The 567178-nt window shown below is 38.2% G+C and overlaps 22 protein-coding genes across 35 annotated transcripts; 11 read left to right on the forward strand and 11 right to left on the reverse strand.

The window, feature by feature from the left end:
* Positions 1 to 4184: 4184 nt before the first annotated feature.
* On the reverse strand, positions 4185 to 10066 carry LOC133532364 (calmodulin-like protein 4). Its single transcript, XM_061870975.1, has 6 exons — positions 9938 to 10066; positions 9825 to 9855; positions 8367 to 8480; positions 7979 to 8070; positions 5678 to 5785; positions 4185 to 4616 (listed from the first exon to the last, which is right to left on the reverse strand). Exons 1-6 carry the CDS (start codon positions 9938 to 9940, stop codon positions 4515 to 4517), a joined length of 450 nt encoding a protein of 149 aa, XP_061726959.1. The 5' UTR covers positions 9941 to 10066; the 3' UTR covers positions 4185 to 4514.
* Positions 10067 to 10290: 224 nt separating this feature from the next.
* Positions 10291 to 25675, forward strand: LOC133532363 (solute carrier family 25 member 44). The gene is made up of 8 exons (XM_061870974.1): positions 10291 to 10473; positions 16568 to 16984; positions 17647 to 17798; positions 19769 to 19858; positions 21165 to 21290; positions 23153 to 23336; positions 24703 to 24830; positions 25452 to 25675. The coding sequence occupies exons 2-8, from the start codon at positions 16822 to 16824 to the stop codon at positions 25644 to 25646; spliced, it is 1038 nt and encodes a 345-aa protein (XP_061726958.1). The 5' UTR covers positions 10291 to 10473; positions 16568 to 16821; the 3' UTR covers positions 25647 to 25675.
* Positions 25676 to 35996: 10321 nt separating this feature from the next.
* Positions 35997 to 39418, reverse strand: LOC133532680 (phosphatidylserine decarboxylase proenzyme, mitochondrial). Its single transcript, XM_061871444.1, has one exon. It carries the CDS (start codon positions 39126 to 39128, stop codon positions 37992 to 37994), a length of 1137 nt encoding a protein of 378 aa, XP_061727428.1. The 5' UTR covers positions 39129 to 39418; the 3' UTR covers positions 35997 to 37991.
* A 6867-nt stretch (positions 39419 to 46285) lies between these two features.
* Positions 46286 to 52472, forward strand: LOC133532681 (zinc finger protein 808-like). 2 transcript variants are annotated; one of them, XM_061871447.1, is made up of 3 exons: positions 46307 to 47132; positions 47655 to 47947; positions 52063 to 52472. In XM_061871447.1, the coding sequence occupies exons 1-3, from the start codon at positions 46511 to 46513 to the stop codon at positions 52453 to 52455; spliced, it is 1308 nt and encodes a 435-aa protein (XP_061727431.1). In that variant the 5' UTR covers positions 46307 to 46510; the 3' UTR covers positions 52456 to 52472. The 2 variants fall into 2 exon arrangements, with proteins under 2 accessions (XP_061727430.1, XP_061727431.1); XM_061871446.1 differs by having other exon boundaries at positions 46286 to 47947.
* Positions 52473 to 62489: 10017 nt separating this feature from the next.
* LOC133532670 (cytoplasmic FMR1-interacting protein) lies at positions 62490 to 159731 on the forward strand. The gene is made up of 29 exons (XM_061871434.1): positions 62490 to 62745; positions 64138 to 64274; positions 64700 to 64879; positions 65671 to 65852; positions 66847 to 66974; positions 70489 to 70586; positions 116522 to 116626; positions 117089 to 117174; positions 118567 to 118687; positions 119182 to 119373; positions 120869 to 120990; positions 121561 to 121653; positions 122756 to 122886; positions 124811 to 124981; positions 125880 to 125962; positions 133181 to 133323; positions 133794 to 133967; positions 135704 to 135842; positions 137984 to 138070; positions 139371 to 139570; positions 143862 to 143995; positions 144317 to 144508; positions 148052 to 148176; positions 148478 to 148556; positions 149328 to 149422; positions 151640 to 151821; positions 152956 to 153018; positions 154050 to 154197; positions 156370 to 159731. The coding sequence occupies exons 1-29, from the start codon at positions 62670 to 62672 to the stop codon at positions 156529 to 156531; spliced, it is 3828 nt and encodes a 1275-aa protein (XP_061727418.1). The 5' UTR covers positions 62490 to 62669; the 3' UTR covers positions 156532 to 159731.
* On the reverse strand, positions 68459 to 81382 carry LOC133532668 (uncharacterized). 2 transcript variants are annotated; one of them, XM_061871431.1, is made up of 8 exons: positions 81245 to 81382; positions 79265 to 79395; positions 77873 to 78789; positions 76991 to 77410; positions 75166 to 75309; positions 74358 to 74507; positions 72079 to 72225; positions 68459 to 69718 (listed from the first exon to the last, which is right to left on the reverse strand). In XM_061871431.1, the coding sequence occupies exons 2-8, from the start codon at positions 79392 to 79394 to the stop codon at positions 69575 to 69577; spliced, it is 2052 nt and encodes a 683-aa protein (XP_061727415.1). In that variant the 5' UTR covers position 79395; positions 81245 to 81382; the 3' UTR covers positions 68459 to 69574. The 2 variants fall into 2 exon arrangements, with proteins under 2 accessions (XP_061727415.1, XP_061727416.1); XM_061871432.1 differs by lacking the exons at positions 68459 to 69718; positions 72079 to 72225 and adding an exon at positions 73690 to 73876.
* LOC133532669 (uncharacterized) lies at positions 85180 to 89741 on the reverse strand. The gene is made up of 5 exons (XM_061871433.1): positions 89029 to 89741; positions 88304 to 88422; positions 86805 to 87745; positions 85855 to 86232; positions 85180 to 85664 (listed from the first exon to the last, which is right to left on the reverse strand). The coding sequence occupies exons 2-5, from the start codon at positions 88419 to 88421 to the stop codon at positions 85605 to 85607; spliced, it is 1497 nt and encodes a 498-aa protein (XP_061727417.1). The 5' UTR covers position 88422; positions 89029 to 89741; the 3' UTR covers positions 85180 to 85604.
* Positions 94119 to 103784, reverse strand: LOC133532452 (putative uncharacterized protein DDB_G0287457). 3 transcript variants are annotated; one of them, XM_061871128.1, is made up of 7 exons: positions 102822 to 103784; positions 99815 to 100008; positions 98624 to 99567; positions 97223 to 98119; positions 96605 to 96976; positions 95680 to 96420; positions 94119 to 95414 (listed from the first exon to the last, which is right to left on the reverse strand). In XM_061871128.1, exons 2-7 carry the CDS (start codon positions 99942 to 99944, stop codon positions 95031 to 95033), a joined length of 3468 nt encoding a protein of 1155 aa, XP_061727112.1. In that variant the 5' UTR covers positions 99945 to 100008; positions 102822 to 103784; the 3' UTR covers positions 94119 to 95030. The 3 variants fall into 3 exon arrangements, with proteins under 3 accessions (XP_061727112.1, XP_061727110.1, XP_061727111.1); XM_061871126.1 differs by having other exon boundaries at positions 98624 to 99573; XM_061871127.1 differs by lacking the exon at positions 102822 to 103784 and having other exon boundaries at positions 98624 to 99573; positions 99815 to 100668.
* Positions 103912 to 112786, reverse strand: LOC133532454 (probable serine/threonine-protein kinase DDB_G0283337). Its single transcript, XM_061871129.1, has 4 exons — positions 112218 to 112786; positions 107135 to 107262; positions 104857 to 105887; positions 103912 to 104372 (listed from the first exon to the last, which is right to left on the reverse strand). The coding sequence occupies exons 2-4, from the start codon at positions 107253 to 107255 to the stop codon at positions 104019 to 104021; spliced, it is 1506 nt and encodes a 501-aa protein (XP_061727113.1). The 5' UTR covers positions 107256 to 107262; positions 112218 to 112786; the 3' UTR covers positions 103912 to 104018.
* A 4750-nt stretch (positions 159732 to 164481) lies between the features above and the next one.
* On the reverse strand, positions 164482 to 355755 carry LOC133532386 (segmentation protein cap'n'collar-like). Of its 6 annotated transcripts, XM_061871001.1 has the most exons (22): positions 314989 to 315180; positions 310864 to 312286; positions 287877 to 287951; positions 287374 to 287517; positions 286454 to 286499; positions 245958 to 246079; positions 244098 to 244184; positions 204827 to 204936; positions 204178 to 204269; positions 203256 to 203332; positions 201626 to 201728; positions 186234 to 186314; positions 184185 to 184296; positions 183558 to 183651; positions 182267 to 182378; positions 180843 to 180979; positions 180475 to 180595; positions 173684 to 173773; positions 172388 to 172518; positions 170973 to 171146; positions 168593 to 168692; positions 164482 to 166842 (listed from the first exon to the last, which is right to left on the reverse strand). In XM_061871001.1, exons 2-22 carry the CDS (start codon positions 312010 to 312012, stop codon positions 166784 to 166786), a joined length of 3216 nt encoding a protein of 1071 aa, XP_061726985.1. In that variant the 5' UTR covers positions 312013 to 312286; positions 314989 to 315180; the 3' UTR covers positions 164482 to 166783. The 6 variants fall into 6 exon arrangements, with proteins under 6 accessions (XP_061726985.1, XP_061726984.1, XP_061726980.1 ...); XM_061871000.1 differs by lacking the exons at positions 164482 to 166842; positions 168593 to 168692; positions 310864 to 312286; positions 314989 to 315180 and adding exons at positions 341384 to 341482; positions 355717 to 355755 and having other exon boundaries at positions 169440 to 171146; XM_061870996.1 differs by lacking the exons at positions 164482 to 166842; positions 168593 to 168692; positions 314989 to 315180 and adding an exon at positions 337541 to 337817 and having other exon boundaries at positions 169440 to 171146.
* On the forward strand, positions 174979 to 177631 carry LOC133532388 (uncharacterized). The gene has a single exon (XM_061871003.1). It carries the CDS (start codon positions 175227 to 175229, stop codon positions 176127 to 176129), a length of 903 nt encoding a protein of 300 aa, XP_061726987.1. The 5' UTR covers positions 174979 to 175226; the 3' UTR covers positions 176130 to 177631.
* Positions 355756 to 355803: 48 nt separating the features above from the next.
* On the forward strand, positions 355804 to 359354 carry LOC133532831 (uncharacterized protein K02A2.6-like). Its single transcript, XM_061871683.1, has one exon. The coding sequence runs from the start codon at positions 357315 to 357317 to the stop codon at positions 359352 to 359354; it is 2040 nt and encodes a 679-aa protein (XP_061727667.1). The 5' UTR covers positions 355804 to 357314.
* Positions 359355 to 372628: 13274 nt separating this feature from the next.
* LOC133532688 (uncharacterized) lies at positions 372629 to 394255 on the reverse strand. Of its 3 annotated transcripts, XM_061871455.1 has the most exons (10): positions 394236 to 394255; positions 392781 to 392849; positions 391392 to 391562; positions 388655 to 388850; positions 386128 to 386191; positions 377624 to 377699; positions 376488 to 376588; positions 375542 to 375740; positions 374367 to 374517; positions 372633 to 373315 (listed from the first exon to the last, which is right to left on the reverse strand). In XM_061871455.1, the coding sequence occupies exons 2-10, from the start codon at positions 392824 to 392826 to the stop codon at positions 373261 to 373263; spliced, it is 1059 nt and encodes a 352-aa protein (XP_061727439.1). In that variant the 5' UTR covers positions 392827 to 392849; positions 394236 to 394255; the 3' UTR covers positions 372633 to 373260. The 3 variants fall into 3 exon arrangements, with proteins under 3 accessions (XP_061727440.1, XP_061727441.1, XP_061727439.1); XM_061871456.1 differs by lacking the exons at positions 391392 to 391562; positions 392781 to 392849; positions 394236 to 394255 and adding an exon at positions 391280 to 391385 and having other exon boundaries at positions 372629 to 373315; XM_061871457.1 differs by lacking the exons at positions 391392 to 391562; positions 392781 to 392849; positions 394236 to 394255 and adding an exon at positions 391276 to 391333 and having other exon boundaries at positions 372629 to 373315; positions 388655 to 388846.
* Positions 394256 to 395507: 1252 nt separating this feature from the next.
* On the reverse strand, positions 395508 to 427461 carry LOC133532686 (uncharacterized). Of its 2 annotated transcripts, XM_061871453.1 has the most exons (10): positions 427113 to 427215; positions 426332 to 426739; positions 423679 to 423850; positions 422200 to 422263; positions 421040 to 421115; positions 416304 to 416322; positions 414712 to 414861; positions 402148 to 402266; positions 397326 to 397476; positions 395508 to 395655 (listed from the first exon to the last, which is right to left on the reverse strand). In XM_061871453.1, exons 1-10 carry the CDS (start codon positions 427144 to 427146, stop codon positions 395604 to 395606), a joined length of 1245 nt encoding a protein of 414 aa, XP_061727437.1. In that variant the 5' UTR covers positions 427147 to 427215; the 3' UTR covers positions 395508 to 395603. The 2 variants fall into 2 exon arrangements, with proteins under 2 accessions (XP_061727437.1, XP_061727438.1); XM_061871454.1 differs by lacking the exon at positions 414712 to 414861 and having other exon boundaries at positions 427113 to 427461.
* A 4845-nt stretch (positions 427462 to 432306) lies between these two features.
* LOC133532810 (uncharacterized) lies at positions 432307 to 450327 on the forward strand. Its single transcript, XM_061871658.1, has 6 exons — positions 432307 to 432484; positions 441216 to 441342; positions 443411 to 443521; positions 444886 to 445116; positions 445547 to 445682; positions 450222 to 450327. The coding sequence occupies exons 1-6, from the start codon at positions 432451 to 432453 to the stop codon at positions 450291 to 450293; spliced, it is 711 nt and encodes a 236-aa protein (XP_061727642.1). The 5' UTR covers positions 432307 to 432450; the 3' UTR covers positions 450294 to 450327.
* Positions 450328 to 452565: 2238 nt separating this feature from the next.
* LOC133532811 (uncharacterized) lies at positions 452566 to 468117 on the forward strand. Of its 2 annotated transcripts, XM_061871661.1 has the most exons (5): positions 452566 to 453270; positions 457875 to 458003; positions 459951 to 460157; positions 465689 to 465838; positions 467168 to 468117. In XM_061871661.1, the coding sequence occupies exons 1-5, from the start codon at positions 453240 to 453242 to the stop codon at positions 467185 to 467187; spliced, it is 537 nt and encodes a 178-aa protein (XP_061727645.1). In that variant the 5' UTR covers positions 452566 to 453239; the 3' UTR covers positions 467188 to 468117. The 2 variants fall into 2 exon arrangements, with proteins under 2 accessions (XP_061727645.1, XP_061727643.1); XM_061871659.1 differs by lacking the exons at positions 465689 to 465838; positions 467168 to 468117 and having other exon boundaries at positions 459951 to 460958.
* Positions 468118 to 482660: 14543 nt separating this feature from the next.
* LOC133532648 (uncharacterized) lies at positions 482661 to 493722 on the reverse strand. The gene is made up of 6 exons (XM_061871406.1): positions 493583 to 493722; positions 492904 to 493040; positions 491449 to 491518; positions 488091 to 488386; positions 485895 to 486018; positions 482661 to 482824 (listed from the first exon to the last, which is right to left on the reverse strand). The coding sequence occupies exons 1-6, from the start codon at positions 493608 to 493610 to the stop codon at positions 482682 to 482684; spliced, it is 798 nt and encodes a 265-aa protein (XP_061727390.1). The 5' UTR covers positions 493611 to 493722; the 3' UTR covers positions 482661 to 482681.
* Positions 493723 to 493753: 31 nt separating this feature from the next.
* Positions 493754 to 501216, forward strand: LOC133532649 (uncharacterized). Its single transcript, XM_061871407.1, has 5 exons — positions 493754 to 493933; positions 495289 to 495424; positions 496849 to 496950; positions 498787 to 498953; positions 500911 to 501216. The coding sequence occupies exons 1-5, from the start codon at positions 493906 to 493908 to the stop codon at positions 501171 to 501173; spliced, it is 696 nt and encodes a 231-aa protein (XP_061727391.1). The 5' UTR covers positions 493754 to 493905; the 3' UTR covers positions 501174 to 501216.
* A 3190-nt stretch (positions 501217 to 504406) lies between these two features.
* On the reverse strand, positions 504407 to 544512 carry LOC133532832 (uncharacterized). The gene is made up of 17 exons (XM_061871684.1): positions 544345 to 544512; positions 543109 to 543198; positions 541810 to 541932; positions 538741 to 538837; positions 537882 to 537965; positions 525730 to 525853; positions 524746 to 524872; positions 524008 to 524184; positions 522907 to 523062; positions 521344 to 521501; positions 520206 to 520359; positions 518442 to 518551; positions 516598 to 516710; positions 514631 to 514762; positions 513255 to 513481; positions 511097 to 511780; positions 504407 to 507866 (listed from the first exon to the last, which is right to left on the reverse strand). Exons 2-17 carry the CDS (start codon positions 543190 to 543192, stop codon positions 506751 to 506753), a joined length of 3666 nt encoding a protein of 1221 aa, XP_061727668.1. The 5' UTR covers positions 543193 to 543198; positions 544345 to 544512; the 3' UTR covers positions 504407 to 506750.
* Positions 535184 to 537873, forward strand: LOC133532389 (uncharacterized). Its single transcript, XM_061871004.1, has 3 exons — positions 535184 to 535385; positions 535666 to 535844; positions 537160 to 537873. The coding sequence occupies exons 1-3, from the start codon at positions 535188 to 535190 to the stop codon at positions 537248 to 537250; spliced, it is 468 nt and encodes a 155-aa protein (XP_061726988.1). The 5' UTR covers positions 535184 to 535187; the 3' UTR covers positions 537251 to 537873.
* A 201-nt stretch (positions 544513 to 544713) lies between the features above and the next one.
* Positions 544714 to 549796, forward strand: LOC133532391 (zinc finger protein ZFMSA12A-like). The gene is made up of 2 exons (XM_061871006.1): positions 544714 to 544997; positions 545958 to 549796. The coding sequence occupies exons 1-2, from the start codon at positions 544779 to 544781 to the stop codon at positions 546711 to 546713; spliced, it is 975 nt and encodes a 324-aa protein (XP_061726990.1). The 5' UTR covers positions 544714 to 544778; the 3' UTR covers positions 546714 to 549796.
* Positions 549797 to 550521: 725 nt separating this feature from the next.
* LOC133532390 (4-hydroxybenzoate polyprenyltransferase, mitochondrial) lies at positions 550522 to 562421 on the forward strand. Its single transcript, XM_061871005.1, has 7 exons — positions 550522 to 551259; positions 553232 to 553562; positions 554169 to 554344; positions 555450 to 555597; positions 556841 to 557034; positions 559414 to 559602; positions 561922 to 562421. The coding sequence occupies exons 2-7, from the start codon at positions 553268 to 553270 to the stop codon at positions 562102 to 562104; spliced, it is 1185 nt and encodes a 394-aa protein (XP_061726989.1). The 5' UTR covers positions 550522 to 551259; positions 553232 to 553267; the 3' UTR covers positions 562105 to 562421.
* The last annotated feature ends 4757 nt before the right edge of the window (positions 562422 to 567178 follow it).

Genomic DNA, 567178 nt, shown 5'->3' on the forward strand with positions numbered 1-567178 from the left:
CCTGTATGTAAATGAGCTGATAGCGGGCCTCAGCAGTATCCATGCGGGATGTTACATTGATGGCGTGTCTGCCAATAACATCAGTTACGCAGATGATATGGTGCTGCTGGCGCCGGCTGTCGGCGCGCTTGCTAGGTTGCTGTATATTTGCGAGACGTTTGCCAAATCGCATGGACTCGAATACAACACTAAGAAAAGTGAAGTCATGGTTTTTAAGGCAAGAAAAATCAAGCGTTGCCACACACAACCTGTTATACTTAATGGCATGACTCTGGCATATGTGGACAAGTTTAAATATCTTGGTCATATTATCACCAATGATCTCAAGGATGACCAGGATATTGAACGAGAACGCAGGGCATTGGCGGTTCGGGGAAATATGTTGGCCCGCAGGTTTGCTCGATGCTCCAGTAATGTCAAGGTAACGCTCTTTAGAGCATATTGCCAATCCTTTTACTCGAGCGGCCTGTGGGTTAACTATACGAAGCGAGCCTTTAATGCACTAAAAGTACAGTACAACAATGCATTCAGAATGCTGTTGGGCTTACCTAGTAGATGTAGTGCATCTGGCATGTTTTGCGAAGCTAGAACAGACTGTTTTCCGGCAATCATGCGCAAGAAGATAGTATCTCTGCTAGGTCGAGTTAGAAGCAGTCCCAACAGTATTCTGAATGCTATTGCTAACAAATATGATAGCCCAATCCTCGCCCATTGGATTGGGCAAATTAAAGGGGTAGCAACTAGCCCACATTGATTGAGTGAGAATTATTAAGCAATGTTAAATGTGCCGATAACACTAACCTTTAGTTTTAAGTTTGTTTGTTTAGTTTTAACTATGAAGCCTGATCTTCGAAATAAAGATATTTTATTTTATTTATTTATTTAAAACCTAAATCTAAAAATAAATAATACTAAACTTAAAATAAAATACTAAAAAATATCCCCCTGCGGCATGGTGCCGTAGATACTGGCAGCATTACATACCGGTACCTTCCTGGAACCGCACACTCTGCGCGTTGCTGCCTGCCTGCGACTCGGCGTCCGGGTCTGTGCCCCACATAGGTGCCCCTGCGGCACTAACGTCGACGTCCTTGGACACCACGGGCTCTCTTGCCAAAGGAGCGCCGGCCGCTTCTCCCGACACGCCGCGCTCAACGATATTCTCCGCCGGTCTCTCGCCAGCGTCAACGTGCCAGCTCTACTTGAGCCCGCCGGCATTTTAAGAGACGATGGTAAGAGACCGGACGGAATGACACTAATTCCGTGGAAGATGGGACGGGTGCAGGTATGGGACGCCACTTGTGTAGACACTCTAGCCCCGTCTCATCTCCACGGCACATCTGCTAAGGTCGGCGCGGCGGCAGAAGCGGCCGAAAATTTAAAAATGACTAAATATAGGGGTCTCGGCGCCGAATACAATTTCATACCTTTTGGCGTCGAGACCCTTGGCCCGTGGGGTCCAAGTGCCCTTAAACTCTTTAAGGACCTTTCAAAAAGGTTAGCAGAAGTCACCGGCGACCGCTTCCTCGCTCAAAGAATTAGTCTTGCAATACAGCGAGGAAATGCTGCCAGTATCTACGGCACCATGCCGCAGGGGGATATTTTTTAGTATTTTATTTTAAGTTTAGTATTATTTATTTTTAGATTTAGGTTTTAAGTTTTATAGTGTATTCTACAAATTGTATAGTCATGTTACTCGAAATAAATATATTTTTTTTTATTTAAGTATTAAACTAAGTATAAAATATGCTTTAAAATATGGGTATATCCACACACTTGTGTCCATGAATAAATTAGTTATGTCCTTGACAATTGAGTAGTGTTCGCGTTCAGATGTTTCTGAACACCTGGTTCGTATCCATTTACATATCAATATAATAGGTAGGTTACATGATATACTAAAACAAAACAACGTACTTCAAATCGCTTCAATCGCGTTTGGGCACGTCATGCGCTAAGAGCCCGAACACATGACACGCAAGGTGCTGAATATGTTCCTCAGACAATCGCAACGAGAAAGACCCCGACTAACATCGCTGGCAACAGTGAAGAGGGATATGGAAGAACCCCAAATCCCACCTGAGATGGCCCAGGACCAAGAAGCATGGCGAAATATAACTAGGAGAGCTGACCCTAAATAATGGAAAAAGGACAAGGAGAAAAAGAAGATATTCAAACAACATAAATACGCATCTCCGTAGTTTGTCTTTATTTTATTAAGTACTTTTCGTTTGTCTCTACGTGAGACAAAATTTACATAACAATTATTCTAGCTAGACTTTATAGCACCCTCTAGCGACGAATGGTGGTAACAATCGTAGCGTCATCTATAGGGAGCGTGCATGAACTATAGGAGGCAGCACAGGAGCAGTCAGATTTTTGGCGCGAGGCGTAAATGTGATGTTTATTGTTCCAATGCAGCCCACAAGATGGCAGAACCTACTATGCACAAGAACACATGTGACGTGTAAATTTACATGTTTATTGTTCCGATTCAGGCCAAAAGATGGCAGACCCTCCAACGCGCACGGTCCCTATCAACATTTTTTAGCAACTGTTTCAGTGCCCTCTAGCGTCGAATAGCGGCGTTTGTTAGCGTCTGAGTTTGGTTATGCTTATAGAGTAAAACAGCTTACATCGTGATTTACTGTGTTTCTGTTAGATGGCGCTTATATCAAAATTTATCATAGTTGTGTCAGGGGCGTATAGATGGCGTTGTAATAAGGTATAGCATTTGTTTAATACTTTAACTCTGAAACGCGACGTCGTTAAAACGAAAGTAGACGACCGACCGAAAATGCCTTCCTATACAAACGTAGTCCCTATTTTTCATTCTGGATAACATTGGAAAAATATTTTATACACAATTTGTTGTTTATTAACCACAGTTCTGCCCCTTAAACCTTTTTTTTTTTAAACCTTGTTGTTGTTGAGGGGCTCAAGCCGCTTCACTCATTTTGTCATAGAAAAATACACGATACACAGTAATGTCGCAACAGTAACGAAGTTGCGCTTGGGGCCTAATAGCCCACATCCTTTAGTACAATTAAAGGAGACCTATGCTATCGCTGTGCCCATCATTGCGATGTATTCTATAGTGGTATGGTGAGTATCTAATCTAACATTTTAAGAAATTACGAGCGTAATAATCATCATTGTGTGGCAGTAGCGGCGCGTCACAAACATTCATAGGGAACCCGGAGCTAATTTTGCTTTCCTTTTCTCCATGAACCGATCGTGAAAGTACTCAACGGGCTGAAGTTTAGACAAGCCGGTGGGAATCGAGTTCTTTGAACGATCCGCCACTGTTGTGTGGACCCTGTCACCAAAACTTTGTAAGCAATGTGACAAAGAAAATAGGGTTATTCGCGGACGGTCTAGAACGCAAAATGACTAGTGTAATATTTTACCTACATCGGTTATAGTCTACCGCTGTAACGGACTAGAACAAAAAATGCCCACATATTTTTTTCCGTTTTATCCTAACTTTATAGCGATGGCGACGGAGCCCCGCTTCCGCGGGGCTCCTATTCTGTACTGTTTGGCCTTCGGCCATTTGAAGATACCTAACGAACCTAACCTACCTATATGTATAAAATGTAGTGGTCATTTTGCGTTCTAGACCGTTTGCGATGTAGACTAATAGCGATATAGACAAAATATTACAGTACTCATTTTGCGTTCTAGACCATCCGCGAATGACCGAGAAAATACACAGCTAATTTATTTCACTCTTCAAATTAATTCATTCCAGCGTTGAAAAATCGATGTGTAAGAATTAGTTGACAATAAAACAACAGATTTTTCTAAACATTTTATTTTTTATATTGTAATTCAAACATTTAAAGTGGACGGTTATTAATATTGGCATATTTTCGCAATATAAGCACATGTCTACTAAAGTTAGTTTTACACGATACAACTAAAAGGCAGTGAATCGTTCAAGGAATGTAAAATGTCAGATATGATATTAAGTATCCAGGACGCTAGACTCTCCTTACACAAACAAATAACCCTAAAAACTATTCATTTGTGAAAACCGTATCAAAAACATGAATAACATCATAATGATCCATAAGTTTGTTCGGGAATTTCGGGAATTCATTTTTGTAAACTTAAAAGAAACTACAAAACATAAAATCATTGAAAAGTGAGGCCGAGCGTCCTGGCAACAAAACATAATAAAAAAGTTAGGTTTCTTAAGATATAATTTAAAGATTAGTCAAATATTTTAGAATTTTCCCTGTCGACCGACTTCTTAGGACACTATCGATTTAAAAATAGATTTACTTTGTCAAGTAAACGTATGTCTTTCATAAATATATATCAAACGTATACCTATTAGTAAGAAAAATCTTTTAGAAAAGAGCAAAAACTATTATATATACATATACATAATAGGGTTGATTATTACAATTAGGTGCCGTGACCAAGATTTTTACCTATTGACCATTGTCGACCTTATCTCGTCGCAACAAGGTTTACTATTAGTCAATAAAGTGTATCGGAAGTGGTCAGTAGTAGTCGGGCACGGGCGCGCAGGCGATCTTGACGAAGTCCTCGTACCGCACCGTGCCGCTGTTCGACACGTTGGCTTCGCGGAAGATGTTGTCCACCTGATGCATAAACATAACCACACATCAAAGAAAATTTGAAATAAAGGTGTCTTGTTAAAGAAAACCTTGTAGCCAAGTAAATTTACTGCATTTTTTCGACACAAAATTAAAACTTTTAGAACGCCATTTGACTTTGATCCTTATTCTTTTACTGATATGAGTTAAATTTGTTAAATATCAAAAAGTGCTTGCTTATACAAGGTGCCCGTGAGCATTGCGAGAGATTTTAACGGTGCATTGTTGATGGCAACAGAAGCAAAAAATGTTGTCTTTTTGTGAACGTCGACAAAAAAAAAAAAAATGTTTTTTTTTTTTCTTTTTTTGAACACTCCTGTACATAAAACGTAATTTTTATTGATAAACACATAACCAAAAATTAACTAAAAAGTTTTTTTTTATTTGGGGGTTGCCTCACGAATACACTTTTTTAATTTTTCGATGTCAATCGATAGGTATGTCCAGACTAGACCTCAAAGTGGCAATACCGCAGTCAAAAATGTGTTATGTACCGACTTATGGCGACAGAATGATTTCGAAAAACATTTAATTATCTCTGAAACTAGGCCTAACCCAGAAAATTTTATATGATATTTTAGTTTCTAAATATTACCAGGAATGCTTAGTTAAAATGTCTCGCAATGCTCACGGGCATCTTGTATGTCATAATTTAAAAAATATATATGTTGGGGATAATCTTTCACAAATCGAACTAGCTCCAAACGAAGCAAAGCTTGTACTATGGGTACTAGGCGACGATACACATACGTATATAGATAAATACATACTTATATACATAGAAAACACCCATGACTCGGGAACAAATCTATGTCCATCTCACAAATAAATTCCCTTTCAGGAATTCCAACCCGCGACCATCGGTTTCATAGGCAGGGTCACTACTCACTAAGCAAGACCAGTCGTCAAAATAAAGATGTTAAAGATATAATTACACTTTTATACCTTATGTAAGATGGCTAAAAATGTAAACATGTTTCGTCGACTGTTCACGCACCCAGGGTATCAGACTAGTGGTCTGGGATCATGGTCATCACGGGGCTTACCTCCCTCGCAGAGAGCCCCTCGCCCCAGTTCTGCAGCAGGTTCCGCAGCTGCCGCGCCGGGATCGCGCCGCGTTTCTCTGTGTCGCCTGCCTTGAAAGCGTTAACAACCTGAAAATAAAAACAAAACTAACAAATTATACAAATAAATCTTCCTCGAGAATCACTATTGAGACGTGAAAACCGCATGAAAATCCGTTCAGTAGTTTTTGAGTTTATTGCGGACATTCATACATACAGACAGACGTGGCGGGGGACTTTGGTTTATAAGGTGTAGGGAAAAATAAGGTAAAACGCCACTTGTATTACGTAGTATATGGCGCGTAGCGGAAATGCAATGTACATTTGGACAGGTCGACACAGAATGCGTCGGCTTACGAGGAGGTAATAGGGAATATTATACGCAAAACTCGGCATCTTTTCGAGCGATGGCGCCATACCTTTTTTTTTTTTTTTTTTACTACGTCGGTGGCAAACAAGCATACGGCCTGCCTGATGGTAAGCAGTCTCCGTAGCCTATGTACAGCTGCAACTCCAGAGGAGTTACATGCGCGTTGCCGACCCTAACCCCACCCCCCTCGTTGAGCTCTGGCAACCTTACTCACCGGCAGGAACACAACACTATGAGTAGGGTCAAGTGTTATTTGGCTGCGGTTTTCTGTAAGGTGGAGGTACTTCCCCAGTTGGGCTCTGCTCTAGATCTGGAATGACATCTGCTGTGCTGTGCCCTACCACACAAGGCGAGATGACATTCACATTGCCCATACCTCTCTTTTGGACGTAGTTTAAGGACATATCCGGGTTAAGGATACACCTTTGCCCTATGCTCGAGTAGATGGCGCCACTTTTTGATATTTAACACATATCAGTGAAAGAATAAGGATCAAAGACAAATAGCGTTCTAAAAGTTTTAATCATGTGCCGATAGATGGCAGTAAATTTACTGTGGCTACAAAGTTTTCATTGACAATCCACCTCTATTTCAAATTCTCTTTTTTTACTGTTTGTAAACAAACCGCTATGGATAACTCGACGAGGGTGCGTATGGAAGGTAGAGGCAAGGAATAGAATCTCCATTGGCAGAACTGTTGCAAAAGTGTCCAGCTGTCTGCTATAAACAGAGTAGCTAAGAACCTAGGCGTTATTGACGGAGTGAACTGCGCTGTCTATGATTAGATTTTTTTCTCAAGTATTCTAGGTATTGTAGCGCCACCTATTTATGGTTTTTTATCGGACACTTTTTGGTATATGGAGATTCTATTTCTTAACTCAACGAGGGTGCGGAGTGTTAGGGTATGCAACGCGCATGTAACACCTCTGGAGTCTGGAGTTGCAGGCGTCCATAGGCTACGGAGACTGCTTACCATCTGGCGGACCGTATGCTTGTTTGCCACCGGCGTAGTATAAGAAAAAAAAACTCTACCTTCCGTACAAACCGCCTTAAAGCATCATTGACATATTTATTTGTATCAAACAATCTGTGAAAACTTGTCAAAAAACTGTTTAGGGCATAGTATGTCTAACTTGTATATGTTACTCTATGGTTTAAGGTTTGTGCTAGTGGTGCACTCTGGCGGCAAAACATTGCAGTACTCATTTCATTTATTCCTTGCTTTGTTGTGTACGAAAGGTCTTATGTATAAATCATTACATGTCTCAAAACAGCCCTGTAAGGGGATTGCAATACATTTACCCCCTTATTCATAAACGTGTACTAAAGTTACGATGCCGCTGATCATCGTTTGTCCCTTTCCGACGTATTGGTATGATGGAAAGGGACAAACGATGATCAGCGGCATCATAACTTTAGTACACGTTTATGAATAAGGGGGTTAAAAGCTAAATAATTATTTTTAAAATAAAAATTTAATAAGTTAGGCATTAAAAACACAATTTAAATTAATTTAAAATATGATAAAAATATAATTTCAATTGATTTGTAATTATTTTATATATAATACAATGTTATTTAGAGAGGTGACAATCAGACAATATATATGACAACTGATTTCCGTGCGAAGCTCAGACCGCAGACGATACATTGGCCAGATCTGGATGCATCTTTTGTTTTTATTTTATTTTTTACCTCGTCGGTGGCAAACAAGCATACGGCCCGCCTGATGGTAAGCTGTCACCGTAGCCTATGGACGCCTGCAACTCCAGAGGTGTTACATGCGCGTTGCCGAACCTTTAAAAACCGGTACACTCCTTTTTTGAAGAACCCCATACTGTATACCCTCGGGAAAACCTCGGTAGGGAGCTCATTCATGTATATCTAGGTTCACAATAAAAGCAATATGTAACCTCAGTAGGCAGGTTTTCGGCGCGCGAGTGTATGTGCATCACCTCTAGGAAGTCTGCAAATGACATCTTTCCTCCTTTGCCCTTCAGGTATCCTGCAAGAAAAATGTTAAGGCAATTCTGATAGAAAGTTTATGTTTAGATTAGGTACGGTTTCAAGAGCAGTGTTGGCCGAACGTTAATTAGAATTGACAATTAACCTTTAATTATATTTAATTAAAGGTTAATTGTCAATTCTAATTAATGTTCGGTCAACACTGGTCAACAGTGTCAACTCCACCCACACTCAGTGGTTGAGGCTCACTTGAACTTGAAACGTCATATCTCTGAAAACAACTTTCACTGTTGAGTATATTGACATAAACCCAAATAATCCTGAATGTTCACCCACCTGCCAGCTCCTGGATGGTAGGGCTCATTCCCAGGGATCGCATCACAACAGTCAGCTCATCCAATGATGTAATCTGCCCGGACCTCGCAAATAGGTAGAAGCATTCACGGAATTCTGAAAACGTAATGTTTGTGAAAGTTTACTATTTCTGTTTATTTACTACCACCTATTACAGAACACTATGAAACCCATGATGTAGTAGTAGTTGGCTGGCGACAGTTTGCACTGTGCAGTCCATATAAATAAATAATAAATAAATATTATAGGACATTATTATTCGACGACCGGTTTGGCCTAGTGGGTAGTGACCCTGCCTACGAAGCTGATGGTCCCGGGTTCAAATCCTGGTAAGGGCATTTATTCGTGTGATGAGCATGGATATTTGTTCCTGAGTCATGGGTGTTTTCTATGTATTTAAGTATTTATAAATATTTATATATTATATGTATCGTTGTCTAAGTACCCTCAACACAAGCCTTATTGAGCTTACTGTGGGACTTAGTCAATTTGTGTAATAATGTCCTATAATATTTATTTATTTTATTATTTATTAATTGACTAAGCCCCACAGTAAGCTCAATAAGGCTTGTGTTGTAGGTACCTAGACAATGATATATATAATATATTATAATTATAAATACTAAAATACATATAAACACCCATGACTCAGAAACAAATATCCGTGTTCATCACACAAAATAAATAATATGGCTTATGACAACACAAAATGGATACAAATCACATGTGGTTGTGATCCTCTGCCATGAGGCAACGAGGAAAAAGTAGTTACAATACAGAGATTTAAATGACTATTATCATTAATCTTTTTTTTATACCATGTTGAGAGCTAAACAAGCATACCAACCGCCTGATGATAGGCTATTACTGCCTATGGACTCCTGCAACTCTGGGGATATGCATTACTGATCCTTTACTCCTGTACTCTCCTTATTTGTAGAACTCCAAGTTAAATCTAATATTCTTATCCAATGCTCATCCATTCTAATTTGCTGCTAATGCATGAGTAAAATCATAAAATAATAATAATGTTAATATGCCCAACAAGTCACAAATTGAATTTGATTATTAAATTATTATTTGTAGCTTCAGTAAAACTTATGGATAATCATCCATAAGTTTTACTGAAGCTACAAATAATAATTATATGTAATTAGGATTAGGATCCTATTTTTCAGTAAATGAACACATAAATTTCTGATTTAATAATAGTTCAGATTGTATGATTAACAAATACATGGTATAATCTAATATGAAGTAGAATAAACTAGGGCAGGTATGTGTACACAGCATACTAAGAAAAGAAAAACAGAAATTAAACATATGATCATTAATTTGCCTTGTCAAGTACCTGTATATATTGAATTGATAAAAACGAAAGCCAGGCCATGAATAGTAAAAAAGTAATCAGATTATCATAGATGTTTAACAGACACTTACCATCGATATCTTGTTCTTTGAAATAACGCGCCTGTAACAGAAAAAATACACTTTTAGTATAATTAAACAAACACAATGTCTATTTCATTTTCATATTAACAATATATTATCACCATTTCGAAATAAAAACGAATAAAATATGACTAGGAAGTTGGAGAAAGTTGGTCACGGATCACGGAAGATGAACTTAACAAACGTCATAACAAGTAAACGTCACTCTACGGAACTATCTGACGGAACGACTCTTTAATCATCCATCTTTTTCTTTCTTAATAAATAAATAAATGTACGTGAATAAAAGAGATAGCAATTGACAATCTTCCTGTGAGTATTGCAAGTATGAATAAAAATCAAATAGAAAAAAAAATAGAGTAGGTATGTTCAAGCCAATGTAATAAAAGTTAGCAATGGCATAGTAAAATAGTAAATCACAGATTTTAAGACGTATCCAATGTTTTCTTATCTGTGAACAAAGATGAAGGGCGACCAATCAGCTGACAGCTACGAAGGTCTATTTTTCCATGGTGTAATTATCTAAATTGAGTAAATTATTACATAAAACGTTTTTCAAACACGTATTCAGTGTCAGACGTGATCGTGACAATGTTATTATATTTGTAGCAGCAATGGAAAGACAGTATTTTAGCTGGTAAGTGAATGATTTGATTACAAGTTCATGTTCGACAAAAACCATGTATAATTAGCATACTGCCCTTAACCTTCACGGTTATAATAGTTACATGACTGTTTTACGCATTTGGAAGTCGAAATTATGCTTTTCACCTTTTACAGGTGACCAGAACATGTATAATTGACATAATATGACCATATGATAAAATCTCATTAGCCAATATGGATGATGAATTACGTTTGAATTATTAACTCTCGATTGACTTGTACTTTGTACATATTTAGGCGGCTTATCTAATGATTTTCTACACTAGCTTGCTCAGAAGATACTCATAATTGATATCATTATTATTGAAAAGCGAAAAAAAAAGTTTAGAATGTGTAGTGATTTGTCTTCCTTGTCACTAACACTTACTGTCTGCAAGGTTTACTTATGTTACAGTTATTACTTGACGTGCAAACCTATGTCAAACATGCTAATATCACACAAAATTCATATTAATTTGATTGTGCTTTAGCACCTTGTGATTGATGACTTAAAATAAGTTATTATTGCTGTTTCCATGGTACTTCTACATTACATTTCCCATCTGGTGGTTAATACAACTAAAATGTAATTGAAGCCTGTAATAATGTATTGTCTTAGCAACATTTGTAAATTCATGTGAGAAGCTGGTGACCATGACAAAGGCCCCTTTTGTTTGGGTCCAAAACCTAAAAAAATACTTTAAACATTAAATTGTTGTTATGCTATAAAACAGAGTGCTGAATTTATTTCCATTTTTGAAATGATGCTGGCTTAACGCCAATAGGCAATACAAAATACTGGACAAGTGCGAGTTGAACTCGCCCACTGAGAGTTCTGTATAAATTTTACTTAATTTTTATTTTAGTATTTGTTGTTATAGCGGCAACATAAATACATCATCTGTGAAAATTTATTATGGTTCATGAGATTAAACATTGTAAACAATCATGGTGCATATACTGAAATAATAAACACTTTGTTTGCCAATTTATTTACATGAAGCCCACCTAACAACGCCGGTAAACAAAGACTTAAGTCTGTTTAGAATACTTAGCTCTTTAAATAGACATTTATCAGGCACAGAAGAACTACATACAAGTTACTTTGTAAAGGTTTAAAGTCCACTGTGATCAGTTAAGTGTTTTATAACATATGTATTATGGATTAGGCTGCGTTTCACATCTCTGATGCAAACACAGCCTTATAGGTGGCAAGTAATAGGTCTTGTTGATGTAGTATTGTATAATACTAATACCCTTTTTAAGACCCATACTTCTTAAGCCATAGAGCTCAGAACCAGAATTCACCATGCAAGATCTATTACTAATTTAAATACAATAAAACATGTTTTAATATATATATGATCACAATTTTATTCTCATGGCAATTCTTGTAAAAAGTCAAGTGTAAATTAAATATCTATTTTGTTCTCAATTTATCTAGTGGGTTAGACCGTAAAATCACTTTATATGGGACCCATTAATTGTTTTGTGCATTGTTTGCCTACAATAACTTTAGAAAAAGTAGTCAACAGAAAAAGCAACTAAGCAGACTAGGTATATAAAGAGATCTACACTTTTGACCTGCTTTGGTGTTATGAATAAACTGCGCAAACTGGCGGAGCGCAGCGCAGATCACTTTAAATTTATCAATATAATATAAGTATAAATTTGAATTTTCTGAGACCAACCTCGAAGTATCATGGAGGATTATTACACCCCGGCATCAAGGAGCATGTTTGCATTGGTAGGCGCCGACATGCCGAGGCGTCCCGAGTTTGCCGGGGCAGCGGGCTGCGGGAGGGGAAGGCTTGGCGCATCTCGGCGGACGACGTGGGAGAACTCGTGCACACTAGTCACTAATCCCCTTTTGATAGAGTACGCGGCATGCCGCGGCATCCCCTGGCTTGCGCCAAAGTGCTCCCTGGTGCGCCGGCAGCCTGCACCGCACGGTGGGCGCGCGGTATCGCGGAGGATTTTACCTCGACGATGTCCGCTGCGCGGAGTAAATCCTTCTGCCTCCTCCGCCGTTCTGCCCAGGCCTTGAAAGTTTCATATTTGTAAACACCCTTATTATCTTTACGACAAAGTTGTGTTCATATGATTTTGAACACCTTGACCGCTTATCTACTTCTGTTGACAATACAAAAACCGAAATGGTTTGCTTCCATGCTCCCCTATTTAATCATTTTAAATCATATGTTCTATCTGAATAGTAGTTAGATATGATAATCAATAACGCTTATCATTTCCTGATACTGGTAATATTACATCAAATCATTAATAATGTCAGTCACGTTGTTAGTTCAGAAAAGAAATAAATTAACACTTATCAGGGGTCAGTGACCGTCTGAACTGGCAGACAATGACTTGAGATCATTGGTCTTTAAGTATCTACCTGTTTATATTGTGACGCCATTTTAGCAAGATACGAGGCCACGGGGTTGTTGTACTTTTTAGGGTTCCGTAGCCAAATGGCAAAAAACGGAACCTTTATGGATTCGTCATGTCTGTCTGTCTGTCCTTCCGTATGTCACAGCCACTTTTTTCCGAAACTATAAGAACTATACTGTTAAAAGTTAAGTAGATGTATTCTGTGAACTGCATTAAGATTTTCACACAACAATAGAAAAAAAAAACACAAAAATTTAGGGATTCCCCATACTTAGAACAAATCTCAAAAATTTTTTTTTCATTAAACCCATACGTGTGGAGTATCTATGGATAGGTCTTCAAAAATGATATTGAGGTTTCTAATATAATTTTTTTCTAAACTGTTTTGCACTAGTTTGCACTAAACAGCAGTAGTTTGCGCGAGAGACACTTCTAAAGTGGTAAAATGTGTGTGTGTGTGTGTGTGTGTGCGTGTCCCCTGTAACTTCTAAAATAAGGGAATAATAAAACTAAAACAAATATATGATATACATTACCATGCAAACTTCCACCGAAAATTGGTTTGTCCGAGATCTATAGTAAGTAGTTTTTTTAATACGTCATAAATGGTACGGAACCCTTCATGGGCGAGTCCGACTCGCACTTGGCCGCTTTTGTTTTTGAAGGTTTGTAGCGTGTGTGACGTTAATTTTTTTGTCAGGTGTAAAAAAAATTGGACCCGGATATGTCCTTAAACTACGTCCAAAAGAGAGGTATGGGCACTATGAAAGTCATCTCGCTTTGTGTGGTAGCACAGCACAGCGGATGTTAATCCAGATGTAGAGCAGAGCCCAACTGGGGAAGTACCTCCATCTTACAGAAAACCGCAGCCAAATAACACTAGACCCTACTCATAGTGTGTGCACGAGGGTGCGGAGTGTTACGGTCGACGACGCGCATGTAACTCTGGAGTTGCAGGCGTACATAGGGTACCGAGACTGCTTACCATAAGGCAGACCTATGCTTGTTTGCCACACGTAGTATATAAAAATGAAAATGTGTCGTGTAATATTACATTTTATCTTTATCAATTCTAGCGTACGCATATATATTGTATACAATTTGACTACATAAAGTGCTTGATTTAGAACCATGCGCACACTTCTGCTGAGAAAATTACGAACTGTTATAGAAGCAAAAAAATTACAAATCATGCACAAAAACGAAGGTTAGAGTAGTAGTTCATTGACCCTACGGGTTCATTCGATATTACGACCAAGTGAAGTATATCGTTTCATCAATTCGACGGATTTCCCGTGGACAATACATAACTATACCTAATAGTTTACGATTTGCGTAGATATTAGTAATATTTTTGTCATACAGCCGGGCTAGCACATGATTGGCGCGACAGTATCTCGCGGCGAGATAGACTTAGGGTCGCCAACTATTTTTTGGTGGAATATAGTATTTTCCAGAATAAGGCATTAAAAATATAGTACATTTCAAAAAATATAGTACTTTAAGATAAAATGCTTAACATAAGTGTAATATACGTTTAATCATACTTACTACTATACTATACTAGCACTCTGTTAAGATTAGTTATGGTAACGATTTTAGAGTAAAAATGTAAAATTGATAGATTTAGTTACGTACTTCTTTTGTTACGTAATATCTAAATAACAAGTATTGGTTTCTATTAGCTCGTCTTTTCATCTTGCCTTTTAATAATGAGGTCGCAAGCGTGCGTCCCCGGTAATGTGACGAGAAGGGACAGTTTTTAAAAATTCATCAAAAAACTGGTAGTAAATTATACAAAATGATGTATAAGAACAGTTTTAGCAAATGTTGTAGATTGTTTAAGTATCAAAATTACGTTGCAATTAAGTCGATTTTCAGAGAAATTGTCACTTGTTTTGAAGTTAGTTCTGGAGAAAATTGATTACGTCTAACTTTCATTCAAATAACTAAATTCAAATTTATTATTACATAAATGTAGTTTATTAAAGTTGAAGTACAAGATATGTGTAATACAAAATTACTATTTTTAGCAGTCCAAACTTTACCAAATTTACAAATAAGATCAACAAAATTAGTGCTTTACGCGCGTTTACCTAAACGTCCATCAGAAAAACAATCATTACTAATTAAATGAGTCTATTTAAAAAAAAATTAAGATTACAAGACGCGCTAATACCAGTACTTGTTATTTCTAATAGTTAACAGAAGTTGTACAATTTCATCGACTTAAATCTATGAATTTGACATTGTTGCGACTAAAATCGATAACGGCCTCTTAACTATTCCTTTTGTGTAGACCACTCTCTGTTGTCAAAATCATCTTATTCCTAGACTCCAGCTATCATGCCATCAGTTAGTCATATATGTAAAACTGCTCACTCGTCATCTCATACGCCCAGTAATAATAAAGAGTAAAAAAAAATCTTTTTAATAACAATATTTATTTAAAGTTTAAATTTATATTTTTTATTTAGCTTTGTGCACTTTTTAGTAATGTCTAATGTTTAATAAAATGAGACAACGATTCAGAACATTCATACTGAATATTTATGACAATTTAATAGCTCACTTTTTATTAAATTTATGTCAGCCCTGTTGCATTCCTCACGCCATTTTGTCTTCATACTTGAAATAATTTTATTTGATTAGAATTAAATTGATAATCGATCTTGAACAAATTAGAAGGATGTCGGAAATATAGTATTTTAGCGTACTATATATTTTTTCAACAGTATATAGTACAGAGAGCCAAAATATAGTACAATACTATATAATATAGTACGGTTGGGAACCCTAGATAGACTACCTATCCCTCTTTAATTAACATAGTTAGAAAAAGACGGGTAGTCTATCTCGCCGCGTGATACTGTCGCGCCAATCATGTGCTAGGCCTACTGATGTTAATAACAGAAGATTTGAACATGCCTTATACGTATATAGGTCCAGTAATAAAATGAAAGACGAATACTGCTTAGTCGTACTTAACAAGTTTTGACCTCTTAGAATGAGACAGCAATATATACTTTACGTTTGATACAGAAAAGCATCCATCGTCCGAAAGGGTCATTTATATACTTTTCTATTTTCCGAAAGTTCACATATTATTGACGGATTTTTGTGGGTCCACTTCAAATTAGAACCTAGATCGCTATGCGATACGATGACGCGCAGATTTATCAATTCTACTAACCTTTAATATTGTAGGTAATTATTGTAATTTAATTTAATAACCCAACTGCTAAAATGAACACACACACTCACAACACACACACACACACACACACACACACACACACACACACACACACACACACACACACACACACACACACACACACACACGCTTACCTTACAATTTAGTTACTTTGTTCTTTAGTTTTAGTTCTTAAGATACTCAATGTAACATAGTTATACTCAAATCATATTAAAATGTTCTAATTAGTTACCAATTGGAAGAGCGAGCCTTTCTGACACAGGTACTCTATACCTACTAGAAGTCTCAACCCCTTGTATTATTGTATCATTCATATTGAATGAAATAAATTTATATTGAATGAAATAAATTTATAAAATTTTTATAAATGACATGACATGACAATACAAGTAAGGCTCACGTCGTCGTGAATGACACGATCTATAAGTACTTATAAGTTCTTTGTCTTTTCTAAGCCTTGATTATTTTGTTTCAGTCTCACTGCAGTGCTAAAAGCACTCTAGCAGCACGATGGAGGAACCTTCGGAGCATATATCTTAAGATAAACCATCAGACGTAACATCAGAGATCTCTTAGTCTCATTGTTGATTATTTATTTTACTATTACGTTTACAAACTTTCAATTTTATTCCATTTTTTATTTATGATAGATCAATTTAACATAAGTTACCAAAGATTGTATATAATATAGAGCTTGATTATATAGTTGTTATTGTTATTGTGAAGTAGATGCTACTTGGTATATGGAATAGGAAGGTAGAGCGTAGAACGGAAGAGAAGATGGCGGCGACTATAGTAGAGAATCCTCCTCCGCAGCTTATTACTACGATAGAATGGAGTATGATGGATAAAGGGAAGTTTTTCCCACTGTACACACTTAGCAGTTTTACAGGTAATTAAAAAGAGCTTTTCACTTCTCATGCTCGTAAATAGTACATTATTGTCGACTTGTCGAGGCTCGGAAGTAGCTACTTTGCTGGCTGAGGGTTCGTTTAAATTGGGAGTCTGTTTATTTCAGTCTGGAGCCAGCTAGTAGCCTTCCAGCCCAGTCATATATAGTGCTTTTCTCAAAATTCTCGCTTACGCTCCGGACCTATAGATTGCCTCGGATAATAAAATGGGGTTGCATTATGCCCTAGTTGTATAATCTACTATTTATTTAACCTGTGAAGTTTCTATATAAATTAGCCAGCAAGTTAAAAATTTGGCATAGATACATAAATCATGCATGGCGACAGAACGGTAAAATAAAAAACTACAAAAAATAGTTTTTAGGGTATCTCCCATACAAAATATTTTTTTCCGAACAGTTTTTTTTTTCGCCTTAATTCAGCTGTGTGGGGTATCGTTGGATAGGTATTTCAAAACGAATGCGGGTCTCCATCTCCAAGAACCATTTCTTAATAAAGTGAATAATTTCGGAAATAAACACTCTGAAAGAAAAAAACATGTGTCCCTCTCTAACTTCTGAAGCATGGGTCCAAAAATATTAAAAAATCGTAAAATAAAAGCTTTTTATCTTCATGAATCATGAAATTTATTTTTCTTTTCCAGTACGGTGTGCCCTATACCCGCTGACGCTTGTAAAGACGCAAATACAGCTGCAACGTAAAAAGGAGGCTTACAGCGGAGTCGCTGACGCCATCTCCAAGATATACAGGCACGAGGGCGTCTCCGGCCTGTACCGGGGCTTCTGGCTGTCCAGCGTGAGTGTCTCTCTGTCTCTGTCTAACACGGGTGACACAAATACAGCTGCAACGTAAAAAGGAGGCCTACAGCGGCGTCCCTGATGTCATCTCCAAGATATACAGGCACGAGGGCGTCTCCGGGCTGTACCGGGGCTTCTGGCTGTCCAGCGTGAGTGTCTCTCTGTCTCTGTCTAACACGGGTGACACAAATACAGCTGCAACGTAAAAAGGAGGTCTACAGTGGCGTCCCTGATGTCATCTCCAAGATATACAGACACGAGGGCGTCTCCGGCCTGTACCGGGGCTTCTGGCTGTCCAGCGTGAGTGTCTCTCTGTCTCTGTCTAACACGGGTGACACAAATAAAGCCGCAACGTAAAAAGGAGGCCTACAGCGGCGTCGCTGATGTCATCTCCAAGATATACAGGCACGAGGGCGTCTCCGGGCTGTACCGGGGCTTCTGGCTGTCCAGCGTGAGTCTCTCTCTTTCTCACTGTCTAACGCTGGTGACACAAATACAGCTGCAACGTAAAAAGGAGGCCTACAGCGGCGTCGCTGATGTCATCTCCAAGATATACAGACACGAGGGCGTCTCCGGCCTGTACCGGGGCTTCTGGCTGTCCAGTGTGAGTGTCTCTCTGTCTCTGTCTAACACGGGTGACACAAATAAAGCCGCAACGTAAAAAGGAGGCCTACAGCGGCGTCGCTGATGTCATCTCCAAGATATACAGGCACGAGGGCGTCTCCGGGCTGTACCGGGGCTTCTGGCTGTCCAGCGTGAGTCTCTCTCTTTCTCACTGTCTAACGCTGGTGACACAAATACAGCTGCAACGTAAAAAGGAGGCCTGCAGCGGCGTCCCTGATGTCATCTCCAAGATATACAGGCACGAGGGCGTCTCCGGGCTGTACCGGGGGTTCTGGCTGTCCAGCGTGAGTCTCTCTTTCTCACTGTCTAACGCTGGTGACACAAATACAGCTGCAACGTAAAAAGGAGGCCTACAGCGGCGTCGCTGATGTCATCTCCAAGATATACAGGCACGATGGCGTCTCCGGGCTGTACCGGGGCTTCTGGCTGTCCAGCGTGAGAGTCTCTCTCTCTCACTGTCTAACGCTGGTGACACAAATACAGCTGCAACGTAAAAAGGAGGCCTACAGCGGCGTCGCTGATGTCATCTCCAAGATATACAGGCACGAGGGCGTCTCCGGGCTGTACCGGGGCTTCTGGCTGTCCAGCGTAAGTTATAACTGTTATAATAAGTACAATTGATATATTGATATTACTGATCAACTTGCAGTGAACTGGGAAACGTCTCATACACTAAAGTTAAGCTAACTTTTAACGGTGACAGACGGTATCGTGCAACCGTCCCTACGTCCCGTAGAATTGATTGACCACATTTTTATCTTATATATAATATGGCCCACCGACCTAGTAGTTTCTGCCAGGGACCCGTCTACCCATTCCAAGAAAACAGCCTTTAAATGGCTTAGTCGTTTATCGAATAGCCCCAACGATTGGCATTCCCTTTTGAATTGCTTACCCGTTCTTTTGACTTAGCCCTAGGAATGGGTTTCCCTTTCAGAGATACCGCTAAAACAAAAGCGAATACCCTTCCTAATTAAAAAAAAATGACAACTGTGCTGTCACCGCGCTAGACACCCATTCCTTCACTTTAAATATAAGTAAGCAATATTTGATTATATACTTACCGAGAGAAAGTTTAAAATGGCATAAATCTTATAATTTATAATCGATACCCCTTCAAGATGTTAGCGCTTAGGAACGGGTATCAGCTTACTCGTATTATGAAGCGCTTAAAAAGCCCAATGAAAGGGTTTTAGTTAGCAACGGCTTTGGTAAGCGATTACGAAATACCCTTCCTAAAACCCTCAAAGGGGATACCGGACTGGCCCCTGGTTTGTGAGTGTCAGATAAACTTAGAAAGGAACTACACGAGCCTTTATGGTATTAACAAATGTGTTTCTTCAGTTTCAGATAATTTCGGGAGTGTTCTACATCTCCACGTACGAGGGGGTGCGGCATGAATTAGGAAAATATGACATTAGCCCCAAAGTAAAAGTAGGTAACGTTTTGTATTCTAAACCTTTTTATTTCTCAATACTAATTGAAGGGTTCTCAAAATCATTGCCGAAAATTATATTACCGAATGTCATTTCGTAACCAATTTTTCGCATAATTTCGTTTTGCCGAATGATCAAGTGGCAACTCAACACAATAGTTCGTTTGATAGCAGCGCAACGTTTTAGATAGCAGAATTAATTCGTAAGTCTAATACAAAATATGAAAGGTTTATTTTTGTTATTTAACATCGTATGATGCAAAAAAGTCGGTTTTGGCGCTACTGCGGCACGCTCGCTTCGTGCGCTGTTTGGTTGACCTAACACGCTTCTCCTCGCTTCGCTCGTCGTCGCACCTATCGTGAGTCTGTCAATTGACTAGGCGTTATTGTATTAATAAATAGTTGGCCAATTGAATTATTTGGCGAGTGAAATGTATTCCGAAAAGTAAATCATCAGTGAACGATTGGTTGGCAAATAAGATTCGGACAATAAAACATCGGCGAAAGGCAGAACACCTAAGGAAAGTCAAATGACGCTAAGCACGAAAGCTTTCGGACATTGACTTGCCATTTCCAATCTTGTCGCACGCGTAATTGGAAAAACAGATTTTAGCTAGCATTAGTCGCGTGAAAATACATTAAACAGTTGAATACATTGTGTAATGACCATACCCCTGGGTGTTGGGTGCGGGAATGTGTTTAACTGTTTATTGAAAAACTAGAAGTTAAAATAAAATAAGTTTTTGGCAAAAATTGCATTTTTGCTGACTGTACTTTTCTAACAACCCCAAAATGAATTAGGTTGCTTTGTTATATCACAGAGTTCCCATGGCCATTTCCTGTCTCCATCATCAGATCAGCTCGATAGTACCATAATATTGCATTGTCACCTGACTTACATATGTATGCAAAATTTCAGCTCAATTGGAAACCGGGAAGTGAGTCAAATTTAGCTTCCAAGATTAACAGAATCAGTAATATAATGATCATAGTCAAATGGCGCTCTAAAAGTTTTAATCATGTGTCGAAAGATGGCAGTAAATTTACGTGGCTACAAAGTTTTCTTTGATAATACACCTCTATTTTAAATTCTCTTTGATACATACCTACTAACAGGGCAAGTTAAGTAACAGCTTGTAAAAAGGTGGTAGGTACTTATGCTCCAAATTTCCTAAGAAATGTTAAGATACTTCTATTACTTCTGTTTTGTAAACCAAATCTTGGGCTAATGATTGTTTGTTATTGCTGTTATGTTTAGTGGGATAGTATTAAAGACCAACTTAATTAACAACCTATTATTTTCAGTCATTCATAGGCGGCGGGTGCGCGTCGCTCGTAGGGCAGACCATCATAGTGCCATTCGACGTGCTCAGCCAACACTTGATGGTGCTCGGACTCGTCAAAGGACGCGCCGGCGGCAGCAGAAACCCTGTAAGCAAATACTTATTTTGCACTTATTATAATGTACCTATAACTTAAAATATCTATCTAAACCTTGATCCGGTGCGATCGTACCCGGAACACCACGTTGCGCGCAAGAACCCGCATTGCTGACGTCGGTGAAAAGACTAGGCTTAAATGGGACTGGGCCGGTCACGTCTGCCGCATGCATCCAGTCAGGTGGGCTAGCGGCAGGCCCAGTCGGAGATGGCGGGACGACTTAGATATCTTTCTCAACGACTGACCGGAAGAAGCACTAAATCGGGGGTTGTGGAAGACTATGGGCCTTTGCCCCTTTGCGTCAGTGGGACACCATAATACGCTAGTAAAAAAAAACCTTCCTTTGCATTTTAAGAATAGGTATATCTTAGTAAATCACCCAAATACACAGATTTTGAAAAATAAAGAATAGTATTTTAGCTGCAAAAAAAGCGCTGGTGGCCTAGCGGTAAGAGCGTGTGACTTTCAATCCGGAGGTCGCGAGTTCAAACCCCGGCTCGTACCAATGAGTTTTTCAGAACTTATGTACGAAATATCATTTGATATTTACCAGTCGCTTTTCGATGAAGGAAAACATCGTCAGGAAACTGGACTAATCCCTTAAGGTCTAGTGTACGCTCTGGGTTGGAAGGTCAGATGGCAGTCGCTTTCGTAAAACTAGTGTCTACGCCAATTCTGTCAACCGGACCCCAGGCTGCCATGAGCCGTGGCAAAATGCCGGGACAACGCGAGGAAGATGATGATGATGAAGTATTTTAGCTGCAACTCGAAGAACGCGCTTGCATCCGGATCCCTTTGTTTGGCATAATCATTGAAAGTCATAATGTAATGATTGTCAGATTATCATTAGTCATAATTCTGAAACCGTTAACTTCTCAGGATTTTCGTAAGGTTATCCTATAGATAGGTTGGGTTAGGATTGTTTTATGGCAATCCTGAAAAGTTACGCGTTTCTGAAAGAAAGCAAATTATGACTAACAAAAATGTGTACAAACAATACATTATGACTTAAAACTTTATGGGAAACAATAGAGACCCGCTTGTATCGGCTCTTTCAGCTGCTCTTCCTGAAAAACGGCTGTTACCACAACGATCATAGCGAGCACAAAGTGTATTGCTGACTTATGGACGGTCACGTCTGATAATATCGATATGATACCTACAAAATGCCAGAAATATTTATACACTACCGTAATTTATGGGCCATTAAGTCGTGTATTTTTGCCACTTCGATCGTGTCGATATTTTCACTTATCGTCAACATTAAATAGTTTAGTTTGTAGCAGCGAAAGTAGCACACTTTTTCAAGGGGTCAGGAAAAAGCGTCTTTTTAGGGTATTTTAGTAGTTTAGTATCTGATGCTTACTCTAACCAAATATATTTATAACTCCGAATAAGATAAATAAAGTCTATAAAAACGTGCCTCGAAAAATCAAGAAAAATGTATGCTCGAATAGATGGCGATATACCTTTGGCGTATACTCGGGTAGATGGCGACACCGTTTGATATTTAACACATATCAGTGAAAGAACATGAGTCAAATAGCCATATGTCATTCTAAGAGTTTTAGTCCTGTGTCGAAAGATGGCAGTAAATTTAGTTGACTACAAAATTTACTTTGACAATACGTCTCTATATTAAATTTTCTTTTCTCTAGCACATACTCAGAGTGAAGTGAACCGAGGAAAAGTATTTAAAAACTAAAAGATGGTATATATTTCTATTTTGGAGAACATAATGATTTACTTTTGTTCGTACTCGTAAACAATTTCCCACTTATATTCGTTTGTTTTATTTGACGAACCGTCATATTATAGTTCTTTTAAATTCTAATTTTACGTCTTTTTTACAGAAAATCAACCCACTAGGCTTGAACCTAGATGCACGATTATCGAGATCACAGCTAGCCCGAGAGGTAGCACGGCGAGTATACCAGCAACACGGGGTACTCGGGTACTACCGCGGGTACCTCGCCTCGCTTGCCGCTTACGTACCGAATTCTGCGCTATGGTGGGCGCTATACACCGCTTACCAAGGTAGGTACACCCACACGTGTCACTCAGGTACCATCGCGGGCTGTCTATGCTGCCTATGTACCAAACTTAGCGCTATAGTGGGCGTTATACACCGCGTATGAAGGTAGGTATACCTACATGGGTTACTTGGGTACTACCGCGGGTACCTCGCTTCCTTGGCTGTCTATGTACCGAACTCAGCGCTATGGTGGGTGTTGTATACATCTTACCAAGGTAGGTACAGCTACCTACATGGGTTAGTAGGGTACCATCGCTTGCCGCTTACGTACCTAATTCTGCGCTATAGTGAGCGCTATACACTGCTTACCAAGGTAGATACACCTACACGGGTTACTCGGGTACTACCGCTGGTATCCCGCATCGCTTGCCGAGTTGTACGTTATGGTAGGCGTGGGTTTACACCGTGTATCAAGTTAGGTACATCACCTACATGGGTTACTTGGGTACATAGTCATACGGATAACCAATTCTGCATGGGCGTCGCCAAGGGGTAGGGCTATAGAACAAAATTCCTAACTGTATGTATGCCCCTCCCCCTCACCTTGGCCATCGGCCATATGAATTGCCTCCTTGGGTAATACTTGCTGTTCGGTAAGTGTTTTTGCACTCCAAAACAGTGCATTACGGCATTAATGGAGTTTAAAAAAGATAGTTTAGGTCAAAAAACAGTAACACACAGGGTTGAGAAACAGAAATAGAATACAAAGAATAATAAAGTGTGAGACCAACAACATCGTCCACAGATTACTACATTACCTACTGATAAATCTACAATATATAGCGCTAGCAAAGAGAATTAAGAAGCCCAAGAGTGCTCACTTCATACAACGGTTTTGTTACCAAAAATGCTATTATTTTCGTAGTCTACATCTAGCGTCAAGTAGTGAAACTCTCAGTACTGCTACTCGACAATAGATGTCGCGGCAAACAAAAAGTCTAATGCTTTTCAACTAATATTATAACCAGTGTAAGCGTAGGAGTTGAAAATTGAGTTCCGGTTACACTAGTTATAATATTAGCGGAAAATCGTTGAGCATTAGACTCTTGAGTCGAGAATCTATTGTCGCGTAGCAGTACTGAGAGTTCCGCTACTTGACGCTAGATGTAGACTACGAAAATAATAGTATTTTTGGTAACAAACCGTTGTATGGAGTGAGTACTCTTGGTCTTCTTAATTCTCTTTGGCGCTAGGTAATAATACAAATATTATATTAAACAGACAATTGCCTGTGGTACAATTGCGTTTTAATCTTAATCTTGCCACACGCTTCAAGCGTACGTTACGATTCCATAGTTTTGTGTAAAAGACTTGTTTTTAGGATAGGAGGTTCCACGTATATATGTTAATGATCTCACTTTGTTACAGATGAGCTACTAAAGATATGTCCGACGTGGGTGTCGCACCTGCTCATCCAGTGCGTGGCCGGCACGCTGGGAGGCTTCACAACCACAATCCTCACCAACCCACTCGACATCGTTCGAGCAAGATTACAGGTATGTACCTGGGTACCCGGGTACACGCTTCATTTTACAAGCTTTTATTTAGTTTCGCCTGTCCCGTTTTCTGTGCAATCTTGCATGTTACACAAAAGTATTATTTTGAAGAATTTTGTCAAGTTTTTGGCCTCTACCCTAAAAATGAAACGCAGTCGCTCTGACGCCACAGCAGATACAAAAGGTGGATACCAAAACGAGACTCCGATTTTATGAGTAGTCTTATCAAAGAGAATTTTAAATAGATGTGGATTTTCAAAGAAAACTATGTAGCCACAGTAAATTTACTGCCATCTTTCGACACATGATTAAAACTTTTAGAACGCCGTTTGACTTTGATCTATATTCTTTCACTGATATGTGTTAAATTTGATAAATGTCAAAATATGGCACCATCTATTGGATCGAAGGCGAAAAGTATGGCGGCATCGTTTCGAGCGATGGCGTCATAACATTTCGCCTGCACTTTATTTCTTTGGTCTTATGTAATGATCAGTGATCGGACAGAGTATATGTACTTAAACTTAGTAGAATGGAGACTTTATTTGCTGACCGAGGTGTGTAAAATGGACGCTTTTCGGCGGGAGAGCAGAAGTAATTGATAATTAATGTGTTTTACAGGTAGAAGGCGTCGGCACGATGCGAAAAGTATTCAAAGACCTCTGGGCGGAAGAGGGCCTGTGGGGGCTGTACGCGAAAGGGCTGTCGGCGCGTCTCCTACAGTCGGCGTGCTTCTCGTCCTCCATCATCCTCGGCTACGAGACCATCAAGCGGCTGGCGCTGGCCGACCAGTACCGCGCACACGTGCGCTGGTAATAAAAAAACAACAAAAAAAGATTCTTTCATTTCGCACCCTAGGTCTTTTACATTTTTATCTTCAAAAAGGGAAAAAGACGACCTAGAGCATGTCGAGCCATGCTCAATGTAGGGTTTCGTAGTTACCATTCTGTCGAAATAGCCAAAACGGGGGCTATTAGTAAGTACCATGTACATAACCATGTACCTTTGCACGTCTTTTTACTCAGAAGAGAAGATTTTTGCAATCACTCAAAAACGACTAGACCGATCATGTTCGCTATAATTTTCATTTGAACTATTTATTAAGCTTTTGGTTCAAAAGTAGACACATATATTTTTTTTTTCGGAGCGATTATTTCCGAAAATATTAACTTAATCAAAAAAAAATTCTTGGAGACCCTTATTCGTTTTGAAAGACCTATCCAAGGGGTCAAAGCAAAAAAAAAGAATAGTTTTGTATGTTAGGTACCCAAAACAATTTTTTTATACTTTTTATTTTACCTTTCTGTCGCAATACATGATTTATGTATCCATTCCAAATTGCAGCTTTCTAGCACTAACAATCACGGAGCAAAGCCTCGGACAGACAGACATGTCGAAATTATGAGGGTTTCTAAATGACTAGATACCCTAAAACAGAGTTTAAGACTTAATCCTGGTCAAGGGGCACCAAACTGTAACCCGGCATTTAAATGAATGCACTTCTTACATTGCAATTACTGAAATGACAGATTGGTCAATGTCATGAACAGACCCCGTTATCAGTGGTGAAAATTCATTGAAATAGAATCATAGGGTTGTCACACAATATACATTTGACATACTGGTATAAATGTCGCTTAAAACAATTTAAGATGAAACGCATTATTTTTGATTTATTATTGCACTGTCACCGAATCTGTATCTATGTCACGAAATGTAAAAATACACATATGTAATATACAGGGAATAGGTAAGAAATTAGTTTCAAGATTTATGATTTCCAGTTTTACATATTATATTTCACTCATCGTTATCTGTAGGATAAAAAAATTAAATTTTGTCACAAAGAAATTATCAATAACTATTGGAGAAAAAATATCGTCTATTACTTGTACCACATCCACTATACGCGATGGATTCCTTTTTGCACACTTCAATTACCTTTAATTCTAGACTAGCGTGCTTTTGTATCCACTTTATACTGAAATCATAAATAGATTGAACAAATAGCGTAATCGCCACAGACTACGTAATCGCCACAGACTACGTAATTGCCACAGACTACGTAATCGCACTAATGTAGGAGTGCTGCTGGCAAAATGTGTTTCCTGTGTTTAATGTAAATAACTTATGTACCACATTTTATGCGGAATAAATCATTTGATTGATTGATTGAAAAACAATTATTATATTTTAGAATTTAGAACGCCACATGAATTCGCAAAATTGAGGCACTAGGTATCGGAGAGTAGGTGGCTAAATTTAATCGAATCAAATACCAACTTTTCAGGAAACTAAGGCTCATCCATAGATACATACCCTTAACCTTAGCCTCATCCCGCCCAAAGTGATTTTTAAAGGACATATTCCATGTTTAGCAAATTATGAATCAAAAAGGCTGGATAGATGTTACACTAAAAATTCTTTTTTTACTTAAAATGTGAACCAAAGGAAAACCAACTCTATTCTCAAAATAATTTGGTTTAAATTTTAATGGCTGAGTATGGTGGGCAGGACTAAGTTAACAATAACACACACACACATTGACACATTTTGCTGCGACCTGTTCCGGTGTAGGATTCGGGAGACTCGTCGAAATACCACACCCTTCGGCCAGCAGCCCCGCGCTCGCGATGGTCTCCAGCAGCCACCGCGGCACACGTACCAAGAACGAGCTGAAGTGCATCACGATGGCAGCCGGAACACCCTCAGCTCATCACGGGTTGTTCCCACTAGGTACAACCAAGTTGTTACCAGTGGTAATATTGAGAATTTTTCCCCCACTTTTTACCAGTTTTCCCCAGTAGTTACCTTACTACCAAACTGAGTTGGTGGTAACTACTGGGATTTTTTCCCAGTAGTTACCAATATGAAAAAAAAATCCCACCTTTTACCAGTGGTAACTACTGGGAAAAAATCTACGTAATTACCACTGGTAACAACTTAGTGGTAACTAGTGGGAATAACCCGGATCTTCATGCGAACATATTCCACCACATCGTCTGCCGTGGCGGAAACATGCAGGATACCTATAGTGCATATAAAGTCATCTGTAACCTGTATAACAAGAATCTGTTACACTTACAACTGCCATAAGTAATACCGGAGCCAATGGGGAGACACTAGAGCGTTCGGGCATTCTCGGCTCTGTTCGTCTCAGCGTTACTCAGAGCTATTATTAGGGTTGGCACAACTTGACGTCCCTTTGCGTGCACAACCACAGAAAATAACGACTTGAATTTTGACAACCCAGGGATAGTGTTATACATTAGAAAGGAACAGCATGGTCAGCATGATTCGTCTCTGAATCGCTGTCAAACTTCGGTTTTAGTAGTACTATTATTAATTCTGTGACGGAGCGGGCAAATTATAAAAAAAAAATCGGAACGTTAACAGTAGCAATTTAAAGAGTCATTAGTAGGTATAAACAATGCTTCCAAATGTAAATTCCAAACATCGCCGGAATAGAAATTGTGTGAGCGAACTATTTTTAGAGCACTTGGTCGAAACAGGCGTATATTAGCAAAAGTAACCTTGGTGTAGTTCCGTAAACTCAGGGACTTGGCCTTCCATAGTGTGAAATTCTTAAAACATCTGCCAGTACGAACTGCCATATCGATTCACTAGCAATTACGATATTAAAAGGACCGATTTTTGTTTTGTTGCTAATATTGTTTTTCAGTATTGGATACAATTTGGCTGGTTTGAAGAGCTCCTTACTCTCGGAATAGATACGAAACCACAACTTGTCCGGAAAAAATGTATCCTATCAAAACTTGACCGGAATAAATGTATGGAATTTTCTGTTGAGTTACGAAAATACCATAGGTACTTTTAACTCGGCGGTCGTTTACATTGTAGGTACGGATTTGGGAACTCTATTTAGAGTTAGAACAAGCTAAGTTGGCAGAGATTTAAACGTCATTACCTATTTAATAGAAGTTTGACGTTTAAAATAACACTTGCAATCTGGGCTATCAAAATCGCTGGCAACTTAGCTTTGTCCAACTCTATCCACCATCGAAATGTAACGAAAAAAAATCGATAACCAAATATAATAATCGGCCCCAAAGACCGTTTGTGTGTTATTTGTTTATCTGGCCGAGTTTCCCGAGTTTCTCCGTCTGGAGCCCATCCGGGCGGAACGCGGAGATTAAATTTTAAAAGCACATTTTTTGGGTCGATTGCAGCCTCACCTCCTCGCCAATGTAGGTATTATAATTCTCCCTCAATTGCTCAAAGATTAACTGGAAGAGATCCCTTAAAGGGATAAGTTCGCCTTTGTACTAATGATGAGTGTTTTATTTCCTGTTTTGTTTTCGTTTCTGCACATTCAAGAGATTTTACTACTACTACTACTACTTTATTACATAAGAAAGATTTTTTTGTAATAATAACCTGTGATTTAAATTTAAAGTTTTTAACCCCCTCCCAACTTAGTCGCCTTCGTAATAAACGAATTGCGCCTAGCTTAGTAGTCAGGCGGTGGAAAACACTGCCAATGGCGATAGGCCTGAAAGCCTCCATCTTTTTTTGACAGCGCGCATAGAGACGCTCTGTAAATGTAAGGTGGTTGCTGGATTCAACTGGCCAGTCTGGCCATGCACTGATGTATGGTTAAATATTTTAGCAACCGATGAAATAAATCCAGTACCAGCCTCCGCCCGAGTAGAAGTCGTTGAAATCGTTCAACCCTATTCCCCCTAAGTTCAGCGCTACAACATTTGAAGAAAATGTTTTCTGATCTCAAGATCCCACCTACAACGGTTTATGCTGTAACTTGTTTGTCATAAGGTTCAAGTAACGGAAATGTTTCCTATTTATAAATTGATCTATGAATGGACTGGATTGTAATCGTTTTATTCCAATCGTCTGTTGCAAGGATCTGTTGTGATTCTGTGAGTCATATTGAGACTTGTGATCCACGCCACGACAACTAGATATGGAAATAATTACTCCTATTAAGTATATAGACTGTCATTGACATATATATCTAAGGACAGGCCTTACGGGCACTAAGGCAGTGTCTTACCTGAGCGAATAACTCGCGAACGAATCCTTTGATACCTATGGAAGTGTCCTACGTGGGCGATCTCCGAATGCCGTTGGGCCCACGCCCACGCATCGCCCACGTAAGCCGCGCTGTAAGATCGGCGCTAGTTCAGTGGTGTCACTCTCAAATTCGACCCAATCGTGCAGTCTAACTGAACTAGTTGCAACCAATCGCACGCGTGGTGCGAACTCATCAACAAATCGCGTTGCGGCGTTAGACTGCACAATTGGCTCAAATTCGTGTGCGTGACACCGCTGTACTGGCCCTATTCTTATTGTCCTTGGTCCGTCCTTAGATATATATGTCAATGTAGACTGTAGATACCTGGTCATCTCTCTCATAATATTTTTTAAAGTATTCATATTGATTTTAGTCAATTAAGGTCACGTTGTCTGGGGCTCAACCGTAAGACATACGAGTTTAATGGACAACTTATTCAATTGTACGAGTATAGTATACCGTACTCTTGCGAAAAATATACCAATTTCAAACGGGATTTCTGCGGCTATTATTATGAGATTATTACGTATGTTATGCGTAATGGTGCAGTATTGTGACAAAGTGGTTGACTCATGGCCGAAATGCCAACTTCTACAATTCGTCATTTTAATTTTCTGTTGCTATCACTTCCTGGAGTCAAATGGATCCCTTAATTTTGTCTAAGAAATTAAATGATTCAGAGCAGTTTAGAAAATCAAAATGTTGACCAAAACTTACACGTGCTAATTATCACGTTCGAATTCAAGGACCGAGTCGATAATACTTCGTATATTTCTTAAATTATTATAAAGATAAAGATCAGTGGTAAGAATAATACCTACATATTAATTAACCAAAAAAACTTGGTCCCTGAAACCATACTGTACACATTAAACTAGAGTTTTTTTTACGATGGATCCGTCGAGGAAAATTTAATTAAACCATTTGTGCCATTTGTCGCTTGAATCGCCTGATGAATAAAAGGTCAAAGTTCAAATAACTGTAAATAGTTCGTTGGAATTGATTTTTTTACAGTTCAAACAAGTTTGATGTTATTTTAGGTCCAAATGGGCGTTTTGTTGATACTCAGTAAACAGTAATTACTCTAGTTTTACTATTTTTACTCTACCACGAACAAAACCGTAAGGGGAAAGAATCAAAACGATTTGTGAAACTGGGTGAAGCTTGCCACCAATCTCTGAAATGATGCCCACGACCATTCTATCAAGAGTGAAACGACAAAGACAAGTTTTTTCGAGTCCACTTTGTCTGAAAGTATTAGCAAACCCTTCAGGGCAAAACATACGGTTTGACGCATAATATATGTTGATAGAAAAAAAAAACCCTTTGGTCCGTTTTCATAACTATGGTTTTCGTAACTGGCTGCCAAAGAAGATTAATTTTTCCTATTACCTAACATAATACTTACGAGGTGGTGGGCAAACTTTCTCCATGGGGGGCCAAAAAGTTTAAGAGGTTTAGAAATTTAAGAGGTGGGCCATAAATGCAGCAAAATGCATTTTGATTTGCGATTATCGTGGGCCAATGCCATATACTAATTATTTCAAAGGACCGGCGGCGGGCCGAATAAAATCCTTCCGCAGGGCAGAGCTGGCCCACGGGCCGTACTTTGCCCACCACTGGAGTAGGTAGTCAATTGAGTAAAAGGCGTCAGTAAGGGTAAATGCGTCTTTAAAGATTTCTTCCAAAGGGAACACTCACCACACTGAACTTTTAATGTAGACGGCTATACGTTTCGAGGATATCTGCAATAGACGCATTTATCCCTCGGTTGACCTGAAACGATTAGAGTTATCTACGTGCTTACTGCGCTGCGAGCCCTTTTTTATTTTTTAGAAAAATAACGAGATATTTCATAAATTATTTAGGTTCAATGCGATAGAATCAGACCAAGATAAGTTGGCAGCGATTTTGACAGCCTAGACAGTGCAAGTGTTATTTTAAACGGCAAACATCTATGAAATTATGACATTTACTTAACACTTGAATACGCTGGGCTATCAAAACCGCTACCAACTTAGTTTGGTCTTACTCTACTCTATCAAGCGTTTAGCAAATCGATTGTCGTGTTTGATGCGTTAAAAAAGGGGAAGTGGTTAGCCGAATAATAAAATTAAAACAAAAACATTAGCCTTTTTATTCGTAGTTTCCATTGATAGCGGATACAAAATATTTCCAAGAAACGTTACAATCATCTCTTATTTATTCGTTATCGAAATAACAGACTACACATTTCCTAGAAATCAAACCGAAATACGACGCAATACTTACGGAAACGCTTTTATTTGGATTCGGTTGCTAAGCAGGCGGCCCCGATTCTCAACACAACATACCTAACACGGTCAGTCGAAACTGGAACATATGTTTACATAAAATCATTGGATAACTTAGCGAATGTATAATATTTTTGTAATATGTCACAGTTCAAGGATTGCAAAATATGTGCCGAATAGGTCTCGAAAATCGAAACAAGGCCATTGTTCCCGGGGGAGTTATGGATTGTGTCAGTAATTCATATGAACCAAGTAGTTGTAAATGAGTTTTACTTTTAAAATACTGACGTTTCATAATTTATTAATAATATAATAATATAAATAATTTGGAAAATACAGGGGTATCGGCACCGAGTACAATTTTATTCCATTCGGTGTCGAGACCCTTGGTCCGTGGGGCCCTGGCGCTCTGAGTCTCTTCAAAGATCTGTCTAAGAGTCTCAGAGACGCCACAGGAGATCAAAGAGCTGGCAGCTTCCTCGCTCAACGCATCAGTCTAACGATCCAGCGAGGAAATGCTGCCAGCGTCTTCGGTACTATGCCGCAGGGGCCATTTTTATATCTATTTTAGTTTTATTTTAGATTTAATTTAGTAATATTTTAGTTTTAATTTATATTGTGTTTTTATAATGAATAAAATATTGGGCTTTTTCTATATAGATTTTCTAATAAATAAAAAGATAATATAAATATTATAGCCGTTAAAAATATTTTTAGAGAATTTTCAATCGTGGCGGAATGGCGAATAGGTCTGTGCCCTCGATGTCTAACTTGTCAAAGAATGACAATATCCACTCCACTCCACTCCAGCCTGCGGCTGTCGTGCATCTAAAGACCTCTTTTTCTTCACCAAATTTTCACTTCCCCCCTCGGCCCCCTCGTTGCACAATGTACTATTGTCTTGTCCTTGTCTAGGCTTGTCAATATTGATTCCGAGAACATGGTGAGCATATTTGTTCACCCCGGCTCTAAATCCGGAGGGTAATAGGATTATGCCCGTTTACGTCACACACGTGTGTTTCATTTCATTTCATTCATTCAATAACTCACGCACCTGTAGCCGTCCCACGAGTTGACACTTGACGTTTACGTCGACTGCGTAAACTCGATCGCATGGATATATTGATGTGATAGAGAGGGATCAAGTTCACGCAGTCGCTAAAAGTCAAATGACAACTCGTGGTAGCGTGCTGGTCTGTATTTGCTATACGGTTTACCATAGATTTATTAATTGTCCGGTATAATAATAATTTAGCCCACTGCTTGGGGCACAGACCTTCAGGATATAAAATTTAGTTGTCACCACGAGACATGGCGCCGTGTGTAACGATAACGCCATTTACCTACTTCACCTGTACTTTGGGCTTATTCAATAAATAATTTGGGATCAATAATAGTTATTTGTTTTACAAGGGGGCAAAGTTGTTGTTTAAACGCCCGTGCTAATATTGATACTCGAGTAAGCGAAAGATTCCAAAATTGATCGAGAAGTGGAATCTTGAGGGTTGCAAGGAACACAAAAATTTTCACCACACCAACCCGAAGAAATACTAACTGTAAGATATCAAACAAAATCCAAACAAATCAAATTCAAAACATTAAATATTTATCATTCAAAAAAGTCAATTTTGCCAGCTAACATAAGGAAACAACTCAAAATTTGCATCAGATTACTTTGCCCCACATGTGGATAAAATGCAACTTTCTCATTAATTTTTGAACAATCAAGAGAGCCTTTACAAACTGGTGTGGTGAAATAAATATAGCTTTCAACAACACTTCAACTTGGCAGACGAAAATATCTTATCGGTTATCGGCTATGGTATTTGACCGATAACTAATATTTAGGCCGATCATTGTGTATAGGTAGTTAATAAGGTAGTCGTGATGCTGGCTGGATGCTGGCGACACCTGTCTGCAGTGTATCCTTAAAAAACCGGCCAAGTGCGAGTCGGACTCGCACAGGAAGGGTTCCGTAACATTATCTATAAAAACAGTCACCCATCCAAGTACTAACCCCGCCCGACGTTGCTTAACTTCGGTGATTAGATGAAAACCTCGAGATTGGAAAGAAATATTTATTTTATTCTGTTTTTTTAGTATTTGTTGTTATAGCGGCAACAGAAATACATAATCTGTAGAAATTTCAACTGGCTAACTATCACACACAGGACAGACAGACAGCGGGGTCTCAGTAATAGGGTCCCGTTTGACCCTTTGGGTACGGAACCCTAAAAATAATTGTCAAAGACAAATTGGTACCAAATATTTATTTTATTATGTTTTTAGTATTTGTTGTTATAGCGGCAACAAAAATACATCATCTGTGAAAGTTTCAACTGTCTAGCTATCACGGTTCATGAGATACAGGCTGGTGACAGACCGACGGACGGACGGACAGCGGAGTCTCAGTAATAGGGTCCCGTCAGATCCTTTGGGTACGGAACCCTAAAAATTAAGTATCTTGGAACTTTGTAGCATTGAAATAGAGTTGAAATGTGACACCCCTGTTTTTTTCTACCCATCAATAAGTATCGCATTAATAACTGGGCTATAACCGCGAAAATCTAAGTTCGTCAATTGTGGGCATTTTTCTCTGTCACTCTAATTACGTCTTAGTAAGAGTAAAAGAAAAAGATCCCACAATTTGCGATTTTCGGTTTTCGCGGTAGGTAGTTTTTAATCCGACCGTATTTTTTCTTTCAGAACTCCTTCATTTTACCGCACTAGTGCGATCGTTACTTACTTACTCCTCTGGCGCAGCGACCCAAACGATACGACGACGAGAACGAGCGACGTCTTGGCCTCCAACGATCGATAATTAATTAGCATATTACGTAACGTGACGTAACTATGTCGAAAATTCAAATGACCATATGTACTGTAAAACGTTGTACGATACACATGCGAATAGGTAATTCGCAACTCGTGTCAATGTAAAACACTCCCTTCAGTCGTGTTTTAATTTATCACCACTCATTGCGAATTTCCTGCTTTCCGCACTTGTATCGTAATAATACATTTCGATGCTAGTGCGGAAAGTATGTCATTACTTCACGAGTAGCGAGATACTCGCCTACGGCTCGTAGCAAGACTCGGGACGAGTGAAGAATGACATTTCCGCACGTGTATAAAACGACGTTTTTTAAACAGTTGCGAAAAAATAAGAAAAACAACAAGTACTTTTTTATGCATGTTCTATAAGACAGAAAAAAATTGTAAATATAAAATATTATACTATTATTTATTACCTAAGTATCGTAATTTACGATTATTTGTGGATCGTATCAAAGAGCATATAATCACTACGTTTTAGATCGTATATTTAAATTGTATGAAAACAATATCGAATGTTGCCTTTGGAAACTTAAAACATTCTTGCAGTAAGAAAAACGCCTCTGCTTAGACAGGCGTTTCAGGAGCTATTCCGTTCCATTCAGACAACTTATTAAGAACGGTTTTTCAATATTCAATATTGAAAAAATAAACGTGTTATAATGATGAAGACTTAAGTAGTAAAATATGAAATATGCTTATATTTATTATTTTTACATCAACATGATTTTTATTGCTCATTGCTCATATATTACATTGAATACAATTTTATGTTGATTACGACTTTTAATGGAAACTAACATTAACACACATCAATAAGTAGTCATGAATTGGAACAAGTGGAAAAGTAAAAAGCACTAGTTCGCAAAATCCTACTTTCCGCACGCTAAACAGCTACATAAAATAGCACTTTTTGAGCATCTGTATTAAAAATAACTTTAAAAATGTTGCTGTTAAGATAACAGGCATAAGATATTACAACATAACGAAATAAAGACAGCAAAATGTATGTAAATACTTTATTACAATTTTATCACTCTACTAAAACATATGCAATTTCGGTTCTAGTCATTCTCATACGTAAGTATAAATAAGAGATCCAGCTTACGAACATTAGTCAAATATGTGTCGTTCCAAATAAAAAGTACCTTTATAGCGATAGTATGGCAAAGAACTTGCCAGCCAGTAAGGATCAGGAAAATTATACTCATCCCTTTCTTTTGGGTGCTAGTACTAGCGTAGGACAAAGACAGTACGATTCTCTCTATGTTTGAAATCAGACAGTTCTGGGCCAAACTATAGCAACATTAGCAACTCAAGGACTCTTTTTATACGGAACAAACATGCCAAACCAGGGGGCCTACCGCGAAAATCGAAGTTCGTCAATTACGGGCATTTTTCTCTGTCACTCTAATTACGTCTTAGAGAGAGTAAAAGAGAAAGATCCCCGCAATTGGCGAATTTCTGTTTTCGCGGTAGGCCCCCAGACTCCACCACACACGAGCTGATTTTTTTAATAAATATAAAGCCTGGATCTATAGTCGGTAAAACAAGTTTGCCAGTAGAAAAAGGTACAAAATTCAAATTTTCTATGGGACGATAACCCTTCGCGCCTGCATTTTTTAAATTTGCCGTTTTTTTCTACTGCCGGAAATGGCTTGACAGACTACACTTACTAGTAAAGTTCGGGAAAAGCTTCCGGCTCTGAATTACTGGAAAAACAAACAAACAACTCGTGTGTGGTGCGCTTAATAAGTAATTTAATCCATCTCTTTCATTTCTCTATTTTTAAAATTGAGTGAAAGAAATAGACAAATGCGTTTTTCAGGCGTTGCAGAACACTATGGGTAAAACACGAATGTATAATATATATAAGGTGTATGATGCTGCAAATACCAAATGGAAAGGAATTATATTCCATAAACAACATTCATTACAAATATTCTCTGACGCGAATATACGTATTTATTAACATAACTACATACATAATTACAAATTCTTTACTTTAAATTAGAATACACCTTAAAAAAGAGCTTTTAAAAAGTTGACGCGTAAATCTATGCTATGATCACACGAGAGTCAAATAAATGATGCTTTGTTCAATAAAATAAAAAAAACACTATGATACAATTAAAAAAGTATTCGTTTAACAAACACAAACCACTACTGGGTTTTTATGTTTTCAATCATAAAACCATAATTATAAAATCAGTTCTTGAAAGGCGCGCCAAAATAACACTCGTATTTCTTTTAAAGGAATGTTTGACTCATTCAGCCAGAACATTGTCTACGATTTGATTGCAAAAGAGGAAGTTAGTAGAAAATCATATTCGTATCTAAGGCGATAACCACATTGTGAACACGATCTGCCACAATGAGTAGTGTGATTAAACAATGAGTAGGTATATCAGTTGTTGACTAAAACGCATCCTTGCAAACACACTGAGGCGCAAGGGACGATTGACAATCACTTCGCTAAATCACACTGTGTGAATCATCTATGGCATTCATATAATACTTGAACTTTTAATAATAATAGTAACAAAAAAGACCACATTCATTTGTTTTTTATGCCTTAAAAAACAATAGAGAAAGCCCTGTTTGTTTGTAGAAAATAATTATACAAAATAGCAAAGTTAATACTAATATTTGAGTTGAGCATACATACAAACATTAAAACCTCCTGGATATTTTAAAAACACTGTAATTAATACTTTTATTTAAATCTATATCTATATAAATCTACTAGATTAACAAAGTTGGGACATAAGTACATTAGATACTATGTTTTTTGTACATTCTATTTCTGATCACAATAATGAGATGGGTTTAAAAAATCTAATATTTCAAGCTCAGAGTCCGTAGCAAAACCGCCAAATCGTACCCTCAACACGCTTCATTGTCAAAGCCTCTATGCTTCTACAATATTCAAATGATAAGCATTATCACATAGAAAACAAGTGCAAATTGGGCGACATGAACTAAATCTGAATAAACTGGTCATCTTGCTTGCGCTTTGGCTGTCATCGTCAAGGCCTGGCCGACCTGTACCCTGTCACCGGACACAAAATCAAATTTGAATTCCTTTGGCGCTTCAAACAGCAGAATAATCGTACTTCCCATGTTGAACTGGCCAAATAACTCTCCTTTCTTGATCGGCAAGTCTCCTAAGTCAGCTTCATCGATTCTGTTTCTCCCTCCTTTAGTGTTTGTTCGTAGCTCCGGATCGGCATAGATTTCTATTGAACCAACATTAGTTGCCCCTACTGCCGTCATACTAAAGAACCCATGCTGCCATTTACCAACATACACAGCTCTTTCATTCATTGTAAAAAGCCCCGGGATGAGACGAGCCATCCAAGGATTAACAGATAAAAGTTTTCCTGAGAAATGACGCCGGAAATTTGCTGTCCAATCACATGGAGAATGGAATCTATGATAGTCACCGGGAGCCAAATAAATAATACATTGGTGTAGAATATTATTCTTGTTAGTCAACAGTGAGTTGTAATAATCTTTATCCTTCGATTTCGACCATTTATTTTCACCTAAGAATTCTTCTAAACTATATGTTACCCCTTTAACTTGTTCAATCTTCTCAGTATCTGCTGGCCCGCAGTTCAGGACCACGCCGTCGCAAGGGGACACACAAGCGACAGGGGAGATGATTCTCGCACCCTCGCGCAGGGGCCGGGCAAAAAAAGCTGCCAAACTTTTGTAATATGTGAGATCAGGTACTGCCGCGTCGTTCAGATTCACATTAAATACTCTAACGTACGTACCGTAGACGAAGCTGCGGAGCGACGTCGGCAGCTCACACGCCGCCAGGTGTCCCCATATCCGACTAGTTATACGAAACGGAAACATTTCGTAAAATTTGATTTCCACTTTCGACACTTCATAGTTAACGCTCGCGCGGATGTAGCACCAACCTACGTAAATAACGCTTCCGAGAGGCACCCACCGCGTAATTATAGCTCTCAAATTCATCCATTTATTCCGTTGGAACTGAGTCGCGTTCTTTGTTTGATTGTGCAGCGTCGATGTCTGCCGGAAAGGTCTGTGTGGACGCAAACGCTGCTTGAACATCGGGTTTATGACTGGAAGGCAGCTACGAATACGCGTGGGCGGAAACATGTTTGCACACGCCTGCCTTCCGCCCGGTTTTAAAATAAATTTGTTTATCGGATTATTTTCCCGAATTGATTTAATTGCGCAGACTAGAAACGTCCGATAACGAGGGCCAAGGCCGGACAAAAAAAGTGGTGGGACGTTTTGAAGCAAGCTTCCCTTTATCTTTTAACAAAGTAATAGATATCATGACGCTCATAAAATATTCACACTGATAAACTAGAACCGTACCAAACTATTTCTAGCAATTGTAAGTCAATAAAGACGATTTATTGATGAATTAATAATGGACCATGATGTTAATAGATCATAGACGTATTGGACTCTAATTAGATCCAATTTGAATGAATTATTTAGCTTTAGGTTTCTGAACGTAGATGTGAGCTGTCAAATATATGTCAAAGTAGACTCCATCAGTGGGGCGACCATAGATACAATATTTCTAAAGATGGAGTGTAATCCAGCTGTCACAGTAGCGACACACACACAAACAGCCACATTTTATGTACGATTAACAAAGAGTAACCAAAAATTGTGGCCAAATCGATAAAGTCACATTGATAAATTATCGGCATTTTTAAAATTTGGATTAGCCTGCGGATGATAGTAAGGAGTGTACCACAATTTTGCCCCGTAGCTTGACACTAGGTCCTTGAACTCCTTCGATACAAACTGCTTACCGTTATCGCATACTATCACGCTTGGTACGCCATACATCAGAAATATGTGCTCCTCCAGAATCCGAGATATAACTAAAGATTTTCCATTTCTTAATGGAAAGAGGAAACAGAACTTGCTAAACCAGCACGTGATTACCAAAAGCATTGTATTTGCCAGTATTTATTTATTCCCGTCAGAGTAGGGGTATTTTAACAACATTCTTATACTTGGTTATCAATAATTTGGAAGTGTGTAGATTTTTTATTTTGTAACAAAAAGCTTTTTAGGGTGCAAAATTTGAGTATGATTGCAATATGCTGCGGTCGACTGCATTACTGCAGGAAATGTCAAATACATTTGTCATTTACCATTTACCTAAAACAAAATCTATCAAATTTGTCTACAAAGAGCACATAATCACTACGTTGTTTGTCTATATAAAAATGTATCAATAATTATCCGTTCCGTAGCGGTGCGTGGCAACCACTGCTAGACACCAAAATTGGTCCGGACACCGCACCGCATGTACTTGTAAGATTCAAAGATTTTATTTCGTCGCTGTGCTTACAAATGTGATTTATGACGATTTTCAGGTTTTAATGCCATTTTGAACCTTATTTCTATACGCACATGCTCCAAAAACAGCGTGGAGATTATTTCGTTATTTAAGGATTTAACAAATGTAGGTATGTGACGGCCATACTTTGAATGCTCTTCCTATAATCGCTAACTGGAATAAATCACATAACTACATTAGCTTAGCTTTCTTGAGCAGCAATATATAAGTGCGCCTGCTATGTGAGTCTTGCCACATAGTGATATTTTTGTACTAGTCATTGACGAGTTGCAATTGGTCTGTTATGAGTACTGCGTGGTCTGCGTGTTTTAATAGTGGGGCCACTATTACGCTGATATTTTGTTTGAGATTAGTCTTCTATGTTTTTTTCGTTCGCTGCGAAATAGAGATAGCGCTTCGAAATTAGTTTCCTTAAATTGTTTCAAGAGGGCTGTCTTTTGCTATATATTTACTTTACTCCTTGAATGGTACTGAAGACTAAGGAAAGAAATCTCTATATACCAAAAAGTGTCATCAAAAAACCTTAAATAGGTGGCGCTACAATACCTAAAGTACTCATAGACATACAATATAACCTAGCGCTACTCTAGAGACATTTGGAACTATTATTTATAGCTGACAGCTGGACACTTTTGCAACAGTTCTATCATAAGATCCATACTGAAGATCATGATCCACACTCCATACTGAAGACGTTCACCGGATTGAACTTACTGAAAAGAAAAGAATCCTACTTATTAAAATAAAAAAATAAAATAAAAATCATTTATTTCAGATTTGTTTAAAAATCCATAGAATGTTAGTTTTAAATTATATCATTATGTTAGTATTAGATTAGATTACATTAAATTAAATTAAATTACCTTATAAATTATTACAGATAAGTTACAAATTATTAAATTAAATTACAAAATTATTTAATGAATTATAAAATTATTTTACATTAAATTAAATTATTCTGTTTTATCTTATTTTCATAATTAACTAATTTTATCATTTTACCCTCCCCGTTACAATCTTTACCCAGTGGCCCAGAATGGGGCAGTCAAGGCGTCCAGCCACCATCTTCAGGATGACATTACCACTACCTCTCACTCGTCTCAGCAGAGAGGCAATCCTCTTGCGTCTGATGGCATAGAAGTCATCTGTGTGCGCCTCGGCAAACATGCCGGACGCACTGCAGTGGCGAGGCAGCTTGAACATCATCCTGAAGATGTTGTTAAATTGGACCCTTAACATGTTATACACGCGTTTTGTATGCTTCACCCATAGACTGCATGAGTAGAAAGATGTACAGTAAGCTTTAAAAAGAGTGAGTTTTACTTCCCTTGTACATCTTGCAAATCTACGGATGAGCATGTTGCCCCTCACTGCCAGGGCCCTTCTCTCTCTTTCAATATCCAGGTCATCATCTAGGTCCTCTGTTACTATATGACCTAGATATTTAAATTTCCTAACTACTTTCAGCACTACCCCACCCAGCCTGACCTCAGGTATATTTTGTGGATTATATTTACGCGCTTTAAAAAGCACCATCTCACTTTTACTCGACTCTTATGACAAGGCAGTATGGCTTAGAATTTTAGCCTGTCCAGATAGACGAAAAAAATATTGAATTGGGAATGGAAATTCACTCTGTGGTGTAACGACTGACATACGGCTAGGGTTGCCAGATCAAATGACCCTAATATCGTGAAAAAAGTCCTTTTTTTCGGGATTTTGGGAGTCGTCGGAAGTAACAAAATTCCAAATTAAAATAAATATACTAAGAACAATAACATGCAAGGTTATTGTCACATCGTCCGCTGCCGTTAGAAGAATCTACATAAATACTAACAACAAAAAAGCCGTACAAGCTTTCAGAAGAAAAGTTAAATAAAACTACAAAAAGGTTTGGTTACCCATACAATTATAAGGTACCGTTGCTTAACCTCGATAATTGATTATGTACTTTAGATAAAGACTATATTTTTTATGATTTAATGACAGATGTATAGTTTTCAGATATTTCCTGATACTTGCAGTATAAGACGGTATTACTTGCACAATTTCATAGTTCTTAGTGAATGGAAAGTACTCTATAAATATGGATTCCCTGGAGAATGTTGAAATATACATTATTTGCGGCACAAACGACTTTATTTTTTTTTACGGAAATTTAGATTTTGTTTTCGCAGCTTCTAGGAACTGTAGACCTGAGTTGTATCGACGTTGATACAAAATACTAAGATAAATAGACTGATTGCCTGAGTTCGAGTTACCTAATGATTCTAAGACCTTATTAAATGAAATATAAGTTTACTATCAACTTGTCATCTATACTTGTTTATTATCTTAATGAACTTAGATCTGCTTCGCTTATATTATTAGGAAAGAGAGGTCGGTTATTCTATGGACAGTGCGGTTCATACCTTATTCAAATGATGTAATTGGAGTATGTCTCCCTGGTTCATGAGCTCCAAGCGCAGAGGCCAGCTCTAACTTGATCTTATACCACCACCTGTGTAGAAAATAGATTTATGACCATGGGTCACTAAGGTATCCTTAACCTGTATCATAATATAACACATCTATCTCTCAAGATAGATATATAAACATTGTAACATGTATATATGTATGTAGGAACAGACAACAAGAAATCAATATTCATAGTAAAGTTCAACATTGTCCCACAGGACTCAAAGTACATATATAGGTATGCATGTCTGTATAATAGTCACAACTGTCTATGTCTTGGTAAGTCTCATCAGTCAACCTTTGCACTGGATAAGGAGTGCGGTGACCTGGTCGCAACCAGTCACAATCCATAGATCAATTCCATAGCATGCCAAATGAGGGAAACACCAGTTCCCTGCCATGGCCAAGAGTGCACCTATACGAAGGATGTACGAGCTCCTTGCAGGTCACTATCAATTCTATGGCATGCCAGACGAGGGAAACACCAGTCCCTTGCTATGGCCAAGAGTGCACCTATACGAAGGATGTACGAGCTCCTTGCAGGTCACTATCAATTCTATGGCATGCCAGACGTGGGAAACACCAGTCCCTTGCTATGGCCAAGAGTGCACCTATACGAAGGATGTACGAGCTCCTTGCAGGTCACTATCAATTCTATGGCATGCCAGACGAGGGAAACACCAGTCCCTTGCTATGGCCAAGAGTGCACCTATACGAAGGATGTACGAGCTCCTTGCAGGTCACTATCATAGCATGTCAACCACGCCATACTTCTCATGAAGCTTGAAGCACTAGGAATTCATGGAGACTTACTCAGATGGGTCAAATCTTACCTTACTAATCGTTCCCAAGCTGTAGTTCTTGGCGGCTTCAGGTCAGATTACATCGATATCCCCTCTGGCGTGCCCCAAGGCTCCCATCTCGGTCCTCTCTTTTATAATGCTTACATATACGATATAAATGCGTGTTTTGTCACCGCACGCCATCTGTTATATGCAGATGATAAAAAAGTTTTCATGCGTGTAAAATCTTTAGCAGACTGCGAACTCCTGCAGAATGATCTTAATAACCTAGTCGAGTATTACTCCCGTAATAAGATAACACTTAGTGTTACTAAGTGTCAGTGTATAAGTTTTACTCGCAGCCTTAAGCCAATCAATTACTCATACCATTTCAATGGCGTAGCGGTGAACAGAGTTGATGTTGTGCGTGACTTGGGAGTAATTCTAGATTCCAAAATGACTATGAGAAATCATGTAGACTCCATTGTAAACAGATCATATCGCAGTTTAGGCTTCGTCATGAGGACTTGTAAACCTTTCCAAAGCTTGTCATGTCTAAAAGTCGTATATTACGCATATGTGAGATCCATCCTTGAATATGCATCACCTATCTGGTCAGTGTGTTATGCTGTTCATAAAGACCGCATCGAAAAAATTCAAAAAAAATTTGTTGCTCATTTAAATTATAAATTCAAGAAAACATCTGCTGGGTACAAAGGTAACTGTCGGGAATATAATCTCCATTCACTCGAGGATAGGCGCAAAGTGGCTGACATGAGCCTACTTTTCGATATAATTAGAAATGGGTTAGACTGCCCTGAACTGTTATCTGGCTTATCGTTTCGAGTTCCAAGACGTCGAACTCGACACACAACTCTGTTTCATGTTCCCTTCCACTCCACTAACTATGGTTCTAACGCCGTCTTATCACGGATCCCACACTTGTATAACACCGAATTCTGCTCTGCCGATCCTTTTGTAGGGTCTAAGTATAAATTTAAAAAAGACATATATTCCGTTTTGCTCAGAGATAACGAAAATTAATATAAAATCCGTTTTGTATTATTTTTGCCACTTGTTCTAATTCGTTCGTAAAATAAGAAAACAAGTACAAATCTTACAATAATAATATCTAAGTAGGCATATCATAACTTCTTCAAGCTATGTGTTGATGGGTACTAGGGAAATGCAATGCAATTTGTTAGAGGTATTTTTTATTTTTTTTTAAAGGAGTTTCTTTCTAAATGTTGAAATTTTTATTTCTTACTACCTAATTCTACCATTAATAAAAATTCAGTTCAAATACTATGTTCAGGTATTTATTTGGATATGTTACTAATGCAAATTTTATGGTCTTTTGCCAAAAGTAAATTAAACTCGATTATTCATTAAGTACATATTTTACAACCGGTACGTATTTTTAAGGTTTCGAGCATTTGTGTGTATATTGTACATTTTCGTCGTTTTTAATTTTTTTGTTATTTTACTTTGTTATGTATTGCAATTTAATGGATGACTGTCATTGGCCTTCTTTTATGTAAGCATTTATATGTTTAGTTATATTTACGGCTGTTGTTATCCTGAATACCAATAAAATAAATGCCAAATGAGGGTTGGGCTCAGGTCGGCAGACGCATCTCCGACCTGACCATGACATAAACAAGCACACCTCTGCTCGTAACCAAAGAGCATGTAATCATTACGTTCTCTCGCAACATCATCACACGTCATGTCACGTCTTTATAAGTCAACTCAACACATTGCGGTCAGTACATTGAATCTAGTCATACATAGATTTCACAATAAATAAATGTAGGAAATATATGCGTGGGACGAACAAGTCCTCTTTTATATACTCATTATACTTAGCTTTCAGATAATTAGAGAGATGATGCTCTGGCTGTACGAGGCTGGCTTCGGGCACACGTTAATAAATAAGTTAACAAACTTGAAACTTCATGTGTGAGAAACAGGAAGGAAAAGTATGGTTTGCTTACCATAGACAATATACAAGATGTTACATGTGTTGCCATGTGCAACAATGCGTACATCGCGGAAGTCCGCGACATGAGTATATGGTTTTAATTTCAATTTGATACCTCCACACGTTTGCGAGATCAAGATTCTTGACAGATGGACGGACGGATTAAAGTGCCAATTACATCCACACTTTATGAGACCTGAAATCAGACCCGATTATGGGCCCGAGAAATAATATTTTTCCATTTCACCAAATATCAGCACATCGTTGACAATATTTGAAATCTAAAAAAATGGTTCATATGCAAAAATATCAAACAGAACATTTTTGGCAATTAGAGATAAAGTATTTTTTAAATTTAAAATATTGTTTACGTTGTGCTGATATACTGTGGAATGAAAACGATTATCAGGCCCGAAATCAGGACTGATTTTAGGCCCGAAATCGGGAAGTGTGGATGTAATTGGCGCTTAACTCACAGACGGACAACAAAGTGATCCCATAAGTGTTTCTTTTTTTCCTTTTGAGGTACGGAACCCAATAAATGGTCTTCTCGTTACCTATATTATCAAATACGATAATCAATGATTAACAAAATTTAATAAAATAATCTATTTCTTTACCTTGCCACGTGTTACTTTGTTACGTGTAGCTTGTTACTTATTACCGATTTTACCATGTTAGTGTCCTTTCCGAGCGCCGGCAACATAACAAAAAATAAAAAATATTGTTTTATAAAGTAAAGTTGATTTTCGGTAAAAAAAAATCTTTCTCGGGAGTCGGGAGGATATTCGAAAATTCGAGATAATCCCGCAAAATCCCGACCATCTGGCAACCCTACATACGGCTGCATCGCAAGCGAAAGTTATTTGTAAAATTATTAGTTTTCCCCCTTTATTATTTTATTTTCTATTATTAGTTTACAACTTCTATGTCCGAAAAGTGCAATGGAGTTGAATCACACGAGAGTGAAACAGTGGGTAGTGAACCGAACAATGGTGTACGCCGATTTTCTATTGCCGACGCTTCGGAAGAAAGTGTCTCGATTAAAGATGTTTTCAGAGGTTTCGAGAAGAGCCCTGTAGTCGCACTGACGCGGGCTGATATATCGCCGTATCTCAAGAATATGAGACAGAAAGCCATTGAGAAATCTGATCTACAAAAGTGTTTGACAAAGTTGGATTTTGCCGTACATTGTAGACGGCTGGGGGACAAGTGCTCCGTCAGCGTTCTTCGCCACGACCTTAACAAGCTTAAAATGGCCTTCCAAAAGGACCCTAACAATCCTATTTTTAATGTTACCTTCAATATTGCTAAGCTTAAATGTAAGATTTGCGAAAAAGTTTATTCCAGCGAGAAGAAGTTACAGAACCATCAGGAGAACAAGCACATGCTCGTTTATAAGTCGAATGACAAGGCCCAGAAGCGGGTATCGTTCTCTGACCAAGTGATAGTGCATGAGGTCAAGGAGTATCACAAATGTAGGAAGTGCACCAGGATATTTGAGGAGTATAACCTCCTCAAACTCCATATGAAGCAAAGACATAAGAAACGTAAGTGTTACATTTGCAATTACTGTAACAAAAACTTTGTTGATAGGATGTTTTTTAAATTGCATATTAAATTGCACTGTGACATCTGTGGGGATCTCTCGCCCAACAGGTCTTCATACATTGAGCACAGACGGAGAGTGTGCAAGGTGTTGAAGTTTCACAAGTGTAAGACTTGTGACGAGTCATTTTTCAAGTTCATGGATTTGAAAGACCATAGTTACGATCATTTGCCGACAACTTTTGTCTGTGACATCTGTAAAGACCAGTTTCCATCTAAATGTGCTGTTGCGCATCACATTTCATTCCTTCACTCTCAGACTCGCCCGAGGTCATTGTACAGTATGCGTACACTGGGAAGTGAGAGATTATACTTATGCAATTTTTGTGACGAGAGCTCGGTAGAACGGGATGAAATAGAGAAACATGTAGCTTTGTTGCCAGACTTAACAAACCGTGCCATGACAGGTTACAAGGACTACTATTTCTGTGATCAATGTATGAAAAAGTTTGATGTTGAAACAGACATGCTTCAGCACAAATGGACGCACTTTTTGAAGACCAGCGACAACTCGCAGCTGCGGCCGAATATTCTCAAGCCTAAAACGGACTTCCAGCGGTTTTACAAAGTAGACGAGGTCCCGGATCACATGCAGCCGCAGGTTATACTGGAACGGATTAAAGTAGGAGGGAAAGAGTTGACCGATTCTATTGACTTTGTGGACGTAAACTGCTTTGATGAGTACACAGGGGAGATAAAGAAACCTGTGGTAGACCCTGTGTCCAAGAAGACCATTATATCTAAACATCAGTGTCAGGTTCGTATTACCGAGACACTTGCGTAGAAACATACCAAGTAATTTGCTTTGCTTTGGTTCATTGTAGTAGATTGGGCTTATAACAACAGTAAGAGGTATTTTTTATCCTAAAACTGGGTACATACGGCTCTTCATTTAAACTTGTAGGAACTTCCCAATTTAAGTAAATTTTCACATTTTATTATTAAAGTAAGTAAAGGTACATTAACAGTAATGTGACTGCCTCGAACCATTCGTCATTAGCCGGCTCTACACTGAGCGAGCATACGCGCGAGGCAATTTCCTCATGCACAATACAGCCAGTGTAAACGTGCCTCGGCCGTATTGTGCGTGAGGAAATTGCCTCGCGCGTATGCTCGCTCTGTGTGGACCCACCCGGCTATTAATTATCTGGTTATATTAAAGTTTTCCTAATTACACTTACAATCATGTATTGTCATTTTGTTGGTATTTGGTTAACATTCTCTTAACTTTTATTGATGGAACAGAAAATATAAAATTATGAACAATGGAAAAATTCAGTTTTTAGGTCATTTATTTTCAAATGTTTATTGATGGAAATAGTTCTTGTTTTTATTTATTTTCAAATGTTTATTTATGGAAATAGTTTATTGATGGAAATAGTAGTTGTTTCCGCAAAATTATTAAACCTATCTTTTTTGATGTCAATGACTCCTTGAAAAGTACTGATCATTTTATAGAATGCTTAGAAAATGTTTAGTAAGTTATAATATAATACATACTTTTTGCGATAAAACGCAAATAGAACTCGTAAAAAGAAACGTTATCAGTGTTAAATTCAGGTTACTAAGCAGTTTATGCAAACATTGCAAATTACGTTATACTTGCTAATTAATACCTATCACATTTAGGCTTAGATTTTTGCCAATTATCTATTGTTTCATGTAATTATTCAGGTAAATCTGAATCACTTTATATACAATGTCAAGTAATTCCAGGATATATCGCTCATGATTTCATCAATCTTCTTATATTCATCCTGTTACCCCCTGGTGTAGGGCTTGATCCATTTTCTTCCACTGATTCCGGTCCTGGGCGGCTTGGGTAACCTCCCACCCCATCCCCAATACTCCCAACTCTTGCTCGAACGGTGCCAGGTACCATGTTTCCGTTGGCCGGGCATCTTCCAGGTCAGGTCGATAGGTTGGGTAGGGCGCAATCCAATGCAATTTGCATGTTTGGATGTCTTTGTATGTATGGGCGCTTGTCCGGTTATTTTCCATAAGATTCAAGAGATTCAAGATTTAAGATATCTATTCATAAACAATGTTAATTATGTTTGAATATATACAAAAACATAACATGAAATAAAACTAAGAAATACAATGTCCATTTAACTAAAATAAAATAAGAGATTAATTTAAATAAAGGAAAATTGAAACATCAAAGTATAAGATTAAAATAAAGTGAAGAATACTAATTAAACTAAACACACAAATAAAACATTAATAAAAATAAATGGAAAGAATTTGTAATTTCAAAAATCGTCAATATCATATAAACATTTGTCGAGCAACTATTTTTGTAACCTATAAATAAAAACCTTATCTGATTAGGCGGGTCCACACAGAGCGAACGAGCGAGCACGTACGTGCCAGGCAAGTTCCTCACGCACAAACCGGCCAGTGTAGACGTGCCTCGGCCGTATTGTGCGTGAGAAAATTGCCTCGCGCGTACGCTCGGTCAGTATGAACCCGGCTAATAGCTGATAGTTTCCGGAGAGCGTGCCGAGCGAGATGGCTTGAGAGGGAAACCTCTGCTATCATATTTATTAAAATGCAATTTTTTTGGGTTTCGCCGAGCTGGTTTATTAACCCACTTATAATATTCCTTTTCCAGTGGAAATTATATGAATCTTTACTTTACTTTCGTAATCTTTGATATTTGGAATCTCCTGACATTCGCAGGCGATTCAGAATTACCCATACCGTTATACACATTACTTGAATATCTATAAATTATTTGTTATGTAATTTATTTTTGCTATGCATTGCCGTCGCTCCAATAATTTAATTAAATTTAGTTTACAATTGTATGTGATTTCTGTTTGTAAAATCATAATTTGTGACAAGGGTACTTTGACAATATTGTTATGTAGTAATTAATAGAAGCCCTGCTGGGTAATTAATAAAGATCAAACATCATTAATTTGACTAAACAGTATTGGTCAGAATCTATTACAAACTGCACAGAAAGCCAACAAAGATGGCTATAGTACAAAAAAGTGTATTGTAATCTTTGCTATTCTAAATAATGTATAAAAAAATATTCCATATATTTCCCCTCTAGAGAAGCCCGCGGGTGCGACACGCATTTGTTTCCTCATTACAACCCTTACACTGTATCTCTTTGCCTGTGCCATGTTTTCTTGTGTATTGTCTTATATTTTGCAGTAGCCAACATGTTGAAGTATTTTGTGTCTACACATTATTTTTTGCTACATTTGATTTATTTCACACATGTAGAGTCAGACCAAGATATGTTGACAGCGATTTTGACAGCCCATGTGTTATTTAAAACGTCAAACTTCTATGAAAGTATGACGCTTACTTAACACTTGTACCGGCTGGGCTATTAAAATCGCTGCCAACTTAGCTTGGTCTAACTTCACTTTGATCTTGATTTTCTGATTACTTTTAACTCTAAAGAGTTATATGGTAAATGAGGTGTAAAACTCGTGCATCGCATTTAACAGCTAAATTAAATAGACTCGCGCACGAAGGGTTCCGTACCATTACCCAAAAAACGGCAAAAAAAAATCACTGGTGTATGGGTGCATATTTATTTTATGTTGTTTTTAGTATTTGTTGTTATAGTGGCAACAGAAATACATCATCTGTGAAAATTTGAACTGTCTAGCTATCACGGTTCATGAGATACAGCCTGGTGACAGACGGACAATGGAGTCTTAATAATAGGGTCCCGTTTTTACCCTCTGGGTACAGAACCTTAAAAATAAATGTTTCTCAATTCAGTTACCACAAAATATGGCGGTCATAAAATTAAAAAAAAAAATTTTTTTTCATCAAACCCATACGTGTGGGGTATCTATGGATAGGTCTTCAAAAATGATATTTAGGTTCCTAATATCATTTTTTTTCTAAACTGAATAGTTTGCGCGAGAGACTCTTTCAAAGTGAAAAAATATGTGTCCCCCCCCCCTGTAACTTCTAAAATAACAGAACGAAAAATTTAAAAAAAATATATGATATACATTACCGTGCAAACTTCCACCGAAAATTGGTTTGAACGAGATCTAGTAAGTAGTTTTTTCTTAATACGTCATAAATGGTACGGAACCCTTCATGGCGAGTCCGACTCGCACTTGGCCGCTTTTTTAGTATGTTACTGACACAATGAAAAAGTAGATTTATAAGCTTTCCTTTTTTTTCGAACTTTACAATTTTTTTTGGTAAATCGGAAACCTGTAAACCTAGAATATATTATGCTGAAGCGATCGACATCGAAATCAAAGTGATTTGTAGAGATTTGACTTGGCCGAATACCGAATACTGAATATTCAGCGAAGTCATCGGCCGAGTAGGCGAATATTCGTCCGCCGAATATTCGGCTAGAAGTTTGACATAAAATGAAGTAAATTCGAAGGCGCACGTGCGTGCGCTGTGCAAGTTGCAACTTCTCGCTGTAGGCAGTCTTTGATAGAAATTGCGCTTATTCTGCACGCAGTGCGTATTGAATTGCGGACATTACGGTGCGTTAGATTTCGTCATATGGGTAAAAAAAAAGAATTGTGTTATTTTTCCTATATTTTTGTACTATCTATGAATATAAACTAGTCTGAAAGATTTACCTATTGATTACTTGTAGTTTGTTACTTTTACCCCTCTTCTGTTATCTAGGTACGTGTTAACGTACTATTCGGTATCCGGCCGAATACTATGCCACTATCCGGTATTCGGCCGTATACCGAATAATGGCCGAATATTCGTTGCATCTCTAGTGATTTGTTATGATTTTGTTAGTAGAAACCGTTAAATCGTTAAGATCGCACAGCTATTCTTCCCATTTAACGTCTTTGGCGATCAAAGGGCAAATAGTATACTTTGATATTAACCAACCATATTTTATTTCAGATCTGTGGAAAATATTATTCCACTAACTATTGCCTCAACCGCCACATCATCAGCCAGCACTCCGACTATGAGAACCTCAAGTGCAAAGTCTGCGAAGAAACCTTTGTGTGGCCATCGCTCCTCCACAACCACAAATGCATCCGTCTCAGCCTCCCCGAGATACCTTTTGACGATGCCAGACCTGAGATTCACTTCGACAACTTAAATGAGATTCAGCTCGATGACTTACCGATTACTGATGATGATTATATACATACAGTGGACTTTGAGATACCTGCCCCAGTGGTGGAGCTGAGAGAATATGATTGGAGGCAGAGTCAGAATTATCAGAATATACAGAACTGTTATAATGGGTGCAAAATTGTGATGCAGGAAGTGCCCATTGAGTTTTAACCCTCAAAGCTTCCGGGTGCAAGGAAGGTTACTTTGACAGCCTCCGCCATGACACCTATAGTTATCCGTGTTGCTGTGGGCACGACTAGTAACGACGACTTTAGGTGTTCTTGGCGTTCAAAAGGTTAAGCAGGTTTGTTGATTATATGAGTAAAGTCTAAGATAAAATCGTCTTCGGGCTTGACACCTGGAGTCCATGTTTTTTGTTAGACTCCATCTAAGTCTGTACAGTCACGGACATTAATTGTTGAGCAATTTAGGGTTTATTTTACCTTAGACATTTCATACCGTTTAGTATTGACAACCAAATGAAATTTTTGAAAAATCACGACTAACGCATATAGTACGGAGTCGTGCAGCGCCATCTATAGCTTTCAAATTCGAAGCACGAATTATTCTTAGGCTTTATTATATACAATCTAATCAATGTATCTTTGGTTCTAAGTGTTAATGTGTAATATATGGTATGTGTGGTGTACAGATTATGACGAAGTTAGTACCTACGTTGTTTAATTAATATATAAAGTTACGGGTAGTTACGCGGGTAGAAACACAGCACTTATAGGATGGAAAGAGATGGAGAGAGTAGACCTTAAACCGAAATAACCGCCTCTACAAACGTCACTGATAATCGCATTTCGATTAGCTTATATATTACTTCGTAAAGACGGGACATTCGTGCATCACACCGCTGTACTGGCACCATTCTTAGTATATAGATATATAACATAGATATGTGTCAATGCTTTTTACAAAACTCCACCCAGTTGAGTTTCTACTCGCGCGATACTGCTCAAGATGTTCGTCTAAAATCGCCTGCCATTGATATTGATTTATTATGATTAGTAACTCATTCACTGCCGAGAACCCACCTGGTGGGCGCTCGTGAACTTTGTTCAGATGCCGGACAACCCGCTGGGCGGGTTGTTTTGTACGCAGCTATAGACCACCGGTTTCTGGGGTAATAGTGCGCCGTTTTTTGTCTGGCAGTGAATATGGTAAGCAACTGTTTATGTATTTATGAAGTTTGTCGACATTGTGTTATGATTTTATTATTTGGTATAGTCTGATTTAAATTGTACGTTCCAAAATATCACTAAGCCAACTTTCGTAATTCTTATATATCATACGGCATTTATGTACGTACATAGAAATGGTCGCCAAAACTAGCTTCCTTTTTGTAACGACAATAATCCATCGTCTTATCTTGATGCCAATAAGATTTTCTATCATTACAGTTTAAATCGTAGGTATCATGTATACCAGGTTATAATTCCGTTTACTTGTTTGAGAAACTAAACTACATTTAAAATGCGTTCTTAACATATTGATGACTTCGGTCGCCCCAGACATGGCCGACTGATTACCAGTTCGCCGGACGATATCGGCCTGTCAGTGGGCCCCTTAACCCTTTTCCAGGCATAGTACGATTTATCGACCACATACGCGCCAATAGAATTTCAACCTTAGCCTAAGATTTAAGGTTCAAATTAGATTGCACTTTCGGAAAATGTGACTTGTCTTTAAATGAATCATCAAAGCTGGATGTATTAGAATATATTTGAATTTTTTGGGAAAACCTTGTAGATTGGTGCGGCCTGGAAAAGGGTTAAGGGTAAATACGCCCCTTAACCGTTGTCGCTATAGCAAAAAGTGGGTGTCTATAATACAATGTTTTACCCTTGTATAGTATGGTTTATGCTCTTTGTAATGGTTTTTACGGAAACTTGCCTTATATACTTATTTCATCAATATGTTAGCTGATGTGAAATTGAGTTGACATTTGCCTGTCTCTTAATTTTTCAAACATTACAGTAGATATATACGCGAAAGTGCAAATCTGTGAAAAAAAGGGTAATAAATTGTTTTAATATCTGTTAGAAAAATCCAAGTCACTATACTTATGTTAAATTTAAAACACAACAACAACGGCTGTAATATTGTCTTCGGTTACCGCTACTTATTCATGAAATAACATTATTACGTATAAACGAAACCCTTTGACCGCCATAGACGTCAACGGCCGCGTGCGGCTACAGCCTAAAATCAACTTACGTCCATCCCGATAAGGTTCACGATGGCGCGCCGCGTACGATAAGCGGTTTTTAGGGATGTATTTTAAATTAATTTTACGCTATATAATCCATTCAGTACTATTTAGTAGTAGTACTTATTTAATAGTTTCTGATCCGTTCAATAATTATACGTGTAAACTCCATATAACGTCACTCAATATAACGATTCACTCCCCTATGTGCACGACTGTCATGCAACATAGCATCCGCAAATCTAGGGGAAAACGTCAATTCACTACATTTTATAAAACTACTCCAAAACTTAAAACTACTGAACGGATTTTCATACAACTTTCACGTATCAATAGAGTGATTCTTGAGGAAGGTTTAGGTATATAACTTGCCGTGGCGGGGCAAGACCAAAATTTTATGTGGGCAAGGTACATTTAGCGAGGCCCTCTGCTGGCGCAAGAAATAACGAACATTTTTACGTTGTGTCCGAGATATTATACTTATTTGAGGCGCGAGGCCCCTCGAATCGCGAGGCCGTAGACGGAGGCCCACGTCGCCCACGCCTAACGCCGCCTCTGATAACTTGTTAAGGTTTTGTGTATATTGGTTGAAATATGACTATGTTGTCGGAAAAAATCCGCTGCCTAATGTATGGTGGAGTTGTCTCTCATTGGTAGTATTGGTACCCATTTTTAACTTCTAGAACACTATCACATAATATGTGGCATTTGCAAAGCTATTTACACGAATACAGTATTAATAATTATCAAATTAGATACGTTAGTTATATTAAGCATTTCATACAGATTACAATGCACCCTTACACCATCCAGTTTAAACGAATATTTCATGAGTTATCGTCTAATCGTAAATTAAAGTTCCATTTCGAACCATATAACTTGTACGAAATGTTAAAGTGTGGTGAAAATTTGAACTAACAAAGGATAGGTCCTTTGTTAGTTCCAATTTTCACCACCGCATGCGCTGCGTCGCTTTACTTACCACCATGCACTTCGCACGTAGCCAATAACGACAAAGACGACGACATTTGTCGGCTATAATTGCTTTATTTTAATATTAATTTATCTCTATAGCTAATGTTATAATTTAATGTATATTAATGTTATGATTTAAATATATAATTATGGACCTGGTCTGAAATAAAAAGCGGCCAAGTGCGAGTCGGACTCGCTCATGCAGGGTTCCGTACCATTTATGACGTATTAAAAAATAGTTCTAAGTATGGGGAACCCCCAAAATTTCTTGTTTTTTTTTTTCTATTTTTGTGTGGAAATCTTAATGCACCTCATATAATACATCTACTTACCAAGTTTGAACAGTATAGTTCTTATAGTTTCGGAGAAAACTGCCTGTGACATAAACCGACAGGCAGACGGACATGACGAATCCATAAGGGTTCCGTTTTTTGCCATTTGGCTACGGAACCCTAAAAATGTCCGGTCCCTTAAGTGTTGCTATATGGAGTTCCCTGAATTTAACTTTGCACGCGACGCCTCTATCGCGTGCGCGCGTCATCGTGAACCTTGTCGGAATGCACGAAGGTTGATATTGGGTTGTAGCTACGCGCGTCTATTGACGATTTTGACGGTCAAAGAGTTAACATAACAGTTGGCTTTGATTTTTATGTTATTGTATTGTATGTTTTTTTCGCTGTAAAACCGCTTGTATTCGTTATTATCATTGTTATTATTTAATAAACTCATTGTTGAGAAACAGCGAAGTGAGTCAGTAAAATATCAGTGATTTATTTAGTATCTACATAGGTGAATCGTTTTTTTTTTTTGTGTCTGCCATTGCGGTTACGGTTAGTGGTCCAGAGGAAAAAAAACTTAAAACTCAAGAGTTAATGGTTTTTAAATTTACCAAATGTACATTTTTGTTTTAGGTTTGGTTAATAAGTCATTTCCATAATGGGCCATATACTAAGCATGTTAGAACGTGATACATTTCTTGTAACAAACTGTCCCACTTGTCCCTAGGACGACGGGACGGGATAATTACACAAAAGAATAGATACACCCCATACATCTTTTATTTAAACCTTTGAACGCCACGCCTAACGTGCGCGGCGCGTCATCGGGCAAGACTCGGACCGGTTTTTAAAATACCGGTAAATACCGGATTATTTCGGTTTTCCTCCGAACTTTTATAAGAACGCGAACGTTTAAAGAACTTTATTCTAACCTAAAAAACCGGTTTATTCGACGAGCGACGCAACAGCCGGTCTGCTTGGTGGTGTGCCACGTAAACATAGACACCGAAACATACCCTATATCTTTAGGTATTTAACAGTAAACAAACGATTTGTACATTTTCGGGTAGTTATTACATTTATTGGTTAACCAACCAAATACAAAACCGCCTGGATCTGTCACATGTATTTGATCATGTAATGTTTTCATCTACTCTCAACTGGCTTGCCATTTGAGGGTAGATTTTGTATACTTTTATTTAAATACCTAAAAATACAGAGTATAGAAAACAACCGGTTTTTATTGTTCTAAATCGGGTAATTTTCCAAGAACTGTTCTCATAAAAACCGGTTTAAAATAAACGGATTTTCTAGCGAAACCGAAATTAAATTGCGCGAAGTACATGATAACGGCTTGCAATTTTAACCGGTTTCCGAACGGCTTGGAATTTTAACCGGTTTCCGAGCCTTGTCATCGTGAACCTTGTCGGAATGCACGAAGGTTGACATTGGGCTGCAGCTACGCGCGTCATTTGACGTCTTGGGCGGGCAAAGGGTAAATAGCCATAGTACACTTGGAGTACAATATACATAGTATTTTGAAAAGTTGTGTACTTACTATGAGCAAGTAGAATTTGAAATAGAGGTGGATTGTCAAAGAAAACTTTGTAGCCACAGTAAATTTACTGCCATCTCGCAATTTGACTTTGATCCTTATTATTTCACTGATATGTGTTAAATTTGTTAAATATCAAAAAGTGGCGCTATCTTACCGGGCTCAACCTAAAGTTTATGGCGCCATTGAACAAAACGATGCTGCCATACCTTTGCTTTAGATCTATTAGATAGCGCCACTTTTTGATATTTAACAAATTTAACACATATTAGTAAAAGAATAAGGATCAAGATAAAATCGCGTTCTAAAAGTTTTAATCATGTGTCGAAAGATGGCAGTAAATTTACTGTGGCTACAAAGTTTTCTTTGACAATCTACCTTTATTTCAAATTCTCTTTGCTATGAGTGAATGATGTATGATATGTATGTAAAAGTATAAATGCTATTTTACTTAATTCGTAAGTTTTTTTATGATTGTAAGTAAAAGGTACATTTTAGAAATAAACCATGATCTGCTTCATAAATTTGTTATTTTGTTTTGTTTTTCATTGTCTGTATTTTAAGGTATTGATCATCTTATGAAACTTAAACGGTTCACACGCCTTACTTAATTCAGTCGTCCTAAGTCTGTCATCTCTCTTAGTCTGATAGTGTGGCATCTCTCTTACAATTAGTCTGATAGTGTAGTCAGACTTACGAAACGCGGTTACACCTTTACGATTAAGGATTTAATATTTTGAATTATATAAGATGTGTGAAGCGCTTAAATTGTAACATATATTTAGAGTTAAACCTAACCTAAGTTGATCTAACTCTAATATGTATGGCGGTCTTCACATTGGATGCAGATTCACACGCCGCTGCAATGTGCAAGCAGGATATAGGTAATATAGGTATATATGTGCATAGCGCTGTCTCGCTTGCACACCGAGCGGCGTGCAAATACGCATAGTGTAATAACCACGTAAATATAACTTTGAATTCCTATTAGTTTCAAAAGTAAAAATTGTTGAGAATATTGTTTTCGATTTTTTTTTCTTGTTTGCGAGCCTTATATCATATTCCTAATTAAACTAGTTAAACCAGGATATAGTAGTATAGAGTATTAATATTAAGCATTAATAATGTAAGAAAAAGTCGCGTTTTCGTCGGCTAAAATGTATATACATAATTACATAGCTTTGGTGAAACAATCATAACTAGTAGTTTTAAAATTGACCAAGAAATACTAAACAGCATAAAGTAGTGCGAAAAATTGTATCTTTTCACATTTGCGGCTACTATATTTTGCACTACTTCAGAGGGCCTATCTCGAATACCGAAGTTCGCAAATTTCGGGCATCTATCACTTTTACTCCAATTAAGGCGTAATAAGAGTGACAGAGAAAGATGCCCGCAATTTACGAACTTCGGTGTTCGCGGTAGGCCTTCAGTTTGCTATTTTTCCTTATGGCTCAGTTTCATTGGTCGATATAAAGCGTGTGGGAACACCCCGCAGGCGGTATAACGACTAGTGAAACTCTAAGTCGATAGTTCGGTCGATATACAGCATGCTGGTGACTCCCCGCAGGCGGCTAGGGGGTATAACGACTACTGAAACTCATAATTCGATAGTTCGGTCGATACCCAGCATGCGGGTGACTCCCCGCAGGCGGTTAGGTGGTATAACGACTAGTGAAACTCATAAGTCGATAGTTCGGTCGATATACAGCATGCGGGTGACTCCATGCAGGCGGCTAGGGGGTATAACGACTAGTGAAACTCATAAGTCGATAGTTCGGTCGATACCCAGCATGCGGGAGACTCCCCGCAGGCGGTAAGGTGGTATAAGGCCTAGTGAAACTCATAAGTCGATATACAGCATGCGGGTGACTCCTCGCAGGCGGTTAGGTGGTATAACGACTAGAGAAACTCACAATGGCATGCGTTTTGGAAATCTTCCGCACCCCGCATACGGGTCCTATCGACTAATGAAAACAGTTCCCCGAATGCCGGCCCTATGGCATGCTTTATGGAAATCTCCCGCATCCCGCATGCGGGCCCTATCGACCAATGAAACTGAGCCTTTAGTCTGTGGTTACGTCATACTCTCTGGCAACCCCACAAATGGGGTTGGCAACTGTTAAAGTTTTGTACAGATGGCGCAATCAAAGCTTTGTTTTCCTCTTTCTCTAGTTTTGCTCTATGAGATTTGGCTTAAGGGCTGGCATCCAGGCCAAAAAATAAAAAAAAATAACAAGAATTTGACACAATTGTAGTGCCTGGGGGCCTACCGCGAAAACCGAATTTCGCAAATTGCGGGGATCTTTCTCTTTTACTCTCACTAAGACGTAATTAGAGTGACAGTGAAAAATGCACGTGACGAACTTCGATTTTCGCGGTTGTAGCCCTGGTTTACATGCGTGGCAAGGGGACAAGCCTCAAGGGACGCAACTGGCCAATCCCATTTGCGTACCGATTGTACTAAATCCTCAATGTCAACAATAATGCCAAAACGCAAAGCGGGGTTGCCAGAGAGCATGACTTCTATGGTTTAACGATAAGTACAGTCAACAAACATTTCGTACATCTACATATAATTCTACGTTCGAAATTATATGACTTTATTTTGATAATATGACTAAGTACCTAAGGAGTTAAGGTCTTCTTCTTATCGTGTAAAGGTGATCCAATTTCCTAAATTATGTTCGTCCAATGTTTAGCCACTTATATTCCTCGGGGAGTTGCTTTAAGGAGATCATCGGTAGTGCAGGTGACAGGGCATAGAGGGCACATTGTCATGTGCTGTATCGTCTGGTAAGATTCCCCATTTTATGAGAGTAAAAACTGGAGACATAATTAAATTTCGCTCTATAGTCACGAACCTACCCGCCGCCAAATGAAGTTATGCTCTAATTTTAAGAAGGAACACGTGATAGTTCATACAAAAAGCGTTTTTTTTTTCACTTATAAATATTTTCCATTTTCAAAAATGAGGACTACGTTTCTATGAAAAGCGGTTCCTCCGCTTTCGTCTTAAAATATAGCCAATAAGATATGTCACTGTGGCCCTCAATATGTCTTTATTAAATTATTTGTTCACTTGCGTTTCGTAAGACATAAATTTGGTTTCTGTTTCCACTGGAAGTACGTAATAAATGTTGTACACAAAGAGATTGCTGTTTTATTCGAACATTTAACCCTAACCCTAATAGGTTTTAAATAAATATTAAGTATAGGACATTTTTATACATACTAAGTCCCACGGTAAGCTCAAGAAGGCTTGTGTTGTAGGTGCTCACAACGATTATATGTAATATACCTTCAAATATTTAATGTAAATACATAGAAAACACCTATGACTCAGAAACATATATCTCTGCTCATCACACAAATAAATGCCCTTACCGGGATTCGAACCCAGGACCACCGGGCCAGACCGGTCATGAAATAAATATCTTATCATTCTTATTAAGGGGCTCCCCGTGGTTTTCATCGATTTTTGGCGAGTTTTGAGTCGTTACTCCTTCATTTGCACTACAGATATAATTATAAGATAAACGGCTATCGGTTCTTTAACCTTTTATCTTCATTTTTGTCCGACGGATTTTGAAAGAAACTAATATTTATTTTTTCGGAGTCTACGGCCGTTCTTATAGCGGTCAAAAGGTGACGAGAAGGTTTCCTTGGCATTTCAAAATGCAGGGCTACAACCGCAATATCGAAGTTCGTCAATTACGGGCATTTTTCTCTGTCACTCTAATTACGTCTTAGTAAGAGTAAAAGAGAAAGATCCCCGCAATTTGCGAAATTCGGTTTTTGCGGTAGGCCCCTTCGCATGTCACGCTTTACAACCCTAAACAAGCAACACTAAAACTTTTGACGTTTTGAGCAATGTTGCCGGTTAAGATTCACTTGTTACAAAATATATTCTAACATTTTTCAACATAACAAAAGATAATATAAAATTCATTTAAATAAATATTATACTATGATTAAGTTTTTTAATCCGTAAAAGGCGAAAAAGAATTAATAAATAAATAAATATTATAAGACGTCAATTGTTTTTTTTTAACGTTCTATCCATTTCTGAACGAAAATGTCCTGGGCGTCGGCAGTAGTGACGAGCACAGATTATTAATTAGTCGAGTAATCGATAATAATGCAAACTGAAATATTAAGGCGGATGCCACACTGCTCCGCACTTCGCAGCGACGTCCGGTGCTGCGGTTTTTACTTTAGTACTGCAGAATCTATATTTGTATACAAAACCGCATGGTGTAACACAGTGGCTCCGCGTCTCCGTCCGAAGGTGGCGTGGCTTCGGACGGCGATGCGGTGCGGGACGGGGGGTATGCCACACCGAACTCCGCGATTCCGTCCGGATTTTTGTGCAAATAGGACGTCATCGGAATGGATCTGGATATAGATAAGTTTATTTTTGAAATTAAAAGCCGTCCAACAATTTGGAACATGAAATGCGTGAGAAGCGTACAGTGATCGTGTGCAAAAAGCAAGACAATGGAAGGAGGTGGTAAATAATTATATTTACCGACCCAGATGACTTAATAGATGATAAGAAAAAAAAATGGACATTCGGGTGCAAGTAAAAAAAAAACTTCGTGTTGCCTTAAATCTTCAAAATCTCTTATGAAAGATCCATTTATGGGTCTGGCTACCCAAAAATAGGGATGTACTAGTATCTTCTGCGTTTTTTGATTTGGGAACCAGTTCCCAAACTAAAATTCACCGCGGTGTTTTGAATAAGTTCCGTTTTTATTGTACTAACAAATTATCACCCCGACGTTCGAATTTCAAATGAACATAAAAGGGAAATGAACGCGGTTGGTCGTGCACCGCAGCTCCAGACGAAGATACAAAGAAAATTCGTCCGGTTGTGCGTCATCGCCGCACGCGAATTCGTCACTCCGTACACAGCAACGAAATGCGGCATCAGTGTGACATCCTCCTAAGTTAAGTTTACTTTTCAACTCCACTAATAAATACCACATTAAATTAGCCAAATATAAAAGAACCATATAAATAAAATGTCACAATTAAAATAAATGATTTTATTTGAAGGGTTGTTAATATTTTTCAATATGATGGTTATGTTTTCCACACGATATCGATACATGCTAAAAAATGATTGGGTGCGACACTAGTGTGTTTTGCTGTCAAATGCATTACCGTATTTAATATTCAGAAAGTCAATAATATTATCAAAATTACAGTTTAAGAGCGTTTATAAACCTAATTATACAACAGTAAATAGTTATAAATCATTAAACAGTGCATATACGCGTAAAAATTTGTTAATTTAACATTTCCTGGGTGCGTCGTGTGCGTGTGATATTTCCTAGATTTATTAATTTTAATCATGTCTGTGAGTGAAAAAGTATCTTTATCGGATGCTTTAAGCAATGTGGATGTCCTGGATGAGCTCACACTTCCCGGTAATTATTGTTTTTAACTCCCTATCAATGTTGAAAGTATGATTCATGCATGTATTTATTTATCTTATGTACCATGGTTTACGAACTTTTTTAATTTTTATTAGACGAAAAAGACGCCGATGGATCATCGAAACGATGATTTTTGCATGTTGGAAATGTTTTTTTACAATATTATAACAACGTAAAATCGTAATATGCTGTATGACATCACCATAGTTTTGTGTATATAGAGGCAATCTGTAAAAAAAGTGTAATACTACAACATTTGTATGTAATACATAGCTCTTGTATTAATTATGGATTAAGGTCTGGCAATGAACAGTACTTTATAAAAATGTCTGATATAATGTGATTCAGTAAGTACATAACTATATTAGGTTTGAGCCCTTAACTTGCAAAAGATAGATAAATATAAATTCCATGCAATATTATGGACAGTAAAAACATTAACCATGAAAAAATGTGTGAAAAATGTGTTGCAGGGACCAGTGTAAAATGATGAATTATGTGAGAAATTATATTATATGTAATAGCCTGGGATAGATGCTATGTTTTAATTAATGGTATCAGTGTATGTTTATTATGTGCATCAAACTTCTATATTTAGGATTCAATGCATTATAAAAGTCAGAAATGACAGTCAAATCCTGACAAACATACTCTTTGCAAAAAATGCCCCTTTCTAAACGGTACTTGATTGTGATGTTACAATCAAGTTGAAGTTGAAGTAGAGGCCATCTTGAAGTATGGAAAAAAAGAAAATTACTACTATTACTTACTATTCAGGTCGTAAGTTTTGTGATGAGACCTGGTTTGCTGCACTCGCTGACAAGAAGCAAAAACAACAACAACGCGTTGCAGTACCATTTTCCGCAAGTTTCTGTTGTCAGGCCTGTCGTAGACCATGTCAGTCTGGCATCGGTCTATTCAGCCCCCAAAAACGGTGTCTCTCTGGCGTTACACCATAAACTGTCTGCAATAGCCGCGAAGGCCAATGATTGATGATTGACATACTATTGATTATGATAAATTGCTCATTTTCTATTTATTTAACTAGATTTTGTTATAAAATGCGACATGAGTCATCATCCGTTCTATCATGCGGATTCTACTCTACTTAGAGTCAGACCAAGATTAGTTGGCTGCGATTTTGATAGCCCAGCCTGTGAAAGTGTTAAGTAAATGTCATAATTCCATAGAAGTTTGATGTTTAAAATAACTCTTGCACTATCTGGGGTGCCAAAATCGCTGCCAACTTATTTTGGTTCGACTCTAGTGTATGTATCTAAGATAAAAAGAAGAAGGAGTAAACTACTAAGGAAAGAATATTTAGCTTCTTAAGGAAGGAGCTTCTCAGTATGAGTAATTCTAATCATTTCAATCCTGTTTCAGATGAACAGCCCTGTATAGAAGCGGCGCCATGCTCCATCCTGTACCAGGCTAATTTTGACACAAATTTTGAGGACCGCAATGGCTTCGTCACTGGAATTGCCAAGTACATTGAAGAGGCTACCGTTCATGCCAACTTGGTGAGAAATTTATAGGCTTATTCATAAACACCTATCAATTCTAGCATAATCTGTTTCTCCTTTTTTATCACTTTGACATTTGTGTTTGTAAGAAAGGGACAAAATTTAACAAAGGTTTGCTAAGTTAAATGAATTAATGTAATGCTCTGTGTCTTATTTTAAAATCAATAAATTTATGATGTCTCTTAATAGTTCACTGTGCACAAGCTCTGAAGAATATTAGGGGAACTCCTTTTTCTGTTTTCGTAAGTCTGCCACAAAACCATACACGCCGGACGGCTCCGTTCATTATAATTTGAAGTTTGACAATTCAGTTACCATTTCGTACGGAGCTATCTACTTCAAGTCACACTCCGGGCACAATTTTGTCATAGATTTTGCATCTCACACTGTGATACTAATTCTTTAATCTCATGTCTCGGCAGAACGAGCTGCTAGAAGAGGGCAACGCCCACGCCGTGATGCTGTACACGTGGCGATGCTGCTCGCGCGCTATACCGCAACCGCGGTCCAATGAGCAGCCCGACCGCGTGCATATTTACGAACGTACGGTCCAAGTGCTGGCGCCTGAGGTTGACAAGTTGCTGCAGTTTATGTACTTCCAGGTGAGGTTTCAAAATAGTGAGGCTCGTTACAGTGTGGTTCTTGACCAGGATATTACAAATAGATACCTAAGATTGTGCTTGATGTGCTTAAGCTCGCGCTGTAGATCTTTGACTCCCTCATCCAGGGGGCTTGTAAATTTCCACTAGGTATAACACTAATGAAAATATATAGTGAGGCTCTTAGTAACAAATATAAAGACAGACACTGTACACGTGGCCATGCTGTTCGCGCGCTATCCCACAGCCGAGATCCAGTGAACAGCCCGACCGCGTGAATATTTACAAGCGTACGGTTCAAGTGTTGGTGCCTGAAGTTGATAAACTTAATAATTCATTCATTTATTCACTTCTTCCCTTTATGTATAGTTGAAACTTTAAGCTGACCGTTTAGCACTTGAGAGATTATCTTGTGAACAATGACATTGTTTTATAATGTTTAATGTTATCGCTAATAACAAATAATAGCAAATAATAATAAATATACTTCACAAACTCTACACATGGGCGTAACGTGAAAAATGTATTCACTGTTCATTACTTTTCTGTTATACAATAGTTCTTGTAGTAACGAAACGGCCAAGCCACATATTTTGACTAAGGTGTAAAGTTTGTGAAGTTAGGCCTTGTAGAGTTAGAAGCTTAGCTTTAGGTACATGAGATCTGCTAACTTTTTGACAGTACATGCCTTATGGTTTCGTCTTGGCAACATTTTACATGAAAATGTTTTTGGTGGGATATTGGTTTTCGAAGATTTGAAGTGCAAGGAATTAAACTTGCTGAAATCTTTGCAGCGCAAAGCCATCGAGCGCTTCTGCGGCGAAGTGCGCCGTCTCTGTCACGCCGAGAAACGCCGCGACTTCGTCTCCGAGGCGTACCTGCTCACGCTCGGCAAGTTCGTCAACATGTTCGCCGTACTTGACGAACTGAAGAACATGAAGAGTTCGGTGAAGAACGACTACTCTACCTACAGGAGGTAAGTCGCTTCGAGGTGTACCTCACGCCTCTGCCATGCAGAGAAACGCCGAGACTTCGTCTCCGAGGCGTATCTGATCACGCTCGGCAAGTTCGTCAACATGTTCGCCGTGCTCGACGAACTGAAGAACATGAAGAGTTCGGTGAACTGAAGGATGACTACTCTACCTATAGGAGGTAAGAGAGGCTTTTAATATGCACTGCAAAATTATCGGGGCGTTTGGGAGTTCTTCGAAGCTTACGCGCAGACTGGGCATAATCCGTAAAAGTGTGAATCTGTTAAAACTGTAACTTGTTAGCCTCTTAGCCTTGTCGGTAGTGTTCTTGCCTACGAAGCAGGAGGTCCCGGGTTCGAATCCAAAGGGCAGTTATTTGTTCATCACAGACATAGGTATGTTATGGATGTTTTCTAGTAGGTATACAGCTTACAGAGGGGCTATTAGATCAATTTGTGTAAAATTGACACACAATATTTATTTAATATTAACTATTTCGGTAACTAGATGTGCTGAATATATTTCAGTTGTAATTACGATTCATCTTCCTGGCTTTGTCCCGGCATTTTTGCCACGGCTCACGGGAGTTTTTACGGGAGGGAGTTTTTACGAAAGCGATTGCCATCTGACCTTCCAACCCAGAGTAAAATAGGCCTTATTGGGATTAGTCCGTTTTCCCCGCGATGTTTTCCTTCACCGAAAAGTGAGTGGTAAATATTAAACGATATTTCGTGCATAAGTTCCGAAAAACTCATTGGTACAAGCCGGGGTTTGAACCCGCGATCTCCATGGTTGCAAGTTGCACGCTCTTACCGCTAGGCCACCAGCGCTTCAGTTTTAATTACGATTATTGCTATAAAATTATGCCCTGACAAATATGACTGTATTTCTTCAAGGTAATGATGAAATGTCTCAAGAATTAGCGGTCAAAATTCGTTCGTTCGTTATTTAAAAAAACTGTATTAAAATTGGAATTACAAAAGGATGAATTGTCCACAGAGCCGCCCAGTTCCTGAAGGTGATGTCAGACAGCCAGAGCCTCCAGGAGTCCCAGAACCTCTCCATGTTCCTGGCTACGCAGAACAAGATCAGAGACACCGTTAAGGATGCCCTTGAGAAGATCACTGGTAAGTAATGTCCACAGAGCCGCCCAGTTCCTGAAGGTGATGTCAGACAGCTAGAGCCTCCAGGAATCCTAGAACCTCTTCATGTTCCTGACTACAAGAACAAAGTCAGAGACACCGTTAAGGATGCCCTTGAGAAGATCACTGGTAAGTAATGTCCACAGAGCCGCCCAGTTCCTGAAGATGATGTCAGACAGCCAGAGCCTCCAGGAGTCCCAGAACCTCTCCATGTTCCTGGCTACGCAGAACAAGATCAGAGACACCGTTAAGGATGCCCTTGAGAAGATCACTGGTAAGTAATGTCCAAAGAGCCGCCCAGTTCCTGAAGGTGATGTCAGACAGCCAGAGCCTCCAGGAATCCTAGAACCTCTTCATGTTCCTGACTACAAGAACAAAGTCAGAGACACCGTTAAGGATGCCCTTGAGAAGATCACTGGTAAGTAATGTCCACAGAGCCGCCCAGTTCCTGAAGATGATGTCAGACAGCCAGAGCCTCCAGGAGCCCCAGAAGCTCTCCATGTTCCTGGCTACGCAGAACAGGATAAGAGACACGGTTAAGGATGCTCTTGACAAGATTACTGGTGAGTAGAAAAAGCACAGGCTGTGAGTTGGATTTCATTATTGTTAACTACGTGATTTATTTCCCAAATACTAAAATGAGTTTTATTGACCAATCTATCTTCTTCTTCCTTTTTTCCTCATGACTCAGTCGCGACTACATGACGTCGTAATTTTGTGCATCAAGGCTCACCATTCTGCGCTATTTTCCGCCTTCGTAATAATAGGCATCTTTGGCAGGCCTTTTTCTTTTTGACTCGAATGAAGCCGAGAATACCCGAAAGGATCAGTTTCGCCCCCTGCCTGTAGACAGTCTTATCTCATGGACGGTCCTCTTAACATTTACCTTAGTTAATGTTTTTAACTTGCTTTTAAATATTATACACAAATTGACTAAGTCCCACAGTAAGCTCAATAAGGCTTGTGTTGAGGGTACTTAGACAACGATATATTATAATATACAAAATAATATTAATAAATATTTACAAATACTTAAATACATAGAAAACACTCATGACTCAGGAACAAATATCCATGCTCATCACACAAACAAATGCCCTTACCAGGATTTGAACCCGGAACCATCAGCTTCGTAGGCAGGGTCACTACCCACTAGGCCAAACCGGTCGTCAAACCGGGCTTTTGCCCTTGACTTTGCGTATCGTGAATATTTCTGTAATAAAGACTATTATATGATTTATATGGGCCGTTACCTTCCATTCAAACTCTCCATACTCAATTTTGACTAAATCGGTTCAGAGGGCATACTGCGAACGCCGAAGTTCGCAAATTGCGGGCATCTTACTCTGTCATTCTAATTACACATTAATTGGAGTAAAAGAGAAAGATTTGGGAACTTCGGTGTTCGCGGTAGAACCTCAGACGTTTTAGTTTAATGTTTTTATTGTAGTAATAAAGCAACTTGCCAATAGTTACGGCTAATCATTTAGGTATTAATTCAATAAAGAACGAAAATAATCACACAATACTTAATAAACAAAATAACAAATAAGCAAACATAATAGGCAATATACTTAAATTGTCAAATATCATAATTTTCATAATATAAGTAAAACTAAAAACATTATTTACTTGTCCAACAATATTACAAATTATTTGATTCAATACTTTCATATGCACAGCCAAAATTTCCGAAATGTAAAAATTAAAGTCAACCAATTTTAATTTAAGAATATGATTTCAATTAGGGATGTCACAAATATTCGCATTCGCATTCTTATATAATATTCGCATCATTTTAAGGAGCATTCCACGGGCTGTCCCGTACGGACGCATTTTATTTCCTGTGTTGTGCCTTTTATTCGGCGTTAAAGCAGGCGATTTTTTGTCTGCATATTTTTGACATATTAGTCACAGAAAAGAAAACTAGTGTACCTGCTAATCTTCAGAAATTTCGCGTTTGTACGGGAAAACGGTAAACAATGAATGGAAATCATCAAATGAAGCGAATGTTTTGCGAATGCGAATGTGCGCAGGTTGTGTCCTGTCTCATCAATTCGCGTATGGGCAGTGCGCGCAAACTGTTTTCAAGTAATGCATTATGCATTTTGACCAGTAGATAGCATTTCTTAACCCTTTATAACATCCCGTTCTAAGGTTATACAGGTTACATACATGTATACTAACAGTTTTTTTTCTAATTAGAGATGATAATAACAACTACATATTCCCTGACATTCGCATTCGGACATTCGCATCCTGGACATTCGGATTTGCGTTCGCGAATGTGAAGAATGCGACATTCGTGACATCCTTGGTAACACGGTACGAATGGCCGTATGCTTGTTTGCCACCGATGTAGTATTAAAAAAAAAAGAAAAAAAAATGGTAAAGAAATAAAACTCTTTGACAGTACCTTACTTATATCCAGGAAAAGTAAAGTACATGTTTTGCGGTCTAACTCCAATGGTATCGCAAGTTGATTCGAACGTTTTGCCTCCCGACGTGGACGTCACGGTTGGGCCGCTTTTGCAGGCCGGAGTACCGTTTGAGACGCCGCTTTTTACTGGGTTTCTTAAAATATTTTATATCCAAGAAAAGTACAAGTTCTGCTGTCTAAGTCCAATAGTATCGGATGTTGACTCAAAACTTTTGTCTCGCGACGTTGACGGTTGGGCCGCTTTTGCAGGCTGGGGTACCGTTTGAGACGCCGCTCTTTGCTGGGTTTCCTATAATATTTAAATAGATTAGTATGGTCATCGAAGTGTAAACCTTTTATATCCCAGGTAGTCAAATAACAGTTCGATTGTCCCGATCTGTCATTTTAATACAAAATTAATATGTATATTTAATATAAAAACAGGATGATTGGGTATAGTAGCTAACAAGTTGGCTAATCAAAGTCAAATTTTAGTATCTTTGCATTAATCGAGAAAAATGTGATGAAAGCAAGATGTCGAGATGGAATCGTTTCGATACAAATTTTAAGTCTAGCAAAAAAATATTTTTTGGTACAAGCTTTTATCGCTGACTGTACTTTTTTTCCACAGGCAACTTACACTCACCAAGACAATTATAACAACCCCAAACACAATAAGTTTACGTTGTTTAACACAGAGTTCCCAAGTCCACCTCCTGTCTCCATCATCAGATCAGCTCCACGTCATCATAATATTGCATTGTACCTATGTATGCAAAATTTCAGCTCAATCGAAAATCGAGAAATGGGTCAAATTTAGCTTCCAAGATTTGACCCACACCAACTAACAGGGCAAGTTAAATAAAAGCTTGTAAATATAACGAAAACATGGCCAATTTTCATTTATTTTTAATTAGTAATCGATATACTTAAAAAGTTAAAACTCACGCGACTGGCTTATATTCAATCGAAAGTTTCACGTTGCGTGCCATATTTTTTATTTCCTTCTAATTCCCCGGTTTTATGCCCCCTAATAATTGGATTTTACTGTACGTATACACAATTATTTTGTTGTCACAGGATACGAGGATCTGCTGGCCGACGTGGTCAACATCTGCGTGCACATGTTCGAGACCAAGATGTACCTGACGCCGTCGGAGAAACACATGCTGGTCAAGGTGAGTCATTTTGTTTTATTGCTTACCCTCAGGCTATTTGTCTGCTCTTTTGCCCCTATATCATAAGAAAGAACTATACGGTTGGACTTCTCAAGAGCGCCCAACCTCTTTGAACGCTACGCCTATTAGGTATTTAAAACACGCCATAGTAAACTTTATTGGAAAGCAAGAATGTCTATATTACCGAAGAGAATTTGAAATAGAGGTGGATTGTCAAAGAAAATTTTGTAGTTACAGTAAATTTACTTTACTGCCATCTTTAGACACATGATTAGTGATGGGCTGCTTGTCACTTACCAAAGTGAAACTTATACTTAAATTTCATGTAAGTTTCAAATGGGAAATTTCGCTTATATTTCTTTTAATTTTTCTTAAAACGAGTTTTTAGCGAACAGACAAAGATGCAGCGCGGCGGTTTGATATTATATTATATTTAGATATATAATTAAAGCGCTGCCTGCTTTCTTGTCCCAAAACTGTTCACAAGAATTTTATATCGCCAAGCGGAGCCTATAATGCTCAATAAACACTTTATGAATATTATGGTTTATTAGAATAACTTATATAAGAGCAGAGAGTAAAATGAAATTTCATCTATGAGAGATTAAAATGAAATATCATGTAGGTAAATAATATGTTTGATATATACATACGAAGCAAAACAAATTGCAAATTTGTTTAAAAAAAAGGAAATAGGGCGCAGCGTAACGTGGTCTTGAACTTCCATCCATCGTATAACAACCGGGTCCGATTACCCCTTAGCCACGCGGCTACTGTCACTTAATCTCGAATTTTTCGATGACAATTCGTCTACGTCAGAAGTAGCGGACAGGTTACATGAAATTTAAGTGAAATTTATTCGGTAACATTTCTATCAGAAACATTTCCTGTCAAGTATGTAATTTTCAACAGTTGAAATATGTCACCGTTAAGGAAATATGTGATGTGTTTCAGAAATCGCCCATGATTAAAACTTTTGGATCGCCATTTGATTTTGATCCTCATTATTTCACTGATATGTGTTAAATTTGTTAAATAAATAAAGTGGCGCCATCTGACCGGTCATAACCCAAAGGTTGTGGCGCCATAGCTCGAGACGATGCCGCCATACTTTTGGCCTTAGATCTATACGACTTCAAGGTGAATTTTCGCAGGTGTAAAATCTTGTGCAAAAAGCTCTGAATAATGTCACTTTACTTTCCTTTGAGCACCGAGCAAATCTGTGTGCAACATTGTGCAATCGTACGCTCTGGTCGATAAGGCCCAACAATGTGCCAACTGTCTTATGTGTAAATGAAACGTATGTATGATACAAATGTCACTTCTATTTCATGTTCATGCACCTATCAAAACTACTAACCTTTCTTCCGGACTATAAATTATATAATATAACATACGTTTAGCTATGAAGTCATGCTAAAATGGAATTCGACTTTAAAATGTTGAATAATCCCTCCATGCGCTAAATAAAACGACTCAATAGTAAACTTACTTGAATAGTTTGCTCCTTCTTGACATGGTTGGATCCAAAGAGATGATCCAGTCGATTTCTCAAGGTATTTGGTACATTGATGTCACAAACGATGCAGCGGGCGACACTCGCTTGCTCCGTGGCCTTAAACGCATTCGCGGCGCGATTCTTTCATATGAAATATTACAAAATCCATTAGTTATAAACACTATGCAGTTACTAAAGTAATTACGCTACTCGCAAAGAATTTCGTACATTGACTCGACATTTCCTATACATATCGCAATATTGCTGTCCCGTTCGCACAGTACACAATATAATTATGCGAGTGCGATTTAGGAACACACGGGTCAATGTACAAAATTATTCGTGTTTAGCGTCTGTACTTTAAGCTAAGTCTACACCGACTTGGCAAGCGACAGCGTTAAATCCATCAGCCCATCTTAAACAACAAATTCCTGTCAAATATATGACGTTTTTAGTTCCTCCACCACAATTTGTCGTTGACTAAAGTGTGCCGTACCTACCACACAGTAATTTTGCTACTACAAAGTTACCTACGTACGTAGTGTGTGGAATTTTAGGGTTTGCCTAATGGCTGGCTACTGTATATTACTTAATTAAACATTGGGTTTCATTTTCAATTTCATTTGTAAAAAAAACATGACTCAAAAGAAATGTTACATTGTATGTTTTTAGAAATATTATTTTCTATAGTTGTACATTCTAATGCACATTGGGCGGCACAATTTACGGAACCTGAGGGCCTGCCGCGAAAACCGAAAATCTTTCTGTTTTACTCTTACAGAGACGTAATTAGAGTGACAGAGAAAAATGACGAAATATTATTATTAATCTTACCAGCTCCATTAGTAAAACAACATACGTTATGTTTAATTGTAAATGCGTGGAATGATGATGATGATAATTGATAAAAACTACCCTGTCCTTTTCCGGGCCTCGAGTTATCATGTCAAATTTTATCTTATTTGGTTCAGCAGTTTAAGCGAAACGTGGTCACAGACAGACAGACAGACTGAGAGACATAAGCGGTGAGAGGGACCAGATAACAGACAGAGTTACATTAGATAATAGTAAATAAATCAATAAATATTATAGGGACATCTTTACAAAAATTGTCTAAGTCCCACGGTAAGCCAAGAAGGCTTGTGTTGTGGGCACTCAGACAACGATATATACAGGGTGATCAATCCAAAACAGTCAGTATGGAGAAGTCAGAAACTATGAGAGATAGCCACATCTGTTCTTAGGAAACATGGCTTCGATATTAAATTTAATAATAATGACATTCAATCTCTTTTTAAATCTTTCATACATAACCGGGAATCGAACCTGGTCAATCTTTATGTAATCGCGTGTAAATAGTATTTGTTTGCATAATTGATCCTAAGAGTATAAGTAAATATAAATAATATTGAATGTCATTATTATTAAATTTAAAATCGAACCCATGTTTCCTAAGAACAGATGTGGATGTCTCTCATAGTTTCTGACTTCTATACTGACCGTTTTGAATTGATCCTGTATATAATATACAAATAATTAAATACATAGAAAAAATCCATGACTCGGGAAGAAATATCTGTGCTCATCACACAAATTAATGCCCTTACCGGGATTCGAACCCTGGACCATCGGCTTCATAGGCAGGGTCATTACCTTCGAGCAACACCGGCTTCCGACACGTCGGAAGGGAGGAGCCTAAGCGATATCTTACCGTAAAAATCACTCTGCCATTTTTTGCGGGGGGAAACGTGCACACAGTCGCACTTCTCACTCACTACATACTAAATCCAATCTGTAATGACGACACAAATACATAGAAAATGACACACGTCAAAGACAAATCACACACCTCAATCTCTTTTTGTGTACGGACGAGTATGCACCGCCATAGGCACAGTTGTGCCAATGCTTTAGCAGAGGGGAAATAGTATGACGACCTGTCTGGCCTAGTGGGTAGTGACCCTGCCTATGAAGCCGATGGTCCCGGGTTCAAATCCTGGTAAGGGCATTTATTCGTGTGATGGACATGGATATTTGTTCCTGAGTCATGGATGTTTTCTATGTATTTAAGTATTTATTAATATGTATATATTATATATATCGTTGTCTAAGTACCCGCAACACAAGCCCTATTGAGCTTACCGTGGGACTTAGTCAATTTGTGTAATAATGTCCTACAATATTTTAATGCCGTCTCCCTTCCCTGTGTTGCTCGAAGGTCACTACCCATTATGCACTGGTCGTCAAATAATAGTAGGTATAATAAAACTTACTTTCTTATTAATTTCATTCTTCACATGATTCTGTCCCTGTAGATGCTCTTTGAGAGTTACTTCTGAGATAGTCAATTTGACGTCACACAAAACACAACGGGCGAAATTCGCATCTTGAGTAGCTTTGTATGGAAATTCCAGCTTAATAACCTGTAAAGGATACGGGGTTTTAGAACGGCAACTCGCTTGTGACATGTCTAAACAAGACTACTTTTGACTCTCAATTGCTCAAAGGTTGACTGGAAGAGATCCCTTATAGGGATAAGTTCGCCTTTGTACATTGCCAACATTATTATTTTTTTCCTTTTATCGTATCTTTACCTGTCCCTTATGTACAATAAAGTGTTTACATACATACATACATGTCATGACATGTAAAATATATTTTATCAATAAATTATCGTATCGTATCTAAAAGGCGTGGACAAATAAAACACTGACATTGTCAATTTCGTGGGCAGATCATAGGTTTTGGTAATTTCATGATATGCCATCTTAGAATTGATTTCTTCATAATATTCTCGTCCTACTTTTATGTGTATCCAAAATTCTCATATTGCTACTGTTAATATTAATTTGTCTTTCACCTGTTAGTGTTTGATCCTTTCGAATTTTCTCAAAGGTTAGCTGGAAGAGATCCCTTATAGGGATAAGTTCGCCTTTGTACATATTCTTTTTTGTTTTGTTTGTTTTATGTTAACCTGTTTATGTGCAATAAAGTGACATACATATATACATACAATATAGTTACTTAGGTTAGGTTTGGTTCATGATTCATGATGTGGCCAACCAATCATATAACACTCACATTCTTATTCATTTTATTCGTCGCATGATCCAGTCCATCTAGATGCTCTTTGGCTTGTGAGATTGATACTTTGATGTCACAGATATCACAATGGGCCATTTTCGCATCCGTAGTAGCTTCGAATGGGTATTCCAGCTTAAATACCTGTAAATGACACAGGATTTAAATCGACGACGGGCATGTGACATGTCTTTAGGCTACGGTAATTGGTTGCGGACTTGGTAAGTACCTACGAATACAAAACTTGGATGATTTGAAACTAAAACAACAATAATAGCTCAAAGATCTTTATTAAAACTAAAAACGGTATTTTACTTACAAATAATTATTAACTACTTAAAATTTGTATTATGGCACTTGGTGCATTAACATTTTAACAGATTTTTAGGAATGTGATTTAGCTAATCTTACATTACCTGGTTTCTAAAAGCAACTTGTAATAGGCGGATCCTCATAAAACGAGCCGCCTTGCGAGAAACTTGCCGCGCGAAGAACTCGGTCTGTGCGGACGTGCCTCGGGCGAAGTAAACACACTCGCGGCCGCAATGCCTCGAGTGAGGCACGTCTCCACCGAGTCAACCGACCGAGAGGCTTCGCGCGGCAATTTCCTCGCAGGCGGCTCATTCTGTGTGGACCCGCCTATAAGATAGAAACTGTATACTTGTGTTGTGCTAGAACTCATCTAAGCTATCTAGCCGACATAGCAGCGACCAAGTGTGTCAACGCCACTAGAAGCGTCATATTATAGGAATTTGAGGCAAGTTGGCCCTCTACACTCTGTCGCTTGTAAACTAGGTCTAGAGTTAGCTTAAAGAGATCCTACACTACACGTAATTGACATTAATGAACTACTATTTTGTAAATACTTCTAAAAATTACTAAACTCACACTTTGACTTATTTGATTGTAAGCATGAATTTTTACATGAAAATGCTGTTTTAAAGACATTTCTGAAATTGTCACTGTACCATCACAAGTGGCATAACAGGTAACAATTGCTTCTGTATCCATGTCTGGATATAGCTTATGAAAACAAGTAAAAAAAGTTTAAAAACATTATACATAATAATGCCTACGAAAAAAAGAAGAATGGAATCTTTGAATTGTATAAATTTATAGAATTGACATTCCAAGATCTAATTTGTTAGGAAAATACTAAATAAAACATCCTTTTGTAAAGACTGAAAATAGCGTAAAATGAAAAATAAAAGTTAACAAATGGAGACGACGTCCGTCGTCCCTTTTGGAGAAAAAAAATCCTAAGAATTATTTTATAACTGAAAACATTTAAATAGAAATGCCTTGACGGACAAGTAGAACTTAAATTTCTATATAAGTACCTAATTTGTACTTATTGCTGAAATGAAATCAAAGCCATGTAAAACCAGTTTCAATGTAATAGCCCTAAATAATCTGGAATAGTAAACGCCAATATGAACGCGTATCTAGTGAAAATTACTTTTTTCTTTGACTTCATTTCCATAGTTCGTCCAACCAATCATGTCATTAGGCGTTCACTGAATGAGATGCCTCGCGAGGAAATTGCCACGTAATTTGATATTAAGGCATTCTGGGATTAAGTTGTTTTGAAATTCAGGACATATAAATACTATGGCATTATGATATTTAGGTGCACTGAAACCAAAGCCCTATTAGATGGCATGGTTTTCACATCGACTTTGTTTTTATAATAAGTTGTCCAACTAGTGTCGTTGGCATTTAGAGATAATCTTTTACATTATTATAGATCAAAAATATTTTAGCTGCACTGACATGAATGGTTGGCCAAACGAACTGCTTATAATAAAGAGGTCAACAAACTTACTCTCTTATTCTTCACATTTTTAACATGATTCAACCCAAGGAGGTGCCCCTTCCTGTTCTCCGGATTGTTTGGCACTAAACAGTCACAAATGACACAACGGACGCCTTGCTTTGTCATCTCATATGGATATATTACCGGCCAATCTATTGGCTTTACTTCCTTTTCTTTTACTTCTGGACTTTTCGAAGCGGTCACTGTGTCTGCAGTTTTAATTTTAACATCTAAATTAAGTTTGTGAGTTTTCGGGGCATTTACTTTGTCAGCTTTATCTAAATTGGAAATTTTTGCTTGAAAGTTTGGGTTATCGGTGATATGTTGATTTTCTCTTTGGCTGTGATTAAGAGTCAGATAATGCTTCGCTAAATTTGTGTGTTTGATGATCGTATTACATAAGATGCAGTGGCTGAAGACCTCGTCAATCTGAAACCGGAAAAAATATCAAATAATCATATTAATAGGGATAAAAATATGCTTATTTCGTAGAGGGTTTGACCAATTATTGCTTGTTGTCCATCTATCACACCGAAGGACAATAGTAACACAGTTTGTAAGAAAATCTGTAACCATGTAAATACCAATATCTGGGACACCGAGCTTTGCGCGGAAAACAGACAAAAAAAAAATGCGCGTTTTTCTAGAGATAAGACCCCCATATAGTAAATTTTATCGAAATCGTTAGAACCGTTTCCGTCATCCCCGAAATATATAAATATACAAGAATTGCTCGTTTAAAGTTATGTTTAAGATGTTCTAAGTGTTTTAACATGCTTAGAAAATGGACCACTACGAATAGGGCTTATTCACATTGATTTTTTATTATTAAATATATTTTTTTTAGTTAAAAAATTCCAACTAAATAAATAATGTATGTATTATACTGACCTTTCTCACGCAGTGTTCGTCAATCAAATTACTCGGCATTTTGTTCAAATGCGTCAACGAGAACATGTGTGAATCTATTTCTTCGCTATTAAATACACTACTGCATACTTTACAATTTATAGTTTCTCCTCTTCTAGTAAAGCTATGGTAATAGTCACTGAAAACCTTTACTATTTTATTGTTTTTACTGACAAATTCAACATATTCTATTTTATCTTGAGCTTTAGGTGAACTAGTAGCAATTTCTTCATTTTTTGTGGTTATTTGGGTTGCCTCTATATCTGTATCAGTAGGTTTATTTGTCTCAGTTTCAGTATATGTGTTATCAGTGTTTTTGCTACATTCAGGCTTTCCAGTATTTGTAACTTCTATATTTTTCTTCTTATTATCTAAGGGTTTATTCTCCTCATTTTGCCTTTCCATTTCATTGTCTTCCTTTTTATCTATTTCTTTTTTATTTGTCTCAATACTCGTCAAACCTTTGGCTACATATTTATTTTGTTTCTCTTCCTTATTATTATTGACTTCATTCCACGCTGCAAAACCATGATACGTCTCTGCTTCTTTTTCTGACTCATCAGTATCACTCAAGTCGGAATCATCATCATCACAATCATCACCAACATATGCAGTCATCAGTTCCCACAGTAACTTATCGTGCATCACAGCGACTCGATGCTCTTTTGTTTTTTCATGGTTTCTCTGTACTATGGTTGAGCAGTTCGCGCAAAAGCGCGCCGTTTGGGGGACAAGGGGTGGGGGGAGCGCGGAGATCAGCTTGCGCGTGCGCTGGGTTGCCACGCGAGCGATACGCGCGTTCGCGCGGTGCTTGACGCTCGTGGTGTGCTCGCGGGCGAACGCTGCGGGCACATCGAGGGCGCATATGTGGCATTTGTAGTAAATTGTGGGCTCTGGTTCTGTCGTAAAAAGACATCAGGATTATTTCCTATTCGATTCTTGTTGTATTATTAATAATAAATAAGAAGAAAGCCTTTCTTATTTCCTTAAGTAATTCTTTGATATATATTGCTGTATAGTAATCAATTTGCAAATTTAATTTTAAGTGTCAATCTCCCCAACTTGCCTAAATGTACTCGCCTAGCTACGGTCCAATATAATATAAACTAAAAAAACTTTGTAATTTTTTTTAGGATTATTTGTTTTTTTGGTGCTCCAGCCCTAGCTTGGCTATACCCGAAAAAGCAAGGCGTAACCTTTTTAGCATTTAATTATAAATGTATTTTTGTTTAATGTATTAATTAGGGAGTGAGGACGCGATACAGTCGCGGCACTCCTGTGCTAAGCCTACTGGAACATAATAGCCCTGACTTGTCTAACCTATCAACTTCTTAAACTATTTTTCTAACATTTTACATGTAACCTCTATAATACCTTCTATTTCTTGAGTCCTCATCACTTGGAACTGGAAGTGTTCCTTCTTCAAGAAGTCATTGTATTTGTGGGTGCGCAGAGGCAACAGCGCGAGATCCACGTCATCTAGGCTTATGGAGTATGTTGTCATCCTAGAACATATTAAATTATGTTGTTAGTGTATCCCCATTTGTCCCTGACGGACACAAAGGGGAAGGTTGCAATCATATGAATCATTCCTGTTTGTCCCCGCCTCATGTATGGAGGTGGTCATGTGGGTCGGGAACAAATACACCTGTTATTCAAGAAATTGAAATTGAAGCGCTGGTGGCCTAGCGGTAAGAGCGTGCGACTTGCAATCCGGAGGTCGCGGGTTCAAACCCCGGCTCGTACCAATGAGTTTTTCGGAACTTATGTACGAAATATCATTTGATATTTACCAGTCGCTTTTCGGTGAAGGAAAACATCGTGAGGAAACCGGACTAATCCCAACAAGGCCTAGTTTATCCTCTGGGTTGGAAGGTCTGATGGCAGTCGCTTTCGTAAAAACTAGTGCCTACGCCAAATCTTGGGATTAGTTGTCAAGCGGACCCCAGGCTCCCATGAGCCGTGGCAAATGCCGGGACAACGCGAGGAAGAAGAAGATTCAAGAAATTGAAATTGAATTTACCAAATCTTAACACTTTTATTAAAAAATAATAAACGAATAAATGTTGGACATTCTTCATTCTATTTGTGGTTTCAGCACAAAATGTGAACCAGTTTAAAAAATAAATTAGACAAGCATATCATATCTACTACTCCTTCATGATAACTATCTTTATGATAACTAGATACAGGCCACATCAGTTGTCATAACTGCCTGCCTGCTTATTACATAAATTACAAATAATAAATAAATAATTCTTACACAAATTTACTAAGTCCCACAGTAAGCTCAAGAAGGCTTGTGTTGTACTGAAGTACAATACATAGAAAACACCCATGACTCAGGAATAAATATTCGTGCTCATCACATGAATAAATGCCCTTACCGGGATTCACCCAGGGCAGGTCACTAGCCACTAGGCCAAACCGGTCGTCGTACGTTTAAGCATTTCTTGCCAGTAGGTCTATGGCGCTTCAGACCATTGTGAGTTTGCTGTGATAATAACTCAATAGCCGGGTCCACTGTAGATGTGCCTCTGCAAGGAAAACACACATGCCGCCTCAGCCGAGACATGTTTAAATTGGCCGTATTGTGCGTAAGGAAATTGCCTCGCGTGTATGCTCGCTCTGTATGGACCCAGCTATTATTATTATTATTATTTAATAAGCAGGCAGGCAGTTTGACAACTGATATGACCTGTATCCAATATTCATAAAGATAGTTATCATGAACGAGTAGTAGATATCATGTGCTTGTCTAATTTATTTTTAAACTGGTTCACATTTGGTGCTGAAACCACTACTTCTGGGAGCCTGTTCCAAGCCCTCACCACTCGATTGCTGAAAAAGTGTTTGTATGGGTTACTGTGAGCCCTATGCCTTTCCAACTTTAAAGTATTGAATTGAATTGAAGTATTTTTTATTTTTAAATTTGTTAAGCTTATCGACATGTCTACACCTTACTAGTTTAATTGTTCTAAACCTGAATGTGAGTAACCACATATAATTTAGTCCAACATCGCGTGCTTGATCAGTAGAGATGGTGCAGACGGAGCATGTTGAGTGTTTATTCAATATAATAATATGTGAGAAACCGGTTGAAAAGAATTTTAATATGTAGACACCATTCTGTCTGTGTGTGTTATACACTGCCTGTGAAACGGACTCTGGTCGTAACATTTTAAGATTTTTTAACCAGTGGAAAGGGCAGCCTAAATTATCCCAAAAATATCTGGTATAGCGACCTGATTAGGGAAAAATAAATACATTTCGTAACTGATCTTAGGTTAAAAATCTTTCAACTTCTACGTACGTATCTTTGCTGAAATAAAAAATAATTAGCATTTTACTTACTTGTGTATACAACCTCATAAACTAAATGTAGAAAAACAGCTAATAAATTGAAAAAAAACATGAAATATTTGCGGTGCGATCGGCAGAATAACAAAACGATTGTCAGTATTTGACATGACTTATGTGACGTTTAGCAGTGTTACCATACATCGGGTCAAAAATCTACCAGACGGTAATAATTTCTGCCAAATGCTTGCACTTTAAAAAATTACGTTTTTCTTGATATAATAAAAAAATATGGGTTTAATGCTCAAGGAATTTTTAAAGCCAAGCACTGAGAGACACAAAAACACATATTAACAGTTTTGAATAATGCACGGTTAGTTTCATTAGACCGCGGTATAGGGATCGTGCGCGTTGGAGGGTCTGCCATCTTGTGGCCTGAATAGGGAACATAAACATTTCACGGAGACTTCACGTCAAAACAAGTGTTGCCATCTAACGTTCTCGTACGTTTTCTTGTGAAAAATAGGCTCTGCCATCTTGTGGGCTACATTGGAAGCATAAACTTCACATTTACACCTTGCGCCAAAAATATGACGTCTCCTATGCTGCCCCCTACAGTTTATGAACGCTCCTTATTGTCCGTGATCACGGAATAGATGATAGTACTAGCATACAGAAATGACACTTCCTACAAAATCGAAGTTTGACAGCGATTCAAGGACAAATCATGCTGTGACTTTCCAATGTATGGCATTATTCCTTTCGGTTATTTAGGGTTGTCAATCTTATCTGTGGTTGTGCACCCAAAGGAATATCAAGTTTTGCCAACCCTATTAATTGCTCGTAGCAACGCTGAGCCGAACGGAGCCGAGAATGCCCGAACGCTCTAGTGTCTCCCCACTGACGCTGTACCGAACGGAGCCGGGAGTGCCTGAAAGGTATAGTGTTACTCCACTGCCGTGATTACGTTTTGTAAAATATCCGGAGCTCAAAAACATATGTTTATGCAGTCAAATTATAAATTCAAATACACTCTAAATATTACGTCAATAAATAATGATGTCATACAGTACAAATTAAGCTTAAGCTAAACTAAAACTAACAAACTACTCAAAGAGGCCCCCGCGAGTTGTTCCCGGCGCAAAGGTGCCCATCACACTCGCTGCGTTACCGCGTTGAATTGCGATGGATAGCCTTTGCGCCAGGAAAGAACCCACGCGGGCATCACACCCCCTCTCCCTAGCTCGCCGCCCTATCTCCCTTATAAAATCCATAGCTTCCACCCCCCAGCACCCTGTCGTCTCACAAGCCAAGGGGATAAAGTAATAATTATAAATTGAATATCGAGTGCAAACTGCGACGGTGAAGTTAACATTTAATCTAAAATAATGTAGTCAATCTTGGATTCTAAAATTAAATCACGAGACTAGCGAGTGGTTCCGAATATTCCGTGAAGTCTCTCTACATTGAGCTCTAGAATGGGTATAGAAGAATTTTGACCATTTTTATTTATTTATTGTTTTCTAGGACCTTTATACTATTGTACATATCAGCCCTATCAAGTCCGCTTCTTATAGCTTCAGAAATTACGAAAATATCATCCATATTTGGTCATTGATATTTGTTATTATAAACATAAACCAACATATTATTTTCGTTTCTACTATATGTATTGTGTATACAATTTATTTTTTAAATCTACCAAAGAGGTATAATTGGCTTAATTTGGTCATACTTTGTTTTCAGTTTTAACAGGCAACGTATACTGTTATGATTTTCAGTAATTTCCCTTAGTGATCTTAGGGGAAATCCCGGTACAGTAACTACTGATTAGTGATAATGCCGATGTGTATAGTTTGACAAAAGTCACCTGTCAGAGAATCATACTGTATGGTTTATGCTAGGAGTATAAGTATTTTAAATAACCGAAAAAAGGGACATGGTAACTTTGCAATTTTCGAAAATTCTCTTTGGCACATTGCTTGTTCATGTGCCACGTTTATTATACGGGTGTTTGCATTACTATACTTGACGCGGCCAATGATGATCCATATGGCAGTTCATTTTTGTATGGAGAAACTGTCAATGTCAAATGTTTTTGGACAGTTTTCTCTACTATAACACATTATTTTATTCAGAAATGTAAAAATTAAGTAATTAAAATACCTTAAAAACCAATTTCAACAATTATTTCTTAAATTCCATAAAAAAAAACCAAAAGCGAATTGGAGGAACTGTCATACGGATTATAATTGGCCGCGTCAAGTATAAGCGCCACTTGCATTAACCCAGGGTTAACCGGAGTTACCAGTATAATTTGATACTGGGTTAACGGTTTAACCGGTTAACCCCGGGCTAGTGCAAGTGGCACTAAATAAGTAAACATAAAAGTAATATAAATAAATAAATAGTATTTTTGTGGATCTTTATTATAATAAGGGTATAATTTTCACACGGAATGTAAATCTATTCCGTTATATGTACAAAAAATACGTAATCAACATTTTAACTTATAGTTAATACGGCAACAACGAGAGCGCAATCGCTTTACTTCCCTCTCTTTCTCTTTACAATAAGACTTTATACAGTTAGTAGCTCAGTTGGCGGTTTTGAGATGGAGAAGGTGACTCCCCTGAATTCTAATTGCTATATCAATTGCCCTAGGGGCCCTAGTTCTCTAAATCTGGGCCTGCATGGACTAGTGCCTCAACGACGCTGGTTACTAGCGAAGCAATAATAACTAAACAAGATTAAGAAACACGTACCCGCCGCCTAAAAGGCACCCCTCCCCCCATTCAACAAAGTTACGCTTTCATTTTAAAACATGCTGAAATAACATGATTACTTGTTACACAGACGAATCATGCTCTCCTGGCACTATCCCTTTCGGCTGTTTAGGGTTGTCAAAATTCAAGTCATTATCTTATCTGTGGTCGTGGACGTATAGGGACGTCAAGTTGTCCTAACCCTAATAATTGCTCGGAGCAATGCTGAGCCGAACGGAGCCGGGAATACCCGAAAGGAATTGTGTCGCCCCACTGTTTGTCATGAATATTTCTGTTAACATACAATCTATGTCTGGTTTTCGTTTACGTTGCTAAAATTATAATACAAAGAAAATAGAGCGAGTAGAAATTTTGTAAAAACTTATAAGTTATAATCGATCTTTTTACAAGCTTATTAATATTTAACTTGCCCTGTTAGTAGGTATGTGTGGGTCAAATCGTGGCAACTAAATTTGTCCCACTTCCCGATTTTTGATTGAGCTGAAAAATTGAAAACATATGATGTAAGTCGGGTGACAATGCAATATAATGGTAGAGACAGGAGGTGGCCATAGAAACTCTGTCTGTAATGAAACAACGCAACCTAATGTGTTTGGGATTTTAGAATTTCCTCGATGAGTATTACTTGCCTGTGGGAAGAAAAGTACAGTCAGCGATAAAAGCATTCGTTCTAAAATGAGAGCGTACTTTCGATTGCATGCGCCACTTGCGCGAACCAGGGTTAGCCAACTAACTCGGAGTTAACCGGTTAAACCCGGAGTTAACAGTACAATTCAACCCTGTGTTAACGGTTAACTCCGAGTTACCCTGTATCGCGCAAGTGGCCCTTAACGTAGTTTTTTTATAAATCTCCTTATAGTTTTAGTCTTTACTCCTAATTCGGCTACTGTGTTGGTTTAGGCTGCTCTGAATTTTTTTTCTTTTCCTCCTTGTGTTATTCTGACTGCTTGTGTGTTGCCACGTCTATATTTTTAATCATAGCATTGCATAGAATACAATGGCTGTTTCATTCGTTTCTCTGAAGAAAAATAAAAAAATATTATTGAGAAGCTCGATCTATACGGTTCAAGAACTTGCATGTGATTTGCGTTACATTGTTAATGGACTAAATTCATTGTACTTTGCAGTTTAGGAATGTATCGATTAGATATTGCATGCAAGTTTTGACCTCTGATTTGAAAACACTAAAATGAAATTGTAATATCAATAGTTAAGAAAAGATTATTATTTAATAATGATATGAAACTGTTTTCCATGTAAGTCTACCTACTTATGTTACAATATTTATAGGATTCAATACCTTTGCAAAAAGTTAAAATAAAATACTTCACGTAAAATATTTCACAAAACGTAAATGTTTACTTTTTCACAAAATGTCCATCATTTTCTAAATTAATGACTTTACGAAGATGTTCCGAATCATATTTATGTTCTTCTACGCTATCATCATCGACATAGCAATTACAAACTTGACACTTCCACTTCCCAGGATAAAAGCTGTTAAATCGTACTATGAACGTTTCCAATATGTCATTATCCAGCCGCAATCGAAACCCATCCCACTCCGGTATTTCTTTAAACTCGAAAAAGTATCTTTTCCATAATCTTTTACTGGCTTTACGATATTGTTAGTTACTGCTTGTTTCTCCAGTATTCTTTTCTACCGTTGTATGCTTCTTGTTAAGAACCTGGAAAATAAAACTGAAGCTAGTTCTAGTTTACTAGTTTAGATATTACCTATTCTTCTTCGAGTCGAGATTCCTTATAAACCTATTGAAGCACCACAGCACTTCACAATTTTGAAAGAAAATGTCTCAATTAGTTGTTCTTTTATATGTTACCCTATTTCTTAAATATTAATATTAACAATAAAGTTACCGTAGTACGATGTCTTAGCCCTTTAAGATGTTCTTCTCTGTTATGTACTCCGCTAGGCACTTGGCATTCGCAAACCACACACCGTACTTTGCCCATGGCTATTACTTCATATGGATGTTCAATAGAATCAACATTTTTCTCAATTGGTTTTATTGCACCCACAGTTTGGTTGCTTGTATTCTTTTCATTGGCTTGACTACTATTTCCGTTAATGTGCGTTCCAGTTATGGCGTCTTTGGATTTTTCTCTATTAATATCACGAGTGTTACTGTAACGCAATTCGTTTAAGTAGTGTCCCTTAGACTCAATATGTGTTACAACGTCTACGTTTTTCATTTTTTCGTTGCATAAAATACAATGGCTGTAACTTTCGTTAATCTGAAAAATACAGGCGCCGATGTCGTTATTTTTTCTTTAAAAAAAGTGATATAAAATGGTTATAAACTAAAAACGAATGAACTAAAATGCACTTAGCGAAAATGGCTACAATACAGTAATAATAATTTTCCTGATACTACTATTTTTTAAAGTAAGTAGTTATAAATATTAGTCAGCGAGCCCCAAGATACTGCTTGAGCCTAATTTGGTACTCAACATACTTATGTTTATGTACAATTAATAATTATTGTTTTTATTACTTTACAACATATACAATGTTGACAACGTTTTATTATAATAATGTTTATGCTTACTACAGTTTTAACAGTCAGCGCTTTACTGATTTTGGTCCGTTAGAATACTTTAGAGCGGAAATCAAATCCCCGAAGAGTGGGGTTTCGTGAACTAATTGGCATGACTATTGTTCTTTGTGCAATGCAACTATTTTTTTATAAGAACATGAATTTCAGAAAAATATTATGCATATTATGTTTATAAAAAATATAACTGAAAGTTAAAAAATATCAGTTTAGTTCCTAATATTTTTTTAAGTCATTGAAGTGGATAGGTACCTCTCTAACATAATTGCCATCGCTTCCAAAGTTTACGATTCTGCATAAATGTTCAAAATCATATTTATGGTGTTCTGCATCCTCATAATCTAAAACGCAGTCGCAGACTATGCATTTTATATTATTACTAAATAATATATTTTCATAACCGTGAAATTGTTCACTTCGAATGTTTGTTAGTTTATACTCATTTAACTTAATATTTATTTTAAATGATTCTTGATACTCGAAATCATCATTCTCATCTAAAAATTGGCGTAGTTCTTCTTGATAACGTTCGATATAGTTCACATTAGTGGCTTTTTCTGCCGTACTTTTATATGCGATATTTTTAGACATATCGACGTTTAAAGACTGATTGTATTCAGTTCCGTTAGTGCTTGATTCCTCATCTTCACTACATTCCTCAATCATATCAGTGGTTTCACTATTTTTCTCAATTTGGTCTCCCTCATCTGTTACTTCATCTATAACTTCTGTTGGTTGATTGTTCTTTGTACATTTCGAAACCATTGAGTTATTTATATTGTCTCCACTGACTTCTTTTAAGTTTACATCGTTTTTCAATCCATTAATTTTTCCGCTATCATTATTTTCATATGTTTTATTATTATTATTATCAAATATTTCTTCGTCTTCATCTTGAACGTATACTTTCATCAGATCCCATAAAAGGTTATCAAGTATCGTAGCGTTGCGGTGTTCCTTCGTTTTTTCGTGGCCTTCATCCACTTCTGTCGCGCAGCTCGAACAAAAGCGTCCAGCTGGTTTGGCGAATGGAGGGGGCAGAGCGGAGATGAACGCCCGCATTCGCTCCGCCGCTACGCTCGCTATGCGAACGTTCGCTCGATGTTTAACGCTCGCGGCGTGCTCGTAGGCGAATGCTACCGGCACTTCGATTGCACATATGTGACACGTGTATTGAGTGGCGGACTCTGGTACTGAAAGCAGAGATAAAGATATAAATTCCCACAAAATTAATAAATTCTACATTTTAAATATTATGGGACATTCTTACATATATCAACCTAGCCTCACAGTAAGCTTGTATTGTGTTTCGGGTACTAGGCGACGATATATATATATATATATATATATATATATATATATATATAGATATATATTTAATACATAAAGAATATCCTTAACGCAGGAATCTGAGGATCAAATGTTCGCGACAAACACAAATAAATCACCATGATTCGATCTCAAGACCTTCTTTTTCAGTTTATTACCAACTAGGTTAGGTGGCCGATTGGCCGTTCCAAATGTAAAACTACATACTTGCTTTTGGCTGGCAAATAATCTATAAGTAAGTCATGTTTTATACAGTTGTCATATAATTTTTTTAGACTAAAGTTTTAGATTTATTGTTATTGTTGTTACAACTTCTAAATTTCTCAGTTTCATTCATTTCAATTCCTTTATATGCACACAATACTTTATAAATGGGAAGTTCTATCCATAAAGTGGGTTTGAACTTTTACAATTCTCGGTACCTGACTTCATCACTTGGAACTGGTAGTGTTCTTTCTTCAGGAAGTTGTTGTAAGGGTGTGTGGGTAGAGGCAGCAGCGCGAGATCCACGTCATCCAGGCTTATGGAATATGTTGTCATCCTATAACACAAATATAATCATATTCCCATCTCATACCTCATACCAGTGATATACTGGGAATAAAATTACTGTTTATACAACAAGTTCATTAGTAGTCAATCCTGGAAATATTTTTGTCAATTGTTATCAGTTTGATGGCAACATGTGGGAATTAAAATTTTAAAATTATTTATTTCATATAACGGGGTCATATACATGTATATATATAAATGTATTTTATTGTAAGAAAAATAACCGATAAAATAATAATATTACTTACAACAACAGCAACACATAATTTAAAAAATGTATCACCCAAACTTCTATACTTAACCTTGTTTTAACTCCCCCTCTAACTTATCATTACAGCTAGAAAAGAAACCTGATATGCTGCGATTTTATAGTCGATAAAAAAAAACAGATCATTTAGATTGTTTGATAAAACTTGGAACAAGTTGGAACACTTGTGAAGGTATTCTTTCAAATCATACACCCACATTACATACAAATGTATTATATTCACTCAGTATTCATTTTGTATTAAAAGTATTAACTTTGAATATGTAGGTAAATTCAGACAACACTAATCCAAAGATAGCTAAACGTTTACTTTTACCATATTAGTACCTTATTACGTCCAAGAAAACCAGCTGTTGTCGTTTTATTTCTGCTCACTTTATCCAACAGAGATGTAGACTAATTTTATTTTATATACTCAATTGTTAATTTACACACTATCACAACTATTTACATCAGTCACACGGAAAAGAAAGTAAGAAAACTGTATTGTAAGCAGGGTAACCACTAAGCAGTTTGCGACCGGTAACTTTAAGAATCTGACAGTGTGAACTGTTGGAAATGTGACAAAATAACAAATGTCAAACTTGACATCTGCCAATGTGACCAGCCTATTTTTTTAAAATCTACTTTATAGCCTCTTCAAACGTCTCCGATAATCGCAATCGCATCTTTGCAATTTAATTCGTTGCAACAATCTGTCAAGCCATTTCCGTCAGTAAAAAAACCGACAAATTTAAAAAAAATGTAGATGGGAAGGGTAAGTTAGAAAAAATTAATTTTGCGCCTTTTTCTTCTGACAAAGTTGTTTGACAGACTATATTTACTTAACTGGCAATTATAAAAAAAGTAGTTATAAAGGGCTGATTAGAACCGCACGGTCAGCGGGCATCTGCGAACGGGAGCCGATTTCGGGTTCGATGACTCGTTTGGAGTCAGACGTCAGTATTTACAAACAATTATATTATTTCAATTTTCAAGTTTTTGCAACTAACAATATTCCTATATAAATATTAAGCTATTTAGGATAATTTATGAATTTCAGTTACCTAATAAACTTTATATTTTCTAAAATCTGACCAAGCTAAGTTAGCAGCGATTTTGATAGTCTAGCCTGTTATATATATAAGCCACCACATCCATAGCAGATGATTGTTGCAGCGTTGGGTAAAATCAGGTGTTGCGGGGAGGTTGATTGATGATTATCTAGCCTGTAGGGATTGCAAATATTCAAAACTTTCAGGTACTCGAATATGTTTAAGAAATAAGAAAATGAACGAGAAATCGTTTTTTTTATCATTTTATTATAAAAACCATTTGCACACATTGCAATTGACTAGATTTTATCATCCTACTGAGATGCCCACATTTATAAAACGACACCATACACAACAACGAAACGAAACATTTATGAAACGTAAAAATTAGACGGGTATATTTCATATTTCTATAAAACTTTTAGTATAAATGCATCGTTGCGTGAATTAATATTATTATAACTATAACCATCCAAACACGTAAGAAAAAAAAAATAGTAGGGTATTATTTTACGATTTAAATTTAATATTTACTTTTAGTCAGTCAGTTGCCTATAAAAAAGCCTTTCCATTGTATTCTGAACCGCTCTATTCCAGTCCGGTTGTGTGAGAATAAACGGACAGTTGAGTGGTTTATCATCGAAAAGAGAGATAGGCAAGGATGTGTAACGGCACTGGGGCTGTTTAATCTACTCATGGACTGTAGTTTGCATTGCATCATTTGAGAAATGATGAATGTGGGCTGAGAATGACGAGTGGGTCAAATGTCGTCTCTACGCTGATGACCTTTTATTGACAGGAGATAGTAACTAGAATGCATGGGTCTTTTGAAAGGAAATGAATGAAAAGAAATGTAAGCAAGACGAAAGTAATGGTCTTTGGATAGGAAGAAAATATGACAAACTGTGAAATTTTGATTGGTCAAGAAAGAGTGGAACAAGTGAAAGAGTTTGTTTTTCTGGGAACCTTGTTCACTAGGGACGGCTAGCATGATAAAGACATTTAAAGGAGAGTAAGTGCTGGAAATAGTGTGAATGGGGCACTTAACGCTTTTATGAGCAGGCAGAAGGTGTCACAAAAAGCACGGTTGGATGTGCATATATTGGTGCCTACACTTATGTATGGTAGCGAAAGTTGGGTATGGCAGAAGAGGCATCAGAGCCAAAGTCAGGATGCAGTGCAAATAAGAGTGTTGAGAAGCGTGTGTGGTGTGAGATTACAAGATAGAATTAGGAACAGTGTGATAAACGAAACGTGTGGACTGAACGAAGATGTAGTGTCAATAATTTAAAAAGGTATATGAGATGGTTTCGACACGTGGAAAGAATGAGTAAAAGAAGGCTAATAAAGAGAGAAGTAGAAGACGGAGCTGGAAGGGGTAGACCTCAGCGGACTTAGTCTGATCAAATCGGGGAAATTCTGTCAATTTTTGATTATGTTTTCTTTGAAATCGAGTTAGGTTTAGCTGTAATTTCACGAAACCTATCGAGAGGAAAACAATAAAAATATTATTTCTTTCGCATTTGGATACCTACCGTTCACTGTAAAAATACCCGGCAAAACTCACAGAAACTGTAAGTATAGCGGATGATTGATGTATTTTTAGTAATAAAAAATATTCGAATATTCGAAAACTGAGTGGCCGAATATTCCAATATCAAAATAGGTCGAATATTCGAAAAATTCGAATTGCAAGCCCTACTAGCCTGTGCAAGTGTTAAATAAACGTCATATTTTCATCGAAGTTTGATGTTTCAAATAACACTTGCACTGTCTGTACTGTCAAAATCGCTGCCAACTTATCTTGGTGTGACTAATTTACAGTTTTACAAGCTATTATTTAACTTGCCCTGTTAGTATGTAAGTTTGTTAGTGTGGGTCAAATCTTGGAAGCTATATTTCACCCACTTCCCGATTTTCCCGCTGAAAATTCGCATACACATATGTAAGTCGAGTGGACAATGCAATATTATGGTACCATCGAGCTGATCTGATGATGGAGACAGGGGGTGGCCATAGGAACTCTGTGATGCTGATGAAACAACGCAACCTAATTGTGTATGGGATTTTTAGAATCATCTCGATGAGTATTAGTTGCCTGTGGTGTGGAAAGAAAATAGTTAGGGAGGCGAGGTAGCTAAATGGCGTAATTCAACGGCGCCGTCGAGACCTATCAAAATCGAAAGATAAAATAATTTCGAAAAGAAAAGCTCGTATGGTAATAGTACATTACGATACAAGTGCGAAAAATAGGAAATTCGAAACGAGTGGCGATAAATTAAAACACGACCGAAGGGAGTGTTTTAAATCGACACGAGTTGCGAATTACCTATTCGCACATGTATCGTACAACGTTTTACAGTACATATGGCCCTTTAAATGTTCGACACAGTAACGTAATATGCTAATTTTCGCACTAGTGCGGTAAAGTAGCACCATATGTACTGTAAAAACCATTTTAGCGGTGGGTTTGGCGTGTACGGTTTTTCAAAAATGTTCAAAAAAACAGTTACTTGGGCATTCTCGAGCGCGTCAGATATTCATACTACGTATGCCCCAAGTGCCTCTGATAACAACGGTATACTAATCTGCCGGTTTGCGTGGTGGGGGTAGGAATATAAAGTAGTCAAAAATGCAAAAAAAAAAAAATTACTCGAGCGCGTCAGATTTTCGGACGGGGTGTAAAGTAGGCCCCAAGGAAGCTCCCTTTAAAAAAACTGACGATTTCGGCGTGACGATAAGTTACGATGAATTTTTGAAAATGCAAAAAATAAAAGTTTTTTTGAAATACTCGAGCGCGTCAGATTTTCATAGGAGAGGTTTATCTCGGTATCCTGAAAGCATATTTTCTTAATCTGATAAAAATGTTGGTGGGTTCTCTTAATCTGACCGAAAAAGGTTTTTTGGTTTCTTTTTTTTCCTTGCTTTCTCCTTGATAAAATGGGGATTTTAAGAATGACAATAAAGCGATAGATGCAACCAACGTAAATGTAGATGAAATGTAGTACGAATTGTATTATTTATTGTATAAAAAAATGAAATGATATAAAAATATACTTCCGCGAAGCGCTCAGTCTGTATTACATGTTTATGGCAAATTCCTCTTTTTTGCTTCAATTCTTCAGTTCGTTTTGCTTACGGTACGTCCAAAAAACAATTTGAGGATCAACAGGCTATTGAATGTTATATGTTAATAATACTTTTGTATACAGATACGCGTAACTTTTTCCGAGTCCACGAAGATTGTCGAGAAGCTGTAGAAAAAAAAAATTTTGAGATATAATAAAAGTCACATAATTTAGTCATCGTTATTTCATATCAATTTTTTTTAACCCCCTCAGTTTTCGAGATATACTCAAAAAACCGGGAGTTTGAGTTTTTATGATGCTTCAAGTCAAAAAGTTATAACTTTGGACAAAAATGTAAAGAGACCTTTTTTGTGTAAAATAAAATTACCTTTTTTGTTTATTTAAACTTTTTTTTGTAAAATGTATCGTTCGCGACTTATATGCCGCATCGCGTTTTTCGGAAGACGAAATGGCTCCTCCACACTTCCGGTCATGCGGAAACCGGCAGATTTTGTATTTTTAGTAAGTTTTAGATTATATTCTTCAAAATAAAAATAAAAAAAATCGCGCTCGAGATTGACGTTTTTTTTTTACAAGTTCGCGACCCTATAACTCGGCGGCGTCAAGGACTTATCGTCAGACTAGTTAAATTAAGTCTTAAAACACTAAAATCAACCCCCAATATCTTAATCTGACGCGCTCGAGTATTTCAGACTATCGTTTTTTTTTTACTAATCTGATCGTCTATCCTAGGCGCGCGTCACTACATATAGAACTAAATACTTTACAAGGTTGTTCTATTAGGTCTAAGGTATCTCTCATATCTTAAACTGCCACGCTCGAGTATTACCGAAAATTCCCCTATTCGCCGCCCTAACTAAAAGTGCAGTCAGCGATAAAAGCTTGTACTAAAAAATATTTTTTTGCCAAAAACTTATATAAAGATATGTATAACAAGTACAATGTACATAGTACCTAAATAATAACTAGTTATTCTAACAGAAATAAACATAAGATGAAGAAACGCAACAATAATTTGAAAAAAAAAATTGTTCTAATACTTCTAATAGTGACGTAGATAATGTCTGTAATGTGCCTTAAGCGTTTAACACATATTACTTAATTCAATAACAGGGACGCAGCAATACGTAGAAGTGAGATGCAGTTATCTCTTCCATGTCTAACGTACAGTTGCGTTCCTGTCGTCAGTTACTGATAATTCAGTCAGTTACTTAACAGTAAGTTCAAAAAAAAATATGGCACGTTGCTTGCCGAGAAGCAAAATAGGTAAAAAAATAATTGATAAAAAAACAAGTGGGGTACAAATCACTTTATTACAAACAACAAAAATATTTAAATAGGTAGGCACTAGGCAATTATTATAGTAATCTAATGAGTATAGAAATAAATAACACGATACAAACAAATCTAAAAATAAACGAAACTAAAATGAAAATCATAAAAATATTTATCATTAAAAAAAATCTCCCTGTATAAAAAGCTGCGATATCTATGGCGTCTCTGAATCATTAAACGACGTGAATTAAAAAAAAATATTATTATCGTTTCTCTACAACGTTAAATCATACAAAAATTATCTGATATAAAAGACACCAGTAGAGTAAAACGATAATAGTATATTTCATACCTAGGGCAGTAAAGTAAGTCACACGTAATTCGCGTTCGACAAACATGAAATATTTTTATACCTCGGAGCCCTAGGTTTGTATAATACTATATTTCTGTTCTACGAGGCCAGAAAGCCCTAACTTAAACGAAGTGCAACGTTTGCCGAAAGGTGTCGATTTCCGCACGGAGAACAGAAAGAATAAAGTCGGTTAAGGGTGAGTTATATTTATACGAAATACATTTTACACAATTTTAACGGCATGAACTTACAAAAACTGTTTTACAAACTAAATTTACAGTACATATGGTGCTACTTTACCGCACTAGTGCGAAAATTAGCATATTACGTTACTGTGTCGAACATTTAAAGGGCCATATGTACTGTAAAACGTTGTACGATACATGTGCGAATAGGTAATTCGCAACTCGTGTCGATTTAAAACACTCCCCTCGGTCGTGTTTTAATTTATCGCCACTCGTTTCGAATTTCCTATTTTTCGCACTTGTATCGTAATGTACTATTGAAGTATACTGCTGTGAAAAGTAACTGTTGTTGATGAAGAAATAAATATTTATCGTTGAACTATGCATATCTATGTCATATCAGATTACGGTGCCTCAAACCCCTGACATGCTCTTCTCTATTTTGGACACCGTTCGGCACTTGGCAATCGCAAACCATGCAACGTAGTGTACCTGTCGCCGTTATTTCATATGGATGTTCAATTTTGGTACCAACGATTGTATCAATCGTTTTTATCGGACCTACAGCAGTAGTTACATTTTTCTCATTAGATACTCCATCGCCATTTTTAATTTCATTAACGTTTTTTTCAGTTGTGACTTCTTTGTTTGTATTTTTGGTCTTGCTGGTGTAGAGATCTTTTTTTATTGTGTGTAGTAAGACGCGCTTGTGTTTATCCAGATTTTCGTTTTTAATCTTCAAGTTACATAGAATGCAATGGCTGTATGATTCGTCTATCTAAAAAAATATAACAAAAATTAGTGATACACAGGTCTAATATGTTTTATTTTACTATCGTGGAAGTTTCAACTGTAGATAATTAAAAGCGATGGGTAAATAAATGGACGGAAATTACTTTTGGGAATTCCCGTTTCTGAGTTTTTGTGTTTTTTATAATCATATGTTAGCTGAGGATAGTTTCTTTTTTTCTATGAAGTGTGTAGAGGTAATACTAAACGGCTTGAAATACTACAAAAAAAATAATACATAAAAATGTATTTACCTTTCTTAGATAATGTTGATCATTTCCTAAGTTTAGGACTCTACGGATATGTTTTGGGTCGTATTTGTGTTCCTCAGCCTCTTCAAATTTTAAAATGCAATCACAAACTATGCATTTCAATCTACCGCCGTAATATGTCCTATCAAAACTGTGGAAATGATCGCTGTAAATACTTATCATTTCATCATCCATCATAACACGTATCACGTTGGACCTTTCATCGAACTCGAAAAAACATTTACTATCTATAAATTTGCGTAGTTCGTCTCCATAATCTTTTGAATCACAATGGTGGTTAGTTTTAACTGTGTTTACTGCTTTTGTTAACTCAATGGAATTGGTGCTGCTTCCTATTACAACTTTAGCGTCGACAGTTTCTACATCGTTGTTAGTAACTAGAACGTTCTGATCTTTTGTCGCTTGAATAATATTAGGTTCTTCAGTGCTTGTTTTGTTAATTTCGTTGATTTCAACATTCTCAACTTTTAACTCTTGATCTGCATCATGATTTTCTGAATGGCAATTAGATTCACAATTCTTGATTGATTGATTGATTACTGGGGGGCTATGATGTATTTCAGTGCCGTCTTTCGCAATGACTTCTTCATTAACTTTTGTAGTAGCGTTTCTAGTAAACAATCTTTGGCAAAATTTATGAGAAAATAACTCTTTGTGTGTTGCCATGTTTATGTTTTCAATTTTCAAATTGCATAAAATACAGTGACTGTGTGTTTCATTGATCTGAAAATAAAATATTGCTGTTATACTGTGTTAGGAGTTTATTTTTTACATTCTGAATCTGGTGATATTTAAAATTTATTTTGTTTATAAAATACTTATACTCATTTTGTAGCAGGTATATGTAGGTAAAAAATAATAATATTAAAATACTAAAAACACTTGACGAACCAATAAAATCTATTACCTCTCTGATATAATGACCATCTTCTCCTAAGTTCGCAATTTTTCGCATATGATTCGAATCAAATTTATGATCTTCACCATGTTCTTCATTGAAAATGCAATCGCAAACCATACATTTTATAGTGCCTTGGTCGCACAGTCTATTATAACCGTGAAACCGGTCACTGTACGTTTTTAAAATACTGTCTTTTATCCTTATTTGTGCCTTAATATAAGTTTCTTTGAATTCGAAAGAATCTTTAACGTCTATATATTTGCGTAGTTCTTCTGCATATTTCTGTGAGTCATATTTTACTATGTTTTTTTTAATTTCCTCTCGTTTCCGTTCTATTTTGTCTTCTTTCCGATTAGTTGTTAGTTGATCGATTTTTACCTGTGTAAGTTTAGAAAATGTATTGTATTAGAAACTTATTCCAATAATAGACAACATGTTTGTGTCCTCTACTCGTATTACTAGTAATGCTTTTGGGACAGTTTTAAGTACTTGGATATTTACGTTACTTATTAGGCAAAAACCAACATGTTTACAAAAAAAATGTCTTCTCCCTTTAATATGTTGATGTCTATCACTTGTTGTTGTGAGAGCAACATCATTGGCTTAAGTTTGAGAAGTACTTACCATAATATTGGTAGTGATGTCATCTGTTAATTTCACAACTTTGTCATTGAGCTCTTTATTTTCACTGTAGTCCTCCCAATTATCTTCGGAGTCTTCATATTCATTGTATTCGTCGTTCGAGTTATTCTCAAATTCTTCGTTGCGTGCCACTAGTTCATCATTAGATTCTTCATTTTCACTGCATTCCTGTGAATTATAATCAACTTCTTCTTTTATGTTACATTCATCCAAGTTATCACCGAATTCTTCATTGTCTTCGTGCTTTTCTGGTTCTTTGTATGAATGTAGGTTGTCATGGGGTTTATTTCCACAGTATTGCTCCAGATGATGTATGGGTTCTTCATTGTTACTGTAATACTCTTTATTTTCGCTAAATTCCTTTGTATTTTTTTCATGACCTTCATTTTCATTGTATTCCTCAAATTTATCCACGAGTTCTTTTAGACAAGCATTACATTTTTCACAGTATTCCTCCAAGTTATTTGACTCTTCATTTTCACTGTGTCCCTCCAGGTTATCATCGAGTTCTTGAGATTCACTATGTTCCTCGAATAAATTTTTGAGTTCATTATTTTCAAAGTATTTTTCCAGGTTATCATTGGTTTCTTCATTTGCACTTTCTTCCTCCCAATCGTAATTAACATTGACTATAAAGTATTCTTCAAGGCTATCATTTTCATTGAATTCCTCACAATGCTCAAGTTTTCCATTTTCACTGAGTGTCTCTTGTTTTACATTGCACATTTCGGCTTCTTTGTGTTCCTTGATAATTTCAGAACGAGTGTTAGTGTACAAATATTCTTTTACGTTGTGAGTTGCTGATTGCCTGTGTAATTCCAAGTCCATGTTTTGGATTTTTAGATTACATAGAATACAATGACTATAGAATTCATTTATCTGAAAAATATTTAGTAAACATTAGTTAGATACAATAAAATTATAAGAGACAACATACAACAAAACATAATGAAAATGCATATGTTGTGGGCCTATATAACCCGACAGATTTTAACCACGCATTCCTGGGGTCATAAAAAAGAAATAAATGTATGTGTGCGTGTTTTCTGCACACGACACGTTATTTCTTTTTACATCTTGGCGAAAAAAAACATTGCAACGAATAAGTTTTATTTATTTATTTACAGTTCAGTGTTGCGAGTTCCCTTTAAAACTTTCATGTCTGTCAGTAGGTATGTCTAAACCAAGTCAATTGTTGCAGCATCGTAGCTAAAAAGGGGTTTTTCACTGAGTTATTACATACTGAGTTTCAGAAACAAACTTTCACAAGAATTGTCATTATCTCTAACAAGATCGATTTCAGATAACTATTTAAATGCGGCTAATACACCTTTAAAAGCTGTCGGGTTATATGGGCCCCTGGTGTATATATAAATATTTTACCTCTCTTATGTAATGACCATCGTTTCCCAAGTTAGAAACTCGACGCACATGTTCTGAATCATATTTATGGATTTCAGCGTCTTTATCATTGAGAACGTAATCACACAGTATGCAGTGTAAACTACCATCGTCACACGTTCTGTCATAGCTGTGATAATTATCACTATCAATGTTGTTTATTATATTATCGTTTAACTTTATACTTATTTTAACTAACTCCTTATACTCAAATGAATTTTTATCATCTATAAATTTGCGTAACTCATCTCCATAGTCATCTTTTTCGTGTCTCAAAATATGTTCCTTATTTGTTTTTTCTTCGATTTTGTTGTTTATGTCGATATTGTCAGCGATGTTAACTGTAACATTATCTTCACTAGATTTCTCTGAGTTATCATTGACTTCACAATTATTCTCAACTAGTTTTCCCTCTTGTTCGTCTACTTCTACTATATCTTCTATTGGTTTTGTTGGTTGATTGTTATTTATAGGCTCGTCAACTATATCGTTATTATTTTTATCGTTCCCCTCTACTTGATTAATTATTACTTCATCTTGTTTATGATTGTTAATTTTGCTTTGATTATTTCCGTTTGTTTCCTTACTTTGAAACTCTCTATTAGATTTGGATTCATCATGATCTTGAACGTATGCTTTCATCAGATCCCATAGCAAGCTATCAAGCATCACAGAGACGCGGTGTTCATTTGTCTTTTCGTGGTCCTCATCAGCCTCCTTCGAGCAATTTACGCAGAAGCGTGCACAGGGTCTAGTAGCGTAAGTTGGAGGGAGAGCGGAGATAAAGGCACGCATTCGTTCCGCCGCTACGCACGCTATGCGAACATTCGCTTTATGTTTTTGGCTCGCGGCGTGTTCGCCCGCGAACGCTGTTGGTACTTCGATCGCACATATATGACACGTGTAGAAAATGGGGGGCTCTGGCGCTGTAACTTAAAAGATATTAAATGATATATTATTTATTCGTAAAGAAAATCAGAGGTATTACTAATTAGTAGTGTACAAATGACACAAAGGCCCTGTTTTGCGTGATTGACCACTTGATAGACAGTTATGCTGAGGTAAAATATCAAGTGATCCTCTAAATATTCATTTATCTATCTATTACCAGACGTCAGTACTTTTGAACCCACGTATTTCAGTTTGTATGACTTCTGGGTCCACAATCCATACCTTCACACGATGCAGTCTTCATCACTTGAAACTGGTAGATTTCCTTCTTCAAGAAGTTGTTGTATGAGTGTGTGCGCAGAGGCAGCAGCGCGAGATCCACATCATCCAAGCTTATGGAGTATGTTGTCATTATGTCAACGACCTACTGTATAGGTGTTAGGTAACCAGTGATCACAGAAGGCACTTAGCTCGATCTAAAAAAACAGTACCATCGCCAACATTGTTAACTGTCCATAATGGGTGGACCTTATTACAAAAGGTATAAGGTCCACCGATGGACAGTTAAGAGTTTTGCTGTTTGTATTAGATAAATAATCGGACAGACAGACGGACATGACGAATCCATAAGGGTTCCGTTTTTTGCCATTTGGCTACGGAACCCTAAGAACAGTAGTCATTTATAGTAGTGGATGGGCGAATCAACTTTTTGAGCTACACAAATCTGTGGGCAACATTTAAATCCATATTTATCTTTAAAATATAAGATTAGTTCTAAGTAGATAAAAATGAAACTGTGTTTCTATTACAATAACCAGTTTAATTATTATTTTTCAATTTTGATGTAAAATTTTACCCTTAAATAAGGGTTTTTCTTTGTTTCATTTATGGTGTATGTTCAAGGGCCTAAATGTTAAACCTAATAAACAGAAACTATGTATGTTAGAAACCCGTTTTTTTGTAACTCAAGAGAAGTTTTGAGTAACGCAAGTGGCACTCAAACTGTCGGTCAAAAACTGGTGGTCAAAAACATCTGAAATAGGTGGCACAATACTGCGGTCTTTTTATAACCTAAGTAAACGAATGTTTTCTACAAGTTTATGCAAAAAATGGAAACGTTTCTTTTTTAAGTCAGTAGTACTGATTATTACGAACCAAAACACTATAATAAACGTAATGGAATTGTATTATTATGGAAAATGGAGATTTTCAACTCGTTTTACATTGAACCATTCTAAATAATGTTTAAATAAATAAGTTTGTGTGAAATATTTCATTTTTGGTACAAACTTTTATCGCTGACTGTATATTTCATTCCTCTTAAATATTTATAAATACTTAAATACATAGAAAACACCCATGACCCAGGAACAAATATTTGCCCTCATCACACAAATAAATGCCCTTACCAGGATTAGAACCCGGGACAGTCTGCTTCATAGCAACAAGTTTAAGTAAACAATAAGTTTTAATACTTATTATGTATTAAATTCAGTTTTTATATACCACTACCAGATACTAAAATTATAGTTCGATTGACCAATTTACTACCCAATCTTTCTGCTTTTGTACCTGGGTCAAAATTCTTATCGTTGTCATGTTTCTGACCACTCTGTCACGCTTGTATTTCTGTCTACTATCAAATAAATAAATAAAAGTCGAGTGCATGTCTTTCTAGCTGTAGATTACAATTTACATGAGATAAATTCAAAAATAAATTACATCTCATACAAAAAGCCTCATACAAGAAATTACACTCACAAAGCTAAACTAGTGCCTACGCCAATTCTCGGGATTAGTTGCCAAGCGGACCTCCCATGGGCCGTGGTAAAATGATGAGACAACGTGAGGAAAAAGAGACAAAAAGCTACACTCCGTCACATTTTTTGGGAAAAAAACATGACAATGAAAATAATTTGACCCACTTACCAGTAAAAAAAAAGACAAATAAAAAAATATTATAGGACCATTTTACACAGATCAAACTGGTCCCACGCAGTAGGCTCAAGTAAGGTTTGTATTACCAGATGACAATATATATTTATACTACGTCGGTGTCAAACAAGCATATGGCCCGCCTGATGGTAAGCAGTCTCCGTAGTCTATGTATGCCTGCAACTCCAGAGGACTAACATGCGCGTTGCGGACCCTAACATTCCGCACCCTTGTTGAGCTCTAGCAACCTTACTCACCAGCAGGAACACAACACTATAAGTAGGGCGACGAGTAGGATATATTATATATAGTTATATATAAATACTTATAAGCCATGCATTCAAAACATCCATACATACACACCAACTAGGCTAGAAGGCCATCAAAACAATACAATACAATATTAAAATACACAATTGTACCCAAATGACAGATCCAATGGATAAACTGTGGCAATTGAAGTGGTATGATATAAAAACAAGGTTTACATTGCATATGGCCTCCTTTACTTGCTTTAAACTGCCTGCTAGCCTAGTTGGTAGTGACTGCCTACGGAGCAGGAGGTCCCGGGTTTGAATACTGGTAAGGGCATTTATTTGTGTGTACTTACAGATTTTGTTCCTAAGTTATAGATGTTTTATATGTATTAAGTATTTATATAAATCATCATCAAGGATAACACAAGCCTTATTGAGCTTACTGTGGGACTAGGTGGATTTTTGTGACTTTTTTTTGCAAAAAAATACAATATTGTAAGTACCTTAATCAAATTTTTTGCCAAACTGTGAAACAGTTTGTTGATGGTGCGCTCTAAAATAATCCTAAACTAAATATGTACTTTAAATATTGAGTAAATTGGATTGTCCATATACTAAATATTTATTTTTATTTATACCACATTTAAATTCATGCTAGTAATGTATGATTCGAATATAACACTGTCTTTTCATGACTGAACTATTGAAACAATTTTAATGAAAATTTTCATAGAAACATTGTCTTGTAAATATGCTTATTTAAAAATAATATTTTTTTGGAGAAAGAGAAGCAAACGCCACAATATATGTAAGAAGCTTTCATATTCTAGAAAGGAGGCCCGTTTTTCTTTATGTTCAAAAAACATATTACGAAATGCCCGTTTTTTTTCTGATTTGAGTAAAATTTTATTATGTTACGATTAAATTATCGTTAAAGTCGCCCAGTAATCTGTCTGGGTTCCGTGTAAATAACCTTCAAAAATTTATATATTTAAGAAATGATTTGCAGAGGAATAAAAAACGAAAAAAAATATCTACCTTCCTCAACAAATATTAGGCTTTTAAAATACACTGATGATTGTGTTTATTTCACTTACTTTGTCCAGCAAATATGAAGATACCTTTTGGTTTATATTCTCCCGTACACATAAGTAATACATTTACTAAATAAAACAAAAGAAGATTCCACAGTGCTCGACCGGTAATTTCTAAATTTTCTAATTTGATTTTGACGTTTGACGTGATTTTGACACTAGTTGATAACGAACATAGGAGATAACGGTGACATTTGACAATGTTGCCATACGTTGGTAGTAAATCTACCAAAGAGCTGTATGTTCTACTAAGTGTAATATAATTAATTTTGTGTATATCTAATTAATCTGATGACGACCGGTATCGCCTATTGGGTAGTGACCCTGGCTATGAAGCTGATGGTCCCGGGTTCGAATCCTGGTAAGGGCATTTATTTGTGTGATGAAGACAGATATTTGTTCTCTATGTATATAAGTATGTAAGTCGTCGCCTAGTACCCATAGTACAAGCTTTGCTTAGTTTGGGGCTAGGTCGGTGTGTGTAGGATTGTCCCCAAATGTATTTATTTATGATTTGTGATTATTTCCATCGAGCGAAAGTTGTTCAATCAGGTTTCGAATCAATGAAGTTACTAGAGAAATGCCTCAAGATTGCTTTAATGTTTTTTGGCAACTACGATTTTTCAGAATTTATGTTGGCTGAACCTACCACCTTTCTTTAATTTTTATGATTTACAACGGTATTTTTAAAGAACAATTTTTTTTAAACTCAGTCCAGATATTTCGATTTGATCAGAAAATAAATTAGCGTCAATCACCCATTTAATAACACTTTTTAGATTTATGGTGATATTCGAGCGCTCTAAATTTAAAAAAATCCCCCAAATGCAAATACTAGCGTCTCAAATTGGTATGCTTGCGTCCGCACTTCCATTTTATCGGCAATACGAAATCGGCGAGCCAAATTGGCGTTTGCGTCCGCAAAACCTGATTTGATTAGACAATTTAATCAGATTGGCGAAAAATTGTTCCCGTCTGGACTGGCTTTTATTTACATATCGAATAATTTGCACACAAACATGAAGCACGTATCATCATGATTCATGAGGCATGAAGTAGAGGGTCGCTCTAATCAACAAATGAAATAACCAAATACATTATTGAAATGCGATTTATTGGCACTGAGGATTCATTTACAAATTAATTTTGTTTGAATAGTTTATGCTTTTCGTCTTAAAGGCTTATTTCGCCTCTCTCTGGCTACTTCGATTTCAAGTTATTCATGTGTCTAAATCCCTTTAAATGGTCCTCTCTATTCCGTACATCCTTTGGAACTCTGCATTCGCAAACCAGACACTGTAGTTCTCCTTTAATTTCTTCATACGGCTCATTTACATCAAATGTTACATTATTTTTATTGCAGTTTCTTTCAGTCGTGGTCGCTTTGCTTGTATTTTCGATGTTTCTGTCAGTTGTAGCTGCTGCTTTCGGTTTGGTGCTTCTAACATTGTTGGTTTTTCGTAAAGTGTGGTGCTGTGATTGCTTGTGCTTGGCTACGTTTATGTTGCTGATCTTTTGGTTGCATAGTATGCAGTGGCTGTATGCTTCGTTTATCTAAAAAAAAAATAACTTGTAAAACTATGTTCATTTGAACAACGCAAATAGCAAGAGCATATTGATTCATGACTCTTGAAAATTGACCTGTATTATTATGTTTAACAAAACATTTAGATAAGTCCCCAGGATATATTTTCTGGGAGACGACGTATTAGGAGAGCCGACCGCAAGTAGATGGGATTAAGACTAGGGAGAAGAAGAAGATTGGTAAGTTACTCCAAATATTTTGTTTTCCTCATTTTCCTGGATGTGTGATTACAAATTGGCTCGTTTTTTATGGCATTTCTGGTTATTTGCCAGACATGCTGTATCTTAAAATACATATCTGGAAACGCCATTAAAATCTACCAACACTTTAAAAAAAATCGAAGGTGATTAAGAACAAACTCTTAAATAATGGTCCAATTATTCAGTAGAATTATTATTTTGAATTTCTAGCAAAATTGCAATTCTCAACATAGCGAATAATACATATACATACCTCTCTCACGTATTCTCCATCCGTTCCGATTTGAACAACACCACTCATATGATTCACACTGTATTTGTGTGCCTCCTGATTTTTTTCATTGAAAGTGCTATCGCAAACTATGCATTCTATGTCCCCATTTCTGTATATTCTGTGAAAACTGTGGAAATGATCACTATAAACGTTTACAGTATCGTCATTTATCTTTATATGTATTCGGGAATACGATTCTTTAATTTGGAATTGATATTTAGAGTCCATAAATTTGCGCAGCTCTTTTTCATAGGGCTCTCTTGCTGATTTTGCTTTCGGTTCCATAGTTCCTTTTCCGTTTTTTGTCGACGTACCAGGCTCATTTTGACCTGTTCCATTTTCTGTCACATCTTTAGTTTGAGCTTGGCTTTTTGTAGGCGAAACTGAATTTGCAGGAGGCTTATTTTCAGTTTTGTTGGCGCTCGTGTTATTTTTAGGAATATCATCTTTACTGAAATCTTCACTTTTACTTTCTGAGGTCGTATCATTGGTTGCACAGTCCGCAATGGGTTGCATGACTTTTGTAACTACATTATCTGTGATATTTTCTGATTGGAGTTTTATCGTTTGAGTTACCATGGCGACATTAATATTATTGTTCTCTTCAGCTATTTTAAAATATTCTTCATCTTTCTTACCACCAATATGCATTTTATTTTGATTGTTATCAACGTTGTTATCAGCATTTTTTGATTCATCATCATCCCCAACGTATGCTTTCATCAGCTCACAAAGCAGATTATCATGCATCACAGCGACTCGATGCTCTTTTGTCTTGTCATGGTCTTCATCAACAATTGTCGCGCAGTTCACGCAGAAGCGCCCTGTTTGCTTCACGAGGGGAGGGGGGTGCGCGGATATGAGCGCGTGCGTGCGCAGCGTGGCCACGCGAGCGATGCGCGCGTTTGTTTGATGCTTTACGCTCGCATTATGCTCGCGAGCGAACGCTGCTGGCACGTTGATGGCGCATATGTGGCATGTGTAGGTAACGTCTGATAGTTCTGGAACTTCTGGAATGGATATATAGTCGGTTGAGTAATTATAATACCTCTTCTTCCTCGCGTTGTCCCGGCATTTTGCCACGGCTCATGGGAGCCTGGGGTCCGCTTGACAACTAATCCCAAGATTTGGCGTAGGCACTAATTTTTACGAAAGCGACTGCCATCTGCCCTTCCAACCCAGAGGGTAAACTAGGCCTTGTTGGGATTAGTCCGGTTTCCTCACGATGTTTTCCTTCACCGAAAAGCGACTGGTAAATATCAAATGATATTTCGTACATAAGTTCCGAAAAACTCATTGATACGAGCCGGGGTTTGAACCCGCGACCTCCGGATTGCAAGTCGCACGCTCTTACCGCTAGGCCACCAGTAATTAAATACCGCGTACCTTTAAATTAGAGGTTTGAAAATAAATATTGAATAGTTGTCTAATTTGCTTTTGATAATTGTGACATGTTTAGCATCGCAATTAGTTTGATTTCGTGAAAGGTGACATTATATTATTTATCTTGCAATTATACTCTGACTAACCAACTTTGTCAGTAGAAAAAGGCATGAAATTCAAAATCTGTATGGGAAAGCGATCGTTTGCTCCTACATTTTTCATATTTACCGCCTTTTCTACTGACAAATCTGGTTTGCCAGAGTATATTATGATAGTAGGTGTATACAGGATGATTCAGGAGACGTGAGCAGGATCAAGCCTGCATATTCGGTAAATTATTAGCAACTGTTTCGTACCAGTATTTGTGAGATTAACGTTAATTTAATTTTTACTGTTAAAAAAAAAGAGTTTTATTTTATTTACGATATTTATGGTCACCCTCTTTGTTTTATCCATAATAAGTGACAAATTGAATGTCATCGGAGTCTGGTTACTTTTATAAAATCGTATCTCACTCAAGTGTGACATTTTATTTTCTTCATAATCAAAGTGCTGTCATAACGGTTAAAGAGGTTTTATCTTTGTTAATTAAGTGTTGTAGGGTGTCCATGATTGTAGATAATCAAATTTGTCCTTAAGAAAAAGTTAAATAACAGATAAAAAGCGTGATTGTTTTACTTAAATATGATGGTGAACGATTCATTAACATTTACTGATTGTGTAGGCTTAGTCCAGCTCACGTCTCATGAATCACCCTGTATAGTAAGTGGTACGGATCCGTACGCCGCTGCGGTGTGCGAGCGGGACTGCGCTATATACGTATACAGCGCTGTCATGCTCACACATCATAGTGTGATAACCGCGTAAACCCTACCCGCATGCTCCTTGATGACTTGGAACTGAAAGTGCTCCTTCTTCAAGAAGTCGTTGTTGTGGACGCGCAGGGGCAGCAGCGCCAGATCCAGTTCGTCTAATCGTATTGAGTACGTCGTCATTCTGAAACTGTGTAGGACATTTTAAACGGGTCACATTACATACAACGGGAGACCCTCGCGCGCAAAAATTGTTATATATTTGTAAGATGCGTTTTAGACCTATGTTTGTGATTTTTGTATATCGAGCGAAACTCAAAAAATCAGTACCCGTACCATGAGTCTCTGACAGTCGGCCCGATTCTAAGAATGTTCTGCTTTAGATAAGTTCTCATTTCGATATCGTTTGTATGTCGTATAATTGACAGAAGCAGCTCGATTCGGGCAATCATGTCACTTGGCCTTGACCTTAGAAATATCGTAGATAGATCTTATTGCGATCACAGCGGAATCGAAATAAACGTCAATTTTGACATGTCGTTTAGTTATCGTTATCGATCTTTCCAAGATCTTAAATGTGTCTTAATAATTCTTCGAATCGGGCCGAGTGTCAAAACTGACATATACGCTATCGAGAACGTAATTTACTTTCTATACTTACATCTCGCTCGCACTTATAAGCGAGTACGAGCGAGATGCATAGAAAGTAAGTTACGTTCTGAACGCCGAACTGGTAGCCACAAATAAATAATAACAATAATTCAGCTTATATACGTCGGTACGTCCCACTGCTGGGCACAGGCACAAAATAAAAAATAAACAGAAGGTCCGTTCTCCCCGTTCTTGAAAATACATACCTAAACTTGCCCGACTCACTAGGGTTGCTTCTGTATTAATTTCGAATTTTAAAAAGGAGTAGGTAATATAAGTTTACAGACATACATACATCCATTCGTTTATACATACATCTTATCATGTTTACATTTCTTAGAGACTGCATTTTGACGTACATGACAGTAGGTACCTAAGTAGCGGCGGGGACGTCAAGTGAGCAACGCGCGCACAGCCCGACTAAGCTCTGCCCGAGAGTGCCCGAGAACGCCTGTAAATGTAACGTCTGTGTGCGTAAATGGCACTTTGTACTGAGCGGACTCTCTGCTCCGGCGCGCGCCGCCGCTATTTACTTTGTGGTATAGGCCTCCTCTCTGGTTGCCACAATTGTTTCGAATCGATGAAGCTACTAGAGAAAGCCCTTACTCCTGAAGCTTTCTAATAAAATTTTTGGCAACCGTGTTGTGATGTCAAAAAGCGCTCTGATTTTCAAAAACCCGACTGGCTTAAACTACTGCACCTTAAGGTATTGCCTTTAAGATTAGAACTGAACGGACTGAACCCCTAGTGTAAATTTATTCGATATCGTGACGTCACGGACGCGGTTGCGTTAAGACTCATTTTGTATGGGATTTAAAAACAGCGCCCCAAGCGGGACGTTTAGGAAACTCAAAATCGAATAAATTTACACTGGGGGTTCTGAATAAGTATTATTATTTTTTGTTATTGGTTTATGTATAGAAAAAGACTTTTGATCTAGGTATTCGCCATTTGCACAGGGTGCTTGGTGGAATAAATAAAGGCAATGATGGGTCGATGTATAAGCGATGGTGGCCTATCGGTAAGAGCGTACGACTTTCAATCCGGAGATTGCGGGTTCAAACCCCGGCTCGTAACAATAAATAGCTCATATTAGGAACTTACGTACGAAATATCATTTGATATTCACCAGTCTCTTTTCGGTGAAGGAAAACATCGTAAGGAAACCGAACTAATCCCAATAAAGCCTAGTTTACCCTCTGGGTCTGAAGGTCAGATGGTAGTCGCTTTCGTAAAAACTAGAGCCTACGCCAATTCAAGGGATTAGTTGCCAAGCGGACCCCATGAGCCGTGGCATAAATGTCGGGACAACCCTAGGAAGAAGAAGAATAATTAGTCGATGTGCCAAAAGTGCCATGATGCCGGCGGTCAAACACTGTGCGAGTGGGATAGCAATATAATTGCGCGCGTGTGTGATAGATATAGGAACAGGCGGGCCAATGTACGAAATTCCTCCTGGTAAGCGTCCTTTCATATCTCATTGATAAATGATAACTGAGGCATTTCGATAAAACTAAGAAGCCGATATTTGGCATGATAACGGTTGATAACTTAGCTATTACTCAACGATACATATAACTGTTTTGTCCCGTGTATATGTATGTCATTTTGCCCAATTGTAAACAAGGTGGATTAAAAATTATATTTAATTAAAGGGTCATTCTACTTTTTACTGCAGGTTTTTTTGTCCCCAAAAGCAAGTGTTTTTATACATACATATTTGTATTTTTTTTTAATAGCCTACATTGTGTGCCACTGCTAGGCAAAGGCCTTTCCTGTCTTCCGCCACTCGTCACGGTTGTCGCCACTGAATGAGTCCAGGTCGTCTCACCATCTCGTTTTTGGCCTGCCTCTGCCTCGGGTGATCTGTGGTGCCCATTCGGTCTATATTTTGGCCCATCTGTCCGGGTGCATCCTACAGATGTGTCCCGCCCAATCCCAGTTGAGTTTGAGTTTGCGTAAATTATGTAATTTTTTGAAATTGTATTTCAATATAAAGCACATTTTAATGCCGCACTAACGATACCTTGGAAATATTATCTATTATATTTTTTTTTTTAATACCAAGTTGTCATTATAAGTAAAATGGCAGGGACGGTAACATAGTTGTATATTTGCATACTCCAGGCTATAAATTATAAAAATAAAAAAAGCCAAGGGTCAAATATTGAAGCTTGTTCTGTGCTTATCATGTTTTATTAGCTAGTGTAAGTTAAAATAAAAATCGCAATAACCTTCAGTAAAAAGTAGAATGACCCTAAAATAACTGCCCATTGTAGTAAAATTAAGACAAATCATTAAGTTAATTTTTTTTTAAACTACGTCGGTGGCAAACAAACATACGGCCCGGCTGATGGTAAGCAGTCTCCGTAGCCTATGTACGCCTGCAACTCCAGAGGAGTAACATGCGCGTTGCCGACCCTAACACTCCACAACCTCCTTGAGCTCTGGCAACCTTACTCACCGGCAGGAACATAACATTATGAATAGGGTCTAATGTTATTTGGCTGCGGTTTTCTGTAAGGTGGAGGTACTTCCCCAGTTGGGCTCTGCTCTAGATCTGTAATGACATCCGCTGTGCTGTGCCCTTCCACACAAAGCGTGATGACATTCACAATGCCCATACCTCTCTTTTGGACGCAGTTTAAGAAGTTTTACATCACTGGTATTCAGTTTTAGTCAAAATAATCACACCACTACTACACATAATCCTCATGAAAACTGAGAAAACTCATGTATAAAATAAACTTATATGGGCACCAAAAACGTTCACACTCATTACTTCGATTCGACTAAGCCAATGATACTGGGCATCTCGCAGGATTGTAAAAATGGCAGCTGTGAGTTGTTGCTGTGTCGATAAACTCACTACAGCCCGCCAATTTCGAAATAAACCCACTGTGTCATTTTATCCGTATGCAGGATAAAAGGCTGACTGCCACGCGTCACGTCCCCGACAGTACACCGTGGAATGCCTCAACTGTCAAATACTTGTGTCCCATAGCCGCCAGGCGGGCGGCACTGCCCCGCACACAGCCAACAGCAGAGAGCACGAACAATGATATAATAATAATATAATAAATAATAAATAATATTATAGGACATTATTACACAAATTGACTAAAGTCCTACAGTAAGCTCAATAAGGCTTGTGTTGAGGGTACTTAGACAACGATATATATAATATATAAATACTTAAATACATAGAAAACACCCATGACTCAGGACATCACACAAATCTCATCCATCTCCATGCTCATCACACAAATAAATGCCCTTACCAGGATTTGAACCCGGGACCATCAGCTTCGTAGGCAGGGTCACTACCCACTAGGCCAAAGTGGTCGTCAAGCCATGAGAAACCCTAACTATAAACGTGTTGATTTCTTGTTGTCGGTTGTTGAGTCGGCAATTGAAACATTCCGCACAGATGTGACTGCTGACAATAAACAACCGGCCCGTCTCCGAAACAAAGACTGTTATTTAAGCCGCCGGCATACAATCGAGGTAAACTCTCATTTTAAAACGACATTTCAGACATGAATATTCAAGTACCTAACTGTGACATAATAAAAAAATAAATATTATAGGACATTATTACACAAATTCACTAAGTCCCACAGTAAGCTCAATAAGGCTTGTGTTAAGGGTACTTAGACAACGATATAATTATATAATATATAAATACTTAAATAAATAGAAAACGCCCATGACTCAGGAACAAATATCACATCACACGAATAAATGCCCTTACCAGGATTTGAATCCGGGATCATCGGCTTCATATGCAGGGTCACTACCCACTAGGCCAAACCGGTCGTCAAATAACACCTTTGACATAACACCTTTTTCGGCAGTCGGGTAAAATAAAAGTTAATAAGGTTTGGTGGGATAGGAGAAACCATGCAGCAAACACTTGCAGGGAATAGATATTTAGAGATACTCAAATATATTGAAGACAATAATATTAACTTAAAAAATCTTAGCAGGACTTTTCTCATACGGTTTCTCTTGCCCCGAGCAAAATAAACTATACAGGTTGGAAAAAAATTATGGGCCCTGGCGGGAAAGCATCTTAACCTTAAGTTAGTTCATTTTACTTAAATAACATTTTTTTTTAAATAATCAATGCTGCATTAAAAAAACAGTTGTCTCGCTCGGGAACCAAGCCAACTAAAATTTCCAAAAAATATAAATTTGCACCAGTCGATGAATTTAATAATGTTAAAATATCTCCAAAAAACATTAGGTCTGTCGTACGAAATAACCATAAACTTTAAAATTTTGTACACAAGAATATTTGCCGACAAACTAATTGTAAAAAATCTTTGAATGCAGTTTTGTTTCTTTTTAAAAATAAAAGATTGTTTCCTATAAGTAAAATGAACTAACTTAAGGTTTTAAAGTACTTTGCCTGCAAGACCCATACATTTTTTCCGTTCCATTCCCTCACCCCACCTGACTTTAATACATAAATTAATGGTATGTACGAACCTGGCCTATTAATAACCAATTTGTCACCAGCACACAACCGACCACCCAAGCCACCGGATTTTAACTAACAACAGACCATTGATAGCGAAATTCTTCTTAACACTTCATAAATACAACATCGTAATGACTCATTTCCGTTTTCTACACGATCGGGTACAGCCCTAGTTACTACAGTCATAAATATTAGAATTTCGTGAACAAAAACGACGCTTAAGTCATTTTGGCTTTCAGTTCACACATTACAATAACATTAAGGTTAGATTAACTGTACTTAGGATTTTAATGAACTTAATCCCTTTTAATATAACTTGGGATGTTTAGGGATCCTTGCTAGAGATTTAATGTATTTTTTTAAATTCGTTGTGAAAAGATACTTGTTTAATTTTCAATTTGTTTGTTATAATGTGTGTTTTTAAATTTTTTTGCTTCAAATATTGTATTACGCTTCGTGCTGCACACGGTCATGGCCCCGACGGAAGACCAGCGCTAGCCCAGCCAGGCTAGCAACGTGCTGAGTCGGGACCATTTCATGGCTTATATGTTGTTTCGTTACTTGTTGTTTTTAGGGTTACGTATCTCGAAAGGAAAAAACTGAACCATTATGGGATCACTTTGTTGTCCGCCCGTCCGTCCGTCTGTCTGTCTGTCAAGACCCTTTTTCTCGGGAACGCGTGGAGGTATCAAGCTGGAATCTATATCAAATACTCAGGTCTACTGTCCCTTTTAGCTGTGAAAAAATCAATCTTCTAAGCCAACGCAATCAAAAGATACAGCCGTTTATGCCGCAAATTTTCGACACTCGCAAGGGAATCAAAACCTACAGGGTACTTCCCGTGAACTCAGAATCTTGAAATTTGGCACGAAGCAACGTCTTATAGCACAGATAAAGGAAAAGTTGCGAAAACCGTAAATTTTTTATTACATATATCATATAATAATATATACCTACAAGTTTGTACGGAACCCTCGGTTCGCGAGTCCGACTCGCACTTGGCCGTATTTTATTCTCTTTAATTTTGCCACCAATCAACGCAGGCTACAGGTCTCTACTACGTATACGTATTGGGTGCGTTAACGATTGGCACGTTGGCTAAGCACCCTGCTTGCAAAATTTGAAATTCGCTAACTTTTGTACAGGATTTATTAATAAACATACGGATCCCTAAGTAATAAAATAACACCTTTATCTAATTGATGAATCTACGACAATTAGTTAAGGACCCTGGATTAATTTAGTAAAAGATCCAATTAATAATTGGGTATTAATCCCTATTCATCGTATACATGTGAAAGTAACACTGTCTGTTACTTAAACCGCTGAACCGATTTAGATTACCTATGGAGATCGATAGTTCGAAGCCCACGAAAGAACAAAGGGTACGAGGTCTCGGACAGTAGCAAGGTGGATTTTGGATATAACGACGATGAAGGGACCATTGTCATTTCGTCGTTATAGGCAAGCAAAGGTTAACAGATAAAGACACGTCTGTAAAAAATAACTCCGAAGTAGTACGTTTCGAACGAGTGTTCACGCTATAGCCCTATCTACCATTAAACAAAAGGTCACCACAATTGCTAAACATTTGTTGATGTAGGTAAACAAAAGATAAGAAAGGAAGCTCATTTTCCTTTGACGATCGACTTCGGTCGCAATATCTGATTGTTAATCTCAGAATTTGTTACAAATAGTTCATTAAAAAACGTCGCTACACCCGAAGTCGCTATATTCACATAAATCTTGTACTAAAGTATGACTTCAACTTCAACATTTATTCAGCAAATAGGCCACATGGGCACTTTTACACGTCAACATGGCATTTACATGCAAGCAAAAACAACCACATCAACAATTATAAAATACAATTCATTGAAAATATTAATGCAAACTAAAGTATTACATATTAATTTTTATGTTTTACTTTGTATGTTACTAACACACATATGGGCTGTAAATGCCTGAAATAAATGATTATTTAATTTAATTTAATTATTGCTTAAAGTAAAAGTAAGTAAAGTATTATTATTTCTTAGAGATGTATAAAGTCTCTAAATGTGGAATTACAATAAAAAAAACTAAAATAGTAATAATAAAAAAAACAAACAAATACAAAAAATCTAAAATTATTTAGAGGTGTAAATATGTTTAAATGTCTGAACTAAATGATTTTTATTAAATTATCCTTAGAGATGTATAGAGTCTCTAAGAGTCAAAATTCTGTACCGGTTTGTCGGCTAGTAATAGACGTAATTAAATAAATAAATATTATAGGACATTATTACACAAATTGATTAAGTCCCACAGTAAGCTCAATAAGGCTTGTGTTGAGGGTACTTAGACAACGATATAAATATTTATAAAATACTTAAATACATAGAAAACATCCATGACTCAGAAACAAATATTCATGATCATCACACGAATAAATGCCCTTACCAGGATTTGAACCCGGGACCATCAGCTTCTTAGGCAGGGTCACTACCCAAGTACCCACTAGGCCAAACCGGTCGTCAAACATTCATTACGATAAAAGAAACATACGAGAACCGAATGAGATGTCTCACTGTAATTATACTCAAAAATAAAGTTAGCTTAAACAGACCATGACAGAGCATGACATGTTCAAGCTGACGGGATATATTAATATTTAAATAGTAATAACATGTAGCTGAGACACAACAGTATGTTATATAAAAGACGGTATGTTTTAAATTAGACTTCCTATTTTTCATATAAAATAATTATTATCTTTAATGTAAGTACGCTATCATCAATGTAATTGACGTTGCAGTACGGCTACTACCAGTTTGACACTGACATATTCGCTAGCGTGTGCGTAACTTACTTTCTATGCATCTTGCTCGTATCGCATATCAGTGCGAGCGAGATGTATAGAAAGTTATGCAGACTGCTAAGGCAGTTGTGGTAAGGTTACTTGTCACTCTTTAATTCGTACGCAATTAGTTTGCGTCTAATAAACTGTAAAGTGTACAGTCACGTCTGAAAATATCGATACGATCGGAGTGCCAAAAATATGTATACACGACCTTATGGCCCATACATTAGGATAGTGTATACATATTTTTCGCACTTTGTCCGTATCGATATTTTCAGACGTGACCGTACTAAACATCAAAACACAAGTTATTTTTTAAAGTCGCTGAACAAATGTTGGTGGGTTTGAGATTTTTAATTTATTGCTCCTGTTACAGGGTCCATATAATACTAAACGGTATCTTATCAGTATATATAAAAAAGGTTGGAATGTATAAACATGAAGTTAACAATACAAAACGCCACGTTTCAGCTACGCCCTTATGTCGTACCTACTGGTATCATGTTTCGCTGAACCAAGCGATAAGGCAAGGTTAAGTAGGGAGGGAATTCACCGCTTCTGTGTTGCTAGTTATTGTATTCGCTACGTACTTTACTACCATTTTAAGAGGAAAGGGGACTGCCGCTTCGCCATAGTCTCCGTAGTCCCCATTTTCCTCTCTGGGTGCTCAAAAAAAGTTATAGAGGGAAAGGCTTGGAACACATTTTTGGACTTCGTAATTTTGTTTAGAGTTTTAGACTAATAGTTAAGGAGGTGAACATATCAAAAGTCCCGGGCCGAAGGCCTTGAGCCGGGGGAGAGGAGAGTTCGAAGGACCGATTTTTAGGTTTTTTTGATTATATCATTGCAGTGAGTTTTAAATGCCATAGACCCACTGGTGCCTTTATGCCAATGCCTGCCATTTTGACCTTTTTTCAAAAAACGAAACGACAGAAAAATTCTGTCCAACTATCGAACCTGCTCACAAAATTTTACGAGAATATCAGGACTTACGAAAGCATTTTTGCCCAAGCCTGATGCTTTTGATCATCAGCCAACTGAGAACTTCGGTGACGCTCGGTTAACAATGACGTAGTTTTATTTATATACAGATACATACTTAACTTTTGACCGCAGGTTGTCTATCGGGGCTCCACAGGCATTGTATCTCGTAAATAACAAATCGGGTGCGATTTTCAGTAATTTCCGGCAGTAGGTGCAACGAATTGAATCGATCAAGCAAATGCCGCACTGTAACGCATTATTTATTTATTAAGTTATAATATGGTTGCTTTCCCTTTTGGAGCTTTTAAAGACTAAAATCGTATTGATTTTTTTATTTTATTTTTATACTACGTCAGTGGCAAACAAGCATACGGCCCGCCTGATGGTAAGAAGTTTCCGTAGCCTATGTACGATTGCAACTCCAGAGGAGTTGCACGCGCGTTGCCGACCCTATATACCCGAATAAACGGCATTTATTCTTTTCAGGTCATGGGCTTCGGTCTGTTCCTCATGGACTCAGACGCCTGCAACATCAACCGTCTGGACCAGAAGAAAAAGATCCGCCTCGACAGGATCGATAGGATCTTCAAGGTAAATTACAACTGTTTTATAGAACTTTACAATAGGATGTTTGAGGGAAAACACTTTGTTTATTCAAACTATTAAAACAATTTTTCTTCTTCTTCTTCGTTATACTCTTAACAGAGTGGTCATGGCCTTCATGACAACAAAACAATTAGCCACTACTTATTAGACCGTGGGCTAGGCGCAAATTTCGTCTGTCATCGCATCCCGGGTTGGTGTTTCTCAACCCTCATACGGAGCGACAGCTGACGTTCAAGAGAGTTCATTATATATCACACTTTGCGAGTTATCGCCTGGTATCCTATTGGTCATGGAAATCTGTTCCCATGGTCTATATGGAGTTTATACGGAACACAGACTTGTGACTTGTGACATTACGATTTGTGTGTTGACCCAAGTACCCTTTTGCAATGGAAACATTAATTGATCGCAATTGGTGACTTATTTTTAATATTTCTATTTTTACAGAACTTGGAGGTGGTGCCTCTATTCGGCGATATGCAAATCGCGCCGTTTAACTACATCAAGCGTTCTAAGCACTACGACCCGAGCAAGTACGTTAGGTTTACATTATCCATATCCCTTCAAAATTAAGGAGTACAGACTTCGTTTTTGAGAGATGTTCAAAAATCCAAAAGGAGGTTTATCAGCAAGAGCGTAGTATTCTGAGCGTGAAGTCAACCGATCGCGTTAGGAATTCAATACTGCGCCCCAAAACGCGAATAACTGACGTAGCTGAAACTGCTGCCAAACTTAAACCCTTAAAGCTCAAAGTTTTATCAAGGTTCATGCCTCCTCGGCGTCCAATTACCTATACTTAGGGTTCCTACACGTCCCGTACCTATATACGGAACTGTCTCGGTATTACAGTGCCGCATCCAGTATTTTTCCCGTCCCGTTTTTGTCCCGTATATTTATACCGCTATAGAATGCAAAATAGGCGCCAGTCGTCGAGCTGCGGAAAATCGCCCGTATACAATACAATACAATAACACTATAACGCTATAGAATTACCTATGGTCACAATCACCCATGAATCACAATCTGTTTAACCATCTAGTTTTATTACTTACTGAGTTGGAGCTAGGTAGAAAATGTATATGCACCCTCACCCTTACACCGTTACTTTTGTCGCCTATCAGTTCCGAATAATTATGGTAACCTGGTTAAGAAAAAAATACAAAAAGATGGTCAAAAGTTATGTTGTTATTAAACTACATTGCGAAATAAAGGGTTAAATAGGACTGGGCAGGACATGTTTGTCATGAAACGTGTGCCAGAGGTCGCACCTCCCCACAGAGCACTTTTCCGCTTGCCGCCACGCTACCCGCCTCGCCGAGCGCTCTGTCAGGCGCTCACCACTCAGGCAAAGAGAAGTAAGAAGATCAAGAGTGTTCACTCCATACAACGGTCTTGTTACCAAAAATACTATTATTTTCGTAGTCTACATCTAGCGTCAAGTAGCGGAACTCTCAGTACTGCTACTCGACAATAGATGTCGTGGCAAACAAAAAGTCTAATGCTCAACGATTTTCCGCTAATATTATAACTGGAGTAACCGGAACTCAATTTTCAACTCCTACGCTTACACTGGTTATAATATTAGCTGAACATTTTTCACGCATTCTTAATTCTCTTTGCTTTGACTCAGGTCAAGCTCTACATTCACCATCAAATATATCGGAGTGGTCAGGGCATTTATAAATATCTGAACATAGCCTTTATTATCATAAGAATAAAGTGCATGTTCTGATGTCAGTAAGTAACCAATACTTTATTGTACGAAACAAGGGTAGGTACAGCAAATACAATAATTGAAAGTACAAAGGCGAACTTATCCCTATGAGGGATCTCTTTCAGCTAACCTAAAAGTAATGAAAGAATATTACATGGAATCATGAGCAGTTAGTTTTAAGCTAAAACTTAACTAAGTTTGTGTTTGTCAGGTGGCCGCTATCTTCGAGCCCTAACCCACCATCACCACAAGCTGATCTGATGGTCCACCTGCCCCAGATCCGCGAGGAACACCAGAACTACATCTCCGAGCTGGCTTGCTACAGCAATGAAGTGAGTTATAGGTCTGCCACTTCAACCAGACGGTTGAAGAATCGATACGGTTGAATACTGTGTGGTTGAAAATTTGACTGCATTTGAAACTAGATTTAGCCCCAAACCTTGACGGCCTCTTGGACCTTGCCTACGAAACAGGAGTTCCTGGGTTCGAATCCTGGTAAGGGCATTTATTTGTGTGATGTACACAGATATTTGTTCCTAAGTCATGGGTGTTTTCTATCCCCCTTATTCATAAACGTGTACCAAAGTTACGATGCCGCTAATAATCGTTTGTCCCTTTCCATCATACCTATACGTCGGAAAAGGACAAACGATTATTAGCGGCATCGTAACTTTAGTACACGTTTATGAATAAGGGGGTATGTATATAAGTATGTATTTATCTATATACGTATCTACGCATAGTATGTGCAAGCTTTGCTTAGTTTGGGGCCAGGTCGATCTGTCTAAGATCGTCCCCAAAATATTTATTTAATTACGTTTTTCAGGTAACAACAACGTTCAAAGAGGCGGGCTCGGATGCCGAAAACAAGGCAGTAACCGAGCTCTGCCTGCGCGGCCTGCAGCTCCTCTCATCTTGGTGTTCGGTGCTCACCGAATTATGCTCGTGGAAGCTGCTGCATCCCACCGACCACGCCAGCAACCCGCGCTGCCCGCCCGACGCCGAGGAGTACGAACGTGTGAGTCTCAAAACACCCCACAAGTGCTAGAGATTCTGTATTCTCAAGAGGCGATTTATGGCGTGAAATGTCTTGTTTTATTAAGTTCTACAACATGTTTACCGGACTTCCAAAGGGAGGAGGGTAATGTTTTTCGAATGTATGTATGTATGTCTGTTTCTTTGTGGCCTCCTGTAGCCTAAACGGCTTGATGGATTTTGATGTATGAGGAATCGTTACATTCGTCTTGATCATGGGAGTGTCATAGGATTTGGGGGTAACTAAAGTAAAAAGTAATAAATAAAAATAATAATTATAAAAAAAAAACAACCCGACTGCACACTAAAAAAGAGGAAAACAAGCCCCACAAAAATATTGTTGTTGATGGTAATTATCGCAGGCGGGGACCAACAGAGGGTTACTTATAGTCATGTTGGTTGTTGGTCCCCGCCTGTAATAATTACCATCAACAACAATATTCTTGTGGGGCTTGTTTTCCTCTTTTTTAGTGTGCAGTCGGGTTTTTTGTTTTTTAATAATTTTTATTTTTATTTTTTTATTTCTCTTTTTATAAAGGTAGATAGATACTAGACGTAAACCGGGTAATGTTGATCGACTGGCCCGCGCTTAAAATATAACTAATATAAGTGAGATCACTGTATCCTACCGCCAACATTGTACAGTCTAAAAAGTTGTGAAATATGTTAACTTGTCCACAGGTAATAGTGTGGCAGCACCACCAAAAGCATCATATTTTTCATTGATATTTGTATTTTATGTTGGTGGCGCTTTAACATTGTGTAGCTGTCCAAGTCCGTTGATGGTTAAAAAAAAAAAGAAACAAAAAAAATATTTTGTAAGTAGGCCTCAAGGGCTCTTTTACAAGTCAGTAAACCTTTTAGTAACATTATATAGTGACATAAAAATACATAACATTTATAAATACAACAGCCAATACCTGGGTAAACATTACATTATAATAATCTTAAAATAAATAATTACTACAATGCAATAGAGATGTATAGTCTCTATGGTTAAAAATACATTAAATCTGGAGATGTAAAAGGTCCCCAATGTCAGAGTACTAATACTAATAAGATTTGGAGGTGTAAAGTCTCTCCAAGTGTCAAAATAAAATTCATACTAAATAAATAAACCGCGTCTGGACTGTTAAGCTAGCAGTCTCATAAACTAATGCTACAGAATACATAACTAATATGTACCAAGTGAAGAATATTATACAATATTACAGAGACGTATAGTCTCCGCGGTTAATACATTAAGTTTGGAGATGTATAAGGTCCCCACGGTCTGAGCTAGTAATAATGACATTAATAAGATTTGGAGGTGTAAAGGCTCTCCAAGTGTCCAAGAATGAAAAAATAAAAAAAAGTGTATGAAATACATGTTTCACTCCTAGCTAGACAGACTCTAATCCCAGTCGTTAACACTGGTAACAACTTGGTGGTAACTAGTGGGAATAACCGACTACTGACATTTGATGTTATGTCCACAGGCGACCCGCTACAATTACACCTCAGAAGAGAAGTTCGCCATGATTGAAGTGATCGCTATGATCAAAGGCTTACAAGTGCTCATGGCCAGGATGGAGACAGTGTTCGCTGATGCAGCCAGGCGGTAAGGATGATGATTATAATTAGTTACAGTGCACGGTTATAAGCTACAGTGCACGCACACTCTTGCACTTTGTAGGTTCTGCCATCTTGTGGTCTAATTCGGAAACTTAAACTTGACATACACTTAACGCTAATAAACAAGGGGCTCCTGTGCTGTCCTCTACAGTTCATGCACGCTCCCTATATGGCGAGGGGCTTGGAGGCAGGCGCGGTTTATTTCGCTTCCTCGGACGTATAGAAAAATTACGCCATGATTTCATGTATTTTTTTGTCGACAAAAACACTCCTTTACCGCGGTATAATAAAACATTTTTGTTTACTTTGTTGACTGACTGTAATATATGGTCAGTCGTTAGAAGTGTTAATTGATAATTCTCTAGTAATCCATAATTGATTTATTAATGTCAGAATAATTGATGTCTACGCTCGTTCAAGTTGATTATTTCTCCATAGATTTTGTGTAAACTTGTTTATTGAATCGCCCTTACATAATACGCTACCGGCATTTACGAAATTACTGCCTTAATTCTTTGGTCTGCCTTAGAGACTTTTTGAACGGATGCTGTTTCAGATCCATATATGCTGAGCTACAAGACTTCGTGCAACTAGTTCTACGTGAACCCCTCAGGAAGGCGATCAAGAACAAGAAGGACCTCATTCGGAGGTAAGAAATTAAAAGCATCATCAAGTGATGCAGTTGAAAACGATAGTAAATCATGAATTTTCTATATTCCATGGACCATTATGGGTCATTACCTATGAAATTGGCGTTTTGTATGGAGAACTTAAACGAAATTCGATTTTTCATACAATGAATTTTGCGGTTTATTTTGTGATGGCATTTTCAAACCAAACAAAATTTTTGCCAGTAATCTGAGACATTTTTAAGGCACATTTTCTATCTCATTTTTTTTTTAAATCTGTCCCACATACATACTCAAACCGGCAGCACATGACAAGAGTTGTTTTCAGGGCGGTATTCTGAATACATAAAACAATAAAAGTAGCAAATAATTGTATGTAAAATCGTTGTTATGTAGCGCACTAATGAAATAAAAAAATACTTCGAAGTTACTATTAAAATAAATAAACTATGACATGACTAATACTTTTGAACAAAAACGCCAATTTCATAGGTAATGACCCAATATATTGATATAGCCGTCAAAGAAATATTACTGTCCACAGGCATTCTTATAAAAAAATCAGAAGAATGGAGAGCTAGGTACTTATAATGGCATCTAAACGGTGAGGATATAGGATTAGACGGCCGGTTTAAAAATTTTCGATTTTCACTTTCCAATTATTATTTTTAGTGCCACAATGAAGCGCTGGTGGCCTAGCGGTAAGAGCGTGCGACTTGCAATCCGGAGGTCGCGGGTTCAAACCCCGGCTCGTACCAATGAGTTTTTCGGAATTTATGTACGAAATATCATTTGATATTTACCAGTCGCTTTTCGGTGAAGGAAAACATCGTGAGGAAACCGGACTAATCCCAACAAGGCCTAGTTTATCCTCTGGGTTGGAAGGTCAGATGGCAGTCGCTTTCGTAAAAACTAGTGCCTACGCCACATCTTGGGATTAGTTGTCAAGCGGACCCCAGGCTCCCATGAGCCGTGGCAAAATGCCGGGACAACGCGAGGAAGAAGAGATTTTTAGTGCCACAATTCGCAAAGTAGATTCAGCTCAAACACACACAAAAACACTTACTACATTTATCTTGTCAATCTGCTGTTGTATCCATTCTGACGTGGCCCCTATTTCAGTATAATAGTATCCGTGCGAGAGACCTGCGGGGACTGGGCCCGCGGTTGTGAACCCCAACAGGACCCGGCGCTGAGAGGGAAGAAGGACTCCGAGGCTGGCTTCACCATCAAAGTGCCCAGAAGGAACGTCGGTAAGATATTATTGTTCCTCTCTTTCTTTCAGTTTAATAGTATCCGTGCGAGAGACCTGCGGGGACTGGGCCCGCGGTTGTGAACCCCAACAGGACCCGGCGCTGAGAGGGAAGAAGGACTCCGAGGCTGGCTTCACCATCAAAGTGCCCCGAAGGAACGTCGGTAAGATATTATTGTTCCTCTCTTTCTTTCAGTATAATAGTATCCGTGCGAGAGACCTGCGGAGACTGGGCCCGCGGTTGTGAACCCCAACAGGACCCGGCGCTGAGAGGGAAGAAGGACTCCGAGGCTGGCTTCACCATCAAAGTGCCCAGAAGGAACGTCGGTAAGATATTATTGTTCCTCTTTCTCTTTCAGTATAATAGTATCCGTGCGAGAGACCTGCGGGGACTGGGCCCGCGGTTGTGAACCCCAACAGGACCCGGCGCTGAGAGGGAAGAAGGACTCCGAGGCTGGCTTCACCATCAAAGTGCCCAGAAGGAACGTCGGTAAGATATTATTGTTCCTCTCTTTCTTTCAGTATAATAGTATCCGTGCGAGAGACCTGCGGAGACTGGGCCCGCGGTTGTGAACCCCAACAGGACCCGGCGCTGAGAGGGAAGAAGGACTCCGAGGCTGGCTTCACCATCAAAGTGCCCAGAAGGAACGTCGGTAAGATATTATTGTTCCTCTCTTTCTTTCAGTATAATAGTGTCTGTGCGAGAGACCTGCGGGGACTGGGCCCGCGGTTGTGAACCCCAACAGGACCCGGCGCTGAGAGGGAAGAAGGACTCCGAGGCTGGCTTCACCATCAAAGTGCCCAGAAGGAACGTCGGTAAGATATTATTGTTCCTCTCTTTCTTTCAGTATATCCGTGCGAGAGACCTGCGGGGACTGGGCCCGCGGTTGTGAACCCTAAGGAGACCCCGCTCTGAGAGGGAAGGACTCCGAGGCTGGTACAAATAATATTACTGGTGGTAATCCTCATATATAATATTGCAATTTCCACGGTGTATACGCGCAGTGTAGACAAACAGACAGACAGTAAAATAAGCTTGAAAAAAAATAGTGACAAAAAATGTTGACTTTTGTATGAGTTCTAAATTTCCTGCTACCTAAAGGTTGTCTGGAAGAGATTGCTTTTTAGCGATAAGACCGCCTGTTGTTACCTGGTTCTATTTTCCTTTAAAATTCATTTGTAGTTTTACATGTATGTAAAATGTATAATTGTTGGTGCAATAAAGAATATTTACTTACTTACAATACAAGGCAGTCTAACATGTTATCTGTGCAGTTCCACTTCTCTAAGAGACCAAATGCACGTTATTAAAATACCCAACACCATATAGGTGTGCCTGTAATGTTTTAACACTTCCTCGATTTCTCCAAAAACCATTTCTCGAACGCTATTAGGCTAATCACTACACTTTATAAAACAAAGTCCCCCGCCGCGTCTGTCTGTGTGTATGTTCGTGATAAACTCAAAAACGACTGCACGAATTTTCATGCGGTTTTGACCTATCTATAGAGTAGTTATTAGGCGGAGTCCACACAGAGCGAGCACCAGCGCTCTGTGTGGACTCCGCCTGTTGAGGAATGTTTAGGTATATAAATTGTTAAGATTTTGTGTAACCCGTGCGAAGACGGGGAGGGTCGCTGTTCGATGTTCGATGTTCTTAGTGTGTTTCAAAGGTACGATTGGACAGTTCCTGGACTTATATTTGTGTAATTCCGTTCGAGAAATGGGCCTCAGGTGGCCTACATCACATCTTGTCATGACAACATTTTTATTAAATGACAAAAAAATCCATATCAGTTGAAAATATCGGTTTATTATGGTACTGTTGTACTTTGGACTCGAGGTCCTCAACCCTCTTTTTTTTTAATGTTTAGCACCCATCCGTTAGTTAGCCACACTAACTATACTTTATATTTTTCTTTTAGGTCCATCTTCTACCCAGCTCTACATGGTGCGCACTCAACTCGAAGCCCTGATCTCCGACAAATCCGGTGGAAGACGCACCCTCCGCAAAGACCTGGACGCCGCCACCCTCTCACAGATCGAGGCCTTCCACCGGCAGAGCTTCTACTGGAACTGTCTGCTGAATCTCTCAGGTATAGTTCAGCTCCTGGTGTATATATTGCTGGAACCCCTGGTCTCCGCAAGGACTGTGAAGCATCCACCCTGGCAAAGATCGAGGCCTTTCACAGCCAGAGCTTTTAGTGGAACTGTTTGCTGAATCTGTGAGGTATAGTCCAGGTGTACATATAGATAAATGCAGGTCGTCATGCAGCTGTAGGTAATTGGTCTCCAGAAGTCCAGACCTGGGCTATAACCCCGAAAATCGAAGTTCGTCAATTGCGGGCACTTTTCTCTGTCACTCTAATTACGGCTTACCGAGAGTAAAAGAGAAAGATCCCCGCAATTTGCGAATTTCGGTTTTCGCGTTAGGCCCTCTGTATCTATAGCCCAGATCGAGGTTCCGCCTCCAGAGGACTCTACTGGAACTGTCTGCTGAATCTCTCAGGTATAGTTTAGCTTCTGGTGTATATACTGGTGGGGCTGCTGGAAGCCCTGATCTTGGGCAAGTCTGGTGGAAGACGAACCCTCCGCAAAGACCTGGATGCCGCTACCCTGGCCCAGATCGAGGCTTTCCACCGGGAGAGCTTCTACTGTACTAGACTTCTAACTACTAACTACTAGAGTATGCTGAATGTCTCAATTGTTGAGGTGAGAATTGTAAGAAACAATTAAATTAGATTATAAATTATAACGTAATTATAATCCGTCTAAATGAAGGCAAAATGCAAGAAATCTAAATGAAACAAAGTGAGGCAGCGCCATCATAAACGTCTCAGTTTATGGTGGTGCAAATAATAAATAATACGGCATACCCGATAATTTAGAAAGTTAATACTAAAAATATCAGACACTGTTTCAAATACAACGATATTCGATAAATCGTATGATTTGGATTTTCTAAGTCTATTAAGCCAGACATTTTTCCAACAGACTCCCTGCAAAAGTGCTGCGACCTATCCCAGCTGTGGTACAGGGAGTTCTACCTGGAAATGACCATGGGAAGAAAAGTCAACGTAAGTACTGCTTTATGTATATATTGAAATAACCATTGACAAACAGCACAAGTATAGAACATTACTACAGAGGCCGGGAAATAAGGGACCGACGGCGAAGGAGTTATAGATATTAGAAACTTAGGGAACCTTTTAAGAGGAAAGGGGATGGCTGCTTCTCCATACAAACGTTGGCCCCATTTTCCTCCCTGGATATTAACATTATAGAACATATTTTTATGCAATTTGATCATACTTACGCCCCTTCCTTCCTTCTTCCTTCTTTCCTTTTTGCTTTTTGACCATAGCTATGCCTCTTCGTTACATATTTTTATTTTTTTTATTGTTATAAAAATTAGGAGCGAAACAAATTCAATACAAAATTTTAATAGGTAATTAACAAATTCGAAAAAAAAACGAGGGGGGCATAGCTGTGGTTGTTATACGTCTAATTGCATAGTTGTACATTTCAATGCAAGTGTGCAAAGTGTGTCTTTGTTTACGAGTCCCGAGAGTGGAGTCGCCTACGACTCGTAAAAGACGCGGGACAAGTAAGTAATGACACTTGCACACGTACATTGAACGACTTTTTTTGGTACATTTGCGAAAAAACCATAATTATGATTGTGTCGATTTAACTCGTGTCGATTTAAAACACTCCCTTCGGTTGTGTTTTAATTATCACCACTCGTTGCGAATTTCATTTTTTCTGCACTTGTATCGTAAATAACTATTTCGATAATGTTAATATCTAGATAGGAAAATGGGGATTACGTTTGTATGGAATGGTGGTTTCGGGGCGACCCTGTATTAGGCAGTTACTATATTCTGTTACCTCGACCTACATATAAAAAGTGCCTTACACACTTATAAAGGTTGAAAGTACTCTTATAAGTTTTTTTTAATAAAATAAAACTGTTTGAACTTATTTAATAACGACAATAAATGAATGTCTACCATCAGTCGGTTTTATAAAAGCGTCAATATATTTCACAAGAGAACAACTATCGGGTGCCCTCGGACAAGGAGTGGCGCTGACACACCCTGCCACGGAACTCACACGAACGCAGAACCCCATTATACTCCCAAGCTGCGTACTTCGCACCGTTCTTAGCTCTCTTCATATCCGCCATAACTTCCAACAAACATGCACATTGCCAAGGATTTCTGTGCAAAGTAACAGCTACCGCACGGTACGGTGGTTGAGTAATCACTGACGCAAAGTTAGGAGGGAGAAAACTTAGACGATTACTTTCAAGGAACAACTGGCCAAGATTCCTAAAGGCGTTTGGAGATATGTAATTTATTAAGTTGTTATCCAACCATATCGTCTTTAAGGAGTTTACTTTGAATAAAGAGCTGGAAATACTCGTTAATTTGTTATCACTCAAATAAAGACTTTCTAAATTAATTAAAGGTTTAAACACGTCCGGGGAAATATATTCAATTTGATTGTCAGTTAAATATAGATCCTCCAATTGAACGCAAGCGGAGAAAGTCCTGCTGTCATTAATAGATGTTATTCTATTGTTATCTAAATACAATCCTTCTAGATTAGGGAATAGTGAATAAGCACCGAAAACAGGTATATTACGGAGCTTATTATTTGATAAAAAAATATAAGTAACATGTGAAACTGGAGTGAAAACCGCTGCGTCTATCTCTTCTACGTTATTTTCACTTAAATGTATTTCTTCCAGCTTAGGAACGGTAGTGTTAAAAGCGTCGGGTAGTAGATTGGTGATATTGCATTTCTGTAAGTTGAGTAGGGTGACGTCGTCGTCTCGCGTAGGTTCGAGGACGCGTCCGCGGCCGTCCCAGCCGTGCTTGCACTGCTGCCATGTGGCGCGGTCGCTGGTGGTGGGCGGGAGCGCCAGCAGCAGTAGCGTGAATACTGCGACTGTCACGGGGCCGGCGCTGTCTGTAACACGACATATATACCTTACGCATGTGGATACAACAATATAATAACATTTTGCAGTACATATGGTGCTACTTTAAACTTAACAACCGGGCCATATGTATTATAAAACGTTGTACGATACATCCTATCGTAATGTAATAAATAAATATTATAAGACATTATTACACAGTAAACTCAATAAGGCTCGTGTTGTGTTGTGTGTGTGACTTAGACAACGATATATATAATTTATAAATATTTATAATAACTTAAATACATAGGAAACACCTATGACTCATGAACAAATATCTATGCGCATCACTCAAATAAATGCCCTGACCAGGATTTGAACCCGGGACCATCGGCTTCATAGGTAGGGTGGTTACTCACTAGGCCAAACCGGTCGTCAAATATGTACTGCTGTTAAGGTTTTGATTTGGTTACGATACGACTTTAACAATCGCTCACGCTGATTAAAGCGCGTGAAATGCACTGATAGTCGTGTCATTAGTAGAGCCCGGAATTTTCGCGGCAAAACGAAAGACTGCTGCAATATTGCTAAAATAATGTAAATATATCCTAATACCTATAAATTATTATTTTATTCCCTATTTAGAAGTATCCTTGAATTTGGCATTTTGGCAGTATAGTTTGGTCACCTCAGTACAAAGTTCACATTGACCGCTTGGAGAGGATATAAAACATTTTCTTAAAATCTAGCTTACAGGACAGGTACATACATTGAAAATTCAGGATTAGCGGCAAGCACTTTTGTGTCCCTTCTCTCCTTAATCGTAGAAATTATTTAGATATTATGTTTTTGTTTAAAATTCTTAAAGGTACCATCAACTGTCCAGATCTCCTAATTACTGGTGACGTTTGGTTGTCCACGTCTCCCCTTATGACCTAGATCTTTATTTCTTGTGAGCTTTTCTCGCAAGAAATATTCTAGGCATACCTTTTTCACGCGAGCCCCAGTTTCTATGATAAAAAGTCGTTCGATATTGATCCTTTTAGTAATTCGATGTCTAGTCTAAAAATGCTAGTGAAACGTAAACTCTTTTAGTAAGTACTTATTGTAGCAATACGTCTCGACATATTAATGTACAGTCAGGGACATTGAGGATGGGTTTCTTTGTGTGGCAATTACTACACAGAGTGGTCAGTTTTCACTGTCCGTAATTGTATAGTTATTTATTACTACGTTGCTTTTACCTATTATTTATTTTGTAAATTTGTGTTTAATTAACCTCCAGGCCTATTTGTGCTATTTCTCAGTTTCTGTACATTGTGTACAACATATGTAACATTTCTATTATGACTGTTTGTGTTCACAGTAAAAAAAAAGTTTTTTTTTTATATACGTCGGTAATAATATTCGATATCGATAAATAAATGGTTCTGAAACTAGCAAGATTGTGAGTCTTTTGATTTGCGGCGAAAATTCTGGGCTCTGGTCATTAGGCATCTCACTCGCGCTTATTGGTATGCGTGAGATGCACTACGAGTCGTGTTCGTGTCAAGATTTAATCATTAAATCAAAACTTTACAAGATAACAGATAAACCTAAAATGATGAGTTCATTCGTATCTGAATTCGGCCCTATCGATAACACGTTATTTTCAAGCGAAAGCCTTCACCTTTCTGAATATCATGGCAACTTGGACCCGGGTATGTCCTTAAACTACGTCCAAAAGAGAGGTATGGGCAATGTGAATGTCATCTCGCCTTGTGTGGTAGGGCACAGCACAGCAGATGTCATTCCAGATCTAGAGCAGAGCCCAACTGGGGAAGTACCTCCACCTTACAGAAAACCGCAGCCAAATAACACTTGACCCTACTCATAGTGTTGTGTTCCTGCCGGTGAGTAAGGTTGCCAGAGCTCAACGCGGGGGGGTGGGGTTAGGGTCGGCAACGCGCATGTAACTTCTCTGGAGTTGCAGGTGTACATAGGCTACGGAGACTGCTTACCATCAGGCAGGCCGTATGCTTGTTTGCCACCGACGTAGTATATAAAAAAAAAAACTGCTATTTGCAGCCTTTTTTGATTAATTTCAAATCATTCTATATGTATATATAAATATGGATATAGTAACTTACCTGAGATAACCGCCATGGTGATATGGCAAAGTTAAAAGAGCATAGGTAATACAATTATTCTGGTTGAACTGCGAATTGTGAGTTGCACGCCTCAACTTATACAAACGAAACATACACAGCGAGGTGGCGAGTACAGAGACACATAAATATTTGAGACTTGACTGTAATTTTCTACATAAACATTGTTGTACATACAGTGCCATTATCAGGGGTCGTACAAAAAGTGCGGATGACGTCAAACCACTTATAGGATGATTTCAAATAGTATTTTTGATTTTCATAAACAATTATCACTTATCATTTATCAACTTCTTTATTAAACGATATCGCCACTTGAAATGAGTAAGTACGTTTTTGACTGACACATTGTCAATCAGATGAACAATAAATTGACTTCGTTATTGTTTAGCTATTGTATCTTCACGATTATATTTAGCTAAAATTTATATTTACTAATGTATAAGAAAACGCTCTAAAATGTCATCTTTACTCGAATATTGTGGCAATCCCACAGACTTGTTCTAAGTAATTTCAAATAATTATACCTTATGGTAACAACCTGTACTGTATTATTAATTCCATGGATTTATTTACGATTATTTTGTTACTTCATTAATACTACTTTGTTACTACATGTCACACGGAAGTTTAAATACAAACTCAAACATCATTACAACATTCAAGATTACGTCATTTTTACGTCATCCGCACTTTTTGTCCGACCCCTGGCCATTATCTATAGTTTTCCCGTACCAAAAACTATAGATACAATGTACAAGATTGCCTGTGACATATCAAAAGTGCGATGAAAATCTGAATGATGTTAACTTGTTAAGTGTCATTGGAAGCATTGAATTAAGAAATAGTATTTAATTGCGTAAATTATTTGCTTTTCTAATCCTGGGACTCATCTACCCCTACTCAGAAAAAAAAGCCTTTAAATGGCTTAGTCGTTTATCGAATAAACCCATCGACTGGCTTCCCCCCTGTGCTGTCAACGCGCTAGGACACCCAGTCCTTCACTTTAAACATAAATAAACAATATTTGATTCTATTTTTACGAAGAGAACATTGAAAATGGCATAAGCGTTCCTAAGCGCTAATCTCTTGAAGTGCTTTCGATAATAATTTATAATCGAAAGCACTTCAAGAGATTAGCGCTTAGGAACGGGTATCAGCTTACCCGTATTATGAAATGTTTATAAATCCAAATAAATAAATAAATAAATATTATAGGGACATTCTTACACAAATTGACTAAGTCCACGGTAAACCAAGAAGGCTTGTGTAGTGGGTACTCAGACAACGATATATATATATATAATACACAAATACTTAATTACATAGAAAACATCCATGACGGAAGAACAGATATCTGTGTTATGACACAACAAATGCCCTTACCGGAATTTGAACCCAGGATCATCGGCTGCATAGGCAAGGAAATGAAAGGGTTTTAGTTGGCAAGACCTTTGGTAAGCAAAGCCTTACGAAATACCCCTTCTAAAACCCTCGAAAGGGATACCGGACCGGTCCCTAGTATAATCTATGACATAACCACCCACCGTATCCCCTGAATACAGCTTGTCGAATTTTCGAACCTTACGTTTTGGTATATTCAAAAGAGGTCACGTCACGTCGTTTTATTTGTAGTCTGTCTCTTTCACACTTATGAAATGTTCAAATACTTGATGGCTTCCCTTTTGCACATTTCAATCGTCTTTTAGCATAAGCGTCATTCCAGATGTGTGGTGCTAACTGATTCTAATAGTAATAGTATAATAGTATTGTAGATATGACTTGTCAATTTAATAGCATAACGCCATCTAGCGTCTAAAGCAGACGCTTTCCATATAGATTTTCGTAAAATGATCTGACTGATGCTCGATTGTACTCGCATAATTATATTGCTGTCCCGCCCATATGATGCCAGTTGTCAATGTCACTGTGCGAGCTTGATAACAATATAATTATACGCGTGCAATACAGAAAGCAACAGGCGGGTCAATGTACGAAAATCTATGTGGAAAGCGTCTCATCTTTAGTGAGAGTAGCGCTTCAAAACCTTAACCTTCTGAACGCCAGACGGTGAAGGAATATGCCATGCCCCGGACACAGGTGATCACGATTATTTAAGCGAAATTGAACTTTACGGAGTCCCGCGTTAGTCCCTATTGCATTGGCGAAACCTCGGCGAAACTGTCGGCTGTAGCCGTCGTTGGCGTCCTTGGCAAGTCTTTCAGATGTCGGCCATAGCCGACGGTGGCGGTCAAAAGGTTAATACGTCAATTTTCGGAACCGCGATGTCACTGATGCCAGGCCACCTACCACAAGGATGGGTTATGGAAACTACCTGTCATTATTATTTACTGGTCGCGGCTAGTGTTTATTTTTTAAATACGGTATCACTCTTAGGTCACCAAATTGAGTGATATGAATAATGGTCATGACCTTGTTGAATTATCTAACAGATATACAAGTATGTTATTGTGCATTGTATCATAACAATTTTTTGCAATATGTAGTACATTACTATAGAGGACGGGAAAGGAGGGGTTGCAGGTCAAGTAGATATAGACGGTCGAGCGTAGCGAAGTCGGCTAGGCACGCGGCCGGCAACCCGAGAGCGCCGAGATTTGTATAGTGCTTTTCTCAAACTTGCAATGAAATACTAATAAAAAAAAATATATGATGATGATGATGATGGTTGCTTCATGTCCTAATGTGATAGGTTATTCAGTGCGTAGGGTATTGAAGGGGAACAAAAATGTGAATGATTATTTTGGCACTACGACGCCGTTAGGTACGCTTTTTTTCTTTCTTCTTTATTTATTTTTTATTTTTTGTGTTTTTTATTATTATTACTTTATGGTTTTTTATGGTTGCATGCCAAAATGTGCCATAATTTGACGTTTAAAAATAGAAGAAGGTTGCCTTAGTAGGTTGCTTACAGGCCTAGGTGTGTAAGGCTGTATGAAATTCCTTTACATTCACTCATCGCACCTGATATGTGGTATTTCCGGGCCTAATTTCATTACAAGTTGGAGAAAATATACTAACATATACATAACTTCTGTCCTTATCCATTTTCTTTCATACATCTGTCGCCCGTCGTCCTGTCATATACCTCTTTTCAAAATCATAGGAAAACGACAATATAAGTTGTTATAAAAAACTATAACTTTACTTCCATTTGTATGATATTGATCCAAACAATTGAAACATTTGCCTTCCAGAAATGCACCGTCCGCCACCAGCACAACGAAGAGTGCAACGACCTGATCACCATGGAGAAGCGAATCCAGTTCCCCATCGAGATGTCCATGCCCTGGATCCTGACCGACCACGTCCTGCGCAGCAAGGAACCTGCCATGATGGAGTAAGTTCAACGCCAAAAGTACCGCAATCAGTTCTTTTGCCTGGTCCTGGTTTGATTGAAGTCCTCATGCGGCTCGGCCGTCAGCTTCGAACATAAAACACCGCTGCGCCCTGACGTTCCAGGCCTTCGGCTCGCGCGGACGCGAACCTCGGCTTAACGCTCTAGACTCGAGACCCCAAAATAAAATAAAATGCTCTGGAAAAAACAACAAGAAGCCTTGAAACTCTACTCAAAATTGTTTAAGTGTTTAAAAGCGCACGGCCATCTATGAAATTATATAGATATTGCGTTCTAACTCATTCATAGCGTGGCAAGCCATTTCCGTCAATAGAATAACGCGACATATTTAAGAAATGTAATTTGGATTTTGCGCCTTTTTCTACTGACATAGTAGGTTTGCCAGAGTATATTCACATTTACATCTGTAAAACTAAAACTGAACTAAACTAAAACCTTTTTTTTCTCAACAGATACGTGCTCTACCCGCTCGACCTGTACAATGATTCGGCCCAATACGCGCTGACCGTGTTCCGCAAACAGTTCCTGTACGACGAAGTAGAGGCGGAAGTAAACCTGTGCTTCGACCAGTTCGTGTACAAGTTGTCCGAGCAAGTGTACGCGCACTACAAGCAGCTCGCCGCCAGGTACCCATACCCACAGGCACACCCCATCCCGACTGATCCCCCAACAGGTGCACAATACGCGCTGTGTTCCACACAGTTCCTGTACGACGAAGTGGAGGCGGAAGTGAACCTGTGCTTCGACCAGTCCGTGTACAAGTTGTCCGAGCAGGTGCACGCGCACTACAAGCAGCTCGCGGCCAGGTACCCATACCCACAGGCACACCCCATCCCGACTGATCCCTCAAGAAGTGCACAATACGCGCTGTGTTCGACAAACAGTTCCTGTACGACGAAGTGGAGGCGGAAGTGAACCTGTGTTTCGACCAGTTCGTGTACAAGTTGTCCGAGCAGGTGCACGCGCACTACAAGCAGCTCGCGGCCAGGTACCCATACCCACAGGCACACCCCATCCCGAGTGATCCCTCAAGAAGTGCACAATACGCGCTGTGTTCGACAAACAGTTCCTGTACGACGAAGTGGAGGCGGAAGTGAACCTGTGCTTCGACCAGTTCGTGTACAAGTTGTCCGAGCAGGTGCACGCGCACTACAAGCAGCTCGCGGCCAGGTACCCATACCCACAGGCACACCCCATCCCGAGTGATCCCTCAAGAAGTGCACAATACGCGCTGTGTTCGACAAACAGTTCCTGTACGACGAAGTGGAGGCGGAAGTGAACCTGTGCTTCGACCAGTTCGTGTACAAGTTGTCCGAGCAGGTGTATGTGCACTACAATCACCTTGCGCTAATTGTACTAACATTTTTTAATACTACCAAAAAAATTTTTTTTTTGTTATTAGCCTACTTTAGTATTCTCTTTTTGTTAGCTTGCTGTTAGGCAAAGGCCTCCCCTCAGTTTCTCCATTCGACCCTGTCATTGGCATTTTCCCACCTTTTTGTCCATTTTGGATAGAATGCGTCCACGTCGTTACGTCATCTCCTTTCTAAAATAAATTTCCTTTTTCATGTCTTTTTTAAGAAAGATCTAATTTTTTTAAAATTTATACTTAATTTTGGATTCCTGGGTGCGCTTAGTATATCGACAACGTACCTACGGATGCAATCGCAGCAAAATGGAAAGAAATACGAATAAAGTCGTGTAAATCATGTACACTCTGTTAGATTAGATAATTTAGTTTAAAAATATACACGGTGTTTATTTAGCCACCTCCAATAATTTACGAGGTGGATATATATGTCATGCTGAGCAACTTTTACTATGGGACCAACCCCGAAATTGCGAAAATAAACTGGCTGTTTATGGGAGAGTAAATAGTTACTTGGGCAACTAGAGAGGAAAGTTGGTATTTCTTGCGAGGGACTCAAAAACACGAGATGTAAAATAACTTTGCTCTCGTGTGACACATACAACTTTTCACCTCAGTAGTGAGAACATATTAAAGGTAAAAAAATTCAACATCAAGTAAAGTTAACCACATTTTTTTTTTGTCTTTTTTTACAAGGTATAAATATAATCGTTTGAGACCACATTTATTTACAATCATGAATGAAAGGCATTATTATTATGACAAAAGCTTGTCTCACTCCTTGGAGTGAGGAAAGTTGCACTTTCCACACTTCCCGGAGTGACGAAAGTAGGCTTGTTCGAGCTGCTGAGGTGAAAATTTTTTTTCGCGACAACATCGGGGTTGGTTCCATAGTAGTTGCTCAATATGACCTATATATTCAGCACGTAAATAATTGCAGTTGACTAAATAAAGCGTGTAACTTTTAGCTAAGGTGTGAACCGTTTTGCGCAGTATGCTGCTGGACAAGCGTTACCGCGCGGAGTGCATGGCGCGCGGCGCGCCGGCGGGCCCGGCGGCGGGGCGCTACGCCTCGCTGCTGCGCCAGCGCCATGTCGCGCTGCTCGGCCGCCACGTCGCGCTCAGTGCCCTGGTAAGTCGCTGTGTTTGGCCCCGGGTCCGTCCTTAAGTCCCATATTTTTTACAGAATTTTGTTTATTTTAGTCATGGTTAGCGGTAGAGCCGTTTGATTTTTTTCGTTTTTTCAATTAATACAAAAGTTAGGAGCGAAAAACAGGTTTCATACAAATTTCGGAAGGCTTCTAACTCTTAAAATATTGAAAAAAAAAGGGGTCGGACATACCTATGTGTAAAAATAATCATAAATGTTAGTATCCAGTGAGGAAAATGGGGACTGCGTTTGTATGGAAAGGCGGTTTCGGGGCGATAGTCCCCTTTCATCTTAAACTACTTCCAAAAGAAAGGTATGCGCACTTTGAATGTCATCTCGCTTTAATTATGTGGTAGGGCACAGCACAGCGGATGTCATACCAGATCTAGAGGAGACCCCAACTGGGGAAGTACCTCCACCTTACAGAAAACCGCAGCCAAATAACACTAAACCCTCTTCCTAATGTTGTGTTTCTGCCGGTGAGTAAGGTTGCCAGAGCTCAACGAGGGTGCGGAGTGTGAGAGTCGGCAATGGCATATAACACCTGTGTAGTTGCAGGCCTCCATAGGCTACGGCGATTGCTTACCATTATGCGGACCGTATGCTTGTTTGCCACCAACGTAGTATAACAAAAAATATCATTCTCACATTATTACGCCACAATGATTGCTTTCTAAAGATTAACATTTTTTTTGCTGTATTCACTGCACTTTCTGCTAAGAAACACCACTTCGTCTAATGTTTAGCTCATCGTGCACTAATGTCAAAAAGAAGTACCCACTTAGGGCGGCACGTATTGCAACCCTATGAGGTACAGAACATTACGGCCCAAAGAATCTGGAACTTCCTGGATTCCACGGGCATTAGTCTCTGTACGTGTCCCACTTGGATGGTTGTTCTTTATACCACAAGAACTGGCCGCCTTATTTTCTTTTGCGCTTTTATAGTTCACCTGTATGTGGTCATTCGCAGCTGTCGTCTCAATAAGTACGCCTATAGAGTCAGACCAAGCTAAGTTGGCACCGTTTTTGATAGCCCAGCCTGTGAAAGTGTTAAGTGCACGTCATAATTTAATAGATGTTTGACGTTTAAAATAACACTTATTGTCTGGACTATCAAAATTGCTGCCAACTTATCCTGGTCTGACTCTAGTAAGAGTCAGTCGTAATAAAATCTTATAGTTTCTTCCGGTTTTTTTCTGCCGGTGAGTAAGGTTGCCAGAGCTCAACGAGGGGGGTGGGGTTAGGGTCGGCAACGCGCATGTAACTCCTCTGGAGTTGCAGGTGTACATAGGCTACGGAGACTGCTTACCATCAGGCAGGCCGTATGCTTGTTTGCCACCGACGTAGTATAATAAAAAAAATTTTTCGCACTTAATAATCATACCGATCCGTAACTTTCAATGTATATGTATAAATTCGGCGATAGTTATATGCACGTATATATATTATTAAATTTTTGGCGGGAACCTTTTTTTAAGACAATCTTAGTAGTAATTATACTTAAGTGTAATTTATGATACTTACCCACTGTTTTTAATTTTTAAGCATCAATCACAACTTTGTCGCATGTGGAATTTACCGAAGTAATTATTACACTGCTCAATTCGAATACATGCATGTCATTTATGTTTAGTATTGGTGTAAATAATTGTTGGTAAACCTTAATAAATAAAAAACAACGGGTTGCACTCCGGGAGTGCCGGCAGAAGTGAAAACTTGAATATTAACGTTGTGCATATTTGATATTTTGGAATGGTTGGGGAATAAGTATTGCACAAATTGCTTTAATTATCAGTATAAAAGTACTATCATTTATGTGGTATTATTTAACATTAAAAAGTTTATCTCAGAAAAATCAACTTCCATCCATATCAGGTCACGTGTCCGTCTTACAAATTTTCAATCTAACGAATCTGTCGGTCACGTGACCTGTCGCGAGCTTAACAGTTTTTCCCCATCACAAAAAGTGCACAGAGCCGCTAAAGAAGTTTTCACTTAAAAAAGTCTACATATAATAATAATTTTTTCATCGGTGGTAATACAAAACACCATATATTTAGTGGTCCTTAATGACTAACCAGGCAATAACGATGTTCAATAGTAACGTGTTGATTTGATCAGGTGGCCCAGCGGATCAACGCGGACATGCACCGGGCCCTGGACGCGGCGGTAGCCAAGTTCGAAGCCGGTGACATCACAGGTGTCGTGGTAAGTTTACAATTTGGTTTACATCAAGGTAAATAGGTTCTTGGCAGATACTAATTGTTTAACACACTTCTGAATTAGCACTTCAAGATTAGACTAGTTCAACACCAGGATAAAAGGCGTACACGGAGAGAGGCAACACAATTTGCTGAAATTATGTGATGATGTCAATTTGCTGAAATTATGTGATGATGTCAATTTGCTGAAATTATGTGATGATGTCAATTTGCTGAAATTATGTGATGATGTCAATTTGCTGAAATTATGTGATTGGTGTCAGTATGGCCCGCTTTTTAATGATGTTTCTTGGTATTTCACTTTACCCTACTACTATTACACAGTGTAAAATGAGGAAAACGAAACATTTTAACAGTGTATTTTAGTCTCTAAATGTGATCAATTTAGACTAAAATGTCATATAAAGTTTTCTGGTATTCGCCTAGTTTCAGAGTTAATACTAATAAAAAAAAAAACTTCTAATTGTATCTTAGTGCAAAACGCCTTTTTGATGGCAATGATGCCATTATCGGGCGTAGTCCAAATATCCTTATTGATAGATGTCAGAGAGTGAAAAGGAACCTTTGCAAAAACTAGGTTTTACAATAAATATCGCAAAAATTTAAAGTTTTATCATAATATTAACTTTCTAGGTACACATTCAAAAATTAAAAAAAAAATTTTTTTTTGGCGATATTTACTTAAAACTCATATATCATTTTTTCCTTCTTTTGGCCTCAGAAGTGCGTGGTTATAATCGTGTTAGGCCGTGTATAAACGTCATCATTCTGTTACAATGTTTGACGTGATATCCAATTAATAATCCCTTTGCAATTTATAACTCACAAAAACATCCACTTCCATAAATATTATATAAATACGAGATACGATATAGTTTTGCAAATGATAGTAAGCTTATTTAAAAAACGTGCATCATTTATGACGTTACAATTAAAATTTAATGCATTCATTGGTAATTACACCAGTTTTCCACCAGAATGTAACGTCAGTTACAAATTCTTTCGAGTGTTCTTACATTAATTAAGCAAATTTAAGTGTCTGTATGTCTGGCGTAGCCCCACAGGTAGATATCTGGATTCTTAAATTTGCTTTATTAACGCATGAAAGAATTGGTAACTGACGTTACAATCTCGTGGAATTTCCCTAAGGGATATTAAGCGCGATCTATATAGATCCTGTCATTCACGAAGACAATGTCATGTTATTAAAAGTTAGATTTGACATATCTGCTCGACATCCTGGATGACCGAACTTTATTGTTGCTTAAAGCCTCAATTACTTCCAGGAACTGGAAGGCCTCATAGCCGTGAACCGCCTCTGCCACAAGCTCCTCAGCCGCTACCTGGCGCTGGACGACTTCGAGAGTATCCTCCGCGAGAGTGACCACGGAGTCCTGGCTCCATACGGCCGCGTCACTCTCCACGTGTTCTGGGAGCTCAACTACGACCTACTGCCGAATTACTGCTACAATGCGGCCACTGACAGGTCAGTACCGGAGTGTACTCGAGCCTTGACTTATATCTGGTGACTCAGAGCATCCTCCGCGAGAGTGACCACGGAGTCCTAGCTCCATACGGCCGGGTCACTCTCCACGTGTTCTGGGAGCTCAACTACGACCTACTGCTGAATTACTGCTACAACGCGGCCACTGACAGGTCAGTACCCGAGTGTACTCGAGCCTTGACTTATATCAGATGACTCAGAGCATCCTCCGCGAGAGTGACGACGGAGTCCTGGCTCCATACGGCCGGGTCACTCTCCACGTGTTCTGGGAGCTCAACTACGACCTACTGCCGAATTACTGCTACAACGCGGCCACTGACAGGTCAGTACCCGAGTGTACTCGAGCCTTGACTTATATCTGATGACTCAGAGCATCCTCCGCGAGGGTGACCACGGAGTCCTGGCTCCATACGGCCGGGTCACTCTCCACGTGTTCTGGGAGCTCAACTACGACCTACTGCCGAATTACTGCTACAATGCGGCCACTGACAGGTCAGTACCCGAGTGTACTCGAGCCTTGACTTATATCTGGTGACTCAGAGCATCCTCCGCGAGAGTGACCACGGAGTCCTGGCTCCATACGGCCGGGTCACTCTCCACGTGTTCTGGGAGCTCAACTACGACCTACTGCCGAATTACTGCTACAATGCGGCCACTGACAGGTCAGTACCCGAGTGTACTCGAGCCTTGACTTATATCTGATGACTCAGAGCATCCTCCGCGAGAGTGACCACGGAGTCCTGGCTCCATACGGCCGGGTCACTCTCCACGTGTTCTGGGAGCTCAACTACGACCTACTGCCGAATTACTGCTACAACGCGGCCACGGACAGGTCAGTACACACAGCGCTCGAGTGTACTCGAGAATAAATACTTCAACTTATATCTGCACTCGCTTCGCTCGGATCGCTGGAATGTCTCGGATAAAATGGGTTGTTTAAACTCTCGTAGTTCCATAAGATCATTTCGTTCGGTCATCTCCCTCTCCCTTTTGCCAGCTCTTATTTGTTCCTATGAGTTTAGGGAATTAATTATTGTAATTTGGTTCAATTATAAACGATTTTATAGATAGATGAAATAAAAAATATTTTGAACACAATAAAACATTGTTTTACATCCATAAAAAGGATTCCATAACATTCCAATAGATAATGTATTGAAATTAGTCGTTGAAATGACTGGTATTGTTATTTTTAGAGTTCTATACCTCGAAAGGAAAAAACGGAACCCGGGGCAATAAACAACATGTGTTACTGCTGTTTATGTGTCCTGTGACTCCAGCGTATTAACATGAAAACATTATAAAATATAAATAAATGACAATTTTCCAATCATACTTACACGGCTATCGGCATGATGTATGTACTAATGTTATTTTACGCACCACTTATTAAATAACTGAAATATACAATAAAAAACATGCACTGCTCTTTACTAGACTGTCTGTTTCGGTAGTTAAATAAATGTGAACAGGGTTTTTATATTTCAGAATCTGTTCCATATATTTCTGGCTTTAACCTATTTTATTTAATCGTGTAATGTTTTCATCTACCCTCAAATAGCTAAATATTGCTTCTCGTCTTAGGTTCTTTACTAAGTATTACAAAACTAAATTACTATTGATTAAACAAATCGTCCCGATATATTCCTATTAGTAAAATAGCACGATTAAAGTAGCTTCGTTGTTACGTTGAGTAAATATATCGTAGTAAAACTTTTAAGTTTCGACACACCGAGTTAAATTAATTGACTTGAACAATATTCTTGCCTAATAAAATACCTTTTTAGGGTTCCGTAGTCAACTAGGAACCCTTATAGTTTCGCCATGTCCGTCTGTCTGTCTGTCTGTCTGTCTGTCCGAGGCTTTGCTCCGTGGTCGTTAGTGCTAGATAGCTGAAATTTGGCATGAATATATAAATCAATAAAGCCGACAAAGTCGTACAATAAAATCTAAAAATTTTTTTTTTTAGGGTAGCTCCCCTACACGTAAAGTGGGAGTGATATTTTTTTTTCGCTTCAAACCTAGATTGTGGGGTATCGTTGGAAAGGTCTTTCAAAACGAATACGGGAACGGGTTTTCAAGAAACATTTTTTGATAAAGTGAATATATTCGGAGATAATCGCTCCGAAAAAAAAAAATGTGTCCCCCCCCCCTAACTTTTGAATCATAGGTCCAAAAAATATGAAAAATATCGTGGAAGTAGAGCTTAAGAAAGACATTAAATGAAAACTATAGCGGACATGATCAGTTTAGCTGTTTTTGAGTTATCGCAAAAAGTTTTCCCTTCATAGTAAAAAGACTTACTTTAATTAGGTACTGATTATGCAAATTTGCCTATTTGTTTAACTCGGGTGAAAGGTACCGTTTCATCCCTTGGTTAACAATTTACTATACTTTAAGCTCCAGTTTAGCTTATTGTGACGGAAGAGTAACTACGGAACCCTACACTGAGCGTGGCCCGACATGCTCTTGGCCGGTTTTTATTGTTTGTTTACATTTTGTTAAATATGTGAAGAAATAGACTAGATCTGTATTCAATTGTGATAACGAATCAGTTGTCGGCAAGCTTAGTGTGTAAATAGAATAGGCAGAAAACCCCTATAGAGAACCGCGATTATCGTCATTGTTGTACATGGCACTGAATGTTTTCTTTAACTTGCAATGTTTGTTTGTTACAAGCTTTTATTTGACTTGCCCTATTAGTATGTACGTATGTATGTTATTTAGTTATTGTGGGTCAAATCTTAGAAGCTAAATTTGATCCACTTCGCGATTTCCGATTTAGCTAATATTTTGCATAGATATGTAAATCGGATGATAATGCAATATTATGATGATATGGAGCTGATCTGATGATGGAGACAGGAGGTGACTGAAACTGAATAATAACATACATAGATTTTGTCCTTTGACAGAGTTTCCACAACATAGGACAGTCAAGCTTATTAACTATCACATTTAAGTTATTACGGGACTCTTAGCTTAAAAAACTTCCGAGTCTAGTCGAGTTGTTTGTTGAGTTTTTTAAGTGCAACTCGAGTCTTCAAATAAAGACTTCGTCAAAAAAAAAAAAAGGTTTTATCTACGAGACAAAGGAAAATTGATTTATTTTATGATTTGTGCATAACCCAAATTTAATGTGGGGACAATGCCTTTTAGAAAGCTTTTGTACATAATTTGAGAGTTCTCTTTAAAGAGCTCAAGTTTTTACAAAAGACTTAGGTCTCGATAAGGACTCAAGTTTTGACTTAATAAATAGAGTCTGAAAAACTGAGTCGAGTCGAGTCGAGTCGAGTCTTAAAGCAGAGGACTCGAAGGACTCGAGTCTTAACTGACACTAGTTAACTTGGTCCGACTCAATACTTCGTGTTTTGTAGCATTAGAAAATAGCAGTAGCATAAGACTAGACTAGACTTATGCTACTGCTATTTATATTGCTAACTATATAATTATACAAATAATCAAAATAATAATAATGTAATTAATATATCGAAGCGTGGAATGTATATAATCTATTGGAAATAAATGGCTTAATTATTATTAATTATTATTAGCATTAGAAAAAGGGTACACAATTTTGACGTGTTTCTATGTCAGAGGTCTCCAAACCCCGGCCCGTTCCAATCCGGCCCGCGGACACAAAACGCGACAGCCTACGGTCCGGCCCGCGGGCGGTTGCCAAACGGATCTCACGCTCCAGGGGTTTAGCATTCATTGAGAGTGGAACTGTTCCTAACAGCAACAACTAAACCAGAATAACCCGCTCTCAAAAAACCCGATAGTGGCCGGTGCGAAAGTTTCTGAGGTTCAATATAGCCCTAAGGTTAAAAAGTTTGGAGACCCCTGCTCTAAGTAATTGAAAAACGCTTAAAAAATTATTAATTATGAAACCAAAAGTATAATTTTTACATATTTACTGTGCCTTATTTTTCTAGATTTTTTTTTATGGTAGAGGAGGCAGACGAGCAGACGGATCACCTGATGGTAAGCGATTACCGCCGCCCATGGACGCCTGCAACACCAGAGGGGTTGTAAGTGCGTTGCCGGCCTTTAAGATGGGAGTACGCTCTTTCCTTGAAGGTTTGAAGGTCGTATCGGTCCGGAAATACCGCAGGCGACGGTTCATTTTTGCAATAAAAACACACGCCAAGAGTATTTATTATTTTTCTAATGAAACGAGGTATAGGTTCATTCGGGGAGGGATGGTGTGAGGTCGTTCTGTATGAAATATTATTGCTGATTCTCTGATATTTAATTAACGTTTACCATTCAGGTTCGTGAAATGCCGCGGCATCCAGTTCGCGGCCAACGTGCAGCGGGAACGGCCCCAGCAATATGGCCACGCTCTGTTGTGGGGCTCCAAACAGCTCAGCCTGGCTTACTCTGCACAGTACGCGCAGTACGCAGGTAACTTCTACTGCGGACACTTTGTTCAACCCCTTAACTCCCAGGGTCTGGGATTTGTCAGCTAAAAAACATCCTTGAAGTTTTACTGTTAGTTTCGAATTTTGAAACTTTTACGAGTTGGTAAAAGTTTGTCGACATTTTAAATTGTACTTTTGTTCTTGTAATGGATAAAAATAACAATTTGATCGATATGTGAATTGTTAGTGTTGTTGTATTAAACGATCTCGCTTTGCTCGCCCGCCTAAGTCGCACACAGTCGGCATTTTCCTATTCCCCGGCCAATATTTCCCCCTTTTCTAACCATCTATTTTATATTACCAGGTTTCGTAGGCACCCAGCACCTGCACGCCCTCGTCCGCCTGCTGGGCTACCAGGGCGTGGCCGTGGTGGTGTCGGAGCTGCTGGGCGTGGCCCGGGGGCTGCTGCACGGCTCCCTGGCGCAGTTCACGCGCGCCCTGCACGCCGCCATGCCGAGACACTGCAAGCTGCCGCGCTACGACTACGGCTCCAACGGTGACTATACAATATACACTATACTCCGAGCTGCTGGGCGTGGCCCGGGGGCTGCTGCACGGCTCCCTGGCGCAGTTCACGCGCGCCCTGCACGCCGCCATGCCGAGACACTGCAAGCTGCCGCGCTACGACTACGGCTCCAACGGTGACTATACAATATACACTATACTCCGAGCTGCTGGGCGTGGCCCGGGGGCTGCTGCACGGCTCCCTGGCGCAGTTCACGCGCGCCCTGCACGCCGCCATGCCGAGACACTGCAAGCTGCCGCGCTACGACTACGGCTCCAACGGTGACTATACAATATACACTATACTCCGAGCTGCTGGGCGTGGCCCGGGGGCTGCTGCACGGCTCCCTGGCGCAGTTCACGCGCGCCCTGCACGCCGCCATGCCGAGACACTGCAAGCTGCCGCGCTACGACTACGGCTCCAACGGTGACTATACAATATACACTATACTCCGAGCTGCTGGGCGTGGCCCGGGGGCTGCTGCACGGCTCCCTGGCGCAGTTCACGCGCGCCCTGCACGCCGCCATGCCGAGACACTGCAAGCTGCCGCGCTACGACTACGGCTCCAACGGTGACTATACAATATACACTATACTCCGAGCTGCTGGGCGTGGCCCGGGGGCTGCTGCACGGCTCCCTGGCGCAGTTCACGCGCGCCCTGCACGCCGCCATGCCGAGACACTGCAAGCTGCCGCGCTACGACTACGGCTCCAACGGTGACTATACAATATACACTATACTCCGAGCTGCTGGGCGTGGCCCGGGGGCTGCTGCACGGCTCCCTGGCGCAGTTCACGCGCGCCCTGCACGCCGCCATGCCGAGACACTGCAAGCTGCCGCGCTACGACTACGGCTCCAACGGTGACTATACAATATACACTATACTCCGAGCTGCTGGGCGTGGCCCGGGGGCTGCTGCACGGCTCCCTGGCGCAGTTCACGCGCGCCCTGCACGCCGCCATGCCGAGACACTGCAAGCTGCCGCGCTACGACTACGGCTCCAACGGTGACTATACAATATACACTATACTCCGAGCTGCTGGGCGTGGCCCGGGGGCTGCTGCACGGCTCCCTGGCGCAGTTCACGCGCGCCCTGCACGCCGCCATGCCGAGACACTGCAAGCTGCCGCGCTACGACTACGGCTCCAACGGTGACTATACAATATACACTATACTCCGAGCTGCTGGGCGTGGCCCGGGGGCTGCTGCACGGCTCCCTGGCGCAGTTCACGCGCGCCCTGCACGCCGCCATGCCGAGACACTGCAAGCTGCCGCGCTACGACTACGGCTCCAACGGTGACTATACAATATACACTATACTCCGAGCTGCTGGGCGTGGCCCGGGGGCTGCTGCACGGCTCCCTGGCGCAGTTCACGCGCGCCCTGCACGCCGCCATGCCGAGACACTGCAAGCTGCCGCGCTACGACTACGGCTCCAACGGTGACTATACAATATACACTATACTCCGAGCTGCTGGGCGTGGCCCGGGGGCTGCTGCACGGCTCCCTGGCGCAGTTCACGCGCGCCCTGCACGCCGCCATGCCGAGACACTGCAAGCTGCCGCGCTACGACTACGGCTCCAACGGTGACTATACAATATACACTATACTCCGAGCTGCTGGGCGTGGCCCGGGGGCTGCTGCACGGCTCCCTGGCGCAGTTCACGCGCGCCCTGCACGCCGCCATGCCGAGACACTGCAAGCTGCCGCGCTACGACTACGGCTCCAACGGTGACTATACAATATACACTATACTCCGAGCTGCTGGGCGTGGCCCGGGGGCTGCTGCACGGCTCCCTGGCGCAGTTCACGCGCGCCCTGCACGCCGCCATGCCGAGACACTGCAAGCTGCCGCGCTACGACTACGGCTCCAACGGTGACTATACAATATACACTATACTCCGAGCTGCTGGGCGTGGCCCGGGGGCTGCTGCACGGCTCCCTGGCGCAGTTCACGCGCGCCCTGCACGCCGCCATGCCGAGACACTGCAAGCTGCCGCGCTACGACTACGGCTCCAACGGTGACTATACAATATACACTATACTCAGAGCTACTGGACGTGGCCCGGGGGCTGCTGCACGGCTCCCTGGCGCAGTTCACGCGCGCCCTGCACGCCGCCATGCCGAGACACTGCAAGCTGCCGCGCTACGACTACGGCTCCAACGGTGACTATACAATATACACTATACTCCGAGCTGCTGGGCGTGGCCCGGGGGCTGCTGCACGGCTCCCTGGCGCAGTTCACGCGCGCCCTGCACGCCGCCATGCCGAGACACTGCAAGCTGCCGCGCTACGACTACGGCTCCAACGGTGACTATACAATATACACTATACTCCGAGCTGCTGGGCGTGGCCCGGGGGCTGCTGCACGGCTCCCTGGCGCAGTTCACGCGCGCCCTGCACGCCGCCATGCCGAGACACTGCAAGCTGCCGCGCTACGACTACGGCTCCAACGGTGACTATACAATATACACTATACTCCGAGCTGCTGGGCGTGGCCCGGGGGCTGCTGCACGGCTCCCTGGCGCAGTTCACGCGCGCCCTGCACGCCGCCATGCCGAGACACTGCAAGCTGCCGCGCTACGACTACGGCTCCAACGGTGACTATACAATATACACTATACTCCGAGCTGCTGGGCGTGGCCCGGGGGCTGCTGCACGGCTCCCTGGCGCAGTTCACGCGCGCCCTGCACGCCGCCATGCCGAGACACTGCAAGCTGCCGCGCTACGACTACGGCTCCAACGGTGACTATACAATATACACTATACTCCGAGCTGCTGGGCGTGGCCCGGGGGCTGCTGCACGGCTCCCTGGCGCAGTTCACGCGCGCCCTGCACGCCGCCATGCCGAGACACTGCAAGCTGCCGCGCTACGACTACGGCTCCAACTGTGACTATACAATATACACTATACTCCGAGCTGCTGGGCGTGGCCCGGGGGCTGCTGCACGGCTCCCTGGCGCAGTTCACGCGCGCCCTGCACGCCGCCATGCCGAGACACTGCAAGCTGCCGCGCTACGACTACGGCTCCAACGGTGACTATACAATATACACTATACTCCGAGCTGCTGGACGTGGCCCGGGGGCTGCTGCACGGCTCCCTGGCGCAGTTCACGCGCGCCCTGCACGCCGCCATGCCGAGACACTGCAAGCTGCCGCGCTACGACTACGGCTCCAACGGTGACTATACAATATACACTATACTCCGAGCTGCTGGGCGTGGCCCGGGGGCTGCTGCACGGCTCCCTGGCGCAGTTCACGCGCGCCCTGCACGCCGCCATGCCGAGACACTGCAAGCTGCCGCGCTACGACTACGGCTCCAACGGTGACTATACAATATACACTATACTCCGAGCTGCTGGACGTGGCCCGGGGGCTGCTGCACGGCTCCCTGTACCCCTGTGCATATACCTTGGGATCATAATGAACGCCTCACTGGTTGGGAGACCCTGGCTTGGATTCACTGTAAGAAGTTATAGGAATTAGCAGTAGGCTCAGCAAAGTACAAATACGATAATAAATATTTGTTCCAGGTGTCCTGGGCTACTACCATGCACAGTTGACAGACATCGTGCAGTACCCAGACGCGCGTACGGAACTGTTCCACGCGTTCCGGGAGCTCGGCAACATCATACTTTTCTGCATGCTTGTCGAACAGGTACTGAAATATGTCCAAAATATTCATCGACTTCTTTTTTGTGTGCCCTAGAGGGTCGTGAAGCCCCTACAAAAAGTACCTTGACGTGGACGCTAAACGCTAACAAATTACTGTCGCTCCGTACAATTCACGCACGCTCCTTTGCGCAAAAATTGACAACAACAGTTTAAAAAAAAGTATCTTTATGTTTAGATAATTCAGGTATATCAAAGATTTAAGATATTAGTATCTCTAGCCTAATAAATTCTGTCACATATACTTGTATGACGGTGTTATTTATTGAGAAATGTTGTATGTTTAGGCGCTGAGCCAGGAGGAGGTGACGGACCTGCTGCACGCGGCGCCCTTCCAGAACATACTGCCGAGACCGTTCACAGCTGGTAAGCTAACATCCTGACGCAAGGCCACAGCCCAATATCGACCTTCGTGCATTCCGATAAGGTTCACTATGACGCGGCAGGACGATAGGCGTGGCGTTCAATGGGTTCTCTTGCTAGTATCGTCGGGTTATTCCCACTAGTTACCACCAAGTTGATACCAGTGGTAACTACTGGGAATTTTTTTCCCACCTTTTACCAGTGGTAATTACTGAGAAAAATATTCCCACTAGTTACGGAAAGGTGGGAAAAGAATTCCCAGTAGTTACCACTGGTAACAACTTGGTGGTAACTAGTGGGAATAACCCGTATCGTCAGCAGCAGAAGTTGCTAGTCGGGCGAGGTGTTCAAAATTAACTGAACACAACTAAAAAAGAGAATGAGATGTGTGAAGATCACAAAGTCATGAACAGCTTAGATACTTAGCTACTTCTACCGCTGACTATTCTATCTTCAAAATGTTTTTTTCGTTTATAACATCAATTAAGTTGGACATTACTGCCGGCCTATCCAAGGTGTCAATCGATAGCGCTACGACAACGAAATGCTTTGTGTCTCTCTATCACTCTTCCATATTAGAGCGACAGTGACAGTTGCGTTTCGATCGCATTCTTTTCACACAGACACGTAACCGGTAAAATGATAACATTGAGTAAAAATAAAAACGACACCATTTGATAACACACTGGTTCACTGACTGTGGATGCTTTGTGGCCTTAAATCTGCGTTTTGTACGTTTTATTGTACAATAAAGATAAATAAATGAATTTGCAGAGGGAGAGAAGCCTGAAACAAAACAAAAGCGGCTGGAGGCCAAGTACGCCGCGCTGCAGATCGTTCAGAACGTCGACAAGTACGGCACTGCCAAGGTAATAAATAAATAAAATATTTTTTTATTACAGACTAGCTGCTATTTCGCAACTGTGCACTCGTTCATCTCGTACGGCACCGCGCTATGGGGCGGAGCCGCTGACTGGCATCGGGTCTTTTAATTACAAAGACGAGCAGTGCGCGCAATATCATGTGTTTCTGATGACGTCCCTACTCGCCAGTATTTCACAGAATACAGTACTAACACTACCCTGTGTACTATTCAGCAAATAGCGATATTTACCCTCGCCAACACGAACAAATTTACTGTAAAACAGGTAAATCCAAATCGCCATCTGCGTAGTAACAAGAACGCGGGCTGCTTCGCAACTGTGCCACATAAGTTAGCGAAAAGTGGACGATCAGTAGTTACAACCACCTGCCTCAAGTATCAAGAATGCACCTTTCTTTCATAATTACTAAAACCACTGTTTTATTTTATTTATTGAACACAATGCAAGCTTACGGTTTCAAACCAATTCACTTACATGCTAGAAAAACATATATTATCAACAATAATAAATATACATGCTTACGAATCAAATATTAACATACAAAAAACATGCGCATAAAATAGATGCAAATTGATGACATAAATGCATATTTTTCTAGCGAAGTCGTTGATGTACCTACATAAATTTAACTATATTAAAAACTTATATTATGCGGTACAAATTTAATGTATAATACTTATAGGTATTACATCGTATTAATGAAATAAAAATTATAGATTAGGTATATACTGTATTTAATTGATATTTAAAATTTTATGTAAACTAACCTAATGCTTTTTTTTTTCTTTTTGGCTCCATAGTTTAGTTAGTCCGTCATTTTACTTTTCGTTGTACAGTACATACATATTTTTTTTGACATTTTTTTCCTGAAATGTCTATTTTAGAATACTTGGCTATTACTTTCATTTTCTGTTTTGTGATGGAGAAATAGGCTTAATTAGGCTATCGTCCCGACAAATTTGTTCAATATATAACTTAATTGTCTCCCGATTTGAATGTATTCTGCGTAAAGGTAGTTCTGCGTAACTATTTAAACGAAAACCGTATTATTGTAATAAATAGTTATAAGTGTTGGTGTATATGTGTTTTTATGTAAGTACTAATATAGGATGTAAGTTGTTTTGATTTACTAACAAAATATGGATCTGATGGTCTGAAATAAACTAATTTTATTTTATTTTATTTATTTTATTATGAAAATGTCTACACTGAAAAGCTCCACTTAGCGTCGCTTATGTTTGGCATTGTGTACTACCGGATGCCTTCGTACCTTTACAATAAGCTCACCTGGGCTCATAACTTCAGATCCTCCAAGGCCAGGTCATCCAGGTACCTGCAACTTGGCAGTGGCAGTTTTCATTACGCTGCCACGAAATGCTGGAATGACCTGCCTCCACCAATCCGTTCACTGAAGTCATTGAATGGTTTCAAATCAAAATGTCGTGCACACTTACTTCAATTTCAAACTGTAACATCTCTGCAATATAAGTAATACACTCACGCATTTCCAATTTGATGGCAAAAAAATGGGGTTGGTGCGGCGGCATTTGAGTACTTTTTTAAACTTCATTTATTATGGACGGACTGATTTAATATAAATATAAAAATTGATTTGTATGTAGTTTTAAATATTTTTTTTTAGGTTACAGTTTTTTCTTACGTATCTAATTTTATATAATAAGTGTTTTCAATTTCAATCTTAGTAATGTACAGTAGCAAAAATGTTTTTGGTAGTATGTTTTTAGGGGTTCCGTAGCCAAATGGCAAAAAACGGAACCTATATAGATTCGTCATGTCCGTCTGTCTGTCCGGTTATGTCACAGCCACTTTTTAGTATAATTTTTTTTTGTGTTCCTTTTTGTCTGTTTTTTTTTTCTTTCTCTGTATGTTCTTCTTTTTCGAAATATATTGTGGCGTTAAATAAATCTATTTTCAATTTTTCTATCTTTTAACATTGATCCATATTAATATGAGAATTTTGATCAAAAAATTACTTGGGTTAGGTACAATTTGGGAGTACAATTTTTATCCACTTTTTTCACTACAACAAAATTTAATACAGTACTATAATCTTAAACATTAATATCGATGTACAGGGGCACGCACTGAAGCTACAATAGTTTGAAACCTATACGAAACAACGTAAATATATCCGCACATGTTGAGAAAGTGTCATTATTTAAGTGATATTGTGATTTGTAGCAAAGCCAGCTAGCCCGCGAAGGCGACCTGCTGACCCGCGAGCGGCTGTGCTGCGGGCTCTCTCTGTTCTCCGTGGTGCTCCGGCGCCTGCGCGGCTGTCTCACCGCGCCCGCCTGGCCCCTGCCGCCCGCCGCGCCGCACGCCGCGCCGCTGCACGCTGACGACACTAACGAGTTCCACAGGTAACGTTAACATGGTGCCCGGCGCCTGCGCGGCTGTCTCACCGCGCCCGCCTGGCCCCTGCCCCCCGCCGCGCCGCACGCCGCGCCGCTGCACGCTGACGACACTAACGAGTTCCACAGGTAACGTTAACATGGTGCCCGGCGCCTGCGCGGCTGTCTCACCGCGCCCGCCTGGCCCCTGCCGCCCGCCGCGCCGCACGCCGCGCCGCTGCACGCTGACGACACTAACGAGTTCCACAGGTAACGTTAACATGGTGCCCGGCGCCTGCGCGGCTGTCTCACCGCGCCCGCCTGGCCCCTGCCGCCCGCCGCGCCGCACGCCGCGCCGCTGCACGCTGACGACACTAACGAGTTCCACAGGTAACGTTAACATGGTGCCCGGCGCCTGCGCGGCTGTCTCACCGCGCCCGCCTGGCCCCTGCCGCCCGCCGCGCCGCACGCCGCGCCGCTGCACGCTGACGACACTAACGAGTTCCACAGGTAACGTTAACATGGTGCCCGGCGCCTGCGCGGCTGTCTCACCGCGCCCGCCTGGCCCCTGCCGCCCGCCGCGCCGCACGCCGCGCCGCTGCACGCTGACGACACTAACGAGTTCCACAGGTAACGTTAACATGGTGCCCGGCGCCTGCGCGGCTGTCTCACCGCGCCCGCCTGGCCCCTGCCGCCCGCCGCGCCGCACGCCGCGCCGCTGCACGCTGACGACACTAACGAGTTCCACAGGTAACGTTAACATTAACAAGTGTTTTTCGTACAGCAAAGCCAGCTGACCTGCGAGCGGCTTTGTTGCGGCCTTTCCCTGTTCTCCGTAGGCTACGCGGTTGTCTTACCGCGCCCGCCTGGCCTTTGCCCTCCGCCGCGCTCCTACATACTGCAACACTAACGAGTTAAAAGTGAGATTATTAAAAACCACAGTGCGCTTTAGTATATATTTTCCGCTTCACTCAATTATGAATTTGTTCATGTTTTTTTATCGATAGCTGGAACGTTGCAGCTGGAACGTTGCAACTGGAACCTAAACGATGGCAGCCCAAACTTCGTTAGTCCTTATTAAATCATATTTACTCTGAAAGCCATACGGTTAAATTATAAGTTCGATTATTTTTACACTTTTTATATATGCTATTTATCTTTCAGACTGTGGTCGGCTCTTCAATTCCTGTACTGTATCCCGGTCACCGACACACAGTTCACCGTGGAGTAAGTTGTACATTTTATTGTGATACTCATTATAATCAATTAATTTCATCATCTTCATTCTAGAGTTAGTGTATATTGTTTCTCTTACATCATAAATTGTATTATCCACTGTTCTGACTGTTGTATTAACTTTTTTAAACTGTATGTGTAATTGTGTAATATGTTATTAGGGCCCCTTTGCAATAAAAAAAACTAAGAAATATCACTGTCTTTGTGAGTTTACGCTCGACACTAGAGCAACCATATTGGATCGGTTGTTGGTTGGATCAATGAAGTCATTGTGTTCATTTTTGCAGTTTTTAAAGATTCCCTCATGCGCATAGTTTGGTGTGAGTTATGAATTGTCTTTGGAGATATTCTCAATTGTTTTGAAGATTATTGGTCCAAAAAGTAACTCTTTTTACATACATACAATACATACATACATATAATCACGTCTACTCCCGGAGGGGTGGAGGAGAGACTACGAATTTCCACTTGCTACGATCCTGACATACCTCTTCTGCTTCCTACACTTTCATATCATTCTTCATCCACGCTCCCCGGTTTAGAATGCTCTTGAACTGGCCTTTCTTCAGGATTTCCCTGGTTTGATCAGAGAAAGTCTGCCGAGGTCTATCCCTTCCAGCTCCCTCTTCTACTTCTCCCTTATACACTCTCTTTGTTAGCCTTCTTTCACTCATTTTTTCCACGTGTCCAAACCAAGTCAACATACCTTTCTCAATGTATGTCATTATATCCTTGTAATTCTATTTATACACAGGAAAACGCATTGGGTCAGTGTAATGAAACATACAGTAAAATTCTAGGTCAAAGTCTACCGTTCATACTTCTAACCCAGGAGTCGGGAAACTTTTGAAATCAAGAGCCATCAACAGTAGAAAATTCGAAAGAGCCGCAAATATTGTTTTCAGTGGTCTAAAATCTATTATCCCTGGTCCCTTGAAGCCGCAATCGTACCTCCAAAGAGCGGCTTGCGCACGTGAGTCGCGGTTTGCAGACCTCTGTAATCTAACCCAATCTTCTTGCAGGGAACTGTTTGGCGAGGGTCTCCACTGGGCAGGCTGCACCATTGTGGCCCTGCTGGGGCAACAGCGCCGCTTCGAGGCCTTGGACTTCTGCTACCACATCCTCAGGGTCCAGCGAGTCGATGGCAAGGATGAACTCGTCAAGGGGATCGTAAGTATCTTTGAGGTTTTTGAGAAAATTCATGGAGGAAAACTTTAGTACGATTCCCACCGAACCGGCGGAGTCGGAGAGTATCTCACAATTGTCCGCCCGCAAGCTGCTCCGCTCCTCGCGGACGCGGACGGCTCCGGCCGAACTCCATCGCTTCTGCCATACATGATGTATAGGCACATTGAAAATGCGCTCCGCTGCGGCACGTCTCCGGCCGGTTGGTGGACATCGTACATTACATCCGTGTGACCCCTTTTAGGGTGCACCGTTCCGCGTAGCTATCCCCACGTCACTGAAGTGTCTAAACTGAAATTGAAGTTTACGCATTTGCACTACATAGGTGTATGTTGCGCTGTGCTATGTAACGGATTAATTTAATATAAGTTGCAGAATTCAATTTTTCCATATTCACATACAAACTATACACATTTTTACACTTAAAACTAGGTGGCCAGCATGTGGATCTGGTTCCAGTAGTAATGGAAGGGACCATCTTCCCGTCCTGCCAGTTTCCAGGAGACTTTTGGGGCTACCGGCAATACGTCTCAGCAGGACGTGACAAGTTTTCGCATTATCGCGTGAGAGCCATCCGTGCGCGCCTCCGCGAATATGCCTGACGCACTGCAATGCTTCGGGAGCCTCAACGGAATCCTAAAAGAGTTGTTATATTGGACGCGCATGGCGCTGTACGTTTTTTGAATATAGTTGATCCATAGACTGCAGGTGTAAAATGACTGACGACAGTATGCCCTAACGCGTTAATGCGTCGTTGGCGTTGGACCTACGGTTCGGATATATCCGTCGTTGGCATTGAAAAGATTAAACTTAAATAATCGTGCGGGGCGCGTCATTGTGAACTTTGTCGGAATGCAGGAAGGTTGATATTGGGCTGCAGCCGCGCGTGTCAATTGACGTCTTTATCGGACAAAGAGTTAAGCCGACGTCATGGATCATGACCATGTATGAAGCATTTGTTTTTGCAACATTTCTTACATTTTTAATAGTGTGACGATCGTCAAATTTTGTTTTTGTAGAACGTATCTATTTTACCAGTGTTTTTTTGTACGTTTAACCCTTTGAACGTTTGCGGCTCGTGGCTCGGCTCGCGGCTCGTCTCGTGTCACGGCCGCAGCCTTTAAGTTTGCGGAGCTAATCAATTTTAAACTCAAGCGGCAAGCTATAAGGTTTGTAACCCAATGAAAACCCGTACGCGAATGTAAACAGCAAGCGCGCGTCCCCCGCGAGCCCCTTAGACTCGTGCCCAAAAAACCGAGCCACGACTGTTTAGGTACATGCGCGTCTCGTGGCTCGCTGTGCGGCTCGCCTCGCCACCCGCACACGAATGTAAAGGCGCCATCATAAACACAACACTCAAATGCCAAAGTTTTGGCTTAATGGACTCGCATCCAGGCCATAATTGTTAAAAAAAAAACTTAAACGCCAAGCTCCTGGGCGCAAGGGAGCTAATGTAAACCTTACTCGAAAGTATGAAGGTTACTTTGACAGCGTCCTCCATAACACCTATAGGTGTCCTTGGCGTGGCGGGCACGACTAGCAACGACGACTTTAGGTGTTCTTGGTGTTAAAAAGGTCTTATGTAGATATTTGTCGAATCCTACGCCGAGTCAGACGACGCTACTGAGCCACGTTGTTACGTCCACGTTACGTTTTATCTCGTATCTTTGTATTTTTTTTATATGTTTTGTACTTCGCAGTGCCTTAGTAGTAATACTGTAATGCTGTGTAACTAATTTGAATAATAAAAAAAAATTCAGCGTTGGAGGTGATGGAGACCGAATCAAAGCAGAGAATTACAATAGTTATATTTAATGTTAACAGAAGACTAGTTGCAAAAAGTGAATTAATCTATACACATGTAGAAGCTTATATAGTCGCGTACAGCGCCACACTATGGATTGTTTATGAACTATTGCATACATTGATATGGCTAAGCTTAGAGAGCAAGTACACAAGTTTTCGGTAGATGTCACCTTAAAGAGGTTAATTAGGTACATTTCATAGGTGGTGCCACCTACCGACGATAGCGAGACTTAATCTATCTAGATTAGGTAAGTAGGTATTTAGGTATGCTAATAACTAAACTTGTTAAGATAGGTCTTAACATGTTCATGTCTGAGATTTCCGCTAATACTAGTTATTTTCCTTCCTCAGCCGCTGAAGCGCATGGTGGACCGCATCCGCCGCTTCCAGGTGCTGAACTCGCAGATCTTCGGCGTGCTGGCGCGCCACCTGGCGGCCGACGACGAGCGCGCGGGCGTCGAGCACGTGCGCTGCTTCCCGCCGCCCAGCGCGCCGCAGCACGCTGGGAATTAACTTGGCAGGCGAGTGCACTGGCAACGAGGCTGGCGAGTACATTGGAGATACAGGGTGGCCAAATAAGAAGTATACATTTTGTTTTTAAATTTTAACTGTATTATGTTCAAAAATTATTAAGTATTGTTTTAAAAATATATTCTTCAGGGTTGGCAAATTCATGCGAAACATAATGTCTGACATATGTCCACCTCTAACAGCAGGCAAATGTAAGCCCTTATCATCCCAATGTTCAGCATCTATTCGCACATTTTTGGCATTATCTTAGTACATTTGTGTCGAATAGTCGGTTTTAACTGTTTAAATTTCATCAGCTCGTTAGCATAGAAACGTAATTTTAGATAGCCCCACAGAAATAAGTCACGAGCTGCAAAATTTGGGGAATTTGGGTGCCAATCACAATCACTTTTTTCAAAATTAATCGAGCAAACAACGTGTTTTAAACAACAGAAACATTTGAGATAAAATTTCTTGCTGCTAGTGGTAGACATTTGGCAGAAATTATCTTCCGTATAAAATTGCCAACCCTGAATAATATATTTATAAAAAAATATTGAATAAAATTTCCACTCAATGTAATTAAAATTTAAAAACAAAGTGTATCATTCTTATTTGTCCACCCTGTACTATTAATGACAATTTATTTCGTCTTCGCCGTGTTGCGGATTTTCAGTGGTTAGTACCGGTAGGTACTTGCTTGCCGGTAGGCAAGGAGACTGACAACAGACGTTGAAAGTCATCGAGTGTCCCCGATGTAAACAAGAAGAAAATATTTCGCAATTAAGTATAAACAATTTTACCACAAAAATGTGAAAACTATTGTCATTTTAAGACAATAAATCATTTATATCAATAAAAAGACGACGGATGTTTTGAAATTAGTCATCGACATGACCGCTACTCACATATTATCTGACTTTTCGAGCAACACCGGCTTCCGACACGTCGTAAGGGAGGAGCGTTAGCGATATTTTACTGAACAAATCATTCTGCCATTTTTTGCGGGAAACGTGCACACAGTCGCACTTCTCACTCACTACATACAAAATCCAATCTGTAATGACGACACAAATACATATACAAAATGACACACGTATCTCAAATCTTTTTTATTTTTATTTATATTTTTTATTTTTGAAACGTAATAATATACAGCATTACAGTCGAGACCAAAGCACTGTGCATCTTGCACACCTCGATCTCTTGTGTACGGACGAGTCACAACATGCACCGCCATAGGCACAGTTGTGCCAATGCTTTGGCAGAGGGGAAATAGTATCAATGCCGTCTCCTTTCCCTGTGTTGCTCGAAGATCTGACTATACATAACGTACGCACATTATTGCCAATATTTAAGATACTTGTAGCTTTCTCTCCGACAAATACTTCATGTTGTAAATTACACACAAAATCCAATGAATACATCACGCACTTTGATAAAAAATTGATAGATTCATTATTGACGTCTTCAAAATTACTGTCGCCAGATGAGAAATAAATTCCAATACTTTTCCGCAATATGGCGAAGATTTTTAATTTTATTGGTCGAACTTTAGAACCTTGTCATGCTTTACTCGAGCAAACCTTTTATTTATGCTAATTTCTTTCATAATATGTCAATAAAAATAATACTGAAAATTATTATTTGTAGGAAATGTGTATGGATCGTTACTTTGTTAAGATTAATGAAATCATTTGCCGTAAGTTTAAATAATTATTTAATTTCCAATTAGCAATAGAATATGTGACGTTCTCAAGCAAAAGGAGTTCGCTTGCCATAAAGACGCGCTGCCGCTGACAGGTTATTCGTATTAAGATACTAATGTCGTTCTTATGGTAAGCTACAATAGCCTTTTATTGATTTGAATTATTTGAATAAATAATAAATGATCATCAAAATTGATAACATCACATATAAATAGTATTTAAGAAAGAAAAGACAATTTCTATTCTTTAATGTAAGTAGCATTAAGATTATTCTTTAGTGTTTATAACTTGCATTGTGTAGAAATTATAGATAATGCATTTATTGTTGCTTTAAATAAGTAAAATAAAAACGGAACGTGAACGCCACACGAAATATCTATATTATGTATAAAAAGATAAAGTAGACGTATCTTAACGTTGTGGTTTAAGTTAAATTTAATTTCCCTTAATACTTACTATAGCAAGTGGCGAGTCGGGCAATAAAAGTGATTTATGCGTAATAGTCGTTTGATTTGTAGCTGGCCCCGAATGGCTAATCCTTTGTCTATTGTTAATTAAAACCGCACGTGCCACTATCTGTAAAAAAAGGGTCGTATAATTCTAATTGGCACCTGAGCGCGGGCTAGTCCAACGCTCAAAAAACCAGTGTAGGTGCGCTCTCCAATAACGCGCTTTTGTTCCGCATCTCGAGGACAAATTTAAGACTGGTTCTGTAGCGTACGACTCACCGGCACTCAGTAACCGTAGAGGGACCACACAAGTAATCGCAAATTATTTTTCGATTTGTTCATTTTGAATCTTATTGCAATTTCCATAGGAGTTACCAATAACCGGTTAAAGTGACCGGACCATTTTTTATGCAGGTAGTAGCACGTGCAGTTTTACTTAATAATAAACAAAGGATAAGCCGTTCGGGACAGTTACAAACCGAACGACTATACCTGCACTAGGTACTGATGTAAATCCCGCTCCATAAGGCCGCGCAAGTGTGAAAGAGATAGCACAATTCCATTTATTAACGACTTTACTCGTTTTGTGCAAGTGTTAAATAAACGTCATAATTTCATAGAAGTTTGACGTTTAAAATAACACTTGCACTGTCCGGGCTGTCAAAATCTTTTGCTATACAAAAATGTCACCCACACGCCAATATACTGAGATTTTGTTAGGGTAGGTTAGGTATAATGATTTTTGGACAGTATATATAAAGCTGGAGCACACTTTTTTAAATAAATAAATCCCCTGAAAAAAATTTACCCTTTTCAGGCATTATTTGCATTGAGAGAGCTTCAAAAATGTATTAATTATCCGGTCAAATTAATTACCATTATGATATGCTTTCTGTCTGCTGCTGCAATTTTGTATTAATATAAAGTCTGTAATGATGTATTTTGTTTATTTATATTGTTTAATTAGGTTATTTGTAGGATTAAGAAATACGATCATGTAATTCCATTTATATCCACTTTTATAGAAAATAAATGTTTATTCGTATGTTGCATTTTATTTCGCGACAACCTATCAAACAAGATAATATATAGGGGAGAATCGGCTATTTTGTACCGCCGGTTTAAATGGTACCAGATCTAGAATTCCTATTCAACACTCCTTTTCCCATCTAGTAGTAACTACTGGGAAAAAATCCCACCAACCGAACCATAGCGCGACAGATGTATTGAAGTTGGGTGAGGACTAAGTTATCACGGTTTTTATTTATTTAAATAAATATTAAAGTAGGTACAAAACATTTACCTACTTATATCTCTACAACAAACTTATATCTCTGCAAGATAAGAGACTTCAACAAGGACCACCAAGGAGGAAGGAGGAGGAAGGAAGGAGGAGGTTCATGAGACCATTTTATATTTTAGTCAAACCGGAGGCCTAAGTGATACCGCTATCTAAAAAATAAACGCTAGCAACGACCAGTAAATAATAATGATAGGTAGTTTCCATACGCCATCACTGTAGTAGTTGAGCTGACGTTAGAAAGATCGGCGTTCCCTATATTTTTATATGGCACTTTGAACAGAGAGAATTGAAAAGACCAAGAGTGCTCACTCCATACAACGGTCTTGTTACCAAAAATACTATTATTTTCTTTGTCTACATCTAGCGTCAAGTAGCGGAACTCTCAGTACTGCTACTCGACCATAAATGTCGCGGTAAACAAAAAGTCTAATGCTGAACGATTTTCCGCTAATATTATAAACTGAGTAGGTCGCGAGATTCACGCTCCGCTTCTATGGTTCATGTCAAAAGAACAACAACTCATGGCACAAAATACTTGTTCTCTGTATAAGTAGTAATAATAGTTCAATGCTGTAAAGTAAAACCATGTGACAAACAGAATGACAGATAAGTATTAAATATTTGTCTGTGTAATGTTTTGGTTATAAGTGACAAAGGTTAACAGTTACAACATAACAACTACTGTAGGCCTAAGATGGTCGGCTCTTTATCATTTGTCACCATGCCTGTCACGTTCTAACAAGTATGTAAGTGCGAAAGTGACAGGCATAGTGACAGGTGATAAAAATGGAACCATGCTGCTACCGCTGCACTATATGTTCCACTCATTCAGTGCCTCTTAGTTGTGACGCACAACTCAAATTTGCAATTCAACAAGTAGTAGTTGTTTTTCGGCTATTCGGCGATGGCGGTTACTCGCTTGACCTCAAGTAAGTTACCATATTTCGGCATAATTGTTTCACCACTTTCACCGGATGGTCTCATCGGCAGATCAGCGCTGGAAATCGCTAGCATCAATTTCTCTTTCTTTTTTGTATAATTTTCTCTTCTGTGTTTATGTTTACGAATAAATTATATATATTTCTATTCCAATGTGTGTGGTATTTCAATGTACGAAACTATTAACGGGCTATGTCAACAAATAATTTCTAAATAACATGAAGTTGATTACAACCCCCGTAATTCCTGCAACGAGAACTGTTAAATCATTTAGTATGGTGCGACTTACACTTGTTTCGCGATATTTTATCTATAGAGCTGAAATCAAAAGTGTGAGTTATCGTTTTCTGTAATCTTAGTTCCATAAAATATTATGGGGGTCTGACGTATATATGGAACTATTACAGGCCCTTCACTCGCAGTCCTCTCACTGCTGCTGGCGCTACTCCCGTCCTCCACCAGCGACCGCGCCACATCGCAGCAATGCAAACACGGCTGGGACGGCCGCGGACGCGTCCTCGAACTCACACGAGACGACGACGTCACTATACTCAACTAGAAAATTGCCACATTAACAAACTTGAGCTTGACGCTTTTAATACCACTGTTCCTAAGCTGGTCGAAATTCATCTAAGTGAAAATAACTTGGAAGAGATAGACCCAGCAGTATTCAGTCCATTATCTAATGTCACTTGGATTATGTTATTATACAATAAGCTCTTTAATATACCTGTTTACGGTGCCTATTCTCTATTTCCAAAACTAGAAGGATTTTATCTAGATAATAATAGAATAAAATCAATTAATGACAGCAGAATCTCCGCTTGCGTAGAATTGGAATATCTATACTTAGGTATATTTAAATCAAATTGAGTATATTTCTCCAGATGTGTTCAAACCTTTAATCAAATTAGAGAGCCTTCATTTAAGCCATAACAAATTAACAAGTATATCAGACTCCATATTCCAAATAAAATCATTAAAAAGTTTATGGTTAGATAATAATTTGATAAATTATGTATCTCCAAACGCTTTCAGTAACCTTAGACAGTTAGTGCTCCATGATAATCATATAAGTTTTCTACCGCATGATTTCACCTCGGTATTTTCTTCACCTCCGCCAGGTTATGTAGCCAGCGGTAGCAGCATGGTTCCATTTTTATCACCTGTCACTATGCCTGTCACTTTCGCACTTACATACTTGTTAGAACGTGACAGGCATGGTGACAAATGATAAAGAGCCGACCATCTTAGGCCTACAGTTCTACATCATTTTATCGAAATCCTTGGCAATGTTGGTGTTTGCTAGAACTAATCGCTGATATGAAGAGAGCTAAGTGGTGTACAGTATGCTGACAGGGTGTACAAGGGAGTTCGGCCTTCGTGTGTGTTTAGTGGCAGAGCGTGCCAACGCTTGCCAGAGGAAGGTACCCAATAGTTACTTTTTTTTTTTTTTTTTTTATATAGCCTATATTGTGTCCCACTGCTGGGCAAAGGCCTCCCCTGTTTTCCGCCACTCGTCACGGCTTTGTGCAATAGTTACTAGTCTTTTGAAAACTATAGACGATTTTATATAGACTACACAAACACCGAATTCACTTCTTCCACGTATACCACCAAGAAACCCACCAACATAGACGGCTAAAAGAGGTTAAGGTAGACTCCGCCAAAGAGAATTAAGAAGACCAAGAGTGCTCACTCCATACAACCGATTTTGTTGCCAAAAATACTATTATTTTCGTAGTCTACTTGAGTAGTGGAGCTCTCAGTACTGCTACTCGACCATAAATGTCGCGGTAAACAAAAAGTCTAATGCTGAACGATTTTCCGCTAATATTATAAACTGAGTAGGTCGCGAGATTCACGCTCCGCTTCTATGGTTCATGTCCGCAGATTTTCCGCTAATATTATAACTAGAGTAACCGGATCTCAATTTTCAACTCCTACGCTTACTCTGGTTATAACATTACCTGAAAATCGTTGAGCATTAGGCTTTTTGTTTGCCGCGACATCTTCCGACGAGTTCCGCTACTTGACGCTAGATATAGACTACGAAAATAATAGTATTTTTGTTAACAAAACCGTTGTATGGAATGAACACTCTTGGTCTTCTTAATTCTCTTCTCCGCGGGCACCTAGCAAGATATCTCATATCTTAATCTGACACGCTCGAATAACTACAAAAATCCCCTTTTGGGCTCCCCTGCCATATAGTTTCGCTAGTCACTTGTTACTGAAGGATAGGCAAGGGAAATCATAGTGTATTTTTATACTCGTATTGTCATGACAAAAAAGGAGTATAAGTTTTTTTTTTTTTTTTTTTTTGTTAAATTTAAGTTTTATTCTGAAAAATTGGTAATTGCAAAATGGGACTAACAGTTTAACAGTGGAAAATAAAAATCAAAGTAACTTTCGACGTATTTTTATTAAGACTTATGCTATAATGCTCTATACTACGTTCTTCGACTTACGGCTACAGATAAAAAACCTTATCGACATAATATATTACAACAGTTCGACTTAGCGGTACATGATTTAAAAAGAAATCTAGATTTCTACCGGCTGTGTGGCAGAAGCGATAAAAAGTTAATATTTTTTTTAAAGAAGTACGACCTGGATGCGACTCCCTTTATGCCAACATATAAGAATAAGAATAAGAATAAGAATCATTTATTGCCACATACAAGTACATAGGAGAATAAGGTTACATAATAGTTAAAAAAAGATACATTAATAATTTAAACAGATCAACCGGTATTGTATTTATTGTATTGGGCAAAGGGTTCCAGTCTCAGCGTGTGCCGGGCCGACATGCCCGGCGCTGGTTTTCAGACCGGGGTTTCATATATGGGGCATATTTTATTAAATCCTTATAAGTTACAAAAAAAACGGAAACACTATTGTCAAAGGGTATCCGTGTTAACTTGAGTTAGCGCTAAAATGTTAATTTTAATTTTAAAAGGTTTGTTTATTGTTAGAGAAGTATTTGTTGTATTGCTTAAATAACTAAGCCAATATGAAATAAATAATTTACGTATCCCTTACCTTATACCTTTTGAATAAAAAAATTTTTTAATCCTTTTTAAGACTACAGTATTCATCTTCATCAATATCAAAACAAGTGTTTTTGCCAAAGTACAGTCTGATTTGAACCTTAGATCTGAGTGTTAAGGTCGCATATGATTGATACATGTTATCAAGGGATAGTCTTATTGTTTACTCTTCTTCTAGCACTGTTTACTAACTTTTTTCTCTTCAGCCACATATCGCGCCAATAGTGACATAACCTAAAACTTTTGACGTTAGCCGGCAAAACAAAAGCTACCCACAGCCTTTACCTAACGGTAAAATAAAATTAAACGTGAAATGCAGTTCCCGCCTACACATTTATTATTAAAAATATATTTGACAAAGCGATGGCTACTCTATTCGCACCATTTTTTCAATCTTTGCTCGATTAAACAACAGTTCAAAGACAACTAAATTTTGATTTTATTTTAAATGGTAACACTTTCTCCATAAAATAAATATATTTTTTTATGTCAATGAAATATTTTTGAGTAGCCAACTCTTATTATTAGAGGTAGGCACAATTTGTTTTAAAGCTTTTTTTGTTGCTGTCTTTGAAATGTTTTCAATCGGCGACGACATTTCAAAAGATCACGAAAAATAAACATATGATCAATTTCAAAATACCGTTACAGCTGAGTACACACGTTACTCGAGTAATAGCTCCTAAGATCATAGTCTATTCTATATTTTAAGAACCTATGAACATAAGCCATGGTAAAGGGGCACTTTGCAATGCAATATTCATATAAACTCATATGTACACACATATATGCCTTTAATTTTGTACTTTCTTCCAAAACGGGTTTAAACGAAACCTTTCACAAAAACAATCAGATACTTACTATTTTTTTATTATTTATTTAATTATTTTATACATAAATAAACAACTTATAAAGAAAATATATTACAAAAAGTGTTATAAACTATTGTATTTTACTTATTGCAACACGCCGGCGTCAGCGACACCATGATTTTTATTTCTATTTTTTTATTATTTTATCAGTCGTTTATGGTAAGCAAAAAAACAGGCCAAGCTCGAGAAAATAGGCAATCAGCTTGAACCTAAACACCTGCGATCTAATTTGAAACTAAATAAAAATGGAATCTTTCTATCACATTTTTTTTTTTCATTTATACAGTGAATAAAAAGCGTTGGTTAGCGATGCTTATCCAAAGTTAACCTTACACGTAGTGAAAAATAAGTTTATTATTCGTTTAGGTAGTATCGGGACAAACAAACATGCCATTTATTTAATCAGAAACAAAATTGTACATCAATACATAGATGTCACTATTTCGTCTACATTAATCAGATTTTTCGTATGTAAGGTGGAGGTAAGGAATACAATCTCCATAGGCAAAACTGTTGCATAAGTGTCCAGCTGTCAGTTATAAATAATAGTTCCAAATCTCTCCAGAGTAGCGCTAGAGTAGCTAAGAACCTAGGTGTTATTGACGGAGTGAAGTGCGCTGTCTATGATATGTTTTTTTATTTTTCAAATATTGTAGGTATAGTAGCGCCAGCGCCACGTATCTAAGGTTTTTTGACGGACACTTTTTGGTACATGGAGATTGTATTCCTTACCTCTACCTTCTATAATTTTTCGACCGCCAAATGCGAAAACCGCCAGAATGTGCCAGACACAACTCAAATGTTAAACGACACATGTTGAATTGTGTCATTTTCTAAAACATTGTTCACCTTTCTTAAAATACCTATCGGAATGAAACACAACAAAAACACAACATTCATCAATCATCTGTGTTGTATTGTTGTTCCATGTTCAACACAACATCACTGGTTTATTAACAAAAAACTAATATAGTTGAATACATTTTTTCAAGTCATTAATGTCAGTTCACTTTCTCATTCTAACATATACGATGAGAGTAAGAGGCAAACTGACATTATCATTGTTACCTTAAGTTGATTCGTTGAAGAAAAAAGTTAACAAGGGAGTTTTTCACTTATCTCAAGTGATTAAAAAAAGTGTAAATGAGACAAAATGGTTACATAAATATTTTGTAAATCCCTTGATAACTACGTTCTTCATTTTGGAATTCTGTAAGTTGTTGCAAACATGACATTCCACCTTTTTGTAAATAGTAAGGTCGTTATTTAAGTCTTCATATAAGATTTGTTTAATGTATTTTTAAATGTTAGTACATTTGTTTATATCCAGATCCAGGTATAAAATGAAACTTTACATTAGACAGTTTTTCCAAAGTAGGAAAGAAAAACGATATATTGAGTAAAAGTGAAACGGTTTTATATTAACGGTTCTTTGATCTCAATATTTCGTATTTCTCCTATATTTCTTTTTCGACTAAAATAACAGAATCACACGCGACATTAGACAGACACAATTAATGTTTGTATATTGTTGTTTGCTGGTTCAAATACGAGTACAACGCGTCTTATATCTATTATACCTACAATTTCAGTTTGTAATTAAAAATATTTCAAAATAATCCCTTGCAGCAATATTTATCTTAAATATGTCGTATAGACCGTGTCATTCACGAAGACGTGTGCCTCAACTTGTATCGTTATGTAAATAAAGGTTAGATTTGACAAATCTGCGCGTCATCGTGTATGACACGATCAAAATTGAATAGGTATAATGGTAACACAATCCGAAATACGTAATTTTTTACATTTTGGAATGTGTTATCATTGAACGCGAAAAGTACAAACGCTGTTAACTCATAATGAACGCGTACGCGTGGCTGTAGCGCGCGTCGGCGTCTGTCCGTCTGTCTGTCTGCTGCCAGCTCGACTGTCACTCGTAGTGTTTCTTGCGCTCCATGTCGTCGTCCGAGGAGCGGTTCATGGGGTGATCTGTGGACAAGGTATCTGGTTAAATGCGGAAACACTTACTTAGGAATATACAAATGCCTTATCTTGGAAATTCCGCACGAAAAACTATTACTTATTTTACAGTACATATTTATTTATTTATTTAACCTTTATTGCACAATACAAAAAAGTACAAATGGCGGACTTAATGCCTTAAGGCATTCTCTACCAGTCAACCATCGGGCCAAACAGAAACTCACAATTGGTGCGGAAAAGAAAGTCAGTACAGAGAGATAAAAGTCACAATCTAAACACTACTATTATCAATAAACATGCATAAATTCATAGTATTATAATAAATACATATACCATATATATATACAGTACATATGGTGGAACTTTACCGCACTAGTGCGATAGTTAGCACATTACGTAACTCTGTCGAAAATTTAAAGGGCCATATGTACTGTAAAACGTTGTACGATACATGTGTGAATAGGCAATTCGCAACTCGTGTCGATTTAAAACACTCCCTTCGGTCGTGTTTTAATTTATCGCCACTCGTTTCGAATTTCCTATTTTCTGCACTTGTATCGTAAATAACTATTGTGACACTCTTCTATATGAGATGGCATATCGCTTGCGTTGCGTGCTGCTGCATACACATCTCGTGTAGTTTCATATCCACTCACGTGGTTGATATTTTTAAGTGATTTCTATTATTATAATAAAATAAGGGTGACAGCTGCTAACTACAGTTAACAAGTGCACCCATTTAGCGTCAGTTGTAAGTTAACCACTGATAGTTTTGTGACGATAATAATGCGTTAAATTTCAATAGAAACTTGGGTTTGGTGTTCGTTTCATAAACTATAAGCGATATTACAATGTAAAAAAAGGTAAAAGTTGATTCCCATAAAGATTTCATGCTTAATTTTCATCAAATAACTGACAGCGATTAATTTTTCTTAACTACTCACACTATAGTTCGTTTTTTTGCATTAGAAAAAAGGTAAACAATCTTGACGTGTTTTTTTAATGAAGATTATTAACAAACGTTTAAAAAAAAATTATATAACTTATAAAAGCAAAATAATGTAAAAGATCGTATGTGTTTATAAATCTTACATATTTGTTGTAATTTATTTTTCAAAAATGATTTTTAATTTAAAGTCAAGACAAATTACCTTTTTTCTAATGCTAAAAAACAAACTATAATTAGGTGCACTATTTTCTGAAAACTCCCATATTATAGAATTTCTCCGTGTATGTATGAAGGATGAAGGTTTCCTAAGGATGTTTTCATTGTTATACCTTAGGTATAGTTTCTATTTTCCTCCGTGAGCTTCTACGGATTATCGTCTTATCTATTGTTTAAAAACCGCAAAGGCGCGTGCCACTATGAAAAAATGGTCAAGCCGCATAGGTAGCGTTTATTGAATTACTACTCTATTGAGCACGGAATAAGATTCATTATGAACTAATACAGAATTCTAACAGAATAGCTGTCTGGTCTCTATTGGTGCGTCTAAGGTAGGCGACTAAACGCTCTCAAACTAGCTTAACTTGTGACACTGCGATCCGAAACAAAGATACGTATTCGAAGACCTCGCTTGCACTGGTAATGCGAGCGCACGGCTAGCTAGCGCCAAGGCAGCAATGTTATGTTTCTCGAGGAGCAGGTAAAAAACAGGGCCGGATTTTCACACAAATATATTTGGGTGGTGGTAACAAAGCGAAAGGGGGGAGGGAGATTGAGACTGAATTATGACATTTATATAATGTGACTGACCGTGCTGCATCTTGGGCACGAGCACGACGTTCCCGTCGGCGGCCTGCTGCAGCGAGTACTGCGCCGACGACAGCGGCCGGCCCTCCGCGTCGCGCAGGTTCTGGAAGGAAATACTCATTAGTAACTTACTTATTCATACAATTTTAAATTAAAGTCATTGAGCATATTCCAAAACCTGATTTGTCACCGTCATGTCAAACTGACATAAATGGAAATAACTATTATTACGTATTACAATGATACAGCTGAAAGTTTCTGTTGTTATTTGAAATAAGCGGTTTTGACTTATTTACAATATCGTCGGCGAGGGACGTGATCTGGTCCAGTTTGTATACTCACTTGGAACACGTGTCTGTAGAGCGCCGCGAAGCGTTCCTTGACGCGCTGCCTCTCGGCCGTGAGCGCGTGGTGGTCGCGCTGCGTGCGCACCTTGCGGTCGCGCACCGTGCGCACCTCGTCGGCGAGGGAAGTGATCTGGTCCAGTTTGTATACTCACTTGGAACACGTGTCTGTAGAGCGCCGCGAAGCGTTCCTTGACGCGCTGCCTCTCGGCCGTGAGCGCGTGGTGGTCGCGCTGCGTGCGCACCTTGCGGTCGCGCACCGTGCGCACCTCGTCGGCGAGGGAAGTGATCTGGTCCAGTTTGTATACTCACTTGGAACACGTGTCTGTAGAGCGCCGCGAAGCGTTCCTTGACGCGCTGCCTCTCGGCCGTGAGCGCGTGGTGGTCGCGCTGCGTGCGCACCTTGCGGTCGCGCACCGTGCGCACCTCGTCGGCGAGGGAAGTGATCTGGTCCAGTTTGTATACTCACTTGGAACACGTGTCTGTAGAACGCCGCGAAGCGTTCCTTGACGCGCTGCCTCTCGGCCGTGAGCGCGTGGTGGTCGCGCTGCGTGCGCACCTTGCGGTCGCGCACCGTGCGCACCTCGTCGGCGAGGGAAGTGATCTGGTCCAGTTTGTATACTCACTTGGAACACGTGTCTGTAGAGCGCCGCGAAGCGTTCCTTGACGCGCTGCCTCTCGGCCGTGAGCGCGTGGTGGTCGCGCTGCGTGCGCACCTTGCGGTCGCGCACCGTGCGCACCTCGTCGGCGAGGGAAGTGATCTGGTCCAGTTTGTATACTCACTTGGAACACGTGTCTGTAGAGCGCCGCGAAGCGTTCCTTGACGCGCTGCCTCTCGGCCGTGAGCGCGTGGTGGTCGCGCTGCGTGCGCACCTTGCGGTCGCGCACCGTGCGCACCTCGTCGGCGAGGGAAGTGATCTGGTCCAGTTTGTATACTCACTTGGAACACGTGTCTGTAGAGCGCCGCGAAAGCGTTCCTTGACGCGCTGCCTCTCGGCCGTGAGCGCGTGGTGGTCGCGCTGCGTGCGCACCTGCGGTCGCGCACCGTGCGCACCTCGTCGGCGAGGGAAGTGATCTGGTCCAGTTTGTATACTCACTTGGAACACGTGTCTGTAGAGCGCCGCGAAGCGTTCCTTGACGCGCTGCCTCTCGGCCGTGAGCGCGTGGTGGTCGCGCTGCGTGCGCACCTTGCGGTCGCGCACCGTGCGCACCTCGTCGGCGAGGGAAGTGATCTGGTCCAGTTTGTATACTCACTTGGAACACGTGTCTGTAGAGCGCCGCGAAGCGTTCCTTGACGCGCTGCCTCTCGGCCGTGAGCGCGTGGTGGTCGCGCTGCGTGCGCACCTTGCGGTCGCGCACCGTGCGCACCTCGTCGGCGAGGGAAGTGATCTGGTCCAGTTTGTATACTCACTTGGAACACGTGTCTGTAGAGCGCCGCGAAGCGTTCCTTGACGCGCTGCCTCTCGGCCGTGAGCGCGTGGTGGTCGCGCTGCGTGCGCACCTTGCGGTCGCGCACCGTGCGCACCTCGTCGGCGAGGGAAGTGATCTGGTCCAGTTTGTATACTCACTTGGAACACGTGTCTGTAGAGCGCCGCGAAGCGTTCCTTGACGCGCTGCCTCTCGGCCGTGAGCGCGTGGTGGTCGCGCTGCGTGCGCACCTTGCGGTCGCGCACCGTGCGCACCTCGTCGGCGAGGGAAGTGATCTGGTCCAGTTTGTATACTCACTTGGAACACGTGTCTGTAGAGCGCCGCGAAGCGTTCCTTGACGCGCTGCCTCTCGGCCGTGAGCGCGTGGTGGTCGCGCTGCGTGCGCACCTTGCGGTCGCGCACCGTGCGCACCTCGTCGGCGAGGGAAGTGATCTGGTCCAGTTTGTATACTCACTTGGAACACGTGTCTGTAGAGCGCCGCGAAGCGTTCCTTGACGCGCTGCCTCTCGGCCGTGAGCGCGTGGTGGTCGCGCTGCGTGCGCACCTTGCGGTCGCGCACCGTGCGCACCTCGTCGGCGAGGGAAGTGATCTGGTCCAGTTTGTATACTCACTTGGAACACGTGTCTGTAGAGCGCCGCGAAGCGTTCCTTGACGCGCTGCCTCTCGGCCGTGAGCGCGTGGTGGTCGCGCTGCGTGCGCACCTTGCGGTCGCGCACCGTGCGCACCTCGTCGGCGAGGGAAGTGATCTGGTCCAGTTTGCGCTTACGGCAGTTTTGGGCTGCGACCTGCAGACAGAACAATTAAGTCACTTGCATAACTCTAAATTAAAAACACAGACGATAATCTAACCAGTAAAACTTTATCTAAGAACAATTTCGACAGAAAAAATATGATAAAATAAATGGAAAAGTTTAAACTTTCTAAAAGCCATTTAAATATTAAAAGAAATAATTATTCTTCTTGAATGAACCTTAAATTAATTTCAGGAACATAAGATATAACGACCTATTTTCATTTGAGTTCACAATTAACATGAAATACCGACACTAAGGCCCTACGCGCGTAGAACGAAAGCGCTACGAGCACGAACAACTTCAAACAAGTCCGGACACGAAGCGTCGTCGTAGCGTAGCGTAAAAAACAAAACTTCTAACATAATCAAACAATAAAAAATCTTCTTGCTAAAGACATATGACGCCAGCGACGCCATGATTTCAAATAATGAGATTTCACTTATTAAACGATTACGCTGACGCGACGCTTGGTGCCCAGAACTCTACGCGTCTCGTACTCGCAACGTTTTTACGATACGCTTACGCTCCGTGAGGGCCTAAGTGAATTGTGTCACAGTTTCCAACTTGCGACACGTCATTATGTGAAAACATGTTTATTTACCATGATCAATGAAAATTTTAAAATTATATTGTTATTGCCTCTGCGAAGAATGATTTTTATATATGTGATTGACACAATAAAAAACTAGGTATATAGGTTTAATTTTTTTTATTTCAAAATTTGCAAAACAGTTTTTTTTTTTAAAGCGAAACCTATAAACCTAGAATACATTATGCTGAAGTGATCGACATCACCATCAAAGTGAAGATTTAGTTAGTGGAAACCATCTTCTCCCGAAATGGAATTTCATAGAAAAAATACCGTTATTTCGTTATTCGAAAAGCTCCCTCTTAAGTCGCGTTTTGATAACCGTTCGTTGAGGATGGTCACATTTTGAGTTTTTTAAAATCTTTATTAAAAAAAAAGGGTTTTTTCACAATTGAAAATGTCACCCTTATTGTGACATAGCAAAACTTTCTATCTACGCTTAATACCTAGGTTAACAATTTCATATATTTTCATCGCCTTTTTTGATTGCGGGAAGGCTAAAAACTTTACCTATGTCATATAAATTACAATTGGATTTTTGCATGAAATATATCTTCTCGGCCTCATTTCGGAAACATTCCACCAAGATATGGAACACATCTTCTTTTACTCACATTTTGAGTTGCATCGAAATTGTGCTTACCTTATTCTTGCCTCTCCGCCGGATGTCGCGTATGAGCGACAGCTGCGCTTCGCTTAAATCGTGCTTCGACAAGCGCTCGTTGAACTCGTCCATCGGCAGGTTGATGATGTCGTGCACCTCCATGGGGATGCCTGCAGACGTTGGTTTACGTTACAAACTAACTCTGATGCTGCGCGTCGATTCGGTTAACTCTTCGTATGTCTATACTCTGTATCTTTAGGTATTTAAATAAAAGTAAACAAAATCTACCCTCAAGGGTAGCCAGTTTATACTACGTCGGTGGCAAACAAGCATACGGCCTGCCTGATGGTAAGCAGTCTCCGTAGCCTATGTACACTTGCAACTCCAGAGGAGTTACATGCATGGAGTTGAGGCTACGTACACACTAAGCGGCTAGCCGCGTGCGGACAGCCGCATGACGGTTAAGAATGTATGAAACCGCAACCATAAATACTGAACGCACTAAGCGGTCCGCCGCAACCGCACGCGGCTGGCCGCATAGTGCGTATGGGGCCTGAGGGTAGATGAAAATATTACATGATCAAAGTCAGGTCGTTCAGTGACAGATCCAGGCGGTTTCGTATTTGGTTAACCAATAAATGTTATAAATAACCGAAAATGTGCAAATTATGTGTGTTACTTTTATTTAAATACCTAAAGATACAGAGTATAAGACTGATGACATATCAGTGAAGTGAGTTAAGGATCAAAGTCAAATGGCGTTCTAATGGCTTTAGTCATGTGTCGAAAGATGGCAGTAAATTTACTGTGGTTATAACATTTTCTTCAACAATTCTCATTTATTTTAAATTCTCTTTGGTATAAGCGGAGTCATAATCAAGGGTTCTGTTTAGATGGGTGTGAAGTGTACCGTATCGTAAGATTTGTAGCTGGTCCCGAGCGACTAATCCTTTGTCTATTGTTAAGAAAAACCGCACGTGCTATAAAAAATGGTTCGGTCACTTTAACCGGTTATTATGACAATTGAAATAAGATTCAAAATGGAAATGGAAAATAATTTGCGATTTCTTGTGTGATCCATCTAAGATTACTCAGTGCCGGCGAGTCGAACGCTACCGAACCAGTCTAAAATGTGGTCCTCGAGACGCGGAACAAAGGCGCGTTATCGGAGAGCGCACCTACACTGTTTTTTTTTAGTGTTGGACTAGCCCGCGCTCAGGTGCCAATTAGAATTATACGACCCTTTTTTGCAGGTAGTGGCACGTGCGGTTTTACTTACAATAGACAAAGGATTAGCCGCTCGGGGCCAGCTGCAAATCGAACGACTACACATACCGAGCGCCTTGGCGCGCTTCTCGTCGCGCGACAGGTGGCCGGCCGCGCTGGAGCCGCCGTCCGACACGCTGCCGTCCGTCAGCCGCCGCACTGCCACACAGAAATCAGAAATTATTTATTTGCATCGATACAATATGGGGATTGGGGAGCTTGCATGAAAACGTGCAAATTTATAATCAGTAAAATTATAAAAAATAAACTTAAATTAATATAAAATGTCAGCCAGTTTGTAAGACTGCGCTTAAAGGCGTTTCCCTCTAGCAGCTTTAGTTCCTCCGGGAGATGATTATATACAATGATGCACATATTTAAAACGTTTTTCTTGTAAGTCATCTTCGACTTCGAGGGTGATATAAACGGTTCATAATGTTTACCCTGGTTCGCCTTTCAAGAACTTCGCCACGTGTTTTAAAGTACGAGTGATGTGATCTGACAAAATTACATATCTCTCTTAAATATAGACACGGTAAAGGAAAGATTTTTAGTTTTTTGAAAAGGGGCACGCAACTTTCATCCTGCCACGAATTACAAATGACCCTGACACATTTTTTTTGTATTTTAAAGACTGACAACTTCCACTGCGTTTCCCCACAATATCAACCCATAACCAAGGACAGATGACACGTATCCATGATAGGCGGTGTCAGTGTCTCTTGCAGTGTGCCTTTTGAGTGCAAATACAAAACGACCTAGTTTGTTGCAGATTTTCTCGATGTGCACATACATATTACATAAACATAGCCTATTTTTTTATTGACCTGAAATAATTAACGGGGTCATTATGAACAAGTTTTACTATTTTATTTTTCTACTCGTCGACTGTAATGGTTGTAATAACATTTCATGTATCAAACTATAATTGTGTACTTTTCATGTATGGGTTCCCGACTTAACTATAATATTCATTTCGATACGCTGTAGTCAACTATAAAAACATTTTACCAATCACGTGCCGCCGCGTTCCCGACAATAGTCGCACGTTTATGTATTTTTTCTACTTGTCGACTGTAATGGTTTAAATAACACTTCACATACCAAACTATAATTGTGTACTTTTCATATATAGGCTCCCGACTCAACTATAATATTCATTTCGATACGCTGTAGTCAACTGTAAAAAAAAATTACCAATCACGGGCGCGGGGCGGGAGTCGCGCATTTTTTGTCTACTGAGATACATACACGGTACTCGGCTGTCTATTCATTATTGTTTAAAATACTATCACTGATTTGAAATTTAAATGAGGAAAAAAAGCCCATTTTATAATTTTCCCATTCTACGCGCGAGCCTGGTATTGAGTGGACCTGTGTCAATTTATTTTAATATTTCCGGATAGACACTTAAAGTAAACTAAACCCTAATTACCCGTGAGTGTAGTCCAAAGTTCGTTGAAGTGCATAGTGTTGGTATGTGATAGCAGTGGATCGCGGAGGCCGTATCTTTATACGGGTGTGAAAGAGACGACTACTGTTTCGTTGACATACTACGAAAGTGTTGGTTTTCACCTTCATTATTTAATAAAATAATATTTGTGTGAAACATATGGCGATGAATGAATTAAATGCTTCACATGCTTCACCTGCCGGCCTTGCTGATTCAACCCCAGATTTAACATCTTTGAGGGATGAATCGGCGTCGGTTTCGCATAGAAAAAGGAAGCAACCGGACTGCGACTTGACGCAACAATTCCAAGATTTTCGTCATGAACTCAATGAATCTTTTAAGAACTACTTCGCCGATTTGCGGAAAGATCTATGCGGCATAAGAACAGAAATCAGTGATCTTAAATCAACAACTGAGCAACTTTTACGCGAACAAAGCGTGCTTAAGGCAGAAGTAAACGACATCAAAACCTCCAATCATGCCACAACAAATAAAATAAACACATTGGAAAAGGATCTCTGCGAAGCGAAAAATACAATTACCTCATTATCGTCGGATCTACTTATCAAGGAACAGCAATGTCGTATCAACAACCTTGAAATTTCAGGCATACCGTTCTCAAAGGGTGAAAATCTAGACGTAATAATACGTAGTATAGCTACCAAGGTTGGCCTCACTTTGACCCCGACTGATATAGATCATATTCATCGTGTGCAACGCTTTATGCCCAAAAACACCACAGCAAATGGGTTTACAATGCCCCCAAATGTAATAGTGAAATTCACCCAAAGACGACGTAAAAATGAAATTATTGCGGCGGTGCGCGCGCGGCGCGGCCTGACAACAACAGATTTGGGCATGGACGGTGCATCGAAACCTGTTTTCGTTAACGATCACTTAGCTCCTCATAATAAATTGTTATACAAATCAGTTCGTGAACTCGGCAGGGAACGTAATTATAAATATATCTGGCTCAATGATTGTAAAATTTTCATGAGAAAAAACGACAACTCCAAATCAATCCATATATCGTCTGAAAATGATCTCAAAAAAATTGTATGACTACTCTTCTGCGCGTTAATGATTGTCAGATTATTATCACACTTAATTATATATTACGCGTATGTTGAAAACTGGATTCGCAGTTATCTAATCGAAATAATCATAATAATATATAAAACTTTGGGAATGTTTTGCATCTTATCGAGATTCGTGTTTAAATCTACCTATTTTGTAATAAATTATTGCACGCATGTCAGATTTATAAGGAAATTGCTTAATGTAAACAACGATACAGTTATAATAATAATAGATCACACATATTTTATACTTTGCGCGGGAGTGAAACAAATAGGTATATTTATTTTAGTGTATCAAAATTGCTTTAAGTCTTGATCATATTTCTATTTACTATCAAAACGTGAGGGGCTTGCGCACAAAGTCACATGACTTTCTATGTAACTTAATTAACAACGATTACGACATACTGTGTATTACTGAGACATGGCTTAATGACTCCTTTTACAGCTCTGAATACTTCGACAACCGCTACGTAGTGTTTAGGTGTGATCGTGATGCCGGGGCTAGTGGGTGCCGTCGGGGTGGCGGTGTGGCTGTTGCGGTGCGCCGCGAGCTATGCGCGTCTGAGCGAGCCGAGTGGCGTGCGCCGCCGCCGGCGGACGAGCTGTGGGTCAGTTTGCCGCTTGCGGCGGCCCCGCCGCGCGCCGGCTTCGACTCGCGCCACTCGCTCGCGCCTACGCATCTACATATCGTATGCACGTACATTCCGCACGGTGAAAACTACGACCGGCAACTTAGCTCATTTTTATCTAGGGCTGAACATATACTATATACGCATCCTAACGATTTATTTCTTATACTAGGTGATTTTAACATTTCGAACGCAATTTGGTTTCGTGATGAAGATAATGACTCAATTGACATAAACACTAACAATGATTACCACAGCTCTCTATTAGGTGACTTTATGAGTTTATCCTTATTGTCTCAATATAACTTATCCTTCAATGCTTATGATAAACTATTAGACTTAGTGTTATGTAATAAATTCTGTAATGTGTCGACATGCGAGTCACCTCTAGTTTCTGAGGATCCTCACCATAAAGCTCTGGATATAGACTTATCCTTGTGTTTGCCAACTTCGCTCATAAACAACAAAATCAGTAAAAAATTGTTTTTTAAAGCCGACTTTGAAGCTATACGTTCCAGCCTGTCGACCGTTGATTGGTTAAACGTTTTTTCGTCTATGTCACTGGTCGAAGACATGACTACCTATTTTTATAATACTCTCAACGAACTTATAGAGAAACATGTTCCGTGTAGACTTATATCAAATAATAGTAATAAGCTCCCCCCCTGGTTCACAAAGTCCCTTGTTAAATTAAAAAAAGAAAAACAAAAAATGCATAAAAAATGGAAAATATACGGTAATAGAGAAGATTATTTGACCTACGCCACTTTAAGAAAAAGATTTAAAAAAAATGGAACGTGATTGCTACACCAATTACATTAATTTTAGTGAAGAAAAAATAAATAAGCACCCTAAATACTTTTGGGCTTATGTCAAAAATAAAACGATGAACAATGACATGCCTGACAAAATGTGTTACAAAATAATTTTCTTACGGAGGGTATTGATATATGCAACGCTTTTAACCAATATTTTCATTCTGTATTTGTTGATAACAATTCAAATAATATGTTAGACTTTTCAAGTACATCGCAAACAACCGTAGATATAGATTCCATTAATTTGCATACAGATATAATCCTCCGAGAGTTGCGAGGTGTCAATGTTCATAAAGGTGCTGGATCAGATGGAATACATCCACTTTTAGTCTCAAAATGTGCAGCTGAACTCGCTGAACCTGTTGCGTATATTTTCCGTTATTCTCTGAAGACAGGAATATTTCCATGCATATGGAAATCCTCTTTAATAACACCTATACCCAAAACAACAGAGGGTAAGGCACATATTGATCAGTATAGACCTATCTCTAAACTATGCGTCCTTGGCAAGATTTTTGAAAAGATTGTTACAAATCAATTATTTTCTGCATTGAAACACCACATATCTGAACATCAACACGGTTTCTTTAAATGTAGGAGTGTCGAATCCAATATGTTGACCTTCACAGACTTTATTCTTCAAGCCATGGACACAAACCAACAGGTGGATGTCGTGTACACCGACTTTTCAAAAGCATTCGATAAAATTAATCATGATCTGCTCATAAACAAGCTTTTGAGCGCCGGTGTGCACGGCAGCCTTCTGAGATGGATCGACTCATATATACGTAACCGTAATCAAGCCGTATGTGTTAAAGGGTACTGTTCTAATTATCTTAGCGTGCCTTCTGGTATTCCTCAGGGATCCCACCTGGGGCCCCTATTATTTACAATTTATATCAATGATATCGGTAAAACACTTAATAATTCCAATCACTTATTATATGCTGACGACACGAAGCTATTTAAAATAGTTACCTCAATCAAAGATTGTTGGGACTTGCAGGATGATCTTAGAACGTTGTCGTCATACTGTTTACAAAATCAATTATTTTTAAATGCTGATAAGTGCTCTGTCATCAGTTATACCCGCAAAAAAAAAACCAATAATATTTAATTATGACCTTTGTGGTAATACACTGAAACGTGCTACTAATATTAGAGATTTAGGTATCATAATGGATGATAAGGTATCTTTTAATGCACATATAGATAAAATAGTTCTAAGAGCATTTCGAAATTTAGGCCTCATCAATCGACTCAGTAAACCCTTTCAATCCAATAAAACTTTGAAAATACTTTACTTTTCGTTTGTAAGATCCATATTAGACTTCGGTAGTGTTGTATGGAGCCCTTACTTTCAGTGCCATAAATCTAGAATAGAGAAAGTCCAAAAGAAATTTATTAAAATACTCAACTATCGCAATTTTCGTATTAACTCAAGTTACCAGGAATCCCTACAACACTACCAACTTCTATCTCTAGAAAATAGACGCAAACTGACTGATACGACTACTTTATTCAAAATTATAAATAATTTTATCGATTCTCCTACTTTGCTATCTAAAATAAGGCTTTCGTGTAGTAATCGTCCAGCTCGCTCCTCACGTAAAAAATATCTATTTTCACCCCCCCACTTGAAGAAAAAATACACAAAAAATTGTTTTCTCTCCCGTGCGCCTGAAATGTATAATAATCAATTTTTGCATATAAACCCTTTTAATGTATCCACTTTAACTTTTAAAAACGAAATACGTAATTGCTTATTGAAATCCCCGATAATTTGAACATTGAATATTGTAAAACCTAAATGATATACATATATATGTGTGTGTGTGTTGTATCAGAAGGATAAAGATTGTAAGAAATCATTTAATATTTCCTATTTACTGTCATTTAATTACACTGTTAACCGGATTACTTCGGCAACTTAACTGACAGCGGAAGGCTTCCAATATAAATATATTATATACATATATGTATATAAAGAAATGCTGTAAACCTGTCTGTTGTGTTGCACGATCAATCTATTTACCACTCAGTATCAACTCCTATGTTTCCACAATATAACTTGAAAAATGTTTCGGCACTGTTTGTCTTCTCCGTAGTCCATTTATTGTATCTTTTCATGTAATGACTGTTTGTTGCCATAATAAAAAAAAAATAAAAAAAAAAAAAAAATAGCTTATATAGACTAAAATAATAAGTATATGCACATTATAAACTTAAAAATGTAACCTGTAGGCTGTTCCATACATTTTGGCTCGTTAGATGTTTATATTTTATATGAGAGAGTCAATTTTTTTTCGCGATTTCGATTTTGGTCCCATAGTAAAAATTGCCCAGTATGACCTATGTATTCACCCCGTGAATTATTACAGGTCATTAAACAAATCATCCTGTATATAATTAAATAAATACTGGAAGTAAGAAGGAAGGTTGTGGCACCATCGCTCGAAACGATCTATTAGTTGGCGCCACTTTTTGATATTTTACAAATTTAACACATATCAGTGAAAACATAAGGATCAAATTCAAATGGCGTGCTAAAACTTTTAATCATGTGTCAAAAGATGGCAGTAAATTTACTGTGGCTACAAAGTTTTCTTTGACAGTCCACCTCTATTTCAAATTCCCTTCGGTGTTAGTAGCCTGTGGAAAGTGTAGCCCGCGATAAAAGCTGGTACTTAAAATGATTTTTTTGCCTAAAACTTATTTTATGTAGGTACGTATAGTTCGCGTAATCCACAATGTCGCGCAGATTTTTCAAATCGAACCTACATGACAACATGAGTCAGTCGAGGATGTCACCGTTTATAATGACGTCAGTTTGTGTTGTGTGAATGAATGAATGATTGAAATGTGAATGGACGGTTACCTCGCTTGTCGCGGAGCGCGGGCCGCTCGGGCGCGAGGCCGGGCGCGGAGTAGGTGTGGTTGTGGCGCACGCGCTCGGGCGTCGCGTACGCGTACCGTGCGGGGCCCGACGCGAGGCCGTTCTGTTCAATCAAACACAACATACTTATGTCATTTATATGAAAAAAAAGCATTACATACTTTGTTAACGTCGATGAATCGGGTAGGCATTTTTTGGACTAAGATCCAAATGAAGGCAACTATAGTCGTTCAAACAACTTTGTCAGTAGAAAAAGGCGCATAATACAAATATTCTAAACCTACATTTTTTTAATTTGCCGCTTTTTTTACGGAGAGAAATAGTTAGGCGGAGTTTATGTGGTGTGTTACCTGTAGCAAGGCGTGGCTGGAGTGCGCGCTGTTGAGGTCGAGGGCGGGCGCCACGCTCGGCGCGGGCGCGGGCGCGGGCGCGGCGTGCGGCGGCGCGTGCGCGTGCGCGTGCGCCAGCTGCCGCGCGCCGAACTCCACTGACAAACAATAATACTAGATTGTTAACCAAGGGATGAAATGCACTGATTTCAGTCGAGGTACTTTGGCGCCCGAACGCAATGATGATCACCCGAATTAAAAACTCTACTTTTCATTTCTAATACGAAGAAAGTAAAATGCATGTGCTTTTAAAAAATCATGACTAAGTATTAATTATTTACGATTCAAGTGCAGAAAATAGGAAATTTGAAACGAGTGGTGATAAATTAAATCGACACGAGTTGCGAATTACCTATTCGCACATGTATCGTACAACGTTTTACAGTACATATGGCCCTTTAAATGTTCGACATAGTAACGTAATATGCTAATTTTCGCACTAGTGCGGTAAAGTAGCACCATATGTACCGTAGAATTTAGGTAAAAATATTATTTATGAAATGGAAAGTTAATAAAAAAATCCATTTCATACGAAATTTCTATGGCTTATAGTACAAAAAAAAAACAAAAAAAACGTACTTTAAAAGTAAAATACTGTATTGCAGAAACCCATCACTTTTTGCACACTTTACAGACCAACAATGACCCTCATTCCGAGTATGAGAACTAAAAAAGTAACATCAATAAGCTATTCCACAATTTTTTTTTCAAAATTTTCATAAATGTTCATGTAGCTTAGATAGACAACTAGTCTTTTTATTTCATGAAAATAACATCGGTTAAAACCAAAAAAAAAATGGTTTGAAATTTGAATGATATATTTTCGCGCTAAAAGGCCAAAAATTCTTGTAACCTTATGACGTCATAATAGTAGCACAGTAAAAAAGAAACATCAAATGTGAAGTGCAAATTGAACACTACTGAAAAAACCGGACAAGTGCAAGCCGAACTCGCCCACTGCGGGTTCCGTACTTTTTAGTATTGCGGCAACAGAAATACATCACCTGTGAAAATTTCAACTGTCTAGCTATCGCGGTTCATGAGATACAGCCTGGTGACAGACGACCAGCGGAATCTTAGTAATAGGGTCCCATTTTACCCTTTGGGTACGAAACCCTAAAAAATAGTAATTAAATATACGTCACGTTTTGATTTAAGTAATTTTTCTTAAAAACAGAAAAATAAGGTTGCCAGAGCTCAACGAGGGGGGGGGGCGGGTTTAGGGTCGGCAACGCGCATGTAACTCCTCTGGAGTTGCAGGCGTACATAGGCTACGGAGACTGCTTACCATCAGGCGGGCCGTATGCTTGTTTGCCACCGACGTAGTATTAAAAAAAAAAAGGAAATAAGTAAAGAGCGGTATACCCTTCAGAAGGCAGACTTACCATTATGCATATGCATGTTTTCATGCGTGTACGTCTGTTCCGGGCATTCGTACTTGACGACCGCCGGCCGCGGGGTAAGGTTTTCCATAGATGGCGCTGGTTGGTTTTGTTCCTGTCAACAAAAAATTGCATTAGTAACAAGTTTTTGAGTTAAAGATTTAAAAAATACAATTGATTTGCTTGTACTACGGGTAACTTAATTCTTGACTATTGTATTCAATCCATTTGAATTTCCATATTAAAAAGTTCATTTAAATTATATAACGACGACCGGTCTGGCTTAGTGGGTAGTGACCCTGACTATGAAGCCGTTGGTCCCGGGTTCGAATCCCGGTAAGGGCATTTATTTGTGTGATGAGCACAGGTTTGTTCCTGAGTCATGGATGTGTTCTATGTATTTAAAGTATTTGTATATTATATATATCGTTGTCTGAGTACACATAACACAAGCCTTCTGGAGCTTACCGTAGGACTTAGTCAATTTGTGTAAGAATGTCCCTATAATATTTATTTATTTATATTTATAATATATATTGTAAAACGAGTATTTATACTAGTATAGAGACGCCAAGACAGAACTGTCACTTAATGGCAAGCCGATTTCGCGCGCACACATACTCACATATCGGCTTTAAGCCATTCACCGCGCGCCTCGAGCGGCGCTGTCAATGTGTGTGTCGCGCGTAAACACGAGGAAATGGGCGCGTTATAATATTACATAATAATCTTCGCGACCGTACGTCTAAAAATATGTGGACGACGAAGTGCCAAAAATATGTATACAGCTTAAGACGAGGGGATGAACGCGCCAAAACCGCCTTTCCACCATTTTCCTCTCAGAATATTAACATTTTTGAAAATATTTTTATAAGATAATGTGTTTTAAGCATAGCTATGCTCGTCCGATTGTTTTTTTTCGATTTTTGAATTAGAATTTTTTGATTTCGCTAACTTTTATAATAATATTTAAAAAAAATAACACCGTCGGGCATAACTATGACTAAAATACATAAAATTCGGTTAAAATATTTTCCATAATGTCTACATCCAGGGAGAAAAATGAGGACTACGTTTGTATGGAGAATCGATCGTCACCTTTCCTCTTAATATATGAGCCCATATATTAGGTCGTGTATACATATTTTTGGGACTTAATTCGTATAGATATTTTTAAATAGCTAAGTATATTTCAATCCTGTAGTAACGTGCCTTTATAAAACTGCATATAAGCGTCCATTGCCAACGATGACCGCTTAAATCCATACGCTCGTTAGCCACCGTATATCCATACCTGGAAGCAGCGTTTGCCGAACATGTGGTGTTTCTTCTGCGGTTGGTGCGAGCGCTCGCGTCCGTACGAGCCATCATAAGGCCGGAACTTTGAGCTGAAATTAAAAAAATATTTAGTTTTATGTGCAAATGAAAATAGATGGACCCGGGTAGGTACGTCCTTAAACTACGTCCAAAAGAGAGGTATGGGCACTGTGAATGTCATCTCGCTTTGTGTGGTAGGGCACAGCTGTGTCTGTCTGTCATTACAGATCAGAGCAGAGCCCAACTGGGGAAGAACCTCCACCTTACAGAAAGCCGCAGCCAAATAACACTAGACCCTACTCATAGTGTTGTGTTCCTGCCGGTGAATAGTCGCGACCGATAGTTTGGGAAATGCTGGACTAGGGGGAGATTTGAACTCGCGGATCTAGGGCACCGGCACATCGCTCGATCAACTAAATCGAATATTTACCTATCTTATCCTTTATACAAACCGTAGGGAGACACTTAGCGACATCTTCTAAGTATAAATAAAAACGTAGTTACGTATCATAATAAAATGTATGAAAACGAAAACATGACAAAACGAGAAAAACTTATCTGCCGTCTCATTCTGACATTATATTAATATGAACGCCATACAAACCTGTGGAACTCCTGCGCAGAATCGCTACCATCGCACCACTCCCCGTCAGAAAGAGATGGCACGCGCTCCGAGCCCATCGATGAGACGGCGCTATCGGACGCCGAGTCTCGCTCTGAAATGAATGACAGTTGTATTAAAAATTAGACATGCTAAAATTTTAGTGAACTGACCACTGACATAAATGTACTAGACAGGCTATCGAGAACAAATTGTGGCCACCATTTTCGGCGTTTGACGTCTATCACTAAGCTAAAGAATAAGTATAGATGTGTAGCTAGCCAGAGGCGAAAGCAACGTACGCACTGTAAAGAATCTAGACAAAATGTATTTATTTCCTTCTATACCTCAGTGGAACAGACAGATGTATACAGACAAAATACGTAATGACGAAGAAAAATGCATTTAAGCATTTGCGGAAAATGAAGGAAACAAATAAGGCAAGTTAATAGTAGATTGTGTCACAAGGCAGAAAAATTACATATTCACGGCGAGGTCGTACATTAAATCCTGAACGAAGCGAAGGGTTCTACAACTGAATCCCGAGCGTAGTGGGATTCAAGTGTTAACGCCGAAGGTGAAAATAACATCACCTATGAGGAAATGATTTTGTTCCAAAATTGATCTAAAAAAATTTATGCAAAAAAGAATTACAATCGTGTCCTAGAACAGAAAATTATCACTTTGATCACTTTTAAGAAAGCAGGTAAGAAATAGTTATTGTGTCCCAAGGGAGGAAAAGTAGAACATTGCGTGCCGCGTGTAAAATTGGCAAACACGCGGGATGGAATGTCCTACGATTCCTCCCGTGGTGCGCATACTATTTTTCTGCTCGACGGAGGCGGAAAGCGCAGCTTCGTTTAGCGCAGCGGGAGCAAAGTTGACGCTTTCCCCCCGGAGGGCAAAAAAACAATTTTTCGAATGGGTAATGTGAAAATAACATTTCATAATCGTAAGGGATAAAGTATAGAGTGAAATCTTACTACGAACTCGAAAAATCAAAATAACACTAGACCCTACTCATAGTGTTGTGTTCCTGCCGGTGAGTAAGGTTGCCAGAGCTCAACGAGGGGCGGGAGGGGGTTAGGGTCGGCAACGCGCATGTAGCTCCTGTGGAGTTGCAGGCGTACATAGGCTACGGATACTGCTTACCATCAGGCGGGCCGTATGCTTGTTTGCCACCGACGTAGTATAAAAAAAAGACGTAGTATAAAATCGCAAAAATCTGCTCACGTAAGCACTACACGAATTTAATAAAAAAAAAACATTTTTTACATTAGTTTATTATGCTAAATACCTAATAATTTATGTACAGGTCGTTCCATTATCTTTTTCCATTTACTGATTCGTCAAGATAAAATTATAGATAAAAACGTTTCGGAAGTGACAATCCGCGATAAAGTTTTGGCCGATAGATTTGTTATTGCTTTGTCTTTCTGTTTGTTTCCTTTTCACAGCTACCTACTTTAGCCTTGGGGGAATGACGTAGACACACCCACCGCGCAAACGGGCCAAGTCGCAAAGCTAGTAATGTAATAAGCAGACATCGGAATTTAGGGGGCAATATTTTATGATAGGTAAGGAGTTCTCATCTCAATTATCGATGCTTTTCCCATATACTAGTAATCGCTCCGAGTTTTAAGTAAAAATGTTAAGATTGCACCAAGCATATTTTATCATTAAAATATATCATTTTGTAATAAAGAAGAAAATAACTAAACTACTATATTGTTTAATTTTTATACTTCCCAAAAAAATATATTAATACAAAAAAAAATTGAACGATTATCGGTGCATTTCCTTTTCATCAGTAATTGAGTTTATCGATATAGGAACTCCCAGTGGCGGATTTGCACTAAGGCCCAGTAGGCCCGGGCCTAGGGCGGCAAGACATTAGTGGCGGCAGTCTATGCTGAGAAAGAGGCGGCTAGAATAGTTACTACAGGGCCTGGGGCCTAGGGCGGCCAACACTGCAAATCCGCCACTGGGAACTCCCTACCTGACATTAAAGTTTGCCCCCTAAAATCCGTCAGGTAATAAGCAGGTACTGACCGGCAATCATCATGTGGGAGTGGTTGTGGGGCGCGTGGTGGCCGCCCGCGGCCCCGTCCAGCATCCGCATCGTGTACATGCCTGCAACACATATGTGAACTTGTATACGTCATACGAAAAAAAAAACATTTAAAAACAATTGAAATTGCATTAACTTTAAATGCTTTAAACAGTACATATGACACCATCGAACAAAACAGTACATTTTACTGTTCCGAAAAACAGTAAATTTTACTAAGTTTGAGTAGATAAAATGTAGTGGCTGTTCGTTTTTTTCATCGTTTTTTCAATCCTTACGAATGTTCAAACAGTTAATGTTACTGTTTTGTATTTTACTGTTTTTAACACTTACATTTGTTGATAATGTATAAAGCAGTCAATCTTAATGAAAATCACTTTAATGTGTGCTCGATAGATCATATTTTTTTCAGTAACATAGGACTGAATCAAGAAATGCTTGCAAAATATATATGTGTATTTTTTATTTGCTAATATAATATATATAATCAAAAAAGGACAAAAGACCCCTTCGTATGTGTTCTGCCAGAAACATAACCAAAATGTATGAAATTGCTGTTTTTTTTTTCGCCAAATGACCCATAAATTATACCTGTCTTTAGTTTTGTTCTATGAGATTTAGCTTAAGGCCATGTTCCATGAAAAATGAAGAATTTGACAGCATTCGTAAGATTGACAGGTAAAACCTACGCTGGCACCATATGTACAGTCCTTCGACCGGCCATCCCATTACCCGACAACGCTAGGAGTGCATAACAAATACTCACAAGTCAATTGTCTCCTCAACAAGTGTTCAAAAATCCACTTTGGCAGCATAGTAATGCTTACTATCTTAATTTTGTTTTCCACAAGCAGATAAACATCGTGTCATTCGCATATAAAAACGTTTGCATGTGTGCGCGACCTTTGTCTATCCAAATATCAACCTTAAATATTATAAATTAGGTTGAAATTTAAGAAATGAATATTTTTTTGTCATATAACCGTTACACAGATAAAAAAATGTGCTGACATCGAATGACTCGCAGAAATGGGACAGTAAATACGTCACAGTTATGAGTGTTAATATAGAACTGCCTAGATAAGCCAGATAGTAAGCAAATGGAGCGTTTTGCTTGTTAACATCCCATGATAGCTATTTTAGTGTCGTTGAAAGGAGAATGACTTGGCGTAAAAATAAAACAATTAAATTTAAATTAAGTTGTAAAGTAAACAAAGATATACATAAGTCCGATTTTGTCTGGCCTAGTGGGTACCCTGCCTATGAAGCCGATGGTCCTAGGTTCGAATCCCGGTAAGGGCATTTATTTGTGTGATGAGCACAGATATTTGTTCCTGAGTCATGGATGTTTTCTATGTATTTGAATATTTGTAGGTATATTATAGTATATATCGTTGTCTGAGTACCCACACCACAAGCTTACTTGGCTTACCGTGGGACTTAGTCAATTTGTGTAAAAATGTCCCTATAATATTTACTTATTTTTTATTTTTTTACTCCGTATAATATGAATAAAAACTTAAATAAAACATGCCTCGAAAAACCAAGAAAATGTATGCTCGTATAGATGGCGACACCGTCTGATATTTAACACATATCAGTGAAAGAATATGCGTCAACTAGACATATGTCAATCCAAGAGTTTTAGTCCTGTGTCGGAAGATGGCAGTAATTTTATCTATAAAAGTGGTACGGTTTTTCAAAAACTCCGCTTCCTGCACCTTAACGTCATATTTTCACAAGGCATTAACAATTACAAATCATATACAATTATTTACATTATTTTGCTTTCATAAGTAATATAAACTAATTTTTAAAAAGCGCGTCTTTCAATTTATTTTCAATAAAAAGACATCATCATTGTTTACCTTTTTTCTAATGCTTCCAACAACGAACTATAAGTAGGAGAAACAAATTCAATCTGTCGACCGAACGCCGCAATGTATTGCAAGTCACATGCGATATTCGGAAACGTTTGGAAGCCAACAGTTTTATGATGATACTTGCACGTGTCATTGCAAAGACCCTGCTAAGAGGGCCTACCGCGAACCACGTTCGACGTGTTGCCTCCCTATCGCACTTGTAAATTCGTACGTAAGTGTGACAGGGAGGCAACACGTTGAACGTGGTTCCCGGTACTCTCAGTTCGCTTGTTCCGCCTCTAGACTATCACATGCGTGATTATGGATCGTGTTATTCACGATGACGCGCGACTTGATTCTTATGTCATGTTATTAAAGGTTAGATTGGATAAATCTGCGCGTAATCGCGGATGACACTAACTATATGTATTTATCTATTTTTACCTGCGCCATAATAACAAATCGATTGATATCTCTTTTATCGATATCTGTTTTGACGTTACGTATTACATGACACGTAGAAATTATGACACAAACATACATAAATAGGGTTCACGAATTATAAAATGATACAGTTATCATATATCTTATACCTTTAAACGAGCAATTCTTGTATATATATATATGTATATATATTTCCGGGATCTCGGAAACGGCTCTAACGATTTTGCTGAAATTTGGTATATGGGGGTTTTTGGGGGTAAACAATCGATCTAGATTAGTCTTATGTTTGGGAAAACGCGTGTTTTCGAGTTTTCATGCGTTTTTCTTTCGACGCAGAATATGGTCGCTAATTTCGTATTTCCGGCCACTGTCCGTCTGATCCAGCGGGTTAAGACGCGGACTGCTAAACGAGTGTTACGGGTTCGAATCTCGCCCGGTGACTAATTTTTTTTTTATATTTTCAAGTTTATATATAATTTTTAAATTTTTATTGTTTTAGACAAGTTTAATGTAGTCAAACAATGTAGATAAGATTATCACCTATACACCACCATATTACAATAAATAGTTATAACCGAGCAATGCTCGCTCGCCCAGGTACTTTTATTTAATATACGACATCTATATCAGTTTATAATTTATATATAGTAGTATGACTACTTTAAAAGACACAAATCATAATACTTGATGACAAGACTACCTTGACAGTAGAAAAAGGCGCGAAATTAAAAAAAATTATGCATGACCGACAATTTGCGCTTACATTTTTCAAATTTGCCGCATTTTTGTACTGACGGAAACGGTATGCCAAACTATATATAGTCTGCCAAGCCCTTTCCATTAATATAAAAAAGGGGAAATTTTAAAAACTGAAGGCGCGAGGGGTTATTGTCCAATAGAAAATTTTAATTTCGCGCCTTTTTCTACTGAAAAAGTTGTTTTACTAACTATAATTTATTTGTTACCAAAGTTAAATAGAAATATCATATGAAAAAAAGCGGCCAAGTGCGAGTCGGACTCGCGCATGAAGGGTTCCGTACCATTTAAGACGTATTAAAAAAAATCTACTTGCTAGATCTTGTTCAACATTTTACCACTTCGGACACACATTTTACCACTTTGGAACTGTCTCTCGCGCAAACTATTCAGTTTAGAAAAAAATGATGTTAGGAACCTAAATATCATTTTTGAAGACCTATCCATAGATATCCCACACGTATGGGTTTGATGAAAAAAAATTTTTTTTAATTTATTGACGTATTAAAAAAAAAACTATTCACTAGATCTCGTTCAAACCAATTTTCGGTGGAAGTTTGCATGGTAATGTATATCATATATTTTTTTTAGATTTTTCATTCTGTTATTTTAGAAGTTACAGGGGGGGGGACACACATTTTTTCACTTTGGAAGTGTCTCTCGCGCAAACTATTCAGTTTAGAAAAAAATTATATTAGAAACCTAAATATCATTTTTGAAGACCTATCCATAGATACCCCACACGTATGGGTTTGATGAAAAAATTTTTTTTTTAAATTTTTATGACGTATTAAAAAAAAACTACTTACTAGATCTCGTTCGAACCAATTTTCGGTGGAAGTTTGCATGGCAATGTATATCATATATTTTTTTTAGATTTTTCATTCTGTTATTTTAGAAGTTACAGGGGGGGGGACACACATTTTTTCACTTTGGAAGTGTCTCTCGCGCAAACTATTCAGTTTAGAAAAAAATGATATTAGAAACCTAAATATCATTTTTGAAGACCTATCCATAGATACCCCACACGTATGGGTTTGATGAAAAAAAATTTTTTTTTTAATTTTTATGACGTATTAAAAAAAAACTACTTACTAGATCTCGTTCGAACCAATTTTCGGTGGAAGTTTGCATGGCAATGTATATCATATATTTTTTTTAGATTTTTCATTCTGTTATTTTAGAAGTTACGGGGGGGGGGACACACTTTTTACCACTTTGGAAGTGTCTCTCGCGCAAACTTTTCAGTTTAGAAAAAAATGATATTAGAAACCTCAATATCATTTTTAAAGACCTATCCATAGATACCCCACACGTATGAGTTTGATGAAAAAAGATTTTTTGAGTTTCAGTTCTAAGTATGGGGAACCCCCAAAATTTATTGTTTTTTTTCTATTTTTGTGTGAACATCATAATGCGGTTCATAGAATACATCTACTTACCAAGTTTGAACAGTATAGCTTTTATAGTTTCGGAAAAAAGTGGCTGTGACAGAATCGGACAGACAGACGGACATGACGAATCTATAAGGGTTCCGTTTTTTGCCATTTGGCTACGGAACCCTAAAAATGGAATATCTTGTCAAAATCTCAGCCTAAAAATCCTGATATTTCCTGAAAGATAATTTCTCAACAGTAAGACGGCACCATCATGTAATTTTTAAGTATTACAACCGTTTTCACAATACAATGAACTGAATTATTATTCGATGTAATTTTAATTATTGTCAGAACAATTCGAATCAATGTCAGATGTCGGATGTTTACAGTTTCAATAAGAATCAATAAAAAAGATTTGCAAGTCAGTAATGAAAGAACCAACGCTCTTAATTAATATTATTTACTTCAAGGATGACTCACATTTATTATGATTTATAAATTGCTTGCTATCGATATCGATAACACTCAAGTTATCGATATCGATATTTAAATAATCACTCACACTGGTATATTTTGCCCCAGAAAAACTTAAAACAGACCACACAGGGCCGCGGCGGACACGCCATAACAAGGAAATCGTTTTTTACATCACCCATCCGAAAAAAGGGCTTTTTCTTCCCTGCCAGGAGGGATCAAAGCGGCACTTTTCTTCCCAGCTAGGAGGGATTAAAGTGTCAATACACCGCCATTTTGAACTTTCTCTCTGTTGCACAGTACTTACTAATAAATCAGAAAAAGGGTGGCAGACTGGCAGTCTATTACGGGCCAAATGTTCCAAATTAGAGCGAATAAAAAACAAACTTGATATGATTCACCCTCGATGTATGCATATTTTTTTTTATTAACACGTTCACGGTTACAGCACCATTCTCGAAATGGTATTCTGTACCCCTAGTGTAATTTATTCGATAGCGAGACGTGACGTACGCGTTTGCGTTGTCTCATTTTGTATGGGATTTTGAGTTTCCAAAACGTCCCGCTTGGCGCGCTGTTTCTAAATTTCAAACAAAATGAGAATTAACGCAAACGCGTACGTCACGTCACACGATCAAATAAATTTACACTAGGGGCCCTGGTAAATCGCATACAAGACGTCTATGGACGGACTGATAAAAGTTGTGTCACATATAGACAGCTCAGTTTGTATACATCTTCATTCATCGAAGAGGTTCTTTATACGGCATCTCGTCTATAGCCGCAACGTCCTCAGCTGTGCCGTGCCGTGGTATGCGTCATGGCCTTATCACTTGGAGTGGTAGACCGTCGACTCCTGACCGATTATGTCATTTAAATTTCAAATTCGATTAATTGTGGACTAACTGTGGACGGAATAGCGGTTTTGTCAAAGTAAAAATCATCTGCTACAGACGTGATGCCATATCTTGAGGCTCTCCATTTACGTCTCTCGACTGACTGTCCGTGTACGCGTTAAATCGGGTGTGTAATGCTTCATATAATTATAAAAAATCTATCATATATTTGTTATAATGCCATTTGATATAATATTATATGTTATAATGTAATTTTTATATTACATTTCTTTTGTTATATTGTGATTTCATCTAAACAGTCATTGATATACTGCCTATTGTAATACAATTTTTAAGTAGTATATAGACATGTTTTATATTCTGTTTTTGTATAACGTAATACTTTATACAATTTTATCAAATATAAATACATATATTGTATGTACCTTTTGTCATATTTAAGTAAGTAAGTAAGTAAGTAAATATTAAATGTTATTATTATTTAATTTAATGATAATGTATAATTTTGCATAAATTTTATAACAAGTAGTACGCAGGCCGTATAATTAAGTACAGATTATCATACTACCTAACCCAACTTATTTTTTCAAGGTTTTTGATTCTGCGGGGGCCGCAGTGCAAACCTTACCTAAACCACTTTTTTGCTAGGTAGTTGGGTCAAAATACTTATCGTTGTATTGTTTCTGACCACTGTGCCATGCTTGTATATATGTCTTCTATCAAATAAATAAAAAAGTCGAGTTCTATTGTATGTCTTTCTAGCTATAGGTTATATTTTACATGAAAATTTATAAAAATGAAAATATCATCTCATACAAAAAGCTGCAGACCGTCACATTTTTTGGGGACAAAAAAAAGACAACGAAAAGAATTTTAACCCAGTCATTCGTTTGTGCAGAGTCGCAGTTCCAACCTAACCTAACCCATTTAGGCCATTTATGTCATGCACTCATTATGCCACACAAATAATTATGTGATGTCATTGAAATAATATACTTTAGAGTAGGTAATAATTATGGCAATGTATATTAGACGAAGTGTAAATATACCTTATGACTATTATAATAATAATAGCATTATGTTTGCCGTTATTTAGGTATTACGCTTACGGTAATATGCCATTTATTACATTATTCGAAAAAACGATATATCAAACTATAATATATTAAAAGTAATTATAAAAAAAATTAGGCGGCAAATTTTAAACATTTAAAATTATCAAGCCAATGTTCGATCTCCCGTACAAAATTTTTATGTTAACCCTTTTTCTATTGAGTAGATTGTCAGACTATATGTCTATATACACATAATACGTTACATTTGTTTATTAATAATGAAAACTTACCATCATATAATTTGTAGTAAGAACTTAAGTATTCAACTGGGTCAGGGTACAACAGGTGACTCGGCAAAAATGGCGGCAGGTAAGCGCCGTACGCAAACGGAGACACAGACAGATCCATCGTAATCTCAAGTTATCACTCCAATCCTTTACTATTTCTACACTATCACTTAACAAAACAACAGTCAGACATCCTACCAAGCTGTTCATTCCTATATTTCACATACACAACTAATAGCTTTCAATATTTTCGATCCAATCTATATCGTTATCAGTCCAAGGATTATGATAATCTTTCTTTAGAAACACAAAACATCCATAGTAACTATTTTCTAATTCTCTGTTGTTATAGAATTAGGGAAATTTCTGTGACGGCATCATCAAATATTAGCATTACAATCTGGCGTATCTCTTAAGACCTTTGCAAATAGCCACATGACTTTCCTTTGTCTCATTTTCGCTTATCTTTGGCGCCCTTACGGGAAAGTTACACGGGGTCGTAATATTGTCTATACTTGAAAGTCCAGAGACAATAGTTGTATCTTTTCAGAACGGCCACTGGGACCTTGGTTAGGGAATCGCAGCTTATTCTTGGGCGTCGGAGAGCGCAACACAAGCGACAAAAACAAGTACATTCAGAAGTATGCACCTTTCTACTCTTCAAAGTACGTTGCTTCAGGAAGTATGTCATATGTAGGCTTTTTGGCAACTTCGGTAAAAACAACCCTTAAGATTTTCAAGTTGTTTGATTAAACACTCTTGTTATGAAGCTGTAACGCTTCTTAAAAGTCTATATAACTTACAATAGTCTTTAAATTGCAATAGAGCAATTGAGTTTTGAATATTTAACACAATTTCCAACCCGAAACCGATTTGAAAAAGTTCAAAAGTCAAAAATAAAGTATTTAAAACACAGGGCCTGTTTAAAAAGTTTTACGCGAATCACTTTACAATCTTATTCATTACAAATAAGCGGTAAACGTAAGAAAAAACACCCATGTTGGACAATTAATAAAGAAACTATATCCTTTCAAAACAACCAAAGACGCTCGGATAAAACACCTTTAATTTTTTTCTAAACGTCTAGAACTCGGCGCGAGAAAAGTAAAATGGCTGCCGTTTGCGCGCTCACTTATAAGAGGTGTCTCGCAAACAATACTATCTTGTTTACTGTCTGTTTACGCAGTTTACACACAAAAGGATTATTTACGTCTATTTTTGTATCGACCTCAAATACGACTTTGAAATAGTAATAATTAATTTGGACATTACATTTACGTCTGTGTGGACAGGCCGGCGAGCGGTGACTAAGCGGTAGTGTGTTTATGTTGACCGTGATAACGCAAAATTGAGTAATATCTACAGTTGAAATAGCTGTTTGGGTAAAGGTTAACCACCCATTTTTTTTTAACCCAACGAAGTTTTTAAGTCAACGAACCTAACTTATAGATTTTTACCAGTGTTCACTGGACTTGGCTGAAGTCACGGAACAGTTGCAAAAGTACCCACTTTATAGAATTAATTTATAAAACGCATACCGCACTTCTGCAGCTCGCTGGGCATAGAACCGGATAGCACTGGCAGTTATTTTGCTAATCAATTTTGTCCCTTATCAGCGAGCAAGACAGCTGATCATAGCAAAGGCCCAGCCATACAAATGAAATATCCGAAATTTGCCACTGAAATTTGAATCTATTGTGTAGGGAATAGAGTTGATTTGGTTTTGATAGAAAACTGAACGAAACAAAAGAAATGCAACTAGATTCCAATTTAAAATAATTTTAATTTCATCGAACTGAATAAGTACTACAGGTAGGACCTTGGGCCGTAGGAGGAAAGGAAACAAGAGAAATCGGTCCGAAAGAGAGGATTACATTATAGGACTGTGTCATAAATTATTGAGAACTATATGCCCGCGACTTCGTCTGCGTATGATGATGATTGATAAAAACTATCCCATGTCCTTCTCAGGGCTTCAAATTATCTCAATACCAACTTTCATCTACATCGGGTCAGCGGTTTAAGCGTGACGAGATGACAAACAGATAGAGTATACTTTCGCATTTATTATTCTATGTATTTGTATATTGTATATATTGTTGTCTGAGTACCCACAATACAAGTCTTTTTGAGCTTACTGTGGGACTTAGTCAATTTGTGTAAGAATGTTCCTATAATATTTATTTTTCTAATGACGTCATTGCTCCCTTAATCAGAACGAGATGCCATCTTCTAGTTCGCCTTCTTTTTCGGACACACTTTTTTTTATCGAAGTAGGTACTCAGTTCGAAATCTATACTCTCGCAAGCCAATTTTTTCTGTGGAATGGGGCGGCAAATTTTTAAAAAAAGGCACGAAGGATTGATCTCCCATACAAATTATGAATTACGTGCCTTTTTCTACTGACAAAGTTAGCTAGCCGGATGATATTTATGTCCACGATTAAAGTATTGTCCATAGTCAATTTATAATTATGTATTTTTCATGTCACTATATGATGTTACTGTAAATGTTGTATTGACTTGTAAAAGAGCCCTTGAGGCCTACTTGCAGAATAAAATTTTGAATTTTGAATAAAAAGTTGATTGTTATTCAAGGGATGAAAGGCACTCATTTGGGTCGATATTGTTTGGCGCTCGAACGCAGTGAGAAACGCCAATAGTCCGTGGCTGAAATGATGCCTCCACTATTTTTTTCAAATACGAAAAAAGTAAAATATATATGTTTAAAAAAAACATTACTATACTCTGTATATTTAGGTATTTAAATAAAAGTAAACAAACAATTTGTACATTTTCGGGTAGTTATAACTTTTATTGGTTAACCAACCATATACAATGCCGCCTGGATCTGTCACTAAACGACCTGACTTTGACCTACATTATTTGATCGTGTAATGTTTTCATCTACCCTCAACTGGCTTAAGGAACCATCTGAGGGTAGATTTTGTTTACCTTTTTTTAAATACCTAAAAATACAGAGTATAAGTATAAACTTCCATAGTATTTCTTGAGTTGAGGGTACTTCAACTAACAATTTAGGTAAAAGTATCGTTATTTATGGAATGGGGAGTTAAATATCAGAATGGAAATTGTATTAAAAATTCATTTAAATCCAAATTAAAAAAAATCGTACTCGGAAAGTAGCGTTAGTTCAGAAACGTATTACTTTCTGCACACCTCATAGAACAACAATGACGCTCTTTCGGAGCATGAGAAATGAAAAAACAAACTGCTTTGTTTGCGCTCAAACTAAAAAGATCAAAGTACACATGTACCTGTCACAGATCATTATCATATCTGGTTGGGAAACAGTCGCATGACATCTTGGGTGAACAATAAGTGTATCCGCAAGTCAATATTATTGAAAAACATGAAAGCCGTAAAACGTTGATATAACTGCCATATATACGTCATAAGGAATGATTAATTAGAGTTAATAACAGTAATATGAACCTAGATAATAATATTATCTCTAAAATTTTTTTATCAAATCCTTTAATACTACGCCAAAATTGCTAGAAAATTTAGAATGCCCGGTTTTATAAAGGTATGGACGGAATAGATTATTATGCAGTAATGGGCTCAGAACCGCTTCGTCCACGATCCTATTTCGTCACCTTCTTAACTTGTCATTATTGTCATATGGCCCACTGTTCTGATTCGTCAACATTCCTCTATCGTCACTTTCCTACCTTGTCCACATTCCTATATGGTCAAAGTGCTCGCATTGGTGGAGGTCAAAATGACAGGACAAACAAAACTTGCAGTTGTAAAAAGAAGCAATGCAAAAGTAAATGAAAAGCGTCTTATTTGTCTACGAAGCTGATGGTCCCGGGTTCAAATCCTGGTAAGGGCATTTATTTGTGTGATGAGCATGGATATTTGTTCCTGAGTCATGGGTGTTTTCTATGTATTTAAGTATTTATATATTATATATATCGTTGTCTAAGTACCCTCAACACAAGCCTTATTGAGCTTACTGTGGGACTTTAGTCAATTTGTGTAATAATGTCCTATAATATTATTTATTTATTTTATTTGTCTTATTTATAGGAGGTAGTCGAATGGGAAATGGGAATGTAGACGATCTGGGGCTTTAGTCAAAATAGTAATGTGGACGAAAGGAAGGTGACGATATAGGAATTGTATGCTGACGACATGGCATTGTGGACGATTTGAAAAGGTGACGAAATAGGATTGTGGACGAAGCAGTCCTGAGCCTAGAATCAGACCATGCTAAGTTGGCAACAATTTTGATACCCCAGCAAGTTTGACACTTGGTTTGTTTTAAAATAACACTTGCACTGTCTGGGCTGTCAAAACCGCTGCCAACTTATCTTGGTCTGACTATAGTCATGTAAACTAGGTAAAAGATATAAGTTCATCAATTTCATGATCTTGCTAGCAATCCTAGTGTTGACTCGGCATTTGGTGAAAGCTCACTTAGGAACCAAGGATCCGTGTAGCAACCTAATCTGTAGTAGATTAGGTTGCCACACGGATCCTTGGCTTCACAGAAGATACACTGATTTTAAACTTAATTTCAAAGTGATAAGCTGTAATGTTGCATAATTTCTGACACACTTATGCATTATAAAGGATTAAAGTTAGATTAATATTACCAGAAAATGTATCGGACTAAGATAGCAACTCTAGGTATATGGCGAAGTAAGACCAGAGATGAGTAAATATAAAATAACTATACTTATGAAATTTCAATATTACTTCACGAAAACTATACTGAAACACACTCAACTTGTCAGTGGAAAAAGGCGCTAATATCAAATTTTAATTTTGACTACTGTTTGCAATCCAGATACGAAATGTATGAAATCATCCGGATTCACAGATCTTTCCATACATTACAGAGCCATCGTGCAAACCCTAATTTTGGCCCTTTTTCTCCTCCTGCGCCAAAGGGCCCACCAACCTGCTTAGAGCTCCTCTCCTCTGAGCGCGGGCCGTACGTGCCCATCTAGAATCTAGATAACATGACAAACGCCCTTGACTAGATGTTAAACTAGTAAGTAAAACCTTATCGTACATTTCTTATTTGTAGAAACATAACCCGTACATTGTTATTACCTCACTATGAAGATTTATTACAAAATCATACGTTCAAACTTCTACTTTAATATCTTAGTAATTAGATTCAATTTATATTATTTTTTTGGTCAAATTATGCTCATTTTAAATATTAAAAGCGTAATATCGTCTAAGTAAACTGACAGCTGATTCAAGATGGCTGGCGGGTGTTACCGGTTAAAAGCGGTTTTGTGTAATGAATGGTTGAATGACATAAGTTTGTAAGAGAATGCTGTACAAACGTTTGTTTCAACGCGACGGTCGTTAAGTTCGACAATTTTATTATCTTTTTGTTATAAAATTAAGTAGTTATCATGGACAAATAAAATAAGAAGGCTGGCAATATTGCCAGATGGCGTCACTAACGCAGTTCTCAGTTCCAACTATTTTGTTTGGCGTTTGGACCTCGGTTTCGGATCTGGGTTCTGCAGCGCCAATTAAGAGGGTAAAGCCAGGAAATTATAAAGAAACAAAAAATAAGGGTCGCGCGGGGGGCGATTGCGAGTTTTTTGAAGCAGTTCTCAGTTCCATCCATTTTGTTCGGCTTTTAGACATCTGGTGAAACTAACTCAACCTCCGTTCAATAGATGGCGCTGAATATTGAAGAAACGCGGTTTTGTATTAACGTTGTCCGTCTTCCTGTTTTCGTCGAATGAAACACGTTATGTAACATTTTATAACAGCCAATGTGGGAGCACCATTCCACATTTTTTTTTCTAAGTTCATTGACCTATATTTCATATAAAAACTTAGTTAAAAAACTTGTCAATGCCATGACTCTTTATCATGTGACAATCCGATTATAACAGATAATATGTATCCGGTAAACAATCTGCAAGTCATCAAAAACACTGAGATTATAGCAAAAGGTTCGAAATTTGGTTGGAAAGGTATGACTTGTCAATATTTATATTCAATAATATACATTTTTATATCAGTTAATTCTGTTGTTCGGGGCATTATCTACCGTAATCATTTAATCTTTATTTATTATAGATATGGAAATAAATAAAATTGGTCTGATTCCTAATGATAAGGTTTTTTGAGGTACACGGCCCATATATTACAGAGAAATGCATAGTAATGACAATGAACAAGTTTTTTTATTTGATTTTAGTCGTTGTCAATAGTGTAAACAATAAGATATCAAATATCTATTTTTACGATTAGCGAGAAACGCTTAGTAATGACAATGAACATGGTTTTTTATAATTTTAGTCGTTGTCAGTAGTATAAACAACAAGTTACGAGTATCAATTATCTCTTTTTACGACTAGCGAGAAATTCATAGTAATGAATATGTGCAAGTTTTTAATTTAAAATTAGTCGATGTCAGTAATGTAAACAATAAGTGATCAACTATCTCTTTTTACGATAAGCAAGAAATAGACAGTAAAGACTACGTGCAAGTTTTTTTATTTTATTTCAATCGTTGTTAATAGTGTAAACAATAAATTATCAACTATCTCGTTTTACAATTAGCAAGAAATACACAGTAAAGACTGCGTGTGAGTTTTTTATTTGATTTTAGTCGTTGTCAATAGTGTAAACAATAAATGATCAGTTATCTCTTTTTACGATTACCAAGAAATGCTTAGTAATGACAATGAGCAAGTTTTTTATTTGATTTTAGTCGTTGTTAGTAACGTAAACAATTAAGTCTTCAATACCTCTATTTACTCGTCTACGGGAAGAGTTATGGTTTTAGAAATCTATACCTATGTGTTCTTGGTATGTACTACATGGTATCACAAATGGAGCATTCTTCTCATTCGCGAATACGAATCCAAATGTCCAGGATACGAATGCCCGAATGCGAATACGAATGTTAGGGAATATTTAGTTGTTATTCACTTGTTATTATCATTCCTAATTAGAAAAAATCAGTACGTAAAACATTTGTAACCTTAGAACGGGATGTTATAAAATATTGAGATACAAAAAAATATCATAAACTAGTCCTTTAGGGTTATAATCGCCCAAAACAAAATACAACAACATAAATAAATAAATAAAATATTTTTCTAATGGTAATTTTGCCATTTAAATTCAATTATAGGGTAATTTTATAGCGGGATCTCGTTTGTGACATGCAATGAAGTGTTATCTTATGTTAAATTACTGTATGTTATTGTTATGTTTTAATTATTATATATGTTCATGAATTATGTTAACCATTTTTATATCGCATGTAATTTATGAATATTTTACACTTGGAAGGTAGGTTATAATGGATAACTATTCAGAACATCTGTATTACCGACATATAACCAACAATAAAGAAATTGACTTAGCAATCTTAATCACGACCAAAAGTTAATAAGTTTCCAGGTTCACGGACAGAGATGGCGCTACCTAATGACTCCCATCTAAGCCAAATTAGTTCCACGCGTACGGTCTAGGTGGCGCTTACTATAGCCAGCTATGCAGTGCGATTATTTCAGGCTATAGCCGCTAGGTGGCGTATTCGACAACTATCTCCACAAAACAATACCGAATACTGATGTGCTGTCGCCAAGTTTCCAAAATTGCGAAATATCCGCATTGAAAAATTTCAGTCAATTATAAGGAGATAAAAATTATCCTTTTCCGAATTGAAGGTTTCCTTAATTTCTAATGAAATTTTCTTGAAATCACTGAGAACTTTTGCAACTGTACGGCTCTGTACATTATGCGGTAACTCTGGCTGTCAAAAGTTGAAGTATGAAAAGTCAACCTCATTTTCTTCAGCTGTCAAACTCGGAATCTTTGATTTGATTCGGACAAAGGAAATTTAGTATGAAGCGTATTTACACAGTAATTTTTGTAGTCAACTAAATTTACTGCCATCTGTCGACACAGGACTAAAACTCTTAGAATGACATATTAGTATTTGACTCTATGCTCTTTCACTGATATGTGTTAAATATCAAACGGTGTCGCCATCTGCTCGAGCATAGGCCAAAGGTATATCGCCATCTATTCGAGCATACACTTTCCTTGATTTTTCGAGGCACGTTTTTTTCTTATCCTTTATTTATCTTATACGGAGTTACATGTATATTTAATTCGAATTAACTGACATTGAGTTTTCAAAATCAAACATAGATGGCGCTAGCTGTACTTATTTTAATTTTACTGTACCAGTACCGGCAAGGTTTTATTTTTAACTCTTATTAGTAAAGTGACTGACCTTCGTTCATCGCCATGTCCATGAGCTGCAGGTCCTCGTCGTTGAGGATGGACTGCAGGAAGCCATCCGACGCGGGAGGGGGCGGCATCTCACCAGTTCCATTCTACACGAATAAAATATAAAATAAGTATTTATTTTTATTCTTTCATTAACCCGTTCGTCCGCCAAAGAACTCCACAGTCATGCACGGTTGCCGTTTAAATTTATTTATGCAGTGTTATATCAAAAAGACATGGCGTTCAAAGGGTTAAGTAATACGTTTTCAATTGTTTTAACACCTTCCCCGACGGTAATGGATACAGCCGTACTTGGCAATTGAATAAACTTATGGATTTAACATTACTTAATTATTAGTGTGGGTCAATCATGTATGGAGAAAAAAAAGTATTAGTTATCCTGCGGGCACAGTTAAATTTGCGTAATAATCAGTGATTCAAATTATTTTGCAATCGGAATTCATTTCCTGCCTCCGGATTCATTTCAAAGTTTTCATATAAATATTTTCACATTGTGTATGCTCTGCGGAGTATATCTATTGTCTTTTTAGTCAGTGCTACGGAAAATGGCGTCGCTGCGCAGTTGCGCCAAAGTTGCATCGAGCAGCAGCCATAGAGTTGACTAGACGCTGACGTCCGGGAGTGTGACATTATGACATATCTAGATTAGGTAGTGTACAAAACATAGATAACATAGATGGTAGGTAGGAAGATGTGCTATACGCGTGCGCCCGTGAGAGACAGAACATACGCAATACGGCAAAATTAAAAACACGTTTTGACATTCCTGACTACATACCAAAAAACCTCCGTAATTTGGTCGGGTTATTTGTTGCCCACCATAAACCATACTAAAATTTACGGTGGGGAAAAAAAATTAAACTGTGACAAATATTTATTAATAATAGCGCTTTCTCTGCTACTCCTACTGAAAGATTCATAAGACTATCCTATTCTGTCAGTTCCCCCTACCACTCATGCCCAATACATACTTAATACTAGATTCATGGTTAATAAACAAAACCAAGTGCGGGTAGTTCGATAAACTCGCGCAACTAGAAGATTTTGATGTCAAATTTAGCTATTCTTCTCCGAGACCACGGGGACAACGGTGTTCTCGAAACGTCGGAGGTAAATTTTAAACTTAATTATATGCGATTAAGTTCCGTTTTGTTATTATAATACGGCGGGGAGAAGTTGATAATAATAATAAAATTAAAGAAATAGGGGATATTACGCAAAACTCTGCGCAGGGGGCGTCTCTAGAACAAACTCAGGGCCTACCGCAAATACGAAAATCGAAGTTTCATTATCTGCCTCTATCACTCTTGCCTATTCGAGCGATAAAGAGGCAAATAACGAAATTTAGATTTTCGCGTTTCTCGATAGACCTACGTAAACAAACCGTCTTGATGCAATGTCATTGTGAAAACTTCTCAAAAAACCGTTTAAGGCATAGTATGTATAAGTTACTCTATGGTTTAGAATATGTGATAGTGCTGCTCTCTGGTGGCAGAACATTGCAGTATTACTCCCTATTTGAACCTTATGTAATTATATTTACAATCCAAGTTTGTTCAATTTTACAACAACTTGACAACTTGTTCCCACTATGATCCTTGTGTGTGGTGTACCTGGTAGTAGATGTTGTCATGCTGTGGATGATGTGTTTCCGCCTTGTAGGCGCCCTCGAGCGGCGTGGCTGCCGCGCCTGCAACACAAATAAAATAGTTATTTACGATACAAGTGCAGAAAATAGGAAATTCGCAACGAGTGGTGATCGACTCGACTCGAATCGACTCGAGTTGCGAATTACCTTTAAAGTTTCGACATATGCACGGAAAGTGCTCATTCCCGCACGCGTGCGGGATAGTAGCACCATATGTACTGTAATAGACGTAATAGTACATTACGATACAAGTGCGAAAAATAGGAAATTCGAAACGAGTGGCGATAAATTAAAACACGACCGAAGGGAGTGTTTTAAATCGACACGAGTTGCGTATTACCTATTCGCACATGTATCGTACAACGTTTTACAGTACATATGGCCCTTTAAATGTCCGACACAGTAACGTAATATGCTAATTTTCGCACTAGTGCGGTAAAGTAGCACCATATGTACTGTAAAAACATTATCCGGCTTTTCGCCACGACTTATGGAAGCCTGGGGTCCCAGGAATTGGCATAGGCAATAGTTTTTTATGAAAGCGATGACCTTCAGAGGGGAAGTTAGGCCTTATTGAGATATAGTCCAGTTCCATTACGATGTCTTCCTCCGCGGGAAAGCGTACTTAAGTTCCGGAAAACTCATTGGTACGAGCCCGGGTTTGAACCCGCGACCTCTGGATTAAAAAGTCGCGCGCTCTTAACGCTAGGCTACCAGCGCTTTTTATAAACAATAGCTTTTTTCTCAAAAATGTAATTTATGATACAAGCTTTTATCTTAAACTTTACTTTTCTTTGAACGGGCAGGTTGCGTTGTTTTATCACCGAGATCCTATGGCCACCTCCTGGGTCCGGACTTAATCAGGACCATACATTAATAAAACTCACCATAAGCGTCAGGATGCTTGTCGGGGATGGGCGCGATGGGCGCGTGGTAGTTATGCGCATAGCCACCTGCGCCGTGCGCATGAGCATGCGCGCTGTAACACAAACGTAACATTTCATTACACAACAGTTGACAAAACAGGGTAGGTTTTAGGGAGTGCTCTCGGTACTGGTTTTCTTTACAAAAGTACATTGTGAAACGAAGTGGGGTAAGTGAAGTTTTGCAATATTCCTCCCCCGGAGTTACACACACTGTTTTTCATGACACTTGCGAAGAAAATACAAAATTTTAAGCGATTTATTTCTTAAATACGGTGAAATTTCAAATATTCGTCTGCCATATTGTCATTCGTTGACAGGTCCTAGAAATTGTTGGAGTAGAGCTTAGAATAATTGGTACCAGGGATCTCGTTAACTCCGGCAAAACTGCTACCCCTCAACTATTAGAGCGTATGTGGGGCATCCGTGTGGAAAACGTCCGCCTGGGCGTCCCAGATACTGCTGGAGTGTCCTAAAATACCTGTTCGCCCTCGGAATACCCAACTGGCGTGAAGTTGCGCAGGATAAGGCTGAGTGGCGTCACTGAGCCAGTGAAGTAAGTAAGGATGATAAGTACTGGAGTGCGCGGTACAGTCATCAGTAAATTACTGACCTGATGTTGTGGTGTTGGTAGTGCTGGTACTGCTCGGGCGGCGGGGGTATGGTCAGCAGCGATGCCAGGTCCTGCCACCGCTGCTCCACCGACATGGTCCGCATCAGCGACTGGAAGCATGGAAACCGTGAATCTTTACGGGTATATAGCATAGGTAAGAAGGCGGAACTGAGCGCTTAGCCATCTGACTATTTATATAGTAGTTACGAAGGCTCGGTTTCGGCTAAATACTGCCGAATCTTTCTGCCACGCCGAAACTGTATTTATAGTGTCCGGTCTAAATTTCGGTTTCGGCATTAAAATAATGTTTCGGTAACAGTTTTTTTAGTCTGTTCTGATTCGCCTAGTCTACCCTATTTGCCACTAAGGGCTTGTTTTACTGTCCAAGAAAAGACCTGAATAAGCTACTTGCCACTTATCTGACGAATATAGTCATCGTTGGCGTTTCACAATCTTCAAATCAGTTTGACTGGTAGCTAAAGTGCTAACGTTTTATAGGAAGTTTTATCTGGCAGTTCATTTATTTGTTAAATAGCTATATCCAATACTTTACTTGGACATTGTGAAATAGGCCCTAAGTAACAGGCAAATTTGATATATCTCTTTATGTAACATTGTTGAAGAGTCGTAAAACTATTATAACTCGTCTATAAATGCCTGATACTTATAGCAGGGGTATAATTATAATCTGCGCGTACGGTGAAAGTTTATGATCACAATTTCCTTCGGCCTTGTTATCCTACTACATAAAGCATGGTTATATCTTCTGATTAGCCTAATGACATGTAATTGACCGAGCGAAAAGAAAGGTCCTCCTTTCAGCTTGGGCAAAAATTATTTCTTATGTCCACATGTTCTCGACTACAGGTAGCTTTTTTCAACAGATTCTCGTGAAAGTTTGTGAGCAGATTGGATAATTGACCGAGCGTTAGCGAAGGTCTCCGTTTGCAACAATGTTTTCGTATGTCTGGATGTTCTCCTCCGCAGGTCGTAATTCTCAACCGATTCTCATGATTTTTGTGAGCAGGTTAAATGATTAAATATATAAAATTGTCGATTCAGTTTGTTTTTTTTTTCAAAATGACGGAGCCATGGGGGTTCTCAAGGTCTACAGCTCACAATTATAGAGTTCATTTAAGTTAACTCTGCATTCGCGTGCCAAATGACTACTTGTAACGGCGCCACGAATATACATACATTTGACGAAATGCCATGTTGGTCGTTGCTAAGATGTAAAATCAGCTTAGTCAGACTTTATGACTTAAAAAAACTACAGTATATGTATATTATATGGAATATTGTATCTAATATAATTGTATGTATACCCGAAACAATAGACAAAAAAACAATTGTGTCTAGCCAAAAATTACCTACCTACATAATTATATTATTTAAGTATACATTCTAATTATCCCCATTAAATGTTAACCCCAAAAATCATTGGTGTTACGAATCTATTATATTATTTTAATCTCAGATCTTGCGTAAAACTTTTCGAAAATATATTAAAACAGTAAAACTTCATAATTTGTAAGTAGCGGAGAGATTTCACGTATATCCGCGATCGAACGTGTTGCAGTAAAATTCGAAAAGCGACCGTTACCGCCATCTTGTGTGTCCGCCATTTTGTTTGCTTTGTTAATATTGACTCGGAAGCGCGTGTGTTTGTTTACTATTTTCGCGGTAAATATTCGTAAGCAACTGTTGATCTTCATTTGTTGACCGAAGATCATCAGGCGATTATGGAGATAGATTTAGAAATGTTAATCGCTATTTTTTTTACAAAGCATATATTTTAACTTTGCCGCATACAATACAATGTTCAAATGGCGGACTTAAAGCCAAGTGACATTCTGTACTATTACACAATCCAAAAAATACCTGCATTTTATACTCTGGCAAGCCAATTTTGTCAGTAGAAAATGCGCGAAATACAAGATTTGTATGGAAGATTGATCCTTAGGGCTTACATTTTACCAATTCGCCGCCTTTTTCTACTGAGAAAAGTGGCTTGCCCTAGCCAGTGTATAATTCATAGCTTTAAATTAGAGAATTACCCTACTCAGAAATATTATTCATTCCTTTTTACCTATAAAGCACCAACCTCTCGAAAAATAAATGTAATCCGTTTCTCTAAAAAAAAAACAGAAATGGATAATGTTCATGTCATTGTTAATTTTTTCAGGAACCATAGAGATTAGTATTCTTCATGTAGGAACGTGTGGATTGTGCTTTATATTAAAATATTTAAGCGGTTTTTTGTACGAAATACTGCTTTCGGTAATACATTTCTTATCTAATAATAAACCGCTGTTAAAATGATCCCTCCTAAAGAAATAACTAGCCTCAAGTATTTCTAAACATCCATAATAAAATTAAAATTAATTCGTCCATTTTAAACAGTGTAAGATTTCCATGTCACTCGTGTGTACAAATAATTAAAAAACTCATTACCATAAACACGGAAAATGCCTTACATTTCTTTTTAAAACGGTGTTTGACACACCTGTCAATACTTCATTGAGAAATGTCGAGTGTTCTTTTTTTAATTTTAAAGTAAAGGGTTCCACGTACAGTTTGTTTAGCACTTACATTCGTTTGGGCACGAGTTTGTTTGTTTTTTCGAGTTTTATAGAATGAATCGTCGTACTTAATCGTGTATTTTAGTCTGAATAAAATAGTACCATTTTTTCTTAACGCCAGACATTTTAAGTTTTACTTAGGTACAGTCAGCGTCAAATACTTTGTAGCAAACAAAGTAGTCAAATAGTTCGGTGTACCATATATTTAGTATGGTGCCACTTTTACTGCTACAAAGTATTTGACGCTGACTGTACGAAATTACAAATTTTCGATTCGATTTTCTATCGGGTGAACCTTATTTTACCGTGTAAGCAATGCCTCTAATTTAAATTACATGCAAGTGCTATTTTTTTTAAATAATTACGTTTGATACAAAGTTCGCTTGATAGATAATCAAATGGAACATTTAGCATTGGCCTTTGCCCATCTTCAAATTTAAAATATGCTTGCTCCAATTTTTCCGACCAATCTTTCATTTAAATAAGTACAAAATTTTGCTTCCGCCCGCGACTTCGATGAAGATGGTTAATAAAAAAACTATCTATGTCCTTCCTCGGGCCTCGAACTATCTTCATATCCTTACTACATCGAAATTGGTTTAGCGGTTTAAGCGTGATGCGGTGACAGACGGGTCTATATCGGGATTAGTAAAGTTTATTCTCCTATTTTTGCATTCCCTAATAGATTTTGCCATAATGATCAATATCTGGGAGACCGAGTTTTGCTCGTAAAATATATAAAAACTCAAAAATGCGCGCTTTCCCAGCTAGATCTCTATTTTTCGCTCCGAAAACCCCCATATATCAAATTTAATCAAAATCCTTAGAACAGTTTCCGAGATCCCGGAAATATATATATGTAGAATTCCCCCTTTAAAGGTAATATAAGTTTTGTCAAAAATGTCATATGCCTTAATTAGGATAAAACGGTTAAGGCAAGCGACTTTAGGACAAAAGTTATTAGGCATTGCGAGGGAGACTCGTAACAGACAGATAGGCAAAGTTACTTTCGCATTAATAATATTATTTATACATAATAGATATTAGTAGGGATTGGTACAAAATGGAACTTAGTCTATGGCCGAAGGAACTCCAAAAGCGAGTGAAACTCTATGTGCAGTGCACTCGTGGCGCTCCGTCAACAGCTCTGTTTGCCGTGCGCGCGCAGAATGGGAGCTGTTTGAGGAGCGTTCGAAATTTGAACAAAAAAACGGTTTTTGTTTATGCTACCGGTTTCGAGTATGTACGAAGACTGGTACAATTTGTATTGGAGCTTCACGCAAACTGTGCTTAACCGTTTCTTGGTACCTACTTTTTATTATTAATAGAGATTTATTGTTTTGTAAGTTTCCGTTTCCATTTTTGATAGTCAACATAACCCCGAATTATTTGAAATATATTCTCCTATACTATATTAAGTTATGGTATATATTGAACAAACACGTTTCAAATTGGCAAGAAACAAGATGCGACGTGCAGGTTCTGCCAGGAGTCCGAGGAGACTGCAATGCACATTCTACGTTTCTGTGGACCACTAATGTCAAAAAGAAGTACCCACTTAGGGCGGCACGTATTGCAACCCTATGAGGTACAGAATATTACGGCCTAAAGAATCTGGAACTTCCTGGATTCCACGGGCATTAGTAATGAACTTTAAAGGGCCTTCACAATAGATCACTGCTAGGTCGGTGTGGCACTCAAAAGGCCCGCAACACCCCAATAATGATAATAATAAGTATAATATAGGTAGGTACATATATATATACTTCGTAATAATATTTAAGCATTCTTACTGCCAAGTGTGTGCAAAGTTGTTCTATAAACGTCATATGTTCATAGTGTTTACCTAAAGGTTGTCTGGTAGAGATCGCTCTTTAGCGATAAGACCGCCTGTTGTCACCTCTGTCTTCATGTATTATGTATGTCTCTCTGTAAATGTTATTTTGAGGGTGTGCAATAGAGGATTTATATTGTATTTTATTTTGCCTTTTATAGCGGCAATTCCACACTCTGTCGTTTAAGTCGGCGTTAGATTGGTCTGACTCTACTACGTATCCGATGTAGCTTAACAGTTTCTAAAAGTGGATTGTTATTTATTATGTTGACGTATTGTCACAAAGTAAATAGCGGCGGCGCGCGCCGGAGCAGAGAGTCCGCTCAGTACAAAGTGCCATTTTCGCCGCATGCACACAGACGTGACATTTACAGGCGTTCTCGGGCACTCTCGGGCAGAGAGACTTAGACGGGCTGTGCGCGCGTTGCTCACTTGACGTCCCCGCCGCTACTTAGGTACCTACTGTCATGTACGTCAAAATGCAGTCTCTAAGGAATGTAAACATGATAAGATGTATGTATAAACGAATCGATGTATGTATGTCTGTAAACTTATATTACCTACTCCTTTTTAAAATTCGAAATTAATACAGAAGCAACTCTAGTGAGTCGGGCAAGTTTAGGTATGTATTTTCAAGAACGGCGGGAACGGATCTTCTGTTTATTTTTTATTTTGTGGTGTTGTCAAGTAGAATTTTAATTTTATATCGGAGTGTCGCTTTATGACAGTGTGAATTGATAGAAAGTAGCCATTAAAAAGTAACGTATCCGTGATAAATAATTGTTTAATAAACTATATTGAGCGGGATTTGTAATAAAAACGAATAAATGCAGAAAAACAAAGTTTTTATATGACTTGTGGATTACTTTCTCCTTAGAAGCTTTTCACGCTTGCATCCTATTAGAGTTTTAAGTCTATTCTAACGACCCGATTCGAACAATACTTATAAGATGTCACACCGATACGACACTGATATGTCACTGTAAAAGTGTCATTTCTTCAAGCAAAAACGAATTGGTCCGTAAAGCGCTTACATCTACACGGTCATCGGGCAGTTTTTGCAGGCAGGCCGACCGGCTTTCATGCAAAACGTGTCCGGCGACCGTGTAGATGTAATAAGCCCTTAGCTAGGTAAGATAGATAGATAGATAGATAAATCATTTATTTGGCAGCTGCAAAAACACACAATATAAAGTTTAAATCATCATAAAGAACACAAATTATTACAGGAACAAAATAAAAATAGCACAAAAGAAAATTGAGACAACAAAATAGGCATAATTAATAAACAATAAAATAAAATAAAAGTACCTACCTACATACTGTGTGCGTTGCAGCAGGACAAAAGGGTCACGGCTCAGTGATACTCTTCACTCTTTCGAGTAAAGCACTGGTTTTCTGCCGGAACCCAGGTCACAGCAGATGTATAAAATGAGGGTATGTGTGTGTTACATGTTTATAATATATAAGTCGTATGTGATAATAAATAAGTCGGCTAGGGTGTGAACAGTGTGTCTGCCTGCCATCTCCACCATGTTAGATTCTGAAATCTGCGACCAAAAAGCCGTATGGAATACCAGCGGTTTGTTTATCGAGGAGAATCTTTTTAAAACTATGTTTAAATGATTTTTTGGATTTCAGCTCTCTTAAAGGCGGGGGTCAAATCCTGGTAAGGGCATGTATTTGTGTGATGAACATGGATATTTGTTCCTGAGTCATGGGTGTTTTCTATGTATTTAAGTATTTATAAATATTTATATATTATATATATCGTTGTCTAAGTACCCTCAACACAAGCCTTATTGAGCTTACTGTGGGACTTAGTCAATTTGTGTAATGATGTCCTATAATATTTATTTATTATTTATTTAGTGTTATTTGGCTGCGGTTAAAATAAGAGGTTCTATAGGTAAAAAAAATCTTAGTCTTAACAATTACTACATATGTATTTAAAAACCTAGGCAGATTTCTTCACGATAATTCAAAGAATAGGCAATGGTAAATGTCTTATCACAGAGTGGTGTATCTAAAACAATAATAATACGGAAACAATCTAAATATATCGCTAAGTATCGCTGAGGACATATCGTCAATTATGAAGTACGTCTTCAGAGTAACAGTAATAATTCAAGTATCCATTACCGTTAACGGTGAACGATTATTAAACAACCATCTTATACGTACCTAACGTTAGTATTGAGATATAATGCTCAAGAGTTGGGCTTTATGGCCATATTCAACCTGCGGCCCGCCGTGTTTTTTTAGGTGGCCCGCCAGGTGATCCTGGTATTACATAACTTTGCCATCGGAACGTGGGTCCTCTACACGATGGAATATCATACTGGCCCACTAAGATGGGCCAGCGTGTGGAAGCTAGTGGTGTCGGATGACTTATGGCAAGGCGGGACGGCGATGGGATGGTCAGGGTGTCGATTTTCGTCCGCACGTCAAAGGCAGTGGGCCAGCGATGGCAGTACACATCTACACGTGGCCCATTCCAGAACTATATTGTGTAGTTGCGTTTCAACCATCACATTGGCCATCGCGCTGGTCCAGCGCTGGGCCATCATGTAGAGGAGCCATCACCATCGCATGGCCATCTCGCTGGTCCAGCGCGGGGCCATCGTATAAAGGAGCCATTACCATTGAGCAAATCCATCATGCAGCCCGGGGCTGCAAGGCAAAACCGTTCTAAACTCATAAAAAAGATATGCTTGGGCTATATTCTTCTTGTTTCCATAATAGATCGCGATAGCGACATATTTCAAATACCTTTTTTTTTAACGTTGGGGAAATGTTTTTACGCATGCCACCTAGTCCGGGGGAAACCAGGGGCGATGACGGACTAACCAGTAGAGGACTACCGTCTAAAACCACCAACGAATGCCGGCTCCGCCTTAGATTGGGTGCCGCAGGGTCGCTATCAGCATTCGACCGCGTGCGCCCCGGCGGGCGGCCTGTAGGCCGCAGACATTTTGGGAGCCAATTGGTCAGGCACCCCAGTCCTGTGGGCTTTTAACCGCAAAGACTCCCCCGGAGCCCTGCGCAGCGACATATTTCAAATACCTACATTTATGTCATGACGACACGTTTTCTCTAACCTTTATGCACTTCGATGTGCATAATTTGGCTTTTCACAAACAATGCCATTTTTCTCCTCAAAAATGGTATTTCCGCCTTGTCACGTGGCACAAGTCCTATTGGAGTAAAATCAGCGCAGAGATAGCTCAGTCAGACTTGAAAAACTAATTGGAATCGTCGTGAGTCGTCAACTCGTCGCTTAAGAAGTAGGTGCTAAAGTTCCTATAAAAATAAGCACTGCCCGCGCCAAAACGTTACTATATTTTTTTTATTTAAAATTCTCCAACCTTCGCAATTTCGTATTAGGCATTTATACGACAACTTTGCCGGTCGAACACCTATGTCCGTAGAAAAAGGCGCAAATTCAAATTTTCTAAGGAACGATAACCATTCGCGCCAATTTTTCGTTTTGACGTAAATGGCTTGTCAGACTTTACTTACAATGATATACATGTAATGATGGTTACGATTTACGCGAGTATTTTTGTAAAACCAATGCCAAATAAGATGATATAAAATTATAAAAAGAATAGTCTGGCCAAACAATTCCGTCACAAAACAATTCAAACAATGTAAGCGCGTGGCGTAGAACTTCTAATTTATCCATTTTTTCACTGTCAGAAATGGTTGACCACAGACTATAAAATCCACTCCGGTTTTTTTTAATTTATAGTTTTAAATAGCCTCTTCCGGCGCGGGAATAAGCATAGTCCACACCGACCTTGCGCGTCTCAAGGCGTCGAAATTATACATGTGGCAAATTACATCTCCGTATACGTTATTTGCTACACGCGACATTTATTGTACGTGGCAGAACACGTGCCCGCTTGATTTTGATTTTAGCTTTTTTTTTCAAAATGGAATATAGTCCGGTACCGAGGTAAAGGCAGATGGTAAAAAAAAAGATGGCGGGATGATGTTTCAGTCTATTTTACATTAAAAAGCAACGGAAAATAGGTTAAATTGTATGGAAAATTCCATACAAAAGTGGAAGAAATATAAGAGGGTCAAAATAATTATGTTGTAGTAATTATAGTATAGAATAGTAAGCATATTTTCGTTATTAAAGTACATAAATGGCAAACATTATAGTCACAGGCATCACAGCCAAAAAAAGGCGGGATTTTGTAGTCATTAGAAGCTCAATTCATAGATAAATAACCGAAAATAACCGTGACCAGTTATTCGAGTTACCGATAATCGGTTATAAAATTTTGTCAAAATAATAGATTAGGTATAACCAGTAGGGCTAATATGGTCGGCTCTTTATCATTTGTCACCATGCCTGTCACGTTTTAGCAAGCATGTAAGCGCGAAAGTAACAGACATAGTGACAAGTGATAAAAATGCCACCGCTGGGCTGTCACCGCAAAAATCGAAGTTCGTCAATTGCGGGCATTTTTTTCTGTCACTCTAATTAGGTCTTAGTGAGAGTAAAAGAGAAAGATCCCCGCAATTTGCGAATTTTGGTTTTGCGCGGTAGGCGGTGTTATTACCGATTAGGTATTTCGGTTACGGTTATAACCGATTTGCATTCTTCTAGCACCGCGTGCCATCCTGTCATTTTCGCGAATCGGTTTGAGGGTTACTAACAGCTAACGAATTGTAATGTAACAAATTCATTTCGAACGAAATGCATATTACAAATATTATAATTTAATATATAGAGGTATGGGCATTGTGAATGTCATCTCGCTTAGTGTGGTAGGGCACAGCACAGCGGATGTCATTCCAGATCTAGAGCAGAGCCCAACTGGGGAACTACCTCCACCTTACAGAAAACCGCAGCCAAATCACACTAGACCATCATAGTGTTGTGTTCCTGCCGGTGAGTATGGTTGCCAGAGCTCAATGAGGGTGCGGAGTGTTAGGGTCGGCAACGCGCATGTAACTCTTCTGGAATTTCAGGCGTACATAGGCTACGGAGACTGCTTAACATCAGGCGGGCCGTATGCTTGTTTGCCACCGACGTGGTATAAAAAAAAATAGTAGCCAGCTTAATACATACTTCCTCATATCTTTGTCCTGTTTTTGATTTAGCAGTAACCGGTAGTAATTTTTAACGCATTGTATAAGTACCTAATAATATACAATTTTAAACGCTTCATTAAAAGACTTACATAATTCGCTAATTATCCCTAATACCTAAGCTAAACACACACTGGAGCCCTTGTCATTACCCGGTCAACTCAAGGTCCCGGGTTCAAAGACGGTAGCAATTTGACCAAAATAGCTGTCAAATTGTTAATAATTATGTGGAATTGGACGTTTTTTCGCGTCTGGGAACCTCAAATTGGGATATTTGTAATAGCTTCTGTATGATTGTTTATGTAGGGTAGACTGGGGTAAGTTGGAACAGTTGCCATTAATGGAGTTGACAAAATAGGTATGTATCTGAAGATGTACCTACTACCCACTCTAACGCCTTGGTATTGTGTTAATATTTTTTGCCAAATTATCAATATTGTTCTGATATTTGATTTTATTGGAGCCGATTAATCTTTATATTTTGGCGTATTCTGGTCTCTAGCGAGTCTAGAGCGTCTATTCTCACTGTTGTCTGTTTGGCTGACTGAATAGAATATTCACTAAATTTAAAAAACAATTTTATTGAGAGAGAAAATGCATGGTTTGAATATCACTCCCACTCTAATACACTGCAGTGTCTGCAGTAGGTACTATTTGGATATTATACATCTCTGAATGGTGGGTGTAATGACATTATTCTGCGGGTGAAATTCCAAATATCTACAAGACCAAGTAACAGAAAACCCCGTGACAAGAGATGTCACTGGAATGAAATTGGGCCAAAAACACTTTTATGAAATTTGTATGCTGTTCCTCGTGCCCCCGGAAAATTTTACTACATAGGGTACATCGTATATTACTGGCCTTCCAATAACTGGACACATTATACTAAAATGGCTAAAATAAGAATTAGATTTATTTATTCACAGAATTCAAGTAAACCAAATAACATCAGTACTGAAAATTTATTTGGATTGTGTAAATATTAAACAGAATCTTTTTAGTGTAGGTTCATTGGAAACTAGCCAGTAATAGACGATTTACCCTATGTTCCTCTTAACTCACCTTTCCTTATTATACGAATTATACCACTTTGCGGAGTTTATCAAGTATGTTGTCGTTACATGTGTGTAGTGATGGTTTCTCATATTAACATAAGTTTTTTTTTATAGTCAGCAAACGAGCAGGCAAGCCGAGAACAACAACAACATCAACAACAACAACAACAACATCAACATCAACAACAACAACAACATCGGAGGAGCCGCTTATTCGTTGAAAACCTTTAAGAACCCTAAATACCTGCTTCTTGAAGATCCAAAGAAGTCAGTTAATAAAGTTAAATTTTATTATATTTATTTCGTTTGAGTTTAAATGTTTATCAAGTCTCAAACAACACGGAAAATCCTCAGCGTAGTTTAAAAAGTAATTACGCCATAGACTATCAAATTTATAGTAAAAAATTACAAAAAGCTGCACGCAAGCTCACCTGATACTCGTGTATGTCCATTATTATATCGTTAAATTAAAACTTACAAAAAACTAACACAAAAATATTGCACTTATTCAGACTGTCCACAAAAAGTGGTAATATTGCACAAATTTATATCAGGTACTTAAAACGAAAGTCACATTTTTATCACATTCGCGCACTCATTCCGAATTTAAAAAAGCTGTAACGTTGGCATTTCCCGCGCATTGTTATAAGTATTAAATATAAACGTCTTGGCTGAATACGCCAGGAGCGCTATGCCATTAAAAAAAAAGTAAACGTCATAAAAAAAGATAGTGTCATAGTTTTTCGCGTTCCATATTTGAAAAGCGCGCGGATCGCGCAGCGTGTCGTTGGTCACTGTGCGCTTGTTATTTACCGTATCTTTGGACCGTTCGTGAAAAAAGTTGGTCAAGTGCTCTATGCCTCTTTGTATTACGGGTTCTGTTCTTAGAAAATGTAATTAGGTTTTTTATGGCGTGCATCAAGGAGGATTCGGAAATTGTTTGACACGGTTGGATTTAGTATTTCCTGGCGAATTTAAACTATAAACACGAGGAAATGAAAAACGTGAGTTACACCGTAAAAATAATTTACTATTGCTTTTTAATAGAAATAAGATTCGCTGTTAAATGTCAAATAGACAAACTTTTAACTAATTTTTAATAGAGCTCTTAACTTTATTTTTTGTAAAGTCAAAAAATGTTTTAGACATTGACTGTAATTATTAACTTTGAACGCTATTTATTAATATATCCTCAAGCTTTACATCAAAAGTATTCAAAATTAAAACCTCATCTTTCTTACGTAACCAGATCTATTGTTACAAAATTTTTGATGTATGATGACATGACGCTCGTTACCACAAAAGAGCTTTCTAGGCAACTTTTAAAAGCTCCCATAGCCGCGGTACCCTAAAAAAAGCTAATACCTAATACTAACGTGTGAAATCGTCAGAATGGCCGCGAACGTCATTTTCTAACTGTACACGCCAAATACCAACATAACTCTGCCGGTGGTTAAATCCCGAACTATCATTATCCTATACTATATTCTAGATAAATGAGACAAGTGGCGCTGCAGTGAGCGGTATTTTTAAGTTGGTAAAAAGTAAGGAGGCTGCTTTCTTTAGATGTCTATGGTATAAAGTTGGCTATGGTACTATAGTGCGTTTTGAACGGAGTGTAATTATGTAGTGATGTGATTGAAGCATTATTAATGATATGTTCTTATCACATATTAAATCGCAATAATTTTATTAAAATTAGAAATACGCTGTGCATAATTAATTAACCTACGTATATTGTGAATATTAATGGCAATAAATTATTTCTATTTATTATTTTTTTATTCACAAAAAATGCTACTCATGAAATAATAATAATTTCAACGTTATAGTTGAATTGAACTGTTATCAAAAATCAAACTTTGCTCGTGAGTCCAGTACAACGTTTATTATGTTTCCTACAGGAACATTAAGTTTAGGGCTGAATAATCGATATGAACACTGCGCCATTGTGTATTTGATCTCTGAACAGTTAAATCAAATCATTAAAATTTCTTAAATAAGCCAGCCTTAAAATAAAGTAAAAGCTCCATTACAATAAAATAACACATAAAATTTGGTAAAATACCGTTGCATTTTGCCGTTAATTCACACCACTATCCATCAATTCGAATTCAATTTTGGAACACCTGATTGATTGTCCGAGCACAGACAAGAACTTACAAATATACTTTTCCTACGTAAACTTGCAAATAACAACTTTATAACTATGTGACAACGTTGAAAATCAAATGACAAGTGCTCAGGTCGAAAGGCAAAGTTGATTGCTGCCAACAATACTTTTCAAAGTTACAATCATTTCTACATTTATTTGATTGAGTCTCATTTAATTATTTTCTATGGAAACGAAATTACTTTGTCATTTGTGTTTTTAATGATGTGATTTCTAATTATTGTTTTTATTTAAATAGAAAGAGGGAAATTCAGGTTGTTTTTTATGACTTTTATAATGGGTACTTGTTAAGTTGTTTGCGAAAAACACGACTTGTCTAGTATCTATGTCAGCATGTACACAAAACATTTGTGGATTATCCCTAGTGCTATTTGATATCTATATTATAGTCAAACGGTCAGTAGAAAAGGCGCGAAATTCAAATTTTCTATGGGACGATAACCCTTTGCGCCTACATTTTTTTATATTTGGCGCTTTTTTCTACCGACGAAAATGACTTGACAGTCTATTTTAATTAAAGTAGTGTAATACAACATGTGCATAAAGATTTTTAACCATTTACCAGAGCACGTAAAGCTGTTGCAAGATAACGAGTTTAGTCGTAAATTAACAAACTGGCTGCTTGACAAATGTTTTTATAGCATTAAAAAATATTTAGAATTTAATGAGTAACGACAATTTCCGTAGTATGTATCAATAATATTGACATAATATTAATTGTTTTCAACTATGCAAATTTTTCTAATTATTTTCAAATGTATATATATATATATATATATTTTTCTCTTGATTTTTACTAATTATTTTTATCATTCTATGGCGACTGACTGACTTTTTCCTAATTTTTCTAATTCTCTAACTATTTATGCTAATGTCTTAATTTCAATTTTGTTATTTTTCAATGCTTAGATTTGGCACATTATACACATTGTACCTGAATAGTCCTAACACCTTATATTACTGTATTTTTGCAAATAAATAAATGATTGATTGATTGATTGATAATTTTAATTAATGTTGGACACGCTTATTTTTCAATTTTGGAAATTTTTATGTTACATATGAGTCTGTAGAATCAGAACCTCTTTCGATCCTAATAATAGGATAATAAAAGTGTTAGATTTAACGTCGGAGTTTCAATCCGGAGGTCGTGGGTTCAATCCTGGCTCGTACCATAAAATTTTCGAAACTTATATACTTACATAAGGAATATCATATGATATTTATCACTAACTTTTCGGTGAAGGAAAACATCATAAGGAAACCTGATCTGTTCTGCGAAGTAAGTCAGAGGTGTAGGTGTAATCCCCAACCTGCATTAGACAAGCGTAGGGTATAGCCCCAGCCCTCTCGCGCATGTATTTTTTTATACTACGTCGGTGGCAAACAAGCATACGGCCCGCAATGCCCCGCCTGCAACTCCAGAGGTGCCACATGCGCGTTGCCGACTCTAACACCCCGCACCCTCATTGAGCTCCGGCAACCTTAGTCACCGTCACGAACACAACACTGTGAGTAGGGTCTAGTGTTATTTGGCTGCAGTTTTCTGTAAGGTGGAGGTACTGCCCCAGTGAGGAGGCCTGTGCCCAGCAGTGGGAATTATAGGCAGAATTATTATTTAGACTGTGACATTGTTTTATTGGCTTTAGTGGATTTTTCCATTGCCCTCGTGTAAACCTTGTAATAAAAATAGCCATTAAAATCCAGTAGCGCAGCGACGTAAGCAATAAATACCCCGTTTTGAGCGCACTTACTCTACTTACGCACTTTCTCTCAAACCACAGATTCGTCCTTCAGTTCAAGGCTCGCAACCGGTTTTTAAAATACCGGTTTATTTCGATTTTCCTCCGAACTTTTTATAAGAACGCGAACGTTTTAAGAACAATATTGTAACCTATAAAAACGGTTTATTCGACGAGCGACGCAACGGCCGGTCGGCCTGGTAGTGTGCCACGTAAAGATATAAGACACCGATATAGGAAGAAACCGGTTTTTATTATTCCAAACCGGTTAGTTTGACAAGAACTGTTGTCATAAACTACGGTTTAAAAATAACGTTTTTTCCAGTGAAACTTAAAAGGTTTTGCGCCAAGTACATGATAACGGTTTGGAAATTTAACCGGTGTCAGAGCCTTGCTTCAGTTTAGGATACAACCAACGAACTTGAATAACTTTACATAGATAGAAAGTCTGACTAGTACTCAAAAATGATGGCAAAATGATGACAAAAGTTGGCAACTGTCAAAGGTTTGCATAGATGGCGCTATCATAGATTTCCCCTGCCTCTAGTTTTGTTTTATGAGAACTCGCTAAAATAAAATATAATTTAATCCAAGCCATAAAATATATTTTTAATTATTTAAAAAACCAAGAATTTGACACAATTCTAGGAACTGACAGCGCAAGCTATGCTGGCGCCATCTGGAAAATATTTAGACCGACCAACCCCATTGTGTCGCGCGCGAGTGACTCAACTGTACCACAAGTTCAAGTCATTATCTTATCTGTGGTTGTGCTCGCAAAGGGACGCCAAGTTGTGCCAACCCTAATAATTACTCGGAGCAATGCTGAGCCGAACGGAGCCGAGAAAACCCGAAAGGAAGTGTCGTAAGTTTGACTTGCAGAATTTTATTTTAGACAATACAAATAAAATTAAAAAACTTTTTTATAGCAGGAACTGGCATATTTGGTAATATCTGCTAATGATAATCATAGCTGCAGTTGCGGGTGAGGTATATTTAGGCTAAAGAAAAAAAATTTATCGAGAAAGGATCACTTTTCGTGATAGGCGTCAGATAAATGTCAGTTATATCATATATGGTTCATTTTTCGAAGTCTGCTACCGCCGTTGATTACATCAATATTTTTTGGACCGACTGTACTTCAATAAAAACCGTTAGATTAACTCGTCAGCTGACAGCGCCATTACGCTAAACGCACGCGCAAAAAGCGCGCATAACGATCCATAGATCATGGATCATTTGCGCGCGCGTCGCATACCGCAACGCGGGATACGGGATTTATTATAGCAATCAGCCGTTTACAGGTCCTTGATAGTTTAAATCTAGGTGATAAGTATTTACTGTAGTGATATTCCGTAGAAAGCTCATGTAAGTGAAAAATTGTAAGCTTCTTTTTTTTTTAAAGCACTTTATTGCAGACATTACAGTCCATATCATTAAAAAATATCTTAAACCTAATCTAATTTTTAGGGTTCCGTAATTAATTAGGAACAATAGGAACCCTTATAGTTTCGCCATGTCCGTCTGTCTTTCCGTCCGCGGCTTTGTTTCGTGATCGTTAATAATAAATAAAAGTGACCACGGGCCAGCTAACCGTTCCACTTTGTCGCTTGCCATAAGGACGGCTTGTCAAGTTATTCTTATAAAGTCCAAGCAAATCTCGTCCTTATGACAATTGAATATGACATTCTTACACAAATTGACTAAGTCCCACGGTAAGCTTAAGAAGGCTTGTATTATGGGTACTCAGACAATACAATATACATATCACAACATAGTATAAAACAAAGTCGCTTTCCGATGTCTTTCCCTATGTATGCTTAGATCTTTAAAACTACGCAACGGATTTTGATGCGGTTTTTTTAATACATAGGGTGATTTAAGAGGAAGGTCTATATGTATAATATTTACCCGCACGAAGGCGGAGCAGGTCGCTAGTAATATATAAACAATTAAATATATAGAAAACACCCAAGACTCAGGGACTAAATAAATGACCTTACCGGAATTCGTACCCAGGACCATTGGCTTCATAGGCAGGGTCACTACCCACTAGGCCAGACTGGTCGTCGAAACTTGACTTACAGTATTGTATTTTTTAGTAGCTTAACATCATGGTGGTCAGAATTGATGTTAGAATCACATATTTCACAAATTTACGCGATTTTATGTCAAACAACAATAATTAACGTTGCCATTCGCGTCTGTAGTTCATTCAATTGACTCGTTACAAGTATTTGAACGAATGAATGATTTAAATTAATAATAATGTACAAGTAAAATGAGTGACGGAGTCGAGAAAGTCGGAAACATACGAATTGCCCCGTTTTGCGATAATGTCGCAGCTAAAACGGTTAAATTGGGTTTTCCTGGAAATAGCTCACTAAAAACTTAATTTTGTCTGCTTTTAGCAGACTATGACACAAGAAGAATATTATAATAAGAATAAATGACTATGACTATGAAGGGATATGATATGATAAAACCAGTCTATATGTTTAGACCTATATTCGTGATTTTTTTCTATCGAGCGGTAGTAAAGAAATCAGATTTAGAATTGAATCGATGAAGTTACTTAGAGAATTGCCTAAAGATTGGTGATTATATTTCTGGCAACCATACACTATGAAACAGAACGAAAGGCAAATAAAGAGACCCATTAATCTTTAGGTCATCATACTGAGCAACGTTTACTATGGGACAAAATCTAAAATTGCGAAAAAAATTTTGTCTGTTTCATACATTTTGCTGGTCTGACGTTGAAATTTCCTATAGGAGTCAATTTTTTTTCGCGATTTCGGGGTTGGTACCATATTAAAAGTTGCTCAGTATGACCTAAACATTAATGGATCTCTTTTTTTGCCTTACGTTCTGTTACATGCTGTATTGTGATCTACAAATGCGATACTATTTTTCAAAATCTGTGCTGGTTGAACATACCACCACACCTTAAACGCAGTCAAAACGATTAGCGACTTTTTTTTATCAATCAGTTTTGTGCTAACCATGCACGATGTAATATATATATATATATATATATATATATATATATATATATATATATATTGTGTAATATAGTCAACAACCCTATTGGAGTTACACCCTATTATGCTTGTTTGCTTATCCGATGATGTAGGTACAATTTTTTTTTGCGACAGTAAATGACTTTCTTTTTTTGGTTTTTTTTTAACCGTTTTGAGAGCGCATTATGTCTTTAACTTTGGCATTCAGTATTTATATCTGTCCTGTAAACCTTAATTCCTATTTGTTTTTTTTTTTATTATACATTACAATACTCCTTATTATTTCACACATCACACAGTTCATAATAGGTACATGTACATAAACAAAGATAATTGGATAATATTTTTTTAATTGTTATTTCCCATACATTTAACATCACTTCAACTAACTCCTAGTCAATTCTAAAATTATTTCATACAAGCTTAACGTCAACTGTAAGATGAAGACCTCATCCCAGTCATTTCATACTTCTTCCAACTGACAGCGCGCCGGCAACATAATAGTTATAATAACGTATAATGCTCGTGAATAGATCGTAATTGCGATCCACGGATCTATAGATCACCGATCGATAATAAGGATGCTGCATGAAAGTAGAGGTCTGTTTGGTTTTTGTGCAGATTTTGCGGTTATGTTATTGTATAGTTAGAAACGGGGACTGGTGGTTGTTTTTATTTAAAATTATCTGTATACATTTTCATTTTTTAAAACGGTGAGATGCAATGAAGCCTGTATCAAATTTAATGTGACAAAATCTATCCTTCGTAGAATCATTCAAAATACATTGGAGAAAATATATTTAAATAGGCTTTAAAAATTCATTCAATGTTTTGAAGGACAAGGGATAGTTTACCTTATTTTTATTGATAAAGATTACAAATTATACATAAAGTTTACAAACATCAAGCGAGCCGTATGCTTGTTTGCCACCGTCGTGGTATAAAAAAAAAGAACAACTTACTAACCAACTCTATAATTGAAATAAACTTTACATACCTTTACCTCTAAACTTCTAATAGGTTTAAAAACCTTTATATCTGGCTAACGGAGACCCTGCCTGGGTAAGTAAAATACCTCTTTAAACATTTCTATATTTCACAAAACAAATCTAACCTAACTTTGTCAAGTAACATAATGTTCGTTTTTTTTTTAATTCGAGAACAGACGGTCTACTAAAAAAAAAACAAAAAAAAAACTAGTCATTTTTTTTTCGCAAAAAATTAATGTACAGCTTCTTTGCCACAGCTCATGGGTGCCTGGGGTCCGCTTGGCAACTAATCGAAACTTTACGAAAGCGATATTTCCCTTTTAATAGAAAATCAGATAGACGATAGTTTTAGACACAATTTCTATAATATAAATCGTATAGAACTATAATGAGTAGGTAAGTTGACCGTGACGTCATTTGCTAGTTTTTCATAAAAAAATCCATGTGGCAAATTGTTTTGTCAGTTCGAAAAAAGAAACTGATTTGACTAGTAGTCAAATACCCTATAGGTACCACTTTGTCGCTTATCCTAAGGACGAAATTTGCTTGTAGCTTCATCCGAATAACCTGTTAGAGCGTCCTTAACTTCTTATGACATGCGTACCAATGGTACCTTTTGCTTACAACGGTCCATTATCATTAAAATATTCGACTTCGTACCAAAACGTCCAAGTTTCCACCTGCATATATAATGGTTGTTATTTCTCCAAATAGTTGGAATCAATCCTCAGGGGAACACCCTTTCTGGAACGCCGATTCACGATCAATACATTACCAACAGTACTTTAACTTGTTTCAACACGTGATTATGAGAGGTAGCTTAGTAGTTAGTAATTTTCAAAAACAATTCTTACACGAATTGGACATACTTACACAAATTTACTAAGCCCCACAGTAAGCTCAAGAAAGCTTGTGTTGTAGGTACTCAGACAACGATATACGTATAATATATAAATACATAGAAAACATCCATAACTCAGGAAGCAATATCCGCGTTTGTCACGTGAATAAATGCCCTTACCGGGATTCGAAATTAGGACCATAGGCTTCATTGGCAGGGTCACTACCCACTAGGTCAGATCGGTCGTCAATGACAATGCTGTTCATATAACGCTTATAAACTCGTTAACGTTATTTTTATAAAATGCCGTTTAAGCCGTCTCGTCATTTTGACATTCGTCTCGAAAGGGACAAAACCTATTTTACCTTGGTTTGAGAGACATGTAAAATTTAATGTACACCCAAGGCCAAAAGTATGGAAAAATGCTTATATTTTAATAGAAAAGTGTGTTTTTTTACGCAATGTAATATATACTACTCATTAGAAACAAAATGGTAGATATAATAGTAGAAAATTTTAAAAGTAAATTACAGAAGTTGTGGCTATGATATTTGCCAGTTCAACATTTTTCAAAGTAATTAAAAGGGTACAATTATGTTACTTTTTCCAAATTTATTTTTTTATGTTTTTGACAATATTTTAGGATGTTTTGATATTTAGCGAGTACTTTTAACCTTTTGTGTTTACTTAGTGTAAATTTTAGGTTACAATAATAAAACAAAGACAGAAACATGAGATATTAAAGAAAACAACCTTGTTTCCATACTTTTGGCCTTGGGTGTATACTTATAATCATTGCATTGCGTATGGCAAGTGCTTTTACTAATTATTTGAAAAAATCATCAGAAACCTTTCACTGGGCTATAAGTAGGTGCACACGGAACGCTTAAAATAAGGGTGCGTAAATGCAATTTTATGAGGTTTAAATAAAAATAAAAAAAACAAGTAAAATAAGATTTGAATATGGATTTAGCGGTAACTGGGTTGTCATACTTGCCACGTGTTAAAATTTGATAATCCATTTAGGTACCACAAAAGCGTCTCACTCTCCTTCCTCTCACAGTAGTCGTGGTCATTGCGGTCGCTGTACGGCCTTTTTAATTGTTTCCCACCATGCGTCTCTATTTTCAAACAGACTACAGCGTCTATTTTAATAGTCACAATTGCACTTATAATGTTTATTATATTTAGTATTTTTTCAAGTGTACGTATCATACTTACTTAGTATAAAGAATAAGAATATATTTATTTCAAGAATTTGGCATTACAAGAGCAGCAGTACATTGATCCTCACACTAGGCTCAGCCTGTATAACGTGGGAATCTTAGAGAAGTATCGAAATGGTGCGATTCTAAATCTAATAAATCTCCTCATTCTTAACTTCAGCCAAAACTACCATGCTACGCGGTCAGGCGTTTATTCTTAGTTAAAATACTGTCCAAACTTACATCGTGTGTCACTAGAGATAGCGACAAAGCACAAAGATGTGACAAATGATGCATTGACAGATTTGACAGGCTGCGGCCGCCGCAGGTACAACATGACTAGCTTTTTTTAAAGTCGGTAATTGATTTCTTTATATTAATGTTTTTGGGTGGATTTTCAAGTGTTTTTGTTCACTGGTGTGTAAAGTTGTGTCCCGCCTATTTTAGAATTTGAGTCTGAAAACTAAATACTGTTAATAATTTATACGTCGAGATGCTGATCAGTACCCCTAGTGTAAATAAATTCGATTTTGAAACGTGACGAACGCGTTTGCGTTAAGTGTCATTTTGTATAGGATTTTGAGTTTCCAAAACGTCCCGCTTGGCGCGCTCTTTCTAAATCCAATACAAAATGAGACTAAACGCAAACGCGTACGTCACGTTTCAAAATCGAATTTATTTACACTAGGGGTACTGATAAAGTAGATATAGAAATTAGTGGTTTAATATATTTTGAATTCCGATCGAACCCTGTTGGTACTTGGTACATATATATGTTTGTACCTACCAAAGAAAACTATTTTCAAGAAAAAAAATATTTTACTTAGTCCAGTCAAATTCATAAATATGTATACACTTTTTCACCTTATTTCAATGGTGAGCAAATGTATACATATTTATGAACTTGCATACATACGTATACGGTTGAAATCAGCGTGAATACCTGAGGGCCTACCGCGAACCACGTTCGTCGTGTTACCTCTCTGTCGCACTTGTAAATTTGTACGTAAGTGTGATAGGAAGGCAACACGTCGAACGTGGTTCGCGGTAGGTCTCCTGATCTAGGCGGATACTACAGAAGTATCAACGCATATGTGACACCACTCTAGAATTACAAGCGTCCACACTTCGCAGTCACCCATGCCGTATTCTTTTTTAGGTTTCCGTACCCAAAGGATAAAACGGGACGCTATTACTAAGACTCCGCTGTCCGTCCGTCCATCCGTCTGTCACCAGGTTGTATCTCATTTACCGTGATAGAGACAGTTGAAATTTTCACAGATGATGTATTTCTGTTGCCGCTATGACAACAAATACTAAAGACTACGGAAGCCTCGGTGAGCGAGTCCGACTCGCACTTATCCGGTTTTTTGTCACCACTTCTTACTAAATTTATTTTTTGCATTTAAATGTGAAACTGTCGGTGCCTTTTGAGCTTCCGTCCTTATTGAAGGACAAATCTACTAAACGCATACATTTTTTAATCGTGGGTAAACCCTTTAGAACGCCAGGTCCCTGGAGTATACCAAGTTGAAAGGACGAAAATAAATCTTTTAAAGATAGGACTAGAGATGCAACGAATATTCGGCCACTATTCGGCATCCGGCCAATTCGGCCGAATAGTGGCAGTATTCGGCCGGGTATCGAATAGTACGTTAACATGTAGATAACGGTAAACGAGGGGTAAAAAAAGTAACAAACTACAAGTAATCAATTATTAACCTTTTGAACGCCACGCCTATCTTACGCGGCGTGTAATCGTGAACCTTGTCGGTACGTATGAAGGTTGATATTGGGCTGTAGCCCCGCGCGTCATATGACGTCTTTGGCGGTCAAAGGGTTAAGATCAGTATAATCTTTCAGACTACCTTTATAATTCATAGATAGTACAGAAAATATGTTTTTACACACACGACGAAAACTAACGCACCGCAATGTTTGAAATTCAATACGATGATTCAGAATATCCATTGTCCATCAAAGACTGCCTACAGCGAGAAGCGTACGCGCGCGTTCGAATTTAGGGCCCATCGATTAATTACATCACACGATTTCTAGGTTTTTTGTCACACTTGGTCACATTTGGCAAACTCCTCCACCCCTGGTGTGACGTCACATTTTTTGTAATTTTGTTTTCAACGAAATCGCCAAATCGAATTAGGTATTATTAATATTATATTAAAATATTTCTTATAAACGAAATATTAGTAATTTTATAACCCAAAACTGATTCGGAAAGAAAACTTAAAGGAATAAAAACAATAATCGTTCCAAAAACGTTTTATTTAACTGTGCAGCAAATAAAACATTTTAAATAAATTTTCGGTTACAATGAAGTCAAAGTGACGTCACAAATTTTGTGACTCCCCCCCTCCCCCTTGTCACAACATGTCACATTTTCTTGACCCCCTCCCTCCCTCTAAATGTGTGATGTAATAAATGGATGACCCCTTACTTCATTTTATGGCTCCTCTACATGATGACCCAGCGTAGGCCAGTCCTAGGGACGCATTTATGCGTTAGAGGGAGCAAGTGATATTGCTATCTCATTTCACTGCATAGCTGCGTCCCTTGGACTGGCCTACGCTGGGCCATCGTGTAGAGGAGCCCTTAGGTAAAACTTCTAGCCGAACCACTATGCATTGCATCTCTTAAGCTGGCCATACACAATTACACACTAGGGTATGCCTGCACAGTTTTGCCTGTACAGTTCAACTGCACAGGTAAAGCTGTATAGGAAACTGCACAGTCGAATGCCACACAAGCTCCGTTTTACCTGTGCAGTTGATAAAACTGCGCAGGCATACCCTAGTGTGTATGGCCAGCTTTAGAACCTTAAAATTTAAATTGCAATTTCGATTATTCCTTCGACACTGTATTTCATTTACACGCATAATTCTTAATCTCAATAACAATAAGTATTAACTTTGCGTAGTAATTCTTGCTGGCCAATTCGAGTTTTAGTTAAGTATTCGATCCGTTTCCGATATTATACTTATCTGTCAGTGCCAAAAGTTGGTTGAAATGTCACTTTTGATACTGAAAGATCAGTATCATATCGGAAACAATTCGAATAATTAAAACTCGAATTGGCCTGTTGGTCTTTGGAATAATTTGGTTATGGATGACTGACGGGTTTCGGCTTCTGTTCAAAGAACTTTTCTAATGTGCATGCATATGATTAATTGTTATTTTCTAAGAAATGGCGGGCGCATGGTCAGTGATTTTGTGTGAAACTATGGTTTAATACGTTTGTGAAAGATTATTGTTGAGAAAGTATTTGGATGATATTTACACAAGACAGCGAACCTATTCGCTTAGCACTTCTACAATTCTTCAATAGTTTTGCCGACTGTACATATAAATTAACTAGTTTCCAAAAAAGATTTTTAAATTATACTAGAAACTTTAAAAATAAAGTACATCTAGTTATAACTAACGTTGTTAGCTTAGTTTTAGCCCTTTTTGATAATTCAAGCTTTCTTTTGCAAAAAATACTCAAAATGGAAAAATAACATCGAAAAATCTAAAATCTTGAAAGATACACTGCCAAATAAGGGTTAATAAGTTTTTTCTCACATCGAACTTTAAGAATAATTAATTTGGATTTATTCCTTTTATCATATAACTTTTCGGATTTACTGAACGATTACCTAAATTATATTATAATACTTTGTAAACTTGTATGTAAACATACCTTTTAGTTAACTCCGTTTATTTTAAGTATGTTTTAGTGAGAGCGTTTAACCCTTTTCCAGGCCGCACCAATCTACAAGGTTTTCCCTTCTTCTTCTTCTTCTTTCCGTGCCTCTTCCCATTATTTGGGGTCGGCGCTCCTCGTTCTCATGCGCCAGATCGGTCGATCCTGGGTTGTCTCTTCGTTCAGCTGGGCCTGTTTCAAATCCTTTGATATAGTGGACCTCCACGTAGCAAGCGGTCGTCCTCTTCCTCTCTTGCTGTCTGGTAGTGCGAGAGCTTTCTTGACGACATGATCTTCATCTCGTCTCATGACGTGTCCGTACCATCTCATGCGGGATTCTTTGATCTTGTCAGTGATGGTGGCGACCTTGTAGCTTCCTCTGATGTGTTCGTTGTGTACTTTATCGAGTCTCGTTACGCCGGCCGCCCACCTCAGCATCTTCATCTCACAGGTATGGAGTTTTTGTTCATGATGTTTATGGATCGCCCAACATTCGGCACTCTACAAGGTTTTCCCAAAAAAGCCAAATATATTCCAATTAATCCAGCTTTGATGATTCATTTAAAGACAAGTAACATTTCCTGAAAATGTAATCTAATTTAAACCTTAAATCGGAATGCTAAAGTTGAAATTCTAATGGCGCGTATGTGGTCGATAAATCGTACTATTCCTGGAAAAGGGTTAAGAAAGTAAGTTTTCATCTCAATAATATTATGTACCTAACAATGTAACCTATAACACTCGAAAGCTCTAATCAAAGGGTTCAACAACAAATTTGCTAAGGAGCTCTTAGAGCTCAAAAGACACAAAACCTGCGCGGTGACCAGAATATTGACTGGACACTGTAAGTTGAACAAACACATGTTTCAAATTGGGAAGAAACAAGACGCGACATGCAGGTTCTGCCATGAGTCAGAGGAGACTGCAATGCACATTCTATGCTCCTGTGGACCTCTAATGTCAAAAAGAAGTATCCACTTAGGGCGGCACGTATTGCAACCCTATGAGGTACAGAACATTACGGCCCAAAGAATCTGGAATTTCCTGGATTCAACGGGCATCAGTAATGAACTTTAAAGGGCTGTCTCAATAGATCACTACCTGGTCGACGTGGCACTCAAAGGCCCAAAAACCACAATAACAATAACCCTGTCTCATACTTCTGTTGTTTCTCCAATAAATAAATACAACAAGAACGTATACTTAAGTTAAGTTTCAAAACCGTTTTATAACCCAATTAGAACCTAAAACCTAACGGACATATCCACTTTCAACCATAGACGAACATTAATTACTTACAACAATAGAATATACAAATCAAGCGATCATTCATATGTTAATTCGTTTAATTTAACGTACGGCTGGCCAGCGTGATTGGTCGAAAGCGCGAACATGAAGGTCGGCTGATGAAAGGGGTATTTGCCGATTTCTTTGATCGGATTCGTTATATTGAACTAGCTTTTGCACGAGTATGATCGACTTTATGATACAGGGGGCAAACGAGCAGACGGATCACCTGATGGTAAGCGATTACCGCCGCCCATGGACACCTGGAACACCAGAGGGATTGTAAGTGCGTTGCCGGTTTTTAAGATGGGAGTACGCTCTTTTCTTGAAGGTTTGAAGGTCGTATCGGTCCGGAAATACCGCAGGCGACAGTTCATTCCACAATTTAGCTGTGTAGCAGGAAGTTTCTGGAGAAACCCAGTTGAGGACTGTCAACCATCTAAGTGGTGAGGATGGAAATGTTGTCGCGTAGGGCGTGACGTTCTACGAATTGTAGTAGTATTACTATTTTTTGTATTATATTTTTTAATATATTTTACAGTACATATGGTGCTACTTTACCGCACTAGTGCGAAAATTAGTATATTACGTTACTGTGTAAAACATTTAAAGGGCCATATGTACTGTAAAACATGCGAATTCGTGTCGATTTAAAACACTCCCTTCGATCGTGTTTTAATTTATCGCCACTCGTTTCGAATTTCCTATTTTTCGCACTTGTATCGTAATGTACTATTATTTAATTAATGTTTATATTTGCGTTAAGTCATTATCGTTAAAAACGGTATATTATATCGATGGGAATCAAGAGCGTACTATTTTTTAATGAAATACTATACTGATTTTTGTACTACCCAATTGGAACGATATGTATATGTATTTCGATATCGAATATCCCGTTTTGAACAGTACCCCTAGTGTAAATTTTATCGACATCATAACGTGACGTACGCGTTTGCGTTAAGTCTCATTTTGTATAGGATTTTGAGTTTCCAAAACGTCCCACTTGGCGCGCTCTTTCTAAATCCAATACAAAATGAGACTAAACGCAAACGCGTACGTCACGTTTCAAAATCGAATTTATTTACACTAGGGGTACAGAAGGCAAAGAAAGGAGTAGTAATTTTGACGGACAGAGTCACGGGTAAAGCTAGTATGCGAAACGATTACTTATATTAAGGACCACACCTGTCGCTGTCCAAACACGTCATTTGTCAAACCGTCTGTCTGTTCTGCCGACATCACAGGTAGCTCAAGGTACAGTCGCCGTCAGATATATCGGAGCGGCCGAGGCGCTCACAAATATCCAGAGACTTGTCATACGCTTCGCTTGACAGACAGATGAAGTGTGCGAAAGGGAAGCCATCACGTATATGAACAAGCCACGAGTGTGAAAGAGGCAGACTACATATGAGAAAACGTAACCATTTTTTGAATTCGAAGGCGGCCGAGGCGGCCAAAATCATATTGCCGTATTTTTTAACGTTAAAAATATACGAGAATCAAAATCAAAAATAAATATTAAGTAATTTAGTGAAGATGGTGTCATGTTGTGTGCCGGATTGTTGTGTTTCAGGGCCAAAAAACCCAGGGAAATACTCATTTCACAGGTAATTATGATAATCGTAGCGAAATTTTCGTAACGATATATTATCAAATTAACAGCATAAAAAGTGTAAAAAGCCAATTTATACAGTTCATTATAAGTTTTTCTTCAATTGCGTGTTAATATTTCATGATATTAGTCAATAATTTAGAATATTTTGTGTAAAAACCTAAACTGTTACTTTACGCTAGGGCTTGACAAAATGTTCATATGACTGTATCGATAACTTGTCGGTATATTAGTAGGTATAGAATTAGTTGTTCACAAGATATCATTAAGATATTAACCTTTATAACCGACTTAAAATAATTACGATTGTTATAATACCTTTTATGAAGGTGCACATGTTCAGCGATAAATTTAAACTTCACTTTCCAACACATTACTTACATTTTAACCACTTTTCCACGGCTTTGCCGTCAACACAAGGAAACACAAGACAGCGTATACTTGTACACAGCGTATACACACCCAACCCAACTTGTCAGGCGGAAAAGGCGCGAAATTCAAATTTTCTTTGGTAAGTGAACTATTTGCGCCTACTGTTAACACTTAGCATGTGTTTGTGTTAACGACATTGCACATGTTACACCACTCACACCCGCATACGACAGAAACCTGCTTTATCAACGCGAGTCACCTGCTTTACCGACAGCGTCGCGTTCCATAATGCTTGTTCGGACTACGTTAGTAATTTAGTCAAGTAGCGAGTATTTTAGTTACTAAACGTCCCAGAACACCAAACCAGGTGAGAAAAATAAAAAATCGCAATGAGTGGCGATACGATTTTAAGTCGACACGAGTTTCGAATTAACTATTCGCAAATGTATTACAATACATATGGCCCTTAAAATTTTCGATATAGTTACGTAATGTGCTAATTATCGCACTAGTGCGGTAAAGTAGCTCCATATGTACTGTAAAATAAGTAACAATATATATTTGACCATTGTGACACATGTGTACCTATATATTTGACCATTTTGATGCAGACTGTAACGACTGTAACTGTAGCCTCGGTTATCACTATCAGTATTGTTATTTACTATGCGTCCGCTGTAAAAGAAAATAAAAGGTACTAAAGGCGCTAATAAGGTCTAATAGTAGTAATAATACTCATACCTATTACATTTTTTATAAAAACAAACACATTTGAAAAAGTAGTCAATAAAGCAGTTAAACATCGATAGATTATTAATATGTTGTAACATGACATCACTATTTTTGTTCGTACATAGACAATTTACGCACACACTTGCATTTCATTTTTGGTCACACTTTTGAAGTTTGACAGTCGTTCTATACTATTCTATTTCTATGCAAATATCTGAAAACGCCTATATTGTCAAGGCACTAGAGTGCGTGTTCGGATATTTTTGAGTACCTCGGCCGCTCCGATATATCTGATGGCGACTGTACACAGTGCCGTCAAGGGTTTTAATTGTTAACCTTTAATTGATATTAACGACCAAATTAAAAGGATTAACGTAGATTACCTACTTTTAAATATCCCGTAAGGTGTATTCGAGTTATTCCGACTAACTCAAAATGTCAGCTAACTGAGAAAATCACACATAAATTTTATCATGTTAGAATATTTTCTTGCAATTACCCGACAATTTTAACTTTTTGGAATCACCCGAATACACCTTAGCATTCAATAGCAATGCGATAGTAAGCACTAAAACGTTTTAACCTCCTACTCGTAAGACCCTGTGTATAAATTGTACATATGTATTCCACAATCTCTTTTGAACTCTTATTATGTATTTGTATTGTATTCAGACTGAAGTTTTTGTGGCAAAAACGAGTGTTTGAAAAAATTAAACATCGATAAATCTGTTATCGATAAGTCAGTCATAGATTAATAATTAAGAGATGTAAATTCTACTTGCTGTTAATTATCGAGAAATTTCAAGAATAAAAATTGATTACAAATCTCTACATAATTACTTTATTACATTTATTTTGCACTCAAAAATAAAAACATAAGCCACGGTATACAGTGCTAAAAGAATAGAAAACGACCAATATATTAAAGAAGATATCGAACGTGTTGTGTATTTTGCGGTAGCTATCTTCGCTTCATAAAATATAGGTATATAGGTAAAAGGCGAAAGATTTATTCGTTTTGAAGGGAAACCAGAGTTAGGTAGGTAGGTAACGTTAAGGTAACATCAATAACAGACATGTCGATATTTCATTATGTCACTTTATTTTGCCACAAAAACTTCTGTCTGATTATATTGTAGTACTGCAGGTTTCCGCAAATCAACGACAGATGTCTATTTCGCGAGACGTATCAATGTCATGTAACTAAGAGTTCCACGCTGACGCTTTTTCGTAAAATGCATATTTTAGAATACTTGGCCATTACTTTCATTTTCTGTTTAGTGATGGAGAATGAGGTTTAATTTGGCTATCAATCCCGATAGGTTTGTTAAATAAATAACTGCTGTAAATATTCTTAACCACAGTAACTCCGTGGTTCTTAATTGTCTGCCGATTTGTATGAAAATACTCGTACCACTGCGTTGCCATTTTTTTTACAATATTTAGTATTGAATTTTGGTAAACATTTTCCTATTATTTTTTCAGGTAAAATTTGGAATACATACAATACAAATATTGTACAATTTTTGATACACGAATTCAATATCTTATCATATTTTTTTCTGGCAATAGATAGAAGATAGAACTTGCAAACATATGTTTTGTTATAAATAAATAACCTTCCTAGGTTTCATAGGTAGGATGTTATACAATTCAACTTGTATAGTACAGACGTTCAGCCAGAGACGTAAGTAAAAGACATTAAATTATAAGACAATTGTCGGTAATATCGCATAATTACTACTACACAAATTGCCGTCTTTAGTGTTATTTAGAATGAACGAGGAAAAGCAACGTTTGCAACCGCTAGGTATTAAATGGTACAAGTAATTTAAAGGAATTTCAATAAGTCATATTATATTGAATTTAGGGTTATAGGTTACAGTTACACAATTGTCAAACGAATTTCTATCACAAAATGGCTAAAAAATATCGTATATATTGAAGGATTCAATCATCATTCCAATGATAACTCAAAATCATGACATGACTCATGATGATGCGGGATTGTTTTGCCCTAGCCAAAACTTAGGTAAAAACTGTAAAAACTGATACTATTTTAACATTTCTAAGGACATTTGGAGCTTGCTACCCATTTTTAATTCATGGTTTGGTAATTATTTTAAAATAATCAAAGTTATAAATTCACGAAATCATTCCCGCACCAAAAACCCCGATGTATGCTTATAATGTAAATGTACGTACTCATACTTTTTATTTATAACGCAATTTATACATCAGTATTTTCGATCTCGACACGATACAGTCATTTACTATTTCGTAAAAACAAAACTAGCATAGTGGGTAGTGTGTGCAGTGACGAAGCAGGAAGTTCCAGGTTCAAATCCTGGACCTTTCCAGTTCTTGAGGTATGGATGTTTCTTATGTATTTAGGTAATATATTCTCGTCTAGTACCTACAACATAGCTTTATTGAGCTTATATACTGTGGGACTAAATCGATTTGTGTAAAATTGTCCTATAATATATAAATAGAACATTTTGAAGATAATTGCAACATTTAATATTTATTTATTAGAATCAGTTTAGATGCGCAGTAAAATAGTGGAACTTGTCGTTTTCCTTTATGGAACCCTAAAGCGACCACTCGCTGCAAGAGCATAACTCCAAAACTTAAATTTTCTAAATACCTGCGCACTTGAGACGCATCAAGTGTCGGCCTAAACAAACATGGCCGACGAATGTTTAAAGTTTAAACTATATCGGTTTGAGCGAAATTACGGATTTCTATGATAGTGATGGGACACTGTGTTATATCGATTGATGTAGTGATATAGTTTGGCATTTTGGTCGTGAATGTTGTAATGACATATATAGTATAAATATACACTTTTTAATTTGGTTTCTCGATTCGTTATCGCTTAACAACAACTTAAAACCTGTTTTTTTTTTATTACTATAATCTATTGTTTGAGGATTTTCACTATGTCACTGAGCACCGTCAAATGATCTCTTCATATTTAGATGCAGAGAGCTAAAAATGGGAGATTTGCGTACAATATGTGCCCAAATTTAAGTACCCACGTCGCCATACTGTATAAAAAAATTGGATCATCGCATCGACCTGTATGTATATCTATTTAATTTAGATTCGTTTTTATTTTGATTATAAGTAGTTTTATATAGATGTAAAGTATTTGTAGTGTATAGTGTTAATTGCTGTTTTGTATTTTATGAATATTTAAAATACTTTTTTTAGATTAACAGACTAAATCTGCATCTGCATATGTATTCTTACATGCAGAACTTGTTTTTTTTTATTCTCAGAAGAATATCATCAGCTACACATAATTGTATCATTAGTATAAAGAAATTTGTTACCTATTGTGTTATTGTTGCCCATTGTTAAAAACATCGATATCGAGTATCGACAACTTCCCATCGCTATCTCCGCTCATAACCTAAAAACCACATTCTGCTACCGTACTGGCAAGTTGTTTGTCTATGGTTAACATTCTCGTCTTAAACCAACAATGTGACAGATTTCCTATACGGATTAACTTCGGGTGAGTGGCAAAAAATATGGGTAATTCATTGGAATTTATGATTGACAAGTTGCAAGTGCACTATATACTATATGTATTCTCTAGTTTGAATATAGTATATCTCAATATGATACCTCATAGGTAGGATAGGCTCGTTAGATGCCCGAAGGACAAACCGTCCAGAAATAGGAACCCGCGTAGCGGGGCTTCGTCGACTCAGGGAACGAGACAAAAACTTTCACGTTTAACGATGTGCCTAGGAAAATCCCGATCTGCCTGATCTTACGATCGCCGACAAATATAATGAGATTAAAACAGTTTTAAAACAGCGCACTCAAGATTTATGTAAAAGTCAAGTAAGTAAATCATTTATTTTGCCAAACATTATGTGTAGTTGGTGGATTACAAAGTTATTCAGTATCAATAATGTTTGTACCTTAATTTAGGCATGCAAAAGTTTATTTACATATTTACATAAAACTAAACTATTATATTATAACATTATTATACATTATCTATTTACAATACAAACGCAATACAATTATTATTTACTTTTTTATTTAAAAGCAAAAGATAACTGCCAAATAAAGTTCAATCTTTTCTTCATAAATATTGTATGTTTACTTGTAACTATATATTATTTGCTCGGACATTTTGCCATGCCTCACCTATGGCTGCCAAACTTGGACCTACGATCGCAAGACTCAAAATAAAATCCAGACCACCCAGAGACGAATGGAAAGAAGCTACCTTAATATAAAGTTAAAGGACAGAGTCAAGAACACAGACATACGTAACAAAACCAAACTTCATGACGCCTTAACATTTTGCCTGCAAAGAAAATGGAAGTGGGCTGGCCACGATACAGCGACGAGAGGTGGACAAAAAAGAGCAGTAGAGTGGACCGGTCCTAGAGGCACCAGAGCAAAAGCCCGACCACGCGCTAGGTGGGCCGACGAAATAGAGAAGGTAGCTGGAAAAGGGTGGATACAAGTAGCGAGAAATAGAACAACCTGGATTTCTTTGGAGGAGGCTTTTACCCGAAGGGGGTCCACACAGATTTAAAATAATATAAATAAATAAAAATAATAATGTAATACACAATAATAATAATAGGATTCTTAAAATATTAATTTTATTCACAAATAATTAAATTATTGCATGTTATTGATATTTTCCCTTTAAATTTTGTTTAAATGTATTATTAATTATTGTACTTAGCATGAAAGAATTAATTTATCAATGGTAATATTTATGTGTAATTTAATTTAAGTCAATCTGTATGGAATTAATAAAGCTCTATTCATTCATTCATTCATATATTATTTGCACGTAAGATAAATCGTAACAACTAAAGCCCTACATATTTTTAATTGTTTTTTTACCAGTTTAAATTCCCTCCTATGTCGTGCATACCGATGTTTTGAAGTCTCTGCGTGACAGACAAGAAAATGCCTAACACCTTCCCCGTTTCGATCTGAGCCCCTAGTGTAAATTAATTCGATAGCGAAACTCATTTGCGTTAAGTCTCATTTTGTATGGGATTTAGAGACTGCGCGCCAAGCGGGACGTTTTGGAAACTCAAAATCCCATACAAAATGAGACTTAACGCAAACGCGTACGTCACGTTTCGCTATCGAATAAATTTACACTGGGTACTGTTTATTAATTATGTTTTTTTTTTCAATGGAACTAAAGGTTTGTTTTTTATCACTTAAGCTGATATATTATATTAATATTTGACTGTTTGTTTCCTAAAAAAAAACAAACCTTAAAGAATATATATTCTTTATATCATCACGGACCCTACCACAATCCATAAAATCCATGAATCCCAAACAACCTACCATACCATACATTACCATAACATTAGTGGATTCCAATTCCAATAGTCAAGCCACAAGCCACGACCGCAAGACAGACGGACAGACAGCTCAAAGAGAGGCGTGGCCAGTGACTGACACATCGCCCAGTCATGGGATACCTAGGGCTTGACTTCAATACTAAAAGCTATCGCTTAATGACGATCTGTTCTCACAAAGCTTATGTAGCGGATCACAGTACGAGTCAAAAGTATCTACAATTATATGAATAAATAAATGAATAAATATTATAGAACATTCTTACACGAATTGACAAATTGACGTACGACGTAGCACTTAGCGTGAAAACGCAAAAAACTTGAAAGCGTGGTTCTACTCTATGTGTCCTGCCATCGTGTCAACACTTGAGCTGATGATGTATCATTAGATGGCGAGAAATCGTACGGTAAGCAACATCTATGCCTGATGTCAGAAGAGTAGAGCGACAAAGAAGATCAATAGATTAATGCATACGACCCGAGTGGCCTAAGCTATATTTTAACCGGCTTCAGAAAATAAGTTATCTCCAGGATAAAAATCAGTTCAATTATAGATTTTTAAAATTCTTACTGATTAGAAATCGTTTCTTACTAAATCCTTATTTACATTGAATAAATCAGTTACAAGAGATTTTTGCGTTATTTTTTCGGTTAAACAAGTGTAACCTCCACACATGAATCTAGTATTGAGTATGAATTTGGTATGAGTGGTGGGAGAAACTGACAGAACGGGATAATGTTATGTGTCTTTCTGTAGGAGAAGCAGAGAAAGCGTTATTATTGTTTGTCTCATCACAGTCTCATGTTTTTTTCTACCGTAAATTTAGTATGGTTTATGGTGGGCGACAAATAATCCGACCAAATTACGAAGGTTGTTTTTGGTATGTTGTCAGGAATGCTAAAACGTGTTTTTAATTTTGTCGAATTGCGTGTTTTGTCCCTCATGAACGCACGCGGCGTAGCACATCTCTATACGACCCTACCATATATGCCTCAAGACGACTAGGAACTGAGAAATAAGTAGTTTAAATTGAATTCAGTACCCCTAGTGTAACTTTGATCGACATCATAACGTGACGAACGCGTTTGCGTTAAGTCTCATTTTGTATAGGATTTTGAGTTTCCAAAACGTCCCGCTTGGCGCGCTCTTTCGAAATCCAATACAAAATGAGACTAAACGCAAACGCGTACGTCACGTTTGGAAATCGAATTTATTTACACTAGGGGTAGTGGTCTACGTTTATTAAGACGCAGGTCGTCAGTAAAGATATCATAAAAAATAAATTCCAAACCACAATTCAAAAGTTTAACAACGACAATCCACAGATAACCGAATCAGTATCAGATCGCGTTGATCGAAATATCGATTATAGTAATCGGACATCGATTAATGGTCGTCCACATGCCGTCGGACGGAGGCGATTGTCGAATCGATTTGATGTCGATGACCTCTGATTCGTGTTAGTATTTATCTGGGAAGGGATTAGAAGATGTCTGATAAGTAACCGAAGTAAACCTAGGATTTAATATATGTTATGGTTTTAGTTATTTCAATGTTTGTTCCTAAATCCTGCAAACAGCTTTACAGATCTGGATGGATAATATAAAAAAAAATTGCAGTTTTTTTAGGGTTCCGTACCTAAAGGGTAAAACGGAGCCCTATTACTAAGACTCCGCTGTCCGTCCGTCTGTCTGTCCATCTGTCACCAGTCTGTATATCACTAACCGTGATAGTTAGACAGTTGAAATTTTCACAGATGATGTATTTCTGTTATGCTATAACAAAAAATACTAAAAAGTACGGAACTCTCGGTTGGCGAGTCCGAGTCGCACTTGGCCGTTTTTTTTAATGATACATCTCGTTTTCCATTTTTTTTACAAATACTTATTTTTGCTGTATTAAGACCTTAAGATAAATAAATAAATATTATAGGGACATTCTTACAAAAATTGACTCTCAAGAAGACTTGCGTTGTGAATACTCAGACAACGATATATATAATATACAAATACTTAGATATATAGAAAACATTCATGACTCAGGAACAAATATCTGTGCTTATCACACAAATATATATGCCTTTACCGGGATTCAAACCCAGGACCATCGGCTTCATACTCTTCATAGGCAGCGTCACAACTAGGCCAGACCGACCGTCAAGTTTAATTAAGTTTTAATTTTCCAAAAAACGTGAATTTATTTTATTTTATTATTACTTATACATATAAGTAGGTAATCACTCTTAATAGAGCTTAAAAGTGTATATAATAAACATTGAATATTAGTTAGTTTAGGACGACCGGTTTGGCCTAGTGGGTAGTGACCCTGCCTACGAAGCTGATGGTCCTGGGTTCAAATCCTGGTAAGGGCATTTATTCGTGTGATGAACATGGATATTTGTTCCTAAGTCATGGGTGTTTTCTATGTATTTAAGTATTTATAAATATTTATATATTATATATATCGTTGTCTAAGTACCCTCAACACAAGCCTTATTGAGCTTACTGTGGGACTTAGTCAATTTGTGTAATAATGTCCTATAAAAAAAAATATATATTAGTTAGTTTTGTTTTAAAGCCGGTAGCCATATTAATAAACACAATTTGTCCTATTCTTGTATTTGTCAATCGAATGATATATGATGATCTTTGGTTAGGTTAGCTTTGCCGCCATTGGCTCAAATAAGAGGAGAGAGCGGGTCAGCTTTTTATTAGGGTATACCTAATAATTTTAGGGTTGACGACCGGTTTGGCCTAGTGGGTAGTGACCCTGCCTACGAAGCTGATGGTCCCGGGTTCAAATCCTGGTAAGGGCATTTATTCGTGTGATGAGCATGGATATTTGTTCCTGAGTCATGGGTGTTTTCTATGTATTTAAGTATTTATAAATATTTATATATTATATATATCGTTGCCTAAGTACCCTCAACACAAGCCTTATTGAGCTTACTGTGGGACTTAGTCAATTTGTGTAATAATGTCCTATAATATCCCTGATTCAAAGGTTTTGAACTATAATGTATAAATATGAGGAAAATTTGAACTACTCATAACATTCAAGAAAACTGCCTAATAGAAATTGTGTACAAATTTATTTAGACAAATCAGTTAATAAAAGATTACATTTCATTATTTTTTTATATTCATTCAGAATATTTCTAATGTTTCGGTAGTCTATTATAGCTGCAGCGAAGTTTTCACGATAACTATATTATTAATGCCGATATTTAAAACAACATGGGTGTCCCTATAACTGCGTTACTTTACTATAACCTTTTTTTTTTATACTACGTCGGTGGCAAACAAGCATACGGCCCGCCTGATGGTAAGCAGTCACCGTAGCCTATGTACGCCTGCAACTCCAGAGGAGTCACATGCGCGTTGCCGACCCTGAACCCGCCCCCCCTCATTGAGCCTTATTTTTATTTGAAAAAAAAAATAGCTGGCAGAGCATTTGTAAGTGGTAAGCAACAAGAAACTTTTGGAGTGCCTTATTTTAATTTTACTGTATTTTATTTCATTTTATATGTATTATGCTAATAAAACTTTGGGACAAAATGGTAACGCAGTGGTAATAACAACAGTAGGGCTAAGATGGTCGGCTCTTTATCATTTGTCACCATGCCTGTCACGTTCTACCAAGTATTTAAGCGCGAAAGTGACAGGCATAGTGACAAGTGATAAAAATGGAACCATGATGCTACCGCTGAGCTACATTCAGTAAAACAGTTGAATTAAGGAAAAATAAAGAATTTTATTAAATGTTATGTCCTGTTACATTGTAGGTTAATTGTATTAAATTTGAAAATTAGAGTGATTATCTCATAAGTTACATGAAAACTTGCGTTAGAATTTGAGTTCAATTTGAATAGGGAGAAGTTTTAGGCATCAAAAAGTATTTTGGGCCATTTGCCCAATTATTTCCGTTGCATCTTTTCTCAGTCGTAAATGAAAGTAACGCAGCCATAACTGCGCAAATAGGTATCAAAGCCTGGTACAGTCAGCTAAGAAAGTGGTTTACCACTTTTCGACTCTATTTGTCAAGTAATAGAGTCGAAAAGTGGTAAACCACTTTCTTGGCTAACCACAAAATCAGCTTAAGTAATTAGAGTTCCTTGAGCTTGCAGAAAACTTCAGAAATACTTTTCACTTGTTATAAGTTTGTACATTCGTAGATTATCAATCACTCTCACGTCCGACCCTAAAATAATCTTAGTATTTCTGGTCCCTACATATAATAGTAATATTCATTTCTATCTCGCGAAAAAAATATGATCTATCGAGCACGCATTAACGTTTTCGTTAAAATTAACTGTTTTATACAATGTTTGAAAAACAGTAAAATACAAAACAGTAACGTTAACTGTTTGAACATTTCTAAATATTGAAACAACGACAAAAACAAACGAGCAGTCACTACATAATAGCTACTGAAAACAGTAAAACTTACTGTCTTTTCGGAACAGTAAAATTCACTGTTTTGTTCTATAATCTATAGGCTCATATGGAACTGTTTAAAGCATTCAAAGTTAATGTAATTTCATACACAAACCCGACAGGGTGTCACGGCGCTTTTCTGTTACTTTTAATGTAAGATATTAATATAGAATAAAAAAAAATGTTTTAAATGGTTTTTTTCTCAGTGCAACAAGCCACCAGCTCCGACATTGCGCCGCGCCGTCGTGTGTGGCATGCTCCTAGTGTCACCACCATCATTTATCTTATCCTACACGTCCATCCTTTTTTCTATAGGTACCGCCGCTTGGTGTTCGTGTCAAAGGTGTTTGAGGGATAGTGAAGGTATTAATAAGTGTTTGTTATATAGTTTACTATTAAGACCGTTTTTGCAACAGTTGAGAAGAGGGTTAACAAGTATGCAGTTTGCAATAGGTACTTCAGTTTTACGAATTTACATGACCTTTAAATATACTTTTTACTACAGTTTATCAGCTCGTAAAGGTCCGCTTGTTTTTCAAAAAATGATGATTGCATTTTAATCACAAGAGTGGCAAAAGAGTAAGTTTTCAATTGTTATCTCATGTTGACTGATGAACTTTTAAGTGATGATTTTAAATGATAAATATTTAAAAGCGTTCATTATGGATTGGCTACCAAGGTGCCGCGGTGGAGGGTTACCGTCAGGAATTTTGGCCGTTTGGCAGGAATGCGGCCGGAATAGGAAAATCTCAGGAATTAATAGATTTTTATAATGTACCTTCTAGGTTTACTTACATTAATGCTACGCTCCCCCTCCCGCCGCGACGACACCCCGTCGCCAGCGATATGTGTGTCAGGAAAAATATTCGCAAATATACGATACATACGTATATTTATAGATAAAAACATACTTATACATAGAAAACACCCATGATTCAGGAACAAATACCCGGGACCATCGGCTTCATAGGCAGGGTCACTACCCACTAGGCCAGGCCGGTCGTCAAAATTTAACGTAATAATGGCCGCGGTGTACTTCACTCATTTTCTGAACGAAATTGAGAAAAAATAAATAAAACGGCTATATCAACGCCTCTGCAGTAATGTCGCAAGTTTCGCGACAGTAGTGTAGCTGCAGACGATATCCGAATGTTACCTTCTGGCACTGGAGCGCGAAAAAAGGTAAAAATAAGTGTAAGAGCTGACCTGGTGTTGGTAGTGTGCGAGGTGGTGCGGCACATGCCGCATCGCCGGGTGCAGCATGGCGCCGTCGCTACTGCTGCCCTCTACCGCCTGCAACGACCACTTGGTTAACTAGAGATGCATGGCGCATGTCCAACGCTATTTATATTTTTACAGTACATATGGGGCTACTTTATAGCACTAGTGCGAGAAGTAGCATATTACGTTACTGTGTCGAACATTTAAAGGGCCATATGTACTGTAAAACGTTGTACGATACATGTGCGAATAGGTAATTCGCAACTCGTGTCGATTTAAAACACTCCCTTCGGTCGTGTTTTAATTTATCGCCACTCGTTTCGAATTTCCTATTTTTCGCACTTGTATCGTAATGTACTATTACAGTACATATGGGGCTACTTTATAGCACTAGTACGAGAAGTAGCATATTACGTTACTGTGTCGAACATTTGAAGGGCCATATGTACTGTAAAACGTTGTACGATACATGTGCGAATAGGTAATTCGCAACTCGTGTCGATTTAAAACACTCCCTTCGGTCGTGTTTTAATTTATCGCCACTCGTTTCGAATTTCCTATTTTTCGCACTTGTATCGTAATGTACTATTATAGTACTATGGGGCTACTTTATAGCACTAGTACGAGAAGTAGCATATTACGTTACTGTGTCGAACATTTAAAGGGCCATATGTACTGTAAAACGTTGTACGATACATGTGCGAATAGGTAATTCGCAACTCGTGTCGATTTAAAACACTCCCTTCGGTCGTGTTTTAATTTATCGCCACTCGTTTCGAATTTCCTATTTTTCGCACTTGTATCGTAATGTACTATTAACGCTTGCATATTTGTGTATCAACATGGCCACCTTTTCCAGCAAGTCAAAGAAGTGTATCGAAATCATGTGCGGCCACAATATCGGAACAAACTATATATACCTCCAACAAAGCTGTCGCTGGTAGCAAAGAATGCATTTGTTATGTGCATTAAGATTTATAATAGAGCGCCAGATGAGATTAAAGACTTACCATTCATCAAATTCAAAAAGGCTTTAAAAAATGGCTTGTAGATAAATGTTTTTATAGCATAAATGAATTTCTAGACTATAAGTAGCTCAATAAGTATATGTTAAATTGTACATTATGCATGCCTGTAAGGTAGTTTTAGTGATACCATCAATGTACATACTTACTTTGTATATATATATATATATTCATAAAAATTGTACCTAGAACTGTGCATAATAAATATTTCATTTCATTTCAACATGCTGCCGATCGATGTAGTGATCGAACCGCGAAAATCGAAGTCCGGGGCATTTTCTCTGTCACTCTAATTATGTCTTAATAATAATAATAATAATAAAATCTTAGTGAGAGTGAAAGAGAAAGATCCCCGCAATTTGCGAATTACGGTTTTTGCGGTAGGACCACGGAACGCACGCTCGGAACGTGCAAGCTCGACAAAAAACTCGTATCTTGTTCTGTCAATGAAAAGGAAATGTGGTATTTATGTATGGGATACATACAGAGTTACTTACTGCCTTTCAATTCTGAGTAGCAGCGAGAGATACGAGATTGTTTCAAAGTAGTGACGAAATAGATTACATAAAAAATGTTGATGCTCGAGTACTTGAACTGCCATACATTTTTAAAGAATTTCAACTAATGTATGGCGGTTTGCGTTAGCGCCGAGTGCGCACAGGGCCTACCGAGAACCACGGTCGACGTGTTGCCTCTCGGTCACACTTACGTGTGAATTCACAAGTGCGACATAGAGGCAACGCGTCGAACGTTGTTCGCGGTAGACCCTCATGGCTAAGGCTAAGGAAACAGCGCCATCTAGCGCACAATTCCTGCATACCTGTGGCTGATCATCTTTAGCTTCGTCTCCTAGTTCTACCAACTGGAGCGCCTCCTCCAAGAGTTCCAGCGACTCCCCGCTGACCAGTTCACGAGGCAGTTCACCTTGGATAAGGTATTCACCTGGGGAAGAAGGAATAATATCAGTTTCAGGAACATGTACATAAATAACTATATAATTAATTTTTTGACAGCCACCTAGCCCATTCCTACTCTGCTTAGGAAGCAGGAGGTACCGGGTTCGAATCCTGGTTAGGACATTTATTTGTGTGTTCATCACAAATATTTGTTTCTGAGGTATGATATATCTAAGTATGTATTTATCTATATAAGCAATTAAGTATGAAAATCATCACTTTGTACCCTTACGAAGCGTCTTACGTGAGCGAACAACTCGCGAACGCGAAGCCAAGCGAAGCAGCGCGGCGGCCCACGGCATTCGCGTTCGCAACGAGATCGCCTACGTAGGACACTTCCATAAGTATCAAAGGATTGATTCACCCGTGTTGCGCCGCTTCGCTTCGAGTTCGCGAGTTGTTCGCTCACGTAATCCACCGCGTTAGTACAAGCGTTGCTAATTTTGGGGATAGATGGATCTGTGAAGACTGTCCCCCTAATATTTATTAGTTTCAAGAGGAATTTGTGTATAAATTGACCTAGCGGAACACTAGCTAGGTCTTGTTAAGCTGTGGGGGGTAAATTATGGGCATGATAAGCCCTTAAATGTGTACAAAAAGAAAAGATACAACTGAATTGAGAATCTCCTCCTTTTAATATATTGGGGTCATTTTATTTAACACTGTATACTACTCTTTTTTCAGATTTGGCAGATTTTATGTTTTTTCTTCACAGGATCACGAGTTCTTTGGCGTCATTCATTTATTACGTCAGACGATTTTCGCCACTTTTTGACCCCTTCCCATCCCTATGTAAGAAAAAATAAGAATAGGCCGACCCCCTCTCTCTATGTAACATAAAAAAAAAGTTTGTCTTAGTGTTTATTAAAAAAAAAAAATTTGGTACGTTTATTTATTCCTACAAAGGTACTGGACTAAGGTAACTCTGTATCGTGTTTGATAGCATAGAGTGTGGAATTATTATTATAAACGTCAAAATTTCAAAAAAATTTGAAAATGTTCGCTTCTTTGTGATCCTACGTAAAGGCTACGTAAGAACTATGATTACTATGAAAACCCCCTCCCTCTCCCTTGTAAAAAAAAGACATGTTCGACTCCCCTCTCCCCCCTAAATCGTTTTACGTAATAAATGAATGGCTCCTTCCGATCCTGATGGTAAGAAACGCTGGTTGAACCCAGTGCATGTTTAAGCGAAGCTCAGATAAAATGGTTTGACTGATAGTCTTCTTCATAACGAACTATTATTTAGACTTTGTGACTGTCAACATCTTCAAAGCATAATTTTCTTCCATTCATACTCAAGAGCTTAAAACACAAGCCATTGTATGTCAATCAGCATTACCACGCTCAATCAAAAGTGATCTCTCGCACTTAGATAATAAGATCTGTTTTTCTGACTCAACATTCCATATGCCGGTGGCCGATCGTAAAATCAGCCAGATTATACTCAATACTCAATACTCAATACATTTATTGCACATAATGGTTAAATACAGGTGGTAATCTTAATTCTATGTTCTCACATTATGTACCCTGTTGGGCGCAGCAAATATGGAGAAAGGCACTATGTAATCGAATATTATTTTATATACATTAACTATATTTTTAAAACTTATCATTTAAAAAATCATTTAAGGAGTAATAATTTTTAGAAATCAGTAGCTCTTTTAGTTTTCTAATAAAGGTAGTCTCAGATTTTTCGTCTTTCAAACTTTCTGGTAATGAATTATAAATTTTTATGGACATTACAAGAGGTCCAGCCGAGTGCAGCTTAAGCCGTGAGGATGGCAATTGTAATTTATTTTTGTACCGCATGTTACGATTTTTTACCGCGTTTTCCCGTTTGGTTCCCGTTCCGGTTCCCGGATTGTAAAGTTCCTGTGTAATGTTTTGACGGTAGGTAAGGTAGGATATAGGTTTCGTCAAACTTTCCATAAATAGGAGCCCCGTCGACTCAGGGAACGAGACAATGATTTTCACGATTCACGTTATGCCTAGGAATTTCATGATCTGCCTGATTTTACGATCGTCCGCCATCACATATTTTATTTATACATCAATGAAACATCAACTTTAAGTCATCATAACAAGGTGTATAATAGAACACGCGTTAGAAATGTCCCTTGAATGCAAATAACTAAATTCCGGATGCATGTAATGTGATATTGAAACGTCAACTTAAAATAATAGAGGGTAAGGTCCATTATTAAATGACGTATTTTTTGTAAGGGCTACTGTTCTTAATTAGTGTAGTGGTGGCTTAAAACCGTAAGTCTTTAAGTCTATTCAGTGGTAAAGGGATTATGGTGGACAATGGGGTTTTAGACAAGGGTTTGAGGTTTTTGATTTATTGGGTTTCGTGAAGTTGTAAATTATAAATTTGTGTAGCTGCGTTATGAATTTATGGGGATGTATTTTGCAAAATGTACGAATAAGAGAATTTTGGCACAATACTTATTCTATAATAGTTATTAATGGCATCAATAAGCAAGAGAAACCTTACTCTCAAAATTAAAAGTCGAGTTTTTTTGTTTTGCCTAATTTCTCAAATCTCGATTCGAAAGTTTGACGGTCGAAATGTCGAAACATCGAATCTAGAATCACATTTTTCGCATGAGATCTCGAATCGCCAATCTCGTTTCGAGATTGCATTCTCTTCCCACAATATAACCATGTATGAAACAAAAATCGTTATGAGTAACAATGATTTCAATAAGCACACTGTTTTCATGATAATAGTACATTACGATACAAGTGCGAAAAATAGGAAATTCGAAACGAGTGGCGATAAACTAAAACACGACCAAAGGGAGTGTTTTAAATCGACACGAGTTGCGAATTATCTATTCGCACATGTATCGTACAACGTTTTACAGTACATATGGCCCTTTAAATGTTTGACACAGTAACGTAATATGCTAATTTGCGCACTAGTGCGGTAAACTAGCACCATATGTACTGTAAATAAATTTAAGAAATGATCTGATAATGTACTGGAATGGATAAAGAAAAAAAAAACTATTTTATAATGTACTGTAGGTACCACTACACCACGTCTGTCCGTAGGTATATTCATGATAAACTCAAAAACTGCTGAACGGATTTTCATGCGGTTTTCACCTATCAATAGAGTGAATCTTGAAGATGATTTAGGTATGTAATTTGTTACGATTTTATGCGAAGTGCGAGTGCGAAGCCGGGCCGAGTCGCTAAGACAATAATTTCCATGGACGCTTTTTATTCCATTTTGCGGTAAAAATTACCAAGATCTAAGCCAATTACAAACCCACATCCATTAACAATTACCCAAAACTGACAAAAAACGCCATAAACCTGTCAATAAGTGTCACCTAAATAGCGGTTTAACAGTTAGTCAAAAAAACCGTCGCCAACAGTAGAGTCTGTATCTTTTAACACAAAAGAAGGATTAGTATTGTCAATAGTGGTGCCACTGAGGTAGGACTCAATAGAAACAGTTGTAAAAGGGTTGATTATTATACTTAAAAGGCGGGTATAGCGGTCATACATTGACTTTTCATTGTAGTGAAAGAAAGGCGCGTTTAAGCGCCCGTGTGGCTTATTATTTCATCATAATAATATATGTATTTAAAATGTAAAAAGACTATAACCGAATCACTGCTTAAATCTATACACACAAGGCCAAAAGTATGGAAACAAGGTTGTTTTCTTTAATATCTCATGTTTCTGTCTTTGTATTATAATTGTAACCTTAAATTTACATTAAGCAACCACAAACGGTTAAACATACTCGCTAAATATCAAAACATCCTAAAACATTTGTCAAAAACATAAAAAAATTAGGAAAAAGTAACATAATTATACCCTAATAATAGCTTTAAAAAAATGAATTGGCATATATCATAGCCACAACTTAAGTAATTTGAGTAATTTACTTTTAAAATGTTCTACTATTTATTATATATTTACTATTTTGTTTCTAATGAGTAGTATATATTACATCACTTAAACAATCACACTTTTTTATTAAAATATAAGCCTGTACCCCTAGTGTAAATTTGATCGACATCATAACGTGACGAACGCGTTTGCGTTAAGTCTCATATTGTATAGGATTTTGAGTTTCCAAAACGTCCCGCTTGGCGCGCTCTTTCTAAATCCAATACAAAATGAGACTAACGCAAACGCGTACGTCACGTTTCGAAATCGAATTTATTTACACTAGGGGTACTGTTTCTATACATTTGGCCGGGAGTGTAAGTTGCGTTTCGATCGCTACTGATCGTAAGCGATTTGCATGTTCAGCCAGGTGACCGGAGCATCTTTCCTCTTCTATTATCTATGGTTCAACAAACTTCTCCTTTCTGGCTTATTTGCGGAGTTATAATGTTGGTAGCCGAAAGTTTATATGTAAGGAAATATGGTAGGATTTATTTTACTAGGGGCAAAAGGAACAGTATGAGGATCTCCTACAAGTGTATCTCTTCATCTCTTGCCCCAGTGTTTTTTCTAACCTAACCTAAAAAAAGATCCATGTTCATTAAATGGGCCGCAAAAGCTGACAATCGTGAATGACTGACATCGTCCGGCGAACTGGTAACCAGGGGGCAGAGTATAACTATAGTCGGTGTAAGTTAAGAAGTCAATTTTGACAGCTATGTATTGTAATGAGGGAACGCCTATATTAGGAGGATGATGAACACACGTCGTAGTTTTCTGACTTTATATTTTTTTTTATCATTCAGCTAGATCACAAACATCGACTACTCTCATGAATGCCACCAACGGAATGCCCGCCTGCCGATCTTATTCCTCTAGCAGGGCGATAGTTCTGAATTCAAATTTAAAAATTGTTGCCAGTTACCTACCAAAAGACTATATATATAAGGGTCAATTCATAACTGTCAAAATTGACTTTTTATCGGCCAGGGACAGCAGTGCTTAAATTACCTCAAAATCTACATTAAACTAAAACTTCAGGACTAGTTTTTCAGCAATTTCTTAACCCCATTCTAAATCTAAAAATAACTAAAATTGCATAACGCTGTAGTAACCTTGGCCGTGACTGTCACGCGCGCGCCGAAAGTGATCCATGATCTATAGATCCGTGGATCACTGCGCCGTGACATTGTCAATTGTTCGGTTGCGTCAGCGCTTTTTGTGAGGTAAATAATTCACTGAACAGATAGACCAATACAAGTTTGAGCTTTGATATCAACGTATTGATTAGTATATGGAGCGTGGAATAAAAAGGAGTGAAATCTCTTATGGTAGAACTGTGGCAAAAATGTCCAGGTGTCAGCTATAAATAATAGTTCCAAACCTCTCCAGAGTAGCGCTAGACTAGCTAAGAACCTAGGCGTTATTGACGAAGTGAAGTGCGCTGTCTATGATTTGATGTTTTTTTTTCTTGTATTCTAGGTATTGTAGCGCCACCTATTTAAGATTTTTGATGACAGTTTTTGGTACATGGAGATTCCATTCCTTACCCACCTTTCGTAGATTAGTATTGACATAGGAGTCTAACGGTCAGTTGCAACAGACTGTCTGTCACACGCAAAACGTTCGCGAAATCAACAAATTTTATTGTATGCGAACTTTTATATTTTATGGTCATATGATCCCATTATCTAGATTAACGTTTACGGTTAAAGATAAATGAAGTGTGCAATGCAAACGAACAATTGAAGTGCAGGGTTTTTTAGAAACCCCAATTTACCACAAGAAAGTAGCTAACAATTTCAGTTTGGGCACAGGAAAGAATAGTTTGTGTTGTAGCTACAGCGTATGGTGGTGAGTTAGGGGCCATGACAGTTATTAGAGGCTTACATCTAAATATTTCTTCGCGGATATCTCACAATGTCAAGATGTTTTATTTTACCGAAAACTTATTCAATGGTAGCCATTCTATTTTTATATAATGAATTTTTCGCCTTACTACAAAGAGTTCTCAGAAATTAAGATCAATTCAATGTAGATACGATCTAATATTTAATGTAGATAGAAAGTTTTCCCACGCATATATAATTGTAAATTAGAATATAAAAGAAATTCTTATCAGGTGGTAGTAGAAAGCTAGTTCAAGCAATTATTGAATAAGTATCATAAATACCGTGGTTTAAAATTATTTTAATTCGTTTCTACGCAAATCCAAAATCAATAAAAAGTTCAAGCTTTGCTTGAGTGTAATAGAGCAAAAATAATCATATGCACAAAATTAAAAACTGTTTACCTATCTTATAAGATAACGTCAAGAGGGTAAAATTAATATTCATTAATTTATTATAATTCAAGACACACTAATCATGATTCGGATTAAGTATTTTGATTCCTTATTACTTCAATTGATCTTTAATTTTACGAGTTGAAATACTCTAAATAGGACTAGTATTACGACTCAAAAGTCTAAGTTTCTAAGCGCAGTCTTTAAAAAAATTGTCAATTTCTTCTGATTTAGACACAAGGCTAAGTAGTTATTTTTAAACTGTTGTACGTGGAAATTGAGTAATTCTGTATATCGTAGAAACGTAGATGTATAACCAGATCCAAGTTCAATGATTTAAAGCACTGAACAAACAACATTATATAAATGTAGGTATGTAAATACATACGTAATTGAGGTTATTTATACCTATTTTAGGTACGAAAGCCATATATAAAACCTATACTCGTACACATCCGTTCTCCGCCCTGATTGGTCAGCCGTGAAGGACATCAAACATGGCGGACATTTTTTATACCTAAACAATTAAAATAGGTACCTATTTCGGTACCGGACGGAATTCGGTACGCTCAAATCGATTTGGTTATTTTTTGCGTGCCAATTGTTTAAAAGATACATCTGTCAGTAAATGGGTATTTTGGGGTTTTTGTCAGTAAAGGACAATTTGGAAGTAATTAGCTACTTTAGCTAGTATAAGCGTCTGTTTCACAATGTCCAAGTATTGAATAGCTAATTACAATACAAATAAATAACTACCAGACAAAAATTCCTGTAAAAATTTGTACTAACCAGTTAAGCTTATTTGAAGATTGTGAAACGCCTACGATGACTTTATTCGTCAGATAAGTGGCAAGTAGCTTATTCAGGACTTTACTTGGACATTGTGAAACAGGTCCTAAGTATCAAAGTATGGTTGATAGGGCATTGTACTGATCAGTCAAATCTGCTACTCTTTATAAAACTTCAAATGTGTTATCAGGAAGCTAGCACGAGAACGCATTCTGTACATCACAATGTCCAATGTCAATGTCCATTCTTTCAACGGGTTTTTGTTGATTTTAAAAGCGAAAAAACATCATCTTCCTCGCGTTGTCCCGGCATTTTGCCAAGGCTCATGGGAGCCTGGAGTCCGCTTGGCAATTAATCCCAAGAATTCGCGTAGACACTAGTCTTGAAGAAAGCGACTGACATCTGACCTTCCAACCCAGAGGGTAAACTAGGCCTTATTGGGATTAGTCCGGTTTCCCACTATTTTTTCCTTCACCGAAAAGCGACTGGTAAATATCAAATGATATTTCGTACATAAGTTCCAAAAAACTCATTGGACGAACCGGGGTTTGAAACTGCGACCTCCGGATTGCAATTGGCACGCTCTTGCCCCTAGGCTACCAGCACTAGAAAAAGCGAAAAAAAAAAAACAAGTTTAGTCTTATTTTTTAGTTCATTTTCCACAAATCTGATTTCAAGACCGCAATGACACAATGAATTTATCTATAGGAAACCCCTATTCACAATAAGGAATGGTTTTGCTTTGTGTTAAGACAAAAAAAAAGTTTTGTTAGCTAGTTTCGTCCAAAACATTTTAGAAGCTAACTCGGCAGCGATTTTGATAGCACAAATTGTGCAAGTGTTGTTTTAAACGTCATAATTTCATAGCTACTTTAGGATATACATGTAGCTGTTTTTAAAATTACGAATTGGATTTAAAATTGAAATTAAGCCATGCAGCAAGAATATTCCATAACTTCATGTCAGAGTTGTAAGATTTAATGTAAATTAATTTCTTACTCCAATTTGGACTCAGACAACCAAAAACATTTATATCAATTGAGGTTGTATCAATGATTATTCTTTAAACAAACCGGAATCGCTAGAATTGTCAAACCTAAAAACAATAGACAGACTTTCTTCTTTCCTGTCATATTAACAAATAGATACAACGATAGTCTTATGGCTTATGGCATGACCCCAAACGAAGACCAAATCAAACCATAGAGAAATCTTTACCCACACAATAAATAAATTATATACGGTCCAACCATCAATATCAATCGAAACAATTGTCTCCAATCTTCTTTCATTAAAGCGCCGCCATCTTTAAATTGTTTAACCGTCCCACTCTAGCCACATTCCATTTTCAAATTGACCCGACGTATCCCCGTCCTCTTCCGTCCCACGGTTTTTGTTCGAATTTCGAATCATTTATAAATTGTTGTCTGAGTTTTTTCGGGCTTTGTGGTTCGCCGACCATTTTTGTACTTCGAACGTCATTTGGAGACTGTTACAAAGTTAAGCTTGCCGTTGAAAGCGTCTCTGTCGTCCAGCGGTCACCTACAAATTCTACGTCTCAAAATTCGTTAAATTTTTGACCGTCGACATGTTTAAGTTTGTCATTGGACGCGAACATATCATTATGTACTATCTCCTGTTGCGATCTGTATGTCAGTGCGTTGATTTTGAATGACCGTGGACTTGAGATAGCTTGCTGAATTGAGTTCGTATCTGATTCAACGAAGTGCATTTCGGATATTGCATTTTGATTCATTTTATTTTATACCTTTAAGCACTTAGTAAGGTGTAACTTGTAAACATAATGTTTCTGGTAACTTCGTTCAAGTTGAAAAGGCTAAGTCTTTACAAAGAGAATTTAGTATAGACTTTATATGTCTTAAGTTGTACATTTAGGTACAGTCACGTCTGATAATATCGATACGGACAAAGTGCCAAACATATGTATACAGGACCTTATTGGCCCATATATTACGGTAGTGTATACATATTTTTGATACTTCGTCCGGAGCGATATTTTCAGACGCGACTGTACCATTTGTAAAGTAACTAAGAGTTCCAAATATTAAAAAAACAGCTTCTGGGTCTCGGGAGGATATAATATAGAACGTGTAACACGCCATAAAAACACGCGGTTAAAATACGTTTTTTTAACGCCCTAAACGAAGACACATGAGTCCCCTGGTCCCTTGGGGTTTCCATAACTGCTTGGGGGAAACGGGCTCAAAAACCTAGCATCTGTTTCAAAGAAAAAGTTTTCTTTACATCTTACCGGGTACTACCTGCTACCGTTCTGGTTTCCTTAAATTTTTGGGCCCGGGTTCGTCCATAAACTACTTCCAAAAGGGAGGTATGGGCATTGTGAATGTCATCGCGCTTTGTGTGGTAGGGTAATACAGCACAGCGGATGTCATTCCAGGTCTAGAGCAGAACCCAGCTGGGGAAGGACCTCCACCTTACAGAAAACCGCAGCCAAATAACACTAGACCCTACTCATAGTGTTGTGTTCCTGCCGGTGAGTGACGTTGCCAGAGCTCAACGAGAGCGCGGAGTGTTAGGGTCGGCAACGCGCATGTAACTCCTCTGGAGTTGCAGGCGTACATAGACTACGGAGACTGCTTACCATCACGCGGGCCGTATGTTGTTGTATATTTGCCACCGACGTAGTATAAAAAAATTTATAAGTACCTATTATAACTTTAGCTGCAGGGCAAGAATGTGTTCAATGGTGGTTTATATAAACTAAATGTACTTATTCTAGTTTCCGAACCTAAGCCAGAGGCTCTCTACAACACGAGAAATTTGTATTCCACGCCACATAATAATTTATTCAATTTTAAATTATTCATAACTAAACTTATCAACTTTGACAAACGTATCGATTTACGAAAATCGCGAATGCACCCAACTTATGAGACTTTTTTTCAAACGTCAAAATGTAACCAGAATGACTTGTCAAAATCATCGGTTGAGCACATTTCGACGTTTTATTTCAACAGCAAAAATGATCTGATATTTCTAAAAGCACTGGGGAACAAAATTTATCACACTGCCCCCTCCCCCAAAACCCTTTAAGCCTGGTTAAATTTCAAAATCCGTTCTTAGTTCTCTATGTACATAAAGAATATATACTGTATGCCCTAAATTTCCTAAATTAAGTAACGGTACTGTTATTGATATATATTTGATTAGAATAAATAATATATTTAAAAGCAGGTACTTTAATTAAATTTTCCTCAAAGATACGAATCGCCGTGGTATCGCTCTATCCATATTACAACGCATTTGAAAATCGAACAACCTTAAACGCTTTTTTTCGATAGGGCACTAACCGCTCTTGAAGCCTCTTTTGAATTTCGAACGTTCAAGTGTGGGATGTTCTCATTTTAAACACACCACAAATTTAAACATGCGGTCCAAAGTGTCGCCACCATCTAACAGTGGAATACAAAAGAGTACGTGGCACGATTAGTACCGAATTTCGTCGACAGCACAATTAAAGTTGCCGTGCTATATCTTGTTACTGTTGATTTTTATTCTTTTTCCGATGTCGTGGGACAACAATGGCGGACGGACGGTTTGACTTTTGAATGTTTTTTTCGAAAATATTCAAGACTGTTTTGAAGGTTAAAAATAATACTTAAATGTTTCTCAAATGTACATCAGGGATCGGAAACCGGTATTTTTTGTATGGGAACGAAAACGGTATTTTTTCGTTCTTTGTTAATTACTTCATTTCTAATTAGGCAATCTAATAATACGAAGTCGTTATCTGAAAACACAACTGAGTCCTACATTTAGAGTACCTATAAAATAAACCGAAATATATGGTTATTTCGATGTTTTTGCAAAAAACCGGTTCCGATCCCTGGCTACATATAGACTCGGGCATCAATTGTAACTTTACTCAGTAGATGTGATGATGAAACATAAAAACAAGCAAAGCAAAGAAGGATCCATCCGTTACGCTGGCAGAAAACCATTTTTTTTTTCTATAATCTCACCGTATTTCACATGTATTTCGCTTAAGCTTATTCAGTGAAGAAATATAATGGAAATGGGGTTTTAATAAATAAGGAACAAGCAGATACATTTTGAAAACTGCATGCAATTTTGTTTTAGCCCTATGTATCCTTTGCTACGGCGGTTGAAACTCAACATAACAGATCGATCACACACACACAAAACACAATACGCCTTATCCCGCGAATCATAATTGAAATCGTTCAATTCCTGCGTTTTTGCGCGTGTAATGTGTGTAAAATATTTTGACATGCGATCTGTCAATGCTGATGGATCAGTGTCACGGGACTCGTGGGTCTATGGGACTGAGCTACTGTACTATTTAACATTTCATCTGTTTTTATAGCCAGATAGGATGTTTTTATATGACGGAAAAGGCCCGCCAGAAAAGTACATGAGTTCAATATGGAGTACACCAGCATAAAATGTATTGCAGGGACGACCGCTGATCATAAAGTAATAACTCTTTTGTATACGTCAGTCGCTCATACTCGTACACAAGTCAGAAAGGAGGTTAGTCCTGTAAAAGCCGACCAGAAATATATGATCATTGTCAATACGGCGCATATGAAAATGGAGGAACCGAAAGAGGTATGTCAGGATCGTAGCAAGTGGAAATCCGTGGTCTCTGCCTCCGGGAAATAGGCGTGATTATATGTATGTATGTATGATGTAAGTATGTGTAAGGAAGAGAAATCATCATCAGAAAGGAGAGCTGATCTAATGAAGATATCCGCGAGGATACACGGAACTCTGTATTCAAGGAAAAAATGCATAAAAAGGGATAATGTATTATTGGCCGAGCAAAGTGAGATTAAAAAGGTGCACAAAGGTTGTATGTTGTTTGTTAGATGATATCTTGGGTATTATTTATCCAATACTAATGAAATTTGTCAGAAATTATGACCGGTAGGGATAATAGTAGGTACTTATAAGTTTGAATTTTGGATCTAAGACACATTGGTCAGATTCCTTTTTCGTCAAAATAAATTTTAGCCTATTTTTTCGGATGTAAACGGACTACCTATTGGTCACATTCCGCTTTCGTCAGAATGAGACTAGGCTTGAGGTTACGGAAGTATAGGAATCAAAATAAATAATATGAGGTTTTTGTTTACTACGTTAATGTTATGTTATGTTTACAAGGACGTAATTGACCGAGCGAACGCGAATGTCACCGCTTCAGCTAGAGCAAAAGTTATTTCGTATGTCTGCATATAGACCGCGTTCCTCAATCGATAATAATATAATCGGGGTGATAATGCACCTACTTACAGATCACTTATGTTACTGAACGACCTATACGTTCAGGTTGCCCATACAGAGATATTTCACGGTAGTATGGGTGTTTTCGTGAGGCGTGTTAAGCTATATTTTGACAATAGCATTGCAATAAAGTGGGCAATTATTTTAATGAAATTTGACACACACTGTATACATACAATTTATAGCATTAGAATATGAAATAAGGCTTAATTTATAGGTTAATATAGTGTAATATGTAAGTGCTTTGGACTAGTATTGTAAACTTGTATATATTGTTCAACAAATAAATCGATAGTTGTGAAATTTGGTGAATATAGGTTTCATAATAATGTAGGTTTTTTTTGGAAATTTATCAAAATGTCAGAACCATGGGGTTACGGCAGCGAGGTCTACAAGCGGACAGAGCCACTAGTACCTAAGTTTGCAACAGGCTCGGACCAAAACAAACATGAAGTTATTAAACTTATGTAAGCCATTACAGCACGAGCGCATGATTACAAAATTTCCCAACAACGCACCTATTCATTCAATGGCCACGGCTTTCGACAGTTTCATCATATGTAACTTATATTAGGCACAGTTGGGTGGGACTTCGGATAGCTTTAAGTTGTCTGACGACCGGTCTGGCCTAGTGGGTAGTGAGTCTGTGACCAAAAGGGTAAATTACGAGGGTCACTTTTGGTTGAAAAATAAAATAAGTTTTGCAAACTATACCGTCTTGTATATCAAATGAGAGAGCTCATTGTGCGAATCTTAAATATACTGCAATTGAGGGGGGATTTAAATCTTCTCGGGTCAGAGGTTAGAGCCGGCGTAGCTTTATTTGAAGTTCATTAGCGTTGCCTACTTGAATAATAAACTATCCTTATCTTTACTTATGTTTTTTTAAAGATAAATCTCTTATTTCTGATCATTAGTTCTTATTATTTATTTTTAGACAGCCAGCTGATGCTGGTATGTCTAAATCATAGTTCACTTAGCACCAAATCACTGTTTAGAGTTTATCAAGTGTATTTTTAAATGGTAACTTCACTGACACTAAAAACGAGTATGTAAAACATAATAAAAACACTTAAATTAAATTTATAAATAAAAAATATTGGCCTTACTCAAAATCGCTCGGTAGGGTGGCCAGAAGGCTGACGGACGTTATAAATATTTATATATTATATATATCGTTGTCTAAGTAACCTCAACACAAGCCTTATTGAGCTTACTGTGGGACTTAGTTAATTTGTGTAATAATGTCAATGTCCTATAATATTTATTTATTTATTTATAAACTGGGCCGAAGATAGAGCAGCTTGGAGAGCACTGGTGAAGTGTCCACAGTCGTCACGTCCCTCAGCTATGAGGATACGACAAGGAAGAAAAATAAACTAAATACCTAAATTATAAACTAAAATAGATGTCATATTAGGTCAGGTGGTGTAAAACCGACATAGTTTATTTTTCTCGGGGCAAGAGAAACCTTTTAAGGCGTTCTACGTAATTATTTTGAAGTTAATTTTATGAATGCATTCGTTTTATTTTTTGTATTATATTCTTATTACATTTATTTATTTATTTATTTAAACTTTACTGCACAAATTACAAATAAAGAGTACAAATGGCGGACTTAACGCCTTAGGCATTCTCTACCAGTCAACCATTGGGCCAAACAGAAACAGTTTGGTGCAGGATTGTAAAGAGTTGATATGGAAATAAACACAAGTCGAGATTCTACTTACACAAATATAAATTTAGTTTCATCTGTTAGTATTTCTAATTGTTTATTTTCCTGTACAGTCCCTCTTGCCCCATAGTTCTCATGGGAGCCTGGGGTCCGCTTGACAACTAATACCAAGAATTGGCGTAGGCACTAGTTTTAGTTTAATACCTAAACTTATGTAAAACGTTTTCATCGATAAAGGTCTTATAATAGAAAATGAGAGAGGATTCAGAAATAACTAATCAGTCTTTACCTATTATATAATTTATAATCGGGTTCGACTACCTAATCCCATATTATAGTTTTACCTAAGCACCAGTTTTTCTAGGCCAATAGGACGGCCTTCAAACTAAGAAAACTATATTTTTTATTGTATAATTCTAAATCGAATTTCTAATAACTATTTAAAGTTTTCTAGTAACTATTAGGTACCTATCCACGCATAATCTAAAACAAATGTTAGAAGTTAGGTGCCTACCTACAAAAATATTACTACCTACCAAACGGTTTTTCTAGATAAAACCTATCTTCAGAGTAAATTTATTCGCCATTTCGCATGCTTTAAAAAAAGCTAGTAACTAATTGATATATTTGATAAACTATTTAAAAAATAACAAACGATCGACCATACTAACCAATTTGTTTTTATGTTTTACATTTCCATGCGCTTACTTATCCAATCAATACTAATAAGAAAACACACATACCGAACAAATATCCACAGAGCGCACTAGAAAATGTTCACTATCACCGGCTAAAATTGTTTATAAAAAAAAACACACACTCATCCAAAGAGAAATTGTCAATTTTTTCACCAAATGACTGGCCGGTAAAAATGCAGAATAGGAATGATTCGGCAGTTCCATGCACTATGATTTTCACTTTTTCGGAGGCAAGGATACCGCTCCATACAGCCACGGAAATATAATGGGGTCTGGATGAACCTTTGTCCCTTGCTTCAAGCGGACTGCCTTTTTTTTAATATTGTTCGAGCCAACCGGTATCACGGCCTACTATGCCGCTCTGTAGGCGGAGCCGTTGAAGACTAACTTTCGAAACGTACGCGTCTCGCTCTAGAGTGTTTAATTTTGTGTTTGCTAAAGCGAGACGACTGTGTTTGGGAGTGGTGCGTTATATTTTTTTAAGGATACGTAGATTTAGGTATGTTCTATATATCGTTTTGTTAGATTGGAGTATAATATTTTATTCGTTTCGGAGGAAGTATCGGTTACATTTTATTAGATGCGATTTCTGTTTCCGTTGTTTATGTGAGTTAATGTCAAAGGTTAGATATCGTCGTATAAACAAATTATGTACTTAATCGAAGTGGTATTTTATAGATAGACTATTTTAGAGGAAAAAAAAAGATAGTATGTGATTTACTCATCAGTCTTTTTGTATACATAATACCTACATGGGTAGAGAAGAAAATATGTCTGATTTTCACTATAATTTAATGACTTACTGAATAATTTTTTAAATCCCCTAAGCTTACTGTTTTGTACTTTCAACAACTCATATTGTTCTCCATACTAATTTTGAATCAAAGAGAGAGAAATATACATACCAAATTTCAATCCTTAATCTAATACGCATTGGTGTATACTATTACACGTGTCATTATTATTGATATGTCAAATCCGAAAGAAACCTCAAAATCTGGTCATTACCTAATCGTAAAATAGCGAAAATCGAAAATTACAGTAGGTACACGAAGCTCTTTGCCCGACATATTCTAGGCACCCTATCAGGCCCTGCAGGTACCACTTACCCTTTACCCTTAGGATGCGGAATCCTAAAAAGGGGACTTTGAAGCTTTTCATACGCACTGTCTGTGGCCACTGTGGGTGTTAGTTTTGTGATGGTCCATACAAAATGTTTCTAAATAGTCGCAAAATAGGATATGGTACACTTTTAACTAAAAATGGCCACCAACACGTATCAACATAGCTGTAGGTATGTTGTCAAATCCGGAAGAAACACATCTGAATCCGGTCATCAACCCGAAAGCACCGAATAGTAGTGTAGACGAAATAGAAAAGTACAGTTTACAAAGCTTCACTTTCGCCCGACATTTTCTAGTCATGGTGACGCTCAAGATGGCCGTCATCGCTCATCAGCGCTTTTTGGCCGGGACCTGTGTACGGAACTAATGTGCTTTGTATGGCAAGACTGGTAAAAAGTGTATGATAGAGATAGATGTGACGTGGCATATGAAATGTCTTTATTTCAGGCAACGAGTTACCCATAGATAAATACCTTAAAACTAGCATGCATTAGGTATTTATCTATACAATTTATAAAACAAAGCCCCCCGCCGCGTCTGTTTGCGAATTCAAAAACTAAAACTACCTACTACCCTTAGTTTGACTACCATTTCGTATATATCTCTCTAAGTTCCTTAAAGGTTAGCTGGAAGAGATCCCTTCAGGGGATAAGTTCGCCTTTGTACACATTTACTGTATTCTCTCTGTGTTATGTACTTGTTTTGTGCAATAAAGTGTGTACTACTCGGTACTACAACTGAACGGATTTTCATGCGGTTTTCATCTTTTTTTTTTATACTACGACGGTGGCAAACAAGCATACCTCCCGCCTGATAGTAAGCAGTTACCGTAGCCTATGGCGCCTGCAACTCCAGAGGTGTTACATACGCGTTGCCGACCCTTTAAAAATCTGTACACTCCTTTTTTGAATTAATAGAGTGATTCTTGAGGACGGTTTAGGTGTATAATTTGTTAAGGTTTTGTGTAACCCCTGAGAAGCCGTAAAAATATATCTTAAAACTAAAAACTACAAAACACGTTACGTCTGCAATACATTAGTTAGGTACCTAATACGCAACCCCGCAGTGTCAGGGTACCGGCCACCGAACCGGAACTTGGCACCCTTCGGCCAAAACTCCTCCTTGGTGAAGGTCTTGGGGAAGGCTATGCCACTGTCACGCTTCCCGATGTTTTGTAGTAATCCTGTACTTTCACCATACCGGGGTCACCCTCCGATGGTCATATGACAAAGATATTATCAATAATTCGATTGGATACCCAAGGATTGACCGACCAAGGATCTAAGACATATTCGTCAGATTCCTTTTTCGTCAGGATAAATTATAGCCTGTTTTTTTTCGGACGAAAACGGAATTCCTCTTTGGATAGAAAAAACTTAACTTAGGTGTGGAAGATTTCTCTAAGAAGACTTTCTTCTATTTCTGGACGGTTTGCCCTTCGGGCATTTGAAGCTACCTAAGAAACCTAACCTACCTACCTACCTATTCACTGAGTGTGACGTTAGTGAAAACTTTGGGGAAAATAGCGTAGGTAGCTAAACTAAACTTAGGTGTGGAAGATTTCTCTAAGAAGACTTTCTTCTATTTTTGGGCGGTTTGCCCTTCGGGGATCTGAAGCTACCTAAGAAACCTAACCTACCTACCTATTCATTGAGTGTGACGTTAGTGAAAACTTTGGGGGAAATAGCGTAGGTAGCTAAACTAAACTTAGGTGTGGAAGATTTCTCTAAGAAGACTTTCTTCTATTTCTCGGCGGTTTGCCCTTCGGGGATCTGAAGCTACCTAAGAAACCTAACCTACCTCCTACCTACCTATTCATTGAGTGTGACGTTAGTGAAAACTTTGGGGAAAATAGCGTAGGTAGCTAAAGACTTTCTTTTATTTCTTGAGGGTTTGCCCTTCGGGCATCTGAAGCTACCTAACAAACCTAACCTACCTATTGATTGAGTGTGACGTTTGTGAAAATTTTGGGGAAAATAGCGTGGGTAGCTTCAGATGCCCGAAGGCGAACCGCCCACAAATAGGAGCCCCGCGGTCTAGTTAAGTTGTGAAGGAAATGTTTTTAAAAAAAGAAACCGTGCGGTTTTATTCTGACGAAAGCGGAATCTGACCAAAAGTCCGTTTTCGTCCGAAAAACAGGTTATAATTTATTCTGACGAAAAAGGAATCTGACGAGTGTGTCTTAGATCTGTCCAAGTCAGTTTGTACTTAAGCCGAAAAGACAGCATTCGTTGTCAACTAGAAATTGCTTCTAGGTAAGTTGTGTAAGTACAATCAGCATCAAAAGTAGAGGAAACAACGCACCAGAAGTATCTGCACTATCTGCCAGCTTCAAATACTTTTCTAAATAGAGATACCTATGTTAACGGCATCAATCATGGGAATTTAAGAGAAAATTTGGAGTACTTTTGATATTTCGGCAACACCTGTAAAATTTCTACCTCTTTATACTTTAAAAGTTGAATGTCCTGTTCGTCCTGTATGTTTTCTATGTATTGAATGAAAGCTACTGCAACTGATTTCAATATTATTAAAAAATTAAAACTATGTTTTTTTGCTCCAGTCATGGAATATATGGCGCCATTAATTTTCATACTAACAAATATCAATGAAAAATTGAACTTAAGCAGCTGTTTGGCTCTTGTCTTTACCATCCCATTACTACATTACTATTCACATTTCAAAGCATAAAGCGGTAGAAATTTTACAGATGTCGGTAAAATATCAAAAATACTCAAATATTTCTCTTAAATGTCCAATGATTGGTGCCGTTAACATATAATATTGCATTGTCATCCAATTTACATATGCATGCAAATTTTTAGCTTCATCAGAATCCGGGAAGTAGGTGAAATTTAGCCTCCAAGATTAGACCCAACCTAACATATAAAGCTGGCGATACACACTAGCGGCCCGATTCGAAGAATGAGATACGATAACGATAAGTTCTCATTTAGATATCGTTAGTATGTATGTAGTATAATTGACAGAAGTAGCTTGATTCGGACAACCAATGTCACTTTGACGTAATATCGTAGATAGATCTTATTAGGACCACAGCGGAATCGAAATAAACGTCAATTTTGACATGTCCTTTAGTTATCGATCTTTTAAAGATCTTCCAAGATCTTAAACGTGTCTTAATCATTCTTCAAATCGGGCCGTAGTTTTATCAACTGCACAGGTAAAACGGAGCGTGTGTGGCATTCGCCTGTGCAGTTTCCTATACAGCTTTACCTGTGTAGTTGAACTGTACAGGCAAAACTGCGCAGGCATACTACCCTAATGTGTATGGCCGGCTTAACACAGCAATAACAGGTCAAGTTAAATAAAAGCTTGTAAAAACTAAATTTTTTAGTGTCGACGTATTTATTTTATTAGTCTATAATAACAATAAAAGTATCTAAAAGTCACGGCCGATCAGCGATTTCGCAGCAAGTTCAAGGTTCGAGTTCGGTTGAAACACAATACAATGGTAGCAGTCAATAGTGCACTGTTGTATACTGATCTTATTTAAATGTAGCTTGTGAAAGTTGTTTACAATGTTTCAGTACGAACAAAACAATGGACGTACTATAAGCTAGTGAATTGTGAACATGCCTGTAAAGTTGCGAGCACCGGTTTTTAGGGTTCCGTAGCCAACTAGGAACCATTATAGATTCGCCATGTCCGTCTGTCCGTCTGCGGCTCGTGATCGTTAGTGCTAGAAAGCTGCAATTTGGCATGGATACATAAATCATGTATGGCGACAGAACGGTAAAATAAAAACTTTAAAAATATTTTTAGGGTGCCTATGGGCACAAAGTAAATAGCGGCGACGCGCGCCGGAGCAGAGTCCGCTCAGTACAAAGTGCCATTTTCACCGCACGCATACAGACAGACATCTGACATTTATGCACACAGACGTTACATTTACAGGCGTTCTTGGGCACTCTCGGGCAGAACTTAGTCGCCTCGTCGGGCTGTGCGCGCGTTGCTCACTTGACGTCCCCACCGCTACGTAGGTACCTAGGTACCTACTGTCATGTACGTCAAAAAGCAACCCTAGTGAGTCTGGCAAGGTTAGGTATGTATTTTCAAGAACGGCGAGAACGGACCTTCTGTTTATTTTTTATTTTGTGCTATGGGAATACGAAATTTTTTAAGGGTTTCCAGAGACCATTTGATAAAGAGAATATTTTCAGAAATAATCTCTCAAAAAGACAAATATATGACCCCCCCCCCCCCTTCTAACTTTTGAAACATAGGTCCAAAAATCGTGAAACAAAACCTTAATAAATACTTTTAATGAAAAGTATAGCGATCATGATCGGTTCAGCCGGTTTTGAGTCATTGCAAAGTCTACTCTTCTTAGTAATAATACTTACAAAGCGCTGCGAAGTTACTCCCAAGCATAGCGTAATAGGCTGTTTAGCCTATTCTGGCAGAATGGTAACTACATAACCCTACACTGACCATGGCCCGACATGCTCTTGGTCGATTTTTTATGATATAGAAGACAAACGAGCAGACGAGTCGCCTGTTGGTATGTGATTACCGTTGCCCATGGACGCCTACAACACCAGAGAGATAGCACGTGCGTTGCCAGTCTTGAATTTGTCCCCAATTTTTTTATGGTTTATTTTTCTATACTTTCGTAAATAACTCATAAACGGTGGCCAATAGCAAGAAACGTTGTTAAACGTAAATAATCTACACAAAATTTTCTACAAAAAAAAAAACAGTAAGTACACTTTTTGAAAGGATTAATATTTAAAAACATAACATTTACAAATAACACAATTAAGTACTTACCTACATTAAGTAACTAAGTCATACCCGATCCTTATCGCTTCCGGTGCAAAAGTGCCCATATTTATTTTGAAAAACTTATTAAATTGATACTTATGAGGCAAAGGAGCCACTAGACTAGAAACTGTTAAATCCTAGCAAACCGCTGATTGGCCATGACGCGGCGGCCATCTTGTGACGTCACAGTGACTCTCACGAGTATTGCCAACTTGCCACCAAAATTGTAATTTGTACATTGTTGTGTATATATTTTGCACAATAAAATTTGTATAAATATATAATTGCCTGAACATTATGAACTTTCTATGTAATTTAAGCATTCTACGGAATAATCTACTGTTTTTTGTAAACAGGAATTTAATGAGTATTTCAGGTGTAGGAGTTACTTGAATATGACAAAAAAATTAAAAATAAAGATAAAAAACTAAACTTATTAAATTTATATGCGGTAACAAAATTTAGAGTAAAAATACTAGAAATAAATAATAGGTTAAACAACATTTTAAATCGTAACAAACCGCTGATTGGCCATGACGCGGCGGCCATCTTGTGACGTCACGGTGACTCGCGCGTGTTGCCTGGAGATTGCGAGGCTCGGATCACTCGTATCGCATGTAACATATTGTCGGTTTTAATACACCGCAAGCCAGGGCCAGGAACCGATTACCATGACCAATTGCCTCTCGGGCGAAAACTCGTATAGTGGTTAACGGCTATGTATGATGAACCCTCGTGGACGTCAGCTGCCGGTCCGATGGTGGATTAAGGAATGGCAGCCACCGAAATACGTAAAAAAAATTGTTGTCCGCCTCCCGTTTGATACTTTGTCGGATGCTATTGTTAATTAAAAAGATAATCAGCCGGTTGTATCGCGGTGGTAAGAACGTCAGCGGTCGCATGAACATGTAAAAAATAAGCGCTTTACCTTTTTATGATAGTAATAAAAAAATATGAAACTTTGCATGTAGCATTCCATCAGGCGTCCCAAATAAACGGTTACGCAATTTACACATTACGCATACTTTGCGGACATATTTCAAAAAGGATAATTATTGATGCAGAAACACCTTGATAGTGACAAAACATTTTTTTATACTACTTCGATGGCAAATCAAGCATACGTCTCGCCGGATGATAAGCAGTCTCCGTAGGCTATGTGTGCCTGCAACTCCGGAGGAGTTATATGGGCGTTACCGACCACTCCGCACCCTTGTTGAGCTCTGGCAACCTTACTCACCGACACGAACACAATACTATGAGTAGCTAGGGTTATTGCCTGCGGCTTTCTGTAAGGTAGGTACTTCCCCAGTTGGGATCTGCTCTAGATCTGGAATGACATCCGCTGGGCTGCGCCCTACCATACAAAGCGAGATGACTTTCACAGCACCCTATACGTCTCTTTTGGACATAGTTTAAGGACATATCCGAGCCCCGGGTCATATAAGTTTATACGCGACATTGAAAACAATTTGAAAACAATTACCTATTATTATTAGAAGCTTGCTTTCTGTTCAAGAGCCCAACTGGGGAAGTACTTACCTTACAGAAAACCGCAGCCAATAACACTAGATCCTAGGTGTTAGGGTCGGCAACGCGCATAATGTCACTCCTCTGGAGTTGCAGGCGTTTATAGGCTACGGATACTGCTTATCATCAGGCGGGCCGTATGCTTGATTGCCACCGACGTATTATTAAACAAAAAACTTCTTCAGTATTTTTTCTCAGTTTAGTAGCAATTGTCCCAAACCCTCATCAATAAAAAAAGTTATAATCCAAAAATGAGTCCATTAACACCCTTTTACAGTCTTACGCGAAAGGCAATAGCCACCGGCATTTTTTCTACCTGACTTTTGAAAAAAAAAACCTTTACAAGATTGTCTCTGGTAGCTTTTAAGATAATGACGTTTGACAACTGCGGTTGTTACAAAAAATCGACAAATTGCAGTTTTTGTGAGGGTGGCTGCTGATTTTGAGATATTAAAGGACTGGTTAATATGAAGTTGGTTTTGTTCGTTAAATCGTCTATCTTAACGGTACAAATCATATTGAGAAAAATTAGAATATTTTTGAGATTTCACCGACATCTGTAATTCTTTGCAGTGAAAACTTCTTTAGCGGGGCTGCTGTGCACTCTTTGTGATGGGGAAAAAATGTTTAGTCACGTGACCAACAGATTCGTTAGATTGAAAATTCGTAAGACGGACACGTGACCTGATCGAAAAACTGTTACAATGTCATTGAAGCCTTTTGCGCTGTTTTGCGATAATAAAGTGTTGGTGTTTTTCATTGAGAGTATTAATTAATTACCCATCTCATTTAACCAACAAGCATAAATGCAACACTTACCATCAGGCGGGCCGTATGCTTGTTTTCCACGGACGTGTTATTGAAAAAAAAATTGGGCAATCGAACAGCCATTTCAATACCTATCTAATAACTAACTAACTAACTGCTTTGGCTTAGCGATCCAAAAAGAATCTTGGCCTCCGAAACGAGAGAACGCCACCTGTCCCGATCCAGCTCGGTTTCCTGCCATGAATTGGCATTCAGCCGACGCAGGTCCGCCTCCACGACATCACACCAGCGACATCATACCTAATCTAATAAAAACTAAAATATTTCATTTGTAATCCGCGAAATAATAACGTTCTTTAATAACTATCACGTTATTATTTGGCGGTTTAGCAAAATAAAATGTTTGTTTTAATTAATATGGATTTCCGCAAAGTGACACCTGATTCTATTACCTACTATTTTAGTATCTAGAATGTAAAACAAAGTTTACGGATTGTATCGGCATAATTGTCACGCCGAGCACGATTCTAAGAGACTGAATATGAGAAGTAGGTAATAACAAGACGTAGAACATTTTCGCGAAAAACACTCCCTGGCCCAGATCAATAAAACAATGGGAAACCAACATGGCGGCCGGGAAACGAGGGAAAGCGGTTTCATTAAAATAAAACAGCGTAACATTAATAAAAGCAAAAAAGATTAATGTCCGTGGAACACAATGCGTAATAAATTAAATAGATGGATATCCTGAAGGGAGACCTACCCTTGGCGGCCATCTTGGGGATACACGGCCTCTCATTGGCCGGTTCACTTGCTAATCAATACGCACTGCTCCAGACACGCAATAACGTAACATCCATTATTTGCCAGTCAAAAATCTAACCTATCTCAATGACAATAGAATTGAAATTAAAATGTCAAATAAAATAAGATCGTTTTGAAACAATGGGTATTTTAAATGATTCCCAGATAGATCTAAATTTGAATTTGAAAATGTAGACAAGTTTTTATCGTAATATTGTTGAGTTTGAAAAACCTGTTCGATTTGAATTTAGAATGTCAGTTTGGAAAAAGCAAAGGTATAATTATGATATTTTAAGAACATTGGGCTTTATTTCCAAGTATTTTGGTTTATTTTCATTTAACCTTACAGTTTCTTTGCGTCCTTGTGTTTTTCAAAGTCATATCCATTCCATTAACGCCGACAGTTTGATTTCCGACTCTAACTCATCGATTTAAGATTTAATTTCCAATGTTTAGGATGGTAAAGTAAAGAGGTTGAATAAAAAAGGTTTTTCGATCAACCTGTCAGTAAGGGACCTAAGTTTCGTATAATGATTTTGGGTTATTTATTATACCTACGTTATAGAGTGGATGTACGCCTACACCGGTTTTTGTGATTTGCTCCCGAGAAATGTTTAACGCATTTCCTCGAATTAAATACACAATGGGAAAACCATTTTTTTCTGATTTGATCACGGATGTATCCAAGTACCTATGTTCCGTAAATACTTGTTTACAATTACAACTAACTGTAACTACTATGCGTCAGATTATACAGCTGTCGAAGCGACTTTTTTTAAGACGTATTAAAAAATATATCGAACTATTTTATTAGTACATAATGCCGAAGCCATACTTATGAATACATTATGATGATGTTTCCAGCCGACAAACGACAAAGGAATGATTAAAGGCACAAAGGGATCAAACGTTTTGAAAAGAAGGCGAAATGTGCACGAAATACATAATATCACCAATTTCGACACAAAAAACGGACAGGCTGTTTTGGCTAAAGGCGGTTTAGGTTCCGTATTATTTTTATTATGAGGATAAAACCACTTCCCGATGGATTCCAGCCTATGGGCGCTTGACAATAGGGTTGTTTCCTATTTTTTGAAACGCTTGTATTACGTTCTATATTAACTAAAAGTTGCCCTAAAATTCAACTTTTATACTAAAAACGGCTTTAAATATGTTAAATTAACAAAATATATTTTGACAGATGCTTTCGCGCCCAAAACGCTCTTTGAAAATTGTGTGACGTCACAGTTTACGGTTTGACACATAACTTCATACACACGTAGAAGATACGAACTGTCAACTCACATTTGTCATTTGTTGTTTATCGCCTAACTGTCAACAGTGTCAATCCGAGAGTTGTGACGTCATCAGAATCTTCAATGACGTTTCGAGTTTGGTCACGTGACGTGTGCCAAAAGATATTTTAAATTCAATATTTACAAAAATATGGTATTTACAGGTCCCCTAAAAGTAGTTTAACATGTTCTTATAATCCAAAAGAATTTATTGGGATACAATTCTGCCCTAAGATTTGTAGATGGAAACAACCCTATTGGGACCTAGAATACTCAAATACGATAGATTCTCTTTCCGCACAGAAGTTAATATAAACTTTTTTTTTATATAAAAACGGGGAGCCTTAACGGAAGCACGCGAAGCACCGACGAAGACTGTTCGGTCATAAAAACTGTCGTTCAGCGTCGATACGTATGCCGTTGAAGATTCTCGATATGAAGCGAAACTTTTCCGACTTTTCTCGATAAATGAGAACTAGTTTATAGGCACCTATAAGTGGTAGGTATGTGCAATGAGGTAGGATTTATTTATTATGGTCCTGTGCGAGGGTTCCCTATGCTCGCTGTACCCACAAAAACCTAGCGAACCCCAAAAAAGAGCCAAAGTATTAATCACAGAGAACACTGCCCGAGCGATGACTCGTGGAAAGTCGACTCGAAAAATGACCCGATTCTTTTTGAAATTCGAACGCGGCTGTCACTCGGACACACTAACCAAATTTGAAAGCCACACCAGCAGTAATAAGTTACACCAGGACAGGGTTCTATTAAAATTGGTCGAGTTTGAGCTCATTATTGGACCGACGCCACTCCGTTCGAAAACGTGTCCTTTTCAAAAATCCAGAGATAATAGACTTTTATTAAGTTTTTTATGCGTTTCGATCATAAGTTTTGAAATATGTTTTAATGCATAAATTACGGAAGTTTTCGAGATAGATGGATTTTCTTTTTGTTAATGGTTGTTTTAAAATTGGTTATGAAATGGCTGCCAAGGCTAGTATTATATAAATCCTTAGGCTCGATTTGTGTGAAATGAATCGTCATAACTCATAATGTCATAATAATCTTGGGTAAAGAGAACAAAGTCAAATAATTTAAGGATGTATTTTTCACTGGCAGTTTTATTAGTGATTTCAACAATCTTCTGAAAATAATGAAATTATAAAAAAAAATGCAAATCGGGACCCAAAAGTGGAGTAAATGGTAGAAATGTATTGTCTTCGTAAACGGCAAGCTTGTTTAATAGGTAGCCGCATAAATGCGCGTGGAACCAGTTTAAATGTTTGAATATTATATTACATTGAGAATGCCTCATGGCATTAAGTCCGCCTTATGTACTATATGATTTTCTTTTGTGCAATAGGTTATATAAATTAATCATTATTACGAGCAACCTTTGTTCGGGCGTGATGCTGTCACACTCATTTCTGCCGCCCAGTTGGGCCCATTTCTCGAACGGTATTAGTCTAATATTATTAGTGTGTTGCCATGGTAACCCATACGACTTGACAGGGGCCCATTTCTCGAACGGTATTTGTCTAATATTATTAGTGTGTTGCCATGGTAACCCATACGACTTGACAGGGGCCCATTTCTCGAACGGTATTTGTCTAATATTATTAGTGTGTTGCCATGGTAACCCATACGACTTGACAGGGGCCCATTTCTCGAACGGTATTAGTCTAATATTGTTAGTGTGTTGCCATGGTAACCCATACGACTTGACAGGGGCCCATTTCTCGAACGGTATTTGTCTAATATTATTATTGTGTTGCCATGGTAACCCATACGACTTGACAGGGGCCCATTTCTCGAACGGTATTTGTCTAATATTGTTAGTGTGTTGCCATGGTAGCCCATACGACTTGACAGGGGCCCATTTCTCGAACGGTATTTGTCTAATATTATTAGTGTGTTGCCATGGTAACCCATACGACTTGACAGGGGCCCATTTCTCGAACGGTATTTGTCTAATATTGTTAGTGTGTTGCCATGGTAACCCATACGACTTGACAGGGGCCCATTTCTCGAACGGTATTTGTCTAATATTATTATTGTGTTGCCATGGTAACCCATACGACTTGACAGGGGCCCATTTCTCGAACGGTATTTGTCTAATATTGTTAGTGTGTTGCCATGGTAACCCATACGACCTGACAGGGGCCCATTTCTCGAACGGTATTTGTCTAATATTATTAGTGTGTTGCCATGGTAACCCATACGACTTGACAGGGGCCCATTTCTCGAACGGTATTTGTCTAATATTGTTAGTGTGTTGCCATGGTAACCCATACGACTTGACAGGGGCCCATTTCTCGAACGGTATTTGTCTAATATTATTATTGTGTTGCCATGGTAACCCATACGACTTGACAGGGGCCCATTTCTCGAACGGTATTTGTCTAATATTGTTAGTGTGTTGCCATGGTAGCCCATACGACTTGACAGGGGCCCATTTCTCGAACGGTATTAGTCTAATAGGTATTATTAGTGTGTTGCCATGGTAACCCATACGACTTGACAGGGGCCCATTTCTCGAACGGTATTTGTCTAATATTGTTAGTGTGTTGCCATGGTAACCCATACGACTTGACAGGGGCCCATTTCTCGAACGGTATTAGTCTAATAGGTATTATTAGTGTGTTGCCATGGTAACCCATACGACTTGACAGGGGCCCATTTCTCGAACGGTATTTGTCTAATATTGTTAGTGTGTTGCCATGGTAACCCATACGACTTGACAGGGGCCCATTTCTCGAACGGTATTAGTCTAATAGGTATTATTAGTGTGTTGCCATGGTAACCCATACGACTTGACAGGGGCCCATTTCTCGAACGGTATTAGTCTAATAGGTATTATTAGTGTGTTGCCATGGTAACCCATACGACTTGACAGGGGCCCATTTCTCGAACGGTATTTGTCTAATATTATTATTGTGTTGCCATGGTAACCCATACGACCTGACAGGGGCCCATTTCTCGAACGGTATTTGTCTAATATTGTTAGTGTGTTGCCATGGTAACCCATACGACTTGACAGGGGCCCATTTCTCGAACGGTATTAGTCTAATAGGTATTATTAGTGTGTTGCCATGGTAACCCATACGACTTGACAGGGGCCCATTTCTCGAACGGTATTAGTCTAATAGGTATTATTATTGTGTTGCCATGGTAACCCATACGACTTGACAGGGGCCCATTTCTCGAACGGTATTTGTCTAATATTATTATTGTGTTGCCATGGTAACCCATACGACTTGACAGGGGCCCATTTCTCGAACGGTATTTGTCTAATATTATGGTATGGTATGGTAACCTAAGGGCCACAGGGCTCAAGAGGCAGAGGTCGACCATGTGGCAGATGGTCTGACGAATTAGTAGCAACAGCGGGTCCAAAATGGCTAGAGACAGCCCAAGATAGAGAGAAGTGGAATAGCTTGGGGGAGGCTTTTACCCGAAAGGGGCCCACATATTTATTAAGTCAAATTTTAAGTTAAATTATTTTATTTTAGTGCGATGCGAGTGCGAGTGCTCGGTCGGCCGAATTGGTTGGAACCTCAATAGTCCGCAATGTAACTTAAATCGCATGCGAGTTCGCGTGCCGTCTAAATCAGCCCTTAGTCTAATACCGTTCGAGAAATGGGCCCCTGAACGGACTAAATTGTTATCAGTGCTAGATTTTGCGACAAATATTTCTTCATAGCTCATCACCCAGGGAAAAGTGTAAACCACTTGATAACTTGTTTCCACTTCTAATAGCGAAACTATGAATGAAAGAGTATCAAGTAATGCCTACACTTTGTACATAGTAGCTGTCAAAGTGCCTCTCACGATGACACCTAGCTTTCTGTCACGGTGTATTCACTGTTGACTGACCAAATGTGAAGCTTATTGTGAAGACTTTAAGGTTCACCGATGGTTAAAATTGTTGATATATCGGCTAGTCATCACAACACAGCCAACGGCCTAGTGTATGAATGGGTGTAGAACTTTTTATAAGTATGTGACGTGTCAGTGACATTAGATACCGTTCCTTATCTAAAACAGTGCCTCTGTGAGTACGAGTAGATACCTCGCAAATTCTTCCATTTTGGAAATATCCCAACAACCGAATCTCCAAGAAAACTATCGAAATCGGGGCCTAGCCAATATGAAAGCTTAAACGAAGCTTTTTACTCGAATATGGAATATTACGCATTACTCTGCGTAGGGGGCGCCACTAGCGGCACTAGCACATACTTAGGGCTTTCCGCGAAACACGAAAATCGAAATTTCGTTATTTGCATTTTGGCCTAGTGGGTAGTGATAGTGACCCTGCCTTCGAAGCTGATGGTCCCAGGTTCAAATCCTGGTAAGGGCATGTATTTGTGTGATGAGCATGGATATTTGTTTCTGAGTCATGGGTGTTTTCTATGTATTTAAGTATTTATAAATATTTATATATTATATATATCGTTGTCTAAGTACCCTCAACACAAGCCTTATTGAGCTTACTGTGGGACTTGGTCAATTTGTGTAATAATGTCCTATATTATTTATTATTATTAACTCTCGCCTCTCGCATATTCGAGCGATGATGAGGCATATAACGAATTTGCGATTCTCGCGTTACGCGGTACGACAAACCGCCTTGATGCATCAATGTCTTAGTGAAAACTTCTCAAAAAACTGTTTAAGACATAGTACCCACAGTGAACTCTTTTAAAAACAGGGGGCCGATTTTTGAATTTCGAGTGCCCGGTTTCGTGTAATTCCCTTCAATTAATCTCGACTACTAAGCATTTAAATTCTACTAATATAATTAAAAACGAATGGTCAATACCACTACATTCCCAATTTCTATTGCTCGTATTTCAAAAATATCATTTCGCCGTTTTCCACAGATTTTCGAGTGCCAAATTCGAGCGCTCGAAATTCAAAAATCAGCCCTCAGACTCGACAAACATTTTATAAATGGACTAAACAGAAGTGCAGGACATTGATGTGCACGTATCAGCTATAAGCTGCCTGTGCATTCATAAATAATAATAATATATAAGTTACTCTATGGTTTACAATATATGTTAGTGCTGCACTCTGACGGCAGAACGCAGTAATACCCCCTATTCAGCTTACAAAAAGTGAAACGTATTTCCAAAGTAAACATGTACAATAGCAAATCTCACATTTTTATTCACAAAGCGGATTGATTTTAATTCCAAATTACACAATGATATTATTAATGATGGTAGCCCTGGGGATTGAGACGTAGCTGGCAACATTAATCACGCGACAATGCGTGCATGAGCGTTATGTGCACGCCATTGTGCGTTCAAACGAGGAAGCTTCAATGTGGAGGGCATATCCTAATCTATCAGGCATTATGTAGTAAATGTTTTCTTAGAGACTAGATGTGAATATCTATAAGTATTTTGTAAAAAATTTAATGTTTGATATATGCTTGGTTTGGCCTAGTGGGTAGTGACCCTGCCTACGAAGCTGATGGTCCCGGGTTCAAATCTTGGTAAGGGCATGTATTCGTGTGATGAGCATGGATATTTGTTCCTGAGTCATGGGTGTTTTCTATGTATTTAAGTATTTATAAATATTTATATATTATATATATCGTTGTCTAAGTACCCTCAACACAAGCCTTATTGAGCTTACTGTGGGACTTAGTCAATTTGTGTAATAATGTCCTATAATATTTATTATTTTATTTATGCTTTTGTCGCAGACTATTTTTCTTTCAACAGGCAACTAATACTCATCGAAACAATTCTATTAAGAAAGCTAAACACAAGGTTGCGTTTTTTTATCACAGAGTTCCTTCGGCCTCCTGTGTCCATCATCAGATCAGCTCGATGGTAACATAATTATTGCATTCACTCAACTGACATAATATATGTATGTGAAGTTTCAGTTCAACCCAATAATGAGAAGTGGGTCTAATTTAGCTTGCAGGTTTGGCCCAAATAAACTTATTATTACAAGCGAATAAGTATTGCAAGTTAAATACAAGCTAGTAAACACTGACAATTACTAGTACATTACGATACAAGTGCGTAAAGTAGGAAATTCGCAACGCTTCGGTCGTGTTCGAAATCGACACGAGTTGCGAATTACATTTTCGCACATGTATTGTCCAACGTTTTACAGTGCATATGGCCCTCGATATATGCACGTATAGTGCTAGTTACCGCATTAGAGCGGTAAAGTAGAGCCATATGTACTGTAAAAATACCTACGGGCTAATAGAAAGGAAGATGGCAACTTGAACCACACGACAATCAGATTATGTGGGATACATTGTAATTAAACGTAAAAGTTTTATATGCCGAGGGCATATAGGTAACGGAAGATAACTTTATAAACATACGCTGTGGCCAGATCATACTATATGATCATATCATAAAATGTAATATTAGAAATGATCACAGGATATATCATGGTTAGATTAGGTTTGACTTTTTCATGATGTGGTCAACCGATTATTTCATTACTAATCAACACATCATGAATTGATCAGTTCTAAGATCTGGCCATTACACATACACAGTTATCTACAGTAGTATATTTATGAAAGAGCAAATCGAGTTAATGATTAATAAAAATAGGTTATAGGTAGACAGTAATGGTTTCCACGGGAAGCTTTTTCCCCAGAGCCTCAAACACCTCAAGCAAGCGAACAAACTTGTTAAATAGTCGCTCAAAAATCAACAACAAAGTCCTAGTGATTGACCATTAGAACTTACTCTGCTAGGAAGATCATCGTATAGAAAAGTTTCATATTTTGGTGTAGATGTAAAGCTTGGCAAAGGTCTCCCTTTGCCCAGCAGTGGGACACGACAGGCTCCAAATAATAATAATAATAACATAGGTATTTTTTATGTAGAACGATAGACATACTTAAAATTCTCTCCTATGATAGTGACCTATCTTCAGTATAACCATCTTCAACACGTTAATTGAATTATTAGAAATTTTGTGTAGGTACTATTCGTCAACAAAGAAATATGTATATCCATAGAAATTATTAAGAAAACCTTTTTTACAAGTTATTTAAAACTTGTACACGTTCCTGTATCAGCCGTGGCCGGAGTCCCATAATTTCTATTAATCCAGAAACGGCTGACTCATATGACTAATGGTGCGCTGTACGGGGTGCGCACGGGCATCGAGTGCCGCGGCGAAATGTAATCGAATTCGGGGGTTTTAATTAATAATACTTATTTATTTATTTATTTAAAGTTGTTATTTCAGCTAGGAGGCCGACTGATGTTTGCTATCAGTCGGCCTCCTAGCCTGTATGAAATAAGATCTTTTTCGAGCATGTGTGATGAAAATATCATTTTCCCTGCTTTATCCCATTTACTTGGTCTCGGCACATCTAACACTCCGCCATTTTTGGCGGTCTTTTGTCATATCCCACGTTAAGCCTTGCGACAGTGTTTCTTAATTTAATTTAATTCTTTTTGTAATGTGTAAATGTATAATGTATATGGAAATAATTTTCTGGAATAAATTTCATTCATTCATTCATTCTTAATTATTTTTTTTTGGTCTAAGAAGTCTTATGGTCTAAGAAGAGACTTTGGACTTCGACTAAGAAGAGACACTGTCGCAAGGCTTGACGTGGGATATGACAAAAGACCGGCAAAAATGGCGAAGCAGGGAAATAGTTATTTACGATACAAGTGCAGAAAATAGGAAATTCACAACGAGTGTTGATAAATTTAAACACGACCGAAGGGAGTGTTTTTAATCGACACAAGTTGCGAATTATCTATTCGCATGTGTATCGTACAACGTTTAAAATTTCGACATATGCACGGAAAGTAGCATCATATATCCTCTAAATGATATTTTCATCACACTTGCTCGAAAAAGATCTTATTTCATGCAGGTGTACTGAAGTGTTATGGATTGTGAAAAAACCTATATAGGGAGTTATACATCAAGAAAATACGAACAGACCAGTACAAAACAGGACATAATTTGGTTTCAATTTTCTATGTTTTGAATGTGTTGTCAAGATCTCAGAGGGGAGATTTTTTTAAGCATATAAGTCCTATATTATTAATTATATTACTACCCAGTATTCTAAAATAGTTATTTACGATACAAGTGCAGAAAATAGGAAATTTGCAACGAGTAGTGATAAATTAAAACATGACCGAAGGGAGTGCTTTAAATCGACACGAGTTGCGAATGACCTTTAAATTTTCAATATAGTTACGTAATGTGCTACTTATCTTACTAGTGCGGTAAAGTAGCGCCATATGTACTGTAAAAAGCATTACCCTCCCTTTCCCGTGATCAAGTCCCTTTCCCTATCGAATTCTAAAAAGCGAACATATTAGAAAGGCCGATCACAAACATCTAATGACTGAAGGGGCGCACCCTCGACGGAAGTACATAGGGCGCCCTTATGTGGTAAACGGGGGTGAGGTTGATAGCGGCAATCTTTGTATTGGTATTGTATGGGTTGCTTCGTGTTTGGTTCAAGTATACGTATTGGAAATAAAACTATGTAAACGGATACGCGTATAAACAATAGTTATTTGAAAACAACAGAGGAAAGTTAGTTTTTCTTGCGAGTGTTGATTTTGAGTACCGAGTAAGCGAAAGATTCTAACTTAGATTGACGAGCGAAGCGAGGGACTCAAAAACGCGAGATGTAAAATAACTTTGCTCTCGTGTGACACATACATCTTTTCACCTCAGTAGTGAGAACATATTAAAGGTAAAAAAAATTCAACATCAAGTAAAGTTTTTATTCCTGTATTGATTGCCTTTACTAAATTAAAAAGCTTCTTTGTCTCACTCCGTAGAGTGACGAAAGTAGGCTTGTTCGAGCTGCTGAGGTGAAAAAGTATTACAGTCGTGTAAGTGGGTCGTTGTTCTAAAAAGTGTCCAGAAAATTATACGTTTCTGCTGTAGTGCACTTTTACGATAAGCAATTGAAACTATGGTTTTATATAGATTTGTTGTACAATTTCCATTCCTATATAACGATATTTTTATCTAAATTATTGAAAGTACCCCCACATGAAATACTACTGAAGTTTTTCATGTAAATAAACGCAAGTACATATGACGGGTTAGCACTGATCACTGATTGACTCTTCACTTCACTATCTTTTCTCGGATTACCAAAGTATTATTTTTGTTTTAATTAGTATGGATTTCCGCAACGTAACGCCTGATTCTATTAATTTTTAGAAATAGGTGGCTTTCATTCAATGGTTACTATTATATACTAGTATTTAAAAAACTTACCCCCACCAAGCACTTCGCACGTAGCCAATACCAATTTTCATATTTTTGGTTTAAAGTGTATAAACGTGAAGAGATAACAGAGAGACAGGCGGTTACTTTCGCATGTATAGTTTGACGACCGGTCCGGCCTAGTGGGTAGTGAGCCTGCCTATGAAACTGATGGTCCCGGGTTCGAATCCCGGTAAGGGCATTTATTTGTGTGGTGAACACAGATATTTGTTCCTGGGTCGTGGGTGGTATCTATGTATATAAGTATGTATTTATTTATTTATATACGTATGTATATCGTCGTCTAGTCCATATAGTAGACCATATAGTTAACCATAGAGACTACATCTCTATTGTATTGTATTAATTATTTATTTTAAGATTATTATAATGTAATGTTTACCCAGGTATTGGCTGTTGTATTTATAAATGTTGTTATGTATTTTTCATGTCACTATATGATGTTACTATAAATGTTGTATTGACTTGTAAAAGAGCCCTTGAGGCCTACTTGCAGAATAAAATTTTGAATTTTGAATTAGTACAAGCTTTGCTTAGTTTGAGGCTGGGTCGAACTGTAAAAGATTTCGAGTACGAATATTAGCAAAGATAATTGATTGTAATAGAGAGGTAAAGAAAAAACGTGCCCCTTAGTTTGACATCCAACACAGATGGCGCTGTACTGCGCCATACGCAGTGCCGTATTAAGACATTTTGGTGCCCTAAGCATTTCTAGACCATGGTGCCCCCTCATCAAGATTACATTGAATTTTCTTGGTAAATTGAATGACGTTTATTGCCGCATTACTTCTGAGAATAGAATTTTCAATCCGTCACATCATTTTATCACGGAAATTGACAGAACTGCAGTAGTAATGTTCCAAGAGTAAATAGGTAAGGTCAAGTGTAAGCAAATTCGAAGACCGTGCTTCGCATAAGTCCGGAAGCCAAGCCAACGATGGTCCAAGTGTCAGCGAAGACGTAAGACATAGGCAGTATTCCGCACAGGGTTTTGCAACCTCTTGAACATTCCTGCGAAGCTCATTCATGTAAGGGCAAAGGCTGAGCTTCAGTAGGGGCTTAGCCATTGGCCATTGGTTTTTGTCAGAACAAGTACCAATGGCCACAAATGTCTTAAATAGCAAATTATTGTTTACGAAAACGGGACTTAATAGGGTAAGTTTTAAAATTACCTCTGACCCGACGTTTCAAGGACGGCGTTGTCCCCATGGTCTCGGAGAAGACTGTAAAGTCGACATCATTATTTTGACGTTGGAGGTAATTTTAGAACTTAATCAAACGCGAATAAGTCCCGTTTTCTTAAATAATAATGTGTCACAATTAGGCACAATACAATTAGATTTTTTCGACCTAAAAATACGTGTCATCCGAGTTTGCTCCATTCCAGGAGGTGTGCATAAATGTTTCCTCTTTTTCAGTTTTTTTGCTTGTAAATCGAAAACGGTACGGCCGACGGAAAATTTGTTATAATTACGAGTATTATTAAAATTGATATCTGAGGATCCGAAATGTAATTTAACTATGTTCTTGCAATAAAATATATTGATTGATTCATTCATTTAAGGTATCTTAGGGTAAAGGCACCTATTACCGTGGTAGTTAAGGAACTTTTAAAAAGAGATCCAAAAATTAAGGGTATCAATGCTGTCTAACAGCCAGGAATATTTTTTTTTCATCAGAGCATTTAATGAACTTTCCGTTTCACACGTTTTTGGATTCATTTTGGGTTATTATATGTATTAAAATATTTTTGAAGCCAAAATGACCAAATCTTCTATTACCGTGGCAAGGGCCAGGCTGTGATTCTATTATTGCGAATTGAGCTTTCATTACCGAGGGTACAATTGGCATGATTTTTCTGCACTCGTTAATAGAAACCAAACTCAAAATTCGAAACCTAATACCGAGGGTTAAAACAATAATAACGACGTGGGTTCTGTATATTATTTTTGTGTCATTAAGTTTAATAATGACACAAAAATAAAAAATAAAACTATAGGAGTATGTTTAAAAATAAGAGATATATTCGAAGAGATTATTATCACACTTTGGCACAATCAAATACTATTAAATAGTTAACTTACCAAGTACCCACGAGTACCTGTATAACAAGTTATAAGTTGAATGTTTTACATGTAAAACAACAAAAATTATTGTTAGTAAAGTTTTACTAAGGACGTATATGACAAATAGGCCTGCCTGTTATTAAATAAAGTAATTTTTAAATGCTATAAAGATTGATAAGAATGTGTCTTACTGACAATTAGCTGCACAAAAAAAACAAGTAAGTAACATTTTCTCATAAGGCACAGCGTAAATTATAGTCAAAATTTTATAAGCTGGACGTTTACTACCTGAGTGAAAGTTTACCACAGTGAAATGGTAAACGTCCACCTCATAAAATTTCGACTATATATAAAAACATGAAATTTTTTAATTCTAATATTTTTGATAAGGTAATTAAGTTAAATAAAGTCTATAATTAACAAATCACAGTACTTTTCTTATTGCTGATTCTTATAGCTAAAAAAATCATGTCTGAGATATTGGACTACTATATAAATAAAATTATATAAAAAAAAAAAATTAATCGGAACTGTCCGGCAGTTGGGTACCCTTCCTTGTCAGAGTAATAACTGAATCAGAAAACAGAAGAATTTAAATCTGATAATGATAACTGAAGTCTAAATTTTATCAACGAAATCTGTACTTGCGGTACCCTAAATGCGATATTTCAATACAATACCAAATAGTCACTCGGTAATAGATAACTCTTTAAGAGCCTATTACCGACCCATTCGATATTTCTCTGGGTCGGTAATAGATTTCTATACATTCTATTACCGAGGGTAATCTGATCATACCATCGGTAATAGGCTTAATTTGGAGTTTAATTAAACCTAATTCCGACCCATAAAAAGAATAAAACACAGATGGTTTTTCAAATCAAATCAAACACGTATATTACAAGCTTCTTTTAAAGACAAAATCACATAACTGGCAAGTAAATTTTAGGTTTTAACTCAAAATAAAAAAAAGTTGACAGATTAAGGGTTCCCATAGAAACAAGGAAATCGGTGCTGAAGTTTTTGTCAAAAATTAAGGGTTAGTTGAATACTTTCCATACCACGGAAATAGCTCTTTAATAGCGTGAATAGATCAAGATTGGAATAAATAAAAGAAATTATAAAATTGATAATTTGTACCAAAACTAAAGAGTAAATAACAAAACTGCCACTTTTTTTATTACCGTGGCATACCACGGAATTACTTACCAAAGAAATAATTGGCACCTATCACCGCTGTATTTTATTTTCAATTTTAAACGTATTTCCTGGTCAAAAACTAAGTTAAAAGTAATTCAAAATCGTGTAGAAAACAATACACAACCTCTTAAAAGGCATTGCACTAGTTTATTTGCCATAACTATTACGTAAAACACTAAGTAAGATTGGAGTGCACTTACCTGTGGTGTCACGCGTCTGTATGGAACAACCGGTTCTTGCGCCGCCGTCGCACAAACTGACGAATCGCGAGTTTTTTGTTACACTCACACAAATGCACACTAATGGGCACGATAGACCAATGAATGAGCTTGTTCTGTGTATGCTTTATTTCTTAGGGAATAGATCTGTTTGCTTGCAAAATGAGTATTTGTAAACACCGCGGTGTTAGACGTCGATTTTGATACCCGCGTTAATAGCCGCCGTTACCCTAATATGTATTCGTAGTACCGAAATTGTAAAAAAAGGTCGACATTTTTTATTTTTGGTAAAATCATGTTAATAATCCGAAAACGCTTTCTTACCATTGTCTGATCCACCAAGTGCTATTGTAATTGATAGTGGGTTCCTTCTACATCGAGTGGTTTGGCAATCCAAATGAAAAAAATATCTCCTAAGGATGGCAAAATGTATGCACACCTCCTGGGATAGAGCAAACTGGGATTACACGCATTTATGACCAAGTAATGTATTAAAACAATTTCCAGCTTGCTGGGAATTAATTCCTCAAAACGCTATTTTTGGATCTAATTTGATTGGCCTAAATCGTGAAGTATTTTTAAAGGCAACGTCTAAGGCTGATTGCGCGGAGCGTTCGATCAGCGCTTACGGATGAGGCCAAAGGTCGAGCTGGAAGAAAGCAAGGCTTGAATTTGACCAATGGCGAGGTATGAATAGCTGGACGTCTGGAGCGTTCGATCGCGGCGCGTTATCATATAATACAACTAATGGCGAGGTGTGAGCAAGGCAGCCCAGCTGCGAAAGAGGATAGCATGGATTTGGATCCATGGCCAAGCGAAAGTGGGGCAGTTTGCATAAAGTAGAAGGCCTGGCGTCGCATAAGACTTAACGCCGAACTGCAAAAGAGTGGCTTGAAATCGAACCTATGTAATCACGGTCCTCCTACTGCTCGGCCTTTGCCTTAACTCGAAAGCGCAACTTGATAAGATGCTTTTGTTTTTCGGCCTTCGCAGGGCCCTTTATTACACTTTGACAATTAGGTCGCAGGATCGCGGCTCTGCAGCAACTCGGCCTGGCCGACACATCTGGTGTGCAAGAGACCAAAATACGCTACAAACTCGGTAATCTACGTCGAGAAAATCGGTTGGCCACAAGCCTGACGGTAAGATTTTTTGGCCATGAGCTTTGATGGCCTCCGCATAAGGTTGGAGATGTGCTTACGTGTCCTCACTCTCTTACGACCCTTCGTTATTAGATGGGTACTTGCACACGTATCAAAAAAGTACATAAGTACTACACTACGACTGCGATGCTGATGCAGCCTGCGCGTTTTTTTTCCTATGATTTTGGTGCCCCCCTAGACGTGGTGCCCTAAGCAAGTGCTTATTTTGCTTAATGGTTAATCCGGCACTGGCCATACGTTTTGCGGTCTGAATTGTCAAACGTCAACTTTTGACAGAGTTACCGTAAAATATATAGGGCTGTACAGCGCCATCTCGTTTACCTTTACCTGTCAAAGTCGAAGCAGGAAATTGTCTTAGATTTTACAAATCTTACTCAATCAATACATCTCTGGTATTAGGTACTATATGCTTTTACATAATTTCAACTGTTTTCCTTTTCCCGTCCGCTATTTATATATGGCGTTATTCATAAACGTATTACTGGCCTGAATTAGCTAAGAATCATTTGTCTTTGTCTGTCATTTTGACCTATATATTTGTAAGAAAAGGATAAAACATAATTTAACTAGATCAGGCCCGTAAAGTTTTATGAATAAGGGGGCATGTCTCTGGTTAGTTTAAAGTAGGTAATAAGTATTTAATAACGGTAATCCACGTATATATTCTTATTTACTATATATCCGTCATTTCAGGGACCAGTGAAATCAGATGAGACGCTGAAAAAACTGCTGGAATGTATTACCGTTAAAAATATATGAGATTTTCAAATACCATTCGAGATGCGGGTGAAAATATGCTTATTATATACTCGTGGAACTTACCCTTATGCTGGACTGCAGATATTAGCTGACTCCTAACGCAGCGGCTTACGTGAGCGAATAACTCGCGATCACGATGCGGCGCGGCGCGGTTGAACTCAATCCTTTGATACATATGGAAGTGTCCTACGAGGGCGATCTCGTTGTGAACGCAAATGCCGTTGGGCCGCCGCGCCGCGTCGCATTCGCGAGTTATTCGCTCACGTAAGCCGCTGCGTAAGAGGGAAGAATAGCTATGCGATCCTAGCGAAATAACGGTACTTTTTCTGTGAAATTCCATTTCGGGAGAAAACGTTTTCCACTAACTAAATCTTAACAAATCACTTTGAATTTGATGTCGATCGCTTCAGCATAATATATTCTAGGCTTATAAGTTTCAATTAAAAAAAAAAATGTATTGCAACTAAAAAAAAAAGAAAGACCTAGTTTTTCATTGAGTCAATAACATGCTAAAAATCATGGAAAATGGAACATATTTAGAAGTGGAAAAACGTTTTCTCTTTTTGTATGGACGTGGTACTTAACTATAATGAAACGTCAAATCAAAAAAACCCCATCAGTTTTAAGATTTTAATGTTTAGGAGCATATGGGCTGTGACAGACGGACAGACACTTTTCCTGAGGCACAGATTCCTAAAAAAATGCAAAAATAATTGACTTACCGGTCTCGGTGTCCACGGTGTAGGAGAGGCCGGCCCAGGGGTCATCCTGGGGAACAAATGGACCACGGTCATAATCAGGGAGTAGGGCAGCGACTCAATCTGCCGGGCCGCATGCGGCCATTGCAACCAGCCGGGTATTTCTAGGTGGCCCACCAGGTTATCCTGGCATAGATACATAACCTTGCCATCCAAATGTAACCTTTCTGCAAATTCCTCTTAGGGCCCGGGGCTACAAGGCAAAACCGTCTTTATGGCCCTCATAAATAGTAAGTTTATGGCAAAACTGTACTTTTCTATCCACAGGCAAATATTCTCAACAAGACAATTATATCAACCCTAAACACAATTTAGTTTGCGTTGTTATATCACAGAGTTTCCACAGCTACCTCCTGTCTCCATCTTCAGATCAGCTTCATCCCACCAAAAACATTCTGTAAAAAACTAGCCAAGTCTCGATTGAGCTGCTTGTTTATCTCTAAAAAGTAATGAAATCTAGACAGAGTCGTGCCAAGTCTAAGGTTCCTTACTGCGATTTCTTTATTATTATGGTTAATATTGTGTGACTTGGCCGTTGAAGGGTACACAAGGGTACAAAACCAGGTGCTCCATGACACCATTGCACCAATCTGTCGCCAGAACCGGCACGGTAGTGATTGCTTCGCGCTCGACTTGGCGGGGGTACTGCCGTGCCCCCAGATGTCATCATAATATTGCATTGTCATCCGATTTACATATGTACGCAACATTTCAGCTCAATCCGAAAGTGCCTAAAAACTTAGATTATAGATCGTGTCATTCACGACGACGCGGGCATTAAGTCGTAATGTCATGTTATTAAAGGTTAGATTTGACAAAGCTACGCGTCATTGTGGATGACACGAAATATGACTGACGATAGTTCAAATTGGATTATGACGAACCTCCTTATCATCCGGGTTGAGCAGCGAAGCCTTCACCTTCTCGATCGCGCTTTCCTCTTTCTTCTGCTGGATCTTCTCTTCTGCCATTTTCAGTTCCTTGTCGATCTGGTCTCCCAGCTCCACCTTGGTGGCGTGAGGAGCCGACTGGGACACAATATAACTTGAGATAAGCTTGCGAAGTTGGGTAAAAATGATACTAGTAATAAAAAATTGTAAATTAAATAATAATAATGAATATTATAGGGACATTCTTGCACAAATTGACTAAGTTCCACGGTAAGCAAAGAAGGCTTGTAGTGTGGGTACTCAGACAACGACATATGTAATATACAAGTACTTAAATACATAGAAAACATCCATGACTCAGAGCATTGTAAGATAAAATAAGAAATTTTCGTATCTCCCCTCCCCTCCTCAACCGTCTTACGTAATAAATGAATGGTGCCTTTTTTGTGGAATGCCCCTTGGGTTAAACTATAGTAATTTGTAAGAGAAACACTCACCGGCTGTATGGGATCCTCGAGCGAGAAGCCCATATCGACGTCCTGCTTCCACAGCACTTCGATGAGATCCATGTCCTGCAAACAAACAGACATACATGTTAATATTGCATCAAATATAGCTGTCGTTCCAACGGACTCAATTAACTATAGAATTAACTAGAGCTCATAAATGACCATACGGGAATAGAGAGCGTGCATAAACTGTAGGGGGCAGCACAGGAGACGTCAGATTTTTGGCGCAAGGTGTAAATGTCAAGTTTATGCTTCCAATGTAGCCCATAAGATGGCAGAACCTACTATGCACAAGAAAACGAACGAGAACGGTAGATGACAGCACTGGCTTTGGCGTGAAGTGTCAATGTACATGTTTATGTTTCCGATACAGGCCACAAGATGGCAGACCATCCAACGTGTACGATCCCTACTGTGCTGCGAGCGTACAGCGCGCAGGTTTAACACATAGAATCATATGAATAGTCTAAATAAATAATATCTTATACATCAGTTCATTTAAATACATATCAATTTCATATTGTGTAAAATCGCAAAAATCACGTTAAAATCTGAGCACTGGGCACACATTTTTGCGTATAAATTTTGCCATGGATGGTTAAATTTTTGCATGGCGTAGTTAAGGACCCTTCCACCGTTGCCGCTCGCCGTCGGCAGGGTGTTCAATTGTCATCCTCACACCCTAGAACAGTGGCGGGCAAACTACGGCCCGCGGGCCAGCTCCGGCCCGCGAAAGGCTTTTATCCGGCCAGCCGCTGGTCCTATGTAATAATTAGTATATGGCATGGGCCCACGATAATCGCAAATCAAAATACAGTTTTGCTCCAATTCTGGCTCTCCTCTTAAATTTCTTAAACTTTTTGTCCCCTCATGAAGAAAGTTTGCCCACCACTGCCCTAGCACCTAAATGATCGCGACCTGTGGAGTTTAAGAGGAATTCCCTCCCGCGGACGCTGCGGCTGTGGAATGAGCTCCCTGCCGAAGTTCTCTCTAGGGGCTACACTAGATCTTCATAAACAGAGACTACACAGTCTTTCTTTAAAAGGTCAGCATCGCGCATGTAACACCTCTAGAGGGCCATATAAAAAAAAAGTGAACTGGTAAAAGAGTGCTCATGATATGTTGATTTTCATCAAAACTAATACAACTGCAGGACTACACCTTACAGTTAGAGCTGAACAACGGTTATGTACACCTGAACTATCTTCATACTTCACCCAAAACCCATAATCATTTATGTTAAACCTGTACATTATATTAATATAATACCTAACCGAACCAGTCCGAAAACAGCTAAACAAAATCACATAATTATACGCCGGCCATTTTTGATTGGCTTAATACGAAATTAATAACGAAATGTAGCTCAAACAAAACGTAAACGTTAGCTAAAACACAAACAATAATAAACCTAAAGTTTAGAGGAATAAAGTCTAAAGTGGAGTGGCGGGAGTTTATATTAAACCATTTTAAATTTCGAATTCAATTCTTGATTATCCCAAAGGGCTTAAATTGAAAAAAGTCGTTAGTGAAATTGGGGTGTATTGAAAAAGCGACTTTAAGCTTTTGCTATTAGAGTCAGGTTTTGTTTGAGAGTTGAGATATATTTTAAAGACCCACGCTCGGGGCAGTTTTGATGAGAAAGTTAAGGATAGAAACTTTAATAGAGTTGTGGGTTCTGTCGATTTTTTAGGAAGAAATTAAAATCGGTTATGGTACGGTCTTTTTAGTCGATCGACTGAATTCATTGTGTAGTTACTAGTTAGCAATGTATCGAATATTGCATGCAATTTCTTGAACAGTATAAATGGGGTTTAATTCCAGTTATTCATCACTAGCTAGCACAATTTCGTCTGCCTGGGTTAATGGCGATGATGATTGTTAAAATAAAAAGTATCCAATCTCCAAAGATGCTGATTTGACTAGTGTCAAATACCCTATATACAACCCGCGACACTCTTAACTGTCCATCGGTGGACCTTATTCATTTTGTAATAAGGTCTACCGATGGACAGTTAACAATGTGGGCGATGGTAAGAGCAAAGAGAATTTAGTATAGAGGTGTATTGCCAAAGTAAATTTAGTAGTCAACTAAATTTACTGCCATCTTTCGTTTCGACACAAGACACAGGACTAAAACTCTTATACTCTTTGACCCATGTTCTTTGTACAGGGATCGGAACCGGTTTTTTGCAAAAACATCGGAATCAGGGATCGGAACCGGTTTTTTGCAAAAACATCGAAATAACCATATATTTCAGTTTATTTTATACTCAAAATGTAGGACTCAGTTGTGTTTTTAGATAACGACTTCGTATTATTAAATTGCCCGATTAGGAATGAAATAATTAACAAAGAACGAAAAAATACCGTTTTCGTTCCCATACAAAAAATACCGGTTTCCGATCCCTGATCGGAATAACCATATTTTTCGGTTTAATTTATACTCCAAACGTAGGACTCAGTAGTGTTTTTAGATAACGCTATAAATTTTTAGATTAGCAAAGAACGAAAAAATACCGTTTTCGTTCCCATATAAAAAAATACCGGTTTCGGATCCCTTCTTTCACTGATATCAAACGGTGCCGCCATCTCCTCGAGTATAGGCCGAATGTATATATATCGCCATAGCGCCATCTTTGAAAAAAAAAACTATTCAAACATAATTTTTCTTGATTTTTCGCGACACTTTTTTTCTTAGACTTTATTTATCTTATACAGAGTTATATCTATTTTTGGTACGAGTAGTATTTAGTCTGCAGATATAATTGAAGGTTCCCTCCTCTCTTACAGAACCCTACAGCGATGGTATCACGTCTCAGCGGGAGCCCGAGGCCCCGAGATAATCCGGCGCGCTTTTTGTGCGGGTTGGAGGCTTGTGTGTTTACAGGTACATAAGCTTTCATGTACTGGTCATGTACTGCCGCTGTCGACGTAGGTATGTATACGGTTAGTTATAATGTTCTGATCGAGTTTATATATTACCGACAGTGGACGAGGTGGACTGTGAGATATTGTTTTTTTGCGATTTCGGGGTTGATCCAATGGTCAAAGTTGCACAGTATGACACCGTAAATTATTTTATTACAGGCGACTAAATTTACATCCTTAGACCTCACTGTATGTAGCTACAGATTAATGCGTGCACGGGATCGCGGATATCATGAATTTCCAAAATTTTATTTTTATAAGTTTAAAAAAAAGACGGAAAAATTTACTTACACATTTTTAAAACCTATTTTCATATTTTTAGCTTTTGTGCAAAAACCGTTACAAATAAGGCGCCATACTGTTCATGACTGGAGAAAAAAACATTGGTAGTTTTAATTTGTTCATTCTGTTGAATCTAAATGCAGTATTAAACACGTCAAATACATAAAATACGGATATGGCATTCTTTCAACGCGCAAAGCTGTAGAAATATAGCAAATAACTAATATTTTCCAATATCCAAATTTTCTTTGCCTTATTAGTAATTAATCAACCATACCAACGACATCTACCGTTTTAAAACGGAACTAATAAACACAAAGTAAAATTGATTAAAACGCCATCTCTGAATCTATTGTAATAACTAATTAAATTTAATGAAAGCGCCATCTATTATAAAAATGATACAACACGATGAAACCTACTTTCACTACAAGCTGAACCAAACTCAGTCGCTAACAAATATCGCTACTCAACGCTAGAGGGCACTAACACAATTACCAAAAACTATTGCTAGATGGCGCTAAGAATATTAACATTCAACATCTACAGAGGGCGCTGTAAAGCCCACGTGAAGACTAGAAGTCGCTGTGATAATTATTATGTAAATTTTGCTTTTCACGTGGAGCATTAAGCTATAAGATAATTAAAGAAATATACATGCTAGAAGCAAAATTAGATACAAGACGCCATCTTTAAACGGAGGAACGTTCACCTCTGCGATAAATGAAAAGTATAAACTTCAGAAGATGGTAAAAACAATGTGTTGCTACGGAGATACGTATTTACTGTTATTTGAATAAGTTATTTACAAGTAGCGATTTAAAGTACGTTGTGTTTTTAATTCCTTCTAGATACCTAATTATATGCAAACCAAGTGATCAGATGATCTGAACGCGAGAGACTATTCAAAGCGCTGAATACAAACGCATTGTTCCGATAAGTACCTATTTTTTTAGCATCCTTTTTAGTCTTTTTTTATAACCCTCGAAAATATATTTACTACGTAGGTATAATTAATATTTAATTTTGTCATAGCGAAGGAAATTACGTATTTTTTTTGTTTTGGAACCATACGAGGAAAGTGGACGGCCGCTTCTCCATACAAACGTAGCCCGCCCCCATTTTCTTCTCTGGATATTAACATTATGGAAAATAGTTTTACATGATTTGATGTAACATAGCAATGATTTTTTGATTATTGTAAGAATTAGGAGCGAAAATCAGATTTCATACCAATTTTTAAATGCTCCAGTGTATTAAGGTGTATTCGGACAATTTCAAATACTTGGAAAATGGTTCGTACGTCGCTCCGATGTTTGAGCGAGACAACGCTATGCGCGACATCCCGCTCGCACGTCGAAGAGTGCTATCGGTTCCAGTGTGCTTAGCGCCTACCGCCTAGGGTGGACACTTACAAACCCAGAAATAATCCCGACTTTTCCCTGACTAACACAGAAATAATCCTGACTTTTCCCTTACTAACCCAGAAATAAATAACCTGACTTTGCCCCGACTTCCCGTGACCAATCCTTCAAAATTCCCTGACAAAAAATGTATTCTGCACAATATGAACGTGTTTTGATGATGTTTTTTTTACTCCAAGTTGGTGGCAAACAAACAAACAATAAGCTGTCAACATAGCCTGATAAGCATGCAGTTTAGTTTATTTAAAAACTACGAGTACATAGGTATTAAAATAAATTCAGGAAATACCCCGACATTCTGAAACAAGTATTCAAAACTCTCCGCATTCACCTAACTTATAAATTATATAATTACACCAATAACGGTCAGGAACGCGCATGTGACAACAACGGAGTTACAAGCATCCATAAATACGTCTATTACCAGGCGAACCACACACTTGTTTTTTACTATCTATAAAATTACTACATTTTCCCGCTATACGTTTAGGTATAACCCTATCATACATTTACTTGTTTTTCTTCAATGTTGAATTGGGACAAGGCTAACAACCATTACATTTTAGAATTTTCCATTTAAAGTCTTCAAATTACAAATTTAATACCAAGCAAGCAAGCTTCGGAAAATCATAACCAGATGGCGCTACCTATAGCTACTCACGGACTAGTCTTCCAGAACATGCAACACAATAAACTTTACACATGGCAACGGCGCCACAATCAAACAATTACGAAAATATCGTATGAACAGTTTAGTTCCAAATTTTTCCGCACGCATAGATAAATTTGTACATTTCCTAGTACACATTTCACAATACCTTCAAGCGCAGCGCCACTGTCTTAATATTAATGTATGGTGTAGCGTTAGTTCCAAATTTGGCCACATTTAAAATAAACTTTGTAAATTTTCGCGAGGTCGGATGCGGTCAAGGCAATACAAGGTTGTTCGCAATTTGAAATAAGAGTAAATATAGGTGTCTACTTGCTAAGAAAATGCTGTTATTTTGGTCTAAAATACGTTACGCTAAAGTCCTTTTGAGCTTACATTAGTGATCTCGCGCTCATTTTGTGTGAATGATAATAATTTCACAATATTATTGTTTATTACGGGCTTGGAAGTGTTACAAAACGCTACAAAGTCAGTTTTAGGACCACTTGTGCACTAATTTAAAGATATAATAAGAACTTTGTCTTAATAATGTTCGCAATTATTAAGACGTAAGTACAAAATTGGACTAAGTATAGTTATTTTCACCACACCACCTGGTAAAGACCCTCTTGATTGTTCAAAAACTTATGAGAAAGTTGCATTTTATCCACGCGTGGGGCAAAGTAAAGATGCAAATTTCGAGTTGTTTCCTTATCTTAGCTGGTAGAATTTACTTTTAAATTATACATTATTTACTACGTTCATTTTGATTAGGTTTGATTTTTTTTGGTATTTTATAGTTACTATTTTCCTCGCGTTGGTGTGGTGAAAATTTTTGTGTTTCACTCGGAGGCAAAGTTTGTTTAACCCTCGTGCCTTGAAACCCTCGCAACGCTCATTCCACTTCTCGAAAAAGTCACTACTTGTAAAACAAATAACTATTGTTTTACAAGGGGGCAAAGTTGTTGTTTAATCGCTCGGGCTAATATTGACACCCGAGCAAGCGAAAGATTACAAAAGATTCGAATAGTGGAATCTTGAGCGTTGCGAGGGTCTCAAGACACGAGCGTTAAACAAATTTTTGCCAAAACAATTTTGTGAAACACAATTTTTTTACCACACCTACGCGAGGCAAAAACTAACTGTAAAATTTTGAACAAAGTCAAACCAAATCAAATACAAATGAATGTTATTAATTATTTATCATTCAAAATCATCAGTTAAAAGTCAATCCTACTCAAAAGTTGCATCAAATTACTTTGCCACACATGTGGATAAAATGCAACTTTCTCATCAGTTTTTGAGCAATCAACGTAGCCTTTACCAGTTGGTGTTATTAATAAGACTGGTTGAATCGGCAAGATCCAGGTCACTGCGGCGTTGACATCATACAAGGGTTTTTAGCACATTCAGGTTGGCCAACATAAACAAAATAAGGTCACGTAAACAAAAGTCGAATTTCTGTTTAACTTAAAGGTTTTACCAGATATTAAAACGAAGAGACTCATATCGATTATAACAAGTAATAAATCTATGGTTCCGCCGAGGCCGGTCTACTGGAGATCTTCTAGCGTATGCCACCCACATCTGGAGTGAGGCCATCGAAAAGAATGGAGAGGCTTTAGCCGTCTCTCTAGATATATCGAAGGCTTTTGACAGGGTCTGGCACGAGGGCCTTATTAGCAAGCTACCGTCCTTCGGTTTTCCCCCTAGTTTTTGTGACTGGGTATCAGACTTTCTGAGGGATCGATCGATTCGTGTGGTCATTAATGGCTGCTCGTCCGATCAATTGGCAATCAATGCCGGAGTCCCTCAGGGGTCCGTGCTTTCAGCGACCCTTTTCCTGCTCCACATAAACGACCTGCTGAAACCAGGTACGTTCGGATATGCAGATGACACTACGGTTGTTGAAAGCTACATACCCAATTCACGAGCTAGTGGAGTCCAAATACAGTCGCTCAGGGAGGCAATGGTCGAACGCATGAACGTGTCACTAAAGGCAGTCTCTGATTGGGGTGAAGCCAATTTGGTCTCGTTCAATGCTAGTAAGACCCAGGCGTGTCTTATCTCCGCCAAACGGAGTCCATTCCATCTGACTCCTACTTTCCGAAATGTATCCCTTCCGATAACCGACCATCTTGAGCTTCTCGGAATCTCGCTGACTTCGAAACTCAACTTCGGCCCGCACATCGAGTCGAAAGCACAGTTAGCTGCAAAAAAGCTGGGCATCCTCAACAAGGTGAGGCAGTATTTTACACCTAGGCAACTGCTCGACCTTTACCTAGCACAAGTGCGATCGTGTGTGGAATACTGTTCGCATCTGTGGGATGGTTCAGCAAAATACCAGCTTGAGGCACTCGAGTCAGTTGAGAGGAGAGCCAAGAGAATCATTAATGATGACGATCTGACGAATGCTCGACTCCAAAGTCTGGAGCATCGTCGCAAGGTTGCCAGCTTAACGATCTTTTACAGGATACATTTCGGAGAGTGTGCCGAGGAACTGCACAACCTTATTCCTCCGTCCCCATTTCACCATCGGACTACCAGACAATCGGCACTCCGGCACCGCTTCATGGTAGGTATTCCACAAATACGCACGAAGCGTTTTGCTTCAACATTTCTTATGCGAACTGCCAAGGAGTGGAATGCCCTGCCCGAGTCTGTGTTTCCGCATGAGTACAATCTGGGTCTCTTCAAGGCTAGGGTAAATAGGTATCTCATAGGTAAGCGTGCTCCACCGTAGACTGCATCATCACTTACCATCAGGTGAGATCGTGGTCAAACGCTTGCCTATCGTTATAAAAAAAAAAAATCTAAAAATATATACTTATATAGGTACTTATGGTTTTTGTTATTATAGAATTTCCCCTTACATGGGTTCAAAAATCATTCATTCCACTTTACGTGTAAAAAGACATATTGTAGGTAAGTCAATGTCAGGTACGCGACTGCTTCTTCTGATAGGATCTTAAAATCCTCTACATGGTCTGTGTATCTAGTAAGGGGGCACTCCAGAATGATGTGGTTGATGGTCTGGTCTGGGTGTCCGCAGTTACAGGTAGGAGAGGAGCTCCAGCCCCATTTGTGCCAGTGGCGGCCGCAGTTGCCAACTCCTGTTCTTAGGCGGTTACGAGCGGGCCAGGACCAGAGCGGATCACTCTCTGAATGTGTCACAAAATTTGTAACTAGCCCTAGCACAGGCTTCGGTCTTTTTGGGCTGTTACTGCACACTATGTCTTTAAACGCTGCTCGGGAAACCTTTTTTATGTCATAGTCAATGTCACGCACACGAATTAAGCCAATCGTTTTTTTTCGTTATTTATTTATTTAAAAACAATCCAAAGCTACAAAACTTGCTATATCTGCCTTAAGTTGCCATTTTATATATTGTATATATGTAAGTATAAATATATATTGTATTATATTGTATATTTATTAGTGTATTAGGTATTGTTTTAATACTTATATAAGTAGTATGTGTGTTTGTGTTTAATAGTCTCCATTTTTAGCTCCTTGCACTACCTGTTGACTTTTGTACGAGTTCTACATTTCCTGCTACCTAAAGGTTGTCTGGAAGAGATCGCTTTTTAGCGATAAGACCGCCTGTTGTTACCGCCTGTGTGTTTTTAAATCGACACGAATTGCGAATTACCTATTCGCACATGTATCGTACAACGTTTTACAGTACTAATGGCCCTTTAAATGTTCGACACAGTGTAATATGCTAATTTTCGCACTAGTGCGGTAAAGTAGCACCATATGTACTGTAAAGAATATTTACTTACTTACTATTCACTATTTATACAACATAACATAAAAAAGGTTTTCCCGACCAGCGTTTAAAGACATAGTGTGCAGTAACAGCCCAAAAAGACCGAAGCCTGTGCTAGGGCTAGTTACAAATTTTGTGACACATTCAGAGAGTGATCCGCTCTGGTCCTGGCCCGCTCGCAACCGCCTAAGAACAGGAGTTGGCAACTGCGGCCACCACTGGCACAAATGGGGCTGGAGCTCCTCTCCTACCTGTAACTGCGGGCACCCAGACCAGACCATCAACCACATCATTCTGGAGTGCCCCCTTACTAGATACACAGACCGTGTAGACGATTTTAAGATTCTATCAGAAGAAGCAGTCCCGTATAGATATTTATAGTATATATATTTGTGTGAAAATCCGGCCCTGTTTTTTACCTGCTCTTCGAGAAACATAACATTGCTTCCTTGGCGCTAGCTAGCCGTGCGCTCGCATTACCAGTGCAAGCGAGGTCTTCGAATACGTATCTTTGTTTCGGATCGCAGTGTCACAAGTTAAGCTGGTTTGACAGCGTTTAGTCGCCTACCTTAGACGCACCAATAGAGATCAGACAGCTATTCTGTTAGAATTCTGTATTAGTTCATAATGAATCTTATTCCGTGCTCAATAGAGTAGTAATTCAATAAACGCTACCTATGCGGCCTGCCCATTTTTTCATAGTGGCACGCGCCTTTGCGGTTTTTAAACAATAGTTAAGACGATAACCCGTAGAAGCTCACGGAGAAAAATATAAACTATACCTGGTAAGGGCGAAATTCTAATTATAAGTTTCTATATGTAATCCAGTGACAAACATATGCCATACGATAAATAAAAATAATAGAGTGATCGGTACGTATATTAACATTCGACTCGTATTAGTGTGGGTGGCTAAAACCATTTAATTTTTTTGATGGGTTGATGAGTTCTCATCACGAGCGCGATTGGTCGCAGTCAGTTACGTTGGACTGCACGATTGGCTCGAATTCCTCAGTGACACCGTTGATTCTTAGTGCCCGTAAAGCCCGTCCTTAGATATATAGTTAATGTATATAAATGGCTAAACTGCGTAGTATGCCTTAGACAGAGGAACACTGACAGACAGACATACCAAAACTGTAAAGGGCTACGTTGATTACGGAACTCCAAAAATTTAACCTTAAACATTCACGTCATTGGGCAGTGTGTAGAATAATTTATGCACATGGTGGTCACGGAGCGTGCCATGTTAGGTACCGTGGACCGAATGCCACGCGTCGACACCATGCCGAATACGATGCTTAACCGGGTCACACACAAGTCTGAAGCATGAGGACTATAGGGTATAGACAAAAAACAAACATTAAGTTACAAATTGGTACCCGACGACGTGTCGCGACTCGCAACTGCAGACGACAACTGCATGTCGCTGTATTAATTGCGTATAACTACTGATCTGCGCTTGGACGACGTGTCGTCTGCCGCTCGACGACGCGTCGCTGACTTCGTGTCGCTCATTTCATAGATATGCATAAAAACCAGTTGTGTTGCCACGACTTCTGCAGTCGCGCTAAGAACGTCAGCTGGTCGCATGAACATGTAAAAAATAAGCGCTTTACCTTTTTATGATGGCTATAACAAATCATGAAACTTTGCATAAACGGATTACGCAATTTACACATTACGCACACTTTGCGGACATAGAGTGGTAGGCGCGTATTTTTTACATGTTCATTTTACAGCTGACGGTCTTTCCACTGCGATACAACCAGCAGACAGATTTTTTTTAAAATTGAAAACAGCATCTAAACTATCATCTGATAAAGTATCAGCCGAGAGGCGATGACTGACGAAATATGCTCCTGGCCCGCGGTCTATATGGGACATTATCTATAAAAAGGGACCTTATTGTCGATGGCGCTTACGCCGCACTGCGTAGCGCGGCGTTGTTTATAATATGGGAGCATCGTTGATAATGGCTTAAGCGCCACCGACAATAAGGTCCCTTTTCATAGATAATGTCACATATTATATTCGATACATCGCCCGGATATTTTTGTCGCATAGATGCCTGAGTGTCTGCCGCGACAAACGAAGATCGAAATGTCGTTATCTACCGCCTCTCTTTCGTACGAATATAATATTGCAAGAGTGATAGAGAGGCAGATAACGATATTTATATTCGTTTTTCGCGGTAGACCCTCTGTACATATTTGGACTAGAGAAATAGACTAACCTAACCTACTTTTATAAATATACAATAATAGCTATAACCTCAAATAACACGCAAGCATTCACTATTTATCTACATATCACGCGATCGACGAATGATAGCGATACGATAAGAGGTCAAATCGATAGTAGTACGTAATCTATTACGTATAAATAAGTAGTCCCTTGACTAATTTTACGTATAGTTTGTTATCATTTATGAGCTTATCATTAATAAACTTGACAATTACCTCCGACGTTTGGATGATGACATTGTCTTTGTGGTCCCGAAGTATTCACTTGCAATATTAATATTAGTACAATCGAAATAGGCCAAAGGTCAAAATCTCTAGAACAGTCCTGAAGTTCGGTGTGTATGTTTATAAAAGGTCCTTCTTTCATGTCGAAACCATCTGATAATTGACAAAATAGACACGTACTGCACATCAGAAGGAATCTAACGATACGTCAGTTTTAGAAATCCATCCGTATCCTAGGCAACGGGGTGTCCTAAATCGTCAGTACTTAAAACCATTTATAATTTATATTACGTTATATTTTTTCTGGTTTAACAAAACAAGTAAAATGTTGGTATTGGAGTAGCTCGTGTTAGAATACATAAATGAAAGTGGGTTTCGTATTTTCTCCGCTATCATAAGTAAGAGAATCTGCTCCGGAAAGGAACTGACGAAAAACCTTATTCAGGTGTTTTCTCTATGAAAGTTTATTTTTTCCACAAAGGTATGACGTACTTTTTGTGTAGAATTTAATAAGCTTTAATGTTGCTTAATACTCCCTACTTTCGTAGGTTCAGAGCAGCAGGCCAATTTGTAAAGAATGAATCACATTTTCCAAGATGGCAGCATATCCTCGAGCACCCCGATGGTCGCGACTTGAAAACAGGACCTTTTGTTAACATATATACTAAATTTCAGGACTAGAGTGTTCTAAAGATTTTGACCTTTGGCTTATTTTGATTGTGCTATATTGCTTGAAAAAGCGGGTACATAATATGTTTGCGATGATATTTTTGTTTTTTAAGTATACTTACTCTATTCCTATTAGAAAGCCGATATCCGATTAAGTGCGATTATTAAGAAACTAAATCAGTATGTTTAGTGATCCTGATCATAAACGGGTTGCCCTTAGCGGCAGCCATGTTTGTTTACACCTCTATTTCCGGACGCCACGTGGACACGTGCACTACGAGTTTGGCAATAAAACGAACACCATACAATTTACGGGAATAATTATTAGAATACAGATCTGTGGAACGCGTGTGAAGTGTTGTTGTTGTGTTGAATTATTTTTTATTAATATGTCGGTTGGCAAACAAGCATACGGCGCGCCTGATGGTAAGCAGTCTCCGTAGCCTATGTACGCCTGCAACTCCAGAGGAGTTACATGCGCGTTGCTGACCCCAACACTCCGCACCCTCGTTGAGCTCTGGCAACCTTACTCACCGGCAGCGACACAACAGCATTCCGGAAAATATCGAATGTTTTCTTCGGAAATTACCAATCTTTTTCGTTTGATTTTTCCAGTTTTTATATATTTATTTAGAAACCAAACAGACATAAACATATCAAAAATTCAATACAAAAGAAGTACTGCAACAAGAGAAAAATACAACAAAAAGACCGAGGTTCATAATTATACGAGTAAAATATTTTAACTGAAATAAGTAAGTTTTATTCAGAAAAATTTAACACGTCATACACAATGCCACTGATGAGTGATGACAGTGTCAAAGTCAATAACATGCCAGAAACTAAAACATTAGACTTGCAACCTTAACCTACCTGTTAAAAATCCTAATTAAGTGCATTGAAAAATACAGAAGTCCAAAATATTGTTTTTTATTTTCGGATTTACCTATTCGTTTTTTAATAAATCTAAAATGCAATAAAAAAAAATTGACAAAAATTTTGGTACAAGCTTTTATCGCTGACTGTACTTTTCTTTCCACAGGCAACTAATACTCATATTAATATTACTCATAGAGACCGTTAAAAAAACTCCATACACAATTAGGTTGCGTTGTTTCATCACAGAATACCTATGACCACCTCGTGTCTCCATGGTCAAATCATCTCGATGGTACCATAATATTGCATTGTCACCCGACTTACATATGTATGCAAATATTCAGCTTCATCACATTAGACACCGGGAAGTGGGTCAAATATGTCTTGCAAGATTTGACCCGTACAAACAGTCAGATACTTACCTACATACCTACATTGCAGGTTAAATCTTCTTCTTCTTCGCGTTGTCCTGGCATTTTGCCAGGGCTCATGGGAGTCTGGGGTACGCGTGACAACTAATCCCAAGATTTGGCGTAGGCACTAGTTTTTACGAAAGCGACTGCCATCTGACCTCCCAACCCAGAGGGTAAACTAGGAGTTGTTGGGATTAGTCCGCTTTCCTCACTATGTTTTCCTTCACCGAAAAGCGTCTAGTAAATATCAAATGATGAAATGATATTTCGTTCATACGTACCGAAAAACTCATTGGTACGAACCGAGGTTTCAACCCGCGACCTTCGGATTGCAAGTCGCACGCTCTTACCGCTTGTCCACCCCGCGCTTCTTACATTGCAAGTTAAATAAGAGGTTGTAATATTTAAAAAAAGCTTGTAAAAATAATATTTAGCACTATCTAAACGCCCGCTCGTATAGTTGTCAGTCTCTAATGACTAGACTGGTACTAGTACTAGGTTACTGTACTGGAATCGGACTCCGAAAATCAATACGAAGGTAGACGGCAGTGGCAATGAGGAAACAAAGAGAGAGCATCGCTCGCGCCGTCTGGCCACGAACATTCACCTCCGGCCCTTGTAGGGTACAGAATACCCGACTTTACTCTAAAAAACCGTTTACAATACTTTGAGTTATTGTTTCTACCTAAACCAATCGATCGATCGACGTGACTGTTCCATTCTACCATCGATCGATTATCGATCGATTTGGTCAACAAGAATTTGAAATTGGAAATAAAATAATTAGAAGAAAATGTGAATGTGATACTAGATTTTGCGGTTGATGTGTGAACACAGAATAAATTTTTGTAAAGGAAAGATTTTTTCGGTGAAGTTTATAATAATATTTTGAAGACGGAAAATACTGAAGGCGGAATAAAGCGGAATATCGGTACAGAGTTATAGTTATAAACCGTAGACCTGCACAACCGCCACGGGGATGAGTAGGGCTTTTATTCTATCTATTTTATTTTTAGTTTTCCATCTTTTCCCACCAAGACACGGTTGTTGAATGTCCGAGGCGCGGACAAGAGTATGAGCGGCATCTGAACTAACGCGTTATTTTTTCGAAGGTCTAAATCCACGCCGGCCGCCGGCTGGAAGGTTTTCGAACCACCTCCTATATCATAAAAAAATAAAAAGGTTCAATAAAAAATTTGAAAAGTTACCCTTAAAGAGGCTACCAAATACACTTGCTCAGGCGATATGCTAAAGCTAAATCTGCAGTACATAGTAATATTAATATACCTTCCTAAAAGATTGTATTTACGATAAACCCACTAACCAAGAGGCAATAGTCAACAACCTATAGGTTAAAATTATACCGAATATTAACACGGCAAGATCTAAGATGAATTTGCTTAAGAAGAATGAAGCTAATATTTACACTTTATACAATACATACACTCGTACCAGCACCAAACGAACTACAAACGTCACAAGTTTTTTGGCAAATAAATATTTTTGATACAATCTTTTACTGACTGGGACAAGAGCAACGCAAGGACATAGACATAGAATTTTTTTTATTTAACACCACATTGAAACATGTTTACAGGCAATACTAAAAAACATTACAAGCCTTAAAATGAAACTTAATTAGGCACAAATTGATGTTTACATGTAGATATAAAAAACTTTTAAAATTATGATGCTAAAAAGGAGCGAACCTCAGCATGTGTTGCAGCAGGCTTACCTACTACAACGCTGGTTTTCAGGCCGACCCTTCGTACAATACGAATTTACTTGCTGCTTGTCGGAAACTGTATGGCTAAGACTGTTTTAGTTTGTGTAGAAAATAATATAGGTATGCAAATATATGTTTATGTTTATGGATATATTTATAAGATTATACTGTATGATACTATGACATATGTGATAGTAGGTTTAATGTTTAGGCTAAATAAATACGTTGGGTAATAAGGGTCGGCAACGCGCATGTAATACCTCTGGTGTTGCAGGCGTCCATAGGCTACGGTGACTGCTTACCATCAGACGGGCCGTATGCTTGTTTGCCACCGACGTGGTATTAAAAAGGAGCAGGAAGAAGTTGAAGATTTCCTGTCAATATTTTACTAATTAATAAAGTTACAAAACCTTTAAAATATTATATCCCAGAACCCACAGATACTCCTTTTAGGATTATGAATTATATGTAATTATACAAATTTATATTTTATATTTTGACAATTTCAATTCTTTTATCTGATATTCATTATTGAATTGTCATAGCTGTAAGTAGGATTACATAATTACTCGTACTCGGTGAGCATGATAGTTTTGTACCCAGTATTAAGTTTAATGTTTTTGTACGCCGTTTGGCAAAATATAGTGAAACTGTACATATATAAACTGACCACCAATGTAATTCTACCTATATTTACAAATAAAACACTTACTTACTTACTTACTAAAATGACCGATTGGCCGATTGACTACCCAAACATTTTGCTTTTGTACCAATTTTATACTCTAACACGCTCCTGAGCTGCTCAGAATTAGTTTCTTCAGGGTCCCGTTGTTTAAAATAAAATGACCATCGAGGTCCGTTTCTACTTGAGTATATTAAATAAGCACAAACAATTAAATCCGGACCCCGGTCCACCATTTGGTGACCCCTGGTCTAGCTTCTGCCTTTTTAACTATTGAACCTCTTTTTTGGATCGTTTAAAATCCACTACCAACAGAAAACCGCAGCCAAATAACACTAAACCCTACTCATAGTGTTCTCCTGCCGGTGAGTAAGGTTGCCAGAGCTCAACGAGGGTGCGGAGTGTTAGGGTCGGCAACGCTCAAGTAGATCCTCTAGAGTTACAGGCGTACTTAGGCTACGGTGACTGCTTATAATCAGGCGGCCCGTATGCTTGTTTGCGACCGACGTAATATAAAAAATTGCCTCGTTGCTCTGCAGAGTGCGGGCCAGCTCCAACCCCATCCTAGCTACGGTAGCGGGCCGATACGACTCACCAGTTGTGCGACATTTTGAGGGTATCATGACCGCTACCAGGTGATTGTATGTTTTTGTTGCTGTACTATTCGCTCTTCTTTTTGTCTTTTAGTATTTGTTGTACTAACACTTAGTTTTAAACTTTAAATGTTACTAACCGTTATGGACCATTGTTGTCTTTTGAAATAAAATGAATTGATTAAATTGATGAAAAAGAGTAAGGATGATTGATCACGAGGTGCAAGACGTCGGACACGTCATTACCAAATTAAAATGGAGCTGGGCGGGACATGTTGCCAGGCAGAGTGATGGCAGGTGGGCCAAAATGCTAACGGAATGGTGGCCGCTTTCAGACGAAAGGAGTGCCTGGCGTCCGTTGGCTCGTTGGGTGGACGACATTCGGAAGACTGCGGGTCACTTCTGGATGAGACTGGCTCGGGACCGGGATAAGTGGCGTACTAGAAGAGAGGCCTATGCTCAGCAGTGGGCGATAAAAGGCTGATATGATGATGATGATGATGATGACTGATCGGTTTGACAAATAAAAATAGTAAATAATAGGATACGTATAAAACAAGTTTAGGCGAAAAATGTAAAACTTGTTATGGTTTCGTGCGCGTAGCTAAATTCGCAATTAGCGCCAGTTTGGGGTTTTTAACCGGTCGTCGACTCCCGCGCAGCCTCTAACGCGCGTAGGTTTCACGCCGTGACGCACGCGTTAGAACCAAACCTCCAAATGTTCAGTAAAGGCCCTTACTCAATGTCCATTCGAATTTATAACCACATCCCTCAGTATATAAAAAATGAAATCAAATATAATAATTTTGTTACCTTCTAACTGAATGTCCAATAACCTACAAGAATTTATGAATAATTCGAATAAATAAATACTTAATAATAACCGTAATTATGTACTTAATAAAAATGGAACATGATAAATGTTAGAGTGATATAATAATAATAACACTACTTATATGGATAGTACGCGATTTTAATTATTGTAATGCTGTAAATATTTGATTTTAATTACCTATTATTCTATTTGTCATTGTTGTTTACAGATTTATTTTATAAGAGAGTGCCTTAGAAATAAGTACTTAGACATAAAAATGTTGGTACGCCCTAGTAGGGTCCATGATTGTACTCTATTTAAAGAACATCTGTAATACCATGGTTGCAACGAATAAATGAAATGAAACCTCTATGATTTAAAAAATTACCAGTGTCTATCTGAGCTGAAAGCCTTGATAACTGAATCGACAAAAAGTATATTTAATTATTGAACCTGCTCACAAAATTTCACGAGAATCGGTTGAGAAATGTGAACTGTAGAGGAGAAAATCCGGACATATGAAAACATTTTTGCCGAAGCTGAGACCTTCGCGTCACTTTGTCAAAATAGTACATTTATTTCGATGCTAGTGCGGAAAGTATGACATTACTTTCGAGTTGCAACGAGTGGCAAGTCTTGGGACGAGTGAAGAATGACATATCCGCACGTGTAGCGAACGACGTTTTTAATACAGTTGCGAAAAAATAAGAAAAACATCAAGTACTGTTTTATGCATATTCTATAAGACAGAAACAATTTTAAATATAAAATATTATACCATTATTACCTAAGTATGGTTATTTACGATTATGTGTATATTTAAATTGTATGAAAACAATATCGAATATTGCCTTTGGAAACTTAAAACATTCTTGCGGTGACAAAAAACGCCTCTGCTTTGACAGGCGTTTCGGCAGCTATTCCGTTCCGTTCAGACAACTTATTAAGAACTTTTGTTTTATAAGCTGCAGCTATATAAACAAATTACAGGTAAATATATACTTCATGTCATTGTATGTGCACAGTTTCATTACAATCCTACACGTAGTTTAAAATGAGAACGAAACTCCGTTTGTATTGGAAGGTGAAATTCGGCCGAGCTTGTTGCGGACTCAGTTTCACAATTTTACGGAATTATTAATTATTATTTGTATGTCTTTCCCATCACGGAACAATGGTGTTCCGGACCTTTGGGAGGCGTGCGCGGAGCCGAAGCCAACACGTAGAGGCCCTTTTGACACTTTAATGAAATGTAAGGGGTACACCTAGCGGATGTTGCCCTTGCCCGCGTCATGGGACGCACGCAGAGGCAGCACCCGCCAGAGTGTAAGGACTATTTGAGAGTTGATGCAATCTAAAATGAACTGGGCTATTGGGTGAAAGCGATGGACTAAATACTGGGCTATGGGATAAAAAAACCGGACGCCTGCCTAATAAAACGGTATTCAATTTTATTTCCGGCAGACGGTGACTCGCCCCCCAAGATGGGCCCCCACAAAAAGCGACATCTAGGATGGCTCTTAATTATTATTATTATTAATTTAGACGGATTTATTAATTAATGCTTTGATTGGTTAGCCTCTTCCAACAGTGCAATACCTATTATACCACCTATACGAGTAAATAAACCAGGTGTTTGAGTCCTACCGCCTGCGAAACGTATGTCACAGCAAGGTGAACGCAATCGATACCTAGTAAGGCCATGGTGGCGATGTAGGTCACAAGTCACAACTGGCAGGTATAGGGGCCGTGGGTTGGGGGACTGCCATCTTGTGGCCTGAATCGGAAACATTGTACGAAAGCATGTGCTGCCCTCTACAGTTCACGTACGTTTTCATTTCTCATAATCTGAAAAATGGGTCGATGTTTTTCTCAAATGTGTGTAGAAAATGATACGTTTCTGCTCTAGAGCACTGTACTTTCTAAGTATGATTTATTCTTTTTTTTTACAATAAGCAATTAAAATTTTGGTTAATGGATTTGGATAATTAACTCCCCATTCCATAAATAATGATATTTTTACCTAAATTGTTAGTTGAAAGTACCTCCTTATAATAAATAAAAAAACATTTATTTCAGACCAAATTGATCCATATATGGTTAGTTACAGCGTATCTTAATAACTATGTTAGTAGCACAGTACAAAAACAAAAGCAAAAAATCAAAATAAAAAAATAAATAAAAAATAAAAAAGATACTTGTATGGATATTACAAGTATTGCCAGGGACAAGCAGGGCAGAGAACCTGCTCTACTTGGCCCTGCCAATCGCCACTTCCACCCAGTAGCGAGTGAGAGGAGAGTCGAGGCGCTCTGCCAACTCCCTCAGAAGGCCGTTGCTGCTGCCCCGCACACGATTCAGCAGTGATCCAACTCTTTTTCTCCTGATGGCGAAAAAGTCATCGATACGCGCCTCAGCAAACATTCTGGATGCACTGTTATGTCTCGGCAGCCGCAACAACATTCTGAGGATGTTGTTATATTGCACGCGAATTGAGTTGTAGGCTCTCTGTGTAAATCTCACCCACAGACTACACGTGTAGAACGTCTGACAGTAGGCCTTGAAAAGCGTCAATTTGACTCCGGTACTACAACGTGCGAATCTGCGGGCGATCATGTTGCCCCGTACAGCCATCGCTCTCCTCTCCCTCTCCATATCCGGGTCATCGCTCAGGTTACTGGTGAGCATATGACCAAGATATTTGACCCTATCTACTACATTTAGAGGTACACCACACAGCTTGATCTCAGGGACAGCTTCCGAGTTGTATTTACGGGCCTTGAACACTACCAGCTCGCTTTTGGTAGCGTTATACCTGAGACCATGCTGCTCAGCGTAACCCTCACATAATGTCAGCAGCAGCCTTACGGAGCTGACCGATGGCCCCAGCAGCACCATGTCATCCGCGTAGCTAATGTTATTAAAACACTTGTCGCCCATGTGACAACCGACATGCGTCCTGCTGAGGCCATCGATCAACTCATTCACATAAAGGTTAAACAAGATAGGTGACGATAGCCCCCCTTGCCTAACACCACATTGGAGTCTATACTCGTCCGATTCTTCCCCCGCCCATCTCACACGATTGACCTGGGAGCTGTACCAATACCTTAGCAACGCAACACATTCCGCTGGTAGGCCCGTGCGCGCCAGTTTCTCCCACAGTATGTCGTACACAACCAGGTCAAACGCCTTCGACAGGTCAAGAAAACACCCGTAGATAGGTGTGTTTCTGTCCTTATAGTTCTGTCCTTATACTTAGCCGTGTTTTTTATATGCACATGTTTTTTACTTTCCCCGTATTTGAAATGAAAAGTGTTTAACTCGGGTGAAAGTAGGGTGAACAGATGTCCCGTATTTCAGGCACGAATTTTTCATTTTATAGTACAGTCAGCGTCAAATACTTTGTAGCAACCAAAGTAGCCAAATAGTTCGGTACACCATATATTTAGTATGGTGTACCGAACTATTTGGCCACTTTGACTGTTACGAAGTATTTGACGCTGACTGTACATATTGTCCCGTAATTGTATGATTCAATGGCATTTAATGATAAAAAAATACCTATTCGATGAATATTTCTTTTCTCGCACACTGAGATTCATTAATTGTACCTATAGATTATTTAATTAATTATGCCAAATTCTAAAAGTATTAAAAAATGAATGTTGATTTTTAATAAAAAACGGCCTGTCCCGTATTTTAATCTCGAATCCCGTGTTTTCAATGCACTTGTCCCGTGTAAAGCCGGAATTCACATCTGGTGTCACCCTAGGTCAGTGGTTCCTAACCTTTACAGTCCTGTCACCCCTAAGACTAACTAGGGATCCTGATTTTACCCTTCCTTCCAATAATCATCAATAGCCTTTATAATAGTTCTAATCTTTGTTATCTTAAATTAAGCTTATTACCCCCGTGAAATACCAGTTTAACCCCAACCCCCAGGTTAGGATCCGCTGCCCTAGGTGAAAGGCACTATTTCAGTCTCGGACTATTGGCGTCCAAACTACCGTTAACAATCTACTACTTATTTCTTTTGCATTGTAAGTTCTGCCATCTTGTGGTTTGGAAGCTTAAACTTGACATTCACAGTTCGCGCCATTAAACAGGGGGCTAATGTGCTGCCCCCTGCAGTTCATGCACACCTTTAAGTCACGGCGGTCATAGATATACTGTCTCTTTCTGACGAGGAAGGGCAAGAGAGGGAAGTATGCTAGGTTCATATGGATCGAATAAGTTGTTTGAAAACCAAGTTTTTTTTACTTTGCTTTTAATTTTTTCTTGGGCTGTCTCTTTCCGGTGTAAGGCTAAGGTGGTAGGTCACTGGCATAGTCATGTATATTATAGAGTGACATATGACATTCACGTTGTACGATAAGACTTTTTTCCTACTCCTCTACTGTTATCTGTCATTTATGCATTCATTAACACGAATATAAGAACATACATAAAAGATTTCAAGAAAAGTCTATATTGTCTATTGTTGTTCATAAAAGCTCTTGTGCTTTTATAAGCTATAATGTTACTGCGATTAATGGCTACCAACCTAACAAAACCAAAACGAATACAGTTTTAAACTAAGTGCATTGATGCCAACTTACAAAATATTCATTTGGTTGCATAGTAAAAATAATTACTTCATAAGTCAGAAACACGCATGTGACACCCGTAATATAGCAACACCCATAGACCACGAAGACCGCTTAGCGTTGCTTGTTAGTCTCCGTAGGCTACGGTGGCCAAAATTGAGAAAAAACTGTCCAAAAAATTAATTTAGCAAGTAGCAAGTACCAGGGCCTCATGAGTTACGAGGAGGTGTCGCCGACCGGCCGGCCGCGGCCCGGGGCGGGCCGGGCGCGTAACAAGGTATGCTCGCGCGTCTTGGCTATATACTTTTGCTGTAATTTGTTTACCTAAATTAAGATTTATTTTTGTTGACTCGTAGGAAAAATATTGTATGCAACGTTGTATAAGTAGGTCAAAAAATTCTCGTGGCGTATTCATTTACAATGTTCGCCTACGCCTTCGGCTCCGGCTCACATTGTAACTCACGCCACTCGCCTTTTTTGACCCTTCTTATACAACTGTTGCATAAAATACTATAATCAATCAATGTTTTCTAAAACATTTATTATCTGTTTAAGCAACTTTATACCTGTTGACATATCTAGAACATTAACTGCATTGAAATAGAGTCGATAATATTAACCATTCACTTTCTTCAGCAGAAAGAACTCACTGAACCCTAAAACGAATCGTACGATCTAAATTATTCATACCAACGCAAAGGTGTCAAATGTCAAGTCCGTACTTTACAATTATAATATCGCACAACCACCATTTTATCAACAGAAACTGAAAAACAATACCATGGCGCTTATAATAAGGTCTATTTTTACTAGATTTATACATCGATTTCTAATAAAAATAGTCAGTAAACTTGAGAATTTCAAAACCCTAAAAATACGCAGTAACATGTATTAAAAACGTCTCTAATACCGAGCTTTAAAAAAATATAGAAATCGAATTTCGAATAAAAAAATTTCGATATTTAAAATGTATCTACTCGTCAACACGAATTTGCATGCAAGCATTCCTGCGGCATTCATTCAATTTTGAACCTAAATCCAACGACATAAAGATAATTTCAATTACGCTAAAACTCACCTCTTGCGTGAGCTCGTCTCCACTGTGATGCCCCTCATCAGGCTCCAGCTTCACGTTCGGCGGCGGCGACGCTACATCCATCTCACTCACACCACTGGAACTAGCCGACGTGAAGCTCGTGCTGGCTCGCTCCCTCTTCACGTTCAACACTAGCTCGTCGTCGTCAAACATCGGCTGATACACTTCGGAATCTAAAGGCGTGTTTTCCATGAGATACTGTTCTAGGTTATCCTGTTGCTGTTTTACGTCTAGATATTCCAAGTTTCTCAGTTCTTTTACGTCTTCGAAAATGTCGCCATAGTCTTGAAGATCAGCAAGGTTTTGGTCAAAGACAGAGTTAGGTTCTCCATATTGGAATTTCTCTGCTTTAGCTGTGAAGTAAGGAACGAATTCATCCATAGCATTATCATCATACAAATCTTCTTGTTCCTTCTTAACTCTGACCTCCAACACCTCTTCCTCGGGTTCCTTTTTGATCTGCATCTCATCAGATTGGAAAAAGTCGTTGACATCAAAAGTGCGTGTCGCTATTTCCTCAAATATGTCCGCTTCCGCTCTCCTGCTAGGCGTTTCATCGAAAGCTTCAAAGACATCAGCTTTTGTGTCTTCTTCATCAGAAACATCAGGTTTCGTGTCTTCTTCTGTTCTGTTGTTAAAGTAGTCAGCTGAGAGTGTGACGACGACGTCAGATGTTTCCCTCTCTACGTCTTCAACTTTGACCTCTTGTGCGACATTGTCGTCGGCGGACACGCCGTCGCTCGTGTCGTTCGCCGCCGCGAGCTCGGGTACTACTGTGTCGGTCGCCACATTATTCACTAAGTATGTATGCAAAACAGGCCCTCGATTATTCCACTGGATATTGTTTTCGCTGAACGAACTCCCGTACCGACCTAGCGAGTTCAGTTCCTCGAACAGTTGTCTTTCGTAGTTGATCAGTATGTTGTCTAGAGATTTCGGGTGGACGAATCTTGGTCTGATGAGAGTTCTCGCTTCCTGGTCTCCCCAGTCGGATCCATTGGAGATGTGGAGCCCAGCTAAGAGCTGCTGAGTCTCCGATTCTAAGTAGTCGTTGGGATCCACTTTGAGAAGACTCAAGACTAGAGCCAGACGAAGCAACTCGTCACCGTATAGCTTTTTCAGCGCGATCATGGTTTCTTTTGCAAGTTATCGTATTAAAAAGTTTATCAGTCTTAAGCTTGAGCACTATAAATACTGTGAGATCATTGTTATATTATACTTTATTAAAAACTAACGGCAAGTCCTTTTTTTTCTATCTTCTCTCCTCCTTTTGCGTTTGTCCGGTGACATCTTGCGTCACTCACTTGACGGTTCTCGCGTCAGTCACTGTAGCCGCCATGTTGGAATACATCACTGAATCACTGAGTTAGTTATTCTGGTATGGCGCCAGAAAATTGGGAGGTTACTGGAAAACGAACAAAGATGGCCTTGGAGTCTCTTTACAAGAACAATAGTGCGTAATTAGATTGATTAAAGTAAATTATATTTAATATTATGATCCGTTTGACCTAATTACAATTGATCTAAGCAAGCAATAAGAATGATGTTTAGTTTACGCGGCAGGTTGAGCAACAAACTTTTAATGACATTCTTCATCAAGTCGTTTCCTCCTACTCATTACCACAACCAGGTTATCTAGAAGAAATCGATGATGTTAAGAATAAGAAAGTACATTATCTACATTGTTTCTATACGTTATTTTTGTAAAGTATTTTCGCCATCACGGAGTGGCCAAGATGCTCTAAAATATCTGAACATATATTTGAATGTCTTGATAATACGTTGTTCAGGTATTTATGAACGCTTTAGCCGCTCCGATGTATTTAACGGCGTCTGTGACACACAATGTACACGTTTCCTAGTACTTATTTTAAATAGCAACCGTTTTTCGTTAAAAAAAAATACTGACTATTCTAAAATCAAGTTCGGTAAATATCAAGTTATTTATAGTTATACTGTTTTAAAATAGTACATTACGATACAAGTGCGAAAAATAGGAAATTCGAAACGAGTGGCGATAAATTAAAACACGACCGAAGGGAGTGTTTTAAATCGACACGAGTTGCGAATTACCTATTCGCACATGTATCGTACAACGTTTTACAGTACATATGGCCCTTTAAATGTTCGACACAGTAACGTAATATGCTACTTCTCGCACTAGTGCTATAAAGTAGCCCCATATGTACTGTAAAGTAAGTTTAATGGTCTCCTTTTTATAGTAATAGTAGCAGAGATGTGGATATGTGCGAACATATTATTAGAAACATGTTGCCTGTTTGCGATGATTTCATTCACCGAAACATGAAAAAAAAACATCTCCATGCAAAAGTTCTCAGAAGCTCATTGGAAGTGCGCCAGGACTCAACTCTGGTCTCTGAATCCGCGGATCTAATAATTTACCAAAAATTTTTTACTAACGTTATATTTAACTTATATAATTACTTTAATCAAGGTTTTGCCCACGAATGGTCTTGTAGTAATATAAACTGTAATTTTTATTTTTTTATTCAATAAGTTAATAAATATATATCATTTTAAACAGAACAAAGCTAAGCAGTGCCATTATAAAAGTCATATTTTCATAGAAATCTGACATAAATCATGAAATTGCTACACTTTGTCATGCAGAGTTAGCTTGGTCCCACTCTATTTATTTTTCTTGTCACCGGGAAATAATACTAATAAATGAAAAACCGGTTATGTTGCCAAAGAAAAGCAAGTTACGAGTAGCCATAACCGGTTATGAATAGAAAATAAATACCGGTTTCGCATCCCCTATAAAATTATGTACGGACACGTCTGAAAATATCGATACGAGCAAAGTACCAAAATATGTATACACTACCTTAATATATGGGCAATAAGGTCGTGTATACATATTTTTGGGTCCTTGTTCGTATCTACATTAATAGACGTGATTATTATTTTGTTGCCTACGTCATTTGATCTTTAATGTATGCCTTAGTCACCTAAGTAGTAAACAATAATATTGACATAACAGTCTGTAGTAAATATGATAAGGGCAGCAATATGTAGAAAATAGGTCGCATTAATAGTAAATAATTAACAAACTACAGTATTTTCTTTTTCCATGAACTTCTCTATTTCCGCTACCCAAAGGTTGTCTGGAAGACATCGCTCTTTAGCGATAAGATCGCCTGTTGTCTGCCTCTACATTTAATCAATTGTTTCTTTTCTTATACCTTTTTCTATCAATATATCTATCTATTTTACATCCCTGGTTATTTTTTCTCGGCGTATCGAATATTTTTTTTTAACACTTCGTGGTAAAGAAAACTAATAATAAGTTTTTGGCAAAAAAATTATTTTTGGTACAAGCTTTTATCGCTGACTGTATTTTTTTTCCATAAGCTACTAATAATCATCGAGCCAATTCTAAAAACCCCAAACACAATAAGGTTGCGTTGTTTTATCACAGAGTTCCTATGCCCACCTCCTGTCTCCATCATCAGATCAGCTCGATGGTACCATAATATTGCATTGTCACCCGATTTACATATGTATGCAAACTTTCAGCTTCATCGGAAACCGGGAAGTTGGTCAAATTTAACTTGCAAGATTTGATTACAAACAGTCAACGGGACAGGCGAAACTAAATAAAAGCTTGTAAAAAATATGCAATTCAGTACCTTAATATAAATAAAATAACAAAACTCAAAGAAGGAAAAATATAAATAAATATTTGAATTTCATTTTTTATGTCAAGCTCACATCTATATATGTATTTGAATTGCCAATATTGAAAGATGTTTATGCAGTAATTATTTAAATTGAATAGACAGATCGATTACAGACAAAAACCTTGCTTTTTTAAATTCGTAAGTCGTTAATCTCAGACAATAGATAGATTGTTGCTAGCCAAGTCAATGTATTCATCTAATTAGAATTTAAAAATTTGGTTGGATACGTGTAACAACTGACGTTCGTATTTACGCTATTGGCCCGTACAACACACTTAAATAAATTTTATTAACATAACAATTGTAGTTTTATAATACTAAATTACAATAAAATTAATAGAAAAATAAATTGTTAATGTAACAACAACAAACAGCAAAGTACGACTCCATCGCGAAAAAATACCTAATCTTATCTCCCCTGACGCCACAAAAAAAAAAACACTAAAACAACACTAGTCCACAGACAACCTAAATTTTTCCCGCGCTTTCGCAATAAAACCCGCACGGATTTTTTTTTAATTTCCGCGAGACAAAGGTCTTTGTTTACGACCGAACAGGCGTTCAGAGCCGCGCGCGCCTTGCGATCAACTGCGTACGCCGAAACGCTCGTTCGTTGACCGGCGGATATTTTTCAGTGAAGAGTTGAGGACAGTGCGATTTTCAAGGTTACATGCACCAGTGCCAACATAAGGAGGTCAACGTTTTGACCATAGCTTATATTCAGATCAAGGTAGTATATTTGATATAGTTTATTTGAGTTGCGATCACGACCACCATTGACACAGACATAAAACGTAATTTTGATGTATTTACCTTGATAATCTTTATGACTCTACGTAATGAGCTAACTAGTAGAATAAGTGGGTATCACTCGAGTATTAAAATAGAACTCGACAAAATTTTACAAGAATGCGCTGTGAAGTATTTTGTGTCGTCAGTAGTCGTTTTGGTTAATAATTTGGTAGATTGTGTCACAAGGGAGTAAAATGACACATTTACGGCGATTTACATTGAATACTGAACGAAGCAAAGGATTCTATAACAGAATCTCGAGAGTAGCAAATCCCAATTCTAAAATAGAATCCTGAGCGTAGTGAAAGATTTAGGTGTGTACGCCCAAGATGGTATTATGATACCATTGGGACACATACTGCTTTTCACATCACCTAGTCCTAGAACAGAAAAGTGTTACTTTGATCCCTACTAGCAGGTAAGAAAAAAGCCCTTTTTCGAATTGATGTGAAAAATGGGTTTAATAGACCATCTACATTCCTACAATGATGATTCATGATGAATGTAAGTATCTAAATAAAACATTCTGATCAAAGTCCAACCATGTCCAAAGTCAACCATGAATCGGAAGTGATCTCTGTCACTCTAATTACGTCTTAATTGGAGTAAAAGAGACAGATGCCCGCAATTTGCGAACTTCGGTGTTCCCGCGAACTTCGGTGTTCGTACAAAATACTGAAATACTCTTGTATGTAGAATTGTAGATGTGGAATCGAAATAAATTACTATTATTTACCAAGTACCAACTAGTTAGTAATACATCATATAATAATTAACTAAACTATGCATGTATTATTTTTAGCTAAGTTTCTTCGCTGGCTCGTACCAATGAGTTTTTCGGACCTTATGTACGAAATATCATTTGATATTTACCACTAGCTTTTCGGTGAAGGAAAACATCGTGAGGAAACCTGCATACATCTGCGAAGAAGTATGTGAAGTCCCCGATCCGCATTGGGCTAGCGTGGGAACTATAGCCCGAGCCCTCTCGCACATGAGAGGAGGCCTGTGCCCAGCAGTGGGACGTATATAGGCTGAATTATTATTATATTACTATTAAGTTTTCTCGTAGTTACGCTAAACGACCACCAGTTGAACCGCACTGTTCTTTGTGCTCTCTCGCTACCGTCACTATATGTGTCATGGTGTACACTCATACTACCAATTACGGCATGAATACCGGAATATCGGACCGGTTTTTATGATATTACAATACCGGAATTGAAGAGTTTAGAATAGAGTTTATAAATATGTCGATCTAAAATCTTGTTTCAATTAAACTAATTATGAAAAACTAGTACCCAACAGAAATAGCAACAAACAAAACTACTTTCAATAGTGGTAAAGATTAAAATGATTATAATGTAATGTTTACCCAGGTATTGGCTGTTGTATTTATAAACGTTCTCTAATCTAATCATTTTAGATTTTGGAACTATTTCCGGAATTCCGGTATCGAAAGCCAATATCGGATTTTAATATCGGTAATACCGGTATTGAGAATCGTCAAGTATTGGATGTCCTGCTACTACCAGCTACATAATAAAGTAAGTACAAATAGTATTTTTTATATATAATATGTTTAGAGAAACAGGTTAGGTTAGGTTATTATTGGGCGGAAATCCTGTATCTTATTATCAGATGTTACCATTTGAGATAAGAAATCGAAACCATTTAATTTAATCAATATTCTTATCGATATAATCAAACTAATTTAATAACAACATGTATATTTAATTTCCCGTAAAACTACGACGTATATAGTCGATATTCAAAAGTGAGGTTAGAACATGTGTGACAAATTGACGGATGAAAGCTGTTACAGAAATTACTTTTTTATTTACACTTTTTGTTTATTAACTGACATTGAAGGGACATAAAGGCCGTTTCCCCGGCCGTTCCAAATTTAAATCAAACAGATCTTTTGTTTATACTCTGCATGTAGTATGCAATCGTTAAAATCAAATTAAGAATCGATTTAACGGTCTTTTAAGATGGATGGTAAGTAAAATACAAGTTTATTATGTGTGCAAAGTCTAACTAAGGAATAGACCTTAGGAAATGATTTTATTGTGTAAAAATATACCCTGTATGCTACTACCTACCTATACATTTGTCACCTACCTAAATATACACTTTGTCAGTAAAGTCGTGAAATTAAATGTATACACTACTTTAATATCTGGGCTTTTCTATGGGAGGATAACCCTTCGCGCCTAATATAAATATTATAGGTTATAGGACATCCTTACACAAATTAACTAAGCCCCACAGAAAGCTCTGTAAGGCTTGTATTGTGGGTTTTCAGACATATATATAATATAAAATATGTACATAGAAAGTACCCACAACTCTGTAACAAATATCTGTGCACATCAAACAAATAAATGCCCTTACCGGGATTCGATTCCAGGACCACCGGCTTTATTGGCAGGGCCAGGTCACCACCGAACCGAAACAAACGAATATCCATGACCTGGCAAATTTTAAAAGTATCTAACCGTTACAATCTGATTTCTAATAAAATTAAAAGACGTAAAAAGCTAATCTAAGTGGCAAAACATTTCACCACACTTACAATAGCCCTAATCAAATGTGGAAAACACTTTGCAACTACGTAACACAGGACATCTCGTTAAAACGACGTATGCACCAGCTTATACAAATAAATTTAAGTCTTTATTAAACTGATAAAATCATATGCGCTGGAACAAGACAGGCTGACAACATATCAGTATCACCCATATAGGGATTGCAAACCGGATTGATTTTAAATCCGGCCGGATCCGGCCTGATTTTGGCTATAATCCGGGCGGATCCGACCGGACCGGATCCGGATTGGTATAGGGATAATAAAGTTAATTAAATGACATATTTTTCTAGTTTTTTGCGTAATACGTATTCCTATATCTATAATTTGAAGTTAATAAATAACTTCTTAACAATAAAATAGAACTTAGTAATAAACAGTGTTACAATGTCAATATCACTTTAAAAACAAAATATGAAATCGGTCATTTATTATACTTAACCTTTAAAGTGCTCAAATTTTCGTTTACAATTATACATTTGATTAGTTTCCAAACCCTAATGATGGGATGTGGGTTGGGAATTGGAACTCCTTGAAAGGACAAGTTTTTGTAACTGTTCTTTGGTTGAATTCTTTGTAACGTTGACATCCATTCTAGTAACAAAAGAAGATATTTTACTTTGAACTAAAATGATATTAAATGCGCTCCAATATTATTTTGCTCTCATTTTTTGTCCGAGAAAGTAAGTAGTATACTGTACGATTAAAAAAAAAAATTACAGAAAAGTATATTGTTCAAATGATAGGGAACAAAATACGACACGACGATCTCATACGAAAAATAATAGAGTGTAGGATTGAAAACCAACGCGGAAAGGGACTCCCTAAGAAAAGTTACATGGATCAAATTGTGCAGACAATTATCATATATTCATTCACACATATTGATGAGCCCAACTCTAGTCGGTTGAGTATCGCCGACTTAATCCTGCTCATTTGTTTAGTTTAAGATTCTATCACAACATTAACCTTCTCTTTAGCATAAATTACAAATGCCTTCCATGGCATCTCCATCCTTTATTTGTTCCTTCTATTACAGTATTTATGTAATCGTCATATCGTACCACCAACATGAAAGAAGAAGAAATCCTCTTCTGTTCCCAGTAATTGTCATAATAAATATATTTTTATCATATTAAATTTTAACTTTTTCATTCCTTTTTTGTTCTGTTCAACTTCATACCTCTCATCAGTTGCCTTTTCCTCATCTGAAATGCACAGCGCGTGCTGCATTTAGGCGTTTTTTTTATTTTTCCGGATCCGGTAGCTCCTAAAAAGTGCCGGATCCGGCCGGATTACCGGATCCGCCGGACCGGATTGCAATCCCTGCACCCATAGATTGTACGATCGTATAGATGTGCTATACGCGTGCGCCCGTGAGGGACAGAACATACGCAATGCGATTTTAATAACACGTTTTAACATTCCTGGCAACACCAAAACCTACGTAATTTGGTCGGGTTATTTGTTGCCCACCATAAGCCATACTAAAATTTACGTTGGGGTATAAAAAAAATGAAACTGTGACAAAGATAAACATTAATAACGCTTTCTCTGCTTCTCCTACTGAAAGATATATAAGACTATCCCGTTCTGTCAGTTCCCCCCACCACTCATGCCCATACTCAATACTAGATTCATGGTGTCACCTCATTTTCATGTACCAATTAGCACAACCTCGTGTAACCCGAACTAGCTATCCTTACCAAGTATAAATCACCAGAGATCTACTTATAATGGTTCTTACGCAAGTATATGAGCATAATAGAGACGCGTGCGCAATAGCGAGCACGTGGTTGGAAAGGGGTAGCGATAGCGACGGATAGCGCGGTCTCTGTCAGTGCATAGGTGCGAAATGCATTGTTTGTGTTGGTTATTATTGAACTTTAGCGACATGTTTATTGATATTAAGGTAGGATATACACATACGCAAACATACAGGGGGTTTCTGACAGAGAACTGAGATAAAGTACCAATTCAGATTAAGCTCAGTTAGACCAAGATAAGTCTGCAGCGATATCACCTTCGCTGCAGTAATACATATTTTTACATGGGATTACTTATTTGCGAGTCGATGTGTGTAAGCATTTTACAATCAATGGTTGTTTTCCTGATTCACTTCTAAATTTGAAATTTACGCGTTCGTAAGTTCGCATACAAAAAAATCCTAAATTACGATGAAAACTTGTTTCAATAACACGTGTCCAGTATATAGGAAGTATATGGGAGTTTTCAGAAAATTGTGTACATAATGGAGTTGGCTGTCAAAGGTTTGAATTTGCATAGATGGCGCCATCATAGCTTAACCCTAGTTTTGTTATTTGCGATTTGGCTTAAGAGGGAAGAATAGGTAAGAAATAACGGTAATTTTTCTATGAAATTCCATTTCGGAAGATTTTTTTTTCCACTAACTAAGTCTTACCAAATCACTTTGATTTTTAGGTTTATAGGTGTAGCTATTTTTATATATTTTTTTTGTTTTCCACATTTTGAAATAAAAGGAAAACCTATAAACCTAGTTTTTCATTGTGTCAATAACATATTAAAAAATCATAGAGAATGGAAAATATTTAGTTCTCTTTTTGTATGGACGGTCACGTGCTATTTTTAAATATCACTGCCAACGTTTTCGTAGCGCTACGCTCGTAGCCGATCCCAGCGTTTTCCCGCTTTGTAGAGGAAAGCGACTACGAACAGAGTACCCGCCGAGCGGGTTCCCGGCACGTGTTGTGTTTTATTGCCGCCATTTGGTTTACCAAAAACATAATACACATAGGGGGCTTCGTTCAAGCCATCGAAATTAAGCGCGATTCCAAACTTAGTCAGGAACTTCTAAAACTCTTCGGTACTTTGTGTATAAAGTCTTACATTATGTAAGGTTTTTAAGCAAACTTTTTTGGATTTTCTTGATTACTTTATTATGTAATAAGATTTTTGATTTTTAGGCTTAAAATGTACTGTACAGTTCAAGAATAATTGACTATTTGTAACAGTGCAACATTTATTTGTATTTTGTTTAAATAAATAATAAAATAAATACTTTACACTTGATTATATTTAGGTTTAGGTGTTCGTCGAGGTCAATCGTCCAGCTTACAAGGAAACGTCACAAGACAAGAATAATCCTCGTGACCTCAGGCGTTGCATTGAGACTCAAAATAAACGCATTGTGCATTATAATTTCATAAAGTGTTTTATTAAAGCGGCTGTATTATTAATTATGCTCAACCCGCGAATTTGCCTATCTAAAAGTCGTATAAGTTATAACTATAGTATAGACTATAGGGCTATTACTGGGACGGTGCACGTTGAAGGGGCCTGCCATCTTGTGGCCTGTATCGGTAACATAAACTGTACATTGACACTTCACGCCAAAGCAAGTGGTGCCTTCTATAGTTCACGTACATTTTCTTATGCATAGGTAGGGTTGCCAGCCGTCCGGGTTTCCCCGGATTTGTCCTAGTTTAGAAGGCGTCCGGGGAGGACTTCATTTGTAGTCCGGATTTAAAAATTATAGCCTTAGGCCGCCCGCGAAACACGCACAACCTGTTTAAAAAAACCTGTTGACATGTCCGGGTTCTGGACTCTAAAATCCGGGCTTTTCACGCGTCTTGTCCTGGTTTCCAAATTTTAGAGATGGCAACCCTAATTGTAGGGTCTACCATCTTGTGGGCTACATTGACATTTATTTACACTTCGCGCCAAGAAAGTGGGGGCTCCTGTGCTGCCCCCTATTGTAGTTTGGCCAGGGACTGTCATTTCAAACATAGACAGAGATAACAGATAATCATACTGTCTTTATCTTACGCTACTCGTACAATTTGTTGTATATCGACCACTGCTATTGCCCTACGTTTGATTTTTCTCGAATATTTAATTATTATAAGAGATAGGAGCATTTAAAAATTTGTATGAAAACTGTTTTTCGCTCCTAGTTTATACAATAATCAATTTTTTTTTTAAAGTAGTGGAATAGCTATTGTTGGTATGTTTGTATGTTTTATGTAAAAATACTTTCCATAATGTTAATATCCAGAGAGGAAAATGGGGACTACGCTTGAATGAAGAAGCGGCCGCCCCCTTTCCTCTTAAAGATTCCTGAGTGTGATTGTAACATTTAAAATTGCACTTTCAGCGAATCCATTGTGTGCATCTAGTGCAACGCCTGTGGCAATGCATCTCGGTCGTTATAAATATATTAACCCAGTTTCTGACACGGATGGACACGAGGACACGACGGAATTAAACTGTCTCCAGCCAAGGAACCAGGAGCTTATTGCGTCATCATGTTATTTTTGAAGCATTTTCTATATACTTATATCAGTTTGGTGTATTCCCATCTGTGCCAGCCCCTCGTGACCACCGCCATACAAGAGGCGGGCACAAATGAGAATGATTTGTATGTAGCCATCGGCTTGCGGCGGGGACATGAGGGAATACGTCAGTTTAGCCGGGGCTGAGGCAGACCAAAAAAGAGATGGCGGGACGACCTTGACACGTTTTGCAGCGACTGGTGAGAGCATGCACCAAGGTGTGATGAGTGGCGGGAGAAAGGAGGCCTTTGTTCAATAATAAAACAAAAATTTATATCCTTTTTAAAGTTGGAGAAATGCGTCTATATTATTACCACATGAGCAAAAATAATAATAATAGGGGGTGTTACTGCAATATTCTACCGCACTAGCACACATTGTAAACCATAGAGTAACTTATACATACTATGCCACAGTTTTTTGTCAAGTATTCGCTATGAATTTGACCCACAATGACAAAAACGGGACCCTAAAACCGGTGGGAAAGGGCTCATAAAATGTAAAATGGTGTAAATTGGGTACTTGACACATGTTGAATATTATAACAAAATTTAGTTAAATGGATAGAAAATGAGCCATCCATTATAAAAAAGTGGAATGTAAAAATTATATAGAGATTATAAAAAAATACAAAGCTCCAAAGTCTCAGTATTTTTTTTGTCTTTCAAAAATAGAAAAGATAATGGTACCATTCGATTTCTTATATTTTATTGAAAAATAAATTATTCAGGGTCAAAATGGCAATTTCCTTGATCTTCCATACATTTATGACAGACTTATATGATGTGACGTCACTTCATATTATCATTTTGTTAGAGGCGTTTCAATCGTCGAGTGCGAGCGTCAGACTTTAACTCTCATTTCTGACTTTTGTGTTGTTTAAATGCCATGAGTCCTATGTCTATCATTTGATCCTCAGGAAAATCAAGATCCAAGTAGCCAATTACAACTCGGTTGTGCTCGTTGTCGAGCTCTTTGTAAACGTTCCATATATAAATAATGCGATGTCTGTGTAGTGAATGTAGTGATGTAGCCTGTGACCTGGGGCTTAGATGGACTCCACATATAAGTAATTTCCATATTTGTGCGTAGCCGTCTAATCCGAGCGCACGCGGTAGAAAGTGCGAATCGCAGTGAAAGTGGTTCCTATTGTTAGAAAGTCCCCGTATTCGGTCGCGAAAATCCGTTAGCATTTTCTTGATGCGCGAACTTGGGTTTTAAGGCCTATTGCTCTACATTTTTTTATAGAATTTCTGTATCAATTTAAGTGTTATTATCAGTTTTTTTCAACGCCTTCTTGACTAAACAATTTTTCGCGATTTCTTGCAGACAATTTTAGAATATACAGTTTGTCAAGAAGAAAAAGCAGGAAATTTTAAAAAAATAGGCGCGAAAGTTCATCGGCCTATAGAAAATTTGAATCTCGCGCCTTTCTCTACTGACAGAGTTGTTTGACAGGTTATAGTTGCTTAAAAAGTTTTTTTTTTAACCTATAGTTGTTCGCGGTCCCTAAGCCAGCATCCAAATGCCATAGTAGATACCTCTCAACTCACCTCGAATAATAGTCTCTATGCCAGTTCTATTTCCACACACAGTTTGGACCACTCTGTCACGCTTGTATTTCTGTTATTTATCAAATAAATAAAAAAAAGACGAGTGGTATTGCATTTCTTTTTAGCTGTAGATTACATTTCCCATGAGAAAAATTCAAAACGAAATTTCATTTCATACTAAAAGCTACACTCCGTCACATTTTTTGGAGACAAAAACAAGACAGCGAAAATAATTTTGACCCAGCTGACACGCAAAATGCACGTAGACATTTTTTTTTGAAGTTGAGCAATCTTTTCAGTGATAGTCAGCAGACGTGCAGACGAGATGTCTGATGCGAAGCGGGATTAAGTTTATTTAGAAATGTAACATTTAAGTAATAAAAATACGGTAAAAACATAAATTTTTACTATCATAGAAATTATGCCTAACCAAAATATATTTGAAGGAACTTTCATAGGGACCACCGCGCCGAATAGTTATAGTCTGGCAAACCCAATTTGTCAGTAAATAGGAAGAAAAAACTAAGTATACATCCCTTTTTTGGGTACTAGTACTCCCTAGTACTAGTACCCAAAAAAGTAAGACTAAGACAGAATGATTCTCTCTATTTATGTATGAAATGACACAGTCCCTGCCCAATCTATATAGGCCCAATCCTAAGTTTAATTCTTTCCATGCCTAGACAAACCTATTTTTTTTAATAACGCAAATGTCCAACGTGACACGCTAGCCGGTCTTACGTAAACAAAATTTCCGAACGTGCCCTTGAACTCTTTCATGCTTCCAAAACATCTCGAACGAGCGTTGACGTAAACGACGGTAGCCATCTTGGCTGATTGATTGGCAGCCATGGTTTTACATAATCTAATATTTATTAAAAAGTTCATGTTAGAATTCAGCTATCAAATGTTTTAAATAATATAAATCTTCGTTTGCTTCAAGAAAATTCTAGTATTAAATGGTGTAAAAAATAATGTTTATTTAAACTAAAAGGGGGGTTCATTTACAGAGTTCCGAACGTAAAAGTAAATCTCTTCTTTTTGGTATGGATATAATAGTTTGGCAAGCAACTTCCGTCAGTGGAAAAAGGCGGCAAATTAAAATAATGTAGGCGCGAATGGTTGTCCTAACTTAAAAAAAAATTGAATTTCGCGTCCTTTTCTAGTGACAAAGTGGGTTTGCCAGAGTATATCATAGTTTTTGTCACGCATATCTTCATGAGGCTAAATTTACTTGAAATATGTAAGTATATAATCGAATCGAGTAATGTATTTGGGTCAAAATTAAGTTTGTTGTCTTGTTTCTGATTCTGACCACTCTGTCACACTTCTATTTTATCTTTTAAAAAAAGTTGAGTGCTATTGCATGTTTCTAGCTGTAGATTAAATCATTATCTTAAGAAAAATTAAAAACTAAATTACACCCCATACAAAAAGCTCCACTCCGTCACATTTATTTGGGGACAACAAGACAACGGAAACAATTTTGACCCATTTATTAAACCGAACAATAACATAAATTTACGTCATGCATACTGAGCAAGTTTTACTATGTGGCTAACGCCGATATTAAAAAACCGGGCAAGTGCGAGTCGGACTCGCGCACGAAGGCACGTACCATTATTTATAAATACGGCAAAAAAAAAAATGTTTGTTGTATGGGAGCCCCTTAAATATTTATTTTATTCTGTTGTAGTATTTGTTGTTATAGCGGCAACAGAAATACATCATCTGTGAAAATTTCAACCGTCTAGCTCAACGACGGACATCGGCTCAACGGACAGCGAAGTCTCAGTAATAGGGTCCCGTTTGACCCTTTGGGTACGGAACCCTAAAAACATATTAGCTGTTTCATACATTTGGCTGATCAGGCGATGTTTCGTATGTATGGCGTAAAACATCTGAAACAATGTTTTTGTAGAGCTAATAGCGTGCTATTATTATTTTGCGCATTTCATTGTACAAAATACCCATTACTGCAGACTGTACAATAATTTATGGCATAGCTTGCCTTAAAAAATACTGTTTTCACAGTAGCACCGAGCAAAACACCAGCCTTGTTTACTAAATCGTTTTAAAAATAAACTAGCCATAGACATTGCATGTCGACAATAATACCAACTTAATGGAGAAATAATGTCAATCTAATCCGGTACTCTAGATGGCCAGCAACCTTGTACCACTGGCTGGAGGAGAACGACTACCATAAAGCACCTTTTGTGACACATTCTGAATTTAAATCTTATTCCCACGTATTTAGAGTACATTATCGTTCAAGCATATTACAGATGCATCCATAACCTTATAAGATAAATTGAACTTAAATATTATTATGGGGTAAGGTCGATGAGTTGGAAGTGTTGTGCAGATACCTTTTAGGGGAGCGTTTGTTGTGACCAAGTATAGTCTGGACCGGGGACATTAAACGATAATATAAAATTGATTAATGTTATTATTATGAATTACGATCAGGACTATTTTGTACATTTGTCTGAATACTACAAAGCAACAAGTGTCTTAATTTGCTTTAATAATTTTACAAGTATTAAAACGTAATTTATAATTATAATTAATTTCTGCTGGTGTAATACTAATAATTAACATGTCCCTATTGTCTTAATATTAAAAAAAATATTTATGTCTTCGGACGAATGTTTAAATACATTTTATGCCAAAAAATGTATTAAAATTGAACTTTCAGTACGCCTTGAGTAATTAAAACATAAATAAATATTATAGGACATTATTACACAAATAAACAAATTTACTAAGTCCCACAGTAAGCTCAATAAGGCTTGTGTTGAGGGTACTTAGACAACGATATACATAATATATAAATATTTATAAATACTTAAATACATAGAAAACCCATGACTCAGGAACAAATATCCATGCTCATCACACGAATACATGCCCTTACCAGGATTTGAACCCGGGACCATCAGCTTCGTAGGCAGGGTCACTACCCACTAGGCCAAACCGGCCGTCGAACATGCTTTCGTATTTAAACAAATTATTTTACTTTACAAAAGCGTTGACACCGTAATGTCATTTTGGTATATTCTTGTATGGAAACTTCACATTCTGACGAAAAACATCTTTATCCTTTGTCATACTCACACATCTGCAGTTAATTTTAGGAATCACGCGATTTCGAAATTTACAGCTGTCAGGACAGCGACATCTACAAGGTGCATCAAAGAAAATCCCAGAGGATACAAAAATAATTGTTCTGAGCGCGAAGTGCATTTTTAACGACTTTAAAGTAATTGCATTTTGGGCAGACGATTTGGCAATACAATACAGTCTTTATTAAAAATATGTAGTATTAATAGTCTGGACTGCCATTTAAAATCCATAGACAAAAGCGCAAATGAACATTTTGTAGACGCGGATGATTTTTCACCCTTCTTAAGGGTACCCAGCAACCTCAGTTCTTCATACAAACGTATTTACGTTCTCATTTTAAAACGACTAGCTAGACTGTTCTGAGGGCCTACCGCGAACCACGTTCGACGTGTTGCCTCTCTGTCGCACTTGTGAATTCGTACGTAAGTGTGACAGGGAGGCAACACGTCGAACGTGGTTCGCGGTAGACCCTCTAACATTTTGTACTTACAATAGGAGAAGGTATATCTAGTCTATAACTAGTATATAACATATAACAGTCTTTTAACATTTTAAGATACTTTAGGATTCCCCAAAAACTGGTAAGCATGATGGAAGTCGCCACGAAGGACAGTAAAATGTTGGTCAAAGTTGATGGAGAATTGACAGAGGAATTCGCAGTGATTACGGGGCTGAAACAGGGCGACGCACTGTCACCCATGCTTTTTAATTTGGTTCTGGAGTACGTCCTAAAAAAAGTTTTGTTACTGGAAGGGGGACTAGAGCTAAATGGAAGCCATACGGTGATAGGCTACGCGGATGACATAGCCCTACTTGGAGCCTCTGTAGACGAGGTGCGGCAGTGCGTCAGTGTTCTGACAACGGAAGCTAAAAAGGTCGGCCTAAGTATATCACACGAAAAGACTGAGTATCTCCACATGCGACGCTATAAAAATACCCGTGTGTCATGATTTATTTATGTTTACATTTAAGATAGCAGTTAAATAATAATTATACCGTGACAACATTATTATGTTACCCCGATTAATACAGGGGTAGTTGGAAAAATAACATTATACTGAACACGATTTAACATTATGTCAAAACACGGTAGTTTTAGCAGGTGGTGGGGACACGGTAAATGTTGGACAGGCTCGTTCACTTGGGTTGAGGCTGTCAAAGAGGAAGCATCGTAATGAACTGGTTAGGTCAGAGTACCTGCAAGTATCCCGATTGCTGTAGTAGTAACAGTTTAGGGTAACCATGCAATAAGAAGCACCATACGTGTTCCACCCCAAAACCTAAATGTAGGAGATATAGTGTACAAAGGCGTGTCCAAATTTAAATACTTAGGCTGCACCGTTACTGATACCAACAATCGTGACGAGGACATAAAGATTAGGATCCAGAATACATTGCGATGCAGTGCAGCCCTTCACAAGGTGTTAGTGTCCAAGCTTCTAAGCAGACGCACCAAGATCCGAATCTATAAGACCGTGATTCGCCCAATCCTAACCTACGGATGCGAAGCATGGACACTAACACTCAAGGAAGAAAACATGCTGCTAGTTGCCGAGAGGAAAATCCTCCGTAAAATATTGGGCCCCAAACGAAGACCGGATGGAAGTTGGACAGTCCTTAAGAACCGTGAGATTGAAGACCTAGTGGCTGAACCTAACATCATGGGAGAAAGTAAAGCCCACAGACTCCGTTGGTTAGGCCACCTTGAGAGAATGGACGAAGATAAAAAGAGCGTACCTGGGTCGCCTAGCAGGAGGACGTCCTATCGGACGCCCTAGGTATCGCTGGAGCGACATGGTGGAGGCGGATCTGCGCGAGCTTCGAGTCGACAATTGGCGAGAGGTCGCACAGGACCGAGAAAAGTGGCGCTGTCTTGTGTCGCAGGCCAAGTCTCATTTTGGGTCGCTGAGCCAACGGAGTAAGTAAGTAAGTATAGTGACGCAAATTGCCAAGACATATTTTTTACTTTATAATCTATGGTAATCAAATAAATGTGGACGCAAAGAGAATAGAGTGCAATGACACCAAATACATTTTTTTTCAATGGCGAAGCAAATGGCCATTCTCTTTGTCTCGAGCATATGATATTTGTATGATACCTATTGTTTGTGGTCTATGTCAGATATTTACGTAGGCTAAAATTATCATAATTCATAATCAAAAATAGACAAAAAAATATACTATGTTTCATGGGTTATGTGTACTTATCTATAAAATTGTGCTTATATGAATTCATCTAACTTCATACCCAAAGAGGAACCTAGCTACCTCTAGGAGGAACTAGGAGGCCTTGTTAGGACTACTAGCGTAATATTTCATAGGATTTCGAAAATAAATTACATATAATTTATCTGTGTTGAATTATGTTAAACTAATGGTATTCAATGGTCGCGTACTGTGCGGTTTAGGAGGAATTTCCTCCCGCGAACGCTTCGGCTGTGGAATGAGCTTCCTGCCGAGGTTTTCCCGAGGGGCTACAGTATGGGGTTCTTCAAAAAAGGAGTGTACAGGTTTTTAAAGGGTCGGCAACGCGCATGTAATGCCTCTGGTGTTGCAGGCGTCCATAGGCTACGGTGACTGCTTACCATCAGGCGGGCCGTAAGCTTGTTTGCCACCGTCGTGGTATAAAATAAAAAACAGTGGGTAGTGATTAAAAATGTGATTTGTGTTTACCTGAATATTTGTTCATTAATCTGTTTGTACTCGCGGAAATGACCCTTCTCTCCTACCCGCCGAATGACGAAAAAGCATATAATGTACCATAAACTGGAATAAGCAATCTCATTATGGCGCTTGAACCAGTAACATAACCAACAAGTACATAACCAATAAGTAACAAGTACGAAGGCTCATCATCATCATTTTTAGCCTCCAGTCGCCCACTGCTGAGCATAGGCCTCTCTTCGTGTACGCCACTTATCCCGGTCCTGGGCCAGTCGCATCCAGAAGTGTCCCGCGATTTTTCGAATGTCATCCACCCAACGAGCCAACGGACGCCAGGCGCTTCTTTCATCCGAAATCGGCCACCAATCCGTCAACATTTTGGTCCACTTGCCATAACTCTGCCTGGCAACATGTCCCGAAGAACGAAGGCTACTGTTTGTTAAGTTAAAATTGTTTAAAAGTGATGTAGTAATAACTTGGAGTAAAAACAAAGTTTATTTTTTATACTACGTCGGTGGCAAACAAGCATACGGCTCGCCTGATGGTAAGCAGACTCCGTAGTTATGGACGCCTGCAACTCCAGAGGAGTTACATGCGCGTAGCCGACCCTAACACTCCGCACCCTCGTTGAGCTCTGGCAACCTTACTCACCAGCAGTAACACAACACTATGATACACACTATTATTTGTACCAAGACACTATCGTTTGTACCAAGGACTTTGATTCACCACACTAGTTTCCTGATTTCCTCGCGATGTTTTCCTCCTCGGAAGAGCTAGGTAAACTAAACATAACATTATCCGTATAATTCCGTCCATTTCTACGTAGTAACAAAGGGTCTACTGCGAAAATCAAAAATTCATTATCTGCACCCTATCACTCAAATATGCAAGTCTCCTCCCTCAGTTTTCTAAAAGGTCGAATACGCACAAGTGACGTGACAGTATACTCTGTATTTTTAGGTATTTAAATAAAAGTAAACAAATAATTTGTACATTTTCGGGTAGTTATAACATTTATTGGTTAACCAACCAAATACAAAACCGCCTGGATCTGTCACTGAACAATCTGACTTTAACCTACATTATTTGATCGTGTGTAAATAGGAGCCATTTTAGGGTAGATTTTGTTTACTTTTATTTAAATACCTAAAGATACAGAGTATAGAGTAGCAGGAGTTAATTGGCTACCGTAGCCGCTTACCGACAGGACGGTATGTTTTTTTTTTATACTACGTCGGTGGCAAACAAGCATTCGGCCCGCCTGATGGTAAGCAGTCTCCGTAGCCTATGTAAGCCTGCAACTCCAGAGGAGTTACATGCGCGTTGCCGACCCTAAACCCGCCCATGTTTGTTTGCCATCGACGTTATAGGTACAAAAACAACGTTTAATTCCGGATTTACTTTGAAAATCTGCAATTTTAGCAACAAGTTGTCAACACTAATTTGACAGTAAACATTGAGTCAGCGTTCGGGTCAAACGCCCGAATCGCCCGATGACGATGACGTCATGTCATCGAAACTACAGCTCAACCTGTGGGCAATGAACTGAAGCAGTGTTCGACACGTGCTAATGACAATTTGTGACATCGCTTTCGTCTCAATAATGGATTTTACCTTGTCGCGAATCTTGATAGGGTCGAACGAGATAAATGCAACAGCGTCTATTTGATTCTTTTTAGGGTAAAACGGGACTTACGGGACCCTATTACTAAGCTCCGCTGTCCGTCCGTCTGTCACCAGGCTGTATCTCATGAACCGTGATAGTTAGACAGTTGAAATTTTCACAGATGATGTATTTCTGTTTCCGCTATAACAACAAATACTAAAAAACCGAATAAAATAAATATTTAAGGGGGCTCCCATACAACAAATGTGATTTTTTTGCTAGTTTTTTGCGTAATGGTACGGAACCCATCGTGCGCGAAGTAACTTAAATTATATAAAATAAAATTCTATTCTATTCCTCATTTAATGATAAAAGCCTGCGCTGTTTGGAAATAAAACGTAAAATAGATGGCATTCTGCTCAATCGTATTCGAGAAATAAGAAAAGGCGCGATAATCCCATATTTGCATGTGTTTATAACAGATTTGTTCCTGAATTACGGATGTTTTCTGAAGTATTTATTTGTTTATATCTATCTTTTATGTATATGTATATTCGTCTAATACCCACAACATAAGCCCAAATTAAATCGACATCGGCGTAACTATTACACAGATAAGAAATTTATTCTAACAAAACAGTTTATGCTGGCCATAATTTGCGGTTTTTGAACGCATCATAGAGAGTTTATGATAAGTGTGTACATAAATATTTTAAAGGTCATTGCCCTCATCAATGCGGAGTTGAAAAGGTTCAGAAAGCATATTTTATCGCTGTTACATCATCAGTTACTAATTTAATTTCTAATTCTCGTGTGTTTCACTTCTATAACCCTACTTCATAATATCTGGAATCAATCAAGCTTAAAATAGAATTAAATTTCTACAAACAGTCTTTGCTAATCTATAAATTTGTCTTTTCTCAAATAACCTTCCAATACTCTTATTTTCCTCATTGTTTCAATACAATATCAACGTAAGTGCACATAAAATAGAGCGCACTTTCAATAGAAAACTGAAAGCAGATACGGTATTCAGAAACTAAACGTTCGATTTCCGTTTATTTTTTCGCGCCAGTATTTTCACCCAACGCTGCTTTCAATGCTGCCAATGTCACGGTCAGGCGAACGTCGACCTTATGACAAGGACGTTCTATTCCGGAGTCCGGGCATTGATTATTAAAAAGTAACGACTTGGCGGGAGAGTTTATGGTTTATTTTTTAACAGTGATTGATTACTTTTTACAAATTCCTTCAAATGGATATGAGGTAAATAATACGATAATTACGATTAAGAAAGAAACAATAGTATAAAGACCATACACTTATTTATTCAAACAATTATTACATTTATGATTTTTTTGTACTTTTATTTAAGTTTGCGTCCCAATTAACCAAAGATGTGTTACCATTTTTCGGTATCGATTGTATTTTTAACATTTAGACCAACCAATCTGCTAGACTAAGACCAAGCTAATTTAGCAGCGATTTTGATAGCCCAGACTTAAGTGTTATTTAAATGTCATAATTGCATAGATTTTTTTTTATTTTTTTTTAAATTACACTTGCACAATCAAACATAGCTATCAAAATCGCTGCCAACTTAGCTTGGTCTAACTCCAACTTTAATCTGCTTGGTTGTTATTACTTATTATGCTAGAATGGTAGAACAATTAAATGCAAACGTATATTTTAACCTCGTTTATCTGCGAATACCTGTATAAGTTTGCAACCTTGCATATTGTTTCTGCATTATCTTTTTACTAAATATTATAGTCATGTATTTGTTGCTAATGTAGTCTGTTTTCCTACTTTTCTTAGTTATTCCCACTAGTTACCACCAAGTTGACTACTGGGAACAAAATTGTGGGAATAATCCATCGCATCCAGTGTGCCAAACGTCGAACTCGATTCCGTCATAACGTCTTCAAATAACTTTTTCTACTTTTTTTTTTACTTTTAAAGCACTATTGTTTTAAAAGCCGTACGCTTAATTAGGTCGGATATCCTTGATGTTACGTCATTGGTACCTACGCAGTTGTATAGTACACAGAATAGGTATTAAAAATAATTTAGATAGCAACTGTTACCCTTTCCAATGTCATGGATAATGTTTCTACAGGTATCCACGTCACAGACAAAACACGTTTCATATACCTAATATTTTTACTATTGGCGTATAAGATGCAAGAGTTTTACGTTATAATTTATACGGTTACTGAAAGCAAGCGAAACCGCGAGCCAGGAATAGCTTTACATGACCAATCGCCTTCCGGGCGATAAGTCGTACCCTCATGGACGTCAGCTGCCGCTCCGTTGGTGGGTTGAGGAATGACACACACACAAACACGTAAAAAAAATTGTCATCGCCTCCCGTTTGATAATTTGATGCTATTGTTAATTTAAAAAATCGTCAGCTGGTCTCATGAACATGTAAAAAAATAAGCGCAAAATCGTGAAAATATATGTACTTTGCTATTTACTCAGCGCATAAAATGCATACTGTGTAGCAGTATGCATTTGCTTCGCAATTAATTAGCCCTCATATTCACATAATTTTTACGGAGCGTTATTTCTCTATCATAAGACATCCGGTAGCCGAATAAGGATAAAAAATAATTATATCAAGACATATTGTTACTACAATTTTGCCGAGTTTGTTGCCGGTCCCATATTGGGCTACCCTCCTACAATTTAGGAGGGATTTATATCTTCTCGGGTCAGAGGTGTAGGGTTAGAGCCGGCGTAGCTTTATTTGTCGTTCATAAGCGCATTGTAATAAACTATATTTATCTTTAATTGTCATTTTCAAACATCTTTGTCAGTAGAAAAAGACGCGAAATTCAAATTTGCTATGGAACGTCAATCTTTCGCGCCTATATTTTTAAAAATTGCCACTTTTTTTCTACTGACGGAAATGGTTCGACAGACTATGTAATAAATTGACACGGCTGTACAGCCGTTAGCCTTTGCGTAAAGAAGAATTAACCATAAATTGTATTGTTTATGCTAGAACTACCGCCCGTAAAGTTGGCATTAAGCACTTCCTCTAATGCATAAACAAGTGTATTCATTATTTATGAGTTTTATAACCATAACCTCGTAACGGTTCATGGAACAGCCGTTACTTTTTTTAAGTGATTTACGCCTACAATGGGATCTCTGATCTTATTACTATGTATGTAGAATGTTTTACCATAAGCGATATTAACTGTATTTTTTAAGTTTTCTTCAATAGTGTTTTTATAATTGTATAAAATAATAATAGCTTTATTATTTAATTGTATTGCGTGCGGGAAGAGCATATGATGTGGGGTTTCCAAACACCCGGACTTCTCCCAATACCGGTAATAAGCGGGCCTAGCGGTAAGAGCGTGCGACTTTCAATCCGCGGTCGCGGGTTCAAACCCCAGCTCTAAGTACGAAATATCATTTGATATTTACCAGTCGCTTTTCGGTGAAGGAAACCGGAAATTCGGAAGATTGCCAGTACCAACAAATTTCAAGAGTTTCCAGATTTGAGTGAAGAACAAAACTAGAAAATGGATACCTATGCTGGCGCCATCTACAAACACTTTTGACAGTTTCCCACCCCATTCTCCAAATTGACATTTACAGCATACGCTGAGAAAAAAACCATAGGCAGACAATTTCAGACACGTGTGTGATATGTAACAACATGTCACTAGTAAAAGTGAATACTCACAACGTATCAGAGTATTATTAGGAGCCACTATCTTGCCAACCAATCTACTAACTTCGAAAGAGCACAAGTGCCAGTCAAATTAATGTGTAAACTGTCGTTCTAGTGTTAAACAAGTGGTAGCTATAGAATTAGAACACTCTCACTAGTTACGACATGTGTAATCCCAGAATTACTAACTAGGCCTCCAAGGGCGTCGCCAAGGGCAGGGGGGGCAGCTGCCCCTGCTAGAGAACAAAGTTTCTATTTATAGCTGAATATGGGTATAGTTTTTTTTTTTAAGCCAATGGTTCTGGGTTCTAATCCTGGTAAGGGCATTTATTTGTGTGGTGAGCATGAATATTTGTCCCCGAGTCATTCACGGGTCTTTTCAATATATTTAAAACATTAGTATTTATCAGTATATTCCTGATTTTTATAAATATTTCAATATTATTATATTAAAATTAGAAACTCTTACTTATGAAAACAAAAAGTGATTGTATATGATTTATAATTGTTACATATTTGCCGTGACTTATTTTTCCAAAGTGTTTTTTTAATAAAAAGACACTATATAACTATACTATGCAGCAGTTTCCCAACCCTTAGAATTTCCAAAAAATGTTAAGATACATAGATATATATTCTTGTACAAGCTATATTGCATAACATACATATATATTAATACTGATAAGAAATAATGAAGCCATCAAAATGCAAAGAATAAAATGTTATCTGTTGTACTTAAAATAACATAGCCATGCCCTAGTATGATGTCACAATAGTGACTTTCTTTAACCTTGCGCCTCATTGACATTTATCTAAGGATGGGCCTTACGGGCATTAAGATTGGTGCTAGTTCAGTGGAGTAACTCATAAAGAGCCAATCATGTAGTCTAACACAACTAGTTGCGCCCAATCACGCATGTGATGCTAACTCATCATAACATTGGACTACACGATTGGCTCGAATTTGTGTGCATGACACCGCTGTACTGGCCCCATTCTTATTGCATGTAAGGCCCGTCCTTAGATATATGTCATTGTTATGCCTACATTTGTCCTACCCAAAGGACATAGACCACCACTATGTAAGTTAATAACGCAAAGTCACTATGACATTTTATGTTAATGTAAATATAAACATGTTTAACATGAACCTAACAAAAACATAAGCAGAATTATAGAGTTATAGTAGCGCTAGAGAGAAAACTAGTTGGGATCACATTGAGATGCAGAAGAGCAAGGTCACCAATGTTGTAAAACGCGTAGCCAGACTGAAGTGGGAATGGGCTGGTCATAGCATGAAAAACCGATTCGTGGAGCAAACGTCTACTGGAGTTGCGACCATGGGGGGAGGAATATCCTCAAAGTAGACCCCAGATGCGTTGGGACGACGACATCAAAAGGACTGCGGGGAAGAAGTGGCTCCAGGTCGCACAGAACCGTGACGAGTGGCATAAAATGAAGGAGGCCTACATCCAAAGGGTAGAGAAGGGCTAAAGAAGAAGAAGATAGAGTTATTGGTTGTTGGGATGTGTAAAGACTAATAACCCCCTTATTCATAAAAATTTACAGGCTTGATTTAGTTAAATTGTGTTTTATCCATTTCCTAGAAATACAAAAGTCAAAATGCTCACACAAACACAAGTGCCACAAGTGTTGCTAGTGTATCAAATAAAATAATAAATAAATAAATAACAGATAAAGACCAACAATTTATAGCTAATTCAGGCCAGTAACACATTTATGAATAACACCATAAGAAATAATTATGCACCCAATTTGACAGCCAAACAACAGTTTTTTCTCCCAGGCTCACTTGTTCCTAGAGTTCTACCTATTTGAAAAAAATTATAAAAATCATAGACAGGGCACTTCACTCCATCAACAACGCCTAGGTTCTTAGCTACTCTAACGCTACTCTGGAGAGATTTGGAACTATTCTTTATAGCTGACAGCTGGACATTTTTGCAACAGTTCTGCCTATGGAGATTGTATTCCTTATCTCTACCTTCCATACTACTTGTAATAATCAAACAATTGCATTTTACCTTAATGTCATTCATAAACATTTATAATGCTTTTGGTGGCTTTGACCTATGGTACCTCTACCCTCCATAATATTAAGCTATGGTTATTGGTATTTTTTTAATAGCTTTAAGGAAGCTAGGGGTTTTTCTGAATGTGGGCCCTAATTTATGATTGTATCATAGTTTCTATAATAGTAATATGTTATGAAATACTTTAGAAATGTAAATTAAGTCAATAAACTCTTTGTCCTAATATTAAACCGTTAATTGCGCTCTTTTCATGTATAACAGATTCTGATAAGAATCGATCCAGCTGATTAGATAAAAAGTTAATAACATTGCTTTGTCTAAAAAGGTTATTACAATGGTCTCTTTGACAATAGTAATGAAAAAAGAATGTCATAACTTTGTTTTTCTACGCGATATTGAGACGAAGGAGTCATACGTTTCCTGCTTATTAAAAAAAAAACAAAGGTGACTAAGGCATTCACTAGGTACATGTAACTGTCACTAATTGAGGTTAAACGTTGTATATTTTGGTCTTGCAAAGAGACTTCACAACACCAAACGCTCGATAACCATTTCGTTACCTTCGATAGTTGTCCAAACCTATAAAAACAGGTAAGATTGTATGGAAAAAACAGCTAGAATAGCAGTTTAATGTAACCCGCAATTTCACTGTCACTTAACAAGGGAAAGGCACTGAAATCCACTCTTCTATATTGCCGGTTCGCAGTCCAAACACCAAAAGAACATCCAAATTTAAATAAACTGATACGAAACAATGATTTCAACAATATTTTTCAAGTTCTCACTACACATAACCGCACTAACCACAATACTTGACGATAGCGAAATCGTTTTGCAACTGACTTCCGATCGAAGAACTATGAACACGTCATGCTGACAACTAGAGCGGGACATCGCTATCTGGCAAAATGAAAGGTACGACATAACTCGACCAAATTAAAGAGCTTTGTAATTCGTAACGTTACATCACAAACGAATGATTTTACACTATGAACGGCTTATTATGCTATGATAAATGTACTGATAACCGGCTTTGTGTATCTTTTAACTACTGTCGAGAAGTAGTTGATCTTGCCAAGTCACGGTTAAGCATCGTTTACCTGATAATTATAATTACCAAGCAAGCTATGAAATATAAATGATTATTGTCGATTATTGCACAGCTGTTCCAGCATTTTTAATAACAGCGCCATCTTTTGACGAGTAGCGGAACTTGCTGTCAAGTTTGCGTGTGTAAACGTTTGGCTATTCCTTAGTAGATGGCGTTGCCATGGCAATAACCTTGTAAAACTTCTGCTCCCATATATCGCATGCATGGTCTCTTGTTAAATAATTATTCAAAATTGGTGGCAAATTAAAGGTATAGTACTCAATTTATGGCCAACATGTTATTACATGACATGTATACAGAACCAGGTATACAGATAGCGTAATTACGTAAAATCTACTTAGAATACGACAAAGAAATAATGTTAATAGTTAGTTAACCAGTTTTTCCTTGTATTTGTGTGATAAACCCAGCGATGACGCAAATTGTTACCCGCCGGTGACTCTTGGCATGTTCTAAACATCTTCGATTTCATGTTTATGAGGTTATTCTCAATATCTAAGCCAATGATTTCGATAAATAAGCTAGGTTGATGGGATATACATTCACAAAGTTGGCATGCGCTTTTGGAGCTCGCTATAGGCACAGAATAAATAATAATTAGTACTACGTGCTATAGGTAGGTTACAGTAAACACCCCTATGATGGGACTGGCACCCATGACGAGTGACAGAAAGATAAGATATGGAACAAAAAGACATGCTGCGCCGACCCCAAATGAATAGGATAAGGGCAAGCGAATGATGATGATGTATAGACAAATCCTGTAAAATAAATATTAACCATCATTTTTTAAACGCTGGCAACATTTTATCACAAACAAGAGCAATAGAGCTACCTACTTAAGTTTAATTTTTCATTGATATTTGTTAGTTTGAAAATTAATGGCGCTATAGTCCCATTACTGGAGCATAAAAACAGTTAATTTGTTAATAATATTGAAACCAATTACAGCATCTTTCATTAAATACATAGAAAACAAAGGACGAATAGGACATTCAACTTTACGCTTACGCTCATAAATACTCCAAATTTTCTCTTAAATGTCCAATAGTTGGTGACGTTAACATAGGTACCTAATCTTTTTCCAAACCTTGCGCCTCGCGTGTACACATGTATGGATGGAAACATTCATAAAGTGGTCATGCACTTTTGCTGCTGGGTAACCTCCTATTAGTCTCAAAATGATGCAAGGTGGAGTAGCTGGATAGAATACCTAAGAAACAGCTCATATAGTTCACTGCTAATAGCCAATTCACTTTTGCTCTGAATAATTTTTGGGAGAATAAGTACAACATCAGCGGATGCCATTCCTTAGTTAGCACTTCGTATTAAGAATAATGTTTAGTAGATAACTGTAGATAAGAATGTTACAATTATAAATACAACAGATAAACTCAAATCATTATAAATGACAATTAGCCCGACACTTCGATAACGCGTAAGATAGCGTTCATATTATGGAGTGTAGAATTAAGAGGAGTGGCATCTCTTATGCTAGAACTGTTGTGTCCAGCTGTCAGCTATAAATAATAGTTCTAAATCTCTCCAGAGTAGCGCTAGAGTAGCTAAGTACCTAAGCGTTATTGACGGAGTGAATTGCGCTGTCTATGATTTGATTTTTTTGTTCAAGTACTCTAGGCATTGTAGCGCCACCTATTTAAAGTTTTTTGTTGACATATTTTGGTACATGGAGATTTCGTTTCTTATCTCCACCTTCCGTAGTTCATATAATTCCGACCGGGTTAGGGTTACCAGATACAAATTTAGAATTTCCTGACAAAACTTAGTCTACGATTAAGATATCCGGTCTTGGCTGAATGCCCCCCACAAAATTTGTAACAGTACATTCTTAGTTATTGATCTCATTTATTATTTTTTACAATGTTTTTCATTAATTTAAGTAAATAAAATGATACTTTATAATAAAGTCTACCAATCCAAAGATTCCTGACATTTTTGTGTTGCGTTCCCATTCCTGACAAAAGGCCAAAATTCCTGACATGTCAGGAAAATTCCTGTCATCTGGTAACCCTAGACCGGGTCTAAACCGCCGAAATCGATGTTCATCAATTGCGGGCATTTTTCTCTGGCACTCTAATTACGTCTTAGTGAGAGTAAATGAGAAAGATCCTCGCAATTTGCGATTTCCGGTTTTCGCGGTAGGCCGCGCGATTGGTTGATGAGTTCGCATTACGCGTGCGATTGGTCGTAAATAGTTGTGCACAGCGGTGACAGTGCAATCTAAATTTTCCTAGCTACTTCGGAAGTCCAGCGATACCTTGGGGGTCCGACAGGACGTCCTCCTGCTATATAGGCGACCCAGGAGGCCTACAGCGAAAACAGAAATTCGCAAATTGCGGGGATCTTTTTCTTTACTCTCATTAAGACGTAATTAGAGTGAAAGAGAAAATGCCCGCAATTGACGAACTTCGATTTTTGCGGTTATAGCCCAGGTAAAGCCTGACCAGTAATATATGATCACGCACCATTTTGCGGAATTTCATTGGAACTAAAATTTTCATACTTAACTGAACTGTCACCCTATACATGTGAAAAATAGCGCCCTCTACACAATGATCATATATTTCTGGTCGGGCTTTACGCTCTTTTCACACCTCGATCTTTGTGGAGGCGGATCTGCGCGAACTTCGAGTCAACAGTTTCCGTAAATTAGCGCAGGACCGAGAAATTTCACGCTGTCTATTTTAAGTAAATTGTAATAAAATTTATTCTTGATCATTATTTACAACATAATATTGTACGGAAACAGTAGATTAAAATAAAGCTGACAAAAAACTAATATGTTAATACTAGATTATTATATATCAATACAGAAATAAAATAAAAATACCCCACAAACTAGCCCCTTCAAAAATTAACTTTAAGCCCCGAACTGTTCCCTACCTTGCCCAAACGTTCCAAATATGCCGGCTGCGTTGCGTTGCCGATCTTAATGGCTAAGGATATTTGTTGGACTAGATAGGATCCAGCCCGGGGCCGCAGCGTCTGTCCCTCAACGCGTCCAATCTCCCTAACCAGCTTCTTGGCCTCGGCGCACCATGGCCCAGCCGTTTCGACCGCGACCGGAATAAAGTCATACACTGGTTCAAGGTTGCCGCGTTTGAACTTAGCAGCAGCCTCAGCCGCTGCACCTGCTTTCTTACTTGTGCAGTTGTGTTGTGGGAGGAATACACACATATGTGGCATCCCATCTTGTGTCGAAGGCCAAGCCTCATTTTGGGTCACAGCCAACGGAGTAGGTACCTAGTAGTAGTACTAAGGAAGTACATACCTGTATATACTTCTTGCTGATGGAAGCCATGTCCTCAGGGTCGGGGCTGAGGCTCCTCATCGTCGGCAGCACGTCGTCCAGCATGGTGGCCAGTGTGGTCTGTAATACATAAAAACAAAATGAATAGAATCAGGCGTTACTTTGCGGAAATCCATACTAATTAAATTAAAAATATTACTTTGCTAATCAGTGCCAATGCCAACCCGTTATACTTACTTGCGTATTTTTACATGCAATAAATGTTCCCGCCCTCCTACTGCAGAAATAAATACTCAAATATAACAAACCACCACCAAAAGTACAAAACACTACACGTGTATCGCATCTCTACGAAGCATCCTCAGGAGATGTTGTCGGTCTGTTGACCGACAACTGAACAGTTGTAATAGGTATTGAAGTAATATTTCTGTTTTAATAAAAAAATAAATATTTCGGGACAATCCTACACACATCGACCTAGTCCCAAACTAATCAAAGCTTGTACTAAGGGTCTAGGCGACGATAAACATACTTAAATATAACGTATATACGTAGACAATACACATACAACTTCCATAACTGAAGAGCAAATATTCATGATGAACAAATCGGTCGGCTTACATTATGTAACATTTTAATGTCATGGAACTGCCTTTGTCTATTTTAGCTGTAGCCTTCTAGCCAGTTTTTATCTAAATCGGCTTAGTTTAGATATAACCAGAACCAGAGACTGATAATATTACATACTTATAACATTTATAGATAACGTTTTTAGGGTTCCGTAGCCAAATGGCAAAAAACGGAACCCTTATAGATTCGTCATGTCCGTCTGTCTGTCCGATTATGTCACAGTCACTTTTTTCCGAAACTATAAGAGCTATACTGTTCAAACTTGGTAAGTAGATGTATTCTATGAACCGCATTAAGATTTTTACACAAAAATAGAAAAAAAAAACAATAAAGTTTGGGGGTTCCCCATACTTAGAACTGAAACTCAAGAAATCTTTTTTCATCAAACCCATACGTGTAGGGTAATGTATATCACATTGCCATGCAAACTTCCACCGAAAATTGGTTTGAACGAGATCCAGTAAGTAGTTTTTTTAATTCGTCATAAAATAAAATAAAATTTTTTTTTCATCAAACCCATACGTGTAGGGTATCGATGGATAGGTCTTCAAAAATGATATTTAGGTTTCTAATATCATTTCTAAACTGAATAGTTTGCGCGAGAGACACTTCCAAAGTGAAATAATGTGTCCCCCCCCCCCTCCCCTGTAACTTCTAAAATAACAGATTGAAAAATCTAAAAAAAAATATATGATATACATTACCATGCAAACTTCCACCGAAAATTGGTTTGAACGAGATCTAGTAAGTAGTTTTTTTTTATACGTCATAAATGGTACGGAACCCTTCATGGGCAAGTCTGACTCGCACTTGGCCGCTTTTTGTTATCTGTTTCTGTGGGTCGTCACGTTATCTATAATTTCTAGTATGATTTGAATATTTAAATATATAAAATTGCGTGTTATTGTATGTTACTCTGTTTACAGGTATACCTACAATGATGGTACGTAGAAGAGCGTTTTTTGAAAAATAAAAATTGAAATCCTGATTTTCGCTAATTTTGATCTTTTTGGGTTATTCCAACCCAAATTCACTAGCATATTCAATCCTAGTGTTAAAATATGTCCAAAAAAATTGTGTGTAAATTTTAGTTCCCACTACGCCACGCACATACCTACAAGTGATTTTTCACACTAAAACGTGACTTAATGGAACGGACATTTTAGGACATATTTTAATGATAGGATAGAGAATGCTGACGATTCTGGGTAGAATGAGCCCAAGAAAGTCCAGAGCTGCAATAATCAGGTTCTCAGTATTTTTTTTGGAAAACGCTCTATCTAATGGTATGCGTAAGTTTGCACCGAACTTGGACCTCTGGGTGCTTAGCCATGGTGACAAATAAGCAATTGCTTGCGTACGACAACGAAAAGCTTTGCGTCTCCCTCTCTTTCATATTAGTGCGACAGATGGATTTCGTTCATTACAGAGCGTAAACGATGGGCTTGTTGGCTACGCACCCAGGTCTGCGTCGGACTACCAACGCGTGCTCCAGTTGAAGATGCTCCTCGTTATGGAGTGAAACATTATTATTGTTATTTATTTAAATTTTATTGCACAGAAAAAAAATACAGTGACAAAGGGCGGACTTAATGCCATGCGGCATTCTCTACCAGTCAACCTTTAGGCCAAAGGCCAAACTGAGAAGCATAGTTGGTGCGGGACATGTAAAGAACACTAATGTAAGATTTGACGCTTAAAATCAAACATGTCGAGCAATCATCGATATATGTGACCCGTTTTAATACACGTTGTTTTTTTTTAAACTCCGTTAACTTCGGGGTATGGAGATGGCTAAGTACATTTAAGGAAACTGAATGGCATATTTAAATTTTTTTTTGTTGAGATGATAATGAATGATAAAAACTATCATAATATATCCTTCCTCGGTCCTCAAACTATCTCCATAACAAATTTTATCTAAATCAGTTCAGCAGTTTAAGCGTGAGGAGGTAACAGACAGACTGACACAGTCACTTTCGCATTTATAATATAGAATGGATAATAGCAGGTATTAATACTGATTTATGACAAATCAGGTAAAATAGCGAACCCAGTTATTTTAACCCGTTTATTGATTACACGTAACTGTCCACGCCGTCGCTAACGAGATGTTAATTTAACAGGTTATGTATGGGGCCAGTTATGGGCGGTACGTATGCATAAAATTTATATCGCATTTATAAGTTTGCACGGGTTTGGGGCCGATCCAGCTAGGTCTTATCTCTGGGAAAAAGCGCATTTTTAGGGTTCCGTAGCCAAATGGCAAAAAACGGAACCCTTATAGATTCGTCATGTCCGTCTGTCTGTCCGATTTTTAGTTTTTATGTTTTCTGAGTAAAACTCGGTCTCCCAGATATATTCTTTATTAATTGGGGAATAGTCGAGTGGTTTTTACTGAAGTTTCGATTTTTCTAATATATAACTTTTCTAATCGGCGCTGAGAAAAAAATCTCATCTCAGAGAACTGGTAGTCGCCTGCAAGAAAGGGACCTTGGCCCCGCTCCGGGTTTTCCTTAATGCAGAGGATGTTAATTGCGATTCAACGAAAAAAAATCGTGAAACAAATACTTAATAAATACTTTCAATAACAAGCGCGAGTCGGACTTGCCCATAAAGGGTTCCGTACCATTTATGACGTATTAAAAAAAAACTACTTACTAGATCTCGTTCAGACCAATGCTAAATAGATATATAGCAATCTAAACGTGTTTCGCTATGGGAATAGGATGCATGTCTAAAGATAAATATATCTTTAGACATGCAAACTCTCTGATTGCAACTTGCAAATAAGTCTGTTACTTTAATTAGGTACTGATTATGCAAATTTGCCTATTTGTTTAACTCGGGTGAAAGGTACCGTTTCATCCCTTGGTTAACAATATACTATACTTTAAGCTCCAGGATCTTATTGTGACGGTAGAGTACCTACGGAACCTTACACTGATCATGGCCCGACATGCTCTTGGCCGGTTTTATTTTAATTTATGATAGTATATTTATCAATCTCACTTGTAATCATGTACATTACAAGTGGGATGATAATTATAGGGAGATATACTTCATAATAGCCCCTGTAGTATTGTGGCCTGTTCTGACTTTCTTACAGAATGGTAACTACGAAACCCTACACTGAGCAAGGCCCGACATGCTCTTGGCCGGTTTTATTTTAATTTATGATAGTATATTTATCAATCTCACTTGTAATCATGTACATTACAAGTGGGATGATAATTATAGGGAGAGATACTTCATAATAGCCCCTGTAGTATTGTGGCCTGTTCTGACTTTCTTACAGAATGGTAACTACGAAACCCTACACTGAGCAAGGCCCGACATGCTCTTGGCCGGTTTTATTTTAATTTATGATAGTATATTTATCAATCTCACTTGTAATCATGTACATTACAAGTGGGATGATAATTATAGGGAGAGATACTTCATAATAGCCCCTGTAGTATTGTGGCCTGTTCTGACTTTCTTACAGAATGGTAACTACGAAACCCTACACTGAGCAAGGCCCGACATGCTCTTGGCCGGTTTTATTTTAATTTATGATAGTATATTTATCAATCTCACTTGTAATCATGTATATTACAAGTGGGATGATAATTATAGGGAGAGATACTTCATAATAGCCCCTGTAGTATTGTGGCCTGTTCTGACTTTCTTACAGAATGGTAACTACGAAACCCTACACTGAGCAAGGCCCGACATGCTCTTGGCCGGTTTTATTTTAATTTATGATAGTATATTTATCAATCTCACTTGTAATCATGTACATTACAAGTGGGATGATAATTATAGGGAGAGATACTTCATAATAGCCCCTGTAGTATTGTGGCCTGTTCTGACTTTCTTACAGAATGGTAACTACGAAACCCTACACTGAGCAAGGCCCGACATGCTCTTGGCCGGTTTTATTTTAATTTATGATAGTATATTTATCAATCTCACTTGTAATCATGTACATTACAAGTGGGATGATAATTATAGGGAGAGATACTTCATAATAGCCCCTGTAGTATTGTGGCCTGTTCTGACTTTCTTACAGAATGGTAACTACGAAACCCTACACTGAGCAAGGCCCGACATGCTCTTGGCCATCATCATCATCCTCCTAGCGTTTGTCCCGTACTGTGACGAGGTTCGCTTTCCTACTTTTCTCCTTCCACTTCGCTCTATGCTGGACGTCGTTTTCCGCTAACCCCTATGCGTTTAAAGCCTTGGCGATGACATTCCGCCAACGCTACCTTGGTTTGCCCCTCCTGTTTGGGCCTGGTAAGGCGAAGCTGAGGTGATGAAATCAATCTTTAGCGAACATGACATAAAACATTTAATTTTATACTTACTGGATTAGAATGAATTGAATTTATCTACATATTTTTTCTTCTCTAATGTAAAATATTGACATATACATAATTATGTTGACATGCACGACTTGTACACTGAAAAAAATAGATAGCCGAACTGGTTTTGTAACTTTACTAAATAACTAAACTACGGTTATAAGAAAATAAACTTTGCATAAATTTACAAACTTATTTTGTAGTGTATACCCAGTACCTGAACACTGATAGCCAAACACGGTTTTGTAACATATAACACATAGTTCGCAAGTCCCAATTTTTGTGTAAACAGTAACCAAAATTTTGTTACAGTTATGCAAACATTTCTTTCAGTGTAATAATTATAAACTAACCTACTAAATTGCTCTCATGTTTATATTTAGATTAAACCTAGTGTTGCATGATAATTTTATTATTGTAATTTTTACTTTAGGGGGCGTCCATTAATCGCGTCATATTGTATAGGGGGGGGGGGAGGGGGTCAGCAAAAAATCACCAATGATCACCACAGGGGACGGGGGGGTATGGACACGTATCACGTGTATTTTTTTTTTTCATCTGTGCTATACTGTATTATAGTCAATAAAATAAAAATAATAGTTTTCCGCCCTTCAATTAACCAAACTGTCAAAACACGTGTAGGTACTTAGGTTCATTTGTTAGAAAACTGTTCTTTAGTTATCGATAAAAATACACGTCATATTGGATGGGGGGGGGGGTCCTGAAAATATCACCAAAGATCACCATGGGGGAGGGGGGGGGTCTAAAACAAGCCAAAAACGTATGACGCGATTAATGGACGCCCCCTTATTTAGTCATTAAGTTACACTAACAGGGTATCATGTGCCTACTAAGTCTAAAAACTAAGATCTTTATGTACTGATGAACATGATAAAACAATGGATTAAATGAGTGAATGAATGAATGAACGATGCTCTTGGCCGATTTTTCTAAAATGTGTTTGACCCAAATGCCAATTGCCATGTAGGATTAGTTTGGGCCGACTCTATGTACTTAATAGACGAGGTTTACGTAGTTTCATTAATATCCACAAACACAAATAACTCTTTTTTAGGGTTCCGTAGTCAACTAGGAACCCTTATAGTTTCGCCATGTCCGTCTGTCTGTCTGTCTGTCCGAGGCTTTGCTCCGTGGTCGTTAGTGCTAGAAAGCTGAAATTTGGCATGGATATATAAATCAATAAAGCCGACAAAGTCGTACAATAAAATCAAAAAATTCAATTTTTTTTAGGGTACCTCCCCTACACGTAAAGTGGGGGTGAATTTTTTTTTTGCTTCAACCCTACAGTGTGGAATATCCTTGGAAAGGTCTTTCAAAACTAATAGGGGTCTTCAACAAACATTTCTTGATAAAGTGAATATATTCGGTGATAATTGCTCCGAAAGAAAAAAAAAAATATGTGTCCCCCCCCCTCTAACTTTTGAACCATAGGTCCAAAAAATATGAAAAAAAATCTTGGAAGTAGAGCTTAAGAAAGACATTAAATGAAAACTATAGCGGATATAATCAGTTTAGCTGTTTTTGAGTTATCGCAAAAAGTTTCCCCTTCATAGTAAAAAGACGTACACCCACAGTTTATCCTTTGGTTAACAATCTACCATACTTTAAGCTCCAGTTTAGCTTATTGTGACGGAAGAGTAACTACGGAACCCTACTCTGAGCATGGCCCGACATGCTCTTGGCCGGTTTATTCTAAAATGTGTTTGACCCAAACGTCAATTGCCATGTAGGATTAGCTTGGGCCGACTCTATGTACTTAATAGACAAGGTTTACGTAGTTTCATTAATATCCACAAACACAAATAACTCTTTTTTAGGGTTCCGTAGTCAACTAGGAACCCTTATAGTTTCGCCATGTCCGTCTGTCTGTCTGTCTGTCCGAGGCTTTACTCCGTGGTCGTTAGTGCTAGAAAGCTAAAATTTGGCATGGATATATAAATCAATAAAGCCGACAAAGTCGTACAATAAAATCTAAAAATTTAATTTTTTTTAGGGTACCTCCCCTACACGTAACTTGGGGGTGAAATTTTTTTTTTGCTTCAACCCTACAGTGTGGGGTATCGCTAGAAAGGTCTTTCAAAACTAATAGGGGTCTTCAACAAACATTTTTTGATAAAGTGATAATATTCGGAGATAATCGCTCCGAAAAAAAAAATGTGTCCTCCCCCTCTAACTATTGAACCATAGGTCCAAAAAATATGAAAAAAATCGTGGAAGTAGAGCTTAAGAAAGACATTAAATGAAAACTATAGCGGACATGATCAGTTTAGCTGTTTTTGAGTTACCGCAAAAAGTTTTCCCTTCATAGTAAAAGGACTTATTTTAATTAGGTATTGATTATGCAAATTTGCCTATTTGTTTAACTCGGGTGAAAGGTACCGTTTCATTCCTTGGTTAACAATTTACTATACTTTAAGCTCCAATTTAGCTTATTGTGACGGAAGAGTAACTACGGAACCCTACTCTGAGCATGGCCCGACATGCTCTTGGCCGGTTTTTTTAAATTATGTATTTGTCACGATAGAAATACCCTGACCTTGGACACCTGACACGTAAATCAATAATACTCCCACGCGTCGGAATATGAGCAGTAGGTAGGCGTAAAAAGCCAGGAAACTAGAAGTGGGCAAAAGGTATGATGCGCCGTGCGATGCTCGCGACGGAAGCAATGGCCATAGCGCGGGTTTTTAAGACGAAAGTGGGGGAGCCGCGCCAATTCGCCTTCTGATACAAACGTAGTGCCCATTTTCCTCTCTGGATATTAACATTATTGAAAATGTTTTGACACAATTTGTTATATATCAACTACAGCTATGCCCGTACGTTTGATTTTCTTCTTTTTTTTAATTATTATTAGAGTAATGAGCATTCAAAAAAAATTATGACATCTGTCGTACCTAATTTTTTGCAATAATCAATAGGGTTGTTTCTTGTTTCCATCAACAAATCTTAGGGCAGAATTGTATCCCAATAAATTCTTTTGGATTATAAGAACATGTTAAACTACTTTTAGGGGACCTGTAATGACCATATTTTTGTAAATATTGAATTTAATAGTACATTACGATACAAGTGCGAAAAATAGGAAATTCGAAACGAGTGGCGATAAATTAAAACACGACCGAACGGAGTGTTTTAAATCGACACGAGTTGCGAATTACCTATTCGCACATGTATCGTACAACGTTTTACAGTACATATGGCCCTTTAAATGTTCGACACAGTAACGTAATATGCTACTTTTCGCACTAGTGCTATAAAGTAGCCCCATATGTACTGTAAAATATCTTTTGGCACACGTCACGTGACCAAACTCGAAACGTCTTTGAAGATTCTGATGACGTCACTACTCTCGGATTGACACTGTTGACAGTTAGGCGATAAACAACAAATGACAAATGTCAGTTGACAGTTCGTATCTTCTACGTGTGTATGTAGTTATGTGTCAAACCGTAAACTGTGACGTCACACAATTTTCAAAGAGCGTTTTGGGCGCGAAAGCATCTGTCAAAATATATTTTGTTAATTTAACATATTTAAAGCCGTTTTTAGTATAAAAGTTGAATTTTAGGGCAACTTTTAGTTGATATAGAACGTAATACAAGCGTTTCAAAAAATTGGAAACAACCCTATTGATAGAAAAAAGTCAAACGTAGGGGCATAGCTGTGGATGATATACAACAAATTGTCTCAAAATGGACTACGTTTGTATGGAGGAGCGGCCGTTCCATTTCCTCTTAACTTTTATCTCAGTTACTTTGAAGTTGTAGAAGTTTGAGCGTTGCGAGGGTTTCAAGGGTTTCAAGGCACAAAAGTTAAATAAACTTTGTTAGGTATGTATGTATGTATAATAGTATGTATAAACAGGTTAACATAAAACAAACAAAACAAAATAAAAAAAATGTTATGGTCAAAGGCGAACTTATCCCTAAAAGGGATCTCTTCCAGCTAACCTTTGAAAAAAAATTTTGGATGTTTAGTTAAATCAGTGGTGGGCAAAATACGGCCCGCGGGCCAGCTCCGGCCCGCAAAAGGATTTTACCAGGCCCGCCGCCGGTCCTATGAAATAATGAGTATATGGTATTGGCCCACGATAATCGAAATATAAAATAAATTATTGCTGCAATTGTGGCCCCCTCTTAAATTTCTTAAACTTTCTGCCCATCTTGAAAAAAGTTTGCCCACAAATGAACCGGGCTAAAATGTTATAATTCATAACCACATATTGCGAAATAGTACATTACGATACAAGTGCGAATAATAGGAAATTCGAAACGAGTGGCGATAAATTAAAAGTTAAGTTTTAAATCGACACGAGTTGCGATTTATGTATTCGCACATGTATCGTACAACGTTTTACAGTCTATATGGACCTTTAAATGTTTGACACAGTAACGTAATATGCTAATTTGCGCACTAGTGCGGTAAAGAAGCACCATATGTACAGTAAAGGTTGTATTGAGGTTACAAGCGGTCCTAATTAATTCTTTCGTAGTCAATTTCAAATGATTGCGAAACCTGACCATAGGAAATAAAGAGCGTGCCGTTACCAGGCTTGATCCATGTCAGAATAGTAGATACATTTCGATGCTAGTGCGGAAAGCATGTCATTACTTTACGAGTACCGAGATATGGCAAGACTCGGGACGAGTGAAGAATGACATTTCCGCACGTTTATCGAACGACGTTTATAATACAGTTGCGAAAACATAAGAAAAACAACAAGTACTTTTTTTATGCATGTGCTATAAGACAAAAACAATTAAAAATATAAAATATTATACTATTATTACCTAAGTATCGTTATTTACGATTATTTGTGTATCGTATATTTAAATTGTATGAAAGTAATATCGAATGTTGCCTTTGGAAAATTAAAACATTCTTGCAGTAAGAAAAAACGCTTCTGCTTTGACAGGCGTTTCGGTAGGTATTCCGTTCCATTCAGACAACTTATTAAGAACGGTTTTTCAATGTTCAATATTAAAAAATGAACGTGTTATAAAGATGAAGAGGTAGGTAATAAAATATGAAATATACTTATATTTATTATTTTTAGATTAACAGTAGGTTATTATGTTGATTACGAGTTTTGAAGGAAACTAACATTAACACTCATCAAAAAGTAGTCATGAATTGGAACAAGTGGAAAAAAAGCACTAGTTCGCGAAATCCAACTTTCCGCACGCTAAACAGCTACGTAAAGTAGCACTTTTTGAGCAACTGTATTGAAAAATACTATATTAAGAGCTATTATTATTAGCTAAATCTCTCCCCATTTACAAAAATCAGCTGAAACTATACTTTCTATCTCTTAAGTTGCCATTTTATATATTGTATTGTTGTTGTGTTGTAAGACCGCCTGTTGTCTGCCTCTACATTTAATCAATTGTTTATTTTTCTTGAATATTTTTATTGAGGTGTGCCAATAAAGAATATTCTATCTATCTATCTATTGTATATATGTAGATAGATAGATACATTCTTTATTCATACCCACAACATACATGGCATTGGCATCAAAATAAACAAAAAAGAAAAGTGTAAAATAAAAACATGCAAACTTAATTTAATAAAAACATTTTTCAGTTAATTAATACGCCATGTGTCGTGACACAGAAAAGGCGCTGACTCAGCATAATGAAGCAGCAAGCCACATCGCTGGTATTCTGCCAGTACCTTACACAAAAATGGGCAACGCTTATGTCAAAATTCAAAATTTTATTCTGCAAGTAGGCCTCAAGGGCTCTTTTACAAGTCAATACAACATTTATAGTAACATCATATAGTGACATGAAAAATACATAACAACATTTATAAATACAACAGCCAATACCTGGGTAAACATTACATTATAATAATCTTAAAATAAATAATTAATACAATACAATAGAGATGTATAGTCTCTATGGTTAAAAACACATTAAATCTGGACCTAACCTAATAGTGTCCGCAATTCTAGGGGAAAACGTCAATTCACTACATCTTAAAAAACTACTCCAAAACTAAAAACTACTGAACGGATTTTCATACGACTTTCATCTATCAATAGAGTAATTCTTGAGGAAGGCTTAAGTATATAACTTGTTAAGGTTTTGTGTAAATTGTTTGAAATATAACGGTGTTGTCGGAAAAAATCACGCTGGCTAGGAGCTTTAATCGAAAACGCTGCCTAATCCGTTTGAGCTATAACAACACAATGTATGGTGGGGTTGTTTCTCATTCATAGGTCTACAAAAAAGTCCGCGATGTGAAATGTCTATCTTTTAAGGATAACTTACTATATCCATTCTTAACTTCTAGAAAAAGATCACGTAATATGTGGCATTTGCAAAGCTATTTACATGGATACATTATTAACAATTATCAAAATAAATACGTTAGTTATATTAAGCATTTCATACAGATTACAATGGTCCCTTACACCATACAATTTAAATGAATATTTCAGGAGTAATCGTAAATCAAAGTTTCATTTCGAGCCATATAATTGTACGAAATGTTAAAGACGCTATCCGCAGTTAGTTCAAATTTTTACCACCTTTTGCGCTGGGATCGCTTTACTTACCCCCACCATGCACTTCGCACGGTCCCAATATTGTATATTTATAAGTGTATTAGGTATTGTTTTAATGCTTATATAAGTAGTGTGTAGTATGTGTGTTTGTGTTTAATAGTCTCCATTTTTAGCTCCTTGCACTACCCGTTGACTTTTGTATGAGTTCTACATTTCCTGCTACCTAATGGTTGTCTGGAAGATATCGCTTTTTAGCGATAAGACCGCCTGCTGTTACCTGTTTCTTTAAATTTATTTGTAGTTTTACATGTATGTAAAATGTATAATTGTGAGTGCAATAAAGAATATTTACTTACATTCTTACTTAATAGGCAATTTGAAGGTGAAACCTTATCCAAGAAAGACGTGTAAAAGTCCTGGAACTCCTGGATATAGATGTTGCAGCTTGGGGACGAGATAGACCACAGGCAACCGGGATGACCGTTATAAGAAAAGATATGAAGGATGGAAACTTAAGTCCGCAACAAGCTTGGCCGAATTTCACCTTCCCATATACAGGCTGGCCTTAGCCATTGGAAAAACCCTGAAATCCCACGTAGGGTTACTTCTCAGGAATGTCAGAACGTTAATGTTTTTTTAATTAGAACAAATGATAAAAAAATATTTTTTTCGAACAAAAGTTATTTGCGAGACCTGGCCCGTCCTCGAAAGACATGTCCAGCAGCTTCACGTCACCGAAATGAAGATGTTGCGATGGATGTGTGGCGTTACGCGATTAGATCGCATACGTAACGAACACATTCGTGGCAGCCTTGGAATTCGTGACGTAGCGGATAAGCTGCAGAAAAGTCGCCTCCGATGGTATGGCCATATAAGCCGCAGACCAGTAGACTACGTCGGAAATAGATGCCTCAACCTCACTGTCCAAGGCCCTAGATCACGCGGCCGCGGTAGGCCTAAGAAGCGCTGGCTGGAGGTCGTGAGAGCGGACATGGTGGAGAGCAATCTCACATCTGAGGATGCCGAAGATCGGGCAAAGTGGAGAAGATTAAGTAGGAGAGCGGACCCTGGCGCTAGGCCGGGAAAACGCTAGGTTGAAGAAGAAGAAAAGTTATTTGCAATAATCGACAACAAAAAGAAACACACTGTGTTAATCTTTGGCAGTGTGTTTGACAATTTGTTCGAAATATTTGATAATGATGACATTTTTCAAAAGTCAGAAGCTTATTAGTGTCATAAATAAAAAAGATAATCAAAAAGGTTGAAGAAGGTTCCATACTATTCTTTGAGGATATTACCTTAGGAGCTACTAACACATACAGGCTGCTCCAAAGTAAAAAATGGTAATTTATTAATTTCTTCGAAACCGCTACACCGGCTGTATTGATACTTTGTACACTGGTTCTAAATACCCTAATGCATATGTACCTTTCGGCTTTGTCCAATGGCTAGGGACACACTGCTGTATATAAATCGGATCCCTTTCTTTCGCATAATTGTCGAAAGTCATAATATAATGATAGTCATATCATCATTAGTCATAACTCTGAAACCGTTAACTTTTCAGGAATTTCCTTAGGTTATCCTATAGATAGGTTAGGTTAGGTTTGTTTTATGGCAATCCTGAAAAGTTACGTGCTTCTGAGAAAAAACAAATTATGACTAACGAAATGCGGACAAACAATACATTATGACTTAAAACTATATGGGAAACAATAGAGAACCCATATAAATGGAGTTTCATTCTCATTTTAAAACTCCGTGTTGGATTGTAATGAAACTTTCCACACACTAATTAGTTTATACATACAGTTCCATCTTGTAAAACAAACAAAATAGAGCAAAAATAAGTTTTTTATGAAAAACTTAAATACGCTGTATTTTTTATACTATGGCATCTGAACTAATTAAGTAATTACACACAAAGATACATACATACCTTATCCTATCGTAAGTACAAAGTTTCAGAGCGATCTAGCTAGTCGTTATAAAATTAAAGCGTAACTACGTTTGTATGGAGAACTGAGCTTGCTGCGGACTCTCAAGACCAGAGACAACCCAGGATCGACCGGCCTGGCAACGCATGAGTCGACCCCAAGTAAATGGGAACTAGCCAGGCAGAAGGAGAAGAATTTTATTTCCAGCAGGCGGTATTTCTCTCTCACAAGATAAGGCCCCACATGAAGCGACATCACCCCAGGAGCTATCGGGTACGTGGGGTCGCAACTCCCCAGCAGCTCGCCACACTGCCCTGCGTTATTATTATTATAGTTCTTTGAGGAAATCATATCTTAATAGTTACTTGTGCAACAGGAGAGCAAAGTTGGTTTTTCTTGCGAGGGACTCAAAAACACGAGATAGGGTCAATTTCAACAGTACTAGTTTTTTGTGTCATTCCGGTGTAATTCTTTATTTACGTTTCTTCGATGTTTCTTTTAATGTCAATCGACACCTCAGACTGTTCTTTGATAAGCCTCTTACAGAGCACTTGATATCTTAAGCCTTTTGAGAATTATCGGAGATTAAAAAAATGATATAAAACTCCACCTACTTTTGATATCATTCCGGTGTTATTTTCATTCTGGTGGGTATTAAAGCCATTTTACTACACCGAAATCACCGGAATGAAATTGGTGGAATGATAAACCGAGGTGAAATAAAATTATAAAAAAATAACTAAATCCCACATTCATTAACTATCGCGACATTTAAACTCACAAGTACAAAATACACGATCTGTAAATATTTGAAAAATAACAAATATGAAACAAAAAAGATATAGCAAACTCCGAAATGATATTTTTTTTGTCCCCGTACATCGAAATGACATTACTCACGTGTGTAGCGGATCTATTCGGCATCACATCGCTGTCTTCTTGCGGTGAGAGCCGCGGCACAACTGACTCTCAAAGTGCGCAGGAGGCGGGGGGGCGTACGAAGTCAAACTTAGCCAATAAACGTCGATGAAATTTGTCAAGGATTATTTTGCCGGACAAATTTCTTTACGCATAATAAGGGGGTTTATTAAAGAGTTAGTAAGCAAGTAATATTTTAAAGGGTTCTTTATTGATATGGTATTATAGTGAACTAAAAACTAATTTGATATCTTGTATAGTTTTAGAGTTATGCGGCATTAAACAAGAATAACTGGGTTCCGGACAACCCACCTGAATGAAAAACTGGGCCTTTATATATTTTTTTTCAATGATTAAATTATTTAATATTTTAATATTAGTTATTGCCCGAGGTCGATAGCTAAGAGATGTTTCCAAAAAAAAATAGTATATGACTATTTTGACTTTCTGCACCAGCGTTTTCAGTCTTGCCATCAAATTTTATTGCTTGGGATATTCACCCAATAACTTTGCTCTCGTTTGACACATACAACTTTTCACCTCAGTAGTGAGAACATATTAAGGTCAGTTTATATCTACAGACATTGAGCGTGCCAGACACGTGCCGTGGCAGACAAAAAAATATTCTTATATACAGCTTCTATTAACAAATTTATATCTATCGTAACACGGCCGCGCAGACGCCGACAGACACGGGCCGTGCCCGTGCCAAGATTTTTTTGTCTGCGCGGTGCATGTCTGTACAGGTTTGTGGCTATCTGCCGGTCAATGTGAATAGGGCACCGGAACCTGTGTCGGTGTCTGTCGATGTCTGACACGGCACGCTTCTGCTAGATGTGAATAAAAACGGAGTCTTTCCCGGTACGGGCCTGGTGCGCTTAATGTCTGTAGATATAAATAAACGGTGTCTGTCGGTGTCTGCCACGGCACGTGTCTGGCACGCTCAATGTCTGTAGATATAAACCGACCTTTAAAGGTAAAAAAAAATCAACATCAAGTAAAGTTAACCACATTTATTTACATTCAAGAATGAAAGGCATCATCATTATGACGAAAGCTTGTCTCACTCCCTGGAGTAACGAAAGAAGGCTTGTTCGAGCTGCTGTGGTGAAAATGTTATTTAGGAACCAGTTTTAGATTGTTTATCACTTTATCCTGGCCTTGCAGCCGATGATAAGCGTGATAACAATTTTAGCTGGCGTTTTGTTTTGGCTATGTATTTACTACAACTACACTACAACCGTTTTGCAACTCACGCCATGACCACGTGTATCATATCAGTCATATTATCATATTATATTTATGTACTATCATCAATCAATCAAGCAATCATCTTTTATTTGGTGGTGTTTGTCACATATGTGGGTAGATTTAGTAATCAGGCGCCGACTGAATGTGGGTAGGCTTAATTCTTCGTTCTCGAAATACATTCTATGCTGAACGGACGTGTTTCCTTGGTGCCTCCTCATCAGCCCCTACCCTGGCCAGAAGGCATATTTAACAGTGGCGACGGGACTGTGATCTACGTGTCGAACTTTTTAGTGTTGTGGTTTAGTTAATCGTGTTAATAAACAGTTACAATGGCAGTCGGAAAGATAGCCCCGTTCGATATGAACAAAGATTGTTGGGACTTATACGTGGAGCGTTTAGAACAGTATTTTATAGCGAATTCAGTGAGTGACACGGTTAAAGTGGCTACTTTAATTACTGTGGTAGGCAGTGACGCGTATGAACTTATGGTTAATTTGTGTACGCCGGCGCGACCGGCAACAAAGACTTTTGATCAGTTGAAGGCCATTATGAAATCGCACTTGCAACCTAAACCGAGTGTATTAGCAGAAAGGTTCAAATTTCGACAACGACGTCAGGCGAGTGATGAGAGCATAGCTGAGTATGTCGCAGCCTTGAAGAAAATGTCAATGACTTGCAATTTTGGCGCGGACTCATTGCAAGAAAATTTAAGGGACCAATTTGTTTGCGGTCTATCGAAGGATGTTATACGACAGCGGCTATTCGCAGAGGAGGAAATCACGTTCGAGAAAGCTTTTAAATTAGCCGTAACGATAGATTCGGCCGAGACGGAATCGGCGGTTATGGAGAAGCGAGTAGACAACCATGGAGGAAGTACGGGTGTCTACCAGGTGGCATCGAGCCGGGGGCGGGGGAGCTACGGTCACGGAGAAGCCGCCGGGGGACGGAAGGTCACGGGGGCTACGCGAGGTTGGGCGGGCGCCGGGCGCGGCGCGAGCGGCCGGGGCGGACGGCGCGGGCCGGGCGTCGCGGGCGCCGGCCGCGAGCGCGGCGCGCACGGTGGCGCAGCTGGCTGCAAGGTGTGCGGCGGCAGTCATGACTCCAACACGTGCAAGTTTAAGGCTTACGTGTGTCGGGTGTGCAACCGAGATGGACATCTGAAGAGGATGTGCCCGAGACTACGCGAGGAACAGCTGTTCGCGTTGTACGACGGAGACGCGGATGGGCAGGTGGCGTATGACGACAGCGAGGGAAGTGACGAGGTAGTTACCTATAACTATTCAATGGCTTTAAAGGACTTTAGTGCTTATCCGCCATATGTATTATCAATGAAAGTTAACAAGAGATACATAGATATGGAAATTGATACGGGTAGCTGTATTTCTTGCATTAGTTATGATTGTTACTTAAAAACTTTAGGGAATTTTAAATTAAATCCGAGTGATGTCTCAATGCGATATTACACCGGGGAAAGGGTAATACCCGTAGGTAAATTATGCGTGAGTGTACAATATGGCAAAGTAAACAAACAATTAGATCTGTATGTAATTAAAAGGGGCATGACAAGTTTATTAGGTCGACAATGGATTCATGAACTCGGGGTAACTTTGCCCACTTCCGTGCCATGTAACAAATTGGAAAGGGAAAATATTAGTCAAAACTTTGATGAAAATGTGTTCAGTTCCAGGTTTAAAGAAGTTTTTGAAGACGGTTTGGGGCGGTTCACGGGCGGCAAGGTCGGGTTCGCGCTGCGCGAGGGGGCGCGGCCGGTGTTCCTGCGCGCGCGCCCGCTGCCGTACGCGCTGCGCGAGCCGGTGGAGCGTGCGCTGGATCAGCTAGTGCGCGACGGCATCATCACGCCCGTGCCCACCTCGGACTGGGCCACTCCCGTCGTACCGGTAATGAAAAAAGATGGGACTATTCGTTTGTGTGGGGATTTCAAATTGACACTGAATAAATGTTTGCAAGTGGATCATTTTCCAGTACCTCGAGTAGATGATTTGTTGACAAAATTGCATAAGGGGGATAAATTTTCGAAAATTGACTTATCGCAAGCGTACGCGCAATTCGAATTAGACGATTCAAAACAATACACCGTAATAAATACCCACAAAGGCTTGTTTATGTACAATCGCTTAATTTATGGCTTAGCTTCCAGTCCCGGCATATTTCAAAGGAAGCTAGAGCAGTTGTTTGCGGACTTACCAACGGTAGGGGTTTTCTTGGACGACATTATTATAACTGGTTCTGACGATCGGGCGCATTTAGAAACTCTCACGGAGGTATTTGAGAGGTTGCGGAAGTATGGGTTAAAGGTAAAAAATGTGGGTAGGCTTAATTCTTCGTTCTCGAAATACATTCTATGCTGAACGGACGTGTTTCCTTGGTGCCTCCTCATCAGCCCCTACCCTGGCCAGAAGGCATATTTAACAGTGTTTTAGATGTAGCAGCTGTTTTGGGTTGCCATAATTCCCGTATATACGAGACTGGCAGACTGTCACCATATTGAAGGGTCGCGTCCCGTATTTGTACCTGTCACGTTTGTCCCGTATATCAATACCGCTGTAGAATGCCTAGAGAAATGATCACAATCATCTCTGTGTAACCAGTGTGTCACCCTATATAACTAGAGAAAGAGACATAACAGACATTGGCAACCAATGCAACCATCAAAAAAAACTATTATAAAAAAAAACCCGACTGCACACTAAAAAGAGGAAAACAAGCCCCACAAGAATATTGTTGTTGATGGTAAGTATCGCAGGCGGGGACCAACTTGACCGCCACCAACGACAATACTTACCCAAGTAAGATTCTGCTAAAAGGTGAACTTAACAACCAACAACCAAAATGACTATAAATAACCCTCTGTTGGTCCCCGCCTGCGATACTTACTATCAACAACAATATTCTTGTGGGGCTTGTTTTCCTCTTTTTAGTGTGCAGTCGGTTTTTTTTTAATAATATTTTATTTTTATTTATAACATTTTTGTTACCCCCAAAAAACATCCTATGGCACTCCCTTTAGGCTACAGGAGGCCACAAAGAAACAGACATACATACACTCGAAAAACATTACCCTCCTCCCTTTGGCAGTCGGGTAATTATGGCAGCTATGATATATGTACCTTTCCGGCGTACGATATTTAAAACGATATTAAAAATAAATAAGTACTTTGCTTATATAAATTATAAACCCGGTGGCAGCATGGTTCTATTTTTATCACTTGTCACTATACTCGTCACTTTCGCGCTTACATACTTGTTAGGACGTGACAACCATGGTGACAAATGATAAAGAGCCCACCATCTTAGCCCTGCAGGCGTATTATATATATTGTATAACCACAGATTATATAATAGATACGCCTCCATAGCATATGCATGCTGCTGTGCCACTGTGCTGGCCAGCGATCCATGTCACTAATCAATCTGCGTCTCATTCGCACTACGCGTTCGAAAATTATTTGAATTTGAAATCAGAGGGCCTACCGCGAAAATCGAAGTTCGTCGATTGCGGACATTTTTCTCTGTCACTCTAATTACGTCTTAGTGAGAGTAAAAGAAAAAGATCCCCCAATTGGCGAATTTCGGTTTCGGTCACGATCACGTACGAATTTACAAGTGCGACAGAGAGGCAACACGTCGAACGTGGTTCGCGGTAGGCCCTCTGAAATCTACCACTAGACACTCTGTATTTTAAGGCCCGTCCACACGGGATGATCAAATTCACAATTTCATAATGGAATCGACGAGCCGATGTCCTTCAATTTAATATTTGCGTCTTATTGACAATTTAATCAGACTATAGTAAACACCCCTATAATGGAACAGGCATGGAACAGAACCAGTAATGGGATGGTAAAACAAGTATTTACCATCAGATTTTAATCGCTGGCAACATTTTACCATAAACAAGAGCCAAAGAGCTCAACTATTGGTATTTTGGTCCAAGTTTAATTTTTCATTGATATTTGTTAGTTTGTAAATGAATGGCGCCTCACATCCCAGGAATGGAGCAAAAACACAAACAGTTTTAATTGGTCAATAATATTGAAACCAATTGCAGTAGCTTTCATTAAATAAGTACGTAGAAAACATAAAAGACGAATTGGACATTTAACTTTTAAAGCGTAAAGCGGTAGAAATTTTACACGTGTCGGTGAAATATCAAAAATACTACTTCAATCTTTCTCTTAAATGTCCCATGATTGGTGCTGTCAACATAGGCGAAAAATAATTCCATCTGGACTGGCCTTTAGCAATTTACCTACGACATACATAGAAATATTACTTATATTATATCGTTTCGTAATACATAAAGCGGCCAAGTGCGAGTCGGACTCGCCCATGAAGGGTTCTTTTTTGCCATTTGGCTACGGAACCCTAAAAATGAAGTGAATGTCACCACTCTACACTACTTACATCAAACTTATCATTACGTATAGTTTCTATATATTCGGTTATCGACTTTAATACAATATTCATGAAGTCTATATTACAATAATTACGTTCAGCTTTACGCGGCGCGTACTTATACATATATCGACTTTCACCTGTAGTAAAAAAAAAGCGGCCAAGTGCGAGTCGGACTCGCGCATGAAGGGTTCCGTACCATTTGAGACGTATTAAAAAAAATCTACTTGCTAGATCTTGTTCAACATTTTACCACTTTGGACACACATTTTACCACTTTGGAAGTGCCTCTCGCGCAAACTATTCAGTTTAGAAAAAAATGATATTAGGAACCTAAATATCATTTTTGAAGACCTATCCATAGATACCCCACACGTATGGGTTTGATGAAAAAAATTTTTTTTTAAATTTTATGACGTATAAAAAAAACTACTCACTAGATCTCGTTCAAACCAATTTTCGGTGGAAGTTTGCATGGTAATGTATATCATATATTTTTTTTTAGATTTTTCATTCTGTTATTTTAGAAGTTACAGGGGGGGGGACACACATTTTTTCACTTTGGAAGTGTCTCTCGCGCAAACTATTCAGTTTAGAAAAAAATGATATTAGAAACCTAAATATTATTTTTGAAGACCTATCCATAGATACCCCACACGTGTGGGTTTGACGAAAAAAATTTTTTTTTTTAATTTTATTTTGTATTAAAAAAAAAAACTACTTACTAGATCTCGTTCAAACCAATTTTCGGTGGAAGTTTGCATGGTAATGTATATCATATATTTTTTTAGATTTTTCATTCTGTTATTTTAGAAGTTACAGGGGGGGGGGGGGGACACACATTTTTTCACTTTGGAAGTGTCTCTCGCGCAAACTATTCAGTTTAGAAAAAAATGATATTAGAAACCTAAATATCATTTTTGAAGACCTATCCATAGATACCCCACACGTGTGGGTTTGACGAAAAAAATTTTTTTTTTTAAATTTTATTTTGTATTAAAAAAAAAACTACTTACTAGATCTCGTTCAAACCAATTTTCGGTGGAAGTTTGCATGACAATGTATATCATATATTTTTTTTAGTTTTTTCATTCTGTTATTTTAGAAGTTACGGGGGGGGGGGACACACATTTTACCACTTTGGAAGTGTCTCTCGCGCAAACTATTCATTTTAGAAAAAAATGATATTAGAAACCTCAATATCATTTTTGAAGACCTATCCATAGATACCCCACACGTATGGGTTTGATGAAAAAAGATTTTTTGAGTTTCAGTTCTAAGTATGGGGAACCCCCAAAATTTATTGTTTTTTTTCTATTTTTATGTGAACATCTTAATGCGGTTCATAGAATACATCCACTTACTAAGTTTGAACAGTATAGCTCTTATAGTTTCGGAAAAAAGTGGCTGTGACAGAATCGGACAGACAGACGGACATGACGAATCTATAAGGGTTCCGTTTTTTGCCATTTGGCTACGGAACCCTAAAAAACCTAATGTTTATTAAATTTAAGTTCACATTTACTTAATATTTACGTATTACATGTTACTCGTACGTATCGCTTTTAACGCTTTTTGACTAAAAATATTTTATTGCGTAACATTATCGATCTATTTCAAACATCTAATTTTAGCCTTACGCGCTCAAATTAGAGTTCATTTTGATAAACACTTCAATGCAGTTATTACGTTTTGAATACAGCTTAAACGAACTGTCAAATTTAGGTGCTAATTTTTGCTCAACTCAAGGATTTTTATGTCGAATAAAAAACATGTTTTGTGCACACGGAACTACTTATATGATACATGTGATCGGATACCATCCACCATAACCCATTTTAATAAAAATACGTTCGAGGAAAACCATTTTCAATTAAATGATTCACTACATTATTAGAATTAGAGTCATCAAAAACTTTTGCAAAACAAATAATATGGAAAATAAACAATATGTAAGCTGTCAACATAACCCATACATACTTACACGTTATCAAAAATCCAAAAATACGAAAAAATCACAACACAACACTAATAAAGCACCTCAAAAAGTTTAGAAAAAAGTTAAATTCAAAAAGTAAACACTGCTGTAACACGACCGAATGCAATCGTCGCGGAAAACCAGCGGGGCCTCAGGCGGGGAGGGGCTTCGCGATTCGGCCGGTTTATAATGACGAAACACACAATCTTGCGAGCGGCAGGACAGAGACTGACTAAAAACATGGCGGACGATGACGTAAAGGCTATTTGTACAATTAACGCGTTGATAATACTATCTGCTTTAAGAGCCCTTAATCCTTGGAGCGTTCTCCGATTTCACGAAATAACGCTCGATAGATGGCGTTGGCGCTCGGTACGCGAGCGCCGGCAACGCGACGCGCGTTTCAATGCAGACTAGAATAATCTTGATAGTTTTCAATATAATTTCAAGCAACATTAATTTTAGTGTTATATGATATCATATGGGCACTCTTTATTTTATTTTATATGCACAGTAGTTTTTTTTTATGTACACTACTACTAAGTGTACAGACTACAGAGTGTACTATAACCCTTGCTCTTTATTCTGTCTCTTTCACACCAATGGAAAATGAAGAAGTTAGTAAATGACTGCAGGTATAAATAAAGTATATTAGTGCGATAGAGAGACAGATAGTGTTTCGTTGTCGTATCGTAAACGATTGGCATGTTGGCCACACACTTGCTTGGTGCCTAGCCAAAATACCAATCGTTTGCGTATATTAGTGCGATAGAGAGACAGTAGTGTTTCGTTGTCGTATCGTAAACGATTGGCATGTTGGCTACGCACCCATGATACCTAGCCAAGAAGCCAATCGATTGCGCATATTAGTGCGATAGAGAGACAGATAGTGTTTCCTTGTCGTATCGTAAACGTTTGGCATGTTGGCTACGCACCCATGCTGCCCAGCCAAGATGCCAATCGTTTGTGCATATTAGTACGAGAGAGAGAGACAGATAGTGTTTCGTTGCCGTATCGATTGGCATGGTGGCTACGCACCCATGCTGCCTAGTCAAGATGCCAATCGTTTGCGCACATTAGAGCTATAGAGTTTCAGTGTTATTTGAAATCACGTTAGGGTTTGTATTATTATTTATGACCCGAATGAAGTCCATCCAGGTTCTTATGATGGAGTCAGGAGTTGGTCACCAGAACTCCTAATCTACTCATTATAATTCCATCGTGCTTGGGCTCAAAAGATTTGCCCTGACGAACACCATCGATCTAGATGAGGTCCAGGGTCTCTTGACGGAGTCAGGAGTTGGTCACCAGAACTCCCCAGAACTCCTAATCTACTCATCATAACTCCATCGAGTTTGGGCTCAATAGATTTACCCTGATGAGCACCATTAATCTAGATGAAGTCCAGGGTCTCATGATGGAGTCAGAAGTAGGTCACTAGAACTCCTAATCTACTCATTATAATTCCATCGTATTTGGGCTCAATAGATTTGCCCTGACGAGTACCATCGATCTAAATGAAGTCCAGGGTCTCATGATGGAGTCAGGAGTTGGTCACCAGAACTTCTAATCTACTCATTATAATTCCATCGTGTTTGGGCTCAAAAGATTTGCCCTGACGAGTACCATCGATCTAGATGAAGTCCAGGGTCTCATGATGGAGTCAGGAGTTCGTCACCATAATTCCTAATCTACTCATCATAACTCCATCGTGTTTGGGCTCAATAGATTTGCCCTCACGAGCACCATCAATCTAGATGATGTTTAGGGTCTCATGATGGAGTCAGGAGTTGGTCACTAGAACTCCTAATCTACTCATTATAATTCCATCGTGTTTGGGCTCAAAAGATTTGCCCTGACGAGTACCATCGATGTAAATGAAGTCCAGGGGCTCATGATGGAGTCAGGAGTTGGTCACTAGAACTCCTAATCTACTCATTATAATTCCATCGTGTTTGGGCTCAAAAGATTTGCCCTGACGAGTACCATCGATCTAGATGAAGTCCAGGGTCTCATGATGGAGTCAGAAGTTGGTCACCATAATTCCTAATCTACTCATCATAACTCCATCGTGTTCGGGCTCAATAGATTTGCCCTCACGAGCACCATCAATCTAGATGATGTTCAGGGTCTCATGATGGAGTCAGGAGTTGGTCACCAGAACTCGTAATCTATTTATCATAACTCCATCGTGTTTGGGCTCAATAGATTTACTCCGACAAGCACCATCAAATTACCATTATGATGAATAGATTAGGAGTTCTGGTGACCAACTCCTGAGTCCATCATGAGACCCTCGACTTAATCTAGATCGATGGTACTCGTCAGGGCAAATCTTTTGAGCCCAAACACGATGGAGTTATGATGAATAGACTAGGAGTTCTGGTGACCAACTCCCGAGTCTATCATGAGACCCTGGACCTGATCTAGATTGATGGTGCTCGTCAGGGCAACTCTATTGAGCCCAAACACGATGGAGTTATGATGAGTAGATTAGGAGTTCTGGTGACCAACTCCTGACTCCATCATGAGACCCTGGACCTCATCTAGGTCGATGGTGCTCGTCATGGCAAATCTCATGAGCCCAAACACGTTGGAATTATAATGAGTAGATTAGGAGTTCTAGTGACCAACTCCTGACTCCATCATGAGACCCTGGACTTTATCTAGATTGATGATGCTCGTCAGGGCAAAACTATTGAGCCCAAACACGATGAGGTTATGATGAGTAGTTTAGGAGTTCTGGTGACCAACTCCTGACTCCATCATGAGACCCTGGACCTCATCTAGATCGATGGTGTTCATCAGGTCAAATCTATTGAGCCCAAACACGATGGAGTTATGATGAGTAGATTAGGAGTTCTGGTGACCAACTCCTGACTCCATCATGAGACCCTGGACCTCATCTAGGTCGATGGTGTTCGTCAGGGCAAATCTATTGAGCCCAAACACGATGGAGTTATGATGAGTAGATTAGGAGTTCTGGTGACCAACTCCTGACTCCATCATAAGACCCTGGACCTCATCTAGATCGATGGTGTTCGTCAGGGCAAATCTATTGAGCCCAAACACGATGGAGTTATGATGAGTAGATTAGAAGTTCTAATGACCAACTCCTGACTCAATCATGAGACCCTGGACCTCATCTAGATTGATGGTGCTCGTCAGGGCAACTCTATTGAGCCCAAACACGATGAGGTTATGATGAGTAGATTAGGAGTTCTGGTGACCAACTCCTGACTCCATCATGAGAACTTGGACTTCATCCGGGTCAAAAATAATAATGCAAACCCTAACGTAATTTCAAGTGAAAATGCGTTTTTCAGAAAATCGCAGCCAAATAACACTAGACCTTACTCATAGTGTTGTGTTCCTGCCGGTGAGTAAGGTTGCCAGAGCTCAACGAGGGGCGGGAGGGGGTTAGGGTCGGCAACGCGCATGTAACTCCTCTGGAGTTGCAGGCGTACATATGCGGGCCGTATGCTTGTTTGCCACCGACTTAGTATTAAAAAAAAAGTAACACTGAAAATCCATCAATAAGCGAGTCTGTTAGGCATACTGTAAAAAATGAACATTTATTAAGATTTTCTAATCGCAGTATATAGCACTTCTCGGAACTCCGTAGCTGATTACGATCGCAACGAATGTCTGACAATCGAGCACAGGTCCGTCCTCTAAGCGCGCTCCGCGCGGACTGAGAGCGGGGCGTCGCTGCTGCGTGATTTATACGTGTTTTAAAAAAATATAAATTTACGGCAATGTAGGTCCCATAGTTACGATTTTTTTTTTATAGGTTAACATAAAGTTACAGTTTGCTATAATATTATTTTTAAAGCAAAATATGCGTACAATTTGCGGAAATAAAATATAATAAAACCCTGTTTTCGCCAAAAAAATGAAGAAAACTCGGAAGGTATTTTATCAGTTTTTTCAAATGAATCTTCGATTGTTAATCATTCCAGCCCCTCGTACGAGATATGTTGAATCAAATTGTAGTCATTCATGTACCAAATGATTCTTGTTTACAGCAAAATTGAGAACCGAAACGCCACATCTCACTGCAAAATTTGGAAAAGACTCCCAAAAAAACTCATTAAAAAAGAGGTTTAAAGGAGAAAATGAAAATTTGAACTGTTGGAGCCGCTAGTTTAGGAAACGATTATTTAAGTACGTTACCAGTTTTTGAATAAATACTAATAGTTACGTCGTAATCTTGAATGAAAAAGGAAGCATTTTACAAAATACGCTCGTCTGTAGGAATAAGGACTCTTAAGAAGTTAGCTGATACTGTTTATGTATGTTATTGATAAAGTCTAAAGCGTCTGCGAATTTATGAACTGCGAATAATTAAATATTAAACAACAAACACATTATTAGTACTATTAGTCTTCTTCTTCCTCGCGTTGTCCCGGCATTTGCCACGGCTCATGGGAGCCTGGGGTCCGCTTGACAACTAATCCCAAGATTTGGCGTAGGCACTAGTTTTTACGAAAGCGACTGCCATCAGACCTTCCAACCCAGAGGATAAACTAGGCCTTTTTGGGATTAGTCCGGTTTCCTCACGATGTTTTCCTTCACCGAAAAGCGACTGGTAAATATCAAATGATATTTCGTACATAAGTTCCTAAAAACTCATTGGTACGAGCCGGGGTTTGAACCCGCGACCTCCGGATTGCGCTCTTAGCGCTTATCTTAATAGTACTATTATTAGTACTATTAGAAAGGAATAGTATTTTACTATGTAAACTATCATGGCAGGGGAGCCGGATATGCTAAATTTGGAGTTACTCGAGCGTCGTATAGGCCTATTGAATTCGTATAATTAGATGATAGGAAGAATAAAAAGGTAACATATTTAATGTTTTCCTTTCCAGTGGTCAGGGCAGCGTTTTTAGTTAGAAAAATCGTTAAGGAGATTGTGAATTTGGTCCAAGTTAATGTTATATAATCATTTCATTAATTTCAGTGATTGTACACTTTTGTTTGTTTGTCATTCATTCACCGTTGCTTCTGTTATACTCATTTCCTCAAAGGTTAACTGGAAGAGATCCCATACAGGGATAAGTTCGCCTTTGTTGTATTTAATTTACTCTGTAACTGTGTTTTTCGTGTTTTTATTTCTATGTACAATAAAGTATATACATACATACATACATAATCATGCAATAGCTCAAAAAATGCGTACAAAAAATTGTCAGGTTCCGTAATCATTTAATCTGACAATTATTTGTGTCCGCGGTCGGCAAAACGTCACACTTTGGCGCTTATCATAAGGACGAGATTTGCTTGTATGTTTATACGAATAACCTGTCAAAGCGTCATTATGGCAAGCGAGAAAGTGGGACGTTTTGCCGGCCGCAGACACATTTTTTTATCCCACGACGGTGGCAAACAAGCATACGGCCCGCCTGATAGAAAGCAGATTTGTACGCATTTCCTTAATCTGGTTACAAAGTCCGAAATTATATTTTCACATTGTAACCGTCATTATATTAAGACCCCTCCGGGGCTCTCCTACCATTATTTTGTTCTTCGAGTCATCAAAACATTGTCATTAATGAATATTTAATCGAAGTTAAAGGCTTGGCACGAGGTTGATACTTAATATCACTCTATATTATTGCTAAGTACGGTCACGTCTGAAAATATCGATACGGACAAAGTGCCAAAAATATGTATCCACTACTCTAATATATGGGCCATAAGGCTACATACGCACTTAGCGGTTGGCCGTAATGCGGCTGGCCGTCCTGCTGACCGCGGGTTGCGGATGCAGTTGCGGCCAACCGGACGGCCAGCCGTAGCGCGGCCAGCCGCATAATGCGTACAGCGACCGCGCGGTTGAGCCATTTCCAAAATTTATGTACACGTGCGCGCGAGCAGCCGCAAACTGGCAACCGCAGTGGATCCGCGTAGTGCGCACAGCTACCGTCCGGCTGTCCGCCAGTCGGGCCGCAGCGCTCCGAGCGACCGGAGCGGATGGGCGGCAGCCGGATTGCAGTGCGTATAGGTAATACGGTTTACATACAATTTTGAGGTTCCGGTTAGCCGAGCGGTCATCCGCAGTGCGGGCAGCCGCACAGTGCGTACATACCCTAAGGTCTACCTATATAAAGTGGAGTTCAAAAGAAAAGACAAATAATGTAAAGAAACCAATCTACCTTCATTTCTTCGTAATCTCGCACTTTTTGTGGACAACCATGATTGTATCAACAGTTTATATGCTTAAACCTTTTATTTATATCGTCAATTACTATTTGTTTACCAGATTAAATCAAAGAGAATTTGAAATAGAGGTGGATTGTCAAAGAAAACATATTGCAGACACAGTAAATTTACGGCCATGTAAACACATTATTAAAACTTTTAGAACGCCATTTGACTTTGATCCTTATTTTTTCACTGATATGTGTTAAATTTAGAAAAGTGGCGCCATCTATTAGGGCATAGGCCAAATGTTATGGCGCTATCGCCCGAAACGATGCCGCCATACCTTTGGCCTATGATGACCTATTAAATACATATAGGGACCGTGCGCGATGGAGGGTCTGCCATCTTGTGGCCTGAATCGGAACAATAAACATGTAAAACACGTTACGTGTTTTGTTGTGCATGGGAGGTTCTGCCATCTCGTGGGCTACATTGGAACAATAAATATCACAATTACACCTCGCGCCACAAATCTTACGGCTCCTGTGCTGCCTCCTATAGTTCATGCACGCTCCCTATAATGTGCTAACAAAAATTTGCTCCCGATATTTTAAGAGATACCTACTAGTAGGATGTAAAGTAGGTAGGTACCTACTTTACATTAAAACAATTAACTTTAAATAGAACTAAGAGAACTTTGTCATGTAATTTTTCTCTTTTCATTTACCGAAAAAAAAAACCTATTAATCTTTCTAAAAATAATTACCATGTGCATTAACCACTGACAAGATGTTTAACATATGGAGTGAGGAATTAAAAGGAGTGAAATCTCTTATGATAGAACTGTTGCAAAAGTGTCCAGCTGTCAGCTATAAATAATAGTTTCAAGTCTCTCCAGAGTAGCTAAGAAAGAACCTAGGCGTTATTGACGGAGTGAAGTACGCAGTCTATGAATTGATTTCTTTTCCAGTATTCTAGGTATTTTAGCGCCACCTGTTTAAGGTTTTTTCATGACACTTTTTGGTACATTTTTATTTTTTTTATTTTTATTTTATTTATTCATTTTAATTAACACAGTATAACAGTTAAAACTAAAGCACTGTGAAATTACATATTGAACCTAGACAATCTAGACATGTATAATTGGAAAGAGTTGACATGAAACATCAAAATACTAATTGAATTGATACATGGAGATTCCATTCCTTACCTCCACCTTCCATAGTCTAACACGTGTCATTTGATTTATCAACGTGAAGTGGCTAGTTAAGAGTTAGGTAAAAGAGGTTCCAGAATCTGTTCAATGAGGTCTCATTTAATTATCTCATTAACAGGGCGTTTTACGTAGCAAATTTGTTTTTCGATTTCCTCCAAAAAAAAAACTTGAAACCTCATATTTAAATATACAGGAAACGAGTACTATCAGTTGTAAAAATATTGGTAGCTAATTTGTTTGCAACTTATAACATTTTATTTACAATAACAATATACAATAATGGATATATAAAGAGGATTACTATAACTAGCTTAAATCTAAAACAGGCCCATGCATCGTATCAAGGATGCTGGCGGCATTTCCTCGTTGTATCGCAATACTGATACGTTGTGCGAGGAGCCCGCCAGCTCTTCGGTCAGCGGTTACGTCAACCAGAAATTTCGCGATCTCTGGAAGTAACTTGTGCGCGCTGGGACCCCATGGACCTAGAGTTTCAACGCCAAATGGTACAAAATGGTATTTTTATATAGGTATGCTCATAATTAATATTTAAATGAAAACAACCATCGTAAAACATTTAGGTTATAATATAAGTCAAAGCTAACAATATCTATCATATTTGTTTACTTTATTTGTCTTTTCCATTGAACTCCATTTCAGATATTAAATATGCACTTAATTTATGATAACAAAATACACTTACGGAAGGTGGAGATACGGAACGAAATCTCCATGTATCAAAAAACTTTAAATAGGTGGCGCTATAGGTATACAATACCTAGAGTACTTGAACAAAAAAATCAAATCATAGACAGCGCACTTCACTCCGTCAATAACGCCTAGATTCTTAGCTACTCTTGCGCTACTCTGGAGAGATTTGGAACTATTATTTATAGCTGACAGCTGGACACTTTTGCAACAGTTCTACCATAAGAGATGTCACTCCTCTTAATTCCACACTCCATAAATACACTCTATAATGAATACGTTTATCTATCAGGATAAGCACTGGTTATAAATAGTCGATTAATCGTTAAGATAACTTTACATTTAAGTGGGTAGGTAGTTAGTGGGTACCAAGAAAATATCTATTTGGATACCTATAGCGCAATTACTAAGAATACGTAGTTATTAATTTTATAATGGGGTCAAGTTATTGTTCTACCTATAGGTACTCCTTGTTCTGATATTGATACCCGAGCAAGCGAAAGGTTCCAAAATTGAACCTCAAGCGTAGTAATTCGATAAGTGGAATCTTGAGCGTTTCTGGGGTTAAACAAACTTAGCTACCGAGTGAAATACAAAAATTTCCACTACATCAATGCGAGGAAAATACAAAACATTACAAATCAAATACGAGTGAAAATTATTAAATGTTTAAATAAATACATATTATAGGACATTATTACATAAATTGACTAAGTCCCACAGTAAGCTCAATAAGGCTAGTGTTGAGGGTACAGTCAACTAAGAAAGTGGTTCACCACTTTTGGACTCTATTACTTGACAAATAGAGTCGAAAAGTGGTAAACCACTTTCTTGGCTGACAGTACTTAGACAACGATATAATATATAATATGTAAATATTTATAAATACTTAAATACATAGAAAACACCCATGACTCAGGAACAAATATCCATGCTCATCACACGAATGAATGCCCTTAACAATGGTCCCGGGTTCAAATGTTTAAGTCATTTAAAAATCATAATTTCCAGCCAATTCCATTAGCAAACATAAGGTGACCAACAACTCTTTGACGACCGGTCTGGCCTAGTGGGTAGTGACCCTGCCTATGAAGCCGATGGTCTCGGGTTCAAATCCTGGTAAGGGCATTTTTTCGTGTGATGAGTTTTCTATGTTTAAGTATTTATAAATATGTATATATTATATATATCGTTGTCTAAGTATCCGCAACACAAGCCTTAATGAGCTTACCGTGGGACTTAGTCAATTTGTGTAATAATGTCCTATAATATTTATTTATTTAAAAAAAAAAAACTCGAAATTAGTATAAAATTACTTTGCTACTCTTGTGGATAAAATGCAGCTCTCTTATCAGTTTATGAACAATCAAGAGATAATTTCCATACGTACATATAATCACGCGTATTTTCCGGAGGGGTAGGCAGATACCACAGATTTCATAACATAACATTCTTCAATCCTCATACACACAAACTTTCATAACATTCCTCATACACGCTCGCCGGTTTAGGGTGCTCATGTCCTGGCCTTTCTTCAGGATTTCCCCGATTTGATTAGAAAGTCGTCCAAAGGTCTACCTCTTTCAACTCCCTCTTCTACTTCTCCCTTTTACACTCTCTTTGTTAGCCTTTCACTCATTCTTTCCACGTGTCCAAACCGTCTCAACATATCTTTCTCAATTTTCGTCACTACGTCTTCGCTCAGTCCAAACTTTTCCCTTATCACTGTTCCTAATAATAAAACTGATTGTTTCATAGAAAAAAAACGAAAACAGATTGATTAACATATTTATTAAATTGGTTTTAGTTAAGATTCTGTTGGTTCCCACCCATATATCATGGGTTCATTGGATCGCCAGCGCCTGAAATAAAAAAAAATAAACGAATACCATGAATTTTGTAATTGTATTTTACTAGGGCCATATAATCCAGTTTTATACATTAGCGTTTGGCTCAAATCCGGTAGTTTTGATTTTTATGATGTTGGCCCAATGAATAAATCCAAGTTTGTGACCTCGAGCGCCGAACGCAACTTTGTCAAAAAAAGGACAAACCGCGACATTTTTAATTATTTTTATTTTTAATTGTGCGATTTAGGAGGAGGAGGAAAATAGGAGGTTCTCAGTTTGACCCGTATGTATGTTTGTCCGCGATTATCTCGCGTTTGGCTGAACCAATATTGATGCGATTGAGATAGAGACTGTGGACAAGGATAAGGGTGGGGTATATAAATATTTTGTACTTTCCAGCGGGTTGGTTTTTTGAAGGCGGTACCCTTTTTTTTAAAAGATATGAAATTAAGTTATTTTGGTTTTGCTTTTTTGTTCATTTCGTTTTAATCTTTTTTTTATTTTTATTTTATTATCATACAACTTGCTTCTCCGAACAGGGGCCCAGGGCCCATTTCTCCAACGGTATCAGACTAATATTATTAGTCCACGACAACACGTCAAACCGTAATCATCATCATCATCATCATCATCATCATCAAAACGTAATACGGTTACCATGGCAACACACTAATAATATTAGATTAATACCGTTCGAGAAATGGCCCCCTTTGGGGCTGATCAAGGAGAACAAGCCATGGTCCGTGAAGTAGTCCTTCTGCTTCTTGACGACCTGGTATTCTCTGTTTCTGCTTCTGTACTAGCAATCCTCACCAGCACAACTAATCCTAAGAATTGGCGTTGGCGCCAGTTTTTACGAGAGCGACTGCCAACTGACCTTCCCAGAGGGGAAACTGAATAGGCCTTATTGGGATTAGTCCGGTTTCTTCACGATGTTTTCCTTCACCGAAAAGCGACTGGTAAATATCAAATGATATGTCGTACAGTTCAGAATAACTCATTGGTATGAGCCGGGGTTTGAACCCGCGACCTCCGGATTGAAAGTATATATCCCTGTTCTTACTTGGTTCTCCGTGTAGCGCTGGGGTTGGTCATGGAGAAGAAGCCATGGTCCAGGAAGAAGTCCTTTTGTTTCTTGATGGCCTGGTACTCTCGCTGTTTCTGCTTAAGTTCTAGCAACCCGACTGATTTGATGCGCTCATACATGGCTTTGTCTGAGAAATATAATTAAAAAGGTGTAACATAAATTAAATGGAACTTCATATATGCAAAGGAAATCAAGAAGACCAATAGTGCTCATCCATACAACGGTTTTGTTAACAAAAATACTATTATTTTCTACTACTCGACAATATACGTCGCGACAAACAAAGAGTCTAATGCTCAACGATTTTCAGCTAATATTATAACCAGAGTAACCGGAACTCTATTTTCAACTCCTACGCTTACTCTGGTTATAATATTAGCTTAAAATCGTTGAGCATTAGACTTTTTGTTTGCCGCGACATCTATTGTCGTGAAGCAGTACTGATAGTTCCCCTTCTTGACGCTAGATGTAGACTACGAAAATAATAGTATTTTTGGTAACAAAACCGTTGTATGTCACTACATGCAACGGTACTCTTGGTCTTCTTATTTCTCTTTGACCAGTGCCCACACTGTTAACTGTCCATCAGTGGACTTTATTACAAAAGGCATAAGGTCCACCGATGGATAGTTAATAGATCGTGGGCCAGGAGCATATATTGTCAGTCATCACCTCCCGGCGGATACTTTTTCAGATGATAATTTATATGCTATCATGAATTAAAAAAAAAAGTCAACCGTCCGTTGATGACATGAATACAAGAAAGCGCTTATTTTTTACATGTTCATGCGACCAGCTGATGTTCTTTCCACTGCACTACAACCGGCTGTCGTCTGACAAAGTATCAAACGGGAGGCGATGACTTTCTTTTACGTGTTTCGGTGGCTCCCATTCCACACCTTCAATGGGTGCACCATAACTAAAGAGAATTCAGAAGACCAAGAGTGCTCATTGAGTTCCGGTTACTCTAAGTTATAATATTATCGGAAAATCGTTGAGCATTAGCCTTTTTGTTTGCTGCGACATCTATTGTTGAGTATCAGTACCGAGAGTTCCGCTACCTGACGCTAAATGTAGACCACGAAAATAATAGTATTTTTGGTAACAAAACCGTTGTATTGAGTGAGCACTCTTCTTTGACCATAACCCACCTTCATGTACAATCTTATCATGCTCAAACCCCTCAACGCCATACTCTCGTTTCCTCGTAGACCTTCGGTCCGTGACCGCGAATTCTTTCACGTATTCGTTCCCCGCATAGTCCATAAACTTGGCGGCCGGGTCGTACGGCACGGGCAACCACGTTTGCCCGCGCGCGCTGTATTGCTGAGTGCGGTATTTTCGTGTCACCTTAAAAATATAAGTACCATTTTGTACCATTTGGCGTTGAAACTCTAGGTCCATGGAGGTTGGCGCGCACAAGTTTTTTTGCTGGAATCGCGAAGCGTCTGGTTGACTTAACTGGTGACGGCTGGCGGCTTCCTCGCACAACGTATCAGCATTGCGATACAACGAGGAAATGCCGTCAGCATCCCCGGTACAATGCCTCAAGGGCCTATTTTAGACTTAAGCTACTCGTAGATGTTAATATATCTAAGTAATCTGTAAATAAAATTTAAACCGAAATGGAATATAATTCTACTGAACTATTGACTAGTTGAAAAGCTCCCAAAGCTCAGAAAGTAACTCAAATATCTTCGTTTAAATGCGACCATTATTTATATGTAGTAGTTGCATGGCTAAATATTTATATGTATGTTATTTTCATCACACTTGCTCGTAAAATGTGTTCTTACGCGTAACCGATGCAGACCGTTTTTGGGAATTATTTTTGTTATCAATGGAGTGCTTTAATAAATAACAAACTAAGTTGGAGTTAATAGCAAGTGTTATTTTTTTCCCAGTATAGTTACCACTGGTAACAACTTGGTTATAACTAGTTGGAAATTATACTTATAATAATAAATAAAAAAATGTACATGATACTTACTAATAGCCCTCCCCCCGTATAGCCTGTTCTGACAGAATGGTAACTACGGAACCATACACTGAGCATAGCCCGACATGCTCTTGGCTATTTTTTTTAGACCAACTTACCTCATGTATCATATTGCACAGGTGTATGATGGTCCTGCAGTCCTCCAGAATGTTCTTATAGAAGAAGAAGAGATGCGGTCTCCCTATTCTCTTCCCAGGCTCTGTACATTTCAGTCAAACGTGGACAAGTGGACAATATGAATAAATAAATGCCTGAGAATGATGTTGTGAAGACCGTCTATGAGGTAAGATAGACGATCTTACCTCATAGACTCGTTTTTCATCGCTTCAAATTTTTGCATTCATACATTTACTCCACTTATATGTATGAATGCAAATATAAATGTCTAAGCGACGTAAGTATTACAAATACGAGAGTTCTTGCTCTCTATGACCGTCTTTCCAACCAATATTTATAAGCCGGTCTTCCCTACATTGACCTTAATTTATCTTAAGGTGAGTCCTTCCAGTTCACTTGCTAAAAGAAGAGGTAAGATATAAGCACACTGAGAAAATATCAACTATCTATTACCCAAAGTAAGGACGCTAAACACGAAGAATTTCGTATAAGGACACGCCATTTCCTATCTCTCTGGCACGCCCATATTTATATAGCTGTCTCGCTGATGATGCCGGCGATCAATACCAGTGTGTGCAGGATAACAATATAACTATACGCTTACAAGAGAAATAGTAAAAGCCGTTTAAATGTTCAAAATTCTTCGTGCTAGTTTAGACAGAGAGCCGGACGGTCGAGTGGACAGACGGACACTCGGACGACAGGGAGCCTACCGCAAAAACCGAAGTTCGAAAATCGCGGGGATCCTTCTCTTATACTCTCATTAAGACGTAATTAGAGACACAGAGAAAAAATGCCCGTAATTAGAGAACCTCGATTTTCGCGGTTATAGCCCAGAGTCGGTAGGATTTGGGTACGGAACACGGAACCCTATAAATGGAGTTGGGACGAGCCTTGGCACTTAGAATGGGGCCAGTACAGCGGTGTTACGCACACGAATTCGAGCCAATCGTGCAGTATAACGCCATAACGCGATTGGTTGATGAGTTCTCGTCACGCGTGCTATTGGTCGCAACTGGATGAATGCGTGAGTGACACCACTGAACTAGCACCATTCTTAGTGCCCGTAAGGCCCTTCCTTAGATATATGTCAATGACAAGTGATGAATAAATGTACCCATCCTAGTTGATAACTCGTAGAGCTCCAAAACATTTTGGTATTTTGCCATAATTGTTTGTGTTATGTAGCCAATCTGAAAACAGACACACATTCTATAGTCTCTAGAGCCCCAATTATAGTTAAAATGTTACTTACTTAATCTAAAACAAAAAGTAAAACTCTAAGTCCATGGTGTCCCAGCGCGCACAAGTATTTTGCAAAAATCGCTGGCGGCTTCGTCGACAACGTATCAACATTGCGATACAACGAGGAAATGCCACCAGGCATCCTTGATACAATGCCTCAGGGGCCTATTTTAGATTTTAAGCTAGTTATTAATAGTAATACCTATCTGTATATATCTAGTGTTCAGCTTTGGCCTTGTATTCTACAAGATTTTTTCGTATTTACTGTGGCAACACCAGCTCACAGTTGAAATTTGAATATTGCTCTGTCATAGACACGTCAGAGTCAGTGTGTCATCAACCTACCACTAGTTAACATCGTATTTCGTCGTTCTCGCTAATTTTCGCAACTTATTGAAAGCACTACTGCCAATCACGTCTCTAGCATTTAGACTCAGTGTTGTGTGGACGAAGGACACCAGGCACATCCGCGAAGTGGAAAATCCGAGGTCTAAGTTGGACGACTCAAGGTAACGGTTCTGAGCTTACTTCTAGCTGGCGACAAGGACAGCCAGAATCACCACCAGCGGTCTTCAACGGCGACCAACGATTCAGCCCCACAACTCCCGGACTGAAAGGTAACTTCGCCCTACACTATTTCACATTTTAGTTTTAATTTAATATTCTAATTTTAATATGTCACAACTTTCTTGCTCAACCGGCCCCTAAATTTCATTCCCTATCGCCCCCCTTTTTCGAATTACAGTCCACTCTCTCGCTATTGAACATTTTGGTCCTTCGAGCCGGATAATTTGAAAAGTGACCTTTGGTTTTTCGTTTCTCGTTGTTTGTTGCTTATTCAAATTTGTTTGGTCATATCATTTGTTTAATTCAAAATTTAGGGTACACTTATAAAAAAGTCGAGGGTAAGCAAGAAAGTTGGTGGCCGTGTAGTAGTGCTTTTAGTAAATCATTCGTTCACTCGTGGTTAATATTGCTGGCAACATTCTCATAGTTGTCAAGGGTTAACGTCAACTGTCAATGTCACTAGTATCAGTCAGTAGTACTTCGTTGTTATTGAATTAATTTTGCAATTAAGTTTGAGTTTTTCGCCGTTTTAGTGTTGTTAATTGCACTTAAAACAATATGAGTGTACATGGTGATAGTGACACGGATCCCGCGACAGTAGACATGTTCCATGTCGCGCGAGGTTACGCTATTTTTCGGTTAGAAAATATTGAGGGTTCCGACTTGAAAGGGTATGATGAATCAGACATCAAGGATATAGAAAAGGACTTTCACAAAGCACAACTACGGATTTTACGTCCACTGAAACCTGAAAAACGTGTGGAGGAGTATGAAGTCACCAAGGAATTTGAAAGTAAGCTAAAATCCGTAAAATGTAGGTTGAGACAAATGGCTAGAAGTGAAATAAGTGATAAGCCTGAAGTGAAATCTTTAACGCTTGAGAATAATTTAGCTAAGCTTCCAAAAATATCGATTACGCCTTTTGATGGGAAACTGGAAAGTTGGGTGTCTTTTAAGGAGCTTTTTGATTCCCTTATACATAGTCGGAGCAATATTAGTAATGTGGAGAAATTGCACTACCTTCTATCAAGCGTTCAGGGTTCCGCACATGATTTAATAAAAAGTTTTCCTTTGTCAGGTGACAATTACAGCAGTGCATATGAAACACTGTCCAACTATTATGATAGGAAGAGGCAAATTGCTGTCATGTACTATGAAAAACTGCTAAATTGTGAGCCAGTCAAAACCAAAATAGATTTGGAAAGGGTTTTTAGAACTTTTAATGAGAATTTAACTATTTTGTCAAAATTTAACCTCCCCGATAAGAATTTTATGTTATATTATTTGCTTTGGGCAAAGTTAGATGTCGCTACCCGAGAAGCATTTGAGTTACAACTCGCTTCCAATACTGAAGTTCCAAAGTTTGAGGAATTAAAAAACTTTATTGAAAAGCGGAGCAGGGCTTTGGAAAACTCCAGTGTTAGTGTTAGGCCTCAAGTTCAGAATGTTAAACCGTTAACCAAAAACAAAACGGCCCTTGTCGTTTCGACTACATCAACACCAAGTTGTGTTTTTTGTTCGGGTCAACATAGTCTCGATAAATGTAACAAGTTTATAAATCTCAATAATGATGGCCGGTTTAATTTTGTTAAGGAGAAGGGTTTGTGTATTTTATGTTTCTCAAATGCACATAGGGTGAAAACTTGTCGAGCTTCTCGCTGTAGTGTGTGTAATCGCTCGCACCACAACTTATTGCATTTCACAAAGAGTGTGGAAGCACCCACGGGCACAGAGATTGCTACTGCACCGCCTAGCAATGGCATGAGCAGTAGTAGTAGTAACACGGTTTTAGCTGCTATGGCGGGAGATAATACAATCTTCTTCGCTACTGCCCAGGTGTTAATTCGGGACAGTTCTGGTGTCTTCCGCCCAGTGCGGGCGCTCTTGGATGGTGCTAGTGCATGCAATTTCATGTCAAAATCCTGTGCAGAAATGCTAGGATTTGAAACTTCTGGACAACACACTGTGTTTGGCATTGGCAATTCGCCATATCAAACATTTGGCGCACTATCATGTGAGGTCAAGCCAATGGGAAATGAACCCTCTTCACTGAGTACTAAACTCGAAGCTTTCGTTTTGTCGCCGGTATGTGCCGACCAACCTCCTCAACCTGTCGATTCGTCGGGGTGGTCGCACATCAGGAATTTATCGCTGGCTGATCCTGGTTTCGCCCGTCCGGCGCCGGTGGACCTGTTACTTAACGCACAGGTCTTCGTTTCGTCGTTGTTGCCCGGTATACGGCGCGGGAAGCCTGGACAGCCTACTCTGTTGAAAACCATCTATGGATGGGTCGTTATGGGTGAGTGTGACGGGAGTCAGCTCACAACAAGCGCTCTCGTATCGTATCGTAACAATAAAAATCATTGTTTTTTCGTGTCGAGTCCTTCGCAGATTTTGTCGCTTGATGATTCTATAAAAAAATTTTGGGAATTAGAAAACGTTAGTTCTCCGACTAAACCTTTCGTATCTGAGGAGGACCAACGCTGCGAGGACTATTTTCTTGAAAAATACTATCGCAATGAAGAAGGCAGGTTCGTAGTTCCACTACCATTTGTCGATCCCGCGAACAAACCTACCTTCCTCAATTCGCGTGAAATTGCTCTCAAGCGGTTCACGTCGTTGGAGCGCAAGTTGAACTCCAACCCCGAGTTCAAAAGGGCGTATGTGGAATTTATGGATGACTATGAGGCTCGTGGTCACTTGGAAGAAGTGGAACCTCCTTCCACAAGTGAAGGCCACTTCTATTACATACCTCACCATGGAATTCTGCGCGATTCCGTCACCACTCCTCTTCGCGTGGTTTTCGACGCAAGCGCTAAGGACGCCAACGAGGTGTCTTTGAACGCTACTCTTCTCGCTGGGCCCAAGCTTCAGACCAACATTTTCGATCTGCTCACACGTTTTCGCTGGCATGCCGTCGTCTTCACAGGTGACGTGAAACAGATGTACAGGCAGATCCTGGTCTCTGATGAAGACGCTGAATTTCAGCGCATTTTGTGGCGCCCTTCTGCTGTCGGTCCTGTGCGCGACTACCGTCTTAAAACGGTAACCTACGGGGTTTCTGCTGCGCCATTCCAAGCTCTTCGTACAATGGCTCAACTTGCCAGTGATTCTGCAGCCGCATACCCAAGTGGTTCAACTGTTCTCGCTCGTGACATCTACGTCGACGACGTCGTCACCGGAGCGGATTCTGTCGAGCAGGCGCGTTTACTTCAGGTGGACCTTACGAAAATATTGTCGTCGGGGGGTTTCCACCTCAGGAAGTGGACCTCCAATAGTAGTGAGTTCTTGGAGAGTCTTCCGTCTGCTGATCTGTACTCGGAAGACTTTAAACATTTCGAAGAAATGACTGACATTTCTCTAAAGATATTGGGCTTGCTATGGCAACCTCAATCAGATTCTTTCCGGTTTCGTGTCGCCGCTGCTCCTAACGGTCGGTGCACCAAGCGCACCATTCTGTCGGAGATAGCTAGAATCTTCGATCCATTAGGTTTCCTCTCGCCTGTAACATTTCTCGCCAAGTATCTGATGCAATTGCTTTGGGTTTCGGGCGTTTCCTGGGATGGAGATGTCCCGGAAAGCATCAGGCTGGAATGGCAGGAATTCAAAACTCAACTCTCGTCGCTGAGTGCTGTAGCTGTGCCACGCCGTTTAGTCGGGAAATTCGACGTGCTACATCTCCACGGATTTTGCGACGCGTCAGAACGTGGCTTCTGTGCCGTAATCTATTGCCGTACAGTAACTGAGGAGGGTGACGTCGACGTCCAGCTGGTGTGTGCTAAGTCCAAGGTCGCGCCATTGCGTAAATTGTCGGTGCCGCGTCTCGAATTGCTCGCAGCGGTTCTGCTGTCTGACTTGATGGCTTCGGTCGTGGAGGCTTTGAAGCCTTTCCACTCGGTAGACAGAGTCTTTGCATGGTCGGACTCAAGTGTGACGTTGACCTGGATTAAGTCGTGTCCGTCCAGGTGGAAAACGTTCGTGGCCAACCGTGTGAGTCATATCCAAGACGTTATTCCTCCCGATTCTTGGCATCATGTCAGAACCACTGACAATCCAGCCGACTGCGGATCGCGTGGTTTGCTTCCCCAAGATTTAGTCAACCAAACTTGCTGGTGGAACGGGCCTGATTGGCTCAGGCACCCCACTGAGAGCTGGCCTAAGTCAGTGCTGATGCCAGATAGGGACGTTCTCCATGATGAGCAAAAGATTACAGTCCTCGTAGTGTCCAATGACAATGCATTAATCGACAACCTAGTGGAGAAGTTTTCGTCGTTAAGAACACTTCAACGTGTTTTAGCGTATTGTTGCCGCTTCGCGAACAACACGAAGAACCGAAAAACGTCCGGGAAGTTGTTACACGGTCCTTTAACATCTTTCGAAATAAAGCAGGCACTCATGATTCTTGTACGTTTCGTGCAGCAGCGCAGCTTCGCTCAGGAAATCGAAATCATTTTGAACAATCATTCGAACTCTCTCCCAAAAGCGTTCAGAAAACTGTCCCCATTCATGGATGACGCGGGTCTCTTGAGGGTGGGCGGTCGCCTGTCGCGAGCTTCTCTCGACTTCGATGTAAAGCATCCTTTGCTTCTACCTCGCGACAATCGGCTGACCTTCCTTCTTATCGATGATTATCATAAGCGGTTCATGCATCCAGGCATCCAAACACTTCATAACTTGCTAGCGCAACATTTCTGGATTATGTGTCCGAAACGGGCTATTTATGCAGTCGTATCGAAGTGCATGAAGTGCTTTCGGGTGCGGCCACCGGGTGCTCCTGCGCCATTCATGGGCGACTTACCATCGTATCGAATATCCCAGCTGAAGGCTTTCTCGAGCGCAGCGGTTGACTTTGGTGGGCCTTTCGACATCGCTCTCGGTCGCGGACGTGGTAACAAGACGTACAAAGGGTATATTTGCGTCTTTGTCTGTACCGCAACAAAGGCCATTCATACCGAGCTCGTCACCGAGTTGTCCTCGGATGCTTTTCCTCGCCGCACTTCGGCGTTTCGTCGCTCGTCGTGGTCGGTGCAGCCGGTTAGTGTCCGACCAAGGTAAAAATTTTGTCGGTGCGAACAACATCCTGCAACGCTTAGTGAAGGATGCTGCCGCACACCATACAATCAACTTCGAGTTCAACCCGCCGGGTAGCCCACACTTTTCAGGACTCGCTGAAGCTGGAATTAAGGCCGTTAAAACACACTTGTCGCGTGTCGTCGGGAACCAAAGGTTGACATACGAGGAGTTCTCGACGATCTTGGCCCAAGTCGAGGCTTTACTCAACTCAAGGCCACTAACTCCTCTCAGCACTGACCCCAACGACCTGTCGGCCTTGACACCGGGTCATTTCCTCACCACGGAACCCCTATCGGTCGTACCTGAGGAAGACTTCTCAGACGTTCGGGTTAGCCCTCTCCAACGCTGGAAGTTGCTTCAGAAGATGCACCAGGACTTCTGGAACAAATGGTCGAAGGAGTATATGCATACTCTCCAGCAGCGGATGAAGTGGCACGACAGACATCCTAACGTCCAAGTTGGCACACTTGTGCTCGTCGTGAACGAGCAGACGAGCCCAATGAAGTGGCCCCTGGGTCGCATTATCGACACACACTCCGGATCTGACGGGATCTGTCGTGTGGTTACTGTGCGCACTGCCACAGGGTTGTACAAAAGGCCTGTGGTCAAGCTGTGTCCACTACCTGCGTAGTCGCTTTAATGCGCTACATTTGTGTTGTCCATTCTTCGTTTAGCTTTAATATTATCGCACTTGTTTCACTTTTATTGTTCTTTTCGCTTAGTCAAAATACAAATGCATTTTGGTGGGCGGAATGTTCAGCTTTGGCCTTGTATTCTACAAGATTTTTTCGTATTTACTGTGGCAACACCAGCTCACAGTTGAAATTTGAATATTGCTCTGTCATAGACACGTCAGAGTCAGTGTGTCATCAACCTACCACTAGTTAACATCGTATTTCGTCGTTCTCGCTAATTTTCGCAACTTATTGAAAGCACTACTGCCAATCACGTCTCTAGCATTTAGACTCAGTGTTGTGTGGACGAAGGACACCAGGCACATCCGCGAAGTGGAAAATCCGAGGTCTAAGTTGGACGACTCAAGGTAACGGTTCTGAGCTTACTTCTAGCTGGCGACAAGGACAGCCAGAATCACCACCAGCGGTCTTCAACGGCGACCAACGATTCAGCCCCACAACTCCCGGACTGAAAGGTAACTTCGCCCTACACTATTTCACATTTTAGTTTTAATTTAATATTCTAATTTTAATATGTCACAACTTTCTTGCTCAACCGGCCCCTAAATTTCATTCCCTATCGCCCCCCTTTTTCGAATTACAGTCCACTCTCTCGCTATTGAACATCTAGTATGTAAATAAAAGTGTAAACAAAAGTTCTTTTATTTCGCTGAGAAGGGTAGCATTCAGCGAAAAACTGTTTTTTTTATTATTATTATTTCCTGATGTGAATTCAGTTTTTTTTTCATCAAAGATTGTACCTACTTAAAAATCAAAGAACCCTACTTTTATACTTTAACTTAAGCCTGATAAGATTATATTACACCATTTAATTTTAAATTTCATTTAATTGTAAGTTAAATTTAGTAATTAAGGTTCGTCTTGGTCCATACACTGTTAATAACTTAAGTAATTAAGTTAAACTAACACTTATAGATGCCACAGGTGACCAGAGGGCTGGCCAGTATTTTGGTCAAAGGATAAGCATTGCCATCCAACGTGGCAATGCGGCCAGCCTTCTGGGCACACTGCCCATCGGCAGCGACTTGGGAGACGTTTTTTATTTACTTTAAGTTTATTTGTAGCCTTTTTTATTATTATTAAGTTTATTTATAGTTTATTGTTATGAATTATGTAATATTAGTAATGAATAAATGAATACTACTAACACTGTTTGGACCAAGGTCTGAAATAAATGTTTATAGGATTGAAAGGAAAGGAAAAAACGGAACCCTTATAGGATCACTTTGTAGTCCGTCTGTCTGTCTGTCAAGACCCTTTTTCTCAGGAACGCGTGGAGGTAATGGCTGGAATTTATATCAAATACTCAGGTCTACTGTCCCTTGGAGCTGTGAAGAAAATCAAACTTCTAAGCCAACGCAATCAAAAGATACAGCCGTTTATGCCGCAAATTTCTGCAAATTTTCGACACTCGCAAGGGAATCAAAACCTACAGAGTACTTCCCGTGAACTCAGAATCGTATTCTCGGTATATACTGGCCCGAGAAAATCTCTAATGCCAGCCTCTGCAGATGGTGCAATGAGACCCCGATCGACCAGCAGATCAAGCGCCGGAAATGGAGTTGGATTGGGCATACACTCCGAAGGGATCCTAAACACATACCGAGGCAAGCCCTAGACTGGAATCCCCAAGGAAAAGGAAACGTTGCCGTCCAAAGCAGACCTGGCGCCGGACTATAATTGCAGAGGTGAAGGCTATTGGGAAGACTTGGAGCGAACTCAAGCACGAAGCTCAAGACCGATCCAGATGGCGGCGCACTGTGGACGCCCTCTGTCCCATCTAGGGGACATAGGACAATAACTAAGTACCTAGTAAGTAAAAATTGAACTATTATTACTACGTATAGGACCGGCACAGAGAACCATGTTTTCAAACTGTAGAAGTGGAGCATGAATCTCGCGACCTAAACGCGTAAGCGCCATGAATTTTTCGGCACTTAAGACGATTAGATCGCGTGGTACAGATTGCTATTGCGAAAATTTCTTTGTTTGGTATGGCTTCTCTAGAGTAACATTTAATAACTCAATAGCAAGTACTTACTTCAAAGAGCATATGATTATGGTATGTGTCTCGGAAGTTGTAATATCTGTGGATACCTTTTCTCCTGAAAATTAATTTAATTGTGTTTTAGAGGCAAGGTAAGGGCATTTATTTGTGTGATGTGATGAGCACGGATATTTGTTCCTGATTTAATTTAAATATTTATAAACATATATATAGCATATATCGTTGTCTAAGTACCCACAATACAAGCCATATTGTGAAACTTAGTCAATTTGTGTAATAACACAGAGAAATAAGAAGTACATAGAGTGCTCACTCCATACATCAGTTTTGGTACTAACTTATTATTTTCATAGTCGACCCCTAGCATCGAGTAACGGAACTCTCAGTACTGCTACTCGACAATAGATATCGCGGCAAAAAGTCTAATGCTCAACGATTTTCCCCTAATATTATAACCAGAGTAACCGGAACTCAATTTTCTAGCATTCTTGGTCTTCATTCTATTTGACCTTAGTCAAAATTTGTAGCTTAGCCGTTTAGTTACTACTAAGGTCCGACCGAGAACGCTTTTTTTGTCTCGGCCGAGACCGAGACCGAGAATTTATAAAATAGAAAAAAAACGCATTTTGCACTAAAAATGTTTTTATAATCGAAATTCGACGATTTATCAGAAAAAAGTTATCATAATCAATTCGTAGCGCTATTATAAATAGTATTTTTAGGGCTCCGTAGCCAAAATAGCAAAAATTGAACCCTTATAGTTTCGTCATGTCCTTATGTCTGTCGGTCTGTGCGTATATCACAGCCATTTTACTCAAAAACTATACGATATATTTTAAAACCAAATTTGGAACATAGGTGTAGATGTAAGTCGTATGTATGTAAGTCGCTTAAGTTTCGAAAAAAAATGTAAAATATATTTTCAAATATCCATATAAATGTAACTAAAATTTAAAAAAAAAAAAACGTGTCTCATCATGAGGTAGGTTTTTAAAAATACATAAAGGTTGCTAAAAACGTTTTATTGATTAAGTAAATACTTTTGGACATAATCGCTCCAAAAAAAATAGTGTGATCCCCTCTAACTTTTGAACCGGGAGAGCAAAACCATTTATAAATATCGAAATAATAAAGCTTAATAAGCAAATATTTTCAGGAAAATTGTTTTTAATATGGTCGGTTAAGCCATTTAAGAGTTATTAAGAAAACTGGTCTTCTTATTAAAACGATAAGTGCCACTAACATACGCTCTTTTGCTCGTACGGATTTTTTGTATTGTATGAAGGTACGGAAGCTTCCATTGTGCGTGATCTGACACGTACTTGGCCGGTTTTTTCAGTATGGATGTGCACAAAAAGAGGTACAATAACAATAATCCAAATAAAGTGTTTTATATTGTAACCCAAAATATCCGCCACAGGTGTCGTTTTGTACTTACCTACTGGCTTTTCCTTTTCCCGTTAATACAAATATATTTACTATCAAAATATCGAGTGTCATCTTCCACTCACAACAAGTTAATCTAAGTTCTCATTTATTTATCAATAACAACAACCACAAAACGAAAAGACCCAAATGAACAAGTCATTACTTGCAACCGCGCCGATCCGATCCCAACACTTGGTATTTGATAAGTAATTGGCTTAAAATGTGGGTACGAAACCAATCAAAATCATATAAAACGTCACACCAACGGGTGGCTAGAAGACCCTGACGCTCGTGCGCAAAAAATTCAAATTCACCAATGATAACTCATTGCCTAGTCTCGGTCTCGGCAAGAATCTCGGCCGATTTTGGCCGAGAACCGAGACCGAGATCTCGGCTCGATTTTTGGCCGAGAATGCCGAGACCGAGACCGAGACCGAGATCTCGGTCGGACCTTAGTTACTACGATAACTATTGTGTACGCTGGGCCATCGTGTAGCAGAGCCATTCAAAAGTCAAAAGTCAAAAAAGTCAAAAGCATTTATTTGTCCAACATAGGTATGTATACAATTGTACAGGTCCCATATACTCGTACATCATCATCGTATCACTATGTTGTGCCGTAAGGCGTACAATTTTTCATTCATGGACTGTGACTGCATGCTGTGTACAGTTACCATTAATTATTCATCTAACAAAAATTCACTTTTACTATAATATGCTTTCTCAACTAAAAATTTAAATAATTTACTTTTAAAACTAATCATGTCATCTGTATTTCTTAACTCACTCGGAATTTTATTAAAAATTTTTGGAGCCATACCAAATATACTTTTCCTAAATAATGCTGTTTTGGAAGGCAACGAATTTATTTTGTTTCTAAGACGTATACTCTTAAACTAAGCTAAGCATTTAGCTAAGTCATCCGAATGTCACCATAACACATTCACTGCCTCGGAATGCACTGTGTTGCAGCCTTAAGGCATGTGAAAATTATTTGTATTGACAATTGACACAGTTCATGCATGTCAAAAGAAAATACGTTACATAAATATCGTGTTTACTAAAATATTATCAATAAATTATTTAATACCTTTAGACGTCAAGTTTTACGTCCCTCGACCCTCGTACGTACCCTCGTCTCCAAATGTAGGACATTGCGTAACAGAGATGGAATATAGTGATGGCATCAGGGTTCATGGTCTCAATGTGCTTTAGGGACTGGGTGACAGTGTAGAAGTCGATGTCAACCACGGACCCGTGGCCTGCGTGAGCTGGGGGGCTGTGTTGCGCTGCGAATTCGTAATCGTCTATTTTCAGCCAATGGCTATCTGAATAACAATAAAGTTATTTAGTTTTCATCACACTTGCTCGTTGTTAGAGGGTTATTAGTTAGAGGTTTATAAAATACCGATAAAAACCGGTTTATTCCGGTATTCCGTCCAACTTTTATAAGAACGCGAACGGCTTAAGTACTTTATTGTAACCTAAATATACCGGTTTATTCGACGAACGACGAAACGGCCGGCCGGCCGGATGGTGTGCCACGTAAACATAGGAAGAAACCGGTTTTTATTGCTCTAAACCGGATAATTTGAAAATAATTTTTCTCATAAAAACCGCTTTCAAAATAACGGTTTGTCGAACAAAACGAAATTAAAAGGATTTGCGCCAAGGACATGATAACGGTTTCGAAATATAACCGGTTTCCGAGCATTAATCAAGACCGGTCAGGTGGTGTGCCACGTAAACATAGACACCGACATAGGGAGAAACCTGTTTTTATTGCTCTAAGCCGGTTAATTTGACAAGTACTGTTCTCATAATAACCGGTTTAAAAATAACGGTTTTTTGAGCGAAACCGAAATTAAAAAGTTTTGCGCCAAGTACATCATAACGGTTTGGAAATTAACCGGTTTCCGAGCCATGGTTACCACGTTGCCCGATCGGACGTCGTAAGTATACCTCGTGATCGTCCATACAAAATATACGATACTATTTGTTTGTGTGCGTACGTGTAGGCATAATCTTATACCTTTAAACGAGCAATTCTTGTATATATATATATTTCCGGGATCTCGGAAACGGCTCTAACGCTTTTGCTGAAATTTGGTATATGGGGGTAAACAATCGATCTAGATTAGTCTTATGTTTGGGAAAACGCGTGTTTTCGAGTTTTCATGCGTTTTTCTTTATACGCAGAATATGGTCGCTAATTTCCTGTTATCGTCCACTGTCCGTCTGGTCCAGCGGGTTAAGACGCGGACTGCTAAACGAGTGTTACGGGTTCGAATCTCGCCCGGTGACTAACTTTTGTTTTTTTTTTATATGTTCAAGTTTATATATTATTTTTTAATTTTTATTGTTTTAGACAAGTTTAATTTAGTAAAAAAATGTAGTTAAGATTATCACCACCATATTACAATAAATAGTTATAACCGAGCAAAGCTCGGTCGCCCAGGTACTGTTTGTTGAAGTGTGTGTGACCGTTAAAGACAGCGCCTCCGCGGATTGACTACGTCATAGAGAAATAAGTAAGCAAGCATAGATTGCTCACTCCATACATCAGTACCCCTAGTGTAAATAAATTCGATTTCCAAACGTGACGTACGCGTTTGCGTTTAGTCTCATTTTGTATTGGATTTCGAAAGAGCGCGCCAAGCGGGACGTTTTGGAAACTCAAAATCCTATACAAAATGAGACTTAACGCAAACGCGTTCGTCACGTTATGATGTCGATCAAAGTTACACTAGGGGTACAGTTTCCTAATCAAAACGCTTATTATTTACGTAGTCGTCATTTAAAGTGACAATGATATATATTTATAACCTGTAACATTTAATTCAATTTAATTTTAATTTTATTTAATTATTTTTAATAACTTGTTTCTACTTTAATTGTGTAATTAGTAATTATTATAATATCCTGTAATGTAGTATTATGTTTAGTATGGATACTATGGATTCATGTCCAAAATAAAAGATTTTTTATTTAATTTTAATTTAATCTAGCGTCAAGTAGTGTATTTATCAGTACTGCTACTTGACAATAGATGTCACGACGAACGAAAAGTCTAATGCTCAACAATTTTCAGCGAATCCTCCAGGGAGTGAGACAAGCTTTCGTCATAATGATCATGCCTTTCAATCATGAATAACAAATGTGGTTAACTTTATTTGGTGTTGATTTTTTTACCTTTAATATGTTCTCACTACTGAGGTGAAAAGTTGTATTGTGTCACACGAGAGCAAAGTTATTTTACATCTCGTGTTTTTGAGTCCTGAGTAAGCGAAAGATTCTATAATTGAATCACGAGTGAAGCGAGTGATTCTAAGTTAGAATCTTGAGCGTAGTATCAACACTCGCAAGAAAAACCAACTTTCCTCCCTTGTTGCACAAATAACTATTTCGTTAGTCATGACACTCGTGACAACTGTTCACATGTCTACATGGACTGAATATATCATGGGACACAATGCTTGTAATTTAAGATCTTATGTTACCATATGTTCATTGTGAATAAACGATTTCATTCGACTTTTTGTTTGCCGCGATATCTATTGTCGAGCAGCAGTACTGAGAGTTCCGTTACTTGACGCTAGATGTAGACTACGAAAATAATGGTATTTTTGGTAACAAATCCGTTGTATGGAGTGAGCACTCTTGGTCTTCTTACTTCTCTTTGATATTTAGTAGATATATTTAAATAAATAATTCTCTATTTAAGACAATTATGGCACAGAAATATGATATTACCAACATCGATAAGCACGTGTAGTTGTTGCGCCTCGTTGTTGACAGCGGGTTTTATGGCCTGGATGCTAAGTTCGTCTGGTCTTCACAATAGGGCCAGAGTCAATTTAAATGCTCACCATCAAGTTCCTGGCCTTCCGCGTATTGGCGTCGAAAAGACTGCGCCGTGTCCCCAGGGTCGTGGAAGGGCAGGTTGAAATAGGCCTCTGGAGACAGCTCACGATACAGCAGCTCTCTAGGGTCTTCGGGATCCGTGTCAGCTGATTTGGAAAAACACTCATGGGTAGCCACTGAAAGTTTGTGATAAATTTTGGAAGTATATTGAAATCGTTAAATTTTCAAAATACATGGCTACCTATAGTTTGGGAATTCATTTGCGTCAGTAGAAAAAAGCAGCAAATTAAAAAAAAAATGGCTCGAACTGTTGTGTTCCCATATAAATTTCGAATTTCGCGCGTTTTTCTACTGACCAAGTGGGTTTGCCAGAGTATACATGACATCTTAAAAAGCTATACAAAGAAACCACATTCTTAACTTACAATTATTCACACTTAATTGACATACAATTGACAATTGATTCAAGGGGGCAAAGTTGTTGTTTAAGAGGAAAGGGGACGATCGATTCTCCATACAAATGTAAGTCCTTATTTTCCTCCCTGGATATTGACATCATGGTTTTTTTTTACAGAATTTTATGTATTTTAGACATGGCTATCGTTTTTTAATTATTATAAAAATTTGGAGCATAAAAACAGGTGTCATACAAATTTATAAACGCTCCTAAATCTTCCTAAATTTGATGTACTCGTATTTTAATCATAGCTATGATTTTGTGTAAAAATATTTTCAATAATATTAATATCCAGAGGGGGAAATGGGGACTACGTTTGTATGGAAAGGCGGTTTCAGGGCGGTCGTCCCCTTTCGTCTAATTCATCTTAACTCGCGTCGTGCTAATAATTACACCCGAGCAAGCGAAAGATTCTTGAGCGCTGCGATGGTTTCAAGGCACGGCGCGAGGGTGAAAAAACCTTTGCTACTGATTTAAACACAATGTTTTTCACCACACAAACCGCGAGGAAAATACTAAGGCGCATGGTACACTGCATGTGCGAGCGGGATGACGCTATAATACACGCAAAGCGTTATTTCGCTTAAACATCGGAGCGACGTGCGAAATTGATGCATCTGCAAAATATTACAGGGTTTGATATATAATTAAATATTTAATATCATTAATTCAAAATCAACACTTATGCTTAAAAGTCAATTCACCAGCCAACATCAGACAACAACTAAAAATTAGCGTCAAGTTACTTTACCACTCTTGTGGGTAAAATGTAACTTTCTCATCAGTATTAAAGAATAAACGGAACCTTTTAATGAGCTGATGTGTTGATAGATATATTATTTATAATATAAATAATTTTATTTACAGTAACAATATATATAATGGATACTATACATATTCATAAAAAAGGGCTTATAGCCCCACTTCGTATACTTACAAATGAATAAACATGTTGCCAACAAGAACAAGTTTCTTAAATACATAACGTGTGTACCCTTCTTATTTCCTTTTGTAAAAATATGTACATATTTAAAATATTTATATGTTTTGAAAGCATTTTAATATCCAAATTTTTATTTAATAATTATAATTTGGATATTAAAATGCTTACAAAACAAATACACATATATCTATTAACGTGCATTGGGGATAACTTCGAAATCGGGGTGATTTTTAAAATGACAAATATGTTAAAACCAGTGGCCCTTCATATTTTAGCAAAACTTACGTTACGTACTGCAACGATTACCAAGACCATAATTATATTCCAAAGATAATTAAGAAGACCAAGGGTGCTCACTCCATACAACGGTTTTGTTACCAAAAATGGCAAAAATACTATTATTTATACATCTAGCGTCAAGTAGCGTTACTCTCAGTACTGCGTAACAAAAATAGATGTCGTGGCAAACAGAAAGTCTAATGCTCAACGATTTTCAGCGAATGTTATAACCAAAGTAAGCGTAGGAGTTGAAAATTGAGTTCCGGTTACTCTAGTTAATTCTCTTTGATACATAAATAAATAAAAAAGGAAGCATAGAGTGCCCGCTCCATACATCAGTTTTGGTAACAAAACACTTATTAGACCAGCGGTTGAACAAAAATTGGTTTTGACAATATTAAAGTCTTTTCTTTTTTGATATGTCATTGAGAGCAAGTTAAATAATACTGTTGTAAAAAGTTAGAAATTTTAAGGTTGAGCGTTCGGTTATATTTAAATATTTTAATTTTTGCTAATAACTAAGTAAATATAGAATTAAAGTTACAAAAACTAGCATGAAGTAGCGGAATTATCAGTACCGCTACTTGACACTAGATGACTCGTGTGTCGCGACGAAAATTGTATTTCTCAACAATTTACAACTAATATTACAAGCAGAAGGAGTTGAAAATAGAGTTCCGGTTAATCCCGTGACAATTTATTACTAGCTGAAAAAAAATTATTTATTTATTTGGAGATCCAACAGCTGTGACATTAACATAGAAAAATATAGTAGATACAGGAAGCCAATTATAGGAACTCACAGGTAGTGACATAATACTAAACTAAGATTACGCACTATTGCAACCACATACCTATGTGAACAAAGCGAATACAAATGATACTTAATAAGGATAATGTGGGAGTTCAAAATACTAAATGCTAAAATTGTTGAGCATTAGACTTTTCGTTCGTCGTGACATCTATTGTCAAGTAGCAGTATTGATAATTCTGCTACACTATTCTAGATGCCGACTACGAAAATAATAATGTAAATATTTTGGTGCCAAAACTAATGTATGGAGTGAGCACTATGCGTACCACTTATTTCTCTATGCCAAGACATATTTTGCTGTTGCCACAATAAAAAGTACTTTAAGTTTAGTAGATATTTTCTATTTATAAAATCACCCCGCTCTGTACCACGTCCCCAATGCACGTTACATAAAAATACAGTTATTTAAATATGGGTAATAACGTAACATACACTTATTACAACTTAAAACATTAAACATTATTTCTAATTACACAGATTCCTAATTTTGATTTAAGTATTTAATACCCATAACATGAAATAATTTAATTGGTCTTTATAGATACTTATACCTACCAGGGGACCGATTTTTAAATTTCGAGCGCTCTGTTTCGTCACTCGAAAATCTGTAAATAACGGCGAAATGCTATTTTTTTTAATACGAGCGATAGAAATTGGAAATCGAGTGGTATTGCCTACTAGTTTCCAATTCCATTAGGAGAATTTAAATGCCTAGTAGTGGAGATATTATTGAAAAAAATATATTCAATATGAATGCATCCTAGCAGACCAAGCTACCTGTGCAGCGATTTTCATAGCACAGACTGTGCAAGTGTTATTTTAAACGTAATAATTTCATAGAAATTTGACTTTTAAAATAACATGTGCACAGTCTGTGCTATCAAAATCGCTGCTGAGTTATCTTGGCCCGAATCTATAGATTGTGCCATTCAAGAAGACGCGTCCCTTGACACGTAATGTCATGTTATTAAAGGTTAGATTTGACAAATCTGAGCGTCATCGTGGATGACACGAACTGTATAATAGTATTTTATTCAACAGGTTCTGGAGATATGTTTTACGGTATACAACGGGTTGGTTACCAAAAATACTAAATTGACGGTCACGAGAAGCACCATAAAAGTGAAAGAAGTTTTTAAGGTATTCAGGGGAGTGTGGGTCATTGAGAATGGAATAGAGAGCGCAGAGCATACGAATATTACGCCGTTGACGAATAAGGAGCCAGCCAAGCTGGGAGCGAAACGAGGACACATGATCATATTTCCGGAGACAGAAAATGAAGCGGATACAATTATTAAGGAGACGTTCCAACTTGTCAAGTAGCTCTTCATTTAAGTCAGGATAGCACACATCACCATAGTCGATAATGGGTAGGATTAAGGTGTTAACTAATAAAGTTGTAGTTTTGACTGGCAAAAGTGTCTGAGTTTGTTAAGAGCGTGAAGGGTGCCCGTAACCTTCCGACTGATTTCGGCAACCTGCGGTCTCTAGCTCAAAGTACAATCCAAGTGCATGCCTAAATCCTTTACAGACGAACTAAAAGGTATAGGAACTTATCATGCGTACGTAGAGTCAACTCTCCGCTACGGTGTAGTTTCATGGGGAATTAGTACAGACACAGACCATAAGGTATTTCTTGTGCAACCTCTTGATGAATAATAATTCATTTATTTTTGAAATATGGTTTATTTAACGGAAAAATATTATTAGTCATTTCGATGACATCACCATTCGTCCTCGCCAGACCACCCGTAGTCCAGGTTCGGTGACCAAAGCCTAAAACAAAAGACCCAATCAGAGGTAAGCTAAAATTCCAATACCAAGAACGAAAAAAAAAGATTACATATTCGTCACTATTTATTCAGTAAATAAATTATTTCGAACAAATTATTCGTCGATCATACTGAACTAATTTTATATTTGAAACCATTTTTTTTATTTCTTATTGTATAGTTCTTACTATCGCCCTGCCGCTAAAGATCGACAGCCGGGCATTCCGTTGGTGGCAGTCATTGAGAGTAGTCGATATTTGTATTGATATTAAAAAATATAAAGTCAGAAAAACTACGACGAGTGTTTATCATCCTCCCAGATAGGCGTTCCCTCTTCGACGATCATAGCCACGAATCGATCTAAAAAGTGTACCTCATTGGCTGCTGAGTCCGAGGCCTGGTGGTTGGAGTGTCCATATTTCTTGGCATTAAATCATAATTTTGTCTTAAAGCGACCCTACTTTTGTAGTCCCTGGGAACTTGTTCTTGGTACAATGCTAGTCACGAATCAATCTAAAAAGGTGTACCTGATCAGCTGCTGAGGCCGAGGCCTTTTGGTGGTAGGATAGTGTCCATATTTCTTGTCATGAAATCAGTTTTCTCAGCGACCCTTTCTTTTCAGTGACAACTTTTATTTATCAAGCCTGTAGTCTGAGGAAACCTCTCCTTTGTATAGTCCTTCATTTGGTAGCTGGCCCCGAACGGCTAATCCTTTGTCTATTGTAAGTAAAACCGCACGTGCTACTTAAGTACTTACCTGCATAAAAAAACGCTTTAACCGGTTCGTGAATCACGACTCTATGGGAATTGCAATAAGATTTGAAATGAAATAATGGAAAAATATGTTGCGAGGCTGTGTGGCCCCTCTACGGTTACCGAGTGCCGGAGAGTCGAACGCTACAGAACCAGTCTAAAATGTGTCATCGAGATGCCTAACAAAGGCGCATTATAGGATAGCGCACTTACACTGCACACTGGTGTTATGAGCGCTGGCCTAGGCCGCGCTCAGGTGCTAAATAGAATTATTTTTTGCAGGTAGTAGCACGTGCGGTTTTACATACAATAAACAGACGAAGGATTAGCCGTTCGGGGCCAGCTACAAAACCAACGATTATACAATGCTCTAGTCCGTTTTTACCATTAGAAAGAAGGTAAGTGACTTTGACGTGTCTTTTTATTGCAAAACACTTTCGAAAAATAAGTCACGGCAAATATGAATATGAAACAATTATAAATATATACCATTATTTACATTCTTTTGCTTTCATAAATAATAGCATGTAATAGTGACTGATTTTTAAAAAGCGTTTAGATTGATTACTTTGTATTTGCAATAGTTGCAAGTTAAACTTGGCACCCTTCCCGGTTTCCCATGAAGCTGAAAATTTCCATACATATGTAAGTCGGGTCGGGTGACAATGCAATATTATGGTACCATAGAGCTGATCTGATGATGGAGACGGGAGGTGGCCATAGGAGCTCTGTGATAAAACAACGGAACCTAATTGTGTTTGGAGTTTTTAGAATTGTCTTGACAAGTATTAGTTGCCTGTGGAAAGAAAAGTACAGTCAGCGATAGAAGCTTTTACTAAAAATGAGTTTTTTGCTAAAACTTATTCCTAATGCTAAAAGAACGAACTAGGTATAACCACGAAACGATCTAAAAAGGTGTACCTCATGGGCTGCAGAGTGCGAGGCTTGGTGGTGGTAGGATAGTGTCCATGTTTCTTAAAATATTCCCTCGCATTTTGCAGCTTCCTCTTCTTGCCTGCTAGCGCCGCGTCGATGAGTTTGTGTGTTTCTTCAATTTTCTGCGCGAGGTATGCTGAGGTCATAAAAAAAACAGAGTTTAGACTCAGTCTAAGGTCTAGACTAAATTTTAGCCTCCGTCAAAGCTAAATTTTAGATTCCGTCTGAGCTAAATGTTAGACTCCGTCAAGCTAAGTTTTGGACTCCGTCTAGGCTAAATTGGCACTAACTTGAATAGAACAAAGTGAGGGGGTGTCATTATAAACGTCATATTTTCATATATTTTGGCATTAATGATGACATTTCCACACTTGATTGTCATTGAAAATGCCATGCAGGGTTAGCTCGACCCTATCGAACCATGCAAATATGTCCAAAAAAATAACAAGTAACACAGCGGCGGAAATTGTTTGAGTGTTACTTAGTTAGGTCATAAGTTCTGTCACGAGGGATTTGACTGATAAAATGCAATACAAGGCTTTTAATAAAAAAGTTTGCTATTATTTGAAAGCTTGTTTTATACTTATTAATTAGTTTAAAATTTAGATCGCGTATTTATTTACTATTTGTTAACTTTGGGACTGGCGTTAGACGCAAATACGAGGCTGGATTGTAAATAATTAAAAAAAAAACCTACAAGTAGGCCTCAAGGGCTCGTTTACAAGTCAATACAACATATATAGTAACATGATATAGTGACATGAAAAATACATAGCAACACTTATAAATACAGCATCAGCCAATAATACTTGGGTTAACATTACATTAATACAACAAACATGTACAGTCTCTATGATTAATAACACATTAAATATGGAGATGTAAAAGATCTACTACTACTAAAAAACTACTAATAAAATGTGGACCTGTAAAGTCTTTCCAAGTATCAAAATTAAATTTAACTAAATTAATAAATCGCGTCTAGACTGTTAAGCTAGCAGTCTCATAAACGAATGCCACAGAATATACGATCTTTTACATAATTCTGCCTTCATTAGCATTATTTGTGATACTTCTTTATACATTTTATTCCCCACATAATAATTACATAATAATTTAATTTAACATACACAATTAATAGCTATATTATCAAAAAACTAAGTCTAAATTAGCCTGAGGCATTGTTCCCAGGACACTGGCCGCGTTCCCTCTCTGCACAGTGAGGCTAAGTTTTTGTGGGAAAAAAGCGCCAGCTCGTAGGTCACCAGACACCCAGACCAGTTTAGTGGAAATTTCTTTTACTAGTTTCTTGGTGTCGGACGACCAAGGACCGAAAGTTTCAATCGCAAGTGCCGCAAATACATAACTACTTTTTAAAAATGCATATTTGCGACACTTGGCAATTTGGGCGTCGTCTGCTGCCGTCCCCGGCTTCCTGGCAGAGCGCCGGACATGAGATGGGGCCAGCGTATCAACGCATGTTACATCCCACGCCAGGGACCGCCCCAGGAACCAAGGTACGAGCGAGCAGCCGTCGGGCCTTTTGCCATTTGCCGCTGATAAACCAACTGGCTCCAGGGTTGCTGGTATGGAGACGGTACCGAGTGCTCTGCGGATTAGGTCGTTTAGGGCCGAGTGTCTATAAAATCGGCCGGCGCTTGACTGGCAGTAGAGAATACATAACTAGTATGTATCCAATAAGTCAAGTATATTACAGAGACGTATAGTCTCCACAGTTAATAACATTAAGTTGGGACATGTATAAGGTCCCCCACGGTCTGAGAAAGATAATAATACCCATTAATAAGATTTGGAGGTGTAAAGGCTCTCCATGTGTCACACCTTCACCTTCCTGTGTCACCTTTGTGACAGAACTTATGACCTGACTAACTGTAGGTACGCGACATGTAGGACAAACAAAATAGGACAAAGGTCGAAGTCTCAAGCATACAAAAAAGCACATGGTCACTTTTAATAGCCTGGGGGAAACTGGCCTGTTTTGAGAAAAGTCGTCGACATCTCTTCTAAATACCTAAAACTGGTATGGATATGTTCCTCGTTGTCTCCAGAATACGAATTTACCGGTTTTAGTTTAAGGAGAGGGGGACGGGTCTAAAAAGGGGGAGGGGGTGGGGGTGAGATGGCGCCCAAATATCATTGATATTTATTCACATCTTGAGTCCTATGAAACCGATTGGTTCGTGTGAGGTGTCGTTTGAAAGATAATTAAACGTACTATTATTGTTTCATAATAACCGTAGTCATAACTGTAGTCGTTTACAAAATATTTGAAAATATAGGATTTGTTACCGTGGATGGATGGCATAAGTTCTGCGAAAATATGCTTCTAACATTTGTGAACAAATATCAATCATGGTCGGCTGCCATCTGTCCCCCCCTTTTTTTCGTTCCCCCCCCCCCCCCCCCTTCATAAACGAAAACCGCGAACCGGTCAATTCGTATTCTGGAGATAACGAGGAACACATCCATAGCAGTTTTAGGTATTTAGAAGAGATGTCTACGAAAATCGCGAAGGAGAAGACTTCGTGTTAATTTGCCTATAGTCTATTTAAAGGAAATCAGCAATTTTTTTTGTAAATCAAAAAACTTTACTTTAAAAGCTTTTTCGCCAAGATGTAAAAAGTAATAATGTATGCAGAAAACGCGAAACAAAACTTAAATGTCAAGCCATTTAGGGTTTACTAATAGATTCGAGATGCCATAGCGTTACCCCCTTATTCATACCTAAACGTCTACTAAAGTTGACAAGCCGCTAATAATCGTTTGTCCCTTTCCATCATACCAATACGTCGGAAAGGGACAAACGATTATTAGCGTCTTGACAACATTAGTAGACGTTTATGAATATGAATAAGGGGGTTAGTCAATAAAACCAAATTAGCTTGATCCGTGAATGGGTAAACAATTAATATCTGTGGCCGTACAAGCTTTTATCGCTGACTGTACTTTTCTTTCCACAGGCAACTAATACTCATCGCGACAATACTACCAACTCCAAACACAATTAGGTTGATCTGTTTTATCACAGAGTTCCCACGACCACCTCCTGTCTCCATCATCAGATGAGCTCGATCATCATCATATTATATATTAAGTAACTTATTCTGTGATAATATTTAAGACGAAAGTTTAAGACCCGAAATCGCCTTTTAGGTAGTCCTCAATGGCCTCTCTGGAAATTAACATTATTGAAAACATTTTATAATAAACACCCCTTTAATGGAACAGGCACCAGTAATGGGATGGTATAGACAAATCCTGTAAAACAAGTATTTACCATCAGTTTGTAATCGCTGGCAACATTTACCATAAACAAGAGCCAAAGAGCAGCTTAAGTTTAATTTTTCATTGAAATTTTTTAGTTTGAAAATTAATGGCGCCATACATCCCATGACTGGAGAAAAAAACTATTGTTAGGTATAATTGGTTAATAATATTGAAACCAATTGCAGTAGCTTTCATTAAATACATAGAAAACATAAAGGACGAATTGGACATTCAACTTTTAAAGCATAAAGCGGTAGACATTTTAGAGATGTCGGTGAAATATCAAAAATACTCCAATTTTTTTCCTAAATGTCCCATGATTGGTGCCGTTAACGTAACACATTTTGGTGTATATCAGCCACAGCTCTGCTCCTGTTTAATTTTTAATTATAACAAGAGTTCGGAACATTAAAAAAATTATATTGAAATCTATGAAATGAAATTTTCTATTTCTCGCTCCAATTTTTTTTCAATAATCCAAAATCGAAAATAGTCATACGTAGGAGCATAGCTATTGCTAATATAAGCACATCAAACTGTGTTAAAAATGTTTTCCATAATTTTAATAGGGAGCGTGCATGAACAGTAGGAGGCAGCACAGGAGCCGTCAGATTTTTGGCGCGAGGCGTAAATGTGATGTTTTTTGTTCCGATGTAGGCCACAAGATGGCAGAACCTACTATGCACAAGAAAACACGTGACGTGTACAGGTGTATGTTTATGGTTCCAATTCAGGCCACGAGATGGCAGACCCTCCAACGCGCACGGTCCCTATATCCAGGGAGCTCATATTCGAATGTCATCGAAGCCTCACGGAAGTGAGCAAAGAAGGCAACAAAGTAACAATTCAATGGATAAAGGGGCATAGTGGATCAAGAGGAAACGATGCAGCGGACGAACTGGCCAGGAAAGGCTCAGAAACGCCGGCATATGGACCCGAGCCCATCATACCCCTACCAATATCCTATATACACAACCAGCTAGACCTACATCACAGACAACTGCACAATAAATACTGGAATGAAATGGACACATGCAGGCAGACCAAGGATTTTCTACCGGAACTGAACCACAAACTCACCAAAATACTACTGAAAACACCTCGACACGAACTACGTAAAATAGTAAGGATTAATTACAGGACATAACACACTTAACAAACACCTACACAATATGGGTAAAACAGACAGCCCCATGTGCAGAGCGTGCATGGAAGAAGAAGAAACAACAAAACATATTCTCCTAGACTGCAAACAGGTAGAAGTATACAGGAACAAATACCTAGGGAATCCGTGCACACTAGGAGAGGCAATTAGCAAACTGAAAACTTTGCTAGGCTTCGTGGAGGAGCTGGGGTGGTTAGAGTAGCGCTACCTCGTTTCACGCAAAATAGGCACAATGGTTGTCGATTTGCGGAAAATGCCCAGAAGCACTAACTAACTAACTAACTATCCAGAGGGGAAAATGGGGACTACGTTTGTATGGAAAAGCGGCCGTCCCCTTTCCTCTTAAGATTGAACCTTTTGGTTTTGTTGGCTGCCCGGTCCTTCCGCCCTGCACCCTTAGGTGATCGGACCACTCTGGCTCCGTCGTTTCTGTCGTAGTTGATGCCTCAGTAGATACCCAACCAGGGGGCGGTCTGAAATAGAATAAATTAATATATTTTTTGTACTTTCTATATATTGTTTTTTTTTCGAGCAGTCAAAAGAGCATACTGGGGTCGACCAATTGGATGCCGTCCTGTTGGTCATCCTAAATATCGTTGGATAGAGTAAAGGTAGACTTGCGTGAGCTCGTAGTGGAGTAGAAAGTGTCCGACAATCGGATAGATGTAATAACAACTTTAGTTAAATTGTCACATATATCCATGTATCTTTTGTTTTTTGGCCTGATATTAGTGGGTAGATATTGTGGAGTAAAACCAGATGTGCCAAAGATTCATGTTTTAGGTAGGTATCTAAAAAGCTATATTATAAGCAATAAATAGTATATACACAACTGTATTGTTTTTATCATGAATATTTTTAATGACTTTTATTTATTACTGCCTATTGTATGTTTTTCGAATCAAGCTCTTTTAATCCTAATATAACAATATTTAAAACTGGATGATCACTGTTTTGTTACCTTTATAGTTTTAAAACGAATACGGGACTTAATCGCGTAAACTTACGTTTATTATATGGCCTGACGTTTCGAACGTGACGTTATGCTCGTGGTCACAGGCAGACTGGCTGGCTGGAGTTTACGCGATTAAGTCCCGTATTCGTTTTAAAACTATGAACGAAAAGTCGTGTTGGTTTAAATCAATATATAATAAGGTAACAACCTTTGTTTTTGAAATAACTTCAAAATATGGAAATCATCTTTCTTAGGACAAATAATGCCTGTGATTTTGATGAATATCTAACATAATATCTTTCTATTTGAGAAATGCTAATTTAAAAACCTCACCCCAACAAAAACAAAAAATACAAAAAGAAATTCCGTCGCTGGGATTCGAACCCAGAACCATTGGCTAGAACTGGATTACCGGTATTACCACCTACCAAACCCCGCCAGGCTAAACAGGTTGTCAATTTTAGTTCTGAGATACAAAGAGAGCGCCACTAGTATAAACGAAGTTTTGAAAGGGATATTTTTTTGTATGGAGTTAACGTTCTTCTCCTAGTGAGTATTGTAATCTGTGCTCGAGAAGGGAGCGTGCATGAATTATAGGAGGCAGCACAGGAGCCGTCAGATTTTTGGCGCGAGGCGTAAATGTTTTTTTTTTTTTTTTTATTTATTCAGGATTACAACAGCTTATAATAATTACATGTGCAATTTTAAATTTTAAGTGTATAAAGCCAATTACAGTAATCCACAAGGTCAAATCTTGATATAAGTAAATAGTTAAGAAGGTAGTTACAGAATAGTAGGTATACATTAGTGAACATGATTGAGCACTTACTGAGACACAATTAGCTAAACAAATATATAAAAAGAACCTTTTTTTTTACTCTGATTAATTATTGAATTGAATATTGAGGTAGGCAATACATTATAAAACAATATTTCAATATTATGTGTAAGCTAGGTCTAGAACCAGTACGGATATTTATGTCTACATATATATAGGAGTGTGTGTGTGTGTGTGTGTGTGTGTGTGTGTGTGTGTATGTAATTACATAATTTTAATTAGTTATATAATAAGTTGATTAAGATACCATGAGTAGAAACGCTCATTTATACCATAGCAAGTTACCGATACAATGCATTCTACTGATTACCCCGGCTAGTAGCTGATACAACCTTTATTATTTTAGATTTGAATAAGTGTTTGGATCCGAGAAACAAATCGATATCTTTGAACTTACTATTGTAAATTTTTGAGATGCGTGCAAAGACAGAGTTTTTACCATATTTGGTAGAATGGTAAGGTATGTTTAATAATGCTGTATGTCTTGTGCGACGTAAGGGTGTTCGTAGGGAAATGAAGTTAAGAATTTCAGAACAATCCAAACGTCCACGAATGATATCAAAAAGTAACCCCATATCCAGCAGGAGACGTCGATCCTCCAGCGAAAGTAAACCATAAGCTTTACATTTCTCCTTATACGAAGTATGCATAGCAATTTTCATACATTTGTAGTTCATATGTTTAACAAACTTTCTTTGTATGCGTTCAATGCGATCTTTATATATAGAGTAACATGGAGACCAAATAGGACTGGCATATTCAAGTATACTGCGAACATAAGCATTAAATACAACTTGTAACGTAAGTGGAGATCTAAAAGGACTACATGTGCGGATAACAAAGCCAAGATTACGGTAAGCTTTAGTCACAATTGTGTCTATGTGGCTTGAAAATAACATTTTGCTATCGAAGTAAACTCCTAAATCGCGAACTAAATACACCCTTTCTATTTGTACATTATTAAAATGATATGAGAATTCGATAGGGTTTTTTTTTCTGGTAAAACTTATTGTTTGGCATTTCTCGATACTAATATTTATTCTATTTGCAGTGTAATAATCCAATAGGCTATACAAGTCGTTTTGTAAAAGTTTGCAATCATCGACTGACCGCACGCGTAGGAAAATCTTTTTATCATCCGCGTATAACAGATGTTTAGAGTGTTTTATTACTTGGCCTATGTCATAAATGTAGGCGTTGTAGAAAAGAGGGCCCAAGTGCGACCCTTGGGGCACCCCAGAGGGAATAGAAATATAGTTAGACCTGAATCCACCTACAACAACAGCTTGGGAACGATTACTTAGGTAAGAACTTACCCAACGAAGAAGGTCGCCGTGGATCCCTAGGTTATTTAACTTGTGGAGGAGGATGTCGTGATCTACACGATCAAATGCTTTTTCAAAATCCGTGTAGACCACGTCAACCTGACCGCCATTTTCCATTTCGGAAAGAACGAAATTGGAGAACAGAGCAAGATTGGTAACGGTAGAACGACCACGAAGAAAACCATGCTGAGAATCGGGGATACCGCGTTTTATAACGGGGCAAATTATATCGAAGATTAACTTTTCAAAGAGTTTACTAATAGAATTAAGAATCGATATAGGTCGGTAGTTAGTGATTAAAGATTTCGACCCTTTTTTATGAACGGGAACAATTTGAGCTTGTTTCCACTTTGTAGGGAATACACACTCCTTTAGTGATCTACGAAAAAGCAATGTAATAGGTAAGGCAAGACTTTTAGCACATGATGCCAAGAATATTGATGGTATGCCATCGCAGCCGGCACCCTTATCTTTGTGTAGTGAACTTAGTAACTTTAATACGACAGGTTCAGAGACGTTCACAGAGCTAACAATTTCATCACTTGTGTATGGATTGGGGGGCCGATAGCAGTGAGTACTAGAGTTACATGGAGGTACAAATACGCTTTCAAAGAATTTGTTAAAGGCATTGCAAATATCTTGACCATCTGTTATTTCAGTGTTGCCAATTGTAAATTTATTGGGGTAGTTAGATCCACCCCTTTTAGATTTTACGTAACTCCAAAAATGTTTAGGAGAATGTTTTATGAACCTCTCAGTATTAGATTTAAAATTATCAAAGCATTGAGCCTGCACCCGTTTTTGCCTACTTCTAAGGAGACAGAATTCATCGTAATCACGAGGATTACCATACTTTTTCCACTTTTTGTGTACTTTCATTTTTTCATTAATAATTTTGTGCAGTGCAGGACTATACCACTGAGGGGATAATTTTCGGTTAGGTCGCTTGATTAATGGTATATGTAAGTGAAAACATTTGTATAAAATATTGTAAAATAAATCCACCGCATCATCAACGTTGGCAGCATTTAAAATAACGCTCCAGTCAATTGATAGTAAATAATCGTTAATTACTTTGTAATCACATTTGTAAAAATTTAAATATGGTTGTATTTTTTCGCGTAAAGGCAAAGTGTGTAGGTCTAAAATAGAAATATTTAACGATGGGTGATATTTGTCTTCTTTGATTATTGGTAGTGCGCATCTAGATATAGTACAAGGTAAGTTGCTAAAACATAAATCAAGATACTTGCCTTCAGAATTACTAATAAAGTTATATTGTGTTAAACCTAGAAAATAAATTTGATCGACAAATTCCAAGGCAGCATCTTTTAATAAACAAGTATCAGAGCTGAGCGTATATTCGCAGTTATTACTCCACAAAAGACAAGTTAAATTAAAGTCCCCAATTAATATATAATTATCCGACGGGTGAGTATTTAAAATGCATTCCATATTATCTTTAATAGTGTTTAGGTATATTGGTTGCTCATTACGGTCCGGGGGAACATATGCGATAACAATGTGCAAGTTACCTGTGGAGTTTATTTTATGAGAGGGAATCGTGATACAAAGTGACTCGGTAGACGCTGCATTCCAATCGTTACATAATTCCGCACCGAGCTCCCTCCGCGCGCAAATCATCACGCCACCGCCCGTTTTTTTATTTGTTAGTAAAAGATTTCGATCCTGACGAAACACTGTGTACCTATTATCGCAGAGTTCGCCGTCTAATATATCGTCTTGCAACCATGTTTCGGAAAATAACAATATATCATAGTCATTGAGCAATATATTGTTATATAAATCAAGGCATTTAGTGCGGAGGCCGCGCACATTTTGATATAAAAAGGAAAGGTTTCTATGTGAGACATTGTTATTAGGTATCACTTTGAATACGCACAATAAGAATTCCAAGTGCAATCTGAGTGCGTAAGGATACCATTATCAGTAAAAATATAATGGGGTCACGTGAACAATGCATTAATAACAAAAAGCGAGCGCTTACATACTCAGTACCATGTAAATTAAGGCGTAAAATATATATAGTGAGGAATGTAAACAATGTGTGTGTGCGTGTGAATGTGTAAAAATATGATAAACGCGTACTAGTTCTACACTTTAAAGAACAATTAGCATATCTAACTAAACCTACTCAGCTTTGTGTTAAAATAAATACCAGTGTTATAAGTCAGCACTATGAGCGGTAACAAAATCATTTGATTCTTTCTAGGTCTTTGTAATCTTGTATATTTATCAATGGCGCATTGTCGTTTTTTCGAACAAAAATCTTCCCGTTCCTCACCCACACATGCTGAAAGTCAGATTTTGACACAATGTCACGGGTCTTTTTGTAAAGTTTTTTGAAAAATGGGGCTAGGTGTTCATTTACAAAGATTTTCCTCGGTTTTTCAAGTGATGTTATTCCGATGTCCGTTGTGGAGATACCCTTCTTTTTTCGGATGGCTGATATGATGGTGTCCTTTAATAATTGCGTCCTTAATTTCGCGATGATGTTTTTTGGGACGTTAGGTAAGTATGTGGGAACGCGGTGAATGTGGATAATGTCGTCCTTTGAGATGGCTACACCCAGGACATTGCAAATGGCGAGTAGGTAAGCAGGAAGATCCTCATTATTTTTTTCTGGGATTCCACCGATTTCCAGGTTGTTCATTCGTTCCCTTTGTTGGGAGATATTGAGCTCCATTTTTAATCCAGCAATTTGAGATTTACAATCAGCTAATTCCATGTCAATATCGTTGTTGGTAATCTTTGTTGACAACGATTCAACTTTGAGTACTAAATCATCCTGGGATTTCGAGTGAAATTCCATAGATTTAGTCAGTTCAGTTAGTTCAGATTTGAATTTCTCATGCTCCGAACTCATTGAGGTTAGTTTTGAGGAAATTGTTTTCACTTGGTCTTTAATCTCCACGAGATCCGACCTCACGGTGCATTTGAATTCATCATTAGCTGTTTTGAAGTCTTTTAAAAATGTTGACATTTCAGTTCTGATTTGAGAGATTTCTTGAGTTAATTCGCAATCTAAGGCAGAAATCTTCCTTTTACGCAACGTTATATTTTGTGGGTCGGACGTCGAGTCGAATGTGGATAGGTCTGGGTTAGAACCAGTTATATTAGACCCGTGGCGCGGCACTTGAGGGGAGCGCGGCTCGCCCATCTTGAGAGTGGTTGTTGAGTCGTTCGAAAGAGGTGCAGAAGCGAGATGAAGAACACGATGTGATGTTTATTGTTCCAATGTAGCCCACAAGATGGCTAACCTACTATGCACAAGAAAACACGTGACGTGTAAATTTACATGTTTATTGTTCCGATTCAGGCCAAAAGGGTGCAGACCCTACATCGCGCACGGTCCCTGTCGATTTGAAAGGAATAGTTATGAACAACGCTAACCCAGACACATTGAAAGTATTATTTTTTATTTTATTTTTATAAACTATGGGATTTTTTTATATAATTCCAAAATAATTTATTATTATTTTTTGGTAGTGGAAAATAATTAATTTATGAAGAGAAATGTGAAAATAATAAATACCATTCCCCCTCCCTCTTATCTCCGATGTAAAGCGAAATTATGATTTTTTACATAATATTAACATTACTATAAATTTTACAGGAAAACTATAACCAGACCTCTATCTTGATAACTTTTTTTTAATTAAGTAAAAACATTTGCGAATTCAGTTTGCAATTTAACCAACTGTGTTTATAAAAAGCCTTTTTTCAAATAAAAGAACATTTAATAGTATTTTATGCAACAGTTGTATAAGAAGGGTCAAAAAAGGCGAGTGGCGTGAGTTACAATGTGAGTCGGAGCCGAAGGCGTAGGCGAACATGGTAAGGGAATACGCCACGAGCATTTTTTGACCTACTTATACAACGTTGCATACAATATTTTTCCTACGAGTCAACAAAAATAAATCTTAATTTAGGTAAACAAAGCAAAAGTATATAGCCAAGACGCGCGAGCATACCTTGTTACGCGCCCGGCCCGCCCCGGGCCGCGGCCGGCCGGTCCGCGACACCTCGTAACTCATGAGGCACTGGTACTTGCTACTTGCTAAATTAAATTTTTGGACAGTTTTTTCTCAATTTTGGCCACCGTAGCCTACGGAGACTAACAAGCAACGCTAAGCGGTCTTCGTAGTCTATGGGTGTTGGCGGTCTTCGTAGTCAACAAACTACTTATAAAGCTAAATGACGTCGAAGTACCACAAGCTAAAGAGGTAAAATACCTAGGCTTCATCCTAGATTCCGGTCTCACGTGGTCCCCTCACATCGACTACTTGTGCGACAAACTGTCTTCCGCATGCTATGCGCTTTCCAGAATAGCACCGACCTTGTCTCATGAAAATGTGATAAAAGCGTACTATGGGTATTTTCATTCGCTTCTTATTATGGGTGCTGACCTGTGGGCGACGGCGGCTGACCGCGAAAGGCCTTTCAAATTACAAAAACGTGCTGTTCGTATTATCAGCGGAAAGTCATATGATCATCCCGCAAAAAGTTTATTTAAAGAGTATAAGATTCTCACTCTTCCGAGTGTTTACATATTAAGCGCATGTAAGTATGTTAGAGCTAACGTGGATCAGTACGCTACCCATTCGCAGGCCCGTAGAATTAACCGGTTAATCGTCCCGCGGTGCAGGCTCGCAAGGGCCCGAAAGTCACTTGGGATCTTAGGCGTAAAATTGTATAACTTGCTACCTGAGGAAATAAAACTAGCAAAAACGAATAAAAAGTTTGACCAAAATCTTAAAGCAATGTTAACTGACTTAGCATGCTACAGCGTCGACGAATTTGTTGAATCGTGTACTAACCCTAAGTAGTTAAATTATATATAAACACGTTTTTAATTGTTTACCTTATAAATAACATGATGAATTGAAAGACATATGCGACCTATTAAATACTGATTATGTATTTGTTCTGCTTTAAATATATTTTTTATTTTAGTTAGTGACATTTATCCAAAAAATGCTGTGTACCTACTAGTATTAGTTGAATATGTACCTTACTCAAAATGACCTGTAAAACATTGACTTTTACCAATAAATTTCTTGTATCTTGTATCTTGTTGCTATATTACGGGTGTCACATGCGTGTTTCTGACTTATGAAGTAATTATTTTTACTATGCAACCAAATGAATATTTTGTAAGTTGGCAGCAATGCACTTAGTTTAAAACTGTATTCGTTTTGGTTTTGTTAGGTTGGTAGCCATTAATCGCAGTAACGTTATAGCGATTAAAAGCACAAGAGCTTTTATGAGGAATAGACAATATAGACTTTTTTTGAAACCTTTTATGTATGTTCTTATATTCGTGTTAATGAATGCATAAATGACAGATAACAGTAGAGGAGTAGGAAAAATTAAAAATCGGTTTACATGAAAGAGAATTATCGTCTAAAAACCAACATACGTGCATTACATCCAAATTACATCGCGCAAGTAGTTAGACAATCTGCCGATAGATGGCGCTGTACACAATTAAAATTAGTATAGCTACTTCTGATCAAAAGTTTTTCGCCTTTATAGTTACTCGAGATAATTCAAGTTTGTACGGAACCCTCGGTGCGCGAGTAAAACGAACTCGCGCTTGTCCGGTTTTTTTATTGTCACTTTAACTAGGCCTAGTGCGAAACGCTTCAATGCGTAGACTTTAATAGCAAATGCACTAAAATGCACGCTGCGGCGTAGCACCACGTAGCACGGTCGCGTTTTTATCGCAAATTTAACACACATCAGTGAAAGGATAAGGATCAAAGTCAAATAGCGTTCTATAAGTTTTAATCATGTGCCGAAAGATGGCAGTAAATTTACTGTGGCGTCAAAATTTCCTTTGACAAATCCACCTGTATTTCATATTATCTTTACTAATACATTACAGGCTGAGCTTAGTGTGGGGATCAATGTACTGCTGCTCGTGTAATGCCAAATTCTTGAAATAAATATATTTCAAGAATTTGGCATTACACGAGCCTTTATTCTTCTTTACGTGAATATTTTATATTAATTAATATGGTCCTATTCTGCCTGAAACACAGGAACTCCTAGTTCAGGCATTTGTCAACTTTTCCTTATCCTTAATCCTTAGTCTTTAAGTGCTACCACTGTATACTGTTTTCAATACATTCCCAACTAGCACACTAGTGGATATAGCAGCCTATTTTGCAACTTTTAGCTGTACAGTAGCGCTTTAAGGGTTCAGAAAGTGATTTTAAGTTCTACTATTGCTTCTGTAATTGCTCATAGCTGTAAATATCACTAGAGGTAGCAGAAACTGAACCAAATGTCACTCTAGGCTTTATAAGAGTTCATTTTACAACCCATTTGCCGTCTATAGCTTTAAAAGAGAGTTAAAACATATATGTTAAAGCTTAAGGCTGCTAAAAAGCTTCTATTGCCGCTGCCGTACGCTTCAGAACTGCATAAAGACTTTAATTGCAGACTTTTAAACGGAACTGTATAAAAGATATATTTATCACTGTTCTGCCACTGAAAGTTTTATTGCAGAAGTGATTTGTACTTTTGCGCAGACTTAAGTAGCAATTTGAGCGACTGTTTTACTAATAGCGACATTAAGGCTTTACAATAGGAGCAAGAGCGTATTTGACACATTGCCTACTTTTTTGGATACATTCTGCCATTTTTATTGGAGAAGTCACATTTTATAAAATATTTGAGCCAGTTTAAAAGAAATATGGACCTGAAAGCATGGAAGTTCAAACAAAGAACTGGTGGATATCGCAAGAAAGTACGGAGAGTTTATCAGAATATGCAGAAATTAAAAAAGACAACTGTGTGTGAGAATTCTGTAATTGAAATAATTAATAACACATAAGTTAAAAACTCATTACGTGAGAGTGATTTAGCTTTCATTTATAATACTCTATTAATTTAATTTATTATTTAAGGGATTCATTGGAAACAAAAAAATAATGCGCCAAGTTCGAGTTCTACAAACACAAGCGAGGGTCCCGTAGATTTTGTTTTCCCAATTATTTTCCAGTTTGGCTGTGGAGTTGAATCTTCTATTTTACATAATTTTTTACTTTTTTTTTCGGCCAGTGTAACACTCCATGTTTTTCCCACTTAGATGGGCAGATGCACAGTTCTTGTTTATCTTGTTGTTCATTATAAGTTTGAATTATTTTGCAAGGCATTCTGAAAACATGATAAAACATAGTAAGTGTTAAACAATTGAAAGAGCGAAAAATATAGAAGCAGCTATAAACGATCATCGTATTTTAGGGTTTTCAACGAGTTCTACGGATCTCTAAACATATAACTATTAGTGTGGTTCGATACCTGCAGTAAGTACGAAATAAAAGTGATTGTAAAGACTTGAACAGCATTAGTGGTACAGGTATTACTTGGATCTTTAGAAGAGTGAAACTTAACGCTTTGACGCGCAGAGTGGAGGTATTACGGTTGAAGTTGCAAGTTAAAGCTGCTTCTCATAGACGCCATGTTTACAAGACAATTATTTATCATTACTTGAGAAATTTATAGGTTTTTATCACAAATATCACAATTTGTAGTAAAATATAACTAAATATAGTACCAGCAACTTACTAAATACAAATGTAGTCAAGTATTTAACACGTTCGCTGCGATATAAGGCTTAAATGCCCTATGCATGTACTCCCACTCCGTGCGGAGGCGAAAAACGGTGAACTTCCCGTGGTGCGGGGGGGTGTATAATGAGAATTTCTATATGTACAAAAGAGACAAGTATAGGTTTGAGTTTAGGACTTTAAGGGCTACTAAATAAAGCATTAAAACTGTGGTAAGGTTTTTCGGCCTGATAACGCACTGATTAATATTTTTTTCGATTCCTTGCGGGTAATAGGCCGTAAGGCCCGACATAGATCACAAGGTCTCTCCACCCCTTCCCGCACTGTTGTAGGTGATAGAATAGTTTACTTCCGATTAGTGTTGTGACATCATTAGCGGGAATAGACGTAAATACGATAGTGCACTATTCAAGTGTTTGTTTACGTTTTTGTGATAGTTCATGGTGTTTTATCATTTATTATGCCTCGGTCAAATAAACGGTGCAGAAGAATGCTGGAATTATCGTTTCAGCAAAATGAAAACAGTGAAAGTGAAAATTCTGATGCGGACAAATCGAGATGGAGAAAAGTGTTTATCAAAAATAATATAAAAAATAATGACTCGCAGCAAAATCGATCCGAAATAAACATCGTCAATCCTGGGCCAAGTAAGGAACCGGAAACTGTCCCAGAGCTACAGCGGAACTACGTGAGTAGAGGAACAGCGAGCACAATTACAATTACCGCTCCTAAAAAACGCAAGTATAATGTGCCAGAGCCTGACACCAGCCGACTTTCTCCTATTCATTTGAAACCGTTATTTCAAACCGATCTAGAAAATACCCCTAGAGCCCGGAAAGTACAACTGTTGAACGAAGGTGACAAAGAGTCGATTTACGTGAGCCCTAGTACTGGTAAAACCTTACAAGTTTTAAAAAATGCTGAAACGTTACCAAGAAACAACCCACAAACTCAATCCATTTTCCGTTCGCCGGCAGTCTATGACACTAAAAACGCGTCGACGTTGACAAGCAGGTGTAGTTCCGTAAGCGATATATCGTGTGCAAAATCTCTTCCGTGCCCGTTAATTAATTTTTCACATATAATGTGAAAAATAATACTGGCTGTCTATTTTTTTTGATTCTTTAATAAATGATATAAAAAGGATATGTCGATAACTTATTTCCCATCACTAATACTTCCTAAAATAAACCTATTATTCAGTGCGTCATCGGGTTACAAGGCCTTACATGTATTTTTGTATATATCTCTCAAGTAAATAGTAGGAACCCGGGGCGAAGCAAGTACTGTAACCACCAACTCGTCGACTATCGATATTGATAGGGATGTGTCCACATTTTTCCATTTTTGTATAATTATAGTCATTTATATGAGTCGATACCTTACTAGGTCAATGAGCCCCATATCGCCGCGGCGTAAACATTGAGTATCAGGCCAATCGGCCATTTAACGCACCATATAAAAAAACGTCAGTTTTAGTTCCGCAGCGAACGTGTTAACTTCAATATCGTGTAGGTATGTGATATAATATTATTTATATATTAATATTTTTATATATTTTACGATATTCTGAGGTAATTATTGAGGCGTGTTAAAAATACTCCAATAATATCAACTTTATGCACGATAAATTGATCTGCGTTTTTAGCCAGTTGCATATAGTACAAAACGTAGCTCAAAAACACTTTACCTTCACTTCACTTCACTATTTGTTATTCACTGTCACAGGAACAACTCAGATGTATTTAATAAATGAGAGACAAGGTGAATTGAATGATCAGTTGATCGTCGATCCTTTTATAATTCGTTCTGTTAAACTGTCATTCATTCAATAAGCGCCACAAGAGATTTAGTGTGGTGTTAATTATTAGTTGCAGCTCCTGTAGCGCTGTTATGCCACTATTATGAAGTTCTAATTGAACGGTAGGTTGCAAAAACTTGTGCCCCTTTGGCTGTAAAGCGCCTGCATAAGGTCTGCAGTGCACGCTCTGGCGCTTGAGCTTGGCACCTTTCGGAATAATCGGATTAGCTCCAAAGCCCTTAAGCAACTAGTTGTGCTAGTTGGGATTATTTGTATTTGTATTCACAGGGCAAGTTAAATAAAAGCTTATAAAAACACCCGTCCCGTTACCCTCAAGTTTGAAAATTATTTGAATTTGAAATCAGAAACCTGCCGCTTGACACCTCGTATGAACTTACATGTCAAATTTATTTCTCGGGTCGTAGGGCTCAATCGAGTATTTCTTCTTCAGTTCGTTGAGCATGTCGCACAGATACTGAATTTGCTGGCTGTCTTGTTCTATGGAGTACTGGAAGTGCGTCAGATGCATTCGTGTTATGTTGCTCGGCCTGGGTGCGTAATATCGTAAAGCAAAGAGAATTAAGAAGACCAAGAGTGCTCACTCCATACAACGGTTTTGTTTATTTTCGTTGTCTACATCTAGCGTCAAGTAGTGGAACTCTCAGTATTACTACTCGACAATAGATGTCGCGGCAAACAAAAAGTCTAATGCTCAACGATTTTCCGCTAATATTATAACTAGAGTAACCGGAACTCAATTTTCAACTCCTACGCTTACTCTGGTTATAACAGTCGTTGAGCATTAGACTTTTTCTTTGCCTTTTCTTTGTTGTGAGCAGTACTGAACAACCCAGCACTTTTAAACTTTTTTGTATTTTTTTATTGTTGTTTTTTTATTAGCATTCCAATCACTGCTACCACACACAATTTCACGATTGTAGGATTCCAGGAACCAATGTTTTCAGGTTTGGAGGTAATTTTAGGTACCCCCGTTTTTTAGGATGTGCAGGGTGAAAGTTACAGATTTCTGACGACCAGATCTGTTTGCATACAGACTTGAGAGTAGTCTATCTTGTCTATGACACGGATTTCATATGGCTCGGACAGTGAAAATTAAGGTATCTATAAAATCTAAAGTATAATTGGTAGCCCAATAAAACTTGGTATTTATGATAAGTCTATTGACTAGACAGTACCCTAAAAATTTCAGCTCTTTAGCATTATCCAAACCGAAACTACAAGGGTTCGAAAATACGACGAAACGTGCCAAGAAAAGATATACACTGCCTTTTGCCCTTTGTCTCGTATTGGCGGGGGTATGGCCGTGCCCTCAGATGCAAATATCAAATAATATTTATTTATTTATCTACCTACTTCACTCACAAATAAGGCACGCATTAAGCTTGTAACCACATTTTACATCAAAATTATAGTCTGTCAAGCAAAGTATGTCAGTAGCAATGTACAGCAAAGTGAAGTAGGGCAACACTGAAAAAGCAGTATTGCGTTGGTATTGCGGTAAGAAAAGCAGCAATGTACATCGAACCAAAACATGTAATTATCATAACACAAATTTTACAAATATTTACGATCAACGAGCGTGATTGTATATTGTAGGGACCTTGACTTTGCCAAAGTTCATGCGCAAGCTTATTTAATATATTGGTATTTAATGGTGACACCAGAAATTTCTTTTTTTTTCATCTCAAGTGTGTTGAAGAACGTCGTATGAAACACGTGTGCAATTGTGCATTGGTCATTTAAACACATCGGCTTTCAACACGCGCGTCGCGCGCACAATATCGCTTCGAGTGCAACCGCGTTTCGACTGAATGCAAGAGGAGGGGGCGCCACCAGCTATACCTGATGGCAGCGAAGTTTTTTGACTATTAGCTAAACCTATAGAACAATTGTTACTTTCCACCCTCTGTTACCACGCTCTCCCTTATGTAATGTATATTATTAATTATTATAACGTTCTATTACTTACCCACCTTTCTTCTTTGGCACTGAAATATTGATACGAATCATACATAAACTTTAAAACAAAATACTGGCTAAGTGCGTGTCGGTCGCGCTCCAACGGTTCAGTAATCACATTTCTGTTGACAAACTATAGTATATTATTACCATAAAATCGACTCATATTTGCCCTTTCTTTATTCTTTTTTAAAATTTTAAGCTCAACAGTTTTGGAGAAAAATATAGTAAAATCTCGATTATATTTTTGAATAAGTTCAATGTCAGACAATAATATGTATAATATATTTGAAATCCTTATAGTAAGCGATTTTATTTGATAACTGTCACACAAAGTAATTAATTTACCAGGTCGATAAAGTGAGATAGAGAAACAGCGTTTCGTTGTCGTAGCGCAAATGATCGGCATCTTGGCTAGGCACCCTGAGGCTTTCTTATTTAATGACCGAGGAGTGTTACTATTTTTCTGTTCGACGGAGCCGGAAAGCGGCAACTAAGTCTAGCGCAGCGGACTGAAAGTTGACGCTTTCCGGCCAGAGAACGGAAAAATCCAGTTATACATCATCTATTCGGAAATAAGCTTTTTCTTCCCTCCTCCTAACAGGGTGGATCATAGTGGCACTTTTCTGTTTTGGTGCACTATTTTTTGCATCCTTTTTTAGGTTAAATAATATTTTTAAACAATAATTTCCTTATAAATGATGTGAAAAGCAGTGTGAGTCACATGATAGCAAAATTATTTCCCTCACTACCCTCAGGATTCTATTTTAGAATCCCTCGCTCTACGGAGTATTATACAATGAGTCCTTCGCTTCGTTCAGGATTCAATGTAGGTACGCCCAAGCCGTAAATATATAATTTTGATCCCCTGTGACACAATCTACTATTATTTACCTACTCGTACTACTTCTTTCTTTGGGTCACAGATTTACATATGTGTATGTACCCAAATCAATCGGTCCAGCCCGCGTAGCCAACATGACAATCGTTAACGCTCCGTAGCGTAGCGTAGTCATCTCTCTCACTCTTCCATATTAGTGCGACAGTGACAGTTGAGTTTAGTTCCATACGGAGCGTTAACGATTGGCATGTTGGATACGCGGGTAGTTTTTTCGGAGCAAATCAGCTGTGATCGACACAGGCAGAGAGAGATATGATATGAGGGTTCCGTTTTTTCATTTGAGGTACGGAACCCTAATAAAGAACATTCTATTTCATGGTTCCTGTCTTGAAATATTAATATTATATGAATATTAAATAAATAAATAAATAAATAAATATTATAGGACATTATTACACAAATTGACTAAGTCCCACAGTAAGCTCAATAAGGCTTGTATTGAGGGCACTTAGACAACGATATATATAATATATAAATATTTATAAATACTTAAATACATAGAAAACACCCATGACTCAGGAACAAATATCCATGCTCATCACACGAATAAATGCCCTTACCAGGATTTGAACCCGGGACCTTCAGCTTTGTAGGCAGGGTCACTACCCACTAGGCCAAACCGGTCGTCAAACTTAACAACTTAAAACTTTATATTAAAACTTAACAAGTCTCAATGAAGACCTCGCAGCATGCTCTGTGCTATAACCGCGAAAATCGAAGTTCGTCAATTGCGGCCATTTTTTCTGTCACTCTAATTACATCTTGTATAAACTGTATAAACACCAATTGTATAAACTCTTTTGAGTCTGGGTTACCTACGAGACAGGCTGAGCCTAGTGTAGGAGCCAGAGCAAACTGACTAGCATATTCCCTAGCATAAAAAATACGCATGTCCTTCCTGTATGTTCTATTTTTGATTGTATTTTTTGTTTGCGTTTTTTCTGCATGCACTTTTTGTAATGGTAATTGTATAAAACAAAATGCTGTTAATAAATGCTGTTAAATGCTGTTAATTCGAAAAAAAAAAAAAAATCTTAGTGAGAGTAAAAGAAAAAGATCCCCGCAATTTGCGAATTTCGGTTTTCACGGTAGGCACCCTGTTCTCCATACAAACGTAGTTATGCTCTCATTTTTAAACGACTAGCTAGATTGTTCTGACACTTTGTACTTACAGTAGGATAAGGTATATCTACTCTTGTAATTAGTTTATGTAGCTTCAGATACCATAGTTAAAAAATACAATGAATACAATACAATACAATACAAATCCTCTTTATTGCACAACCTCTGAAAAAATGTACATGGAAACACAAATAATACATGAAGATAGAGGTAATAAACAGTCGGCCTTATCGCTACAGAGCGATCTCTTCCAGACAACCTTTAGGTAGTGGAGAAATGAAACTTAAATTAACTACATATACAAAAAAAAAACCTTTTACATACATACTACTTACATAATTTAAATTTTTTATTCAAACCTTTGCTCTATTTCGTATTTTTTTTTATAGACTGGAGCAATATAAACTAATTTACTGGACTAGATATGCCTCATGTCTTTGTATCTGCAAAGTTTCATTGCAATCCAACACGTAGTTTTAAAATGGGAACGAAACTTTTGTACGGAAAATGAAATTCGGCCGAGCTTACTGGGGACTCGTAATGTCTTCCTGTCGACGAATGAGCTATAAGGCATGATCTACCTGTCGACGAATGAGCTATAAGGCATGATCTACCTGTCGACGAATGAGCTAACTAAGGCCCTCAGCATACGGAGCGCAAGCGTAAGAGACGCGTAAGCGCATTGTAATACGCGCGTAGAACGAGAACGAACAACTTCAAACAAGTCCGCACACGAAGCGCCATCGCAGCGTAGCGTATGAGATTTCTGACGTCATTACGACAGACGTAGCTTAATGGCTCCTCTACACGATGGACCATCATAGTGGCCCACTAAGCTGGGCCAGCGTGTAGAGAGGGTAGTGGTGTCGGATGGCTTATGGCACGCGGGATGGCGATGGGATGGCCGCGGTGTCGGTTTTTCGTCCGCACATCAAAGGCAGTGGACCAGCGATGCCTGTCCGCATCTACACGTGGCCCATCCCTCAGTGCGTGCTCGAACGCGGTCGAGTGAGGACGTGCGTGCTGTGTATTATTTTGATTAAAAATGACGAGTATGTGGCCGCATCACGAAAGAATAAAGTTTTTAGAGTTATATCGGGGAGAAAGCGTAACATTGGAACCCCAAACATAAAGACCAAAACTATAGAAATAAGGTAGCAGGATATTTAAAAAAACAAGTTTTTATAACAAATAGTGCACGAATTAATTAGAGGATTAGGAAAATTACTTATACATTACGCAGACATCTGTATATACAGTACTTACATTCACAATTTAAATAAATAAATAAACCAATAATAAAAGAAATTAATATTAGATACCAACATATCTAAATATACATACATAAATTATACCTACATATCTAAATATACATAAATAATATATACCTACACAGCGGCACATTAAGGAAGAGACAAGTAATGATTTTTAGTAGGGTTTCAAAGCTTTGAAGAGTTTATTGCGCAAATTTAAATTGACTTAGGTGACAACCTGTGTGGCCTAGTGGGTAGTGACCCTGCCTATGAAGCCGACGGTCCCGGGTTCAAATCCTGGTAAGGACATTTATTCGTGTGATGAGCATGGATATTCGTTCCGGAGACATGGATGTCTTCTATGTATTTAAGTATTTATACATATGTATACACCGTGTTTTTATTGAATTTCGTTAACTTCGGGGTATCGGTAAGTACGTTTAAGGAAACTAAATGGCATAGTTAGTTTAAAAAAAAAAAAATTTTTTTTGTTTTTTTTTACAATTTTTATTTTTGTAAAAAATAACTAAATGTTGCATATAGCGTTGTTGTAACACGGGCATTACATTTAACTCAACCAAACAATTGAAAACTGTGACATATCAATGTCATTTCGAACGTCGATCGTCCGAGATAGTACTTACGTTTAGTAGCAAATGTATGAACTCGCACTAAACACTAATCAATAAGTAAACAGGCCCTAAGGCAAGTGTACATGCTCGTAAGGGCCTTATAAGATAAAAATTAATGATTGATTATCTCCGAAATGGAGTTAATTAGAATATCGGTGTCTTTGAGAAAGTTACTTAATTTAAGCTCAGGAATGCACCCTCGAAATTAACGCAAATCAAAAAAAAACACGGTGTATAATATGTATATCTTTGTCTAAGTACCCACAACACAAGCCTTATTGAGCTTTCTGTGGGACTTAGTCAATTTGTGTAATACTGTCCCATAATAAGTAGTTTATTTATTGCGATGGATAGATAACATCCACCATAATCTTCTACGTCATTTCTTTTTAATTACTTTATTATTGTGCAGATTAAGAAAAGGTTGGTACGTGGCGTATAAATAAATTGCTGCAGCGGCTAATGCTCCCACGTCCATCTTGGAAAACGAATAGATCGCAACTGAATGTCGCCATCGTGTAGTGGCGTGCCAGCCATCGCATGGCCATCTCGCTGGGCCAGCGCTGGGCCATCGTGAAGAGGAGCCATAATACACGCGTAAAAAACAAAACTACTGACATAATCATAAAATAAAAAATCTTCATCTGACGACGACTGACGCCAGCGACTACATGGTTTCATTTAATGAGATTTGACTTATAAAATGATTACGCTTAGGCGACGCTTGGTGCCCAGAACTCTACGCGTCTCGTACTCGTAATTTTTTTTATGATACGCTAAGCGACACTTACGCTTACGCCTAAGTTATATTCAGGATATTGTAGTATAAGCTACGTACCCTTTGTATTGCAGTACTCATAGAGTTCCAACATGTTTTGATACTTTGTCATTATGACGTGAGTAATGTAGCCGACCTGTAAAAAATAAGATCTACAAAAACATGGACTTAAAATAACAGGGAGAAGTAATAAAAAATCATAGTCGACGCCCGTAGGGTATTGTTTCCGCAATAATATGTTTTTATTAGTTCTGTACCCCTAGTGTAAATTTATTCGATTGTGAAACGTGACGTACGCGTTTGTGTTAAGAAGAAGGGATTTAGAAACAGCTCGCCAAGCGCGACGTTTTGGAAACTCAAAATACCATACAAAATGAGACTTAACGCAAACGCGTACGTCATGTCAGACTATCGAATAAATGTACACTGGCTCTGATGTTAAAATAGCAGCGGCCATCAATAATTGAGACAACACGAAGACTTTTCTCGTACTTTGGCATTCATTTTTTTTTCTTTTATTATGCTGAATTATATTCCTTAATAAGAGTGTAAAAATTTTTATACACTTTATTTTTGCTACAGAACATCTGAGTTTTCCTGTTTTTTTTTTTTGCTGGCTTGTCATTTTGACCTCCACCTACAGCTCTGACGCCTGGATCCAGTAATGAGGCTATTAGTATTAGTCACAGAATAAATAATAGTACTACCTATGGAAGGCAGAGGATAGTACTACCTATGGAAGGTAGAGGCAAGGAACAGAATCTCATTAGGCAGAACTGTTGCAAAAGTGTCCAGCTGTCAGCTATAAATAATAGTTCCAGATCTCTCCAGAGTAGCGCTAGAGTAGCTAAGAACCTAGGCGTTATTGACGGAGTGAAGTGCGCTGTCTATGATTAGATTTTTTTCTCAAGTATCCTAGGTATTGTAGCGACACCTATTTATGGTTTTTTGTCGGACCTTTTTTGATATATGGAGATTGTTCCTCTACCTTCCATAGAACTACCGTACAGAAATGACACTTCGAAAATCGAAGTTTGACAGCGATTCAGGGACGAATCATGTTGTCCCTTTCTAATGTATGGCACTATCCCCTTCGGCTAGCGTGAACTATTGTAACGTTGGCTACGCGGCCTGAGACGAGAGCACCAGAAAGGTCGATTGTAACCCCACTGGCATATTACATTTTTCGCAGTTATCTCCTATTTTATAAACGATCTTACCTCAAACGCCAAATGATTTGAATATATGTCTCGTAAATGGTAGTATTTGCGAATACTTTGACGACTGAAAAACAACACGATGTTAATTCATATATATTATGTAGATACATTTAATATTAGCTATTTAAGTTAGTTCCTTTATTTCTCTTACTTCTTAGACAGGTTTTTTACAATATGGATATAAAAGTAAAATATAAAAACACATTAAAAAAAAACAAAACACATATAAACACATTGTAAAAAACCTAACCTAGGGTGCCGCCAGCAGCGGGGCAGGGCCCAAGCTGCCGGTGGTCAGGGCTGCAGAGAGAGGAACCGCCGGACTACCCGCGCCGTGTCCAAGATCACCGCCTTCTGCATCTGACCCTTGATCCAACCACCTAACGAGAGTCTCTCAAGGTGCTGGTCGAGACTCTTCGCTATAAGACTAAGTTAGTTTATTTTTATTACATTAGCCTAATAAATAATTATTTATTGTTAAAAAAGAATAACATTAGCTTCTCGCGACCTCTTCTGGGTAAAATTGGCAATATACATATAAATAGTACTTCCATACACTGCGGATGTGGCATAATAAATTCCACTCCCCTCTTATCCCCATAAATGATAAAAACTATCCAAATCACCTCCATCCCAAATTCCATCTAAATGGGTTCAGCGTTATACTTATAGTGTTGTGTTCCTGCCGGTGAGTACCTAAGGTTGTCAGAGCTCAACGAGGGCTCCGTACTCTAGTTGAGGTCTTGAACCTTCTCCCTAGCCTATGGACGCCTGCAACTCCAGAGTTACATGCGCGTTGCCGACCCTAACAAATAACAATATCTACTTTTAGTGTTGTGTTCCACCGGTGAGAAAGGTTGCCAGAGCTCAACGAGGGCACCCATCGGCAGGAACGCAACACTATGAGTAGGGTCTAGTGTAGTGGTCCGCGCCGCAGCCCAAAACACCGGCGGCGGCGCGCTGCCATTTATACTCCGCCGGCGTGAAGATCTAGAGAAATAAACACTTATTGATTTGGATCAAAATATGCGTATCGAAATATTATTTGGAAGTTCGCAATAATAAGCTGCGAGATACTGCGTTGCTCGGCTTGAGAGAGGTGCGCCGTCAATAGATTTTCGTACAACATCGATGGCCTAGGCCAACAAAGTGACCTTGAACGGGCTTCACGCGCCGCACGGGACATTGAAATTTTCATATTTAGCTTGAAATTTTGAGATCAGCGTGACTTTTATGATGACCAGTCTAGTGTTATTTGTTAAGGCCGGCAACGCGCATGTAATACCTCTGGAGTTGCAGGCGTCCAGGCTAGGGAGACTGCTTACCATCAGGCGGACCGATTGCTTGTTTGCCACGGACGTAGTATAAAAAGAAACCTTTTCCTATCTTTTTGTCTCAGTGTCTTCGTCTCGCATAATAGGTATTTGGTAATTTTCGAAATTGGTTTTTATAGAATATTTTTATAAAAATATATCTTACCCACGCCGCCAGATGTAAGAGAGGCAGAAACATAAATTATACAGGAGATCATATACATTCTGCTCCTTGCCAAACATTTTTGGATCCATTTTGGGGAATATGGCAAAATTCTCCGCATAGTTAGTCGTCCTGACCATATCGTCCAGTATTGAGAGGTCGAAATGTTCGTAGCCTGAAATGGCATATTTGGGCTATTTTTTGTTTGTTTATTGGATGGAGTTTCCTATTCTGTTCAACATAAGAGCAATTTCAGTAAATCAATTAACATAAAGATTATAAAAAAGCGGCCAAGTGCGAGTCGGACTCGCGCATGAAGGGTTCCGTACCATTTAAGACGTATTAAAAAAAATCTACTTGCTAGATCTTGTTCAACATTTTACCACTTTGGACACACATTTTACCACTTTGGAAGTGTCTCTCGCGCAAACTATTCAGTTTAGAAAAAAATGATATTAGGAACCTATATATAATTTTTGAAGACCTATCCATAGAAACCCCACACGTATGGGTTTGATGAAAAAAGATTTTTTGAGTTTCAGTTCTAAGTATGGGGAACCCCCAAAATTTATTGTTTATTTTCTATTTTTGTGTGAACATCTTAATGCGGTTCATAGAATACATCCACTTACTAAGTTTGAACAGTATAGCTCTTATAGTTTCGGAAAAAAGTGGCTGTGACATAATCGGACAGACAGACGGATATGACGAATCTATAAGGGTTCCATTTTTTGCCATTTGGCTACGGAACCCTAAAAATGTGGGTTCTGTATTTATTCCGACCAGAATATGGACATCAAACCTACTAATTTTTATCAAAATTTGCATGACACAAATATAAAAATCAATAAAATATGGCCGATTTATATATGTATGTACTTATTTGAATTAATTTGTATGTATGTATGTCACTGTATCTATGGCACATAAACAGGTTAATATAAAACAGACAAGACAAAACAAAAACAACTGTTATGTACAAAGGCGAACTTATATCTAAAAGGGATCTCTTCCAGCTAACCTTTGAGAAAATGCGAAAGGATCAAACACTAACGGGTGAAAGACAAATCAATATTAAGAGTAGCAATATGAGAATTTTGGATACACATAAAAGTAGGACGAGAGCAATTAATAATAATAAAATAAAATAAAAAGTAGAAAACCCGTAGTATATGAATACGCAAAATGTGATTTATGATTAATTATTTTTAAATAATTGTGAATTAAAATGTTATTTATTTCTATAATAGGCCTGGGCCTAATAAGGCCTAGTTTACCCTCTGGGTTGGAAGGTCAGACGGCAGTTGCTTTCGTAAAAACGAATGCCTACGCCAATTTATAGGACCAATTTATACGATGATGATCATCATTCCACGCAGACGAAGTCACGGGCAGGAGTTAGTAACAAGTAATAGTCATATATTTTATAATTTATAAAGCTGACTTATATGCTGTGCTTATAGGCTGTGTACTAATGCCAGGGTCCTATACGATGTTTATTGGTCTGACCATTATCCGTTACTTATTGAATGCGACTTAAATCTCATAGAAACAAAGACGAATCCTAGTAACAATATTGTAGTAAATATGTCCAAAATAATAAATAAATATTATATGACATTATTACAGAAATTGACTAGGTCCCATAGTAAGCTCAATAAGGCTTGTGTTGTGGGTACTTAGATAATGATATATATAATTATAAATACTTAAATACACAGGGAACACCCATGACTCAGAACAATCCCTGCTCATCATCACACAAATAAACGCCCTTTCCAGGATTTGAACCCAGAAGCCCAGAACCATCGGCTTCATAGGCAGGGCTACTATCCACTAGGCCAGACCGATCGCATATAGTGGAAATATTCGCTGTTCTCGAGTGTCTGGAGCTTAAGTTGCATAGTGATGACAGTGAATTTTTTATTTTTTATTTATTTCTAATCTCTATGGCATCGTTTGCAGATTTTTATTTATTTAAACTTAATTGCACGATATAATTAAGTACAAATGGCCGACTTAATGCCTACAGGCATTCTCTACCAGTCAACCATAGGGCAAAACAGAGATTCTCGAATGTTTCTGTTTAATACAAAATTAATTAAGTAAATATTGATGCAAATTGTTAGTGTCAGGCAAGGCGCAGAAACAGGTTAAATTTCTAAACCGTGATCATGTAGTTAGCGCAAAACCTTTTGATTTCGGTTTCGCTCGAAAAACTGTTATTTTTAAACCGGTTTTTATGAGAACAGTGCTTGTCAAATTAACCGGTTTAGAGCAATAAAAACCGGGTTATTCCTGACGGTGTCTATGTTTACGTGGCTAACCAACAGGGCGGCCAGCCGTTTTGTCGCTCGTCGAATAAACCGGTTTTTATAGGTTACAATAAAGTTCTTAACACGTTTGCGTTTTTATAAAAGTTCGGAGGAAAACCGAAATAAACCGGTATTTACCAGTATTTTATAAACCGGCCTTGGTGTCAGCGTAGTGATATTGGTGCCTGACAATACTCAGATCTAAATATTTAGGTTATAATGAACTTTTACTTAAATATGGGCGAACCATGAAAATGCAATACAAAATAAGCTATCAAACAAACAAAGTAATAACACTGAGTTATGTTTCTGATACTATGTGTGGATATCTATCTACGTACCTTTTTTGCCCTCTCGCATATCCGTTATACCAGGCTTCATAGGTCCAATAGGCCCTTTAGGCCCCATAATAGGGCCCGGAGACCCCATAGGCCCCATACCATGGCCCATAGGCTCCATTCCAGGGCCCATAGGCCCCATACTAGGTCCCATAGGCCCCATACTAGGTCCCATAGGCCCCATACTAGGTCCCATAGGTCCCATACCAGGCCCTGCTGGACCCATACCAGGGCCCATAGGGCCTAAACCAGGACCCATAGGCCCCATACCAGGTCCAGCAGGGCCCATAGGGCCTAAACCAGGACCCTTGGCATCATTGTCCTTCATGGAAAAGAAGGCTCCTGGCGAAAGTTTGTGATAGATCTCATCTTCAGAAGGTGTCTTCCCGTTCAACGACGAGCAAAGGATTACTGAAAAACACAATAACAATGCAAGAAATATAATAACAAAACTATTAAATTAAAAAAATCGCTATATGTCAAAAAAACACAGCTTATGCCAAAAAAATCCAGCTTAACCAAATAAAAAAAATAAAAATATATATATATATATATATATATACTTTTTGTATGTTTTATACATAATAAAGTACATGTTCTTGGAAAATTTATGGATTAATATGAATTGGTACATTTTTTTCGTAAAAACTAGTCTATTCAAAGTGTTCCTTGTCACTTTGATATCTGTCAATAAGGACGTCTAGACACCAGTGTTGACCGTAGTTTGCCAGTCCGAATCCTCCCACGACTCACACGATAAGGAATACAATTATGACATACATACCTATTATGAAGAAAAAAACAAGTGTTTGCTTCATTTTTCTTCCTTTCTAGTCAATAAGCATTTCCTCCCATTGGAAACGCTCAAAGCTTTATGATAAAAAAGTATCTGCTTAATTGGAAATCAATTAAAAAACTTAATCAAGTTTTTAACACACCTTAAATTCAAATACGAGTACATTCTGTTTTATAATTATTAATTGTGGCCGTAAAACTAAATTGATTAAGGTACAATGTGTTATAATATTTTTTTTCTATTGGAATTGAGATTGTAAGTAAATGTTTATTTACTAGCAAAGAAAATCGATTGAAATAGAGTTAGACCGAGCTAAGTAAGCAACGGTTTTGATAGCCCAGCCTGTACAAGTGTTAAGTAAAACTCATTTTTTTGATTGTTTCCAAAAATGTATATATATATATATATATATACATATAAACATAATAATATATTTGACGTTTAAAATAACACTTCCACTGTCTGGGCTGTCTAAATGGCTGGCAACTTATCTTTGATTCTAGAGAGGTAAAGTCTAAGAAAAAAAATGTGCTTCTTATTTTGACATCCAAAATAGATGGCGCTGTACTGCGTTGCTGTCACTGAATTGTCGCTACGTCAACTTATGTCAAGTTACCGTAAAATGTATGGAGCTATTCAGCGCCATCGCGTTTACCTGTCAAATCCAAAGCACGAAATTTTCTTAAACAACTAGGTGTATAAACGAGTACTTATAATCAGGAAACCAATAATTTTTTTTGTTATAAAGTGAAGTAGGGGAAGTGCGCCGTGCCGTCTAAGTGCGCCTACCTTGAATATATCGAAAAGTGCTTATATACTACTAATATTACTAGTATTCTACAACACTTAAGACTCTAAGTGTGTTGTAGAATACTAGTGATATTAGTAGTAGGTATATAAGCAGTTTTCGATATATTCAAGGTAGGCGCACTTAGACGGCATGGCGCACTTCCCCTACCACACCTTAACACATTTTGAAAAAAAAAAAAAAAAATGAAAAATATTTATTTTCCTTATAAAGTAAAGGTTTACAATTTGACATAAGTGGTTGGAGCTTCCTTTTAGGTGAATGAACCTGTATCAGGATGCCCCGCTCCTCCATAACATACAGTCTTTTTACTTAGTAGTAGGGAAATATTCCATAAGTACATGAAAGATTTATAGCTATATTTATTATATATATATATATATATATATATATGCTATTTGATTTATGTTCTAGCCTAATTAATATATGAATATATGAGTGAATATACGTAATAATGTATATATATACCTATATATATATATATATATATATATACATTCGTATATTTGTGTGTGTGTGTGTGAGTGGATTAATGTATGTGTTCAGCCTATATATTACGTATAGTTAATAATTCACGTGGTACAATAATGACTCCGTATCATCATAACTTAGTTGTTTCAGCCATTTTGTGAGTTCTATCTTACACTTATACAACAGTAATGGATGGATATGAATTAGCTTATTTATATTATTGTAGATGTATGCCGATTGCGCTTTATATTGCCTTTTGGCAAACATAGATTTATAGCTTGATAAGGGGGCAACACTGTTTTGACGTCGACGAGTTTCAATAGTAGAGTTAAAATCTAGGGTTTTATGTAGCCTGAGCGTTGTATTCAAAACATACAGTTTCCTGATTGTTAATTGGTCACTAATTTCGTATAGTTCTTTTGTAGGAAACCTGTATGGTTTTGAGTACATCACCTTAAGCAGGCAGCGTTGCCCTCTCTCAACCTCCAAAAATTTTGTTTTGGCAGCGCCACCCCAGACAGTAATACAGTAGCTCATGACAGGTTGTGCTAATGTTATATAAAGTTGATTCAGTAGTTCCTTAGTAGTAATATATCTAAAAATCTTGAAAATCCAATTAAGTTTTCTTATTCTATTGTTTACATTTTCGAGTTGCATGTGCCATGACAGGCGTTGATCAAGTAGTACACCTAGATATTTAGTAAATTTAACTTTTTCCAGTTCAATGCATACACAGGGGGAAGGATCATCTTGGTTACACATGTGTATTTTTAGTTTTAAATTAACATTAGGTTGCGAACTGTCATATTTACTAAAACATATATAATTAGTTTTGCTGGCATTAAGCGTAAGAAGGTTATTTCTAAGCCATACTGCCACTCTGCGGAGGCCTGATTCTGCACTTCTAAACACTGACTCCCAGGATTCTCCATCGAACACTATAGCTGTGTCATCAGCATAAGAGCCGATGTGCCCACGTTGTAGTTTGAGATTCGTCAAATCATTGATATAAATAAGAAACAACGTGGGCCCCAGAACGCTTCCCTGGGGGACACCATAAGTTATATCCGTTTCGTTGCTAATGAAGTCTCCTATTTTCACCCTTTGCGTACGCCCCTGCAAGTAGTCATTCAGCAATTTAAGAGGTAAACCCCTTATGCCAATTCGTTCCATTTTTTGCGTAAGAGTGGAAAGAGACACGGTATCAAACGCCTTTTTTAGGTCTAAAAATATAGCGAGACATTTCTTTCCCTTATCAATTTTATCGGTAACTAAAGATGTAAGGGATAGTATAGCATCTTCTGTGGATCTGGACTGCCGAAAACCAAATTGGTTTTCGGAGAGTATGCTAAATTTATTTAAATATGATATTAGACGGTTATTTATTAGTTTTTCTATAACTTTAGATATGGCAGTCAACACGGAGATGGGTCGATAATTGCTTACGTCATCTCTCTCTCCACTCTTATGCACTGGTGTCACAATCGATTGTTTAAGTGGGGCGGGGAATACTCCTCTTTCAAAACAGAGGTTTGCTAGGTGGCTAATTATAGGGGCGACAACAGTACAGGCGTGTTTCAGGAATTTAGTTGGTATGTTATCCCACCCAGGGGCGCTATCGGCTCTGAGACCCATGACAATACAGTGTATTTCCTGGGGGTCAGTGTTCAGGAAAACAAGTGAGGAAGTGGTACAGTCGGGCAGGTTTTTTTCTGCATGAACATTTAGGTATCGATTATTTGAAGTACTTAGGATTTCTTCGGCCAGTGTTTTGCCAATGCCAGCAAAATAATTATTTACATAGTTAACAGAGGATGTTGGAGATGATTTAGTGTTTAGTAGATCAGTATTTTTTGTTTTATCAGATTTGTAATTAGTTATCCTTTTTATTGTCTGCCAGAGCATTTTAGAGTTTTTAGATGATTTAGCCAGTTGTTCTTTTTCGTATTTGCGCCTGATTTTTTTTATTAGATCATTACAAAAATTGCGGTATCGTTTGTAGGTGATTTTGAGAACTTCATTATGAGGTTCCCGTCGCGATTTGAGTTGTAGTTTGTTACGGTTCCTGATGCAGCGCAACAAACCAGGGGTCATCCAGGGTTTTATTATTCGTTGACTTCTGGGTATAGGTCTAGTATTTTTACTTTCATCAAGAGATTGTCTAATCTTGTTTATAAGTTGAATTGTGACAAGATATGGGTCATTGGATAAGAGAAGAATGTCGATGTTTTTTTCCAGAAGCTTTTTTAGTGCACTGTCATAATTAATGGTTACTTTTTTACGAGGAGTTCGTTCATTAGGTTTATTGTACGTTAGCGTTAAGTGAAGTGTTAAATGGTCGGTGACAGAAGTGTTAAGAATAGTGACATATGCAGTGGATTTTTGGGATTGTATTTTCAGCATAAAGTGGTCCAGGCAACTGCCTTGTCTGGTAGGTAAAGTGTGCCCAGGTAGGATACCATGGGATGACAGCATATTTAGATAGCTAGATCTGTTAGATATTTCATAATTTGACTCGTGCTGTTTAGGAATGAGGTTAATATTTATGTCCCCCGTGATAATAATGTTGCTAAATGTTGTCAGTTTTTCAAGATGATTACTCAATGAGTTGATAAAGTCCATTGCGTTACAGTTTGAGGGACTTCGATATATACCTAGTATGACAATATTTTTAAGTTTTATCTGTATGCATGTAGCTTGTTCTATTTTGATCTCTATAGCTTGAGCGTTAAGTTGAGTTTTCACATAGGCCACCACTCCATCACATTGATTTACGTTATTGACTGTGGATATAGTAGAGTAAGAATCGATTTGGGGAATTGGTTTATATTGGTTTAGGTGACATTCCGAGAGTATAATAATGTCGACCGTATGATTAAGTTCAGATAGGTTCAACATGAGGTCATCTAGGTTCCTATACACACTCCTAATATTTTGTGAGCAGATCGCTAAATTGGAATTTTCATATGGTACGTGTTTATGTAAGTCCTGGATGTCACACTGCATAGAAACCGCAACTTCCACTTCGTCTATTTCATTTAAAATATTTGTGTTGCAAGTCATATTTTGATTGGACTAGAGTTATAAGTCACCATAATAAATGTCAATAATAATAATAGGCTACTTTTATGGCATGAACCAGTCGGTTGAAAGAACAGCATGGCTTTGCTGAGGTGTATGTATGTGCTTGTTTTATTTGAGTTTATCATAAGTGTGTGTGTGTTTATTTGATTAGTGTAAAAGTGAGTGAGTGAGCTGGTAGTAACAGCAGTTATATTATAATAGGGGAAGTTAACTAAACTTAATCTAAGTTTTACCGCTTTTATATAAAAGGAATTATTTTTCTTTTTTTCTCTGGCGGAGTAGAACAAACATTTTGAAAACATAATTACATGTGAAACATAACATAGTCATTTTTGATTTGATAAAGAGGTGATTTGAGCCTCACTTGTTACATGTACGATGTTCGCGTTGTCATCCTTTTTTAGGTAAATGTTGCCGTACGCCGTCCAGCAGTACTTGTACTGTTGTTGCCGTTTGAGCTCCCGGGCTAAGAAGTACAGCCGGGCCGCCCTAGGCGTCAGCTGCTCCGAAACGAACACGGGGGTCTCTTCTGAGCTACGCAGGCCTAGGTGTTTGGCACGAAGTTTTTCTTTATATTTGGCGTTGAAAAGTTTACATGATTTCAGGACATCATTTTTTAAGATAATAGAGGAGGTTTCAACTATAATGGCGGTTGCTTGAGGGCCACCAGGCTTAGCACGGACCCTATAAACGTCTTTGATATCGGACTTTGTTAAGGGGCAGTCAATTGTTTTTGACAAGTTCATGACAATGTTGATGAGTTCGAGTTTTGTCTCATTTTACCTTAATCAATTTCGTTTTATGACCAAAAATAATAATTATAAAACCCAATGTATTTTAATTAAAGGTGTTATAAAAATGTGATTAAGTTTTTTAATTGATTTCCAATTCACTACTTTGTTATCAAAAAGCAGTGAGCTGTTCTAATGGGAAGAAATATTTGTTAATCGGAAAAGAAGAAAAATGAAGCGAACAATTGTCCTTTTCTTTTTAATATGTATGTCACATTTGTATTTACTATACTTTTGATTTAATTTTATATAAGGAACCATTCATTTATTACGTAAGCCGATTTAGACGGGGGAGGGGGGGGGGGGGTTCAAACATGTCTTATTTTTTCTTACAAGCGAATGGGAGGGAGTTTTCATAATTCTTATGTAAGATCACAAAGATGCGAAAATTCTCAAATTTTTATGAAATTATGACGTTTCAAATAAATAAATAATAAATATTATAGGACATGGTTACATAAATTGACTAAGTCCCACAGTAAGCTCAATAAGGCTTGTGTTGAGGGTACTTAGACAACGATATATATAATATATAAATATTTATAAATACTTAAATACATAGAACACACCCATGACTCAGGAACAAATATCCATGCTCATCACACGAATAAATGCCCTTACCAGGATTTGAACCCGGGACCATCGGCTTCATAGGCAGGGTCACTACACTCACTACCCACTAGGGCAGACCGGTTGTCAGACGTTTAAAATAACACTTCCACACTCTATGCCATCAAACACGGTGCAGATCATATATGTCAATGGTTGGTCACATCATGCATCAGCCGGGCCCCGGCCGTTCGTGCGCGAGTCATTCTTTATTTGAACAAATTCGGCTGTACGGATTGTTAACTTGTTTGCAAACAAATTTTAATATATTTTTTAATATTTACAAAAAAAAACAATACACGCCTTACAAGCAAGCAAGCTTACGTTACGAACAAAAAGAAAATAAAATGCAAATTGTTAAAAAATTTAATAAAACAAGGATAAAAACTAAGACAAAACTACTTACAAATACTTTTGGGCTACTTGTCCCTCCCTATACTTACATCGACCCTATATTTTATATAAGCGGGTAGTCAAGACGCTCGGCCATACACCTCAGCATGCTGTTGCACCTGTCGCGCATACGTTTCAGCAGTGAGGCTATTCTTTTTCGCCTACCGCCAAAAAAGTCATCCGTCCTCGCTTCGGCAACCATGCCAGATGCACTGCAGTGCTTCAGCAGCCTCAATAACATGCTGAGGACGTTGTGGTATTGTACACGTATTGTATTGTAGGCCCTTTGTGAAATTTCACCCACAGGCTGCACCTCAAATGTTTGACAATGACTAAAACTGTGATTTTTATCAGTACATATATTTTATTTTCTAATAAATTTGTATAAAACAACTACGTACAAGATACTTATAAAATAAGGCAACTAAAACTAAACCTAAATAAAAAATAAAACTGTGATTGTGTTGTGTACAAGACAAGAATATTGTGAATCGGATCCTGGACGGAGCTGGCAAGAAAAAGTAAGCAATTTTCATTTTACTTCTTGATTGTCGCTTACATATTTCTTTCATTTTTCTTATTTCTTATAAAGTCTATGTGGTGTGATGAATCGTATCCGTTGGAAAGCCAGGGCACAAACAGCTTACTTTTTCTTCATGTTCTAAGCAAATCCTGTTGCGTTTACCTTTTTACCCACGACGGAACGGAGACGGTATATGCGTTTGGGGTGAGAGGATGTTTGTGCAAACCAATGTTGCCACTTTTCTCAAAAACTAGTAGTTTGTTTAACCTTTTGGACGCCAAGAACACCTAAGGTCGTCGTTAGTCGTGTCCAAGGACAATAGGGTTGTTTCCATCTACAAATCTTAGGGCAGAATTGTATCCTAATAAATTCTTTTGGAATATAAGAACATGTTAAAGTATTTTTAGGGGACCTGTAATGACCATATTTTTGTAAATATTGAATTTAAAATATCTTTTGGCACACGTCACGTGACCAAACTCGAAACGTGATTGAAGATTCTGATGACGTCACAACTCTCGGATTGACACTGTTGATAGTTAGGCGATAAACAACAAATGACAAATGTCAGTTGACAGTTCGTATCTTCTACGTGCGTATGTAGTTATGTGTCAAACCGTAAACTGTGACGTCACACAATTTTCAAAGAGCGTTTTGGGCGCGAAAGCATTTGTCAAAATATATTTTGTTAATTTAACATATTTAAAGCAGTTTTTAGTATAAAAGTTGAATTTTAGGGCAACTTTTAGTTAATATAGAACGTAATACGAGCGTTTCATAAAATTGGAAACAACCCTATTATAGGTGTTATGGCGGACGCTGTCAAAGTAACCTTCACACTTTCGAGTAATACATTAGCTCCCTTGCGCCCGGGACCGTGGCGTTTGAGTGATGCTTGTGTTTATGGCATAAAGCGTTCAAAGGGTTAAGTACCTACATTCAAGATCATAAATATGTATAATTCAGGTCAAAGTGTATAAATAAAATGAGTGACCGAGTGGCTGTACCTAACCTAACAGGTGTTATCGTAAGATCAAAAATTTTGCAACACAACTATTCTTTTAAAGTAGGTACATAGACAACAACAACATATGTAGTTTATAATCCTTTTCTACATACAGCTATGTAAATGCAAAATTTAGCAATATTTGATTAAGATTTTTTTTTATAATTTGCTCACACAATTTAGCAACTTTTCACGTGTTAGTCAAAACAAGATAAGTTAGCAGCGATGTTGATAGCCGAGACAGCGCCAGTGTTATTTTAAACGTCAAACGTCTGAGATATTGTGACGTTTACTAAACAATTACACAGGCTGGGCCAGTGTTGGCCGAATGTTAATTGGAATTAACCATTAACCATTATAAATTGAACCGTAACGGACGGTTACAATTTACGGTTCAATTTATAATGGTTAGTGGCCAATAAATTTTAATTGCATTAACGTTTCGGCCAACACTGGGCTATCAAAATCGCTGCCAACTTAGCTTGGTCTGACTCTAGACTACACTTTGGCTATAAGTATTATAAGATGCTCTGGCTTACTCTGTGGATTATGTTAGTCGCCACATGACATTATTTATTACACTTTAAGAGGGAAGAATATTTTTTTTAATCTAACGAAATAACGGTACTTTTACAAGATTTTATTTACTTTCACCTGACCGTTGTCTGTTTGTAATCAAATCTTGCAAGTTAAATTTGACCCACTTCCCGGTTTCTGATTGAGCTGAATATTTGCATACATATGTAAGTCGGGTGACAATGCAATATTATGGTACCATCGAGCTGATCTGAGGTGGACATAGGAACTCTGTGATAAAACAACGCAACCTAATTGTGTTTGGGGTTTTTAGAATTTGCTCGATGAGTATTAGTTGCCTGTGGAAAGAAAAGTACAGTCAGCGATAAAAGCTTGTACCAAAAATGAAATTTTTGCCATAAACTTATTTCTATGAAACTCCATTTCGGAAAAAAATGTTTTCCACTAAATCTTGACAAATCACTTTGATTTTGATGTCGATCGCTTTCGAAAAAAAAAAAGGAAAATCTATAAACCTAGTTTTTCATTGTGTCATTAACATACTAAAAATCATGGAGAACGGAACATTTAGATCTCATTTGAATATTTAGAAGTGAAAAAACGTTTTCTCTTTTTGTATGACGACCACGTGCTGATACTTCCCTCTTAAGTTCTATGCCTAGAAATTGATTACCATTTCAGACACGGTGTTGCCGAACTTATTATTTGACGAGGAGCCAGCCGTGCGGTACATGATATCGGCCACGAAGGACGTGCTGCTGCACACGCAGCTAGAGCTGTGGAAATTGACCTTGCAGAGGCAGATGCTGCGTGGCAACGCACCCTATGAGATCGGCTTCCTTGTCAGGACCAGCGAGGTAATAGGTTAGATTAGATATATTTTTTTCTAATTGGAAATTAGACGTTATTTCTATTTCTACTTAAAAATAATCACAAAAAGATCGTCAGTTGTATAGCAAATAATAATATGAATACTGTTGGACACACCGAGGGGGGCTGGACGAGCGTTGTGGAGCGTGAATGCGAGTCTATCAAATGGGGGCAGTCACCATCGGCCCCGATGACGTAAGTTGTGACATCCGCACGGCCCATGACTGAAAAAGTCCTGGACCGGATGGATTGCACAACTTCTGGTTAAAATGGTTCCGATGCTGGCACTCGTGCTTGGCAGCACAATTTCTATAAGTCCACGAGCTTGGTTCTCTCCCATCTTCCTTAACAACTGGTGTTACCTTTCTGCTCTATAAGTTCGGTAGTACCATGGAAGCGAAGAACTACAGATCCATCACGTGCTTGCCTATACTCTACAAGCTCTTTACATCCATTTTGAGAGCAAAAATCAACGTGCACATTGTCGTAAACAATATTTTGGCCTCCGCTCAAAATGGATGTAGGGCTGGGTCCCGTGGTACTAAAGAGCTCATACACATGACCATCTGCCAACAAATGCGGCGGAACAAGGGGACCCTCTCAGCCGCTTAAATTGACTACAAGAAGGCCTATGATTCGGTGCCTCATTCATGGCTAGAGAAGGTCTTAGAGCTCTATAAAGTTGATACAGCTTTAAGAGCCTTCTCAAGCGCGTGTAAGAGGCAGTGGACCACAGTCCTTCGTCAACCAGGAGGTGGCGATGACCACCCTGGCCCGCAGGATTTTATAAGGATTGAGTAGATAGTGGATAGTGATAGTCTGAGTTCCGTGTGGTTCTGCCTAGCTCTAAATCACCTCAGCACTCTACTAGAGGATTTGGGACTAGGTTGCCGGCTTCAGAGAGAGGGTGAAGTCATCTCTGTACATGGATGACCTTGACCTTAAATTATTAAACAGGTTATACATACAACGTAATAGGTAGCTTATGTTAAATCAATTATTTATTGTCTAGAAATGGGACATAATTCAAAAAGTAACTTGAATGACAATATATATATATGTTAGAAACCATTTTCTTAAACCTACCTGGGGATACTATTCTAATATGATTACATTCGTAGTAATAGCGGTAAGAATATTGTTACTCGAGTCTTTTATTCATTCCACCCTGCGGCTGTCGTGAATATATTTCACTTACCCCCCCTCGTTGCACAATGTTATATTTTTATTGTGGAATATTGTTGTTTTTTTTTTAACATTTGTGTTTGTGTAAGCCATAGAGAAATAAGAAGTAATAGAGTGCTCACTCCATACATCAATTTGGTACCATAATGATTATTATATTCGCAGTCGACCTCTAGCATCGAGTAGCGGAACTCTCAGTACTGCTACTCGACAATAGATATCGCGGCAAACAAAAAGTCTAATGCTCAACGATTTTCAGCTAATATTATAATTAGAGTAAGCGTAGGAGTTGAAAATAGAGTTCCGGTTACTCTGGTTATAATATTAACGGAAAATCGTTAAGCATTAGACTTTTTGTTAACACGTTAACACGTTCAATGCGGTAAGGGGTCGAATTACCCCATGCAAAATAAGGCTAAATTCTTGTAGTTTTGTTTTTAATGACATTTTGTAATAAGAAAACATTCCTAATTTTTTTATTATGTTCAGGTACTTAGATACGACTATTTCCTATTCTTTCTTTCAGGAGCGCTACCGAAAGATGGTAGACTTATACAACGCAAGTATGTTGATGGGCAAGGCCATTCGCACTAGGGATCACATTCTGCATCTGCAGAAGATCGAGAAACTTCACTGGGATATCTTGCATCTCACCAACATGCTGCATGAGGTGGAGAAGAAATATAAGATCCGACGTAAGTAACTTCAAAGATAGATAGGTAGACTTAGTAAGACTTGGACAAGCCCATTCGCACTAGGGACCACGCCCTGCATCTGCAGGAGATCGAGAAACTTCACTGGGATATCTTGCAAATAGAGAGCCGGCCGGAGCGTGTTGGGGTGCTCTCAAAAAGTTCAGATTTTAGGGGATGGATGCGTGTGGAGCCCTGCCTCTTTAGTGCCTGCTGCCAAGATTCTAGCTCTTTCCGCAGCGCCGCGCTGGTCGAGAAGGGTGGCTAAAGCCAATTTGCATACTGGGTCGTCCCCATTTCTTTGTGAGTCTGGATGTTCAGGGATGTCTTCCAGAGAGCTCATACTTTGTTCAAAGAATTTTCCGTGTGAGACCCAACGAACTATGTACTGACGACAAAAAATCTGACAAAGATACACCGGACATCCTACGGATGCCTAAACCAACGTGCCTGATGGGAAGGGATTTTACAAATCGTTTTCCAAAAAAAAAAATGTCCGTCAAAAAGTTTTGGTTTGCTTTAGATATTTTGTTGTGTGATGTTAATAACAAAACTTCCGTGAGATAGACATATTAAATATATTAAAACGGGTCACTCACTAATTATAAGTCGACAACGCTCGATATGTTTCACTCCGCGCCGAGGAGTTTTGTTAGGAGCTTACGCTGACGGACCGGCGCAGGCGACGATGGAGGACGGAGTGAAACATGTTGAGCGTTTTCGACTTAAAATGCGTGAGTGACACCGTTTTAATATATTTTGTAGTGCAATTAGTTTTTAGGTTAGTTATTTTAGTTAGTTAGTTTAGAATTTATCTTAAACTTAAGGAGAAAATCTACAGGACGATCGTGAGACCTGTTGTAATGTATGGATCAGAATGCTGGGCGACGAAAGTGACGGATGAAAGAAGAGTGCACGCAGCGGAAATGAGAATGTTGAGATGGATGTGTGGAGTGACGAGAAAGGATCGGATTAAGAATGAGTATATAAGGGGAAGTTTGAAAGTAGCACCGGTAGCGGAGAAGATAAGGAGTGGTAGGTTAGCGTGGTATGGGCATTTAATGAGGAGGGATGAATGCCATATAGGAAAAAGAATGTTAGGAATGAATGTTGATGGACGGAGAGCGGATGGTAGACCCAAAAAACGATGGATGGATTGTGTGAAAGAGGATATGAGAAAGAAAGGAGTGAGTGCTGAGGTGACGAAAGATAGAGGAGAATGGAAGAGAAGAACATATTGTGCCGACCCCACATAACGTGGCATAAGGGCAGGAGGAAGAAGAAGAAGAGTTTAGAATTTATCTGCTGAAAATTATATGAGTAATAAAGTTTGTTTTTGTTTTTTCAGCCCAAGTATTGGACAAACGAGAGTTCTACCCGTTCGGCATCACACCGACTACAACTAACACTACGACTACGACGACCACGACTGCACCCACCACTACCGACCTAAACTACGAGTACTACTAGTACTACTAACTATTAAAAGACACTTACCTTAAGAAAGTTCAATAGTAATTATACGAGCTTGTTCTTCCGAGAGATTATTATAACTTGTAGTAGTGTTCTGGTACGGCCGTTGTCACAATATTTAGAGAATCCGTTAAAAACGAATTTATGTAGGCGCCTTCGTAAATTATACTTCACTTGTTCTTCCGAGAGATTATTATAACTTGTAGATGTTCAGAGTGTTAAATAAAATAAATGATACAAGAAATCAAATTTTGATTTATTTATAATCTATGCCAATTCAGAAAAATCATTTATATTCACTCGATCAGAGATAAAATTGATCTAGCAAAACTTTCCTCAACCTGAGTATCGTCAATGACAGGCCTGTTGTAAAACATTCCAAATACTTTAGATGAGCCGCTCCATCTCTCTCAATTTCCTCAATGGACATGGGAACTCAATTTTCAACTCCTACTCTTACTCTGGTTATAACATTAGCTGAAAATAGTTGAGCATTACACTTTTGTTTGCTACCACAACTATTGTCGTGAAGCAGTACTGAGAGTTCCGCTACTTGACGCTAGATGTAGACTACGAAAATAATAGTATTTTTGGTAACAAAACTGTTGTATAGAGTGTGCACTCTTGGTCTTCTGAATTCTCTTTGGTCATACCGCCAACCTTAGAGAGCAGTCAATGCAGGTTCACTGTATCATTGGCAGCCGTTTAGTCCACGAAGACTATACGCCCGTTACCAAGCCGAGCTCGAAACCGTCTTCTATGTGCTGTGTGAGGTTCAGTGTTTGGTTGGTGCAGTCATTCCCGGCCGGAAACCAGCATGCCCTGGGATTAGGAGCGGATTAATGACAGTAACAAGGCGATTTAGAAGCAGACATTCAAACAACTTATAGGTGTGGCATAGCAGGGAAATGGGTCGGTAACTTTTTGCCTCCGATGGATCCTTTCCGGGCTTGAGAAGAGCTGTGACTTGCGCTATGCCTTTGGTACCTTGAGCGTCGACAAGCAGTTATTACTCAACTCGTGTCGATTTAAAACACTCCCTCCGGTCGTGTTTTAATTTATTATCACCAGTCGTTGCGAATTTCCTATTTTCTGCACTTGTATCGTAATAGTATATTGTGATACAAGTGTGCTAAGTCGGTCATTACACACGAGGCGATATTGTGCGCGCGAGCTTCAAGCGTGCTTAATGACCATAGCACATGCGTTTCATACGACGTTTTTAAACACACTTAATTGCGAGAAAAAAAGAAACTTTCATATTAATCAAATTTTAATTGTTAAATCGATTAGTATGCAGCCTAGCATCTGTAATACTGCCTGCCGCCCCTCGCCCTGCCGCTGGCCCCGCCAGTCCACGTTGTAAAATCTACTCACCAATTTAAAAAGGCTCCGTTTCCATACATATTATTAGCAATCAGTAACCTTTTTAACTCAGTCGGATAATATAATGAAAAAGCACGAGTGTTATAATATACTGAAAAACCACGCGTGTTTAATATCTAGGATTATGAGCCAAAAATCGGTGGAATAAAATAGCCGTTTTGAGCAAGTGTGTTGAAAATAACTATTGTGTATATTTCAACGTATTGATTTTTATAAATAAGCATAACATTACTTTGAGATCTGTTTATTATGTATTTTGCCAGGTGTTGCGTTCCACTGTTTGGGACTGGACTCAGATATCCAGAAGATCTTAGCCGAGCTGAGCTGGACCACCAAGCCCATGTTCCTGGATTACATCACCCTTGTCAAACCTGAGAGCTTAAACAGCAGGTATGATCAATCAATAATATGGTGGAATTAAACAGCGTCCATAAGATTGCGACACTTACGCAAATGACTAGTAAATCCATGCGAGAGCGGCAGCCGTGACGGCATAGCTGGCAGGAGAATGTCATGCTCGGTGATGGTGGGAGACGCCGCTGATGTCTCAATTCACTCCTAGTGTGAAGAAGGGACCCGGGTACGTCCTTAAACTACGTCCATAAGAGAGGTATGGGCATTGTGAATGTCATCTCGCTTTGTGTGGTAGGGCACAGCCAGTGGATGTCATTCCAGATCTAGAGCAGAGCCCAACTGGGGAAGTACCTCCACCTTACAGAAAACAGCAGCCAAATAACACTAGACCCTACCCATAATGTTGTGTTCCTGCCGGTGAGTAAGGTTGCCAGAGTTCAACGAGGGGGGGAGGGGGTTAGGGTCGACAACGCGCATGTAACTCTTCTGGAGTTGCAGGCGTACATAGGCTACGGAGACTGCTTACCATCAGGCGGGCCGTATGCTTGTTTGCCACCGACGTAGTATAAAAAAAAAAGAAGGTTAAACCATGCTTCATCGTGTCACTCCCTCATCCAGGGTTTTCTCCAGTGGTTGCGATCTTCAGCCTCCTTTTCCCAGTCGGTGGGATTGATACGGAAGGACGACATGTCTCGCTTTGCACTATTTTTAAAACGGAGCATGGTATGATGATCCATGGTAAAAATGGTGATTTAGAAATCAACGAGAACGCGCTTCTGAGTCGCTTCCTATGGAGGATTTAACAACTGGAGGCGTCTGTAATTTTCTGTAAAAAACTGATTTTTGCGGGGGAGGGCCATGTCAAATGTATGGCTATTGTACGTTTGACATTTTCGATTTTTTGATTATTGTAAAAATTAGGATCATAAAACAGATTTCATACAAATTTTTAAATCTAATCTTCGAGCAACACCGGCTTCCAACACGTGTAAGGGCTGCGGTTAATATACAACAAATTGTGTCAAAATATTTTCAATATTGTAAATATCCAGAAGGGAAACTGAGGACTACGTTTGTAAAAAAAAGCGGCCAAGTGCGAGTCGGACTCGCCCATGAAGGGTACCGTACCATTTATGACGTATTAAAAAAACTACTTACTAGATCTGGTTCAAACCAATTTTCGTTGGAAGTTTGCATGGTAATGTATATCATATATTTTTTTAGATTTTTCATTCCGTTATTTTAGAAGTTACAGGGGGGGGACACACTTTTTTTCACTTTGGAAGTGTCTCTCGCGCAAACTATTCAGTTTAGAAAAAAATGATATTAGAAACCTAAATATCATTTTTGAAGACCTATCCTTAGATACACCACACGTATGGGTTTGATGAAAAAATTTTTTTTTTAATTTTTATGACGTATTAAAAAAAAACTACTTACTAGATCTCGTTCGAACCAATTTTCGGTGGAAGTTTGCATTGCAATGTATATCATATATTTTTTTTAGATTTTTCATTCTGTTCATTTAGAAGTTACGGGGGGGGGGACACACTTTTTACCACTTTGGAAGTGTCTCTCGCGCAAACTATTCAGTTTAGAAAAAAATGATATTAGAAACCTCAATATATATCGTTGTCTAAGTACCCTCAACACAAGCCTTATTGGGCTTACTGTGGGACTTAGTCAATTGTGTAATAATGTCCTATAATATTTATTTATTTATTTATTTATAATATCATTTTTAAAGACCTATCCATAGATATCCCAGACGTATGGGTTTGATGAAAAAATATTTTTTGAGTTTCAGTTCTAAGTATGGGGAACCCCCAAAATTTATTGTTTTTTTTCTATTTTTGTGTAAACATCATAATGCAGTTCATAGAATACATCTACTTACCAAGTTTGAACAGTATAGCTTTTATAGTTTCGGAAAAAAGTGGCTGTGACAGAATCGGACAGACAGACGGACATGACGAATCTATAAGGGTTCCGTTTTTTGCCATTTGGCTACGGAACCCTAAAAAAGGCGATATCGCACCGGTCCTCTACTTTCGTGTTATGCTAGTTCTGCTGTAAAGGGTTTTAATAAAGGAATTTGTTTTAGTTTAAGATCATCGCTTCAACAACTGTGGGGCGTAAGAAAGGCGAGGTCTATTCCCGAGGTATCGAGAAGGCTCGAAAGGAATGGTTCTCTAACCCTGGAAGAACTCTTGAGGTACGTCAATGTTTTTGGACCCGGGTACGTCCTTAAACTACGTCCAAAAGAGAGGTATGGGCATTGTGAATGTCATCTGGCTTTGTGTGGTAGGGCACAGCCAGTGGATGTCATTCCAGATCTAGAGCAGAGCCCAACTGGGGAAGTACCTCCACCTTACAGAAAACAGCAGCCAAATAACACTAGACCCTACTCATAGTGTTGTGTTCCTGCCGGTGAGTAAGGTTGCCAGAGCTCATCGAGGGGGGGCGGGTTTAGGGTCGGCAACGCGCATGTAACTCCTCTGGAGTTGCAGGCGTACATAGGCTACGGAGACTGCTTACCATCAGGCGGGCCGTATGCTTGTTTGCCACCGACGTAGTATAAAAAATGTTTAGTTTCCATACAATATACAACACACAACTCTTTATTGTACAACATACAATTTAGTTATAGTATAGTAGCGTAGATTATCTTTATTATTTACAATCAAATTGCAAAGTCGCATTTTGTTCTCTAGAGTGACAAAGTAGTGGAATGCAAATTTGAGTCATTGCTTAAGTTAAGTAATTGGTAGAACCAACTATTCAGTGATTAATTTCGTTTTATTTTTCGTGTATAGATAGTATTGACCTAGTACTCTAATAACCATCAAATTGCTTAATTTAACAACCTGCTTTCTAAATACTGCCAGCTGTGAGTCGAAAATGTCAATTTCTCTACTTTTGAATAACAAATCATTGTATTCACGACACATTCTGACGATTGGATTGTAAAAAGAAGGATTATTTCTATAGACCTGAAGGGCGAAAGTCTTAGAAGCATGGGACACATTTCGTCTGAAATTTTGTTCTCTAGGCGAACAGCTACGCCCCCTGCCCCACCTTGGCGACGTCCATGGCTCGTATTAACCTTGTAATCAAAGCGGTATTGAACCTTTAAGTCTAAAAAGACACTTTTCATCCTTGTGTGTGTTGTACAATGGGCTGTGCTCTAAAGAATTGTTTGACATGATGCCAACGGCCGCTGTCTATCACTGCACGGCTTGCCGTCGGCAGGGTATTCATCCTCACACCCTAGAACCTAAATGGTTGCGTACTATGCGCTTTAAAAGGAATTTCCTCCCGCGAATTGGCTCCCTGCCGAGGTTTTCCCGAGGATCTACAGTATGGGGTTCTTCAAAAAAGGAGTATACAGGTTTTTAAAGGGTCGACAACGCGCATGTAATACGGTGACTGCTTCCCACAGGCGGGCCGTATGCTTGTTTGCACCGACGTGGTAAAAAAAGTAATTATATTCGTTTGCCTCTCGCATTTGAAACCTTTTTTTGCTCAGTTCTCAATATAACCCCGAAGAGCAAACATCAATTTTGCTCATCGTTTCAGTTCCTCCACAAAACAGCATCACATCCGCAAAGCGCGCTCCCTCGCTAGCACTCTACTCAGCACCCGCGATTTCAACGAGTCTCTCTTCGGCATCAGCAAGGACGATGATGACGTCATGAAAATGAAGCTGTTCCGGCTCATGTATGAGTCGGTGAAGGATAGCGACTTGAAGATCAAGAGGGCGGAGCTTGTGAAGGCGGATTACGAGAACTCCACGGGCTTTGATTTAGGGTACTTATAATTTTTTCTAAGTGAACAAGCGCACTCTTTTGGGCAGAGTGAGCAAAATTTTATTTTGATCATTGCCCGCAGTGAGGAAAGTAATAGTTTTTTGCCCTATGTAATCGTTTTACTTCAAATTAAGATTGAACAATGATTTAATATCTTTGTAAGCATATCCCCACCACTGCCACCACGTTAAATGTTTATTAGAGATAGTCCAAAATTATTTGCACCTCGGGAGTCTCAAGTCCTTCGCTAAGCTCAAGATTCTTAATACCGAACATTAAACTTTATTATATAGTGATATGTAAATAATTATTTTTTATAAGAATCGTTTCATTCTGTCAGACAATCTATAGAATATTACAATCGGTCACCATTCGCAGAAAACTCGTTTTGCTCATTGCTAAAATATATTAAATAAGTGTTTTGTCGCCAGATACGTGTTTGGCGACGCGGCAGATAAGATGAATGTGATGATAGACATATCGATGACACTGAAAAGAATGTACGACGTTTGGAGACCAGTGGAGCATGTTAATGCTTACGAGCAGATCGCCAATCTGGCTATAGAGGTCAGTGAGATACAGAGAGAGGCAAAATAGTACATTTCGATGCTAGTGCGGAGAATGACATTTCCGCACGTGTGTGTTGCGACAAAATAAGAAAAACAACAAGTATTTTTTTATGCATGTTCTATAAGACAGGAACAATAGTAAATATAAAATATTATACTATTATTACATAAGTATCGTTATTTACGATTATTTGTGTATCGTATATTTAAATTGTATAAAAACAATATCGAACTTAAAACATTCTTGCAGTAAGAAAAAACGCCTCTGCTTTAACAGACGTTTCGGCAGCTATTCCGTTCCATTCAGACAACTTATTAAGAACGGTTTTTCAATATTCAATATTAAAAAATAAACATGTTATAATGATGAAGAGGTAAGTAATAAAATATGAAATATGCTTATATTTATTATTTTTACAGTATGTTTTTATGTTGATTACGACTTTTAAAGGAAACTAACATTAACACTCACAAAGTAGTCATGAATTGGAACAAGTGGAAATGTAAAAAGCACTAGTTTGCGAAATCCAACTTTCCGCACGCTAAACAGCTACGTAAAGTAGCACTTTTTGAGCAACTTTATTTAAAAAAACGTTTTTCTACTTGTCGACTGTAATGGTTGAATTAAGATTTCGTATACCAGACTTAAATCGATCGGGATATAAACCATGATTACATTTTGTATTGTTTTTGAGCTCCCGATATTTCGATTCGATTCGATTTAAGTCTAGTTAAACTAACCGTGAATCATTCAAAACTGTTATTTCGTATACCTAACTATAATTGCGTACTTTTTGTATGGGCTCTTGGGCTCCCACTAAGCTTTAAGATTCATTTCGATACGCTGCAGTTAACTGAAAAAAAAAACCGGCCAAGAGCATGTCGGGCCACGCTCAGTGTTGGGTTCCGTAGTTACTATTCCGTTACAATAAGCTAAACTGGAGCTTAAAGTATAGTAAATTGTTAACCAAGGGATGAAACGGTACCTTTCACGCGAGTTAAACAAATAGGCAAATTTGCATAATCAGTACCTAATTAGGTAAAGTAAGTCTTTTTACTATGAAGGGGGAACTTTTTGCGATAACTCAAAAACAGCTAAACTGATCATGTCCGCTATAGTTTTCATTTAATGTCTTTCTTAAGCTCTACTTCCACGATTTTTTTCATATTTTTTGGACCTATGGTTCAAAAGATAGAGGGGGGGGACACATTTTTTTTTTCTTTCAGAGCGATTATCTCCGAATATATTCACTTTATCAAAAAATGTTTGTTGAAGACCCCTATTAGTTTTGAAAGACCTTTCCAACGATACCCCACACTGTAGCGTTGAAGCAAAAAAAAAAACACCCCCCCTTTACGTGTAGGGGAGGTACCCTCAAAAAAATTATTTTTTTTAGATTTTATTGTACGAATTTGTCATCTTTATTGATTTATATATCCACGCCGAATTTCAGCTTTCTAGCACTAACGGCCACGGAGCAAAACCTCGGACAGACAGACAGACAGACAGACAGACAGACAGACGGACATGGCGAAACTATAAGGGTTCCTAGTTGACTACGGAACCCTAAAAAAGACCAATCACGTGCCGCCGCGCTACCATAGAAAAGACTAAACGAGCGTTGGGTCACTCACGGTATTTAGGTTTTATAGTGAAAAAGAAGTATTATTTTAGACTACTCGTAGAAAAGTATAGTATTCAATAGTTATATAATCAAGCTCTCTATTATATCACGATTGTATAATAGTTATTTACGATACAAGTGCAGAAAGTAGGAAATTCGCAACGAGTGGTGATAAATTAAAACACGACCGAAGGGAGTGTTTTAAATCGACAAGAGTTGTGAATTACCTATTCGCATGTGTGTCGTACAACGTTTTACAATACGTATGGCTCCTTAAAGTTTCGACATATGCACGGAAAGTGCTCATTTCCGCACGTGTGCGGGAAAGTAACACCATATGTACAGTAACAGATCCGTGGTAGCCTCGAAGGGAGAGACGTCGCCGATAAGCTGCAAGAAAGTCGGCTGAGGTGGTTTGGGCATGTCAAAAGAAGGCCGCTTGAATACGTAGGCAACTTGCGGGGCCCCGGAATTCGCAAATTGCGGGGTTTTTTCTCTTTTACCCTCACTAAGACGTAATCAGAGTGACAGAGAAAAATGCCCGCAATTGACGAACTTGGATTTTCGCGGTTATAGCCAAGAGCCCTTAGCTTTGCCTTACCTAGTACTGATAGTCGTAAAAGGCACTAACCCTTAAATTTTCTAGCAAAACAAGCTTACATGTCTAATATATAATCAAAGAAACCGCAATTTTCGTCCAAATCGCACCCAAAAGTTGCAAATTATAGCCTATTTTTGAGGGGAAGTGTCACATTTTGCTTCAAATAGACTAGACTTTTTAGGTGGCATCGTCCAAGGCCTGAAATTATCGTACTTTTGCTAACGATAATGCTCTTTGGAACGTACATCTTCCGGGAGCCCAAATTATCGTACGTGTACGATAATTATCGTACGCCTGGCAACACTAAAGCCAAAGCTTCTCTCCTTAATTCGTGCCTTTCATGATAATATGCGTGGTTCCGTTGTCTACGATGGCGATTCTTCGTCGACCTTCTCTGTTAACCGTGGTGTTAGGCAAGGATGTGTACTGGCACCAACGCTTTTCGGAATATTTTTCTCTGCCCTACTTATGTCTGCTTTTGGGAACTGCGATGTTGGGGTACACCTACATACCAGAGAGGCAACACTGAGTTTGAAGACAGCCTTTGTGATGTACGCATGATTAACTGGTGTTAAGGAATCCCCTGAGTCCCCTGAACTCTTTAGACAGCTATGACTATTGATCGCAAGTAGGTTTTTATGTTTTAAACTAATACCTAGGTAAAATTGTACAAATTTTGAATCTAGATACTAGAACTGAAGCACAATGTATTGTACCCCTATAGTGTATCAATGCAATTAAATAATTTTCCTACTCCTCTACTGTTATCTGTCATTTATGCATTCATTAACACGAATATAAGAACATACATAAAAGATTTCAAGAAAAGTCTATATTGTCTATTCCTCATAAAAGCTCTTGTGCTTTTATAAGCTATAACGTTACTGCGATTAATGGCTACCAACCTAACAAAACCAAAACGAATACAGTTTTAAACTAAGTGCATTGCTGCCAACTTACAAAATATTCATTTGGTTGCATAGTAAAAATAATAACTTCATAAGTCAGAAACACGCATGTGACACCCGTAATATAGCAACACCCATAGACTACGAAGACCGCTTAGCGTTGCTTGTTAGTCTCCGTAGGCTACGGTGGCCAAAATTGAGAAAAAACTGTCCAAAAAAATAATTTAGCAAGTAGCAAGTACCAGGGCCTCATGAGTTACGAGGAGGTGTCGCCGACCGGCCGGCCGCGGCCCGGGGCGGGCCGGGCGCGTAACAAGGTATGCTCGCGCGTCTTGGCTATATACTTTTGCTGTAATTTGTTTACCTAAATTAAGATTTATTTTTGTTGACTCGTAGGAAAAATATTGTATGCAACGTTGTATAAGTAGGTCAAAAAATTCTCGTGGCGTATTACTTTACAATGTTCGCCTACGCCTTCGGCTCCGGCTCACATTGTAACTCACGCCACTCGCCTTTTTTGACCCTTCTTATACAACTGTTGCATAAAATACTATTATGATTTTTCATGTCTAATTTGTCAACGCTCTGTACTTTTCTCAAACATGCAACGAAATGTTGACATGACTTCAAATTAGGTATCCGTGCGATGAGTGAAGATGATATGTAAAGGAATTTCATACAGCCTTACATCTTACATACCTAGGCCTGTAAAACAACCTTTTTTTTAAACGTCATATTGTGGCACAACGTCTTGGTATACAAACATAAAATAGTAGTAGATTCGTAATTTTAGCTGTGTAAACCTACGAATAAAACAAATAGAGTATAATTTCTTTTTTCATCGCAAATTTGAGAAAAGCAGTGCTTTTGTCAAACTTACAAATCTCGGCGAGAAATAGGGTTGCCGGTCGCATATCCCTAACCTAGTAGTCTACATCTTACTAAGCCTGCAACCCTTCGTTACCCGGTCTCTATAGTAACCTACTATAACCTCTTTCCTTAACAAAATTAGATTATTTCTACTGTACTTATGGCCTTTTTTACAAGCTTTTCTTTAGTTTCACCTGTCCCGTTGTCTGTCTGTCTGTAATCAAATCTTGCAAGTTAAATGTGACCCACTTACCGGTTTCCGATCAAACTCAAAGTTTCCATACATATATATAATATATAAGTCGGGTGACAATGCAATATTATTGTACACATCGAGCTGATCTGATGATGAAGACAGGTGTTCATAGGAACTCTGTGATAAACAATGCAACCTAATTGTGTTTGGGGTTGTTAGAATTTTCTCGATGAGTATTAGTTGCATGTGGAAAGAAAAGTACGGTCAGCAATAAAAGCTTGTGGTACCAAAAATATCGTATTTTATTTTATTTACATTATTAAATATTCCTTTGCAGGTGACACATCTTACGGATATGGTCCGTACGATCGCTACCGCCCCGAGCAAGACTCCTGTTCGCCACAATTGAAATGTAATATAAAATAAATTGTGATGAAATATTACCTACTTATCTTTCTACTGAGGCCCAATTGTGTTTAAGAAATCGGGGAAGATATATCGTTAGGTGACAACCAAAACTCACTTATTAGGTATCCAACTTAGAATATGAACTGTATTTGTACCAAAATAAGGGTTATTCTCGTTAATTTATTTGCAATTTATAGGTTTTGTTTGTCATTTGTCGATATATAAAGAAAAATATCCCGTCCCAGCGATAATATTAATGTCAGTCTGTTAATAGTACATTACGATACAAGTGCGAAAAATAGGAAATTCGAAACGAGTGGCGATAAATTAAAACACGACCGAAGGGAGTGTTTTAAATCGACACGAGTTGCGAATTACCTATTCGCACATGTATCGTACAACGTTTTACAGTACATATGGCCCTTTAAATGTTCGACATAGTAACGTAATATGCTAATTTTCGCACTAGTGCGGTAAAGGTAAATATTTTTTGGCTATGTTGTACATACATAGTACTTAGGTAATAGTTATAGTTAGGTAGGTAAGAAAAAAAAAGTAAAGTACCATTATATGTACTAACTGTTAAGTTGTCTGTGCTACAAGAGTAAAAACGCAATTACTTTTTACTTCGAGTGCTCTTTTTGAGTCAGGAGCAAACAAAAGACTCTATAAACCAGCATTAAGCAAGTTGCAGAAAAAAATGTCATGCAAGTTTCCACTCATAAAGTTCCCATTCAGATTAGACTTAACATTTATGTCACTCATTGGTGTCTGTTTCAAGTGTCATAGAAATCGAAACTATAAGAAGGTTTGGCAATGCTCGTGCAGGAAAAAATACCTAGAACATCTTATGAGAACTTTGCATTTTTTCTTTAATACTTTAGTAAACCACGAGTCTAACATATGTTGCGAATTTAGAAGTCCCTGAGTCCAAGTTGAAGTGTAAAGGACAGAATTAATTAAATCAATTAATTAATGAATAATCGAAATTAGACTTTCGTGAGAAATACTATCATCATCACCATCATCACAGCCGAAAGACGTCCACCACTGGACGAAGGTCTCCCCCAAGGATCTCCACAACGAATGGTTATTCGCTGCCCTCAACCGACGGTTTCCCGCCACTTAGATCGTTGGTCCACCTGGTCTGGGACCTTCCCACGCTACGTCTTCCGGTACATGGTCGCCACTTGAGAATCTTTCTGCCCCAGCGGCCATCGGTTCTGCGAGCAATGTGGCCCGTCTAATGCCAGTTAAGTCTGGCAATTCTCTGAGCTATGTCGACAACATTGGTTCTCCTCATTTCCGATTCGATCACGCAGGGAAACTCCGCGCATAGTTCGCTCCATTGCTCTTTGATTGACCTTGAGCCTTCTTACGAGGCCCATTGTCAGCGACCACGTTTCTGTGCCGTACGTCATCACTGGCACCACACTCTGTTTGAAGAATTTCGTCTTAAAACTAAATGCTGCCCATCCAAGTTGGATTCGACGAGCAACCTCTTTCTTAATTACCTAACTGGACTGTTTGTCCCATGTATATATGTATATAGTCGTCAACAACTTCTAGCGTAGATTCTCCAACTTTCAAAGGAGTGGGTACAACATGGGAGTTCTATATAATTTTCGTCTTCTCCATGTTCATCCTTAGACCCACTTGTTTAGGGGCTCTACTGAGGTCGTTGAGCATTTTGCCGAGGTCTTCCAAGGTCTAAGCAATCACAACGTCGGGTAGAACGGAAGTTGGTCATATATTCGCCGTTAATATGCCAAGTCCGTAGTTTGTATGAAAACGCCACAATGACAGTTCGTCTCCAGGATCGGGACAACAAGCCTATCCAATTGCGGCGAGGAGTGAGGCAAGGGAATGTCATATCCCCCAAATTGTTCACCGCTGCTCTGGAAGATGGCTTCATGCTCCTGGACTGGGAGAAATACTAACATTAAGATAATATTACGGTTTCACTCACGTGTGTTAAAACACTATGTAACGAGACATTTTTCGGAGAGCCTAGGTCTCCATTTTCCAGCACCAAGTGTACAGCAGTCGGCTGTATGCGACTCGCGCCCATCGTGAACGCTACTCGCTCATGCACTCTTGGTGCTTGGAGAAATGGAGAGTGGAGACCTGGGCTCTCCGCAAAATGCCGCGCCAGTGACTAAAACACGTGATTGAGACCGTGTTATCTTAAATTAATTAATAAATATTGCAGGACATTGTTACACAATTTCACTAAGACGTACAGTAAGCTCAAGAACGCTTGTGTTGTGGGGTGGTTGTGGGCTCTCTGACAAGAACTACATTTATAATACATAAACGAATACTTAGGAACAAATATCTGTGTAAATGGACTGGACAGCGAGTACAGTGGAACCTGTTTGTTCTCCTCGAGGTCAATTTATCTCAATCTTGCAGCAACGCCGAATTTTGCTCACTGTTTTTAGACGACAAAGTACTCTTGTTCGAGTTGTTGAGTTAAAAATATCTTTTAAGGTCGTTTTCAGTGTTTTTTTATCGAAACCGTTATACCTATTATCTTTAAATTGTTTTTAAAGTGCGTGGCTATTAGTATTTACATACGTTTGTTTCGTTCGATTATGAAAGAATTTTATTTGAAAACCGATCACATTATAAATATCTATTACCTACATGTATCCACTTACGAATTTTATGCATCATAACTTAATTAATAAGCATTAAAATTCCACATTAAAGAATGAAATGTTATGCCTACCTACTGAGAATAATTGAAAACTTTATAAAATGAAGTAAATAGTATTAAACACTAATTCTGTAAACTCAAATATAAAACAGTTTAAACTTAAAAAACTACACTTGTACTATTTATTAGGTAGTGATATGATGGCAATTAATAAAGGCTACTAATTTCGACTAAAATTAATAAGAAATATACAGAATTATTAACTCCTATATTACTTAATTCGGAATGAAATTTCTAACACTGGGACTACTATTAAGTAAGTAAAACAAAGAAATATAAATAAATAAAATTAAAAACCCCCGACGCAATGTAATTGATGAATTTTATAAAATGTCATGTAAAACCACCGCTAGAAAACTTACTTTCAAATAAAAAAAGTACATCCAAATCAGTATATCCGTTTAAGAACTATAGTACACACCCCTATAATGGAACAGGCGCCGATAATCGGATGTTATAGACAAATCCTGTAAAAAAAGTATTTGCCATCTGTTTTTAATCGCTGGCAACATTTTACCATAAAGAAGAGCCAAAGAGATTCATTATAAATCATAAATCATAAATCTTTATTTGCAATAGATATAGTACTAACAGATCTTAGGCTAATTTATACAGGTCCATATATCTAGACTTAAAATAAGTCATGCAAATTTTACATTTTTAGCTTACTTGCTAATAACCTATTAAATACTTCCATTAGCAAAATATTCAGTGGTACTATAAAAACATTTGTTAACCAGCCAAGTAAAAAGTTTGTGTCTTAATTTTTTGAGGGGTAGTTCCCTTAATTTCTCTGGCAGATGATTGATGAATATCTTAATACACATGGCATAACAATTTCTACCCCTCATTGCAGTGTGCATTTTTGGAAGCACAAGTCTATCCGGATATCGCGTGTTAATGTTTGTTATATCTCTTTTTTTTTTTAACATTTCATTGTGCATCTTAACAAATATACACACTTCATAAATGTACATTGAGTGTACTGTTAGTAATTGTAAGCTAATAAAATATTCCTTGCAGGATGTTGGTATGTGAATGTTAGCTATTGCTCTCACACATTGCTTTTGCGCTACAAAAGTACGATGAATGTGTACAGAATTTCCCCATATTAATATCCCATATCGCAAGTTGGACGCTACAAAACCGTGGTATGCTCTTAAGGCGGTTTTTTTTATCCGCTACTCTTGTGAGTCGCCATAAAACATACGCAAACCGATTAATTTTAGAGCAAACCTTATCAACATGCAGTTTCCAACTACAATGGTCATCCAGCACGAAACCAAGAAAAGTAGTGCTATCGCATTCTTTTAAACTGTGATCATTATATGAAACAGTGAGATTCTTCTTTTTCCCCCTTTGGTTGATAAATTGAATATACTTGGTTTTTTTCCAGGTTGACTTGCAGATTATTAGCTTTAAGCCATTGTATTATATCCACAATGGTATTATTTATTGAGTCATTGTAGTTGTGACTATTATTAGCAGGGATAACTACTGATATATCGTCTGCAAATAGTGTGCAATCATAGGAAGTAATTAATGGCAAATCATTCACATAAAGTAAAAAAGAAAAGGCCCTAATATAGTCCCTTGTGGTACTCCTACTCTATTAAATTTTGTTTCCGATTGGAATTTCTCTTCTTTTTTATCGCAATTAACATTTATAATTTCCACCATTTGACGTCGATTGGTGAGATAGCTTTCGATCCATTGTTTAACTACACCTCTAATACCATATACTTCACATTTCTTTAGAAGGAGGTCATGAGAAACATGGTCGAAAGCTTTACTCATATCGAAAAAAATTGACACTGTTTGATTTCCTTCATCTACATTATTAATTATATTATTTATAACGTTAAAAGCCGCTAAGGTGGTAGATTTTCCTTTTTGAAAGCCATGCTGTTGGATACTCAATACTTTGTATTTATTTACAAACACCATTAATCTTTTGTGCATAGCTTTTTCCAAGATTTTGGCTAAGATTGGAATAAGTGTAATAGGTCTGTAATTATCTACCTTTACAATGTCCCCTTTCTTGTAGATAGGCTTGACAATTGATAACTTTAGTTTATCTGGAAAAGTGCCTTGAAGAAATGTCAGGTTTATTAGGTAAGATAACACAGGGGCAATTAAGTCACAGGTCGACTTAAGTATATCAGTTGGAATATCGTCATATCCAACAGATCGAGTATTATTCAATTTTTTTATTATTTCTGACACCTCGTTTGAGCTTGTAGGCGATAGGAACATATTTGCGTAATTACTATTCATAGGGTAGTTATATTGTAACAAGTGAGAGTCAAAAGTAGCGTTGTTTGTGGTATTGATAAAGAAATTGTTAAATGCGTTGGCTATATTGACGGGTCCCTCGATCACAGTGTCATTAACAATAATCTTATTAATATATTTTTTCCTATTGTTTAGTTTACCCATATCTTTATTTATGATGTTCCAACTGGTTTTGGTGACATTTTTTGAGCCGTAAATAGAAGCTTTATTATCTATTCGTCTTAATGCAGTTTATTATCTATTCGTCGACGACCTCCAAATTTACTCTCAATGCGTAATTAACGATCTACCTAAGAGTATCGGCTCCATAAATCGGGACTTGGAACACATTTCCAGTTGGAGCAAACGCTATGGGCTGAAAGTTAATCCGTGTAAGTCGCAAGCTATAATTTTAGGCAGCTCTCAACTCATTTCTCGGATTGACTTTCTTAACTTACCTTTCATAGTATTTGATGGTGTCCCGGTTCCATTATCGTGCCAGGTAAAAAATCTTGGAGTTATATTTGATCGCACACTGTCTTGGGTACCACAGATAAGTGAGATCAGTAGGAAGATGTTTGCTTCTCTGGGGTCACTTCGCAGGCTTCGTAGCTTCTTGCCGCTCGCTACCAGAATTGCGCTTGCTCAATCTCTTCTTCTCCCTATATTGGATTATGCCGATATTTGCTATCTTGATCTTACAGAGGACCAGCTAAATAAACTTGAGCGCCTTCAAAACGTCTGTATAAGATTCATATTTGGATTACGCAAATATGACCACGTCTCTGAATTTCGTACCCAGCTCAAGTGGCTCCCTATTCGTCATCGCCGTAACTCTCATATTCTTGTACTTCTTTATAACATTCTTTTCAACCCCTCCACCCCTCTATATCTTAAAAAGCGTTTCAATTATCTTTCCTCGGTCCGCTGTGCGGAGATGCATCTCCTTGCTCCACCACCTTCATCATCAAAATTTTATAGCAACTCTTTTTCTTTTCGTGCTGTTCGGTTGTGGAATGCTTTGCCATTAGACATTAGACGTGCTAAATCCCTTCCCGTTTTCAAAAATCTTTTGAAGACTCACTACCTTTCGCTGCCTTAACTTGCCTTTATTTATGATTGTATAATATATAATGTATGTATGTATATATGTATTTATTTTATTAGTATGTAGGTATGTATTGTTTGCGTCTTCATTTTGTTGAATTATATGTATGTATATCGGCACTACCCGTTCAATGTTGTAAGTTCATTGTTTCCTGCTACCCAAAGGTTGTCTGGAAGAGATCGCTTCTTAGCGATAAGACCGCCTGTTGTTACCTAACTTTTACGTGTTTTTTCATTTCCTGTCTATTTTTAAATGTATGGTGCACAATAAAGAATATTTACTTACTTACTTACTTACTTACTTACTTATGCATTTTTTAAGCAAATTACTGTATCTATTATAGTTTAATTTATCTTGAGTTGTTTTACTTTTGTAATATAAGTATCTTAATCTACGTTTTGTTTTAAATGCATTTCTTATACCTTTCGTTATCCATTTCGTACTTTTACCAGAACATCTGACTTTAGCTATGGAAATTGGGAAGCATAAATTGAAAAGCAAGGTATACGTCTCATAAAAGTTATTAAATGCAGTATCGGCATTTACTTCTGTATAAACCTCCCTCCAGGATAGGCTTTCTAAGCATTGACAAAACTTTATTAAATTGTCACGATTGAAGTCTCGTGTTTTTATATATTTGTAAGAGGGGGGAATATGCTTTTCGCGTACTGGTATACGAAGTAGCTGGCCGGTATCATGATCTGATAGACCCAAAGGAAGAACTTCACCTGTAGCATATGGTATGTTGGATATTATTTGATCAATACAAGTATTTAATCGTGTGGGTTTTGTAATATGAATATGAAAATTGTGGTTTTGGATAATTCTCTGGAACTCATGAAGTGATTGTGTTGGCTGCAACAAATCAATATTGAAATCACCTGCAATAATGACGTTAACTGCTTTTTTCTTAATGATTTGTAACAGATTATCTAGTTTTTTCAAAAATATTGCAGTGTTATAATTGGGGATTCTATAAACACAGATTATTATACAATCAAAATCCAATATCTTAACACCACAGACTTCAAAGTGATATTCAGTTTTAAGGTCATTTAAAAAAGTAAGGGGCTTAATTTCTAAATACTCTCTACATTGATATTTGTTAGTTTGAAAATGAATGGTACCATACATCCCATGACTGGAGCAAAAAACCACAGTTTTAATTGCTTAATAATATTGAAACCAATTGTTGTAGCTTTCATTAAATACATAGAAAACATAAAGGACGAATTGGACATTCAACTTTTAAAGCGTAAAGCGGTAGACATTTTACAGGTGTCGGTGAAATATCAAAAATACTCTAAATTTTCTCGTAAATGTTTCATGATTGGTGCCGTTAACATAGTAGCACAGACAGGCACAGGCACATATCGGTCAAACTCATAATACCCCTCTTCTTGCGTCGGGGTTTAAAATATAATATATCTTCTTTTGCCCCCAATTAAAAGTCTCCCTATTTAATTAAATTGCTACAGTGTGTGGTGTGCCGCTGATTGCCCACGGAGCCCCCGACAAGCCCGCACTTCGGATCCCCTCTAATAGCAAGGACTGGATACGCAAGGAGGTCAGCGCCATCATCCATATGACCTTGGAGTTTGTCAAAGGTATATACACGCACACAGTACACACACACACACGCGCGCACACACACACACACGCGCACACACACACACACACACACACACACACACACACACACACACACACACACACACACACACACACACACACACACACACACACACACACACACACACACACACACTAAACACAATACGCGTGAATTACTAAATAGTCGCCTAAGGGCTACTTGCACCAATCACTAACCCAAGGTTAACCAGTAAAACCTGGAGTTTATATATTTATTTTTTATTTATTTTAAAACCACATGCAAGTATACACATTAATTACATTTAAAACATAAAATCATTTAAAACTGATATAATATTATTCAAAATAAAGAAAACAATATCCTAAAGTCTGTTTTTTTATTCCGTAGACTAAAACGACAACCACAAATGTCAAACTTTGAAATCAAAACTTAGAAATAATGTGACCTCTAGTAAGCGTTTAGCAAACGCTTACTAGAGGTCAAAACAAAATTGCTGACCCGCAGTTCTTAAAATAAATAGCTCAAAAAAATGACTCAGGATTTTTTATGTATGGTTTTTTTTCATAAACCTAACGCCTGTGGTATCATATAAAATACTTTTACAGTACATATAGTGCTACTTTACCGCACTAGTGCGAAAATTAGCATATTACGTTACTGTGTCGAACATTACTGTGTACTGTAAAACGTTGTACGATACATGTGTGAATAGGTAATTCGCAACTCGTGTCGATTTTCCTATTTTTTGTGAATTTCTTATTTTTCGCACTTGTATCGTAATGTACTATCACAGTACATATGGTGCTACTTTCCCGCACCCGTGCGGGAATGAGCACTTTCTGTGCATATGTCGAAACTTAAGAGATACAATTTCAATTTCAAAATACACAATAACTAAACTACAAGAACTAACTTATAGTTTGTTTAGTTTTTTACACAAAATAGAAAGTTTGGGCTTCTTCAGATACGATTTACCTCACAGAGCTCACGTTAAAAGTTTGTGCTACATATAATTACAGACCGCCTGAGGGTAGGTGGTAGAAATTCCAACTGCCAACAACATATAATATATAATATATCTCGTGAGACTCGCACAGAGTTTTCTAAGAAGTAATGCTTTGAAAAGATGTGTCCCGCCGAGTTTCTTGCCGATCCCATATTGGGTAATTTACCCTCCTACAATTTAGGAGGAATTTAATACTTCTCGGCTCAGAGGTGTAGAGTGTAACGGCCAAGCCATATATCAAAATATATGATATGATTTGATATGATATTAGTCAAAACTAAGGTGTAGAGTTTGTGAAGTTGGGACTTATAGAGTTAGAAGCTTGGCTCTACAAGAGATCTGATAACTTTTTGACAGTGTGAGTCTTATTTTTGCAGTGCGAGCCGAGGTTCCGTCTTGGCAATATTTGAATGAGATGTTTTTGATGGGATATTTTATTCGTGGCAAGCTTTAAAAGTACTAAAAGTAGGTATAATGCTACAAAAGAAATTTAATACAATATACCCAGCTTACCACGAGATGGACTCGACCATTTGCAGCTTTTGCAGTTGTGCCGTGGAGATGGGACGAGGCTGGGGTGTCATGGAGTGTCCACATCACCATCCGTCCCATCTTCCACGGAATCAGTGACATTCCGTCCGGTCTCTTGCCATCGTCTCTTACAATACCAGCAGGCTCAAGAAGTGCTGGCACATTGACGCTGGCAAGAGACCGGGCGGCGGAGAATATCGTTAAGCGCGGCATGTCTAGAGAAGCGGCCGGCGCTCCTTTGATATGACCTGTTCTCAACCAGTTCACACGACTCCAGATCTTACGAGGTAAATGAAAATCTTTTGGTTTTCTCGTCGAATGTCAAAGAGATCGATACCAAAGTATCAATTAGGAACACGGCGGGAAGAAGTTAATAACTCGAGATATATAAACTGCTTCCAGATATGGACTTGAAAATGCGTGACGTCCGCCGCATTGAGCGCTACTACTACGGAACCATGGACTTCGGCGCCGGGCGCATATACACCGCCATCGGCAACAAGTTCGATCACATGTGTTCTTTGTACAAGAACACCTCGCAGATAAGTTATATAATAGAGCAGGAGAGGAATCTGCGCTCGGATGTCGTCGGCATGCTGCAGTTCATGTGTGAGTCACACACACACACACACGCACACACGCACGCACGCACGCACGCACGCACACACGCACACGCACACACACACACACACACACACGCGCGCGAGCACATATACACACACTCGCGCGTACACACGCACACAAAACAATCTGACACAAATATTGATACTTTTATTCTGTGTTGAAAAATAATGGCTCTAGGATCAAAAAACCGCAGAGGAAAGAGTCGAGTAGGTTCGTATGGACAAATGATCCTCTGGGTGGAACTAAATCACATTGTCTACGATGGTTTGGCCATCTGAAAAGTATGAGAGAATATTGGGAAGCCTGTACAGTCAGCGTCAAATACTTCGTAGCAGTCAAAGTAGCCAAATAGTTCGGTACCTACACCATATATTTAGTATGGTGTACCGAACTATTTGGCCACTTTGACTGCTACGAAGTATTTGACGCTGACTGTACATAGGTCACTAGATAAGTTTTGCAATAGACAAATATGAAACAAACAGGTGGCCTATCACATATACTTTTTAAAACTATATTTCCATAGACAATGATTGGCTGGAAAACATTTACTTTCAGTTTTAAAATTTACTTATTAAAAAAATCTTAACGTTGTATAAAATGAAGAATGTTGTATAAAATAGGTATGCGTAAATCGCCCTTAGCCCACGCCGACGTTTTCAGAGTTGAAATCTATTCATTAAAAAGTAAATTTAAAAATAAAGTGAATTTTTCCGCCCAAACATAGTCTATGGAAATATAGTTTTAAAAAATATATGTGATAGACCACCTCATTGTTTCATATTTGTCTAATGGCCTATACGTACTTAGTCAATCCTTGTTATTAGTGATTTTGTATGTAAAATCACTAATAGTCTTCTTCTACTACTTCCTCGCGTTGTCTCGGCATTTATGCCACGGCTCATGGGAGCCTGGGGTCCGCTTGGCAACTAATCCCAAGAATTGGAACCCAGAGGGTAAACTAGGTCTTATTGGGATTAGTCCGGTATCCTCACTGGTAAATATTAAATGATACAATTACAAATACGATACGATAAAAATTCGTACATAAGTTTCGAAAAACTAATTGGTACGAGCCGGGGTTTGAACCCGCGACCTCCGGATTGAAAGTTGCACGCTCTTTACCGCTAGACCACCAGCGTCTTACTAAAATTACTAAGCGCCACTTACACAATCCCACTAACTGGGGTTTAACCGGTTAAACCGTTAACCCAGTGTCAAGTTAACTTAAATAGCTTAGTTAATAAAAAGACAATCTTCGTTGTTTATGTATGTATGTATATACTTTATTGTACATAAAAATAAAAGCACGAAAAACACAGTTACAGAGTATATTAAATACAACAAAGGCGAACTTATCCCTGTATGGGATCTCTTCCAGCGCAGCGCAGTTTATTACGCGTTAGTGGATTCAATAATTAGCTATGGTCTTCGTGTTTATGATCGAACTTTTCATAATTATTTAGACGAAATTAAAAAAATACAGTTTAAATCTATGAAATACGTAGATAATAAAAAAAATAAGCTAAAAGGAAATTACGACAAAATGTACAAGATATGTAAAATACTTCCTATAAATCAAAAGGTGCAATATATGGTAGCGGTAGAAAATCATTTTGATGATAAATTTAAGGTGCTTAAACAAAGTAAATATAAAACAAAGAGCATAAGACTTAAAATAATTGTACAAAGCACTGCTAAAAACTGTTATGGCAAAAGAACTAATATCTTTTTGATACCAAAGTTGTATGATAAAATCAGCTTGTTAAGGGAAGAAACAAAACGAAATTTAAACTTAAAAAAACGGTATTGGAACATTTACTCTAATAATATTGCTTTCAAATTAACTTGAATTGTTAAATTACCAGTGACTATTGGCACAAAATAAAAAATAAACAGAAGGTCCGTTCCCGCCGTTCTTGAAAATACATACCTAAACTTGCCCGAATCGCTAGGGTTGCTTTTGTATTAATTTCGAATTTTAAAAAGGTGTAGGTAATATAAGTTTACAGACAAACATACATAGATTCGTTTATACGTACATCTTATCATGTTTACATTCCTTAGAGACTGCATTTTGACGTACATGACAGTAGGTACCTACGTAACGGCGGGGACGTCAAGTGAGCAACGCGCGCATGTTTTTATATTTATAAGCTATCGCCATGCATGTTTGCTTTACACATAGTACCTAAGCTTAGTGTTAAGTGCATAGCATAGATATTAAAATGTAAGAATGAGCGCTATCTCGCCAAAAAACTGCGATCGCAGTTTGGTGAGGAATAAAGTTGTGTCACAATGTTATGTACCTTTATGATAAATAAATTTAAAAAAATGTACTAATAACCATAGTAACTCCAGATTTAACCGATTAACCCCGGGTTAGTAATTGGTGCGAGTGGCGTTAATACTCTTAATAGTATTAGCTTGTATTTTATTATGCATTAGGCCTCTGGCCTAGCATGAGTTGTGCTCTCTTCTTTCGTTCTTGTTGACCGAAGCGTAGCGTAGGTCTACGTTTTGACTCGCGCAATCTGCTTTCGTATGTCCGGATGTTCTCCTCTACAGGTCGCAATTCTCAACCGATTCGCGTGAAATTTTGCGACCATATTCTACGATCAAATAGAATTTTTTTGTCGATCCAGTTTTTGGAATTTTTTCAAAATGGCGGAGTCATGGTACGTCGCGCCTAAACAAATAGCCGTATCGATATCATAAGAGTTTCCTCCTTGTGAGACATGGTTACAGAGTGATTTGCGAAAAATTCAGATATTTTAGAACGCTCGTTTAGGGGGTATTTAGATATTTAGGTTTTACTCGAGAATAAGTAGCCTAATTTCACCGTGTCACATATATCCATTCGTGGCTCAATTAGAATACACTAGCTTTACAATCATGAGGTTCCGGGCTCAAATCCCGAACAATGAAATCTTTTTTGTTTTTTTTTTGCACTTTAATTTCCTATTTTTTATTGACTAAGCTTTGTAACAGGGAGAGAGAAGAGGACCCTGGATCTATTCCCTGAATTGTAACATTTTGTATTTTTTTTGTATTTAAATTTCGTATTGTTGATCAAGCGAGCACGAAGCGCGAGCAAAGCGTATTCGTTTCAGTTTTATTGTTTCAACTTTCTTTACGACCGTTAAAGTTCAAGGAGACGGACAGTTGCGCAGGCGAAAACGGGTTCATGTTTTTAAAAAATCTGAGCAGTTTTTGCATTTAGATTAATTTATTAACTTTGGCTTTGCTATAGAGACGTAGTTGTAGATTGGAATATTGATATTATATTAGGAATAGAAGTTTAAACGTAAATGTATGTTATATTGCCTTAATAAAAAAAATATATATCATAGCTAAAAGAGGGAAACGGTTTTTTAGAATATTTCCTGCGTGCAGTCGCCGCAGAAAGTTTCGGTACGGTTCGTGGCATTCATTTAGAAAATTTTGGTGCATATAGATTACTAAGAGCCAGCGATCTTGTCTACAAAAATTCAGGGCACAAATTTGCAGGAACACAATGTTCCGAAGATTTATTATATATTTTCTGTTGATATTTTAGTCAATGTATTCGATGTAGCAAAATGATGTTTTAGCGGATTAAATTGCCAAATCCTATAGAGATAAAACACTATAGAGTGAAGCTCTGATGGCCCTTCTTCTGCCGACGAAGATGGAGGTGGTTCTACTTTTACCATTCAGGGGATGACCGACTAACTGTGGGCGTTTGGAAACGGGAAAGGGAGTATTTTCTCTTTCCTTCCCATTTTGTAGGCGTTGGCAAAGAGAATTTGAAATGGAGGTGGATTGTCAAACAAAATTTTGTTACTACAATAAAATTGCTACTATATCTTTCGACACATGATAAAAATTTGTAGAACGCCATTTGACTTTCCTTTCCTTGATGATCTTTTTGATCCTTATTCGTTTACTAATATATGTTAAAATTGTTAAAGACCTAAAAGTGGCGCCATCTAATAGATAAAAGGCCAAATGATTGACAGCATCGTTTTGAGCGATGGCACCATAACGTTCCAAAAGTTTTAATCATGTGTCCAAAGATGGCAGTAAATTTAAGTGTCTACAAAGTTTTCTTATTTAATAATTAATGAAAATTCCTTTTCCCTGCGGGCTTTTTAAATTCTGATACACGAAAAAGTATCTATAAAAAATTAAAAGCAATTAACATTATTTAGAGGTCGCTATAAATGAAACAATACTGCTATACAAAATAGTATGAAAATAAATTGACCCATCAATAATTCTTCTTTGGAAATGTCTTTAAGGGCTCTTTATTCGTTTTATTTATTATTTATAAGTATGCTAAAAAAGATGCCAATCGTTTTTTTTTTGTTTTAGGTAACTTTGCATTTTTTTATTTGTATGAGGATATTGAAAATCATAAAATCATAGCGACCACCTAATCATTCGCAAATGAGTTCAAATTTGGCACATAGATTACTGTTCTATAAAGGGAGCCATGTGAAGATAAAATCCTTTCAACTTTTTCTACATACAAAGTTGGACCATCCTATTCGATAATTATGTTTTTTTGTCAATTTAGTTTTTATAAACTCTGAACAGCGGAGCCATACATTTATTCAGTTTTAAGGGGTCCTCTACACGATGGCCCAGCGTAGGCCAATCTAAGGGACGCAGCTATGCGGTGAAATGAGATAGCAATATCACTTGCTCCCTCTAACGCAGTGGTTCCTAACCTTGTCAGTTCTGCCACCCCTATGACTAACTAGGGAACCCGATTTTACCCCTACTCCCAATAAATATCAATATTCTTTCTTACAGGTCTAATTTCTGCTATATTTAATTGAGCTTATTACCTTCGTAAAATACCAGATTTACCACTACGGGGGTAATTACCCCAAGTTAGGAACCGCTGCTCTAACGCATAAATGCGCCCCTAGGACTTGCCTACGCTGGGCCAGCCTCACTATCCTATTCCTAAGAGAAAGATTCGCAAATTGCGGGGATCTTTCTATTTTACTCTCACTAAGACGTAATTAGAGGATTTGTTAGATGAATATAGCGAACGCATTATTTAGTTGCAGCAAATTTAAGTATCGCATTTTTTAGCGAACGCTTTTTTATGACCTTATTTCACCTTATAATTTATTAGTAGATTAATATCTCAAACGCCCTATTTATTTGCAGCAAATTTCAGTATCGAAGTTTTTAGCCAACGCTTTTTTTATGTCCTTATTATCGATACCTGTGCTGTCAACGGGCTAGACACCCAGTCCTTCACTTTATACATAAATTTGCAATATTGATCCTATTTTTATATGCAAGGGGTAAGCGTTTAGGAATGGGTATCAGATATTCGAATAGACAACTGCTTACCTGTATTCTGAAGCACTCAAAAAACCAAATGAAAGGGGTTTTAGATCAACTGCTTTGAAGAGACATACACTTTTTTCTTCTACCTCGATATACTTAGTTCTGTGGTCCCTGCCGAATACTGAATTTTTCACTATTTAATTTAAAATGAGGTACATCAATAGTGAGTGACTACATGGAGTTCCTGTCGCTGATAGACCTGTTCAAGGAGCGCTACACACACTGGAAGACGTCCTCGCTCCACTGGCTGCTGCGCGACACCATCAAGAAGTTCCTGGTCTCCAGAGAAATTTATCCTGAGAGATGGGAGGAACGTAAGTCACTCATAATAACTTCAAACTTCAACATTTATTCAGCAAATCATCAACATGGAATTGACATACAAACAAAAAGAACATCAACAATTATAATATACAACTTTAGTAAACACCCCTATAATGGAACAGGCACCAGTAATGGGATGGTATAGACGGGTCTCTATTGTTTCCCATAAAGTTTTAAGCCATAATGTATTGTTTGCCCGCATTTTCATTAGTCATAATTTGGTTTTTCTCAGAAACGCGTAACTTTTCAGGATTGCCATAAAACAAACTTAACCTAACCTAATCTATCTATAGGATAACCTAAGGAAATTCCTGAAAAGTTAACCTGTAAAGGTTTCAGAGTTATGACTAATGATAATATGACTATCATTACATTATGACTTTTAATAATTATGTCAAACAAAGGGATCCGGGTATAGACAAATCCTGTAAAACAAGTATTTACCATCAGTTTTTAAACACTGATAAAATTTTACCATAAATAAGAGCCAAAGAGCTGCTCCTCGCGCTGTCCCGGCATTTTGCCACGGATCATGGGAGCCTGGGGTCCGCTTGTCAACTAATCAATAGAATTGGCGTAGGCAGTATTTTTAACCAAAGCGACTGCCGTCATTCCAATCTAGAGGTTAAACCTAGGCCTAGAGATTAGTCCGGTTGCCTCACAATGTTTTCCTTCACCGAAAAGCGACTGGTAAATAACAAATGATATTTCGTACGTGTGTTCAGAAAAACTCATTGATACGAGCCGGGGTTTGAAGTTTTGAAACCGCGACCTCCGGATTGCGAGTCGCACGCTCTTACCGCTAGACCTAGCGTGCAGCAGAGCAAGGGAAAGATTCCAAAATTGAAACTCAAGCGTTGCTAGGGTTTCAAGGCACAAGGGTTAAATAAATTTTGCCACCGAATGATACACACAAATTTTCCTATTCAAAACCCCGGTATTTATAGGCCCGTGAAATCCAAGACGATGCAATAAAAAAAGTACAAATAGTCTCTTTTAATTATAGTTATCAACTTATCACATATAAACCAAAACTTGCTATATCTATAAACCTTTTGAATGCCATGAACACCTAAAGTCGTCGTAGCTAATTGTGCCCACAGCGCCAAGGACAACTATAGGTGTCATGGCGGACGCTGTCAAAGTAACCTTCACACTTTCGAGTAAGGTTTACATTAGCTCGCTTGCACCCGGGATCTTGGCGCCTCAGTGAAGTTTTTTTTTTATGATGTAACGTTCAAAAGGTTAAAATTATTGATTACGTTAATGGAAATGTGTAGAAATTACTGCTGTATTCGTGTTTTTTTTTTTATTTACAGGGGAAGACGAATGGCGCTAATTTTGGAAATTATTCGAAGCACAAGATTTGTTAAACTCCATAGACTTTAAGGGGGAGCTAACCCAAAATTGCAGATTTACTATCGTATTTTTACACATTTTAATCTAAGGCTAATGTAATGAGCATACACCGGGGTTTTTGGTGTTAGAATAATTTCATGTGTTTATAACTATGTTTATTGTAAAATAATGTTTATAGTAGTTATATGTAGGGTTGCCATAACTATTGGGAACGGATACGGAACAATGGGGTAGTCAGTGACGGGGCAAGACCAAAATTTTATGTGGGCAAGGTACATGTAGCGAGGCCCTCTGGTGGCGCAAGAAATAACGAACATTTTTACGTTGTGTCCGAGATATTATACTTATTTGAGGCGCGAGGCCGTAGGCGGAGGCCCATGTCGCCCACGCCTAACGCCTTTGGGGGTAGTAATGGTATCACGGGGGGGGAGGGTGCAAATACATGCGGGACAGGTAAAAATTTGGGACGCGACACTTAAATACGGTGACAGTACAATACGTATGGCGAACCTAGTTATATGTAGTAAGTATACTTCAGAAATATTATTATACGTAAAACCCGTAAATCTTCCGTCCTTCCGATTTGACGTGCGAGCGGGATGTCGCTATAATACACGCATAGCGTTGTCTCGCTCAAACTTGGATGAAGTGCGAATCAGACGCAGTGTGCCATGCCCCTTACGCCACCTCTTAGGTAATAGATAATACTATTTTCTCAAACATGCAATGAAATATTGATTTTAGGCTGCGAAGTATGACGTCTCAAGTGTGGCTAGGACAAGATATCGCTAATGGAATTTCATACAAATCTTGCAGGCCTAGGCCGGCAAAGTCCTCTTTTTTAATTTCCATTCCACATACATTTGTGGCACAGGCATCATGACATTCTGCCACTATGCATATTAATAAATAAAATAAATAAATAAATAAATATTATAGGACATTATTACACAAATTGACTAAGTCCCACAGTAAGCTCAATAAGGCTTGTGTTGAGGGTACTTAGACAACGATATATATAATATATAAATATTTATAAATACTTAAATACATAGAAAACACCCATGACTCAGGAACAAATATCCATGCTAATCACACGAATAAATGCCCTTACCAGGATTTGAACCCGGGACCATCAGCTTCGTAGGCAGGGTCACTACCCACTAGGCCAAACCGGTCGTCAAAAATAAGCAATCAATAAGTTTTTCGTGTTATGGCTCCATCAAGGTGTTGATGAATGATTCTGCCAATGTCGAGGTTGTATAAGACACGGCTAGTATATGAATCTTATCATTTACGCTATGCATATTCAAAAAAATTACAACAATGACAAGTGTCAATTCTAAAGGTTCGTTCAGAAACGTGCTTTCGTACTTTTTTGAAGTAGATAACATGATAATAAATATAAATGTATGAAGTATCAGTTTTCTATTAAAACCCAGTTAAAATATAGCTAAATAGTAATATACACACGTTAGTTTTAGTTTTTGTCTTGTTTACTTATAACTTCTTCAAAAATAAAACTTTGATTTTATGTTGTTTATTTCATTGCATGTTTGAGAAAAGCACTATACCAAAGAGAATTCAGAAGGCCCAGAGTGCTCACTCCATACAACGGTTTTGATACCAAAAATACTATTATTTTCGTGGTCTACATCTCGCGTCAAGTAGCGGAACTCTCAGTACTGATCCACGACAATAGATGTCGCGGCAAACAAAAAGTGTAATGCTCAACGATTTTCAGCTAATGTTATAACCAGAGTAAGCGTAGGAGTTGAAAATTGAGTTCCGGTTACTCTAGTTATAATATTAGCGGACAACAACCCCTTTCGTCCCGGCCTCTGTAGTAATGTGTAAAAAAATGTCTCAGTAAGATATTATTAATAACCCTATATCACTGTTTCAAACACCAAGGGAATGAACACCAGGAAAATTTAAAATTGTATTTATGTTTATTGGCGTCTTGCTAAAAAGGGTATGCTTACAACATTAACTATTAAACCGACTAATACAAACACTTGTGTAGTTTTTTTTACTGAACTCTGTCGTATACCTATACGGGATATAACTATGGAGTAAAATAGATTAAAATAAACTGGCCAAACACATGTCGGGCCATGCTCAGAGTAGGTTTCCGTAGTTATACTCTTCCGTCACAATAAGCTAAACTGGAGCTTAAAGTATAGTAGATTGTTAACCAAGGGATGAACTGTGGATAGTACGTCTTTTTCCTATGAAGGGGAAACTTTTTGCAATAACTCAAAAACAGCTAACCCGATCATGTCCGCTATAGTTTTCATATAATGTCTTTCTTAAGCTCTTCCACGAATTTTTTCATATTTTTTGGACCTATGGTTCAAAACTTAGAGGGGGGGACAATTTTTTTTTCTTTCGGAGCAATTCTCCTAACATATTCACTTTTTTTTTTTGTTGATGACCCGTATTAGTTTTGAAAGACCTTTCCAACGATACCCCACACTGTAGGGTTGAAGCAAAAAAAAAAACACCCCCACTTTATGTAAAGGGGAGGTACCCTAAAAAAAACAAAATTTTAGATTTTATTATACAACTTTGTCGGCTCTATTGATTTATATATCCATGCCAAATTTCAGCTTTCTATACTTGCCGCAAAACTAACTGGCCACTGAGATCATAATGCTATCTCCTTTACCCTTGTAAAGACCAACCAAGAGTGAAAGAGACGGCATTATGATCTGACCGGCCAGATAGTTTTGCGGATAGTATAGCACTAACGACCACGGAGCAAAGCCTCGGACAGACAGACAGACGGACATGGCGAAACTATAAGGGTTCCTAGTTGACTACGGAACCCTAAAAACGACGTAGCGCTTCGAAAAAAGGTAGTGCCCTTGCCCATCGCTTGGTTTGTCACAGCTAGTCTACGTGCTACTTGTAAAGTCCAGCTATTGCTTTACAAGAGCCATGGGCGCCGGCAGCAGGGTGCAAGGGGGTGCACTTGCACCCCCCTGGCAGGTAAGAAAATATATAAAAAAAATTACATGTTTTTTTATGCGTCTGCACCAGCATTAGAGTTAGACCAATATAAATCTGCAATGATTTGGATAGCATAACTCGGAACTATATTACACAAGAAAAATAAATTTCTGCATCAATTCTTCTATTCCATTTATTATGCACCTCCCTGAAAGTAATCCTGGCGGCGCCCATGACAAGAGCTGATAAAATCACCGTACACTGTCTTGTACTAACCGTACAATTTTAGTCGTTTTAAAGCTCCTAATACCTTGATACTGGCGAAATAGTCCCACTGGACTGAAGCCATAATTTTAAAAGAATAAATGAATGAATAATTCACGTCCTCTTATTAAAAAAAGAATAAGCTTTTTAGTTATACATTGCATAACACAAGACGAAAGCAAAAACAGTGTTTTAGTACCCTCTTCTTCCTCGCGTTGTCCCGGCATTTTGCCACGGCTCATGGGAGCCTGGGGTCCGCTTGACAACTAATCCCAAGATTTGGCGTAGACACTAGTTTGTACGAAAGCGGCTGCCATCTGACCTTCCAACCCAGAGGGTAAACTAGGCCTTGTTAGGATTAGTCCGGTTTCCTCACGATGTTTTTCCTTCACCGAAAAGCGACTGGTAAATATCAAATGATATTTCGTACATAAGTTCCGAAAAACTCATTGGTAGGTACGAGCCGGGGTTTGAACCCGCGACCTCCGGATTGCAAGTCGCACGCTCTTACCGCGAGGCCACCAGCGCTTCACCAGCAGCTTCGCAGCGTTTTAGTACCGTTAAATTAAAATTAAATGATTAAAAAGTATTTAAAATACAAAAGTGGTAGTAAATATTGGTTTGATTAACTGCTTACATTTAATACAAATTAAAATGTAGACGCCTATCAAGTGCGAGTCAGTCTCGCGCAACGAGGGTTCCGTAATAACATAGCTATATTAGGCTGCGTTTCCTTCAGAGATGTGCGAGTATGCATTGCGAGGGATTTGTTCATTATGAACAAAAAATCCATTAACCTGCATGTCATATCAATGTGGTTCAGTGAAGGGGACGGACTGAAAATCAGCGCTGCGCAATCAATTTGTAATAAAATGGCTGACGCAGCGTACGCTGAGTCCGTTCCTTTTGCCGCGCATGCCTATTATTATTATTTTTAAGTGAAACATTGTATTTTGAGTGGCAATAAATGGTTTCTTATTCTTATTCTTATTCTTATGAACGAATATAATGACGCTCAGCGCATCTATAGTTGACAATATTCTATTGGATCTTGAACACGTCCCTCGCTACGCATCCTCGCACATCTCGGGAGGAAACGCAGCCTAAGCGAAACGAGAAAATGTATCGCGATAACCGATAAGAACAGAGAGAAATGTCGAGAAATTTCCACACATTATTTAAGTTTGGCGTTTTCTATCAACAAAGTGTCAGCTTGGCTAGCCCCCAATTATTTGATATAAATTGATACCTCCACGCGTTCCTTAGAAAAGCGGTCTTGACAGAGGGACGAAGTATAACTTTAAACTCTCGCGTTTTGTACACATATTGTGAAATATTTTATTTACAATATACATAATGGATACAGAGAAACTAGCTTACTCTAAAATAGGCCCTTGAAGTATTGTACCCAGAAAGCTGGCGGCATTTCCTCGTTGTATTGCAATACTGATACGTTGTACGAGGGAGCCGCCAGCTCTTCGGTCATCAGTTACGTCAACCAGACGTTTAGCGATTTCTGCAAACTTGTGCGCGCTAGGACCCCATGGACCTAGAGTTTTAACGCCAAATAGTTCAAAATAGTACTCTCTACCGAGGCTCTTATATTTATTACGTTTGTTATTAGGCTAGTGCAACCTCCGTGGGACCCATAGGGGGGCCTATGGGTCCCACAAATTGTTAGGCGTCACGGTAGACCTCGTCGGAGATGGCGGGGCGAGCTTGACGCCTTTGACAGAGACTGGTGGGAGACTTTCAGGGATAGGGACATGTGGAAGAATAAGGGAGAGGCCTCTGCCCAGCAATGGGACAATATGGGCTTATAATAATAATAAAGTGCAACTGGATGGAGGATTTAACAACTGGAGACTGTCTGTAATTTTCTGTACAAAACAGTCTGCTAATTTTTGCAGGGTTAGGGCACATCAAATGTACGTAACGTATGGTAACGTACAAATAGCCATGTCAAATAAACGTTAGTCCATACAATAAATATGACCATTGGCCGAGGTTTTTGTCAGAAGAGTAAGGTCTTAAACTCTATTATATAATGATTTAATTTATTGGATATTTGAATTGTTTTGATTATTTTTATATGTTTTATTTTACTGTAATTAATTGATTATTATTATCTTAATTGTACTAAATAAGAATATGAATATAAATACCTACCTACTACAAATTAGTGTAGGCCCATCTTGCTTTACTGTGTGCTAACTCCGGAAAATAATTATTTGTTTATTTTATTTTATCATTTAATTCAAGTAACTTTAGACTCAGAAATATATTAGTATGCACTTATAGCTATGTTAATATGTACAAGCTTATCACTAAATAATTACTATTATTATTACTCGGGAATATATTAATAATTACTATTATTAATAATTTTATGTTATGATTATTACTCCGGAAAATATTTATTTATTTATTTTATTTTATCATTTAATTCAAGTAACTTTAGACTCAGAAATATGTTAGTATGCACTTATAGCTATGTTAATATGTAGAAGCTTATCACTAAATAATTACTAAGACAGCTAAGTTTCTAGAAGTACCCAATTAATGGTTAAACATAATAAGTACTTCTAGAAACATGCATATCATCACAATGCCTCAAATATGGGCAGTCAAACCTCTCGGCAATCGAACGCAGGATTGGTTTGGGGCTGGCCCTCAAAATAGTACAGTCCATACCGGTTAGTATGACTTGCGGTCTCGCACCCATCCAAAGAGTAAAGTAAGCATAAAAAGCACGCCCAACTCCATACTTGAAGTCGCGCTTCATGCTGGCCGGTCACGGTATACAATCGTGATATAAGAGAGAGCTTTTCAGTCAAGTACCGTGTTTAGGGAACGAAGCTTGCTGAGTTACCTAAGTAAGGTACGAGATTGAAAAACTTGATATCACTATTATATATAATACTTTTTCTACGAGTCATCTAAAATAATATATTTTTTACTATTAAACCTAAATAATTAATGAACATTGATAAGTATCTCTGTAAACAAAAATGTAGTACAAAAGACATAAACGCGCGAAGTCCCTCGCCCGCCCGTCCGCCGTTTAGTGTTTTCTATGGGAGCGCGGCGGAACTACTCAATTTTTTTTTATAGTTAGTCAAGTAGAGTTAGACCAAGATAAATTGGCAGCGGTTTTGACAGCTCAGACAGTGCAAGTGTTATTTTAAAAGCCGAACTTCTAAGAAATTATGACGTTTACTTAACACTTACACAGGCTGGGCTATCAAAATCGTTGCCAACTAAGCTTGGTCTGACTCTGCAGCATATCAAAATGAATATTATCGTTAGTTGGGAACCCACACATGAAAAGTGCGCAATTATAGTTCAACCATTACAGTCGACGAGGAGAAAAAATATGTTTTTCTACCTACTTGTCAACTTTAATGTAATCAAAGATTTATATAACTTCGATGTAATGCATACTTTTCAGTATGGGCTACCGACTAAACTATAATGATTTCATTACGAAACTTTTTAGTGTACTTTATGAACTTGTCGCCGCGGTCAAGAGGACAAAACCAAACGTTAGAAGAAAAGACATCAACAAGCCTCTTTTTCAGTAGATTTTTTTGTTTATGTATTTAAGTTGTGGTGCTACTTTCCCGCACACGTGCGGGAATGAGTACTTTCCGTGCGTATGTCGAAAGTTTAAAGAGCCTTTATGTACTGTAAAACGGTGTACGATACACGTGCAGGTAATTCGCAACTCGTGTCGATTTAGAACACTCCCTTCGGTCGTGTTTTAATTTGTCACCACTCGTTGCGAATTTCCTTTTTTCTGCACTTGTATCGTAAATAACTATTTTATATTTGTGTTTGCTAAACCAGACCACGACAACGACCACAACTACAAAATCTACCGGTATCTTCAACTGCGGAAGAATAAAACTATGAAAGATGCGGATTTGGTCATTAAAATGACGGGAGACTTCATCAAAGGTGAGTTAACTTGGGTTCATTAACCAAGGCTCGGGACCGGTTTTTAAAATACCGGTAAGTACCGGTTTATTTTTGTTTTCGGTAACTTTTATAAGAACGCGAACGTTTTAATAACTTTATTGTAACCTAAAAACCGGTTTATACGACGAGCGACGCAATGGCTGGTCGGCCTGGTGGTGTGCCACGCAAAAATAGACATCGACATAGGAAGAAACCGGTTTTTATTGTTCTAAACCGGTTAATTAGACAAGAACTGTTCTCATACAAACCGGTTTATAAATAACGGCTTTTCGAATGAAACCGAATTGTATTGGACTTTCGGTTTGTGCACAGTCTTTACAGAAGCGACATGAACCTAATCGGTGTGTACATTTCCAGACATGCATCAAAAAATGATCATCATAAAGCGCATAGAGCGCAAGTACGACAAAACAGGTGACTACTTGGTCGGTGCCACTTATGACGATATACAGAGGCGTTTTAAGCATATGTGCGACCTATACAAGCAGTATGCCTCCGTGGGACGATACGTATTGGGCAAGGATCTGAACGATTCTGCACCTAATTGGGATGTGGTCGTTCTTTATCAGGTTCTGCGTGAGTATAAATATTACAGAGGCGTCTCTAGCATAAGTGCGACCTGTATATGCAATGTGCGACCGTGAGACGATACGTGTTGGGCAAGGATTTGAACGATTCTGCACCTAATTGGGATGTGGTCGTTCTTTATCAGGTTCTGCGTAAGTATAAATATTACAGAGGCGTTTCAAGCATAAGTGCGACCTGTATATGCAATGTGCGACCGTGAGACGATACGTGTTGGGCAAGGAGCTTAATGATACGGCGCTTAATTGGGATGTGGTCGTTCTTTATCAGGTTCTGCGTAAGACGCCTGCTTGAGACGCCTCTGTAATATAAGTATTACAGAGGCGTTTCAAGCATAAGTGCGACCTGTATAAGCAGTATGCGTCCGTGGAACGATACCTGTTGGGCAAGGATCTCAACGATACGGCACCTAATCGGAATGTGGTCGTTCTTTATCAGGTCATGCGTGAGTACAAAACATTACAGAGGCGTTTCAAGCACATCTGCGACCTGTACAAGCAGTATGCGTCTGTAGGACGATACGTGATGTCTTCGTGCTATATCAGGCCTGTTCATTTTAAACAGCAGCAGCAGGGTAGGGGTGTGTATATGCAGTATAGATAGCAATGTGCTAAAGAGAATTTTCAAAAATTGCAAAATTCTCATAAAATGTTCTCGGTACATTTCTGCTCGTTAATTGCCAAACCTTCTCACAGTTAGTTCCGATTTCTATGAAACTTGAAACAGACGCCAATGAGTGACGTAAATGCTAAATGAAATAGTCATCAACAATTAAGAACATTGAAGAATTATTAATTAAGAACCATCAGGTGTGATCGTGGTCAAACGTCTGCCTATCCTCCATAAAAAAAAAATATATATATATATAATCTGAATGGGAACTAAGTGGAAACAGGCATGAGATTTTGCTCGTGAAAGTTTCCAAAGATTCTCGGAAATTTAGAGAATGTATTAAAGAACATTCTCAAAATTTTACGAGAATCTCTGGAAACTTTAATGAGAAATATCTCATGCCAGTTTGCTAGTACTAGTACACATTGCTAGTATGAGATCATCGCGTTATCGGCGTTATCGTCTAAATCCTATACTTACAATATAATACTATTTATGGCACACCTCACACAGTTTACAATACATGTACAGTGAGCTGCGAAATTGCATGGAGAAATTATGAATGAATTCATTGATTAAGTCTGAGGGTACTTACAGCTCTTCAAGGGGTGGAAGTATGCAACCTAATGTAAATTGGTTGTTTATTTGAGCAGTTTGGGGTCGAGACTCTGGGGCCCTGGGGGGAAAACGCAGGGTCTCTAATGTAGCCGCAGCTTAGTTTTTTTTTATACCACGTCGTTGGCAAACAAGCATACGGCCCGCCTGATGGTAAGCAGTCACCGTAGCCTATGGACGCCTGCAACTCCAGATGTGTTATATGCGCATTGCCGACCCTTTAAAAACCTGTACACTCCTTTCCTAGTAGACGGCGATCTCTAGTGTAGACGGCGATTTGGGGCAAATTTTCTAATTATGGTTTTTTTATGTTTAGTTTTTAATGTTACTGGTAGTTTGTATTCAATTATTATTAAAAATATATATTAAATAAATATGGGCCTTCATACAAGGAACTTATTAGGGTCGCTACGAGTATGTGGGGTAATATTGGCCGCCATCTTGAACATCTCACTTCCGGTCAAGATTTCGATCGGGCGATTGGCAAATTCGGATTTAGCGGGGTCAAATTAGGTTAAAAAAACTCGGTTGCCGAAAAGTAATATGATTTGCCAGTTGCATCAAGGAGAGCGAAATAGATTTTTAACCGACTTCAAAATTTCAAAAGGAGGAGATTTTCAATTCGATTGTGTTTTTTTTCCGAACCGATTTTGAAAATTATTATTGAGGAATCGAGGGACTCTTCAAATGTGAAAGGCATACATATAGTGATTTATGTATTTTCTTTATCAAACCAAGCATTTACATTTAAAAAAGTGACATTTGATGAAGTGGGAATGCTGATGATGATCAGAATAGAACTCTTCAACGAAACATAGTTCATGATTGGCGATTTGTCCTCTTCGCTGTGTTTGTTAAGTAAATTAGATTTTCAAGACAAGTTTAATATAATATAATAATCTTTCTTTCACCGGTTTCCCTCATTGAAGTCGGTTTCTTTTTCTTAAAAAATATTTTAAACTAGACTAATAACATTCATAGATGCAAATGATATTTTCATTTTTCATGTTCTGAAAGTGGATCTTTGTTGTTCTAAAAAGTGTACAGAAAATTACACGATTCTGCTCTATAGCACTGTACTTTCCAAGTACGTTTTTTTTTCTATTTTTTTTACAAAAAAAATTTGGTTTTAACTGCATTTGTTGTACAATTCCCATTCTGATAATTAACTTCCCGATTCCATAAATAATGATATTTTTACCTAAATTGTTAATTAGAAGTACCCTCAAGAAATACTACTGAAGTGTATACATACTTACCCGTGACTTTTTTTTAAAGGCACATGTAAAACCTTTCCTTGTATCTGAATTGAAAAATTGAGTGCAACTCGGGTTAAAGGCACCCATTTCTGTCGAGGCAGTTTGGCGCTCGAACGCAGCGAGTGCCTTGCTTAACAATTAACTATTGTCGACTTGACGAGCTAAATTTTTGTTTGTTTCTCAGTGAGCGACTACAACGAGATCCTGATGCTCCTGGAGCTGCTCAAGTTCGAGCAGAGGACATCGTCGTCAACCGCAGAAGACGACGAAAGCAGAGACCTTATCAAGAAGCAGATGGAAAAGTTTGGCAACCTCCCCGCCAGTCTCACGCCCCCACGTACCCCCCTTACTTATTTAGACCCACCCCCATTAGCGTCTCCCGAGCGTCTCAAATCTATGGCTGCTGCTCGACGCAACGTTGGTGCAACTGCGCAGCGACATCATCTTTCATAGCGGTGACTATAGTCTTATGGGTGGATGTGAGGAATGGAATCTCCATGTTTTTTTTTTTTTTTTTTTTTTTTTAGTTTATTTCACAAATCACAATATACAATGTACTTATAATTAAAGTTTCGCCAAACTGTAAAACAGTTTGTTGGCGATGCGCTCCAACTAAACTAAAACAATAATAGGTACTGCTTGAGAGCCATATATCGACAACACAGCTGTCACCCGGCCAATAATAAACCGTATTTCGACGCAATAAGATGTCACAGCATTTGTCCGGTAAGTAATACCTACGCCGCACGGCTTACGCTAAATTATTGTTATTTCCGCGAGTAAAGGTGCAAATTATATATTAAAGTCTACCTTAGATCAAAATAGGGTTTACTATTGTAGGCAGGTAAGTAAATCTTTCTTTACATAACATTTTAGGAGTATAGTAATACGTATATTGTTATATTATTTAACATATGAATAGTATTTTATACATTCGGTTTTTTATTGTATGTTTTTTAGGACTTAGTTTTATGTATTTGAAATTTTGTATTTATCTAATAACATTTTTTTGAGTTGTAATTTCAAACTGCCTATTCTTAACTTAGTCTCGTCAAGCAATAGTGGGTACTCATTATAAATCTTTGGGATCATATATTCTCTTGTTCTTTTTCCGTAGTAATTTTTAACTGAAGGTTGCAATAGTTTAATTAAGTTAGTTGACCTAGTGTTTCGTTTACTTATTCTTCTTACTTTAAATTCTTCACTATAGTAGCTATGTAAAACATTTAAATATACGACCTTACATTGCACGGGAAGAATACCACACGTTGAAAAAAGTAGATCGTAATTATAGCGGTGCTCATGTTTAGTGGTTTTATTAACCAAATATTTAATTATTCTTAACTGCAGTTGCTTTATTCGGTCCAAATACGATTTAAAGGTAAGCCCATAGCTACTGAGTCCATAGCTTATCAATGCGTCAGCGAGTGCATGGTAGACAATGTGCAGTGTGCGTCTATTAACTATTCGATTTAAATGGTAGAACTGACCCAATATAGATGTTAGTTTATTGCATACTTGATTAATGTGTAAATTCCAGTTAAAGTGCTTATCAATCAAAAGTCCCAAATATTTAAATTCGTTAACTAATTCTATTTTATTACACGTGCAGTTACATTTATTTATATATAAACGCACAGACAGAAGAGCACATCATTTGGCCAGGGGTCTAGCCAAGATGGCAGTCTTACATCGGAATGAGAGACGATACAAAATATCACATCCACAAATCCACACAGTGTATTTACGGTGCAATAGGGTCAGATCTGCTTTTTTTTTTCTTATTCTTCTACCTAGCGTTATCACAGCCTTTGCCAGGGTCCGCTTTCCTACTTGCAGCTCCACTTTGCACGATCCTGGGCATCCTCGTGTGAGCCCGTTTACGCTCCTATCACTTTTTTGGTCTGCCGTGGGGTCGGGGGCCGTCAAGGGCTAGGTAAGGGCATATGTTTCCTACGTACTCAGCTGGCCTGCGACAAACGTGGCCGAACCACGGGATGCGTCATTCTTGGAGCTTCTCCGCTACGTCACGAACAGCGAGGCTGCCACGGATGTACTCGTTGCGGATGAGGTCAGCGCGCGTTGCGCCGCACATCCACCGCAGCTTCTTCATCTCTGTAACGCGAAGCTCCTGAACGTGCCTTCTAAGAACCGGCCACATCTCGACGCCATGGATTCTTTTTTTTTAATTAACCATTTTTTTTCGTTAGCCTACTACAGTGTCCCATTGCTGGGCAAAGGCCCCCCCTCGTTTTCTCCACTCGACCCTGTCGTCGGCATTTTCCCACCATCTTGGGTAGAATGCGTCCAAGTCGTCCCGCCATCTCCTTTTAGGTCTGCCAGCATCCCGTCCTGCACCGTCTATGGTGTTCCGTGGGTCCCACTCAGTAACCATTTTGGCCCACCTTTCCGGGTGCATGCGGCAGACATGTCCAGCCCAGTCCCACTTGAGCTTGGCGGTCTTGACGCCTACATCTACAACTCGAAGGAAGGTCTAACCATACATTTTGAAATTTGGCCGTATTAAAGGCACGATTTAACGATTGGCATCTTGCGCCCGTGGATTCAAGCCAGCTTTCGTGGAGATCAACCTGCACTATTTCCGCCCACCGATATTTAGGATGACAAGGGACAAATAACTTTTAAAAATTGATCAAGAGCATGTCGGGCCATGCTCAGTGTCGGGTTCTATAGTTATCCGTCTGTCAGACTTTCCAAAAACTCAATAACTAAAAACTCGAATTGGCTTTATGGATTTTTTTTTATTGTTAATTTATCTTCGTTTTCACATTCTGTCAGTGCACTCTTCTTCTGATTTCCATCGGATAAAATACTATCAATGATCCACCACATTTTATCATTAACAGGCCTGGTAATAGTCGTAATGTTTTCTGTCCTAGGCGTAATGGAAGATTTACCAGATACTACCACCATAGGCAGAAGATGGATTAGTGGCAGGGGTGCGGACTATCCCCAAAAGTGGTCCGGCGAACTTGATGGCGTTGGTTTCGATAATCGCTAAAATTTACTTAACGATCAAAGGAGTTTTGATTGCATCGAACCTACCAGATGATATCATGTTTAAATAAGTAATATATTCAAGCTTTTTATTTTAATTTGATAATGATTCTAACCGTGGTGCCGGTTTTTTTGCGATCTCATGGCTAGAGTAGCTATATGAAAAATTTGAATATTCTGATAAAAGGAGGATGGGTAGTATTGTATGGACATTGGCCCATGAACCAAGAAGAATAAGCGACATACCATCGGAAAGGTTTTTCATACACTAAATTTTTTGTATGGCGATACTGGAAGTTTTTTATATGCCTTAATAGCCTGATATTGCGTAGAGAGCTGGACTACTTTAAGATTAGGACTAATTGTTATTTTGAGGGTTTTTTTATAAGTGAAACTGACTGGTGTTTATTTTATTTTCATAATACAAATTTTTACATACACAATTAATACCTATCTGATCATAAATTTAAGCCTAAATTAGCCGAGAATGGTGAGAATTGTCGAAAAATTAAAAAAAAATTGACACAAAAAAAAACATAAAAAACGAATAAACAACTAAAATATCTTGACACAAAATTATCGACAATAAAAAAATCTTCCTGATCTGCGCGACACAGGAAATTAGAGTCTGTTCGGAAAGAGAAGAGTCGTGGAATGTATTGGGCTCCATACACTCCACGACTCTTTTCTTTCCGCACAGACTCTAGTATCGTAAAAAAAAATAGTCACGTTTCAACTCGCACTACTTTTTGCGGCGATACCTTTTCTCACACATAGATTTGGGACTACCTGGCATAGTACAAATTTTACAACTTAGAATAACCTATCCGGTGACATGCCTTTCGGATATTACCCTAACTAGTGGTTTTGTGCGCTGTAGACCGCGCGATTCATAAGCTTGAAATAGTACAAACAAAAAATACTTATTATGGTACATACTAGCAATTATGGAAGGTAAGGAAAAGAATCTCCATGTACCAAAATGTCCGTCAAAAAACCTTAAATAGGTGGCGCTACAATACCTAGAATACTTGAAAAAAAAATCTAATCATAGACAGTGCACTTCACTCCGTTAATAACGCCTAGGTTCTTAGCTACTCTAGCGCTACTCTGGAGAGATTTGGAACTAGTATTTATAGTTGACAGCTGGACACTTTTGCAACAGTTCTGCCTATGGAGATTGTATTCCTTACCTCTACCTTCCATACTAGCAATGATCTTAAGTGTCATAGACGTTAATGGCACTTAAGTCCTTATGCCAATTTCCACCATTTTAACATTTTCCAAAATAACGAATCGACAGAAAACTATCTACTGAATCTGCTTACAAACTTTATTTATTTATTTGAATCTTTATTGCACATACGAAAACACACTGTACAAAAGGCGAACTTATTAATGCCATACAGCCAGTAGTCTCTGCCAGTCAACCTTTTGGCAAAGGACGCAACACGAGAATTGGTTCAGAATTGGCACCTGTAGAGGAGAACATCCGGACATCCGAAAGCAGCTTGCCTGAAATAAAACGGAGACCTTTGCTACCGCTTCGTCCAATAATCCTGTCATATCCTTGACGGTAATTTTTCCGAAAATTAACCCCTTTTACCCCTTCGGAATAGCAGTTTTCCCATTCATGCTCTTTCTCCATCTGGTTACTTTCGCTCGAAATCCCGTGGGGCAACACTCATCCTTTCGGCTTTTCTCTGCTCCGTTCGTCTCAGCATTGCTCCAAGCAATTATTTGAGTTGACAACTTGACGTCCCTATACGTGCACGACCACAGATAAGGCTTGTGCACAAAGGTGCTTGGTTACTTTTTGAGCCCCGCCTCCCGGCTACGTATGTATGAGTAACGCCTTACCTCTTCGTGTTCTTCCTCGCGTTGCCACGGCTCATGGGAGCCTGAGGTCCGCTTGGCAACTAATACCAAGAATTGGCGAAGGCACTAGTTTTTAAGAAAGCAACTGCCATCTGACCTTTCAACCCAGAGGGGAAACTAGGCCTTATTAGGATTAGTCAGGTTTCCTCACGATGTTTTCATTCACCGAAAAGCGACTGGTAAATATTTCGTACATTTCCGAAAAACTCATTGGTACGAGCCGGGGTTCGCTCTTACCGCTAGGCCACGCTAAGCCTTTCCTGTGGAATCATAAAATAAATGGATCTTTTAGGGTAAAAACACGAATTTATTTATTATTTTTTCCATTTTTCTTATAATACTCCTCCCGCATTTTTTCCTTGAATGCTTCTTCTTGTTCTTGCTTTTTGTCTTCTTCGTTACTTCTCGCGTCTTCTGGGCCTTGGCTTGGGCGTTGTCTACGCCAGTTACCTGTCGTTATTTTATTTATTGAGTTGTATAGGTATATCCCCTAAATTGGTGAAAAAAGGGTTTAAAGTTTCCATTCGATTGGAATAGTGGACTTGAAAATCTTCTTAAGGCAACAGTCCGTGTTCGTGGAAGTAACTAAGTAAATATTCTTTATTGCACCACAAAGAAAACTAATTTAAAAACAGATTTACAATGTGAAGAAAGGGCGGTCTTATCGCTGTAAGCGATCTCTTCCAGACAACCTTAGGGTAGCAGGATATAAAGAACAGTAAGTTTTTAGAACAGGTAGTGCACGAATTAATTAGAGGAATAGGAAAATTACACATACATTAAGCAGACAGTACATACAGTACATTTACAATTTAAATAAACATATAAATATAACAATACTTAAACTAGCCATAAAATAAAACTACTTAAAAATTAAACTAATATTAAATAAAACTAAAATTAAAAGATATACTAATAAACAAATTAGTTATAAAAAGAATACCCCTTCTAAAGCCTCCGCCTGCGGCAAAGATCCCATAACGCTGGCCGCGTTACCTCTCTGTATTGCCAGGGATATACGCTGGGAGAGGTAAGCGCCAGCCCTATGGTCTCCAGTGGCGTCGATCAGCCGTGCCGACAGGGCCCCCATGAATGTTTTCATGTCCGCCGACCAAGGTCCCATTGTCTCCACAGCAAGCGCCGCAAACTCATAATCTTGCAGTAAAGATGAGTATTTGCGGCGCTTGAGTAGTTGGGCCTGGTCGGATAATACTTACCTATATTAAAATAAATAAATATTAGATAGATATCTAAATATACATACATACATAATATAACACAGCGGCACATTAAGAAAGAGACAAGTAATTATTTCTCATTCTCAGTAGGGTTTTAGATATCGCTGGAGCGACATGGTGGAGGCGGATCTGCGCGAGCTTCGAGTCGACAATTGGCGAGAGGTCGCACAGGACCGAGAAAAGTGGCGCTGTCTTGTGTCGGAGGCCAAGTCTCATTTTGGGTCGCTGAGCCAACGGAGTAAGTAAGTAAGGGTTTTAAAGCTTTGGCGAGTTTTCGCACACCTAATATCTCAGGGCAGACTGTTCCACAGCCGAACAACTCGGAAAGTGAAAGAGTCAGTATAATTTTGTAGTATTATATATATCACAAGGGCCACGCTGTATGTATTGTGTTACTGTAGTTTGTAATAATCTATTTACTATATACCTATGTAATTCTTTTCTTTTGTGTGTCAAATTCCATACTGTCGTTAGGATAGCCTGTAATGATGGTAGTGTGTATGTAATTAAAAAAAAATTGGAAGCCGCAACACAGGACAAAAGTTTTATGGTAAATGACTTAAAAAATTTTTTATGACAACTGATATTATATGGCTAATAAAATTAGGATTATTGATAGTAAGAATGTTTAGGACTAATGAGAATTTGGACTATCATTATGTTATGGCAAATGAGTGTTATGGCAACTGAGCATTAGGGATATTACTTATTAGGACAAAACGGTTAGGACTTTTGAAAAATAGTTACCTAGTGAATTTTGACTCTTAGAAAGTCTATACATCTCTAAGGATAATTGGATAAAAATCATTTAGTTCTGGCATTTAGAGATATTTACACGTCTAAATAATTTTAGATTTTTTTTTGTATCCGTTTGTGGTTTTAATTATTTAATTTGTTTTTTTTTGTCATTCGACATTTAGAGACTTTATACATCTCTAAATAATAATAATAGTTTACTTACTTTTTCTTTAAACAATAATACGTCATTTTGCATTAATATTTTCAATTAATTGTATTTTATAATTGTTGATGTGCTTGTTATTGCTTATATGTAAATTCCATGTTGACGTGTGCCCTTGTGGCCTATTTGCTGAATAAATGTTGAAGTTGAAGTTATTAGGGATTGCGAGGGAGATTCGTTTTAAGCCCCGTCCAGCTTATGTGCGTGAATCGCGGCGCGAGTTCGTGGAGAGAACGTATAGCACAATCTTTTTTATGTAGAATTTAATAAGCTTTAATGTTGCCTTACACTATATTTTCATAAAGAATGTAGATTTAGAATAAAACGCGAATTTCTCCTGGATGGTACACATGTTTCAAGATGGCTGCGATTCCTCTAGGTCCCCAAATGTCAAATGGTGTGGGCATGAAAAAGGGGACTTTAATTTATATATATATACCAAATTTCATGACTGTTCTAGAAATTTCGAGGTTGGTCTTAATCCGATTGTGCTAGTATCGTGATGGACGATTGACGTGTGACGTGCAGAACTTCACCGCGATTTCGCAGTTTAGCTCGCGCCAAGATGGCGGCAAAGCATCAGCTGATCTAATTTAACTGTGACTTAACTACGACAGCATTGTTTTTGTTATGCGATTTTTCCACTTTGTTTTGTTGTAAAACCGTAGAATTTGGCCGCTTAATACATGTTTATTTAGTGACCAGCAATAATTTACGGGGTAAATATATAGATCGTATATTGAGCAACTTTTACTACTTATCGGACCAACCACAAATATATATTATGACCTATATAATCAGCCCGTACATTATTGCAGGTGACTAAATAAACACCCTGTGGGGCTAAGATGGTTGCCTCTTTATCATTTGTCACCATGCCTGTCACGTTCTAACATGTATGTAAGTGCGAAAGTGACACATGACATGACAGGTGATAAAAATGCGACCATGATACCACTGCATTATAATATAATAAATATCTATCTTGCCACAGATGAGCCAAAATAGTCTGTAATGTACCTATCTTACAAGTTCGCGCTTCATGTCTTCTTTTGACGTGGGCCAAATAACCGACAAAAAGCGGGGAACAATCTTCAAAATTTACGCCACACTTATGGCTCCTTTACACGATGGCCCAGCGTAGGCCAGTCCAAGGGACGCATTTATGCGTTAGAGGGAGCAAGTGATATTGCTATCTCATTCCACTGCATAGCTGCGTCCCTTAGACTGGCGTACGATGGGCCATCATGTAGAGGAGCCCTTACGTTCGCGGCTTCGCACCGTGATTCGCGCATTCGTGCACCCTTTACAGAATACGTACCTAGATACGGGCTGTTGTATTTCTTGCTGTATCCCGTCCACATAGACCAAAAGCTCTGGGCGATCGGCAGATGATACGGGTTGACGCGTCCCACCTCGTCTTCTGCCGTGTACAACGTTAGCAACTGAAAGAGATGGATTTAGTGGATTGCGGTCATATGTGTCGCCCCGGTCCGTCTGGTCCTGAACATCAACATGTCAAATAACAAGGATTCATAATACATGGTTAGTAATAAACATAGTAACTCATTATCTTATTCTCTACGTTAGCAGGGCCGGATCTAGAATGGTTAGGTGCGCCAAAATTGCAAATGTGAAAAACAAAATTAGAAGAAACTTTCAAGCGGCGCGGGCGCGCAAATACGCGCGAAATGACGGGACGGGAGTAATTTCAGCTAACGAAAATCCATACGAGGACTGATCCAAAAGTTGTTAGTTGCTCCGGCTCTACTCATGCGATTAAAATATTATTTATACTATTGTGAGGGATTTTTCAGTACTTATTAAAGTGGTGTAAATACATTTTTAGAAAACGCTTATTTTTGTTTTTATTTTATTTTTACTTCGACGCGTCGAAGCCTAACCATCAGTCATAAAAATCAGTAATTGAGACTCCATATGTGCTGTAATTTTTAACCGACTTCAAGATTTCAAAAGGAGGAGGTTGCCAATTCGGGTGTATGTTTTTTTTTATGTTTGTTACTTCATAACTCCGTCATTTCTGGACCGATTTCGAAAATTATTTTTTTGATTATACAGATTGGTCCCGTTTTTATCAAAACTCAGTTCTGATCATGGGCTCCATAAGGAATCGAGGGAACTCTTCAAATGTGAGAGAGATAACTTCTCAGCATTTTGCGTAAGGTTATCCTATAGATAGGTTAGATTAGGTTAGGATAGCAATCCTGAAAAGTTAAGCGTTTCTGAGAAACGCCAAATTATGACTAACGAAAATGCGGACTAACAATACATTATGACTTACAACTTTATGGGAAACAATACAGACACACCTAGAATACATTACGCTCACGCGATCGACGTCAAAAACAAAATGATTTGTTAAGATTTAGTTGGTGGAAATGAAATATCATAGAAAAATTACCGTCACTTCGTTAGATTCAAAAAGCTATTCTTCCCTATCAAGGTAACCGTCCGTTTCTTGAAGAAAACTTTCTTCTGCTGCTTTTTCTATCTTAAGAGGCTGTCAATACCTAAAGCGCGCACACTGTCTATTTGTATCGGAGTAAATGAGATAGCACTGTCGCATGTTACTGGGCCTGGGCAAAGGAATAATAAGAAAATTATTTAAATAAAAAAAGTGGATTATTAGTGTAATATTTTACACGTTAGCGGTTTAGATATAAATGTTTTAAAATTGTAATTTTAATTGCAGACCCATAAGTCAAAACAATAAAGACATAGAACCGTTTAATTGTGATTTTAAGACCAATCTTTGCAATTATTTTCTATCGAGCCGATTTCGTTCAATCATGTATCGAGTACGACCACGGTCTTTGAAATATAATGAATATTAACATATATTGTTCTTACTTTACTAAAACAAATAGTCATTCTTAAAAAACTGTTTAAGTAACATAAATTTCGAGGACATTGGGTGTGGACAGCCCCTTAATGGATAGACTTGAGAACGTGTTACCACCCGATGACCATGCGGACCTATCAAGGTTTTAAATATAGACACGGACAAAGTGCCAAAAATATGTATACACGACCTTATTGCCTATACCTTAAGGCAGTGTATACATATTTTTAGCACTTTGTCCGTGTGTATATTAATTACCTTGACTGTACATACTCGTATCTAGAGTCAGACCAAGCTAAGTTGGCAGCGATTAAGTGCAAGTGTTAAGAGGGAAGAATAGATTTGCGATCCTAGCGAAATAACGGTATTTTTTCTATGAAATTCCATTTCGGGAGAAAACGTTTTCTCTAACTAAATCTAAACAAATCACTTTGATTTTGATGCCGATCGGTTCAGCATAATATATTCTAGGTTAATAGGTTACGCTTTAACATTTTTTTTGGTTAGCAAATTTTCAAAAAAAAGGAAACTTAGTTTTTCATTGTGTCAATATCATACTAATCATTTCATAGAAATTTGACGTTTAAAATAACACTTGTACTGTCTGGGCTGTAAAAATCGCTGCTTACTCTTGTTCTGACTCTCTAATTTTACCTTGACAAGTTGTTCAATCTCACTCTCCCTCTTCGTAATATATTCCAAGGCCACAATATACACGTGAGGCTTATAGTCGTTGAAAGTTCTTTTTCCGCCCATCGCCCATTCCCGGTTATATTCCAGGGGGTCGAAATGTCCGACCCCCGGCTCCACGACCACGTTTTGGCCGGCCGGGCCCAGCTGGGGGTAGGTGCCGGACAGCTCGGGTCGCAGCCAGGTGAACTTGTTTTCCACAACACGCTTCATGCGCCGGTACATGTCGGCCTGCTGGCGGTGCATCTCGAGAGCACGGCCTGGAAATTACAAATATTAGTTTTTTGAAATACGTCGGTGGCAAACAAGCATACGGCCCGATGGTAAGCAAGACTGCTTATGGACGCCTGCAACTCCAGAGCAGTTTAATGCCCGTTGCCGACACTAACACTCCGCACCCTCGTTGAGCTCTGGGAACCTTACTCACCGGCAGGAACACAACACTTTGAGTAGGGTCTAGTGTTATAGTCGGATTTAATTAACAAAGACGCTAAGAACAAATATAGGTTATATTTCATTTATATACATTATTGCTGTACTGCTAAATTATTGCTGTGTCGCTCGCGGGACATAATTATGGGATGTGTAATGATCGCTATAACAATAAAGTGATCTATTTTTACTTGATATAACATTTGGTATAATTTTGTAGGATATATCACTGGGAGACTTGGGTAATAAATATGATTAACAACATGTTTACCAACAAGATGAATCATTTTGAATAGTATATTTAAGGGCGGTTTCAGACTAGCGTATTTTTCTGCGCGTATACGGTCGTTTTGGCGTTAAGAGCTTACACGCGCGGTACAGTTCCCTGCATTTGTTTTTTACGCGCTTACATGCGCGTCACTTTTCCCTACATGTGATCTAAACGCACGTACCTACGCGCGCGTACACGTACGCCGTGTAAACTGCTACTCTGAAACCGCCGTAAGGGTAGCTATAAAATACCTACGTTCATTATAACGATTACCAAATATACGTTATTTATGACATAATTTCTAGCGGTAGCGGTACTATATAATATTACGTATGTATATACATTAAATATTGCACCGAAAAAAAAAATTTTTTCATAGTTAGTAAAGGCGTTTGAATTTATATTACTTTGATTACTCCATGAAATGAAAATGAGCTTCGGAATGAGTAGGTATATCTTAAATTTAGAAATAATATTTATCCATCCTTCATCTAATACTGGGAGCCTACCACGAAAACCGATATTCGTCAATTGCGGGCATTTGTCTCTGTCACTCTCATTACGTCTCTGTGAGAGTAAAAGAAAAAGATCCCCGCAATTAGCGAATTTCGGTTTTTACGGAAGGCCCCCTGGTACTTTCTTGAATCCGACCTCCCTAAGACTGGCGACTGATTTGCGACTCGGGGTTTTGGTATGTACGCCACATACGCCATGGTGTCCCCATGGATAATCTTGTCAAAAAAGTGCAGGTCGTTTTTCACGACATGCGTCGCTTAATGACATATTCCGTCGGTCTCCTGCCACCATCGATGTGCCTGCTCTTCTTGAGCCAACTGGCATTATCAGGTATAATGGCAAGAGGTCTGATGCACCTTATTTCCTTAGAGCTTGGGATGGATGTTAGTGTGGGATGCTACCTGCGTAGACACACTGGCACCGTCCCACCTCCAACGGACTAATGTAAAAGCGGGCGGAGCGGCGGAAAACGCCGAAATTTTGAAACGTAGGTAAATCAATATAAGAGCCTCGTTAGAGAGTAAGATTTTGTACCAGTTGGCGTTGAAGCTCTAGGTCCATGGGTTCCCAGCGCGCACAAGTTTTTTACAGAAATCGCGAAGCGTCTGGTTGACGTAACTGGTGACTGGAGAGCTGACTGCTTCCTCGCGCAACGTATCAGTATTGCGATACAACAAGGAAATGCCGACAGCATCCTTGTTAAGATTTAAGCTAGTTATAGTAATACCTCTGTATTTATCCATTATGTACAGATGTAGCGAATAATCCTTTCCCATCGTATTTTCACGGAAACGTACGAACGTGTTATGCTATTTCAGTCAGTCTCGTTACAAAAAGTACTGAGGTTGACTGAAGTAGCAGGACAAATACGAACGATTCCGAGAAAATACGATGGGAAAGGATTGTTCACTACTTCTATATATTGTTATTGTAAATAAAATAAGCAATTCACCGCAAAGCTTTCTATCACCGCACCGCTCGCCGTCGGCAGGGTGTTCATCCTCACACCCTAGAACCTAAATGGTCGCGTACTGTGCGGTTTAAGAGGAATTTCCTCCCGCGAACGCTTCGGCTGTGGAATGAGCTTCCTGCCGAGGTTTTCCCGAGGGGCTACAGTATGGGGTTCTTCAAAAAAGGAGTGTACAGGTTTTTAAAGGGTCGGCAACGCGCATGTAATGCCTCTGGTGTTGCAGGCGTCCATAGGCTGCGGTGACTGCTTACCATCAGGCGGGCCGTATGCTTGTTTGCCACCGTCGTGGTATTTAAAAAAAAAAAAAAAAAAAAGCAAATCGAAAGTTAAATAATGTGCGTTATACTACCTTAGCATTAGGTTGAAATATATTGTACCAAATGCCTGTTATACCGCATGAGAGTTAATAAGTACCTAATAAGAATATGTCATTCGTTTGTATATGTTTTATTAATAGAGATACTCGTAGTTTATTTTCCAAGTAGGCACATTACAATGCGCTTATGAGTTATGAACGTCAAATAAAGCTAAGCCAGCTTAATTATATCCCTTGATTGTTATCTCGACAAATAATAAATGAAATATAATCATTCGTTGTTATAGAGATAAACAAAACAAAACAAAACAACACAACACAAGCAGGAGGGTCAATATACGAAATTCTTCGGTCTTAGCGTCCTAGCTTAGGCGGATAAAACAACGCGCCAAAAGTATTTGCCACCCTGTACAGGCCGCAAACTGGACGCACGTTGCGCAGCAGGCCGCAAACTGGACGCACGTTGCGCAGCAGGCCGCAAACTGGACGCACGTTGCGCAGCAGGCCGCCATTGTCGTCCAAAACAGGTTAATTCAAGTCTATACTTGACGACCTTGATGTTTGACGACCGGTCTGGCCTAGTGGATAGTGAGTGACCTTGCCTATGAAACCGATGGATTCAAATCCTGGTAAAGGCGTTTATTTTTGTAATGAACACAGTTATTTATTTACGGACGTGATTTTTTTACGGATTATCGCGTGAAAATCGCACGTGTGCGCTTGGGCGAACATACCTGATACACTGCACCATTTTGGAAGTCTCGACAGCATTATGAAAGCGTTGTTGTATTGAATACGAATTGCCTAAATACCTTACCCATTACAACGCCTATAGCGTGGCGCAAGTCATTTCCGGCTACCCAGTTGATTTGATCGACTTGATATAGCTATAACAATGGAAACTTATGGTTAAGTAAGCATAATATACCGAACGCTTTTCTCAAACAATGGATACTTTTATGTACAATTTCCACGGACTGGACCTAATTTAGATTTGTTTTACTGTTCCGTTAATACACTAAAAAGTGATAAACTTTATTATCAATACTTATGCACATATGGGATGGATTGATTCACGAAAATTGTCAGGGATTTCTTATAAAATAAATTTGACTGAATTGTGCACAAAACGTGCTCTCGTGAGTCTACCTATACCTTCAAACTTAACTACCTAGTACCTATATTATGTTTTTTGTTGTTTTATAGACTGCAATTTATATACAATGGAATGGAATTTTTTTTCCTGTAGTTACCACTGGTAACAACTTGCTGGTAACTAGTGGGAATAACCCTTTAAAAAGTGTAGAATTTTTTTTTAATTTATTTGAGATTCATATTTTCTTCTTGGAGCAAAATTCCACCTAGAGTATTTTTTTTCTAAGGAGCAAAGTTGCTAATTTCGAAAATTTAAAATATAGTGAAAAAATATTCATTGAGCTCGGATGAGCAAAAGCCTATGGTAAGTGGCTAAATATCCATCAGGTATGAGACCTTTTTTCCTGTGGCACAAATAGTCCTTTCTCTGGCACAAATAATTTAAACTAAGATTTTATAGACCATTTTTTTCGCTACCGATTATAATTGCTCAGTGGTCAGAATTTAACTAAAGGAGCAAAGTTACACTCCATATATACTAGTTCATCTATTGGCATCATGTCGTTCAATAGTAGGTTACTTGATTTTGGTTTTATACTGGTTCATCTTTTGGGGTCAAAACGTTCAGAGATAGGGCACCGTGTTCATCTTCTGGGCATTTTGCCCTATTTCATCATATAATATTTTTCATAAAAATACTGAATTACAACATGAGCATTTGGAATAATTCATTTTAATCTAGATTAGATGCTGAACATATAAAAAAATTAAAGTTGTTAAAAATAAGTTACAACATATGTAAAAAAAACTAAAGTTGGGGTAGTCGCTTAACTCTTTTGGTGATTTCACCCTATATAATTGAAAAATGGGCAGATGTGATTGAAGTGTAAGTACATCATTTTACACTATTCGTTGCAGTCTCGTGTCTTAACGTTGCATAACAAGGGAGTTTATACGGATTTTAACTCGAGAAAAGGGTTCACTGAACAATTATTTACTTGTGATACGATATGTTTTTTGAAATACCTGTAGACCAAGCTAAGTATTGTGAACATAACTTTATTGTTAATACAACGTTCAAGCATGCTATAGTGACGTAAAACAGCGAATTTAGCCTGGTAGCCCCACCGATACCATTAATAATAACTTGTTAACTAGCTTATTAAACTGTACATACATTGGTCGTGATTTCAAATATGCATTCCTTCGCCCAACTAATGATCTCTTTCTTCCAGTGTGCAGTGAACTGCATGTAGGTTTCCTCGTCGCCATTTAGATTCGGGTCCCAGGTCTGGGACCTCACCACACGCACCACTAGAATGAGGTTAAAAACATATTTTAAATAAAATAATATAAGCTATAAGATAAGGACGAAATTTGCTTGTAATTTGCTTTTGCTAGGCCGGTTTGGCCTAGTGGGTAGTGACCCTGCCTACGAAGCTGATGGTCCCGGGTTCAAATCCTGGTACGGGCATTTATTCGTGTGATGAGCATGGATATTTGTTCCTGAGTCATGGGTGTTTTCTATGTATTTAAGTATTTATATATTATATATATCGTTGTCTAAGTACCCTCAACACAAGCCTTATTGAGCTTACTGTGGGACTTAGTCAATTTGTGTAATAATGTCCTATAATATTTATTTATTTATTTATTATTTATTTATACGAATAACCTTATAAGGCATCCTTATGACAAGTGACAAATTGGGACGATTGGCCGGCCGCGGTTACTAATATTGAATACTCCCATGAATCTCACGCTTCATAGCTTGCTATTTAAAGCTATATTATGTACTAAAGGCGTATTTAGTGTACGTATTTTTGCCATCCGGACATAAAAAATCTAAAACTTACTCATTATTATAAAAACAAGCGTTCTCATTTTGTTTATGTTACGCTACGAATAGTAAAATATATATTAAATACATTTCTAAAAGAATTACGCATTTAATTACAAATTTATCGTTATAAACCCGAACAAGACAGTAAAACTTTAATTTCGAATTAATTCGATTTTTAGTACCATTTATATCAGATTTTTATGATCGATTTTAATGCCAATAATATTTATATTAGTTATGTTAAATGCTTTCTGTTCATTCTAACGATAATACATTTTTATTACTTTTATTAAGCATATACATACATGGGTAGTTCTACTTACAAAAACATCGAATATGAAAAATCATTGCAGTTTGTTCCTATGTAAGTTTTCTTCACCACACCAGCTCGGAAAAGCTCTATATAGGTACTTCAAAAACTGATGAGAAAGTAAAGTTACACTTTATCCATAAGCAAGAATGGTAATGTGATAATTTTGAATGATATAATATATATTTAATAGGGTTCATTTCGATTACATTTCATTTATTTCAATTCCCTATAACGTTCGTCGTGTTGGTGTGATGAAAAATGTTGTTTCATTGCAGCATTTGTGTAACCCTTAAATACCTCGCAACACTCAAGATTCCACTTATCTCTTCAAGTGGCATCTGTCGTTTTTGAGTTATTAGAATTTCGATTTTATTTCAATTAATCAAATTTGAAATTTAAATGACATAATCGGTCGGGAATCGACGGCCTGCCACTTCAAGGGTTATCAAACCATAGGTACATTTTGGAATATACCCTAGTATCAATATTGGTACGACGGGTTAAGGATGACTCACGCTGGACCGGGCCGGGGCCGGACCGGAGCGTCCGACACGTCATTTTCTTTGACGGCTGATCGGTGATCACGTGGTATTCCTTAGAGTAAGTCATCCTTTAAACAACAACTTTGCCCCTTGTAAAATAGTACATTTCAATGCAATTATTTACGACTCCCGAGATGTCTTTTGTGAGCCGTAGGCGAATTGAACACATGACGCTTCAAAAAAGTTAGAGGGGAGTCTGCTTTTTTGTACCTTGCGTGTAAAAAAATTACATAAAATAAAGCTTAATAAATGCAATCCACGAAAGTTATTATGATTATGATTGAAAGAGGCATTATAGATCGTGTCATTCACGAAGACGCGTGCCTTGGCTTAGCTCATATTTTAGAGAGGTAGAGAGAGATAGAGATATTTTTATTTGCATACCAATATTCACGTTATTAAACGTTAGATTTGACAAATCTGCGCGTCATCGTGGATGGCACGAACTATAAAGGAAAGGAAGACTGATGCTAGACCGGGCCGGCGGGGCCGAGCCGGAGCTTCCGGCGCTTCGTTTTCTATGGAGAGCACCACGTGATCACCGATCAGCCGTCATAGAAAATGACGTGTCGGGCGCCTCGGCCCGGGCACATGCCGGTCTAGCGTGAGTCCTCCTTAAGAGTTAAAAAAAACTGATTACCTATATTCAAATACGACGTAAGTACCGCGTAGAACGTTCTGCTTGTTTGGATTTTTGTATTGTATGAAGGTACGGAATCCTTCATTGTGGGTGGTCCAAACGCACTTAGCCGGTTTTTTTTATTTGAAACCAGGTATTCTAGCGGACGTTCTTAGATATGTTTCAACAAAATTGTTTTATTGCGCTGTTGTTTTTTTTAAGTCGGTTTTAATTGTGGATTTTAGTTATGTTGCTGGTCCAGCGCTCTACTCAGGAATGGGAGAAATTCTGGGTATTCGATCTAAACACCGCAGAGGATGAGCGACAGATGTACCGCCTAGCTCAACTGATGCGTGGCTACGTTGAGCGAACCGAAGTACGGTATGCTAATAAATTGTTCTTATCTTACCTTATCTTATTAACAGGCCTATGGAACTTTCCACGCGACTAAGGCGATTTATTACCAAGAAGGTGCAAAGATGCAGTATAAGTAGTCATTTGTTTCCTAGCTAGCCCCGAACGGCTTACTTTATCTATTGTAAGTAAAACCGTACGTGCTACTTACTACCCGTACGAATTAACTGTGCACCTCGCGCTAAGTAGTAGCTAGTAATAACAACAGGAGATTTAAACCGTATTTAGACGATTAAAACGAGACGCGCAACGGCAACAAAGATGCTATCGCTACTGAGCGCTTGCGGCGAATGCGGGGCGCCGCGCGGGGCAGCAGGGAGCGGAGTGCACAGTTAATTCGTACGGGTAGTACCTGCATATAAAAGTTTCATTCACTTTAATCGGTTTTTGACGACGACTCTATGGGAATTGCAATAAGATTCAAAATGAACTAATGAAAAAATGTGTTGCGAATCCCTCTACGGTTACTGAGTGCTGGCAAGTCGAACGCTATAGAACCGGTGTAAAATGTGTCATCGAGATGCGTAATAAAGGCGCGATATCGGAGAGCACATTTACACTGGTTTTTTAGCGTTGGACTAGCTCGCGAGCAGGTGCCAATTAAAAATTATTTTTTGCAGGTAAGTAGCACGTGCGGTTTTACTTACAACAGACAAAGGATTAGCCGTTCGGGGCTAGAAAACGGACGACTATACCGAGGTTGTCATACGCGCTCATAGACGGAACGCCGCGCTCGCATTATTTTGCGACATTAATTACTTCGTCTCGTGAAATCTTTTAATTATATCTGTGGTATTAGGCTTAGATGGACTAAGAAAATTACTGCCTAGCCCATAGATTTAGTACGTAAAAGGACAAAGCGTAGAATTCCCGTCTAATATTATTGACGAGAGTAACTTGACACGGCAGAACATTAGCGGCAGATGCATCGCCAAGCTGACCTGATGCGTACTTTCATCCATTGACATATACTGACTGACACATATTAACATGTAACCATTGGCAACTAGTTGTGATCAATCGCGTGCGTGATGCGAACTCATCAACTAATCGCGTTATGGCGTTAGACTGCACGGTTGGCTCGAATTCGTGTGCGTGACACCGCTGTACTGGTCCCATTCTTATTGCCTGTAAGGCCCGTCCTTAGATATATGTCAATGCATATAACGCACCGAGGCACGGTACGTATTTGACGTAGAACTTAACAACAACATCACAACAAAAAATCATAATGACTATCACACACTTTGTTCTGTCAAAAGTCTGTGCACATTTACATTTAGGTTAGGTATGTATATTTTTTATATGATAATGAATTATGATATAACTTACATGTGAAATACTATTGTGGTTTGTAATTTCTATTCCTAACCCTAACAATGAATATACAGGTGGAGAGAAATCTTGCCGATAAAAACGAAATTAACCGAGATAAATCCGGACCGGATTAGAGCATTCGAGAAGGGGTACGTCATGGCGGATATTGTGGAGACGTAAGTATTGGGCGTTATGGGGGATAGTTAGTTAGTTAGTTATGCTGGGTATTTTCCGCAAATCGACAACCATTGTGCCTATTTTGCGTGAAAACAAGGTACTACTCTGGCCACCCCAGCTCCTCCACGAAACCTAGCAGTGTCTTCAGGTTGCTAACTGCCTTCTTTAGGGTGCACGGAGTCCCTAGGTATTTGTTCCTGTATACTTCTACCTGTTTACAGTCTAGGAGAATATGTTTCACTGTTTCCTCTTCTTCCATGCACGCTCTGCACATGTTATGGGGGATATTGACGAGGCGTAAGTACGGGTGGGAACGGTTATCCTGTATGTATTCATAATGTACTTTTAATTTGAGTCGACGTCGAAAATCCTTTCTTGCACTTATCGCAGGTGTAAGACTTTTCACCCGTGTGTTCTTTTTTATGTGACTTTTAACCACTTAAGTTCAGTACATAGGTATTACAGGGAATTTTAATGTAAACCATGGGCGCTTGCCGCATATTGGCAATTGCCGCATCTGCCAGCGTGGGGAAACTCTTTTTTTCAATCATAGACAATTAGGTTAAATCCGTATTTATACAGAACCACAGACATTTACAGCATCTAACAAACATGCAATCGGGATTCACTAATGTTTTTTTAAGTGTTTAGGTGGCCAATCTTCAACCCACCAACGGAGCGGCAGCTAACACCCGCGAGGGTTCATAACATAACACACCGCCCTACCACTTTACAAGTTGTTGCCCGGGATGCTATTCGTTATGGGAATCTGTTACTAGCTCGCGGGCTATATGAATATAATTTTAATTTTGACATAAACATTATATTCAATTAATTCAATGCATTAGAAATAATATATTGTACGCCAAATACTGGTTAATTGTGACGCACTTTATGTAACATAAACATCATTACTACCTATATTACTCATTTTATAACAATAAATTATTTATATTAAATGAAACTACTAGAACTAAACCCTGGCCTCTTGGCAAGAAGCATATCACGCAGGCAGCATTCCCGCGCTGTATCGCGATAGCAAGCATTTGCGCGAGAAAGCTGCCGGCGCGATGGTCCCTCGTTACCTCCCTCAACCGCTATCTGCGCTCCCTAGCTGTCTCGCCACAACTACGAATTCGTAGCTTTGGTGTTGACACTCGCTCCGTGGAGCAGAGGTGCGCGCGGGCTCCACAGAGGAGTACTTATCCCTTCGCGTGCCGGACTCCCGCAGCGGGAGGAAAATAAACGGGCCACGACTGCCAGCCTCCATTTTTTAAATTTTGCCACGTCTGGCAGGGGCTGGGCGGGCCTACACGCCATCGTCCAATTAAACACGGAATTATGAAGTTTCTATAAGCCTAAAAGTTAATTGACGATACTGATCAACTGTAGCCTATCCTTGTCTAATGTTCTAGCATTGGTATATGTCAGCAGTACAGACAACTAATTTATGCCACTCAACTTTCTGTCAAGGGAGAGTACCTAAATTTGTCCCGCAACGGGATACCGGCAGACAAACCAATATTTCTTCCTGGCAGCAGCGGGAGAACGGCATACGTGCAGACCTGTACAAAATACGGAATCTTCAGTAGACCCTACTCATAGTGTCGTGTTCCTGCCGGTGAGTAAGGAGACTGCTTACCATCAGGCGGGACGTATGCTTGTTTGCCACCGACGTAGTATAAAAAAAATTGCGTTTGACACTCGAAGGGTTATTTTTGTATTGTATGGGACGACTTTTTGCCGACAGGATCTTGTGACTGACTTCAGAAATACACCTTTTGCTTTGGCAGCGTTTTTAATACTGCCGTAAATAAACTAATACGCTTTTATAGTTACAGGAAAGCGGTAGTATTCACCCACAAGCAGATGGTAAAGCAGCGGTACATTGAGTCAGAGCGGATCCGCTACCTGATGTACGTCCAGAACGCCTATGTCAAAGTGTACCATCTCACGCATATGATGCATGAAATTGATCCTAAGTACGGGACCGACAACACAGGTATGTTAGGTCTGGTACAAACAATCTGGGCGGTTCCTGTACATAATGTACATCTAGAACGCCTATGTCAAAGTGCACCATCTCACGCATATGATGCATGAAATTGATCCTAAGTACGGGACCGACAACACAGGTATGTTAGGTCTGGTACAAACAATCTGGGCGGTTCCTGTACATAATGTACATCTAGAACGCCTATGTCAAAGTGTACCATCTCACGCATATGATGCATGAAATTGATCCTAAGAACGGGACCGACAACACAGGTATGTTTATATTCATATTTATTTATTGTGTAGGTACGATGGAATAGCTTTAGGTTTTTGTCGTAATTGCAAAGGAATAAGGTACAAAAGCGGCTCACCCTAAAGACCTACTGTCACTACAAAACCATTCAACTCTGGAGAGAAATTACAGGCTTGAATCATTCCAAGGCGCAAAGCCTTCAAGTTCTTTGGTAAGGGTGCTTACTGGGCACTGCGGCCTAAATAAGCACATGCTCACTATGGGGAAACTTGACATGAGGTGGTGCAGACTCTGCATGGAGGCAGAGGAGACGCCATTGCACATCCTCGCAGAGTGCCCTTGCCAAATGCGCACTCGTGACTTAATCCTGGGCAGACACATATTACGCCCGGAGGAGTTAAGGTCTCTCGAGATCAAGGAGATCCTGCAGCTGTTTCTAGTTGCAGGTTTGGATCGAGAGTTGTAGTAGGTGGCGATCACAATAGATCAGGAATGGCCGCAGTGATATATAGGCTGTAGAGGCATGCATCATAGCCCCTGACAAAGAAGAAGAAGAAGGTACAAAAGTGTAAACATACCTCTTTGACCTCGACTGTACAAAGAATAACCGCGAAAATCGAAGTTCATCAATTGCGGGCATTTTTCTCTGTCACTCTAATTACAATAATTATTAATTAGTCTTAATGGGAGTAAAGGAGAAAGATCCCCGCAATTTGCGAATTTCGGTTTTCGTGGTAGGCCCCCAGAGCGACACTCTTCTCAGAATTCCTAAAACTGGTGACTTCTAATGGCTCTGGACCAACGTTTTCCGACTGGTTTGATTGTACCCCACAGGTATCTTTTTTTAACCCCCGACGCAAAAGAGGGGTATAATATGTTTCACGCGAATGTCTGCCTGTCTATCTGTCTGTGGCATCGTAGCGGATGGACCGATATCGATGAGATTATTTTTACGTGGAAGCGATTTTCCTTACAATGGTTCTTATATATTATGTTTCATCAAAAGTTGTAAGAGTATGAGCTCTTTTCCATAATGATGTAGCACTTTGGGCATAAAATTGAAGCGCTGACCGCGCTAGCGGTAAGAGCGTGTGACTTTCAATCCGGAGGTCGCGGGCTCAAGCCCCGGCTCGTACCAATGAGTTTTGCGGAACTTATGTACAAAATATCATTTGATATTTACTTACCAGTCGCTTTCCAGTGAAGGAAAACATCGTGATGAAACCGGACTAATCCCAACAGGGCCTAGTTTACCCTCTGGATTAGAAGTTCAGATGGCAGTCGCTTTCGTAAAAACTAGTGCCTGTGGGAGCCCCAGGCTCCCATGAGCCATGGCAAAATGCCGGGACAACGCTAGGAAGAAGAAGATTTGTTTATTTTGTTATTTTTGGTCTGTCTAAAATTTATAAAGAATTATGGAATTGATTTGCTGATATTTAATTTTTTATTGATGAATTTTACGGCAATTTTTAAAACTTTTTTTGTCATTATAACATCTTAAAGATTATTTTGTAACTATATAATATTATAGTGTATATGTACAAGTCCTTGCTTTGCCCTAACAGGGCCCAAGTGCAACTATTTATAATATTGTGTAACTGTATTACGATGGTCGCAATAAAGTATTATGATTGTGATTATGAGGTTTTTTATAATGTTTAATTTAATAGTTATTAACAACGTTAAATAACCATGTCCATTTCTTTCCCAGGTCAAATAAACCAATATAACCTGAACGTCGTTTCCCACGATTCCACGCCATCACACTACAACACTACCGGTTTCTACTACTCGAAAGAGTTGGACGACATTAGACAGGCCCGGGTGAAAGAGAGAAGGAAAAAGGTGATCGAAGAGAAGCGACTCCGCCAGTGGGAGTTGGACAGGTTGGGGACTGTTAAGCCGGGGACTGTTAAGACCACTACGAACTGGTGGCCTGTGGCTTATGGATGGGATATTGACTATTATTGGTAACCTTATGGTTCGGTTGGATATTAAATACAGACAATATTTATCGCATTTTTCTTTTACTTATTGGGGATTTCCGTAAAGCTCGACATAGTTGCGTGTAATATCAACTGCGACTCATGGGAACCTCGTAACAGAGGCGCCGTCAGGCGAGGGTCACCGCCTACGGCTTCGCGGTCCGAGGGGCCTCGCGCCTAAAATAATAAGTATATCTCGGACACAACGTAAAAATGATCGTTATTTCTTGCGACACCAGAGGGCCTCGCGTTGAGTGGAGGAACAGTCTCAGGTCGCGAAACCCATGATAGTCCTGGTTTCAAGACTTGGCCCGTAAAGGGGCAATAAAACACATGCGCGATGAGGGTCGCCTCGTTGCGGACCCTCAGTTTACTTGCCATAAATGTGGGCGATTATGCCGTTCAAGAATCTGTTTATATAGCCACGAGCGGAGCTGTCGCTAGATCACAGATGCTGTTTAAATCATCTGTAAAGATGTACAAGGCCTGATGATGATGATATTGGGGAATTTCTTACAACGTTTGCATTTATAAATGTGTCTAGTGTCCAGAAGTTTTCAGAACCTCAGGTACTTTTAACCTCTTGTCTGTGTCACATTTCGCGAAAGTGCAATCTTACCTATGTATAAGAGAGGTATGGGCACTATGAATGTCATCTCGCTTTGTGTGGTAGGGCACAGCACAGCGGATGTAGCGCAGCCAAATAACACTAGACCCTACTCATTGTGTTGTGTTCCTGCCGGTGAATAAGGTTGCCAGAGCTCAACGAGGGTGCGGAGTGTTAGGGTCGGCAGCACATGTAAGTTTGATGTTTAAAATAACCCGTCTGGGCTATCAAAATCGCTGACAACTTATCTTGGTTTATGGTTTAACTCTACAATACCTGGAAAAGGATTAAATATAAATAAATATATGTCTATATCCGAGTTTTAACTGCCGTGAAACATACGAATATTAAACTATTTACGGTTTACACTCACGTGTTTTTAGTCACTCGCGCGACATGTTTCGGAGAGCCTAGGTCTCCTTTCTCAAGCACCAACAGTGCGAGCAGCGTCCACGACGGCCGCGCTTCGCGTACTGCCCTGCTAATGTACTGTCGTTCTCGTACTGTTGTTTGATTGAATTGAATTGAAATATTTATTTCGAACTTGACGTCCATAGGGTTAGGTAACAATGACTTATGTATCTAGAGTTAGTATTACCACATTACAGTTAATTAGACAAAACAAACAAAACAAAACATTACATAATATTTATAAGTTTCGCGGTCAGCACAGCAACAGGTGAGTGTAGCTGCACGTACCGCTTGACTAGGGGCGAATCCCAACGCTGCGCCAGCGTACTTACGATGCTGTTCGTGCTGCTTCGGCTGCGAGTGAGGAGTGACATGCATCGATCCTCATTATGGCGAAAAAACAGTCTGTTCGTGCCTCAGCAAACATCGCTGAGGCACTACAATACCGCGGCAACCTGAACAGCATCCTAAATGCATCATTATATTGGACAAGCAGAGAGCTATACGACGACCGGTTTGGCCTAGTGGGTAGTGACCCTGCCTACGAAGCTGATGGTCCCGGGTTCAAATCCTGGTAAGGGCATTTATTCGTGTGATGAGCATGAATATTTGTTCCTGAGTCATGGGTGTTTTCTATGTATTTAAGTATTTATAAATATTTATATATTATATATATCGTTGTCTAAGCACCCTCAACACAAGCCTTATTGAGCTTACTGTGGGACTTAGTCAATTTGTGTAATAAAAATGTCCTATTACATTTATTATTATTATATACGCCCGCTGCGTAAAGTTGGCCCACAGACCGCACGTGTAGAAAGTTTGACAAGAAGCTTTCAATACCTAAGTACTTACATGTTTATATTATTAGGTACATATTCGGAAATTATGTCTCACTTTCCGTTTACTTAGAGTGTTTCGTAAAACAATTTGCATGCTAAAATCTGGAGACAGACCACGCCATACGCTAAGTTTTCATGCAAAGTGCTATGTTAAGTATGTTGCTTATAGGGATATGTACGAGTAGGTACGCATTACCTACTGTCGAGTTAGTGCAAAGTAAAGAGAATTCAGAAGACCAAGAGTGCTCACTCCATACAACGGTTTTATTACCAAAGTACTATATATAGTTTATTTTTATTTTTTTCGTAACTCTCATTTTCAACTACTCTGGTTATAATATTAGCTGAAAATCGTTGAGCATTAGACTTTTTGTTTGCCGCGATATCTATTGCCGAGTAGCAATACTGAGAGTTCCGCTACTTGATGCTAGATGTCGACTGCGAATATAATAATCATTTTGGTGCCAAAACTAATGTATGGAGTGAGCACTCTATTACTTATTTCTCTATGGTTCCGGTTACTCTAGTTATAATATTAGCGGAAAATCGTTGGGCATTAGACTTTTTGTTTGCCGCGACATTTATTGTCGTGAAGCAGTACTGAGAGTTCCGCTACTTGACGCTAGATGTGGACTACGAAAATAATAGTATTTTTGGTAACAAAACTGTTGTAGGGAGTGAACACTTTTGGTCTTCTTAATTCTCTTTGGTGCAAAGGTAGCCTGCCAACAAAATGTGACCGGGCATCAGCTAAAGGTTGAAGCGCCATCGTTTGAAACGATGCCGCCATATTTGGCCTTTGATCTATTAGATGGCGCCACTTTGTGATATCTACCAAATTTAACACTTATCAGTAAAAAATAAGGATCAAAGTCAAATGGCTTTCTAAAAGTTTTAATCATTGTGTCGAAAGATGGCAGTCAATTTACTGTTGCTACAAAATTTTCTCTGACAATCTACCCCTTTATTATTATTTTAAACTTTATTGCAAAAATACAAGTATTGCGTACAATAGTCGGACTTAATGCCTTGAGGCATTCTCTACCAGTCAACTACTGGGCTAGACAGAAATTTGCTAAGGTGGGTGCAGTGTTAAAAGAAAATCTTCCAAAATTAAATACTAAGTCTAATACTAATAGGTCAATATATAAACTAAAAAATCCTTTTCAAATTCTCTTTGCGTATACGTAGATATAGGGCGCTTGCGCCGATGGCGGAATAAGTAATAAGCTAGCTAGCAAACTAGACGGTTGTTTTACTCGTATATCTCAGTGGCGACGAGGATTGCATTGGTTTTTTTTTTCATGATCCTTCATTGTTTCTGGAATATCGAATGTTATAAGAATATGAATAATAAAACAATTTATAAGTAAGTAAACAATATTTATTTGAAAATTAACAACTTAATCTAGTAAACTTCATCTCAGTCAGACGGAAGTAATAAACAGAACGAGCAACTAACTACAGTAGGCGCTCGGTATACCGGCGCTCGCCAATCCGGCACGCCTAGTAATCCGGCAATTACCAAATAGGTGTCCAGCTCTATAATCCAGCAGACGTAGTATTAACCCCTTAACGCATGTCCTAAATTCGTTTAAATTTGAACTTTAATAGCTGTCAATAAAGTTGAATATTATAACTGCCATATATGTTTGCGTTGCATATGCGATATTAAGGGTTAAAAAAACAATAGGTGCGCCGTCGCTATTTAGAAAATAACGCTACGTTTTATGGATATTAGCTGCCTATTTTTTACTCGTTTTTTTTAGATAAAAATAAAATACTAAAGAGGTTACTAAGTAAATGATATAACAACAAAAAACTCAACTAATGACTTCTTATATAAACTATAAATTATGGAAGGTAAGGAATGAAATCTCCATGTACCAAAAAGTGCCATCAAAAAACCATAAATAGGTGGCGCTACAATACCTAGAATACTTGAAAAAAAAACATAGACAGCGCACTTCACTCCGTCAATAACGCCTAGATTCTTAGCTACTCTAGCGCTACTCTGGAGAGATTTGGAACTATTATTTATAGCTGACAGCTGGAAACTTTTGCAACATTTCTACGATAAGAGATTTCACTCCTTTATTCCACACTCCATGCTATTAATATTATGCACGCAGAAGTTTTTTAAATTAGAAAATAACTAGCCAAGAAAACACTAAACCTTATTTTACAAAATGTTGCCAGACTAGGCCTTGTAAACAAAATTCGATGTACGCTGTATAAAAACACTAGCTACTTTCGCTTCGCACGGGTTACACAAAACCTTAAATTATACACCTAAACCTTCCACAAGTATCACTCTATTGACAGGTGAAAACCGCATGAAAATCCGTTCAGTAGTTTTTGAGTTTATCGCGAACATACAGACAATACAGACATACGTGGCGGGGGACTTTGTTTTATTGGGACCGTGCGAAGTGCATGGCGGGGGTAAGTAAAGCGATCCCAGCGCATAAGGTGGTAAAAATTTGAACTAACTGCGGATAGCGTCTTTAACATTTCGTACAATTATATGGCTCGAAATGAAACTTTGATTTACGATTACTCCTGAAATATTCATTTAAATTGAATGGTGTCAGGGACCATTGTAATCTGTATGAAATGCTTAATATAACTGATGTATTTATTTTGATAATTGTTAATAATGTATCCATGTAAATAGCTTTGCAAATGCCACATATTACGTATCTTTTTCTAGAAGTTAAGAATGGATATAGTAAGTTATCCTTTAAAGATAGACATTTAACATCGCGGACTTTTTTGTAGACCTATGAATGAGAAACAACCCCACCATACATTGTGTTGTTGTAGCTCAAACGGATTAGGCAGCGTTTTCGATTAAAGCTCCTAGCCAGCGTGATTTTTTCCGACAACATCGTTATATTTCAAACAATTTACACAAAACCTTAACAAGTTATATACTTAAGCCTTCCTCAAGAATCACTCTATTGATAGATGAAAATCGTATGAAAATCCGTTCAGTAGTTTTTAGTTTTAGAGTAGTTTTATAAGATGTAGTGAATTGACCTTTTCCCCTAGACTTGCGGACACTAGGTTGCGTGACAGTCATGCACGCTCCCAATAAGGTGTAGTGATAAAGATGCCCTGTGTCGACATTTTAACCCTTTCAACGTTAAATTCCTTAAAAACGTTGGGCAAACTAAGGCTAATATTTATTATAAGCCACTCTAGGCATAATTAAAAAAAATAAATAAAAAAATGTTCTTACTATTAGCAAAGAGACATCTTTCGATTTCGACACATGATAAACTTTTAGAACACCATTTGACTTTGATCCTTATTCTTTCATTGTTAAATTTGTTAAATATCAAAAATTGGCGCCATCTACTAGAGCATAGGCCAAATGTATGGCGGCATCTTTTCGAGCAATGGCGCCACTTTTTGATATTTAACAAATTTAAGAAACATCATGGAAAGAATAAGGATCACAGTCAAATGGCGTTCTAAAAGTCATGTGGCGAAAGATGGCAGTAAATTTAATGTGGCTACAAAGTTTACTACAATCAAAATCTATTTCAAATTCTCTTTGCTATTAATTAATATAACTAAGTGCAGAATTCGTGTTACATTGTATATTAGATAAACAGTTATTGGCAATTTTTCAAATATTTTCACTGCTAACTAGAACTTTTATTAGATATAATAAACTCCTAATAATTTCTCTACTATTTTAGCTACTACACTTAAGTTTCTCCCTCAATCTTCTTCTAGCTTCGTCCCTTTTCATCGCTTCTCGTTTGCTTAATCTTACCACCCTTGTAAATGCATTTCTTACAGTCTTTTTGACTGTTTTTTTGACAGTTTTATTCCTAATGTTATTACTATTTTCTTTTCTCAAATCACTATTCAAAGAATCTTTGGGTTGATTGCAATCATTGAAATCATTTGTATTTTCTACCTCTTCATTACAATGTAATCCAAAATGGGTACTTTTTTGTAAATCTTCAAAATCATTGATATTTTCTCGTTCCATTTTGTTATATATTTTTAAGAACTGCCAGAATTCCACATCACTACCTTTTATATTTTGTTCATAAAACTCGATGAGTTCTTTATCGCATTTATGTTTGTTTACTACTGGTTTTGGTTTAGCAGTACGATTGTCTAAATTTGTAACTACCCTATTTACTTTCTTCTTATCAACATTATTCCCTTTAAGTTTATGTTTCCAAACTTTTTTCTTAAAAGGTTTTGGATTTTCCTCATGTTTTCTATTATGTAGTTTCAAAGCGGCAAGTGATTGACATATTTTATCACAAGAATCGCAAGGGAACACCATTTTATTACCGTTCTTCTTTGCTAGCTTATAAAGTTCTTTCAATCTATCAACATAGCTACCTTTAACACTTATACTTTCAAGTTTATCAAACTTAGGTAGCAAACAGTCTTTAAAATTAATCTTTATTTTCTCTTTCATAACTATCCATTCCTTACCTTTCTTAACAAGCTTACTCTTCAATACCTCTTTGTTCTTCTTCTCTCTATTCCTTTTATCAATTTTGCAGCTTTCTCTTTTATTAAGTTTCTTTATACTAGGTATTATTTCTAATTTCTTTATTCTTTCATCGTTGACTTCATAATAGTATTTTGGTCCGTTACTCTGTTTATTATCTTTGAAGGATCCGTACAGTACCTTGACTTTGATCTTGTGTGTTAGTTTCAAGTGTCTGGTGATGCTGAGATTGGTGGAGTAGTCGCAGAGGGGACATTTCTTGAGAGTCTGCATCTCGCACTGATCGAAGTGGTCTTTGCAGTGGTCTAAAAGCTCCTCTTTGGTTTGGTACAACTGTGAAATAGAAACATTGTATCGTGAGGTGCATAAGGAATTAAATATTTAAATAAATAATACATATTATTTATTTATTTATTTAAGGTTCACCAACAATTGTTGACATCGATACATTCAAAACGTACAAGCTAATACATGTAAGGAGTGGTGTCACAATCACTTACAGGTAATCACGGCATGCGAAACAAATATAAGTAAACAACTAAGGAACTACCAAAATTTTAACTTAAATTCTAATTACTTATGTTTAAAAAAATATTTTCGGACAGATTTTATAAATTGATTTAGTGGGTCATAGTGCATATCCGCCTTGTCACAGCAGCCATTAGCAATTTTACATAACCTGCATATTGGAGAGTTAGTGCCTGAAACTGATCTTCTAAGCGGGGCGTAAAGAGGGGTGATAGCATTACGGGGGAAACGGGATGGAGCACGAAAGTTCAACATTATAGGGACATTCTTACACAAATTGACTAATAAGTAAAGGTACCCAACTGTCCGGTTCCGATTTGATTTATATTTATATATGTATCAGTACTCTGTAACTCTGAAATAACGGACACGTATTTTTTTTAGCTGCCAAAACTCAACCTTTTGGGAGAAATTGTCCTCAAAAGTATCAAAAAATTACTAAATCTTCTAACTCATATAGAAAGTGATGCTCAAGCAACTTGCAAGTTAATGGCTTGTTTGAGTATATGTTTAAGAGCAGGAAAAACTAATGAGTTATTTTAGACTACTCTATAACATATATAAATATAAATCAAATCGGAACCGGACAGTTGGGTACCTTTCCTTGTAAGTTCCACGGTAAGCCAAGACGGCTTGTGGTGTGGGTATCCAGACAACTAAATATAAAATATAAAAATACTAAAATACATAAAAAACATAGAATAAATAAAATAAATAAATAAATAAAACATCCATGACTCAGGAACAAATATATGTGCTCATCACATAAATAAATGCCATTACCGGGATTTGATCCCTGTACCTTCGGCTTCACAGGCCGGGCTTCGCTACCCACTATGCCAGACCGGTCGTCAAGGTCCAGTTTATTTAATTAGTAGCAAAGTAACAAATAATAAATACCGTCCAAAAATATACAAACAAAGGATTGAAAAATCATGGAGGTTCTTAGACGTTGAAATGTGCAAAAACCTCATTTCACAAAGAAACAAAGGAGAAATGGATAATGATTGTAGTGTAGTGGCACCAGTGGCCGACCGGGAACCTGGATCTGGAGGGGATCTGAGACTTAAAATATTGTCCAAGAAAATTTAGGATAGGACGCCGATTTCTTAATGTGGCAACATTATCCAGTGTTGCCGTATTATCGGTTCCATATCCTTATTTTATTGTCTATCTTCTATCCATATTAACATATGAAACACAAACACTACTAACATCTTTAACTCGGCACTAGCGACATAACATTTACACGGATATTTTAGACACAAACTGACACAATCCTACTCGTATGGGAATAATATGATGGAAATACTAATTGATAATGAACGATTTCTCATTCTCATTCCTTATTACAAGCTTTCATTTACGTTCACCTGACCGTTGTCTGTTTGTAATCAAATCTTGCAAGTTAATTTTGACCCACTTCCCGGTTTCCGATGAAGCTGAAAATTTGCATACATATGTAATTCGGGTGACAATGCAATATTATAGTACCATCGAGATGATCTGATGATGGAGACAGGAGGTGGCCATAGGGAACTCTGTGATAAAACAACGCAACCTAATTGTGTTTGACGTTTTTAGAATTGTCTCGATGAGTATTAGTTACTTGTGGAAAAAAAAGTACAGTCAGCGATAAAAATGAAATTTTTAACAAAAACTTATTTTCATGGATTAAAATCGAAGTGTCAGATTACTGGTTCCCCGTCGGTTACTTGTGCCACTGCGTTACTATAAACAAAGAGAATTTGAAATAGAGGTGGGTTGTGAAAGAAAATTTTGTAGCCACAGTAAATTTACTGCCATCTTTAGACACATGATTAAAAGTTTTAGAACGGCATTTGACTTTGATCCTTATTATTTCAATGGTATGTGTTAAATATCAAAAAGTAGCGCCATCTTACCGGGCATCGGCTAAAGGTTGTGGCACCATCGCTCAAAACGATGCCATACCTTTCGCCTTTGATCTATTAGATGGCGCCACTTTTTCATATTTAACAAATTAAACACAAATAAGAGAAAGGATAAGGATCAAATGGCGTTCTAAATCATGTGTCGTAAGTAGACGTGCGCGCCGCGCCGACTTCGGAACGCGCCGCCGCCGCCGAGACATTCTCTCGGCGCGCCGAAGATGGCCGAAGCGCGATAAATTAATCGAATTCAGCCGAGCTGGACCGAGCGTTCACGAACGTGTGGCTGGCGGGGAAGAGCGGGGCGCGGGGAGGGTAAAGACGCGAGCTTTTTTCTCACCGTGTTGTCATCAGCGTTGCCAGATCGTCCTAAAAGGGACGGTTTTCCGTCCTTTTTAATGCCACACCGTCCCTTTCCCGCCCCTTCTCCAAGCTATTTTGGGAATCAAGTGCCTAAAATAATTAATTTCAAAGTGACGAACGACAATTTACTTTGTTACATGGTCGATAAATATCTTCCATCCACGGCGAATATCGAATGTGTAGCATTGGCTTATATATAGTTGTATGTCATAAATGAAGACATTTTACAGTATTGGAGGGAAAAAAAAGAAGCCTTTCCCCTTTTAAGCGAACTTGCAAGGGCTATGTTAGCAATTCCAGCCACCAGCACACCTAGTGAACGAGTGTTTTCCATTGCAGGACTTACTGTTACTGCAAAAAGATCACGACTGAACCCAGGACGCGTGAATAAAATTATTTTTATTCATAATAATTACGAGTCATGTAAAGAACACACACAGTAGTTAGTAAGTGCCTAATAAAAGTTTTCATTCGGTCATACGCAATTATTTTTCTTTAATTTAGTACCTACTGCTGGATAGCTGCTAGATTTTTTTTTATTAAAAAAAAATACCCACGCCGGCGCGGCGCCACCACGCCGACCCCGACAGGTCGGCGCGCCGCCGCTGGGTAACAGTAGCGCGGCGCGCACGTCTAGTCGTAAGATGGCAGTAAATTTACTGTTGCTACAAAGTTTTCTTTGACAATCCACATCCATTTCAAATTCTCTTTACTATAAATAAAGTATAATATTAAGACAATAGTAAACAAATTAGAAGTTACCTTAAAACAAACGTAGCACTGGTGTGTATTGAATTTTAATTTCCTATTTTGGTCCGGTTTACTGCCCTTATCTTTTTTTTCTCGTTTATCTCCTGTGCATGATCCATCTTCATCGATATACTTGAAATTCAATTTCCTATTCCTGCCCGATTTTCTCCTCATATCTTTTTCTATCCCTTCGTCTCTTGTACTAGTTCCGTTTTCATCGATATCATTTCTAGACTGCTCTTCAATATTGTCTAGACTATTTTCTTCAATGCTGTCTTGTTCATTTTCTTTCTGATCTATTTCATTTTCTTCAATTTTATCTATTCGTTCTTCTTCTTTAGCTATTTCGTTATTTTCTTCAATTGTATCTATTCGTTCTTCTTCTTTAGCTATTTCATTATTTTCTTCCATTGTATTTATTCGTTCTTCTTCTTTAGCTATTTCGTTATTTTCATCTATATCCTCTTCTTCATCTAATGAATAATTATCATCTATTCTCATAATTTCGTTGATATCTTTTCGTTGCTCTTCTATATCGACTCTGACTGGTTCATCTACAATACGATCTCTATTGTCTATTGTCTGCTTTATGAAGAAGTTTGCTTCTAACAACGAATCCGGATGTTGATCTTGCGCAGAAATAGCGCCATGTTTTATTTTAATTTTTCTGAAAATTTCACAAAATTCAGCAACAGACATTTACATCAATAAAACATAAATATATTTACTATTGATGTCAGTGAATTTAATATTTGAAAATTATTTACTATTGCACGTCTAAATACCTACTCATAAGTAGTTATACCAAAGATTCATTGAGCGTATAAGAGATGTAAAGTCGAAGAGAAGACTCATGCCCATGGGTAACTGAATTGTCAAACGTCACAACTTTTGAGTCATACAGCGACAATAACTTTCAAATTAAAACAGGAATTTGGGTTAAACTTTACACGTCTTTACAATATAATATATGAATCTTTGTATATCTAATGATGCTTACCACAAGGCTTTTCGTACATTGACCCGCTTGTGAGATAGCAATTTCTTTTGCACGAGCATAACTATATTATTGTCCTGCTTGCACAGTGATATTGACAGACGGCATCATGAGCGGGACAGCAATATAATTATACACGTGCAATAGAGATAGCAATAGACGGCTCAATGTGCAAAAATCCTTGTGGTATGCGTATTTCCTTTAGCTATACGAGGGTTAAAAAGCTACAAATAATCTTTATAGGTTCTGTATTTTGTATGGCGGACGTATATTTGAAATGTCGCCGTGCTTAAGAATTATTTCAATTAAAATTTAGTTTTTTCTATTCAAGTGTGATGGTAATCATTGTGTGTAACTCCGGGGGTAAGAATATTCCAAACTCCGGCCTTTAATTATCACCCTCGTTTTCAATTTCTCACTTACCTCCGTTGCACAATGTACTATTATGGCATTTGTCGTTAATGGAAACGTAAAGCTCGACCAGAAATATATGATCATTGTCAAGAGGGCGCTGTTATTGGCATGTATAGGGTAACAGTTCAGTTTTCTATGAAAAATTTAGTTTGAATGAAATTCCGCAATATGGCGCGTGATCATATATAACTGGTCAGGCTTTAAAAAAAAAATTATAGTCCAAAGTTTTGGCTATAGTTCGTATTCTTTGTTTTTTTATTTATTGAAAAACTTTTTTTAAAGTCAGTAACTATTACTCACAAAGCAAAAAAAAGAATGTAAAAGATCATATATGATTTGCTGTGACTTATTTTTATAAGTGCTTTTAAATAAAAAGACACCTCATAATCGCTTACCTTCTTTCTAAGCTAAAAATTCAGACTATAGATATAATATTATTATTGTTTTCAAAAATTCAAAATTCAAATTAAAAAAAAAATTCAAAAATTTATTCTGCAAGTAGGCCTCAAGGGCTCTTTTACAAGTCAATACAACATTTATAGTAACATCATATAGTGACATGAAAAATACATAACAACATTTATAAATACAACAGCCAATACCTGGGTAAACATTACATTATAATAATCTTAAAATAAATAATTAATACAATACAATAGAGATGTATAGTCTCTATGGTTAAAAACACATTAAATCTGGAGATGTAAAAGGTCCCCAATGTCAGAGTACTAATACTAATAAAATTTAGAGGTGTAAATTTTTACCTTTCTTCGCAGAGTTCTTGATGGCGTTCTGTATCAGCCTGTTGTACTTCTTCCTCGTCTTCTCGAGCGTCCTGCTGGCCATCTTCCTTGCTCTTTCTTCGTACTTCTTGCGTATCTCCTCAACTCTCTCTTCTGCCTTTTTGTTTCTTTCCTCCATCAGGCGGTCGATTCTTTTCCTCACTTGCTTCTCCGATTTTTTGTCGACGAAAACATGTTCAGTATCTAAAATAATGTTAATTTTATTAATTAAAATAACTATTGACCACATTCTACGAAATATCATTTGATATTTACCAGTCGCATTTCGGTGAAGGAAAACATCGTTTGGAAACTGGACTAATCCTAATATGGCATAGTTTACCCTCTGGGTTGAAGTTTATACACATATATACACATATAGGGGATGTGAATAATGATGATGAAATGGATATTCCAATGCATGTATTTCCTTTGTTGTTTTTATTATATTTGTTTGACATTTAGAATTTATTCTAGAAACAATCTAGACTAGTATTTGATCTATGAATTATATTCATTAGTATTAGGAATAATATTTACAACATCAATAAATTGCTCTGATAATTAGATTAAGATAATTATATGTAATACTGTCTTACTATTCATAAGTGCTTGTTGATAGGCCTACATGAATAAAGTATATTTGAAATGAATTAAATTGAAGGTCAGATGGGTGTCGCTTTCGTAAAAACTAGGGATTACGCCAATTCTAAGGATTAGTTGCCAAACGGACCCCAGGCTCCCATGAACCGTGGCAAAATGCCGGAACAACACGAGGAAGATGATGATGATTAAGCACATTTTACGATTTAACTCACGTATTTTTAGTCATGCGGCTATCGTGGCCACTGCTCATGCACTGTTAGTATATTCGTTAGTTTTCAAGCTGGGCCTTACGGTTAACTTACCTGCATAAAAAGGGTCGGTCACTTTAACCGGTTATTGAATTACAACTGTTGGTTAAATCTAAGAAAAAAGCGGTATGATTTTTCAAAAACACCGCTCTCTGAAGCTCCTCAATCTAAACAGGCTTCAGTGCTGCCCCCTACAGTTAACACAGGCTCTAGTCTGCCAGTACCACAGAATAAATAACAGTACTACCTTACAGAAATCACACTTCCTATAAAACCCAACTTTGACAGCGATTCAGGGACGAATCATGCTGTTCTTTTCTAATGTATGTCACTATCCCTTTCGGCTATTTAGGGTTGTCAAAATTCAAATTATCTTATCTGTGGTCGTGCACGCAAACGGACGTCCAGTTCTGCCAACCCAAATAATTGCTCGGAGCAATGCTGAGCCGAACGGAGCCGATATTACCCGAAGGAGTGTCGCCCTACTGACTGTACTCACATTTCAGCCTTCTGTCCTCATGGCCCTTCTGTACTGGAGTGATGAACTCTTCCAGCACGTCGTTGGGGATATCTTCGAGTTGGATCTGGATGTCCGGTTCAGGAGCCATGGTCTGTTCTTCTAACTGTTCCTCTACAAAATATTTATATTATTTAAGAAAAATGTCTGAAAAAATAATAATGGACAATATCAAGGTTGGATATTCGACTGTCAAATAAAAATGTTAATTATTCTGAACTAGAGTTAAGTCAAATAGATTTTTGGCAACAATAAAATTTTTGGTCCAAGCTTTTATTATTACTATTACTATTTATATTAGCTTTTATTATTATTGTATGTCTTTCCCATCACGGAACAATGGTGTTCCGGACCTTTGGGAGGCGTGCGCGGAGCCGAAGCCAACACGTAGAGGCCCTTTTGACACTTTAATGAAATGTAAGGGGTACACCTAGCGGATGTTGCCCTTGCCCGTGTCATGGGACGCACGCAGAGGCAGCACCCGCCAGGGTGTAAGGACTATTTCCGGGTTGATGGAATCTAAAATGAACTGGGCTATTGGGTGAAAGCGATGGACTAAATACTGGGCTATGGGATAAAAAACCGGACGCCTGCCTAATAAAACGGTATTCAATTTTATTTCCGGCAGACGGTGACTCGCCCCCACAAAAAGCGACATCTAGGATGGCTCAAGGGCAACACCGGTGTGAGCGGCTCAGGGCTGTCGAGAGGTGTGCGCCGCGCCCTACCCAGTGGCTGCGAGCAGCCACTGTGCCAACTCGCGTCTTATGCAATTTTTCACTTCCACCCCTGGAGCTTATAGCTCTAACGACTCCACTCTGGCCGGCCGGCTAAGGCAAGCCAGAGGCAGAGAATCCTGTCCCACCCACCCTCCTTGCGGCTATCAGAACTCCCCAGGAGCACTCGGGTACGTGAGGTCGCTAGTCCCCAACAGCTCGCCACAAGCTGCCCTGCGTTGACTGATTGCACTGGTAAAACCAGCGGGCGATGGGGTCGTCACATCCCTACGCCTTATTATTATTATTGGTATTTGAGGGCCTTTGAGTGCCACGTCGATCAGGTAGTGATCTATTGTGACGGCCCTTTGAAGTTCAGTACTTTACTTTCCACAGGCAACTAATACTCATTGAGACTATTCTAACCACCCCAAACACGATTAAATTGCGTTGTTTTACCACAGAGTTCCCATGGCCACCTCCTGTCTCCATCATCAGATCAGCTCCATGTCATCATAATATTGCATTTTCATCCGATTTACATATGTATGCAAAACTAAAAATAAAAATATTCTAGAGCCAAAATCTAGAGAGTTAAATGTCGAGAACGTTTGTATGGAACAATTATTTACCACTAATGTTTTCCCTTAAGGGTCCTTAGCACGCTCGGTTCTCCATATAAACGTAGTGACGGTCTCATTTTAACACGACCAGCTAGATTGCTCTGAGAGTTTGTACGTACAGTAGGATAAGGTGTTTTTAGGGCTCTAATTAGTTTATGTAGCCTCAGATACTCGTTTTTGCTCTATTTCCTTATAAATAAATAAAAAATAAACCAAATATACCTACAAATAATTTATTTCAGGTATAGCAACCCATATGACACATTACCAAATACAATTAAAATATAAAAATACATTGAATAACAAACAGCTAAAAATGAAAATCTTGCACATGAGGTATATCTAGGGCTGAAAGATTAGATTAGATTTCTTTATTTCACGTTGAAAAATACACTATAAATTTGCTGTCAAAAGTATGTTTATTTTCTCATCATGATAGTCAAAAATTAGTTTTTATTGCTATTAGCAACCTACATATATCATGTGCAAAGTTTCATTACAATTCAATACTGTTCAAATGAAAGCGAAACTCCGTTTGTATGGGGGGGTGAAATTCAGCCGAGCTTGCCGGGGACTCTTAAGATGTAGAGTACAGATCTATATAACTTACCATCCAAAGGTTCTATTTTGGGGGCGACTTCGAAATAGCTTCCGCCCTCGTAACCATTGTCTATCGGCTCCTCCTTCAGTTGTACTGCAGACTCATTCTTTTTCCTAGATTTTCTGGAATAAATATCATATTCAGGATATCAATAAATAAATAAATAAATAAATAAATAAATATTATAGGACTTTATTACACAAATTGACTAAGTCCCACAGTAAGCTCAATAAGGCTTGTGTTGAGGGTACTTAGACAACGATATATATAATATATAAATATTTATAAATACTTAAATACATAGAAAACACCCATGACTCAGGAACAAATATCCATGCTCATCACACGAACACATGCCCTTACCAGGATTTGAACCCGGGACCATCAGCTTCGTAGGCAGGGTCACTACCCACTAGGCCAGACCGGTCGTCAAAGGAATGTAATGTTTTTAAAAAGTGCAACGTACACGTGACATTATTGCTGTTGCAGGAGACCATTAGACCGCGAGCCAGGAACAGATTTCCATGACCAATAGCCGCCCGGGTGAAAACTCGTAAAATGGTTATGTGCTATGTGTAATGAATCAGCGTCAGCCGTCAGCTGCCGCTTCGTTGGTGATTTACTAAAATTAAGGGAGGAAGAATGTTAAGGTCTAAATATTGTGATTGCAATAACAGATCTTAAATGGGGTTCAAACAATAGTGACAGTAATCAAATTCGACACATACAATCTCTGGGATCCATGTTAACGTTTCTTAAAATTTGAACCACGAGGATCAGGCGCCATCTTGAGAAGTATACGCCTTTTTTGTTCTTACCTATATTTCTCAGAATCTATGGGTTTTATGTGAAAATTTAAGACCTAAACATTTTTCCTCCGTTAATTTTAGTGAATTTGTATTGCATAGCACTCGTGTACTAATTATGGATCTACTGATGTCTGTTTTAGTGAAATTCACTCAATAATTTAGGCGCTAGATGGTAAAATATGATTTAATATTCGACGTTCTCTCAAGGCGGCTGTACTGATTTTTCTCTAATAAAACAAGTATAAACAGGTTGTGAACGTCAAGAGGAATCTACCGATATGTTATTTTAAAAATCCGGCCAGTAACCTAAGCTACAGGGTGTACTGAATCATCCGTACTTAAACCCATAACCCTACTTTCTGGTTAAGTCGCAGTCGAGTAAAATGTTGATATTGGGGTAGATCATGTACAAATGTATAGAAAAAAGTGGAATTCTTATCCCTCCGAGTTTCCTATAAAGATAATGACTCCTGGAAGTGTATAAGCGCTAAACCTAGGTTCAGCAAGTATTTTCTATCACAAGATGTATTTTTTCGGCAAGGATATCGAGAACTTTTTCGTGTAGAATTTAATAAGTTTTAATGTTGTTTACACCATATTTTTCTAGATAACGTAGATTTACGCGAGTTTTTCGAAGATGGTCTGGATGGTACACATTTTCCAAGATGGCTGCAATTCAAGAGGTCCCCAAATGTCAAATGGTGTGGACGTGAAAAAGGGGCCTTTAATTTACATATACACCGAATTTCAGGACTGTTCCAGAGATTTCAAGGTTTGTTCTATTCCGATAGTGCTATAGGTATTGAGACGTTTAATATGATTTGACAGCTAGTTACCACAAAGCGTATTACGTCTTAGAGCGAATTCTAATTCAGCTGTCAAAGCTGCGCCTAAAATATTTCAACTTTTTCAGTCACCTTTCAGATTTTATTAAGATTTTTTTTTCTCTACATAACCTAGCAGCCCAGATGCCTATAAAAAGTGCTGAACCGAATGGAACCGAGAATGCCCGAACGCTCTAGTGTCCCCAGCGATAGAACTTACCTTTTGAATTTGCGCGGAATCATGTACTCCTTTTGATGTGCTCTCCAATAATGAAGTTTCAAGTTAAAATCGCTCTTGAATGTCTTCTGGCAGATGTCGCATATTATTTCCTAAAAAAAACCATTTAAAATTTGTCCATATTATGATGATTATGATTAATATAAGTGTACGACCGAAGATTCAGTTTCGGTTTCGGCTAGTTTCGAACAAAAAATCAAGTTTCGGCCGTAGTCTCGGTTTCGGCCTAAAATTTTTCAGCAGGGCCGAGATTTACGAAACGGTACTTCTTACTGTGAAACTAAACTATGTGACAAAGACCAAAAGTTGGGGAACAAGTAAGACAACAATATTAATATACTGATTTATGTATACCCACAGAAATTAATAGATTAATTGGGAAAAAATAATTCCCCTAATGAGGGCGCCACTGGACGGTCGTCGCAATCTTAATATGTGTATAAAAGCGGATTTATGAAATTTTTTCAACGATTTTAACAAGTTCGGTTTCGGCCGAAACTAGAGCCAAAAGCTTCGGTTTCGGCAAAAAAAATCTGACGGACACTAATTAATATTAATATTGCCGATACCTATATGCAAGGGTGCTAAGCGAATGGCAAAGAGAATTTGAAACAGAGGTGTATTGTCAACGAAAACTTTGTGGTAAGAAATTTACTGCCATCTTTCGACACATGATTAAATAAATAAATAAATAATAAATATTATAGGACATTATTACACAAATTGACTAAGTCCCACAGTAAGCTCAATAAGGCTTGTGTTGAGGGTACTTAGACAACGATATATATAATATATAAATATTTATAAATACTTAAATACATAGAAAACACCCATGACTCAGGAACAAATATCCATGCTCATCACACGAATAAATGCCCTTACCAGGATTTGAACCCGGGACCATCAGCTTCATAGGCAGGGTCACTACCCACTAGGCCAAACCAGTCGTCAAAAACTTTTAGAACGCCATTTGCCTTTGATCCTTGTTCTTACACTGATATGTGTTAAATATCAAAAAGTGGCGCCATCTTACCGAGCAATACCTAAAGGTCATGCCGCCATACCTTTGGCCTTTGATCTATTAGATGGCGCCTCTTTTTGATATTTAACAAATTGAACACATATCAGTGAAAGAATAAGGATCAAAGTCAAATGGCAATCTAAAAGTTGTCAAAAGATAGCAGTAAATTTACGTCACTACAAAGTTTTTTTGACAATACACCTCTATTTCAAATTCTATTTGCTAATTTTGACGACCGATCTGGCCTAGTGGGTAGTGACCCTGCCTATGAAGCCGATGGTCCCGGGTTCAAATCCTGGTAAGGGCATTTATTCGTGTGATGAGCATGAATATTTGTTCCTGAGTCATGGGTGTTTTCTATGTATTTAAGTATTTATATATTACATATATCGTTGTCTAAGTACCCACAACACAAGCCTTATTGAGCTTACTGTGGGACTTAGTCAATTTGTGTAATAATGACCTATAATAATTATTATATATTTATTATTATTTATTTTTATATATATATCGTTGTCTAAGTACCCTCAACACAAGCCTTAATGAGCTTACTGTGGGACTTAGTCAATTTGTGTAATAATGTCCTATAATATTTATTATTATTTATTGATATATATCGTTGTCTAAGTACCCTCAACACAAGCCTTATTGAGCTTACTGTGAGACTTAGCCAATTTGTGTAATAATGTCCTATAATATTTATTTATTTAATGGATTTGCTGTACCTTAAGCTTATCGGGGTCGTGTCCGTATTTGATGTGCATGACTATGCTAGGCTTATTTGTAGTCACCAACCCGCACAGATCGCACACGTACTTCTGTTTTTTTCTGCCATGCTTTCTTTGTATATGGGTGCTTAGGTAATTTTTGTTGTAGAACCTGTAAGCAATGAGGTAATTAAAAAAAAAATCGGAGTAATCGATATTAACATTTCACTAGCGACCCGCTGCAGCTTTCCACGGGTTACACGAAAGAAGCGCTGGTGGCCTAGCGGTAAGAGCGTGCGTGCTGTGGAATGAACTGCCGCCTGCGGTATTTCCGGACCGATACGACCTTCAAACCTTCAAGAAAAGAGCGTACTCCCATCTTAAAGGCCGGCAACGCACTTACAACCCCTCTGGTGTTGCAGGTGTCCATGGGCGGCGGTAATCGCTTACCATCAGGTGATCCGTCTGCTCGTTTGCCTCCTCTACCATTAAAAAAAAAAAAAAACCAGAGGTCGCGGGTTCAAACCCCGGCTCGTACCAATAAGTTTTTCGGAACTTATGTACGAAATATCAGTTGATATTTACCAGTCGCTTTTCAGTGAAGGAAAACATCGCGAGGAAACCGGACCAATCCCCACAAGGCCTAGTTTTACCCTCTGGGTTGGAAGGTGAGATAGCAGTCGCTTTCGTAAAAATTAGTGCCTAAGCCAAATCTTGGGATTAGTTGTCAAGCGGACCCCAGGCTCCCATGAGCCGTGGCAATATGCCGGGACAACGCGAGGAACAATAGAAGAGACAGACAGACACGGCAGGGGATTTTATTTTATAAGGTGTGGTGATAGGAAATACTAAAAACAGAATAAAATAAATTAACATGCCAATACTCATACTTTGACCGCCAAATGGTATAGGCATTGTGAATGTCATCTCGCTTTGTGTGGTAGGGCACAGCACAGCGGATGTCATTCCAGATCTAGAGCAGAGCCCAACTGGGGAAGTACCTCCACCTTACAAAAAACCGCAGCCAAATAACACTAGACCCTACTCATAGTGTTGTGTTCCTGCCAGTGAGTAAAGCTTGCCAAACCTCAACGAGGGTGCGAGGGAGGGTGTTAAATAAGCTTTAAAAATAAGTGCTATAAAGAAAGGGACTCACCGGACCCCACAATAATCACACTGGACTTTCTTGACCTTGACCATGTGCGTGTTCAGATGTCGGCGCATGCGATATTCCCTAGTGAATAGCCTGTCGCAAATCTTGCACGGGAACTGGCGTTCTGGGTAGTGCTTTATTTCGTGCTTGCCGCGACTGCTCTGTGGAAATATATAAAAAAAAACCGGGCAAGTGCGAGTCGGACTCGCGCACGAAGGGTTCCGTACCATTAATTATAAAAACGGCAAAAAAAATTATGTTTGTTGTATGGGATAAAATATTTATTTTATTCTGTTTTTAGTTTTTGTTGTTATATCGGCAACAGAAATACATCATCTGTGAAAATGTCAACTGTCTAGCTATCACGGTTCATGAGATACAGCCTGGTGACAGACGGACGGACGGACGAGTCTGGCTCGCACTTGGCCTGTTTTTTATTTAAACTATATTTTATATCTGACACTTAGAGACTTTTACATCTGTAAAGAATTTTAGTATTTTGTTTGTATTTTCTTCATCATAGTTTTTTTGTGTAATTTGACATTTAGAAACTGTATACATCTCTAATAAAGTATCTAATATTTCACTGATTCCATATTAGTAACAATATTGCTACTGTGGGATATTTGCTGAATGAATTGTTTGTTTGTTATTTATTACACATAAGGAAGCACACTGTACAAAAGGCGAAAATAGTGCCATAAGGCATTCTCTACCAGTCAACCTTTAGGCAAAGCAGATAAGCTGTAGGTGGTGAAAAAACATGTGGTATAGATGATACAATACAATCATAAGAAATACACAAACATACATATACATACTTAGTTAGGTCATAAGTTCTGTCACAAAGGTTTTGACTGATAAAAAAATAAAAAAATCCAAGATTTGAAAGCTTGTTTTATACTGACCAAAATGTAATATAATTAGTTTAAAATTTAGATCGCGTCTTTATTTACTACTTGTAGACGCAAATACGCGGCTGGATTGTGAACAATTATACTTTACCAAAGGGAGTAAAAATCAGTGTCACATTAATAAAATAGGTACAATCGTTTATTTGTATGAACCTACTTTATTAGAACGTTATTTTATCACCAGCAGTTAGTTCTCCGACAAGTCTTGTAATACCTTTCAAACTTAGGGTACTTTTCAGTGATACTTTTGACTGCCATCCTACGAGTAGGTTTGGTAAAACACGTACAGTTGCAGTTTGACAATACCAATACACATGAATTATATATTTTAAGAAAGATAAAAGATCCAGCTTTTATTTTATGTAAGACTCAACCATGTAAACAAGAAAATTAAATAACTAGGGATCAAAATCACCTCGAACAGGTCGCGTGGTTTTTGCATGTTTTTTAAAAACATTTTTCTGAAAATTACATAGATTTATGCAAAACTGTGAGAGAAAATTACGTTTAATTATAATGTTAGTAATACAGCACTAAATAATCTTCCAAACCATATGTATGAATAATAAGGGATCTTAACCTATAGCTTTTTTATCAGGTAAAACCTTTTTGACAGAACTTATGACCTGACTAACAATATGTGCATACTTACAGCGTCTTTAAACCTCCTCCCGCATCCCCCGAAGGTGCACTTGTACGGTTTTTGGCTGATGTGTGTCCGTAAATGCGAGCGCATATTGCCTCTGTTGCTGAGAATTTTTCCGCATATGTCACATTTCGCCGATCTGGACTTGTCGTGGACGGTTTGCTGCGAAATATTCGATTAGGAAAATATAAACACATGTAAGATTTAATATTTATATCATACTCTTAAGAATAACTTCGTTTTTGCAAAGGACATTTGACACGAACCCTATACAGTTTCCGACAAGCAGCAAGTAAATTCGTATTGTACGAAGGGTCGGCCTGAAAACCAGCGTTGTAGTAGGTAAGCCTGCTGCAACACATGCTGAGGTTCGCTCCTTTTTAGCATCATAATTTTAAAAGTTTTTTATATCTACATGTAAACTAAATTTGTGCCTAATTAAGTTTCATTTTAAGGCTTGTAATGTTTTGTAGTATTGCCTGTAAACATGTTTCAATGTGGTGTTAAATAAAAAAATTCTATGTCTATATGTCTATACATATAAAGGAATGATTACACCTACTTACAATATGGGTAACCAACGCCTGTCTCAATTTGAACCGTTGGCTGCACGCGTCACACTACATCCTCTTCACGTCAATGTCGAAATGCTTCGCTATGTATACCTTCAGAATAGCTTTGATTTGGTAGTCATTTAACACGAAGCCTCCTGGAATAGTTTGTACCCTACCTAGAGTACACCTACTTACAATATGGGTAACCAACGTCTATCTCAATTTGAACCGCGTCACACTCCATCCTCTTAATGTCAATGTCGAAATGCTTCGCTATGTATACCTTCACAGTAGCTTTGATTTGGCGGAGTCATTTATCAAAAAAACCTCCAGGAATAGTTTGTACCATCCCTAGAGTACACCTACTTACAATATGGGTAGCCAACGTCTGCCTAAATATGAAACGTTAACCGCACGCGTCACACTACATCCTCTTCACGTCAATGTCGAAATTCTTCGCTATGTATACCTTCAGAATAGCTTTGATTTGGTAGTCATTTAACACGAAGCCTCCTGTAATAGTTTGTACCCTCCCTAGAGTTCACCTACTTACAATATGGGTAACCAACGTCTGTCTCAATTTGAACCGTTGGCCGCAGGCGTCACACTCCATCCTCATCATGTCGATGTCGAAATGCTTCGCTATGTATACCTTCAGAGTAGCTTTGATTTGGCAGAGACCTTTAACACGAAGCCTCCTGGAATAGTTTGTACCCTCCCTAGAGTACACCTACTTACAATATGGGTAACCAACGTCTGTCTCAATTTGAACCGTTGGCCGCAGGCGTCACACTCCATCCTCATCATGTCGATGTCGAAATGCTTCGCTATGTATACCTTCAGAATAGCTTTGATATGGTAGTCATTTAACACGAAGCCTCTTGGAAAACTTTGTACCCTCCCTAGAGTTCACCTACTTACAATATGGGTAACCAACGTCTGTCTCAATTTGAACCGTTGGCCGCAGGCGTCACACTCCATCCTCATCATTTCGATGTCGAAATGCTTCGCTATGTATACCTTCAGAGTAGCTTTGATTTGGCAGAGACCTTTAACACGAAGCCTCCTGGAATAGTTTGTACCCTACCTAGAGTACACCTACTTACAATATGGGTAACCAACGTCTGTCTCAATTTGAACCGTTGGCCGCAGGCGTCACACTCCATCCTCATCATGTCGATGTCGAAATGCTTCGCTATGTATACCTTCAGAGTAGCTTTGATTTGGCAGAGACCTTTAACACGAAGCCTCCTGGAATAGTTTGTACCCTCCCTAGAGTACACCTACTTACAATATGGGTAACCAACGTCTGTCTCAATTTGAACCGTTGGCCGCAGGCGTCACACTCCATCCTCTTCATGTCGATGTTGAAATGCTTCTCCGCTATGTGAACTTTCAATGTGGCCCTCGTTCCGCAGCTAGAAGTAACATAAGCGTTATTACACATGAAAGTTTAAAATAGTATTTTTGTACTACGTCGGTGGCAAACAAGCATATGTAATGGTGGCATATGGCCCGCCTGATGGTAAGCAGCCTCTGTAGCCTATGTACGCCTGCTCCAGAGGAGTTATATGCGCGTTGCCGACCCTAACACTCCGCACCCTCGTTGAGCTCTGGCAATCTTACTCACCGGCAGGAACACAAAACACAACACAGTCGCTTTCGTAAAAACTACTGCCTTCGCCGATACTTGGGATTCGTTGCCAAGCGGACCCCAAATCTTTGTTACAATGCAGATGCAGATGTGACTTTGCTATTTTTAACAACAAACCAAATTTGTGAAAAACATCATAAGCCAATATAATAAAACCTGTACGTAAAAACTAGTCAAGTCTTATTTATTTATTGGTTTAATCTTTATTGCACAAAAGAAAAACAATCTTATAGTACAAAAGGCGGACTTAGTGCCACGAGGCATTCTCTACCAGTCAATCTTAAGGCTAAGCAGAGAGATCTTATGTGCAGGTTTAATAGGTTTCAAGTTGTGAAGGGACCAAAGTAGCTTGAAATTATTCGTGTAATAACACACGGTTGCGTCGCCAGTAGGCGGGTCCACACAGAGCGAGCATCGGCCGAGGCACATCTACACTGGCCGTTTTGTGCGCGAGGAAATTGCCTCGCGCGTATGCTCACTCTTTGTGGACCCACCTAGTTCCTTTTTCTTTGAACTTGGCTAGATACGCGGTAGCGTGGCAATTAGCCAAGACAAACACTAGGAAAAAGAAGCCTTTATATACTGACAAAGTGGGTTTGTCAGAGTATATTTTGATCTTACCTCACATTACAGACGCTGCATGTGTAGTACTTGAATTTTCCCATGTGCCTTTCCTTATGTTTCCGCAGCGTCGAGGAGTCGCGGCAAGCGTACGGACAGAACGTGCATTTGAATGGTTTCGAATCTGTAACAAAATAAAGGGAGTAAGTGTAAGGCCTGAGTGGACGCTCCGAGCGGCGCGTTCGGCGGGGCGTGCAGCGTGGCGTCGAGCTCACAAGTTGTTGTGACGCTCGAGTTGGACGTGCAGCGGGGCAGGGCGAGCGGCGTACAAGTTAAATAAATGCAAACGTATAGGAGCGGCATTAGTGCACGCTGCTCAAATAACTTATGATCCCGACACTACGCTGCACGCCTCGCCGAACGCTCCGCTTCGAGCGTCCACTCAGATCTTACACTTAGGAAGTATCATGTACATACATAACAAGCAAAGGGGCGTACCATCGCAGCGCTCTGTTACGACTTTTTACTAAGAAGCGAAGACTTTTTGTGCCAACTCAAAAACGACTTAAATGATCATGTTCGTTACAGTTTGTATTGGATATCTTTATTATTAAGCTGTGTTTTCACGATTATTATTTTTCATATTTTTGGTTAGGTACTTTGGTTCCGAAAATATTCACTTCATCATTAAATGCATCAGAAGACTCCTATTCGTTTTGAAATCCCTATCCAACGACACGACACCATAGGTTAGAAGTGAAAAAAAATCATCCACACTTCACATGTAGGAGAGGTACCCTAGATTTTTTTTTACTTTTTATTTTACCATTTGTCGGCATGATTAATTTATTATATACCCGTACTAAATTGCAGCTTTCTAGCACTAACGATCGCGGAGCAAAGCCTCGGACGGACAGACAGAGAGACGGACATAGCGAAACTATAAAGGTTCCTATTTTAAATTACCGAACCCTAAAAATATAAAAAAATGTGTTCTTTATTATACACTTTGTCAATATATACATTACAACTTCAACCACTGTAGCTAAAGTCATGCAACAAAATTTGAAAATACAAAATTTACGACCACATTAAATAGTAGTAATTGTTTTACCGTAAGTCATTACATCACTATAATGATTCTTCGTGGAGTTTCTTGTAAAAACACTTAAAAAGTGTTACAATATATTTTTTACACATTTTTTTGTAAGCACTCACTCTTTCCATTTGACGCCGGGCGGGGACATTGTTTATTTCAAGGATGACTCACATTTGTTATTATGATTTAGAAATAGCTAGCTATCGATATCGACAAAATTTAAGTCGATATTTAATTAATTACTAGTACGTTTTTGCCCCCGAAAACCCAAGCTACAGCTACCGGCCAATAATATATCACCTTTGTTTTGTAATGAGCATGTATAGAGTAAACAATATAGGTTAATTTGTAGATTGCATATTTTACTAGTCATTTTATACAAATATATGATGAATACTGCAATTAAATACTGTGAAATACGGGCCTCAGCATATTTCTAAAAAAGATCTAATAAAATAATGAAGTTGACTTACATTAAAACAAAAAACCTCTATGAAAAAAACATTACATGAGGCCATTTTTTCTCACCGCTCGCACAAAGGGCTACTAGACTACATAAAGTAGTGAGGTGGGAGTCACTCACAAATACAATAAATTTAATATACCGTAAAAATATGGAGGTGATATACTCGTATTATTGGTCGGCACTGTAAATAATCGCAACTACTGTCCCTCTGTGGAGATAAACACACAAACAGCCCGTCACCCTCCGTTCTATCGGAGGTAAAAATGAAACCTTCAAAAGTACGGCACCGATAACCGACTGCCATTAATGCAGTGAAAGTATATGCGTCCTTGTGTGTACTATAAAATTACGTATCTAAATGATTAGCCAGTCGCGATGCTGATATTGATTATGGCAGTAATTTTAAACAATTTTGCAGGTAAATACCATTTCTCGTCTGTACCCCTAGTGTAAATTTTATCGACATCATAACGTGACGAACGCGTTTGCGTTAAGGGCCTACTAAAGCCGTGAATACCGGTTCGTAAGCCACGCCCGCTAGGTTCCTCACTCCCCGCTAGCACGCACACATGGAAGCGCTCCGCGGAGTCCGCGGCGCACGTGAAGGTGAAAGCTCCATCTAGCGTTACAAAAGTTAACTACGATTATACGCGGTCGGCCAGAAACTTAATTCTTAGAAAATAAAAAAGATGGCGTTATTACTTGCTACTAGAAAATAAAAAAATATATTGTTGTAAATTGTAATAAATCTGAGACTACAATATAGCCAATTTTTATTGTTGATTTTTGGAAGATGTTAATAGTACAGTTAATTGTAAGTATAACACTACCTATCTTTTTAAATTCGGTGTGATAACTAACAATGTAAGATTACATTGTTAGTTATCATATTTTATTTAGTAATATATTGTTGAGGCAGGAAATACAGGGTGCCGTTTTCCGACGACCAATTTTTCGGATGATATTGAATCACAGTTGTCAGTGGTAACTACCTACATATAAAAAAGAAAAAAGTAAGTAATATGGTAACAACGAAAACTACCAAAAAAAGTGAAATATGTAATATTCAACTAATAACTTTTAAACAATTACTCAAACAATCAGGGTGATTCTTAAATTGTGTCCAGAAAAAAAAAAATTCATAAAAGATTTTTATTTTTCACATATTGTTACGTATAAAAAGCATTTTTTGATGCATATGGTCAAGCTTAATACCCTCAGGAAAGGTAAATAAAATGAGTACATAATCACGGTTGTCACAAAGTGTCCCTCAGTCGTGACGTTTCGGCATTTTGGCGGCCAACTCCACTATTTTGAATTATACAATATTTTTAATATAGCCTAAGTTACTCCCATGACTACGACACATCGAATGACAGCTCATACGTTGAAATTCGTCATACTAGCGCTGTAGAGCGTGACAAAGAATCGGATACACATCATACATCCACATACACGCGGAAACCATTTTTCTACTTTGGGCAGTTGGGCAATAATAACAAATGAACGTAGCTAATAAAATCCATTTCTAAAGAGTGAATATGCCTCTAAATTAATCAAACTAATTGAGAATGTCACGACCACGTGTCTATATGACACGAACGTGGATTCAATAATCCGTGGCGGGGACAGAATTTTGAGGCCACTGTCGTGACAATTTGAAACATGTTCGGTATTACCTAAAAATTACCTTTGACTTTGCAAATATTAAATAATTAGCTCAATCTCGAATGTATTAGGTATATCTTATGTTACAAACAATAACGTGAAATGAGTACTGACTTTTAAAACTCAAACACGGCGGTGACGCGTTAAGGTTGACCTTTTTTTTAATTAACACAAATAAATAATTTTCGGTAACACTTCTCCCTTCAGCCATTTGCAAATCTGACAACAACACAGTATTGCTGTTCTAAAAAAAAGCGTTAAAAAGGCTGCCAGACGTAAAGGTAACTTTCTACCGAGTACTGCATGTTTATATTACCACGCGCGTCGGTGACACGAAAACTGATCACAAGATGTATGTTATTAAAATTGTTATAAAGTCGTTATATATCCATACAATTTTTAAACCATATTGTGGAATAGGTGTAAGTGTTAAGATTTGATATAAAATTCTTCCAAAAACACTTTCAAAGAAAAATAAAATATCATAAAATCCGAGGAAGTCACACTACACGTTCCGTGACATTTAGAACTTCTTAATATGTTTCTAATAAATGCTCTTAGGTTGACATAAAACTAGAGGTAAATTACTAAGTATATTGACATTTAGTTTACTTATTTTCTTAAAAATATATGCTATTCTTACAGGTAACACAATTGTTATTTTGACTGTTTTTAATTTAAGTTAATTTGTATTGTATTTTCGATTGTTTGTGATGTAATTATGGGTCTTTCACCTGAAATAAACGATTTCATAATATCGTTCCCCTGGCTTTGGTTCACTGTGATTTTCATTCCCGTGTGTTTTGATATAAAATGTATTCTTCATGGGCATGTACAATGTTAAATCATATATCAAGTAAATGATTATTTACTTTCATGGATTAAGTAAAAATTATCGTAATCATAACAGTTGATCAAAGACATACATATTTCTTTTCCCCTGGTTCTCATTCCATGCCTTTGGACTGGGGTTTCAACTAAAATCAACGTGTGGTACTTCGTTCTATAGATCTTAAAAATAACATTAAGTTGCTAAGGGTGTTCTATGATTCAGTGTATTAGTTTGGAACGAATTGTTCCGAAATTCATTGTCATTGCCTTTTCGGTTTTTTTCATTCCCTCGTCGCTTTTACATTCTTTTTATCGATTTTATTATTCCCCTGATAGGTAATAAATTGACCAAAATGTATGCCTATTCGATTGATGGGCTTATATTGAAATTATATTTAATAATCTGATTTCAAAGAACAACCCTTCAATGCCCGCCATAAGCTAATTGGTTGGCTAATGGTTTCAAGAGCATGGACAAATAAAGTATAGACTAACATTATCAACACAGAATCGCGTTCCTCTGAAATGAAAAGTTTGATCGGGATATCCATAATTGCACAACGCCGTCTATTAGGAACTACTTTAATTATCAGACAGTTAGACAAGAGGTTGAAGCACCGAACCAAGTGTAATGAACTGATACTGCTGTTAAATGGCTATAGCAGTTGCCTAAACTTACAGGAAAGCGATTTTGTAAAGACATTGTTAGTAAGCGATTTTGCTAAGTATAAAACTTTAATCGTCTTTGTCAAGACTAAGGTATATTATTAAGGTATAAAAGAAGAGCGGTATAATTTTAAAATCTGAAAAAAAAAGAAATTAAAAACAGTTTAAGTTCTAAGATGTACATTATCAAAAACCATCCTGTATATGTTAACATTATAGTATTCTTCAAACTCGATGGGTAGGGTGACAGGTGTTATCTCTATATAATTTTTAACCTGAAAAAGGCCAAATCTCGCAAAATCTTATTGCTCCTTGTCAAGTCAAATCAAACTGAAAAGCATACTTACTTTACTCTTTGCTGAAAAGTCATATTAGTCATTGACGTTTTGACAGTATCCTGTTAAATAAATTATGTGAATTGTTCTTAAGGCATGCGGATTACAAATCAGAGGTCGCTGGTTCAAACCCCGGCCCGTGCAAACGAGTTTTTTTTTCTAATAAACGTGTTGAATTTTTTAGTTTTTTTTTATATAATAAGTATATTTGTTTTACATAAAGATTACCTAGGCTATACAAAAATTGGTATGAATAAAATAAAATTATTCGTGTCATTAAAATATGCTTTTAATACACATATTTAAAAGAATAACTTTATTTCTGTATAAGACAGACAAGATTTACTTTTACAATAAAATAGAAAATAAGCAATATAGATATTATATAGGAACAAAAAAAGAAAACAAAAAGTTACGATTAGATTCGATGGGTCTATAGATGACTCGCATTTTTTCTTTGGTGTCTACACGACCACACAGCTACCGATACATTACAGAAGCTGTCGAAATTTCCTTACCCGTTGTAATTGTTCAAAGAGTATTAGACTTTGACGTAGCTAAGCAAACACGCACACATGCGTAACGTATAGGCCTGTAAAGATAGCTCCATTCGTAGTAGACCTCGGATTCCGTTACTAGTTAATAGAGCTACGACTCAACGTTTATTGGATATGTCGATTTTACGTAATTTGGAGCGCTGCGCGATTTGACATAGGTCTTACCTCTTTGAGGCACCACGGCCATCTAACATTACTGGCATAAAGGACGCATTTATGACTTTGACGCATGTCAGAAAGAGAAGCCGAACTGCGTAAAATGGGCGTTTTCTGTTGAATTCATAAAATCAAAATCGAGAATAAATCCGTTTGTATAAGATAATAAGTTAGTATTTAGTTGAATGATGTTTAAGACGAGATGAAAACCTTTACTTTAAAGTGGATTATGCTGGATGAAGATGTGTTTTCTAGTTGCACTGAGGTAAACACTAAAAATGTAGATGTAACTTTGGATTTATATTCTATCGAGAAAATTTTAAGCCTTTTTGTTTCGACTAGTATCATACCTCTTATCATATAGTCAAGATACATATATCCGAAAATCACGTCTGTTTGTTTCCGGGGCTAGCCACTGCCACGCTTCAAAGATCCCGTTATTTTTCGATGCAGGGCCTTAAGTCTCATTTTGTATAGGATTTTGAGTTTCCAAAACGTCCCGCTTGGCGCGCTCTTTCTAAATCCAATACAAAATGAGACTAAACGCAAACGCGTACGTCACGTTTCAAAATCGAATTTATTTACACTAGGGGTACTGTTATCCAACAGTATTCGAGGTTGTTTTCTTTACCTATTTTACGTTCTGCAGTGGCAGCATGGTTCTATTTTTATCGCTTGACACTATGCCCGTCACTTTCGCACTTACATACTTGTTAGAACGTGACAGGTATGGTGACAAATGATAAACAGCCGACCATCTGAGCCCTACTGAAATAGTCTATTAAACCACATAGTACTTGAGTAAAGCCTGACCAGTAATATATGATCACGCGCCATATTGTGGAATTTCATTGGAACTAAATTTTTCATACTAAACTGAACTGTCACCCTATACATGCGAATAACAGCGCCCTCTTGACAATGATCATATGTTTCTGGTCGGGCTTTAGAAGTGTTTTAGTTTAGTGGGTTTATAAACAATACACAGGGTAGATCGTGTCATTCACGAAGACGCGTGCCATGTCTCGTATTAAAGTTTAGATTTGACAAATTTGAATTTTAAATAGAGATGGATTGTCAAAGAATACTTTGTAGCCACAGTAAATGTACTGCCATCTTTAGACACATGATTTAAACTTTTAGAACGCCGTCTGACTTTGATCCTTATTCTTTCACTGATATGTGTTTTTGCTAAATATCAAAAAGTGGCGCCATCTAATAGATCAAAGGCCACAGGTATGGCAGCATCGTTTCGAGCGATGGCGCTACAACCTTTAGCCGATTCCCGATAAGATGGCGACACTTTTTGATATTTAACAAATTTAAATCAAATCACAGAAAGAATAAGGATAAAAGTCAAATGGCGTTCTACAAGTTCAATCATGTGTCAAAAGATGGCAATAAATTTACTGTGGTTACAAAACTTTCTTTGACAATCCACCTCTATTTCAAATTCTCTTTGGTGTATGTGTAATATTATTATAATGTTATATCCCTTCTAATATTATAAATGCGCGAGAAACTCGTGTCTCTTACCTCTTCACGCTTAACTTCTGAACCGATTTAGATGTAATTTAGTATCGAGATGTTTGAGGCCCGAAGGACATATAGTTTTGATAATCATCATTAACATTCCACGCAGACGAAGTCACGGCAAAAGCTAGTATTATATATGCCTCCATCGGGGTTATCGGCTTATTGACACCGGGATTGCGTAATGCATCGCAGCCATAATGTGTTTTATAGTTTTAAGTTATATTTTATAATACATATGCTAGTATTAAGGTGTTTATCTATGGGCCACTAGTTGCGTAAAAACGTAACGATTTTTCATTTCATATTACTTATCACCTTCGTGTTTTTTTAATAAGTTATAAATTGAACGCCACGCCTATCGTGCGCGGCGCGTCAAAGGGACATGTTGATGACAGATATTTTTCACGATCTTAATGTATATTTGTTCGTCAGAAGCTCGCGTCTACTGTCAAGACTCGCACGCCACGGAATTCTTCTACCTGGGATTCTCCTGTCCTGTTAATTGTAACAACGTCGTGGCGGCTGTCAAAAGGTCGGTTCTTTTACTTTGTTATGTGTTTATTGACGACCGGTTGGCCTAGTGGGTAGTGACCCTGCCTACGAAGCTGATGGTCCCGGGTTCAAATCCTGGTAAGGGCATTTATTCGTGTGATGAGCATGGATATTTGTTCCTGAGTCATGGGTGTTTTCTATGTACTTAAGTATTTATAAATATTTATATATTATATATATATCGTTGTCTAAGTACCCTCAACACAAGCCTTATTGAGCTTACTGTGGGACTTAGTCAATTTGTGTAATAAAGTCCTATAATATTTATTTATTTATTTATTTATTGATATCCTGAATATGATATTTATTCCAGAAAATCTAGGAAAAAGAATGAGTCCGAGAGTAATGAGTAATGTCCTATAATATTTATTTATTATTTATATTTTATGGATAGAAGCCCGCGTCCACTACCAATAAATCAAAGATATACATAGTATATAACTCCGTATAAGATAAATAAAGTCTAAGAAAAAACGTCGCTAGAAAAATCAAGAAATATGTATGCTTGAATAGATGACGATATACCTCTGGCCTATACTCGAGGAGATGGCGACACCGTTTGATATTTAACGCATATTTGTGAAAGAATAGAAATAGGTCATATAGCCTATGTCATTCTAAGAGTCTTCGTCCTGTGTCGAAAGATGGCAGTAAATTTAGTTGACTTCATAATTTACATTGACAATACGCCTCTATTCTCAATTCTATTTGATACATATTGAGCCGACGTAGGCAACGTGGCACTTAGATTTCTAAGGAGCAAAGTTATGTTATTTAGCGTCCCGCATAGCTTTAGCCCTCAGACGGACCTATCAGTCCTATATGTTTACTAGGAGTATCTGGACCCATTTCTACTGCCACGCGCTAAGGAATTCTTCTATTTAGGATTTTGTCCTGAAAACTGCAACGTTTATTGCCTACTTAGTACATATATTGGACCAACGTAGTCCAATCTAGGGAATGCAGTTATACGTTAGAGAGATCAAGCGATATTGTTATCTTGATCTACCGTATAGTGGGATATCAGAAGAAATATGATTTAATTTTGTTTATTGATTAACGTGGAAGAATAAGAGAGAGGCATTTGCCCAGCAGTGGGACACTATGGGCTCATTACAAATAAGTTTTTGTCAAAAAAATCATTTTTGGTACAAGCTTTTATTTCTGACCGTACTTTTCTTTCTACAGGCAACTAATACAGACAATACTAAAAATTTCAAACACAATTAGGTTGCGTTGTTTTATCACAGAGTTACTATGGCCACCTCTTGTCTCCATCATCAGATCAGCTCGATTGTACCATAATGTTGCATTGTCATCCGACTTACATATGTATGCAAATTTTCAGCGTCATCGGAAACCGGGAAGTGGATCAAATTTAAGTTGCAAGATTTGACCTGGGCACATAGTTACATTGCAAATTAAATAAAAGCTTGTAAAAAAAAAGGAATTAACGTATTCTCATTTTGCGGTATAATTATGAATTTTCAAAAACTAACTTTTGAACGATAGCTATTAATATTTACAGATTAAAATTACTAGACGAACAAAGCATCCGCAACAGTTACATGCCGCACAAGGCCCGTCGAGACACAGCGAACATTCACACACGAAGATTCTACAAAACGTGCGAGACCATCTTCACAAACAAAATGGCCGCCGAGGAAATACAAAAAGAAATACGTCAGTTCCACGAGAACTGTAAACTGTATTTACAAAATGAATCAGTGGATTTTGACGCGAGTGAATGCTTTAGAAGAAGCTACCAGAAGGAGTTCTTAGGGGTTGTGACGATGATATTAAATAAACACGCGCATGGGACGTATAAGTTTACGGAAGAGATGACATCGGTAAGATTTTCATATTTATCCTGGCTTTTTTAGAATGAAATAGCAATAAATGACACGAAATGCTGGAACAACCTACCACCACCTTTTAAGCACCTTACTTCTTTGCAGTCCAGTATGTCTGTTGAGGTAACAGACATACTTAACCCTGTACCGATTTAGATGAAATTTGACATGGAGATAATTTAAGGTCCGAGGAAGGGCATAGCATAGTTTTTATATTAGTAGGGATTGACTTTCACAATAAGAATTACCTAATAAACTTGACTACTTTTCATTTCAGTTGATTCTAGAAAAGATCGCCGGGGAATCATCCGACAACAAACTAGACATATCAAAATTGCTGCAATTCCTCAAGAAAGCTTTAACTTTGCACAAAACGGTGGCCCACGCGGAGGTTATCACCCTGCAGTCGAAGCACTGCCTGTCGACCAGCGTCCCGGGCTGTTACTGTAGGTCTGGGTATGTTTACAATATAAACTGTGTGTGTAATGTCATATACTAAATTGGCGGGTCCACACAGAGCAAGCATACGCGCGAGGCAATTCCTCGCGCACAAAACGGCCAGTGTAGACGTGCCTCGGCCGAGGCAGCGCGCGCGTTTTCCTCGACCGAGCGGGCCGCGTCAGCCGAGCACGTCTACACTGGCTGTTTTGTGCGCGAGGAAATTGCCTTGCGCGTATGCTCGCTCTGTGTGGACCAGTCTAATAAGTATTAAAGTAAAAAAATTAAACACAACACCCTACACTATATCCCAAAAATATCAATTCCAGCTTCACTTCCATTATTTTAGAAAAGAGCTGATACTGCTGGGTCGATTTCTATCAACCCAAATTCTCTGGTATATCATTAATGTTTACCATTTAGTTTACTGGGGAGACAATGTGGAAGAGGATCTGCGTCAGATTCAAATCGATAATTGGCAGGAAACGGCGCAGGATCGGGAAAAGTGGCGGGCTCTCGTTTCGGAGACCAAGACCCTCCTTGGGTCGCTGATTCATATTATTTCCTTCGTTAGTTGTTGATCAAAGGTTAAATATAATTTTGTTACATAAATACTTTTGAAAATAAATGATTGGCAAGTCCAAAATAAACGAATTTGACTGTTAAACAAAGTATATCAGTAGTAGTGTACAGCATAGTGAAGTAGAGTAGGGCAACACTCGAAAAGCAGTATTGCGCTAAGAAAAGCAGCAATGTACATCGAACCAAAACATGTAATTATCATAACCTCAAATATTTATGATCATGATTGTGTATTGTAGGCACCTTGACTTTGCTTAAGTTCATGCACAAGCTTATTTAATATATTGGTATTTAATGGTGACAACAGAAATTTCTCTTGAAATAGCAACGATTCAGAATGTAAACAAACATGATGGCTGTCACACTGAAAAAGATAAATAGCCGAACTGGTTTTGTAACTTTACTAAATAACTAAACTACGGTTATAAGAAAATAAACTTTGCATAAATTTACAAAACTTATTTTGTAGTGTATACCCAGCCACTGAACACTGATAGCCAAACACGGTTTTGTAACATATAACACATAGTTCGCAAGTCCCAATTTTTGTGTAAACAGTAACCAAAATGTTTGTTACAGTTATGCAAACATTTCTTTCAGTGCATTCACTTTAATTATTCCACAGATAAAACACACAGGTGACACGCGATTTTGGAATTATTCGAAAACAGTGTTGCTTACCCGCGATTTTTCTAATTTGCCGCCTTTTGCTTCTGACAAGATTTGCTTGACCAAGTATATTTTGTTTTAGATTTGTCGAGCAATCCGGCCAGTGCGTCCAACCTAACGACTGTTTGACGGAAGAAGATTTAAAATACATATCCCGAGTAAATATATTATAGTATACAATAAACCATTTTACACGAATAATCAGTAAATCACAACCTTCCTAGCCAAATAAGCCTCCTAAAGCTATACCGGGCGCAAAGGTGCCCATAACGCGACAGGCGTCTTTATAGTTTTAAAACCGACTAGCCCGGTTTTCTTACGTGTTTCCTTCAGCAAAAAGCGACTGGTAAGTATGAATTGATATTTCGTACATAAGTTCCGTTAAACTCATCGGTATTGTTCAGAATAATCCCTGCCGCTTCTTTCCGCTAGCGCCCTACGCGACAACATTTCCATCTTCACCACTTATATGGTTGGCAGTCCTCAACTGTGCATTTCTCCAGGAACTTTCTGCCTCGCACAGCTTAACTGTCGAACTGTCGCCTGCTGTATTTCCGGACTTTAAGAAATGAGCGTACTCCTATCTTAAAGGCCGGCAACGCACCTATAATGCCTCTGGTGTTGCGGGTGTCCATGAGCGACGGTAATCGCTTACCATCAGGTGATCCGTCTGCTCGTTAGACTCCTATATCATAAAAAAAGAAGTAACAGAGGTTTGAAACCCACAACTGATCGAAAGTTGCACCCCCTTACCGCTAAGCTACCAAAGCATGCTGGTCTCTGATAAAAATGTAATTTACTTACTTGTATGTATGAGTTTGTGTGTGTTGAGAGAGTAGGAAGAATTGAATGCCTTCTCACATATCCCACATTTGTATGGTTTCTCGCCTGAAAAATAAATTCAAGTGAGTGACGTGTTCAAAAGGACCTTATTTCTATGAAAAAAAAAACACCAAAAGAGGTGTGGGGCGGCAATAACTCATTAGGTATTTAAATGTTACATTTCTAAATAAATTAAATCAAACTTCAAAAAAATATCAACAAACAGGTATTAGGGAATTTCCTCGCGCGGCAAACGCCCGCCCTAGCGCGGCCGCGTGCTCGTGTAAATTTTGCCTCAGCACGTTTGCAAAAACACGCACACGTTTGCTGAGAAAATTTGCTCGGCAAGATGGCGTCACTCAGTCAGCTGTTCAAAATAGCACCGCACGTAATAACTGCTATGGCTTGGCGTTTCTTTTATTTTGCTATAAAAGCAATTAAAAAAAATGAAGAAGTAACGAAGTACACGACAATTTGCGACACTCGTTATTATTATTATTTTCCAACATTATCATGTTTTGACAACTTTTAACGTAAGTGCAAACAAAATAACCACGCGCACCATAAACAAACACGTCTACACTGGCGCGCGGCAAACGTCTGAGGCGCCTTTGAGCATGCCGAAAAACTGACACCGAGCGGTTCGGCCAAGGTCGCGCTCGGGCGAGGAAAACGCGCGCGCCACCGGCCGAGGCACGTCTACACTGGCCGTTTTGTGCGCGAGGAAATTGCCTCGCACGTATGGTCGCGCTGTGTGGACCCGCCTAATCTATATAAAAATAAACTGTCATTCAACGAGAAGTATGTATAGCGAAAGGGGTGATAAAACTGTCAAACATACCAGTGTGTACCAGCATATGTTTCTTCAGCTTAGACTCGAATTGGAACGCCTTTCCACACACCTCGCACTCGACATTTCTATCTCGCAAGTGCATTGCCTGAGGAAAGAGAGTGGGTTACATGTGACGCAGGCAAGGTTCCATCCATTACATGTAGGCTACATGTACCCAATGGATAACTAATTCCAAAAGTCACCCATAAATAGGAACATGCATGAAAAGCATTTAATTGTGTTTGTTTAATAAACAAGTTCAAACAGGTGGGGGAAACTGATACATTCGGGCATTCTCGGCTCCGCCGCTCCGTTCGGCTCAGAATTGCTACGAACAATTATTAGGGTTGGCACAACTCGACGTCCCTTTGCGTGGACAACCACAAATAAAATAATTACTTGAATTTTGTCAACCCTAAATAGCCGAAAGGGATAATGTCCTACATTAGAAAAGGACAACATGATTCGTCCCTGAAGCGCTGTCAAACTTCGGTTTTGTAGGAAGTTTGGTTTTTGTACTAATTCTGTGGTTCAACAACATGAAGCTATGCAAAGACAAATTGGGATTTTTTGTAACATTATTTAAAGTTATTGCAGTCGGTTTTTTAAACAATAAAGCAAGCCATATATTTTCTATGCAAGAATAAAATTAGTGTTTCATAATATTTCATTAATTCTACTTCATAGTTAAAAACAGACTATACAGTGTGTGTATTTTTGATGTAACCGCAAACTTAAACTAGACCAAAGAGAATTAAGAAGACCAAGAGTGCTCACTCCATACTACGGTTTTGTTAACAAAAATACTATTATTTTCGTAGTCTACATCTAGCGTCAAGTAGCGGAACTCTCAGTACTGCTACTCGACAATAGATGTCGCGGCAAACAAAAAGTGTAATGCTCATCTAATGCTCAACCATTTTCAGCTAATATTATAATCAGAGTAAGCGTAGGAGTTGAAAATTGAGTTCCGGTTACTCTAGTTAATATTAGCGAAAAATCGTTGAGCATTAGACTTTTTGTTTGCCGCGACATCTATTGTCTAGTAGCAATCAAATCAAAAATTAATTAAATTTTTAATTTTTTTTCGAGCGGCAAAGTACATCATGGTCACTTGTGACAGTTGTATCGTCGCGTCATAAAAAGCGACGTTTTGAATATGGAATGGAATTTTAGTAATACATTGCTTGCTGAATTATTTTATATGGCAAAAGAATAGTCCTTGTGAATGAAAGGCGTATTCGATAACAACTCAATTTTATTTCCTCTACCCTCTAGTACATATCTTTATGATTACCCACACAACATCTTTCCTTTTACGAAAATAAGCCATAAGTACTTATGCTTAAGCTACATTATTATAATTGCAATGGATATAGAAGCTAACTTTACATAAGTATAAAGTTGAAGTACTATTATATTGGTATAGTATAGTAGATATAATTATTGGAGTAATAATTGTATATATTAATGACGTAACAGACTGATCGTTACGAATAAATACATTTGTGCTACTGCAAGTATATATAGAATAGAATAGAAGAATAGAAAAACGTTTATTGCAAAACCATCTACAAACAGCACCACATTAGAAAACAAAAAAAGTAAGAAAGAAGATCTAATACACTAAACAGTTATAACTACTTGTAACTTATACTAACATGCAATAGTTACAGTGATGATGCTGTAATAGAGGCTACAATTGGACACCACTCAGCATATGCTCTAACATATATATGCTACAGCGCTGGTCTTCCGTGGAGCCCAGGGCAAGAAGATAGCTCGGAACAGTAAAGGCAGTGTCAGACAGTGATTTAACAAGTATTAATATTTAACACAAGTTAGAAACTAATGCACGGAAAAATTTCAAAGCGGAAGTGAGTGGGTTGGGAATATCTAAAAATATATAAAAATATAAACAGGTAAAGTCAGACATGTATTTAGTTTAATATATAGTAGGGCATATATACATAAAAAGGCAACTCGTTAAAAATAGATAAATAATTCAATTTATAACATAAAATAATCATAATCTAACTAAGGTGCATGGAACGCGAAGAACACGGCAGTTGGAAGCTGAAAAGATATTGTTTAAATTTAAGTTTAAAAGTGAGTAATGTTTTAGAGTTACGTATTGGAGGGGGTATGTTGTTCCAGCATTTCGTAGCAGAGTAGCGAAAACTGCCACGAAATGCTGCTGAACTGCCGTGTCTCGGACAGAGAAGTCGAATGCCATCTCTCATTGGACGGGAGGAGAACGACAACTTGTTAAAAAGGTAAGGTTAAAAAGTATCAGTTATTACTATATATATATACAAAGTAATAAACAAGATGCTTCGCCTAGTATTGATCATATTGTAATTGTAACAGTTGACACAGTGACAATGCGATAGTTGTTATTACTATTTTAAATAAATATGCACGTAATCAAATCTATCAACAGAAGCTCACGCATACGACTACAAATAACGATTCTTAACTCAGTAAAATACATATTTGCATGTACGTAAACGTAGCTTAACATTGAGTATTTAGGTAAGGAGTACTAGGCTAAGTGCTAGGCTGGCCTCCCCTTTCTTCCGCCACTCATCACGGTTTGGTGCATGTTCCTGCTAGTCGCTGCAAAAAGCGTGAGGTCATCCCGCCATTTATTTTTGGTTTGCCTCTGTGCCAGCTAATCTACTGTGTCCTTTTGGTAGCCAATTTGGCCCACCGATCCGGGTGCATACGGCAGACGTGTTCCTCCGAACCCCACTTTAAAATTTGCTAACACAAAAAAAGTTGATCTACTCTTGTGTTCGTCCGGAACCCTACGCTGCGCTCCAAAACCCGCATTGCTGATGTTGGCAAAAAACCGCCATTATCAAATGGAACTGGGCCGGCCACGTCTATCGCATGCATCCGGATAGGTGGGCTAACATAGCACAAGTGGATGCCGGTAGAGAAGCGTGGGCGGGGCAGGCCCAAGAGTCCCTTACTGGCCGGAGGATGCACAAAATCGGGAATTATGGAGAACCAGGAGAGCATTTGCCCAGCATTGGGACACTCAAATAGGCTAAAAAAACAACTCTTATTTACCTTGATATGGCGACTAAGGTACTTCTTCGTCTTGCCTGCATAATTACACAGTGTACATTGGAACGGAGTCTCGTTGGTGTGAGAGTAGCCGTGGCTGACTAAAGCCCTCTTGTTGCCGAATCTCTGTAGCAAAATATTTAAGGTAATTAGCTAGGTGATTTTACTGACAAAACTTCCGTGAGACACAGACATATTATATATATTAAGGATGGGTCACTATGCGGGTCCGCGCAGAGCGAGCATACGCACGAGGCAACTTCCTCACGCACAATACGGCCAGTGTAGACGTGCCCCGGCCGAGGCGGCGTTAGGGTCGGCAACGCACTTGTGACACCTCTGGGGTTGCAGGCGTCCACAGGCTACCGTAACCGCTTACCATCAGGGGGCCGTATGCTTGTTTGCCACTGACATATATATATAAAAAAGTAGCATTTCTTTTGTGAATTCTTGTGAGATATACTAACATTAAACTAATTTTATGGTTTACAGTTACACCCAAGTGATTTAAGTATAGCGTCTAACTTCTTGAGAGCTATTTTATTGCATGGTTCTAGGACAAATGAACCATAGTCCATTTGGCTACGAATTAGGGCATTATAGACAAGTTTTTGGCAGTAGGGATGAGCGCCCCACCAGACCCCAGACAGGGATCGGAGCACATTAATGCCATTTTCACATTTGTCAACAACATGCTTTAAATGAGGAACACCTGTCATTTTGGAGTCAAAGAAAACACCCAGGAATTTTACACTTCTGCTGTTGGGAATAATCTGGTTCTCATAGTGGAGAACAACATTAGGAATGGAGTGGCTGCGTGTAAAAGTGACTGTGCAGCTTTTGGAGGGTGAAAGTGAAAGGCCATGTTCATCCAACCAGTCTTTGAGGTACACTAACGCCTCATTCAATCTTGTAGATGCATCATCTACATTGTGGGCTGTGGTATAAACCACCAAGTCATCGGCATATTGCAGAATGTTGCAGAAGGGGAGGACAGATTGCTCAACATCAAATGTATAAAGATTATATAGAAGAGGACTGAGGACGGAGCCCTGGGGAAGGCCTTGTCATTGGCAAAATCCCTCCTGCCAAAACACAAGAGGGGAAAGCCAGGAAAAAAAAAAAAAAAAAAAAGTGATTTAAGTCACTTAGGTGACATGTTTCGGAGAGCCAACACTAACCTCGGAGTCTCCGAGCCCTAGGCTCTCCGAAACATGTCACGCGAGTAACTAAAAACACGTGAGTATAACCTGTAAATGATAAAATTTGTTGAATATAACCCTACTATAAAATTGTACATACCTTCGGACACAAATCACACTTGTATGCCAAATTTTTACTTTTTCCAGTTTTTTTGGCATTTCCAATCTTGTTGACCAAACTCATGTTCAACTGTAAAAATTACATTAAAATAGACTTATTATAATAGAAATATTAATGTGTACAATCAAAACCCACAACATGTAAATATTCATAACCCATTAAATATAGAAAGAGAGAAAGAAAATAAATTGTGTATAGTAATTCCCAAAAATTATATGTAGTAATTCTGTAGAGCGGTCACCATGATACAGGCCTAGCCTAGTATTAGACCACTGAATTAGTAATGTATCTTCATTCTTAAAATTTTATTTTTAAATTTTTTATTCACAAATTTCACAATGCTTACAATATTGCTAAAAGCCATTAAAACACTTTTATTATTAATATTGAAAGGGATTTTAAAGATATTATGTGAAGGCAATTTTTTTTGCAAATGATGTACTTGTAGAGAATTCTAGCAACAAGTCAAGAAGTCAGTGCCACATAAGAATTGTGTCACATAGAAGCAAAGCCAGCAAAATCAACATTTTTACCTGTGTATATTGCTGATTTTGCATATATGATATACAGTGTAAACTCCTAATAATGAAACTTGATACAGTGAACTTTTGGTTACCTTTCATAGTATAAAATACTTCTTTTTTTTTACTCAACTTATAACAAGTTTTTGTTACAAATTTTGGTCCCTTGAGATTCTTAATAAACAGTTTCAACTGTATTTGATTACTGACAGTTACAAATAGGCGGCTCCACACAGAGCGAGCATACGCGCGATGCGAGGCAATTTCATTACGCAAAAAACGGCCGTGGCACGTCTACACTGGCCGTTTTGCGCATGAGGAAATTGCCTCGCGCGTATGCTCGCTCTGTGTGGACCCGCCTAATTAATCCTTTTATATGAAGCTAAGACCTACTGTTTAAACGGCATCCTTGGTTTCAAATGTATAAGGGTCAATTCCTGACTATTTACTGTCAAAAACAATTGTTACGTTACTTCGACTAATAATAATTGCGATAGAATCTTCAGAACATTTTGCATAGATTATAGAGGGTAGGATGTTTGGAGATAATGTTAAATTTGCAAAATGCAATTTACCTACAGCTACTAACCTATGAATTTACTTATACATAAACCGCGATGGAATAAGATTTATTTATAAAAAAATAGTGGTGATGCACATGAAATACGAGACTAAAAATAATATTCTTACTTACCAGATAACATCGATTTTATGTTAACATTTAACTTTTGTAGTTGACAAACCGTGTGTAGTTTTACAATATTTAGCCTTATAGGTATTAATTAAATAACGCTTGCATAGTAATAAGGATCATTAACTCAATATAATATTTGTTTTTGTTTTGACTGATTGATTTGATTGAAAGATTGAATTGAAACGAATGAAATATTGAATGAATATTGATTTGACAGTTACAACCTGTGTTTTCATGACTGTCCAACTTATGTCCAGCAATGCCCAGCACAGTACTGAACGATCTCGTAAAGTATTTTAGGTGTAGCAACACTTGCACTGACATTTTAATTTTTTAATTTATCTGTCTTTTGCGCTGCGGTGACTTTAGCCACCACTTAGCATCACATTAGCATCAAATAATTTCCAATAAAGTTCTTAGAGTAACTACAAACTATGTCGTTATTTTACACAAACCGAGAAGTGCGAATGATAAATGATAGAAAGCGGAAGAAAGAAATATCCGACGCAGGCGATGAAGAAGTGTTAGGGCAGATGTATTCCTGCGATTTTTGTACGGACGAATATGATAGTGAAACGGAGCTGCACGTTCACAGGAAGGTTAAACATCGCGAACAGGTGGCTAAAATACTAACTGAAGATATAAGCTGCAAGGTAAATATGCATAAGTACCCATCATACCCCAAACTGGAAATTGCAGTCCTCACTTCATTAAGCTAAAAGTTGTAACATTTCCCTGTTTATACATTTTAGAGGTTGTAACGTTTGTGAGAAATAACCGGATCCGGATTCTGTCCTAGACATCTATCAGAAAGGTCCCTATTATAGCGCAATCAAAATTAATAATAAAATATCCAACTCTTTAAAAACAATAGGAAAACTTAATATTTTTGTAAACTCATTGAAAAATAGAGAAATATTATTACTTAGAATCAGGGTTTATGAACGATGATATTTGAAATATAGCTATATAATTTAAATAACAATTTGTAGATTTTTAAAATAAAATAGTATAGATTTCTTTTATTAGTAAGTAAACACACAAATAGTCAATAAACATACATAAAACAAAACATAGTGAAAATTAAAGTGCTCACCTCAGCATGTTGTTAGCGACTTCCAGCGCTGATCTTCCGCTGAGATCATCAAGTGAGAAATTTTTATATTTAAGATTTAGTGGATACTGTAAAGTACGTGATTAGCTATGCAATAGCAGAGCCCATGAGATACTGTAAATTTATTTATAAGAATTGTATGAATACCATGGTTGTAATAATAAATTTGCACTATTATAACACAACAAGAATCAACAGCTTTCAAATCCATGCCTGGATATCCTGGATATTGGAACCACATTTTTTGCGTAATTAGTATGATTGTGAACTAGGGTGACAATATAGAGTCAGACCAAGCTAAGTTGGCAGTGATTTTGAGAGCCCAGCCTGTGCGAGTGGTTAGTAAACATCATAATTTCATAGTAGTTTGACATTTAAAATAACGCACTGTCTGAGCTGTCAAAATCGCTACCAACTTATCTTGCTATGACTCCCTCTTTTACAGTAAGTGGAACTGTATCATGTTTTCAATGTATATAATATATCCCTATTTTCCCAGATATGCATCAGCCAACACAAAGACTTTGAGGAACTGTTAAAACACACAAAATCTACTCATCTCTTGAGCTCTGAAGACGCCGAGCATGTTCACCGCGAGATCTTCATCTGCGACATCTGCAACCGGATGTATTTCAACAAGAAGATGCTGGAGGTCCACACGCAATACATGCATGACCCCGTACACAAGTACAAACTCTCCGGATCATGCCCCAAGTGCAACAAACAAATCCAGATCAAACATGTCTGGTTTCATTTTCAACGTCACCTTATCCAAAGCGTTGCTTGTTGCCAAATATGTTTAAAAAAGTGTAAAAACCGGGCAGACTTACAGGAACATCTCAGAACACATCCAAATTACTACCATTGTACGCTCTGTGGTTACGAAAGTAAAGTTAAAGAAAGTTTTACGGCGCATATGCAAGCGCATAACAGCAATTTGCATGAAAGTGGAAACATAGCGATAGATGAGAGTATATTGTGGAAATGCTTTGCTCCGAGAAAGAATGCGAAGAAGAGCACTTGTAGTATGGGCATTAAAGGTCTGTGTTTAAATGATTTATTTGTGTGTGTGTTATGTAGAGGGCTATGTAAGGAAAAGGAGAAAGCAGCACACATTGCCAAGTATCATTTGGTGGATATAGTGGCTACGAAGAAACGGTATATGTGTGTGTGCGGTGAACAGTTTTTTAACAATGTGTTGTTGAAACATCATGTGTTTAAGTTGAAAGGAGAACACAAGGTTTGTGACGCGTAGTATAAGTATATTCCTCTAGTCGCCCACCTTATACGCAAGGCCCGGAGGACGGGAGCAAAAATGCACTTTTCCTAGTGCTTAATTAAATATCATAATAAGAACTTAAATAAGGTTCACCATCATGTATTTGTACATAATTATATGTATTAGTCTATCTTTTATACATTATATAAGTAGTAGTATTTAACTATTTATATATTTTTAATATTATTTGACTTCACGTTTAATTTTTTCCTTATTATTTGTTATTATTTTTTCCTGCACCAACATGTTTGACCCAATGGTTGACTGGTAGAGAATGCCTTTTGGCATTAAGTTCGCCATTTGTACATTTTTCTTTATGTGTGCAATAAAGTTTAAATAAATAAATAAATAAATATCAACTATTCTATCGACATCCATACAAACAAATTTTGATCCAGAAATTTATTGATCAAACTCAGAGTCAAAGTCAAAAAGTCAATAGGTCATCAGGCTTACATTATATATTATTTCAGTGAACTATAATTTACATACAATATTATCATACTCACGGGAATGATCGTAATAGTAAAATAAGAGTGACAGTTCTAAAAAGATACTTTTCTCATAACTTCAAACCTTTTTCATGTCATATTTGCTTATCGCAATTATAAACAACCGGTCTCTGACATTGACTCAAGTCAATCAGTTTAAATATCGTCCAAAAGTTGAAAGTGCACTTGTCACGATTACGTTTACATCCTTAAGGTAAAGTTATTCACAATAAATATCAGAATGTGTTGAAGAAAAACGTTTGCGTTTCATCTTTAAAACTATGAAAATTACATAAAATATTTAAAAAATACAAACAGTTCCTTTTAATTTTGTTTACAACTATAACATTTCCGAATTTTGGTGGTCCAGTACATCGTGCTTTTTTATCGACATCGACTTATAAAATGTGTGTCCTCTCACTATATTGAGACGTCAACACATAATTTCTCCCGTCATCCGGGCTTTGCTTATAAGAAATATTAGGGACCGTGCGCGTTGGAGGGTCTGCCATCTTGTGGCCTGAATCGGAACAAGAAACATCACATTTACGCCTCGCGCCAAAAATCTGACGGCTCCTGTGCTGCCTCCTACAGTTAATGGACGCTCCCTTTAATATGGGCAATTAATTCAAATTAAAACGTAAGAAAATAGGAATGAATTTTTGATTTTAATATGAATGTGTTAACTTTTTCGACGCCATGTCAAACACAAAAGCTGTCATTCAAGAGGCCACGTCAGTGAAAAACTGGCTGCCCTGTGAAGTTTGTTAACTTAATACGCCAATTCCATGATAACATGGTGGCTAAAGTTCGACACGAAGAAAACTTCGCAGAATCTTTTCCAGTCACATGCGGTGTAAAGCAGGTATGTGTCTTGGCGCCCACTCAGTTTGCGTTATACTTTGCTGCTATATTGAAAGATGCAACAAAAACCTGTAACGAACTTATAGAAATAAAATCGAGAACAGATAAATCTATTTTTGACCTGTCTCGTTTTAGAGCCAAGCGTCAAATTAGTAAACTTTTCATAATGGAAATGCTATACGCAGATGACGTTTGCCTTATGGCGGACTCTGCAGAAGCCCTTCAGTCTTACGTGGATTCCCTTAATACTTCATGCCGGCAGTTTGGTTTAGTTATAAGTGTGACGAAGACACAGGTTCTGGTGCAAACGCCTAGGGGTTGTCACATAGAACACACAGGGAAGTCAGTTACCTGGGAAGTCAGCTTCGGAACGACAATAGCCTGTCGTCCGAAATACCATCCAGGATAGCCAATGCACCCGCAGCATTTGGAAAACTAAACAACCTGTTTGGCGATCACATGACCTTAAATTAACAACCAAAATTATGGTCTATAAGGCCATAGTCATACCCACTCTTCTGTATGCCGCAGAAACCTGGTGCTGCTACAAAGCAGATATTAAAAGGCTAGATTCATTCCATCTACGCTGTCTTCGCTCAATTCTGCGCATAAAGTGGCAAGACAAGATACCGAACACGGAAGTCCTCCGTCGCGTCAAGATGCACCAACTGAGGTGGGGTGGCCACGTTGTGCGTATGAGTAATAACAGATTACCCAAAGCAGTATTCTACTCAGAACTCTCCAGCGGAAAGAGGAAACAGGGGGGTCAGTACTTGCGCCATAAAGACGTCCTCAAGCGTCACCTGACCACTTGAGGTATACCGAGTGATTCCTGGGAGAAACTGGCGATGCATAGAAGGGAATGCCGCGCAACTGTTCATAAAAAAGTAGAGCAATACGAGCAGCGGCGCCTGGAAAACCTGGATGCCAAGCGCCATTTCCGCAAAACGCGTTCGAGGCCTTCGTATACCTATACCTACAACCCAGCTGGCCAGCTTCATTGCGCACCATGTGATCGCATTTTCAAAACCAAATTTGACTTTGCAAGTCATATTAGAGCGTTCCATGTTTCCGAATAAAAACTGTTGAAGGAGTCGGAGTCGTCGTATACGGCGAGGAGGACTATATATATGATCGTAATATGATAAGATTCATACTGGCCATGTCTTATCCAACCTCAACATTGGCAGAATCTTCAACACTTTGATGGAGCCTTAAGGGCCTCCGCTAGCTGACGCGGACGCCCGCCGCGTACTAAGTAAGCGTAGGAGATGAAAATTGAGTTCCGGTTACTCTAACTCTAACTAGTTATAATATTAGCGGAAAATCGTTGAGCATTAGACTTTTTGTTTGCCGCGACATCTATTGTCGAGTAGCAGTAGTGAGAGTTCCACTACTTGACGCTAGATGTAGAATACGAAAATAATAGTATTGTTGGTAACAAAACCGTTGTATGGAGTGAGCACTCTTGGTCTTCATAATTCTCTTTGGTTTGAACACAGGCAACATATAGCGCGATCCACGTGAGCTGTCAAACTAAGAGCAATATTCCACAGACATTATATCTCTACTACAATCGACTCATTGATATATTATGTAGTAAGGACCGCATGAAGCATATAAGGCATTGTTAAATGCGCCAGCATTTTTATTTGTACTAGAGATAATATATTTTTATTATACATAAAATAATTAACAATCATATCACCGGTTTTTATTTCTCCACACTTTTTTCACTAAGGTAGTATAGTACAAGCATCTTCAATAATATGTTCACAAAGAAGGCCGCAAAAATTTCAGAGGGCCTACCGCGAAAATCGAAATTCGTCAATTGCGGGCATTTTTCTCTGTCACTCTAATCACGTCTTAGTGAGAGTAAAAGAGAAAGATCCTCGCAATTTACGAATTTCGGTTTTCGCGGTAGGCCCTCAGACACGATCTTATTTGTAGACCTATATTTTACAAATTTTGCGGCCTTCGAAGAGTAACATAACCACAAGGCAGAGGCGCATAGACTCAACTTGTCTGTATTCGCTCCGTGTGTGACTGTGGCGCCGCCCTAGTAGGTTTGGGACATTTTGCCTATTTGATAGTTCGCAACTTCGCAGCAGCCAAGCAGTATGAAGATGACGTCCCACGAAGTTATTATTTCCATATCGTGCGTTGGAGTAGCTTGGATTTCCCCCACCACCAACTTCGCATATATCCAATAATTAGAGGACCTATCGCGAACCACGTTCGACTTGTCTCTGTCACACTTACGTACGAATTAACAAGTGCGACAGATAGGCAACGCGTCGAACGTTGTCTGCGGTAGCAAAGAGAATTTGAAATAGAGGTGTATTGTCGAAAAAAAAAACTTTGTAGCGACGTAAATTTACTGCCCTCTTTCGACACTATCAAAAAGTGGCGCCATCTTACCGGGCACTACTTAAAGGTTATGGCGCCGTCGCTCGAAACGATGCTGCTATACCTTTGGCCTTTGCTATTAGATGACTCCACTTATTGACATTTAACAAATTGAACACATATCAGTGAAGAAAAATAAGGATCAAAGTCAAATTGAGTTCTACGTTTTAATTATGTGTCGAAAGATGGCAGTAAATTTACGTCTATACAAAGTTTTTTTTACAATACACCTCTATTTCAAATTCTCTTTGGCGGTAGGCCCCAGATATCGTACAATTTAAAAATGGTGCCATCGCTGGTAGATATTTAAAATATGATAACAGAAATGAAATGAAATATTTATTAATAACAATTGTTACGGCATCGTAACTTAAGTACACGTTTATGAATAAGGGAGTAAATTTCTAAACTAACTACAACTGTCATTAATGTCATGTGTCACATGTCTTACCTCATTCTTATCATATGTCATGCGCGGTAATCATATTTTCTTGTATAATTTCATAAGTAGAAATAAATATTTATTTGTACAATACCTAATTGTACTTAATAGTGTAAAATAGAGTCCGCATATGTTGAAAATATTTTCTACCCATATCCCGCCATACAGAAACCAAAAATTGTAGAGATACAATTCATATTTACTATCTTACTATAATATTGCAGTTATCCTTGAAGAAGGTTGGAAAACTAGGTATGCGAAGGGTTTTTTATCGGTATTCAACTATACTTAGCAGGAAACTTAATTTGGCCGCATGGTAAGTATATAAACAATACTATTCTGGTTCGTTTTTATTTGTAGGTTAGAATTATGTCATCTTGATGAAACCAACAAAACAGTATTTCATATCTTCTAAGTTGTAAATATAAACTATTAAAGATAGTAAGCATTTACTTTACATATCAGTTATAGAAATTAATAAATAAAACTCATAAAGAAATTCAGTGATAAAGATAGTTTATTATTCATGTAGGCATATTACAATGTGCTTATGATCGTCAAATAAAGAATCCAAATTATCCAAGAAGATTTAAGTTCCTCCTAAATTGGAGGAGGGTATCCCAATATGGACCGGCACGAAACTCAGCCGGACACATCTTTTCAAAACATTACATCTTATGAATAACATGACTTAAATAAGACAAAATAAAATTTAAGTTATTATAGAAATCATGTATTTGGATGTAATAAATAAAGTAGCTACTTTTCTTGATAGGAATTTGATTTAAAAATATATATGTATACAAATCATACAAATATGTAACTCTTTGAGAAAACAAATGAAATTCTTACAAAAGGAAAAGAAAATAACATTAATAAAGAAATGAGAATATATAGTATATTATAGACAACATGTTCTCTTTGATTTCTGTTAATTTCAAGAGTGCATTCCTGAGCTTAAATGAAGTAACTTTCTCAAAGATAGCGGTATTCTAATTAACTCCATTTTGGAGATAATCAATAATTTTTTTATCTTATAAGGCCTTTTCGAGCGTGTACACTTGATTGTATTTGTAGTGTATTGATTAGTGTTTAGTACGAGTTTATACATTTGCTACTAAACTATACATACTATCTTGGATGATCTATTTAATGACATTGATATGTCACAGTTTTCAATTGTTTGGTTGGATTAAATGTAATGCCCATGTTACAACAATGCTATATGCAACATTAAAATACTTTTTACATAAATAAAAAAAAAAAATTATAATACAAATTTTTGAAAATTAACTGTGTCATTAAGTTTCCTTAAACATACTTACCCATACCCTGAAGTTAAAAAAAACAGTGTATAAGACTGCCTGTTGTCTACCTCTATCGTTAATCAGTTGTTTTCTGTTAGCTGTATATTTAACTGAGGTGTGCCAATAAAGAGTATTCTATCTATCTATCTACATATATTAATTATCGTATGTTATTATGCTCAGTTTATATTATGATGTATTATTTATTTTGTTGGTGTGAATTAAATTTTTACTGTGAAATAATGATGATTGGTCGAAATTTCGTTTGGATTATATTTGTACTGTAATATTTGTTAATATACAAAGTAGTTATTAATGTGACATACATAATGATGACAATTTAATGTAATTTCATAATGACATAATAATATAATATGTAATTAAATATTTGATAGAATATAATATTAGAGTGTATAATCACATGAAAATAGAAAACATATTAACAACAACACTATTAACACATAAGGTTTAGTCATTTAGTCATTTATTTATTGCAACCATTGTTTAGTACAGATCTTAATAACTAAGTACATTCAGAGTCATATGGGCCCTGGCAGGGCATTGCAATGTCATACATATTTTAATTTACAATTATCTCAATCGTTATTCGTGAATCTACTTATTTGGTACTTATTATGCATGCATATATTTTTATAATCCCATATCTAGTCTTAATTTTATATATTATGTCACACTTATTATTTATATTTTTACAATTTGTTTGCACTTACATCTAGATCCTATGTCAAGTTAGGTATATATTTAAATTTTAACCATTATTCCAGAATTAATACAAAAGCAAAATAAGTCAAAACAATAAATTAAAATTAAAATTAAAATTTAAATAAAAATAAGAAGAATAAATTACAATTGAAAATTAAATTACCTTGTCAAGGTTTATCAGTAAGTGCTGGTATGTATGTATAACAATAAAACAATATATATAATATCTATTGTTAAATGTAACATTTTTATTTTCAGATTAAAATGTTTGATAATTGAGCAAAAAACAGCCAAATGCTAAATATGTCTCTCCGTAACTACCACAGACTACGTATACCATTAACACAAATACAAAACCTGCAAGCAAATATACAAAAATCCTGTTTATGTGGGAATATTTATTTAAATAAGTACAAATATGATATAAAGCATGTACGGGTGCATTCCACACAGAGTGACCATAGACAGAAGGCTGTGATAGAGACAACTAATGTGATAGACAAGTTAAGTATAGACAAAAGAGGACTAGAGCTGTGGAGGGTGAAGATAGACCCGTATGTGAAGCTAGCAAGATGGGACAGACCTATAGGTATGTTTTTTTATTATACAAATATATATAAAAAAAAAAAAAAAAAAACGTGAAAAAACACGTACACAATTGTTACAAATGTTGAGCCCTCCTAGTAGGTATGAAGACACCTGTGTCAGGAGAACTCGCTCTTCCTGTTATGGTAAGTGTTATGGTGGTTTGTGTGTTCCTGTGGTGGTGACTGTTATTACATTTCATACTAGAATCTAGTCGCGATTTCTTCTGTGTAGAATGATGATAGCCATGTAAAAACTATGTGTTGTCCTTCTCTGGAACTCTAACTATCTCTATACCAAATTACATCCAAATTGATTCCATGGTTTAACCAGTCAGCAGCAAGCTGGGTTCTCCATGTAAAGATAGTTACACTCTCATTTCAAAACGACTTGCTAGATTGCCCTGAAACTTTGTACTTACAATAGGATAAGGTATATCTATGCCTGTAATTAGTTTATGTAGCTGGAAATAAATGGTTTTCAAACTAACAGAATTTTAAAAAACAGCGTGTAGTATACCCAAACCCTCTTGTAAGAAAAGACTGTCCAATAGTGGGACATATTATCTGGCCTTTAAGAAAAAAATGTATAACAGCAAATGAATCTGCAGGTGTCCACCTCCTCTACTGGCCCTGCTCCTGGTCCATAGCGCTGGGATCTCTCCCCGGGACGGTGCCCCTGGAGACCTCCCTCAAGATGGCAGGGCTGTTCCTGGTGGGCGCGGGGCTGATGCGGGGCGCGGGCTGCACCATCAACGACATGTGGGACAGGGACATTGATGCTCAGGTCAGTTATAACCCCTTTCATCACACTTGCTCGAAAAAGGTCTTATTTCATGCAGGTATAGTGAAGGACAAGGGTATGTAATTGTATTGTTCCCGAAGGAGTAATAGATTGTGAAAAAAAAAACTACCGAGGGAGTTGTAGCTTTTTTCTTTAATTGTGTCACTAATTCATACGAACCAAGTAGGTAAAGATGAGTTCTATTTTTGAATACTGACGTTTATAATTTAACTTAATGGTTTACCTTAAAATATATTTAATTTGATTAATTTAATAGAAGTTTAAAATATTTCTACAGAATTTTCAATCGTGGCTGAATGCCGTGTAGGTCTGTGCTTTCGATGCCTAATCTGTCAAAGAATGACAATATGGCAGACGAATGTTTGAAATGTCACCGTATTTAAGAATTATTTCATTTAAAATTTAGTTTTATTCTTCGCAAGTGTGGTGTAAAACGTTGTGTGTAACTCCGGGGGGAAAGAATATTGCAAACTAGAGTCTTTAATGAATAATCATCTAAACCTACCTCGTTTGCAATTGCACGCCACGCCTATGATCATTGTGAACCTTGTGGGACTGTACTAAGGTTGGTATTGGGTTGACGCTGCGCGCGTCAAATGACGTCTTTGGCGGCCAAAACCACTATAGTGCGGGAGTCTACTCATCTCATGTGTGTTGTATCCAACCAAAGGTCCCGGGTTTAAACCCCAGCTCAATGAACGCGAAACTTTCGTAAGAAATATCATACGTCCGCGTTTGTGAAGTTAACATGTATGGTCCTGATGATGGTACAGGCATTGTTTACATGATATAAAGTCTAATTTCACAAATTTTCGAATGAATACCTGCAAATAGCAGTAGGTATGATATATTTTTGCCGCTACTGTAGATACCCTACCACAAAAAGGTCTGGTTTGTCGGGCACGTGACGCGTCTGGAATCAGAAATCTGTTTTATCGTTGAATTTAAAGCTAAGTTATCAGACGTCATCATGCCAAATATCGTCTTCTTAGTTTTATCAGAAGAGTTAATACTCGTAAAATAGCGTCAAGTATCCAACATTTTTCTAGGAAGCCCCCATAGACCCATTATTTATTTGTTGTTAAAGGTGGAACGAACCAAAGACCGCCCACTGGTATCGGGCGCGATATCCACGAAGCAGGCTGTGGGTTTCCTGGCGGTCCAGCTGTCGTTGGCTCTAGGAGTACTGTTACAGCTCAACTGCTATAGCGTGGCGCTGGGTGCCAGTAGCATGTGTAAGTATATGACACATACACATATCCACGAAGCAGGCTGTGGGTTTCCTGGCTGTCCAGCTTTCGTTGGCTCTGGGAGTGCTGCTACAGCGTGGCGCTGGGTGCCAGTAGCATGTGTAAGTATATGACACATACTCATATCCACGAAGCAGGCTGTGGGTTTCCTGGCTGTCCAGCTTTCGTTGGCTCTGGGAGTGCTGCTACAGCGTGGCGCTGGGTGCCAGTAGCATGTGTAAGTATATGACACATACTCATATCCACGAAGCAGGCTGTGGGTTTCCTGGCTGTCCAGCTTTCGTTGGCTCTGGGAGTGCTGCTACAGCGTGGCGCTGGGTGCCAGTAGGATGTGTAAGTATATGACACATACTCATATCCACGAAGCAGGCTGTGGGTTTCCTGGCTGTCCAGCTTTCGTTGGCTCTGGGAGTGCTGCTACAGCCTGGCGCTGGGTGCCAGTAGCATGTGTAAGTATATGACAAATACTCATATCCACGAAGCAGGCTGTGGGTTTCCTGGCTGTCCAGCTTTCGTTGGCTCTGGGAGTGCTGCTACAGCGTGGCGCTGGGTGCCAGTAGCATGTGTAAGTATATGACACATACTCATATCCACGAAGCAGGCTGTGGGTTTCCTGGCTGTCCAGCTTTCGTTGGTTCTGGAAGTGCTGCTACAGCGTGGCGCTGGATGCCAGTAGCATGCGTAAGTATATGATACATACTAATATCCACGAAGCAGGCTGTGGGTTTCCTGGCTGTCCAGCTTTCGTTGGCTCTGGAAGTGCTGCTACAGCGTGGCGCTGGATGCCAGTAGCATGTGTAAGTATATGACACATACTAATATCCACGAAGCAGGCTGTGGGTTTCCTGGTTGTCCAGCTTTCGTTGGCTCTCGGAGTGCTGCTAAAGCGTGGTGGCTGCGCGCCAGCAGAATGTGTAAGTACAAAATAATCTTAGCTTCATTCAAGGTTCCAACTTACGAGGGACAGTCACCATGTCAGATATATCGGAGCGGCCAAGGCGCTCACAAATATCTGAACACGCCTCTATTTTCAACGCAATAGAGTGCGTGCTCAGTGTATGTAGGGTAGTAGAGAAAACACATGTATTTTACTTTCCTCGTATATGATATGAAAAGTGTAGTGTTTAACTCGTGCTAAAAGCATCTATTTTGACTTGAGATACTTGGTCAGGAATGGGTGCTTTTCATCCCTTGGTTAACAATCTACAATTAAACATTCTTGTTCCAGTGTTGGTTATAACGTATCCGCTAGCGAAGCGTTTTACGAACTACCCCCAAATTTTCCTGGGGGCTACCTTCAACTGGGGCGCTTTACTGGGCTACAGCGCCCTACAGGGTGCCATCGACCCAGCGGTCTGCTTGCCGCTCTACTTCGGGGCTTTAGCTTGGACAGTGGTGTACGACACCATCTATGCGCACCAGGTTGGAACCTTTTTTTGAAGCTTTCTTTTCATTTGTGGTTTTTAAACATTTTTTCATTTGTATATTTTTTTTACGATCTGGACCGGGAATAGGGTAGTGAACCTGTCTATAAGCCGATGGTCCTGGGTTCGAATCCCGGTAAGGGTATTTATTTGTGTGATGAGCACAGTTATTTGTTTCTGTGTCATGGATGTTTTCTATATATTTAAATATTTATATATTATATATATTGTTGTCTGAGTACCCACAACACAAGCCTTCTGGAGCTTACCGTGGACTTAGTTTATTTATTTATTTCTGCCCACTGGCCGGAAAGCGTCAACTTTCGGCACGCTGCGGTAAACAAAATTGCCGCTTTCTGGCTCCGTCGAGCAGGAAAATAGTAGTAAATAAGAATTTTTTGTTACATGTGATCAAAGACATTTGTTACTTTACTGCCCTAGGTACATAAACGAGATACGAGTGAGTTCATATGCTAGAATCATTTTCAAAGGTAGATTTGTCTGGACCCATATTATGACACGACAGATGTCAGTTGTAGGTCTACTATCTGTCTTTATTCCTTATTTATTTATTTAAACTTTATTGCACGATATAAAATTGTACAGATGGCGGACTTAAAGCCTTAAGGCATTCTCTACGAGTCAACCAGGGATGTGGGAGGATGCCAGGCGAGGGATGCGTTTGTTATTTTATTTTATTTTATTTATTTGGAGATCCAACAGCTGTGACATTAACATAGAAAAATATAGTAGATACAGGAAGCCAATTATAGGAACTCACAGGTAGTGACATAATACTAAACTAAGATTACGCACTATTGCAACCACATATGTGAACAAAGCGAATACAAATGATACTTAATAAGGATAATGTGAACGAATAGAATCACTTACTTAAGATTTTAAAATTGAGAGAGCTGTTAACCACTATAATACTAGGCCATCTAATAAAAGAAATATATGTCAAATCACGGCAATAAATTATTATGGTCAACGAACTAAACAATATGTTACGTCATAGAGAAATAAGAAGTAATAGAGTGCTCCATACATCAGTTTTAATATTATAACCAGAGTAAACGGAACTATATTTTTAAACTCCTACGCTTACTCAGGTTATAATATTAGCTGAAAATCAATAATTGCCGCGATATCTATTGTCGAGTAGCAGTACTGAGAGTTCCGCTATTTGATGCTAGATCTGTGGCCCTAGTGAAAAGGGTACAAGTCTCTGGCAGCGCAGGTGTAAAGGGGTGTAAGTTCCACGTAACACTTATGCCCTTATACACCCAAACTGCCAGAGACTTGTACCCTTTTTCACTAGGGCCACAGAGATGTAGACTGCGAAAATAATAAGCATTTTGGTACCAAAACTGATGTATGGAGTGAGCACTCTATCACTTCTTATTTTCGCTTATCCCTATACGACCTCGCTACGCTCGGCCGTCTCTACTTGGCCTGCAACCCTTCGTTTCTTCGTCCTCTATAGTAATGTACTAAAAAATAGGTAGTCTTAGGGCAAAGCTTAAAGAAATATTGTTAAATAATTATTCTAAAAGCAAGTACATATATATATACTATTAAAAGGATTAGAACAAATTAAATTATGAAAAAAAAAAAAAATTATTCTAATAGCAAGTATATATATATATATATATATATATATATATATATATATATATATATGTATATATATATATATATATATATATATATATATATATATACTATTAAAAGGATTAGAACAAATTAAATTATTAAAAAAAAAATTTAGTATATGACATTTATTTCAGTTTATAAGTATATATAATAATAATTGTAACTTTAATTTTTAATTTGGAATGTAATGGGTTAATACCTTAATAAATAGCACTTTTATTTATTTATATCACGTTTTTATTACTTTTAGTGTAGTTAAATCGAGGTGGAGTGTTAATTAGTTACCTGCTTGATAAGTAAAAGTAACTTTTAATGTTGTATATGCACAGTAATCAATATGTAATACCGCCAACAAACTGCTATGCAGTTTGGTGAAATTTTTATTGCTGTTTATGTATGTGTTTTTTTAAAACAATAAAAATACTTTATTTACGCATCCTCGCTTGTCGCGGCTCTAGTGGGCATGTAGTCTATTGATTAATAAACACATTTCTAGTTACGCATCCTCGAACATCTCATGTGCTAACGCAGCCTCTTTTTCCATCCTGTTACCCCCTGTTGGGGTGTAGGGCTCGAACCATTTTCTTCCACTGATTCCGGTCCCGGGCAGCTCGGGTAACCTCCTCCCACCCCATCCCCACATCCAACTCTTGCTCCACGGAACGGCGCCAAGTAAATTTAGCTAACGCAGCCTAAAGCTGTAATAATTCGCCCTTAGGACAAAATGGACGACGCTCGCATAGGCATGAAGTCCACCGCGCTCACGTTCGGCGCCGCCACCAAGCCGGCCCTCAGCGGAGCCCTGGCGCTCAGCGCCAGCGGCCTGCTGCTGGCCGGCGCCGGCGCGGGGCTCGCGTGGCCCTACCCCGCCGCCCTCGCCGCCGCCACGCTGCACGCCGCCGGCCAGGTGGGTGCGCCGGCTTCAAGTCCACACCCGAGCCCATCGTACCCCTACCGACTGTATACACGACCAGCTAGATCTACATCACAGACAACTGCACAATAATAGTATTTTACAGTACATATGGGGCTACTTTATAGCACTAGTGCGAGAAGTAGCATATTATGTTACTGTGTCGAACATTTAAAGGGCCATATGTACTGTAAAACGTTGTACGATACATGTGCGAATAGGTAATTCGCAACTCGTGTCGATTTAAAACACTCCCTTCGGTCGTGTTTTAATTTATCGCCACTCGTTTCGAATATCCTATTTTTCGCACTTGTATCGTAATGTACTATTATGCAACAGTTGTAAAAGAAGGGTCAAAAAAGGCGAGTGGCGTGAGTTACAATGTGAGCCGGAGCCGAAGACGTAGGCGAACATTGTAAAGGAATACGCCACGAGAATGTTTTGACCTACTTATACAACGTTGCATACAATATTTTTCCTACGAGTCAACAAAAATAAATCTTAATTTAGGTAAACAAATTACAGCAAAAGTATATAGCCAAGACGCGCGAGCATACTTTGTTCCGCGCCCGGCCCGCCCCGGGCCGCGGCCGGCCGGTCGGCGACACCTCCTCGTAACTCATGAGGCCCTGGTACTTGCTACTTGCTAAATTTATTTTTTGGACAGTTTTTTCTCAATTTTGGCCACCGTAGCCTACGGAGACTAACAAGCAACGCTAAGCGGTCTTCGTAGTCAATGGGTGTTGCTATATTACGGGTGTCACATGCGTGTTTCTGACTTATAAAGTAATTATTTTTACTATGTAACCAAATAAATATTTTGTACGTTGGCAGCAAATACTTTACTAAAATATTTTTTCCTACTCCTCTACTGTTATCTGTCATTTATGCATTCATTAACACGAATATAAGAACATACGTAAAAGATTTCAAGAAAAGTCTATATTGTCTATTCCTCATAAAAGCTCTTGTGCTTTTATAAGCTATAATGTTACTGCGATTAATGGCTACCAACCTAACAAAATCAAAACGAAAACTAAGTGCATTGCTGCCAACTTACAAAATATTCATTTGGTTGCATAGTAAAAACAATCACTTCATAAGTCAGAAACACGCATGTGACACCCGTAATATAGCAACACCCATAGACTACGAAGACCGCTTAGCGTTGCTTGTTAGTCTCCGTAGGCTACGGTGGCCAAAATCGAGAAAAAACTGTCCAAAAATTTAATTTAGCAAGTACCAGGGCCTCATGAGTTACGAGAAGGTGCCGCCGACCGGCCGGCCGTAACAAGGTATGCTCGCGCGTCTTGGCTATATACTTTTGCTTTGTTTGCGTAAATTAAGATTTATTTTTGTTGACTCGTAGGAAAAGTATTGTATGCAACGATATACTAGATGTATATACTAGAATGACATGGACACATGCAGGCAGACCAAGGATATTTCACCGGAATTGAACCACAAACTCACCAAAAACGATTGAAAACACCTAGACACCAACTACGTAAAGTGGTAGGATTAATTACAGGACATAACACACTAAACACACACCTACACAATATGGGTAAAACGGACAGCCCCATGTGCAGAGCGTGCTTGGAAGAAGAGGAAACAACAAAACACATTCTCCTAGACTGCAAACAGGTAGAAGTATACAGGAACAAATACTTAAGGACTCCATGCACACTAAGGGTAGTTAGCTACCTGAAAACATTGCTAGGCTTCGTCGAGAAGCTGGTTAGAGTAGCGCTACCTCGTTTCACGCAAAATAGGCACAATGGTTGTCGATTTGCGGAAAATTTCCAGAAGCAGTAACTAACTTCGTGAGCCGCCCGATGTGCGCCGCTTGCTGTGGCAGACCCGGTGCCCTCCATCGGACGTGTACGTGCAGGCTTTGGAGCAACTACCATCTGGCCATAAAGAACCTTGGCCAATTTGGAAGTCCTTCTCTGCTCAGTTCCCAAGGGACTGCTCCGTAGCCCCTCGACTCATTGTACCTGCGATACAGCTACGCAAACTAATGCTAAAAAAACGAATAATACATATGTATAATTTCTTTAAAGATAAAGATAGTTTAATATTCAAGTAGGCATATTACAATACGCTTATGAACGTCAAATAAAGCTACACCGGCTCTAACCCTACACCTCTGACCCGAGAAGATTTAAATCCCCCCTCAATTGGAGGAGGGTATCCCAATATGTTCAAAACATTACACCTTATAATTAACATGCATTAAATTAGAATAAATACAAATTAAATTACTAATAGTGGTCTTTATAATAAACTGAATATAATTTATAATTTCAGATATACACCCTGAACCCGGACAACCCTGCCGATTGCGCGTCCAAATTCAAGTCTAACACCCTCATCGGACTAATCATCCTGCTGGGCATCCTGGGCGGGGGTTACTCGCAATACATAGACAACAGAGCGCGGCATAGAGGCAAGGAGGACCTCAGTGTTACCAGTAGTTGTTTATTCGGGTAAATTATAAGTAAATGATCATTCTGCTGGGAATTCTGGGCGGGGGTATTCCCAGTACATAGACAACAGAGCGAGGCATAGAGGCAAGGAGGACCTCAGTGTTACCAGTAGTTGTTTATTCGGGTGAATTATAAGTAAATGATCATTCTGCTGGGAATTCTGGGCGGGGGTATTCCCAGTACATAGACAACAGAGCGAGGCATAGAGGCAAGGAGGACCTCAGTGTTACCAGTAGTTGTTTATTCGGGTGAATTATAAGTAAATGATCATTCTGCTGGGAATTCTGGGCGGGGGTATTCACAGTACATAGACATAGAGGAAAGGAGGACCGTAGTACTTATTAGGGTTGAAAAATCCCGGAAAAATTCCCGTTTTTTTCTAAAGGCAAAGTTTTATTCGGAAAAACATTGTCACATAGTGTCTATATTTTTCCGATAGAAACGAAAAAATCGGAAAAAACGCACGCACGCACGGAAAAAAGTACTTGTGAATTTAAACGAAAGGAAAAATTTAAAAGGTCCTAAAAAACGATTTGATTATTTTCGACATTTTTCAACCCAATCAGTGTTGCCAGCAGCTGCTTATTTGGAAAATGATGCAATTAAAAATGTAAAAACGCAAGCGCTAAAGAAATTAGTACCATTAGGTATGTGAATTTAACTCATAGAGACAAGAATCTGTGCTGCAAGCACTTAGCAATTATACGGGTAAATAATAAAATTAATAAACAGTGAAAAAGAGTCCTATGAAATATAATAATAATGTTTAACTTGGACCGCCAAGGACGTCAACTGACGCGCGCGGCCACAGCCCAATATGGACCTTCGTGCATTACGACAAGGTTCACGATGGCGTGCACACAATAGGCGTGGCGTTCAAAGCTAAAAACCTTATTTTCATTGGGGTAAAATAAAATATGGCAAGTGGCAACCGACTACCATGGCTACATAGGTTATAGTGGTTTAAAAAATGGAGATTAAGTAATGTATGTGCACAAACGCTCACTGCACACGCAACGGAATTCCGGGCGGAAATCTATCGTTTCTGTCTGATCTGACGGAGTTATTTCTGTCGGTTGTCCGAAACTGGATCGCCAGGCCCGTTCTGTAAGTCAAGTGTTCCGTTTCAGAGGGTGTCAGAATACTGTTACCAATAAATATTTCTTCAATACAATACTTTTTCTACTTAACACTCTAAATAATTAAACTAAATTTCGTGCACTAAAGTGTTGCCAAAAATATTCAATGTTTGATATTTTTGCATATGAACCATTTTTTTACATTGCAAATATTGTAAACGATGTGCTGATATTTGGTGAAACGGAAAAATATTATTTCTCGGGCCCGAAATCGGTTCTGATATCAGGCCTGATAACTTTATCAGTGGATGTATGTATGTATATACTTTATTGTACATAGACATAAAAACATGAAAAACACAGTTACAGAGTAAATTAAATACAACAAAGCGAACTTATCCTTGTATATGTACTTGGCACTTAACGGGTAATTTGTCATTTCTGTTTCACATACATATTTTCCTCACGATTCCTCCCAGAATTTTGCCGCATCTGCTTTGAGCATATGTTATATTAATTTGGAAACCTTTTGTAAGGTTTAGGTTAGAAACAGGCCTTTTTTTATTTAGTGTCCTTTTTTTTCGTTAGATATCGATAAAATTTGGTTGATAAATAAATAAATATTTATAGACATATTCTTACACAACTTGACTAAGTCCCACGGTAAGCCAAGAAGGCTTGTGTTGTGGGTACTCAGACAACGATATATATAATATACAAATTTTTAAATACATAGAAAACAACCATGACTCAGGAACAAATATCTGTTGCTCATCACACAAATAAATGCCCTTACCGGGATTCGAACCCAGGACCATCGGCTTCATAGGCAGGGTGACTACGCACTAGGCCAGACCGGTCGTCAAATAGATATCCATATTCAGTACATACATACCTAATAAACGCAATTTCTCCATAATGTCTTAAAAATTATTCCAGTGGTGAAAACGTATGGTATTTTCGTTTCTGAACGGAAAATATATATTTTTTTTTGTCCCTAATTGGAATTTCGTATAGAGTTGTGCCCGCTCGGTCTTTAAAAAGAGCGCTCCGATCTCGGTCAATCAGTCAAACGAACTAGTTCGCTCTTTTAGGTCCTTTAGTTCAGGAGCAAATCTCGAGATCTGAATGAGGATGACTAGGTTATATCTTGCTCTCGCTCGCAAATAAACAGAGCGAGAGCGTGAGAGAGCGAATTTCTTGACCTTGACTCATTCCGATCATTCGCTCCCGACCGATTTGTTACTTGGTACTGAGGGCCTACCGCGAACCACGTTCGACGTGTTGCCTCTCTGTCGCACTTGTAAATTCGTACGTAAGTGTGACAGGGAGGCAACCCACCGAACGTAGTTCGCGGTAGGCCCGCTGACTTACCGACTACTGAACTAAAGGACCGAGACCGATTAAGAGCGCTTAAGATGAACTAGTTCCTTTCGGTCTGTGGTGGGATTTCATTCTTTTTAGTTCTTCGGTCCTGACCGACTCAAGCCTAATTTCGTATTTTATACCACCCAGAATAATTCTAACCTGTGAAACAGCCAAATTTTATCGAACCCTAACGAAAAATAACAACGGCAATTTAATAAAAATCGGCCGGGGTGTCGGAATTGATGCCAAAGATTAATAAAGTTTATAAAATATTATGCTAATTTAAAATATTATATTAATTTGTAAAGGACGTAAAGGGATTTACAGATCATACAGATGTAGCAATAGGGTTGTTTCCAATTTTTTGAAACGCTTGTATTACGTTCTATATTAACTAAAAGTTGCCCTAAAATTCAACTTTTATACTAAAAACGGCTTTAAATATGTTAAATTAACAAAATATATTTTGACAGATGCTTTCGCGCCCAAAACGCTCTTTGAAAATTGTGTGACGTTACAGTTTACGGTTTGACACATACCTACATACACACGTAGAAGATACGAACTGTCAACTGACATTTGTCATATGTTGTTTATCGCGTAACTGTCAACAGTGTCAATCCGAGAGTTGTGACGTCATCAGAATCTTCAATAACGTTTCGAGTTTGGTCACGTGACGTGTGCCAAAAGATATTTTAAATTCAATATTTACAAAAATATGGTCATTACAGGTACCCTAAAAGTAGTTTAACATGTTATTATAATCCAAAAGAATTTATTGGTATACAATTCTGCCCTAAGATTTGTAGATGGAAACAACCCTATTGCTACACAACTTATGAACCAATAGGGCCAGTACAGACGAGAAAATGTTATCAACAATCTGATTAAATGGTCTAATCTTGGACGCACGGAATGAGCACTGTCAATTATATATAGCAAAGTTGTATATGGTTTGACATTATTGTGGATTACTATTTAGACGTTTGGCACGCTGGATCGGATTCGCACATCGGTCCGATGTTTGAGCGAGATAACACTATGCGCGTATTATAGCAACATCCTGCTCGCACATTGGAGCGACATTCGAATCAGCGCGCTATGCGCCATAGGTGTGTTGTTGTGTATTTATGATTGGATGTTGTTATAACTTTGAAATAAACTATCTTGCCAATAAATGTTGTTTTGTTTCTGACGATTTTTCTTGACAAAACTGAGAAATCGGATACAGGTACTAAGGTCCGACCGAGATCTCGGTCTCGGTCTCGGTCTCGGCATTCTCGGCCAAAAATCAGGCCGAGATCTCGGTCTCGGCTCTCGGCCAAAATGGGCCGAGATTCTTGCCGAGACCGAGACTAGACAATAAGTTATCATTGGTGGATTTGAATTTACCGCGCACGAGCGCCCGCTTCTAAGAGTTCTAAGCCACCCGTTGGTTGCATCGCCCGCGTGGTGTGACGTTTTTTGTGATTTTGATTGGTTTCGTACCCACATTTTAAGCCAATTACTTATCAAATACGGTGTTGGGTTGGGATCGGATAGGCTCGGTTGCCAGTAAAGACTTGTTCTTTAGTTCTTTTCGTTTTGTGGTTGTTGTTATTGCGGAAGAGTTAATAAATGAGTGTATATTGTTATTGAGATGTAACTTAAATTAACTTGATGTGGGTGTAAGATGACATTGAGTATTTTGCTACCTAATATATTTTTATTTCCGGGAAAAAGTAAAGCAGTAGGTATGTACAAAACAATACCTGTGGCGGATTACTGTTGTAGAATATTGGACATAACTATAATTTTGATTATTGTTATTGTACCTCTTTTTGTGCACATCTGTACTAGAAAAACTGGCCAAGTGCGTGTCGGGCAACGCATAATGGAGGGTTCCGTACCTTATTCATACAATACAAAAAGCCAGACAAGCAAAAGAGAGAATGTTTGTGGCACTTGCTTCGTTTTAATAAGAATATATTCAAAATAATTTTCCTGATAAAGTATTTATCACAGCTTAATTATTTACCTTACTAAGATGCGACTTACATTACATAATAGACCTTCGTTCCATATATCGTTATAAAATATATCGAATAGTTATCGAGTAAAATGGTTGTGACATACGGACAGACGCAGACAGACGGCAATGGCGAAACTATAAGTTGCCATTCTGGCTACGGAACCCTAAAAATACCATTTAATAGCGCTATGAATTGATCATGATAACTTTTTCTGATAAATCGTCGAATTTCGACTATTAAAACATTTTGATTGCAAAAATAGTTTTTTTTTCTTTTATTTTATAAATTCTCGGTCTCGGTCTCGGCCAAGAATCCCATTGAATCTCGGTCTCGGTCTCGTTCTCGGCCGAGACAGAAAAAGCATTCTCGGTCGGACCTTAACAGGTACGTACATGTATCCGATTTCTCAGTTTTGTCAAGAAAAATCGTACACGAAAATGGTACACAATTACGTAATCGTGTTCATAAATGTCTGAACAAAACTTCTACAGGTGTTTATTTAGTCACCTGCACTAATTTACGGGGTGAATATATAGGTCATACTGAGCAACTGTTACCGTAGTTGCAGTTGTAGATTCGCGAGAAAAAAGAAATCGAGAAAAAAAAAATTGGCTGATTC

Source organism: Cydia pomonella, chromosome 27 (genome assembly GCF_033807575.1).
Source record: "Cydia pomonella isolate Wapato2018A chromosome 27, ilCydPomo1, whole genome shotgun sequence".
NCBI lineage: Eukaryota > Metazoa > Arthropoda > Insecta > Lepidoptera > Tortricidae > Cydia > Cydia pomonella.

What these genes read in the sequence shown, in the direction of transcription:
- LOC133532831 (XM_061871683.1), top strand. Translation starts at nt 357,315, where the DNA reads ATGGCAGTCGGAAAGATAGCCCCGTTCGATATGAACAAAGATTGTTGG.
- LOC133532363 (XM_061870974.1), top strand. Translation starts at nt 16,822, where the DNA reads ATGCTACTTGGTATATGGAATAGGAAGGTAGAGCGTAGAACGGAAGAG. An exon ending in GGGGCTTCTGGCTGTCCAGC is followed by an intron (nt 17,799 to 19,768) that starts GTGAGTGTCTCT and finishes GTGTTTCTTCAG; the next exon opens with TTTCAGATAATTTCGGGAGT. An exon ending in TCGTTCGAGCAAGATTACAG is followed by an intron (nt 24,831 to 25,451) that starts GTATGTACCTGG and finishes TGTGTTTTACAG; the next exon opens with GTAGAAGGCGTCGGCACGAT.
- LOC133532648 (XM_061871406.1), bottom strand. Translation starts at nt 493,610, where the DNA reads ATGAGAACGCTTGTTTTTATAATAATGA. An exon ending in GCTTGTTTTTATAATAATGA is followed by an intron (nt 493,041 to 493,582) that starts GTAAGTTTTAGA and finishes ACCTCATTCTAG; the next exon opens with TGGTGCGTGTGGTGAGGTCC. An exon ending in AGATTGAACAACTTGTCAAG is followed by an intron (nt 486,019 to 488,090) that starts GTAAAATTAGAG and finishes CATCTCTTTCAG; the next exon opens with TTGCTAACGTTGTACACGGC.
- LOC133532454 (XM_061871129.1), bottom strand. Translation starts at nt 107,255, where the DNA reads ATGACGACGTACTCAATACGATTAGACGAACTGGATCTGGCGCTGCTG. An exon ending in AGTCATCAAGGAGCATGCGG is followed by an intron (nt 105,888 to 107,134) that starts GTAGGGTTTACG and finishes TATCCATTCCAG; the next exon opens with AAGTTCCAGAACTATCAGAC. An exon ending in ATGGAGAATACGTGAGAGAG is followed by an intron (nt 104,373 to 104,856) that starts GTATGTATATGT and finishes TTTTTTTTTTAG; the next exon opens with ATAAACGAAGCATACAGCCA.
- LOC133532452 (XM_061871126.1), bottom strand. Translation starts at nt 99,944, where the DNA reads ATGACAACATACTCCATAAGCTTGGATGATGTGGATCTCGCGCTGCTG. An exon ending in GAAGACTGCATCGTGTGAAG is followed by an intron (nt 99,574 to 99,814) that starts GTATGGATTGTG and finishes ATATCTTTTAAG; the next exon opens with TTACAGCGCCAGAGCCCCCC. An exon ending in ACATCACTACCAATATTATG is followed by an intron (nt 96,977 to 97,222) that starts GTAAGTACTTCT and finishes AAACTTACACAG; the next exon opens with GTAAAAATCGATCAACTAAC.
- LOC133532669 (XM_061871433.1), bottom strand. Translation starts at nt 88,421, where the DNA reads ATGACAACATATTCCATAAGCCTGGATGACGTGGATCTCGCGCTGCTG. An exon ending in GTTCCAAGTGATGAAGTCAG is followed by an intron (nt 87,746 to 88,303) that starts GTACCGAGAATT and finishes CTCTGCTTTCAG; the next exon opens with TACCAGAGTCCGCCACTCAA. An exon ending in GGCTAAGACATCGTACTACG is followed by an intron (nt 85,665 to 85,854) that starts GTAACTTTATTG and finishes TTTATTTTCCAG; the next exon opens with GTTCTTAACAAGAAGCATAC.
- LOC133532389 (XM_061871004.1), top strand. Translation starts at nt 535,188, where the DNA reads ATGGCCGCCGAGGAAATACAAAAAGAAATACGTCAGTTCCACGAGAAC. An exon ending in TTACGGAAGAGATGACATCG is followed by an intron (nt 535,386 to 535,665) that starts GTAAGATTTTCA and finishes TTTTCATTTCAG; the next exon opens with TTGATTCTAGAAAAGATCGC. An exon ending in GGCTGTTACTGTAGGTCTGG is followed by an intron (nt 535,845 to 537,159) that starts GTATGTTTACAA and finishes ATTTTGTTTTAG; the next exon opens with ATTTGTCGAGCAATCCGGCC.
- LOC133532832 (XM_061871684.1), bottom strand. Translation starts at nt 543,192, where the DNA reads ATGAGTTTGGTCAACAAGATTGGAAATGCCAAAAAAACTGGAAAAAGT. An exon ending in ACCTTAGTCGCCATATCAAG is followed by an intron (nt 538,838 to 541,809) that starts GTAAATAAGAGT and finishes CTCTTTCCTCAG; the next exon opens with GCAATGCACTTGCGAGATAG. An exon ending in TGCAGCGTCTGTAATGTGAG is followed by an intron (nt 524,873 to 525,729) that starts GTAAGATCAAAA and finishes TGTTACTTCTAG; the next exon opens with CTGCGGAACGAGGGCCACAT.
- LOC133532386 (XM_061870996.1), bottom strand. Translation starts at nt 312,012, where the DNA reads ATGATCGCGCTGAAAAAGCTATACGGTGACGAGTTGCTTCGTCTGGCT. An exon ending in ATGACAACATCTACTACCAG is followed by an intron (nt 201,729 to 203,255) that starts GTACACCACACA and finishes TTATTCGTGTAG; the next exon opens with AATGGAACTGGTGAGATGCC. An exon ending in CGCGCTCCGCGACAAGCGAG is followed by an intron (nt 173,774 to 180,474) that starts GTAACCGTCCAT and finishes TCTGTGTGGCAG; the next exon opens with TGCGGCGGCTGACGGACGGC.
- LOC133532811 (XM_061871659.1), top strand. Translation starts at nt 453,240, where the DNA reads ATGAAATTTCTAACACTGGGACTACTATTAA. An exon ending in AACACTGGGACTACTATTAA is followed by an intron (nt 453,271 to 457,874) that starts GTAAGTAAAACA and finishes AAATTGCTACAG; the next exon opens with TGTGTGGTGTGCCGCTGATT. An exon ending in GACCTTGGAGTTTGTCAAAG is followed by an intron (nt 458,004 to 459,950) that starts GTATATACACGC and finishes AACTGCTTCCAG; the next exon opens with ATATGGACTTGAAAATGCGT.
- LOC133532388 (XM_061871003.1), top strand. Translation starts at nt 175,227, where the DNA reads ATGGCGATGAATGAATTAAATGCTTCACATGCTTCACCTGCCGGCCTT.
- LOC133532668 (XM_061871431.1), bottom strand. Translation starts at nt 79,394, where the DNA reads ATGACAACATACTCCATAAGCCTAGATGACGTGGATCTCGCGCTGTTG. An exon ending in ACGAACACTGCGTGAGAAAG is followed by an intron (nt 77,411 to 77,872) that starts GTCAGTATAATA and finishes TTCCGGTTTCAG; the next exon opens with ATTGACGAGGTCTTCAGCCA. An exon ending in AGAATGAAATTAATAAGAAA is followed by an intron (nt 72,226 to 74,357) that starts GTAAGTTTTATT and finishes TTCATATGAAAG; the next exon opens with AATCGCGCCGCGAATGCGTT.
- LOC133532670 (XM_061871434.1), top strand. Translation starts at nt 62,670, where the DNA reads ATGTCTGTGAGTGAAAAAGTATCTTTATCGGATGCTTTAAGCAATGTG. An exon ending in ACAGTACGCGCAGTACGCAG is followed by an intron (nt 143,996 to 144,316) that starts GTAACTTCTACT and finishes TTATATTACCAG; the next exon opens with GTTTCGTAGGCACCCAGCAC. An exon ending in CTACGACTACGGCTCCAACG is followed by an intron (nt 144,509 to 148,051) that starts GTGACTATACAA and finishes TATTTGTTCCAG; the next exon opens with GTGTCCTGGGCTACTACCAT.
- LOC133532391 (XM_061871006.1), top strand. Translation starts at nt 544,779, where the DNA reads ATGTCGTTATTTTACACAAACCGAGAAGTGCGAATGATAAATGATAGA. An exon ending in CTGAAGATATAAGCTGCAAG is followed by an intron (nt 544,998 to 545,957) that starts GTAAATATGCAT and finishes CTATTTTCCCAG; the next exon opens with ATATGCATCAGCCAACACAA.
- LOC133532680 (XM_061871444.1), bottom strand. Translation starts at nt 39,128, where the DNA reads ATGTTTCCGCCCACGCGTATTCGTAGCTGCCTTCCAGTCATAAACCCG.
- LOC133532688 (XM_061871455.1), bottom strand. Translation starts at nt 392,826, where the DNA reads ATGTATTTAAGAAACTTGTTCTTGTTGGCAACATGTTTATTCATTT. An exon ending in TGTGCAATATGATACATGAG is followed by an intron (nt 375,741 to 376,487) that starts GTAAGTTGGTCT and finishes TATATTTTTAAG; the next exon opens with GTGACACGAAAATACCGCAC. An exon ending in TGATAAGATTGTACATGAAG is followed by an intron (nt 374,518 to 375,541) that starts GTGGGTTATGGT and finishes TATATTTCTCAG; the next exon opens with ACAAAGCCATGTATGAGCGC.
- LOC133532681 (XM_061871446.1), top strand. Translation starts at nt 46,511, where the DNA reads ATGTCCGAAAAGTGCAATGGAGTTGAATCACACGAGAGTGAAACAGTG. An exon ending in TATCTAAACATCAGTGTCAG is followed by an intron (nt 47,948 to 52,062) that starts GTTCGTATTACC and finishes ATTTTATTTCAG; the next exon opens with ATCTGTGGAAAATATTATTC.
- LOC133532390 (XM_061871005.1), top strand. Translation starts at nt 553,268, where the DNA reads ATGCTAAATATGTCTCTCCGTAACTACCACAGACTACGTATACCATTA. An exon ending in AAGATGGGACAGACCTATAG is followed by an intron (nt 553,563 to 554,168) that starts GTATGTTTTTTT and finishes ATGAATCTGCAG; the next exon opens with GTGTCCACCTCCTCTACTGG. An exon ending in GCTGGGTGCCAGTAGCATGT is followed by an intron (nt 555,598 to 556,840) that starts GTAAGTATATGA and finishes TTCTTGTTCCAG; the next exon opens with TGTTGGTTATAACGTATCCG.
- LOC133532364 (XM_061870975.1), bottom strand. An exon ending in CAAAGAACAAGATATCGATG is followed by an intron (nt 8,481 to 9,824) that starts GTAAGTGTCTGT and finishes TTACGTTTTCAG; the next exon opens with AATTCCGTGAATGCTTCTAC. An exon ending in TACCATCCAGGAGCTGGCAG is followed by an intron (nt 8,071 to 8,366) that starts GTGGGTGAACAT and finishes TTTTTCTTGCAG; the next exon opens with GATACCTGAAGGGCAAAGGA.
- LOC133532810 (XM_061871658.1), top strand. Translation starts at nt 432,451, where the DNA reads ATGAAGCGAACAATTGTCCTTTTCTTTTTAATAT. An exon ending in CCTGAGAGCTTAAACAGCAG is followed by an intron (nt 441,343 to 443,410) that starts GTATGATCAATC and finishes AATTTGTTTTAG; the next exon opens with TTTAAGATCATCGCTTCAAC. An exon ending in ACCCTGGAAGAACTCTTGAG is followed by an intron (nt 443,522 to 444,885) that starts GTACGTCAATGT and finishes TCATCGTTTCAG; the next exon opens with TTCCTCCACAAAACAGCATC.
- LOC133532649 (XM_061871407.1), top strand. Translation starts at nt 493,906, where the DNA reads ATGAAAAATCATTGCAGTTTGTTCCTAT. An exon ending in TCATTGCAGTTTGTTCCTAT is followed by an intron (nt 493,934 to 495,288) that starts GTAAGTTTTCTT and finishes TGTGGATTTTAG; the next exon opens with TTATGTTGCTGGTCCAGCGC. An exon ending in GTTGAGCGAACCGAAGTACG is followed by an intron (nt 495,425 to 496,848) that starts GTATGCTAATAA and finishes ATGAATATACAG; the next exon opens with GTGGAGAGAAATCTTGCCGA.
- LOC133532686 (XM_061871453.1), bottom strand. Translation starts at nt 427,146, where the DNA reads ATGAAGCAAACACTTGTTTTTTTCTTCATAATAG. An exon ending in CAAATCATTTGGCGTTTGAG is followed by an intron (nt 421,116 to 422,199) that starts GTAAGATCGTTT and finishes TATTTTTTACAG; the next exon opens with GTCGGCTACATTACTCACGT. An exon ending in CGCACTCTGCAGCCCATGAG is followed by an intron (nt 395,656 to 397,325) that starts GTACACCTTTTT and finishes CTTTTGTTTTAG; the next exon opens with GCTTTGGTCACCGAACCTGG.